Source organism: Anas acuta, chromosome 1 (genome assembly GCF_963932015.1).
Source record: "Anas acuta chromosome 1, bAnaAcu1.1, whole genome shotgun sequence".
NCBI classification, from domain to species: domain Eukaryota; kingdom Metazoa; phylum Chordata; class Aves; order Anseriformes; family Anatidae; genus Anas; species Anas acuta.
Window position 1 is genome coordinate 108,171,524 of NC_088979.1, and position 556,234 is coordinate 108,727,757.

At 39.5% G+C, this 556,234-nt stretch overlaps 9 protein-coding genes and 2 long non-coding RNA genes across 37 annotated transcripts; 5 read left to right on the top strand and 6 right to left on the bottom strand.

Annotated features, from left to right (window-relative positions):
* Nucleotides 1–4,456: 4,456 nt before the first annotated feature.
* Nucleotides 4,457–54,178, bottom strand: LOC137860803 (uncharacterized). The gene is made up of 4 exons (XR_011099193.1): nt 53,959–54,178; nt 52,927–53,009; nt 6,306–7,159; nt 4,457–5,078 (listed from the first exon to the last, which is right to left on the bottom strand). It is a non-coding gene; the product is annotated as an uncharacterized lncRNA (long non-coding RNA).
* Nucleotides 54,179–55,888: 1,710 nt separating this feature from the next.
* CHMP2B (charged multivesicular body protein 2B) lies at nt 55,889–66,973 on the top strand. The gene is made up of 6 exons (XM_068691416.1): nt 55,889–56,044; nt 58,910–59,001; nt 61,155–61,349; nt 63,889–63,991; nt 64,843–64,949; nt 65,116–66,973. Exons 1-6 carry the CDS (start codon nt 56,011–56,013, stop codon nt 65,227–65,229), a joined length of 645 nt encoding a protein of 214 aa, XP_068547517.1. The 5' UTR covers nt 55,889–56,010; the 3' UTR covers nt 65,230–66,973.
* Nucleotides 66,974–69,297: 2,324 nt separating this feature from the next.
* On the bottom strand, nt 69,298–250,319 carry POU1F1 (POU class 1 homeobox 1). 10 transcript variants are annotated; one of them, XM_068691493.1, is made up of 9 exons: nt 247,596–247,724; nt 247,313–247,486; nt 244,140–244,371; nt 79,537–79,602; nt 78,578–78,695; nt 77,987–78,228; nt 76,151–76,315; nt 74,618–74,678; nt 69,298–71,898 (listed from the first exon to the last, which is right to left on the bottom strand). In XM_068691493.1, the coding sequence occupies exons 4-9, from the start codon at nt 79,541–79,543 to the stop codon at nt 71,685–71,687; spliced, it is 807 nt and encodes a 268-aa protein (XP_068547594.1). In that variant the 5' UTR covers nt 79,544–79,602; nt 244,140–244,371; nt 247,313–247,486; nt 247,596–247,724; the 3' UTR covers nt 69,298–71,684. The 10 variants fall into 10 exon arrangements, 7 of the variants coding, with proteins under 7 accessions (XP_068547594.1, XP_068547613.1, XP_068547619.1 ...); XM_068691512.1 differs by lacking the exons at nt 247,313–247,486; nt 247,596–247,724 and adding an exon at nt 250,023–250,319; XM_068691518.1 differs by lacking the exon at nt 247,313–247,486 and having other exon boundaries at nt 247,596–247,744.
* Nucleotides 250,320–257,873: 7,554 nt separating this feature from the next.
* HTR1F (5-hydroxytryptamine receptor 1F) lies at nt 257,874–373,984 on the top strand. 2 transcript variants are annotated; one of them, XM_068691531.1, is made up of 5 exons: nt 257,874–258,193; nt 311,300–311,414; nt 361,338–361,429; nt 363,582–363,715; nt 369,839–373,984. In XM_068691531.1, the coding sequence occupies exon 5, from the start codon at nt 369,877–369,879 to the stop codon at nt 370,975–370,977; it is 1,101 nt and encodes a 366-aa protein (XP_068547632.1). In that variant the 5' UTR covers nt 257,874–258,193; nt 311,300–311,414; nt 361,338–361,429; nt 363,582–363,715; nt 369,839–369,876; the 3' UTR covers nt 370,978–373,984. The 2 variants fall into 2 exon arrangements, with proteins under 2 accessions (XP_068547632.1, XP_068547643.1); XM_068691542.1 differs by lacking the exon at nt 311,300–311,414.
* Nucleotides 261,265–365,854, bottom strand: LOC137860837 (uncharacterized). 4 transcript variants are annotated; one of them, XR_011099224.1, is made up of 5 exons: nt 365,492–365,854; nt 283,085–283,220; nt 281,736–281,856; nt 269,772–269,925; nt 261,265–263,883 (listed from the first exon to the last, which is right to left on the bottom strand). It is a non-coding gene; the product is annotated as an uncharacterized lncRNA (long non-coding RNA). The 4 variants fall into 4 exon arrangements; XR_011099225.1 differs by lacking the exon at nt 365,492–365,854 and adding an exon at nt 294,123–294,377; XR_011099223.1 differs by lacking the exon at nt 365,492–365,854 and adding an exon at nt 293,636–294,377.
* Nucleotides 373,985–381,290: 7,306 nt separating the features above from the next.
* On the bottom strand, nt 381,291–435,539 carry LOC137860856 (cell surface glycoprotein CD200 receptor 2-like). 10 transcript variants are annotated; one of them, XR_011099230.1, is made up of 10 exons: nt 411,693–411,924; nt 411,496–411,592; nt 409,826–409,933; nt 408,410–408,554; nt 406,624–406,929; nt 404,706–404,954; nt 403,658–403,759; nt 402,690–402,736; nt 383,348–383,646; nt 381,334–383,029 (listed from the first exon to the last, which is right to left on the bottom strand). XR_011099230.1 is itself a non-coding variant. In XM_068691674.1 (9 exons), exons 5-9 carry the CDS (start codon nt 406,760–406,762, stop codon nt 383,452–383,454), a joined length of 732 nt encoding a protein of 243 aa, XP_068547775.1. In that variant the 5' UTR covers nt 406,763–406,802; nt 408,410–408,506; nt 409,826–409,933; nt 411,496–411,592; nt 411,693–411,924; the 3' UTR covers nt 381,291–383,451. The 10 variants fall into 10 exon arrangements, 9 of the variants coding, with proteins under 9 accessions (XP_068547775.1, XP_068547767.1, XP_068547753.1 ...); XM_068691674.1 differs by having other exon boundaries at nt 381,291–383,646; nt 406,624–406,802; nt 408,410–408,506; XM_068691666.1 differs by having other exon boundaries at nt 381,291–383,646; nt 406,624–406,802.
* Nucleotides 435,540–435,689: 150 nt separating this feature from the next.
* Nucleotides 435,690–446,572, top strand: PDZK1 (PDZ domain containing 1). The gene is made up of 9 exons (XM_068691589.1): nt 435,690–435,830; nt 439,641–439,852; nt 440,165–440,432; nt 441,348–441,484; nt 442,422–442,617; nt 442,876–443,072; nt 443,445–443,639; nt 444,426–444,725; nt 445,722–446,572. The coding sequence occupies exons 2-9, from the start codon at nt 439,643–439,645 to the stop codon at nt 445,791–445,793; spliced, it is 1,575 nt and encodes a 524-aa protein (XP_068547690.1). The 5' UTR covers nt 435,690–435,830; nt 439,641–439,642; the 3' UTR covers nt 445,794–446,572.
* A 511-nt stretch (nt 446,573–447,083) lies between these two features.
* On the bottom strand, nt 447,084–462,658 carry LOC137860846 (Golgi pH regulator). Its single transcript, XM_068691576.1, has 14 exons — nt 462,493–462,658; nt 461,119–461,178; nt 460,163–460,266; nt 458,658–458,764; nt 457,680–457,781; nt 454,536–454,656; nt 454,170–454,250; nt 451,500–451,609; nt 450,187–450,275; nt 449,725–449,817; nt 449,290–449,385; nt 448,627–448,716; nt 447,906–447,971; nt 447,084–447,747 (listed from the first exon to the last, which is right to left on the bottom strand). The coding sequence occupies exons 1-14, from the start codon at nt 462,532–462,534 to the stop codon at nt 447,541–447,543; spliced, it is 1,368 nt and encodes a 455-aa protein (XP_068547677.1). The 5' UTR covers nt 462,535–462,658; the 3' UTR covers nt 447,084–447,540.
* Nucleotides 462,659–470,012: 7,354 nt separating this feature from the next.
* Nucleotides 470,013–525,755, bottom strand: GJA8 (gap junction protein alpha 8). Of its 5 annotated transcripts, XM_068691695.1 has the most exons (14): nt 524,838–525,755; nt 524,051–524,154; nt 523,474–523,611; nt 518,262–518,448; nt 517,961–518,158; nt 513,839–513,954; nt 510,214–510,331; nt 509,902–509,949; nt 507,490–507,589; nt 505,545–505,622; nt 498,888–505,019; nt 497,889–498,273; nt 497,320–497,412; nt 470,013–473,181 (listed from the first exon to the last, which is right to left on the bottom strand). In XM_068691695.1, the coding sequence occupies exon 14, from the start codon at nt 473,169–473,171 to the stop codon at nt 471,969–471,971; it is 1,203 nt and encodes a 400-aa protein (XP_068547796.1). In that variant the 5' UTR covers nt 473,172–473,181; nt 497,320–497,412; nt 497,889–498,273; nt 498,888–505,019; nt 505,545–505,622; nt 507,490–507,589; nt 509,902–509,949; nt 510,214–510,331; nt 513,839–513,954; nt 517,961–518,158; nt 518,262–518,448; nt 523,474–523,611; nt 524,051–524,154; nt 524,838–525,755; the 3' UTR covers nt 470,013–471,968. The 5 variants fall into 5 exon arrangements, with proteins under 5 accessions (XP_068547796.1, XP_068547803.1, XP_068547789.1 ...); XM_068691702.1 differs by lacking the exons at nt 507,490–507,589; nt 517,961–518,158; nt 518,262–518,448; ... (1 more) ...; nt 524,051–524,154; nt 524,838–525,755 and adding exons at nt 506,622–506,714; nt 516,243–517,625; XM_068691688.1 differs by lacking the exons at nt 517,961–518,158; nt 518,262–518,448; nt 523,474–523,611; nt 524,051–524,154; nt 524,838–525,755 and adding an exon at nt 516,243–517,625 and having other exon boundaries at nt 507,490–507,592.
* A 49-nt stretch (nt 525,756–525,804) lies between these two features.
* Nucleotides 525,805–528,698, top strand: GJA5 (gap junction protein alpha 5). Its single transcript, XM_068691731.1, has one exon. The coding sequence runs from the start codon at nt 525,805–525,807 to the stop codon at nt 526,912–526,914; it is 1,110 nt and encodes a 369-aa protein (XP_068547832.1). The 3' UTR covers nt 526,915–528,698.
* Nucleotides 528,699–543,837: 15,139 nt separating this feature from the next.
* ACP6 (acid phosphatase 6, lysophosphatidic) lies at nt 543,838–550,896 on the top strand. The gene is made up of 10 exons (XM_068691815.1): nt 543,838–544,066; nt 544,140–544,268; nt 544,371–544,501; nt 545,121–545,200; nt 546,015–546,102; nt 547,659–547,791; nt 548,537–548,637; nt 549,975–550,070; nt 550,278–550,443; nt 550,723–550,896. The coding sequence occupies exons 1-10, from the start codon at nt 543,857–543,859 to the stop codon at nt 550,861–550,863; spliced, it is 1,275 nt and encodes a 424-aa protein (XP_068547916.1). The 5' UTR covers nt 543,838–543,856; the 3' UTR covers nt 550,864–550,896.
* Nucleotides 550,897–556,234: the final 5,338 nt, after the last annotated feature.

A 556,234-nucleotide genomic window follows, 5' to 3' on the forward strand; every position in this document is an offset into this window, starting at 1 on the left:
TTGAGTAGGGTTTCATTAACTGTCAGTGTCTAAAGCAGCCTTAAAAGGGTGTTAGAATTAAAACTTGTTCAGAAGGTGAGCATTTTTCAGACAGAATTGCTGAGCTGTTAAACCTGAAGTTTCTTCTTCCAAGGGTTCTATTTCAATGGGTCTTCTTTCCTGTAACAAGCATTCAAATCTTACCAAGAGAAAATGTTTTGTCAAGCTGCAAATGTAAATTTTCAAAGAAATTAATGGTCAGGGGAAAGCTGCCCTACTCATTATGCAAAGCACTAGTGGCAACACAGCCCAATGGGCAATTAATTAGTCTGATACGGGTACATGAAGGAGAAAAAGAGCAGGCACAGCAGGTCACTCAGTGCTCAGTGGCCATCAAAGCAAGACCTGCAGCCACATTCCAGTTGCTCTGTGGTCATGGCCTTTCTGTTAAATCACTGAAGTAGACAAGATGAGTTAGGAGGGTTGATCAGTGTGTTGGCTGTGATCCAGAGACTTGGATTCATCAGTTACTCATTCACTCCAGCAGTAAGGGTAAAGAGAGGCTCCATGGAGAGTAGATGGGTACAGCAGTGCTACCTTTCCACGTTGGCATGAGCAGATGTGAAATGCAGCAGCATGTCCATTTCTGGCAGGACATCCTTTTGGTTTGATGCTGGAAAAAGCTTTACTTTTGTTTAATTTTGATAAGATGGTCTCAAAATCACATATTATTTTCAAAAGTGTTTTGCAATATGTTTCCTCTTCTCTGACCCATGTTTAGTTCCATAGTCAAGGATGATGAGGGACTCGGGATACTCTCAACTATTCTTTATAAAATAATTTGATATGAAAATGTTTGTTAATTATGCTAATTAAAGTTTCTACCTTTGTGTGTCACGGGGTTCCTATTTTTAAACACAGTTTGGGTACAGTGTGCATATTTGATATGCCAGTTGTACATCTGCTAGGCATCAAGATCTAGTGCATACAATCAAGAGGATCCGTTTAAGTCTCCCAAGAGTTTTCCTGGTGTAATGTCTGCTGAAGGAAAAAGAGAGGGATAGCAGAACTGCATCTATAATTCATTTATATGGGTCATAACTTTCAGGCAATGATCAATCACTCTTCTCCAAAATTTCTCCTTTTTCTCTGGGGACTAAGTTTATCAGCTGGGAGCAAATTTATCAGCTGGGGGCCAGCCAAAGTCCAGATTTTGAACATGAAGGAAAAGCCACCAGCATCATCAGGAGGCAGGTATGAACCTGAAAGAAAAATGAGAATACATCTCTGTCAAGAACAATAGACTCATTTAGGAATGCAGTCTGTCAGAGAAGCTCTGTAGCAGGCTTGAAGAATTTTCAAATAAGTCTATCTCATAAAACAAATAAATAAATAAATAATCACATTTATATGTATAGACAATGTACCTTTTAAGCTTTCTTGCTGATGTAATACCCAGTGGTGCCCACTAGATGGACCTCAGTTTCAAAGAGTTGAGAGGCGGTGTTCTGCACTGAGGTGCTAGGACAAGGGGAGGTGGAAGCAGGTTGGTGTTCGGCAGGGGAGGGAACGGCCGCATCCCAGCACTTCAGAAATGCAATATTTCTCAGACAGGGGCTGCAAAATGAATAGGTGTAATTCCAGGACTTCCGACTTTCCAGACTTGATTTTACATTCTGATTGATACATTTCTTCAACAATTTCTTTGGCAACCACGTGGACTGCCTATTCTTTTCTATTTAGTGCTTGACACTTACATAGCGATACCTGAATAGTCATTTCCACTAATGATGTGATTTGTTCAATCCATGTTGCTACTGTTTTAGAAAACACAAGCATTGATTGTTTATTTAAGGTTGCCTACAAGGTACGAATGGTTGATTATTTTGTCCATTTTAATAACTGATTATAATAAGGAACTGTTGTTGGTCTATATTAATCAAAACTCATGAGTCAGTGTTTCCCTAAAATCATAATTCAAAATTGACTTTAAAAAGACTCTGGGATTTAAGAATGAGCACATATGCATTTCTTGTTAGACTTTGGGCTTCTGAACTTTTGGGTTTGCGGTCTTTGGTCTGGTTTGTTTGAAGTACACCATTTTAGTGTTTTCTTGTTTTCTCAATAACTGTGAGAACAAAATTTGTTTTGCGTTTTAAGTGAAAGGTAAAAAATGTAAAAATAAAAATTAAAAATACATGACTCAAAGAATAGGTACACAAAATGGCAAATACTGCGTGGTTTGCAACGAGAATAACAAGTGTTGGCAAAATTGGAACAAACAATTCTTACTGTTTTAGGCTCACAGTTGGCATTATACATGCAAGCACACTGGTGTTTACATGGCTATGCTTGAAACCATACATACATTTTCAAACTTAGGCATTAACTATAAAAGTCCCTTTAAAATTATCTACAAAATGAGCATAGCTTCTTCTTGATCTGGACACCTCCAGGCTTCAAACCCAGAACAATAGTCGTCATTGGATTTCTCCAAGAAATCCTAGAACATAACAAACCTCTGAAAGAATCATTTTGCAACAGCAGCATTCAAATACTGGGCAGGATTGAAGCAATAAAGAGCTAGTACAGTAACCTGTAGAAAACTGTGGGATCAAAGACACGATTAATTCAGTTTATAAGATCACCCAGCAGTTTCCTCCACACCTACTACTTCCAGGATTAGATTTAGGTTTAAGTCCTTGTTTTATCTAGAGTTACGCATGATTTTGTCAAGCAAAGATCTGGCTTAAAGAAGAAGCTGTCACTGTCTGTGAGTTAAATGAAAACCCTGTTAAGTAACACTACAAAGCACTACTTAACACGAAGAGACATTGTATTTAGCAAGCCAGGTGAGTTCTAACCAACCAAACAGCAGGCAGGTATTTTTACCTCTATGACCTGTTGGTTTTGAGGGACAAGAGAGGGAAATAAAGAGCACAGTGAGGCGAGTGATCTGGGCATATGACATGGGAAGGAAAGATCCCAGTGGGGAACATCAAGGACACATGGCACAGACCTATATAAGCAAACTTCATTATCTTAGGGATCATGGAGCAACTTATAACTGTACCAACCCGTATTTAGCACAGTTTTCCAGAAAAGTGAGTAGATGATTTAAAAGAAAAAAAAAAAAAGAAAGAAAGAAAGAAAGAGCTCTGATAAAAAGTCATTTGTGTAGCTTGCAGAGGAAATATAGATACGGTGCATGTAAATTAATATTTCTAGATCACTTCCATAGAAATAGTGTCTCAACCCAATAAGCTTCTGAAAACTTAAAAAATGAATTAACCTCCAGGCTGCAAAATTTTACTAAAAATAGATCTAAAAATGATGAAGAGCAATGATTCTCAAACTAGTTAAATTAAATTGGTTTTATACATCCTTCTTCTTCCTATATCTTTACCTCTGAATATTTTCATTTTAATTGCATCAACAGTTTTATATTGTTCTTCAAAGTAAATCTTTCATAACTATGGCTAGCCACAAATAATTTTGTTTTTTAAATGAAAAATCAAAACCTGGACTGTTTTAACTGCATGATATGACCACTGTTCCTTAAGGGAAATAAAAATACTGCTACTGCCTGTAGTCTGGACTCATTCTGAGCAATCCCGTTCCATCCTTGGTGAGAGGCAGTTGTTCATCATGGAAGAAGAAATTCAGATGGTGACCCTAACCTATGGAGTTTGGTAGAGCTGTGGAGTAACTCATATCAGCTCATCAGGCACCACCTCAGCAGTCTTCTCAGTCACACCTGTATTTTTCCGGGAGCACAGGAACTACAAGCACTGCTGAAAGGGAAACTAGCATAGTATTCCTGTCTGAACAACTATGAGAAAGACTTGAAAACTGCCCAATTTCAGTCTTGATAGGATAGTCTGAGTTGCAGAAAGAGACACTGCAAGAATAAGGTCGTACCTTCTTGGATATAAGTAGATGAAGCCACTTCAAGTGAAATAGGTATAACTTACTGATAAAACCCATTAAATCTGATAATAAAATAGACCCTTAAAGTATCAAAACTGTGAGTAAATTTTATTCTACTTTGCAAGAAGATAGTGTTGCTTTTTTGTTTGTTTGTTTTGTTTTTAAATGGGAGTACCTTGATTACCACACTATGCTTAAATCAGTTATTAGTATCAATTATTTTAGTTTAAAGAAAGCCAGCATAGGGTGAGAGCAGCTGTAGAAGAAAATGTCTTATCTGATTAAAATTGAGTAATATGGGTGCACCAAGCTGCTGGGAGCATTTGCCATAGGAAAGTCAGTGATATGAAATCAATCAGGGATGCATCAGAGAAATGTACAGTGATGACTTACTGATGGAAAGCCAGGGGAAAATACCAAGTCTCCACTAGGTACCTATAACATGAATTTATAAGCACAAAATGAAATACAAACTACCCAAGTTAGCTGAATTTTATTCAACCATGCCTTCTGTCTATTTATCTATTTTTTGTTTAAGCACATTAATTGATCATTTTCATATTCATTCTGCAACATGGGAGCAAGGCTTCTTTTGAATGATGATTTCATTAGGATTTGTTCTGCCAGATAGCAATGCCTCCAGAGTTATGTACTACATTAATTCTGACTGATATTTTACCGTATATTTATTTTTATTTCACAAGAATTATGGAAAAAAAAAATATCTACAAGCTGAGAAGAAGAGGGTGTTATTTTCAAGTATTTCTCATAATTTAGATGGGAGTTGAGCATTCAAACAAAACACAGTTCACAAAATAGGAGTGCTTTCCATGTTAAGTGAATGAGATTGTAGGTTATTAGAAAATTATTACAGAAGACAAGAGTTACATTATTTGAAGTCAAAAGGAGACTATATTTTGAATTCAAAGAGCAGTGAATAAGCCAAAGATTGGAGGAGTCGTTAGAGCTAATCATATTTCATATTATTCTCTTGGATGATTAGTTGCTTTGGAAAAACAGTAATACCTTGGAGAGCTTTCTTCCTGTTGGAGTGCTAGCTTGAATCTGTCCAGGGGAAGAGCCCAAACTTTGAGTTTTCATCAAAGTTATTTTTGAAATAAGACTGTTACTCTTGCTAGTATATGTGACATCTTATGAGGTCTCCAGGTCTGAAAAAAAAATAATAAAATCAGAACAAAAGACACTAGCTACCACACGTAATATACACAACTGCAATCAAAAGGAGTTAACAACAGCTGTGTGAATATAATGAAGCTATCTTCTGTATTACTTACACTGAGTATCACCAACAGCATCACCATAATGATATGGTGTTCTTCAGGAACTGCAAAACTTGTTTATTCCTCTCCATTTCTCTCCCAACACCTTCATCCAGTGTAAGCATTCAGACAGTAGATCATACAGAGTTCTGTGCTGTTACCCTCACAGGTGGTTTTAAGCTGCCTAACGTGCATTCAGGTAAGGCTGATGACAACCTTGTCAGTTATAGAGCAGGCAGATGTATGCAGTGACCTGCATTCTGCAATCACTTAGACTGGACTCCCAACCCACTTCTTTGATCTTCAAGTAAGCCCTGGCTTCCTTCAGGAGCTCTTGGAAAAGTCAACACTTTCAAAATTCCCTTCAGTGCAAGCTCTAGGTGCTCCATACCACAATCCAGTCATTCTTACAGTTATATTAAGTAGCTCTCTCCATAAAAGCAAGATTATGACAGAAAATTAATGATAAATCATGTAGTCACAAGAAAGCTAAGTAACAAAGTCAGTTTATCTGCTCTGGCATAGGGTTCTTGCATTTGAAAGGGAGATTGATGGGGATGCACACACTATGAGGACTATGCCCTCAAAACAGGCAGGAATGTTTGTGTTGCCCCTGTGTGAAGAGACATTCACTGCACAAAACTGAAAGTGAATTTGACCCTACAATTTGACCCTACTCAAGAAAAACAAGTAAATAAAACTGCCAGTTCAGTTGAAGCAAGAATATCTTGTTAGTTTTAATGTAGGGACTCCTTGGACCTTATCAATAGAAAAAAAATTGTGATGAATTACCCTAGTCCTTCATACACTACAGCTTTTCCCCCAACAAAACAGTCTGGGGAAAAAAAGGCATAAGATGAGATGGAGCAGAATAGGTATTTCATCATGTTTCTCAATCCTTTTAGGCTTTCACTGGCATCACCTGCTGTCATCAGTCTCCTCTAGACAAGAGGGTCCTGGCCACCTGGCTAAAGCAGCAGCCATCAGTGCTGAGCTAGAACCATCTGTTTTAAAAAATGCTTCACACTCCTGCATCAAGGACACTGAAAAGAACTCCATACAGAAAAAGATTTGGTCTTATTATGAAGAAAAATGAGCTTGCTTTTAAATTAGTACCTGTGGTATTGCAGTTGCAATTTGAAGTAGGAACCAGAGATGAGGGAATAACTAAAAGTTTGTTGAAAATAGATTTTGTGGTTAGCCTCATAGCAGCAAGGATGGTTCAGTTCAGATTTTGGGATAAATTTTGCTAAATGCTGATTAATACTTTTTGATCTCCACTAGTTCAAAGCACGGATTTTGTTCTAGGCGTACAACATGCTGAGACAATAGATGTGTGGAAGTGCATTGCACTCGTAGTTCTCATAGTTCTCAATCTCTGTATCATCCCCAGATGACTGGCAAATTCGATTTGATCCCAAATTCAATCTCCAAATGAGAGACAGATTCAATTCAATGGAGAGGACCATGTAGATACTACACTGATGACTCAGTCGGAGATTTTAAGCCCATTATTCTTTCCATATACCAAAAATATGAAGCTTTTATAGGAAACAGAGGCTCATTCTGATTTTTTGTCATGAAGTCTGAAGAGTAGGTTTCACTCTGGTGCATTGCTTCTGATGCACAGGCATATGGTAGGACCCAGTAATCTGTGAAGAACCACATACGTTGTCTCAACAACAAACACTAACACAGCAGTTCAGGATCTTGCATGCAGAATGCCTCTGAGGGAGTTACTAAGAGCACCTTCCTTGCCTAACTGCAGAACCAGACCCCAGCTAGCTGCTGTTCTGATATTCTGCCACACAAGGTTTGCTGCTAGTTAGGGATAGCTGTTAGAGTCTTCTTGTTCTTACTTTCCTGAGTCCAAGGCATTTAGCAGAAAACAGCGTGCTGTACAGCTGATCAAATAGGAAAGGTGAAAAGCTACCCAGGAAATTTTCATTTAATGAAGTATTTCCTCACACCTGTGGAAGGAAATGGCATAAACAGGTAAGATATGTTTGCTGGTTTATATAAAATCAAATCAGCAAACAATGTGTCCTCTTGCTTTTTATAATATTACACTGTTCAGTAAGTACAATAAGAAAGCAAACAGTCCATGGAACAATAAGACAACTTGTTAATAAAAAGTTTGTCAAGCCTCACTGACTAAGCCTTAAGATGAAAAGAAACCTATTAAAATGCACTTATAATGCTCCAATGGAGACCAGCCAGCAATTACAAACAGTTGCTTTTAGCAGATTTTTTTTTCCTGATGGATTTTCTAGATGTTAGCATTAGTATTTATTTTAGTGAGGTAAGGTAAGGGACATACTGAGGTGTGAGAAGGAGAGGTGTGACACCCTGACTGACCTTTCACCGTAGGCACATGAAAACACTCAAATAAAGTCATTAGCACATACAGGTACAGATCAGTGGACTGGTGATAAGTGACAGGAGTCAAAGGGGGAGGGAAAAGGCAAAGTGAAATGCAAAGCAAAAGATGACAATGCTCAGCTAAGTCCTGAGCATCTCACAACCTTCCAAGAAGTCTGAAGGTGGTATAAGTAGATGGAAAATGCCAAACCTGAAGGGTCTTGTGTGTGATAATGAGACAATTTATGATTCAGCGGAGCCTTGCAATGAATACAGGTGAAGAGCTGCATCCTGTAACCTTTAGACCAGTAGTCCCCTTTTAAGAAGGCCCAGAACTGTGAGGTTGAAGGAGATAGCAGCTTAGTTTTGAGGGCATGGCAGAGCCACAGGCTGTTTCTTCCCTTGTATGAAAAGGCTGTATTATAGTAAAGATAATTATGTAGACTGATGTTGGAGACTGTGCAAGTCCATGTTAATGATAGTTCACTCCATTTTAGATTCTTAACCAAACTAAAGTTCTAGTCGTACAAAATCAGAATTCACAGACCAGTGTAGATCCTTTTAAATCATTCTTCAGTATCAAAACAGCCTTCTCCTATTTAAAAAGACTGGACATTTTAAATTGCTAGACTGTAAAACAAGCATCAATGCTGTTATAGCTCCATAATATCATTGAAAAAGAATACCTTGCCAAATACAAGTGCCAGGTAGAAAAATCCTGACCTAATGGTCCCCTAGAAGAATGAAATTTGCAGAGCTTCATAGGAAAATTTTAGACATGTTAGAAAGTTAAAAACTGGTTACTAGCGTGAAATTTTTTAAACAGTTTCAGAACCAGGGTTGATGTTTTTGCTCACTGATGGCTCCCTTCAGAGGAGGGCGAAATGGCTGCTCACGGGCTGCAGCTTACCACATCCCATGGTCGGTGGCTGAAACAAATCAGATGCAATTGAGTACTGCTCAGATATGAAGCTAGAGGTATGAATAGAAAATACCAAACTTCTGTTAGTTTTGAAAGAACCTCCTTCTCCTTAAAGACCCCAACCTTAGTCCAGGTGGGGGAAGAAAAAAAAAAAAAAAGAAGAAAGAAAAAAAAAAAAGAAAAGCCTCAAACTTTGCACTTAATATAGCATTTACTTCAGAACAAACAAACAAACAAAAAAAGGCACTAAATTGATGCAGGTCTACAAATTGCTGCATTAAGTCTGCTATACACGGCCCACATACAATAATATAAGGGTAACGTAAAAACATGCATTAGGGATGAAGAAGAATATTAGATCCATCTCTCCCCCCATGAAAGGATGAGCTGAGAGCTGATGGTGGGTGAGTGCTGCTAGCAAAGCCAGCACTTCACTGTCTGTGGGTGAACATTTCAGTCCTTTGTTGCATGCTTTTTATTATAAAGCCCACTGAAAACTTAAGGCTGCTTTTCTGAAGGAGCTGTTGTGTAACTCTGACATCTGGGGTATTCAGTCGCTGCCCTGTTTGAACTGGTTATGGAACACATTAAACCCAGAAGGCTCCACTTCAGCTGTTTACAAACCTTCCCCACACTACTCCTCTATCCCAGCTTTGTCGACAGGCTCCAGTTCAGCAGGGGGATCCAGGCTCAAGCCTGGCTCTCTCAGATAAGCACTACCATGGACTACAGTGGGAAAGAACCCACATTTAAATTGCAGCACATTATCAAGGGTCTGGCAGAATCAGGTCTGTTGTTTTCTGAAGTTTATCTGTTATTCCACCTTTGGATCCACCCAAACAACTGTGCCTATAAGAAGGACTTGTGATTCTACATGTATGTGAAGATAAAGGTACGCTGGCCTGTAGCTGTATAACTACTATAATTCATATATATGGTTGGAGCCACCCACACTATTTTGTTTTGTGTTTCTTTATTATATTAGTCAGGAGTTGGGCAGTAGGTCCATACATGCCATGTCAATAACGTTACTAAAAATCCATATGAATAAATCAAAACAAATAATTCATTCTGTTTTGTGCAGCTACCTGCTGCAGTAGAAAGTTAAAATATTGACAGATGATATTTATGGTAAAAATAACCTTTAAACAAACACTCAGAAAACTTGTTTATCTTGTGTAACTGTGGTATTCCAAGAGGATTTTTTTCTCTTCCAGACTCACCAAAGGAATAGTGGAGGCAGACAGTATTGATAAGTTCAAAAAGCAATTGCATACATTCATGGACAAGAGGTCCATAAATAGATACAAAGAGGAAGGTACCCACGAGCATCCCTAATCCAGTATTTCTGACTCTGGGGCAGTAGGAAGGGAATGGACAGCAGAAAGTGGACACACTTGTGCTCCTCTGAGAATGTTTAGGATATTGTAATTTTTGGCTGGCTATAAGACTTCATAAAGCATAAAATGGGCAACCACATAGGATAACACAAACAGCCTTAGCCACCACAGAGAAGGAACAGTATATAAAAATTGATGACATTAGTCTTTACTAGTCTTTACACAATAACAAGTTTGTTTAGTGAAGAAAGCTTTTGTATTTTTAAAAAAATAACACCTGCAAATGGCTGCCAACATACAGTCATCTCATTAACTAAGACTTACACTAGCAGTGATATAGAGAGGAAATTATGCAAATAATTACACAGAAATGTATGAAGATATGGATAAAATTGTGCTTTGGATGGCAATGATAGACACTGGACCTGAGAGTTCATCTTCCCTGAACAAACCGGGTTGACTGCATCCTGAGTAATTCTACCCAAACTGACTTTAAGTAGGTCAGCTTCTGACAGTTGCGTAGGTACAGCAGCATGGATCTCAGCAGAGATTAATGGGATGGATATTTACCAAGTCTCTCTGGAAGCTGTACTATATTCCATGCAATTGCAGCTATTTTCTTAGAAGGACCCAAGCAGCTAGTTTAAAGCTAATTTAGGAAAAGCTACACGAACAGCAGTAACATCATGAAAGTAAGAGTCCCCCTGTGAGTGATGCTTGTCACTGCTCTACACATTGCTCCCCTGGTGCTGGGAAAGACGACACTTGGAAAAATGCGTATGGAGACAAATAAAACTGTCAGACAAAAGAGTTGAGCCCTACAAGCTCTAAACCTGCAACACTGAAGATGACCAAAGGGCTGGAGCACCTCTCCTACAAAGACAGGCCGGCAGAGTTGGGGTTGTTCAGCCTGGAGAAGAGAAGGCTCTGGGGAGACCTCATTGCAGCCTTCCAGTACCTAAAGGGGGCCAATAGGAAAGCTGGGGAGGGACTCTGTCAGAGAGGGTAGTAATAGGATAAGAAGGAATGGCCTTAAACTTAAAAAAAATAAAATAAAATAGATTTTGTTTCTTTACTCAGGGGGTTGTGAGGCACTGGAACAGGATGCCCAGAGAAGTTGTGGATGCCTCATCTCTGCAAGTGTTTAAGACCAGGCTGGATGGGGTTTTGAGTAACCTGATCTAGTGGGAGGTGTCCCTGCCCATGGCAGGAGGTTGGAATTGTATTGTCTTTAAGGTCCCTTCTGATCCAAACCATTCTGTGATTCTATGAACACATTTAAGTAAAACCCTGGAAGATGTCATTCCTACCTGCAGAACTGAGGATATTTATAGCTTCCAAAAAAAGTCCAATAGGTTCTCCTTAGCCAGACAGCTTATCCATGTAACTCTGCTGGACCTGTTTTTGGTTTCTCCTCCATTCATCTGAAGCAATGGAGTTATGCCAGTACAAAGCTAGAGCAAAGTCAGAATCAGGTGATTCTTACTGCAGTATCTACATGCTGATGGAATGTTATGAAACCTTAATACCATAATATCATCCCAAAATGGTACACAGCACATTTCCCGGTATATGAAATATGCTCTACAATAGGCTAATCATTGATAAAAGCCTCTAAGATGTTGCTGTTTTTACCTGTACAAAGATTACTAAGAAAAATAACAGCCCTGACAGCTAGATTCTTGGGTGATGTGAAGTATGTACAGGCTGTTGTGCTTTTATTACCTAAGCACTAATGGCAATTTCAGAAAAGGAATTCAGGCAAAGTGGCACATAATAGAAGACCAGTTGAAAGAGGAGTAAGTCATGTTAAAAGTCAGACAAGTGACTAACACTGTTAGAAAAATAACCAGCCAGTTGGCTATGGTTTTAAATAAATTAGCTAATACATTTTTTTTTTTCATGAAAAAACAGAAGACACCAAAGGATTTGAGGGAAGAAATAGTATTTAAATCCTCAAGATCAAAGTCTATCGTGTTATCACTCCATCTGACAGAATCCAAGAGATGTGAAAAAGCTTCTGAACAAGTCAACCAGAACATCAAAACTGCAGGTTCAAGATTAACTGAGGAATCTTTCCTTGTGGTGTGTGTATGCCTTATTTTTTTGACGACAGCACTGTGGGTTGCCTGTTTTTGAGGAAGGGAATGCAAGAATCTGTGCTTTGTTTGACTTATGCCATATAGCAAGTTTTATTTTGATACAGCTAATCATAACCTCACCAATGACAACCTAATCATAAGAAAACATTCCTTTAAAGGAAAGAAAGTTTCTCCTCAATAGGGCATTGAAGTCAGACAATAGAACTACCTGTCCAAACACAACGCTCTTGCTAGTTACCTATAGCAGAAACGCATTCTAGATTCAGTTTATCGTTATTAAATAAGCAAGCTTGTATTTGGGGCTTTGGGAAATTCATCTACATTTCTTAGTTATTTTGTAGCTAATTTTTCCAATCTATAAGAACTCAGATGTCCTTTGGGAGCACAATAACACAGCTGCCATTTTACATGGGAAGTATAAAGTAACCAATGCCTCGCCTCTCACTTATAGCCCTCTATGGACTGGCTTTTGCAAACACAGGGCCACTTAGGGCCCTAAGTGTCTTCGTTCCTGAAATATCCCTGGGTCTACTATGCAGACATAACAACCCCTGGTTTACTGTGGATATATTCAGTTCATATAATACATCCATGGGTCTACTGGAATATGTCCGCCTTATAACTGCAGCAATGATCTCCTTCATATGCACAGCAGTTCTGGTCTTTGTTTGCTCTCTGCCTAGGTGAAGAGCACTTGAAAAACAACTAGGAAGGGGCTACTTTCACCAGACATTCCTCCAGCCTGAGCCCTCCTGCAGCTTGGTCCCATGCACATTTGTCTGTCATTAGATATGTGCTGCTCCTGCCAGCCATCACAGATCTAATGCTGCCCTGCCATACACTAGCTGTTTGGCCAACAGCACGTTTTCAAACTGTTACTGTCCAAATGGCTAACTGCAACGCAGGGCTCATGATTACCCTCCCTGTAGATTCCGCACACCTCAAATCTCGTCATTAGCGTTGATCATCTTCAGCATCCATCAAACCATAGATCTTTTCTGCTGATTTGCTCTAGCCCTAAAGAGCACCATTGAGTTTAGTGTGAATGCTCTAATAGTTGGTCCATCTGCTCACTACAGCTGTGCTTCCAGCTGCATGAACCAAAGTGCTCTAAAGTCAACTCTGTAGTGCTTCCAAAGTGGCCATGCCTCATTGCCAAGCCACCTCAGAACCACCTCATATTCCCCACATTTATTTCACTCAGATCACATAATCTCCATTACGAACTTCAGAATGAAACAAGACCATCAGATAAAGTCCCTGGAGTCTCATTCCAAGTCTTTGGTTGTAATGATGTAACATTCATGCTCTGTCCACCAGCCTCTACACTCTGCTGTACTTGCTGAGCATCAGTCTTGTTAGGAAATCAAAATTCTCTGAATAAAAAAGTGAGATGATACTCTTTAAACCATATCTGGTAGTTTCTTATTCACTTTCACAAATCTAAGAATCATCATCGTTGTAATTTATATAGCTTAAACAAATTCCAAGCAAAGTGACAGGCTTCAGTCAATACAAATGGTCATCGGTGACGTTACATTGTACAGAAATGACCTAGCTGGAATTCTATTGCTGCAGGTCATTTGGTGTCTGATTATCCAAAGGAAAAAATCAAGAAACGGGCTACATGAAGCAGAGATTCAGAAGATAATGACAATGCAAAAATAGACCATGCACATTTCTAAAAACACACTGTAAATCTGAAAACCTGAATTTTATTTTATATTTTTTTGTCTGAGTTTATTTTAGGGGAAAAAATGAGAATCACCAAGCTAAGAGAGACTTTCTTCACTGAAGCCACAGATCCCATTTCACACATCAATCTCATACAGATCATAAAAATATCTTTAAGCTATTCAGATCATTGTCTGTCACATTATTTCAAGCATCCATTTATAACACTGCTTACTTAGTGAGTATATCTTTATACTTTGCAAACAAAAAGCTTCTATTTCACCTAAATGAAAATGGAAGGGTAGGAATTACTTAAGAAATTTAAGAGAGCCAACACCAGTATGATGATCTCTATAAACAGTTTGTGGACTATGACTGGTGATACGAGCACTCAGTCAGGGGCTCCAGGAATCGTGATGGAAGGCAGCTCTCAGAGCTCAGTGAGAGTACAGAAACCTGCAGGATGCCAGGCTATGTCGCAGGGGACAAGATGATTTTGGCAAGTGCCATCTACTATAGAATACCAGTTGTGATGGTTGCAGAGATATTAATAAGAAGGTCTGTAAGCACTTACAGGAAACTATAGTTATGAATATTAACCAGTTAATAAATAATGTCAGATAATCTGACTAGGTATTTGATCAAATCATAAAAACAACTTCTGAAATGGAAATACAGCACATATTAAATGTAAATGTTATTAAAGTACCTGGTACACTGATTCATAACATTATATATATATATATATATATTTATATAAAAGAAAAAAACACAACTTTTTGTTGTTGTTCGGTTAATGAGAAGGGCTGAGAGGAAAGAAAGGAAATTTTACAGTTAAAATTATTATTGCTAGATTGATGATTTTCAATTATAAATTGGTCGCCCATAGCAGACAGGCCTTATGGCAAATAAGTAAGTAAATAAATAAAAGGCAAAATGCTAAATTAAAAGATATAATTTCACTGGACAGGGATATACAGCTTTAATTTGTCCATACAAAATTGTAGGACTTCATCTAGATAGCACCACTGATATTTGACTATTCCATAACCACTGTGATGGGAAGAGATATCTTGGAAAACATAGTCTCATGAGGCAAGATGATAGAATAGGTCACCATTTTTTAGGTCATAGTACATTAATTGAAATGAGTAATTCATTTATTATATAGAAATATGAAAACTTCATTATCTCCATAGGCTTGCTAGTAAAAGTAATGTAAAATGCTAACAAGAAGCCCGTGTAATTTGCTGTCAGAACTATAACATTGACAGAGAATTCTTGACCTCAAAGGATACTGTTAATTGTGAGTTGGGTGAATGTTTCCTTGTTTTTATTGCTCCTGCTGAACCTGTGGTTTATATCCAAGCTGCCCAAGCTGGACATGTCCATAAAGGTGTGCTGAAAGGACTCGGCTGCAGCATGAGAGGGAAACAGTAGCAGAACAGGTAACTGAATCTAATGCAACTGAGTTTGAAGCTGGTGACATAACCATCTGCACTATTCCTGCCTTGATATGATTTGCCTTACAAAAGAAGTACCGTTGGAGCCTGTAGCCACAGAGATGTCCAAATTAGCTTTAAATGTAGTGGCTCTTGCGCTATATTGTCTCCATTACAACACAGACCTCAGATTCTCAGCAGGATGTTTTAATCACTAAGGGCTCTGTGCTGCTCTCTGTGTCAAGTAGACATGCCGTAACTATTTCTCTTGAACTTAGCCTCTTTCATATTAATGGGTTTCACTGCTTGAGGTATTTTAATTGTATTCTATTGCCAAAGGCTTTCTAATACCTTGATGATGTTTTATGTAGAAACAGAAGTTGTTGGTTGCTGGAAGACTGAGATGACATCCTGAATAATTGCACAGCTTAGGAAGATGATATCTGAGCATATGCCCAGCAATTTCACATTCACAGCTGATAACCTCATAATTCCTATGAATAATCTAAAACACAATAGAAATGCCCCGGTGGCTCTGATGCATTTATTTTTAAAGTAAGGTAATTAGTATACTGGCTTCCCAACACTCCCAGCTGTCTAGCCAGCTTTTAATACAAATGAATCAGATACTGATAAAGAATAAAAGAGCTTGACAGTCTCACCCAAATTGTTCTTAGTAGGACTATTTTGTTAAGTGAGATACCTGTCAAAGTATGTTCAGTCTGTGGTACTGATAGTATTTGGTGAGGTGACAATTTCAAACCATACTTTTTCAAATTATTTAGAGTAGACAATCCCCTGATCTAGTTCATAGGATCGTCCCATAAACAGCTGTGCCAGCACAGCTTGGAAGACAGGGACAAGACCTGTGCCACAGAAGTGGGAATGAGCTAGGATAGCCAGCTAATTAATATTGCTGCCTAGTATTTTGTAATGAAAAATGATGGCTATATAATTTGCACTGTTCCTAAGAAAGGAACACATTCAATAAGATAGGGTTGGAGAACAATATCTTCTGGATTTTATTTTATTTTACCTTGGGAAGGAAAAGCTTGGTCTGCAAGATTGCTATCTTAAATCAAAGTACAAAATAGAAGACAAACCATGAAAAAAGCTATGTAGAAAACATTGCTTATTAATGAATAATGTAAGAGAGCCTTTAACTTTCCCTTCCAGCCTATACTAGGACCATTGAGTAAACTGCAGTTTTCCCCCACATGTGAACTGGTCAGAGTTGTGCAGCTGAGCAGCATTCCCATTTACATGGGAGCACAAGCAGATAAATACTCAGGTAGTGGAAAACTACCTAGGTAGTCTGGCTCAAGTCAAAACTCTATCATCATCTCACAACACCTCAAGATTTGATCTATGTTGTGCATTGCTCAAAAGTTTACTTATTTCTCTCTTGAAGTCAGTATTTACTGTTTGCAACATTACTTTGTGTCTTTAAAGATAAACTGGTTGCCAGAAACAACAAATTAAGTCTGCATGAAAGAAATAAGCAACATGGGCAGAGGAACCCTTAAACAACAAAAGATTGCATTCTTCATGGAAATGTAGCTAGTAATTAAAAACAAATGGAAAGATATGAGGAAAACAACATATTCGGAGAACTGTCTCTTCAGAAATAATTAAAAAAAATCCCAATTTCCATTATTTATCAACAACTTTAAATGAAAACAATTTAATTTTAAAATTATTCAGACAACAATGTGAGTTAATGCACATGAAAATCAGTAACGTAGCTGAGGTAAAAAGGTATGATTTGCTTAGCAAATAATAACAATGTCAAAAAGACACAATATCAAAATTGACACAATATCATCAATATTAGAGTGTATTATTCTATATTAAGCTAAATAATACTTCATTTTTCTATTTCTTCCAACATTCTGACACCAATTTTCACTACTGCGTATTTCTCTTTTTTGCCCCTGCCAAAATAAATAAAGAAAAAACACCACTAAAATGCACACACGAGTCCAAGTTCCCATAGAGATTCATTTTGTCAATATATTTTTAAAGAATTTCCTTTAGATTTATATTTTAAATAAATTTGTTTTTTGTTCTGTTTAGATATTGTGATGACTTTTCACACCTCAAAACATTTTATGTCTGTTTGAAATATTCTAGCAGTATTGATCCTTCCAATCTGGTTGTTAAATGTTTCAGTATTTCATTAGCAGATTTAAAATTCTGATGATTTTTAAGCAGCTGTGGTAACTGTGGCATATGTTTTCCTTTATCTTTTCCAAGTTGACATGGGAGTCATTCTTTTTGAAAAACACTCCTGTGAAACCAGTAGATTATCCTGTACTCAGTCACACAACTATCCAGGTAAAGAGGGATTACTTATAAAAATCCAAGGTGGTAAGAACCACAATAAATATTTTTCACATTGCTTCAGTCTACTGAATGATTTTTACAACTACATTTACAATGGAAGTAGCGACACTTTAAAAATTATAATTTCTGTAAATCATGGGCTAAAATCTTTGCTGATCTAAAGGAGAAAACTTAAGTGAAGCTTCTTTACAAGTATTGAGTTACACCAAAAGCCATTTACTACAGTCATTTGTTATCTGGTGGATTATATTCTGTTTAAAATAAGGAGTGTAATCAGGTGCAAAGCAGCAGAAAACTTTCCTGCTTGGAAAACCTCCTGCTTGACCTCTATGGAGTGGTCATCAAATGACCAGCAGGTAACAGAAACCTTGCTAGTTCAGAAGAGCATTGGAGGAGGTGAGCTAGCATTGACCTATCCTTCCCCACCTCTTATGAATCCAGTTAAACTTCTAAATAGTTATCCCAGTTGTTAAATGGATATATTTTTTCTAAAGCAAAGCAAGAGAATAAAATGTAATTAGAAAATAAAAATTGAATTTCCTTTGATCTAAGGTAGTTATAGTCTAATGCAGCTACCAATAAGCTTTGGGGTTTATAAAAACAATACAAACTGACCAATATTTAATCACAAAGGTCTCTCTATAGAAAGGAATTGGACCATATTATAAAAGGCATATACATCAGCCATACATGTATATAGCCTCAAATGCTTCACTCTATTATAGAGCAAGAGAAGAGGGGTAAAAAAAAATAAATCATCTGAAAAGGAAGAGTAGAAATCTGCTGGATATAAGCAGCAGATTGTACATACTACTAGCTACTTACCATTAAAAGCTGCAGTTATGAAAAACCTTCATAACACAAATGGAAGCTTAAATTTACAGAATTTTCCTAAAGAAAAGTATTTTTCAACATGTGACCAATCCTTTGAATTTCAATAGTCTACAAAATTATTCCTTGCCAAGGTATTAAAGAGGATAGGAAAGATGTAACACATCTCCTATTTTAATCTACTATTAGTTTATGTTACATTTTTTGTCTGAGTAAATTGGCTTCAGCAACATACATAACAGCTATTTAAAATTAAATTTAAAGCAAGACTGTGTACATTAAGCTCTAAATTTACAACTTTATTAAATCCTTAAAATATAATTTAACATTTAATGTACAGAGTAGATTGTGTTTGTGTTGAATTTTTAAAATAGGCCAAACTACAGATCAATAGGAGAAGTCATTACGTATGCAAACTGAAAGTTTATTGAAGCAATGTGTCAGTTTTTAGCAGCAGTTAGCTCTACTTGCAGGTGTAAAGAATATTCATTCAATGAAAGTATTTCAATAAATACTTCATACAATGCTATGAACTAATTACAAAATGAGGACCCTTGTCTTTTTCACCCTAACAACTGCAGTAAGACCTTGTAATTCTGAAACACTGACAAACATGTTAGCCAGGATATGCCTGCTTATTAATGATATGCAATGTTTGCTTTGGTTTAGATTCATAGGGGGAAAAAAAATTACAATTCAAGAACATTTTTTATAAAGTTTTATTAACTTGATATTTTTAGATGTTTTTGTACATTTTAATTGAATCTTACTTTGTATCAAAACCCATTGGGATGGGATGGAACCTGAGTTAATACTCCTTCAATGATAAATGATCTTTTTATGTGTTTTTTTTTTTTTTTTTTTTTTTTTGTTGTTGTTGTTCATGTTGTTATTTGTTTGTTTGTTTGTTTTTTTGTGATTGTCTAATAAAATGAGATTAAAAAAAATGAAAAAGGTAAAAAAATAAAAAATAAGAGCCAAATACAGTTTCAGTTACAGAACATTATTTCTTAAATAAATGTTCAGAATGTTTCCCACAGCATATTTCCATTATGACAGAGAAGCCTCAAATGAAGTTTTTACTCAGTTGCAATTGGCATCTGTAATGGCTATACAGGAGAAGGAATCAACTCTCCTTTAGAGAATTAACTAAAGCAGTGCAAATGCAAAGTAATACAGAACTACTAATTGATTTCAGTCTTCCTGCTTGTTGATTAGTATCATTAATGATATTGATGATTTAATCATCTGAATTAAGTTTCATCTTTGCAGTTTCATTTCAATGAAAGCATTGTTGATTGAGTAACAAGGAGATTCTTTATTATTGATGATGTCATATTTGTAACTTATCTATCCCAAATCTGAATGCTCCAGAGACTCAAAGGGTCATAACAATGATGGACAGAAAGACATTTTGATTTTGGAGTTACACAGATGACACAAGCAGCATCTGGAAACACCAAAGATGCTCAGCATTTGATATAAACTTTTCATGAGGACCAAAATGATTTGGCTTGCTTTTCCAGACAGGATCCATACAAAAAATGCCCAACAGGCCATACTGCTGTCAGTTATAAGAAAGAATATCCAGGAAGTCACCAATTTTAATACACAAACGTATCAGAGAAGAGCACTGTGGCCCAGACATTTGTAAGGATACTCCTAGCAGATGCAGAGCTGTACACTTTAAACCAAGATTGTTCCTAGCCCTCTCCAAACTCGAGTATGCATTGGTGACATTTCCATGCCACAAACAATTTTAAAAATAAATCCAGATAGGTAATGACGTGTTTCTTGTCTACCCCTTCCCCAGCTTCCCAGATCTGCTCCCTTCCCCATGGGCGGTCTGGTTCCCATGGCAATGAAACCACCTTCATCTGCTGTTTTGCAGGCCCCCTCTGCACCACCTTCTTTCTGGCATGCCCCAAACACACCCAATGGGGAAACTCTGGTGATTTTATTCATATTGTTAAAATTAACAGTCTGGGGGCTAGAGGGATGTCAGCTCAAGCCTCCGCTCTCAGATGTATATCACTGATAGCCTCCTGGAGCTTGAACAAACAAACAAATGCAATAAATGTCAGCCATGTGTCATAAAGTTACTTCATGTAACCATGGCAAAGCGTAGGCGGCTAAGTGAAGCAGATCATTTTGGATGGCTCAAAATATTCTTATTGGCATTAGGGAGGCCAGCTAATGGCCAAATAGGGCTTAGACCAACTGTGTGATTTGGGACTAGAGACCAAACTGGGGTTGGTATTTCTGTTTGTATTGGATTTTGTCAGAAAATTTCACGCTAATGAGGAAATTCAAAACTATAGTCAATTTTTCGGAATGACTCTTTTCTTTTTATCTCCCAGAATCTAAAATTTCAAGCACTGAATTGCAGCCAGGACCAAGAAATCAAAGTGGAAGGGACTGGGTACTGTTCCCTTTGACCCCTCTATAAATGCAGAGTGGTAGATAGCTGACACAGGCAGTCCTAGGTGCTTCTGTATAACTAAGCAAGTGATATGACACACTGGGGAAAATGTTCCTCGGAAGATTTTGCTTGTTAACAGCTATGACTGTTAAGAAATGTAATGGCAAGCTAACAGTTAGTGTAATTTAAGTACAAGTTTTTATGACTGCTTGGAAATCTCTTATTAGCTCATTTGAACCACAATTTTTTTCTTTAGTACTAGTATTTTAGTAACTGCTTTTCCACACAAGTAGACAATCCTCACATGAGGACACGCATATTTATTTTTCTCCTTTCTGTTACAACCTGGCCAAAGTAAACTCAAAGTAAACTGCTCTAATTTTTTTATTTTTTTTTTTTAATTCATCTTATTTTACACCTGCAAAGCAACACCGGGGAAAAAAAAAATAAAAAAAAAAATATAGAGATGTACCTTTGAAGCCCAGTAGACAGAACTAAAATTGATGTACATAAGGTGGTTTTATTTTTATTTTTATTTTTTTTGACAGGAAGATGACTAAAGCAAAGGCACAGGTGCCTGATGTCACTTGAAAAATTGTGATCTTAATCTCATCTTTATTGAGTCATGCTGAATTGTAGAATGCATGGACATTTGGTTGTGTGTATCCCATTCAACTGTATTCTGAGAAGTGAAAATGGCTGAATTGCATTCATATTGTTGACAGCTTGATATGCCTAATGACAAGGTAAACCTTTTACCTGCAGCAGAGGGCAAGATACATATTTTGAGTATATTTCTTTCAACTTATTCATCTTCCAAGAGTGGGTAGCTATCACAGCACAGTCTGTCCATCTGTGAGAGAATAATTGTCAGCACAGACAATTGGTTTTAGTATGTGCAATACCTGAATAGTTTGAGACAGCTATCATCATGATAAGACTGACATCTGAAAAGTAGAAGTAGCAATGTGACTTACAGTGTGTCGAGATGTTAGCAAAATAATCATTACATTGAACTTACTAAATGATGCCAGTGGAGATGTTAATACAAAGAAGAGCTCTACAATTTTTCAACTGTTATTTCTATCAAGAGAATATTTCCATAATGTACAGTGAAGTCTTGTAGAACGCCACATAGGCCTATATGCTGAAATAAATCAGTAACAGCCTTGATGCCTCAAATTTATTCATTCAAGAAGAATCATTGAAATTCTAAGCTCACCCGTGCCCTGCCTTCTCATCCATACAAACATAATTTCATCTGAAATTTTTGAGGGCTAGAAAGGAAGACCTGGGGAACTACAGACTGGTGAATCTCACCTCTGTGCCTGGGAAGATCATGGAACGGACCCTCTTGGAAGCAATGTTGAAGTATTTGCAAGAGAACAAGGTAATTCAAGACACCAACTATGTCTTCACCAATGCTAAATCATGCCTGATCAATCTGGTGGCTTTCTGTGATGGAGCAACTGCATCAGTCAAGAAGGGCAGACTGACTAATGTCATCTACCTGGACTTCTGCAGTCCCACACAACATCCTTATCTCTAAATTGGAGAAATGGATTTGAAGGATGGACTATTCAGTGGATAAGGAATTGGCTGGATGACTGCAGCTGGAGAGTTGTGGTCAATGGCTCTATGTCCAGGTGGAGGCTGTTGGCGAGTGGTGTCCTTCAGGGGCTCATCTTGGGACCAGTACTGTTTAATATCCTTATCAATGGCATAATAGGATCGAGTGTACCCACAGCAAGTTTGCAGATGACACCAAGCTGAGTGGTGTAGTAGATAAAGCAGAAGGAAGGGCTGCCATCCAAAGGGACCTAATGAGGTTCAACAAAACCAAAATTAAGGTGCTGCATCTGGGTTGGGGCAATCCCAGACATGAATACATGTACAGAATGGGAGGATAACTCATTGCGAGCAGCCCTGCAGAGAAGGACTCAAAGGTTCTAGTGGACAAAAAGCTTGACATGAGCCAGCAGTGAATGCTTGCAGCCCAGCAGACCAACTGCATCCTGGGCTGCATCAATGGAGGAGTGGCCAGTAGGTCAAAAGAGGGGATTCTACCCCTCTGCTTTACCCTTGTGAGGCCCCACTTGGAGTGTTGCATCCAAGTCTGGGGTCCCCAGCACAAGAAGGATGAGGATCTGTTAGAGCACGTCCAGAGGAGGGCCACAAAAATGGTCAGAGGGCTGGAGCACTTCTCCTATAAAGGCTGAGGGAGCTGGGGATGTTCATCCTGAAGAGAAGGCTCACAGGTGATCTCATTGTGGCCTTTCAGTACTTAAAGAGAACTTACAAAAAAGACAGAGAGAGACTTTTTACATAGACGGACGGTGATAGGACAAAGGGGAATGATTTTAAACTCAAAGAAGGAAGATTCAGATCAGCTGTTAGGAGGAAATTCTTCATTCAGAGGGTGGCAAGGCACTGGAATAGGTTGTCCAGAGAGGCTGTGGATGTCCCATCCCTGGAGATGCTCAAGACCAGGTTCGATGGGGCCCTGGACAACCTGATCTGGACATATGAAGTGGGACATGTCCCTGCCCATGGTAACAGAGTTAGAACTAGATGATCCTTAAGGTCCCTCCCAGCCCAAACCACTCTCTGATTCTATTGTACTAGAATTTTATCTTTTTTTTTTTTTATCTTCATTAATCATTCCTCCACATCTTTTCCTCTCAATTATGTATAGCCAAAATGGAGGTATACAAAATGCTTAGACAAAATTAAAGTAACATATTAATCCCCATAGTAAATAAAGCAACAGGTAATGTGTACCATACAATGTTACAGTTTCCAGATTACATTAAGCAATATGTTTGGTTTTTTTTTTTTTAATATTATGAATTTGCACTTAAAAAATGCCAAGATCCAAACCCAGTGAAACCTGATCAGTGGATTCTCACATATTTTAGATCAAAGATGGTTTTGGCTGAATGCAATCCTTTCTGTTCAATGCCATAATCACACAAATGAAAGCATAAAGATATTTGCAGAAAGTATATTCCTTATTCTTGTTAATTGGAGGATTTACAAAATGCTTCTTTCTCAACAGACAGAGCAAATCTTATTGAGAAGTTTGTGCCACTTCAGTTAATATGACACCCTTATAAAAAGGGCCAATAAGTGTGACTGGGAAATGAGTCCTCAGCCAAAAGCTGAAGTCAGAATTCTAACCTTGTTTGGACTTATCAATGGTTCCATTACATCTAAAACTTGTAAACAGGAAATTGTTTTACAGATGCACTAAATGGATAATATTTAAGCCATTGGCCAACCTCGTCTCTCCACTACCTCTTTTGTTCCTCCTGTCCTAAAAGCCTGTAACTTCATCATCATTAATGAAAAAGAGATGGAATTCTCCAGTGATGTCTCCGATATACAAATAGTAATAGCACCCAAGAGGATAGGATTATCTTCATTATTTTATCAGCTCTGGGCTAGTGTGTGATCAACACTGACACTCAAAAAAGATTACATGAAAAAACAAATACATTACAGAAGAACTAAAAGTGATATATTCATTCTTGTATCTTATTTGCTACAGGGAATGCTATCTTTCTATTTGTTGCTCCTATCCAAAATTACAATAAAACAGGAATCTGCAAATTAGAAAACCTGACAGAAAAAAAAATAGATTAGATTATTAAGATTAGAAAATCTTCCTCTTCCCCATTTTACAATTTGCATTTCAGAACTCTCATTTCTAGTGTAATGATCTTCCATTTTTTTTATTTTTTATTTTTTTTTAAACATATGACTTTCAGCATAGATATTTTCTGATACACAGAAATTTTACATGTGAAAGTAATTGCCTGCATAGCTGTGCTCTACTTGGCAACCACTTTGAGGCCCATTTTGAACTAATTATTTGTTCTATTACTTTTTGCATTTACAATCAAATACCTAGATCTAGACGATAAAGCTTCAGAGGTCTGTCCCCAAACCTGTTATTACCTAGCTTAATAATATATCCAAGGGTATGCCATGAATGTCCAGGAGATGCCACAAAGAGAATTACATTGTTTTGCAGGCTTAGCTTTTAATTCCAAGCATAAATAGGGCATAAAAAGTAGGTACAGAAAAAGTATCACAGACTAGTTGGGGTAATACACATTAAACACAATAAAGAAGTGTGTAACAAAGTGTTTCCTGATATTCAGATGGAACCTTCAGTGTTTCAGCTTGTGCCCATTGCCTCTTCTCCTGGCAATATGCACAACTGAAAAGAGCTTGGCTCTGTGTTCTATGTACTCTCCCTTCAGGTATATATATACATTGATGAGATTCCCCCCTCCATCCCTGAGCCACCTCTTCCCCAGATTGAGCAGTCCCAGCTCTCTCATCCTCTCCTGATAGAAGATGCTCTTGTCCTTTAATCATCTCTGTGGATCTTCACTGGACCTCCCTCCAGTAGCTCTGTCTCTCTCTCTTATACTGAGAGAGAGAGAGTACATGGAGTAGGAAATACTAGTAGGATTTAAAAAAAAAATAAAAAAAAGAAAAAAGAAAAAAGAAAAAAGAAAAAAAAGTAATTCTGATTTTGTTTAAAGAATAATAAACAATTTATGATGCTAATTTTAAATAAACAGCTTTAGAGAGATAATTATGCTTTCAAAACAGTCTCTGAATAACAAATGGAAAAATTCAGAGAGTGAGTTATCTTTACTGTCATGTCTGCTTCCTATTTATTTGGTTGGGTTCATACTTTACAACCTTCTGTGGACCATTATAATTCCAGTTTGTCACTCAGAGCTGGCAAATCCTACAGGCATCCTTCAGCTACCTCCCATTTTAACAGCAAACAACTTGCCTTATCTATTCCCTTGCTATAGATAAATTAATGATGGAAACAACGTTCATTTTCTAGTCCCACCGAGAGTAACAGAGTAGCTCGAAAAGACGAGACCCCAGTTGCTTAAGCACTGGCAAAACAATCCTGCCCCCTAGCAGCACTTGAGCACTGTCTGTCCTTTCAGACAACAAGGCTAGCCAAAGCCAAATAAGAATGTTTACTGTAACAGACACCCCCAGAAATGTCTCTTTAAGAGCAACGAACAAGCCTTGGAAGCAGTGGAAGCACAGTTTAAGCATATATTCCAAAGTATTAAAATTCTTGAGACATTTGCCATCATGTTATTCTTTTAATCTTCATTGTGAGTGTCCTCATTCAGCTTATTAAAGACACAATCACTCACTCCTGAACCTTCCCAAGCCAAAATCCAAATCCAGTAAAGCACATAACTGCATGTCTACATCTGTCCCCTTCTAGCCCTTCCCTTCCCCCCCCCCCCCCCAAAAAAAAAAAAAGGCTCTCCAACTTCACAAACACGCTCTTCCATCTTTTACATAAGGGTCCAGCTCAGTCTGCTTTGTCTTTCTTTTTTTTTTTTTTTTTCAGACATTAGGTATGCAAGAAGAGTCTCAATAAATTACTTGATGCAGCACATGATTGTTACGAAACGTCCAAGTCTTATATAGACATTATTTCATCTCCTTGTACGCTCTCTCAGCACTCAGGTTTTCACTGATTTGTGCCGTGTATTCTGTTTAGTCATTAAATCAGAGCACATGTGACTTCTAGGACACAGGGATCTCTTAATTTTTCTACAGTGCTCAGGGTTTGCATCTCAGAAAACACAGAACATGTGTTACTCATCTGTAGTAGTAGAAAAGAATTTTTAAAATTCCCTTTTTTAGGCAACATATGTAAACTTTGTCTCATTTGCTTTGCTAATCAGACACATACAGACTTAGATGTGCAACAGCAAAAATGTTTTGGGAGTTAGTCAATATTTAACAAACAGCAGATATTAATTCCAAATACCTTAAGAGCACTGCATAGCCACAAATAGTTTTAAAAGCTACACACAAATTCCCAGGAGCACAATGAAAGTTTTGAACATCACTAATCATTGTGGAAATAAGAGAGCACAGGTGATTGCGACTGAGATTAAAAGACACAGGAGGAACTGTAAGTGGCACTTGTTAATATAAATCAATGTCCAAACAATGAAGCAAAAACAATGTCTCTACAATGAAGCAGCTTTGTCTGGACAGTTATCAACAACACTGATAATAAGTACAGAGCTGAAGTCTCCTTGCTAAGCTGAATTTATCAAACTTGACTTCTACTAAAAAAAATCAATAGAATTGAAGGAGTCTTGTACTTTTTGGGAGATGCTCTGCACCTTCAGGCAGCTGCTGTCAGCAGGCTCAATGTTAGTTAAAAAAAAAACACAAAGGTATTACACACGAGGCTAGTAGATCTTTGCTTGGAGACCTTCATGAAAATATATTTAAATTTCCCAAAATAACTTAAGCCATCAGATTCAAAGGCCACATATATTAATATATTAATGGCTCAGCAGGATTCTTTTAATAGCGTTCTACATGAAAGCTAACATTTCAACATTTTGTTTGCTTAAAAAAAAAAAAAAAAGGAATATAAACAATTATTAAAAAAAAAAAAATACAACTTTCCCCTCAGGAGGTACGTTCTTCTAGGCTGGGATTTTCCACAGTCGATCAGTTTGAACTTATTTTTTCCTTGAAAGCATCTGGTAATGCTTTGAGATGACTAGTAGGTGCCTAAACATAAGGAAGAGGAAGCAGTTTATTTCCCTTAAGACTCTCTCCACAGGAGTACTCAGTCAGTGCAGGTACACATTCATTCCTATGTAGGCTGCAGATCTGAAATTCTTTATACGACAAGGAAATTTAAGTAACTGAAAAGATCTCTAGATCAGGCAGGCCACTATACTTTGTAAGGCTACCCTTCTGATACCCTACTATAGTTTTGATGAAAAATTTAAAAAAAAAAAAAAAAAAAAAGTAAACCTCAAATATCTCTAAAATCTGTGAGACTACAGAGACTATTCCATTTCCAGAAGTGCTCCAAACCTGCTAGAAAAGTGAACTAAAAGCTTAAACCAGCAAGTGTGACAATAAATTTGTTAATATGTTTAATTAAATTAGATTGCTTTCATGCTCTTGTCTAAATGCTGATTGAAATTGAAATGTGTTCCTTCTTATTCTGTCTACAGCAATGTTAAAAGGAACTTCAGATATGTCAGAGGCATAAGTTTCATAGCTCTCCCTTCCTCATACCTCATTGCTCTTGTCCATTCTTCTTGAAACAACAGTTCAGAGTGATTTATACTTTTGCTATACAAGCCTCACTGAGCTGGTCCCACGTGAGAATGTGAAGATAATGGAATAAAGAACAATAACAATGAATCTCTTTATTATAATCCACAAGGGGGAAGTTTGCACTCAGAGATGCTTCCTTGGCTTTCTCTTAATCTTTGTTCCTACAATGGTGTGTAAAGGTTTGAAAAACAAGCAGATCTGTTTGTAAATCAGAACTGAAGAAGCCTGATTCTCTAGATTTATGTCTCAAATAAACAATAGGCTGCTAATGAAGTAACCCCAAACTCACTGTTCTCTTCTTTGCCACTCTCCCTTAAAACCTAGAATTACTTTCTTGCTGTCTCCATTTGGACACTGGTAGCAACCTTGCAGCTGTGTGGTCAGTTTGCTTATCTACATGGAAGTTGGCTTGACCTGGCAACAATTCATTTTCACCCAGATCAGGTGCACATACTCATTTGAATTGCAGAGGTTGCATCAGACTGACAGTGTTATGTGCAAAAAGATATGAAAATAGAAGTTTGTTCTGCTTCATCAGGATGATGAGGAAGCTGACTACAAACTGAAACTGCACATCACTGCTAGCTGGCATGATTTTTTAAAATCATCATAGCGATGTTGGATATTTTTTTTTCCTTAATACTTAACTGTTCAGATAAAAAAATCTGCAGAACTTTTGCTTTCCCACTAAAAAGTTAGTTTCTATCACTTAGAAATCCAAAGAAAATGAACTTTTAAAGAAGATAATAATTTTTCTTAATTTTCTCAAATCCTGATATTATGACCAAGGGACTGGTTACCCTGAGGAGAGAAGGCAGGAGAGAGATCTCATTTTTGAACAGCTGTAGTTAGCAATAGTGAGCACATGAAAAGCCTAAATTTGGAATACCATCAATTGCGTGAGAGATAAAGGAAAAATACACATTCATTAAAACTGAAAGAAAAGGCATGGAACGGGATGGAAAACAGGGAAAAAAAATGAATTCTTTGTTTTTCAAGAGTTTCTGAACTTGGACCAGTTCTTTTCTTGCTCAGTATAATTGTAACACATTTTTATTTTCAGCAGATGTTGTTCAGTTGTTCCAAATCTCAGTATTCTGAAATTCAAGGAAAAGCAGCAACCTGGCTTCCAAAACTCTTGAGATGAGTTTCAATGTCATGAAATCTGTGATTATTTAACTTTGCCTTTTCACTTGTGAATCAACAGACTGCAATCAGTTCAATATTTTAAAGCATTTTTCTGCAAAGGCAGACTACAAACCTTCTTATGGTATTTCATTCTAACGAAAGCCCATGTTCTCAGTTCAACTTATTGATTCCAGTAGTTAAGCCTTTTAAGGAAAACACCAAAATGACAAAATTTATGAAAGCTGTCATCAAAACTGAAAAGAATATTCACAGGGATTTTGTTTGTTTGCTTGATTGCTCTTTAATCCTTGGCTTTACAAATGTTTTCTTGATGAAAGAATGAGTGCAGTATCAAAGTTTAAACAGCATTGCATTCAAATCACAAGTAGCAGAATGAACTGATTACAAAAGAAATAACTCTAATCCAAAGATAATGTTAAGAGCATTTAGCACTGAAATCTGTGTCTTTTTTTTGTTGTTTTGTTTTCTTCTAGAAAAGATATTCCCCACATACACACACACACAAAACAAGATGGGACAAGAAATGATATTCTAATTAAAAAGCTGTTCAGAGTCGTTCCTTTCTTTCACAACATAACATAAAACTAGTGTTTTCTTTTGCTAAGAGACCAGTAAATTTATATAAATACATTGTAGTTAGATTGGGCAAGATAGTCTTTGAATTTAGCATGCTACAGCTTTCCTGAACTTCAGCAGTGTTAGCAACCTCTGTCAAGAGAGGGCTGAACTAATTTTTCAGATGTCAAAGGTCGTGTTTGAGATGTGCAGGTAAATTTGTAATAAGTTCAGGCACACTTGACAGTCCTATCGGTAATGACCTTTTGTAAGTAATGACCCTTTGCTGGATGTAAACTGAAAAACATTGCTGCATTTTCAACATAATTTGAACCAACAATTCATCTTTACCAGTATTTTATCCCCTAGACTATGGGTCCAGCTTTAAAAAATGTAAAGATGTTAAGTGATAAGCTAGCCACGAGAGGGAGCATCTCCAATTTCAGAAATTTAATCAAACCCAACAAAGACTAAGAAAAATACACTTGAACATTAACATATTTTAATGCAGGTAGCTTCAGAGTTCAAACTGCCATCAAGGTTTCACTATAACCTTTGGATACATAATCTAAGGTGAGGGACAAAAGTCAGATTTAATTCCCTTTTCTCTTTCCTGTAAAAACAGGAAGAGAACAATCACATTGCATTTTTACCCATTACTAACACATCTCACAGAATTTTAAGAAGCAGAGCTACAATGAATGATGTGTACGTATCAAAAAGCTAAAATTTTGAGACTGAGGTGGCAATGCATTGGCTCTCCAATCAACATAAATATTGGGTAAAATTCTGACAAATCCCCCAAAAGGAGAAGAAACTTTCAACGAGTATGCTCTTTGCCAAGAGAAATCTTGGGACAGATGTGCAGAAGAAGCGACTAGAATGATTACTACATTTTGCCATCATGCTGGGGAAGCAAGGCAGTTTAATTTCTACTAAATGTGATATTGGCTAATGTTTATGACATTGAAGCATAACTGTTAAATGCTGCAATCACATTTTACACTGTTTACAATTCTTGTGCATTGCTTTAGATTCATGTTCTAGTTCTCACGCCTGGAGCTTCATTTTATTTTGACAGACAAGTCTATTAGTTGCATTTTCATCAGTGTTTCAGCCTTTTGAACTCTTTTCTAGAAAAGACCTATTCCAAAAAGTAATTATGAATTTATTGTTTTTCTTTGTCTTCCAGGAAAACTCCGAATGAACTTCACAATTCCACTATGGTTTTTCTGATTTTATTGCTACCACTGAATACAAACTTGATGCTTTGCTTTCCTGAATTTGTGTCTTTGTTATTGTATGTCATACAAATTCTTTTAATAGTAGCAGAATTTATGCATGCTGCCTGAGGATGTGATAGATATCCTAAAGAATAGAAACCAATCAGGTTAAAAAATTCCATAGGAAATTGAAATGTGCCTGCATCTCACTAAAGAGAACACAGCAGTATGGGCAATATGTAAAAACCTTATTAGTACAAGGTTTCTCCAGTCAACAAATAAATTAGAAGGCAGAGACCTATAGAAGCTAAGTTTCTGTCAAGACCCCCAGGATGACAGTAAAAAAATAATCCCCTACCTGTAATAAAAAGGTGAGCAATAGAGATACAGTTTATGAAAGCTCTCAGATCAACGATTTATCCCAGGGAATGGCAATAAAAATAGCTAGTGCAATTTAATTATGAAAGGGAAATGTCCTGGACAATAAATTTACAGTGAGGTTCCAACATACAAATTAAGATACAGTACTTTGTATCTTATCGAATTATCCCTGCTCACCATAAATCAACAGAACACGAACCTCATGCAAAGCTCAGCAAAGCTAAATGAAAACTACCACTGCCTTCCTGAGGCCGTGAAGCAAATTCTTAACACAAAACTTTTCCCTTAGATTTGCAGGAAAAGAAATAACACCTTTTTTCACCAGCTGTATTATTGAATAAACACTTTCCAAAAGAAAAAACTGTTGGTTTCCTCTCTTTTTAAAAAGCCAGGTTATAGAAAATAATTATGACATGAAAGTCAAGGACTCCTAAATATATATATATTATATTAATTCATAATATATTAATATATAATATATTTTTATATGTATAATTTATATTATTTATTTATAATTTATATTATATATTGTTATATAATATATAATTATATAATTTATATATATATATATATTATATAAACTATGCAACCATGCTGAAAGCTGCATACAGTTGTAGGGTTTTTTTTATTATTATTATTATTTTAGAATTTAGAAATGGCGCATCCTTTTGTGAAGCTTTCACTCCAACTCTTAGGTTTTTATTCTACGGGTAACAATTAAGAGGTGTTAGATTTTAGAATTCTGCATAAAAATTTGGATTCACGTTCATTCATTTTGGACTTCTCCATAGGCGTTCTCAGGGATTGTAAAATATAAACATGTACATGCTGAATGAAATCTAAGGCTTTCTGGAAAGCACCTTTTAAGAATGTAAAGGCCTGATCCTGTTCCCTCCAGACTTTATGAGCAACAATAACAAAAAAAATCTATTAAATTCCACTGTGTCTTTGAAATTAGACCAGAAATGGAGAATAAATTATTCACATATTACTGCTGATTTCCAGCAGCTTAAAGCCAATCAAAAAGAATATATATACACTTACAAATTAAATACTACCTAAGCAAAGCACTGATGCAAAAAGGATAACAAATCCTAGCTTAATAAAGTAGGCATTTATTAATATATTTTGATTTTGCAACCTTTCATTTTACATAACACATCCTAAATAGAGTTTAAGTACTTCATGAAATCCAAATGGATTTGAGCATGTGCTTAAATAGCATGCTAACATGGGCCTTGGGGAAGTCTAAACAGAATTTATTGTGGGACATGCATTTATTTAGCATCTGCTGAAGAATGATCTCCGTCTGTTTTGGAACACATTGTATTGTGATACAGGAGAGGCTACGGATGATGTGTTGATTATTTTCCCTCCATATCAATCTAAGTTTTTGCTTTACACGCTTTCCTAAGCCAGTTTAAAGTTACATAGCGTGAGTGGCCTGCAAATCAGTGACTTAAGGACAAAGTCAGGTGGGGCAAGTAATGTAAAGTGGCTGCTCAGGATTCAACCACGCTGCAACTAACTCATTTTTAGCTACTTCTTATTTCTGTAATTATTCCTTACACTATCATTCTAATTATGCAGATAGATGTCCTCTGTTGACAAGCACTTATAATCATACAGCTTAATTAAAACATAATTGAAACACCTATGGTGATAAAAATACCTCCAGGAAATAAATAAATAAATAAATAAATAAATAAAGCCTTGAGTTAAAGGAATCTGACTTTACATCTGACTAGGCTCTGTGTCTACCTTCTTAAACCCTCACAGATGAATTTGTATTTTATTTGTATTCAGTCACCACAAGGGATTTGGAATAATACTGCTATTTTCTTACTGAAATAAAACCTGTTTTCAAGCCTTACTGTTTTCTTCAATCACACACAATTGTGCAAAATCAAACAACAGCTGGTAAAACCAAGTGATTCAGAGCAGTTATACTTTATAGATGCTTTGCACAAAGTAGATATTGACCATCCAAGAAGAACAACTGTAGAGAAGCTAGCCTAGAGTTTTCTGTAGTATTCTGGTTGATAAACATTTTTTTTTTAATGCTGTGGCTGCCCTTGCAGACAACAGGCCATATAGTACAAACAGTTAACACCTTTTAAGATAAAATGATAAATTACATAGTGCTAAAATTCAAAAACAGCCTTTATAACTTGCTGAAGTGACATTATTTTGTCAAGGCAGCTGGGACAAGTGGCATGCTACCTGTGAACACAGGAAGGTGATTCTTGCCCTTAGTGCTGGTGAGAACACATCAGGAGTGCGATGTCCAGCTCCTTACTTCCCAGGACCAGATAGGGCCATGCAAGAGCAACCCCGGAAAAGGGCCAGAAAGATGTTGAAGGAACTAGAGTTCTTATCAAGTAGGGGATGCAGGAAGGTAATAGGACTAGATTATTATCAGCTGTGCCTGATGAAAAGACAAGGGACATTAGGCTCAAATTAAAACAGAGTAAATTCCATATAAACATAAGAAATAAATATTAAATATATATATATATTTATTGCAAGGGTGGCAGCACACTGTATAGCCTCAGCAGTCTCTCTCTTCCGTAGTAACTAAACAAAGATAAATGCCTGCACTACATTGGATTTCTCTCTTCAAAATCATATAACAATTCCTTTAAACTCTACTTTGCACTCTCTTTCTTTATGACTTCATCTTCTTTTTCTTTTGTGTCCAGGTAAATCTTATTCCTGAAACTTCCTCACTAACGTCTCATTTAAAAAATCTCAATAGCTATTCAGATAACTTAAGAGAACTGTAGCTGCTATAAATCATCATTTGTACCAGCTGATGGTGTTTCTGTGGATCCTGAAGAGCCATCTGAAATTTACAGAATATTATCAAAACTTACTATAAATTTGAGTAAAAAGAAAAGCTGGGCTTCCAGACATTAGTGCAGTCTATTTTTTATACAATTCAACTTGTTCCATCAGTTTTCAAACCATTTTTCAGCTCTCCACTATTGTTTTCTTCCACTGAGAAGACTACATTCAATGCCTTTTCTACCTAAATTATTCAAATTCAGACTTGAATTATAAACCCCTTGAAAAACAAGAACCACTTAACATACTAAAAGGAACATTATAGGTTAAATTTACGAATATGTATCCTTATAATTTGTCTCACTGCACATGTAGGCTTGCACAGATTTTAAGTGTTATTATGAGACATTAGGAATTTAAATGAAATATTAATTAGAAAGATATTACTGATTTTAGCAGCAGAGATCCATACAACAGTTGCTTAAGATTTGTTTTTAATCCACAAGAGAAAAGGAGACTGATGGTGCCATCTGTTGGTCAATTTAAAATGGACATCATTTAGTGGAGGTTTATGGTCTAATTACCTGCAATGCTTGCTGTAATATCTGCGAGGTGTTACACTTGTTACCCATCTGAATTGTGGTCCTAACAGAGGACCACACTGTATTTAGTTCACAGTAGTGCATGCAAAATGCATAACACCTTATCACAGAGCTGGGGAACTGATGTTCTGCCAGTTCTACTGAAACGTATGCAAATGCAGACAAGTGATTTTAAGAGACTTTGAAAGACTTGTTTGATTTCTACATCATGTGTAGTGCATACTGGAAGACGCTTGTGCAGAGTGGGGCTCCATTACTGTTTTAGTGCAGAGCATAAAAACACTTGAAGCAAAGCCCCCCGATTGTCCCTGCTAACTGCACACAAGTTCAGATAGTTGAATGGTCCACCAGAACTAGGTCTGTGTTGGCAATCTGCCCTAGATGCACACAAAACACACTCCAGTGGCTAAGGGAGTAGAAAGTCTGAACAAATGAGCAGGCTGAACAACCATGAAGTCCCCCAACATGTTCCTAGCTTGCATGATGCAAAGGACAGTTCTAAATTAGAAAATCATATAAGCTCTTGGTCAAAGTACTTCTCAGGCTATGCAAGATGGCACCTAGGTCTTAAGTTATGTTGACTGCTAGCCCTCACTCAAGTCTTTGCAACACCACTTCTACCTTCAGCATTTTTTCCTAGCTGTTTTCTTTTAAGGTTTCAATGTCCTTTCCTTTTAACATGCTGTATCTCTATTCTTTAGAGCCTTTTTCTACTTGCTAAGCTCCTCACATATTCTGCAGCTTTTTCTTTGATTTCCCTCTCCTTCTCATCCATGCTCTCATCAGGAGCCATGTCTCCCTTGCTTTCCCGTTTCAGCCTGGAAGCATATGGTATGATAGCTGGTTCTGAACACCTCCCTCATCCTCCAAACAACTTGTGATAGTGTATGCTTCCATCCTGTTATGCCTTGCTGTCCTCTGATGGGCTATGGTAGCACATATGGAAAATTTTGTCTTTTGACTGTTTGCTTCACACATTTTACTGTCTCTCCACGCACCCCATTACATCCTGTGCTCCATCTCTGTTCATCAAAAGATCCTATACAACACAGAAAACCATGAGGAATAAAGGTTAGGAAAGTCCTGTCAGCATTTCCCCTCATACTATCTGAACACAATAGACAACACTTCTGTTTGCCCATTTACGAGACTTGGCATCAGAAGGTTGTTGAGTACTAGGCACCATGGTGCCATTTGTAAACATGTAAGAATAGAAGTAAAGCAAAGAAGTAAGAAGAAGAAGGAACACGAGGAGCAGAAATTAAACGTGTTTTCCCTGTGAATCCCCACTTATGAATTAAAAGATCAGATAGCTAATGAATATGCTGGCAGCAAGTAGGAGCAGTAATAGGCTTAGACAGGATGCTGGGTAACAGCATGATATGAAGACAGTGAAAGCCTTTTAAAGATTTAACATCAAGAATATCACTTTTGAAATAGATTTATATATTTATTTTATATTTATTTACATACATATTTTTAGATTTACTTTGGTATCTGCTTTTTCCATTCACTACCTTTTTTTTTTTTCCAAGCTAAGCCATTGACCAAGGGGCATGGGGTGGGAGAGGAATGAACCAGACATTACAGATTATGAATTCCATATACACCCACAAATAAACAGTTTTATACTTAAAAAAATCTCAATGCCTGGCAATCCCGACTCTGCTTTTTAAAATTCCAAGAATAACATTTCAGCTGCTATTAGCAGGCTGATATAGGATGTATAATGAAGTCCTTGAAGGGTCTGGGGGCAGAGCAGGAGGAACAATCTATAAAACTTTCTCTTCACTGAAAGTATTTTATATTGAGAATTAAAACCACTGCCAAATATGGAGCATATGATCTTGAGATATGTGAGCTCTTGCACATGAAATTGTTAGTGGACTTTATTGTGACAAAGCACTAATTCCAGACAGTGTAGAGTAGGGCAGCACATTACACCCTATAACTGCTTTAGGTCAGCTCAAGGGACTTAATTGACTGTACAAGTATTTACATGGTTTCACTGAATCCAGTTCACCCTCAGAAACGATCCAAGTTTTCATACTTGCCACAGAAAGACATGCTGTGCTATAAGTATTTATTTCCTTTAACTTATTTAAATAATGAGTAGTATAACTAGGGGAAAAACAAACAAACAAACAAAAAACTGTAGGCAATTGGATAACTGGATTTGTCAGTGTTTGCAGAGATAATTGGAAAATGTATTGAAAATACTGCCAATCATCCTAACAGATGCAAAAATCTTATATACTTCTCAAGAAATGGAGATGCTCCTGAGGGACAGCAGGAAAAAGGTTCACTGTATTTGATAAGGAGCTTTCATTGGAAAGAAATTTCAGACTATGCCATAACTTCATTAGTACTCCTTGTCTTCTTCCAATTATTCTACTATATCAGCTAATTATTACAGAACAAACCTTTTTTTCTTCTGTTATGCAGGAATATTATTTCTTCTGTTATGCAGGAATATTATACATTAAACACAAAACCCCTCTGAAAGAAAACACTTTAAGCATTTTATAGTGTGAAAACTGGCCTGAGGTAGAGACAAACAAGCATAGCAGTCAAACAAAAACAAACCGTAGTAAGAGATGCCTCTATAATTTCATTGTTTCTTTACATATCTTCTCTAAGATATGCAGTGGAACACAAACTCAGAGTTTTGGTATTCACTTCTACAGTGCTTACAGGACACTAACAAAATCCATATGAGGCTACCATTTCAGTAAGATCAGGTCTTGAGAAGAGTGCAGAGGAACATGCCCAAATTTTTGTTGTTTTTTTGTTCGTTTTGCTCCATTTGAGACATGAAAACTCCATGAGCTCAAAATCAAGTACTACAGATTCAAAAAATTGCCACTGACCAGTGAATCACCCTAACTTTTTCCACATCTCTGCATTTAATGAAAACAGGGATACAAGACGCAAATAATGTTACAAATATTATTGCAGTATTTTGTGCTGACTACAAATCCAGGAAGCTTTAGGAACTTCTCTTATGCACCTACCTAAAATGTTTGAGGAATGGATCCTTTACAGACCTGCTGCTTTTTTTTTTTTTTTTTTCACATTATTTGTTTCCATTTAACATTTAGAATTCACCAGCGGATTTTTGGATTAGTCTCCCCTTGCTAAGTTCTCAAGAAAAGCAATAAACACCACAAAGAAACACACCTTCCGCCATTAACTGTATGTTTCTGTATGTTTTCCAAAACAAATACAGTAGAAAAAAAAAAATAAAAGAAAAAAACACAGAGGGAAATGAATAATTTGCTGATAACATCCAGCTCCAACAGTAGGAGTTCGATCCAGGAATTCAGCAATGCAGACTCGTGCATGAAATAACTGTTCCTTTTCAGAAGAGCAAGCAGCTCACTAGGTATGTGGCACAGTCCCAGTTTAAAAGGTAGTTTTCTCTAAGCCCTGCTGACAGCTAGCCCAAGCCACATTCGTCAGTAAAAGCAAGCTATGGCACATTTGGCTCTTTATTCAGCTTCTGTAATCCTGTCTGAAGCCTTTGGTACACATCAAGAAAATAGCACATTTATATGCCAGACTGACACAGTCAGTAAAACATTGTACTCAGCTGTCATTCTTTGTACAAAAAATGAAGCAAGATTTGTTACCACCAAGCTAAGTAAAATAGTAATCGCTATGGTGGGTGGTTAGCTGTTTTTACTTCATTGTTACCTTATAAACTCATGTAAAATACAGTTTGCTCATCTAAATCTTTGTTAAAATGACACGGAGTAAACTTGCAGACCAAAACAGGACTCCAATGTTTGATAGCTGAAAATGCCTGGCCAGAGAAGTTATCAAGGATCACACAAAACTATAGCAAATAACAGGCAATGTATTTGCTTTCCAACAGTGGCATGCCAAACAACAGCAGATTCTCACACATTTTGAGCTCATAAGGGGGCTGCTTGGCTACTAATGAACAAAATGGCAAAGGTACATGTATGAAAGGGAGGAAAAAAGAAGAGACTCATAGGATACAATCCTCCCCCTCCAATTTCACTGCCATCAGTTTAGTCTAAATTTTAATTAGATTTTATGTGCTATAGTACTCGAGTACAGCTGCTAAGACTGCTGATAAAATATTATGTCTAAAATTTCAACAATCACGAGTCTGCCCTTTTCTTTCAGCCAAAATCCATTCTTGAAATTCAGAATGATACATTGTTTTAGATTGATGAAATAGTTAACATAATTGCAGAAATAGCTCTTTTCTCCCACAAACATAAAGATGCAACAACTATCCCACAGCAATAGAATCCTATTTATTATTTCTGATGACATTTGCACAATTTTTTTTTTTTGGAATGGAGTTTTACGATTTCTAATTTTGTTGACCATGACATATCTTTTTTCACAGTTTCAAAACATTCGCATGTTAAACAATTTTGTTCTCTACATAGAATATTTATGGAAAATTTTATCTGCCAGTCGTAAATGAAATAATAATGGTATACTATAGCACCAAGAGTCAAAAAAAGAAAAAAAAAAAAAACAAACAGCCCCAACAAAACAGTCTTCTAAAAAACAAAAAAAAAGCGGAATGACATACCTTTTGTAGATGACACCAGCCCACCAGATATGATATCTTTATCCAAAATAAGAGACTACTTAAAATAGCTGTTTTTTTTTTGTTTGTTTGTTTTGTTTTTTTACACATTGAGTTTCTTGCTCCATATAGGATATTTGGATGAGAAGACAAAGAAAAGCATTAATTTGGATGTGTTTCCCAGTCACAGAAGTGGGCATCATGCCTTTGTTTTTAGCAAGAAGTTTCATTTCAGATTCATATAACTGCACTGAAATAGTTTTATTTTGTATATTTTCTGAAATTCTCATTCTTCAAATGTCATACAGATCCTTTACATAATGGTAATACTTTCCAGATAGTACTGGTTACTTTATGTCTCTCCTTCAAAGTACACATTGCTGTTGCCTACTAGATGCACTAGTACATCTAGTAGGCATCTAGTGTATATATCGGTGCATGTGTGTGTGTATACACACATAAGCACACATTCTTCTTTCAGATAACAGTGCAAGAAAACATGAGTACTTGCAACTTACATAAACATTAAGGATATTTTGTATGCTATTGAGAGGGATTTTTTTTGGTAATATCAGTTGAGAATGGAAGATGACATCATGATACAAAATACTAATATTAACTAGTTAAATTTAAAACTATACTAAGTTTAAAGGCTAATATATGTTCAAACAAAGTTTTAATTTATTGAATGAACACAGCAAAACATGTTTTGTTTTTGGTTCATCACATTAAAACTTTTCTGGAGCTGAATTAATGTCTCAGGTGAGGTAAAATTCTAAAGATATTTACAAGTTTTCCTTGAAAAAAGACTAAAGCAAAGGAATGAGAATGTTGAAGAATTGTGAATTCCCAACATGCTCTTGGGAGTTTCAGCCATCAGTAAAACCATCCTATGACACATTTGAGTAAAAGAAATTGATGACAGTGGTGTTTGAACTGAACCAAGTTTGAAAGAAATAGTCTTCCATATCCTGCAAAATCTTTGGAAACGGAAGACTATACTTTCCAGTGAACGTGGACATTTCTGCAATATTACTAATAATTCAGAGACAACTGTGAGATGGAGTTTCTAAAAGCACAAGACATATTTATCAGTTTTTGTTTTTGTTTTTGTTTTTTTAACTATTTTAAGCAAATTGAAGTTCTGTTAAAATGCTAATATGTCCCAGCAGCAACCAGATTGTTCAGACTATGCCTTCCTGAGAGATACAAGCAAATTGACCTTGTTAAAAGGCAAAATACAACATAATTGAATTTGAATCCAAATGCATTAATGCCAATTGTTTGCTTGCTTGACTATGAGACTCTGAGGAGCTGTTTTTAAGCAACCAAGTTTAAATACTTTTGTTAGGTTTGCAGGCTGTAATTAAGATCACCACCTTTTCCGGTAGATGCATTCTATTACTGAGAGAGGGAAGTTGATTCTTTTTTTTTTTTTTTTTTTTGTACAAATGAACAAGAACACTTTGGCATTTGGCAGCTATGCTTTGCAAAGCAGATGAATAAATTTCATAATCACACTTGGATCTCATGGATGCGTACGCAGATCTGCTTTTCTTTAGTGAGATGGGAAACACTAAGAAGTGACCTATAAAAAGCTTTGAAGCATTTGGGGGATAAAAATAGATGACCATGACCAAGGAAGAATAAGCAGACAAGAATATGATAAACCTCAAATGTCATACAAATATTTTTTGAGACTATATTTAGCAAAATTATCAAGAATCTTCTTTTCTTTCTTTTTTTTTTTTTTTCCTCCCCTGCAAGAGTTCCCATTATTCCCACCCTAATACTCTTTCTTTTGGGGTGGTACTGATAATTTTGATAACAAAACCTAGATCAAAAAAAAAAGTTCAAAAATTTGTGAGACACTCAGTTTTTTCAGTTAGCTGTGGAACTTCAATACAAGCGAAACTTGGGATTTTCCTTGTTTGCATATATGTTTAATTTAACAAATTATTCACAAAATGAGCCCCCACCACTTTCTAGATCTGTTCACTTACAGAGGGTTCACTAAGTAAACAGATGCCCTTCCATCTTCCACCAATCAAATTAGGACAACTGAAGTTAAGCTAGATGACAGCATTGTAACAATGGCATAATGACAAAGGATGTTAATTTTATCACCAGTTCTCAGAAAACTGTAGAGGATACAGAAAACCAGTGTGAAAAGCCTTGTATAATCCTTCATTTTTCCACCAGCTGAGGGTTTAATCTCAGCAGTGCTCTGGGGAGTAAATTGTACATTATCTATTACTCTGGCACTTTAGAAAATCCATACATCTGATGCATACAGTATTTCAGATAGTGGTTATTAAAACAGGTAATTCTTTTGTCCAAATCACCATGGGTATTGGAATGCATATGTCTGGGAAGGCTTACTCTAGGCAAATAATTATTTCAAACTGGGTTAAGGTAGCAGAAGGGTTAAGAAAAAGTTTAACAGCCATGTTATATTGGAGCAATCATTGTAATGCCAGTGCTCTGGGCAATGACAATCTGTTAGCTCTTTTCTAAACCCAGCACAGGCATTTGTAATGCAAATGTTAGCGCACTGAATATATGGCACTGTTTCTATACTCATTCATAGGAGAGAGGGAAAGAATCGTGGCCCCATCCCCCCAGCAGCAGCAGCTCCCTGTAGAGAGGAGACTAGAAAGTAAATCTAGTTCTTGGTGTCACCAAACACAGAAATGGTTGTTTAGGAGTGGTTAAAACATTTGTTAGCCTTGTATCTTCTTTTCAGCATAGAACAGGATGACGTATGTAGTGAACATGCCCAGTGAAGCTGGACCATTTTACAGGAGTACATTGGATAAGCGGCAGACCCCTAAACATTCAGCTCTGACCCTTGCAAGGCATATACAATGCAAAGTATCATCTGTTCCTGTGATACATATTTCCATAAATACTTCAGGAGTTAAGATTCGATGTCTGTACAAAATATTCACAGTGAGAAATGTGACATGAGAAAAAAACTAAAAGAAGTATGAAGCAAGGGAAACCTCTCCTCCCAACACCAGCACTAGATGATTGACATTTTAACTGTTTCTCACAGCTGATTATTTGCATTGTTATTGCTATAGCTATATCTATAAATTATCTCAAGAAAAGCAGGAATCCTTAAAGCATGAATAAAACAGTCTGTGAAAAATAAACCAACGCAACATGGAAAAGCAACTACAAGCTGGGTAGATTTCAGGCATTATAAGATACATTTCTAACAAGAATCAGCACTAATAGATTCTGGTTCTCTTCATGGGGCAACAAATGCTCTAACCATCTATTGCATTTTTTTTATTTTTTTCAGTAAAATAAGCCTGAAGTCTATGTAAAAAAAAAAAAAAAAAAAAAAAAAGTACACATGGAAGTCATGAAAGTAAAAGCAAAGACAAGGAAACAACACACAAAGTAATTACAGGTAACATCATTGGGGAAATATCAAAATCCTTCAAGAATATAAAATCCTTCAAGGCCAAAGAAATTACAATGTTTTTCAATAAGGAATGGTATGAACAAGAACCTAACACCAGAGAAAGCTGACCAGGGATTTGCAGCAATTAGTGATTAATTTTATCCTTTCAGAGAAAGACAAAGTCTTCCACAATATCACTGTAACTGAAAAAAAAATAAAAAATGTCATAGAATGAAGGTAGAAAAAGGCAATATCCAACTATAATCCAGAGATCATATCCAGACATGATCTTCATTCAAAGAATAACCATTGAAGATAAAACAATGACAAGAGCTATCTATGAATTTCAAGAACTGAAGAAAGTATCAGAAACCAGCCACTACAATACACTCTGGGACACCCTGATGGGTAACATTTTATTAAAATTTCATTTACACCTTACACAAATACATACAGAAGAAGACTACAGTTTTAAGGAATGTTCAAGAAGAGAAAAAAGCAGTATAGAAGAAAATGGTTCCTTCTTGATGGTGTCATCAAGTTAAACACAGAATATACAGATAAATACTACACATACATCTTGTATACATACAACACCACCCTATAACACTGGTTTAAAACCTTTTTTGTTGTTGTTGTTTTGTTTTTGTGTTTTTTTGTTTGTTTGTTTGTTTTTGGAAGTCACCCTAAAATTCTCATGGTGGAAATGTGAATACCCAAAAAAAAAAAAAAGCCTACTGTATAATTTATTTTGCTGACTGATTTTTCATGGATTTATTAAGAGACAGACCTTACATTCACTGCGAGTAAAACAAGTTGGAAATTGTTACGTTGGAATACCTTTTCCTGACAAAATCACTCTAGAATTCACCATGCCAGTAAGCAAGGAAGATTTTCTCCCAGCCACTTAGGATCCTTGACTAAAGTAGTCATTTTAAATTTAATTAAATACATAAATAAAATTGCCAGGAATAAAAGTAGTGAACCTGGGTACTTGTCTTGGCAGAAATTAGCAGATAAAAATGGACGATGAACTACATTAGCCATATTCCATGTCCTACACAAGATCTGATGGCCAAAAACACAGATTAAAAAATAAATTTTCAAGTTGCTTTTCCTTCCATTAAAATGCATACGTTAAAACTAGAAATCTCACAAATGTTTAAGGAGATTGCTAAGTTCTGCCAAGACAGACACCTCTTCCACAGCAGTAGGTATGAGATGGAATTTTAGGGTGGTTTTTTTTTTTTTTTGGCATAAGTGCTGAGATACAGTGGAGTTCACAGCTTGTCACCTCAAGATCTACAGAGAAAAGCAGATGGTGATACTTTATATGATTTAAAAATGAAACTGGAGCACCTGCCATGACACATGTTATCTAAGGTATATAAGAAGAAAGTGTTAAATGGCCTGCAGAGAGGGTAGATTTCTGCGTTGTTAAGATGCCTTCAAATGACAAGCAAGGAGGGATAGGGAATACAGAACATGCAAGAAAGGTGGAGAAGTGCTCAAGCCCAATTGCAATTTTTAGCAGCAAAATAAATTCCCATGTCAATTTGTGTGATTCTTTCTTTGTTAAGGAGTAAGACCTTACAATTCCACTGAATTACTATGGACTCATTGGATTGAGCACTGAAAAAAGAAAAGGCAAAACAGTCATGGAAAATATATTGTTTTACCTGATACATTAACTCATGTCACTACTGAGCTTTATTAATTTTTATTTATGTACCAATGTGTTTACTTACTTAAGGAATCGCTGCTTCTAAACAAAAAGTATGAAGACATAAGATTGCATTTTCAATGGTATCAACCACCAGAGATATTAAAAAAATTCTGAAGTATTTAACAGTGAACACCACAGTTAACTGCTGCAATTTTCTAATATGGACATAATTAAAGCTGCAAAAAGTGTCTGTTTTCCTTTCAAAACAAATATCTGTCATTATGGGATTTAACAGCTATCTGTGTTGATAAATGAACAACTTGAACACAGATATGTCTTGCATGACTGAATATCCCAATAGATTCATGCCCCTAAATCAAGAAGATTTTGAAAACCCAACACATCATGTAAAAAGCTTCAATGATTAAATGAAGCAGTATTTCTCAATCTTTCTTTCACAATTAATGACCTACAGAACCTTCTTGGTTTTGTTCAAACTGACCTGAAAGAAACTAAGAATCAGCATCCTTCACCTACTTGGCTATAGAAGTGAGCATCCTGAGAATAAAATCAAAATACTGAATTGCCATTCTAGAATATGGGTCAAAGCAAGACATTTAACTTTGTATTTTATATAGTAAAACAGTTGAACTAGTGAAAAATTGCTTCAGAGGAAAAGATATTTTAGAGTTGACAGCACATGGCAACTTCCCTTATTGTATTCCTAGATGTATAAAATAATTTAATTTGAATTGAAACATATTATTGATACATGAAGACAACAGTGTTTATATTTCTTCCCCAAAGAAATCATTTGAAGACATTATGCTTCCTTAGGAGGAAAAAAATATATATATGATTCCATTTAGCATACCAATGAAATCAGAGGGGAAGTCCTACTGAAGGACTAACTCTCCTTAATGCCCTTATTCTCCCTTCATTATGCCATCGATGTCCCATGAAAACAACATTAATTTGACATGGATGAGTTATGACCCACTGTTTCCTGCACAACCAACAGGATGCCCAAGGCAGGGTTTTCTACTTTGGGTATTGGGGCCAGAAAGACATGCATAAAACCAGCACAGTAGAAGGAGCAATTAAGCTACAGGTTGTTTTGCTGTAAGCAGTTAACCAGCTGTGCCTAATAAATTATTTGATTATACAACATCCTATAGTTTTGACATCAGTGGTAACCATGCATAAAACTAACATTCGGGGATTTTGTATATTTGCACGTGTGATTATATCAGTAATTCCTCCTGGCACTCATTAACAGACCCTGCCAATCCAGCACTATTGTTTTTTTCCATGCAAATGGTCAGCTTGCTCACAACAGCTTGAAAACACTGGCTAATAAAATACCACAACCCTGAGAAGGAAATGGGAAGTGTTTATTACTCCTATTTGCCGACAAGAAAAGAAACAGACCTGTGCAAGGACATGTGCACACAGAGCAGAACTAAATAAAAGAGTAAAACTGAAGTGTGCAGAAACATTGTATGTATATATACAATGGGCATACTTGCATGTACATACAAAAATGTACAAAAACTTACTTCAGTAGGGTTAAAAAATATAACCAAGAAACTCTTGAACTACAAGCCTGGCATGGATATTTTTGTGCGTGGAATTCCATGCTAACGTACACATACTGTTTCTGGCACCTGCACTACTTTGACCAGTGGGTTTCCATCATCTCTTCATGCTTGGGAGCTACAGACATTGCATTTCCCAGTCCTACACTGCTTCCACGCTATACTGCTTTCTCACAAAAGAAAGAGAAGTTTGAGCTGATGTAGTGGGTTTATGTGGCGAGGTTTTGGTAGCATGGGGCCCTAGGGGTGGTTTCTGTGAGAAGGATCTAGAAGCTGCCCCATATTTGGTAAGGGCCCCACTGCTGACCAGAGCCAAGCCAATAAGCAATGTTGTTTTGTGCCTCTGTGACAGGGAAAAAAACGCTGTGCCACACAGCGGCTGGGAGAGTGAGAGGGGTGTGGAACTGCCTTGCAGGCACCAAGGTCAGTGAAGAAGGAGGAGGAGAGGTGCTCCAGGCACCGGAGCAGAAGTCCCCTGCGGCCTGTGGTGAGGCCCATGGTGAAGCAGGATGTCCCCCTGCAGCCCATGGAGTACCACGGTGGAGCAGGGTTTCACGCTGCAGCCCGTGGAGGAGACCACGGTGGAGCAGGTGGCCCTGCACTGACGGAGGCTGCCGCCTGTGGAAGACCCCTGCCGGAGCAGATCCTGGGCCAGAGCTGCAGCCCGTGGAGAGGAGCCCACGCAGGAGCAGGTGACCTGGCAGGAGCTGCTGCCCGTGGGGGAGCCAGGTTGGAGCAGTTTTCTCCTGAGGGATGGACCCCGTGGTACGGACCCATTTCTGGAGCAGTTCTGGAAGAGCTGCTGCCTGTGGGAAGCCCACGCCAGATCAGTTCATCAAGGACTGCATCCCATAGGAGGGACCCCACAGCACAGGGGCCGAGAGTGACCAAGAAGGAGCAGCAAAGAAGTGCTGTAGACTGACCATAACCCCCATTCCCCTGAGCTGCTTGGGGGGAGGAGGTGGAAGAGGGTGGATGGGGGGAAAGGTGCTTTTGGTTTCTTTCCTTTGTTTCTCACTTCTCTACCTTGTTAGTAATAAGCAATAAATCTTACTATCTCCCTATGCCAAGTCTGTTTTGCCCATTACAATAATTACTGTGTGATCTCCTTGTCCTTATCTCAAACTTTGAGCCCTTTTCATTGTATTTTCTCCCTGTTCCTCTTTGAGGAGGGGGAGTGAGAGAGCAGTTGTGGTGGAGCTCAGCTGCTGACTCGAGCGGAACCACCACAGCTGACAAGAAAACCAGATTTCACAGTCTTGCACAAACATGAATGCACAAACACTGCAAGTCTAAACAGCCGCCCCCCTTGACCATGTCCATTTCCTAACAAATGCTGGCAAATGAGTTCTCTTCATAGCAAGGAGGCACATTCTCATGTGGCCAAAAAGAACCACAGAAAGCAATAGAGAAATTGTTCTCTATTTAAAAGTTTTAGCCTTCCAGTGAGGACCCAAAAACTGTCAAGATGACTTTGATGACCACCATACATCACATGCAACAAAACAGTGAAACGAGCACTTCTTAAAAAATTCAGACAGCAATTCATAAACTATTTAATGCCAGATTATGAATAACAAATAGATGAATGTAAATTCTTTTCTCCATGGATAATACATGTACAAAAATGCAAATTTTTCAGGATAAATTATGCACAACGAATGAGTCAATCAGCCCTATTCCCTCATAGGCCACTATTTCCGGAAGCTATTTTAAAGTGAGACAAAATTGGTGAAATTGTATCATCTATTTTTGTATACAACAGGAAAGCACACGATAAAACCCTTCTTTATTCCCTTTATTAAAGCATTCCATGAACATGAATGGCAACAATGAACATAAGCAGCAGCTGTAATTGATACTGCAGTGAAAGCTAAATTGCACATTGGTGGATTTGGCTAACATCACAAATTTCAGTAATTCTGATCAGGCAGTTAATAACAAAAGATCTCATTTATTAAGTGATATTAACAGACATTTGAACAAAACAGCCAGTTTCAGAATTCTGTCAGCACCATGTAAAATACCTGATTGTTCAGTGACTTTTCCTAAAAGCCAAACCTCTGTAATTCCCAGGAGCAGTTACAATCAGGAACTACCATTGTGAAAAAGGTGTATCATTGAGAGCTGCTGTTCCCTGACCTCCAGGCCAGCTGCACTTCCCATGACTACAGAACCCCTCCTACTTGGAGGAGTTTAGTTCTCCTGGACAACAGGGAGAAAAATATCGCTGAGTTTCTTTCCCCTCTGCTCCATGGGCTAGGATTTTAGCCTACAGACTTTGATGCACACTATAAAAAATAGTAAAAACAGTTGTAGACACCAACTCTCTCTCAGCAGAATAGCCCTTTCTCTGATTCATTTCCAAAACTGGAGCAAGACCTGATAGAAGGATTTTTCTGATGAAAGAATGGTCATGCACATAATAAAAACAGGCAAGAGGCTCAGAAGAACTCAGCTAAACTGGGACATTGAACCCACCAGTGGTTCACACCCTCCACATAAAATGGTACCAAGTTTCATAATTTCCAAACATTTTTAGCAACTACAGTTATATCAGGATCAAGGAGTAAATTAGAAGGAAAAAGTATCTAGTAGTAATATTTTACAAGCAAACACTTATTAAGCTAGTCCCTTCCATCAACTGCATACAAGTTAAGAAAAAAAGAGCCACCACAGACATGTGTTTTCTCAGGTATCATTAAAAGGTTAAACCAGACAAGCTCCCTGAATAGGGATCTAATTAGATCAAAAGGCTCAGCTCTAGAGATGTGACGTTGTACAGGCAGAGAAAGACAGGAGAGACTGTGCAACATTGCTTCTGTCAGTGACAGCTAAGTCTTCCAGACTGCTACAGATACTCACACATGCATCCTGGTGACCTCATTTACCAATGAAACACCTCAGTTATCATACAAGGGGATTATCCATTGAATTCACACTTAAGTTAATATGGCCAAATATCTTTCCTGTCTTTTAGAGCTGAATCTTCACTTACATGTAGCTAAGTTTTTTTCCCCTGCCTTTCCTTGAAATGGCATGGTTTACCTTAACAGTATGAAGTCGGCATTGAAGGGTTAAGAAAGAAATAGTGACGTAAAAGAGTTTGAACTAATCTAAAATAAATCCAATGCCTTTTTAAACAGGGAAAACAACATTAGTCCAAATTTAACTTTTTTTTCAGTACAGATTCACAGACAGACAACAAAGAGAACATAGATTCAACTAAAATGAAATGAGATTCAAAATCGCTTCCAGAGTTGGTGCTGAAAACAAAGCATGCACATGGGCGTACTAGGCTGCACTCTTGCAAGGCATAAACAGAGTCTGCAATAAACTGCTTGATGTTGTCTTGCTGGTCATAAAGCTATGAAAAAAAGGAATATGCCATTTTTTATAACACTTAAGGGCCCAATGCAATACAAACTATAGCTGGCTTTCTAGTAATATATGTTTTGGGAGTAGATACCAGTGAATTTGAGTTTTATATGTGCTTTTGCGATACAGGACCTGAACATATTTTTTGTTGGATTAGACCATTAGGTAGCTATAGCTATTCTCAAAGGACAAGATAAGTGACAAGCCTTCTGAACCCCGGCAAAAATATAAATCACTACAAAAAGTTGAGAAATCCTTGATTTAACATTTCCAGTATTGAGAGATATTTTTGTATTCCTTTTCTACTTAACAGAAACATTAATGTTTTTAAAATTTTTAAAGAAATTTCTCTTCATATGGATGCAATAATACCAATATAACTCTATTAAATAAATGTTTGTTTCTTCCCACAGCTTTCAAAAGATAGAATAAAAAATGTTTTAAAGTATAGCTGAATCATCAGAATTAAAAAGAATTGTTGCCTTAAGCATGAAGAATATCATACACTTAGAATAAAAGAAATATTAAAATACTTCTACTTTATCTACTAACTTCTCAAAAGATATCTTCCCCATAAGAATTGTTATAAAAATGCTGAATCAAACAGCATCTATTAAGGATGCATGTTTTCATTTTCAGAAAGCCCTCTCTTTTCATTCCCTTTCTCTCTATTCTGTTTCTGAAGAGTATCATTTATTAGTACAAAACCTCTACTATCACATTTATTCTGACTACTTACACCTCTGTTTCTCTACTCTGGACTTCTTTATTTGAACTGTTCATCTAGCATTAACTTATAAGTATTCAGCTCTGTAGGACAGTGTTCTTAATCTTTCAACTACTCAGTGCTTCCAGCTTTCTCCCTTTTGTAATCAATGCAAGCACCACCATCTTCACTTCTGTTATGCAGGGTTTCAAGCTGAGCATCATCTCCAGATCCTCATCATTTATGCTGTATACAAATCTTACCACTCACTCCTGCAGAGCAACCCAGCTAAACCAACCTTTCCTATCTAGTCACCAAGCTGAAGCTTAGTCCAGTCACTTGTTATTGTGATGCCAGGTGATTGCAACATCTCTACGTCCCTGATGTAGCTAATCTGGCTCCTTCAAAATGATTTGCAGAAGATAGCCGTATTGATTTATTGCTTTGATTACACTGCCATTTTCTTTGACTTTAGTTCCTTTGGTTACCCACCTCAGATGCATCTCTATTCAAGACCCTCCCCCCTTCAAGACCCTCTGTACCATCCCACGTTCACTGCCCACAGACTCCTTCAGTTTTCATTAATGCTAGCTGTTCACAACCTGTTCGTAAAATTGCTTCTGACAAAACAAGCAACTTTTGTCTTTGCTACTTATCATTGTTGGAAAGACTTCTTCACAAGATGCTACAAACATCTTTCAAATACCTTCTTAAGATCTTTTTGCATTGACACCTATGCACAGACAGGATATAAGGCTAAGTAAGAAAACTTCTGGCTTCCTTCCACTGTCCCATATGTTGATGTCCACATATTATTTCTTAGTGTACTGGGACAACATATTCTCTGGTGCAGGGTGTGTGTGTTTTTGTTTCACATGTATTGAATTCCTAACCCAAAGCAGCCATGTTCTTAGATAATAAAGTAACACAAATAATGAACAGTAATAATCTTAAACTGAATTCCTACATTTGTAATGCATGATTTTAGGACTACTACTTGTATTGTTCTAAACACTATATACTTGAGCAGATGCACATACATTCTCAAATCTGGACCTATTTAACACAAGTCTTTATACATTGAATATGAATATGAACATGTGATGAATTCCAGATAAGTTAAATATAACAACTTCACTATTAATGCAGCATTCCTCCTGAGTAACATGCTAATTATTTTTACCTACGGTAAACATAGGAAGTACAAATGATAAGAACATCACCAAAAAGGGCTTCTTTTTAGGATTGACATATTTGTGTTAAAAGCAGATTATTTGAAAACAAGTTACTGAAGCAATATTCAATCAAAATGACTACTCTCAGCCATAAACATACGGGACCCTCTACGTACCCAGGGTAATAAGTCTTGTATATTATTGCTGGGAATTCCTTCAAAGCCCAAATCATTTTTAGTTTGCAAAGCTCTCTAATTTATTTTCCATGGTTGGAAGGAATCTGCTGCTAAACTAAAAATACAGTTTTACCCCCCATTATCTCTGCACATAAAGAGTCACACAGCTTGAGGCTAGAATTAACATGAGATAGGCTATTATGACTGTAAGAACATTTAGCGGTCCCTGTTGACTTTGCAGTTTGTAATAATAAATATCCTCCCCATAATCTCTCACTTTTTTTTTCCCCCTAAACTTGATGCCTTGAGGAGTTCTTGAAGCTTGTGATAAAATACTAACAGTAGTTACCTATTTTGTTGATAGCATGGATTTCTGCTTCTCCTTGGGCAAAGTCATTTAAAGATATGGTATTTGCAAGTAAATGCTTTTAAAAGTATAACCCTTGATTTCATAAATGCCCTACAGAAACATGATGTCCTACTGTAGTTGATTACTGAAGCAAAACTAAATCTGCTTGTACAAAGTAATGTCACTATTTTATAATGAAGTGTTTCCTCTTTCACTAAGGAAGAACCTTGCAATCAGATGTGAAGGTTATAAAGTATGCAGCCTGCAACTCGAAAGAATCTTATCATCACCAATCAAGGTAATAATTAAAACCAGATTTCTATAAGGAGGGGCTAGACATTTAAAGGGTTTTACAAAGTATCACACTTCATGCACATGCTAAATGGTGCAGAGTACTTGTGCTATATTAAGAAGATGCTGAAATTCTCAAACTAACATGTAATCTTTTATACATAAGTGTCTCTATATACTTTGATATTCTGTCTCCATACAACACAAAATCTTATCTGCCTATATCACATATATTTAGGATTTTTTTTTTAAACCCCATCACCACTACTATTCCTCTCCCCCACCCTAATTTTTTGCAAACAAAACATGTCCAGGAGTAAAAAATTAAGATGAAGAAAACATCCTTCAAACATTCAGCATTCCAGATCACCAAAAGATCTTCAGCAGTAACTCTGCAGTAACATCTCACACTTAGGATACTACAGTTTAACTCATTCTCACTTTTTTTTTTTTTAACCCAGAAGCTTGTTAAGTGAATTTAGTGGATTATCAGGCAAAATATTGATATCACAAACCCCTTCTCACATAAACAGACAAATTCAGTCTCCACAGATGTCACACAGTCCTCACAAGAACAAACTAAATCAAAACATGCTTCTATACCTACATATGTATTCCTCCTCTATCCTGCACATCTTGCATGCTATAGGTCACAGATGAATAGCAGCTCTTTGGCAATTGATTCATTTTGAACAGTGAAAGGAAGTATCAATTAAGTTATTTGTAAGATCAACAGTACGCTCTCTGCTTCACATACATGCCCAATTCATCTTAAATTACTAAAAGACAGGAAGCAAAGACAGGAAGCAAGACTTTTAGATTCACTACACTCCTCAATATTTTTTAAAATTAATGAAAAATGTTGCATGTGTTTTTGTTTTGTTTTGGGGGGGGGGGGAGGTGGGGGACAATGAAAAAATTTAAGGATATAAACTATTTCCAAATAGATAATCCACTGATTGATCTGTAGCTCACTGATGTTCTAATCATAACCTAGCTTATTCTTACATTATTCTTACCAAACAGCAACGCTTTAGTCATTTGGAGATAGTTAAATAGTTGATATCAAATCTGTCTTAGTTTCTGTTTAGTTTCAGTGTTGCTGAGTTATTTCATACCTGTGCTAGATGCAGCTCCCCCTCTCCTCCAATGAATGAGGTATTTTTCAGTTCTTGTGAGCTTTGCAGGAAAGTTGTCTAACCTGTAAGATGAAGGTGAGATGCACTGTATAAAACATTTTTTTTTTTTTTTTTTAATATTTGCATACATAAATAAGTGATTTCATTTTGGACAAAGTAGGGGGAATGAATTTCATAACCATGATAGCAGACCAAACTTCCAGCATCTCCACTACTTCTCTCAGTCTTTATCCTCTCCTTTAGGTCCTCATTTATTCCTATTTTTTTCTGACTTTAATTTTCTTCACAAATTTCCACAAAAACCTTTTATGATAGTAACCTAACCACTCTTGCACTTTTCCAGCTCACCTTCTTCCCAGAGCTTCACAGCTTACTCCCACAGCATGCATTGCCACCACCTCCCTGCTCTGATGACACTATGATTTCCAAGTGTTACTAATGAGTGCAATTAGAGATAGGATCATGACACACACACACACGCATGCACTTACTTCAAGGGATTCATACATCTAAATGCAACCATAACATTCAGCCTGACTTTTCCATTTTGTCCACCTCCTAACTCAATCTACCTTCATATTACAAGGCATAAGTCACATTAGCCTTTACACAATCATCTCACAAACTCTTAAATACGAAGGTGCTGTGTCTGTTTTCAGCAGAGCTTCTCCGTGATAAAGTAAAGCACGTGCAAGCCTTTGTGGGACTTGGAACACAGCCAGCTGCTGAAGCCCCAGAGATGCTTCTCTTTACAACTTTGTTTTATGCTATAAGCATTTCATACAACAATACATTTATACAGTTCTTTGATCATTTATCTTAGTCAGGCTCCTACAATTTTCAGCTTACTCACTTCATTCTTTACTACACATGGCCTCATTTAATTTTCTTATATCTGCAGATGAGAAATTAGGCCCAGAAGAGATCAAATGGTACTGAATTTGGGTCATTATCCACAAAGCATCCCAAGACAGCCTGCCTTAGATCGCCAGCTTGCAAGGTTTCACTCACCCTAGCAAGGGAGGTAAAGACTGACTTGCATTAGACCAACTGATATAGTCAGAAAGCTTGAAAAGATTTCAGGCATAACCTTGAGAGCTTCTTCAAGACTTGTATGCATGGAAGCTCCCTTCCCTTCCCTCCCTCCCAGTGTATAAGAAAAGTATTTTTCCAGATCAGCCGCGACACGGACTATCCTGGAGAACAGTAGGTAGAAGTGTTGCTTTACAAGGGCATCTTCATATCAGCCATATTTTTCTGAGCACCTGCTTTAAGTAGACTGAATCTAAGTCACCTGTTTTAAATTAACAATATGCTTAAATATTTTAATGGCCCACCGAAGAGCTTATACACACACAGATTAAATAAATAAATAAATAAATCATTTTTTGCACTTTGAAGGTGTTTAGTTTCAAGCTAATACAGGATATCATACCATTCTTCTGAACCAGTGTTGTTGACTTGCTTTACTCTGTCTTCAACAAACAGAAAATAAACATCCACTTCTTCTGTTTGCTACTGATATTTGCATATGGTCACGAAGGAAGGGTTATTTATTTCATCTGATTGATTTTTAAAGTTTGATTATAGCATAAAAGACTAAGTTTATATATTTCAATTAGACCTTGAAACAGGACATTGAGAATCTACAGGCAACATTGAAGTTTATGCATTAATCTTTTTAAGAGATAAATTCAAGGTCTTCTCAGTGTATGGTACCATAACAGCAATCAGGTTTGGAGCACACACATACACACACACAAAAAAAAAACACTTGGCAAGCAATAGCTCAGACGTACTTTATTTTATCACAGTCATGAAGTCTATTATGGACAGCTTTGTTTCTCTCATCACAAGAAAACATTCACGAAGAAATATTATGGAAAAGTGCTTTTCTGGTCTCATAGCTAATTAACTCATTTTAAGAGTGGCCTGTAGTTAAGCTGCCCAGACTTTCTCTCAGGAAAGTGGGGAACTGAGCGTCAATTACAAGGTCTCTCCTCCCCTTCATCTGTGCGTTTTTAAAGCCAGAATTTCAGTTTTGCTTACTAACTCATCCCTGACTGATTTGACTGAACAGATAGTAACAGATGCAAAGGAATAAACTTGCAAAGTGTATTTTACCTACTTTACAGTGAATTGTTAAATTCCCATAGTATTTATGTGATGAAGCATGACCTGAATTTTAGGCTAGCGCAACTAGATTAGAAGAACAACTAGCACTAAAAGGCCATGCAGAGAACAAAGAAAACTTGCTGTTTGGAATTAAAATCAGTACTTCCAGAAAATTAAATAGCACTGTCACAAAATACATAGCTTATAGCTACATATGCCCACATAAATCTTTACACTGTTATTATAACATTCCAGTAGATTCACACAGGGTTATAAAAGTGTGGTTGATGAGGGTACCGCCACCATAAACTTACAGTTCTTCCCCAGGTTAGATTTATATCCAGCTATCAAAATAGATTACAGTTGCCTGTTTTTCCTTACAGATTACATTTTAAAAAGGACCAGCAGTTTCATGGGAGGGAAGGCAAGCGCAGCTAGCGTTCAAACTGCCAGCTCTGTGTTTTCTTCAGTGCAGTGTTAGCTCCAGCGTGCTGTTTTTCTCCTAATTAGTTGGAGCGTACATAGCTAATCGCTAACGATAAAACCACAGCTAGGTATGAGCCACCTCATTAAACATTAAGGCTTGCAATCAGACAGTGAAACCCACGAGAATTTTCACTTTTTCCCCCTCACTGTCGCGCCCCGGGGCAGCCGCGGCCCCTGGCGGAGAGGGGACCGCGGCCGCCCCGAGCCTCCCCAGTTCGGGGCCAGCTCAGCCCCAGCGCCAGCTCCGAGCCGGGGCCACCTCATTCCCATTCCCATTCCCATCCTCGTCCCCATTCCCGGTCCCGTTCCCGGCCGGGGAGGCGTGGAAGATCCGCGGCCCGTCCCCGTCCCCGTCCCTGTCCCGCCCCTCGCCGGCGGTGAGGCGGAGCTGGGTGAGCTTGCGGGGCCCGGCCGCTTCCTGGTCACCGCAGCAGGAGGAGGCTGACGGAGCCCGCGGAGGCCATGGCCTCGCTTTTCAAGAAGAAGACCGTGGACGGTGAGGGGGCGGCTGTCCCCGGCCCTTGTAGGGGCCCTGGGCACGGGGGAGCTGGGACCGAGCAGGGCGGCCTCGGGCCCCGAGTCCCGGCGGAGCTGGAGCTCGGGGGCTCGCCGAGCACAGGGCCCCGCATCCCGTCTGGGGGTGTCGGGAGGTAAAGGGGGGACACACGCATGTCGCTGCCCCGGGGGGAGCCAAAAATGCCTGCGGGGAGCTTGCTGGAGCAAACGGGGAGGCGGCTGAGTGCTTGTGGGGTCAGGGAGGAGACGGGGGGCAAGGGTCTTGGGACAAGTTGGTCTCGTTGTTGGCGTGGCTGGGCTGTTGACAGGTCTGTGTGTGGGAGTCACCTTCTGGAAAGCGAAGCCAGGAAGGATCGCTTACCTCCCGAGTAAGTCCAGGGCACGCCAGGCAGCCCCCCAAGGAGGTATTGTTGCCTCATGCAACACCTGGGGCAGAGGCCAGGCATTGGCGAGAGCCCCAAAACTGGCTGTGTGGTGCGTTGGGTGTCCTCTGTCAAATCATGTGAGGCTTGGCTTGAGAAGTGCTCACCAAAAATGACGCTGCGCGTCAGCCAATTGTTGTTCACCGGGGATGAGTACGTAGTTCCCACTTGTTCCTTCCCATTTCTGGCGCACAACCTGCGAGGGGGGAGAAGGAGGAGATGACTGTGCTCCCATGGCCAAGGCGGGTGATGGTGACGGCAGCCAGGTCAGGGCATCTCTGGTCCAACCAGTTCTCAGGAATGGAGGCGCGTCCTCCTTGCCCCGCTGTGCAAGAGCAGGTGCCACAGGGGGATGGCCGTCGGCAGAGGGCTGCCACAGAAATACCCCGTCATCTTCTTGCTGCTGGAGCAGAGCTAGGGCTTGGGTTCTTGTTCAGAGTGCACATCTTGTGCCTCACTTGCAAAAATAAATGAAAGGGATTGAAGGTAATCGAAGGCAACTGTTCTAGTTGGTTTATTGCTATCTTTAGCTTAAGCCATGATGTGAGATCAGAGAGAGGGAAGAAAAAAAAGAACAAAACAAAACACAGAAATAAGCAATGTGCTAGCCCTTATTGTCTCCTGACAATTATATTCTGAGTTTCTTATTGTCTTGAAGTTCCTTCTTCTCAAGTTTTCTGCGCTAAGGGGATTTTTTTAATAGTTACTTCAGTTAGAGAAGACAGTCTTGTATGTAGCTATTAAGCTTTTTCTTTCATTTTCACAAGTGCAGCTGTGCAAGTAATATACGATTGTCTACCTTCAAAATTACTTGCCTGTAGCATTTTTTTTTTCAGAATAATTCTCAATGATGCTTTGCTCATGTGAAGAACATAATGTTATGTTCTGTATCATCCTTCAGCTTTTCGTGAATGTCCATTGAAAAATCTGCATTTCCCAAAGATGATTTTTATGTATTTCTGGGAACAGGGGTAGCTAGCACGATAAAAAGAAGTCTCCTTACAGAGTTCGTTTGTCAAATATGCGTTTATTTGCTTGAAAATGGTTGTTGTGAGGGGGTAATGCATCTTCAAAATAGTACTGAAGGTTTTTTGTTTGTTTGTTTGTTTGTTTGTTTTTAATTTGAACCTGTTAAGTTTGAAGTTATTTCAGCCATGGATGTTTTACAGTATCTCTTAATGTGAGGAAACAGAATCTGAATGCCTCTTTGTTTCTAGAAAAATAGTTGCAGGCCTTAACAACTGAAAAGGGTGGTTGTGTATCAACAATTTATCCTTCATGCCATCGTTTCTGTTAGTAACTGTGCCTGTTTGCATTGATTTTTCACGTGCCTCAGACTCTTTTAGTACGATGGCAGAATCCCACTATGATGTTCCTTCCATGGGTTAGACACAAAATTTACGTGACAGTACACTCCTGTTAACCTTTCATCCAAAGTTTATGCATCTAATAGTAGATGCATGCAGTAGGAACAAATGAATCTTCCTAACAGTGTTGTTTCCTCTATAAAGGTCAGAGGATGCTGAGTCACATGCAGACCTCTCTACCTTTGCCCAGGTGAATCACACCTAAGCACTCACTGTAAATTCTAACAAAAGTTAATTGCAACCAGTATGACTGACACCTATATTAAAAGTAATACTTACTTTTAGTAAGTGGATGTTACCAGGAAAAAACTTTTAAATAGCAGAGTGGACAAAACATTTATGAAAGATGATATACTTCATGTGATAGCATTCAAGTTTCTGTATGCTTTGTCAGCTGTCAGAAAACTTAAATTTGCTGTAAAGGCCTCCACTTTTGTACCTAAATATTCTTAGGATTCTATTAATTGAAGAAGTTTGTAAATTATTGCTTCATAGTCTAATTTGAAGTTGAGCTGTATAGATGTAGATGCACATTTATGAAGAAAAATAACCTCCATTAAACCAGAATGAGGACAGAGAAGAGCAAGATTCTAAGATTCACATTGCAAAGTAACTTCGCTGTTTTCACGGACCTAAGAACTCCAACTTCTCTGAGCTCTCATATATTAGGTTTCTTCAGCTGACCTCCTTGCAGTTGGGTCTGAAAAGGTCTGAGCTTACAGTGACAATGTTAATTCTGAGATATTCTTGAAACTTGCGAAAAAGTGTGCGTATCTAACCCATGCCATGGGGCTAAGGCTCTTCCTGTGGTGCAAATAAATATGCTAGGTAAAATAGCCTTTTTGTTACTGCATATGGCCTATTCTGTTGAAACATAATTGTGTTGCATACATTAAATATGGGCAAAATACAAAGTTAGGTATTTGAGATACCAGCAGTTCTTTTGATTTCTGGCTGTTCGTTCTGAATGAGAAGAAACTGTGTCTGCAGAACACTCAGCAAATGAGATGTTTATATAATACTGAAAACCTTTTTCTATCTGTATTTTCTTTCCAGATATAATAAAGGAGCAAAATCGAGAGTTAAGAGGTACACAGAGGACTATAACCAGAGATAGAGCAGCACTTGAAAAACAGGAAAAGCAACTGGTAAGTACAACAGGGAATTTTATTTTACTCTTTAAAGACAAACACCTTCCCAATATAACAAAAAAATCTGCAAAGTGCTGAAGACACTACTCAGTACATAACAACTGAACACTGAAAAATTGAATTTTTGACTTCTCAGTTATTAAAATTTTGTTGGAAAACAATTTACTATCTAAAATACCTTGATTTTCATGAATACTTATGTTGAAGTTCTGATTATTTGCGACATTAAATTGTTTCAGAAATACTGAATTTCTAAGGAGAAGAAAGGAAAAGTGAATCAGGTCTTCAAAAAAGTTAAAAATACACCGTTTGTATGAGAGAGTCAATGGACAATAAATATTAATTTTTCTGAGTTAGATCAGGTGAAAAAGGACCAAGGGCTTGTCAGTCAATCCCAGAACATTTTGTTATGTTCTTTCCGCAGAAAGTATTTTTCCCCTGAACTACGAGATACTATTCTGAATACCTAATATTGTACAGACAGTTCTATTTCAGTTCTGTAACCTCATATAACTATATGAATTTTGATTTTTTTTTTTTTCCAGAAGAACATAACTGACTTGGATAAGCTAACCCCCAAAATCTCAAAAGTAAATAGTGTATTGCAGCTTGCTATCCAAATTCTTCTTTGTTACGAATAAAACAATCAATATATAGGGTTTGATTTCTGCATCTGGGTTGTCTGCAGTAATATAGCAATAGTTGCTGTTGGTTTGTATTTCACTTTTAAAATCAAGTTATATATGCTACTTAGGTATTGATCTCAGTGAGAAAATCAAATGCTTGCCATTAAAACTAGTGTGCAAACTAGAAAAGTCTGAGCTTGCTACAGAATTCTGTTTTTGTGGTCTCCACGAGCTACCTACGAAGAGGACATCTTTGTATATATTTCTGGACACTAATATTTGAACAGTCTTATGTTCCTTACTTGCTGATCTGTACTTTATTGGGTTAAAAATAATATTTATGACACAGCCCTCCAGAAATTACAGACTTTTGGAGAACATCTTGTGCTGGTGCCATCTCTGTAGTAAGCTTAACCATGATCTTTCCTAGTGGTTAACCTAACACAATGGGTCAGTTTACATTTGCCTTTAATTATGACTGTTTTGCATATTCTAGTGACCAGTGTTTACTTTTTCAGTGCTACATATCCACTTAAAGTGCATTTTTCTGGACCACCAGTGTACATAAACTAAAGCATCTTTGTTCTCATAGCAGGTGTATTCTCCTGAAGAGTTACAGTGCTGGTCTTAAAGGTTACTTTTGCTTAATGGTAAAAATAAAAATGTATCACTGGCATCATAAAAAGAACTCAGTTACTATAGCAAACTCTCTTTAAAAAGGCTAAAGGAAAAACATTTCGAAAGTTTACATTACCGAGTCACAAATCAAAAGGCATAGTTTTAAATAACTCTGTTAGCAAAGATTTTTTTGACAAACTTTTCCTTGGTACCTCTGGGCTAAATAATTCTCCCTGGATTGATAAATAGGTTTGTTTCTTGTAAGTCATTGCTGTCTACAACATGCACTGCCAGATGGACAAAGTGTACCGCTTTTATTATGCGCTAAGCTAAGTCCAGGTACGTGGTGTCAGCAAACAGAGCCTATGATTGTTGCCTATCTGCCATGAAGCCACTTGAGATTCTCTTTAAGTTGAAAAAACGTTTAGCAGAGCATATGAACTTGCCATTTCTTCTATTCACAATATGGCTTACTAGTGAAGAAAGTAAAGAAGATTAGAAATTGCACTAACAACTGGTTGGCATAATAATTTCTTCACTTTTTTTGAAGTGTTACTCCATGATCAGATATGGAATTGAATGTTCATATATAAATTAATAGGACGTTATGCAAAAGTTGATGTGAGGCCTTTTGGGGAAACTGTGTGCTACTGTGCTATAATTCAGTTCTGTTTTTTTTTTTGTTTGTTTGTTTTTTTCTTCCTCTGTCAAAGCTGAACAGCATTGCACTTACTCTACTAAGTAACCTTGGAAGAAAAGCAAGTAATGCTATTTATGTAACTTTTGATGTCCTGAAAAAAAGTCAAGAGGATAGTTAACTTCTGGAATTTTATTCAAGTTAAGGTTTGAATATACAGTAGAATCTTTGAATGAAAATTCAGTAGAAATTATTATTTTTTTTAATAGGAACTGGAAATAAAGAAGATGGCTAAGACTGGTAACAAGGAAGCCTGTAAGGTGCTAGCAAAACAGCTTGTACAATTGCGCAAGCAGAAAAATCGAACATACGCTGTTAGCTCTAAAGTCACTTCTATGTCAACTCAAACAAAGGTTATGAACTCTCAGATGAAGATGGCAGGAGCTATGTCAACTACAGCAAAAGTAAGGTGCTACAAGACATTCTTTTACATTAAAATACAGTATATGCTTGCAAAAAGTTAACTTGTGTTATTTTGCTTACAGCAATTGAAGGAAAGCAATTAAATAAAGTGTATTGCTTAATAACGTGACCAGTATTGAGGATATAATAGGGAAGTGTAATTTGATTCATATTATCGTTTTTTTGAATAGTCAATTCTGCCAGTTAGTGTCTAACTAAGCATATTTTCTTGGGCTAGACATCTGTCAAATGTTTACATGATAAAATTCAACTCTATACCTGTGGAAGAACTTTGTTAATAGATTAAAAAAAATCAACAAACAAACCATGCCATTATAGTATGTTGCTTGTATGTCACGTTGCAAGCAGTTTTTATTGGGAAAAAGTGGGGCACACTTCAAATAGAAATCAAGGCAGTGTGTCACAGTAGCTGTGTAGTTTATGTGACGAGTAGGTTATTACTTCAGATCTTACATTTCTGCAGAAATTTAATCTGGAATTCCCTGTCATTCTCACTCTCCATGCGCTAAGGATCCAGTATTACATTAAGTTTTCTCACAAATCTTGGTTCATAAAAGGCCCTGAAAAATCTCAGTTATCTTAGTCTTGAACTTTTTCCAATTTCTACAAACTGATAAATAGGAAGCTTTCTTTTGGTAATCAGGATTGTTCAGCTCAAGGTGCAGGAAATAGAATTAGCACACATAATTGTAGACAAATACTACTTTTATAGAGTCCAAGATAAATCCAGTTATGTGGCAGTTAAACCTTAAAAAAAAACACACAACAGTGCCACGTAATATAGAAAGTAATTACGGCTTTCTGAAAAAGGTATTTAGAAGCATTATTTTGGCAGATATCAACCTCTTAGTGAGACAAAGTTGTAGCTCTGCAACAAGCTTTCTATTTACCAGGACTAACCCACTACGCAGCCAATCAAGTTAAACAGTTTACTCAATATTCCTATACAAGTCTTACATATGAATAATTTGATCTTGCTTTTTAATTATTACATTGTTGACTTGCTCTTTATCCATAAGATATCTTGGATTAAGTTTCTCAAAACCAAGGTATCACTAAGGTAATTATTAAGATGTAGTCAGTTAAAATATTTAAAAAACTATTCTAAGCAGCATCTAGAAAAGCGATGGGTTTTGAAACACAGCAGATGCTTCTATGGACAAATTTATGTAACATTATCAGAAGAAGGTATTAAATTATTTTGGTCACTTTTAAAGTGAACAGCTTTGCTTCATCCACACAGGAAGGTTGAAAAAGAAAGTATTTAGTAGTTCATTTTGAAGCTCATAAATTGTTCTCAGTCTCATAACCGTCAGTGAATGCAATCAGTTGCCTTAACATGCAAGACAAATACACGGAATGTGAAGCTTTCAAAATATTATGCAAATACTTTTTAGCATATATAGCACAAATTCTGGACATAGATGACTACTCACTGGACTTTAATCATGCATCTGACCTATATTTGCTGAAGATACATAACTGTTATTTCAGTTTAGTGCAAATATTTTTATATTCATCTATTTACTGTTTAATCATGCATCTGACCTATATTTGCTGAAATTGCATAAATATTTTAATTTAGTGCAAATATTTTTGATAATCATCTATAACTGGAGTTGAAAAATTCTAACAAACACCCTCAAAGTCCATAACAAATTTTTCAATTCATATAATATGAATATGAACATAACCTTTGAAGTTCATATAACATGTGAAGCATAGTACATTACCATTTTAAACAAAATCAGAAATGAAGGCAGAAGTGCTTGTATGAAGCCAGCAGTAGCTGTATAGGTTAATCAAAAGCGTTGCTATCAAGTCAACTCTTTTATCTTCTTAAATATAGCTAGACTTTCCATTTAAACTGCTCACTTCTATATTTATATTTAGACATCTAATGAGATGTAGTATCTTGCTTCTTAGAAAGGAAGAAAGCTGCAAAGCTGCAAAGGCAATGCTGCATACTTATAGTAAAACAGGTGAAGTTCATTATGCCATCACACAAAGTTGTCAACCCAGTGCAAAGGTTTACCATAAGCTGCATACTTCCTGAGCGTTTTAATATTCACTTTTCAGGTAAAAGTAAATTCTTTCCATGAAGAAGTGACATAGAGAAACAATTTCAATGTAAGGTCTGTCCTCTAGTGGTGGTTGAAATAAATGTTCCATACTGAGTAAAAAACCTGCAGCCATTTACCTCTGTAAAATGTATAGCCTGCGCTTAAGGAAATGTTTTCCCATTCTTTTCATTAAGATCAGGCAGATTTTTCCTAATGCACAGCTAGCTAGGAGAAGGGGTGTAGTAGTTTAGCAGACTACAGTATTTCTTACTGAGTACAGACTGCACTATTGATCTTCTGTGTATCTATAGTTCTTTTGGGACATAAAAAGACTAGGAAAGTGAAACTTGGACTGAAGGGTATTTTTTATTAGAGAAGTCTTATTCCTTCTTATTGCATGTATTGGCCAGTATTAATGTTTCACTGTATAATTGATGTTTTTTTTCAATTTTATTAGACAATGCAAGCAGTTAATAAGAAAATGGATCCACAGAAGACACTACAAACTATGCAGAATTTCCAGAAGGAAAATATGAAGATGGAAATGACTGAAGAAATGAGTAAGTTCTGGGAACAGCTAGCAGCATGCCATAGTATTCTTGAAGGGGTAGAACCAGTCTAGGAACAGGGTTTGAGACCACTTCAAAACCTTGTTGGTATAACTAATAGGGGAACGTGAAAAAATGCCCTTTCCATATCTGATCTGTATGTGCCTTTTGTTCTGGGACTGGACATTTTAAAATGTTGAGTTTAACAGAGATTATTGATCATCTCAGCTTTATATACGTGGTGGTATGGAATATGTTTGTCTCCTTTTTGATTTTAAGCCACAAACTTACTTCTGTGGTGTGATGTGGAAAAGGAGTTTCTTTCAGTGTCAATCCACTGCCAACTAAATAGTACAGAACTTCCCAGTGTTGCAAGCACAGCCTGCATCCTATCCTAACCCCTGCCACTGTGTTGGCCCTAGTAGGTAGCATGGACTCAAAACAGGATTGTTGAGCAGGATGTCAACATCTCTACTGCTCAGAATTGTATTGTTGCAATTCAGAAAATAGGTCAGTAACAATTTTGCAATTTGTTTTGAAGAAGGAAGGGCTTTTCTAATGGAACTGTAGATGATATTTCAGAGAAATGTTAAAATCTAGTGGAGGGAAATAGAGCAACTAAACTATTACTTGAGAAACCTGACATTTTTATAAAAGCAGACATGCCTTACCCTGTAGTTGTACTCACAGGCTTTGCACAGCAGAGGTAAGAAAACCTCTCCAATATATAGGTGCTTTCTGCTGATATCTTATCCAGTGTTGTTATTATTGCATTGTGGGAGAGTTGAAAGATGACACTAGGTTATTTTTGTAATCTCATCTTTGCATAATGCAATATGTTGCTTTTGTTTTTTTCTTTGAAGTTAATGATACTCTGGACGATATCTTTGATGCTTCTGATGAAGAGGAAGAGAGCCAGGATATTGTTAACCAGGTGCTTGATGAGATCGGAATTGAAATCTCTGGAAAGGTATGGATGGTTTTACTCAGCTCACATATTTCTTACCCTTCATTCCTTTTTTTTTTCCCCAAAAAAGAGTTTATTCTAACATCCTTTATTTTAAAGTCCTGTTCTGGAAGTCAGGTTGTCATGTAATTTATTCTTTTGACTAAATAAAATTTCTCTCTCCTTCTAGATGGCCAAAGCTCCATCAGCTGCCAGAGGCTTACCGTCTGCATCAACATCAAAAGCTTCTACCATATCAGATGAAGAGATCGAACGGCAGCTCAAAGCATTGGGAGTTGATTAGCTTGATGTCAATAGTCTACCTTCAGACAGCTGCAGACAGATGTAAAAAGTGCAAATACTCTTTCAATGCAACTGATGCCTAGGAAAACTCTGAAGCTTCAGAAATGACAACTTGAAGTTGGTACTAGGAAGGGAGAAGGGGAGAATACTTTGAATCAATTGATAGCATGAAGTACTTGCAACCAGTGCATGCCATCTTATTGAGCATTGGATTGAATAGGGATGTAGTTCTAATGATAAATTTATACCTGATCTGAATCTGACCTCTGCTGAATTCAAAGTTTTCTTCTATCTCAGTTCCTTTTCTATCTTTAGAATTGGCAATTCTGTGGCTGCTGTGGTGGTGGTGTCTCCTAGGACAGCACCTGTATAATATATATCCTTTTTATAAAACTGTTGCTATAGAAAAAAATTTACTCTGACATTTTGGCACAAATGAAACTTCACCTTTGCTCTTAGTTGAAAACTTTTTTTTTTTTTTTTTTTTTTTAAGAGAAATAACCTTGGACATCCAGAACATTTAGGCAGAAAGAAAAAGCAGTTTATGCATTTCTTTCAAGTTTGTGTAGTAACTTTGAGTTGATTAAAAATAGCTGATTGTTCTTTTTACTGAAGGGGAAGGATACAGTCCTTGTGCAGTTAATTTTACTGGAAAAGGATTTATGTTAGTGAACTTTGTTGCATGAAAGGCACTGATTGAACTCAATTGTACTGTAACATAGCTAGTTTCAACAGAATTGCTGTGCCTTTATGTATATAAATCTTGTATTCCTGTGATTTTTTTCCAAATGAGTCTTTGAAAGGAGAGTAAACTGTAACAAAGATAGTTTCCACAAAACACTATGGTGTGAGCTCCGTGTATACTTGATAAGACTCAGTGAAGTTTAGAAATGCACTTGTTCAGAAATGCTACTTGCGCACTTGCAAAAAGGACATTTGCCCGAAACATTTGTATATATTTTACAGTATTTCATAATGGGAGATAACTGTGCATAATGGAATTGTTTACTAAGATGCAGTTGAGCACATTGATAAGCTAAATCTAAATTTTAGTTAGAAGAACAATTTTGGATGATACATTCTAATTACTTGTCTAAACACTATAATGAAAGTGTTCTGGTTCCATGAAGGCTTTTCTATGGTCTCTGAGCTGCATCAACATGATTCCGGCTTTAGGTGGAATACATTTGGCTACCAAAATAAGAACTGTTGACATTTTGAACAGATGACTAAAGTCTGAGAATGTAGTTCACAGTTATGACTTCCCAGATTGTATAAAGTTCCTCAGCTCTTACTCTGATGTAGATTATTTGTCCTAAGTTGTGCTGATTTACTGGGGCTGTTCATTGAACAGAAACAAAATCATTCTGATTTGTAAAGAAAAAAGTAAAATACCTCCTAAGATTAAAACCAGAATAACTTTGGGGTACAAATTTCATAAAAAGACTTTGCTGCTAGGAAAAGTGTAGCAAGAAACCATAATCTCTATGAATCTACTGTTGTCACATCATCTGCTTTAGGGTTAAAATCAGCAGAGAAAGAAAAAACAGGTGAACCTTCATCTGTTTTTTGATATAGAAATTGAGGTGTTCTTTCTCTTTGGAGGAAGTAAGGGACATACTATTGATCTGTGAGGTAGTGGGTAGGAATGTGTAAGTTTATATATTGCATATATCTCTGATACGAGGTGAAATTTTTTTTCTCAATTTATTTTGTAAAAATCTAATAAAAGGCTTTTTACTCCACAGCGAGTCTGTCCTCTGTAAGGTTAGTCTTACACATCAATCTGTTGGTGGGCTTTCTTTGGACTTCTATTAGATCTTCTATTAGATTTGTTATCGGTCTTGCTGATGACCTCTTAGCTTCCATAAGAATTCTGATACCATTGCTACTTTTGGTTGTGGGGAGTTTGAAACAGTTCTGTTCTTCAGGCTGTACAGCTACAAGAGTTACTTTGATGCTGTATCAGTTCTGCTCCCTTACTCAGTATATCTCCTTTCCTTGCCTTTCAGCATTAAAATCCAAGCTTAAAGCCACAAAGGCAGAAGCTAAGTTCAGAACATTTGACCAACCTGGAATTTTAATTATTTTAATTTTAATTATTATAATGTGACTTTTTTTTCCCCCTAATAGATCCATTTCCTAAATATAAGCTGGCTTTTGACCCAAGCTATAAAGGACCATAATATTTGCTGAAGTTGCCTGTAGGCCTTTGACTCAACATTAAGCATAGCTTTTGATTAAGTTTGCAATTCTTTTCACTTGAGAAGGATTGACTACTCCTAGGCATTGAAGAAGAAACTATAAAGTGAAATTATTTAGGTATAAAACATTACTGATTGTATTTTGGTTGAACATCAAGGCTAGTGTCCTTCCTAAGTGTGTATTTTATACTTCCTGTTAACATTAGGCTTAATTCTGTGATGAGCTCTTGTAGGGTCTTTGAAGAAGAAGAATAAAGGCATTACTATTTGATGTCAGTAAGACTGCTCATGTAGAATCACTGATAAGATCTATCCAGTGTTTCTGGAAAGACTTATCTTAAATTCTGCAGCCCTACTCTGTCTTTCTGCTATCTTTCAGCAGCAGATTGAGAAGTGTTGTAAGTTTGCAGGCTTGCTTTTATTTGTCTCAAGTATAGGTAAGTATTTTGTAGCTCTCTATAACCACATTACAAGGAAACACATTCCTTTTAAATTATTCTTAGTGGACTAAAAAACAACAACAATTAAAAGTCCTCAAACTCCTTTATCTTTGCTGACACTTTAACAGCAACTGAAAATCTATCCAAGAAGAACACCATGATTGCTTGATGCATGTAAAAATGTCTGTTCTGAGCCAGACCAAACTCCATCTCACCCAGAATCCTACTCCACTAGTGCCTGCAGGCAGTGCCCAAGAAAACATGAGAATAAGATAAACACAGATGACCCTTAATATCTCTTAGCCTCTTTTTTTAATATCTCTTAGCTTCTAGGTACTCCTAGAGCCATGCATAGTTTCACTGTATATGACAGCTTTGACTGGCTTTCTCTTCTGTGAACTTGGCCATGTAAATAAACTACTAGCACCCACACTTTGTGGTAGAGAATTTCCACAATATACATGTAGTCCCCACAACATTAAGAACCATCACTTTTTTTTTTTTTAATGCCTTCAGTTTTCTTCTAGTTTAACACATTGATTCTCAGTTCTTACATTACAAAGGATGGTGAATAACCTGTCTCCATCCACCCTTTTGGAACAGCTCATAATTCAATAGACCCCTGTAAATGCACACATATCTAGAAGAGAGAGTCCTAGCTTAATTAGTTATTCCACTTACCTTTGGTCATCAGTTTTTCCTGTACAGGGACTCTTTCTAGGCCTGTTGTATCCTTCAGACGAGAGTGACAGAGTACGTAGCACTTAGGAGACAGGTGAACCACATATTTACATATTAGTGTACTGCCTTGTTTTCTCTCTGTTCTAGTTTTAATGCTACCTAAAGTTACCATAGGAAAAGTAAGAGCAAAAAAAAAAAAAAGAAAAGAAAAATAGTGCAGCCCATGCTTGTCAACCAGCCACCTAAACTTACTTGCAGGCTTGTAAAGCTAACCCTCAGAAGTCTTATCTAGTGTTTTTTTTTCTCCCAGTCAAGAGTGATGATGGCAATTATCCAGTGAGTAAGTTGTTCCTAGAGAAAACACTGAATTGCTACTTTCTCTAAGTCTAAAAGCTGCAGCTGCAGCACATTAAATTGATTTCATCCTTTCTTTTTTTTTAAACAATTCTACTCTAATTTGTTAGTATTTCCATGGAAACAGATAGATGTTGTTAGATGGTGGCTGCTTCTTCCATTTAGTCTTCTTGTCATTCTTTTGCAAGAAAATGTCATTGCATGTCACCTTTCATTTTATTTTGCTATGCTTCTGCAATTAGTCTTCACTTGTGAGACTTTATGGAAAACTAGAAATCACACTTTTATGGTAAGTCTGTTCTTGAATTAACTTACAGCATGCTAAAACAAACAAGTGCATCAGCACAATACACAGCTAAAAAACTACAAACCATTATGTGGAATACCAAATATATAGGAATACTTTATTTGGGAAGGAGGGGAACATACAGGCTTATATCATTTTTATGAAGTTTTTTATAATCAACAAAATAACTTAACAATATAAATAAAATTCATATTTGTCTGTAGTTTCAACATACATAACACTAGGTTACATAAGGTCAAAGGTACACAGATGCATGCCACCACCTTCACTGAGTGCCAGTCTTCTCAAATGCATTTATCTTTCATCCTTTTGGAAAGCTAATGACCTACACGTGGCTGATAAAGACTAAGGCTCAGTCTTTGCTGTTGTGGGTGAGCTATGCTAGTGATGAGGATTATCTGAAGAGAGAACATAACATAATTTCTCCCATTTGAATTATTAGACTAGAGGCTACTTCTAAATTAAGGGGTTATAGCAGTGCAATTCACCCATAAAAATATATTTTCTTAATCCAGAGGCCTAATTTCCATAGCTGAATATGCTTATGGTCACTGTAATAAGAGACCATTTAATATACAGCAGTATGAGAACACAACTTGTACACACTGCTTTTAAGTGATCTTGAACATTAAACCCCTTTGCTTTCTGTGGGCCTATTATCTAGACATTTTCTAAATCATCAGGTCTGTTTTATGGAAAAATAAAATTTATCTGGCCATTACTACTTGCACGTACTCACTTAATTTCAGTCCTGGGAAAAGAGTAAAATACATATATGGTAATGGACTATTTAATAACAATGAGCAGGGCTGATGAGATGGCTTGATAATCTATCCCTGGTGAGCACTAAACTCCTTAATTTAGTTTCTTAGTGTCTGGCTTTCTGATAGGTGAAGCTCTGGCTTTTTTTTTTTTTTTTTGTATTTTTGTTTGTTTGGTTGGTTTTTGTTCTTTTTTTTTTTTTTGTCTTTGGTTGTTTGTTTTATGTTAGTAAAGTTTTTTTCTTCCTTTATTTTTTTTTTCTCCCTGTGATTATTTCCCTAGGCTAGGGGAGGACGAAGGATTGTTTTCAATTAGTGGAGTGTAAGAGAGTAGGAATGTACAGTGCAATAAATGCTTTGTGTGGATACTTATTTCAGAGAAAAAAACAAAAAAAAAGTTGCTTTTCAGCTTAATATATTCTCTCTGATGCAAGAATGTCCACAAAAGATTTAATCAGAAAAAAAAAAAAATACAATGCAGAGAAAGCCCAAAGTAATAAAAATAAATAAATAAAAATAATAATAATAATAAAAAAAGGTAATCCTCTAGTTTTTCCCTCAAGCCACAAAGTCATAAGGTAAGGTAAATTGTTTCCCAATTTTTATAGCTAAACCTATCCAAATCAAACTTTAAGGCACCCTATCAAATAGCAAGAAATACGTTTGATAATTAGCATAAAGAAAAAGGTCGTTTATAGTTGGTGTCTGCTTAAGGCAGTTAAGTGGTACATTAAGTGTTAGGGGCTATGTGGACACGTCAGTACTGGTAAGCTTATTGTACCATGAATAAAGACCACAGTTATGGCACATCTTTCATATCTCCACTCTGAACAGACACAAGGAAGTTACCTGAAATGGTTCAGTCAGGGGTATGCAGCTTCTGTGAGTTGGTACCTGGGTTTCAGCCAGTTTTGGAAAGGCAGCTCTTCTGTCCTCACCCAGCGCTCCTCTGCCTGCCTTCCTGGCTTGCTCACAACTAGTGGCAGTCCCACAAGATCCTGTGGGTATTTTTTATCTTCGGCCATAACTAGATAGTCGACATCACCACCACCACAAGTTTAAGGTCACTTATTCACCTTTTCCTCTTCCTCGAGGTTCTAACTTATTTTTCACGTTCAATTTAGTGAACTCAGTGTTTGCTGCTGGAGACAGGACCCCGCATGTGCCTAATGGCTCACAGTCTCGCAGATTTAGCTCATTAAGCTAATTACCATGGGGTGAAGGGTATAGCAATTACATCAATGTACAGAGGCAAAATTATTTCAAAACAACAGTGGCTGATACCAAGCTTTGTAACCTTTCTTCATGTGTAACACAAAGGATTTGTTTCCTCATGCCTAGGTTACCTACACGGTGCTCTCTGTTAATCATTAAATGTAGCACAGATGCAAGGAAGGCACGGTACAGGGAAACTGCATCTACCTGGGCAACTTGTAAAGCATTTCCAGTTACACAAATGCATAACAGGTTCCTTGCAGTTAAGCAGAGGCCTCCCAGTCTTTAAATATATGCTGTAACATTCAATTTGTTCCTGAACTTTTACCTTAAAATCAGATCTTCCACACTACATTGCAGCTGAAGCTGGCTAGTTTGTAAGGGAATCAAGTGATTTACTGATTTATATATACATATATATATTTTAAACAACAAATTACTTGAAATATTTACAAAAGGCAAAACAGAAATCCACAACTATGCATTAAAAAGATTTACCGGCACTCGTGATGCTCCTTGATAATAGAACTAAATGCGTTCTGATGCAAACTTGTCTTCACTCTTTTTTCCCTTTGTCTTCTGTTGCAAAACCAAACTCTCACAACTTCTTTCTCAAGATTGAGCCCCTCAGCCATCCTCATAATTTCCTGAGAAGAAGGTTTACTTTGTTCTCCAAAGTGCCTCTCTAGGGCTTCTTTGGCAGCAATACTGGATAAAGGGACAAAATTTCACCTTTAGACACTTTTCTGACACATTCAGGCTTTTGCCACTAGTTAGAATGGTTGAGTCAGAGTACTGAAGGCAATGACTTGGCTTGTTTCCTCTTTTGCTGAGTAAATAAAAACCCATAGAACTTACTGCTGTAGTATGTTGTTGATGTGGACATCATAACATGCAGAATGCATGAAATTAGGGGTTAGGAAAAAGGAATGCAGAATTTCAGCACAAAGTCATTTAAAGACAAAAATACCATCACGTTCAGTACAATTTTAGTGGTAATCATGAAATATTTGTGCTCCTTGATGTTCTCTAGAACATCTAGAACAGCTACTAACTAGACATGAATGAGACCCTGGGAATGAGAACAAACTTGACCACCCATTCTGTCCCAGCCACAGCAAATGCACATTGCTGGGGTCACCTGGTTGTGTCATATCATTCACCTTTAAAAAGTGGAAGAGCTTCATCAGTTATCATCTGGGACGTGCTGTGTCAAGTTCTATATCTCACCTTGTTATGGAGCAGACACAATATTACTTTTAGAAATCAGAGATTACAGCAGTCTCTTTTGTTGCATTTTCTAAAAATAATACAGTCTTAACCTATTCTTCACAGTCAGCAGTGACAAAGTCTAGCAGTTGAATAAAAAAGTAAGCTAAGAGTACTATCTTTCCTTAATTCACTTCCTATTTGTGTTAACGTATTCTCAAAAATTTAAGAGTATCTGTAACATGCTTGCCTGTGAGCAACAGGGTGCACCCAAAGCTAGCTTCAGCAGTAGCTGTAATTTCTTTGGACACAAGAGGGCACTTCATGCTTTATTCTGGAGATGAGATACGGGTATTTCCATTATACAAATGTACAAAATAGCTGCTGGAGTTCCAGTTATTTCATCTGTAATATGCTGTTGGTCTTTTATTTATAGGCATATTTTGAAAATTTCAGTAGCATTACCAAGCCTACCTATTAATAGCATAATGTTCTGCACACAGAGATGTATAGTTAATTGTTTTTGACTAGAGTTTTTTAGTTTTCCTGATGAAAATAGAAAATAAAATAGCTTCCACAAATTCAAATTAAGGAGCTTTTGCCCAGGGTATAACTAACCTAATGTATTTAGTGGGACTTCTGTTTTACCTCTAGTTTGACTTCAAACATCAATTAAGAATTGCTAAGAGTAAAGCTACAGTTCAAATAAGTCCCTCTCCCTGATTAGTTTGAGGTCTTCAAACTGAGGTCCTACATTCCTTCAAAGAAGTAATTAATATTTTCTTACTATATTGGATATGAACTTCCCCTCAATTATCCGTGCCCTTGAAAACTTGCCAGAATTGATGGTCTCAATGAGATGAGATTTGATATAAAAGCAGGAAGAATTATAATAAGCTTAATGTGAAGACTGATTTCCTCAGCAGTTGTTAAAAAGCAACAACAGCAAAACCCACAACATTAGAGGAATGGTCTTCAGGGGGTTCCTCTTGCCAGGGGAAATTGCCTAGAACAGAGATGCTCTCAACTCACTGCTCTCAGTCAGTAATTCACAAACTGTGTAAGGGCATGGCACTGTCCCTGAAGACCTTACTCGCTTGGAGAGAAGCTGGGAGAAGAAATTGGCATCCCAAGAGTAAAATTTCATCCCTTTTGAGGTGCTGTGATTAGCAAATGAGCAATGAAGCATTTCCTATCCCCAATTCACTTCTAGCTGAGAAGCATCCCCTTAGAGGAATACTTTAAAAGTCAATGAAATCGCATTTTCATTTTATTTCTTATATCAAAGGCAATATGATTCAAAAAGGAAAGCCCAAGTTGAATGGGAGAGGAGAAGATATGAGTTGTCACTGTGGGACTCTGAGATTGCAGGGCCATGGAGCAGCCTACCTCTCTGGGAGATGACATTGCACATAGGATATGATCCCTGTTCAAAGAACAGGTGCAGTACCCTAAGAGGTAAGGCCTAACAGCGCCAGGTTTGTGCCCAAAGGCAGCCAAATTCCCTTTCTGTGGAAGAGTACTACAGTTCCTTGGAGGCCCCCTGAGGGAATTTTCTTCATCAACAATAAGAGTTTGGTTTATCTAAAGGAGAAGAACATACCCTATACCATTGCTTTCATCATGTTATTGGCTTTATCTATTTAGTAATTGTTTATATAACATGTTTTTACCAGCCTACTTTATTTCTTTATGGATTTGAGGCTAGACTGATAGTAAATTTTGGTTCCCCAAGATGAAAAAAAAAAAAAAAAAATAGGGAGAGAGACCTGCAAAAGATATCCTCATACTTCCTAGACCACAATTCTGTGGAAAAATAATGCAATTTCATTTGGTATAATGTAGAACTTCCTATAAATGAAAACAAGAGTGCTCTGCTATTTTACTATATAAAGATTATAAGATTGGGGCAGAATTGTAATAATTTATTTTTCTTTCATACTGAAGTATGTTGTCATATTTTGAAAACAAAAGTCTTTAATTGGGAAATTTAGTACATTTGGGGAAAATTGGGGGCTTGGAGGGATATGCAGTTGTTTTTCACTAGAATGTTTTCAAATAATTTCTCTTTTATTAACTATTCATTAGTAGGAAAAAAAAAAATCTCGATTTCAGCCCCACTCCCTCCTCTCCTCCCCTTCCCCACCCCCCCCAAAAAAAAAAAAAAGCATCTTATCCAAAGGGTTTTCTAACATGTAACCCCATAAATATGTATTACCTTATGGTGGTTCTGCGCTTCCTCTTCCGCTCATTCACTCCAACTTTTTCATTGTATAAAGCTGTATTAAAAACAAAACAGCAGTTAACTTATACGGGGAATGGAAACTGAGAACAATCATCTCTAGAAAGAAAACATCCTTTTGTTTGAAGACAGATGAAAGTGTAACAAATACTGTTGCTGGCAGCACTACAAGAAGGGCACCATGCACAGTTACACTTCTTTCTTTAAGATCTTTTGTCATTATTTTAACTACAGTTATAAATGTTTATAAGCAAAAACGTTGTGTCCAATGGTAAAGATGCAAGTAGCACTGGCTCTGCTTCTCTGCCAGCGTACCCGAGGAACCATACATCAGCCCCTGCCTTTTACATACCTTCTTCCTCCTTGCCTGCTGGGTACTGCCTGGAGAGATGCAGTCTACCTCCGTACTTTTCAGCTACCTCACCCTCTTTCTTCAGAAATAAGGCCCTGGCACTTATCCCATTTATTCATCTGCTCCACCTTCTGGTGGACAAGTCTCCCATTTTTTTCAGAGGCCACTATCTGCAGGCATGATCTTACCCTGCAGTTCAAGCCTGCACCAATGCTCACACAGTCAGAAGCTGCTACCCGCCATAAACCCCTTAGAAGTGATCTTTATGATGTGCTGACCACATTAAGAGGTTTTGGTTCCATTTGGTTCAAAGGAAAATGAACTGTGTGGCAGAATCAGCTCCTTAACAATGTTTCCTACTGTTGAATATAATGGCAAATGCAAAAAGTAGTATTACGATCATCTCTTTCTTCCTATGGTAGGTGAGTGCCACACAGTGGTAAGTCCTGGCTTTCAATCACCTCCAGGCATACTGCTTCACATCACTGCCATTCATCCTGTTGAAAAGGTGCTTCCTTAAAACAACCCATTTCCTTTGAATCGACCAACCTGTTCTAAAGTCAGCTTAGCCCAGTGAACCTCAGAATTCTTTCTACAAGTGGAAATTAACAGGGCAAATGGAAGGGAACCCTCAAGCAGCAAAAAGGTGGCAGCAAAAATATCACATCAAAAACCTCTATGTATTGCTATTCTTCTTCAGTGATTCAAAGAGGACTGCCTTAGCTGATTGAACTCAAATTCTTTATCCCATGGCCACATCCTGCATGCCAGAGACTGGAAGGAAGAGTCTTCTGCTAGTGAAGAATGCCAGTTCAGTGCTGCACGCAGTGTCCAGCAGATCCTAAAGAAGTGGTAATGACTCTGACCGATGCTACAGTAGTGGGACTAGCTCAGTACAGTGGGACTGAAGGAAATGACTTCCAGAAGGCAAAATGATGTTTCTGCTGTTCTGTACCTTCTATGCCTTTCAGTTTGCCCCTTCTTGCTCACCCAAAAAAAAAGATACTAAAATTCATTACATGCCATCAGCACATCTTAGTATTTTAAGCTGGTAAAACAAAAACCTTTATTTACAGAAGATGCATATTAGTCCTTCAAAGTATTTATAATATCATGGTCTAATTGCAGTCAATATTCAGAGGATTTCAGCTCTCTACCTCCCACTTGCTCTGCTTCCTCCAGCCACTTAGACAGTATTGATTTCAGTTTGCACGCATTCTTGAAACTCAGCTGCAAGTTTTCAAACCGGCAAATTGTAGTTTGGCTGAATTCAGAGCCATGTACAGCAGCCAGCGCTTCCCCAACATTGGTTTGCGTATAACCTGTCAAAAATTAAAAGGAAAATGTCACTCTAAAGCTTTCTAAAAAGTGTTACTGTCCTTACTACACTTCAGCTTTCACTGCCGACTGTTATGAAACTTGTGTGCCTGTGGTGTCTTCAGGATGGTCTTTCTGTAGAGGTCTCTGAGGCTGACTTTCAGCTCACCTCAGAGCTGTGTGGAGTCTTCTGCTGATTTCAGAGTTTTACAGGCTCTGAGATTAGGGATCTGAGAAAGGTCCAGACCCCATAACCATTCTTTAGAGGATGCCATGGCAATAAGCTAATCCCTAGCAGCATTGCTGGCCTCCTATTATTTGTTGTGATGCCTAAATTGAAGCGATCAGAGAAGTGCTGCACTTTACATGCGGGCACTGACTTGGTAAACAGCAGCTCTCCATTGAGTGCATTGAATAATTTGGCTTGTCTTCCTCCCTCTCTACCTCTGTGCCAGGATGGGCACAATCTCTTTAGATGCTGAATGTCTCACAAGGCAGCCTGTTGCTTCCCTTTTGACTGCACTAACCGTGTCTCTCAGTCCCAGACCCAAAGCCCATATTAACTCTGTCTTCTCTTGTAAAGCTCAACCTCAGATTAGTTTTCCTCTGCAAATTGCATTTTTCCCATCAGAGCATTAAGCTCAGTCTCACAGTCTCTCTGCCATTTGTTTACATCAGAGGAAGTTTCGCTCCCTCACAAATTACTGCATCAAGATGGAGTAATAATTACACTGATTAATAGCTTGGGGCCCCGATAATCTTTCCTCTGTTGTGGTTGATGTTGAATACATGATATACAGCAAAAATACCTAAGTACACAAATATTATTATAAACCATAAATTTCTGCTTTAGTCCTTATTTTTTTGTACTGCAAATGGAACACAAGAGCTTTCTAGCTATTGAAATAATGCATAGACACATGTAACAATCTTGTATTCTTTTCTTACATTTATAAAGGTGATTTTTTTTTTTTTTAATAGAAAGATGTCCTATGACTGTAATGCTACAATATAATTCTATAAGCAATAATGTCAAAATTGCATCTCTTTGTTTGGAGTACCCAATATTCAGCTCACCAGAGATCTACTGATACAATTCATCTCACATCATCCCCACTAGTTATCGGATAGGAACAAAGAAATCAATTGCTGCTGTACCTGTGCCATACTACCAGAAAATAAAACAGGAGGAAAATCTTCCTACTGGTGTGAAAAATTTGCTATGGGTGTCATCCATCTTGTATACTGAGGTGGCATTGCACCATCTTGTGAGATGGAGTGCTTCATGGGGAAGAGAATGGGTACAAGAGGTTAGAGAATGTGCTGCCCTCAGCTGCAGAAAATTTGAGCTATTCAAAAACTAATGCACCTGCTACTGAATGCAACTTAGTGAAAAACAACAACAACAACAAAAATAATGCCTCTGCTCTTGTAAGGAAGACAAATAATTTAAAAAGCAGGAACTTTTACTGTTACTTTCTGCATGCTAAGCTGCAAAAAGCTGAAGTTTATTAATTCTGTGCAAGTCTTCTAGGAATGGAAAAAAATCAGCCATACAAAGCAAGGATTAAAGTTATGTTTAGATGACTGCATGGACCAGACCATAAAACACTCAGACATAATTGAGCTCTCTTTGGAAATTTTCAGCCTTTTGTTGGCTGACAAAAAGCACATACCCAGCTTAATTCTCCGCAGTTTAAATTCATTAGCAAATTTCTCCAGCTCCCTGATTTCAGGTGAATCCATATCAATAGGCTCTTCAACAGACTTGCTTTTCCTGCGGAATTCCTGCTTGAAGTCTGCAGCTGTAGGATCATCGCCGAGAAGGGACTGGTGCATGGGTGTGAAGCCGTGGCCCAGAGCACAGGAGCTGGCACTCAGGGCGTGCTCAGGGAATTTATAAAGGCAAGGAGTCAGGCTGCCTGAGCAAAACCCAAAAGAAAACTACATACAGTTATTCTGCTAAACTACGAAAAGATGCCTTTGTCATCTCATAACCAAATCTGTAATATTTTTTATGTAATTTATGTGAAAGGCTACCCAGGAGCAAGAGTGAGGATCTCCCAAGAGACCCAGTCTTTCTCTTGTCTCCATATACAAAAGCAGAATAGCAACCACTTTCACAACCCATAGCCATACGAATTGCATAGTCAAACTGTGACATGTCATTATAGATTTCAGATAGGAAAATCTCACACACACACAAACACACACACACACACAAAATCCCAAAGAATAAGGAAAAGACAAGAAAAAAAGAAAAGGACTTGCTTTGCAATGTGCTGACACTATTGACTATGTTTGGATGTGGCATGCTGCATGTCTGTAAAATGCGGCTCTGGGAGAGACTTGCTGATAGCATCTCTGGAGTTGCAGGCTTGATACCTAAGAAATACAAGGGTACAAAAAGAAAGGAGAAAGTTGAAGATCTATTTATTTTGGAACAGAATACAATGGATTTCTGAGCAATACCTTTTTTTTTTTTTTTTTTTTTTTTTTTTTTAATACCTACAGACTTTACCTGGGGATCTAAACAATGCCAGGAATGTTTGCAATAGACAGGTTAGACAGATTAATGGGTAATGAAATGGGAAAATTTGGACATTTGCACACAGTGAAGGAAGTCTACTGTCAGTCTGTAAGAAGTCCCAATACAGATGTACTAATCTATACCAGCTTAGTGAAATATTTCCTTCAATCTTAAGTGAAATCAAATGCTGAGTTTGATCTGGATTAGCTCTGAGAAACAATTATTTCCTGGGCTGTGTGTTAATCTGGCTCATGGAATTGTCTCAACGAGGGCAACTTGAATTTACATAGAATAAGATTTCTGCTTTCTTACTTGGCCTGGAACTTTAAAACTGAGTGGGATGCTAGCATACCTGTGAGTGGAAAAATCCATGATCATCTCTGTGAAAGCACATCATACTGCTTTATGGCATTCAGAAAAAGCATACGTTGACTGCAAGCTTTTTTTTTTTTTTTTCTGGCCTTGAAAGCTATCCCAACATGTTTAAACTGGTAGAAAAGCAAAACAACCAAACAAACAATCTTGATCATAACTCTCAAATATCGATTCTAAATCCTGTCACAGTTTCCATGCTACAAGTTTAATGCACATTTATCTTGTCTTCTTTAAGCAATTGTCTTGAACTGATCCCTCTAAATGAAAACTGACCAAAATCAACATTCTAGTAGCCCATCCAGTGTAAGCTACATCTCTTACCTGCCATCACCCCATAGGTAGACGGTTGATTTCCGTAGTGACAAGAGGGCACAGAGTAATGAAGTCCTGCCAATGTATTTCCCAAAGTCATCATGGCAAAATGGAGATGGGAGCATTTAGGAGTTTGGATCAAAAACAAAACAGATGGGACTGGTAAGAAAATGTATAAGGACTCAAGATACATCCTTTCAGTTTAGAAGTAGACGGTGTCCTCATATATTGTTTTTTCTCTAATCATTAACTCTGGGCCATAACCATCAGGTTGATGCTGCTGGAAGTCCAGAACACTGGGCCCAGTCACACCAGATGAGATTACCACTACAAGTAGTGAGATACCTTTTGAGCCCAAACCAGAAATTTTCATGTCATGGTCTTGATGTATTATTTTAAACAACATCTATGGATCTAGCCACAGTTTATATATACTGCTGAGTATGCAAAGCAATGAACTCTCCAAGAGGAGGCTCCCCACCCAACTTCCACATACCATTTCACTTATTCATATATGAAAACTTCTTTTGTGTTTCCAGAAACATCATTGCCTTCACTATCATGAAATCCCAAAGTGAACACACACATACAGGAAGGCAATATTTTATGCATGCATAAGACCTATGTTCTTAAAAGCAGTTGTTTGGGACATTTGCTTTGCAGCATCCAGAAGTCATTTTCACAAGTGCCAAGCCACTGAAAACATTTCATGGTGCTTTTGCCAGGTTGTCAGGAAACAGGATGATAGATTCTGGGCTTATCTAAAAAGTTTGGCTTATATCAACATTTTCTACCACCAGCAGCAACAAGCATACAATGAATTTATCTCCAAGTGTTTTCACAGGGGTCTTTCAGGCAGCATAGCAAGAAGCATAAGTCTGAAGAAGAGATTCAGGATGCATATTCCACTGGTTTCTTGCCTCACTAGATCAATATTCCAGCTGCTCAAGAAAATCAGCAAAGAGGTCAAACAGTATCAAACTTTCATCAGTGAAAGATGAAGCTTTGCTCTATTTCCCACTTCTGGAAAACAGAAATCACCATTTTCTAGCTCACTCAGATGAAGAGAGATATTTCAGTTCCATGCTCAGTTATCTCCAATGCTTGGAGATTCAGATAACATTTTACTCAATGCAAAAGCTATGGTTCCTGACAGGTAAGCAGACAGCAGAAACATGTACACTGTCCCATCTAACAACTGTTCTAAAGGGTAATATTAAAAATTCATGTTTGTGAGCATTCAGATATGTAGAACTGCACTTCAGATCACACATTCCAGTTGTTCAAAACAGAATAATTAATTAGGGATTAGAATCTCTGTTTTTTACAACAATAATAACAGTAAAATGTCATGTTTAGACACATCTATAAACTCTACTAAAAGAAGCATGCCCGTACAAGTATAAACACACCCAAAATAGAGATTACAGTAATAATACTCATGCACTTAGAGCAATACAGCTTTTCCGTTGAATTAACATCTAGGGATGTAGGTATTTACTTGTTGTTTTATTTTTTTTTTCTTTTTTCTTTTTCTTTTTTTCTTAATCCATAGTCTGTACTGTTTTTATAAATAAAAATTACCATTTTCAACCTACTAATAAAGAGTTGATACTAGGTAGGGAGGAAGATGCTACTTAAATAATAATAATTAAAATGTATAGGGTACTACAGAAAACTATATGATATTGTATATTATTTGAACAAAAGTACTCATATTTAATGGTGCAGCATTGTTACATGCCTTTTAATAAAATCTGACATTTAAATAAGTCATTATTCAAAATTCTTTCAAGTCTACTTTTTTCCACAAGTTTTCATTAGATGTTTTCACCAGAATGGCATTGTTTATTACAATTTCTGAATCTATGTACAAAATTTGGAAACCTTTAGTCATTGCAAACGGTACCTTCTGTAACTTTTGTTCTCACAGGATCACCTCCTAGATGTGATCCTGTGAATCAAATTCCCACTGACTAGTCATATTTGTCCTTGTGGTGTAACTAGAAAATATCAAAAAACAAATCCAAAACAGATCTGAAAATGCTTTTGATAATACTGCCTCTCACCATATATTTTTTCCTACATCAGAACCATAAGGAAAAATAAACAACCTAAAAACTACTGCTATAATACAGATATATAAATATGGCCTCATATAAAATTTAAATTCTCCTATATAGTTCCCTACTAACACTACTAGCAACAACTGTGTTAGGAAATTTTGAGGTTCCTAGCATACCTAGCATAAAAGACCACATTAGGTAACACTGATGTTTAGTTTTCATTGCCTATATGCTATTTTATTTTATTAAAATATTTCATTTACAATGCATTCAGCAAAAGGGTTGTTCCTTGTTAAGACTCCAAGTAAAATTATTACCTTTATGCAGTTTCAAACAAATCAAAACTATTTCTTTTTCAGTTCCTCAGTTTTCAGTAACTTTTGTATTCTAGATTCCCATAACTGTAGATTTGATGCTGCAAGAAATTCCTCTCTCTCTGTCTCTCTCTGAGACAGTTTAGTATTTAAATGTAATTATTTGGGTTATATACACAAACATTTGAATTTCCAAAATGTAGATGAGACTTCCATCACCAATTTTGAAACATTCACTTCAATTTTCATTTTTATTCAGTATGTAATATGCTTCAAAGAGCAATGTTTCTCCTTGAAAACATTTCCATATAGTATTCAAACTTATTTTAAATACATTTCCTATTTAAAATAATTTATATAATTCAAAACTGTGGTTACATAAACAATTTTTCAATTATTTACACAACTATTATCATTAAGACTACAATGGTAAAAAAGTGTCAGCATTTGAACCTGTTCTAGCCTACTCTATTTGTAGTCTTATCTTGCAATAAATTAAGAGAAAGCTAAAGTTTGGCTGAAATGCAAAAATTGTGAGTGTTCCTTAATCGCTCATGATGCTGTTTTGTGAAATTGTTTATACTTTAAAGTACTTCCAGTCCTGCACATAAATGATACCAAACACTTTAAATATTGTGAAACTTGATGCAGGCGTTATCATCTAAAAACATTATAAATGAGAGTTATAGAGAGCAATATTATTTTTAAAAAAGTACCTGTAGAGACAACATTGGTCGCATGGTTAGAAACTGGCAGGCACTCTGCTGCGCTGTGATGCATTATCAGAGGCAGAGAGGGAGAAGAGTCAGAATTCAAGGGTACAAAGGTGTCAGATGAAGCAAACGCTTGGCAAGTCATACCCTCAAAGAGATGAAAGACAAAGAGCCACCTTCCCCTGTTTTCTAACAGAACAGATCCTGAGTGATTAACAGCAGCTCCAACTGTATTCCAGTCTTTGTACTTACATATACATATACAGAAGGGCTGCAGAGCACAGGGACGTCGTGTGCAGGTATTTATACCACCAGGAAATCCCTTTATCCATTTTAATGTTCTTTCCCCAGCAATATTGCTATACTGCTATAGAGCCTCCTTCCTTCCCACACAAACACAATACGCGTCCAATTAGCGTGGAGAGAAGAAGAGGGAAACCAGAGACATGATTTAACAGATATTTTCAATTAGGTCTTTTGTGAAGAACAATGACCAGAAAAGAAATAAATAAAAGTGCCGTCTCCAAAGTCGGTAGCAAAGAGACAGGTATGTTTAATACTAAGCAGGTTTCCACAGTTAACACCTGCCCCCAAAATCTCATCTAGGCAATTGTCTGGAAGACAACCTGGCTGAGAGCTCAATCAAAAGTCTGCAGAAGTCAAGAATCTATAGCAAAATACTCTGAATTAACCAAATTCCTAGCAGTTACACAGTCATCATTTGTCTTGTTAGGCTAGTATAAATAAGTGATGTGTAACACAGATCAACTGTATCCAAGAGGAAGCTGCTGAACAGACACTTTTACATAAGCAAGAACTGCTGAATGTTTATCTAAGATAAACTCTTGAAAGAGCCTACAGTGACACATGAAATTCACTCACAGTTACTATTATTAATTTATAGCACTGCAACATCTACAGTCTCATCCAGAAGGTCCTGGTCTTTATTGTTCCAGTGACTAAGTAAAACCAGAATCTTTTTACAAAGAATTAACTATCTAAATGATTTGCTGGCATGAAAATGGAATGACTTTGAAACAGTAAAAGCATACAGGTTAATCTGAAAATGATGAAAAATCACTAAGTACATCATAGTCATATATTCTATGTATAGGACATAAATTTTAAAGGAAAGAAAGAAAAAAAAAAAGAATCAGGTGCTCCATTTCATTCATTTTACTTTTTAGGAGGTAAAACGTATTTTTTTTATTTTAATTTGTATCCGAAGATGGTTGGGTCAGACCATAAAAATGATGAAGATGTTGTTACGCTTGGTGTAAGTCTTCCTGGATATTCCAAGCTGGATCAAATGCCCGAAATAGCATTTTGATGTAACAGACTTCCAATATGTGGTATGGGAGAGATCATATATTGTTTTTTTTTTTTTTTTTTTTTTTTTTTTACCCCTGTAGAATCCTTGATATTATCTGTAAATGTGATTTTGTGAAGGCTGTGTCTTTGGGTGTGCAGAAATTTCAGAATTACAGTATTTTGCAAATTGCACATGTGCTTTAGCAGTAACGAGGCTAATGTTGGCTTAACTACTTTCTGTATACACAATTCTATATTGTTAAATTTACAAAAACTTAAAAATAATCATTACAATATTATGGATGATACCACCACCAAAAGAACTGCCATCTATATTACTTTGGGCTTGGCCCTACATTTCTTAAAGCCTGTGAACTCAGGATTACATTGGCTAATTTTTTGTTACCCAACAGGTAAAATTTCTAATGCAAATTCATAGCTAGATGCAGAGAACTTGTAGCCTTTCCTTAATGCAAGATAGAACACACTGCAAGTTTTCTTCCCAACTCTCTTAAAGCTTTGCTACAACCCTCTGTGGTTGTAACTCCTAAGTCTGTCACTATTTTGTGTTCTGCCAAGAAGAGTCCCTTGGGGGTGAAGCTCTGTCATGGTAGCCATGCTCAGCTATTTGGCTGGATTTCAGACTCACTTCCCAAAAGGCACCCTATGACCCTTATTTCACAGTCAGTTTTAAACTCTGACAGGAGATAGTTTGTCTATATTTGCTCTTCTTATCCCAGCTCCTATCCAGATTTGTGGTAATAGATATTCTTCCACTTGTTTAGGGAGGTAAGGGGGCCATATGGACCTGAAAAAGACCACCTGACTGCCATGCTGACATTTCAGAAAGCTGTGCCAGGCGTTTGTCCAAGGACAGCATTCCTGGGAGTGTTCAAGGACAGGTTGAATTAAGTTTTAGGCAACCTGGTCTGGTGGAAGGTGTCTCTGTCCATAGGAGGGGGCTTGGAATTAGATGATCTTTAAGGTCTCTTCCAACCCAGACCATTCTGTAGTTCTATGACCCTCCGTTCTGGCCATAAGAATATGCTAATCATAAGAAAAAGGAATGATACAGGGCTTCTCTCCTGTGTCATTAGACTTTGGGGCTGGGGAAGTCAGACTGAACTAAGAGCAGTTTCTCTCCTCTGACTACACCCACAGAAGTCTCAAGTTGTTCCAGAGTGGTAGATCACAAATGGGAGAGCCAGGGACATGGATTTTAATTTGTTTTTGAATCTTAATCTCATAGGATGGTAAAGACTTCCCAAGACACTTCTTTTCTTCTCAGAAATCAACTGGATATGCATGTCATCTATAGCTTTAGAACAGAAATGCCCCACCTCACTTCGTTATATCACCTGTATCTGACCATTCTTCAAACTGCATTCTTTGGTGAGATCTCAAAAAGAAAGACAGGACTGTACTAATTATTATTATCCTCATAAATCCCAAGCACTATCTGAATCTCAACACTCAGCATCCCAAATTTGGTCAGTTTATAGAAACTGAATGGATGCATCCCTTTTCACCTTTAAGCCTTATGAATAAGGAAGGCTTCACTAGACTTAGTAAAGTGGATGAAGTAATATACCTGTAAGTCTTTATCACCCAGAGAGGCCTCTTCATTTCTGAGTTGTCTTCCAGTACTTAAAAACAAAAGGGTTGTCATTCAGCTGAGGGTTTCTGACAGTCATTTCAGACCTGCAGACACCAACTTAAAGAGACTGTCTATACCCCACCCTTCCTTACACTTATAAGTGTCATAAAAATATATAAAAATACAGCAGGGGGGATTCTGTCCTGAGACCCACACCCCAATCTCCAACTGGATCGGTACACATCACAGTAAAGCCCATCTGCTCCCTTCTGAATCCTCAGTTAAAACTGGTCTTTCAAGTGACTATTATTTTTGTAAGGAGGACTGGGGAAAAATAAGATTTTAATGATTGAGCCTCTTTTGTGCTGTCCATGATGGGATATACTGAAATCACCTCCCTTAAGTTATCTACAATTTTTACTTCATACCAGGAGACTGAGTTTTTCCTCCTAAATCTATTCCAATTAGAACTCAAAAGACTGAAGAGAGCTTTCAAAAACCATTTAAGTTTTTGTTTAGACAGAATTAAGTTATTTGTTTTCTTGGCAGAAAGGTCCTTTCACAGTTTTCTCAGCTCTGAGATAGCATTTCTAGTACAGGTTTTCAGGACTGGATGTAAGGCAGCTGGGAAAAGCCCCATTGTTTTTCTCCGCAGGAGCACAGAATCTGCGTCCAAGAGGTGATCCCATGCTGATTGACATGAAGTTTCCTCCTCACCTTCGCCACGCACTATGTCATTACAAAGAAAATCAGGCACAACATTGGTCTTGTTAGCATCATTCATTCTTTTCTTTTCAAGGGTCTCTACGACATTCTTCTAGATAATGTTTGCATTTTGGAAACTACAATTTAGTCACCCACAGAACCTGCATAAAAAAATATACAAAGGAGATAACACTAATAACAGATGTTTCTATGAGATGCAGCATCTACTTGCACAGCCTGCCTGCCTTAACTGTTCAAATGCCTTTGGGATCCTTTTGGGAATTTTGTGCGAAAGGTTGCAGATTTAAGGATTGTTCATGGATTGTTCAGCTCAGAGAAACTCTGTTTTATTGAAAAGTAATCTTCACTTTTGTCTTTTCTGTACGTGGGGTAGATGATCTGTTTAACTCTTTCTATTTTGATACTATTACAGTTTGCATCCTGGTAATCCCAAATATTTTTGCACAATGTACTTGCATGTAAAAATACCTGACATATGTCTAATTTTTGTGCAACCTCCCAATTTTAAATTCCATAATTTCATGGTTGGTTTTCACTGAGTTGGGTAAAATCTATCAAATAATTTGAAAGGAGAAAATGAAAAATATTTTCTGACTTGTTTCTATTTTGCTACAAATAGTCTCTAGCATATATGTGATAAAACAAGGGTTTGAATATTCTCCAGTTATATTCCAGATTTCTAAAGAGTTCCAGCTCTGCTTTTGCCTTCAGTTGTATCATTTCTTTGTGCAGGGTATTTTCTTAACTCATCTTACTCCTAGCACACTCCGCACTGCTTAGCAATCATGCAAAGGTGAGGAATCTGGTGTTAACTCTTCTATGTCCAAGCTTTGCTTGCTCAATGTTGTGCAACAAGAGCATCTGCACAACATAATGGAAGCCATTCCATGTGCATCTGCACTCTGAAAGGTCCACCCTGGAACAGCAAGGGCACAGTTCTTCCTCTCCCCATGTCAACTTGGTAGCATTCTTGGACCTTTGAGTTTTTTGCTCACAGAGTGAGCAAAAATGTTAGGTGTTGTCAATGGAAGGTAGAAGTACTGAGCAACACCAGAAAGGCAAGGCTGTGAAGATTTGGATTACCTTGGATTCTAAGCATGAAATATACCAGTATTTTTGCCCCAAACCAGTGATCTGGATACAAATAAACATCAGTGATATAACCACAGATGCTGTAGAATTTTTGCAAGATTTTTGTACTTCCAATAGTTTATAACTGTTCTATAGATCTGCACGTTTATATTGTTCTTCCCTTCAATGATACTACCCAGACTTTTTAAAAAAAAAAAGTTAAAATAGATTACTGTTTACTTCCCACTTGGTAAATGAAAAAGACATCTCTAAGTAAAATACCTTGTGCACAGGCAAAAAATCTTTTTCCTTGGGTAAGACATAAATTGACTGTCAGTGTATATGCCATGGATGGTTTCATCTAGAAATTATGGGGAAGGAGGATTAACTATTTTCATGGAAGACACTTTCCCAGGGACTGGCACAATGCAACTCATTTTTAAAGACACATAGACATATAGAAGGCTTATCAGGTCTTGCTGCCAAAGTCTGGCTCACTGGAGTCTGAGTAAAAAACATGTGTAATTGCATTAGAGCAAACAATAGCCTTAAAGCCTGATTTAGACCAAGCGGGACTACTTCATAAAGAACAGAAAGAATGCAAGATTATTTGTTTCTTCAAACCACCTGTCCTTACATTAGATCACCCCTGCAGAAAAGAGCCTCTGAGCGTGCACCACAGACATGATCTGTTACCTGTGGGGAATGGCGGTGTTCCCACGGCTCTCACACAACAACCTGAGCACTATTAGCAGCTCCTCATGCATGGAGCATCCTAAAATATATTTCAACTTGGAAGTAAGACGTACAAATTTAAATAACACAGATATACAATTTCTACTGTTTTTCTCCATGCTCCCAGTCAGACTGGTGCTTCTCAAAACATTACATATAGTACACACAAGTTGCTGCAGAGGGTGCTTCTTAAAACATTACATATATTACACACAAGTTGCTGCGGAGCGAGACCCTGACACTGCATGGCAGTGGTTCAAATTCCTTTCAGTGTAAGCCCAGTTTTCAGTGGGGCAGCGTGGGATCAGGCTGCAAACAGCTGGAATGGGGCCCAAATGTGGACCTGTACCAGGCATGAAATTAGCCAAGTATGTGTAAAATAAGATATACTTAACATCTTTAAAATATTAACATAACTATTACTACTACTGATGATTTAACAATTGTTAAAGGCCAAGTTTAAGTCTCAGATGTATAATGGTTGACTCATTTTCAATTAATTGAGGACCACATCCAACATCCTTTTCACTGGCAAAAAATCTATTTTTCCAAGTGGTTTTTCATTTGGAAAATTAGATCTTTTCCACACAGAAAAAGTGTTTCACATACCTGAGGTTATGAATTTAAATCCATACAGTGCTATTTCTAACAACTAAACTTTTAAGTGAGCACTCAATCCTCTCCAAGTGACTTTTTTTCATTTTTTCTTACATCATTTCAAAAAGGATACCTGTAACACCAGGAAACTTTTATCATGCAAACAGGGGCTTTTGCTACAGTATCAAGACCATTAATTCTTTCCTAGTGTGCCCTTTTATATTACAAGAGTACAAACCATTGTATCCCTGTACAATATAATAAAAAAGTACTACTTTTTTTTTTTAGATTTATACTATTTAAAACATATACCTACACATAAATATTTTATATTTATAAGTATTCAAATATATACAAAATAGTGCTCTCACAAAGCTTTTCTGAATATGCACATATGCTGAATACAGTGTAAATGATACAGTGAATCTTGAAAATTAAACTTTCCTGTACAGCTTCAAAGTAGTCATTTTTTTTTTTTTAAGTTATTAAACTCCCCTTACCCCAACTGAACTGATAAAAACTGTTATTAATATTTGATTTCTATATGTAGCTGTACCTAACCTGAGTTGTCAATTATAAATCACACTTCAGCACTCTGAAGTCATTTCTTGATATTTTCAGATTCTAAACCAAGTCCAACTACAAATGAATTAAAAAAAAAAATTGCTTTCAAAAGATCATATCATTCATCTGTATGATATAGCATACCTTGACTAAAATTAGTTAAACAACAAAAAAGTCAGCAGTTTTGTAAGGATCAAACACTGTAAAATGCTGTCTTTGATTTCTTAATAGCATCTTAAAAAGAAAGAGCTTTAAACATGATATCTGGGGAAGAAAATGGTTAGACAAATATATAAGTATAGATATATTTGCCTGCTGAATAGCAGCATGAGATATTCTGAAAACCCTAACATTCATATTATAGCATAGAAATGAATTACATTCATTTGTGCTTTAAGGTCCATTCATATTCCCCCAAATGGTGCAAATTTGCTTTAGTACAAATGAAACACATATATATATATACACCTTCTGCTTCTAGGTTTATATTTTCACTAAAAAAACAGTTTCTCTCCAAATGCACAGTTAACCAAAGAGTCTAAAGAAGAGAAAAAATAAATAAAATAAAATAAAATAAAATAAAATAAAATAAAATAAAATAAAATAAAATAAAATAAAATAAAATAAAATAAAATAAAATAAAATAAAATAAAATAAAAAATAAAAGCAGGATTTGACCAGGTCTAGGTCTAAAATGTTACAGACATGCCCCTTTATATCCTGAAGTGACACAAAAGTGGAAAGCAACTAAGTGTAAAAGAACTCATTTAAGCACATTAGGGAAAGAAAGTATAACAAATGAATCAGAACGAACAGAGAAATCTTGCCAGAGTAAAGCTATTAGCCCAGATCCTTAAATTAGTAAAACCCTCCCCAGGAAGTGCTTTGGAACCATAGCATACTCCAGATCTACCATTCAAATATATACTGACCTACTGCTGCAACTCATCAACTCATATCCCAAGACCGTATCATCTAACCTCTGCAGCTTCACTATGAATTGATCCATTTACCATTCGAGATGACAAGGTCCATCAGAAAAGCTACAATCTACCTGGCAGTGCAAAGCTTTCACCTACAGAATATGCATAAACCTACTGAAGATAACTTTTTTCAGCAGTTGGGCTTACACTATGTCTTTGAATATTAAACAATGAAAAACGAACAGCCCCCCAAATATTTTTCGTGAAACCATCATTCACTTCACATATCTCCAAAAACAAAAAATATTTTAAATTAGAATTTAAAGAGAATTGAAGACTCCCTATCTATTGAAAGGATTTCAGAAATTTCCATAGAGAGGTCAAATATGCTAAAAAGACCCAAGTACATTTGAAGGCTCCTCCTGTGTTTTCCTGGGACGATGCATTCCATGAAATCTGTTTAGGCCCATCTCCCACTGGATCACAGCAATGTTTCTGCAATACAATCCTCATGAGCATTTTCAACCTGCTTACATCACATAGTGAAAGAATGTATTTTATCTTTTTTTCTTTATGTGATTTCAGATCCAACTCCTTACAATTCATTTAATTAGACTAAATACCAAAGAAACTTCAGTAGTCTAGACATTTATTATAAGCTACCATCAATTTTACATGATTTACAGCCAGAGGCAAATGCCTCACATACCCCTGTCTCTCTAGCAAAGTCTGAGAGGACTGTAACAGGTAACAACTGAAATCACATTCTGGGAGACTGATTAATATTTCCGCCTGTTGCTCAGCATTATTGGAAACCTGGGACAAGGATAAGTTTAAAGTCATGGGAAATGTACTGAATAATGAAGAGTCTCAATTTTTCTCCTTTTCCCTCTAGCATAACAATCACTCCCTGATGTGCTTACCTGCTTCGTCATTCACCCTGTGCTTCTAGCCCTTACTCCCCAGTCTCCCCTCATTATATGTCCCAGGAAAGAGGAATTGAGCATGATATATGCCTAATTATATTTGGATGGCAAACCAATATACTGATGAACACTTTTCAGATATAAAGTCTTTCCAAATCTAAAACTATAATCCTAACATGTTCAAATGCAACAATTTTGGAATAAAATAACAAACTGTTTTACTTCTGTTATGGTCCATAGTGAAATCAATATGTTTATGTGCAAAGTTTCAGCTTTAAAGAAAAGTTATTCAGAGTTTCAGAAACTATTATTTTAAAGGTCTCATTTAGTGCTATGGGTGCCTTTGAAAATCTTCCATAAATACATGAGCTAGTGTTTGTATAAAATTATCTGAGGTTGTTTTAGATAATATATTCATAGATTTTTTTAATCTGCAGTATTATACTTGCAGTATAATGTACACATAGCTTATGTGGAGGCAGTAAGATTATAGCTTTCCTATGGGAGGAAAGCTTTCCGGACAAACTGCAATGGAATTCTTTTGGGGTTAATCCAAATTTGTAACAATTTATAGGATTGCAATGTTACTTAATAAGATTTACAGTAGTAAAGATGTAAGATCAAAGTAAAAGTGAAATTTGTGGGTTTTTATTTTAATTCAAACCTTCTGAGGTTACTCTCTTTTATTTTTTTTTTAAAACAACCTCAATATTTGAACTCACAGTTTACACAAATACACTTTGCTGTTTTGTACCAAGGTAACTGTAATGTTCATGCTTCATCCTGGAAAAAAAAATAATACATATATTCATCTAAGTTCAGTCTAATTAAAATGGCAGGCACAAGTAAGTCAAAAAAAGCAAAACTGGACTCTCAAATACTTTCAAAATATTAGGGTCAGATTTGGATATCATCACCAAACAGTACATTAAGCAGTAAACAGTCTCAAAATACTCCAGAAACACTACTCAGTACAAGCACAGCCAGCAAGGTGTGTACTAAATGAGAGTTTCTAATTTGCTAAAATGATTAGTGATGAGAACTCAATTATTTCTGTATTCATGGAGCTAAGTGATAAAATAATGCTGCTTTCTTTTGATATCAGTGTAAAATAAAGGTCATGAGGTAGCTACAAAGATCAATACCTAAAAGAGATTATTATATGGGCTCCCAGAAAATCCTAGTTATCTATATTCATGTCTGAACTTTGCCTGCACACACTGCATTGATGAATATTAGTGTATTAGACAGACAAACATCATCAGCTCAACACGGTCAGTAGTTTTGAGTTTCATTTCCAAACAAAACATCTTGCAAGCAAAGTGATTTCATTAGGATATTCAAACCACTGACTGGCTTTGTCTGAAGGTCATTTAAAATTCTTTGAAATATGAGACAAAGTTTTAATTCTGAAATCTCACGTAACATGTAAAATGCATTATTCCTTAGGAACATATTCCATAACTCCCACTAAAAATTTAATCCACACAACTCAATTAATCATTACCAACATGTGTTAAACCCGGAGTGTGTACCTTCACAGTAAAAGAATAATCATCATGGTATAGCACCACTCCACCCTTTGAATACCTTCTTTTATCTAAAGACCTTGCCATTTTCCCCAGAGGTGTGGCTTCCACTTTAAGGGTGAGGAAACTGGAGTGTTAAGTAGTTCACCCAAGAGAATGCAAAATTGGTGGCGAACCTCAGGATAGCAGCCAGATCTGTCAACACAAATTTTGATCAATGCTGCACTTATAAAACTACATAGCTTTTAAATGTATTCCCATGCCATGGGTGAAAGCCTGAGATGTCCCACCACATTGATATTAAAAAAAATTCCACTTGTGTTCTCCAGGGTGAACCCATGGGCAAAGGACTATGCTTGTCCAGCCTCTGAATTCAGAAGCCACCATCTAAGAGCAGTCTAAGAGCAGTCTCAACATGAACTGGCAGGGGAGTGACCATATTCTCCCTTCAATTATGAATTAGAATGGGAATTAAAGGAAGGATGATTTTTGATTTTGATATTTTTTTTTTAAGGTGAGAAATAAAATGATCTTCTTCATATGTACAAAAAAGACAGGGATCTCCTGGAAAGGGTCCGGCCACAAAGATGATACAGGGCCTGGAGCATCTTCCTTATGAAGACAGGCTGAGAGACCTGGGTCTGTTCAGCCTGGAGAAAAGAAGACTGAGAGGGGATCTCATCAATGTGTATAAGTACCTGAGGTGTGGGAGACAGAGGGATTTGGCCAACCTCTTTTCAGTGGTTTGCGGGGACAGGACAAAGAGTAATGGTCACAAGATAGAGCACAGGAAGAACTTCTTCACAGTGAGGGTGACAGAGCACTGGAACAGGCTGCTCAGGGAGATTGTGGAGTCTCCTCTGGAGATGTTTAAGGCCTGTCTGGATGCCTACCTGGGCAGCCTGCTCTAAGGAACCTGCTTTGGCAGGAGGGTTGGACCCGATGATCTTTCAAGGTCCCTTCCAACCCCTTCAGTTCTGTGATATACACACCTCTTTTTAATTATTGCTGAGGAAAATTTGGAAAGTGGGAACCTTCCCAAAACAAACACAACTAAACTCAGACAACAGCGGTAGAGTAATTGTCATAAACAATTGGCATAAGGCTACGAGAAATACTTATTGTTTGAAAGAGTTCGAATGTGTTTCTTCCTCCTGATGGGATTTTAATGCTTCTGGTTGGAATTGCACCTACAGCCTTTTCACAAAATCACTGTTCTGGTAAATAGCACTTAGCTTTCCTTTTAAAATGCCCCATCATACATGCACTTTGTTTATGTAAGCCATGCTGGGAGGTTGGCAAAAAAGGGCTTGGAAATTTCCTTTTAAATTTCTGAATTGCATTTTAATCTAACAGCAGACATGTGTAACACATGGGGAGAGGCTTCTTACTGTACTGGCAGGTGTGCTGGCCTGAACAGGTGAATATTTAAATAAAATACCATATCACTTTCCAGGTGTTAAAGGAAATAATCATAACTCAAATCTGTACATGAGTGGGGGAAGTGGGAAGGGGAGCCCTTCTCTTTCCATATAGAGAATCACACTCCAGGCAAATGAAAGCCCAAGTTTAGCTCAACAGTATCTAGACCTTTGAAATCCATCTTTCTTCCCATATGTGGAAGCCCTATATTTGGGCCATAGACATGACCCCCTTTTTGGAAAGGTATTTCTTCCTCTTCAGAGCAGTCAAGCACTCCAAAGCCTGTTCCCCAGGTTTTGTAAGAATCCTAAAAAGAACCGTAAGCATCCACCCAGGTGATGCTGCTTTCTTTCATTGGCCCTGCCTATCTTGGGACTTTAACAGTGGCTGTGGGAGCTGGGCTTTTAAGGAAGTCTCCATTAGGATGCTCTTGTAAAAGATGCATTAGGTCAGAGAACTTTCATATTACACAGAACAACACAGCCTAGAGAATTTAAACATGATTTTTCTCCATGTGCTCCTTCTTGTGAGAGGAAGAAGTTCATCACAGTAAAATTCTTCCTTTCAGTATTGCAGCCTCCCCAGCATAGCAGAGACGGTGTAGGGAAAGAAGAGGATACAAAACCTAACCACTGTTTCATGTCTTTTACACTGTTTGTCATGACACTGCAGCAGCTGTGGGGCAACAAGGGAGGTATTAACTGAAAACCATAACCCAGTCCTTGCAGTAACTTAACACCGAGAAACACAAATAATATTATTTATAAATCACTGCAAAACTTGCAAGAACAACTGTGTGTGATGCTGAATACCACAGTGGTCATACAGAAGATTCTGTGCAGCCTACATACTCCAAAAGGACCACATACAAGGAAATAGTAGGCTTTCCTACATGTGCTACCTGGTCAAAGGGTGTGAATATACAGAAATAAATGGAACTCCCTGTCATTTAAAAGGAAAAGAAAGGACCATGTAAGAGCACAAACAGAATTGTCCTCCCTGTTCACCTTTACTAGTTCAGATCAACACAAATGTAAATTTTCAGAAGCAAAGTTGAAGCAAGCACAGAAAGGAGGTTTGGAAACAGAATCTTTGTTTTTAACATGCTCTTGAGGACTACACTGACAATGGTGCTGCATCTCCATCAGTGCAGTATATGTTATATTTACAGCCACAAATAGGAACTTCAACATTTCAAGTGAAGAACACCAGAAAAGGCAGCTTTTGCTGAACTTTCCTTAACACAATTCTTTACACACCAAAAGCAAAACCTCAAGACAAACACCTATCTAAAATATGTTGCCCTGCAAAATGCAGTCCAGATGGCTGCACCTTTCTACAACCCTTTGATTGATAAAAACTGTCCTCTTGTTACTTCTCTTTGTTGTTACAACCTCTTTTCAGACCCTGCTTTCCCACCAGCATGGAATTGGCTACAATTCCTTTTCTAAGCTCCCTCCCACTTAGTTGACTCAATCACAAAGTGCAAAATCACTTGCATCATAGGACACCAGCATTTTCTTGTCCAGTAAAATTTAAAGCTATAAAATGAGCAAAAATAAACAGTATATAAAACAAGGAGATGGCATGTCTGAAAGATAGCCAGTTTTAGCACAACTCCTCATAAATTAGATACAGTCTAACCTTATCATATTTAACTGGAAGTTAATTTGAGAAGTGCATTACTATTTCCTCAATGAAAAAAAAAAAAAAGAACATTACAAAAACCCTTGCACATCCCCAGTCGTAAAACTGTAGTAAAAGTGAACACTACTACGATTTTTTCTGCCAGTTGGCATTTACTAGCTGATCATAACAACACCACTTCTATTTCATGCTAGTTTTATTGACAATAAGTTGATTTCTTCAGAACTTTCTTTTGGATGTCTCAGCCTGACTAAATTGTTACCTTCCCCACAGGAGAGAGGCTTCATTCCATCTGAATAAATACCAATTTTCCATTTCCAGTCTAGCCAGTGCTGTTTAGAAAAGCTGGTGATCTACACAACTGTTCCTGCCAGAGCACATGCAGGCAGCTGCCCTCCTGTTTGCATTGCAGACTCCAACACAGAGAGAGAAGAGCACAAAATCAGATCTTTCATCTCTATCTCAGTGCACTGAGCACACGATGACTTCCCAAAAGCATGGGAAAAAATAGATTTGATTTTTAACAGTCCTATCCTCACATGATTCACAGTTCCTGTTATTTATTCTGCTATATTGTTTTCATAGAGACCGTCAACTGAGCAATCTGGATGATGAATGAAGTCCTTACAATTAAATTCTATCACTTTCAGTGACGGTTTTACACTAGCCGGAAACAAATTACCTTTGAGTTCACAAAAGCTTTAACAGAGAAAGCCAACTAAGAAATATGGAATTATAGAAAAAAAGATGCATTGCTAGTAATGTCTATGATAACCTATTGTCTCCACACAGCAAATGCAGTACCTGAGCGGAAGATCTCCACAAAGCCATCTCTTAATCTTTTTCTTAATCCAACACTCAGGCTCATCTTCATGTTTGCAAAACATAACCACTTGTTCTTTTTTCCCCAAACTGTTGAAAGCACATCCATGTCATCTGCAGAATATTCTTCTAAATGAATAGCATGATGTATTCCCAATAGCAAGCCATTTTTCAAGAGGCAACAAACTTTATATAGAGAATAAATAAATTTATAAAATGAATACTTCATATCTCAAGAGAGAACTAATTGATATTACTAAGTGCCTCCACCTGTCCAAGGATTTTATTAATAGCTTAGATTTAAATAATCATTCTTAGGTAATGACTGCTTATTCAATTTTCACTATTTGCTCAATGGTTAAGAATTATATAAACCAGCACAATATTGCATCAGGTGATGGCTGCTTCAGAAGTATCACCTGTAGTGAAATATATTAGAAAGAAGACATATGCTAATACAATTTCTTTTGCTGTAAAAAAATTTTTTTTTTTTTTTTTTTTTTCTGTACAGCTATTTGTTGTAAAAGCCAGAGGTAGGCAAGACATCATTCTAATGTGTATTTGGATTTAAAAACATGAACAACCCAGTAAAATTTTCTCTGTTTTTACCCTAGGCCACATGTTAAAAAATAAGTCTACTATTCTCATAATAATTATGGTAGCATTCTTGGCTCTCACTGTGGTTCTGATTTTTGCTTCCTACAGATTTTCAGGAGGTAGGTTACACAGGATGAGAATTTTTCCATGATCAAAACTCATCATGTAAGTGTATAAAATCCTGGAGCAAAACTTGCAAGTTTAAAACATATATTTGATTATATACAAATACATATACATGCTTCACAGCTTTGCTTTGGACAGAAAGGTGATTGTGTGCTTATGCCACTGACAGAAATAAAGTGCTATTTAATATCCATACAGCCTCTTTCAAAATTAAGATTTCTAGAATATAATTTGAAATAACGATATTCACTACTGCTTTCAGAGAAAATATTGTTAACATCTTCCAGTTTGAAATGCTGCTACACTTTAGCAAGTTGTATTTAGGGTTTTAAAGTTTCTGCAGTCTGTCCCACACTTCACATATGCCCAAACATCATCATGCGTACAGGTTACTTTTGGAAAGTTAACACTGAAACATGTATTTATACATGGAAAAGGTGATCACCCTATGTTCAAACATATCATTAGTTCAACTTTCTTCACCTGCCAACTTGGATTCCTACAGAGAAGAAAATGTTTTACAAAACCTAGATTTTTTTTCAAAGCATTATACTGTTTTTAAGTATTTGTCTCTTTAACCTTGTTTGTTTGTTTGTTTTGTTTTTAATTACAATTGCCTAAATAAGTCTACAACAATCTCCTCTTACCTGAAATCTGGAAAATAGAAAGTGATATAAGAATTTGTGAGTTAAGGTGGATTTCAACCAATGTTTTTGTCTACTGACAGTGAAAACTACTGCGTATATTAAAACGGTAACTGAAAATATGTTAAAAAATGGTTCACTTTGGTCTCCAAGTGCAATCTTTGAATGAAATTCAAAGGTTATTTGTGCATACAGAATTTCCTTAGTGACTGGTTCAATACACAGAATGATCACAAATCTTATTACATTTACTCAGTACCCTTCTACTTTCACTTTTCCAGTGTAATCTGCACATGCATTTAAACTCCCTTTTAACCCCTCAGAAACAATGCACACCTTAAAGCTACAGGCTTCATCAGCCATTTACAGTAGTCAACAAAATAAGGGGGAGATGCTCAGATACTACACTACCAAGAACACCTCTATAGAGGGACTAATAAGTGGACATGTGCAACAGATAAACATTCATATAAAATACCTAGCAAAAACCTTGGAAATCAGGGCTAAATTAAGGAGCATTAAAAAAAAAAAAAAAAAAAAAAAAAAAAGACTGATTTTTTTTTTTTTTCCTTGGAAATTGAATAATAAAGGCACAATAAAACTGAGTTGAAATCCGTCTTCCATGCAAAGAAGTAGCTGGCAGCATTCTGTGTGCCTTGAATGCCAAATTTTACAACACACTGAATCTTTTCTATGGAAAAATTAGCATAAAAATGAATAGGATATTACAAAGAACCCAATTATGAGAAGTTGTGTACTCATGTGAACATGCACATGCATGCGTGTGCACACACACTAATCTCTATATTGTGTATTTCTCATAGCATTGTCTTGAGTTTCTGGCACATCAAAAATTAAAAGCAAGGTTTCTTCATTTCAGAAGGCATTTTATACCTATATCCAAACTGAAGCAGTGCATACATTAACCCCTCATAGAAAATTTAATGTTCCCTTCTATGGAGGCTTCATTTAGGTATTTTGTTTGTTTGTTTAACAGTGGGCCAGAAAAAATATATCACAAAGATTTTAGTAGTACATTTGCAACATTACTCTTTTAATTTTAGAGTAACAGTGAATAAAATAATTAGGCAAAATTGGAGCGCTTAAACCCAATCAAATACCATAAAATTTAATTACAGGCTGGTCTCATTTTAATTTTATTTCAGCTTAATACCTCAGGCAGAAGCTTTTTCATCCTGCCAGAACTTACTGACCCTACTACACTTGGTGGAAATGGTAGCCCAGAGTTGTTGCAAGCTTCTCTACAGAATTTAGGTCAGGATTGACAAAAGAAGTAGCAGTCAGAAATGGTAAGTTGGATCACCCAAAGTCTTGGCTTCTTTCTTTAACCAGTGTCCCCCACCCTTTCTTTCCTGAAATAACATGTACTTAATTGTCTGAATCCTCCTTTCTTGTAATATATAGAGCCGTAGACATCTATACATAATAGACAGAGCTGCAAACTGTGGGCACAGTTTGTAGCTCTATCTAGCCAAAGAGGCTTGTTGTAGCTCAGGTTCTCCTCCTTACCCAGTAATAATTCCTGATTTGTGCTTCATTGCTGATAGCAGTGATGAGCACTAAGCCACATCAGTAGTGAGCAAGGCTAAAATATGCCACTGCTGCTCTTGTGTGGTGCCACTCACTACTGTAGGCTTTGTCATCCAAACCAAGTAAAGTATGGTCTCCCTCCCTGTGTTCCTATTTCTGATCCTATGGTGACAAACTTTGATTTTAAATTCATCTGAATTGTTATTTAAGAAAGATAAAACATGTACGGCTGTACTCCTACCTATTGACCCAGGGGCACATGTAACGCATATGCCTGGAGCAATTGATTTGCTCAGAAAGCTAAGAAATCAGTAGCAGATCTAATGTACTCCAAGGGCAACCCTGGAGCCATGAGCAAGCTGCTGAGAGCATCACCTTTCTGGTCTCAGCAGTCTCATTCACTGCACTGTAGCCTTTAAAAGTGGGCCATTTATATTCAGAGCTTAGAGGCCTGGGACCGAAGCCTGACGATGACTGTATTTTACTGGCAAGCTACAGGTCTTGGGGGGGCACTAAGGTATAATCTTGGAAAGCTTTAGACTTTCAGTGGTAGCTATTTAGACTGCTTTCAAAGGTACATCATTGGCTTTCAACGTTGGAGACAGAGATTTGTCTCCCCATGGACCCTTAAAATACAGGTGCAAGTGCATAACATTCTCTCGTGGCCAGCAGCAAGGCCTCCCTTACCCCTTCTTTTCAATCCCCCTCCTCCTATATCAAAGCACATACTCAGTATCTACCCTGTGCCAGACATGAAGCATTTTGTAGCCGCACATGTTCCTTGGCTGCAAAGGAGCGGGAAGCATAAGGGGACCATGGTTCCTGCTGGAGCACCAGTTGATGTGATAGGTACGAGTACAGTACAATGCAGCCATGTTAGCATACAGCCTCTGGCCTCCAGCTCTGCTGGGGTTATGCCCCATCCTGTGAGCAGCTCCTCACGTACACCTTCCTGCTCTGCTGGGCAGACGGGCAATCTTTGTGGTAATGACTGTTTTGTTCACATCTGAATGCTCAAAAGAGGAATTCCTTCTGAGAGGAGAGGCAGAGGAAACAACAGAAAACCTGTAAATGTCTAAAAGAGCAAAAATGTTTGAGAAAAATAGGAAGTCCCGCCTTTGGAGTAACTTTTCTGATAGATCAATTGGTCAGCTTCTACTACTATAGACCTTCTTGTTACAAGCAACTCAAAATGATTATCTACTCCAGCTTAGGCACACACTGTATCTGCGAAGTCAAACACTCAAAAAGGCAGATATCTCAAAATTAAGGATACCTTCACCTAACCTTTTCAAAATACATCCAGCATGAATAAGGCTATAGTGGAATAAACATGTACGGTCTTCACTCCTGGTGATTCTTTGTATGTTTGTTCCCTTTTTGTCCTGTTCACTCATCTCTCCATATCTCATATTTATCTCCAAACCTCTGGGTCATCATCACTGTTCTACTCTCCTCTACTTCTTTAAGAGGGAAGATTCATGAAGATTTATTATTGCATCCTCTTAACCTTCAGAACATTTTTGGTTTTATGTAGCAAATTGCGCTTTTCCAAGGCTGCTTCATTGGCCAAGTACAGGCATATCTTTAAAGAGATGATAAAAATATCTCACTTTGACAGAAGAAAATCTAAATTCCAATTTTTAAGCATGGGGACAAAAGAGAAGCAATACAAGAGAGGGGTATTTGTTTGTTTGAAACACAAGCCAAGCACATTCTTTTTCTCTTCTGAGAAGTGGAACTGGTGAAACTGTCAATAAAAATTCATCTGAGACTCCCACTAAGCATGAAAAATTTCATTCTGAATGGTCAAAGCCTGACAGCTATAAATAACTGCAAACACCATGCTATCAGACAAAGGGCTGGGCAGCCTTAACAACCGGCAACTCTGGCTATAACTCAACTGATTTTTTCATCAGGAAAGGGAATAGATATTTATTATAATGCTTTGAAAGAAACATAGCCGAAGGCCAAGGAGTCAGCTGCCCAACTCCAGTCCTCCACACAACTCCACAGGGGATATTGAAACAGAGGTGAGAAACAACTATTTCCCTACTGGAGGGAGAACCCCAAAAATTACACAGAAGGAACCCCATGCCCCTTCTCTCCCTTTATCCTTGCAGAGAATCACAGAATATAACCATAGAATGGCTTGGGTTGGAATGGATCTTAAGGATCATCCTATTCCAACCCCCACTGCCATGCACAGGGAAACCTCCCACCAGAGCAGGTTGCCCAAAGCCCCATCCAGCCTGGCCTTGAACACCTCCAGGGATAGGGCATCCACAGCTTCTCTGGGCAACTTGTGCCAGTGCCTCACCACCCTCAGAGTAAATATTTTTTCTTTTTATTAATCTAAACCTACCCTCTCTTAGTTTAAAGCCTACACAGAATCATCTAATTTGGAAAAGACCTGTTGGAAAAGACCATCAAGTCCAACCATCAACCTGACCTACTAGTCCCATCACTAAATCACGTCCCATGTGTCCCTTTGGAGAACTGTACCCATGAGCCCATACAGATACGTCTGAATCTAGCTGGCTCTTCCCCCCCCCCCCCCCCCCCGTCAGGGGCAAATGACAGGCACACAGGGCAGTGCAGAGTGGGACCAGGCAGCACAGAATTTACAGCATTCCCTAAAACCACCCTGCAATGGCAAGTCCCCTTCCAACCCATCCTGTAGGTCCTTGCATGAGTGGTGTGAACAGTCTTCCCGCCCCTGTGATTGCCACAGGAAGTCTCAAACTTCCCCAGCATGCTACCAGAACTCTGCTCAAGCAAAAAACAGCACATGCTGCATGGTGTTTTAAATTATTAATCTCCAGGAGATAGCTGATAATCGTTGTAATGTGCAAAAGTACATGTTATGCAGAAAACAACGAGATTAGTTCCTGAAAAAGGCTGGCAACACTAAGCTGGGAGTTACAGGTAATCACTTAAAAAGAAACATGATCCTCAGGATCCCCCCCCTTCCCACTAGTGGGACTAGCGAAGGGCCATCAAGCTCCACTGCCCCCTCCCCAGGGCTCTGAGGTCCCAGCCCTGAGCTGTTCCAACCAGCAGGTTGGTGGTGACCGGCAGCGGGCAGCACAACACAGGAGCAGCATCTTCCGTGGGGTACTCGCACCTCCCTGGGCAAAGACTGTTACTGCAGCACTGTCATCAGTATGACAGTTTGCAGATTACCATAATCACTGCATTTGAGCTTGAGACAGAAACAACATTGGCTGTTACGTGTTTGCACTTGACTCTAGGATTAAATCCACAGCTCTTACCTCCTGATGTCATGCTCAGGAGTGTGGTTTATTGAAAAAAAAAAAAAAAATTAAAAATAATGGCATCTTCTTCAGATGAAATGAAGGCTGTAAAATATATGCTGTTTATGCATATTTGCTTCAACTCTTCACTTTTTTTTGGGGGGGGGCTTTTTTTTTTCCTGATCAACTTTTAAAATATATTTCAAGATGAGCTCTTCAAAACTGTTGTAGGCAATCAGAAATCCTTGAGTTTTAACAGGGATGCAAAATTCAGACCCTATATTCTGCTTTGAAAACCTCTTTGTTACAGTAGTTTACCTGCAAGAAGCAAGAACTAGCCATCGGCAATTTACATAACAAGCATATCTTGTTATTTGGAGATTTACATAATCAAAAAAAAAAAAAGAGCACTAAGCTTAGAGCACTAAGTTATTTTGTTTGGCACACACAATCACTATAATCACACTCAAAAAAAAAAATCTGAGAAAAAAAAAAGGAAAATATTCAGTAAGAAATAAATTAATTAATTAAAAAAATAAAAAAGTACTCTTGCAGCTCATTTGTACTTTTGTCTTCCAGGAAGAAACAAGCCATGCACTATTTTTGCCAGCAGGTGGCAATCCCAAACAGCCAGCCAGCAAAACTGCACAGTGCTCCAGGGACACATGCCACCGGGTCAGGTTTAAGAAACAGGCACAACACTGTGTCATCTCCCCTGTGATTACATTTACCACGCTTTTGCCTTTTTTTTTTTTTTTTTTTCTTTTTTTTCCTGGTTTTCCTCCTAGAGAGAGAAAAAAGAGAGAGAGAGCACAATAACAACTAGTCTTTAGCTTCGTTTCTTAGTGAAACAAGGCTTAAATGTCTGCATGTATGCACATCTGGTTTTATATCTAAAGTTCTCTCTCAGTGATATGTATTTTCCCAGGTCTGACTACAAAATAAAAGCAGCTGAGCACAGAGCAGGTGCAGCGTGATCTCAGTCCATTAGAGATCTGGCAATCCACAAGAACATAGCAGGTTCATTCAGGTCTCAGAGTCTTGAATGTCAGGCACAAATCTGAACTTCAGCAGACATTGTTTTGGCTGCACCCAAAACCATCCGATGCTACTTCGTCCCCAGCCTCCCAGACAGGCTAGAGTTATGCTAAGGCCCACTGAACACAGAAGTAAAATCATCATCCCCGAATCCATTTCATTCCAAAATATCTCCAGGACCTAAGAGAATTCATTTGTTCAAAACAAGCAAACAAACAAACAAAGCTACAAGACCGCCTATGAATACCAAAACAAACAAACAAACAAACAAACAAAAACAAACAAACAAAAAAAAAACAACAGTATGGGAATGATCCAATGCCCAGAGAAGTCAGTGGAAAGACACTATTATCAGGGCTTGCTTGGTTTCAATCCTTTGGCTAATTTAATCTTGGGTGCATGCTTTAGTGTAGAAGGAAGTAGATAAAAGAGCCTAGCTGCTAAAGTCCAAAGAGTCAAGAACATGAAGAAAAAAAAAAAAAAAAAAGTTTCTGGTTAAAAGGGGACTTATTTCCCATTTATTTCCAGGCTGAAGGCATAGGATTTCACTTAACTTAGACATTTCCAGTGAAGACGTCAGCAGCTGAGCTTATCATCTTAGACCCTTTGACCCTCTTACCTGACCTCTTTTAGACACTTTTTTTTTTTTTTTTTTTTAAATAGGCATACAAAGTGTTCATTCCTCTCTCATTGGTCATGAAGCAGATCTAGGACAAGCAGGTCAGACATAAGTTTATACATATTTGCTCAGGGAAACCTCCCTTCTCCTGCAGCTCTGCAGAGCCATTAACATTGCTCTGCACCATTAACATCACCAGTTCAGAAGCAACCCAGCCACTTGCCTACAAAATGTTTTGCATCTTTCCAGAAAAACAACCATCTTCAGGTAAGGTTTTAAGAGATGCAGTGTTGAAAAGGGAGACATTAAAACACCACATGCATTTTTACAGCAAAACAAAGGATGAACCTAGTACTGTTTTGGGGGCACATAAATAAACATTTCAGAAAGCTATTCAAGATCTGAGTGTACTATTGGTAAACTCTTTCAGGTTATAACATACCTGAATTAGCACAGGTCTATTTTCCATAATTTCAGTTACTCAGTCAGAGGCACTTCTCACAAGTGAAGATTTTCCTCCTTTCCCCAGATTATCTAATTAGTCTTGAGAGCTCTTCCATGCAATCTGATATAGTGCACTAAGAGGCTATCCATTCACATGCATAGTGCATAGGACAGTAGGCCCTGATCCTTTCTTTACTAATTTTCCTCATAGTTACTAAAAGTCCAGATAGCCACTCATCACCGTAACTTTTGCTGGGGTAACAATACAGTGGAAGATGTAGCACAACAGGATTTTACCTGTGCACTGGAAGCACCATTTCAGCAGAGGGAGGAGGAGGAGGAGGTGTCAAGGGAACTGATATTAAGACTTTGGTGTGACAGACCATCAAAGAACCTGGACTGCCCATGTGCAGAGGACATATTCCTGAGGAATAAAGCTCTAAGCCATTTCCCCCCAGAATACCTTTACTGATCCCATATACTAGTTTAAAATATGGACAATTCCCGGCAAACAGGGAAAAAAAAAAATAATGTTTTATATGGAGTACCTAATTGCAATAAAAATCCAGTTTAATTATGCGACCACCTTCTGAGACGATGAGTTAACTCTAGTGAGAATTGTTTTCTGTATAAGCCAAGAGCAATAAATCAAATTGACTATCTCAGTAAAGCAGATAGAATTAACCTTCAAGTATTAAATTTAATCCTTTGATAGAAGTTTCTCATGTACATAGTTATGTTAGAAATAGTGAGAGAATGACAGTAAAAACTGAATTTTTTCATGAGCTAAACTCTAAACCTTTCAGGATATTCTGAATAGAAAGAGTTCAGTCCTCCAAGGTCTTAAGCATTATCAGTGGTCTCAAAGCTATATTTATTTGGTGTTTTGCAGAACTAAGTCATAATTTCTCTCAATAGAAAATATTGCTGACTGAGAGGAAAATTATTTTTATTGGTGATATTTAGCTAATTAAATTCATTTCCATCTCATTGAACATAAACTGATAAACCAGTGGGAATAGTTTAATCCATCTCAATTAAGTGCATCTCAGTTACAACTCTTTGTCCATTGAGTTTTCAGTCCAATTTATTCTAATCACAGCAGTGACTACTGACATCGTTTTAAGATGAGCTAAGCAGTCTATAAACGTTCAGTCCAAGTTAGTCCCCCAGCTCTTATGCAGTCAGGGACATTCACAGCTTTTGTTACTAAAAATCTTGTCTATTGTGTTAATATCATTACTTCAGGGTAGAAATTCCTGAAATAAATTTGTTCATGTAGTTTATATCTTCCACCTAGACTGTACATCTCTAAGTCTGTTCACAGTGCAGCCAGCTCAGCCAAACTTCTGCTAACTCTAGTTTCATTTTTAGGTTTTGTTGATGAATGGGAGCTATTCCATGGCAGTTTCTTCCACATTTTCTGCCTAGAAAGGTAGCAGGAGAGGGCAGTAGAAGATGTGCTTGTTAGGGAGTTGTAAGTTTTTAGCTTCTCCTTTAGAGAACTATAGCAAGACTTTTAGCCACAACCAGTGTCACTTTCCATACGCCTGTTGGCAGTGGCTCTGGCTCCCCATCAGATTTCCACACATTCTGTCATTTCATGTGCTGCCACTATGAATAATCTGTTTGTGAGAAGAGCACTTAAGGAATCAAATGCTTTAGAATTATACAAGTCATGGAAGTGTCAGTGAATCATTTCAAAAGCCTTCTCATATTGAAGAGTTGAGGGCAAAGAGATTGTGCTGTTTTGTATGGTGGGCAATTCTTCACTGTCTAAAAGCAGTAGGACAGCTGCTATGAACATGAACAAGCCTTGGCCAGCACTGATTGTTCTGCATACCCATAGCAGAAAGAGAACTTTAAACATCAAACAAAAGTTAACTGTGTCCAAAAAGGTCTGTACACCACTAGCAGAGCTTCCAAACGGATGGGCTGCACAAGCAGTGAACCAGCCACCCCCATCCCAGTGTCACATGAGAGAGTGAGAGTGTGTGTGTTCATCCCAAACTTCGACAGTTGCAGTGCCAAATCATTACATTTGTGCTGCATCAATGTCTTAATTTAAGGCCCAGTACTAATGTTCAAAACTGCTGGGCACTCTTCTCAATTCTGTTACAAGACTCAACTTCCCACACCTCCACCTACCTGCCTCTGTAAACCTGCTGCACTGGAAGGGAACAAAGATTAGCACATGTTAATTTGAAGGGGGAAAAAAGACCACAGTATTTTCCTTTGTGACCCTCTCTTTAAAGGAATCAGCACTCTTGTGCATCAGTTCTGAACCATCCTATGATCACTTATACCTTCTTTCAATTACTCCTACCACATACACAGGTGAATTGCAAATGTTCTGTTATCTTTCCTGTGGAAAAGGAGCTGTTTTAGTCAATCACGACTTTCATTGTAAGGAATGAAGAAGGACTTGACAAATAAGTGGAAACCTCTGTACTGTTAACAGATCTGTTTTCCAGCTCTTTGTTTGACTGTCTGTGATGGAGAAATGGGTAATGGTGACAAAGTATTTGAGCACAGATCTGACACTGATACAATAGAACACAGAAAATACAGTTTCAAAGCAACAAGAGGAGATTTTACTGCTTGATTCTTATCACAGTGGCTGGAGCCAGAAGTCTAAAATCCCACTGTTCTGTGTTAGAAATACACTGCCAGGAAAAAGGATGTTTCATATCAAATGATGATGAAAACTAATCATTTGTGCAGAATCACAAAGCTATTTTAATCAGTTGGCATCAAACCATGAAACCTACGGTGGCAGTTGGCTGCCTCTGATTTTGGAGATCCTGGAAATAGTTCTGAGCCGTCTGAAGCTTCTAATTTTCCCCTTCTTAAAAAATACAACTTTGAAAATATAAATATAAGTTAAAGTATAATGAACACTTAGATTTTGTTACCAATACTTCTCAAAGTCCTTTCTCCTAACACAAAATGCTGCCTGTTAGGGTTTAGAAAATACATTACCATAGTTCTTTCTTTAATATGAGACCACTGAGGCACGGTTACACTGAATGGCAGAGTGGATACTGCAACTGCCTCCTAGCCATCTGCTTGGAGCTAGACAAGGACCTCCTCTGCACTCTATTCATCTCCCTGCCAGAGTGTCCTTGAGAAGGGGCTATTCCATTGCAGCAGCACAAACACAGTCCCATGGAACAAATATGAAAGAGCGGGGCATAGGGCTCATCTTGTTATTGACATGAGATCATCTACCATGATCAAGCAATGTACCCTTGAAAGTTTTCAGATTTTTCTGCTCTGAAAAAGTACTTCACAGACACTTCAGCGTTCGCTGACTGCTAGAGCTGGACCACTCTTTTCTGATGTGACTTTTGTTGTTGTTGTTTTTTAACAAGAACATTATTAAATGAATCTTTTATGAATAAAATTTTTGTGCTTTCTTTGTTATTAGGGAAACAACAACCTAAAATGTGTGGTGTTCACTAGCATTCAGTGACCAAAAACAAACAAACAAACAAAAAAACAGAAAACCATTAAATCCTAAATTTTTAAATAGAAATAGCAAGATGACTCTCATAAACTCAAAAGTCTCAAGTGGCTTTGAAAAAAAAAAGTTGGTCATTTTGTGAATTATACAAGTAGAGGGAGTTTTTGGAAGAAACACAAAACATTCTCCTTCTAAAAAAAGACACTGTAAGCAGAAATGGATCAGGTGGGAGAAAGAAAGAGAGAGGAAGAGCAGTAGGTAGTTACAAACAGCTGAATTCTCTTGTGATTGACCCTATTTTGTGAATTAGGCTGGGGAAAAACAACAACAAAACAAGCTTTGGGTTCATTTATTTGGTGGAGAAATGGGGAGTATAGTACAGCTCTCCTTGCATCTATAACAATCCTCAAGAAACACCTTCTCGGGATTCACACATCAGCTGAAAGAGGAAGTTGGAATAGGAATGAGGCTGGGAAGATTAATCTGAGACAGATGGCCCATTAACTAAAGACTTCTAATAACCCCACAGAAAGTGCCCAAAGGAGACTTCTTGATAGGGAAGGGCTGGCCCTGGTACCATTTAGGGGTACTAACTCCTGGCCCTTTCCTCCCCTGCAAATTCTCAAGTTAGAGTGCTGTGGGGAGGGGGTTCGGTAACTGAATCCTTTCCATGTGTGAAAATAACCAGAACTTTAAAGATGCTCGTTAGTCTAGTGATAGATGGAGAAAATAAGAATGACCTTCAGTTTTATCGATATAATGAAGATGTTAATTTTCAGCCAAGTTCTTTAAAAGCAGGCAGTTATTCAGGGCTTAACCCAGAATTTGAGACTCAGTGGGGTCCACACTTTTAAGCCAGGGATATAAAAACTGAGTGTTGAAGGGAAGGGAATTTTCCCAAGGGAAAAGGGAAATAATTAAATTACTTTTAATAGCAATGGACTTTCCTCCAGAATATGGAAAAAAAAATTGAACTTCAAATAAAGTATTTAAGAATTGTCAAAAGGAAATTTCTTTCATGTCAATTATTTTTAGGTCATTAGATTAAATCAGATTGTTTGTGATAATGAGTGCTGACATCTCTAGAACCTGTCAAAGTATGTTTAAGTTATAGATACTTAAAAGACCTGAGAGTCATAGGAAGATTATTGGACCCTATATGTTAAAACAAAAAACAAACAAACAAAACAAAACAAAAACAGAAACAAGAACACACAAAAATCCCACATAAAGGAGAGTCAATAAACCTGTGACCATCTCAACTGTTATTGTATTTACCTTCATTATTCCATAATCTTTTCCTTGTTCGTGACTGCATCAACACTAATACAACCTGTTTTCCTGTCACTGATACTTAACCTAAGTTATTGTTTTAGGTATTTTTCCACTTGGAAAGACATCAAAAAACAGAAACCACTATTTTAAGCAGCTATTCTTAGCGACCTAATCAGTCTAAGGTTCTATATGCCAGGAACTGTTACTCTAGTTGATTCCATCTCAGCTAGACAATGATGCTGATAGAAGTTGCATATAGATTTACAATAGCTCATAACTTTCTGGTTCACTTCCAGAATATAAAATGAAGGAGCAGCAAGGGTTGACTCAATATAATCAGAAGAGATTACACTACATGTGAGTGTGTGTGACAACTTCCTAATCTTCTGCCCCTTGGACTATTTGCCCAGTCCATTGTCTTTATGATTTTAAAGAACATGAACAGCAAAAAGAGCTGTGGTGTTTTTTTTGTTGTTGTTGTTTGTTTGTTTATTTGTTTTCAAGCAAGTGTGATCGGTTTTCTTTCCACTACTGAAAGCTACTACATGTAAAATGGATTGTGATTTGCAGTTACGGAGCATGGAAGCATTACACACTGCTAAGCACAAAAGAGGAGAATCACAAGGGCTCAGAAGTAAAGAAATACACACTTGTTAGGGTTTTAACAAGGAAGATCATTTATCTTACATTTACCAGACTGATCTCCTGGTTTTCCCTAGACTTGAAACCTACTGAACCTTGTCTATTTCACCCTGACCCTCTCTCTAATGATTTGTTTTGCTTTTGCTTCCATTAATTCTGTGTTGTCCTTCCTGCCTGATCTCCCTACTTTGTGATGAGAAATCGTGATCTCTTCTGAGCGATGAAAAATAACACTCTGAAATTCATTGATGTGCATATATTTTTACAGGTATTATAACAAAGGTGCATATTGTATTAGCAATACAATACTCTGAACTTCTAAAAACCTATAAATGTGTTCTAAATCTTAGCGATTAGCAAAGTGACCAGCTCATGAAGAGGAAAATTATTAAAACTCCAGGCAGCTTCATCAGTATCCAGAAAGCTTTAAAGAAAGAAAGAAAAAAAATAATACTCTTATGAACAAATAACCTGATCTGTGAAATGGGAACTTAATTATAAAACAGTGCTCACTACTTATGGATCAAAGTCTTCCCAAGGCATAGGAAAACAGCCTTGATGATGTGCAGAACAGTGCCTGTACCTGCTGGTGGACATCTAAGCCTATGTGCAAGACACCTCAGCCGCTGCAACAAATACTCTAGTTGTGCAGGGAATGAGCTGGCCATTACCCTGTAGCTAAGAAATCAGGACTCATGGCATATTAACAGATACAGTCAGTCAAATCTCTCCTTCTATTTCTCTCCAGTTTTGAACATAAAGTCAAAATTTTGTCCTGCTGCTATGCATGGTTAAAACAGGTAGAGGACTCCAGCCCAGTGCATTAATTTGTCTTTCAGACCGTAGTTCATGGGCTGCTGGTGGCTCATAAGACATCAGAAGGTGATATGGGAAACACCCGCTATACTAATCCTCTTCCCAAACACACATTCTTACACATGGAAGCAAAGGAGAACAAAACAAAACAAACAAACGGAGACAAAGATAACAGAATATCCAAACTTCTGCCTAACAATTTCTTACTTAAAAGCAAACACTATGGAAAACTTGCAAAAACGGGTCTTTTTTCCAAAAGATAAACTTTTTTTTTTTTAACAAAACAAAACAAAAAAAAAAAACAAAGTACAAGACATAGTTTTGCCCTTAAAGGATATCTTATAGACCCATGAGGCCTCAAGTCTGTCAAGTCTCTGGCAAACGCTTTCTCTCCAGGAGAACATTCTGGGAGCAGCCCACTTAAATTTTATTACCTTGCACTGCTGCATGCACATTTCACTGTTTGTGATATTCAGAAATACAGTCTTTGCTCACGCAAAACTCCCATTCAAATTCACAGATGTTATTCTCAATGAATTCAGAATCTGGACTTTGGAAAATTAATTCTTGTACAAGGCAACATGGGCAAAAATATGAATTAAGCATTGATTGAAACTGACAGATTGTTTTTCTCCCTCAGCTTAATCCCTAAAAGACCAAGTTGTTCCAATTCATTTCCTAATGGGCAGGTATCCAGATCACAAACAAAAACCCATCACAATTAGTGCTGGCATCCTCAGTGCCAATCTCAGCAGAGATCCAGAAGAGTAAAACAGGCTTGCAGGCCATCCCACAGGCACTCAGGGATCCTTCCAGAACATGCAAGGAGTATGTCAATGGAAAAAAAAGCAGAATATTTACTATTTATGTTTGCTTATTCCATACCCCTGCCAAAGTTTCAGTTTCCTAAGCACCTTCTTTAGTCATGGAGCCTTTAGTGGGAGGCCACATGAATTAATGACTAGAGAGACATGTTTTTAGAACTTGTACTCTGTGGGAATGATTTTGGCTATGTGTGTATCCTTCAGTTAGACTATTTCTGAAAGGAGACATTTACACATGATGAATTGTTTTTAGAAACAAACAAAAAATAATTTCTTCATTGATTTCTAGTAGGACACTTGTCTTTTCCTGGGTTATTTTCATAGCTGATTAATTACTGTTAATAAGCAAATAACATACTGCAAACGCAGGGGAAAACCAAAGGAAAAACAAAACAACAACAAAAAAAAACCTCATGGATGGCACTCCTCTGTGGTACTGAAACCTGTTAGGAGTAGGAAAAAAAAAATAATTGAGGAATGAACTCTGAAAGCATTTTAGGGAAACGCTAAAGTACCCCTCCTCTTTCTCTCCCCCAACAGAGCTCAAAGCATAAGTCAACAGCAGCATCTGTTCTTTACACTCTGAAAACTGAAATCTGTTCCAGAAAAAGCTAAGGAGACTTTAACTGTCAAAAGGATTTTTTTTTTTCCAGTTACTTACAAAGCAGCAGAAGGGAGAATAGTGAAAATGGAGGGCAAGCAATATCCTGAGCTATGTAATTCAATCACATGAGACATAAATTGGAGGTTATATATTCACAAATATCAGCAAGATTGAACAGGTAATTTCAAAAAGTACTGCACTCACTGGAGAGGAGTTTATGTGGAGTAGTGTAAGGGTGGACTTTGAAATGTCACAGATGCACTAGGTCTATATGAAGAATAGGAAAGTATAAGCCTAGCAGCAAGACCCCTATAAGACAAGGACGACACTGAAGAGCCTCTCTCTATGCTCTTGACAGCTCAGCTCCCATTGTTTTCTTTACCTCGGCCTCTGCTCATCACCACAGTGAGAAAGCAGGACGGGGAAAAGACAAATACCACCCGCACCCAGTATTGTGATCCAAAGTTGCTATAGTTTCACACCACTGGAAGTCAACAGAAATGCTTCTTGTCTTTTGAATTTGTGTGTGTGTGTGTGTGTGTGTGTGTGTGTGTGTATTTTTTATTTATTTTTTTTATTTTTTCAACTGCCCTTCCTCCATGGCAACGCGATGGTGCAGCTGACATTCTGACACAGAAGCCCATCTCTGAATTATAAATCACATTGTGCTCAGAGGATCAACGCTACTTTTGGAGAGTTTGCAGCTAATATTCCTCTTTATAAAAAAATATCAAATTACTTTGCCTCTCCAGTAAGATTTTTGCATACCTCATTATGAATTCTTTCTCTTTTTACAGATTTGCTTATAGCCTTCAATGTTATTTACCTTGACTTCTTTGTTCATTATTTCTATGAAAACACTTTTCTAGCTCTTAACTTATTCTCCAGCTTTTTTAAAGGAGCTGTTTTCTCAACTTCAGTATGCCAAATTTCCTTTCGTACAAGTCTGCAGGTCTAAGTCTGTCCACGTTTGCTGTTTTCTACAGATTAAATGTTCCTTCCAGTACTTACAACATGGAAAAGAAGGGGAAACCAAGCAAAGCAGTAAACAGACATTCTCCCTTCACTGTTATGCACATTAATTTTCCTAAATATTCAACTTCAATACTGTAATGATCTCCTCTCAAATGAATGTCATTCAACTATATATATATACATATATATTAATATATATATAAATTTAGGGTAATATACATAACGATGAGGCCATAGCCTAAGTAGCCACGTACATCTAATATATTTCTTTATTTTCCAAAATTCATCATCATCAGGAAAGATTTGCTTGTTTGTTTATTTTTGCCTTTATCTTGTTTAAAATGGGTATATCAAGCTGGAAGACACTGTTGTATTCAGCATACTAGCAGTCTTCAAATTGTCAGTGTCAGGGTATACTGACTGCTGTTTACTTAGCACTATATCAGTTGCTTTCTTATGTTCTTCTCCTCAGGTCACGTCCTTCCAGGACATCTTTTACAAGCAAAAATAATACCATGGAGAAGTTTGTATCATTTGTTGTCAGAAATGAAACCTGCAAAGTAACTTGTCACTTTCTTTATTAAATATATATATATATATATGCTACACAGCTTCAGAATTAATCCTTATTTAACGCCAGCAGCTAAAAACATGACCAGCTTCAGCAACAAGTATTTGTAGTATTCTTCTGTGTGGGATGTAATTAAAAGAAGAAACAGGAAAAAAATACTATGACCTTCTCTGCCTGGAAGTTTTGGAACTACAGATATCAAAAATACAGTTTTTAATTCTCTTAGAGAAGGAACAGAACACTGTCTTTGTAAGCACAATACACTTGCTGGCTTCCTTCTCCTAAAAGGCTGAGCAATTCTTCTCAAGAGGTTACTAAACCCCACACACAGTCCGTGTCTCTGTGTTCTTACTCTTTCCCCAGTTTCCAGAGAGGCAGGAGGTCAGTCCAGGACTTCCCATAAGGCTGGTGACTCCCACAGCCTAGACTGTTCTCCAGCCATTTTAAGGTTACATTTCAGAAAGTGAGCATACTTTTCTGTATCATTTTCATCACACTGCCATGAGGGAGGAGTAGTGGTGGTAGTTCAAAGGACTGGATTTTCCTTTAACTTTCTGCTATAGCCACTATCACACTCTTAGACATTTCAGGTGAATAAACAGGAATTACTCATGTTTCGTATTTTATTTCTACAATTTTGAATTGTGGTAAAGACATCATTGAATTTGGAGCATCCTTTTTCTAGACCTGTCCTTGGCTGGACAGAATTGTCACACAGCCGCAGTTCCTCAGGTTGAAAGCTGAGTTTCATTGCCTAAGTGAACCTGACACTCAAGAGAAAAATTACCTCTAATAATACTTCTAAGTAATACCTTTTAGATAATAATACCTAAAAAATACCTCTAATAATAGGCTTTGGCTTACAAGTGCAGTCATCTGATGGATCAGTATTCACACATCAGTGTTTACACAAAAAATAAAAATAGCTCAAAATGACAAATACAAAAACATAATATTTTTCTGCTTTTACTTTATAACATCATACCTTTTTGTTGTAGTCAGCAATACTGAGCCATAAAATAATAAAGAATTTTAAAGTACTTGAAGCATAGCAAATCAAACTTTCAAGTTTATAAAAAGCAATTCTTTATCAGGAATATTAAAAGTCTTTGCAATACACTTAGGGTTTTTTGTTGGTGTTTTTTGTTTGTTTTGTTATTATTTTTCCCTCCACATTGTTACCCAGACTTTCAGATGTATTTAGAAAAGCTTTTTTTTTTTTTTTTCCCTTTATCCTGTGACAATGGCAATGTACTTCCTGGTCTCTAATTCTTATTGCACTAATTATTCAATCTGTGCTAATCTGGTATCCTGTACTAATACAAGGAACTTAATTCCAAGCATAAGCACTATGGTCAGGAAAAACTGTACATCCATCTAGGAAGTAGTAGTCACTTTCTGAGAGGAGCAGTTTCTATATCTTGAAGCATAAAATTCAGTGATTCATACTGTTGTTGTATTCTGTCTTACAATGGTATCTTACTGCCAGGAAGTATTCCTACTAAGAAACAAACAAACAAAAAACAAACAAGCAAGCAACTTTTTTCAATTTGTTCTGCACCATGCATCATGGAATACAAGATGATGACTACATGTTTTGTCAAAGAGTTCTTATTCTCTTGTATTAAAAAATGCAATCTTTCAAATACCACAGTCATAAATTTTGACTGCTTCAGTCAAAGTATAACCAATCCCTTTCCCTTTCTATTCCAAAAGTGATACACTTTGTCCTTTGAAAATACACTTTTCAAAGCTTCTGATGGCTTCCCATTCTGATCTAGATAACACTAATTAAAAACGGAAAGCATCATCATCCACTGCTGAACATGGAATTCAAACCCTAGCAAATATAGTGAACTGATTGCATTGGTCAATATACATGTATAATGAGTGATATCTGCTAACTGTGCTGTTGATATTTAGGTGTTTGGGGAGAAAATATTGTCCAGATTGTGGCTGTTACTTCTCCCCCACCCATGCACCCAGACATACCCTACACTATTTTACTGGCCTCCTAGAAGTAAAACACACTGCTGTTTTTCCATTTCCAACAACTTCTTTTTGTTGATACAAGTTGAGGTTGTCTTTTGTTCATTGTATAACACATGTAAATGACAAATACTTAGAGTGGAGATACATTGAAATAGATTTTTTTTTTTTTCCTTTACCTGCCTTTAATTGCCTGTGGTCTCAGAACCTGCACTGAAGCAATTTTGCTATCTGCCTTGAAGTGGCAGCATGCTCTCCTCAGACTGGTCATCAGTGATAGGAAACCCTCCCCAATTTCCTAGCCCTCAGGAAATTTTTAACGAGGCTCAACAAAGCATTTGAGACTAATAAGATTCAGTAGTGATGGGACAGAACTGTTGTGAACTTTGTTAGTTGGAGCTCTTGAGACAGTTATCGATCACAGCCTTTTGGGATATACTGAAAATGGACAGCAAAGGCAACTAGAAAACGTTGTTTTTAAAATCCCGACAGAATAAATAAATGCGAATAATGGATAGGTCAAATAGCATCAATATCACTGTCTCAACACTTTCTGTGGTCATTGGGACACCTACCAACTTTATGGATGAAACAGAGATTGGCAGAAGCTGAAAGAGTGCAAGTTTATTACTGTAGGAAGCAAGAGACCATAACGTTCATTAGCTAACTGAGATTTCACCAAGTAAATGTCAAGCATCATGACCAAGGCCAGAATGGGAAGTCTCCTAGATTCTCATTCAACTGATATAATGATAACATTGACCTTAAGGTAAGCAGGTTATTTACTTAGTGGGGAAAGGTTAAACTAAATCCTGTTCAGATATGGAAATGAGAAGTGAAATCAACTGAAGTCTTCAAAATCATTTATACTTAGATAGCAGAAGTTTTAGAGAAGTAGTAAATTGAACGTACTGCATTTTTGTGTGCCAACATTTTCCTGAACTACATACCTAGATTGTAGTTTTGTAAAATGCTCAGTAAAAGAAGGAACAAATCACATCTGTCTCTCTGGATGTTACTGTAAATAACATCATCACCAGGCAGGGACTGTCTCAAAACCATCCTGTTTATTGCATTAGCAAGGTCATCCAGCGTTATTGCTTCCTGTCCTGCTTTCATGGTTCAGTTGTTCACTATTTAGCTAAATCAAAGGTGGGAACATTAAATGTAATCTTAAAGGAGGATACTGATTTTCTATAACCCTCCACAAGGGATTAACATATTGCTTTAAATTACCAAAATCCTTTGCAATTATTTGCCACTTAATACACACTTTCATGAGTAGGTAAACTATGGGTAATAAACATCACTTTTACTTGTATTTTCTTTCCATGCTTCTTTAAATGGTTACTAGAAACACTAATTTTTGAAGTGAAACAGTTTTCTTTTACTTCTGAGCAGTAAGTTCTATGTAACACAACATGGAAAAATGCCTAATTCTACTAGAGTAGAATTGTAAATGGTTAGTTATCTGTTTTGTGGAAAATCTAAATGGAGATTAGCAAAAACTTATAGGAATTCATATTTATTTATTTATTTTTAGTAGAACTAAGTAAGAATTTTATAGCACTAAGTTTGGTAGAGGAGGTTTTCTAAAGAGAACAATTTACCAGGCCAACTGGAGGCCTGTTCTCCCCCTCCACCCCCACACCTCCACCCTTCACGCTACAATTCCCATGCAACATAGGCAAATAGACTAGATCTACCTATCTGGCAACAGGCAGACATTGTTTAAAGTCCCTTTTGGGATGTAGGATCAGATTTTGTATAAAAATTTTATTAAATAATTAATTTATTAAATAATTGATTGGCATGAGTCACTTTACAGATTGATATAAGTCAAAGCTGTCACAAAATTTTCATCCAGAATTTTTGTCAGAAAAATCTCTCCCATCTCTTAGCATACCTTGATCTACAGAATCACAGCATGCCAAGTTAGCAATGCACAATCAACATAATGCAGAGCATTTCTTTTTGAGCATTTGTTCTTCTGTTGATTTACTATGGAAAAACAAACCTTTCAAAATGCCTGCTTCTACAAATATTTCAAACCCCTATTTTGTAATAGTAAAACAAACTCTAAATGTGGTCTACTTGATAAGTTGCATGACATTCTGATTACTCCTATTTTGATTTAATTACTCCTTCTATTTATGCTGCAAACCACCAACAGTGAAAATTATGAATTACATATTTGATTATAAAATTCAGAATTGGCATCTGCTCAGACTAAATATTTTTGGCTCAAATTCAAGCACACAAGAAAGAAAGAAAGAAAGATAGACAAAAGAAAGAAGAAAAAGATTTGAATTCTGAAATTATCACCAAGCAATCAACCTGTATTATAGCAATAAATAATTCATCTGTGTCATATTCCTGTTGCTGCACAGGCAGCTACTGAAACAGGTAGATTTTTTTTTTTCCCCCACAATGCAAAACATTTTCTCAGATTGCTTGTTGTTTTGTTTTTTTTTTAAATTCCTTCAAGAATAAAAGGCAAGGTCAAACAAAGTTTATTTTACAATATTGCATAAAGCACTGTATATGAATGTTGGAACTCTAGATTTCTTATGCCACCTAACTCATTGTAGATACAATCCCAAATACTGAAAACAAATCCAAAAGCTCCCCATGTTTCCAGGGCAGCCTAAATTCTTGAAAAATACACTGGTGGCCTTGCTAGCATATGGCCTTGCTGGCAGTTTCTGCTAAATTAATTATTCTGCAGACATCCAAATTTTTTTCACCCTCTCTAGCTCACATTTTCCCTTTAATGTACTGTTATTGGTGAGTTCATTAAATGCAAATTATAATCAATTAACACTCTCACTAGCACCCTACTGCTGAAATATGCTTCCATAGTCAGCACTAGAAAAAAATTGTAAGTGGTGTGGTAATATTTGGTCAATATCTTAAATTGCCATATTGGTGAAACATAATCTACAAATTTAATATCAATTTGAATCAACTCACTGATTTTTAATGTTATCCTATTAGTAGGGAAAGACATCAAAAAAAAAGGTAACATTATTTAAGAGTGAACAAGTGAAAATGCTAAGCTACTGCTCAGTCATACTGATCTGAGCTCCCTGGAATGTGATTCAGCTTTGTTACAGGTGATGCACTGGGCAAAGAAACCGCTGAATGTCCAGAGTCAGACCTTACACCCTTACCTTCTTGTCTAGGCCACCAAGTAATTGCATGACTGGGAAAGTAAAGACTCCAAACTCAGATTTTTCTTAAGTAAGAGCTGATGTTTTCAAGGCAACTCCACATCCCTCAGAGGAAAGGAGAGGAAACAAATTATGGTATTAAAAGATTGTTACAGTCACAAAGTCATATTATGCACCACGAGTCACAAAATGTAAGAAATGGCATGCAACCCTAGCTCTAGATACTACAGTACCATATTCAATTAAATGTTTACACCATAATTTCCCACAAGGTCCTGACTCTTGGCAGTGCACAAAACAATAGTTAGCAGTTCAATAAGCAACTGCTGAAAATGCTGGTCTTCACCTAATGTCTCTTCCCTTGCCCCATCTCCTGTAAAGATTTATGAATGAGAAAATGAAAAGCATAAGACTCAGTCCAGTTTGACATTAATGCTAGGGTCTTTATAACAGGTTGTAAAATGGTTTACCTGGGGATTACAAATAACATGGTAACAGTCTTAAGAAGGTCAAATGAAATTTAAGCATTGTTCTCTTACAGACAAATGGTAAGAATTATTCTTACTGCTTTTCACTGTACATAATAACTGCTCCATAGCCTTTTTGGTTTCACTCCTTTTTTCCTGCAGAAAGACTTTTAGACATATGTTCCAGCTAAGATGCTAAATTGGCTGTGTTGCATACTTCTCTGCACTTAAATAATACTCTATTTTAATAAGAATACCCTAAAAAGCATCACTTAAAAATTAAATACTCTGAGCAGATAAAACGTGAGACTTTTTAAAGTATTCTCTGCCTAGTGTCAAATACAACACACCACATGCCAGGGCTGGGGGAGGACAAGACTGAGAAGAAAACAAATTGTGTTTTGCCTCAGGATTAGATTTTCTGCAGCTTGGAAGGCTACTACTTGCTATTGGTAAGGATTTTTCAGTATTCTTATGCAAGAAATTGCTGAGCCTTGTACTCACAAATAGTTCTGTGAGACAAATTTTGCTATATTCCTGTGCCTTTTATTGCAGCATAGTCTTCTACTTTCTGTAGAGATTGAGGCATTGTTCTTCTGCCTCCACTCATAAACAAAGGACAAGGATGCCTGAATTGAAGAGCCTGTTTCTTTGATAATTCACTGTACAGCATTCCAGAAAGTAGGAAAGAAAGGACTGCAAACATGAGGGGTGTCTGGTGGACCAATGGAGAAGGAGAGGAATGGACAGCAGAAGAAAGGAGGATGGGCTGCCTCTAACTGTTTTGCATCCCTAATAAATAAATAAATAAATTGTAGCCTATTTCAGTGGGTTATGCAGGAGAAGCTTCTTCCACTAACACACATACACAGAGGACTCTGCATTTGAAGTTCTAGTTTTGCAAGGGAGACAAAAAAATAATTCAAAAAACAATTAAAACAAACCAAAACAGGCTAAACAGCCTGTCTTCTGTTTGTTCTTTTCAACTTAAAAACAAATCCATGGGCTGCATATTTCCTTTATTTGATAGGAACATCAGTCTGAACAGCCTACATATAGATGCTATAGAACACATAAAAAACACAAACCGTATCTGAAACAAGGTTTTAACAGATGTAGAAAACACAACTTAAAGCTACGACAGGAGACACATGACTGTCCCAACAAAGGAAATGGAGAAGCTGAGCTATATCACAAAAAAATATTATAAATATATATATATATATATATACACATGTATATACAAGCCAATACCCAAAAGATGTACAAAGGCCAAAAGATATAAAGAAGATATAAACTCAAGAAGGAGCCATCTGTCTTCAAAATAAATAAATAAATGAACGGAACAAGAAGACAAGTTTTCTCACTGAAGGTGGTGGACAGAAAATTAACTCTGTCTATGAACAAATCCATTTCTTGTCATGCCTGGCATAGCACTCAGTCAGGAAAAAAAGGTTTTCCTTGTTGAAGTCTGTTTTCCTCCTACACAAAATCAGTAACACTACATTGTGATTTGTTTTGGAGAGGCAAAACAAATAGTGCTCATAGTGCTGACAGAAACAGTAACCTTTAGTCACACAAGTGCTATTTAAATGTTTCTAACATCCTCAGTGAAAATATTCCCTCTTAAGGATCCTCTAAAGACCAAACCTTTATAAACATTGAGAGTTACCTTCATGTCATGGATGAAAAGTTTGCATACAATGGAATCATATTTGTTTAGAAGGAGTGAATCATATTATATAATTTTGATCTTTGTTATTATTAAGGGGAAAAAAAAAAAGTAATCAGAAGTCCTGTGCTCCTGTTTGGTCTAAATCTCTACCATCTATCTGCCTGCACATCCAAAGTTGGAACAACTTAGACCACTCACAAATCTGAGCAAGAACAACCCATCTCAAGAAAACAATGAAATGACGACAAAATAAATAAATACATAAATAAATAAATAAATATGAAGAAATTGTTTTTCAAATGGCCAACTTAGTGCTTTTATAAGCACTATTTACAGTTACAAACAAGTCTTTACCACTGTATGCCTAGGCTCATACCACTTCCTCTGAACACAAACCTTGGTATCAAGTTTTCTACCTCCACATATCTAAGAATCAGCTGTAAAGGAGAAAGTGGGTCAGAGAAGAACAGATACATGTGGGTTACAGGTTATCTGACTGTGGCAGAGTGGAAAGACAGACTCCTTTATTCTGAGTGAGGGAGACATGGATGACATTGTCACCCATCCTGAAGATATTTTCTTCTTTCTGTTTTGAGGTTGGCTACCACAATCCCAGACCTGCCATAACCACTGTGGAGCTTGTACAGGGAAGGAGGAGAAGAAATGTTTGGGAGGTCAGGAATTCAGGAATACACCCAAGCAGCTACTGCCTCTTGATGTTCAAGGAAGTTCAAGGCAGTTACATACACGCTCACCTGGCAGTCTTCAGGATTAGCTGGGAGTTAGGCAAGCAGAGGTGACATGCACTGGAAAGGAAATGTAATTAGATTCTGTCTCCTGATAGCAAAGGTTACAGATGAGAAAGTTCCAGTATCAAGAATTGTCAAGGCAGCCAACCCAGAAGCTCCTTAAAGCTGACCTTTTGCAGCAAGTCACCTATAGTGCACTCATTCACTGCTACTTTGAGTTATTCACGGAATATTCTGTCCTTGGCAACAGGAGTTTCTTTTCAGAGCTGGCCTTTTAGCAAATGTTTCCACATTCACTTCATGCTGTCTTCCTCTTATTAGCTGAACAAATCAACTGCAGATGATATATCTGTATGTTCTGCTTTTATGCCAGGTGTACCTATTATTCTTTTGCCATGTTATGATATGACAGTTATCTATGCATAATGTATAGTTTTAAGATGTGCCTTTTATTCAGGAATCTATGGACACCTGTAGCTGTCCCTTTCCTGTCTAATTATCAGGACATTTTCTGTGAAAAGGAATTTGAGCATTTTGGGGATAGCTAGGAGATAGGATTACCTTTTTTTTTTTTTTTTTTTTTTTAAAAAAAAAAAAAAAGGAAAAGAAAAGAAAGAAAGCTATAAAACAAAATGACACATACCCACCACCACCACCTTAACAACAAAAGCTGCAAACAGCCAGAGCCAACAACAAAAAGAAATTAATAATGAATCCAGGAAGTTTTATGAGGAAGTCATATTTCAGGAAACACATTTTGCTTTCACATGTACATCCTGAGCTTGCTCCGTCAATTTAAGTGGTTCTTCACATAAGGCCACACTACTCAGCCTGCCATACCCAGATTTCTTGCCTCCGCACCCATGATTCTGCTTCACATTTTCTTACTGATAGATGCCCCAACGAAAGTCATACAGCAACAGAAGCAAGTTTTACTTAGCAACAGTTTCCAGGCAAGATTTGCCATTCAAACCCACTGCAGAGGCACTTCTTTGACTTTGTCAAAGGAACACCAAACCTATTAAGACACGTAATGCAAAACATCGTCAATATATAGCAGTCTCTCTACCCTAACAATGCTAGCTCTCTTGGAGAGAAAATATTTACTAGTGAGGGAAGCAGAAAAATAAATTTGCATCACAGCAAACCAGAGATCATACATTTAGTTCCCAGACCACCTCAGGAAAATTACAGCTGTATTAGGAAGTTGCGGCTCAGAGAGGCAGAATAGAAGCTTTTAGCCAAGCCCTGGAAAATAAGGGCTCTTGATGTTAAAAAATTCCCAGAGAGTCTTAAACTGCTTGATTGTTCCAACACAAACACAAGAAGTGTTTGTTTGTTTGTTGGCTTGTTTTATATATAAAATAAAATATAGGGGGCAACAAACAAAATACTCAAAATACCTCAAGACCTTCAAGACCAAAGGGCTGGCTAGAACCACCAAAGATTTTTACACGGTAACATGTGGCAGCTTTTGTATTTCTTATCTTCTGTTCAAACTAAACATCCTGAGCCCCAGCAATACATAGTACAAAAGCATATATGATGAAAGAGGGACAAATTATCATATGCAAAAATAATTAGGTGAAACTGATTCAACACCAAGCATAAGATTTTTTTGATTATTTTTCAACATATTTGTGAACATGTTAAAATGTAATTGCAGTGACTATAGCAGAGCTCACTCAAGAATGGAGATCTCCATATGTCACTTTTTGTTCTGTTTGAGATTAGAGTAACAAAGACAGATTAGAGTAACAAAGACAAACTATCAGGTACAGATACAATAATGCAGTCCATCGTCTGCCCATCAGCCAGCTTCAGAACCACATCTGTTTACAACAGTAATTCTGGCATGGAAGAAAAGTTTGTAAGTTTGAAAATAGACCTAGGCAGCACTGTTAACACCAGAGACCCATCATCACATAAAAAAGACTAGATCAGAGCTACATGACTCAAATGAGCAGGAAGACCATTAAGATTTCAACAAAGAAATATAAGCCACATTTAATATCCACATTACAACATACACCATGACTCTTACACAATCATTTTCCAGCTTTCCTCCTGTCCTGTCCCACCATCACATTCATCCCTTATTCTCTTCTAAGAAACCAAATTTAGATTTTTCTTGAAGAAAAAAAAAATACAATAATAATAAAAAAAAAAATCATTTCATAAGGAGCTCTAATATAAGGGTGGATTACAGACAAAAAAAAAAAAAAATGATGAAACTGAATGCTATAGATTCTCAGATAACGGTACCCCCATGAACTGATGACCAATGTCTAAACTAAGATGGAATTTAATGTGTGAAAATTATTTAGAAGGACCTGAGTATACTAACTGACCAAACTTGATCTGAGTCACCCAAGTGAAGGAGCAGTGAACAAGATGTTAAGCTACATCAAGGACTGTACTCTTCAGTAAAGGAAAATAAAAAATAAAAAAGTGACAGCTAAGAATTAGCAAGACCTTAATTCTGATACACCCGTCACTTGTGTTTATAAAAAAATAAGCCAAGTACAGAAAAAAGCTTAAAATAATTTAAGAAAAAAAAAAAAAAGCCTATAATTCAATAAAAGATTGTAAAGGCTACTGTAATCTTTCAAATTCCAGGTCTAGCTGATAGAAGGAGCTAGCCATCACTTGCCAATTATGTAGACTCAGTCTGTGCTAACTGCAAGAGAGAAACATGACTTTGCAGTCATCTGCCAGAGTCCTTCTGGAACCGAGTACATAAACAATGTAATCACAGTGATGTTTTAAACAACAGTGATTGAGTAAATTTGACCCCATTTTAAGTAACAGCTGTCTATGAGGAAAAGAAACTTCAATATAAAGAAAGGAACAGAAACAAAAATAGCAGGATGTGTTCCAGAAATGACAATTCAAGGTTTGTAAACACAGATTAAACAATCAAAAAAAAACACTAGTGTTCAATTTTTCTCCAGGGTGATGACAGATCAACAGCCAGAAGAACTGTAAGGCACATGAGTGACATAAGGCCCAGATACTAGGTTACGTTTTCATTTATGCTTCTACTGCCATGACTGCTTTGATCTTTGATGTTAAAAAATAAGAATAAAAATGTGTTGTACCTCATGCCACTTGATGAATTTCTGCACACTGATCTGGTTTCTTCACAACTTTCAGTGTAACTAGTCAGAATTCAGTGAAGTCAGAAATATCCAGTATTAGCTGAGTTAAATTCAATTCATCTGAGGGTCAAGGACTGCTAGGAAAAACTGGGATCCACCTGACCAAAGGACACAAGGGCCAAAAACTGGGATCCACCTGACCAAAGGACACAAGGGCCAACAGGCTTGGCCAGCCTAATGAGACCATTAAACTAGGAATGATGGGGAAGGAAGATTAACAGCCTGCAATTAGGTGAGGAAGTAGTGGCATGAGTTAACAAACAAAGAGTGCTTGGGTGATGCAAACAAATGACTCCCTGAAAACAGCAAAACAGAGCTGGAGAGCCCACCTCAGACATGTGCAAATGGATAAGGAAGTTGCAGAACAGCATGATGGAGGAAATTCTTATACGTTTTCTGAGAAATCAGCATGACTGGGTGCCCACGTGAAGGGTCTGTACAATAACACACACTACAGGAAGCAAACAGAATAAATTCATGGTCTGTGAGCAGTTGCAGTGTCATGATCATGCTGGGATGACAGAGATGTGCTTTATCAAAAAAAGTATCAAGTATCTATTGATTTTCTGTTATCAAAAAGCAATACATTACATGAATCTCTCATGACAACTCTGTTTTACTCGTGACAGTAACTGTGGAGTGATCTCCCTGTCCTTATCTCAACCAATGAGCTGTTTTTCCCTGTATTTTTCTCCTCCTGTCCTTTTGAGGATGGGGAGTAACTGAGAAGCATGGTGGAGCTTAGCTGCTCATAGGTGTTAAATCACCACAACTGGCTTAACAATTTATCCAGAAAGGAAGCATTAACACTGTACCAATGTGCAGCTAGTCAAGCCTGAGTTTTGCTAGCAAATACATCAGTATCTTAACCTTCTTTAAACATTAAGCTGTAAAACGCACATTTTTCCTGTTCCTACAAGACCCTACAGGATGTATTTTAAATCTTTTGATAATTTTGCTACCACAGAGCACAGAAAATAGTATTCTTTTGATTTATAAAACAGTATCATTTTAATTTAAAACATTATCCATTTGTTTTTATTTATTTTTTCTTGCAGGAACATAAGAAAGGCAGTTTTCTTTGGTAATCTCCAATTACATACATTATGAGAGTTATACTGAAGTATTTGAAATTCACCATCATTCAGACAAAATATCAGATTAATTTAATCATTGATACACTCAAATAGAGAGTTTTTCCAATTATTTTGTTAACGAGAAACTCCTGCATTTTAGGTACATATCACAGAGAATGAGAAATTTAGGAAAAGGTATTTCAGTATAACACACAGGGAAAATAATAAACCAACATTAGTTTATATCTTCTAACTGTAAAGCAGCTGAGGCCAACATAGGAAAAAAAAATTACTACTTTCAGTTTGGCTGCCATGGTAACATGAAATAGTCCAATTTATTGCAGTTATCACAAATGCTATTAATCCTAGGGATAACGATGGGGTGGCAATGAGCCATACTGAGCAGGATTATTTTCTTTGCTAAGGGATTTGGGAGGAAATATAATAACCAGTACAGAAAGTAATGGCTGAACACCAACATTGAAAAATGAGTTAAAAGTGAAGAGCTAAGCAAATTCTTCGTTCATGTTGCTATACTGAATGTCACCAATCACCAAAAAGGTGAGTCAGAAGTCTGACTGACTTTGGTAGAAGGTAGAAAATTGAAACTATACTAGTTTTAGTTACTGTTAAAGTGCAGTAGGAAACTGTTTCCAAGACTGTATGTCTGGCTTCAAGCATGCTTTTACTTCCCACTGGGACAAAATGAGACCTTCCTTAAACTTTCTTTATCTTCTTTTCTCCCTTGAACTTTGGAAAAAAAAAAAAAAAAAAAAATGTAGAGAGCATACCAAATTATCTGCCCTCTGCCCCTGTAACAAGAAATCCAGCCACACATCCAGTTATTTAAGATGAGAATGATCCTTTGTGAAAATCACAGATAATTCAGGTGGGAAGGGTCTCAGGATATCACCCAGAACAAATTCCTACGCAAAGCAGGGCTAGCAGTTCAGTAGCCTTCCTGGGCATCAGTGTTAAATGGGATAATAAATCCAGCATCAACACCATGGGGTGCACTAATACTAGCCCTGCCTCAGGCTCCCCTGGGGCCTCCACTGAACCCTGGCCCATGGGACCCATCTCCATGTGCTCCTTGTTAGCCCCCAGTACCTGTTTCATCTCTTTGCCGTGCATGGGCTGTCAGTGGGCCCCATTACCAGCACCCAGCTCTGCCTGCCCTGCTCAGACACTGTAATGCCCATCAGTGAGGCACCACCACTGGCCCTGGGGCTACCTTCACTCCATGTTTGTCCTCCCTCATAGAGCAGTCCCACTCTTGCTGCTCCCCGACTCCCAGATCCCTTAGCTTCAAAGAAAATCCTTAATACATACATTGGTAAGTACGGACTCCATTGTTAAAACGAGAAAATTTCCACCAATTTTGCACAAGCATTCTCTGGCCAGTAACAGCCTAAGGTATTTAACTAATTGAAGCAAAAAAAATAAGAAACACATTGAAACAGCTATCCTTATTGTATACTCTTTTGATACTATATAAATAAGAGGTGTCTTCTCAAGAAAATTGCTGCAAGTTCTGTATTTTGGTGCATAAACTGAAAGTACAGTCATTTTATAAGTCAAGACTTGTAAGTAGCATGCTGTGCTTTTAAAGCCAGTGATACTACAGACTGAAGGAAACAAAATTTAGACTTTTTGCTCATATTATATTGCAGAGTAATGGAAATACATGCCTCAACATTTGTAGGATCAGCTAAAGCACTTGTTAGAACCATAGAAACTTCACCCTAAGGCCCAGGCACAGAGCTTTAATCCCTGAAATAAGAATTTCAGCTCTGCAGAATTCTTTCTTGCCCAAGAGAGCTGCTATTTTCCAGGCATGTGACTGTGGTGGGAGGTTTCCCAGTCAGGCCTTAAGGATCATTGACTCATTCCTTACTTCCACATCTTCATTTCCTCCTGAATTAACAGTTTACCAGAAACAGTTAAACCTACTATTCCCCACAATGTTGTATCTTTGATGCAAAATCCTTTTACTGAAGTCCCTGGCTGATATTTCATTGTTTTGTCTTTGCTTATCTGTAAGTAAAGTTAAATTCTCTTGTATCCCAGAGGTACGATAGCCAAACAATACAAATACATGCAGCAGTGCATAATTCAAGGTGTCCTGGAAAAATAAGAGCAGTTACAATTTAATTCTTATCCTATAGATGATTGTATATAAGGTAATTCTTATCCTATAGATGATTTATATATAAGGTATATGATAATTTACAGTCACTAAGTGTAAGATTCTTCAGAAATGTAATATACCAGGATCAATATAGTATTATGCAGAATCAGCATACATTATTAAATTGATAAAATCATATATATTGGAGTATTTCTATACTAGGCTAATGTTGCACTTACTGAGGACAATTCTTACTTTGCAAATGACATTGAAGGACTCTAAACACTTATCCTTTAAACCCTGAATGTGCGGAAAAATATGTTATTTCCAAACAAACAGGTACATACAGTGATACTAAACAATTAAAAGAATTCTATTGTTTGGAAAATTATATTTTTGTGTTAATACTTTGGAATAGTAAAAACAAACAAACAAAAAACTGTATGCATGGAAAAAGTAAACATTTTTCTAATCCTGGCAAATAAACCACAAAAATGAAACTTCAAACACTTGGCATGTGAAATAGAAAGATTCCTTTGGGCTATATTTTTGCTTCTTATTAAACAGCAGAACTGATTAACTTTCTTTGAACAGATGATGTACTACAATTCCAATATGAATAGAGATTTGTAGAGGGCAGCAGGAAATAAAAGATTAAACAAAAGTTTGTAATACAGATAATTGTTTTGCAAATGCATCATAGTAACAGAACGTTTCATGACAGTTGATACTATTAACAGGTGATAATGAAGTATTTGTCACAGCTAATTTACTTTTAGAATGTTATCTGTACTCAGGATTATTTAAAAAAATAATAAGATTTTCAAGACAAAATGGGGCTTCCCAGCATGCGAGTTTGCAGAATTTTACATTCATTGTTTTATGACAACATTTTGTAAGGTTGCTTCTTCTCTTTCTCCCATAACCAATTGTTCAAATCACTGAGGCTGGAGCCATCTGTATCATATCGCTGCGTGAAGAAGAATTTTGGGGGAAACATTCTTTAGAAATGAGTAGGAAGAAAATCAGAAGAAAAAAGTTCCAATTCTTTTAGGAAGGGTAAGACGATCTCTAATTAAAGAACACTCATAACTCCCTTAAAGCCAAATAAAGGATGGCCAGAAGACAGGACAGTGCCCCCTCTTATTTTAAACTCATTATTTTATCCATTCAAATTTGACAAGTGAAATGGCTTTCACAAACTGTGAGGCCACATACAGTCAGCAGACAGCATAAGAAAAGCATCTCATTTTCAGAAACCATCAAAAGCATTAGACAATTTCCAACCCTCCAATGAAGCTCTAGGCTGATGTTTTTACATCCACTACTGTCCTTCACTGCAGTAAGCACTGCAAGGGATGAGCAGGGCTTTCCCTACAACTTATAGAGATTTGCAAAGAGGTGCAGGAACATAAATGCTATTTTATGTTCTTGCCTGCCACTTCTGAACCCCCACAAAGTGTGGAAAAAGGGAATGCCTTATATTAACAAAGGGTGGGGGAACAGCAAAGCAGACAGATGGAGAAAAGGAACTGGAGACATTTTGGTGTCAAAGCTGGCACTGGCTAGCTAAGGAGACAAAGGATGGCACAGGTGGCTGAATAAGGAGCCAGCTGGGTGAGACACAGAAGGTGGGAATAATTTCACCTAGCTCTAGATGTCCATCTGCGAATTACCCAACCCTCTTTTTTTCAGAGGCAGGTGAGAGAATGAAAGTCTACTGCTATATTTCATATGCCATCTGTGGGAGATCAGTCACAACCTAGTTATTTCTTTCTTTCTGTTGACTACACAAAGGTGCTACTATATCAGATGTAAAAGTCCACGTTGCAAATGCCTACATTTATTTATATAGTCCTCCTTAAGATTTTTGAGGAGATGTGACAAAGAGATAAGAGTTAAAATTAGGATCCTTCCTCAGCAGGAGAAGACAAACTGGGAGCTTAGGGCAATAAGAACATGTTTGTTTGAGAGAGTCTCTATTTTTTGATTGCTCTGCCTGAAATACAAGTCTCTTTTCAGGGTACAGAAAGTCAACAGCAGCTGCGCTGTGAACATGAGACATGTTATTTACTGGTAAAATCACACAAAAAGGCATCTTCAAACAGGCACTCAAATTTAGCAGCACTTTTGATGTAATCTGCCTCTGTTTCAGGCCCTTATCTGTAAGTTGACAGCAGTACCACCTCCTTATCTCTCCCTCTAGGGAAGTGGAGAGGTTTTGCTCGTTTGTGGCCAGTAAATTTCAAGGGACATTTCCAGAACAGTTTCAACAGTCTGTGATAAATCACTGTGCTATTTTTTTCAGATAGCAGCAATTGTCAGTTAATAAATGCTCTCTGATTTGAACAATTAGACAGGAGACCAGTGGAGAGAAAACAAAAACAAACAAACAAACAAAAAAAGGCAGGGGGGAACATGATTACATGATCATATACACTTCTCACAACATACATGTGAAAATACTTTTTCTTGGTACCTTTTATCACCTCTCTCTCCCTCTTCTTTTTTTTTTTTTTTTTTTTTTTTTTTTTTGTGGCCTACACTATGCATTTAAAATATGAACAAGCTCAGTGTTTTCAGGACACTTCTCCAATAAATTTACTATCTAATGAAGAAGTTTCACCCAATTCCCATGATTCAAGTTATGAGTCTGCCACTAAGCTCTCTAAATAATATACAGATTAGAGGAATTGATTGATGACCAGTTGGATTAAGTAGAATGACTTCTTCTCTCTGCCAGTGTTCTTGGTGTTGGGTATTTTGTTCCCAGATGTGTGTACTATTGTTGACAAATCCTCTAAAAATAATAAGTGAATATTCAATAAATTAATCTGGCTCTCCTTTTAATTACATCTACAATGTCACATGCCCCTATTAGACAGAGGTTAGACTATTTTACAGCCTTTGGTGGGAGGAGATGAGGACGAGGTACTTGTAACTGTGTAAGAGAAGGAAGAAAGATTTTGTTGTGCTTGAAGCTTTCTTAGGATGAGTTACGTAAGTCCTATTTAAGTTACAAATAGAAACATAGAATAGAATCATAGAATCATAGAATATCCTGAGTTGGAAGGGACCCTTAAGGATCATCAAGTCCAACTCTTGACACCGCACAGGTCTACCCAAAAGTTCAGACCATGTGACTAAGTGCACAGTCCAATCTCTTCTTAAATTCAGTCAGGCTCTGTGCAGTGACCACTTCCCTGGGGAGCCTGTTCCAGTGTGCAACCACTCTCTCTGTGAAGAACCCCCTCCTGATGTCAAGCATAAACTTCCCCTGCCTCAGCTTAACCCCGTTCCCGCGGGTCCTGTCGCTGGTGTTAATGGAGAAAAGGTCTCCTGCCTCTCGACACCCCCTTACGAGGAAGTTGTAGACTGCGATGAGGTCTCCCCTCAGCCTCCTCTTCTCCAGGCTGAACAGGCCCAGTGCCCTCAGCCGTTCCTCGTACGTCTTCCCCTCCAGGCCTTTCACCATCTTCGTAGCCCTCCTCTGGACACTCTCCAACAGTTTCATGCCCAGAACTGCACACAGTACTCGAGGTGAGGCCGCACCAGCGCAGAGTAGAGCGGGACAATCACCTCCCTCGACCTACTAGCGATAACATGATAACATTAATTTTTTTAAATGACTTTTCCTTCCAAATACTTAAAGGAGACAGACCCAATGCCTCATAAGCTCTCCCAGCCACCTCTTAGCACCCAAGCTGTCAACCAGCACTGAAAAGGAATAAGAGTAAAAAAAGAAAAATATCTTTGGATTAGAGTTGCAAAGAAGCAACTTTTAGAAGCAAGAAAACTCCAGTTGGTATAACTGGCAGTATGCTATGGTAATTGGGTCAATCTGTAGCCATTAACCCTTCACGTGAATCTAGGATGACTTCAGCATCAGCATCTCTCTAGTTGCTTTTTTTGTGAACTCTGCACAAACCTGCCTGGTACCTACCACACCTTGCTGCTCAGTGTTTAACTCCACCTAAAAACACTGTGGGAAGTGAAGGCGTTTGCTCCTCTAAGTCACCACTAGGACAAGGTAATACATGAATGGCAAGGACTAACAGTTTCCTAGGGGTTGCAACATCATGTAGGTGATGACAATTCAGCAGAGTAGTCACCTTCACATTTGTGCACTTATACCAAAACAAAATAATAATAAATAACAAATTATAAATACTAATAGTTACATTTGTTTGGTTTTGTTCAGAAACAATGGTGTCCTACCTCTTAAATCAACGTGACTGAAAAGCAAAATTAACTGCCACACAAACAAACAAAAAATCAAAACAGTTCTGAGGCTTAAATTTTCCATTTGTGTTTCTCTAACACTTTAAAGAAAATATTATCAAATAATCACAATACCTTATATTGGCATTTATTACTTAAAATGTTGCTACTGAGTTAAGAATTTTCCTGATATAGCCTATAGGAGCTGGAGTATTAATGCTAATGTATTATCAAAACAACTCTATTAGAAATCCATCAAAAATATATATATATTGCAAAGTACTTAAGATTGTAGTGAAAAACAAAACAAAACAAAACAAAAAAAACATATCACATCACATTCTAAAATTACTTAATCTGAAATTTATTGAAATGCATCTTGATATTTACAGGTAAAACTATAAAACAGACACCACTGTTACGGGACTGTGTAACTCAGAATTAAGAAAAAAAGCTCAGAATTGACAGGGTGGAATAGAGAAAAAGTTGGGTTCTATTTAGCTTTTCTTTGAAGTTCTCTCTGCTATTATAGACAATCTTTACTTTAGGCAAAGTACCCTCAGATTTGCTGCTACCTCAGGTACATGTCTGTGAAAGAGATCAGGCTTCCATATATGCAAGTTAAGTAAGTCCATGACGGACCTTCCACGACTCAGACTTTCATGACTCCTATTAGTTAAAAGATCTTTATCTTCTGCTGATGTTTTGTTTTGTTTTTGTTTTTATTATTTGAACTACCCTTACGAAATGGTCTTGAGATTTTGGTATCAAACACAGACAAACATCAATCCCAAGAATGACTCAGATGAACACTCCTTTGGTTACATATGATTGAGTAAAGGAAGTTTCAGGGGAGGAAAGGACAACATATTTGGATTCTTAAATGATAATAATTAAAAAAAAAAAAAAAAAAAAAGCAAAAATGACCTGAAATGACCCAGAATTTTTCCTTACCAAGTTTCACCGACTTTACATTTCTGTTTTTTTTTTTTTTGAAGGATTAAGTCACACACCATGCTATATCTAAGTTGTACTGTACAAGAAGTTATCAATGACTTTCAGAGAAATACTATGTTCTCCCCTTGCTACTTAATACAAGTCCATCAAGTACACTACAATCTCCATTAAGCCATTATTCTACACATTTCAGATCCACATCTTCAAGGGTTCTCTAACCTTCATATATTTAGATAGAGTCAAACTAGCATTATATAGAAAAATACGTTGTTCTCAGGGACCTGAAGTTCAGCCAGATTAGCCAGTGTGCTGTAGCATACTAAACAACTCACTGCACTATTTATTTCATTTATAGGCTGCAATTAGGACACAGACCAACTGCACATTTCTGTGTAACTTGACTAATTGCCAATACTCTTGAAGATCATGGAAGCACCTCATTATAAAGACTCTTAAGTACAAAATCTGTTTCATGCACTTAAATATAGATTTTCCTTCTGCCACAGGCCTACGTATTTCTTTTATTTAACATTGGACAAACACTGTTTGCTCCCATGCAATATAATTTCTTCTAGAATTCTCACATGTATGACAGGAAAAAGCTCCACTGGAGTTTATAAAACCTTTGGCCTAGAATATTTGATGTGTGCTCCCAGTCCTTTTATCTTCCACATATACTTCTTTTTTCTTTCATTTACTACTCATCAGGTTTTACAAGCAGCTGCATGTTTTGGGGGATGTAGATGTTTTTGGTTCTGTATAAACATAAATCAGAATGAGGGACTGAGCATGCAATATACACAGTAATTTTGTTTCTGCTCAAATTGAAATAAGTATATGTACAGTTTATGTTACCACATGTTAAAGCTCAACCAAACTTTACAAAGGTCTCCACAGTTCTTCTCTTTTTGTAGGTACAAACAGCAAAAATTTTGGTGCAAATTTAATTTACTTTTTGATTTAATTAGGCACAAAGTTCAGGCTAGAAAACCTGTCTTCATTAGCATGGCTGCATGCTGTGTCTCAGCGCCAATATGCTAAGTTGGTACCAGACAAGTGCTCGCTGTATGATGTACAAGCAAATACCATTTTTACAAACCTGGATTTGTAAAATCTCCTACAGTGACCTTTAGGTTAAAGTAGTGGGAAGGAGAAATAACCCGTTTAAAATTATGTCCTAAGGGAATGCTTAAAGCTCTGAAGAGGATCATTTTGGAGGCAACTGCAGAAATTTTAAAAGTTACTGCTCATAGCTGTTTTTAAACACTCCATACTAAGTTGTGCCAAGGAATTACAAAACTTCATCATCACTTCATTCAGAACAAGATGGGTTCACTCAGATCATTGTGACCTGATCTACCCTCCCCAGCCTTGAGCTGCCATGGACCCTGCATCCCCTAACAATGTTCAAGAGAGGGTGGCATTCATATCAATTGCCAGACTTCTTCAATAGATACAGTAAATCTGCAAGAAAACACCTGTCTTCCCATTAAGAGCAAACGGATCTGATATTCCCTGTTCTCAGGAACTGAAACAGGCCTAAAAACTGATGGGAGGAAGAGTGAAACCTATGCTGTGTTTCTCTGCTATCCTTTTTTTAATTTATTACTTTATTTTTATCTGTACCAAACAAGTCATTTCAGTTAAGCCCATCTAGTGGTCTTCTAATTATCAAATAAATGATAGGAGAACCTGAGGATATCCTTCAACTGAGCAGTAATTAGCTGATATCTGGTAAAATAATATACCATAAAGGGTCTGCCCTTTGACTGGGTTCTTACTGCTACCAAAACACATCACTTTTTCTAAATAAATTTTTCTGAACAAAAGACGAACAGCATTTGGCTTAATACTAAAATAATCTGTTGCATTTTTGTCTTTCTGAAAACCAACAATGTACAAGAACACTGACTATGCAGGTAACTTTCTCTGTTTTATCTGCAGTCTCTCCTTTCTCTTCATGTTGTTTCTATAACAAGGCTATTAGCACACTACCTCAGGTATGGTACTTTTTCTCTCTGGTACTTCATATAGCAATACTACATATGACCAGTAATCTAGTACAATTTGTTATCCTTCATTTAGTTTCATAAAATACATCTTCTGTATCATTCATTTTATAATACTGTGTTTTATTTATGCTAGAATGCTGCATCGAGATGAAAAAAAAAAAAAAAAAAGTAGATTAACAAAGCTGCACTAGAATTCAAAAGGATATAATTTTATCTCAGCCCTCCTTTCAATTAAATAATACTGGCAGAAGCCCAAGGTGCAGATCCACAGATCTTCAAGAGAGAGATCATGTTTGCTCCACTCTGCATAGATTCCTAACAGAATCTATGGGATTAGTTAACCAAGAATAGTGAATATTAATCAGCTGCAGGGCACATAAACAAGGCATGCCACTGCCCCAGTTTTTAGCCATATTACTGACAACAGCAGTACTTTTATTGCATCGATGGATGTTGCAGCAGCCATTGTAATTCCCTGTTTAAAGCATTTTATCAGTCTTATAAAATACAGCAGCCTTCAGTGATAAATTATGAAAGAAAAAAATAAGCATAAATTTTTTTGCAAGGAATTTCAACCAGATAGTACCATAAGTATAATTTTGCATTATAAATCAATGATGTTATGCTTCATTCTTCTTTTGTAAAACTAATTTCAATTTTGAAAAAGAAGTTAATGTGGTCTAGCATTTATTTTGGTTCTGAAAAGGACATTCAGGCATGTTAAGATGAAGTCTGTTTCACTGAATTTTCAGAATTCTACAATAAAAGTAAATTCACATACTTCCTATTTCCTTGTCTATGTCATAGTGTCTTTCAGCAAAAAGCGTGCCTGGAAGCATGTGTGTTTGCATAAGGTAAAATCTGATTCAACTTCAAGAAAATCTTGTGAGGTAGCAACCTTGTATTTTTAAATACCAGACAACATAAACCTTTTCTCTGCAGTTTTCCTATACTTGATAAGAACTAACTTCTAGAGTACTACAACTAACCAAAGTTTTCTGATGAACCAACAACCTTATTTGGTCATTGGTTAAGGGCAATAATATTAATAGTTACAATAAAAGGATTGTTTTTAATGAGGAAACCTTGTGTTGCACTTATGAATATATGCTTCATAAGATTTTTGAAAACAAAACAGGAAGGATCTTTAATTCTTCATTCAAATAATCTCATTGATAAAAAAGACAAAATAGGTGTTATAGAGGGAAGGAAATGTCTTAATAAACACTACTTGCCAGTATGCCTTTTTCCACTCCAATGGATACAGTTATCAGTAATTCCTAAATTTTGTGAGAATGGACAACATAGATATTTTTGTCTCAATAACTAGCCATGATAAATGGCCATTAAAAGATTTCCATTTAAGTGGCCTACAAAGCTCATCTATCCTATTGGTAAAAACAAACACACAAACAACAAAAATCACAACCTGTTTTTTCCCTACATCTTCCCCTAGCACTACGTTTCTACCTCCTCTCCCTGAATCTTTTGAATATACCAACATAGTCAAAAATACTGTTTCATTTCAAAATGTTGACTTTAAGTATGATTTCCTAAGCTTAGGGGACCTTTAATTGCCTGAGCCAAGAACAAAGGGGAGGAACACACTGGTCACAAACAAGAGAAATCTTTGGGAAGGATATGCAGGCCCTGAAGCACTTTAGAACATGTCAACCATGATGTGTAACCGAAAGCACAAAGCAAGAACATAAAAATAAGAGGAGGATTAAGAGGGGTTTACTTTAAGAACTCACTGTGTGGGAACCCTATCAAAAAAAAACAATCATCAAGTAACTGTCAAAATAAGTCATTGAAATTTGGTTAAAAACAGGTAGTCCTCCACTTAAAATCCAAATACAGCAGAAATTATTACAGAAGATGACTGGGAACCCTTGTTGGTAATATTCAAGACATCTCGGTGAAAAGGAGCAGACTGTTAGCTTTGATATAGATTAAACCATAATTTGATATAGATTAAACCATAAAGGAACAGCCAGTCTCCAGCTTAAATTCAGTACAGCAATTGGCAGCCACTTATGCTTTAGGATGTGATCAAGTCTTGTAACAGTCAACCAAGCATAAATTTACTATAGTCTAGTGAAATTAGGATGTGTCTATGTAATAGAATGCATTTGAAACAGTTTCTCATTGTTTTCTCATATAAAAAAAAAAAGTCACCTTGTCACTCTTTGCCTCACCTGAAAAAAAAAAAAAATCCATCACATGCATAATCATTCAGCTAATATCAAGAAAATAAAGAAAATAGTAAATACACATTACCAATCTCAACACAAGAAGCCTTGTACTACTGGACCATCCATCATCTTCAACCCTTTGAACACTGAATTTTCTTACAGCCAGGGCTACCTGTTTGCTCATACTGTAGCCACTTAGGAAAAGAATCTGCCATTAGGAAAACCAGCTGATCTCTTTGATTAATGGTTCATTAGCTCATATGCTCAGGAAGTCTTTTCTTCAGTAATGAAGGTTATTCATAGGCCTTTTTCATAGGCCTCTAGCAATCTCTTCAACAGTTATAGCAACTACTTTCATTGGCCAGTAAGAACTATTAAAATAATAAAGCTTTCTTAATTATTTTTAAAAGTGGTTTATATTAAATTACTAGCTAGAACTATACTGTCAATGTCTGAATGATTTTTTTTTTTTTCAGTTTCATTTATTCTTGGACTGAAATCACCTACTCTTTAAAGAGATTTTCCTCAACATTCTCTCTTATCTTCTAGAAATAGAAAGTTATATTCTGGACTCCCTTAACGCATTTTGTGCAGCAATCAATATGTTGTCATATACTTATTTTTGTGGTATTTACCTCTACAAAAGGTTGTTTTTGAGTCAAGCCTCCTATAGACACTCTGCTTGCAGCAATTTGCCTTTTGACTTTAAGCAGCAGACTCAGCTGAACATAAGAGGAAAAATATCTGTATTTTCCAAACTGCTCTTGCAGGTCCCCTACCTTTTAGGGTGGGGGTCAAATGGAAGGAGGAGGGGAATTAAGAAAATAAGTATTTGAATACTATAGAGTTTGATTTAAAATAATAATAAGAAAGAAAGAAACACAAAACGTGTAATGATTGGCTTTGTCATATTTTTTCCAGCCTTCTGAGGCATTTTCTTCCCTCAATATGCAAAAACTTACCCCATAATCTCCTATTTTACACAGAACAGACAGTGATCTCTGGGTTCATAAACCAATTATTTCTTCATAAATAAGTGGAATCTTGAACAACTATCAACATGTAAAAAGCCAATATTTGTGTCACCTACTACAGAGTCTCACATGCAATCTATTGGATTTCATTTGTTCAGCCCTTTTCACTTCAAAGAACATTTGACATTTGTTCTGAGAGCTTTAACTTTCTAATAAGACAAGATTTGGTATCAGCTCTTGTGATAAAACAACTTCATAATTGCTTAAAATCTCTTACCTCCTCTCCTTTTACATACTTAACAGCTCCCTTAGGTATTTGTAGTCACTTTAAGTTTCACTTTACCGTAGTATCAAATTGCTTCAGATTTCACTGTCAAAACTCCAGGTATTTCTCCTTTGCATTATCCTAGAGCATATGTGCAGAGATGTTTGTATAGATCTGGGATCTTTTTTTTTTTTTTAAAAAAAAAAAAAAAAAGTTACATCATTTGTACTATAAAAGAAACAAGTCTCATTTACAATTTAGAGCATTTACAGTACGCAAGAGGTTTAAAATTGGTCCATGAGAGAATAAAACCCACAAACTGAGTAAGATGTTCTGAAGACTACACTAACAAGCACAGAAATACATATATTGATATGTAGAATTGGTTTCAGTATTCTTAATGAGTATTTTGTCTCTTTTTCTTGTCTTGAATCAAAAGGAATCTCAAGCCTTGTTTTTCCTTTAAACACATGCATATAGACAGAATTGGATACAGGTATTTTTATCTCAGTTTCTGATCTACTTTTGCTAATAAAGCAAAGTTTCTCCACTTCACCTTCTAGGTTGCTTCTTTTGCCAGACCTACCTGTACTTACTAGTTGTCCAGTGGCACTGAGGTCCAAGTGACTCCAAATTCAGGGGCTGCAGGAAATACCTGGTGGCAACAGCAGGGAGCAAAATTACACTAGGTGATCTTTGTCTTAAAAGACATAAAAGCATGCAATCTGCTCTTCTGGCTGTTGCCTGCTCAGGACAGCTCTAATGAAATTATGCTTCAACTTAGAGAAAAACTTGTTTTGTAATTGAAAGTTTTCATCTTTCTCGATTTTTCAAAGATTTTAATAGGGAAAAAAAATCTCATGCACAAAAAACACTACAGAAAAAAAAAGTCTTTAAAACTCCTTGTTTCATATACTGTCTTTCTTCTTTTATTAAAAGATGGAGAAATGATTAGGAATACCAAGAAGAACATTGTCTTCCCTCCCCATTCAAATAATTGATTTGATTTTTCAAATAAAATGGAGAGAAAATAAATAAATAAATAAATAATAATAATAATAATAATAATAATAATAATAATAATAATAATAATAATAATAATAATAAGCTACAGTTAATACATATTTTTTCAAGAAATAGTGAATACAGGGACAACTTGAATTTAACCACAGAAGCACCAACTATTTCAGAGACTCAAGACCTACTCCATTTCTTGGCCTTTTGAATAAACTGATTCATCACACTGCATAGTATCAATTAACAAACATGGACTATAAACATAACAGAAATGAAATCTGATTAAAAAATGAACTCATGGTTCCCCTTGATTTAATACTAAGACAAAAACTAGCTGTTGCTTTTAACCAGCACCTTGGCAAAGGACAAATGAAACAAATCCAGTTCCTGTGCTCCTATCCAGTTAAGCTAGACAGAGCTCAGAGGTGTTCCCTGTTCTCACCAAACCAAACTCTTGTTGCAGCTCTTCCATCTTTAGTGCAGGACCTCCCTAGCAGTGCCACACTTCTGCTGCACAATGGTAGCTATGCTGTGATAATCAATCCTAGGCAAATGGATTGCTGATTATAAATGCAAGTTTTCTTTTACTGTGCTTTCTTGTTGAAGATATTTATTGAATACACTGCAGTTTTGCTTACAGACCAAACCAAAGAGAAACCCAACAGGTCTCTGCTTTCAGATACTTAGGCCTCTGCATATGGTGGGCAGAGTTTTAAGCACAAATACCTAGCACTTGTACCTAGTAGTGTGCATTTCTCAACTCCTGCTCACTATTGTCAACCACTAGGTGGTAATGTTCACTCTGTGGACATTACAAGAGATAGCACAAATGCTAGCTGACTTAGAAACAAATTCTCTTCTCATTTACGCTGGTGCAACCATGTAGTAACCCAGAACTGAATGTGACTTGTTTCCTTTCCAATCGACAATTTGATTTATCTTCAGCTATGCTCACTTATGCCCTAAGCACGAAGAGGCATGTCACAGCACCTCATGCGCATTTGCTGCTGTTTGTTCCTTAGACCTGTAAACTATCCTAAAGCAACTTAACCTACGTAAGAACATTTTTTTCTGCAGAGGAAGTTTAGCAGGGCAGATGCATGCTGAATTAATACCACTCAAGCTGATATAATAATATTTTGCTTTGTTTCTATGATATTGGAGCTAATCGATCATCTAGGAACAGATGCAGTTTTTATACTCCCAGTAAGTTCAGGGTTTATGACTTGCTCTTAAAACATTATGTATAAGTTAAAATAAAAAGCATACAAAAGAGGTCACACCAATTATAGATAGAATTTAATGAAGACTGAATATTCCTCTATGCATTCAAATTCTTCTGTCCACTGAAGTATTTTTGAGCAAGCATGACAGAAAGAAGAGGAATAAAAATGCATTTCGGTATAAAACTCATGCTTCAAGTACTGCACAGAATGAAAATGAACATGGAAATATTCTGAGCACAAGGCTGAAAAAATAAAGCTCAGCTTCTACTCCAAGCTATTTAATGACAGTACTTTCCTGATATTACTGCTTCCCTTCTTCTTGTACCTGTTTTATGAAGTAGAAGAAAGGAGATAACTGCCAGAGTTGTTTGCAATATTCTCTTTCTTTTCTAGGGGAGGTGAGGAACAGAGAAGATAGGAAGATAAAACCCTGTTTCCAGTTCTGTAGGGTCATCAGTTTAGATGAAAATATTTACTAGGTGGATTGAGAGAGAAAAGAAAAAGGTAAACAACCTGGCTAAGATATTTTTGAAGGCCTGTCCAAAAAGCCCAACTGCCTTGGGTTTAGATCTATTCCTGATGGAGAGCAGAGACACTAAGCCAAATCTCTCATAACATTGCTGAATGTCCTGCTTACAAAGTCAACAAGACAGCCTCCCTTGCTCTCTGTGTTCAAATAATTGTGCATTTGCAGGACCAAACTGAAAAATTTTCAAATAGCATGGAAGGAAAACAAGCAGAATCTAGTCCAGCCACACTTGCTCAAGAGACAAAAACTTCAAGTTAATATTGTGAAACTAAATAACAAAATGAATGTTTTTGTTCAGTCTGGACTCTTATTGGCAGCTAGCTATACCTTTGTGTAAACATTTACTGTGTCATGGAGAGATGTTGTGAGCATTGGGGTCTGACCTGGGAAAGCCCTATGTACAAAAGCTTGCTCCATTAAAAAACAAACCACCATGCTCGCTACAACCATTCCCTCTGTAGAATAAAAACAACCTCTAGCCATAGCCAAGAAGACAGAAGGGAAGCAGCTGCTTGAACTACTATCCAAATCTCTTGGATAGGTTTGCACATATTACTACAATTACTTTGGAAAAATGGGTAAGTATAAAGGAAATAGAAAGGAGAACAATTCACCTTATCCAGATAATGCACCAGTAAAGACAGCTACTAAAAGCAGGGGGAAACTGCAATGTATAACATAATTCTGGTGTTTTATTTCACCACCAAAGCAATCTTTTTAAGAGTAGGTAACAAAAGAAATAATTTGAATTTCAGATAAATAGAACTTCAGGCCTTGGACTGCTTCCTCTTGGATAAATAGCTCTAAGGGTCAAACTGAAGAATACCACAAAGCAAGGAAAGCCAATGGATCTGAACTTACTTATACCAGGCTGTAATTTGGCCTACTTATATTCTTTTTTATTTATTTTCTTATATTTCCTCTCTGATTTATTTCACGAGGCCACAACGGTCAATTCAAATTAATTTCAGCTGTTACATTCATGCATTTTTCCAACTATATCTAAGGCTACCCTTGAAGGATTCCTAGATTCACACAGGAAGAGTCTCATGGGTTGTCCTTGGCTTTACTTCTCACTGAACCACTTGAAAACCCCACACTAACACATTCATGCAAAATTGGATCAGACCTTATGAAAAGGAAGCAACTTTTTTTTCTTCCATACATCATTCCATTTCCGTTAAATAGCTGGAGAAGAGTAAAAAGCTCTGGGCAATGTCCAGTGAAAGAGATTGCCAGCTGAGCCAAGGTCTGAAACTATGCTTCACTGACATCAAATGGGAATTATGTACTGCTCATGTGTTTATGTGTTGCACAAATAGGTGAATTCTATGCCAGGTAAATACACTTGACATTTAGCTATATCGTTATATCAAATATACCCAAATGGAAAATACGGGTGAAAACAGTAAGTACTCTAGACCTTGATATTACAGAGAAATTATATACAAGTTCAGCTTTTGGCAGGATATATTACATAAGAGAAACAGAAGTGTTAGTACAATAATAACTTATATGCTACAAAATGTGACAAACGGAACCAACCAGTCAGGAGAACACACTTAATGCAGGAGCCAGATGCTAGCTCTTCATCAGCAGATGTTCAGAACATCTGAACAATTTTTAGTTCCTGTAACACATACTCACCTGACTCTGCTTTTTAAAGTTTTTGTGTGTGTGTGTGTGTTTTTTTTTTTGAGCCAGGTTATTTTACATGTTCTCTATAAACATACCATGACATACTCACAAAAATAATTAAAGTAATAACTGAGAAACATTGAAAACTGTGTTTATATCTTAAGTCACATTGAACCGGAAATCAATGGTCGGCTTCTTATATTAAAGTTATATTTTCTGGATTATATTTAATGGGAGACTTTCAACTATCTCCCACAGTATCCTTGTATGCAAGTTATAATGTTAGGGTCTGGATGGATGGACAGATTAAAAAAAAAAATAAAAATCAAAAGTGTTTGAATGACCAGGCTCAAAAGGTGGTAGTTAACAGATTGTACTCTACCTCAATGCCTGTGACATGTGAAGTATTGTAGAGGTCACTACTGTGCCCCATCCTGTTTAGTATCTATTTGGTTTCAGTGTTCCATTATTGAGAAACAAGTCTTCTTTTACTCTGCCTGCTGACAACCAAGGTAACTGAATGGAGTTTTCTGTATACATCCAACTTTAGAGCTTGAAACAGTCTATCCAGAAGTTCAGGAGAACATTTTTCATACATCAAAGGCACCATAACCTTTTGTTCCATGCCTTTCTACTACAAAATACACTACTGAGAATACCAAGAAGAAAAGCACTAGCAGTCACTTCACATCTTCTTAATGTCTTTACAAACATGCCCCTGGAAACTGTGGATCAATGACTTGCAGAAGAATCCCCCAGATCTACTTTGTTAGCCTCTGTATGACTCAAGATCCATAAACCACTTAGGAGACCTTCAGGGCGTAAATAATCTCCAAGAAGATATATAACAGAACGAACAAGAGAATATCTCTTCTGCTCTGGACATCCTGCTATATTCCTACTACTGTTAGAGGAGGTGTGAGCTTATTCTAGAAAGCAAAGAGTTGATTGCCTTAAAAAAAAAAAAAAAAAAAAAAAAAAAAGTGCGCATAAATTTTAATACAGTGTGTATGCTAGGCAACTGACACTCGCTACTGACTCTTCTCCCTGAAACCAAGTTTTCCTATGGAAAGGGACAGACAGAAATGTGATCATATTAAGCTATGCTTTTCCTCAAGAAGAGGGCAGGGGGCAGAACATTTCCTATATTTTTTTCATATTTTTCCCTACTTACTGTCTCAACTTAATAGCATATTTTGGGACCTAAAGTAACAGCATTTCTTTTAAAAAACTCAAGGTTTATTTTATTTTATGTTTTTTAATTTTAAGCAAATAATTCTAAAGAAACCTCTAGCTCAATTTAAAAGCCACACAGGTCTCATAGATACTAACTCCCCAATATACAGTGGTTTTGTTGTTTTCCGTTAGCTGTCAGCTACAAACATCTATGAAACACAACCACCAAAGTCAGCATAGGAATAATGACTTTTTCCCCCATTAAGCTCTAACATCTAATCCCCTTAGAAGTAGCCAATGCTTTGAGCAATCAGGAATTCTTCCAGAATGCAGTATTTTTTTACATCACATCTCCTTTTATATCAGACTGAGACAACATAAAACTTAGTAGGGAACTAAATAAAACATTCACTTTCCCTGTATAGGGATGCACACATTTCTGCCTTGAACTAGACCTACAAGAGGAATCAGTACATAACACCGATATAATACTGAAGGTACAATGAGTAACCTATGGGATGTTTAGTTAGAATTTTCTTCCTGAAGTTCCAGTACAAAAGAGCTACTAACATTCTGTTGATATCTTATCTGAAATAAAGTTCTATTAAATGTTTATATCCATCAGAGAAATTGAAAATAGCAGGAAGAATTGAAATTAAAGAAGGGTCAGCAATCAAGCTACTTAATTAATGGACCCTTTTCTTCAAAATAGTACAAGCATCATTTTACAGATAATGACATTTCTTCTTCAAAGACATTTCACAATAGTGAACACCATAAGAGGACAATAATGCATTTGAAGACCAAGCAGCATAAAGCAACTACCTCTATGGGTAGTTTAATCAAATTGCTAAAGTGATGAAAGAGCCAAAAAATTAAAGTGATGCCAAAAATTTGGTAAATGCTTAAGTAATTGCTTGTTATACAGACTAAATAAAAGTTAAGAATTATGAATTTAAGAGAAAACATTAGAAGGCATCTATTACTAATAGATCAATTGAAATTGTTAGCATTACCTGTAAAATATAGGTATATGAATAATGAATTAAGTAGGTAGGAACCAGGTTCCTGTAAAGCCTATCTGGTTAAATGGTTTGGCATGATGATTTTTTTTTTCTGGTTTAAATAAATACAAGCTTTCACTTATTAAGCAAGGAGACAAAGCCTTGTTCTGGAAAGTGGTTAGGCTATTTTGTCACCATAGATCTTCACGAAACATTAAAAAAGTCACTACAATTCTTGGGGGGGTGAGGAGTGTTCATAGAACATTTATGAGGGACTTCAGACCCTAGTAATGTTGCTCATATGATCAGTGAACTATTTAGTTTAATAACAGAAAGATACACGAAATAAATCATTATATATATATATATGCATATATATGCATAACATATACACAAAACAAATTTAGATTTAATTTGGATTAATTGTAGTAAAGTTTGGGTTTTTAAAAGGTACCTTTGAAAAATAGGTCTGGTCATGTTATTGTACCAAGCAAAGTAAAATACTGTTAGAATTTTTTACTTATTATTATGTCCTCCATATTTTAAGTGTGAATTTAATTTCCAGTAAGAAAAATTAAAACCTCTTAGTTTCTTCCAGAAATATCATTTAACTTTTTTTTTTTGTGTGTCAGAACAGAACCAGCCTTGGGGAGGGAGTGGAACATGAAAAGGACAGAAAACAAAACAAAACAAAACAAAACAAACACAACCAAAATTTGATCTAGTATCTAAAATATTGTAACAGGCTGTTCAAGATATTTAAGAAATGTGTGGATGTGGTGCTTAGGACATAGTTTAGTGCTGGACTTAAAGTGCTACATGATGGTTGGACTTGATGAGTTTAACGGTCTTTTACAACTTGAATGACTGTATTACTCACAGAATATTTAGCCACACAGACTTTTGGAGCTTATACAGCATGGTAGCTTCCCAGAATTCAAGAATTCTTTCTTCCTTGGTGTGTTTTGTTTGTTTTTAAACATATTCCTTCTTATGTTTATTAACTACTTGTAACTGACTACTGCATTCAGACTCTATTTGATCAGTACCTTTATTGTTTATTGTCCTAGAATAGTTTACCTCCCTAGATGGGACAGCTTGATGCACTGTCAGCCATTGACTCCTATACCCATCACCCTGACTTTTTTTTTTCTGTGTACTGAACTCAGTTGTGAACCATTAGAAACAAATCCTAAACCTGACATACAATTTTTTTTTTTTTTTTTTTTTTTTTTTTTTTTTTTTTTTTTTTTCTGAAGCAATTTCTTATTATGGTCATGCTTATGTGTAGAAACACAAAGATGTTGTCCCAATATATATATATATATAAAATAAAAGCATTATAGGTGTAGGTCTCTGCATAGTTTCAGAAGCTTCAGTGAGAAGTATTGCAAGGTGTCTGCATGGAAGCACATATATTCAAGCCTCTGAGCAGACTGAGGTGTTTTTTTTATTCTTTCTTTTGTTTGTGCTTTTCTTTTCTTTTTCTTTAAAGTCATGTAGATCTTGAGTAATTGATTCTATTGAGGTGAGACCTCAATATCTAATCCCCCCCACCCTTTTTTTTTTTTTTTTTCTGGGAAAGTACTTAGCACATTTAGAATTTTAGCATGTTTCCAGTATTTTGAAATCTTCAAATTAAACACATAATCACAAAAACAAAACAACAACAAACAACGCTACCTTAGCAGAGTATGAAGGAAGAACTGAGGCTTTTCTTTTCAGACTTAACTGCCATTCTTTTCTCAGTCCCCCTTCTCCCACATGAAGTATAGAGCAAAAGCTTTCTAGATTTTTCTATTCAGATTTAAATTCACCTTCTGTTGCTCTTCCTTCTTTTAACATTTTCCCTCTATAGGATGCACTGCTTGGAATCAGATACAGTGCATTTTCTGTTTTACTAAGGTGACTTTTGTTCCCCTAATGTTTTCTTTTCACTGTCTTCTCTCCCATCTTTCTATCATTTTCCAGATCACTAACTCCCAAAATTTCTGCCTCAGCCAACAACTTCAGCTGATCTCATCCACCTACATCACTTGATCACATTCCAACAAGACATATTTTCTTCCAGCCTTTCTGCTGCAGCGACCCTTAAACCTCAGGGTCATTGCAGGGCAGTGAAGTGTCCTGCTTCAGGACACCCACACCATCCCTCAGCCCCCAGGGAGGTGAGGCAGAATGGGTGACACGGGCTGGTGTCAGCCTGGCCACCCCCAGGCTCCATCACAGACGAGACACTGGTGGAACCCCCAGGCTAAAAGCAAAAGACCCAGACAAAGCTTCTCACAGGTTTTGCTTGCAGCTCTTTTCACATAAAAATCAAAACAAAACCAAACAAACAAAACAACATCAAAAGCATAAAAACCGTAAGTTGGAGAAGATGTATCAATAGAGATGTATCACTTTTCCACATACTAGAAGTTTTTATCCCTATAGTAACTATCTAACATGCTAGTTGGATGAAACTTTGGAGTTTTTCACTAGAATCTGTCAGCCATACCGTCGTTGATGCTGTTTTCAAAAAGGATAAACTGAAATGTTAGACTAATCAAAATAAGCTAGATGGTTGTACAATTAAGAAATATTTATTACTTTTAACTGAATCACTTATGGACAAGACTTGCTGCAATTCACCTCTCAGAGGACTACACAAAAACTGCTTTAAAAACAACATTAAGACCATCAAATCAGCCACACTACTCCATTTAAAACTAACATTTTCTACTCTTTATATGTGTCACCTTATGTAGAGTGCTAGTACTTCCTCCTCATTGATTATGAATAATTAAATTTCCAAGCTTTCCTCTGGAAAAGCAAACTTTTCATTCAAAGTTATTCTCCCCTATATTTTGCTTTGTTTTGAAATTTCTACTTGTGTTGATCTATATTCAAACATGTCCAGTCATTTCCTACTCTCCTCTTTTCATTACAGGCCACATTATCTGCTACTTCACTCTGGCCCTTCCCAGACTCCAAAAAGGTTCAGTGTTTCTGCAGGTTCTTCAGAGTTCAGGAGCTTGCCAGCATCAAATTGCCAAATCACAGGTTCATACCACTGGACTGTAGTCAATCATAAGGAAGAACTTGGTCAAATAATTGTGTATGGTTTGTAAATTGTGTGTTTGTATAAATGCAATGTCAATAAATAAATAAATAAAACACATCAAAGCTAGCTCCAATGTTTTAGGGAAGTCTCTTGTGTTGCTATTTAATGACCCCAAAGCAGAAAGACCTCTGGCTACTGCTGGAGATGAAGATACATGCTTTTCTGTGGCATTGTACTCTAAACTGCATTTAAGAAAGAACAAACATATTATCATTTTTCTTAAACTTTCCCATGTGATCAGTTTTGCTCTTTACAGGTGGTGGGAAATTCTGCTGTTTCAGTAGTAGCTACCGGAACATGTATGCCTAAAGAAAAGGTGAATGTGGTATTGGTTTGAGAAAGACTTTCTCTTTACACAATGCTCTTACCAGCTGTGCAAGTAACACAGTAGCATAAAGTGGGTGATGTTTTTAAATCTTGGCTCCAAACACCTGGTTATGTTTTTAGCCACTCTTTTTTCCTTGCTGTATTGGGTTTATGTGGCAAGAGTTTGGTAGCAGGAAGGCTGCAAGGGTGGCCTCTATGAGAAGAGCCCAGGAGGTGCCTTATGTCAAATCAGAGCCAGGTCCAGACAACTCCAAAATGGGACCTGCCGCTGGCCAGATCTGAGCCAATTTTTAGTTTGCTTTTAGTTTCTCATGGTTCTAGTCTGTTAATGATAGACAATAAATTATATTAATCTTCCTACACTGGATTGTTTCAGCCCGTGACGGTAATTGGAGAGAAATGTCCCCTTTCTTATCGCAACCCTTAAGCCCCTTCTGTCATATTTTTCCCCTTGTTCCTCTGAGGAGGGGGAGTGAGAAAGCAGCTATGGTGGAGTCCAGCTGCCCAGCAACATAAACCCACCACACTTGCTTAAAGCAATAGCCTCACATGAACTGTGGCAAATAGCACAGGTTATTTAAACAGTGATCTCACACACCTTTAATGTTAAAAGTTCCATTAGCTTAGTCAAATCCCAAGACAGCAATGTTCTATACTGCTGTGTCATGGTGTGACAGGGTATAAATTTACACCGATTACATTTAAGGAAGCGATCACTACCAAGCATTTAGTTAAGTAAATGTCAGCATTTCCTCCACAGGCCTAAGGGTCCTGAGCATATATCCCTTATGGGGGTTTGGCTGTGGGGGCTCCCTGCCCACTAAAGTGCTGTGGGGAGAGACTCCTTGGCAGTGTTGTGCCATGGGGAAGCTGTAGCCAGGGCCCACCCTTGCCCCTGGGAGCTGCTTTTAGCTGAAGTTTCCATGCTTAGTCCCTGCTTGAGCTACAGCCCCACTGCATGGCAGCCCTGGGCCCACCTGCAGGCTCAAAGCCTGGCCCAGCCTTGGCCTAGCCACAGGGAGTTGGCCTGATGCAATTTTGTTTTACTTTGGGATTTGTGTATGTGTGAGTGGTGGATTTTCTTTTATTTACTTATTTATTTATTCAGATTTTCAACAAAATTAAAGTCTGTTGCTTTCGTCTTATATCAAGTTCAGATGAGCAGATGCAGGCCCAAAATCATCTCAGTCCAATCAAATTAAGATGTCAGTTCTCAGTATTGCAAATTAGATTAATAAATGACTTCAATGAATGTAGTCAATTTTGCATAAGTAAACAAAATAATACATATGGATGAAAACTGCGTAGGATAGCTCTGTTATCAAAATTCCATTCATAACTAAATTAGCCCATTCCTCAGCAACTTCCAAGACACTTCTGAAAACAAGTCAAAGCTGGTTTTTCCTTTCCCTCTAAATAAACTATTTTACAGAATCAACATATTTTGATAAAAATTGCCTAACTTAATTTACCTAACTTAAGTTACTCTCTTAAGAGAGTAACTCTCTTAAAGTTACTCTTAAGAGAGTAACTTAAGAACAGCTAATAAGCCAATATCCTTCACCTGCCAGGCAGGAGGAAGACAGCCTCATGACTCTCACTATCTTGCTTTAGACTAGGAACAAAGACGGAAACCCCCAGTCCCAGACTGTAGCGTAGGACTAGGCTGAAAACTTGCTGTCTCTTTTACAGTATCACAGACCCATTCAGGTTGATTCCAAACACCAATTTACGTCGTGAGACCCTCACTATTGAAGACTTGCAGCTGTCAGGGAGTTCAAGAGTAGCACGTACACAGCTGTATGTTTTCAGGTCTTTGTGTATTGTAGTATTGCTCTCTAGACTAGAGAAGAAATTTTCTTTGAGGCAGTAATTGTTATCAAGGGACCTGGTATATGATCCAGAGATTGTGCTTTGGTTAAAAGCAGGTTAGTGCAGTGAGCGACCTTCTCTGGAGTTAACTTTCTCCTCCACATACCTGCCCAGCCACAGAATTTTCTGCTCCACATTTCTGCTGGAGCATGTTGTACTGGGTCAGGTTTAGGAACAGGCTTACGGATTCAGGGATACAGAAGCCTGTCAGGAATAAGGCACTAGAGCTGAGGATTCTACTCTGAGGAAAGGAAAGGAAAGGAATACTACAGTGCATGGCCCTCAAGGAAAGTTTTGATCTGTGATTTTAGAAAGTGAGCAAGTCTGGCTAGCAGCAGTATAACTGCTGGTGCAGTGCACTGCTTCTCTTACTCTTCTGATCACTCAAGCTGCTTTTTCTTGTGCTGTTGCCACAGAAGAGTCTTTATGAGCTCCTGGCAAAGAATAGAGCTTCCTGCTCACAGAAGTCACACAGAATCACAGAATCACAGAATTTTCTAGGTTGGAAGAGACCTCAAGATCATCGAGTCCAACCTCTGACCTAAAACTAACAGTCCCCACTAAACCATATCCCTAAGCTCTACATCTAAACGTCTTTTGAAGACTTCCAGGGATGGTGACTTCTATAACTGTACTGCACATTAAATTATTTTGACCTCTAAACAGAATGTGCAGTGGACTAACGATGTCCTGTAAACTTCTTCCTTTATATTTACATCCTGTTTAGGTCTAGATACATACATCAAGTCTGCAGATCAAGCCCTGCAGAAACATTGCTGAATGCCATGAGGCGCTTCAGAAAGGCATCTGTTATTCACCTGCCATGCTGCCAGCCTCCTACTGTATTTGCATTGGGCCCCTCTCTGCATGACAGTACAATGGATGGAAGGGAATTCCAATGACTGGAGATTCTAGATACGCTTTTCTCACTGTGTCAGCACGTTACTTTTTTACCTGTGGTTTTAATCTAAAATTTTACTCCACTGTTAAATATTTAAACCGCACACAACTATGGTCATGTAAGCTTGGGAATTTTCATTATTTCCCCCCCCCCCCCCCATTCCTTCTCCTGTCAGAAAACTGAATACAAGGTAAATGGCAGCAATATCATATATTTCTTTCAGTAGCAGGTACTCAGACTAATGCTACCTTGTGCTATAAACAATAAAAGTTAGTTCATCTATTGTATCTTGCAACAATGCAGAGACTTTTTGTCATCATAAGAATATGATGTTCTGAAATGGATTTTAAGTGTAACATCTCAATTTATTAAAGCTATGACACTGCACGTATAGAAAAAAAAAAAAGATGGATGTTTAGTTAAGCCATCATTTAAATATAATCTAATCTTCCTGTTTATTTGCTCTTACTATACTGAAAGAAGAATCCTTCTTGCTTCTTGTCTGCGTGGATTCCTTGAATAAAATAATGTAACAAATCCTATTAGGCTAACAAAGAGCTCTATTAAAATGTTGCTAGGGATCCTACTTAAAACTATTCAGGGTGGATTAATCAGGCTGACAACTACATTTACAGAAAGGAGACACAACCAGCTGCAGATACATCTGCACAGTAACTGTGCCACTACCTACCTCGTGCAGTCAGTCCTTCCCCAAGTATCACTAGCCTAGGAAAGCAAAGAGAAAATGGTTCTTTGCTGGTTTTTGGAGTAAAGTCATAATGATCACATGTACATACTACATGAAAGGAACTTTTCTTACAAAATTTCATAGAAAGCAGTCTTCAATAAAAATAAGTGTTTTCAAAGAGTTTGTTGCATTTCAATAACAAGAGGAAATAATAAAAAAGCAGTAAACACAAGCTATCCCCATAAGGTCCCAGGGAGGCAGTTTTAGATGTAACATCAAACACTAACAGGTTAATTTTGCACTACAAGAAAGTTGTGAAGTGGAGGACCAAGCCAAGAGTTGGCTCAATTCATGCTTCAACGTATCACACGATCCCATCTGCAGTCTTCCCTCTAGATTTTATTGCTTGGCCTGTTTTGGCATAGACCCTTGTCTGTAATCACAGATTACATCCCAAAATAACCAACATTTGCACCACAGGCAAATATCTCCATAAAAGCATAAAAAATGAAACTTGTTCAAAGTTCTCCTTCTCTGAACATGCTGAGCTTTTTCTCTCCATTTATGTTGCGTTTCTATTTTGGCCAAGCTTAGAGTGGATTAGAGGTGCCTTCATTCCAACATGGTAAATCCTACTCATAGGAACTCTGTGTAGAGAGATGAGCTTGAACAACTCTCTGGGTTTGACTGTAAAGGTACTGTTCTCTGGGGAAGTGTAAGAAGACTTTATATGTGTAAAGAATTTTGTATAGATGTATTAAATGCACACAACCTTTATAATGAAAGTTCAAGGACTTTTTGGAGTAATTCTTTCATGGGTAGCAAACATTTCCTAGTTTTCTAGTTTCTAGCATGTATTGTAAGAAAAACCTTTGTTTGTTAAAAACTAGAAATGATTACATTCCAATTTTCCACACATTCAGTGTAAGCAACTTGTACCACAGGAAACTAAAAGTGGTTGGCTTGGGCATTCAGTACCAGAAGCTGCAGAACAGATAAGGAAGAGAGATGAAGGGAAAACTGAAAAATCAGAGTAAATATGTTTATGGGTAAATATAAAACTGATTTATTTCAAGAACAGGTAGAAATCCTTGTTATTAAATTATATATTTCATCCTACTTTGTTGTATTAACAAATCACAAGTGAACAGAAGCTTTTGAGCCATTGTCTGAGCTACCTTGTAATGGAATAATTTGTAATATGAAGGAATAAACAGCCAATAACAGATGACTCAAATAGATTCTGCCCCTAGTCACACTACCCTGCATCTTCAAGCTCAAGTAGTTGCACTTAAATTCACATAACTTTCATGGACTTGCATAAAAACCGTGTTTTGTTAATCATGTCATTTCCAAACAGAAAAGGTCTGTAGTCATCAGCAGTACAGAACAGCTCAAGTTTTACTCCAAAAGTATGCTTGTGTAAATGATAAATATATATATATATGAAATAAAATTATTTTAAAACCCAAGTAAATTTAATAAAAATAACATATACAGAAATTAAATGATTCTTTCTTCATCCCCTCCTCTTCATATATTTATATTTTTACCTAGTATCATTTACACAATAATATTTTCTTAAGCAAGAGAAAGTTCAAGGCATATCTCAGAAAAACAAAACTAAGTTGCCTGAATACAAAATGTCTGTGACTCCAACAGAGCTAGCAATATTCACTACTTCCACCAAATCAAAGCCCTACGTTCAACAAGGTAGTCAGACATTGCATAAGTGATTAAGAATGAGATGTATTTGTAACATATTGCAAACATAATTCACGAGATAATGAACTTAAAATGCCAGGCTGACAAGTATAAATGGGAAAAGACAGAATACTAAGCTCAGCCCTAATTTAACTTCACTGACTTCAGATACATCTCTGCAGAACACGACATATGCAGGCACAGCATTAGTTTGAAATGCGTCTATTTCAACTCATCTTTTTTCCTTTTATGACTTTAAGTCTGCTGACTATTTAAAAACAAAATGATTGGCCTATTTGATGTTAAGGAACAAAAAAAGTCAGTAGAGTTGAAACAAAAATATACCTACAGCTTTTTACACAGTAGTCCATATTTCACCCCACTGTTTTGTATTGTTTTCCACATTAAAAAAAAAAAAAAAGTTTTGAAAGGTTATATATATATATATATATATATATATATATATATATAGGTTATATATGAAAGGTTATATATATACATGAAAGGTTATAACATGAAAGGTTATAACATGAAAGGTTATATATATATATATATATATATATATATATATATATATATATATATATATATAACCTTTCAAAATATATATACAGTGGGGTGAAATGTTATACATACACACACACACAAATGTATTAGGTCAGGCGATTACTGTATTTTTAAAATGTTTAAATGTTTCAGGCAGTTCCTAACAAAATACAAATAGAAAAGAATCTTCATGCAATTACCTAAATATGGACATTAAATACACAGACATAAAAAATGTATTGCAGGATACTGGTGAATGAGTACTGAATTTTTAACTACTTCATTTGTCTTGTGTGGGAGCATAATAGATGCTCTGCTGCATTAGGATATTTGGATAACCTCGTGCTCAAGCCTTTCATCTCAATGATTTGAGTACAATAATATACTACTCGAGACATATGTTCGAAAGTGTCCATTTGTCAAGTAACAGGCTGTCAGTATATTTATATTCCCCTCATGACATATGAGTAGGTAGTTTTACAGAGGGAAGTGTCAGTATAAGAAATACATACAGACAGATCTTCAAGGCAGAGTAGAGACAAACAAGGGCAGGAAATCAGGTGTTGGAGGTCAAATATTGGTTAGATATCTACAGAAGCTACAAAACACAAGCACACTATTTCATCTCATTAAAACTTCCATGAGTGAGTGAAAGAGGGATCCTTTTTTTCTGCAAGGGGAGGGAAGAGAAATAATTTTTCAGAGCTTGCCTGAAATATTTTATTATTTAGCAACAATTAGCAATGCTTTTTAAAAAGCTTTTTCAGAAAGCTTAAAGAAATGCAACGGGATTTTTCTGAAGGCATGAAAATGAATGTTGTGATTAGGCTTACTCTCCAGTAAGTTACATGCATTCATTCATGAAACAATTTAGTTGGAGTACTGTTGTATACACAAGTTAATGCATTATTTTTTTCTGCAAATGAAGATCATATGCAACATTCAAATGCTCAGAAATTAATAAAACTCACAGTCTTTCTACTAGCAAAAAAGCTTACCTACTCTTACTCATAAAAAGTCGTTCCAGCATAAGTGACTGGAAACATTAGAATTGCATTTAAAAGAAGGCAATCATTTGAGCTTTGCTGTATTTCATAACAGAAAACCAGAAAAATGCTATAATATTAGAGTGCAATAGCTATAATTATTCTCTAATAAAGAAATATATTTTTAATATTGATTTTATTTATTTTTAATTTGTGGAGATCACCATCATGAAGTTATTGAGAGAAGGAATTAAGTAAGATATGAAGGACAAAATAGTTTCAAAAAACATCTGTACTTCTGCTAAGGAAAAAGTGAAAACAATTAGGAGAATCTAAGTACTGACTACTTACTTACTGGGCTAAAAAAAAAAAATATATATATATATATATATATATATATATAAAACTCATTTGCTTTTAGTAAATTTACACTTCTCTTGTAAGCATCTTTCACTGGTCATCATTAAAGGCTGACAGTTTATATAGTGTGGTGATCTAATATGAAGTCATTTTAGCCACAGATCACACAAATCAAACATACCATCCAACACACACATACAAAGAAAAGCTATTAGAAAGAAAAAAATAATCATAAAATACATTTCTGAAGATAAATAGGACAAAGTTTTGAAAGCCACTACCTTGGGGAACCTGTGGTTTTAATAGCTAACTTGAAATGTGTAAAATCATTTCTAAGTATCAAGGTTATACCATTTTACTGTGATTATCACAGAAGAACTGAAATAAATTCAACCAAGGATTCTAGGAAACAGCTTTACTTTTCTATTGATATGGTCTGCCTCTTTATTCATAGCAATGGACAAGGGCTAGTAACCCAACCCCGTGTACTTGGAATCTAGATCCCTTTATGAAACACTTCTGTTGTATAGACCTCTTGCAAGACCAGCTGCTGAAACTCCAATAATAAACACTATTTTTTTTCTAGCTGAAAAGAGAGGCTGCAAATTCAAGGTAGTAAATTTTATTTAGTATTTTCAAGGACTGTGTTAGTTAAGAGAGCCACTTACCACTAAAAATAAAAAATAAAAAATAAATGTCTGCTACCCTCATCTTCTAAAACTGCATGTTTTCTGTCATAAAAGACATTGCTCCAAATGCTTTCATGGAGTTCACTAACAATTGCCTACAATCTCTACAATCTCTTTCAAGAGAATAAGTTGTGTGTGATGCAGCACACATGCGTATACTTTGGGGAATAGGATAAAAGCCTGATTTTTGTTGTTGCTGGTGGTGGTTCTGTTTACTTTTTTATGAACTTAATCTGATAAATTCAGGTTGAAGGCAATGCAGTATGGGTGGCATTGCTCTCCCATCTCCAAGTTTTCACTAGTTAAAACAGCAGAGATGATTGTGCGTTGTGGTATTTTAACACATCACGAAGATACTGTAGATTTGCTCTTCTCAGGATGGATCGAGTAAATACATCCACAATATGAAGAGCTTGTATACATACTAACAAAATCCAATACACTTCACAAAAATGATTATTGTATTTCTGAATTTAAAAAAAGCTTATGAATTGTTTGCATAGTAATTCTTACTCTGAAACAGTAGATATTATTTCATTTCTATGGGTATATACATGTACTACTAATTCTGGTATTTATATCTCTGAAATTATATATATGCAGTGATCAATCAAGAAACAAGAGAGGTGCAAGAAAACGCTGTTAGCTGTTTCTCTTTAGAGACTAACATAACATTTCCAAAGCCATTCATACAGCAAGTCCTGGCTTTCAAACCTCACGACTGACTATTACATGATTTCTGCAGTGTCAAGCCTGTGGCATAAGTGTCTGCTTATAAGTGCTTGCTTAGAAGGACTATTTTTATTTTATTTTCCTCCCACAAGTCAACATGAACATTTGAAATTAAATAATAATAATAATTTTTAAAAAGCATTTGAAACCTTAAGCTCCACAACAATCAGGTCAAAATCTTGACTGCATTTAGAACATAAGAGTGATAACCATTAAAAGGCATAGGGAATATACCATAGGAACATCCAGACTGGAGGAAAAAAACCTGAAACAAATACACTTAAAGCTTCAAGTCCCAGAAGGCATTCAGGTACCGTAGCAAAGGGAGCCCACGGGATCAGACAGATTGCACAACAAATGACCCTGTTATACCATATGATTTCACACAGCTAGCGCTGGCAGGGAATAGTTGTACATTAGCCTATCTTGCAAAAATAATAATAAAAAAAAAATATGTGAGAGATTACAGCTTTTTCATCTCAATCCTTAAAAGTGCTTTTCCATTTGACTAGAAGACTATACTTTGGGCCAGAAAAACATTCTGAGTGGTCAGTTGTGATATAAATAGGAGTCAATAGATAATTCCCATGCCCAGCATGCACTTCTGAACAACAGGCAGTTTTTAATGCCTTCAAATCAAATGCTGGGTAATAAAATTACTTCCTTCTGGTATGAGGAGAATCAAGCTGTTTGATCCACAAGAAAAGTCAAGCCTCAATATCAGGACTGATAGTGTGAATAGTGGCAAAGCAGAAAAAAACTACAGAGACTGTCAGACAAGTGCAAAGAGCAGAAAGTATGCAAACATATCTTTGGGAGGACCCCCTTCCCATTTTTAAAATTCAATAATATTTATAATATCACAAGTTGGTTTTCTATTCAGAAGCTTTTTTCAGCTTTCATATTTTTCATATTACCAGAGTAACAAACACGTCTGCCTACAGATTGTTATAAATTAAAACATACAATATGTGGGGAAAAGAAATAATGCAACTTTCAAAAAGTGACCACTTCCAAAGTAATTTACAGTAATTAAGTACTAATTTTAAAATGCTATTATCACCAAGGCATTTCAATAAAAATATTCATACTAGGGTTAACAGTGTGACCGATACAATTCTTTTTTTTTCCAGAGTCTAATTCATATTGATCAGAATGAAACACATCCTGGCATGCTGTTTGTGACGTGTGGAAACTTTTCAGTGTTTTTCATATACTTCCTGCCAGCAGCACAGATTTTCTCTAAGACTACTATGGATAACTGAATCAATGCAAATCCAGTCTCTTAGTGAAAGATTTTTATTTGTTTTTCACCTCAGAGAGAAACCAAGCCAAGTCCTACGTTTCCATTTTCCCTTGAGACACTGCTACCCAGGTGCAGTCTGTCCAGAAGCAGGAACACAAAGGAATATACATGCCCTACCAAGATGCAGGAATATGTTCTGATTTGCTGGCATGCTGCTTACCTGGCAACAGCAGGAGCAGAGGTGGCTCTATATTAAAGTGAGCGTATACCTGAATATTCTAAGCACAACCCTCCCACCCCACCCCTTAGCAGAAAGTTGAGCAGAAATGCAAGGAAAAGAAATAAATTCAAATTATGCAAATTAATGATTATTGAGAATGTCTCTCATTAAGTGCCCTGTGTGCAGGCAGTTTTCTTAAGTATGAGGGCTATGTGTGATCAATACTGGCTTTAAATATTTACACTTTTTCACTTTATCTACAACTTTTAATCTTGAAATACTAATCTCTGCAAGCCACAAAAGAAATGCAGAGGTGGCAAGGATAATTCAGTTTTCATGAAAACAGTCAGTCAAGTAGTGTCTGCAAACCCTATATAGGTCCCCCCCCAACAAAGAGAAGAAAAGCTCTCATATGAACTAGTAAGTTAAAATGAACCAGAGAATACTAGTAAAAGAAATACCTCCCATATGGAAATACTCTTTTTGGAGTCTGCAATTACCTATTTACAACATTTCCTCATTTCTAGTGCATAGACCTGTACGTGGTAGCAAAAACAGAGTTCCAACACAGCATACTCACATGCTGTCCAAACAGTGACTTGCTGTTTTTCCAGTGCACACCTCTATTCCCCTCATTACTACTCCAGTACAGTAACACGATAAGCCACCCTCCTCCCACTCCTTCTATAAAGACATTATCTACAATTACATTACTAATTCAATAGAAAGCAGGTGGTAGCTTCAAAGTTAATGAGAAGGGAACATGAGCAATATTTTGTTTTCAGATTAAGAATTCCCTGTAGAAATGACAACTTTGTAAAACCACTTAGAAAAACAGACTCTGCCACTCTGGAGCAGCAGTCCAAAACCTAAACACAACTATATTACCCTGTTGGAACTATTACCACAGAGTATTGGTCCAAATGGCATTCCCATAATCATGAGCTAAATGCAAAGGATATATCATTCTTTGTGTATCATTAGAAAATGTGATCCTAGGAAACAATGATTACGCAAAATGTTTGAGAAGAGCAAAATCTGAATAAATCTTAGTTCTACAGTAGGTATTCATATTTAGAGGTTTTCCTCAGTAGTGATTTGTTTTGTCATCTTTTTAGTGAGGGTATCTTCTAGGTGTATTTCATTTCTTTATTGCTGGCCTTAGAAAGCTGATTGATGTACAGCTCCTGTATCTGGTTACGTTAGAAGGAATTGCAATTTTATAAGAAGTTGTTTGCAAAGACAATGACAAACTACACTGTAAAACAAAATATTAAAACCAGTTACTTACTGAAGCTTTTCACTGTGGGACAGTGAACATGATATTGCACTAAGTACAGAACTCTTACACTTGAATGACCCGAAAAACTCCAGAATTAATACAAAGCCCTAGTCATTTTTATTGGCTTCAAAGTAATTATGCCATTGTTCAATTAGAGCATACACTAAAAAATGATAGAATTTTAGTTTCTGATTTTTTTTTTTTTTTTAAAGTAGCAAGCTTTCCAATCAAGAAAATTGCTGGGCTGGAATGTAGATGAAATCAGACAAAGCAAGAGAAGTATGTCTTAATTTAATAGACAGGGCAACTACTAGGAACAAAAATATGCTATATACCAAATTCTTCCTGGAGTCACTAACTTCAGTTATTTCAAGATTATTTACTTTCAATGCAGTTTTTGTTCCTTGTGCTTGTCTTATATGCCTTATTAAGGGTGCAGTTAGGAAGGAGAAGGGAGACAAATTAACTTCTATTCTGAAATACCCTTTAATTGCAATAACAGTAGTAATAATTAGGAACATAATGAGTTTATTGCAACTCACATAATAACATCAACATTACAGCCATTACAACCCAAGAAATAAAGATATGTAAAATGTTTCCAAACAGGAAACACAGGCAGAAGACACCTGTTCAAACCACAAAGGTGTTATATTAAATCATCTTTTACTTCTGTTGACACTGTTAAGATAGCTATGACAAATAATGGGTACTGAAGACCTCCATTTTATAGCCTCTTTGAAAAATGGCTTCTTTATAAGCATAAGAAATGCAAATGACACACTTCATTCACCCACAAATGACCCCAAACTGACTAGATGCCTGTTGAATTGCTATCAGTGTTCAGTGAAGCTTCCCAAAGGAACTCAGGAGCACACTCTTATGTCATACTGGGCCAAACTGGTCTTAGCTAAAAACAATTCTAATCTGCCACAGACAGAACCTGCCCAGCCATTTGTGCTCTCAGCTGAAATCCGTACATAAAGACAAATTCTAATGTTGATACATTTTCAAAGATCTGGCAAGCCAAAGCAACATGGGAGAAATAATTATGCCTTAAGTGGTTGGTGTGAACACTTGCTAGCTGCAAGGACAATCCAATTCATTAATCTTACTGAAGCATACTGAAGCATAAAGTATTTCATACAACATCTAAAACTAAGCCAACGAGTAATACTAGGTATAAATTACCACCTCTGATGTCCCCCAGAAGTTGAAAATACACTGCTTGGTTTTAAACAGCATACTTATTATTCTTCAGTTAAATTTAACCAGCGTTTTGTTTTCAGTGCAGACAGGCCACATATTTAGAACAGCCAGTTCTTGTGTGCTTCTGTCAGCTGACATGCTCAAACAAGGTTTTAAATATCCTCTGCCTATGCTGAGTAAATGGGAATAACAAAACATGCTAGTGCTTCAGACAACTGTGAAATAGGGCAGAAATGGCTGCAGTGAAAGGCTGTGATAGAGTTTGGCCCGTCAGTAGAACCAGCAGCCTCACAGAAATCCTTTTCTTTTTCCTAAGGCTTGTATGTGGTCATGATTGGAAGAAGGTTGTAGCATTTCCCCCCAGATTAGACCCAGAAGCTGTCATCCACATGTGGAAGCGTATCAGACCCCTCCCTGCTGCTTATTGCTCTTTTGCTGATCCTGTTTCCATAACCTCTTTAGTGTCTTTAGGACTGCTCTTTTGTTCACACCTTGAAGACCATTCAGAAACACAATAACATTAATTGTTTCCAGTTTCTTGCCTTGTATCTGTCCACATACTCAAAACAGCATTAAAAATTATTATGGTATGGAAGACCAAAAAACCTGCTACTTCTGACGTGTAATTCCAAACAAACTAGCACAACCTAAGTAGCATTCAATGATTTACATGGACTTGTGGTCTGCAGACTGGCCCATACAAGTTCTACTCAGTTATTAACCACCAAGTTAGGAAAAGTGTCATCAAGGTAAGCAAGCATTTCAGCACTGGTGGTAAAAATGGCACTGGAGCACTGTATTTAGTCCCACCCCAGCACTTGAGCTACTTGGTCCTTGTTGCTTCCTTATCTCATTTGCTGTTCAACACTCCTGCAGTGTCTTGTTATGCTGACAGCGGGCATGTAGTGACACAGAGTTGCCACGGTCTTTTCTTTTTCTGTTCTCTAACATTTATTCCATGACTCATGCTATCTTCAGATTTAAATAGTTATAGAGAATAGATGGCCTTTATCTTAAACTTCTTCACAGAGCAAAATAAGCTTCACTCAAAAATGACCAATAGGTTCTAATCATGCAATCTAATCATGCTTAAGAGGAAAAACGGCAACTTCTTTTGAAATCTAGCAGCATACTCTCACTAACACCTCTTCACACAGTTAAGTGCCACTGAATTTTGAGAGTATTTTATGCTTCAGATTTTGGTAGATCAAGATATTAAGATCCAAAATAGTTTTGCTCTGAAGACTCAGTGTGTGTGCACTGAGGGAAGGGGGAAGCCCTTCTGTTCTGCCAGTGAAAACAGGCTCTCAGAGAAGATGCATCAGGCTTCATTTCATTAAGCCTCTTAGAAAAGAGATTTATACATATTACCTTCTCAGCCCGATAACTTCTACTAAATGGCTGTTCTCTAGGGAGTGGATACAAGCATTATGCTGCATTCTGCTTGGTTCATCACAGAACTCTTTGGTTGTGCCAGTAAGATACAGACTGCTCTACTAGAAGCAAAATGGACAAGGCAGGTCAAAATAAAAAAAAGGAATGAAGGTGACACCTCCATTAGTGGCTGTAAAGAACATGGTTTAGTGATGGGACTTGGTAGCTCAGGTTGGATCTGATCTTAAAGGTCTTTTCCAATGTAGGTAATTCTATGATTCTACCTTGAGCAAGTTAAGAACCAGCATTTTTCCTTTAAGCCTAACTCTTTTTAAATGAACCATAGGCTGGAAAGTGAGCCTCATTCGCATTTAATATTTAGGCATAATCTTTCCCTCTTACTCATCTGGAGCAACATCTGGACAATGTCATCCTAATTTTTTTAAAAAAGCAAATAACTTGAGACTAATCAAAATGGGCAGCTAATGATGAGAAAACCACCTGTGCAACATGCACGCTGTAAATGCTACAGTTTGGAGTCTTTTTAATATTTCACATCATTACTTCACTCCTTCAGAATAAGAGTCTTGGATCTGCTTCAAGTTAAGTACAATTTGGCAAAGTGTAGCTTTATTGTGGCATTTGCTTATGCTGGTGTTTTTATGTAGAACCTCAAGAATCAATAAAATTTACTTACAATGGATTTTCAGCATGACAGAATCATGAACATGCTAAATGACTTCAGACAAGGCTCAGTCTCTTCACACTCAAAAAAAAAATCCATTTTCAATTAACAGGAAAGTGGCAAAAGAAAGGTCTTAGAGTAGGAAGGTGATGAAAATCTTTTATTTATTTATTTATTTAATACTTTCAGTTCCAAAAACATGCAGGAAAACTGAAAGCAAATAAAAGGATTGAGTCATTGACTATTAACTATTTTGTCATGCAGCAGTGGGAAACAGAATTCTGAAAGGCTCAGTTGTCAGAGAACTTTTGAAGACATTTGATGAGGTTAAAGTTACTGTTAGTCATGGATGGATGAGCAGCTATTAGGTTGAACGTACCCCCACATGAACTGGTTTTAACCCAATTCCCAGCTCAGTTTATAAAATCCTTCCAATAGCTCAATAAGTCAGCTCAACTTTATTCTGAAAAACCCTTTTGCTGCACTTCAGCTCACATTTCAAATATTAGAATGGAAGTTCCATTACTTGAGTAATGGTTTCAGCAATTTTATCAATAAGAAAGTGACCTCATGTTTAAGACAACTGGTTCCTTATTCCATCCATTCTCATAATACATCCTTTCAGAATAAAATGCAAAAATATGATAATAATTCATTGCTGTAATTTGAAAGCAATTGGCTGATCATGTGAAGCAGGACATTCACAGTCTTGAAAATAATAAAGTTGGAATACTACACCATCTGAAGTATACCAAATAACCCATGGAAGTTTATTTTAATGACATGTTCCACAGTAGGAAGGCATTACACAATGCAAGTCAAATGACATCCCTCATAGGTTTAATTGACATTCATGCTCATTATTCAGAAATACTTTTTTTTTTTTCCTCTTTTTAAAACCATCACCATATAATGAAAAACCGACAGTCATATTTTTTTACATTCAGTTAAAAAAAACTTCTCAGGTACATCATTATTTCAGACATATTTTGAAGAATTTCCCACTTTCTGAATTTTTTCCTTACCAGTTATTCAGTAAAACCAGAGTCATAAGTACACGCTAAAATTAAATTCAGTAAAAATCTCCCAGTAACAAGATTATCTATTAAATACTATGGATTAAAGACAATATATAAGACCCAATATTTATCATTTTTTTCCATTTGAATTTGACCTCACCCTGAGTAACAGTCAAATTCCATGTAATTTCACATCTCTTCAGGAAAAAAAAAAAAAGTAGTTTGCATGTACGTTGTGGTGCCCACACAACATGCATGCAAACTTCTAGGAGTGTTATTAATCAACACTGCTGCTGGCAGAGACAGGCCAATGCTCTAGGACTGGAGAGACCTACCTGAGCTTTGATTACTCCTTCACCCTTAGAAGAAGCTCCTTAGGGCATTAATGACATTTTTAGTATTACTGTAGTCACTTAAAAAAAAAAAAAAAAATTGTCATTTAAAAATTGTCATTTGTCAGTATATACAGGTACCATGGATGAAAATACTTTTGTTTCAGTTCAGCACTATCCTATTCATACTTGTTCACAGGAAATAACTGTTATTCATCTTGCAAATGAAATAAATAAAAAGGACAACTCGTTGAAATATTAGCTGCTACAAGGGATGCCACAAAAGGTAACTAAGTCCCTTAAAAAGGAAAGAAAAAAAATAAAATGCAAAATAACTGAGTATTTTGAAACTCATATGCCTAACAAATGAGAAAATGAATGTGCTAATATTTATCCTATGCTGTTATTGATGTTAATACAAAAATGACAGCATGGAGGTTGTCAAGATCTCCTCTGGTGCAGCTCAAGACGACAGAGGAAAGCATTGATTCCATCTGGAAAACGTGGAATCTCGACGCTCTTGTTCACAGGGAAAGGCCATGTAAAGCAAACTAATACCACTCTTTCCTCAGTGGTTGTTTACATGCTAACAATTTCTAGATTTTTTTTTTTTTCTTCCCCAGAAAGCTTTGTCCAAAGACCCTCCCCCTGGAATCAACAGGGCAAAATTTGTCGTGAGAATTTGAGAATATATAAGGAGGAATCACATTTCATACCCAGTTGCAATACAAATGGTCAGTTCTCATTGGTTTACACACATTGCACTTCTACAGGAGCTGAAGTGAAAATTTTAGAAAGGAACTATTCCTGATTTCATGTAAATGTGTTCAACACAACAGCTTAATTGTGAGAACCCGTTTAGAGCACATGATCCTGAGCACATACTACTCTTTACTGTCATTAAAATGAGGGAAATCAAACAGCAAACCATCTTGCATAACCAGTTGCTTAAATAAGATATGAATAACAGAGCATATGTTGTTTTTCAAACAACTAACCAGCATTTCAGTGCAGTTGGGCTTTCATCTTAGAGGGAAACAGCAATTATTTCCAGTGGAGTGGGCCCACCATCTGAAGCTATTGAATACACTTCAGCTTCCATCTCTCTGAAAACAAATCAGCTCATATAAACAGTTTCTTGACTTTAATAACAACTAGAATTGGTTTAGTGATTCCTGGATAGCAGAGAAAAGAATGATCTTTTTTTCCCTTCGCAAAAATAAAAATTTTACGCTATCATAAGCCTGTCCTGAAGCACTCACACCTTAGAACTAGAGCCTTGACAATAAGATAAGTGACAACCAGCAAGAAACAGCAGCTGTGATAGTCAAGGAATCCCCACTGGCTTCTCACCAGCAACATCTGGGAGACGAGGGACCCAATTCCTTCAGCCTTTCAGTGGCCATGATTAAAAAAAAAAAAATGTATAAGTCTTCCCACCTTCCCACACAGTGATGCAATCTGTTGGCAAGACAAAGATGTACTCTGAAGACTTTCGATAGCATCCAACTCTCTTGCGAGAGTCTAAAATCTCCATTGCAAAGTTAAAATGGACACTAGAGAAATTGGCATTTGTATGGAGATAAAGATGAGAGGAGAACATGGCATTACAGTTAAATCAAACTTCTTTGATGAAATTTACTATTCATTTGAAATGTTTAAAAGAGGCAGTATTTCATATATTCTGAGTGATTTTTAAGCTAGCATAGTAATACTTTGAATTAAAAAAAAAAAAAAAAAGCTTTTAGAATGTTATTGTTATAAACCTACAAGATATATATATTTATCTTTCTCGCTAATATTAAAAGCCAGCTCTACACAATCCTTCCACTCCGTGCGACATGACATGACTGAAACATCGATAGGCAGATGTCAAGAAATTTCAGTAAAGATCTTTAAATAAATAAATACAATCTCCAAATCACCTTTTTTTAACATATATATATTGCTAAGCTATATATTGTGTATGCATTTGACAAATTAACTCAGAATCACAGAATTTCTAGGTTGGAAGAGACCTCAAGATCATAGAGTCCAACCTCTGACCTAACACTAACAGTCCCCACTAAACCATATCCCTAAGCTCTACATCTAAACGTCTTTTGAAGACTTCCAGGGATGGTGACTCCACCACCTCCCTGGGCAGCCTGTTCCAATGTCTAACAATCCTTTCGGTAAAGAAGTTCTTCCTAAGATCCAACCTAAAACTCCCCTGGCGCAACTTAAGCCCATTCCCCCTCGTCCTGTCACCAGGCACGTGGGAGAACAGGCCAACCCCCACCTCACTACAGCCTCCTTTAAGGTATCTGTAGAGAGCGATAAGGTCACCCCTGAGCCTCCTCTTCTCCAGGCTGAACAAGCCCAGCTCCCTCAGCCGCTCCTCGTAGGACTTGTTCTCCAGGCCCCTCACCAGCTTTGTCGCCCTTCTCTGGACCCGCTCAAGCACCTCGATGTCCTTCTTGTAGCGAGGGGCCCAAAACTGAACACAGTACTCGAGGTACAGCCTCACCAGAGCCGAGTACAGGGGGACAATCACCTCCCTAGCGCCCTGCTGGTCACACTGTTTCTTATGCAAGCCAGGATGCTGTTGGTCTTCTTGGCCACCTGAGCACACTGCTGGCTCATATTCAGCCAACTAAAACTCAACAGTATATTATTTTAATAGTATAATATAATTCAATTTGTGTCACAGTATAGCTTGCTATTTGAAATTGTATCTGCTATAGATAATGTGGAAACATTCATCACCAAAAAAAGCCTTAAAAAATTGTGTGGTATCTAATTACATTTTCCAAGCACAATCCTCAACTATTTTAAAATGAAAACAAGAAATCAGAAGCTTCCAGACAGCTCAAAAATCATAACTTAGAGAACCTATGCCTAGCATGCCACATATAGCAAATTGTCTGTCGGGACAAATTTTTCAAGTTCTAGGGCAATGGTATCAGTTACTACCATGCATAATCATTTGTCTGATGTTTCTACCCAGTAGACATATCTACGTCTCAATTTATCTGTGAAAGATTTGGAAATATTGAATCCATTAGCCTATAAATTAAATGCCAGGTTAAAGGCATAGCAATGTCCTTTGAAACACAAAGCTATGGAATCATTCTGAGGCAGAGAAGATGCTAGCTTCCTTGCAGAGGAGCTATTGAATTCATTATGCTCTGTCCACTGGGGGAAGAATGAAAACTGTCAATATTGATATCCAAGTTTCACACTGGAAAATGTGTCCCTTGAAGACACGGAGAATATCAAGTACTAGCTTCTGCTACCAATGATCAAAGTGACATAGTTGCAAGGTGGTAGCTACTGAGTGCTCAACACTTTTTGCAGCTTCTTACAGCTGCTGGTCTTAGAGTTACACAAGCGCTTTAAATCTGTCTTAATTCATTTACACATTTTTGTACTTTTATGTTCTTGTACATGAAGTTAATTTATTTTCCTCCTGTCATTACAGCTCTCTCGCTGAGCACAATTACTAAAGAGTTACCTGGATACTATCTGAGGACTCTAAAAGCACTGAAGTTCCAGCCAATTTCAGTGTGGCTAAAAACAGCTAAATATCATATGAACCTAAATTCCTTGAGCTTAAGTAAAATTCTCAGTTCCTGAAAGCCTTTCAGCTGTAATTCATGATTATCATGTCATTATCCTTACCAAAACTTGACCATAAGAACTTCTTTATAAAATCAACTTCTTTTCCGAGACAGAGTAATTAATAAATGCCACTAATATATTGCAGATAGGACTTCAGAACCATCAGAATAACTTTAAAAATGTTTGCAAAACAATCAGGTATCTTCCCAATCACATCAAGTAAAAAAAATAGCTGGTAGCAAAATCAAGGAATTCTACAGTACGTGTATGTTAGAAGTAGTCAGCAAGTTGCAAAGATAAAAATCTGAAGTAAAGATTTTAAATGGTTTTAGCACAATGACCACTTTTCAAGTACATCACATTTCAATTCGATGTTCATTTGTGCAGTTTAAATAATACCATTTTTTTGGCCTGTTTTATTATATACTATCACATCATACCATAATCTATGAAAATGCTACTTTTTAAAGAGTACTTTTCAAAAGTAATCATGTTTGCAGTGATTATACATTGAGCAATATAAGCATTGTCATTCCCCATGGCAGATACAAAGGTCAGTTCTGAAATTTCAGATTAACAAGAAGCTCCCGTTTGGGGAGCTTTTATCTGAAAAAGCCAGTGAGGAAGGTCTAGATTAAAATCCAACTGAAACCATGTAAAATAATATTTTCAATGAAAAATCAGCAGTTGGTGACACAAGCATTCCATGATTTGGTACAGATCATGTCAATCATTAATTTAGAAAGACTGGGACTATAATAAAATGAGGTTTTCTTGTATTTTTCCCCATTATTTCATCTTCACAGGAGCAGTCCTGGGGTTTAGAAGTCTATGACCATGCAATTTGCTGTAAAATCAATGAGTCAAAAAATATGTATTCACCTTTGAATAATGGTGAACTATTCGACAGCTTTCTACTCTGATAAACACATAATGTGTGTCTTGGATGTATCTCAAGGACAAAGTCTGTGTTATTTTTTTAAGTCATCTAAAACTATGTTCTTGGTAAGTAATAGGAGACAACAGGGATAATCAGGAACTCCACAGAAATTGCAGTTTTCCACAAAATTGCAATTCTCACATATTATTTTAACTGAGTATCACAGAGTGTGGTGATAAGCATATAACCAAAGCATACCATTAGAAATTCAGTCTAGCTATTGATACAGGATATGGTGGCAGAGGAAATGAGAAATGAAACAGAGAACTGGTATGTGGTATCTGCAGTATGCATGAGATACCAGGAAGTTGTATACAAAGTAATGTCAAATGAATCCTAACTGAAAGCGTTTTGATTGTAAGTTAACCAAGTAGACTTCATTTTTATTTTTTTTCTACAAAAAGATAATTGATATTTTCACCTGGTAAAGATCAAAATCTTAATTTCAATTTGAGAATAAAAACATTTGAAATACTGAAACTTCCAGTGAATTCAAAAATAGAGCTTTATCTCCACTATACTCTAAATCTCTAAATAACTAGATATATTGCACATAAGACTTTAAGACTTGAATAATAGACAAGCTTCTCCAGAACAGATCCAGTTCCTATGAAATATTGTGTACTTTTTTTTTTTCTTTAGTATTTTCTCAAAAATGTCTGCTTTGAGGAAACAAAACAGCAGGTAACAGGATAAGAATCCAAACACAAAGCTGGCTTGTGACCTAGGTTATAGAAAGCTAAACATGCACGTCAAGCAGTTCTCTAGACTGTAAAAAAGATTACCACAACTATTAGCCGGGAGTAAGTGGAATCAAACTGGGAGGAGTAACGTGGACAGATTTAAGATAGTCTAAAACTGCCATCAACTATCATACCATTTTGCTGTTTGCTAACTTAAATCCACTCCTTTCCTCTTGCACATGTGGGAGCTATTATACATTAATTAACTGGAGGTATAGCTAGTTGTCCCAGCAAAAATAAAACCATAGAATTTAAGCTGAAAATTTGAGCACCTGTGGAAAGTTTCAGCAAAGAAATGCACTTGACATTTCTACTGCAAACAACAAATGCAGCTATTTTATATTTCACTTCAATATCATGCTTTCAAAGACAAAACCCAGAAAGCAGAAACCAATTTTGTGAACTAGCTCTACAATAAACCATAACATTAACAACAGATATAAACATAATACACTTTCTAATACAACATTTTCTATCACAATACAAATGTAAACATCACATTATGAAGCAGACAGTACCTTTTTGTGGCACTAGAAGTACATACTACTGACACCTTTTTTTTTTTTTTTTTCTCCAAATTTTACTTTTCTTTTGGGTGCTTTTCTGTAAGACTATACAGTAATATGATTTCCACACACTGATGTCACTGAGATCACAAATGGACCATTGGAAAGCTAGTTACACACATGGATGATTTCTCAGGCTTTTGTATTCCTCAGGGATAATGATCCTTCACAATTATTTTCTTGGCACAAATAGTGATGTAATGATAGACATGACCAAATCTCTTTTCAATTCAGCAAATCTCCATACAAATAATTTTTTCCAAACTCAGAAAAATCCTCTAGATTTTAATATTAAGTGCCGAAGTATATGACAACTACCTGCAGCTAACTGACAATTCTCTCCCTCTTTGTTTTGACTGAATCTTCCCAAAGATTTTTCCCTGTTGAGAAAAGACCATCTACAAAAATAAATAAATAAAACAAAAATAGCCTAGCTGCAGAAATATCTCAGAATACTGATATCAGTGGATTAATATATATGCACATGTGGTCAAAGGACAGGAGGTTTAATACTGTTCACTCACTTTAGAATGATAGTGATTAAAATTGATTTTTTCCACTTGTTGTCCAGACAGAAGTATTTCCTAAGGTTGTACTGAAGAAAAAAATCTGCTTGGCTAAATTTAAAATTTGTGTTATAGCTACCAGAAAGTAGTTCTCAAGTTATTTTTCTTGGATTATGATAGCAGGTCACAGATAGAGACTAAAGGTAGGAACAGTCATACACTAAGGTATCTTGGCTTCTGAAAGACTAAAAACAAATCCTGGGTCCCTTTTCCCTAAAGAAAAATAGAGAGAAAGAAAGAAAAACAATCACAGTGTTTCAGAATGCCCTGTGATCTTTGAGTCAGTGTCACATGGTACCAGACCCTAGGATTTACACAAACGGGTATGAATTAGTAGTTTAAGGGAGTACGTGTGATTAATCAGTAAATTATTCATACATCCATGAACAGCTGCTCTGTAGGATTCAAGACATGATCCATGATATTTTTAGAACTATTATGTTTAGTCCCGCATTTACCAGTCGCTTGACTGGTAAATATTGCAAATGAAATGACTATTGGAAAGCTGCAAAAAGACTGCACGTAGGGATTCTATCTTAAGCTTGTCTTAAAATATGAATTCCTCGTTCAACTATGCTCATGTAAATATTAACTAGAATCTGCTTTTTTTTTTCATTTTGTTTAACAGCTATAACAATACTGCTAAAATTGACATGTCCTTAAGTTTTATCTCAGAACAGAAACAGATGATATAGAAGTAATTCACCTCATAAGAAGCATTAAAATTAGAACAACAGAAAAAAAAAGCTTCTGATGAATTGTAGCACCATTATCAGCTGTGCTTTGCCTTCATTCTGTTAAGATGGTTGTCTCTCAGAGACTAATCAAATAAAACATAACACAATACCTGTTTATCCTTCCATTTGAAGAGACTGTCTTCTAAGCTATTACTTTCTTACTCAAAATGAGGAAAATCTGAATGAGTGTTAATGAATAAAATACTTTGTTTATAAATATTGTATTGCTTCATAATATTGTTCAAGCAGATTTCTAGATAATATATTAGTTATGTAATGCCTTTACGTTACAAAAATGTTGCCTGATTTTGAATGAAATTTATTTTTTTTACATGACAAAGAAGATAGCTGTTTCTGAAGTATTAGACTATTGATTCCCTGTGTCTCACAGAGAAAAAGTTGATCATTTGAAAATTCAAAATATTTCAATGATATTTCTAACTTTTATTTTACCTATTGATTTAAGATGTGAATTGCAAGAAAGTTCAAAACAACGATTCAGTCTCAAAACACACACCAACCTAATAGTGCAAGGAGGGAAAAAAAAAAAAAAAAAAAAAAAAGTAAAACGTCATAGCAATTCTCCTTTAAAAAGCTATGAAGAAAAGTTGCTGAACAATTTTGGTAAAAATTTGAAATAGTGTAAGTGATGACAAATTATTAGAAGGCTGCAGTGTTCATATTAATCTTAACATGTCTACAAAGTGCCTGTAACATCTCTGTATAACTAAGATGTTTCTTGCAGAACTGTTCCAAATATCACTATAAAATTTTTCTAGGAAATTAGAATAATTTAAATGTTTCAGAACTAACTGCTGTAGCACTTCAGAGTTCACAGACCAAATGCGATGAGTCAACTATAAACAGAGTCCTCAGTAATCCTTCACATAAAAACATAATTGTTTTGTTTTTTTTTTCCCTAAGCCACAACTTTTCATTTTTCTGTCTTACATTAAAATCATGTTTTTTCTACTACTAAGGGATAATAGCATTGGCAATGATGAATGAAGACAAAAAAATCCTCCCCACTCTTGTTTCCAGATTTCTTAGTGCTGAAGTAATTTCCTATGTTTTCACTTTCTTGAATAATATAATTTATTTTTGCTTGATGAACAAAATCAACATTCAATGACATGCAAAGCTAAATGAGACGCAGTTTAATTGATTTTATGCCCAGATTTTGCCGTCCTTAATCACATTGAGCAATATATATCTACCTCCCTTGATATCACTGTAAGTCCATGGTAGGCAGAATATGGTCTTTAAATATTATTAATATATTTAATTTCCATCATATAATTTCCATAAGGGCCATCAAGCATACTTTTTTTTTTTTTTAATCCTGTTTTGAATATTTACAGAGAGATTTATGCTAAATACCTATGAATATAGGCTTGGGCTGGAGTAAACTTGATACAAAAATAATTCTCAGAATTGTCTTTGTTCCAGCCAAACAACATAGCTACTAGTGTACTAAAGAGCCATTTCAGTAAAAGAACACACACATTTACCAGCTGCAAGTATTTAATCTTAAAGTAGAAGAAGAATATTTGCTTATTTGACAACACAAACAGTGGGCACGTAATGCAAACCACAGCCCCAAAGGTATCTCCTTCTAGTCCAAAGCCTTGTAGTTCTCCACTACCTACAGACAACATCTGATTCCTAGTGGAATGCATACTGAGAAAGTCCCTAAATGAAATCTACAACCACATTTACAGAGATATTGATATAGGAAAAACTGCTGATATTTCCCAGTCAGCCTTCAGGAGAGAACAAGTCTTGCACTTTTGCGTTCTAATACCGTTTTCTTTATTAGAAGGAAGCTACAACCTGAAGACTGGGTAAGTATATTCCAAGTCTACCCATGCCCGCTCTTGTGCCTTTTGTCACTAGATATGAAAGAGGAGATTCCCTCACTTAGTAGGATTCCAACCACTATTGGTGTTATCTGTCTGTACAGTAAATCCAGATGAAGATATTAAAAATAATAATAATAATACATTTGTGACAATATGTGAAAAAGTGTGAAAAAGTTGTCAGGTCACTAACCTATTCATTTCAGACTCCATTTTCCTCCTCTGCCAGGTTTTGTAATTAAGCAGCAGAAAATGTGGGGTTTGGGCCCAAAGTTTCTCTTCTCATAATGTACAGAAACAAGCCACTGACAAAGGTACAAAAAACAATGCAACACACAATGTTTCTCATGGAGAATTCAGTCTTCTCTAAAACTACAGAATACATTCAGTTAGCCTGAATTCCTTCTACAATTTTCTAAGGCATGACAATTCTAATAAATATAGGCACAGTAGTGTCTTATCCAGATAGGTAAAGCAATCCAAAATGGAAACAAGTCCTTTGGATAGTGAGAGACAAGACACTGAGGCTTGTTTTTTACTTTTAATTGCAGTTTTCTCCTTGTTTATTTCTATTCATGCAGTCCACTCAAAAACCTGAGATTATCTAAATCAGAATATTAACAAAGCTTTAAAGCTGATCTAAACTACGTTAATCATAAGAAGCCATTTCAAAAGACAGGAACTGTTAACACAGAAGGCAGTCTTTTCATTTTATATTTTGGGACATTAGGACCTGTAAAGTCTTGGCAGCTAAATATTTGCCCTAGGTTTTGTTTTTTTCTTGTATTTAAGAAGCAAGTCTGAGAAAGGTTCTGAAGCATTTCTAACTGATTATCTTCTTATTGTTTATTATTTATTTATTTTTTCCTCTTCTAACCAGGTCTAGGTAGTAACATTTCACAGGTACTCACTTTCTGTCTTTGTGTTTAGGCAGGGGAAGGTGGATATTAGGTTCTCTGAGTAAGACTTACCAAGAAGAGAAGCCAGCTTAACATCTTAGCACATCTGTGAAAAGGTTTTTGGGTTTGCAAACCAGAGTAAAAGGCAGTTTGCTAATTATGATGCAGCATTGGAAGGACTTACCCAGTCTGAAGTCATCTGAATATTTAATAAGACATTTACACATGCAACTTGAGCCCTGCCATCCAACTAAGAACTATTTTGCATAGTAAGAAGCAAGAATCCAAAGTTTCTGTGGGAATAAGATCGCATCATTTGGCATGATGAAGAAAAAGTGAAACACTTTGTTTCAATAGTCTCCAAATGCTTCTTTTCCTTCTCATTAGAGATGCATCTAAGACATTGGCTCGCCTGAATGTTCCCTGATTATGAATCAAAAGACAAAACATAGCAGACACTAAGATTATGGGAGACATAATACTATTTTTTTTTTTTGCTATAACTACTCAAATTTACCCACCATCTGTGTGAAGTGTTCTGTCCTTTTTCCCTTCCTATATAAAGCTTTATGCAGTTTCCATAGGGCTTGCCATGTCAAGTGACAATGCAGCCAGTTATTTCAATGTTCCATCTGGACCTTAAAGCAAAAGCATCTAAAGTGAAAATATCTGAAAACTATTTATACTAACATTATTTTTCTCCTCAACACTTTTTTTCCTTATGAGTTCAGGTTTTATAAAATCTTTTTATTCTTGTTCACATTGTCTTAGAAACATTTTGAAGTAAAAGTCAGCATTGATGGGTGAAAGAAGAAAGGTGAGTTATGTATTCATTATAGCAAGACTAGACAGTTCAAAGTTGTCTTGTAAGACTCTGCAGAGCCATCTCCACAGTTTTCTCATACACGCAGACCAAAAAGCTTTTATTCATATGTTTCTATTTTATCACAATATTTTTTTGTAAATCTGGTCTGATCTGTTCAGCGTAATAGTTTCTCCATTGAGAAACACCAGCTTCCAAAACTATGTCTTTTCATTGAAATGGTCATCTCAGGGAAATTTCCAAGGACCTATAGCATTAAAAATAAATAAATAAATAAAATAGGACCCAGCTTTAAGAGTGACACTGATGTGACAGCCAGAAGTTATCCCCCAGCTGCAGAAGATTCAGTAGCTGATTTCTTACTTTGCACCATTCAGATGATACACCAGAACATGAAAGTATTCTGCGGAAGACTCATCTGTTTTATGTACATATTTGTGTATATACATAAGTTTAAACAAGTAAAAAGGAAGAAAGAGAAATTGCAGAAGCATTCACTGGATGAAAAACAATCTTCCTTTCATGGTTCAATTTTAATCATAAAGCAATTTCTACACAGAAACAAGAAGTTAGTTGCCAGTTGCATAGAGATACAGAAAGACATCCTGACCCTCATTTATTTAGCAACAAAAAGTGTCTTTTAATACAAGTGAGAATTTTGTCCTTCACACTTTTCATTCCTTTGCCATCTTTAACCCCTCACTCCCACTGTATGTTGATGGGCATAGTACTACCACAAAGGAATTCTGGCAATCCAGATGCTAACACTGCAGTGAGTACAATCTGTTATTTTAATGCCACTTACATCTGTGGGAGTAATGGCTGTAGGCAAGTTAGCAGCTGACACAAGCATTAGCTGTAAGGCACACAAAGCATCAGGTCACACAGGGTGGCTGAAACCTTTGTCTGAATTTGCAAGTGTACTATGGCTCTAGGCATCTCCCAGCATCTGTCTAGACATGAAAGTCAGCAGGCCTGAAACTTTGTCTTTCACCAGAAAACATCATGAAGTAGTACCACAGAGAAAGAAAGATGTGCACAGTATACTCAGGATCCCAGTGATGTAGTTTGGCACACTAAAATCTGTAATTGTGTAGCACATCCACAATGGCACAACAAAAGGAAATGCTTCTCCCTTCTTTTATGAGGTCCTGAGCTTAACAAGGACCTGGAGCAGCACAGCAATGGATTGCCTGACCCCATAGGAGAATCATACCTTTTTGTACCCGTGAACTGGAAGTATGAGTGAAAGTACTACTACCTGGTAATAAGTTTGAAGAACAGATACCTGAAGTAGGACAACAAACATTTCCTCAGCTCAAAGACAAATGAAAAAAAAAAAAAAAAAAAAGTCCATAAAAAAAGGTCCATAAAGACCTAGACTTTTTCTCTACAGGACTTTAGTTCAATCAGGTGAAAGTGAACTTCTGCTGAGACTTCATTGCTGGTAGCACTGCTACCTAAGAAGGTACCTGTCAGTGACATGACAAAGTGTCTCCCAGACAAGACAGCGTTTATTAATCAATGTATTTTATTAATGAGCAAATTATCAAGTGAATTGAATACAGCAATAAAGGACCTTTATGTAAACGTGGGTAAGTGAAACTTAACTCATGTATACTGACATATGAGTTAGCAGCAGCATCAGATCTGCCTTTCCAGTCATCTGGATCCAGGAGCTAGTCACACACCATGCATATGGCTCTCTAAGTCTCGCAGTGTATGAAGCCTCTATGATATTTGAAGGCTACATTAATACCTTGGGCTCTCTGAATCACATTTGAAGAATATCAGACTGCTTCTTACCAATGAAACGTGTTCCTTTCGAAGTGGACTTCTCATAGAGACTATCACCTGAACAGCTTCAGCCAACCATATTTGTAAATGATTGAGGCAAAACAAATTGAAGTGGTGACAAGTCCAAAACTAGCTCCTCACATGTTTATGTTCTATTATCAACAAAATCAGAACAGGAATGAGAATTATTAAGTCCTAAACATTTCCATTCCACAAAATATAGTTAGGAGCTAGAAATAATTTTTGGCACAAAACAACTGCTGTATGAAACAACTTATTTTGTATGATTGCACTTCTAGGTTTCACTGCACTTAATTCACAGTTTGCACAAGAGAGGTCTTTGGAGCAACTCTGACCCTGATTTACCTTGTATATGGAAATCAACACGTTGCACTATTAGCTCATAATTCAGCATTCACAGAACTCCGGTGAAGAGTCCCAGCCTATGCTGTCTGGAGCAACCAATGCTCCACAGGCAGAATCAGCCCTCAGAACACTATTACTTGTGTGGTTGTAAAACTAACAGATAAAAGATCTTTAAATCATTAAGAATGTTATTCACATTTATAAAGAGGAATACTTGACAGGACTTAAACATCCTTAAGTCACTAGCTACGATAATTCTGAGCTCATTGCTGTTGCAATAATAAGACCTGTAAAACCTCTTCTAAGAAGGGAAACATCACAGCGTACTACTGAAATAGCTTTGATTCAAAGGGCCTGTTTCAAGAGAGCACAAGTAGCACAGCAGGTGAATTGTGGTACAAAATCATCCTTGAATGTCAAGTGGAGTGAATTTCACAGTAATGAAATGAATTAGCCATGCTGACAGATGGAAGCAAGAAAGATATGCATCAGTATGTTAATTGTGCAAGTCTGTCAATGACTTCATCGAGTTAAATCTCTCCATAGCCTCCATGGCAAGACCATTCCATCTGTTTGGAATTAACATCCCCCTTTTTCTTACTAATGTATCTTGATCAGACAAGCAGCAACTGGCATGGAGAACCCCAGGTTATTTTAATGACAGATTCTAAGACAAGCAATTTTCAAGGAGACGGACAAAAATTGAGTGTTGGAGCTTTTAATAACAAAAAAAAAAAAAAGGCACAGAAAAGCCAATTTACCATTTACAACAATAAAGAACAGACAGTAAAGAAATAGACAATTAGACCACCTATTTGTACTGGTTCTGGCTGGGATGGAGTTAAATTTCTGCATAGCAGCCTGTATGGTGCCATGCTTTGGACTTGTGACTAAAACAGTTTGATAACATGCCAGTGTTTTGGCTATTGCTGAGCAGTGCTTGCATAGTACAAAGTTTCTGGGTTTTGTTTGTTTTTGTTGTATTTTTGTTTGACAGTCTTCCCCCCCCCCCACACTCCGTCCCCATGGCTAAGCAGGCTGGAGATGTGGAAGAATTTGAGAGGGGACACAGCTGACAAAAACTGAACAAAGGGACATCTCATACCATATTTCATGCTCAGCAACAAAAGGTCAGGTAAAGGATGAGGAATGAGAGATATCTGTGTCTATGGCATTTGTCTTCCCAAGCAAGGAAACACACATTGAGGCCTTGCTTGGCAGGAAGTGGCTGGACATTTATGTGCTGGTGGAAAGTCATGAATTTATGTATTTACTGCTTTGCTTGCACACTCAGTTTTGCTTCATCTATTACATTGCCTTTATCTGGACCCACAAGATTTTTTGCTTTTGATCTTTCAGTTCTCTACTTTACTCAAACATATGCCCTGTAATTATTAAGACTGCAAGGAATAAATGTCTGTCAAAAACAATGCATTTTATTGGTTTAAATATTGGTTTAAAAGCATTTTGATTCTCACATTGTCACAGCATTCATAAGTAGTATATTAGAATAAAGCTTGTTTTCACACATGAAGTTTGACAAGGACAAGTGCAGGGCCTGCACCTAGGAATAACCCCAAGCACCAGTACAGGCTGAGGGGTGACCTGCTGGAGACCAGCTCTGCTGAGAGGGGCCTGGGAAACCTGGTGGGCAACAAGTTAACCATGAGCCAGCAACGTGCCCTTATGGCCAAAAAGGCCAATGCTATCCTGGGCTGCATTCAGAAGGGTGTTGCCAGCAGGTAAAGGGAGACAATCCTCCCCTTCTACTCAATCCTGGTGAGGCCACACCTGGAGTATTGTGTCCAGTTCTGGGCTCCCTGGTAGAAGAGGGAGATGGAGCTACAGTAGGGAGTCCAGCAGAGGGCTGCTTGGATGATGAGAGGCCTGGAGCACCTGTCGTACAAGGACAGTCTGAGAGAACTGGGCCTGTTTGGCCTGGAAAAGAGAAGACTGAGGGGATACCTCATCGATGTGTATAAATATCTGAGGGGAGGGTGTCAAGAGGATGGAGCTGGCCTCTTTTCAGTTGTGCCCAGTGACAGGACAAGAGGCAACGGGCACAGGAGGTTCTGGCTGAATATGAGGGGACACTTCTTTACTGTAAGGGTGACAGAGCACTGGGACAGGTTGCCCAGAGAGTCTGTGGAGTCTCCTTCTCTGGAGATATTGAAAACCATCCTGGATGCCATACTGCACAATGTGCTCTAGGTGATCCTGCTTGGCAGGAAGGTTGGACAAGATGATCTTCAGAGCTCCTTTCCAACCTCAGCCATTCTATGATTCTGTGAAAGAGTACTTTGCAACTTGAGCCTTCCATAGCTTTCCATTGAGTTTTTCAAGATGAAAGCAGATTATCCTGAAACAGCACTTCTATCCTAGGTATAACATTCAATCACAAACATGAGTTACAATCATAAAAGACAGGGTGAGAATGAACTGGACCCCTATCTAGCCTTTTGTACAGATTGGGCCACATAGCCTTTTAAGTTGGTGCTTGAGTTGAGCTGGTGCTCCCACCAACCCCCTGCCTGAGCTACCCATTAGCTTTGTGGCCCACATGCCAGTACTTCGCATCATGTTGCATGTATGCTCAGATGTGCGAGGCAAGGTGAGCAAGCTCCTGCCTACAAAACCTCAAATGGAGCTCGTACATTCTTTCTGAGGAAGAAGTTGCTGTACAATTTGGGACTCTTCAACTGTGTCTGAGTGGCAAGCAAATGCCCAGCCACCTGACAGAGAACCTGGTGTCCCCAGGAAAGAAAGTGGCAGCAGCAAATATGGGTTGAAAGGAGGTTTAAGACATGACATATCCCAGGCAATATAACAGGGAACTATCTAATTAAACATTCGCATGGCTTACCAAAAAAGAATAATTACCAAGTTCATTTTCTACCTAGTGGAAAGAGACAAGCTCAGTTCAGCAGGAGGTTCTAGGTAATTCCACGTAACTGCCATGCTTGCCATAGATTTTTGAAGAAAAAAAATATGAAGTATTTTAATGAGCAGCCTTATGAAACAGGAAACTAACAAAATCTTGTAACAAGACAAAAGATTACAGAAAGTCTGGACGTTAATTGGAATGATATCTACAACTGAGTTTTATTCATCAAGCTTGTGAAGAATTTCATGATTCAAAAATTGTATTTCCATGGGCAATCAGCATAATTTACTACTTTAACAGAAGAAATTGCTTTACTGTATTGTTTAGACTAAAATGGGTTGTTAAGTCTTTTTGCAAGTATTACTGTGTTATTGGACAAGAACTGATAGAGATGATGAACCTGCTAACACTGAAGACATCCCAAATACCTAGCACAGGTACGTAATAGGATGCCAGGTCAGTCAGAGCTACCTAGATTTGCCCACACTGGGCACCCCTCAGGTCCTGGATTGTCCCCTTGCTGCAGATGTACAGGATTCTACAGGGGCCACCCTGTTCTCTTCTCTGGCTGCAATCCTGCCCAACCTGAGGAGAGTTGTTCCATTCCTGCCTATACTTGCTATGGAAAGGTATGCTGTAACCCACGGCTTTGCACCTGGCCCCCTACTCAGTCCAAGGAGAAGAACAAAAACTAAATCTGAGAACAAGCTCAAGCCCACCATCCCTGGCTAGCTGTCTGGCCAAAATAAAAGCATGGAGAAACTGATGTATGAAAAGCCTCCTGCCATTTCCAAGGCATTCCTCAGTGGTGGGAGCAGGTGCTCTATGGTCCTTTCAGCAGGTGGCTTCAGTGTCTGGAGAGCCTGCACAGCCTGGCACATAGACAGATCTCTCTGCCAAAACAGTTAGCAAGAGTAAATAAGACTAAAACAGTTGAGTCAGTTGAGTCATCCAGAACATACTCCAGAGACTGTAAACAGAAGGAAGTGTATTTTCATAAAAGCTCCTAGGAACTTCTCAGATGCTTATTCTTCTCCTAACCCTTATGACCAAAGGAGGGGGGGGGGGGGGGAGGAATCCTGCCTCCCCCCCCCCCCTTCCAATTTTATGTTAGGGTCTGACCCCTTTTTCCCCAGACCTTTCCCATATTTCCACAATTCTAAACACTGTACCACAAAATGATGCATGATGCTGTTTAGTGAAACACCTGGTTGTTCCCCAAATTCCCATCTCCCATGTCTCATGCCTGCTCACCCCCCAGTCTCCCAAGGGCATGAACACAAGGGGAAGAACAGACAAAAGATCCACATGAGCCAGAATGGCTCATACAGCATGGAAAGAGAACAGGAAATATTTTCAGGCAGGAGACCTTGCTGCTTCTGACACTGCTGGTGGAAAAGGCAAGGTGTTGGGAAAAGGCCAAAACTACATCCTGCCACAACAGAAGCACAAGGTTTGTTTCTAGGCCCCTACCTAGCCAGCTGTCCACACCGTACAACAGCAAAGCCATTTGGTTAAACTTGATTCAATAACTGTATTTTCTTTGCTAGTGAAAAAAAAATGTGTTCAGTGCTATTCAGTAATCAAAATGATTTACATGTTTGTTTGTTTCTTTTTTTAAAACATCATCTTGTTATCCAACTACTAGCATACCATGGGTTGCCACAGAGTGATGTGAACCTTTGAGAACTCAGTACATAGGCATCAATAATAGATGGAGTTGGAAGGGACTATGTATATAAAAAGACATTTCTTAATAAACACTTCATAGAGCACTTCCTAGTATTAATACCTTCAGTTTCAAACTCACTTAGAAATTATATAATGCTCATATATGCAAAAGTTACTGTGACAACATAATCAGTTTGGAATATTAAAAAAAACAAACAACAACAAAAAAAACTCTTTAGGAGTACCTAGCATGAGCAACATTCTGGTGAACTTAGGATGCCTGAATAGGAAAAGTTTCCTCTGTGCTGGGAACCCAAAGTCACATGTATTAAAAGCCACACCAAGTTGGCTGTTCCAAAACAGTGGTAAAAGCTATGGTACTCTCTGTACCTCTCCTCGTTGCTGTCAGTTAGCCACTGAAAAACCCTGTTTAATTTCTTTCACAGACATTTTAACAAGAAATAGCCTGGGTGCTGACCTAGTCTTACTTCATCCATAACACATTTGTCCCTCAAATAGGCAAGAGGATTTGTGATCTTACCAGAAAGAACAGCAAAATTTTGATCAAAAACCCGTCATTGCTTGTAGAAAATGAATTAATGAATCACTGTTATCTGAGTTAATATCTTGTCCATGATCTCTAATCAATAATCATGCAACATTTTCAGTATATGTACATTCAGACCCTTTAGTTCTCTCTTTTTGTTGCATATTACATTTAAGAACATATCCATTTCTACATATATGGTATGACTTTTTTTTTTTTTTAATGCTGGCACTGAACTAACAAAAGTCAATAGCAAAACATAAATGAGAATAGAACTTAGTTCATGCCATGTAATACCACAATCAGCACATCCCCTCTCCCCCCAGCCTCTTTTCTGTTCCTGAGATTTGGTTAGTATAGTTCTGTCACTCTTGCCCTCTGCATCACACTACAGTACATTGGTGCTATTAGCAGCACTTTCATTTGTATATATAAAAGATATAAACATATATAAAAAGATATATAACATTTACACACAGACAAAAGAACATATCAAAAGAAAATGCTACTTGGACTTCTCAGAGCAGCATGATAACCTTGAATAACCATTTTAAGCACTCTCATCCTTTTGACAGTAGGACTCAACCCATAACCTCTGGATTTGTACACCACATTAGAGAAATTCTGGCAGAACCAAAGAGCAACCTTGGCACGGGGACTTTGAGATTCAGATACAAAGAGAAAAATTATGGTTTTCAGCACACAGTTTGAGGAACAGAAAATTCCTATTTTGTAGCTCTTAAGAGAAAAACCTTCATGGACCCTGCAGAAACCACAGCTGAAACTACATTAAGCAATCAAATTTAAAATCTGTGCTCAAATTAAGCCTAAAGTGAAAGAAAAAGAAACAGTTGCCTTACTAATGGGTGACTAATAACAAATGTTACTAGAATGGCTAAGCAGAAGGTTGGGATTTTTTTGTATGAAACATTTGCTATTTTATTGGCTTCAAATATTTTTGCAATGTATTTTTCAGTTTCACCCAGATTTGTTTCCTTTCAGGTTCTTCATCAACAGTTTTTATTACTGCAAAGCACTATCTCATGCCTTAAATCCTTTAAGGATAAAACCTTTTATCTGCATTAATCCTCTTCATATACCCATTTAACTTGGGAATTTTTATGAACTCTCCCTCCTCTGAGATCATCCTAATGCTCCTAAGAGGAGTTAAAAATCCTCACTCAATCACACATTCATCACACTACCTGCAGAAACAGATTTCTCTGTAGCTTCAAAGTATTTTCCTCAGGACACAATATACAGACAAAGAAATACAAGAGGATAAAAGATGCATTTTTTGCAATAACCTGTAATTTCCTTCCTCCCTCACATAACTATCAGTTGTTCTTGATCTTCTAAGTTCAACTGCTAAAATAGGTGTGAAAGAAAACTTATAGGGTTTTTCAGATTAATTTTGGCTAAAGCAAACACATTCTGTCACATGTGGTAAAAAATAAAAATAAAATAAAATATATAAAATATATGTGCAGAGCAGTCCCAGTTGTGGTACAAGCAGGAAAGCAGGAATGATACACTACAAGAATATTTTCCCCGTTTTACCACAGCGCTTGAACTATGCTTTTATAAGGATTTAAAAGTTAATCTCACGTCATTCCTTTTTTTTCTTTTTTGGGGGGGGGCATGGGGATGAGGGAGGAGCACAGGTTGTGATGGGAGGATGTGGTATGCTACCAAAATTACAATGCCTAGCTTAAATACATTGGAAAGGAATGGAAGGATTGGAATAAATGCTACTGTAACTATCTGCAAGGGCATCTTAGGTGCCCTCCCCAGTCATTGCAGAAAAAAGGGCATTCATAGGGCATAAATCATCTAATCCTAACATCTGCTACACCTAAACCAAATCAGACAAATCATGACCTAAAAGCATGTACATCTCTTACCATAGAATCACAGAATGATACAGGTTGAAAGGGACGTTAAGGATCATTGAGTTCCAACCACCTACCATGAGCAGGGACACCTCCCACCAGACCAGGTTGCTCAAAGCTCCATCCAACCTGGCCTTGAGCAGTTTCAGGGGTGGGGCATCCACAGCTTCTCTAGGAAAGCTGTTCCAGTGCCTCACCACTCTGAGTGAAGAATTTCCTCCTAATATCTGATCTAAATCTCCCCTCTTTTAGTTCAAAATCATTCCCCTTTGTCTTGTCATTATGTGACTGAGCAAAAAGTCCTTCTCCATCTCTTTTATAAACCTCCTTTAATTATTGAAAATATTGAAAATTATTGAAAAGTTGCGGTGACATCACCCTGGAGCCTTCTTACCTTCAGGCTGAAGATCTCCAGCTCTCGGCCTTTCTTTCATAGGAGAGATGCTCCAGCCCTCTTATCATCTTTGTGGCCCTCCTCTGGACCTGCTCTAACACACCCATATCCTTCTTGTGCTGGGGGCCTCAGACTTGGATGCAGTACTCCCAGTGAAGCCTTGTGAGAGCAGAGTAGAGGAGGACAACCAGGGAGGCCTCAATTTGCTGACTATTCATCTTTTGTTGCATCCCAGGATGCAGTTGGCTTTCTGGGCTGCAAACATGCACTGATGGCTCTTGTTTATCTTTTCATTAGCCACAACTTTCAAGCCCTTTTCTGCAGGGCTGCTCTCAATGAGTTCTTCTCCCAGTCTGTCCTCATGTCTGGGATTGCCCCAACCCAGGTGCAGCACCTTGCACTTGGACTTGTTGAACCTCATTAGGTTTGCATGGGCCTACTTCTCAAGCTTGTCCAGGTCCCTTTGGATGACATACTTTGATTCTATTGTATCAACTGTGCCACTCAGCTTGGTGTCACCTACAAGCTTGCTGAGGGTGCACTCATTCCCACTGTCTGTCATTGATATTAAACAGTTCTGGTCCCAAGGCAGACCCTTGAGGGATACCACTCATCAATGGCCTCCATCTGGACACAGAGCCATTGACCACAGCTCTCTGGGTGAAGTCTTCAAGCCAATTCTTTATCCACTGAAGGTCCACCCTTCAAAATCATCTTTCTTCAGTTTGGAGATCAGGATGTTATGTGGAACCACGTCAAAGGCCTTTAAAAATTCAGGTAGATGACATCTGTTTGTCTTCCCTTTTCTACTGATGCAGTCACTCCATCATAGAAGGCCACCAGATTGGTCAGGCACAATTTGCCCTTGGTGAAGCCATGCTGTCTGTCTCAGATCATCTCCTTATCCTCCATGCATCCTTAACATTGCTTCCAGGAGGATCTTTTCTATGATCTTGCCAAGCTCACCAGTCTGTAGTTCCTCCTAGTATTCCTTTTTAGCCTTTTTTAAAATGGGAGAAATGTTTCCCTTTTTCCAGTTACCAGAGGCTTCACCTGGCTGCCAGGACTTTTCAAATATGATGGAGAGAGGCTTGGCAACTCCATCAGCCACTTCCCTCAGGATCCTGGGATGCATGTCATCAGGCCCCATACGCTTGTACCTGTTCAGTTGCATATAGTGGTTCTGAACACACTTCTTCACTTACAACAGGAGGGATTTTGCTCCCCCAGCCCTTATATACAGGTTCAGGGTAATGAGAGATGTGGGAAGCCTGACTAGCATGAAGACTGAGGCAAAGAAGTTGAATATCTCAGCCTTCTCCATGTCTGCTGTTACCAGTTCTCCCTTCTTGTTTAACACAGGGGGCATGCTCTCCTTGACCTTTCTTTTCTGGCCAATGTAGCTAAAGAATCCTTTCTTGTTATTTTGTGCATCCCTTGTGAAGCATAGCTCCATCTGTGCCTTGGGTTTCCTGATCCCATCCCTGCACATCTGGACAGCATCCCTATACTCTTCCCAGGCCCCATGTCCCTGCTCTCACTGCATCTTCCCTAGCTATTAAACGTCTCCACTTACTAGAGCTCAAATAAAGACATCAATACTGTGAAAATATAATGGTTGATGACACGAATCCTGACCTTTCACTGGGGCACAGTATGTGGTATGACTACTATCCCAATGTGTTGTGGTTTTTGTTGTTGTTGTTTTTATACAAAGTTCTTTCTCCACTGTTCATCTTTTGGTCCTGATATCTCAGTAAAAGTGATTAACACCATGTGAATACTGGATACGTCTGTTCAGCAGCCAAACTGAGAAACTGAAAAAGGAAAAGTTATATTTGGATTTGTACAACAAATATTAGACACCTACTGAGTGAAAAAAAAAAGGGGACAAACCTCATGTTAGATTCTAGACTACCTCATATTAGATTCTAGACTACTCTTTAGACATGTGTATATGTATAAATTGGTGAAATTAAAAAAAAAAAAAAAAAGAAGAAGAGGAAAGAGCATATTCCAAACTTTATAAGGATGGTGAACGGGGAGACCTATGGACATGTGCTACTTTGCCATCATATGACTGAAATAGTTTACACATCTCACAAGCCTCTTGGTGGGAGGAGGAATCTGGGGTCAGAGGAAGAATATTCACTGTTTTCTTATTCTTTTATATAAATGACAGACTGTAAAGAAAATAACTTTCTGATCATAATTGTGTAATTCATTACTACTTATAGTTTCTCTAAAGAATGTCCTCTGATGAAGCTGAGCATTTTAACCCTATGCTTGTTAAAACATACCTTTGATGGTGTATAGATGCACACATATCACATATGGGCCACTGCCTTATGAAATCACAGGAAGGCAGCTATTTCCTGGTGTTGGACTCCAGGGCCAGACTGACTCAAAGATCATTCACAGCAGTCATGAGTTCATCAGAGTGCTTAGTATTAGTTTCCTTCTTTAAATACAACCTACTTACACTCTACCAAAATAGCTAAACACATCTAAACAACATCTAAACACATATAAAACAACAAAAACCCCTAAGGACAGGAAAACCACAAAGCTCTTGTAAAGCACGACTGTTGGTATTGGGTGCTGCAGTGCTCTCATTTTCCAGGTCCTTGAGATCCAAGTAGTCAGTGGTACCTACTTGTACAAGACTATACATTTTAAAGCTCTGAAGGAAAATGTTTTTTTCCTGCTAATCATGGATAGATACACTTCACTGCAAGTATAATGGGATAGATCCTCCACTGCACAATAAGTCATTCTAGATCAAAGCCACATGAGTCTCCTCTCCCCTCCATCTACTCCTTCTGGCTAGTTTCAGCAAAGAAGTGTTTCCTCAGCTGTAGCTTAAATCAAGAAATCACAGAAATTGTAACTTCAAGCAGTAGGCAGTTGGAAGCTAATTAGTCCTGTTTGATGTTCAGCTGTATGCTTTTGCACTAGTGGAATACCAGGCAGGCTTAAGTGATCAAATAACTGGCTTTAAAATTTTCCGGAGTGGACTAATGAGATGAAAATGCTTTGTAAATAGCTCACAAGTAGTATAAGCTTCTGATGGAACATGCAACACTCTGTATCACACAGGAAGTTGTTTGTATTCCTGTGATGATGGTTTTAAACACCAGATATCATCCTTGAAGTTTCTGAACAGATTCTGAGCATCTAAAGCTGCAGCTTGTTTTTAGATATGGGAGAGGACAGGGGATCAATGTTTTTGGCAAAAAAAAAAAAGCACACCAAAAAAACTTACATTTGATATAGCAGGCACAAAAAGAGAAGCACCAGAAAAACTGTAGTAATTTGAAAGCTCTGGCTACAAAGCTGAGCAAATACAGCACAGATGTAACAAAAGTACTTAGGATGTTCTGTCATTGCAGGAAAAAGCAGAAAGTCATGTATCTATCTGTCTGCTTCTAGGTCAGCAACTCAAACTGAGATGAGATGATGGTGGGGATGAAGCATGTGGGCAGAACATTTTGCCTTTGATTCAATGCTGCCTAGATTCCTGGCTCTGAGAAAGCTTTTGAAGGAGCTTTCAAAATCCTTTCTGGAGCATACAACTTTACTTCTGGTTAGTGCAGCTGCATCACAAGCCATTCAAAACAGAAAGTGACTACTGACATGCACAAATTCTGTCTGGAACAGATTTTCTTTTCATGTCTGTGACATGCTATATGAATGGGAAGGCTCAAACTGATATGTTAGTGAAGTTGATATTACCCTTTAAGTTTCCCACAGTAAAAAAATAAATAAATAAATAAAAAAATCTGTGGGATGTTTCAGTGCCTTTACCTATACCTTACACCAACTACATAAAGTTTAAAAAATGTGAAGGGAATTGATATCTAACACTATCTACACAGTAGAATGAAAATGACAGAATAAATGTCTAGAGAGTACCTATTTAAAGAGTTTTTAAAAGCTTGTCTTTCATCATGTTAAGCTCAGCAGTTACAGAAGTATTATCCCCCTTCATTTCCCTACAATATTACGGCATTATACATACTAATGAACAGTCATGTTTTAAAACTTCACTCAGCATATGTCAAAGGAAAAAAAAAAAAGATTTTGAAATAAAATACTCAGAGGCATTAAGACTTTCAACACCTAAGAGACAAATTTTAATCCTCTTGACTTCAAAAGCTGTAGTCTAACACTTGTAGTTTCAGCAAGTACATGCCTTGGCTTTGCTGGTAAGCGCTGCTGTATGTAGTCACTGCAGGAGAAGGGCTATCCTCTAGGGCCCTACTCCCTCCCTCTAAAATGGCAACAGTTGAAAGGGCAGAATGAAAGTAGGCTCAAGACCATTTCCCTTCCAATAGTGTTGCCTCATCAGGAAACCAAATACTAAAATAAAAACATTTTAATGTTGAGCGGGTGCTACTGTATATCAGAAATGGGCTTAAGGAAACCAAGACACTGGAAATGCAGTGCACATCATGATAAAGGCAGAAAACTGGGACATCTGGATAAGGTTGAGTGCAGACTGATTTGGAGCAGGAAAGCAGAGGGACAGAATGCCCTGAGAGCCAGTGCAGGCAAAGGGTGGATAAATGTGTTAACTGTGAGTGGTTCTGATTCTGCCACCAAGGTGGCAGCTGTGCTGTAGCAAGCCTCTGCTTTTCCCCACTGCATTAACTGCAGTCCATGGTTTCCAAATTGTACTACATGTATTCTTCCCTTCCTGGCAAATACTGGTGAACTTCACTGGAAAGGTGCATGTCCTCCCTAAATAATGGAGTATCTGCTTACTCAATTAAATCCTTTGGTTGCTAACAGTTAACTTTATTCACTCACATGGAAAATGACTTGACACTGGGATCACTGGAGTTTCTGATCATTTCTTGCATTATTTTTTTTTTTGATGGATGGGCCAATGAACAGAATGGGGCTGCTCAGGGAGGAAGCAACGTTGTATGACAAAAGAAGCCTTTTGCACAGGAGCTCTGCAGCAGCTACAACTAAAGGGAGCCAAGCTTTGAACCCACATGCTTTAAATTTACATAGCTCTCTGTGTTATAGACACAGAAAGATCAAGTCTTTAGCATCTTAATTTAGGCATTTGAAATGAACACACAATTTAACCCTGACCTTTCCGCCTCTCCATTCCCCTTAAGCAAAATAGGAAGATTCTCGTTTTTTTCCCTCCCCTGAAAGCACCTTGAAAATAGATGCTATCTTGCAAGTTTTGTCATCACTAATGCATAGTGAAAAACATCACAGAAAAAAAACATTGTTATAACAAATGTTTTGTAGGCAGATCAGGATTTGGATAATGCTAAGTGCATAATACACATTAGTTTAAGATTTTATAAAGCATCAAATCTTAAACTAATATCAACGTGCTTTTAATGCCACCCATCTTGCAACTATCCATTTAGCAAGTATACTTGGAAGAAGCAATATGTGACCTCATCATTAAAAACTATTATAATATATGCACATAAGGAAGCTTAGGTAGAGTCATATTTAAGAGGAAGGTGAAAAGCAAGATGACCACCTTAAGAGACATGACAAAAAGTTTGGGAAGATTTGTCCAGAATAAATAAGAATGAAGATGTTATTGCAGTAACAGAAGACAGAAAGAGGTAAGTATTTTAGTTTATTTTTTTCCCCTATAGTGTTGAAATCCAGAAAGTAGTCTTTTACCTCTTTTAGCATTTGTTTGTCTCTGTAGTATACAAAATCCCATGCTAAATATATTGCTATTCTGAATCAGCATAGTAGGTCCTACGTTCTCTAGTTAATTACATTATTTTCAGCGTAGCATGTTTTCACTGAAGTTTGCTCTTTCGCAGTATCTATTTTCCAACAAGCAATGAAAACAATCTGGTCACTTCAGATGTGAGAAAGCAAACAACGACAACAACAAAAAATGACCTTTTTAATTTAAATAATTTCTTGAAAGTTCTTCAATTCCAATCCAAAGAAACATTGAGGTTTCTGAATATGGAAAACCTATCACCAAAAGGTAAGTTAGCTTTCACTAGTCAGCTTTCACTTCTTATTTGTGCTGTCATATTAGTCACTTAGGAAGTTTCTTTCAAATACCAATCAAATATTTGATTCTTGCTACATTTCTGAAGGAATCAGAATTCATACACAACTTCCACATACATCCTGACTATAATGTGTCTAAAAGGGATGCTTGATTTCAAAATGTTTCCCCACCAGCTTCCACTTTCACAACATGCTAATGACATAATGAAGTGAGACAGAATAGGAAAAAGTATTTCAACTCATAGTATTTTATAGATGAGAAATATTAAGAAACCGTCATGGCAAAGGGAATGCTGAAGATATTTCATTGTCTTGCTTTATGCAAGTGAGACAGCAGGGATATAATCCATCTGAAATCTCTTACTTTAGAGCATGTAATCAATCTCACCATACTGCAACTTAGCAGACTGCTGCCTTCCCCCATAATGAAGCTCAGGTTCAAAGCAGGGCAGGACAGGACAATCCAGCCAAATAAACTGAATTATATTAAAATACAAAGTAAAATAAAAATAAAACAATTAACAAAATAATTGAAAAGAAGGCCCATTACCCTCCTTCAAGTAAAACTTTGATGCTCAAATGCAAGAAATTGCTAAGCAAAACAACCTTCACAAGCAAAGATCCCTAACCCCCAAGGCCACATGGCTGAGGATAGTCACATCTATATTACCAGTCACAACTGAAAATATAATTTGAAGTACAAGGACATTTAAGAAATGTTCATCTTAGCAAAACGATATGCAATACTAAAGCAGATAAGCAATTATATGAACTTTTAACTTCCTCTTTAAAGTATGGATGACATTTACTTTTCCACATTATTTGCTTTTGATTGGCCTAGGCTTGGAATTAAATTCATTAAAAGCATAATCCACCTTCTTTTACAAGCTGAAGGATGCAGAGTTGCTAGGAAACAAAGGTATGATCATAGAGTAAGCTTTCATGACAGCTGGAGGAAGTACTTTATTAGAAGTCCAACTGGGGTATTCAAGAAACAGAATGAGAAAGACAATGGAAGTGGGAGTCTCTTCCATATTTAGTACCTCTACATTAATAGGACATACTGTGTAGGCAAATTCCTGTATCTTATGCTGAAAGTCTGCCCTTCAGGCAGCAATCCAATGAGAAATATTAAATGGAAAAGAGCTTCCCCTACAACTACCTGCTCCCCCCCCAAAAAAAAAAAATCAATGAAATAACACTTATGCCCCCACACAAAGTTACTACTGCAAAGATTGCAAACAAGCCTTCAGGCTGCAATTTGGGAACTCATCAGCTGAAAGAGACTGAATAGGATCAGAATACAGGTGGAATCATGGGACGACTAGGACCAGACCTAAGAAAAACATCTCTCAGATATATATTTGGCAATCAGAAAGACTGATTACCATGTTATTAAGCACTCAGAATTTCATCTTCAACATTACACTCATTAGTAAATGATGTTTAGTTTGAATTAGTCTAGAAAGCTGCAGACACATATAGAACACTTTGTTGTTGTTGTTGTTGTTAAGGAAAACTGTTGCTAGAACATGAGAGTTCAAGAGCCAGGTTGTACAAACAGCTGCCATATCAATTTCGGGTGTAGCTGTTTCTAGCCAAGACTTCATCTCTGATCTATAGGCAATAATTGTTCTGTCTCAGTAATTGTGCTGCCTCTAAATAGTTCAGATTGAAGAAGGTGATTCTCCCCCTCTACTCCACTCTTGTGAGACCCCACCTGGAGTACTGTGTTCTGCTGTTGGGCCCCCAATACAAGGACATGGACCTGTTGGAATAGGTTCAGAGGAGGGCCATGAGGATGATGAGAGGTCTGGAGCACCTCTCCTATGAAGTCCATGAAGTCAGGCTGAGGGAGTTGGAGATGTTCAGCCTGGAGAAGTGAAGGCTCTGGGGGGACCTTATAGCAGACTTCCAGTACCTATAGGGTTCTAGAGGAAAGTTGAGAAGGGACTCTTTGTTGGGGAGTGTAGGGATAGAAAAAGGAATAATCATTTTAAACTAAAAAAGGGGAGATTTAGAATAGACATAAGGAAAAAATTCTTTACTCTGACATTGGTGAGGCACTGGCACAGGTTGCCCAGAGAAGCTGTTGATGCCCCATCCCTGGAGGTGTTCAAGGCCAGGCTGAATGGGGCTTTGAACAACTTGTTCTAGTGGGAGGTGTCCCCTCCCATGGCAGGGGCTGGAATTAGGTGGTCTTTAAGGCCTCTTCCAACTCAAAACATTCAGTGTTTCTATGGCTCATTTTGTATCAGAAGACTAAGATTTTTGCTTGTTTAGTTACACCAAATAAATATCAAAGAATCATAGAATATAGGTAGTGGATCACATTGGGAGCAGAGCATAAGATGCATATGTCAGAATATCTGTTTTCAAATCCAGCATAGGATATCCAATATTATATTATTACTCAAATCTTCAACCTCTACGACTATTGAAATAACATGGTTAGGAGCAGATGCTTTTTTTTTTTTTGCAGTCATTACACATTTTTAAATTATTTTTTTTCCTGCCACCTGCAGAAAAAGGAAGACCTCCTATAGACAAGAACAACCGTTCTCATATCAGTATCAGTCCATCTGTGGAAGAGCTGCCTTCTGATCTCAGATCACCTACTTCTGCAGAATACCACAGCATGCTGAAGACACACAAAAGATTTTGATTTCTGTACTCTGGTTTCCTTCAGTGGTCACAGCCCCTTCTACCCACTCCTTTGCTCTCTTCCAGTACAGATCTTCAATTAAAACCACACAGGGAGGTAAGGAGACCAAAGCAGGATGCTGGCTAAATCCATGTGCCTTCCCAAGGGTGTTCAAAGGCAGGTTAGTCCCTAGGCTAACCATAGCCCAAGCCATTGTGGTCCAGCCCAGGGCCCTCCTGCCCCACCACACTTCCAGAAGCTGAGTTTGCCAAAGTTGTTCCTCCAGAATTGTGGAGGATAGGGGCAGTAGAGAAGCAGGCACCATCCTCCTTTCTGCTTGTTTCCTATGAGTCTTAATGACATTACTGTTTTCATTAACCCCACATTCTGCCCATCACATATCATACCAAATTAAAAAATTTTCCAGACTCTGCACAACTTAAAGGCTACACAATGTTTAAGGATGCCTCCTTTACCATCCATTTCATATTAAGCATTAACATTAATACACACTAGAGGTAAAAGAAAGACCTGGTAACACACACATAGTATCAACAAAGAGGACAACAGGCACCAGTATGGCAGCTGGATAAAAGGTAATCAGTCTCAAGCAGGCTGTATAAATACATAATGCTACAAATACTCAGTGCTCACTGTAGGATCTTAAAAAAAAAAACAAAAAAACAACACTATTCAGTGTTTTTTCCTCCATGTCTCTCTCCACAAGTGTAGAAACACATTCAACCCACTGCAACGTCATGTAGAGAATGAAGCAGCAAGCCTTGCAGCTTTTTTGGGTTAATCAATATAGGGAAAATAAGCTAAAAGCTGCCCATCTCAAATAGTCAGCCTCAGATTTACTGTAGTCCAAAGCTTCAGAAAAAGATGTGAGAGGGCTTTGTGTGGTACTATAATGCCTTCATGGCACTTTCCCTTCTAAGAAATTGTCTCCTTTACTAAGACACTTGCAACTTTCTTGGAAACTCTGCCCTACATTTATTTAGCCACAGGCAAATGGACTAAGTTAAAACCATGAAGAGGAAGTGGGGCAGGGCAGGGCAGGGCAGAACAGAAATACAGTGAAAGTCACATGTGAATGCCTTCTAAAGGGTGTCCTAAAGCTACTTATGTATTTACAGAGTTTTTCAGAAAATCCCTGCTGTGAGATCTGTCTCCAAATATTTTTGTTACAGAAATACCTTATTCCAGAAACTTGACAGAGTAGCTGGTTACCAGTAAGTCTAAGAATATTGCTGCTCCGCATGACTTTTATCTTGCTTTTATTCTTAGATCACCACTGTTGTAATAACCCTATTAGTATTCTTTGCAAACCCTGCTAACAGCTCAGTTAGTGCCTATGTACATTTTGCAGTATTGCTCTAACAAAAACAAAACAAAACAAAAGTTGAAATTTCCTCAGGCATCACTATAATAAACATTCATTTTAGAGAACAGGATGTTTTGTCGATACCTTTGTGGTACATTCTTGCCTGTGTTGAAATCCAACTCTGCCAAATAAAATCTGTCATTTAAAAGGCTACATGATATTTCACAGCTGGGGCTTGGCAAGGGTCACCTTCTGTTCCACAGGCAAATTCCAAAGCTTCTGAAATTTGTAAAGATTCACAATAGACACACAGACCCCTCAGCTGAGGCATCAGATGGAGGTACAAAGATGAGATTTAAAACCTACTTAAGTGAATGCTGATGCTAAATCAAGGATTTGGATTTTGAGCAATCCAAACATAAGTTTGGATTGCTCAAAATCAAAAATAAGCTGAGAACATATTCAAGGTAGGTCTGCAAAGCCCTACCTTACAAAACATTAAGTGTCTGAAGAATGGCACTGAAATAAGTCAAAAGCTGGAAGGAATATTCTAGCACACACACGCACAAATCTATTGTTTTATGTCTATAAAGACAGACACAGCAAAGATAAGTGACAAAGGAGAATAAAAACTGGAGATAAATTCCCTCCACATTTTAACTCTTTTTCCCTCATTTATCAAGATCATGTGTAGGACATCCAGATTTTAGCAACAGGAAAGCAACAGTTGGCTCTGCAGGGACAAAAGTGATGATAGATAGATACCTTTGCAACTGGCCCAATGCAGAGTCTGGATCCTCATCTTCCTCACTCCCATTTCATTGTGAGAACATCAAGGTCACAGGGCTGCTTCCTGGACCTTCCTGGTAGGGAAACATGGAAAATCTCATGCTTTCTATGGAAAGACATCTGCTGCTAAAATCAGGGACTACACAGCAGCTCGGAGGCCAATAGAACCAACATCCAGACATCGCAGCCATTCCTGTTTTATTTCTGGACACGTAGCTGCTACTTTATTTGGTACATTTGACCCTCCGCTCTTGTAAATAAATGCAAAAATCCTAAGAAAACTCATAAGTTGCTACTTGCTGATCAAGATGTTGTGTGAAAACCATTTAATATTTTCAAATGAAGAAAAAGATACTTTAAAAAGCAGCTCTTAGAATATGGAGCGAGAGGATTCTTGCTGTACCAAGTCTTTTGTTAAGCAGGGATTCTGAACTTGAAGAGTGAAAGCACAGTTTCCATTGATTATCCCTTGTACAATGAACTAAATTGATGGCCTATCCCTCAAGCATCACTGTTTTGGCTCTGAATACTAAGTCATTCCTGTAAGCAAGACAAAAATCCCAGCTGAGGCAGAAAGATTTTGGAAGAAATTATCTCATTTAGTTCTGAATCATTGTCTGTATAGCCAAGTAATATCAGGGCAGAGACATTTGCAGGTGTCAAGTCAGGCTCTATAACTCTGTATATACTTTGAATAAAGTCCCAGCAGGCTATTTTGTGGCAGTCAGTGTTGACTAGAAACTGTTCTACCTCTTCAAAAAATAAAAAATAAAAAATTTAAAATAACAACACGCACAATCTAAGATGGTACTCTTTCCCTAACAGAGCTGTTTTGCGAGCAGTCTGATAGGTCCTTTAGTGTAATTACCTGCAGGATGTCAACTAATGAAGTTTAGTTTTAGAATTATAGCCATTTTGCAGATGGCTGGAGACAGCATGGACTGAGGCCATGCTACCATCTGAAGCCTCTGGGCCACATTAATTACTGTTTGCCATTTGTATTTGCTCCATGCCTAAGGTATAAAGCTTAGATTGTCCCTTCTCTACAGGCATGCTCTGACCCTGTAGGATGAAATAACTTCGCAATTTTCAGGACTGCATTAACTGATGATTAGTTGGGTGCTAAGTCAATTAAGCATGCTTCATTTTCATTATCAGATATGGCTGAGTACTCCATTTATTCATTAAGCAGGCTGCCAAGGTCGTTATAGGTATTCTTAATGTAGTCTTCCATAGTGGGAGATAAACAATCTTTTGTTTTTGCTTAACGTTTATCCATTTTGTAATACACTTAGCTTACATACCAGACAACTTTCTTTGAGCAGACAGCTCTTTTGCATTATGTTTTAGAATTCTTCACATAATTTGTACTACTATGAATATTACAATATTACTGGGCTTTAGCTTAAAGCCACCTTTTTTTTTTTTCCTCCATATTTTTCAAAGATCAAAATTAAACTAGCTTGCACATTAATCAGTTCCATCTATGCTGCATACTGCAAAGATAACAGATACCAGTGCTGCACAGAGGCCAAGCCAGCCACCCCAGAACACATCTGGTACCCAGGGCAAACTTCCAGGAGGGGGGGGTGGACAGGACACAAAAGGAGCCTGGAGCTGGGGCCCTCAATATCTGAAGTGTATCCATTCGACCTGGACCCTAAGGAAGGGCTCCACACCATTACTTTTACTTTACATACCATTCCTTTGAAAACCTATTAAAGTCAAAACATTTTTACCAATCCAGAAAACCTTTCAGCATTTCTGAGCATATTATTACATGTATTAAAACATCTGTCACCACTTCTTCCCATCAGACATGAATCCAGACTAGATTTTCAGTAAAATACCAAAGGTTATCAAACAAACAAAACAACAACAAAAGATTAATTCCTAATCCTGATCCTGCTAAAACACAAAACAAGGTGCTTGAATTAGATTTCTTTTTTTTTTTTTTTTTTCCTAGTACACAGCAAAGTTTTGTAGCTTAATTTTGAAACTTCTTAATTGGGTTACTGAAACCTGCTTACAGAGCTATCGCTATTTTACATAAAATACAGCACAACTGATGGAAAATCCCTAAGATGAAAAAGGAACCTTGACTTCCTCCACAGTAAACCTCAGTTTCTTTGAAGGAATTCAGAAGCAGGTAACAGCAGAAACCTAGTGTAGCTACTTCAGAGATTAGTGTAAAGATCCCTCCTTTCTCCATCCTCTACATACAAGTACATATTCTATACGTCCAGTGAAAATGTTGATACAAAACTGGGACCTCTGCAGTTAGGGACACAGGAAGCATATCCTGTTGTCCTTTCCTTCAGTCCATAATGAAACTAAGCCTATCTGTATGGAAGGAATTAAATTTATCCAAAATTAAATTTTCCATAATGCAAACAATAGCAAATGATATAAACCTTGGGTAAAAGAAAAGCAGTATTTGGGGGTGGTTTAATAGAAGCCAGGAACCAAAGTCCTTCCAACAACACAAGTTTAAGTGACACAGGAAGACAGAGTTTGGAAGACAAATCGACATCCATCAACAAGATCCTCATTAATGACTCATATCCATCTCTTCAATATTTATATAGAAATAAAATTAAGGAAGTTCATGTACTTCTGAGTCAATGACTACCAGTGATCTCATACAGCCTTCAGCTAAGGCTTTTGATATTTGATGAGCTGATGTTGGAGGAAATACTGTTGTAATGACTTCTCCAACTATTCAATGGCATATTAAATAAATAACAGAATAAAGCCTGTGTAACTATGCCTGAAGGTTGAAAATCGTTCATAAATAAATAAATCCAAGTTATTTCTGCAGTCATGAGACTTCCATGGTGGAACAATTGCTGTTTGTAGCCTATTTTCTCATAGTATTTAAATATTTTGCAGCTAGAATGTAAATAAAATATTAAAAAAAAAAAAAAAGAAAACACATCACTTCTACACATATGGAGGTCTAAACAAGCAAAGCTAAACTATAACCTGATAATCTTCAGAGATAGCCTATATTTCAACAATACTCACTGGATATTTCAGTTACAGAAATTACAAAGATGAACAGATTCTTGATTCAAGATCTTTTCTGCACTTACATAAGCATTTTTATTGGCTGAGACAGACTATTTCATACAGTGGTGTATGGACATGTTATTTAACCAGAATTTTGGACCACTAGAGACTACTATAGTTTTAGGCTACAAGCTGATACAATATGGGAGGGGTAGGGATGTGAGTGGTATTTGGAAGACTGGTTGGAAGACAGGATGACAAAGAAAAAACGTCTTATTAAACACTATGAATGGGACTTGGATCCGTCTCCAGACAGATTGGAGAGCTGGGCAATCACCAACCACATGAAGTTTAACAAGAGCAAGTGCCAGATCCTGCACGTGGGACGGGGCAACCCTTGCTATACATACAGATTGGGCAACAAGATGCTGGAGAACAGCCCCACAGAGAGGGATCTGGGGGTTGTGGTTGACAGCAAGTTGAATATGAGCCAGCAGTGTGCCCTGGCAGCCAGGAGGACCAACCGTATCCCGGGGTGCATCGAGCATGGCATCACTAGTCAGTCAAGGGAAGTGATTTTCCCACTCTACTACGCACTGGTGCAGCCTCACCTCTAGTACTGTGTGCAGTTCTGGGCACCACAGTACAAAAAGGACGTGAAACTGTCGGAGAGCATCCAGAGGAGGGCAACGAAGATGGTGAAGGGCCTAGAGGAGAAAACATAAGAGGAGCAGCTGAGGTCACTTGGCCTGTTCAGCCTGGAGAAGGGGAGGCTTAGGGGGGACTTCATCACAGTCTACAACTTCCTCATGAGGGGGAGTGGAGAGGTAGGTGACCTATTCTCCATAATCACCAGTGATAGGTCCCACAGGAATGGTGTTAAGCTGAGGCAGGGGAAGTTTAAGCTGGACACCAGGAAGAGGTTCTTCACTGAGAGGGTGGTTGCACACTGGAACAGGCTCCCCAGTGAAGTAGCACTGAGCCTGTCTGAATTTAAGAAGCGAGTGCACTGTGCACTTACTCACATGGTCTAAAATTTTGGGTAGGCCTGTGCAGTGCCAGGAGATGGACTTGATGATCCTTATGGGTCCCTTCCAACTCGGGATATTCTATGATTCAATGAATTATATTGATCTTCCAATTTTCCCAAGAAAGGAAAGATGAAAAGTCTCACACTGTTTTACCAGCTCACTCTGTTCATTCTGAAGTCAAGCGGAGTGACAGCTTGACACCAGATATACTTCAGGAGGGAGAAGTCAGTTGACAAAAAGTCATAGTTTCATCTGTCTTTCACTGCCTCACAGCTGCCCTTGTCAATGTTTTATCTCGCTGCAGTTGCAGCTGTTAAATTTTTGTGATTTATAGGTACAACATCGCCTCATGAATTACAGAGATAAGGTGACATCCAGCTTGTGACTTCTGTAATTTTGTGTTTTGCCTTACACTACGATTAAGACAAACCTCTCTTATATGAGAGAACACAGGTGGGGGGTGGGGTGGAGGGGTGGAACAGTCATAATCAAGCTCAGGCATACTAAAGTCAGATCCATGTGTGTATAAAGAGCAAATTCACATTAACATTGGGCTAAGCTAGGACTCTACATTCCTACATGATCAATGAAGCGCACAGAGAATGATTCAGGACACCCCTGTACAGTTCTCCATTGACCAGACAGGGAGTCATAGCTCTTCATTCCAAGCTTCTAACCTAGTTAAAGGTGGATAGCAAGAGGTATTCATGCTATGCAGGTGATAAAATAAGGCCATTTGCATTTGTCTGTTATTTACCTAGCATGCACCTAGCAGGATTGAAGAACAAAACTCAGCCCTGGCACAAATAGAAAGAATGTTAACTGAGGTCAGTAAGACATGCATTTGCTTATTGCAAGGCTGCCTTCTCTTCTATGAACACAAGAACATCATGCCACTAAACTCAGAAAATCCTTATCTCCTAGTTAGATGCTTTGGCACACACCTACTCCAATGCTCAAGCTGTGACCCTCCTTTGCTTTTTCCAAGCTCATGGAAAGGGGACTGTTGAAGGTCTGAGACCTGAGGTATATTGTTATACTTGGGAAAGTTCTTTACACAAGTTGTACTCCCTGAATGCCAAACCTAAGCAGCTCTTTTCTGACAATTGGCATAAATAATGGGAGCAGCAGTTTCTAGCCAAGGTATGGTTGTACTTCACCTAACAATTTTTGCGTCATTAGCATTTACTTCTCCCATGCCTCTCTCATCAAGGTACATGTCACAGAAAAATACAGTACTATCTGAGTTCTCACAACAGTTGTGGCATTTCATCCTGATGTTTTGCCTGCATTGAAATGTGCACCAGAAAAAGTAGATGACAAAAAATAATCCCCTAAGATGAAACAAAAGAAGCCTGAACAATTATGCCTAAGCTTGAGATTCAAAAGAGAAGAGAGATGTGTCATTCCACCATACATCAATTTAGCAAAATTACAATAGCTATAGTCTAAAACTCAATCTATGTGGTTTTACCAAATGAAGGATAATGGCAGCATAATTTGATCTAAAGGGTAAAAATTCTGGAAGTTAAGGGCTATTATCTGCCAGAAAGGAGCATACCTTCCAAAAGCTTAAAACTGAATGCAATAAGTTCACATTACAATGAAGGTGCTTAATTTAAAAAGTGAAGATAATTAAATAGCAGGATATTCTCTAAGAATTTTAAGCCAACTTGAGACATCCTGCAGAAGCTGTGATCCTGACCAAGTCTCTACAGCTTATTCAACACAGGAAGACAATCATGTTATTTGTTTTAAATATCTACACTTAATTAAAAAAAAAAAAAAAGAAAAAAAAAAGGAAACAGAACTATGAAAACTCCAGCACTGAACAAAAAGCCAAGTGTTTCTATCCTCAACATTTGCCTTTAATTGAAGACAGAGCCCTTTCCCCCATGTCATGCTGTTACCATTTCTTGGCACTACTCAGCATAGCACTTACACATAGCAATACTATTTCTACTCTCCATAGTCTTCATGAAATGCACATAATTTATCTAACTCTCTCAAGGCACTGCAGCCAAAGGGTAGATTGCAGAAGTTTCCTTCAAAAACTGTCAGATGTTAAATTAAAAGACACCAACCTGATTATGACAGAGAGCTAGGCTTTTATTTTAGAGTGTAGCGGCATCTTAGGTAATGTCTGTATCCTTACCTCTTTCACCAAGGACAAGACTAACCCCAAATTACCTTGTATTTCCCCCAAAGAAACATGCAGATTTTACCCTACAGGAATATTCTGTAATTGTCTCTAACCTGAGGCAATCCAGCACCTAACTTTCTTGGGTTCCACGTTAAAATCACAATTTAATCGATCAAAACTAGTGAGAGCATCTTTGTCCATGTCTACTGGCCTTCCATTCTTAAACTGTCAAGAGCAGCCAGCATTTTTGGCTCTGTGAACAGCAAGATTTGTTTTCTAAATTAGCTGTTTTTTGCCAACCCCCCCCCCCCCCCAATTGCTCTCTCCCCCAATTTACTCTTTGCAAAAATACCTGTTAAATTCCTTATTATCTGCCTTTTTCTATTTCACTGCAAGATCTCTGGTAAAATCTGACTTTTTTTTTTTTTTAAATCAAAAATCTACTGAAAAGGAGCCACCTGACTTTACCCAGAAATTCCACATAAAATAATATCTAGGAACAGACCATAAGGCAAACAATCTCAAATCCTATGGAGAAAAAAAAAAAAAAAAAAAAAGGGAATAATTTGAAGGTGGCTGTTTTTAGCAGTATGGTAGCACTGACAAAGCTATAGATCTGAATTGATCTTAAGATGCCAGTGGAGCACTAATATGTTCCTATTATCTACTGCTGGCAAGATGCAGTAACAGCCTAGATGCGGGGGAGGTAAGGAGAGAGAAAAGTGAAAGACGATGGCAAAATAAAGTGTTACATAAGGATACAGGATTATTAAGTCAGAAACAGGTAGAACGCAGCTTCAGAGTCTCTGGCTCTCAGCCCAGCCTACTAAAGCATGCTGTTTCTAGATGACAGACACCTGGCACATTTAAAGTCCACAAGTACATGATGTTGAGCAACAAATGCCTTGATTTAGCATCTGCCTTAAGCACAAACTTTCCCCAAGACTCATCAGGTGAGATACAGCCATCCAGCATTTTAGAATGATTAACCATTTCTGTTTTCCTGATAATTTTGGAAATTTAGCCAAAGCCTCAACAGACCATGAAAATCCAGCAATGCACCATTTCATTTAAGCTGGAAGGGATTGGTGATCTGGAAATGGGAAGGTGAAACCAATTTATTTCCCCCATTTTCTTTTCTGACTCAAGAAAGGAATCACACTAACTACAGTTGGAAAGGTCACCATCCCCATTGCATAAAGAAAGAAAATAAAGCTTTCTCTATACAACAGGCTAGCAACAACCTGCAGATACTCAAGTCGGACTTTGCTTTCAGCTTTTAATTTTCTGGATGGTCCATGGACTATATTTTTTGTCAGGGAGGGTGATGATAGGACAAGGGATAATGGTTTTAAACCATGACAGGGGAGATTTAGATCAGATGTTAGACAGAAATTCACTCAAAGGGTGGTGAGGCACAGGCGGCCCAGAGAAGCTGTGGATGCCCCATCCCTGGAGGTGTTCAGGGCCAGGGTGGGTGGGGCTTTGGGCAACCTGGGCTGGTGGGAGGTGTCCCTGCCCATGGCAGGGGGTTGGAACTTGGTGGCCTCTAAGGTCCCTTCCAAGACAAATCATTCTATGACAAACTGCAGCCACAATATTGCATTCACCTTTGGAGATATGGTATAGGAAGAACATTTGCATAGACTCACCTATTACTAACCTCACGTCGGTTGCCTGTGACTTTCCCTTTCCCATGGGAGACAGGCACTCTTAAATTGTATTTGAAACAGCCAGTACTTTTTCTTTCTCCTTTGTGTAGGAAGGAAGTCAGCATACTTAAATGGGCAAGATAGTCTCCATCCTGCATAAGTTCTATAAAGAAACTGAATACATAAAGAAAAAACACTGCATTTTCCCTAGCAGGTCTGGGAATTCAGTTCAACAATTTGCATTAGCATGTCAAAGAGAAAGACAAAGCCTCCCCCTAACAAAAAAAAAAAAAAAAAAAAAAAAAGCCTCTGCCCTGTAGAACAAGCAGAAAAATACTTTTTTAAACTGTAATTCCATAGATTATATTCTTGGCCACCGGCTCTGTCCCAGCTACAGCAGCTACAGGAGGTATCAGAATTTGCAAATGTGGATTGACTGAGGTTAATTAACTGAGATTTGTTAAATGGGCTAACTGTGCTGAATCAATTATACATCTCATATCACCATAATCATAAAAAAGTCCATCTTTTTAAGGCTCAAGTCCAGGGAATGCTCCAGCTTAATCTCTAAGACTCTACACACAGCAATTTGAAGCAACTGCACAAGAAAAATGCATAGCTGTAGCTCCTTCCTCCTTCCTATCTGTGGGTTAAAGTATATCTCAATACCAAGTTTCCTTAATAAACCTGTATGTCTGTTAACAGGAAGGAAATGTGCAGAAATCTGGAGGACCCCAGAACCTATCCATGCTGTCATATGTATATAGCATAAATGATATTTGCTCTATGTAAGAGAGGAAAATTTTCCAGTAAATTTAAAAAATCTCTTTTTTTTTTTTTATTTTTTTAAACAATATGTTAGATTATATGAAGTGTTTTAGAGGCCCTGGAATATTTTTTTAAGTCTGAAGCCAAATGTTTAATTTTTAGTAGGCTCTATATAATAATATAAATAAGGGTATTAGCCTTGCCAGGCTTGAAATGCAGCTTTTCATACGATGGAAAGATTTTGAATGGACCCAGAGAAGGAGATTATGGTTTTCTTAAGCAAATAAAAGGAAAATAACTAGTTACTCAGAAGATTACAAATAAATAAAAAGCTGTTTTAAACAGAAGTAGTTACATTTTAGAATGAATTACATTTTCTCTTGAAGAAAGTATTTAAAAGTGAGCTGACATTCAAAGACAGTTGATAACTTTTAAACATAAAGATGAATCATCAGGAGGTCAGCAAGAAGAAACAGATCTATCAGGACAAAGAAATATTTTGTCTGAAAGAAGAGGCTGAATCCAAAGTATCAATTGAGCAAGGACCTAATTCTCCCCCAGAGAACTCCAAACTCCCTACTCCTTTAGGCATGGTAATATTACACATATACGGTGTTTTAGTGTTTCACCACATTCATCTAAACAAAAAGACAGAGAATCTGATTATCCTCATCACAAAATATGGTAAAAATCTCTCAATAGTAAAATCAGGTTCCAACCATTAAGAAATACATTACCAAAAAAAGTCTATCTGGGTTCAGTCCTACCATGTGCTTCTTTACATTATTTTTAAAGTGTTCTTCTGACAACGTCACTTTCTACTGCCCCTCCCCATAGAGTCTAGTCCCCAGGATTCAGGTCAGGATCTAGGGTATCTGGATGTTTATACTCCCAATATTACTAGTACCTGGATCTAGGTACTTTAAAATAAAAATAGTTTATTTCACTTTATCAAAGATCACAGAACAAAGGGAATCACCTTCCTCCTTTTTCTCTCCTTGGAAAGAAGTCATGAAAAACAATTTATTACTGAAAGCTGTTTGAGTACAGCTGATTGCCCTGCACTTAGAACAACAGTCTTACTAGATTATATTTGCTTACTAAATTCTAAGTTTAACTCTCCATGAAAATAATCAATGTTTCCACGGATAATTGCACTATTTATATTTAAAACACTTACCACCCAGGAAGCAGTCTCCCAAGTTAATTTCATCTCCAGAATTCCCCTCTAGTTTAATTGATTTTTTTAAATTGCTTCTCACATCACTTTATGTTTTCATACTCATTTTGCCCATCTTTCTGGGCCTTTCACCAGTTTATCTATATATCTACTGTTACTCTTGTAAAATGCCAGGACCCAGAATAAACCACAGCCTTGGGATAGGTGTGCCTGACCTTCTTCTTACAAGGAGCTCACTAAAGAACAAGAAAGAATTTCAAACAAAAAATGCAGAAAATGCTAGATTTTTTTTGATTTTTTTTTTTGAGGGGGGGGGGAGGGGGAACGGGTGAGGGAGAGAAGAATAAGAAAAGCTAGATTTATTTTTAGTATCAGAAGCATAGTTACCATGTCAGACAGAATAGAGTTTCTCCATAATTCTTCCTGTGTCCTGAATTCTCACAAGCTCGTCCATGTTTCCAGATTCAGCTTCTGACTTCTCAGACAATTTCTGAGCCCTTCCCATCCCATCTCAGTTGCGCTCAGAGGTTTTATTAGCTCCCTGCTACTGTTGCTACTCTTAGCCTGAGTGACATGACCCCACCAATGTGCCCTCGCCCACTCCAATGTTCCCCACCACGCAATACTATAAAAATCCTCCTCTCCTGAAGATGTGCACAGCCAGTTCTCAGCCACAACACCTCCAGCTCTTGCTGGAGGCCTCTCCTCCTCATGCTCAGAGTAATGCAACAAAATGAAAGCCAAATCAACCACACAGCCTCCCTCCTTCTAATAACATATACAATTTGTCTCCTTTTTACTAGGTGCAGTCATCAGTAATTCATTATGACAGGAATAATCTCACACTCAGTCCGTTTTTCCAATTTGGAAGAGTCCACTTTTGAGTACTGTGGCTTTCTGCAAGCCCTAGCACACACACAGCCTGAGATGTCAAGACCTCCTACCATCCCCCCAACCCTTCCCCTCACATTTCAACCCTATCTCTACAGCCTCCTGCCTGAGCCTTTGTGGGAGTCCAGGCTTCCTTTCCCTTCCTAAGATGCATTTTTTGTGTCATAGCATGAATTTTCCAGAGCAAGAAAAAGCAAGAGATTTTTCATATAAACCACCCGCCTATCTATCTGGACTTTGAAGCCTGCATTTTTCTACACAGCAGATCTGACAGAGCTTTGCTATCAATTTCTAGGGAGAGAAGAAAGCCACAGCAGCTGCTGGAAGAGATCCAGTGCTCACTGTCCACAGGAAAGCCCTGTGCATCCTATGAGGCTGTGCCCGCCACAGAGCTCTGAAACCAACTATATCTTATTCTGGTACCAGCAGTTATGAGAAATTAACCATTGTGCCTTAATTTCTACTTCTAAGACAGAAAACAAAACAAAACAAATCCAAACCAAACCACCTCTACCCCACACATAGCCTGGGAAGATCAAGAAAGCAGCAGGTCCTGAAACATCATTAAATACTAGAAATATTTGGCTACAAAACACAAATGTTATCTCATTGTTGAAGCTAGTATTACAAATATTTCTTGGGAGAGAAAAATACTTGGTAGAAAAAAAAAAATTCTGGGTATTACCTGAACACCTCAGTAATACATTGTTTCTAAAATAGATGAAGCGTTAGAAACAAACCATAGACTGTCTTATCCAGCCCCACACATCCTTATTCAGCTTCTCCAGAGCAAGCTGCAAGCCTGAGCATGCATCTTTTGTATATTGACAAAACACTTGTTGGAGGTACTGAGTGAAGAAAGGTTTGGAGATATAAGATCATTTCCCCAAGAAAAGTAGCATTCTACCCAGGTGTCAAGAAACACGAGTTTCTTCCTAGTCCTTGCAAGCTGCAAATTTATTTATTTGCAGCATGTATCCCTAAGAAGAAATGGTCACATTCATTCAGAGGAACGACTATGCATAGAGGAAAGGAGAAAGGAACACTAAATAGACAGTTATTAACCTCTTAATTCAGTGTTACAGGCAATAAATTAAATAAATAAATAAATAAACAAACTTGTATGAATGTCTCAGTCTAAGAATAAGCATCACTAATATAGAAATGGCCATTTGGGAACTGCAAATATTTTGAGTTAAATTTTTGTCTCAGACAGGATAACACATTATTGTACAGTGTTATTGTTGTAGGGAAGAATAATTCCTCCTATAATACAGAAAAAAAATAAAAAATAATCAAAGTGAAATTTTTGGGTTAAGGGAAGGAAGATTGGCAATCATCCTCTGTGTTCCTCTGCTGTGGAACCCAGCAGCATAGCTTGCAAGACAAGTCCAAAGAGTTCCAACCCAGCCACATTCTTACCCCAAAAGTAAAGTGAAATGAACAAAAACTATATGAGGTCACTATATAAGCATGGTTCAGAAGAAAAGTGAATTTAATTCAAGGTTTTAAAAATTACATCCTACCTCCTCTGTATTTTATTGCCATCCAGCCTATTCTGTAAAATCTTCCTCTGCTTCTGGTTCATAGTTCCAGGATATCCCAGCAGTGAAATACACATATTACATTTTGGGATAATTTCAATGAATGAGAAATACAATAAAGAGCAAAGAAAGTTGGAAAAGGAGCTTTCAGAACATGTTTAATTTAAACATACCTATGGTTAAAGCCTCCCACTTAGTTCACTTCCAAACTTAAATGCAGATATTCTAATCTCCAACTATTTTTACTTTGAAAACACATCTCTATATGCTTGTTCTCTGAACCGAGTGTACCACCCTCTTAAGCATTTTCTTGAGAGCATAAAAGGGGAAGATCATTCTCAAGTACTTTTTCTTTGCCCTCCCCCCAATATTTCAGAAGTTTCTCCCTAAAAAAAAAAATACATAAATGAATATTTTAAGGTTTTTATTTGAATATGTTCCCTATCCCTCTTGCAGGAAAAAAAATAATAAAATAAAAAAAACATGCAATGAAATTCTCATATTGACATCAGCTAGGATAACCTCATCTTTGGAGCAGTCCTATATGAATTTTAAGCTAAAGTATTTCAGAGCAGCCTTAGCTGCAGCAGTCAGCAGTTTTCATCTAGAGAAAATGAGAATAATTGTATTAACAAATATCCTTCTGACCCCAATACAGTCACAAAAGAAGATGAGGAATGACACACACAGAAGATGCATACACCTGCTGGGAGACATTATACTGTCATACACAGCAGCCAGCATAGCCCAAGAAGAAGACAAACTACTGTATGGAAACCCCTGCAAAACTTAAGATGCACTGTGCAGTTCTTGAGGAGAGGGGAATCATTGTCTTCACAGAACCAAAGCAATGTTTTCTACTCCTTTGGTATCAGCCCACTAGATTCTCAGGAAGCTCCTCGCTGCTCTGAACATAGATTTTGATAGATCTGTGACAGCCTTGATGAAGGACACATCATAATCTCAACAAGAAAAAAAAAAATAAAAATCCAAAGACCTCCCTCTAAAGGAGCACAAGTGGTAGTACTGAAAAGCACTGCTTTGTACTGTTCACTTTCAAAGAATGAGGCAAACATGATTTCTGATATTTCTGTTTTCCAAGAAGAGAAAGAGCATTTCTCTGGCATTAAAAGTGTGAAATGGCAGCTGAAGGGAAAATAGTGGTTTTTTTCCCAAATCAATGACATTTCCTTTTCTCCTTAGTGTATCAACCTAACTTAAACTGATGTTTTCTGAAATATCAGCTATGTACTTTCACATTAGCTAAGTGTCTTGGACTTTAAATCAAATTAGCGAAATAAAATTTACTCTAGTAAAGATGGTAAGGAAAGTAAACTTAGCATGTTACACATGCTTAGAAAGCCACTGTGTGTAAATATTTTTAAAAAAATCCCAGTGATAAGAGTAACGCAGATCTTCTTTTCTTCTTTCATTGAACCCATATCCAATTTCTTGACAATGATAACTAGAGCAATTTAGGGTCAGAATATGTATCTGCTGTCATGCTTAGGCTCCGGAGGCAGGCCCTGCTTTAACCTCTGGCACCATGGCTAGTATGACAGCCTTTCCAGATCCATTTTCTTAGCAATTTTTTGTTGAAGGTTTTTGGGGTGTGTGTGTTTGTGTGTTTCTCCCACATTAGAATCCCAGTCATTGGCTGAACGCAACAGATGTACATTTTTATCATATTCTCTGGTGCATAAAGGCTCAATATAGAGGCAAAGAGGTGTGATATAATCTAAAAAGGAAGTTTGCAAAAATGAAAGATTTTTATGCTCAAGGACTAAATTTGTCCTAGTGAATTGCTTCATGCCTACAAATTCCCTTTAAGCTGGCAAATAACAGAGTTCAACTGAATCTCAGTGTCATAGAAATGCAAGTTGAGCATCCGGGTCATTCCTTCCACGCCAGTGCTCCAGGTCAAGTTTTAGTAGTTCAGGATGTCACGTAAAAAAAGAAAAGTGTTTACTTATGCAGTAGATTTACAAAAGAAAAAAACTCACAACACTATATATAGAGAGATGTATAATTATATGTAGAAAGAAAAAGGATTCATCCTTAGAAACTTTTCCCCTGCTTGTGATATTTCCATCCTAAAATGGATTAATTTTTGACAGTTTCCTAGGAAAAGGTGAATTATTTTTCAAGTCATACAAGTTGTCTTAGAGGTTGTCTTATTGAATTCTAAAGATTTTCTTCTTTTTTTCTTTTTTGGTGACAGTGTTGGTCCTCTGTGGATGCACAGAATGCTTCATAAGCTGTAAGTACTCACTTAGAAAGTATTTGCTGTTATTTTTTTAATGTATTTTGTATATAACAATATTAATCCTTAAAAAAAGTGCTCTCTAAAAAAGTGCTATCTATACACAATCCAGACTACTGCTTGCAAGAATTTTAGTTAATTTAGAAGACAATACATTCAAGCTAAGACCGAAATAGCAACAACAAAATACCAGCAAGACATGGAATGGAACCAATAGAGGAAGTTCCTTGAATGAGAAAACTTTTGTCCTTCAAGGAACTGACAAAAAAAATTTTGAAGGATTGGTCTTACAAAGTTGGAAAAATTAATGTTAAATTTTTATTTTCACTTCTTCTTGTCAACTGATGAAAAAGATTCTTTACACTTTCATTTTTTGTAGATGAAAATTTACATTAATAAAATTTACTTGATTGTTATTGTGAGTAGAATTCACTAAAAGAAAAAGATATTACCAGATTCTTTACTTTATAGTTGTAATTCACACAAAAGAATGCTAAGTACACCTGGGAAGAATATGCTGACTACTAAGGACACAAAGACTAGATTAACATTTACAAACAAGTTTTGAGTACTGCATTAAGAATAAAATATGAAGGGGAGTTTGAATTATCTGATTGATTATCTCTTGATTTACTACTATTACTACTATTATCTCTTGATTTACTACTTAAACAGAAAGCTCATTTTAAGAGCTGTAGAAATAATGGAGTTAATTTAGAAGAGTTTTGAGTAACACCAGTTGTTTTGAAGTTGTTTAGATGACTAAAATGATAGGTTAATGACGTACTAAGTGAAATGATCCATGGCACCTGCATTAGAATTGCAGTAAGGCTGTTTATGATAACAACTTAATCTTCACATCAGCCCTAACTACTGTTTTTGAAGTTTATTAGGTATTTTAAAATGAGATTGACATTTATGTTGTGGTTAACATGTTTTATTTCTTCAGTTTGCATACCTTTCCCTCAGTTTTGTAACTGTAAGTACTACATAACCTGGCAAAAAGTTTGGTCCATGTCTCTATGGGGTTACATACTGAAGATGTCTTCTAGTCTTCACCTTCAATAGACTGTATTCAAACATCAAGGGACATCACTTTAATCTAAAAGGAAGTAGTCTTCATCTCTAGTCAGTTCAGTAAGTTACAGCAAGAGTTAGGCACATGAAGATTTTTCCATTTTCCAGTGTTCCAGAATCCCTCACATCTGGGTCCTGTTCTCTTGTTACAGCTTTTTCATCTGAAGTCATACCAATAGCCAGGACTGACTATGGCCATGCCAGCCCCTGCTGTTTCAAAGAAGCTGAGAGGGAAATTTTATGTAAGTTTTATATAAAATATTTTATATTTCGCTAGTTTCCTTTCTTTTCTCAACATAAGGATACTGGAATAGAGTTGGAATATGCAAAAGGGAATTTATTTATTTATTTATTTATTTATTTTTTTACAACCCCAGAGAAAAGGATAATTGTGTTCTACCCATCAAACTTCCTTTTCCAATACTGGTGATCTATAAGGCTTTCAAAAAAAGGACTACACGAGTAAACTGATTTCATGTGCCATATTTGCACAGTGACAGATATGACAGTTTTCTTTAATAAAATGAGGCAACAGGGAAATTCCCTTCGTGCTTTGGTAGCCTGCCAGAAAGAGGTAAACAAGGTGGCACAACATCCTGCAGAAAGCTAGCAGGAATGCAGAACTCCAAAACTTGGTTGCTAGCTCCTGCAAACTTTGTCTTTCTCACTGGAAATTATTCATTTGGGGTAAAAACTGATGAAGTCAGCTGAAGTGACATACAGCTCTCAGGACACAAGGTGTCTCCTTTGATAGCTTCATATATTTCAGGGCAAAACAGTATCTTTGAAAAGAGACACGGGGACCCTCCTGATGTTGAACTGATACAGGCTTTGAAGATGGCCTGTTTAGTAGTCAGGGGCAAGACCACCAGTCTTACACCTCAAAAGTTGTGTGTGTTTTTTTTTTTCCTCCCTTTTTGATTTTTTAATTTAATCTTCAAAAGTAATTTTGCACTTACCAAGTGCAATTCTTTGTCCTGAATTACCCTGTCTCATGTTTTACCCAGTAGTCACACTTTAAAAAAAACTACTGTATTGCACTAGGAATACACAGGTGGAAATAATTAGATTCCAGTGTAGGAGCACAAAGAAAAGAACTGCACATTGTTTCAAGTAAATGAGGGTGACATGATGCTGAACAGAGTTACAGTAAGCAGCCTCTTCTTTTCAAATACTATAACACTAAAAGAAAAAACATACTAAACATCAGAGAGAAGGAAAAAAAAATGCTTTGTTCCTTACTCAGCTTTCACCAAGCAGATAAAATTCAATGCGCTGTTTCATATAGCTCCAACAAACTGATGTATTTTCTAGGTCAAACTGTTGTTTCCCAAGTAGCTAGAGAATGACCCTTTCCAAAGGTCATTTTGCCACCATCCTCAACCTCCTGACACATCTCAGCAATTCACAAGCACCTCCTCTTTGGAATTAGGTAGAAGGTATCCTATCTCCAAAATATAGAACAATGACAGTGATGAAAAAGGGACAAGCCATTTGGAGAAGAGAAGAAAAGAAAATGGCTGAGAATATGGAAGGAGAGAGACAAGGAAGAATGTCTGCAAGAGGAAGAATTACAGAGGTACAGCAAAATACTAGGAAGAAGGATCAAGGAAACAGTATCTAAACTTGGCTGTCAGGCAAAGATTGAAGGATCCTGGTATGGCAGTAAATGAGACAGCATGGAACAGAAATAGGATGTGCCGGAGCTGGAATTGGAAAAGGAAGAAGGTACTACCACAGAATGAGAGTCAAATAGGATGATCAGCATTGCTCACATGAGGGGTAGCAGTAGGACACCCTCTCTCCCCTAAGGAGGGTCAATGCAATTCAGGGGCAGAGGAAGGAGAGAAAGGGCACAGGGATGGGTCCCTGGGCCAAATGTGTTTCCAGGAGCTCATGACAAACACCAAGCAGTTGCAGCAGACAATATAGCGGCATCACGAGTAACACAATAGATCTTACATTAAATCAGTCACTATACTGTATACTGTCTACTGTACTGACCACCACACCCACAGATAGTGCATACCAAGGCATCTGTTTATCCACAGGAGAGGAAAATTTTGTTCAAATGAACACTTACAAGCACCTGATGCTACTTCTGTTGCTCAGGCTGAGTACATCAACACAGCCTCCACTCCTCCCTTCTAGCCCATTTTTCATGTGTCCCTTCTCTCTCTTCCCTTGTTACTGCTGCTTTTTTTCCCGAGCTCACAAAATCCATCACTTGAATTTGTCTAGGCTAGTCTCCCCAAATTGAGCTTTGCTCAGTTTTGACTGTCACAATAAACATAAAAAGGTGATACCTAATGTTTGAAGGAGAGATTCAAGCTTAGCAATGGTGAAATTGAGCAGTATAGCATATCTTCTGGAAAGCAAGAGATAGAAAAAAGGAAAATAACACTTCAAGTGGTGCAATAGGAATAAAAACGTCTTCAAAACTCTCTGCAGACCTAGTGCCAAATCATTTTAATGTGCAATGCAGTTTCTAGAGAAGCTCCTGATCATATGCCATTAACACGTTGCACAGGACTCATAATCTCTGAAAAGCTACCCTAACACAAATTCATTTGTCAGTCAGGCCCGTAACTTTTCAAATTCTTCTAGAGTTTGGAGGAAAGCATTCAAAGTGCTTCTTAATGGACCACAAAACAGCCCATCAATATTTTTGGTACAGTGATTAGGTAAATTGTGATATGATAAAAAATACTTGCAATGCAAAATGCCAGACGAGCCAGAAATTTAGCCATTTAGAAGAGGTTAAGTAGTTAACAGGCACAATTTCTCAATAGGTAACTGTGACGCTGGGATTCCAGTATCAATTTTTAAATTATGAAAGTGTCACCCAAACATCTGTAGAACTGTTATGGGTTATCAGTGAAATGGGAGAAATACAACATCTCTTTTTTGTTTGTTTGTATGTTTAACTGATATGGGGGATATATACATATAAAATCAGATTAAACAAAGCTTGCTGCTGGTACTGGCCATTAGCAGTTGTTGAGAGACGAGCACAAAACAGAGTGTTTACATCCACCCATCTGCAGAACAGCCAGAAGTGACTTTTGTTGTAAAGACCTCCTGAACAGGTGGTAGTGTTGTTTTTTGGTGTGTGTTTTTTTGTTGTTGTTGCTGCTTGGTTTTTTGTTTTGCATTGTATAATCCTTGACAGCCCCCTCCCTGCCACCATGGATTCCTTCAACTTTTAGTATCTACAGTTTCCTGCGGCAAGGAATCATGCAGCTTTGTGAACAGTCATCCACAGTGCTGCTCAAGTACCTCCCTCTGCATGCATTAATGTGAGAAGGACTTGAGGGTTTTCAGTGCTTCTCAGAAAAATCAGATCATCTCTTCACATGAAAGGCTTTTTCTAAAGTTCAGTCTCATAGATAATGCTGCTCTAAATTTACACATAACAAAAATGTTTCACTGTACTTAAAGGCACATGCACTCTGCTGTTGTAGAGACTCCAGGCCTTGCAAAACTGTTCAAAGAAAAAAATATGTACATATGTACCTGCCTTCTGGCTTTTAAACTTGATCTTCTTATTTTACCTCCCCCCAGTCTCATTACTTCAGAAAAATCAAGATCTACGGAGCACAGCAAATACTGCCACTAAACATGCAAGAACCACATCATACACAACAACATTTGATGCTAAATGATGTCAGGGTGAAAGATCTCTCTAGAGCTCCTTTTCCAATAGATCCAGAGGAAACACCACTTGACAGATGTGATCTCATTTGGGGTTTCCTTCCTAAGATACTGATTATTTTCCACTGAGAAGTAGTAAGTCAAGACAGGCTTGATTAAAAAAAGGAAAAAAAATAAAAGTTTTCTGATTTTTTGAGGGAGATTTGGTGCTTGTATTCCTGTGAGGAGTCTTGGCATCTTAATCAAATTACAGGCAAATTATAGTGTGTCCATGTGTTAGAAAAAAGTCTGTGAACCGTAGCCATCTACCACAGACAACATAAGCAAAAAAGTTCAGCTCAGTAGAGCCAAAACACGCATAGCATGCTCACCATCTCAGGGTTATATTACGCCTTACCCATTTTATGGAGTAAATTACAAATTTCTTTGCTTCTCTGAGACAGCTCTTCTATGGCTCAGAAATTCTACCAAAAACATTTTAGTAAAAGCCTACTTTCTATCAGGTTAAAAAGGTTTCTATATCTAATTGCTTCATAGTTTAAACTTGAAGATGTAAAAACACATACTCCCCCACGTTTTATAGTGATCCTCCTTCCACTGTGGGAGGGCACAAGCTATGAACACCACTCTTGCTGGCAAGAGCTCCACAAAGTGCTGGAGAAGAACAACTAGTTGGCCCTCAACCATGAATTCTGTCACACTGGGAAATTACCCTTGCTGGGATATCAGTGCTCCAGAATGCTCACTCCATCCTTGTCTGCCCACCATCACTACCCAACTGGCTGGAGCCCCACTAGCATGAGAGGTGGTTCTCACAACCCCTACCCTTCCCTAACGCAGCCCATAGTCCCTGCCTTCTCAACTAGAGATATGGACAGCAGACACCCTCAGTACCCAAACATATTTGCTGCGTGGGAATCGACACTAGGGAACACAAGGAAGACAGCACCAGTGTTCAAAAACTTGTATTTAATGGTCATTCAGGCTCTCTACAAGCAAGCAAGGGAACAGATAAGCTATAACCCATTATAAATGGATGGATCATCCTAAACAGCTTTCAGCTGTGATATAAAGACAGCCTATGATAGATAAATGTCTTCAATGTATCTTGTTAGCAACAGTTCACATCATGAGAAGTCAGTGTGTTTAGTATTAGTTATTAGTATGTGTAGTATTACAGATTGTTATTGTGATTGTATAGGTCAAAGGAAGAAATGGATTAATAAAGCAACATTGACAATAAAATTGTTATTAATATATAGGTAGTTAACTTTATCACCAAAAGATACACCTTTATCTCATTTTCTCAGTACTCTGGAGCAACCTCCATAATATCCACATATTACATACACAGCAGAACAGCAGACAGCTGTGTGATTAAATGCACTGCGTTGTTAAGAATACCAATTCCTAACCAGTTATGAATCATGAAAAAAAATAATTTCTTGTGTAGTCATGAAGAGAATCTTTAATAGAAATATTTATTTTATTTCACAGTTTTTATGCCACAGAAACGTTCACGGGTATTAAATAAGGGTATTAAATAATTTGGTTGATTGACTCTTTGGTACACTGTCTGGCTAATGTAAACACAAATGCTACTAAGGTCTTCATCAATATCCAAAACAAATAGAAAAACTGATATACATGTGTTGTCACTCCCCTTCTCCCCCCCCAACAAAAACATTCAAAACTTTTCAAAGCCTTATATTCTCTAAAAACACTGACTTCCTTATTTAAAACTGAATATTATACCTTTCTAAAGTCACTGACATACTGTCTCCAAAAAATTAAGATGTATGCATCCTCCCAGTCTTCAAACCAAACTAAAGGTCAATAAGTCTTAAAGTACTTTTTGGCTGACCCTTTCCATAACTTCTCACGTATCTGTAGGAACAGCATTCATCATCTTGTAATGACATTGACCATGCCGAACAGCAGTTCCCACAGATAATATTTTTGATGCCATTGGACACCAGGTACATTTCTCAGATGTTTCAAAGTCACTAAAATTGTGCCAGACCATGATCCCCCAGCACACAAGAATGCTGTGTCTCATCTACGGCCCTTGCCTGCACTTGTGCTCCCAGATTTATTACACTGTATTTGCAACTTTGCTGATTCTTTTTACATGCTTTACTTCATGTATAAATTATGCTCCTCCTCCATTTGTCCTCATTTCTTGCCTCAGATATGATCCTTATATCTGCCTATAGTATGGCAGATAATGAAACAAAAACCCTTACAATGACTGTCCACACAACTGTGAGGTTTGATCTGCAGTTGTGAGAAAAGCATTAATGGTCTTCTTTCTCTTGCCCAGTATTTCAACTCAACTATGACTTAACCCATTTTGAATCTTTCTTCACTTATTCTTTCTATTCATTTTTGTCTCCATGAGAGTGCTCTCACTCTTTGCACGCCTCCTCCTTGCAGGATTTTTCCATACCATTAATTATTTTTGCTTCTTCCACCTCCATCTCTACTCTCTTGTCAGCAGCAGGCAGGCTAAAAGTGCACAGTTTTCCAGATGGCTGCACACACCACAGTGAGGGTGACTGACACTAAGTACTATTTCCTCTGTTCTTCCCACAACCCGTTAGTAATTTTCGGTTCTTAATGAACCAAATCTTTTTTATTTTTATTTACTTATTTACGGGCTGCAGTTAAGTCTGAAACTATCAGAGAAGTATGTAAACAGCTCATATTATTCCTTCTGCTGTACGTTAACTTGCATACATCAGCAATCAGTTTGACCTACCACATGTTAACAGCTGCCTTATTTTGCCAAGTCCCTGCAAAACTCCTTAGTATAGCACATCAGTATTAAGCAGCAAATTAGGATGCCTCAGGGCTGAAAAAAACTCTAGCTTAAACACTAAGTGCAACAGCCAGTATTTTCTTCGGTGTGCCTTAAGCAGTCTCTCTCATAACCTACTCTTCTCACATTCCTTTAGGACCTGTACACCAACAGTTTCATTGGCATGTTTCTTTGACACTTCTCAGAGAATAAGCAGAGAGCAGACGTGAAGTAGGACTGAACAGCAGAACTCAAGTTGGTAACACCACATTCATGGCTGCAGCTTCTCAAGGAACATGTAGTGGCATTCTTTAGAATAAAACATTAGAAAGTTCCTTAGTTCGGACTGAATGCAGAAGAAATCATTTATACAGATCCAAGGATTTCTATATATCTTTCTCAATGCTCAAATCCCTCCCCCAATATTTGCTACTGCAAACTCAGCCCCTGAATGGAGCTTCCTTCGAGTAGTCCTTACTCAATCACTTCCTATGCATCTGTTAGCTCATCTTCAAACAAAATCCAGCTGTAGCAATAGACAGGCTGTAAATAACTACACTATTAGAACCAGTCAAGCTCTCTGTAAAATAGGGAACAATTCAACATGAATCAAGGTGACAACTGAATACTCTTCAATCACAGTATTTTACTACTTGGCAGCATGATCAGAAGCAAAAATAAGAAGTTTGCCTCTCCAAATCCAAGCTACATCTCATTAAGAAAATTCATTTTTCAGAGTAGCACATTCCAGCCATCTAGTAATAACAGTGTGAGGACACATGCTACACATACTTATGCAAAGCAATAACACAGTAAGGGTGTTAAAAAGAAAAAAAAAATCACAAAATTAAGACAAGAAAACACTCCACAAGATGACTCAAGAATTTAGACATTCGCATGAAAATGTTCAGGTTGAAAAAAAGAGAAAAGGTAGGGTAGATGTAAAATGCTATAGTTAACAAAAAGTAATAAAGCAGATGATAAACCAGATGTAAGAGCCAGTAGGAAATATATTTTCTTTTAGGGAAATTGTTTGTATGCTTTGATTGCAAAACTGTCAGAATACAGAATACAAATATATTCCATACTTTACTAAAGGTCATTTGAAAACATTAATAGGGGAAGGAAAAAAAAAATCAGATACTTCTTCTAAAAAAAAAAAAAAAAAGCCTCTTAAGACAATGGAAAAAAAAAAAAAAAATCCAGGACAGTTGCTTAAAACAGTGGAGGTTTAAAATGTCTCAGAGAGGTCCATACAACGTTTGAAAATCTTTTTTCAAACTTGAGTTTTACCTATCACAAGACGGGGAAGCCTTAGATTCAGAGATGTACAAATAGAATTACACCAATGTTTTCCCGTTTTTAATTTCTATATCTAAACTAAGACCTTACCAAAACAAAAGCTTATTTGAATGCTACTTGCAGAGATAAGTTAACAGTTGGGCTATTAAAATCAATTAACCCTGCCCTGAATATGTAAGTCTACAGTAACCTCGCAAGAAGATTACCGGTCTGCCTATTGTGATTTCATTATGTAAACCCTTAGGCAACTTTATAAGAAAGACTACTAAACAACTATAAACAGCACAATACCCAATATTTCACCCTATGATAAGCAACACCAAACTACTACAAGCATGAAGACTTTTGATTGAACATAGGCTCTCTTTTGCAATTGTTCTCTGGATTTTTGTGAAAGCATTGTTGGGTTTACATTTCTCAGGCCACACAATCCAGGGTTCACCTGTGTTATAGATTATTAGTTTCTGCCAGAAAGGCTTATTAACTCTTCCATCCCCCTTATAGTGAAAATTAATAGATAAAAAATCAACTCCACAAACAATTCATTGTTGCTTTATTTCTCTGGACTGCATCGTAAGAAGTAGTTTCATAAAGTAATGTTTACCCATAGCAGCTATCACTCAAATGAGGAGCAAAGTTTTCATATGTTTTCAGTCATCAATTAATCCAGCTTAGTATTTATACTGACTATTCCTCCTAGTTTACTGAGTCTCTCAATACCTCCAATTCTTTTTTGTGACCTTGGTGCTGAGGATGTTTTGACTCAATTCAAGTAAGGAGCAAGTCCTCTTTGCCCCTAAAGCAAAAACAATGAACAAACACCTCAGGATAAGCAAGGATAATCTAGAGCTGTGGAAGAATTTCTCCCTGGGGCTTCATTGAAATTCAGTTTCTTGGTAAAAGCAAGACAACTGGATAGATTCAGTTGATTTTCCTAGCTAGACTTATTCTAGAAGAGAGGCTGAAAAATGGATAGCAGAGAGGGGGGAAAAATAGTCCCTGACGATGATAAAACTGGAAGCTTGGACGCATAAACCAGCATATACTCTTGCTCTTAAAGAATTAATCTTCAAACCAACAGACAGATACATAAACACTCCAGACAAGTCTGCAAGGCTTCTCACTGGCCCAAGAAATATTTATTTGTATGAGGTAGCACAGAAGGGAGAAGAAAACCAGAGAAACTGAGAGGTGTCTATTACAAAATATCTGATAGTACAGCACACCAAACAAGACATACTGGCTATCATCTGCAGTGTCTGCCTGAACTGTTATTTCATTTTTCTCAAGTGGGGTCAACAAGTAGCTTTATCACTTACCCAGAAGTATGGAAATCTGAGGTCTGATGTTTTACAATAAGTTTGTTTCACTACAAAACCCTTCCTCTTTCCACATGCTTTCGAAAAACATTACTGAAAATGCATGGGGGACACCTAAAACACTGTTTTCTCCAAAAGTTTTCATTTTGGAAGGAAATTCATAGAGTAAAAATAAAAATAAACCATAGACTAACTTAATTAGCTGAAATATAACACAGCTGCAAGGAAACATCAGAAATGTTATGACAAACACCATCTACAGAGAGAAGCAGCACTCAAAATCACTGGATTAAATGTTCTCACCAAAACATATACAGGCCCAGGTTCTTGATTGAGCTTCAGTCTGAACATACTGAACACACATTAGAAATATTAATTTTATCAGGAAGTGAGGGAAGGAAAGCGAATCAAGCTTCTATGAAGCAAACAAAATGAAACCTGCTTGGAGACATCAAAAAAGGTGTCCTTGTCTCAGGAGCACCCAGAATGCATTGACTGGTAAAATACTGAGCAGTTGTTTCTCAAATGGATTTCCACAGAGCTGCTGGTATCTGCCTACAGAAGCACAGCTTTCTAGTGTTTTAGTTGATGCTACGTTAGTCTTTACAGCTAGGAAGAATAAGACTTCTTGAAACAGTAATACAGAAAATTTAGTATCCCAAATCATAGCTACTTGCTTATCATGACAACAACACTGTTGGATCTTGAGAAATCCCAACCTTTTAGCTATTTCCCCATATCTACTTGTAGATAGGGATGCAGATCCTCTCTGTGCATGAATCCAAAACACCTAGTACAATTTTTAAATGCTTGCAATCTAAAATACTATTGACTGAATCAACTACTCTTTACTGTTCTTAATGGCAGACCCTCCCAAATATATTTTGTATAGTCTGACTGGGACTTTCCTATGAGTTCCTAACAAAAAACTAAGTCCAGTAGCTAAAACAGTGATTAAGAGAAAAAAAAAAAAAAAAAAAAAAAAAAGGAAAGAAAAAATCACCTTAGACCACGATATTATCCTATACAGTAAAGGTAATTTGGGAGGGAAGCACAATAACATCACCTACTCAAATTGAACAAAATCAGCAAATTCTAATTGCTTTTTCTTCTCTTTGGAGAAAGTAAGTTCCCATTGGAAAAGAAGGCCAAAACCAAATTCTTGACACAATAAAATCAAATTAACCCAGAAACTGGGCTCTGCCAGCACAAACACCAAGTTGTCAGAAAGCAAGAAAGAAGATGGTAACACAGTAGCTTGGTTCAACAGTTCACCTATCGAGCATAGTTCACGAAAATCAAACCAAAGTAAAGCTGGTTAATAGGAACAACATCTGACATGGAAGACATTACAAGAACTCACCCAGAACATGTAGCTCTTTAGTATGACAAGAGAAAACAGTGGTCCTATCTATAATACTGAGGGCAAGAAGCTGTGAAGGAGGACAGCAATAGTACACAGAGAATCCAGGAGCAACTTTTTTTGTTTTTCTTCTGAGAAGAATGCTGGAAGACAATTTCACAATAAAAATAAATAAAAACAAAATATAAAGAAAAAAGAAAAATAAAGAGGACTATCAAAGACTACTTGCAGAAAGTGTTGAGCTGTTTTATGTCAAGTAAAACTGACTGGCAGACATTAAAGGGTTTAAAAAACAATGAGAGCTTTCCTCATACTTGGATGCAAAAGAGATAAAGTAGGATACAACTAGCCCCTCCACCCATAACAGATAATGTATAAAAGCATAAAAATTTCAAAAGTTCATAGAATACTTGTTTTTCCCCTACGCTGGGATCCCATGTCAAAGCAAGAAGATATCACTAGACCTTCCTTCCATCCAGATGCAGAAGATAAAAGGTTTTAGAAATCCTGAAAGCAGCTTGAATTCCTACCATAGTTGTTTGGTTACAAATAGAGTACAGAGTAAAAAAAATCAATGTAAATGATGTTTAACTGGGAACTAAACGTGAAAGAAAAAAAAAAAAACACTACCCCCAAAAATGACTGGGTCTCTGTACTGTATTTGAAAGCATGGAAACCATAGCAAAACAGACACTTCCACTAAAACAGAGTAAACTGTATAGCTTGGGAAATTAAAATAAAAAAGAGATTTCAGTTAAATATCATCTTTCTGTACCATGCAGAAGCTAAACCACAGTTCAACCACACCAGATTGTGAATAGTGCAATGCTTTAACATATGCTTTTTTCTATCTTTAATTCTCAGTCAATAAAAAAAAAAAAAAACACACACAAAAAAAAAAAAAAAAAAAAAAACACTTGGAAACCCTTTATTGCTTCAATTCCTGCCTCAACTGGCTATTCCAGAAATAGCATGATAATGTAAGGAAGACAATGCAACAAGCTACTTCGCTATGTTTGACTCCAGCTTGTATTTCTTAAGAACTCTAACAATCAAAAAGTCCCATAGAAGACTGAATCATTCCAACATATGCACTCTAAATCAACAGGTCCTCTTGAAAAACAATAAAGATACATAAACCTCTGTACACTCAATCACAAAGCAGAGAAATTAGGACAAAAAAAAATTCTTGCGAAGGACACATGACGGATGCACTAGCTGGCCAGATGAAGGACCTGCAGATCAGGAGGACAGCTGTTCTTGGAACAGCCCCTTCAACATGGTCTCCAATTGTTGGATTGAACATTTCCTTAGCCCAAATCATGGGTATGTATCTCCAAAGAAAAAAACAAAAAGAACTATGCACTACTAAATGTACTTTTTTTTCCCCTTGAAGAAGTCTACATCCCTGCCCTAAGTTGCTGGAATTCAAAGTAATTGAAATGTATATAGCATTCCTCATCTTATTATGCCTTTGTTGTTGTTGTTAGCCTTGCCCCTCCCAGTCTAGGCAGAAAAATAATGCTCTTATAATGGGTAAAAATTCAAGAAACACATAGAAGGTAATTGATTTGAATCTTTACCAATTACTAATAGCCATTAGGAGAACATTAATTTTCAGCTGCAATGTTTGTCTACCTGCTTCCTGGGGGAGAAAAGGAAGAAAAAACAGTATGCTTTAGATGATTGTACTCCAGCACTCTTCCTGATGGCACTTTGCATTTCTGCAGTAAACCAGGTTTTGTAACTAATGATCGTTCTCACAGGTAACACTTCTTTATAAGCAACAGCTGAAAGTCAAAATCCTGAAAGATACTTCACAACTTTGTAGCCAAAGGCTAAAAGGTAAAACGATAATAAATAGGGCTGCCTTATCTGTACTTGAGTATTGTAACTGAGAGTTTGAACTTATTCCATCATCTCAAGTTACTAGCAACAAATTTATCTCCAAAAGAATCAACAAGATGACTCTCACCCAGCAGTAACTCAGGTCACAGCCATTTTAAAAGATAATGGTTGAATACTTACCTGAATATAAAATATTTACAACATGATAGTCTGATGTGTTGATACACTAAAAACCTTAGTCCTCTCCTGCCATATAAATATTTTTAACAGTCCTATTAACACAATGACTTCATACTGGATGCATAACTCCTAGACATTCAAGCTACACTCTCCCTGTAATCAGGGAAAGGAGAAAAATACACATATCTTAGGGACAATTCACTCTGTTTAAGATTAACATCAAAGTATCCTGAAACATCCTTAGAAGGTATCAGAACTGCATGAAGTTTAACAAGGCCAAGTGCCGGGTCCTGCACCTGGGGCGCAATAACCCCAAGCAGAGCTACAGGCTGGGAGATGAGTGGTTGGAGAGCTGCCAGGCAGAGAAGGACCTGGGAGTGATGGTGGACAGTTGGCTGAATATGAGCCAGCAGTGTGCTCAGGTGGCCAAGAAGGCCAACGGCATCCTGGCTTGTATAAGAAGCAGTGTGGCCAGCAGGGCTAGGGAAGTGATTGTCCCCCTGTACTCGGCTCTGGTGAGGCCGCACCTCGAGTACTGTGTTCAGTTTTGGGTCCCTTGCTACAAGAAGGACATGGAGGTGCTTGAGCGGGTCCAGAGAAGGGCGACGAAGCTGGTGAGGGGCCTGGAGAACAAGTCCTACGAGGAGCGGCTGAAGGAGCTGGGCTTGTTCAGCCTGGAGAAGAGGAGGCTAAGGGGCTACCTTATTGCTCTCTACAGATACCTTAAAGGAGGCTGTAGAGAGGTGGGGGTTGGCCTGTTCTCCCACGTGCCTGGTGACAGGACGAGGGGGAATGGGCTTAAGCTGCACCAGGGGAGTTTTAGGTTAGATGTTAGGAAGAGCTTCTTTACTGAAAGGGTTGTTAGGCACTGGAACGGGCTGCCCAGGGAGGTGGTGGAGTCACCATCCCTGGAAGTCTTCAAAAGACGTTTAGATGTAGAGCTTAGGGATATGGTTTAGGGGGGACTGTTAGTGTTAGGTCAGAGGTTGGACTCGATGATCTTGAGGTCTCTTCCAACCTAGAAATTCTGTGATTCTGTGAGAATGCCTTCAATGAATCTAAAAGGATCCCTGACATCCAGCAGACAGGACACCTAACTTCTAGGTAACCTTGCTGGGGGAGACTGATCTAGAGACTTCAGAAGCTTCAACATCAAGAACAGAACAGTTTGTCCCACAGGGTTTCCACACTGTAGGCTTTTTTGCAATGGCATACAGATCCAAACCTGCTGCTAACTTATCTTCTCTCTCCTTATCATGTTACTTTAGCCTACCATAAAAATCTCTGTGACATAATGGTAACAACCACCACATCCAAGTTCAAATCTCTTTCACTGGCAATAGCAAGGACAAAAAAAATGATACTATGGCATTATTGAGAGAGATCTCATTTTTGACTCATCCTGGACATGAAGCAAAGTAGGCTGTTTTCTTCACTACCCTTTCAAAGATAATGTTGTGTTGACTTCTTCAAGAAGGGCCACTGTGCAGCAGCAATTAACAGGTCTGGTAAGCAAATCTGTCTCAAAACTGATGAGCAACAGGATGCCCAAAAGGAGGTATATTTTCAGGTTGCTCCAGAATCAAGTCAAAATATTGATTCTTATTTTAGGTATACTCAGAAATGACCACTGAATTGCAGAATTGGGAATCCAAAGACTAAGCTCATGAAATTACCATGCATACCCTTGAGGTGACCTGTATGCAGAGGGTCTCTTTTAGGTCTGCCTAAAGATTTTGCCTTTAAGTTATGATTCCAGGCATGATTAACATGTTTTCATTTTACTTGAGTTACATACAGCCAGCACCATTTATCTGTTTGCCTAGCTATAGAAGAAAGATGGCTCAGCTTGCTAGACAGAAAATAATGATCATTTCAGATGATTACTTGATGAATTTAATGAAGATCACAATTAACACAGCATAAAATGAACATGAAAACATGCAACTTCTTTGATATCAGCTTTTCCTAGAAGGAAGGAACCTAGCAGGTAGCTATTGTAACAGTTTCAAATCTTAATCTATGGACCATAATTATGTATCATGAAATAGAGTATTCACATATAGAGAAAAGATTTTTCTGGACTATATTACCCTTTGGAAATAGACTGAGCTCTAAATGGTGTGAATTTTGACAACTCAGTAGGAGGACAATCTCCTTTTTCTTTAAGAAGCACAAAAGCTGATATAAATTGAAGAGGACCTCCTCAGTAATTAGATGTGAAAAGAAGAGGGGGAAAAAGGTTTAATCTTTGCAGAAAACAGGAGTTGATGAATCAGCAAGTGATAGCTTTCCTATGGAATCAGGTAAGGGCTGCTGTGGTGAGGAAAGGGTAAGGCAAAAAGACAACCACTGAGTACTAGGCAGAACAAGAGGCAACAGGGTTCAGAACATGTCTTCCCTTATCCAAAGAAAAAAAGATGTGCATGAGAAAAAAGGAAAAGGACAATTAATTATAAAGCTGATTTTAAAAGCAGGATCATTATTATTTGGAATTCATTCCTATAGTCAGTGCAACAAAAAAAAATAATTTAATACTTATAATTGTCTTAACATAAACACTCTCTGCAACCTTATGGAATGCTATTATGTCCTGCACTTGCCTCTGCAAAGGGCTTAATACCGAAAGATGATTCCCTGTGGCTTAAACTGCTCATATAATGCAACAGCTGTGAAGTGACAAGATAGCTCCATATAACAAAAGAGCTCAAGCCAACAATAAGGATCCCATGGGCTATTAATGCATGACCACTCACTGACTGCAAACTACATCACACTAATTTCTTCTGAAGTCTGAATGAAATTAAGGCAGAATTTGCAACATCAGCTTCAACACCTGAAAAAGAAACCTTCAGTGGAGAACTGAATGACCAAATGACAGCTTCTGGACTCACTTTGTGGCCACTTACTTTTGAAAGACCTTTTCACTTCTCTGGGTACCCATTTCAGTGATGGAGACACTGCTTGTTAGACCCTTAGTCTTTATTACATACTTAGTGTTGTAAACATAGTGACTCTATGTCCCATCTAGATGACACTTTCAATCTGCACCTTATCTGTCAGGAAGGTACAGGAAAATATACTGGAAGCATTGAAATATCCATCTAGGTGATTTACTCAGTAAAATGATAAATCATTCCTGGTTAAAGTGGGTAATCTGTTTCCTTCAGCTCCTTTCAATAAAAGAAAAGTCTTGTTCTGTAGCAAAAGTTTTCCAAGAACATGTGATCCTAACTCACAAGCACTGCATGTATCAACAGCTGTTTGTATGTATTCACATACAAACTTCAGCATACAGCTGGATGTATTCACCAAGCTGGAAATATTGCAATCACCACTGAAGGGTTCTAGATCTTGTTTCTGGAAGCAAGCCCTGTTATAGCCTACAACAATAATCTCCCTATATCACCATTCAGACATTGCTACATGATAACAGCCAGCGTAACAGTAAAAATTGCACCGCACATGCTATGGTATCTGAAGAATCACCATTTTAGCAGTAAGAACATTTCATCTTAAAGAACAATCAGCATGTTCCTTGCTTCATGCTCACCCTCCCTTTTATGACCATCTCTTTTTATGTGACATCCATCTTATCATTACACTGGCAAACCGCTATTTTGCTATTTTCTGTTGAAAAGTAGAACTAGCTTAGATGGATATCTACACCTAAAAGCTTCAATCACTGAACGATTTAGATACTTCTTATATGACTCAGTCCTAATGCTTTGAGCAGGATTTAATTTATGTTCAAAGATATTTTTAACTTGAAAGATCATTTATCTGACCAGCATTTGTCTTTAAGGTGCAAAGAAATAAAAAAAAAAAAAAAAAAAAGGCTTCTTTCTTCCAGAGTTCCCTCTCACATGGACTAATTCATCTCTTTCCCTTCTTGTTTAACTTCAAATAATGAAGCTGCAAATACTATATAGGAAAAGTGACTAATGTCATAGCAGTTAACAGGCAGGTATTACTGCTCCCCCAGTCCCTTCTTTTTTTTTTTCCTTAAACATTAAAAAAAAAGCATACTTTTAAAAATGTATTGAAAACTATTGGTTTCAGAGTAACAAAGATTAATAAAATAATAATACAGAACAATTTTCAAAAAAAAATCCAGTGTATTTAAGCTTTCTCTAGAGGCTAGTCCAGAAGTTCAGGCAAATAGATAGTAGGGACATACTCTGGGAAGGGCAATGAAGCAACTATGACGTGTTGTTCCCACAACACTTGAAACTGAAGCAAATCAGTTATCAAATATCGATACCATATCCAAGATTTCTAGCATAGCCTGCAGTCACTGGAAGGCATTTCTCCTTTTTCTTGATCCTTTGTAGAAATTTTCCACCTCTTGCAACATGCAGGTAAGATGGGGCCCCATGCTATCACCCTTGGATTGCAGTGCAAAGAGTGATGGTGAGTTGAGGCACTTACAGTATCTTTGGGTTAGAGGTTAAAAAACACCATACTTTTATCTAAGGAACGTCTTGTTATTTTCCTGTTAATTTAACTCATACAACAATTTATAAATCAAAAAAAAAGGCTCCAAGTTTATTAGACAGTTTTTCTTCCAGCCAAGATGTTTTCCTCCCAGCAGTAGTAGTCAGAAAACATACACAAAGCCCGAAGCCCTTTCTTAATGAAGTATATTAGCTATTATAGCCAATCTTCCTTTCCAATCTCCCCCCTCCCCCTTTTTCTTTTCATGGAGTTAAGGAGTGGGTAGCACAGAGAAAGCTACTTATCCCTTCCTTAAGAAGACAACCTGACCAACCTCCTGAGTAGAATAAAGGTAATTTGTAGATACAAAGATACTGAAAATGAACTTGATTCAATTATTTCATGGTAAAATGAGAATTCAGAAAGTGTTGCTAGTTTCAAGTACTTTTATAATAGTCCATCTCTGCCTAGCAAGCCAAAAATTATCTAAATTTCACAGATGTATGTCTTTAAGAAATTCAGTAATTGCATTTCAATCTACTGGAATTTCTGCAAAAGCACAAATCAAAACACCAACAATCCTGCAGGTTCTTATGTATCTATCAAATACAAATTGGAAGAAGGCTGTCTTTAAATTAACTGCCTGACCAGATTTTCCTTATGCAGATTGCCTAAATGGTGAAAATCATGTTTCATTATTAAACAAAGAGCAAAACTTTCTACTTTTTTCAAAATGAAAATGGATGGAGCTCATAAAGCTATGATTAAAAAAAATCAAATCATTGTATTTTAGCAGTTGTCCCACCTTGTCAAATCTTTCTGACTGTGGTAGCTCTTCAAGAGCTTTGTAATGTCATAAATGTAGGAGTTTTGTGGGGAGAAAAATAAAAGAAAGCTAAAAAGATTTAAGGGGAAAAAAACAAACAACAACAAAAAAAAAAACAGCATACTAACGGAAAATTTACAGTTCAGGATAGAGCAAGTTTCTAGTCCAGGCCAAAAGTATTTTGTTTCATACGGTTCACTGCCCATAGTGCTCTCAGAACTGCTGAGGTTAGACTCTTTCATTTTCATCATCCTCCTTGCACGGGGTCATCTCTTTAACCTTCTTCCCTGTCACCTTGCAGCTTTGAGGTTACCAGAGCATCAGAATAGCTGCCACATTGTGCATTACAGGAGATTCAATTATGCTGCAGCCCAGTCATTAGGCTGCTGCGTTTTGGTCAAAATACTGCATTCTGTTTTTAAACAGAAGCATTTGGAACCTTTGTTTTTCAGTTAGGAGTTGACTACATCAAATAGTCAATAAAATATGACCTAGTACTTAGAAGAGCGACACATGAGCTCACTTAGTTATAGGCAAGATTTATACAGACAGTCTTGGGATGCAAATGCATTGCATGTTGATGTGAGGTGAGAACCACCAACAGCCGCATAGATAATCAGAAAAACTCCTGCTCCTACTTATACAGTCACTCTGTGGAATACAGCACAGACTTCTGCTGGCAACTTCAGGCCTTTCTTCGTAAGACAGCATACTTATCAGGCTGTGCTCTGTCATTATGACCTGGATCAATAAACTCCACTTCTGCCCTTGTTCTCTGAATGTAGATTCTCCACCAGCCTTACTGAAATTTCTTCTTCCCTCAGTGAGTTATGTTCCAGAGCACATCAGCTTGCTGCAAAGTAGACCCTGCAGCAAAGAGTTGTTTCTGAATTTAGGGCAAGACAGAAAGCTTGTTTTACAGCTTAAATATATTAACCATAGATTTACTTACAGGATTAGTAAATCCCTGAAGGGGGGGGATGTTAAGATATGAAAACTAGTAACTAGTGTCTCCTACATTCTCAACTAAAATATTGTTAACTCATTTTTCCCCCTATGTCTTTAACTACTACCAGGAGACAAGATATACTTTCATAAAGTCTGCTAATTGATAATTAAAACACTCCAACATACTAGATACTTTACTCAGAAGAGACATTATTCTATGTGACAAAGCAGAAGAGAAGCCTGAGACACATTGCATAAGCCTCAGACTTAGGAGATGCAAACACAAATTTCCTTCAAGTCAACACAGATTTTGAAACCACTTGTAAACAAATTGCCTGCCAAGGCAAGGCAGAAGTCAGGCAGAGTCTCAAGGCAGTCTCTGAGCAAGGGCTGTAAGACAGGACTTTGCCAACATGTCCCCCGCTCTTTATTGAAGCAAGACAGGGCTTTCTCCCCGTCACATGCCATCTCACTTCTCACAGGACAAAATGAATAATGATTTAGAGGATGACTTCTCACCTTTTCATTGAGCAGCACTATGAAAAGTTTAGACTAACATAGAGTCAAACCAATATAACTAGAAAGCTGGGCAACATGTAGCGTAGTAAACCCCAGAACAAACAACCAGCTAACCTGCCTTGGGTGCTGTGTGAGATGACAGGCTTGCTGACAGCAAGCAGTTCTCAGAGACAGCTTCTTCTCCCTCTGAGGGAGAGAGAAAAGAAGCAAGCATAGTCTCTCTGTACACCAGAATGTCTATGCTAAGAAGCAAGAGCCATTTTCCTTCAGCAAGAGCCTGCTTGGCAGCTTCTGTACGAAGCCACTGGGGACAGCCCTAACCTTGCTTACAGCCGCAGCAGTAGTGACAAAGGCACAGAAAGGAGCAGCAGTAAGAGCAGAAAGGAATGTTGATTGAGTACTCAGTGAGCATCACTCTTCAGTGATGTTTCCCCAGATGGGTTTCAAACCAACCCTTTCATCAGCTGGAGAATGACCAGAGCATATATTGCTATTAAACTATGTTGCTTATGCTGGCAGAATTACCTAGGAGGAGCAGATCATGGTTTAACACGTACTATGACCAGAGGCTTGTTTTCACACCTCAGCAGATTACACATCAGGGTGGAAGCTGCCCCCAAAACCAAGTTTTTCTCTATTGACCTGAATAAATGAAGGTCCTTGTTTCATCTGGGACACAGTTAATTTTTTTTTCCTAGTAGCTGCTATGGCACAGTGTTTTGGATTTAGGATAAGATTGCTGATAAGCCACCCATGTTTCAGTTGGGGCAGAGCAGTGCTCATGCAGAGCCAAGTATGCTCCAGCTTCTGGTGCTGCCCTGACAGTGAGGAGGCTGGGGGTGCACCTTGACCTGGGAGGAGACACAGCCAGGACAGCTGGCCCAGGCTGCCAAAGGGATGTCCCATGCCATACAGTGTTCTGCTCAACCCTAAAACTGCTGGATTTGGCCAAGAGGGGTTGCCACGTCTTGGGGACTGGCTGCACACCAGCTCAGTTGGTTGGTGTTGAACAGTTGGTTTAGTTTCTTCTGTTGTTGTGTCAACACACACACCTTCCTTATTAAGCTGTTACCTTAACCCATGAATTTCTTAACTGTTCTTTCCAATTTTCTTCCCCACCCCACTTTGGGCATGCAGGGGGAAGGAATGAGTGAACAGCTGTGTAGCATTTAGCTGCCTGTCAGATTAAGCCACAGTAGACTGCCACCAAAAACATGACTTCAGCTACCGAAACCAGTTTACAGATAATGTTGCAAATAGACATGCCCCATACACAAAGCATCTGGTGTTGCCCCATTAAAGAGATCAGATGTTGTCCCATAATGTATCTTTTGTAACTGATGTTAACCAGGTCAGGACAACTGCTGCAAAATTGCAGTAGCTTACCCCTCCACCACAAAAACTTTCACAACTTTGACTGTTGATGCAAGTGAGTCACCACACTTTTCCTGTATTGGGTGTCAGACTAGCACAGTAGATTTGCTTAGTGAAATCCTAACTTTAGTCATGACACGGATCTGAAAGAGAAGTACAGACTCGCACGAAAAGAGCACCAGCAAATCTGATGCGATTCACAGGGTGCTCTATGAGAGCAATCACACGTTGCAGCTCGTTTTCCTTGGTCTCTTAACGCAGAGATATCCCAGTGAGAAATACCAATTCTAGTGTTTTTTATTTTACTTTTTTTTTTGTTTGTTTGCCTGGGCGTGCAGATGGAATCCACACACCAGCTCATCTGCTTTTTTTCCCAGAAGAGTCATCTGTATTTTGCATAGCAAACCAGCAGCAAAGTACCCCTCCAACTAAAAAAAGCTACTGTTAGAGGCCTGTTATACCACCACATTAATCAGCAAAGCCCAAATGACCAGATATGTTCAGTGGTATTAAAATATAAGATTTAAGAAATGTCTAAGAAGTTTTTTAGGACAAAGAGAACTCCTTTCAACTAAAAGCTAACAGCCTGCAATTGTTTCCAACTCCCCATTTCTGAGCTAAGATAATATGGGATGTGCCACTCCTATAGGCTCTACCATCTCTCCATATTGTCACATTATTTACTGATTGATTCCTTGTTAGCCCTGTGACAGTTAGCAAGCTGCTTGAGGAGTCCCTCCCTCCAGGAACACGGATGGATACCTGGTCATGTTAACACCAGAGTGATCCTCACCTCTCTATTTTTCTGAAATACTGTATAGGTTGGAGGCTCTGCAATTATTTGGCATAGGACAGGGAGCAAAGGTGACAATGTCATCCAAATGTTGTCTCACTATGATCATAGTGAGAATGATCACAGTGAATAAAGCTTCTTTCAGAACTGTCCTAATTTATACTTGCATTACACATCTGGAATCCCCAGAGCTTTGACATCCCTTAGTTAGCAAGTGAAAGGCACAATAATTATCACGACTATCCATTCTAGTTGTCCATGCTTTTTAAGACTTCTTGGTTGATTATTTCAAAGTGATTTAAAATAATTTTTTAAAAAGTAATCCTCTTCTACAAAAGTTACTGTGGTTTGTTAAGCAAGAGGGAATATGATATCATCTCCTCTAGCAACAGTTGTGTCAGAGCAACAGCTAACAGCACATTTTTGTTATTACACAGAATTCCTGACCAGTACCATTCTTGTTGCTTTTGGTTTCCCCCTCCCCTACTGGAAACACAAGTACATGCAGAGAGCATATCATTGGTGGTAGGGGCAAGGAAAGTCTATTCAGTTCCACATCTCTTCTAGTGAACTGGTTGTCAACAAGTACCTAACAACTGTTCACATATACACGCTTGCTCATTTCGATACAAATAGACACTTGATTTGCATTATTGCTGCGGATAAGTCACATCTACTTCTTCTCATTCTTTGACTAACACAAGCTTCACATATTTGAAATATAGAAAAAGTTTTCCATGCTTAATAACTTTTGTTTGCATCCCAAAGTCTTTTGATGATGTACAAGGTAACATGCATAATTTGTCACACAAAACTATCAATTTTCTTAGAAGTCTAACATTTAGCAGTGCCAATTGGAATTTTCCCCTGAACTCATTTAATAACATCAATCCTCCTGAAAACCTTTCAGGAAAAATGTCTAAATTATTTATCCAACTAGAATCTAAACATTACAAAGAATGCTACTTCTATTTAACTGTACAGATTACTTCATTTAAGAGAAAGAGACTTTAAACCTTCTACTTCAAATGGAGAGAAGGCTCTGCTTTTCCATCTCTTCACATTTCATATAAGTTTACCTCACTCATCAAGTGTCTCCTCTCCATGTTATCCAATAGTTCTTTCAGATCTTTCAATAACTTAATTACAGAACAGTGTAACCTACCAGTATAATATGAATTTTAAGGTTGAAGAACAGTTTATTCAACTTTCATAAACAACATTGCAAGAAGTAAAGAGATCTATTCTTTCTGTGCTTGTAAGGGTTTACATTTTTATTACTCCTTACCAGTATTAATAATGTATTCAGAGGAACTAATCTTTTCAACCCTTTTGGAAAGGATTTTCTTGTCAACTCCAGCTGAGGATTTCCCCCACACACTTCGAAACCCCGTAGGCATCTGAGGGAGGAATGTTAGGGATCACACAATTTCTCTAGAGGCAGAAAAAGAACACTTGCATTGTTTTGAGAAAGCCCAGAAAAACATTTGAAGCAACACTGAAGATCTCCTGAGCTTGAGCCATACACTCATCTAATGATAAAACACTTCAAATTACAGAATCACAGATTCTGTGCACTGCATCCAAAACTTAGGGAATGCTCCACTCATGATTTAGAGGTGCCATGCATCTGGAAGAGATATCAGCCAAGACCTTGCAGACCTGAAACCTAATGACTGAATACATCAAAACAAAACAAAACAAAACCAGAAAGTCTCATTTTGATTTCTATGTTGTGATACTTCAAGCCCATTTCAATAGTTAGGTACATGCATATTTTCCCCAATTAATCTTTTTCTCTTTTGTAATCCTATATGGACTTTTAAAAGTATCTGCGGCTGAGATTAATGCCACATGCATCAGACAAGCACCACAGTTCACAGCACAGGCTGTTCCCTGGGCAGTAAGCAAGGTGCTTCTTGTCACATGTAATTCACAAAGCAAATTAAATATGCCAGAGTCAGTGAACATGGTGAAAGCTCAAAGGAGAAAAGGACTCAGAGCACAATCAACAGATAGGAAACAACAAGGTAATAATGGGTTCACCAATTACTTTCAGGCTGAGCTTTAAAGAATTTTGATGATCTCAAAGCTGTAGTTAATACACTAAGGAAAGTCTTAAAAATACTTGGAGACTACTGCAAGAACATGGGACTTTGGCAAGACATCTCATCTGAAGAAAAAAATCTCCCCATTCAAGAGAAGTCAGACAAGTTATAACTGGAGTACTTTAGTAATAAATTAGAATAGAACAATGTCCAATGTTTCTTATTGATGCAGAAGTGTTTTCTAACAGACACTATTGCAAAATTGATGAGCATATTCTGTGCCAAACATGAACAAATTTAGAAGATGCTAATTCAATGTTTTAAAAACGCATTTTGAAGGTTTATGCTTATTCAAGATGAAAACTCTTACATAGCTTTCTCTTATTCTATAGCATTGCTATTGATCCTTCACCATTACTTAAATTTATTTGTGCCAGTCCCAGAGCTGGCTTAGAGAGAAAACAGACCACTTTGTTGCCAATGCCAAGTAGAAATGGGTAACCACTTCTATCTTGCCATGATTATAAGGTGGATTTTGGTCTCTCTCATGAATGAGAAAAGGCTTATGCCAACAGATTTGCTAATTAGGCAAACAGATTTTTTTTTTTTTTTAATAAATCACAATTCCTGGTAAATTGAAAATCATTCATAATAAATCACATGGTCTTTTCATTACTGTAATTGCAATTCCTTCTCTCACCATTTAGTAAAGGGCTGTGTGTTCTCATCTGAGCACTAGATAGTAAAAGGGAAGAAAGAATGAAACGGGAAACCAAAATGGGGGGGGGGGGAGCTGTTATGAGAAAGCAAGCTAAACAAGACTATTCAGCCATTCAACCTTGGGATGAGAATTACCTTGTGCTCAAGATCAGAGCTTTTTGTTCATTATTTCAGGAAGACTTTTAAAAAGCAAGAATATTCCTTAAATGTAAAAAAAGTTAGAATTAAGACATTATTTCATCACATACCACTATCCAAGCAAACTCACGAAGGTTCATGATAAAATGTACAAAAAACACTTAAGATATACATACACATTAATCTTTTATTAAAACTTTGTCTAGGAGAAACTCTTAGTAAAATGCTTAATCTATGTTCTCAAACTTGATTCCAGAAAGTAAATTTTTTTTTCTTCCATTCTCTTGCTAGTTTTCTGATCCATCAATAGGGTCTACTTGCACTGATCAAGACCTGTAAGTAATTTTCATGGTTTAAGAAAAAACAAACAAACAAACAAACAAACAAACAAAAAAACCCTTCAAACTAGTTGTTGGTCACTAACAGTAGTTCAACACTGTATGCAATGCAACATATACCCATGTAAAATACTGCTCATCATAGTTCAAGGTACTCAAACAAGTTCTACCTTCATTAACTTTGTCTCAGGCCATCAACAGAACACTGCAAGTCCACTCCTGTTTTTTCTTCTAAGAACATGATGGAAGAATTCAACAATGTTTGCTGACAATTAATTCATTGCATCAAGAACCATGTCAAAAGGTCCCCTAACACAAGCAATAACAGTAGGACTTTATAATGGCCTTAAGATCTAAATGGGAGACACCTTCATTGAAAAAAAAAAAAAATATATATATATATATATATATATACACTAATGTTAATGAGATCTTCCTTATTTTTGTAGCTAATAAGCAGATGAGGAGAAAAAAAAAGGAAAATAGTTTATTTCAATTTCCATTAGGCTTCAGTGGCAGAATATGTTATTACCATTACTGGAAGAGAACATCAGTTACATCAGCAAGTACCAGAAAAGATGACTTTCTAAACAAGAAGGAAAAATACAATGTAAATAAATCTATGTGCTCATGTGTACATCCATACAATGCAAGAGCCTCAGAGCCACCCAGGGGATTTGAAAATCTAAGTTCTGTTACAGTAAAGAAAAAATAAGTATCCAGATCTCCACAGCAACTCTGAGTTTTTGCTCAGGGCCAATACTCCAGCCCATTGCACTTGCACACACAGCTGAAAACATTTTTATTCATGCAAATTAAGCTGCAGTCACCAAACGTCAGAAGACTAGCTCTAGTCATTATTATATGATGTTCGTAGATTCTCACCGTGAGAACTCATCAGTGTCACGGATCCTCCCTCATCCCTCCCAACTCCATACCTGGGGATACCGGGGAGAAAAATGCTTTAAGAGGCAATCAAAAACAGCCTTAACAGAGGCAGAAAATAACAAAAAATTGTTTAGAGTTTCAATTGTGGTATAGATTTAGCAGTTTCAGTAAAAGATCACCAAAGCAGACGAGGCATTACATTTCACATTTAGAATATTGCAGTATCAGGAAAAAATATATACTGTTGTAAAGGTCTGGCTTCATTTAGTCACATAATTGATACTAGAGCATGTGATATTTCCTACAACAACATTAGTGTTCTAAGGGCATCTTTTTTGTTCTTTCCACCAAAATCACCTCAGCCTGAAATCCATTATAACTACCGCATTGCACAGAGAAATTGATGAACAGCAAAATTTAGAGCTAACCTAGCAGTCCATCCATAGGAAAACATGCTTGATTTTTATTCATCAGATGGTTGGTGGGTTATAAAAGGTTATAAAGCAATGTACTTTCTCAGCTAACTATAAACACTTTAACCTAATTCAAATTACAACAAACATAAGTCTGACTACACTGAGATTTCACAGCAGTTTCTTGCTGTAAATGACACTCAAATATAACTAAGATAAGATCTAAGACAACTAACTAACACTTGTAAAATTGCTATTCAGTCTCTCTCACAAAAAGTGAGAAATAATGTGATTTTATGTCAAAAATAGATATTAATGTGATCCATGCTGTTCAATGGCTTAAACCACAACGTGACCTTTAAGGTAAAAGAGTTCAAGATTTCAGGTCAGTAAGAAATAGTTCTTCAGTAGAAATAAGCCAAAAAAAAAAAAAAAAAAAAAAAAGGCAACTCAGAAGTAAAGAGCTGGGTGTTAACCTTGGCTTCCAAAGCCTTGATTTAATTTTCAGTCAACAGCTCCAAGCACAGATAAGTTCCATCTTCATCCATTTTATACAGCTGTTTATCTTCCTACCTGTACTTCCATGCTTACAAATTTGTATTTCACTGAAATAAAGTATGAAGTTCAGAAGAACTTTTCACTAATTTTTTGCTCCTAAATACACGCACCCAAAGGAAAAGCAGAATACAGCAGTTCAAACTGGTGGTACATAATAGCAAGACATACCAGCAAGACAATCAGCTAATATTACTCGATCACTCAGCCTAAACACCAGTGTTTCATAACACAGTTTCATATGTATAGTTTTCCTCATCTCCAGTATGGGCACTACCTGCAAACAATGGAACTAGTTCTTTCTAAACTTAGAAGAAAAATTGGTAGTGGTTAACACTCATGAAGTTGTATGACCCTTCGACATTCTAAGGAGAAAAACCCAAAAGCTCTTGCAGACATTTTCATTTATTTCATTATATAATTAGTGATGCAAGCCCGTTACACAGCCAATATGTGAAAAAGCAGCAGCTGTTATTTCATTCACTGTGGCTGCAACATGGTGACCTTGCCATTATTTGAAAAACGTATTGCAGTTTTGGCCGCTATTGTAGTGTGATTTTATGAAGGTAAAGTGATTTAATTCCTGTTTTAGAAGCGGATATCATGCTACATCTCTGCATGATAGATTTCAGATATGGACAACCAAGACATGGGCATATTAGTTTTTCCTCATAGCTAAATGAACAGCTTATTAAATCTATAGATGCATATGCACACATTGCAAGGAATTTAGGAAGTTTACACAAAACATGCTCCTGTGTGCAGAGCCTACTCCAAGGGGAAACACAAGATGAAAGCCTCCTATGGTATCTTGAAGGTACCACAGATACTTCATAAATAGGGTGGTACTCCAGATGTGCTTAGCAACATGCAAATAGAGAATACTCAGAACAATTAGACGGTGACAACATCCACTGAGAGGGTTTAGCAAGAAAACTGACATGGTGAGTTCAGCCACTTGATGAAAAAAGTTTAGAAGACTTTCATGGTTGTCAAGAATACCCAAAAGTTGCAAAGAAGCATTCTCTATTCTGATGCATTTTGGGCTCGTTTGAAGAATTGGAAAATTTTTATCTCCTTTCTTTTTCATTGTGCATTATCTTGGCCATTGCACTCATTTTTCTATGAATGAATGGACCTTTCTCCATTCTGTTTCTTTACAGCACACCTGCGAAGGTGGCTGTTCTTCATTCATTTCCTCATTTTCTTGCAAATGGACAAAAGCATTGTAGCATAACCCATCACAGCATGTAGTGCAGCCTCTGCTACAGTGTTAAGAAAAGGCTGGTGTGTTCAAAAACAGCATGCTTTGAGTTTTCAGTGACTGACTAGTAATTAGTGATCTCAAAATAGTAACTGCAGGCTTGTAGCTTCTTAACAGCGCAAGGCTGATCAAACTGCTCAATGCAGTCAATCTTCTGCATCATTCTGAAGTTGTAGCTTTCAATACATGAATACAAAATATTCAGGCATTGTTTACACACAAGTATATTTGTGTTATATACCTATAAGTATTAATAAAAAATTTTTAATAAGCATATTTAATTTGGATCACGTATCTGAAAATAAATATTTGAAAGCCTGAAGCTTCCAAGACCACCTCCTCCTTGTCTCTCTCACCAGAGAATACCTCAACCGAATTTGAGTCTTTCAAAAGAATGTATAAATGCACTGTTAGGAGATTTTTACAAGGACTAATCCTTATAGAAACATCCATTAAAACACAGTGATCCAAAGCAACCGATATTCAAAGCTTTTCCATAGGTCACAAAGAAACCAGGTTCAACACCCAACCCCCAACTCCCCATGTTCTTCTGATTGCACCAAATATTTCAATCTGACACTCCCAGGGGGAGTAGCTGCAGGTCTGAGATGAAGGATGGAGAAAAGAGGGCACAGAGCACCTGCACAGCTGTTCCTGCATCTGAGCGTACACAGTTTGCCAATATACACTAAGAGAATGTGAGACAGCTTGAACTGACCCCTAGCAAACCCTACCACAACAGGGACGGGGTATTTATTATTGCAGATGGTTCTCTCTTCCAAATTACGACTACAAACTTAATCTAGGACCAAAGAGTTTTTTGTTAATTAACTTCTATATGAACTGGCAGCTAAGAGAGAGGGATTTCCATTACTAGTTTGCTGTCACCACTGTTTTGAAAAATCTTCACCTAACCAACAGATCCATCCAGGCCCCTAGAACAAGAAGAATGTGGAGCTGATACAGCAGGTCCAGAGAAGGTCTACAAAGATGGTCAAGGGGCTGGAGCACCTCTCCTACAAGACAGGCTGAACTGCCCCAGCTCTCTAGGCCTACAGAAGAGAAGGCTCCAGGATGGCCTCATAGTAGCCTTTCAATATTTAGATAGGTCTTATAAAAAGAGTCAGAAGGACTCTTTACTTGGGTAGAAATGATAGGACAAGGGGAAATGGTCTTAAACTAAAAGAGGGGAGATTTAAATTAGAGGTTAGGAGGAAATTCTTCACTCAGAGGGTGCTGAGGCACTGGAACAAGTTGCACAGAGAGGCTGTGGATGCCCTGGTGGGGCATCCCCTGGTGGGGCATCCACAGCCAGGTTGGATGGGGCCCTGGACAACCTCATCTAGTGGGTGGCATCCTTGTCTATAGCAGGGAACTTGGAACTAGATGATCTTTAAGGTGTCTCCCTTCCAACACAAGCCATTCTATGATTCCATGATTTTATGATCTCAGTAAAACAAAGGGGGGGACATTATAATATTAATACAGCTTACTAAACTTTTGTAATGGGTGGAGTACCAAGCCATCATTTCCCTAAGTGATATTTTCCATACATTAAGAATTATATATGAAGCATCTTTTGTAACACAAAAAATCCTCTGTAAAATATTCCTTGGAATTTTAAAACACAGATCCACATCCATTAATTATTTTTTTTCACTCCATTTTCTCTCTCCCCCTGCTGGTCAGTTAAGCAAGGTTTCACAGCATTGATCCTTTTAAGTCTGTTTTATAAGTGACTAAATGAGAAAAAAAATGCTGCCTGCAGTATTTATGCTTTATTTGCCACAGCTTGAAATAAGGCTGGGACACCGGAAGCATTACTGAGGTCGTGCAAATCCTTTGCTTTATTTGCAATCTGTTGATGCATATGCAGGAGCACACAGTAAAATACCATTAAAGTGATAAACGTTTTTAACTACCACGAGCTTCCCTATCTCATGTTCTTTGATACCTCTTCAACTGTTGTTTTTCTTCTGCTAAACAAAATTAAATACCTTTTAAAAAATACAAGCATATTGAGAGCTCATGGTTCCAATACCTGTGATAATTTTACCAATGGTGCAGTGACACTGGGTGGAGAGACTATTTCACTAAAAGAGGAATGATGCGGAATGAAGAGTGACAAATACTTGTTGTAAATGGGTACAGCAAACTGGAAACTAAAATGCATTTAATTGTGGCCAATTAAATTTGAATATACAAGTGGCAAATCTCTAAACTATAAACGTTCATGGCAGAAAGGCTTGCTTCCTCAACACTGGCCTCTATAGCATTTGCACAGCAACACTGTTGTTATTTGAGTTTATAGTCTAAATTCTTCCCTTTTAAGGCTCCGAGTCTCCATTCTACAAGCATCTATTTTATTTTTCAGCTCTCTAGAGGTTTGTCTTTTACCTCATAAAACTTTTTAAATTAAAAGCAAGATAAGAATGCAGTTAAATTCTTGCCATTGTTTCCTTTCCCTTATTGTAGGCAGCATTTTGTTTTTGCTAGAAACATGAATATTCTAAAATAGAGAAAAAAATCAAATTTCCCTGGAACAGTGTTTCTTTGCTTTATGACAAACATCTGTATACTAAATGGACTCTGTCTCACTGAAGAAGGGAATTTTCCCCTCATGCTGAGGCAGTCAGATATGTAATGTACAGCAAGCCGTATACTGTGATTATTACTTTAAAAAAAAAATCAATACTGTATGTATTCCTTTTCCACAAGTGACAATCAAATTACAGGCAACTGCAACTCAGACACTGGGGACAAAGCAGAAGTGCTTATTCAGCAAGCAAGACAGTTCACAAGTAAAAGGGATGGTGTGCTTTTTTAAAGTGAGGATTTCGACTGCAGTAGAGGTTGTCTGCAGTTTTAGTGATGAGCTGATACCCCCCTTGATGTTACAGGATTTTACACAGCTCTAGAAGAAACACAGTGAAGGAGCAAACCTTCACTTTATTACTATAAAACTGCAAGGACTGACATATACACACAAGAATAAAATACTTCTCCAATTAAAGTTAAAAAAAAAAAAAGCCAAGAACTTTTTTCTTTTTTTTGCCAAACCCCAGCTTCCTACCTAGTGCCCTGAAATAGAACCCCCGTGCTTCACTTCTCTCTTCTCCTTCATACAGCCTCCACACCACACAAGAAATATTGCAATCTCATGATCTAAGCCAAGCTTCACAATCCAGTGGAGAGAAGAAATGGGGGGTGGAAGAAGTGACGAATTCTTCACCATCTCAGTGTTTGTTTACTTAAAAAACAGCAACAGTGTCACGTTGATAATCCATTTACCTCATTGCTGCCCAGACTCCTAGACAGATCTCAGCACTGCAGTCTCCAGAAAAATTGTTTTTCCAGTACAGTTTTCCCCCTCACTGAGCTAAGTATTTAGAGGCTAGAATTATCAGATCTCAAACAATTTGTTGCTCAGGATTTAACAAGGAATTTTACCAGGGATTTTTCTTCTGTAGGACATTTCTCTTACCTGTCATTTTCTGAAGATGATTTGTCTTATTTATACTCTTGTGGAAAGGATGTTTATGATCTGGGATGATAGTTAATTCTATTTTAGATTTTTTTTTTTTTACAGCTGTTACATATTCAACCTACAAAATTACATTCCTTGTTTATTAATATCTAATTTTTACCAGAAGAAAAAAAAAAATGAACCAATAACTTCCACTTATACTACTACCATTAGAAAATGAAAATTTCACATGCAGCAACTATCAATGTGGTTTAATGGTTTTGTTCGTGTCACTTGAAAACTCTTTTGAGTACAAAATCAGAAGTTGAGAAATAGTTCCCAAAAGATTATCTAAGGATAAAAGAAACAAAACCTGGATCTTAATTATGGCTACTCACTATCAAGTTACAGCAAAGCCATAATTACGTATGTCTTACAGCATTACAACTTGGACCATTACAGGGCACATGTATGCTATCACAGAGGTCAGTAAGATGAAAGCAAAGGACAGTAGGCAGCACAAATGAGACGTGTTGTATAAAGGGAAGAGATGTCTCCTGTCTGTGGAGAGAAGTCCAATTTTTTTTGAAAGTTATTTCATTTTGGTTATATTCTCCCATTAATATTTGGTGTTTTTTTGTTTGTTTTGTTTTTCAAAACAGATATTAGCTTTGGTTTATACAGCATTAACTGCTGAACGCTTCAAAGAGTTACTAAGATGACAACCATACATAAACACGTGTTTCTACTGTAAGTAAAAATCATTTTGCAATTTCAAAAACTTTCTGTAGTCCTTTAAAATTGTGATAACATTTGCTCAATTTGCACTACGCTTAGTGCTTTAGCTATCTTTCCTTAAAGATGCCTGTAAATACCTTCAGATACAACAAGGATACTGAACTAGAATTATACATAACCTGGAGGAAATAAATGCAGTATTTAACTGCTGGTATTTTTCTGCACAAGAACAGGAGAACAGTGTTGTAAAGATCAGTTTTATAAACCATAACTGCCATCCCTGCTCAAAACATCATCATCTCCAGAGCCATGAGGTTTTCTGGAGTAAAAATGCTTTCTGAATCAGACAAGTTCAACAGATTATTTTACATTTACTCTAGGCTACAGAATTACAATTACACAGTGAATTCTTCCAGCTGAACAGCTAGCTGGGGTTGTAGGGCACCTCCCCAGAAATCAAGTTCTTCCCAACTTTTCTGCAGGATAAAACAAAAATCAGGGTATTTGTTTTTCTTCCAAGCATTTGTATTCAGTGAGTGGTCTTTGGCTACTACAGTATTCCTCCTGTAAGAGGGGAACAGCAGCTCTGAAAAACTGAACTGTTTTTCTGAAGTGTAGGCACTCATGCCACTAGGCACCAGTCTTAATAAGATCCCCCTTAACTGTTCAGGATCAGGGCTTCTGGCTGTAGCGTGTTTTGTGGACAGAAGGAAAAAGTGGTTGAAATACTTACCACTCCTGTCAGAAGGCAGAGACTTACAGAAGAAATACTTCAAGATGTCACCATGTGGTGCCAAGGTCTAGAACACAGGCAGTATTGTACAGGACCAGGCATCCAGAGAGGCTCCCCAGGGAAGTCCCATGCACTGCAGTTATCAGTCCCCTCACCTTCCACCTCAGTTTCTGAGACCACAGCAACTCCAACATGCTCCTTGCACTGTTTCCAGCTCCACTCCCAGCCTGAGCTTGGTAGAAAGATACAATAGAATTGTCATAGGATATACAAGCGAGAAGGGACCCAAAGGATCATCGAGTCCAACTATAATATTGCTGGATTTATAGCAAAAATACGTTGACTCTTACTTGTATCACAGAAAGAATTATTGACCATTTCATATACGGCAAGATGTCGGCACAAAGGCATACAATAACAGTACAGTGAATGTTGCACATGGGAAAAATGGATGAAGACATGATACACTGAGATTTGCAGATATTAGAAAAGTAAACTGAGACCATCTCTAAACATTTAGAAAAGCTTTACAAATATCTTAGTCTTCTAAGATCCCTCTGCAGTGCTGTAGCCTTGAGCAAAAGACTAATAGCATCGTTTGATTTTTACTCTTGCAAATTCAAGATTTGTAGCAGATTCTGCTACATACCTTTAATATTAAAAGACATTTTAACATATTGACTACATCCTGTTAAAAAAAAAAAAAAAAGACCCTGATGTTCATGTGAGCTACTGTTCTGAAGAAGAAAAAAAATCAGGTTACATAGAATTTGAAATTTAGAAGACAAACTGTTCTCCAAAGCCAAAGAATTACTTAGTAATACACAATAAAGCAAATAACTTACATTCTCCAATTTCCCAGTTAATATTTATTAAGCCTTTGTTAGAAAAATGTTGTTAGCAGAGAACGGTCTTGGACAAACATTTAAAGCAAGCATTGCAATTTTTATCTAATAATTTCTTCAGTGAAAGGTATTTACAAAGAATTGTTTTTTCACTCTTTTGAACAGAAAATGTAGGAGTCATTCACAACAATGCAAGCAGGACAAATTTTGGAAAATAAGCATTGTATTTTATTGGGTTATAAAAATAAGCCATTTCCAAAGCAGTTTTACAGCAGTACAGTTACTATGTTCAGCATTGCATTGTACTCATTGTACAGAAGAAATCACTCCTAGTTTTAGTTTGTTGTGGGTTTGGGGTGCCTTTTTTTTTTTTTTTTGAGGGGGGGGCGCTCAATGCACAGCCAACATTCTGTAGTGCAGAAATAGATATTGAATTATAAGAAATTAATTTCAAGTAGAATTCCACTAATCTGCAGCTGTTTTGAAATTCAGATACTCTTAAATATTTAAACATTAATATTTCAGCTAGAATTCTCTAGCATCCTCCAAAGCATAGTTTTTGTCCTGAATGAGTCAGGGGCAGGGGGAAATTACGAAGTAGTTATAATAGCTATAAACTCATTAAGTAGTTGACTCACTTAAATTTACTCTGGAAAAAAAAAAAAAAAAAAAAAAAAAAAGTACTCTATTCTCACCTCTTTTCTACTCATCTTTCATGAGAATGGGTTTTGAAAACAATAAGACAACAGTAATAAGCTTGTTAATAAGCATATTTACAGTCATCTATGGTCACTTCCTTCTGACCTTTCTATTAAAAAACAGCAGACTTATCCCTCCAATTTTTTTTTCGAATTGTAGTTTAAGGCACAATATTTTGATCCATACTGTAATCATATTTAGATATAATTGTTAGGGTCTAAGAGACTAATTATAAAGTAGGTACTCAACATACTCAACATCCACTACAGAAACTTGCAAAGTCAAAGGCACAAATACCAATGATATTTTGTATACCCCTACATATACTCTCAGCAAGTAGTAATTTTCAATATCCAGCGTACACATGTATGCACCTTTACAAAGAAAACAGGAGTCCAGCAGTTTTGCATTTAATGAACTTCAGATCAACTGAAAACATAACATTTCTTGTTCTCTTTCTTGTGTAACATGCAGCATTTCATCTTTATATTCAACATAAATAAAGGTTCTTCTTTATTGGAATACGTGATGGATCACAGTCCTTAAACAGCCCATCTTAAAGATCAGCACATTCATATTTCTCAAGAAAGCCAAAAAGAAAATCAACTTGAAATAACTTGAGAGTACGAAGAACTAGATGAGTACTAAAAAGATTATTTTATAGTGAAAAAGTATCTCAGGTACAATCTCTCAATAATACTTGAAGTGCTGTTCTGAGAAATTTTGGGGTGTTTTTTGAACCTTGTATTGGAAAAAGATACTATAACAGAATAGCTTTGCTTACAAAAAATAAGTGTGGAAATATGCTAATGCTGGAATTTTTGCCTCTTCATCAAAAGCTTACCAAGCCTTTCTGTAGGCTTTCATTAATCACAAGTAGCTACACAGAAAAGGAACAAAGAGCTCTTGTCCAATCTCTATCAAAGATCCTGGTGAGACAAGATAAAGTAAATTGCTACTTTTCAAAAAAAAAAAAAAAAAACAACAAAAAAAAAAACCACACAAGTAATTATCAAAAAAAAAAAAATCAACACCCACACCTTGATGATATTCTAACCTGTTCATGTTTTTCCCCACCATGGGCTTTGATTGAGATTAACATGTATATACACACATATTCCTCTTTAAAAAATAGCAAAAAAGCATATATAGTAAATGTTAATATAAGGATAAATCTTCCCAGAGCATCAAAGCACTTGCATACTTTAATTCTAATCATTTGTCTTAAGGTTAACAGTAAAATATAATTTCACATATTCAAAATCTCACAGAGAAAGCTTCAACACACAGAACAGTAGACTCATCTCTCCTACATTATCATCATGAATATTTTCATTAAAGATCGTGCTACCTACTAGTAGCAACATCATAACATCAGATGCTTCCTCACCACTAAATAAAACATTCATAACATGCATCAAAACCATCATCACTTTATCGCTTAAAACAACCTTGAGAGCCAGACAGTAGCAATATGACCCTGACAAAAAAAGCCAAGCCACCAGACCACCTTGAGTTCACAGAAAACATCCCTACAGTAGCCCTGCAAGACAGCACCTAGAGATATAGCAACCTCACCTACACATAACTTTAGTGAGATGGACAAGTATAAGTTTTAAATCATTTTACCTTGATTTAGCTGCAACAGATGAAAGGAGAAAGGTGCTGTGAAAGCAGATGTACTTCCTGTTTCACCAAATATCTGACAGATAGAAACTTTTGTCTACAGCCTGAATGTTACTATTTCAGGTACCAGCGGTAAACTCCCTGCTTCACGTCTTCTCAATATTCAATCTTCAGTTACTGAGAACCAAAATAAATTAACAGCTCACCCAGAAGAACTAGAGTTGCAGCTTACATTTTGTTTTTCATGAGAGGCTGTACTGCTAAAGCACAGAGACCAGCCACCCACCTGACCAAGGTAGGCTGCACACACTTCAACCCTCCACTTCCTTCCAGCTACCAAACCCACCTGACTTTTTTCTATGCCTTTATAAAAATCACCTGGCTATTTCCCAGTTGGATCTGATATCAGAGAAAACCAGCTGGCTCCCTAGCCTCAAGCTCCTTCTAGCCCAAAAAGCAGATCAAGCTTTAAATTTATAAATTCAAAAAATACGTTCAAAAAATGTATTTATAGGTTTGAACGTGTTTTATTGTTAACTGCAAATATTTTCCCTCATAATAAAAAAAAAAGTCTTCCACCACACTGGTGAAGGAAGATTTCATGTTCAGGAAACCAGCCTGCAAGTACTTTTGGTAGAGAGTAAAAATACCCTTCGGAAGAATCTTGGTTTTCACCTAAGACGTTCTTTTTTTCTCTGCAAAGATTGTTTCATAAAAAATAACAGCAAACAGACAATGGTTAGAGTTTGAAGAAAGCTTTAGCTGAACTTCACACAGATTATGCTAGGAATGAACTACTGAGCCCCAGATCACTCTTATATCAAACAAATCTGAAGACCATGGATGTGACAGAACACCTAATCATATTTTACAATTCCTACTAAATATTCTAAGACATAATGAGAGAATGCAAGAGACACGCTTAAGGCTATGAAAATAATTTTGAAAGATTGTCTCTACTAAATGTTAAGAGCAAAGGTTTTATTAGAGGTAGGGTAGTAGAAAGGAGACTGAGAAAGTAAAAAGCACTCACAGCATAGGAATTACAGAGAAGAACGTGCTTTAAAAGGCACCTTTCTCTATGAGGGAGCAGGTGGATGTCTAATGGTTTTGGATGCATGCAGGAGTTTGCAAGTTAGAAAGTTAGAAAAGACAAAAAACTGCAAATGAAAATGGAAAGAAAAAAAATGCAGAAAAGTGGATGTTTCTGGGAAATGTATGGAAGAAAAACATTCAAAGTTCCACAGTGACAGAGGGATCTCACTACCTATTACGAAAAAAGAAGTCACAAGGGAGAAAAAAGCAAGACCAAAAAAAAATAAGAGATGGTTACCTATAGGGAAATGCATGAATGTACAGCAAAAGGTTTTAAGAGTACAAACAGAACTAACTGTAACTTCCCCAGTCTAGATGACTTTGGAGAAAGGCAACTGCCACTAGCAGGTTTTCCCCCCTTGTGAATAACTGAAAGTCTGACTGTAGTGAACTGCCATCAATTTTACCAGCTGTAGGTCTTGAGGATCTCATGCAAGAGTTGGTTGTTCAACAAATACCTATTTGATTTTTATTTTTTAAGAAAACACACTAACAGTACTTCTGCATTATAAGCAACACTGCTGCTTACAAAGTTATGTTGAAACACCTACTAAAAAAAAAAAAAAAGACAATCTAGTGATTTATATAGAAAATAACACAAACGTGCCTTTTCATATATCCTTTCAGAAGAGCATTTTACAGTCTCCAATTCATCTGAGTTTTGAAAGAGTATGCTCATCCAAGCATAGAGTAAAGCATAAAGATAGATTGGTGGTGGTCCTAAAATATGATTTACATTTTTGCAAGTTCGAAAACTGAAGAAACTGGTAATGTTACACATCTCCAGAAATGTGGCTTGGTGACAAAGCTGCTTTTCAGAAAGCAGGGACTTTAAAATCTCAAATATATTCATTCCATAGTCTGTATTCAAAGCAAATCCAAGTTCTTGCACAAAAGGAGGTGAACAATCATCCAGCTATACACTACTCATTAATGATGCAAGAAGCTATTTCAGCAACTAGGATCTTTAAAAGCAAATGCTGTCATGGAAAGATGCATTTATTTCAAAGTCATTAGAATATTTGTCTCAGATATTCTTCCATATCCTCACCTGAGCTCACTCTATTTAAGAACAATGCAATCAGTCTAGTTGTTTAATAATGGAATATTTAAAACCTTTTCAATAAATATGTCCCTGGGCTTTTTTTTTTTTCTTCCCCCAATGGAATTTTCTAAATTTGAATCAAAGCAGAATAAAACAGGAAGATTCAGAGCAGTTTGAACAAACCCTGATATATATTTTAACTTAAATTAAATATCATCTGGTGCATTGTATTTATTTTTTAGTCAATCAGAACCACACACGAAGATCTCCCTAAGAGAACTGTGATTTAGTGCCAGGCTGTTTTGGAAATTCATCAGTATCTTTCTGGCCTAAGAAGGATAAGGAAAGGGGATGAAGATTTTTTTGGGATGTCCTGCAGTCTTAGTTGAAGTCGGCACTTGGTGGCACCACAATGGCAAAAACTGATCCATACATGAGCAAGGCGTTCTTGGTCTTATTCCACTAAAATCGGAATAAATGTCCACCAAAGTGTGTAAAAGGCCTTAGAGCAAGAACTGTTGGACTTGACAGAGTAATTAGATATACATGTAACTGGGACAAATAGGTACTTACTATTCATCCACCATGGAAGATGTGCTTTCCTTTAGCTATTAGTTATTACTATAATACTGTTTGCCTTTCTTTTTCTGCTCCTTCTCCAGCATGGTTTGCAGATGCATCTTGAAAAAGATTAAGTATTTATCTCTCTGTCCTTCCCAATGAATGATGGGACTACTTTTTCCTTCCCGAAGAAAACAGATCTGGCTACTCATAAGCTTTAGGTTGTTAAACCTGCTGTTTTTACACCAGGGAGAAGTCAGTAATTCACTTTGGTAAGCTCTCCTTAGTTTTGAAAATATCTCCATGATGACAAATGCTCTACTTCTTAGTGAAAACAACTGTGTCCCATGGACTTTAGCAGAACGTTTTCAACTGATCTGAATCAGAAAAAAATCATCCTGCTTATTGAGACAACTACTGTGGGCGAAGATCAAAATTGTTATCAAAATAATTCTGGTAGCCTATTAGCATGGAATGAAACTGTGGGCTTTTTGGATGAGATTCTGACTGAATAAAATGCTCTTAAGAAATCCAAAGTGAAAGACTGTTGTAGCATCAAAAGGTAATACGGTACATACTTTACCTCTTTCAGTTAATGTTGCTTACATATGCTCCTTCCCAAGGATTTTGAAATGTTTGCATGTGAATTTGATTGAGTAAAGGTAGTATCATAGCTATCTTTCATATCATACCTTTCATACCTATCATAGCTTTATAGCACTGATAATACAGATGTCCTTCCTCATTTTAGGTAGGTGGGAGTTTTCTCTATTTTCCACAGCACTTATCCTCATCTGATACAGTACATCATACGCTTTTGAACTCTATTATTATGCTTTGAACCTTCCTTTTATAAAAAGTAACCATAGTCTTTATATAAATATTAGTGAGCTTCAAGAGGTGAGAAAGGCTAAGAAGTTACCTCATGTGACAGTGTGTTTGTTCTCTTTTATCCCACTTTGCTATTTTATCTAATACAATTGGAAGAGATTGTCACCTACCAATTATATCTGTAGTTCTTGCACAATGGACCCTTTGTCTTCAGTTGAGGCTTCCAAGATAAACTTTAATAGAAGTAATTGTGGGGAAAAAAAAAAATAAATATATAGGGAAAAATATAGGGAAAAATATAGGGAAAAATATAGGGAAAAATAAGAAAGGAGGGTGCACTAAAAGGACAGAATCAAAGAAATGATACAACATAGCAGGAAATTAAAATACACCTTATAAACAGAAGATGAATAGATTAGAGAGAAGGCAATGTCTGCAGAAAGCATGATAAAGTGGAACATAGAAGGGACTAGTCCATATTCTTTTCTTCAACTAAAATTGCTTCAGATTTTGTTGAAGTAGAATGAAATATATTTTGTCTCAAATGAATGCTGCGTCTTCAGGCCTGAATTCTGTCACTGGCACTGTGGCACATGTTCAAATAGACACTATGCTTTTCTTTTGCCATTTTCAGAAGTTATTACACAGCCACTGTTTTTTTTTTGTGTGTGTGTGTGTGTGTTTTTTTTTTTTTTTTTTTTAACATCAATACATCTCTACAAGCACTACTGACATCAATGGTTCCCATGATCAGTATTTGTGCAAGGCATTTCTCTTTGGGGAAAAAGAGATACTCTTCTTTTTTTATTATTACTGCTGAGCTGAGGACTGAAGTTGTTATTTATATTAGTTTCATACCCTACAGCAGACCTTTTAGTTTGAGATATCAGATACATTTTAACGATGTTCTAAGTAATGACGTTATTACCTACGTAGCTGTAAGCATGATGTGTAACATTTTGCCCTGCAACTAACATTTCCTCCTTTTTCTTATGAATCGTATAGGTTTCCAGTTGCATACTGCTCAGATACAAGTGTGTATGCATGTGCAAGCATGATCACAGCAGCTCACAGAACAGCAGTACCCAGCCAAGCAGAAAATACAGCTTCCAGGAGATAAAAACATGCGTTCCTAGAGACAACAATCTGCCCAAAGAAGTAGTCTGATAAATGTAGTTACCTAGTAAATTAGCAGTGAAAATGATCAAGATTTCTCCAGTGGCTCTCATCTAAAGGGTTCCTCAGACCCTTATGTTTTTTGTTTCAATAAACAATAGATTTGGTATTTACGAAAGACTGACTTATCTATGTAAACTCCTAGGCTGCTATCATTTTAGATAAAGAATTGTATTGCATAGTTTCTAGACTTTAGAAAAAAAAAAAGTGAAATGTGGAGGACATCCTCACTTTTGGAAGAAGGAGGAAAGCTGGCTTTTTTGCTTGCTTCTCTTTCTCTGTACATGAATATCCACACTGATATATGTTAGCTTGAAGAAATCCTCTAAAAACCCAGTGGACAACTGGAATGGAAGTTACTAAATCTAAGAAAGAAAGATTGAACTTCTCCCTGACATAATCTAGTTGTAAATCTGGGTATCAGCATCCAGAGAACCTTGTCCTCCCTTTCATCTATGTGTCATATTGAGTTTTCACACTCAGGAAACTCTGTAATGAACTTTTCTGTTAACAGTACATTTTATGTATTCTTTCTGCGTGACTTGCCATTTCATTCCTCTTTTCGTATACCTCATGAGATAACAAACATGCTTTTTCAAGTCCCAGTCCCTTTCCTATTCCTCAGTTACACGCTACTATATATCTTCTTTTTCCCTCTCTTTTCATGGAAGTTGCAGAACCTCCCTTTTCCAAGATGAAGTCTTGGCCTCTCTGTTTTTCCGTGGATATCAGTAACCCACCAAGACTTGTCGTATATACCATACTAAATTTGCTGTGGGGCATGCTTGAGCTTTATCCAATGGCTTCTATGATGAGAGCAGGTTTGAATACATTGATTGTAAGTATTATTTACAGAGGGTAAACATTTTCCCCTGTCTAGATACAACAATGAGATACATGCATTTCATTAAGCAAAAATAATCAGCTGTTTTCCTAAGTAGCAATCTTCATTCTCACTTAATAGTCAGACTTTAAGGGAGCTGAGTGTGTTTTAATTAAAGGATGCAAACAAATGGCCTGATTTTGAGAGATGCTGAGCACCTGGTATACCACAGATGGTCTGTCAATGCCCCCGCTGACCTGCTCTACTGACCCTCATTAAGGGCACACCAAAGCACAGCACAGTGATGGCTATGCAAGGCAGAGTCAACGAGGCTAAATTCCTTGCTCTTTAAACATGGTGATATAAATACTAACATCATAACCCCTGTCATTTAACTGAAGTTATTCAGGCATCCTCATGTCATATTTTATCCCAAACAAAATACCCAAAGGTATTTATAGCAAAGCAGAAAAGGCAAGGACTGTGAGGCATCAGTCCTGTGGTCATCCTGGGACTCAGCAACAGCTCCCAAAGATGACAGATGCTAAGCACTGGCAGCTGTACTGCAGGTTCAGCAAGCAACTTCTCACCTCTCCTGTCCACCAAGCCAGTCATGGACCCCCTGCTCTGCATCTCACTGTCACACTGACTCAAGTGTGACATACCATGTAAGATAGCTAGGATATGCACAACAGTTAGATATGCTGAGAAAGGGCAGAAAAAGATGGCAGGGATTTTTAAAGAGAGGAGATAGTCAACTAGAACTCTCAAATGCCTGTGATGCTGGGCTGCTGCCCTGATAAATCCCTACCATGGAAGACGTTCTTCTCCGAGGCAGTGTGGTCTTACATCCTGAGCATCAACCTTTCATAAGCTCTGTAAAAAGCTCACTAGCGCTCTTCTGTATTACCCTGGCTTAATACTGACAGGCCATAGTGGGATGGCACAGCAGAGGTAAGGTAACAAGGAGGTACCAGGAGAAGCAGAAAATACCCAGTTATAGCACATAGCAGCTTGTTATGACAGACAGTTTCCATAGTGGAGTTTGGCCTGGGATCTCCTCTGAACTCATCTGACTGCTAGTTAGCACAGGCTGCCATCACACCCATGAGCATGATAAAACTTAAACTACAATGGTAATTTCATCTCCATGCTCAGGTCTTGCTTTGATTATTGGAAAAACAGCCCTGTAAATCTGTACAGGCATACCCTGAACTGAGGGGGGAAAAGGGAGTACTAGCCATCCATTAACTTCCTAATCCATCTGCAGCACAGAACTGAGAGCTTTGCCAGCATGCTACATGCTCTTCTTCCAGAGCAAAAGTCTGGTATTGCCTTTCTTTTTTCAAACCCATGCCTGGCAAGAAGGGTGTGTGAGGGAAAAAAAAAAAAAAAAAAAGCCCACAGCATCTCTATATCATTAGTCTCCAGGCCGGTGGATACAATCCAGGAAGAGAGAAAGGAAGGCAGGCAGCAAATCCCAGCCACCTGTTTGACACTAGTGAGTGAGAAACAATGAAACAGCAAGGAACAACTAAGGCAAGCAGCAAGGAGCAGCTGATGTCCCTAAGAAATAAACATCTCAGTAAAAAACTGATTTATTGCTCTAGGGTGATATAAACATGATGAAAAAGCCCCAGACTTTCAGACTTACCAAGTCTCTTGCTTTCAAGAGGTAGGAGAGCTTACTTTGGATGGTAGCTAACAACCCACCTCCAAACCCCCTTTTTTTTTTTTTTCCCCACTCCATATTGATGTGGGACACAGTTTACAGAGATAGAAAGAGAAACACAACCTGGACTTCACGGCTGGGTACTGGAACTTCAAACACTGGGATAAATGGGGATTCCCTGTCCCAACCTCTCCAACACCAGATTCACAGTCCAGCTCATCACCCACCACATTGGTCCTGTGGAAGCAGAGCTCAGGTGCAGAAAAGTAGCTGGCATGCACCGGAAATGAGTAATTCCATAACTTACATCTCTTCCCCAGGCTCTGCATGAATTGAGGTGAGAAAGATGCAAGAGGTGAGAAAGGCTGTCTTCTGAAGTGGCAAGCAACCCTCACTCATGTCAATCTTCCACAGCCTTACCGATGTCTTTAGACCCATAATTTCCAATTTAATGTAGTCTGTGGACAGAATGGACAGAAATCCCCCTTGGACCATAGACACACTTGGAGAATTTTCTCAGAACAAATTTCTGAGATGCTGGTGACTAACCCTGACTGTACAAGGAAGAAGTTGGGACTTCCATCTTATTGCTGCAGATGAACGCTCTTTGGAAACAAAACAGGGTACAATTTTGAATTTGAGGAATCTATTTTTTATATTATTTTTCCATCTAATAAAGATGTTTTACTGCATAAAGTTGCCCAGAAAGGGACTGAAATGCATGCAGTTATGTTACAAAACTCATCAGCGTTCTGCATTCACAGCCCAGCCACCATGCCAATGTTTTAATTGCTTATTACTAATCATTCAAATAATCCATTATTATGATTATCTGTGCTGTCACAGTGTATTGCAGCCCAAGCCCACGATCAAGAGTTTAATGAGACAGGCACTATGGAAATTCAGAGCAAAAAGACTGGCTCAAAAAAATTGAGATCTAAGTATATAAGTGTGGGCCTTCTTCCCCTAGGAAATGCAAAGGCCCTATATGCAGTCATTACCAGTTCATTGGCCTACAATTTTTTATTTATTTATTTATTTTCTGATGGGATTAGTAGCTTTATCTAATCTAATGAGAATATCACTTAAACTAAGTAAAAGAAAAATGCCATGGCTGTTTGTCTTTGTGTGACACTCAGGAACAGAAGGAAAAAACAAACAAACAAACAAACAAAAAAAATAAAATAATTTTAAAACAAACAAGAAGGGCTTTTTTTTATATAAGTCCAGTAGCTAGCTCTGCTGTGGAACAGCTTGCTGGGAGGACAATGTGGATACCAAAATTATAAATGTGTTCAAAATGTGGCTAGTGTATAAGCTTCAGCAAGATGAGAGGGTGTACCAGGACAAGGCATTCTGTGTTTGCCCCAGTCTTATGACCTTTTCCTGCATACTGACTACCAGCTCTCCTCAGAGAGGAGATAATGGACTTTGAAGGACTTTGTGCCTGACCCAGTGTGACTTCTCCTATGTAAAAGAACACAACAAGAAATATACTCTCAAAAATAAGCTTTAGATTGCTACCTATTATAATCAAAACAGAACAGCCCCTTCTTGTTACCATCGAAGCTATTGCCTTGAGACACACAAGCTGGTCAAGGTGCTGCTGCAGTGGATAGGGAGCATCTTTGCTCAAACGCGCAATCTCAGGCTGGGCCATGCTTTGAAGTCAAAAGAACACACAAAGCACAAAGGAGCAATGAGCAATTCCCACCTGTGTCACAAGCATCATACCACAGGAAGCAAAAGGTCCTAAGGAGGTATTTGAAGGAGGAACCGGAGACATTACTTGCTCACACTGTGACAACCAGTGCCCTTGCACACTGTTTTGGGAATCACTACAGAATTTCTACCACTGTCAATGTAACTCGAGCAGTTTTCCCTAGGAGAAAATCTTTGCAAAAGGTTTATAGGTGCTGCAGTAAATTATATACTAAATTGTTGGTTCTAGAGAGGTACTTTCACATCCCCCACTAGACTGACTGTAATGGCACTGATCTGAGGCCAGAAGCAGACGATAGTGTGAACACAGGCTAATCATACAGTCTGCTCTTACTCATCAGCAGCAATGGACAAAGGACCATTTTGCTTAACCTCTGCTATTTCTAAGTCACTTGTGGTATGATTAAAACTTTGTTCATTAAATCAAACAACAGCAGGAGATACACTCAACTGGTAGCTGGGGGAGCAGAAGACTTTATTCAGTAGTGTCATAATCTGCAAAAGAAAAGAAGGTGTTCAGTTCATATAAAACTGTAACATTAAAAGCCTACAGAATACCAGCCTCCTCAAATCCTAGCAGACATCAAACGATCCAGGGAGACCACCTCTAAAAGAGACCAATGGATCTATGATGTGGCTGTGTGATGCAGGTAGGTGTTAGAGCTGCTATCTACTTCGGTTTTCTTTTGCCTCTTTGAATAGCCAAAGGCATAAAAGAACCTCTAGCACTTTCACCTTTTTACAGTAATTGTTGGATCAAAATTGCAATGGTATGTAGGGGCTGGTTTACTGAAACACATTTCTGATTTCCTTCCAAAATAAAGACTTGTATAAACAGAAGTCCAAACAAACAACAAACCCTGTGAGATGAAAAAGGGGGCATATATGGTTTACTAACTAGAACCTAGGATCACTCAGTACCAAGGTAAATATCCATGAGGAAAGTAAATTGCACACAGCATTTGAAAAAGAAGCAGAAAGCACTGCTTGCAATTAGGTCATCCATGACCTCTCAGCTTTTTGGGATGATGGACTAGAAGCATCCACAGGGACGTGTCAAGCTGGGAGACCCAGTGCTGCATGCCAAGGAGAGAGAGCAAAGGCACGGAATAGGTGTGCAGCTGACAGCAGGTCGATTACGTCTCAAGCACATCTGAGCAGCAGCAAGGTGCTCACTTCAAAAATCTCCCCGTCCAAACACGCTGGTCTGCCAGATGGTCTTTTGCCTTTGCAGAAGCACTGAGCGCATCCTTGTCCACCCCTGTGCCACATCACACGCAGCCTGGCAACTCTTCCTCGCAGCCTGGCCATAACATTTCGGAGGAGGAGAACAGCCTCACCCAAGAGCATGCACTTCGGAGGAACCCAAATCCCACCAAAGATGGGCGGCTGATGCAGACCTTTCCCTCCCACCACCCTCCCCGGCACAAGGCGCAGACCGAGAGGACGGCGGCCCCGCAGCAGCCCGTCCATCCCACCTCGGACATCCCGGGGCCCACAGGGGCCGGCCCGGCGGGTGCGGGCAGCCCGAGATCCGCGGGTGGAGCCGCGCCGAAGCCCACAGCCCGCAGCCCGCAGCCCGCTGCCCTCCCCTGGAGGCGGCACCGGCTCCGCTCGGCTCCGCTCCTCCCCGCGGCTCTCCGCGGAGCCGCCTCCCGCAGCGCTCTGCGGCCGGGCAGCGGGAGAGGAGCTGTCGGGGCGGCGCCCAAGCATAGCCGGTAGAGTTTGCCCGGCCGCCGGCTGCCTCCTCCCCTTCCCTCCCCTCCCCTCTTCGTGGTTTTGAATTTTTTTTTTTTTTCTTCGCCTTTTTGGCGAAGGGGGAACTGGGGCTGCTGCTTCGCGCTCCGCGGCGCCGGAGTGGATGCGCATGGACCGGTCCTCTGGAAACGGCTCCCGGCGTTTCCCCCCCCCAAAAAAAATCCCAGCCCCACCAACCCACCCAGTTGGATAATTGAAACGGTAAATCTGGCTAACTTTTCATTATCTCGCTTGCTGTGTTCTTATACCTGTAGATATTTATGGCTTATCTGGCTTCTTTTTGTTGTCCTTTGGTTTTCGGTAATTAGCTTCTCTTGTACTGCTGGAGAACTTGAAACGTTGGGGTTTCTAACAGAGCAGGACTCAGTTTCTGCTTTATCATAAAGTTGGACTGAGGATGGAAACCTTCCCAGTTCATACCAGCCTTGCACATGCATTTACTTGTTTTATTAACCTCAACGTAGATGAGATTTCATGTGACAGCATTCTTTTGACTTTGCTTTTCCTTAGCTTAATTTTTACTGATGCTAAGACAATATAGATATGTGTATGCTATACACATGCAGTCCTGTATGCAGATTGATTTTGTTTGCTGGCATTCACATCCAAGTAGGCTATGAATCTTTTTAGTTTATAACGTCAACATGTGAACTGTCATCTGTTTTCATCTTAATTTAACTTGTAGATCCTGCCAAGACAAGGTCACCCAAAGCAAATCAAGTGGTACTTCTCCCTATAATTATTTAAGTGATCAAAACATGCTGTGAGTTGTACAGTTAGTATGATTTGTATAGCTTCTTAATCCAGTAGGCTTTTGTTTGAGAGAGAATTTTATATATATTAATTACATACATTAATAAAGTTGGATGCTTTATGACACCGGGCAACCCCAGGCTTTCTGCACATTATAAAATACAGCTTTAGGAGATTATATGTCTTTGCTTTGTGAGATATTATAATTTCATGTATATTTATGCTTTCTACTATTAGATATTCTTGTTCTTGGAGCAGTAACCCAGCAGACGTTTACATGAGGAAAATAGAAATGAGAGGTTATTAAAAAAAATGTTACTATATACATGGAAAAGAGACTCTTATTCTCATAAAATAGGGAAAAATAAGAGTAACAGTTTCATAGCTAATAAATATGACTGACCTGAACTTATCTCTACAATATGAGCTAAACTTCCAAGTTTTAACTCAGAAAAAAAGCTCAGTTTAGCATAGATTCTTTAGCTCTTCATCGATCTTGTTTCTTTGCTTCCTGAGAAGTCATTTATGTATTGATCTACCTACCTGTGTATACAGGTACATATGCTACTGTACAAGCACACGTACCAATCTGATAGCAGCCAAGCACAAGATTTTGTTATTCCAGTTTTTGAACCACAGAAGTCTACAGACTTCTGTGGAAAGCAGAAGGAGAGATTTACAACCCTTAATCCTGGGCACTTATTTTAGGGACCTTAGCTTGAGGACAAGTCTCAGTAGTCAAAGAAGAGAAAGAGGATCCCACACACCCTTCAACATGCATAGCATTTGCTTCTGCTCTAAACCGTTGCTTGCTGTCATTGCAATTATATTTGAATTCATCTTCCAAAAACTTACATCCATCTATCATTTATCTTGTTATTGCTGAAAACAGTATAGAATGTAAGTTAGCTGTTTATCTCCAGATTGCTAAATATTAAGAGCTGTTGACCCAAGAAACAAATCTTCTGCAAAGTTTGTATTTTTTCCCAAACCTGTGTGCTGCTATGTGCTGACACCAGACACTAACTTCCTGCTGTGTTGCATTAAGGAGGAATTGGGAAGCAGGGAACACAGTTTCTTATGCACACAGGAGATGAATGTTTAAGTGACTGGCCAACAATGCTGTTCAGAGCATTAGTAACTCCAGGGAATGTTACTGTCTGAATACTGCAAAGAGTACAGCATTGACCTTTACATCAGGTTGCTTTAAGGTACTGTAAGCACACTGTTCTTCGCACCCCAGCCACCCCAGCCTATGCCTCTTCATAATTATCAACCACTCATGGGCAAGACAGCACCTTCTATCTTTGGCATGTCATAAATATCTGAAAGTTTCCTCATTTTCATCATGGAGAGTGAAGTGTTTGTAGAGTCAATGAAGGGAAAAAAAGTAATGAACCACAAACCATTGTTAAATTTTAATACAACAAAAATAGATTCTTAGGTAAGTCTGAAGTTCTGCTTTCTTGAGGAAAAAAATATTTAAGTTTCTGTTGCTTTAATTTTTCCCACAGGTTTTTGCTTCTGTCTCTCACTGGCTTCAGTGAAACCTGCAAATATTCAAGTCCAGGCTTCCTCCTCCTTCCTTCCTTCCCTTCTGCAAGCTCCAAATTACCTGTGTTGTGTTGCGCTTTTTTTCATCCAGACAGCAAATGAAAGGGCTAACCGAACATACACGGGCAGGAGGCACTCATTGCTTGCAGAGTTTGACTTCCCAATACTGAGATTCCTCTTGAGCTGGGGTTACAGACACACACAAGAAGGCTCATACTGCACATGACATCTCTCAGATGCTAAGTGCTTTTTGTGCCAGTTCCATATCTGAGAATGACATACCACTATTTTAGTGTTTAAGACATAAGTGATTAAAATTTAGATCCCTTTTGTAACCTACTGTAACCTACTGGTGCACAGCTGCTAGAAGTATAACTGAGGTTATTGGATCTGGAAGAGTAGATTTTTTTTTGCCCCAAGTTATTCATTGGAAAAACTAGTATGACCTGCCATATTCAGTGGCTTGCCCCTATTACTAGCCCTTCTCACAGAAACAGTGGGAAAAAAAAAAAAAATGTAGCTTCAGAATGAAAGAAACACTGACTTCAGTCAGCTTTAGTATTTTAAACAATTTTTTATGCCTTTGTATTTTATATGACCAAACTCCATGTGTGTGTCCATTTAACCTGTGAGATAACTACAGAAATTGTTGGAGACAACTTGTACTATAGCATCCTAAGTGTTAATGTTAGGTACACAATGTAATATTTTCACTATTTGATGGGTTGTATCTGTTGGCTTTTAATGTTGGTGGTTTTGTGGTTTTATTTTTTTTTTGTTTTGTTTTAATTAGTGTTGCATTTATTTTGCCTGCAGGATTTCTCTGTAATTTATGATCACAAACAAAGGTTACAGACTCTAATTCAAGCTTGAACTATTATAGCGTTTTTATACAAATGTTCATTTACTTTGTCATGGCGTTTAGCAAGAAGGATCTATCAATGTGATCCATTATTCTGCATCTATTGTGTGAAGTTATTCTATCAAAAACTTGTCCCTTGGTTATATTTTTTTGCAAGCTAATTATACGTTAAACATAATATTGCCCTCTACTTCTACATTATGTTTCTGATTGCAATAAAGTTTCCAACTGTATGAGTTTCAATACAAGAACAAAACATTTTTTTCAGTTGACATTTGATGTCCACGGTGGGAAAGGTTGTACAAGGCAGCTGCTCCTGGCAGAAAAGCAAGTTCTTCAGTATGTATACTTTACATTTTAATTAAAACCAGGACATACTTCAGAAAATATTGGGAATGTGTCTCATACGTCTTTAATTTCAATCATTACTTTCACGATGGTCCTTCTTACAAATTAGTGATGGAGTACAAGAATAGAATTGTTGGTCATTTCCTTCACACTTTCTTCATGTCATCAGTTTTCCTTCAGTTCATGGAGGAAGAAAACACAAAAGAGTACAGAGAACTACACAGACCAAGACGCTCTAAGAACTAATTACTTTTGAGTTCCCCTTGCCTATAGAAGGAGGGTATAATATCATAATCTGGAAGTCTTACCCAGAAGTGGAAGAGATATAAACCTAGGTTTGACTCTTACAGCTGTGCATCTCTGTGTGCATTTGCAGTTTCTCTGCCAGGAAAGAGGCAGGGAGCCTGAGACCGGGTAGTTAGCTTTATATATCAAATATGGCTTGTTCTACCATGAAGTATCAGCAGCTAAGCACCAAAAAGGCTCAAGCTAAATACTCACATGTACTGGCTTCATCAACAAATGAGAGGATTTCTATAAAGCACGAGCTGTGATTTTGTCTATTAGAAGAGAAAAAAAATCTACATCAGCATTCAAACAAGTAGCCTTCTTGAATATATTCTTGAATATATAAGTAGTGCTTTTTAATGACAAAATGCAAGCTGGACTTTGAAAGTTTGTTGTTGTTGCTTTGTGTTTTTTTTTTGTTGTTGTTGTTGTTTTGTTGTTTATTCTTTTTTTTTCTTGAGGGTTCATCACAATGAAGAAGCAGCCATCCCAATTAAAGTTTTGGATTATTACTCCCTAGAAACAGTCTGTTGCCATTCTGAGAGTAATTCACTGCATTTTGGTAAAACCATTACTTCATTATGTTCAGTAAGTGTGCAAGTGTTTCAGGCTTTGACTGAACTGGTTTTTAGTTGGTGATGGAAAATACAAAGGCTTGTTGGCAAAACATCCAAGCATGAATTAACAAGTCAGCTGGCCCACTAGCAAATACAGCCATTATGCCTTAGGAGCTAAACAAGTGAAAAATCATTCTCCACCACAAGGAATATTTCATTGCATATAGAGCTTAATCTCTCGGGACTGTTGCTATGAGGTGCGAAGGTGATCCAGCTACCTGCTTGTGTATATGTATGTTATATATATGCATACTGATAGAAACACACACACCAACTTCATAGAGGCCAAATACAAAACCCATAAAAATGAGTAACTTTTGTGATGAATTATGAAGGAACATTAGGAGCATGATCAGTTGGAAAAAGAGGAGAACAGAAAGGAGAACTAAGAGAACCACAGAAAGGTCAGTTGCATTATGTAAATTTTAGACAGATTAGGTGAGAAGGACTGAACTGGCTTACTTAACCTAGAAAAGCTATTTATTGTGCAACAATGAAGTGATTACAATTTGATGGATGTTTTATGATAAAGCAAAACCAGGAATTCCTCCAAAGGATACTTTGTGCCTATCGAAGTGTGGTTGCATTTGGCAGCTTCCCTTGGCTTGAGTAGAACATCCTACCTCTGCAGCTATAAATCACAATCAAAAGTATAATAAATTTTAGAGACTTTTGACCTTCAAAATAGAATTTATGAGTCTTTAACTACTGTACGTGTAACTACATAGTCACATCTGCAATAACAATTCTGGACAAATAGACAACAGTCAAATACCCCTTCTCTCTGTTTTTTTCCCCTCACAGTAATGGAATCAAAAGTTAATTTTAACCAGATTTCATTCCTTTTGCCCACAGTAACACTTGCTTCCTAGAGCTGTCTGTAGTTAGCTCCTATAGCAGCATAATGATGAGAGCAGAATGGTTGGCTTGGGCCTTTTCATGGACAGAAATTCTGAATGTTCTCTGATTATTACTTCCTTTCTCTGATGGAGAACAGAGGAGTTCAGTGAATCACTCTTAGGGTCAGCACAATAGTGTGATTTCAGCATCACATTGCATTTTCTCTCTTCCCTCCTCCTCCCAGTCTCGCCATCTTTCTTACCTGACAGCAGCTAGATTTCAGGCAGACCATACTCTCCTTGTCCTCAGCTATTTGTTTCCTGGTCTTTTGAATTCCTGGACTGCTTCTGATTGCACTTGCATGAAATGCTCTGACACTGCCCTGACTGAAAAACGTTCACTGTGGGCAGCAGTAGTTATTGTGGCTGTTGTTTTTCCCCTAGTTGGGAAATCAATGTGCATAATACTTGTAGTAGTATATGTAGTATACTGTAATATATGAGAAACAAACATTTTCCAGATGAATAGAAGGTGCAGATGATTTCTTTATATCGTAACCACATTCATTAGTCTCTAGATACAGAGTTGGGCCATAATTTGGTCTTTTGCTGAAGAACAGTTGATCTTTCCTATGGAAGAAAAGGAAAGCATTACCATTTTTTTTTTACCTGGCATAAACCCTCTTGATTAGGTAGTATTAAATCTAATTAAATTCAGCTCATTCATACTAAGCATAAGACTATCTATTAAGTTTAACTTGGGAAAAAAATTAAAAAAAAGTAACTACTAGTATTCAACCTCTTATCCGCAGTGTTGTGCTAGATTAGAAAAGATCAGCATGGCTTGGCCAAACCAGTCTATTAGTGATGGAGCCCACAGAATTTCCTAGCTCACTACTGGTCACTGAGCCACTGAAGAGAAGGGAGAGCTCTGAAACCAAAACAGAGAACTCAAATGGAGACATCTATTATTAACACATGATCTTTGGAAGATATTTCAGGCTGTGGTTTGTTGGTCTCTCAACAACCACCAGAGAACCTAGGCAAATTTGGACCACATCCAGTATTGTTTAGAGACACAGCACAGCCGGTTATCATAATATATGCCTCCAGCTGTTGTTATATTAAATCCTAGTAACTGTGGAACAAGCTTCTAACTTGCCACAGACACAAAGCAATACATATGGCTTGGGTGAAAATATTAGAAGGGGTGTGTGCCACTGGCTGGAAAACTTTACTTAGAAAATAGGTCTTAATAATTCATTATTACAACTACTGTCAAATTGCAAGGCATGTACTACTTGTGGTTGACCAGAAGACTCTCCTGGGTGCCATGTAATGTTTTAATTAAAAATTTAATAATACTTAGCATTTAATTATTCATTAACAGTTTAGCAGAGGGAATAACTTGTACACTTGGTAAGTGTGCAGGTGATATCAGGTTGAGGAGGAATGCAAATAAGTTGAACAATGGAATTGGAATTTAAAGTTTTTATAAGAAATGTAGCTCAAAAGAATGCGTATCAAAGATGTTCTTGGACATGAACAACCAAGAGGGTGAACGGAAGATCAGAAATGACTGACCAGTCAGAGACATTCGTGCCAACATACATCAACAGCATCACAGGGCTGACTCATGTCCAGATGATGTAATCAGCAGATAGTTTTTGAAAAATTGCTACACGGCCATCCACATCCAGAATTTAGGCATGTGAGGAACAGTGAGAGGAGGGCTTATCTGCATTGGGAGTGTGCAGGGAGCCAAGGTGACCCCTGCACAGGTGCTGCCTCAACCAGGGAGACACAGGCCCATGGGGTCTAGGCAGACAGAACCAGGGGATGATAACAGGGTCCAGCGACAGTCCAGATGTCGTGAGGGGATGAACCAAGGCCAGGGGCCACCCACCCAGGGAGGACAGCCAGGAGCAGACAGTGATACTGACATTTTTCAGTGACATTGAAAAAATCCAAACACACCAGATAAAACATCCAAATAATACAATAATCTGCTCAAGAAAATAGCGAAGTCAAGCTTTAGGAGTCTAATATCATTTAGGTCTCTGTAAAAGCTGCATTTAAGGCAGTTGATATCTTTCTTAGGGAAATGACTTACATTCTGTCCTCTCTAACACTTGTATCTACATAAACAATCTTCTATATTGGGCTTGCCCAACATAATGGCATCATTACCATCTCCTCTGCACAAAGAATTTTTACATTAGGGTTATAAATTAAGCTCATTCTCACTCTGCCTTTTACTGAAGGCTTTTGATTTTTTTTTCTTCCAGCTAACCCTCACGCTTCTCAAGGACTGTACTGCAGGACTTATTATGAAATTACCTGAAGACTGACAGTTGCCAGTGGCAAAAAAGGCCCCTGCTGTTTTGGGAAAGATGAAATGTATGCTTCCTTTCATCTAGACTAAAAGCCTAGGGTGGCTGTTTTTTGCTGGTTTTGTTTCTGTTGTTGCTGGTGTGTTTTTTTATTTTTATTTTTTAGTTAATATTTTAGGATGTTTATGTTTAGAATAAAGAACTACTTTCTATTACTAATGAGGACCTGTGGGTATGTCTACACTGTCACTTCGCTGATTTGTTCTTAAGTCCCTATTTTCTAATCATCCAAACTGCATCAATGTTAATTTCTTCCTGAAATGTTTTGGAGCAAACCACCACCATCTAAGACAAAAGGCAGGTAGGAATCTGGAACTTATTTGCTGAGGAGACCATTTCAAATAAGCACAACAGCTGAGACCATACCAGATTTGGATCTTTCTGTCCCACATAATTTTCTCCAGTGTATTTCCAGCAGACCTACCCTTAATGGCTCACAAACCCTGTTGCTGTATCTACAAACATGCAACCTATCTCCCCCATCTCCCCCTTGGTATTATGCTATCATTTAATCTCATCGAGTCACAGAGACCTTTGTTAGGTGCCTTGAAGTGTGAGCACAGCTGCTCCCACTGCACTAAATGGGGATTAACATGTATTGTGGGTACAAGGTACACTGTGACTCTTGGGCTAGGGAGCAGGGAACTCCCAGCAGTACAGACATCTGTTTCTGGTTTAGATATTCTTGGTTGAGGCTTTTTTTTTTTTTTTTTTTTTGCATTTCAATTTTCTACAATGGCCTAGTGACACCAAGTTTTCTCCTTGGGGAAAGTAGACAAAGCTCTCTTCACTAGGGCTAGCCAGTTACTGAGAAACTGATGACAAAATGAAGTAAGATGAGCAGCCTAAGATGCCTCCGTTAGATTTTGGCATAAAAGTCAATGGCAATTTGAACCATCTGTAAAGGTAGATTTGAACTAGAAAATAGACCTATTTTTGTATATAGCTACTAAGGAAAGACAAGGAAAGAGAGCTGAAGCACAGAATCTGCTACTGGCAGCAGGTATCATTATGTGGTAGACTTTCCAAATCCCATAGTAAGAGCAAAGAATGGGAGCTTTACGAAAGCTGACACTTTTCTAGAAAATGAGTTGCTCTCTGGTGAAGCAATTGCACTGTCCCTAGTGAACAAGTCTGAGCTTTGTGTACATGATATTGTGACAGGAATTTATATATTTGTTGTTAAATTCTTAATCATAGAATCATAGAATCATAGAATATCCTGAGTTGGAAGGGACCCTTAAGGATCATCAAGTCCAACTCTTGACACCGCACAGGTCTACCCAAAAGTTCAGACCATGTGACTAAGTGCACAGTCCAATCTCTTCTTAAATTCAGTCAGGCTCGGTGCAGTGACCACTTCCCTAATCCACTGTAGCCATCTAAAAAAAAAAATAAGAAGGGTCATCTACTTACTTATATGATATTTCATCAGTGGCTCTGTGTGTATATCTTGTTTAAGATGACCTGTTAAGCTGTCATCCATAGCTGCTGGATATGTAATAGATAACACCATCAGGAAAAGCAAGCGTTAAAATGGAAACTAGCTTTACTTGCTTTCGTAAATATTTGTCTGCCTTTCCAGCACCTTGCAGGTTGGCCAACACAAACTCACATAGAGTGCAGGTTTACCATGATGACATTCCTTAATTATCTCTCTTTAGTGCACTTGTGTGTCATTTCCCTACTCTCAGGTAACAAGTAAAGTTTGCTGTTCGTTAGCCTCATCCTTGATCTTGCAGTGAAACCATTTACTGGCTCTCCTGGCAGTTTTTTAGGCTAATGACACACATCTTTTGTTATATATAGCTTCATCTAAGAAATAAGCAGACCACATTTAATCATTTTAGTCACTTCAAACTACTAAATCTCTCTAATAAAGGGGGGGGAAAGGAAGGAAGGATGCATAATAGCTGGACTGAATCTTCACCTGTTTTTAATATAAAAGTACCAGAAAAGTGTGTAAAATATGAATGAAGAAAACCAGATGTTAAACATAGTAAGATTTGCTGTGTGTTTTTTTTTAAGATATCATCCTTCATAATCAGCTACTGTCTCAATGGTGCACATCACTGGTTACATTAAAGATTCTGTCTAAAGCACAATGTTTAATCTCAGAAAAACAGTCATTAATTTCTAATTTTGAAAGTTAGGGGAAAAGTTAGAAAAAGCATATCAATCATTAATGACAACTAGCAAAATTCTGAATGTAACAACTTAGTCTTTAAAAAGAAAAGAGAAAAACACAGCTTGCACATTTTCAGGGCTATATAATACAGCATCCTGCTGTGAGCTGTACTTCTGAATATTTAAACACAGTTTCTTCCTTGGGTACTGGTGGGAAAAGGGGAGAAAGCATAAGAAAAAGGCTAGGTTATGAAACCAAAGAGGGTGAGAAGAAAGAAGAGTGGGAGGAGCTGTCACTCACGAGAGCAGCCCTCAAACTCCATTGACTAGGTAAGAGTATTTTGTTGTGGTACAAAATGTGAAATGTGCATTGGCAAAAATAGAAAAATTAAAATGTTAACTGAGGGACATTAAACCAAAGACTTAAACTATGCACTTTTGAAAACATTCTGCCGCTCCCTTCCACATCTAAACATTTCTTGTCTGATTGTGAATTTTTCTGTTTGTTTCTTGCTTCATCACTGGTTGGTAGTGTGCTCCTGCACCCAGCCAGAGACAAAGACCACTTGTAGAAAGACCACATAAGATAAGGGTAAAATATCTATAGGGTATCTCTATCTATCTAAGGAAGAGATGCCATTCAAAGAGTCCTGGACAGACTGGAGAAGTGAGTACTGCGTCCAGGTCTGGGGCTCCAGCGGAAGAAAGAGTTAGAGCGAGTCCAGAGGAGGGCCACAGAGGTCTGGAGCACCTCTTCTATGAAGAAAGGCTGAGAGAGATAGGGATGTGCAGCCTGGAGAAGTCTCCAGGAAGACCTCATTGCAACCTTTCAATACTTAAAGGGGTCTTATAAAAAAAGATGGATAAGGACTCCTTACTCAGGTAGATTATGATAGGACAAGGGGGAATGGCCTTAAACTAAAAGAGCATAGATTTAAACTAGATATTAGGAGGAAAGTCTTCACTGTAAGGGTTGTAAGGCACTGGAAGAGGCTGCCAAGAGAAGCTGTGGATGCCCCATCCCTGGAGGTGTTCAAGGCCAGGCTGGATGGGGTCTTAGCCAGCCTGATCTAGTTGGTGGCATCCCTGCCCATGGCAGGGGGTTGGAGTTAAACGATCTTTAATGTCCCTTCCAACCCAAGCCATTCTATGATTCTATGAACTCTACTGTTAAACTAGAGCATGTCCCAGCCCATGGCAGTGAGGAACTGTAGGGCTAGATGGTGAAACAAGGATAACATTACTTATTTTTTCTTTAATGATATATAAATACAATATTTTTTTTTAGTCTCTGCTTTGCCAAGAATTCAAAGACTAGCCTTGTGGTTAAAACTATTAGGTCTGTGTGTTTGTGAGGGAGACTTAAAGAGAGATCACATGAAACATAGAAGACTCAAAACAGAAGTAAAACCACCTGCCTGGATTTGGTCATAGGCTTTAACCACAGGCAGGAGAGAACAATGCTAGGGCAGCAGACTGCAATGGACAAGGATCTTCTTTGCTTACAATGATGTTCTGTTAAATCAGAGTTGCTGCAATGAGCCAGAGCACACACAATCAAGGTAAGCAGCTACTGGAAAGAGAAGACATCTCCAGGAACTGCAAATCCAACACATTAGGGCTCTGCCCGAATCATCCTCTTTGTCTGAGCCATTTCCACAGTGAGAGCAGCCTAGACTGTCACCCCTGTGGCAGCAGAATTCATTTCTGCCTTCTTTGCTTAGACGATTTGACCTGGCTGAGTGTATTCTTTTCAGTTTCTCCCACTTTTTCAGCACAAGTAATAAGGTGATTACATGTAGCATGGTAATAGCAAGTAGCTATATGGCAGCACTACTCTGTGAATGCAGCTCCATGGTGTGTCAAGTCTTAAGCTTTACAAGGAAAAAATGTTTACTTTTACTTCTTCCGTAAAATAGCTGGGCCATTTTGTAGTGCACTGTACTAGGATTTTGACAGGGTAGAGAAAGAGCTTAGCTTTTGATTTAATCATCTTACCTCAAGCTTGGAGACTTTTTTTCAAAAAAGTCAGGCTTCCGTTTTTCAGAAATAAATCATGTAGCCTCAGCTGAGCCTCCCAAGGGAAGAACATGTCTCAGCCCAAGCAGCCTCTCTGGTTTCAGTGTCCATGCAGCAGTACCAGGAGCCCATTCTGTTATGGAGAAAATAACAGAATTTTGGGTATGTGTACATATACTTCTTAGACATAAGGATATTTCTTTTTACAGAACCATATTATTTCTGATAAATAACACATTACACTGAATGTTTCAGTAAAGGTATTTTTAAGGGTCTTTTTTTTAAAGCTTTTAAAATGTTTTTGCTCAACATTAATACATCTGCTCTTTTGCATTGCCTACTCTGTTGCTAGTGCATCCCACTGTCATCCTTCCCACGGGAGGTCTTTTCAGCTCTTGGACCATCATATCTGCTTACATTAAGGCTGATAATTGGAGCAAAAACTTGTGGAAGTCTGGGCATCATGATGAAAATTATGCCCTGTAACTCTGTGATTTATTTCATATACTTAAGGGAGCTTAAGTTATTTAAGAATCTCCAGGCTTATTTACTGATATTTGTATTTTAAAGAAACATTTATGGTAGGTGAAAAGGTGAAGTTCTGCTAAATTAAGCAAAAAGTCAAAGCAAAACAACCTAAACAACCATAAACCATTTTTAAATGGCTATACATTAAACTACAGACTACAAATGTTGGTTGTTGTTGGGTGTTTTTTTGTTTGTTTGTTTGTTTTGTGTGTGTGTGTGTTTTTTGTTTTGTTTTGTTTTTCTGCTGATAGCATGAGCAAAAATAGACCAAATTCAGGTATTCTGAAAATCAAAGAAATAGCTCTATGGAAGACTTACCTCTTAAATGCTTTGTTATAGAATGCTAAAAAACTAGAGAAAATACATAAAATACAGTTAAACTAAGAATGGAAAGGAAATGATGCCAAGTGGGAAGGGAATTTGTCGCCTTGTTCTCTTTTTGGAGAATGGGTGCAAACTTGCAATGAAGTCAAGATTCATGCAGGAAACATGAGCCCTCTCACAACTCTACTGTATTTTCTTCATGGCAGTTCTGAATTTATCTCTGACATTTAAAGGTATATTGTACTGTTGTGGAGAGCTTTTCAAAGCCTTTTTTTTTTTTTTTCAGAAGGAAAGTTGGTTTTGATTACCTTGTGTTTGTCATGGATGTATCACAAACTTCCCAGCATCTTCCTACTCTGACACTAAGATTTATATTCTCCATTGAACAGTTTAAATAATATATAAACTTGCAGCATAAAAAAAGTCCAGCATGATACATTTAGGGAGAGCACTCTTGTTCCCCGTACTGTTTTCAGTGACTTAATGATATCTGTATTGTTCTGGGAATGCAGAAGTTCCCCCCTCCCAAAAAAAAAAAAAAAAAAAAAAAGTTTACCCAGGGGTACCTGCATTCATGTTCTGAAGAACTAACATTGAAGAACAACTGTAACCGATGAAGCTGAGGAAATGATATTCGTGGTGAACCCTGTATTTGCTGAAACACTACAATTTAAATTGGTAAAATTGTTTCTGACTACATCCAAGTAGTTTTGCCAGGAAAAAAAAAAAAAAAAAAAAAGCTTTGGGAAAAACAAACAAGCAAAAACATTTTTGAGCATGGAGACTTTTTTTTTTTTTTTTCTAACAGTTTTGATACAGCAAATAAGATAGTTACAAAAGGATGGCAGTATTTCTGTTTTCCTAATAATTCAGCAATTGGAGAACACATTTCAGGTGCAGCTTCTTGTTCTTTGGGGGATTCTCTTCTCTCAGCCTCCAGTAGAAGGCTCTATCCTCACACACAGCAGAGGAGGACACTGCACTTTGGCTCTCCTGGTCTTGCTGTTCTCAGACAGACTGGGAGCCATGCAACAGCATTAGAAATGGCTCTCTAGGCATCTTTCTATGGCACTCTTTAAGGTTTGTGTGTTCTGGTTCAAATGACATTTTTCCCCATGTAAGAAGGAGGACTGAAATGGGCTTTGGCTGTCAGTGGAAAGGTAGAAGAAACCAGCACTGTGTGTTGTTAGGTGAGCAGACACCCAAGCTTGGAGCTGCTTTACCTTTCCCCAACACAGGCAGAGCTGACCTCTGCTGGAGTAAAAGTGAAGGATAAAAGAAAATCAAGACATGCAACATCCAACGTTAATGGATTTATGTCCAAATGAAGAGAAAAACATATTTTTGGCGATTTGGAAAAAAAAAAATCTAATACTCATTCTGCAGAAAATCCCATTCAATTAATCTTTCTCAGGGCCTATTTGTGAAGACTATCTGATGCAACACGTGAAAACCAGGGAAAAAACAATACACTGCAATCTCAGTTTCTGTGCAGCAACCTTGTAAATCACTTGCAAGAATGGCCTGTATCTGCTGTATTTGGACATATCCTGAGACACGGATGGAGAAAGAGGAGAATCAGTCCTGATTCTCTTTAGCAAGTGCTTTCTGTTATGAATTCACACTAAGGTGATGCTCTTCCGTAAAGGACTGCTCTCAGCCGGTTTTCACTGGTTGTATCACCACAGTTGTAAGATGGAAGAATGGCTGTTCATTTTTTATTTATTTTTAATTCAGAGAGAGTGGTAGACTGATGCCTATGGTCAAAGCCAGGGATGATATGGTAGATCAGGGAGCTCATCTTTCTAAGTAATATGGCAATGACAGTGACTTCTCAGGAATGTGTTGAGGCTAAACTAGTTACCTCGACACTAACAGTTACCAAGGGCACTGCAACATTAATGTCAGCTTGCACCAACCAAAGGGGACTTCATCTGGTGGTTTAGAAATTTTTCACTTCTGTCTCAGTCAGAAAATTCATAAAAACAGGCTTTATTTCTCCAATATTGGAGAAATATTGGAAGAAAAAAGAAAAAAAAAAAGATTTAAATGGAATTAAAAAGCAGAATGATGAGACAGTATATAACATTTTTCTGACCTGGATGCAGTTATCTGCCAAAATCTAACTTCCAGCACCTGTAAAAGAGGTTTGTAAGCACAAAAGAGAATGAGGGAAAAAGTACATTTATATATATTTATTTCTTTTTCTTTTTCTTTAATAAAACTGTAAGACACCGTGCTGGAAGTGGCACAGGAATCTAGATAGTTCCATGCTGTTGCACTGAATTTCAAAGTTAAAGGCAGACTGGCAGAGAGATTTGTTGAAAGTACATGTAGGCTGAAACACCATCTACGCAGGAAGGAACACTGTAAGCATCAGGAGCTGATTTATTTCATCAGAACTGAGTTCACTTATAAATGTGATTCTGACTTTTTCTGCCAATTCTTTTCATAAAAGCAATACGTATTCTAGGTGTCACAAACTCTTGTGTATCCTTTTCCAAGTGAATTACTTTTGCAATGCCATTGTTTTGTGATGTCTTTTCTGCTAATCTAATGTGTAGCACACCTTTGACTAACTGATTTTTACTTTCATTTTTTATTGAGACAATACTGTGCAGACTTTTTTTGACAGTAACCTGACATAAAGCTTTGTCTGCTGAGCCCAAGCAAATTTACCTGCTGGAAATTCATGCATTTAACCTAGAAAGTCATGGATCATTTGACGAATGATAAAATTACATGGTCAGCCCGAAAAGTAAACCATTTATATTGAAAAATAAATAAATAAATAAATAAAAGTTTGCTCTTGTACAGCTCTAACTATGACTCACTGACCGAAGAACTCAAAGCATTGCAGGGATATTAAGAACATAAAAACAAATATTTTAATAAACTGAAGTAATTAAAGAAGACAGGAAATAGACTTGTTTGTCCATCTGAAACAGAAAGCCTTTCTGTGCTAATGAGAACAGATCATACCCCTCTCATTCCATTACAAATTTCTTGGACCAACACCTGTCAAGAAAATGTTGTCGCTACATGCATTTCCTTTTACAGAGTTGTAGGAATCAATGAATGTAAGGATCAAGAAGTACTGCTCTTGCCTTCAGTAAGAAAAACATTTGGTGCCCTGTCTCCTTTCTTCAGACTCTCTTCTTTCTGCCTTCAACAGTCACCAATTCTGAAAGAGCTGAGCTGCAATAAAGAAATACTCTGGAGGAATGAAGAGACCCCATAGGCAGAACTGCTCTTCCCAGGGCACAGATACCTCCCTACCAGGGCATAAAAAGTCCTCTATATTGAGGGTGAAGAAGGGGGAGGTAAAGGGGCAAAAATACACCATTCTTCATATCTTCCACTCCTTCCAAACCTACCCTGAAATTGAGGATCTGTGCTCCTCTGTAGGGAAGGGAACCACATGCATCTGTCCTCACCAATCTCATTTGATGCCTCTAAGAGCAAGCAGTGTCACATCTAGCTTTCAGACCACAGCACCTGCAGGAGAGCATCTCATTTGTTGCAGTAAACTGGCTTAGATTCAATTCAATTTAGATTGAAGTGATGATAATGTGCTGTAGGAAGGAACTAAGAAGGTAATTCAGAAGGTGTTTCTGCCTGTTGGAAGGTTATCCAGATAGTTACTCTTACCTTTTTTTTTGCAATTTAAATTCCCAGTTACCTCTAAGCAGTCAGCGAGCAGACCAGTTTGAATCTTTTTATGCATGTGCGCACATGTGCTTTTTTTCTTTTTTTTTTTTTAAATGCCATTTTACATATATGACTGGAGGAATCAATGGAAAGTAGAAGTGTTCCTATCAGAACCAGGTAAACACACAAACAAATCAATTGAAAAGATAAAAATATTCCCAGTGCAGTCTCTGCTTTTCAAGTTCTCCAGCATGATAACAAGGAGGCTGTAGCACAGACTGTGGCACTGGGCTCTACGTGGGAAGTGATGGTAAAAGCAAAACCTTATCTGAGCAGGCTGTCCAACTGTTAACTTCCCAACTCTCAGGCACATGCACACAAGCCAGCACCACCATTTTATGCTCACTGCTGACTACAGTGTTACTTGTGAGGAAGTTCTGAAGGCAGGAGTCTTGTCTAAGATAACACTGATTGCATCAGACTGCCTGAGAAGCTGCCTCCTTCCTTGCACCATGCTGAGGAAGCCAAGCTAACAGAGGCACGAAAGCTGCTTCTGCATCCTGCAAGAGGACAGTACAAGGGCTGTAAGGGGTCTGCTGATTCTGAAGTTTCCTCCCGTGCCTGGTAATGCTAAATGTTGTACAGCCCCCTTGCCTTGGAGAACATGTTACATACTATCTGTGAGTGGGCTTTAGGCTAGTTCTTCCTCAGCCAGATGGCAGGAGCTGGGCTGTATTGTGGGGCAGTGCCTGATGGCTGCTCATCTGGAGTGGGGAAACAGAAATAACATTTTTGAGACAGTGGAAATGTTAACGAATTGCAGAAGTACAGCAAATCACAAAACACAGTGCCAGTTCAGCCTTTACAGAGCATTATCTGGGGACAAAGTACCTGGCTAAAAATCTCACAGAGACTATAACAGAATAAATCAAGTGACGTAGGTCATTAAGAAACAATATCTTCTGGGCAATCAGAACTGAAATCTAGGCTGTTAGCAACTAATTCAGAGCATTTCTGGACATGGTTTATGATTGCTGAAAGAGAGGGTAGCAAGCCACTTTTGTAGCCAAGTTTGTAATACAGTGTCTTGCACTGGGATACGCAGAAAATTATTTCAAGCACATTGGTGTAATGGTCAGTTCTGGGATATCTGATATGCTGAAGTGCAAAAAGCATAAACAGGAATTACAACTGCTCTGAGGAGAGAGGAAGGACAGAGGCCATATGAAAGAGCTTTATATCTTGTGGGGAGCCTGAGGCTGCCCCTTCCCACAGCACAGCACAGTCACCTCTGGTCTGTGGCACAGAGGGTTCCCATTTCATTTCATCCTCTGTTGAAGCGTGCATCTTTGGTCTCATTTATTCCCAGCGTCTCACTTCTCCCACCCATAAGGGGAAGTGAGGCACATTCCCAGGGCAGTGGGAAGAAAAATACATAGAACAGTAAAAGGTCCTTGCACTCTGCAATGGGGGGCTATGTGTATACCGCGTAGACTGACAGATCTTCCTGCAATAAACTTCTCTGTGGCTTCTAGCTCAAGGTTACTCAGTCTGCGATCTTGGTACAAGAACAAGCAAACTCACTCAAGTAAGCTGTAAACAAGGCATGCAGTTTTGGAGGCCTCCACATTAGAGATGTGTCCCTGACTTCACCTGTAGCCAGGCATAAGTAGAAAGGATAAGAGCTGGGGAAAAACAATTCAGTTCTGCAGCTATTCCATCTTGGTAAGGGGACACAAGACATTCACAGTTGATTCTGAAGACCCTTCCAAGGTTTCTATCTTCTCGATATGCAGCAATGCCAACTGACTGCTGACTTTGAATACAGCTTTTCATCACAGAAATGTTGACAGTTTAATTATAGGAGGCCCTGCGCGGGTTAGAAGAGCATACAGAGCTTAATATCGCAACTCCCAACAAGTTCTTTGAGCAGAGAACCTTTTGAAGCTTGCTTTTCTGTTGCTTTTGTTCCTACAACAGTTTGCAGTCTTTCTGTTTGCTCATACAGATTCTCTGATGTCTAATAATAGGTTGAATTCATGCTGTGGCCTTTCCATTAACAGGGGCTTGCCTTGTATCTATTTGGCAGCATGTTTTCATGAAGCGTATAGGAACTCTTGATCTCTCTGCAAATGTAGTTAAAACCGGGCAATGACTTCTAAGGAACACATGGGAACTGACAGACAGCATGATCATGTAAGGACCATTTCCCTAGGAAACTGGATTAAAAGACTGGTGGCTGGTTATGCAGCAGGCTAATTCAACCCTTCCTTTTCTGTCACCAAAGAACATTGAGATTATTTTTCCTTTAACCGAAGTTAATTAGCAGAATTTAAGTCAGGGAAAGATAACTCCCCAGATTTTTTTTGCATTAATAGGGTCTAGAAGAATGACAGCTTTATGTTCTTGTATAACTAGAAAAAAATGGTTTTAAGTGTCCTTTCTTATTTATTACTGGTGATTTGCTTTATCAGGGATTTCCATGTCATGGTGTCTCCTTTGAAATAATTTCAAAATCATTATCTCTCTAAGGCTGTTTCAAGCAACATCACAGAAACCTCCCATAACCTGTTTTCCTACTGGAACTTTTATCTTTCTTGATTATCAGCTGTGTTCCCATGACAATTCTTGCACTCACACATCCCAGAATTAGCTCCTAACACGTTCCAGCCTGATGGTACATCAAGCCCACTCAGTGCTTTGGAAGCTACATGTACGCAGTAAGCTCTGAATATATGGGGAAAGAAAGGTCTCTAATGTGGGTATTAAGACTTACATTTATGATTGAAAGATGGCAGAAAGGGTGGACAGAAGGGAGTGGAAGTAGTAAAAGACACTCAGGTTTACCTCCAAAAAAAAAAGTTGGGGGATAGGAAAACATCTATGTAATAAGCACATAGCTTTGGTGAAATGGAACACATGCTTAAAAATGGCTTGTCAACTTCACTTCAGTCAGATGGTAAAGCAAAAAATGAATACATCTGTATTTTGAATTAACTTTCCTGCAGCTTTCCATCATTGAACTCTCAGTTTTCCTGTGAGCTTACTATTTCTGTCAGGTGGCCAGGTGTCATTTCCACTTTAAATGCTGCTGCATGGCTGGATGCATTCCAGTTGCAGATCTACATACCTTTTTCAAGACTGCAACAGTCATCTTAGCCAAAACCTCAGCAAACGCTCCAAGAGCGTACCTTAAAAAAAAAAATTGCTACTTGCCATACATAATGTTATATATATCATCCAGCAGTCCAGCAGGACCAGTAGCCAAGAAGGCAGCATCTGGATGTTCTACTACTGCAAGCTAAGTCAAGGACCACTGACAGAAAAGCTCAAGGCAGGCTCTGGTTTGGCTCCACCAGTGCTGTTGGTTTGTTGGGAAAGCCACCATTGCTCTCCCACATCTTGTGGCCAGCTCTAATGTTTCTCAGCCAAGGCATGATGAATTCCAGCCAGCACTCCTGGCAAATCTTTATGCCAGAAGTTACAGCAAACCAAAACTTCCAGCAGAACTTGTTCAGCTTTAATACAGATACCCAAAGAGCTGCTGACTAACTTTTTCTGCCAGTAGCTGGAGTTCACAGATGAAAGCTGCTCTGCAGCTTCTTAAGTGTTTGCTCCCAGCTTGTTCTCAAGAAGCTCTCCAGACTAGAGAAGTAAAGCTCTTCAACTTGTCTCCATCTGAGAACAGCCTACCATCTCACCATCTGTCACAACAGCATTTTCTAACATTTTCTTCTCCCTTTTGGTGCTTCTTACACCCTTCCAAAGTTTGCCCTCTGGCATTATCTGAATGGCACAGCAGTGTCAAGCCATAAGAAACACACCTGGGAACACTTGCATTTATGGAATATCAAAAAGTCTCTTTACTCCCAAGTAATCACCTTATCTCACTCAGTAAGGTGGTACCTCAATGGTTAAAAAAAAAAAAAAAAAAAAAAAAAGCTTGTAATGCAAGCATAGTTACCAAGATAGCAGGCAATTGCATTTTCTCCTATAAGATAGTACTCTGCTTCACTGTTTGAACAATTCTCTGAGCTTTCAGCTGCCTTCAGCTTTTATAAGATATATTATCCAAAGAAAGTAATTTAAAGATGCACAGAAATTTTAAGGTATTGTTTGCTTTAATCACAGCCTCAGCGCTATTAATGCTTTGATTTCAGAGAAGTTATTGCAGAAGTCTAGTTTTGCTATGCAGTTTGTACAAACCTTCAATAATATAAAATTTAAAGTAGAAATAATACATTCAAGGTCAAGAGTGTCTTTCTGAGGGGTCACCTATATTAGTAATATTGTTCTCATTCTGACAGGATCTCTGTCACAATACTAATAAAAACATTACTGCCTATAGCATCAGCTCCCATCACCATTTTAATGAGAGCCTTTTTGTTCCTTGGTGGAAAACCTCACGACAGCATCTATCCATCTCCATAGGGATATAGTTGCACAAAGAGGTTCCTAGTTGTTTCTCCACCTCTCTCCAATTTCCCAACAGCCCTTCCACCAATTTAGAGTTGCACAGGCACCCTCCAAGTCTCTGTGCTGAACAAAGGGGTGGCCAACAGCCATGCCCTGCATATCTACAGGCTGAGCACAGGAGGAGACCATGGGAAGTGGAGAGGAAAAAACATTGCATTATTGTTGCCATAGAGACAGGAATTAGCACAATAACTATTGTGTTGTGTTTTAAAGCTCCCTGGTCTCCAGTTTTAACTCCTTCCCCCAGCTCCACCACCACTTTTGCTCTGTCCCAGCAATATCCCACCACACCTGACAGATTTCTGGGTCAGAAACTGGAAATGGAGTGGCAGAATAAGAACACGAAGTCTGGTTAGGGACCAGGAAAAGAAAGTGTGGGAAGGCCTTGTAGAAAGAGGAGATCATAAAGTGTTATAAAACACAGGGACACACAGAACTGGGTTCTGGAGATGGCATGGAAATGGAAGATGGGAAATATTTTAGTATTGCACTGTTACCCTCTACCCTTCTTTAGAGGAGATCTGCCCCTCATGGCAAGCAAAGCAACAGCCTGTACACCACTCGGCAGTATGAACTGGGACTGTCGCTTTCCCTCCCGTATGAAATAGCCTCCCCTTTTTCTTCAGAACTGAAAGGAAAAAAAAATCTTCTAGTAAGCAAATCACATTTTTTTTGTGGAAGGAATAACAAATATCTGTATGAATTTGATAGTTTTAAAGTTTTTCACATCCACTATTTTACTTTCAATTAAATGGTTGGACCATTTCTGATGGGTCTGATGTTCCAGTGCCCTAAAACTTGTACTGTTTATTATGTTTGAGCTGTTGTTGACATAAATTCAACACCCTTCTGTAAAACCACCTATGCTCTAAATATGCAGAAACACTGGAAAAGCATTAAAAGGGAATAATAAAGATTCAGTTCTGAAAACTATGGGGACAAGGAATTTCTGATCCACTAGGCATCACAATTAACTACAGGTGCTGGAGGCAGCTTCACTGGCTGTGTAAAGCATCTCCGAAGATCTTTTGCCTGCCAATAATGGTGTCTCTTGCTGCCACAGCCATCATGCAAAACCCAGCAAACAAGCCTTGCTCAGCTACCTCCAGCTCTGCATTATGCACCAGCCTTTCTTCTTTCAACCTTCCAAAACCACTCTCCTCTGCAATCACCGGAACCACAGCTGAAATCTTACTTCACCTAGCAAGTGAAAGACATCATAAAGCAGCAATGCAGAGGATGAAATTTGCTTTCCAGGACAGCACTGGCATGCCTGGCCCTACCTAGCCAGCCCTGCCAGGGAGCAGGGCTCCAGCCACGGGAAATGTGGGCTGTGAAAAGGGCACAAAATTTGGCTGGGGGGTATTCACACTTAGCCTTGTTGTTTTATATCCTCATGCTGCTTCACACCCTTTCCTGAAAATTAATACTGCTTTTCTGGACCCAGGGAGCTGAGCTACTGGAAGTTCATTTGGTACAGGTAGAATTCAACAAAATCATCTCCTTAAATTTCATCCTCCTTTGTGCAAACTGACAAAGCAACTGGGTCTTCACAAACCACCTGGCTGTGCAATTGCAAATACAGACAGCAGCATCTCCACCATGAGGTCATGAAAGATCTCACAAGATCACTTTTCCCCCCTGCTGGCTGACAACAGCTTGAAAATGGGGAAAGTTTGCAAAATACAGGTGAATAATACAACTGACTTGTAGCTTCTACTACTGCCCAGTACCAGCATTCCTAGAGTTGACTGTACAGTTTCAAACCTTCAAACCTTCCACCTCCTCACCATTACTATCCATCATAATACCCATACTAGCCCTCCTTCCAGCCCTCACTATTTGGGTACCTCTTCCCCTCCCTTTTTCTCTAGTAGATTTAAACCTTGGGGTCCTCTTTATAGCGGCCTTATCAAGCTTGGCCATCTACTCAATTCTATGATCAGGCTGAGTGGAAGGAAAAGACAAAGAAAACACCACCACAAATTACTTTTTCACCTGTGACAGGAGATAATGCTATAACGCTAACCTCTGGTGTCATGCAATGGTGTCAGACACACTGCTGCACAGATTTAAAAGAGTAGTGAGAAATGAACAAATTTGGTTGTTAGTTACTATACAGAAGTTTTCAAACAAAACCGTATTTTTTAATAACTTGTTCTCATAGGCAGGCCTTCAAAATAATGAAAATGAATGCTTTAAAAGTAAGGGAGAATCTTCATTCCTTTATTATCTATACAGTATATTTTGTAGGAGCAAGAGAAAGAAGTCCAAAAGCAGAGCAATGTTCAGTGGGGCTTTCAATTCCACCCTCACTATCTCATGCTTCCATCCCCTCCTCACTTCTCCAGACTTGCAAAAGAAAATACCATCTGACCAAAAGTCCAATACCTGTTACTTCTGTAGACAACTCCCTTGTCTTGCTGGTGAAGACCTATACTTTTTAATACAGCATCAAATAGGAAACACTTTTCTGAGAAAACTTCAAACTAGGCATAAAACAAACAGGAAAAATGTTCTTTCGAGCTCAGGAGGTTAAGGAAAAGTTCATGGCAAATCAACGCTTTAGTTCCATCTTTCTTCTCCAGTCAGCAAAGCATCTGACTACTTTATTATATGTTTTTTATAAAAAGTTGTCTCAGTAGTAAATAAAGAATTTCAACCTGAAGCACAACTGCACTCTAGAATGACTAAAGTCTGAAAACATGGGAATCATGGAGGTGGGTGAGGACCGTTGCTAACAACCCTATTCCCTGAAAATCTTTTTTCATGAAATGTAATAAATAAAATTATGACAAATAACTACAATCTTCTAACTCTCAAAACAGTAGGATGGGGAGAAGCAGTGGGGTGTAGATTTTGCTCACCTGCCAACAGTGCAGCATACAAAAATGCCATTGTGAAGTTCTAAAATCACAGTCAAGAGAATCACTCAACAGTCACCTAGCTGGGAAATAAATTTACCTGCTTAACTCTCTGGTGGTGCAGTAACTTTGAGCACAGTTTGAAATCATCTGTATTTCTACTGCATTTTCCTGTTATACTTCTGAAAAATGGGCTAATGAACTCCTTTATTTTGTGAACCCTAAAGAAAAACAAGGGATTATAAATATTTTTTTTTTCCTGTGGTTCCCTAACCTTTATTGATTTCTAAGAATTTTATGTCTTTATTGTGATTTACTTAGCGTTATCCCTGCTTTTTTTTTTTTTTTAAATCATAAGCAGAATAAAGTTTCTGAATAACAGAGAACATTCTATGCTTCCATTCAGAGGTCACTTCACAGATAAAACACTAATATGAATCCCTAGATTATTTAAACACTTCATCTCACCAAAAGTTAATGGGACTTAAATACCTAAACTAAAAAGATTAAAATAAATAAAAATAAATAAATGTCACAGTAGGCTGGGACTATGCTGTGTTTTGCAGATATTGTTTGTAACCAGGTGGTCTCATTGAGATATGTTTGGTTTCCCTCTAACATCACAGATGGTACTTATCACTCCATCTAATTTTGTTCAGTGATACCATTAGCTAGTTAGTACATCTTCTAGTGGTGGACTTGGCAAGTGCTAGGTTAAAAGTTGGAGAAGATGATGTTAAAGGTCTTTTCCAACCTAAATGATTCCATGATTCTATGATCTTCATGGTGTGAATAAAATTAAGCCAGACATCTCAAGAACCTGGGTATTTCACAAGATTTCTTTATACCTATTATAAGCATGAGCACAATATGGCCAAAGTAGGGGAAACTTCCACACCTTTAGCCAGGGCCAGTTTGGGCTATTTGCTGTGTTGTGAAATGGCTCAAATGGGTCACACAAATGGCCTGTTACATGCAAAGCAATGCCTGGTTCCGTGGCTCTGAGTGATGACTGAGTACGAAACTGCAGAGCTTCTCAGGGTACTCCATCTCATCCACATTAGCTTTGTCCTGTAGGAAATACACTACTCCTGGTCCTCAGCTGTTGCTAAGAATGCCACCTAATGGTTAATAAAACTGTCCATGGTGATGTAAAAAATAAATAAATAAATAAATAATAGTGGTTTGGAAATCAAGGCTGAGTAATATTAGTTCAAATCTTGAACAGAGTCATGTGATACCATCCAGTGGAGACCTGCAAGATGGTAACAACTCTGTTGTACCTTCTAAAGAGCACAAGGTACTTAGCAAAACAGGTGAAGCCTTTTGTACATAATAGCACACAGGGCATAAAGCTTTGCTGGCATCTATTCGCTGACATGTTGCAGCAAGTGCTGCACTTTGATTGCAGTGTTTTTCAAGCCCATTTTTATTTTCCTTTCCACTTACTTTTGAAGCTTTGATCACAATGCCGTACAGCTAAAGACACCTGAGAAACAGATTGCTAAGCAACAGATGCTGCAAAGGACAGCTTCCTCTCCCTCAGTGCTGAGATGGCAAGAGACCTTGCGGTGCTCAAAGTTGCCTGTTGCAAAATATTCACAACAAAAATGGCTTAGTGTTATTCGGGCAATCAGGTGAAGCAAGAAATGACTTTTCAAGTAGGAGTTAAACAGGAATAAGGAAAAGAGACAGTTCAAGGAAATAAAAGAGAAACATGATGGAAGGCTACAAAAGGCTACATGAAATAAGGAGGTGTTTTGAGAAGAAAACAGATACACAGGAGATATCAAAACCTGTACAACAGCATAAAATATATATGAACTTAATCTACCGTCATTCTTATAAAAGTTTGTTTGTTGTGGAAATTCTATTTAGCATTCATTTTATACCACACTATCAAAAAATATGCCTACCAACTAACCTTACTGTTGTATTTTCCTTCAGAATTAACAAAGAAAGAACTTTATATAATTTCTACACTTTCCATAAATGTTATCCATGGAGTAATAGAAAAGCTTATTTTGATCACCACTTGGGAGAGAACGCAGAAATATACACGACCAGAGACCCAAGTTACATAATCTTTATAGGAGACAAATGAGTACCTCATGGAGGCTGTAGCGGGGTGGGGTTGGTCTGTTCTCCCATGTGACTGGCGACAGGATGAGGGGGAATGGGCTTAAGTTGCGCCAGGGGAGTTTTAGGTTGGATCTTAGGAAAAACTTCTTTACCGAAAGGGTTGTTAGACATTGGAACAGGCTGCCCAGGGAGGTGGTGGAGTCACCATCCCTGGAAGCCTTTAAAAGACGTTTAGATGTAGAGCTTAGGGATATGGTTTAGTGGGGACTGTTAGTGTTAGGTCAGAGGTTGGACTCGATGATCTTGAGGTCTCTTCCAACCTAGAAATTCTGATTCTGTGCTTTCACCCAAAATATAATTTGGAGGCCAATGTATACATTCAAGATGGGATACTTGACAATGCTAAGCAAGCAAAAGGTTGTGTCTGTCTTATAAGAACTTCTTTCAGGATAGGAAAAGCAAGGGGATAAAGTAACCTGATCTGGAAGTACAGTATAGTACTGCATTTAGGAAGTGTGTTTTCCTTGTCTAAATACTAATTTGCTATTTTAAATGTGTAAATAGGCTTGCTTAGTAAGAGAAGCAGTGGCAACACAAACGTGTTTTTGTTGGTGTTGTTTGTTTGTTTTTTTATGCAAAACCAACAAGAAAGTACTGAGCAGCCACAACAGCTGAGTGTTAGAGATGAACAAATGCAGACATACAGTGAAAATTAGGCTTTGCAAGGGATATTAAAACAAACAGGGGGAAAACAGAGTTGCTATGCAGGAAAAAAAATGGAACAGATTAAAGATAATCTAGGCACAACAGAAAACTAAATACTCTGCCTTGTTTCAAATCAAAGGAGATGTTTAGCATGGAACAAAAGGCATAAGGCTAACAGGAATCAGGTTGGGGGATTGTTAAGGAGCTTATTTGGTCTTTTGATACCAAATAATTTTCACAGCAGAATTCTGAAAGAACAAGACTTAAATGAATATACAATTGCAAAGAGGTTGCTGAAAGACTGTTTCAGCTTGCCAAGATAATGGCTGAGAGAAGGAGAGGGATTCTGTTCTGTCTGTAAGTGTATCACTGCAGTAAAAACCAGAAAAGGGAAGGAAAAAGAAATATAAAGAAAATGGCTAAAGGGCAAACATGAGAACAAACATCCTGAAGTTAGAAAAATGTTTCTACCTTCAAGACAACAAAGTTTGGGAACAATCTTCCAAAGAGAGTGACTGGCACAAAACTAGTTAGAAGTGGAGACTAATCACAGTCTGGAAAAAGGGTTTAGTGACAAATTTGCCTGAGGTAGGTAGAAGAAAGAGCATTTCAAGTACTTTTTTCTATGCATTTCTCTCTAATCAAGTCTCTGCGATTCTTCCATGATGTCCTAGATGTTTCACTATGCCTGTTAGATAATATTCCAGCATGGAGCAAAAATCTTTTGTTGCGTTAATATTATCAGTCAGTTTAACTACCTTCCGTTTTGCGTGTCTCACTTCAGCAAAATATATGCATACACACACTGACAAACTCCCCACACGAGGTACACATTCTCTCACAAGACAGAGCTTTATTTTCGACAAATCAGCACAGCGTGCACTCTTCCAGTTCTGCCAGTTTTTCCTTGAGCTGAGAGAGAAAATGGAGAAGCCGTGCCCTGCCTTCTCTAACAACAGCTGAATTTCCTCAGTGGCTCAGCACACATGTAATCGACTGCATCCATGCTGCCCAAAGCAGACACACATTTAAGGAAAAGCAACCAAGGATTTCCCCTCAATCCATTACCTTAAAACTTTAGCAGAGTTTATTCAAAGCCTGTCAAAGCCAAAACAAACTATTGATACTATTGCAATATAAGAACAGAAAAGAAGGCCCAAGACTTTTCAGATAATTACTTCTATGCTTTTCAGGTTTGGAGTGAGTGGGATATTCCTTCAACAGGCTTAAGTAAACCTAAGTACATGTTTTGTTTGTGAATTGTTCAGACCTTTAGATGGGTTTTGTTTTTGCCACTGACACACCACCTTGATAAATCCTTTTTTACGTTTGCACCAATATACCTGTTTAAACCACATATTTCAAAAACATACTCTTAAGGTTTCTTATTAAAAAGCCTTCCAACAGTCTAAGAGGAAAAGGATTCTGCAAATGAAGTAATGTTAAATATTCTATTTTTGGAAAAGTGGAGTGCAGTGCCAATTAGCCTGCAGTAGTCTGAAGACAAAATTCCCCAATCCCCTACCAGCCAAGGTCACCAAAACCGTTGCACACATGATAACACAACCTTTTACTGCACATACACATTTAAAATAATTATTTTGTATGCCAAGCTGTATCATCTTCTTTTAAGTTCATTTCCAGTGAGTAATGGATGGCTCTAAATCCAATTTAATCCATTTTTGCCATGCAATTTTCTGCAATGTCTACTATTTTCAGAGTATATTACATCTTCGCTACTTCTGAATGTATCTTATTAAGTAGCAATTGCAAATATATGTATCATAAATTCCAGTTCTGTAATTCCTCCTTTTAGTCAAATCTAACTTCCTTCACTCTTGAAAGCACAGAGAAAAAAAAACAAAAACCTGCAGAACAAACATACATTTCAATTGGACTCCATATAACAGTCACTGAACAAAGACATTTAAGAAATAACCTATATTTATTTGTTCCTAAAACCAATTCTCTTTTCTATTGACTCCTTTTAATGCATTCTGCCTTTACAAAAAATGATATATAGTTATGCAATTCAGTTTGATGACAACTTTAAAAAAAAAAAAAAAAAAGAAAAGAAAAAAAACACATTGGAAATTAAATTTGCTAGCATTTTTTCTCATCCTCAGAAGATCAGTTTGAGGTATCTGAGTAGCATTTGAAAAACCTCTACAAACCTGAGTTAAAAAGAGAAACAAGAGAGCGGGGGATTCTGCAAAGCCCAGGAGCACCCGCTCCACTTCTTCCCTAGCTGAAATGTAGAAGGGCTCTGGAGGGATGCCAAGATGTTGTTATCCTTAGATCCCACACGCAGGAGGGGTTTGGGTGGTTTTGTTTGTTTGTTTTCACAGTCTCCATATGAAGTTCTTCCAGCTTATGTGAGACCAGTTATTCAAATGGGGAAAAGATTCAACTTTAAGAAAATTCTTACATTCATCTGATTAAAAAAATCTTAAATCTGGCTACTTCACAGACACTAAGCCACTTATGTTAAAGCTGTTTTTTTCTGCACTTCTGCTCCACAGAAGGGACAGGCTGTTTGTCAACAGGTTTTACTACATTGTTTTTGAAGGGGTTCTGGACCTGAGCATCCCATTCTAACCAGCTCAATCACAATGAAACCAGCAGGAGAGCATGGTAGTGTTTTTTCCTTTCGTATAAATGACAGTTCAGCCTATAAAGTGGCCATAAAAGCAGCAGGCAGGAACTTTATAAATTCTTGTCTGTCAGTTATTCCCATGTCAAGTATACATTATTTGCAAGTTAAACTTATTTTGTTTTCTGCAATCTGCCAGCTCTACAAACTCAAGCTGACAATCAAGCAAAGTTCTTCTCATGCATAATTACTGTTAACGAAGAATCCTCTGGCCAAATTGATTCACTGACGCTTAGGCATTTTGTTTCCTGTCAGCATTTTTTTTTTTTTTTTTTTTTAAGATAAACAAGAAAGTATTGGATCTGGTTCACCATCAACACATCTCCTCTGTTGAGCTTGCACACCAAAGCAAGCGGTTAAAACACCACCTTTAAAAGTTAGTTACTATAACTTTGAATACACATAAATAACATAACAAGTAGGCAGCAATTTTACATTGGAGTAGTAGATGTTAGAGGAAAGTCTCTTTTCAGCACAACTTTTGAAGTACCTAGGACTTAGTGGTGCTGTCTTTCACTTGTATTTCACTCTGCCCTTTGCTGTATACTTGTAGCACATTCACTTTACTGAACTCCGTGAAAAAATATTTTCAGGGACAAAAGTTTTCAGGGCTTGGGAAGAGAAAATCAGACCATTGATTCAGTTTTATTCTTTAATAAACAAAGCGTATTTTAGCGCCTACATTTCCAACTTTGGAACAATTATCTTATGGTAAAGAATGTTATGTCCAAACCAATGGGCCAAATGCCAAAGTTGATTTTGATTTTAAACAGGTTGGGAATCTCTGCCTGTCTCATACCAATATTCAAGTGTTTATCAACAAGAGCGGACTGATCACCCCTCATTCTTTTTTCATATGGAGTAACATATACTGGTATCTGTAATCATTAGCTACTTTTATTGTACTGATATCAGCTTTTCATAATAATTATTATAATCATATTACACACCAGTTGTCTAGAAGAAAGGAAACACCTGTAAACGTAAATTCTCCTTTGATGAAAGACCGCTAGGTGATGTGTAATGTCTGCAAGACACTGATGTTCTACCCACTCGCATCCAGAAGTCAGCCAATCTCTCGTGCCTAAGTGATTACTCCCAGTGGCAACTGAAACTGCCTTGCCTGCTTCTCCAGATGCATGAATTTTTCAGCTTATTGCCTTTTTGCAGAAAGGAGGATCAAAGTAAAGACGGTGACAAATATCTCTAACTCTATCCAAATCAATAACTTCAAACATAAAGATGAAGTGCTTTAAATATGTTTGCACAAAGATTCTCTCAGTACTATATCAATCTGCAGGAAATGATATACGTACTACTGACAACACTGTGGAACTTTATGAATGTGCTTTAAGATGAAATTGTCAGTTAATAACAAATAATCCTAACATTTGCTAACATAGTCTAACATTTAAAATGCTTTAAAGCCAACAGATTGTTATTTACAGCTGCGCCAGATGGGACAATTTAAAAAATGTTTAGCTGCTCTTTAGTTAACATTTAAAATACATCCCTCAACATCCTTGAATATTTTTAAATTGGGGAGATTTTATTTTTGAGTAATATTTATCTGCAAATATTTTTATGTTCCTGCTGTCATGTACAATTATACATGCCTGTAAATAAAAGACAAATTGCCTACAGAAAATTACCACTGGAGCTTACACAGCAGAAACATTAAATATTAATAAATGAATACATCATTTTTTAGTACAGAGAGACTAAACTTTGTGGGAAACTTGTATGTTATTTATTGTAATATATTATTTGAATGGAATGTTTATACTGCAGTATACATTCATGGGGGATTAGTGCCATCTCTGTGTCTAGTTCTCAGATAAATGGTCAATAACAAAACCTTTAAGGAAGGGACCTTGAGGTGGTCATGGTTTGATTCAATTATTTTCAAATGTCTTTAGACTCTCCAAATCCACTGCAGGTCTTTGCAGTTTTCTTCCACCCTTCTGCAACATTCTCTACGTATAAAATTATTTTAACAACTAAAAATCTGAGGGGTGGCACAAGGACACAGTAGCTGCTGAGGTGGTGCTAGGACTGCCCTAAGCACAGGGGCATACCCAGAGCAAGCTGCATGCCTCATGTCTAACCACATGAAAATACTGAACTCTTCTGTCCCCTGTGGCAGGGTTTTCACTGATCCTTATAGCCAGCTCATCCCAGAAAGAGGGTGAAAGCATTAGTTTGCAGAAGAGGCACCAAGGAGAAGCAGCAGGGAGCAGGCAGCTTGTTTGGCTGCCACTTACTTCACTGTGAAAAATCTTGTTTTTAAATCCACTGCCATATAGTTCTCAGTGCTGTCTGAGCCTCACATATTCAAAGAAAAGGATAAAGCACTTTTTTTGTTGTTAGATCCACATAACACATTAATAGTGTATCTAAATGAGTAAATAAAGACCTAAACTTTTCACTTTGATGAGCACCAGTAGCTTACATTTCTCTCATGGCATTGCATTAAATCATGAACTTCAACACACTTATAGGACAGGATCTTCAAATTTCCCTTGGAGTTTTAAATACACCACAACGCCTACACAAATTTCACAACAACAGGCCTTTTAGATACAAGTCTGAGAAAACCAAGCAAGAACTTGGTGTAACTTTTTATCTGTATCAGGCAGTTTGGACATACTCATTATTTTACATGTATTAGTTGTTAAATAATTTAGCCTGTGCACTACTACTACTGTTATGAGCTGGAAACACTAATTACAATTTTCTTGCAAGGGGAAAGCAATATCTTTATGTTTTTTCACCTCTGGTTTATCAGAGGTGGAGTGCGGCGCTGTTTCAACTATGTCTCCTCTAATTGTAATTTAGAGTGTTTGCCCTAGTCTTCAATACAAAGAGAAACAAAAGCGGGGCTAACATTTCAAACCTGCAACCAAAAGTGGTCATGGGATTTTAGGTTTTGTGTTAACATTGTGCTTAGAGAAGTAGTCTCTACCACCCTGGAAGGACGTGGAGTCAGAAACTGCAGTATACCAGCAGGAGGAATTTAAGATGAATAATTCTTTTGCTTTATTTTCCAAGTACAACAGCTCTAATTTTAAGACCTTGGCACATCAAACCAGACTACATAGTCTTTTGCAATAATAATTGTTTCAACTGCTAAATGGTAGTAATGCTAACATGCTGGATTAATATCCTAATAACTTCTACTATTTTGGTCCCTTTTTCACTCTTCAATAGATGAACAGGGAAAAGGGGGAATAGGGAACAGAAAGATGAAAAGCCCTCAGAGATCTGGGTTTAAGTACTCTTGTTCTCATTTGAAAATTAAATTTCCAAGATGATAAAATACTAGTCAAACCATAGCAGTTTCATATTTGGCACAGAGCTGAGTAGTGTGTATAGCTCAGGAACAGACTACATCCTCGTCATAAAGTTCCCACTTGAGACATAGCCTAACTAAGTAATGTAGATTTTGTATTTTAGTTTAACATATACCTTCAAGAAAGACACGTCATCAAGGGACATGTCTTCCAGGACTCTGGTAACTACAGTGATACTCAGGAACTGAAGACTCGTGGAACAAATAAAGAGCCCATAAAAGACTTCAATTCTAATGGCTCTTGGTTATCATAAAGAGTTGCTGCTGTGCACAGGTCTGTTCTCTTTGGTCTGAGCTGTGAAGGTCTACCCAACCCCAAAAGAGAATCTCAGATATTCAACTCCTGCAGTAGGCTTCAGTCAATGTCCATGCCAATAACGAGTCACCTAGCAACATCACTGCTCGGTGGGTTCTGGATTTAAGTACTTTATAAAGGAATTGTCCCATTCCCACATTCTTACTGAGGATGCGCACACACAAAACTAGTTTTAGTAGGTGAGATTTTCCAAGTGATACTGCTGATCCACTTTAGAGCCCGCCAAATATTTGTTTTTATGAAGTTGTATCAATTAGTGCCATTGTTTTCAGCAAGATTTTCATAGGTAACTTAGATATTTACGTCTGAGCAGGGCATCCTACATTCTCATTATAGCCAATTAAAAGAAAGACAGTGTAATTCCTCTGACCTCTTAAAAGTTTAACTTTCAGATACAAAACACTGCACCCTAGAAGGGCTACTGAATATGAATGGAAGATAAAAATATATATATTTAATATAGATTAGCATTGCATACATCTACATTTAACAAAATTAATCTCTTCCCTGGAATTTCTCACATCATATTGGTGAATTTAATATCATTAGAAGTAGAAACTACTACTTTTAAATGGGTGGATTAAAATAGTTTTAAAATCGTGGTCCTCCTATATTTCCATCCAACTTGAAAGGCTGCAATAAGTTAACAAAATAAAAGGACCCTTTACAGTAAAGAATATTCTTGGTTGCAGATTGAGTTTGCCTTGGACACTGAATACGGTATACAGATCATTGCAGGTGATTCGCAAAAGAGTTATCATAAAAAAAAAAAAAAAGCTTTGAAAAACAATCAGAATTAAAACTTAATTTAATTTAATTCATTTAGTGGAAGGATAATATGAGAATGGAACACTACATCAAGCATAAAGGATGCCTGGCTGTGCATGGATCTGAACAAACTTTTAATTGCACAATGTATTCTCTTCCAGGTGTAAAGATTGCTCATCCAGGCTGCTTTGTGTTTTTGTTTGTTTGTTTTTAAGCTTCTAGCCTATGAGGTTAATTAGCTGTTCATCAACCAAGATGCCCATATGACATACTGGAAGAAGATAATATTGCTGTTTTGATGACTTTTATATAAGAGGTTTCTGACATTTGATATTTTCTGGATCCCATCTCTTCATTGCTTAGCTTCCATGCTAATGAGCAAATAGTCTTTATTTACATTACTCCTTCAAAAAATCCTGCAAGAAATTCCTGCACTACCTCTTTTCAGTGCAAACATTTCATTCCAGTACTTCAAATATCTATTTTGTATGCAACAAGTTATTCTCTAGCTTTCTGTGAATTTAAATCCATAATGCTTAGGTAAAATTATTTGATTTTCAGATGAACTTTTCCTTACAAGGCTCTGTTTGCCTAGTACCATTCCCTGTGCACCTCCTCCTACCATCAATGCATCTACATGTCCGTCCCAGGGGCAGCAATGATGTTGTTTAGTTAGTGCTAGTTTTAATCAAAAGTCTTTGCAACCATTGTCTTCAGGAATCACATGGGTGAGAGTTCAGAATACCTTTAGTGTCTTTCACTATAAAGGTTCTGAAGGAGCAAACAATTACGATTAGAGCTCACATCTCTACATGTTTCAATTCTGTTTGAACCTCTTCTTTCTTTGGCAAGGCTCTTCTACAGAGACTTACATCAGATATAACAATCCTCTTCTGAAGTAGTTTTAAATTATATACCTTCTGGTGTAGAATTGGGCTGCTTTCATTTTGTGCATCTCACAAAGGATAGACCATCACCTTCCCTGCTCCCCCCACACCCCATCAGAATCCCTTGTAGTTCGATATTCCTTGGGTAAACTTTTGTGTTTAGTCTCTGCAATCTTATCAGATGCAGACTTGAGGGAGGTATGGTTTGTAAACTTTTATAATTTGTCAGTCTCACAGGAACACAATAGTTGCTTTTGTTTGATTATGAATCTATTTTAAGCACTATTTGGGAACAATTTCAAGTTTCTGCAGTTAAATGACAGCTGTGTCTTGACTGTGTCATTCGTAAATCTAGCTCCTTGTTCCTCCCAAATAAAGGATTATCTAAAAATTAATATGCTAGTTATAGACAGGACATCAGAAATATCTTACCTATGAATGTGCAGTAAAATTGAGAGATCATACACTAGTAATGGCAACTTGGAGTGATTTTTTTAACAAGTGTCTTGTTTTTTCATGAGCGCCTACTTAAAATGAACACTACTGATCAATTATCACAATTCATTAGCACAATTCATCTTATTCTGTACTATTTTTATATATTCAAATTTGTACTTGTTTTGTCTTTTGTACATTTTACAGTATTGTATGAATCAACCAAAATTGGAAGTTGGAAGAAAAAAACCTTAACTTTATGCTTGTCTACATGAAAATCTGGATCAGCCTTCCAGACAAGACAGCTGGGACAAGGAACTCACACTGTTTTAAAACAGAGTTCATTCACATTATATAGGGATTTATACACCTAAGAATTTCTGCAGACAGTAAATTATGCTACAGATCCTTGAATGGTGCAATATTACAGCCAACAAAATTCACATGCATGACACTAATACTGCATTAAGCCTCAGCATTGGTATTTCTTTGGTTACCTGCCAAGAGTAAGAGAGGAGTTCTTTTTACCTATGACACATCTTTTCTGAGTTTTCCCTTCTCCTTCCTCTGAATCCTGAGATTAAGTCTGCAGTGCCTTTCAGAATTCAGCTTTTTTGGTCCCAAAGTTGGTCCCATCAACTGGCTGCAGCTAGAGACAGACTGCAAGTAGCATGAGCCAGCTTACCTACCAACACAGCTCCCAGGGCTAGGGCAGGAATCTACGCATCCTTCAAGCTAAAAAAAAACACTTCAGCCCAAATAAAAAAGCAAAAGGTGACCCAACATAAAAACAGTCTCTTACCTTTAGCATGAGGCATAATTTTATGACTTCTGTGCATTTTGCTCATCAAGTTACCTACTATTGCAATCACTTAGCACACACAATACTCTTATTTGTTCTTGGCTTCTGTTACTTATCACATATGGCCTAGGTTTGTAACAGCATTATCAAACAATTTATTCCTGGACTGCTTGCAAACACGCAAAGTAGATGTTTTGCAGACCTTCTGAATCAGACACTTGTGGTCAAATAGCCTGTGCATGCAGGAGGCTAGTACAAGCCTTCCAAACCATTAATAGCACTTAAAATAAATTTCATTCTGTAAAACACGTAATTGTAGATGTGGAACGTATGTTTATGCAAGTGCTCTGAAGCAACAGTTTAAATTTTTCTCATGTTGATTGTATTTACCCTAGGCAGAAGCATTTTTCAAGCTGTTTGAAATAATTGGCAGCAAGCCCCATAAGAGTTACTCTAAGAATTAAATTGCTAAAACACGGTAAAATACCTAAACTGGCTTCCTAATAGTCTTCCAGCCAGCAGTCTAATTTTAACACCTCCACTTGACCAGCAGCAATGACTGACAATGTGTAACTCTGGAGACTTGCCTCTTCCCACTCATAAAGACATATATAATTGTACATAGATATCCTGGAGCATTTCTTCCTCCCCACCAAAAAGCAGCATACTGGCCTTAGCTTTTCCAGCTGGTTCATTCAGCGAACTTCCCCTTCCCCATCTAGCCCGCCAAAACCACCTGGTCCTAGCCAATTTCCCATCCTCCCCTCCCAGCCAATTCCATCACCTGTCTCTGTACTTGCCCTCCACAAAACAGGGACCAAACTGTTCCAGCTGAGCTTGGTCTACTCCATCATACTCCTTACCTAAGCCAATCACCCAGAACAGGAAAAAAAGCATTCAGCATACATTATTATGACATCATTAATCATTACAATTGTTTTCAGCGAACAAAACACGCTGCAGAAACAGTATGCAGTAATGCTATTATCATTTGTTTCATCTGCAGTGACAAGGCAGTATGACCTAACTGCAGCTTTCCTGTAGTTCATTTATTGTAGATATCACAGCTGTGATTTTGAAGAGCCTTGGTAGTTTGAACATGCTGCTGACAAAAATAATATGTGAATTGTGACTTTAGTGTCCTAGCCAGCTTTTAAGATGAATTTATCCTCTGGTTATGTTTACTGAGATCTAAAACGTCTGCTTTTAATTTTGTGTACTTGCAATCCACACTGAAAGAGAAAGGGAAACATTGGGGAATATATGCAGGCGGATTCCTTGTCCAAATAGGACCAGACCACAAGTGAAATAACCCTTCTGTATAAATATGCAGTGAATTCTGCATAAGAGAATATTTAGTATACTGACTGAAAGGAAACTGTAGAGATAAAAAAAATAAAAAAAAAAAAAAAAAAAAAAAAAAAAAACAAAAAAAAAAAAAACACAACAAACAGACAAAAAAAAAAAAAAACCTTCTATAACGCTCATCTAATAATGGCTTTTCATTAAAAGTGTGATCTTCTAGCCATTCATTACTTCCAAAATGGTTTAAAACATATGGTGTAACTTGCAGGTGTGGGAGTTAAAAATCAAGTTATCAAGGAAAACAATATACAGACAGATACAAACAAATCACAACAGAAGAAAATGGCTTATTTCATCATTTACATAGGGCTGCTTTACATTGTTTTGTCATAAATACTAGCTCCTGTAACAACAGAAATTATTTTCCCTCATAGAACAGTATTTTTAGAGGCAACCATATACCAAAAAAAAAAAAAAAAAAAAAAAAACAGAAAGCAACTCTCTAGAGTGAGAAATGGTGTGACATCAGTTCTACAAAGCATCTGCTTAATGGGTTGAACCACTGTCATGTCTGAACTCCTCAAAACCGTCCTACCAGATAGAAAGGTATCAGGATCCACACATAGTCTCTTGTAAACTGGCAAATGGGACAGAAGTAACAAAAGGGCCCATTCAATGCACCACACTTGTGTTCTTTTTCAATGGAGCTGGACGTTGTGTGTACTTTACACACAAAAGCAGCCATGCCCCAAGGACAGCAGATGTCGTTAAATACTGAACAGTACATGTTTTCATGCTGTCTGAGAGCAGGATGAGGTCTGTGAGGAAGAAATTTTAAAATACTGCTTTTTAATATTTTGTTGGTGGTGACAGCTTCACTGCCCACTTTCATGTCTCCAGACTGTGCTGCTATAAAGCCCAATGCTTACATGGACTCATACACTCAACCTAAAGACTAAAGACTTTAACAATGAAGTCCAAAACACTGGTTTTAAGAGAAGTGCTGCAATTATTTGGATCATGTTACCTAAGAGATCATCTTTTATCATATGTTGCTGATCACTTTGAACTTCAGACCACAAAATGTCTTCAAGCTGAAGACTAAGAGGGAAGTTGTGAGCTAAGCATATCCAGTGATGGACCCTTCAGATCTGAGTTTTGAGTTGTGCTTTCCCCTTTAAACAGCCACATCCTGGAGATCTGCTTGGAACCTGCACAATCAAGCGTGTCTTTGGTGCATTATCACCAGGAAAAAAAAATAAATAAATAAAAAATGGGATTCCCATTAGGGAAACTCAAGTCACCAGCAGCCTTGGAGCTAACATCCAGCAAGTAATACCCAATTAAAAATATACCATAAGCTGATAACAAATGTCATAGCTCTTGGCCCAGGCAGCAAAACTGCTTAAAAAGAGAGGTCGCAGAATGTGCTGATGCACTCAGTGACCTGACAGCAAATCTAACCCTGCCCTGGATAGAAAGGCTGGTCAGGGAGAGCAAGGTGCAGGAGATAATCAGTTCTTGTATACACGTATATTGGAATGGAGTGAGAAGATGAATCTGTTTATTCAGAGAACAGTGAGATAATCAAGGAGAGTTGAACAGCATGTGCAGGGAAAAAAAATCTAATTGTGAAAAAAATAAAAACAAGGAAAGGGAATGAAAAAGATTCTAGCATCAAAAACACTAATTTGTTGGAATAGGAACATCAGTCAGCAGGTTGGACTGCACACTGGGTGAGAAAGCAATGAGGAAAAGAAGTGGAGGGAATAATAAGAACAAAAAGCAGCAGCTAATGGGAAAAGTTTCTGTGAGAACAGGTCTAAAGAGTTAGAGATACATATGCAAAAGTCCCTGCCAGGCAGAGGTCTAATGGGGTGCACTTAAGGGAGTGGGAGGTTCACACAGGCAAAATCTGACATCAAGTATGTACTCCATTGTCCAATGCTTTTACAGATATAACAGTATATAATTTGTTCTCATCAGACCCTGAACCCTTCACAGAAATTCAAGAAGGAACTTCTTAAAGTCATGATAGAAGTAAACGCTCATATCATTAAAAGGCACCTCTTTAAAACAGATGTCACTATAGAGTTGGGGGGACGGGAGGAGGAAGGAGGTTGTTTTGGTTTTGTGCATGCCTGTTTTTGTTGTTGTTGTTTTTTGACTTCCTGAGCCCAAGCAACAGTGTGAAGTTGGCATAAAAGGCTAGAGAGAAAGAACTCTTTGCTAAAAGGTAGCTTAAACCAGAAGCTTCTTCCAAGATGTAAAGCCACTTCAGTATTATGCACTCTGAGTCACTCAGCAGGCTGTCAGCAGTGAGACCTATTTTACTAAGAGATATCCCTGACGACTACACCAGTACCTGAAACACCACAAAACACTTATTTATGTTTTTATATTTTACAATGATCACAGAGAAAAGCCTTCCCTGGTTTCTAGGTCTTAGGCAAAAAATTTCATCCAGTTTTGCAAGGAGATCTAAAAATCTCTCCTGCGGATGCTCCAGTGAACCAGCAGAGCAAAGTAACAAATGCCAGGCCTTATTCACAGCCATGTAATCCTACTTACTCCTGAAGAGAAAGTGACACATACAATGGAGATCAAAAGTACTTAGAGATACAGGCCCAGCTCCCTAGAGACAAATGCACAGCAGAAGAAATGCTCTGAGGCATGAAACAGCCAAAAGAACAACTACAGAAACTACATAAAGCCAGAGTCTGACAGAGCTTGGGTTTTGGCATTAACAAAGAGGTTAAACAGTTGAAAAAAAAAATCTTGTTAAACACCTGTTCCTTCTGTTTCCTGCTGTTGCATCCAAATGTTATTTAAATTCTGTTCTTTCCTGAATTAGTTTTCAAGTTGCAGTATCATGTCAGCTTCACAGTCAGTACCTTGCTGCTTCTTTTATTCATTCCAGAAGCAACTGTGTTTATATTAACAGCTGGCTACACTTGGTGTTTCGTTCCTTCAGCTATATTCAAATATATATATATAGATACACATATATATTTAATAGCCCTTTACACATTTTCTTTATCAACTATACTGTCTGGATAATTTTTTTTTAACACTTAGGTACTTCTTTAACACACTATTCTTGTTCTGGTAAATGAAGAGGACTGATATTCACGACACAATAGTATTTACTTAAACTGCTCAGAACAAAACCACCCTTAAAAAAAAAAAAAAAAAAAAGTGGGTCTTCTGTGTTTTGTCTTCTGCTAAAAAGCAATAGAGAAAAAGAGGGTGCAGTATTCTCAGGATGCTGAAAATGACCAGGTCCTCTAAAGAGCCATCAAAGCATTTACTGTAAACAACACAGAAAGATGTAGTTTGCACTGTGCTTGGTTTTTGAGAGGACAGGCTATGAATCAGGGTGCACCCTAACGACAGGAAGGAGGACAGGGATGAAAATAGAAGTCTTAGGAAATTGCATCTTGCTTTTGTCTGTTCCCTCCCATTTTTCACCCTCAATGCTCCTTCTTCCACTCATTTTTTCTCTCCCACTTCTGTCAGCCTCCCTTGAAAGCTCTACTTTTACCAGCAGCATCCAGCGCTTGCCCCTGCTCGTACCAATCCTCCTCCCAGTCCTTCCTGTGTAGCTGGAGCCAGCTGCTCTATTTTATCATCAACCTTTTCCTTAACCTGCCACACAAATGTCTTCAGAGGAAACAATAAGCATAATTAGTCAAACCCTGTTGCCAAGCTCCTCAACCGTAATGCTTGCCTTAAGTGCTGCCTCAACCAGAGTGCAGTGGCATCTTCCCCCTGCAAAAGCACCCATATGCCAGTGGGTTTTGTCAGCAGAAATTCTAAGGGTTCTGCTGCATCCATCAATAAATCTTAGTTCTCAGAGCATCATCAGGTACAGGCATACATGAAGCCAGCACTGCAGTTTACATGCTCATCTTCAAAGTCTGGCAGTGCTGGAGCCCCAGGAGTTTCAAATGGGCAGGGGGTCCCTGTCCTCTCTCCTGCTTTCCATGCAACAGCCAGAGTAGCAAATGAAACTCTCACCACATTTTTCTCCATGCCCTACCACCGTCCTCCTCTGCCTCCTTCTGCTGTGTCTCAGACACACTTGTCCCAATTCCCTTAGGATTGGGAATCTCAATTTCATCTCTGCCACTAACACGCCTTGAGCATACTCTGCTTCAAATGTTACTGTTTTCAGTACTAGCCAAGGCACTAACCAACTGAAATGGCCTTTCCCACAGCATTAACCCTGTCTGGGACTGCCTTCATCTAGCCATGTGGGTCTTGTGGTATTTAGGAATAAATTTCCCCAGGCTTTTCAGCCATAATCCAGAAACCCAACACTGGAATTAAACATATCCTCAGCGATACATACAGTACTCTATGGCTAGTTATAAACCATTTGTCTCATCTTCACCGTTCCTCATCCAAACTCTTCTTGCCCTGCATAATCAAGAAGTGAACTCCTCTCTTCCACTTTGGCTTTTCTCATCTGCTAAACATGAACATAATCCTAAACTAAACATAACTGTATAGATACCACAGCAGTCCATGCTCATCCCAGTGCTTACAAGAATGAATTACTTCATCTAGCAACAACTTATGTTATAACAGGCCTTGCTGGGTCTAACAGCAACAAAGTCTTCTCTGATCTCCAGTCCAGTGCCTTAATCTTAGTCCTAGTGCCAACCTTGGTATTAGCAACACTGTAGCAACCATTCGTTGACCTAGAATTAATGATGAGGCATAAGAACAGACATCTTTTATTGAGTTAATGGCCTTGAAAGACTCAACGATAAAACTTTTATCCTCCTATCACCTCAGACGGCCATTGCAGAGACAGCCCTAATCCTATCTTTGTCTGGGGACCTCCTAGAAACAATTAGTCATTTCTAAATTAATTGGGGGGTGGAGGAGGATCATCTATGTGAGTAACAATATAAGTCACATCCACACAGATTTAGTAGGGTGCTGCAAAAACCTACCTATTCAGATCTTAAGCCTTCCAAACTCCCTGTGCAGGAATCAGTTTTCTACAAATTAATCACTCACCATTACCAGAGCACCTGTATAATCTGCCCCTTCAGGCTTCTAGAAAATTCAGCAAAAAAAGTAATGCTCTATATCATGACCTCACAGAAAATACACCTAACTGTTTGCCATTTACCATATTCAGAATGATTTCTCCTCCATTTGCCCCCTCACACCACTGCCCTTCTGGTAATCGGCAACCAATTTTGCTCTGCAGTTCCCTATCTCCAAAACCTTTACCTTAAACTCAACCCCGACTGATGGAGGATGGTATCAATGTCCTGTACAAGCAGCAGCCAGTGGCTTCAGCTAAACTCAGGTCTGGTTACACTTCAGCTAAGGGCTAGCAGGATCCCTCTCTTTTTGTTGCAACTCTTGCCCTGGTGAGGTAGCTCCAAAAGAACAAGCCCAGGAGGTCAGGGGAAGATCTTGGCTCATCTCACTCCTTCCTAGGCAAATAAGCTGCCAAGGGCACACTTTGGCTGGTCTGTTCCATGTTACAGTCCCCACGAGCAGATCAGATGCTGGCAGAGATGGAGATGACAGCACTGCTAGGAGCAGTCCCAGAGCAGTCCCAGTCTTCAAACAAAACACCCTGGGGCTAGTGCCAGACCTTCTCTGCATCACAGGAGGTGACAGCAACTATCATATCACACATTTCTGAAAACACACAATCAGGTGTCCAGGTCTTGACAGGTGCTACGTTGGCTAAAAGAGGTTCCAAACAACAGTGCCTGACTTCAAACAATAGTTTCATTCCTGTTTAAAGTTTCTTGCTTAGGGATTTTGCTATTCTAAGACTGATAGCCTGAAATGTGACACATAAAAAAAAAATAATCATCATCATCATAAAAAAAAAAAAAGCTTGATTAGTATTTTTCTACTGCATACTCAGGCTCGTAGTCCATCCTCAACTCTCCAGTCAGGATAAGATGACCTTTGCTTAGACCCTATTTCTTCTAGTCTAAATAACTACCATGCTCCAACTCCAAAAACTATTTTAAAAGGTGGGAAAAAGGTTTTCCAGGATGGGAAGCATTGCTCATGATTGACAAGTAAACAGCTGTGTCTTCAGAAACCAAGGAGGAGGGCATGAGCCTGAGATTTAGGAGAGGAAAATAATGAGAAAACACTTCTCTGCTTTTTCATTATGCATCCAGTTTTCTTAAAGATGTTTTTCTCTGTGGGAATATGAAACTGTGAGATGGTCTGCATATTGTCCTCTTTCCCCAGAGCTTTTATCTAAAATTTTGCAGCACCCAGTCTTGGCTTCAAATTCTTGAATTGTCTATAAACAACGGTGGAAAATTTATGATGGAGTGAGTGCAATAGATTTCTCATGAAAATATAGGAGAAAATATACTCTTAGCCCAAACAATATGCTCTATAGGCATTTACATATTTTCAGTATAAAGTTGATTTAGCTAATCCTCCTCTGTATGTGCACTGTGTACTTAGAATCAATTATTTTTTCCGCTTTCAAATGTTCAGAATTTGAAGACTGATTTTCCAATTATCTGTACATTCCCACCATTTGTAGTGTAAATGGATGTTGATGACAATGAAAGATTTGTTTTCCATATGCTGTAAAGGAGTGAGGAATCCTGTATCAATTATAGTTGATGACAGTAGATTTAATCACAGAATTTCTAGGTTGGAAGAGACCTCAAGATCATCGAGTCCAACCTCTAACCTAACGCTAACAGTCCCCACTAAACCATATTCCTAAGCTCTACATCTAAACGTCTTTTAAAGACTTCCAGGGATGGTGACTCCACCACCTCCCTGGGCAGCCTGTTCCAATGCCTCACAACCCTTTCAGTAAAGAAGTTCTTCCTAACATCTAACCTAAAACTCCCCTGGCGCAACTTAAGCCCATTCCCCCTCGTCCTGTCACCGGGCACGTGGGAGAACAGGCCAAACCCCACCTCCCTACAGCCTCCTTTAAGGTATCTGTAGAGAGCGATAAGGTCGCCCCTGAGCCTCCTCTTCTCCAGGCTGAACAAGCCCAGCTGCCTCAGCCGCTCCTCGTAGGACTTGTTCTCCAGGCCCCTCACCAGCTTCATTGCCCTTCTCTGGACCCGCTCAAGCACCTCCATGTCCTTCTTGTAGTGAGGGGCCCGTCTTTATCCCATCTACTGAATATGGACACTTCATTCAATCCTCTTGTCCTTTTTTGACCTCTCTTGCTTACCTGTTTAATTCATTAGTAATGCCAGAAAATGCAATGTTAACATTTTATTTGTATACTTTGAAGAACATTTATCACTTTGTTACAGATTTTGTGTTCTGCCATTAACAAATCAACAGATTTACTTAATCCCTTTAATATGTTTAACCTACTGTTACTATTTATAATGTATAGCTTCTTCAAGATATATTTAAAAATTTATGAGTTTTATGTCCTAAAAGTTTCTAATAAGGTGATATCGCTTTTATAAGTCTTGTAGGCTGATCAGCAATGCTCTGTCTTTCTTCCCTTTCCTTATTGTTAAATGCTTAGTTTCTCCCATGTGTTATATATAGTAAATTGGTGAGATATATCTTGAAATTCCCAATTTTTCTGTAATATACATCTGCTCCAGAGAAGTGGTAAGTCTACCCTAAAATGTTCAGCTGCATCAGCCTGAACCTAGGAATTACAAACTGGAGACAGCAACTCATTATTTCACAACAGGCTAGCTTTGTGGAGTCATTTTTTTCTACATTAAACAGCTCTCAGAGAAAGAGTTGAGACAGTAGGGGGTTGTTTTATTCTTCTCTGAAGGAGGACACAGGCCCCAGTCCAGCAACTATGATCACATCAGCAAGCCTGATTCATCAGAATCACCAGCTTCCATGAGAATTTGTTACTAGTGCAAAGACTTGCTGATGTGCATCCAGCTGCTGCGCTAGAACTTTAATCTAGAAGTTTGGAGCTGAGTAGCTTTCGGATACATAAGACTCAGGGAACTTTGCACATCTTGAGAGTCTGAATTTTTTTCCCTGTATATTCACAACAGTGTCAATCATAAGGTAAAAACCTGAAAGTGTTTTTCTCTAAGCCTGAGACTTAAGGCACAGAGACATTTTAACAAAGTTGGCTTAGCTTGGGCAAAAATTTTCAGTTATCATAGACATATCCCTTGCTTACATGTTGACTCCCATTCCATATTAGCCTATAATTTTTAATAAAATGAAATAAATCTAGCTTTCTTTACAGTGGGGGAAATCTTCAGAAAAAGAAGGTGTTACTCTATCATTCACCTTTTTCTTGGAATTTGCCAAGATATGCTCAAGTGTGCATAGGTACCCCCACCTACTCTAACAAGGAAAAAAAAAATGTTTCTTTAGGCACACTGATCTCTGGCTGATCTGAGGAACATGTGCCTGTGAATTTATTTAAGCAAAGAGAAACCAGATGAGGTGCATCCTTAACATTAGGAATAAAAAAAAAATATATATTCAGTTTTCATAGTAAAAGAGAGCATAGGAAAACTCCAAGTTTTTCCACAGAGAATGGATAGCAGATAGTGCAGTTGTCTCAGCTGTCACAGGTGAGGTAGCCCATAGAGAAAAGGAGAAATAAGGCAGTTTTTACTCATAGTAAATGGTTAACCATCAAGAACTTGTAGCCTGTAGTTTGAAGTTGAATGGACAATTGTTTGTGTCTGAGAAGAAATAATAGCAGCAACGGTCTGTGACTTAAACTGGAATAACCATGCCAGTTCAGATTTGTGCTTCATCTTTACTCAAAAACAGGCAGAATGCTAAGCTGGCCTCCCTAAACTGGAGAAGGATAAGGAAGAGGAGGGCATTTTATGTACTTGGCACTAGAAAATGAATTACTTGGTTTTTGAGCTCTAAGACTTAATATTTTAAACTAAACAATTAAGTTTAGTTTAAAACGTGAAGCATAGGTATTTTTACTGAATAGAAGAATGTGGTTTAGTACATGATTAGGTGAAAGACCTTGGAAAGCTTGTCCCTGAAAATATTTTAATTCAGATAAAATCCAGACATCTTTACCTAAATCTGTAATCTACTTGATACATTTTGCTTCCTCAACATAAAAGAAAGCTAGATATTTCTCACTTCACTCTCTTTTCGAGAGAAACAAGCACAATTTGTGCAGTGTTAAGGTGCAGAGCAAAAATAACTAATGCACACTTTTCAAAATTCCCTAAGTTAAATAGCACTAAAAATAATTTCTTCATAAAAGAAGCTCTACTTTATCCTTATATAATTACAAACATCTCTATAATGTTCTCAATTGCATCAACAAACACCTTTTGTGTAGAAAGTTAACAAGTGATTTATCACTGCATATAAAAAGGTTAGGCTTGAGATTTAAGCTCAGACAGGCTGCTGGCTAATTTTTCTAAACTGCTGCAGCTTTTGGGTATGACTTCAAACTGCCACAATGAAATATAATTTAGCAGAATGGAGAGGAATTATTTGGCTGCACACCACCATTAAATAGATCTAGTTTTGAAAGGAGAGATGGTACCTCTGAAAATGGCATACTTTGAGCTGTATTCATCGGGACCCTACAAATACCAGTCAATTTTGAAAATAGAGTAGAGACTGACATAATTGAATTACCCAAATCATATCTTATCTTTCTTTCACAGCAATAATTGCACTTACACATATGCATTTGGTGTTAATCCATATGAGTTGTCATGATGTATCCTTCTGGTACATTCTCACAACTTTGAGGAAACTGGTGAGAAATTGTTTTGGCTAGGGGAAAGTTTCCACTCTGGTCGCATTCTGCTCAAGTACTCCACCCTGGCAGCAGCTCTCTACATTTGCTCTAACGCCAACCCAACAGTGCAGAAAAACAGATCAAAGAAAGATGGAAATATTCCATGCTTAGGCTGGCCAAAGCAATTTGTCTTCAAAAAATACTCATATACAAAGCTATCCAAGTCAGTGAAAGATAATAGAAATGCTTCCCAAGACCTTTTATGCTAGGTCAACAGCGTATGTACTTGCCTTCTACAGAAGAAAAATACTACTTTCTGTAGGCTCCACTGCCATTTCTATGCCCCCACACATGAAATTTTCCACAGACTATTTGCAGAGCAGTAACTGTACTGGAAAGAAAGCAGGTAAAGAATCCAAGTAGGCTTTGGAAAGCCACTGTGTTGTTCAATACCTCTAACTTTGTTAGCACAGATTAACCCAGAGCAGAGTCATTATCAGTGGCTTGGCAACTAACTGGGAGACAAAGTTAGCAACAAGACTATTTTTTCCAAGAACATTCTCTAAGCCCTGCATCACCAACAGCTATACAGTAAAATAGAGGCACCATTCCAAAAGGTTGAGCTATATGACCACTGGTAAAAGATTAGCACATAGGACTCAAATTCTGCCTGCTAAAAAGGCATGCACTTCTGTTATGTAAGACATTGCTCTGTCAGCACACAGAGAGACAGCACACTTATCATACCTCTTATACCAGTCAAGAAATGGCATATAAATTTTAAAATACTAGGCACTGTCCTCGTGAACTGTTTCTTGTCCACTATTAAGTGCTATTCTCACTGGAAGTACTCTGAGTAAGTGACCAAAAGAATCTAAGTCATTTTAGTAACATTGTTTTCACAGACAGATACTAGTGGTCATCATGAGTTCAGATGATCAAGAACCAAACTGTTACATCAACAACTCCACTTAATATAACTGAAACTTTATTTTCCTTTCATTTTTAGAACAAAGTATTTAATTCTTAATTAAAATCATGGGTTGCTTTCCAAAAAATAAAAATAAAAATCATTTTCTTCACTCAAAAAGGTCAAAATATGGTATGGGAGGAACAGAGAGAAGTAAAACTTTGGCTATAATTTTGTTGATAGGTTAGACAAAGAGGTTGTTTTACTCTTTTTTTTCCTCATCTTTAGTAATTAAGGTAGAAATTGAAACAAAACGACAACATCCTTTCTCCTTTAAAATGAACTTCAAGCTCTTCCTCAGCCTTAATCAAGAAATAGTCTTTTCCAGTTTCCTGATCTGCCAAGGTTTGACAGACAAGTCCTGAAAAATTGTGGCAAAAATCTGTGTTTTTCATTAAATGTCTGAAGATAATTAAATTCCCCAGGCTCAGTCCTGCCATATTTTGAAACTGCTGAGTCACTTTTTTGTCTCATTGCAAAGTCTGAAGAAAGCAGGCTTTGAACAAAAAAAAAAAATAAAAAATCCTTTTTAAAGTAAATTAAAGGGAATTAACTTCTTTCCTCTGTGTATGCAGTTTACTGAGGAATGATCCATTCAGAGAACAGCAAAGCAACTCTGACTACTTGGTCTTGCTTATTTTGCCTTAACTCATTAGACTTCAACCCATCAAGGAATGTTAAGGTTAATAAAAAGATATAAAGTGTCCTTCCAAGTAGTCCATGGCTTTACATGTGAGCTTTTAGGTTCTTTATTATATAACATTTATCTTTATGAGAGAAAGTTCTCTCAGTCATGGTTAATTAATGTCTGGGACCCAAAATTGTTTTAAATGTGTATCTATTACTTTGATTTGTGTTTCATAATTGATTCGTCTTGAAGCAGAACAAAGGGAAATGCAAGCTGACATAATTTTGTTCTATTGCTATTTATGTAATTCTTTAAATATATTAATTAAATTACAACCCGTTGTTGACATTAAATAACAGTAATATTTGCAGATGATTGGGTCTAGTATTTATTACCATTCCTACTTCCATACTCATAGGATGTACTCCTATGAAATATGTAAAGATCAACAACAGCACTGCAAAGTGACATAAACAAACAAAAAAAAATGTGGTGGAGCAGGAAAATATAATTCCACAATTACAACCTGGCTTTTTTTTACATCAGAAATTATTATTATTTATTTATATCTTCACCTTTTCTTGTGGTTTCATGAACCAACTAACTCTGTGTAGACCTCATGGCAGAAATTTTTCTTTGGGAATGATGTTCAATAGAAAATTTAGCTTTTCAGTATGTTCAACAAAGATCTGTTTTCTTTTGCCATAAGATAATGACAGATGTGGAAGCCAGGCTAACTTTCTGGAGCAGCAGAGGCAGAAGGAAAACATTCATGCCATACAAATGAAGACAGGTGGGGCAACCTTATCTTTCTGCTTCTCCTGCCCATCCCTGCTTTAAATTCTCATCTGCAATTAGTGATGACATGTTCTAATCCTCTTTATACAAGCCATTTGAGGATTGTAGCTACACATGGGAAATATCTGGGGAAGAAAAACTCCAGACAATAATCCTTCTTTCTAACATAAGCATTTGATAGCATAAGAGGAAGAACTGAGAAAAAAAAAAAAAAAAAAAAAAAGTAAAAAAAGTAATAAAAGTTTTGAAGGAAGGTTTGTTTAGAATTAAATATTGAGATTCGAATATCTCAATAAATATTGAGATTAGATTGAGATCTGCTTTGAGGATGCAATTTATGCCTGCAAATCTCATTTCATATAGAAATAGTCATCCCTGGGAGTTGTTATCATTCTTTTTCAGTAATAAAAGAAATAGTTAATAATCGGCTTTGCTGTACAATTGAATTGTACAGCCTAAAAACTGTCAACAGAAATTGCTCACAAAGATGACCATCTACCCACTTAACCCTTCATTCACTGGGCATTTTCATTTTTGCTGCAATTTTTCTCATCATCAGATGTCAAAGGTTTCATTTATTTTTATGGCAATTAACATTTGAAAAGGATTTATTTATACACAGATAATGTCATGTAGCATCAGATCCTCAGCTTCAAGCTCAGAAATACTTACTGTGGTCAGATAAATTATCATTTTATTATTATTATGCCTATACAAAGTAAACACATTTTGGGAACATTTATTTTTCTTTCAATTGAGGCAGGGAGTTTATGACATTTGAGCATAGGCTCTTCTTTCCTATTTTATGCATTTGCCCTCTGGTCATTGTCAACCCCTGCAGTTAGAATAAAAAAATCCTCTTTATTGTACTGTCAGTGTGCTGTCATTACTGTGGACTTTTTCTTCTCCTGGAAGGCTGCTTTGTAAGTTGTTTTTGAAAAGCTATACTTCTGTGTTTGGGATTTATACAACTGTACTGATCCATCATTTTCTGGCATATCCAATACAGTCACTAAATTTGGAGTAAAAGAGTTCCCATCCAGCTATGGACATCAAGCCATTTTGGGACATATTATCTACTTCTAAGTCCTTGCCCCTTTTATACAGGGAAAACAAACAGCTCAAGATCACAGATTGATTTCTGTTTCTTTTTGCACTAAGACTGTCATTTTTGTTATGCTACCTCCAGTGTCTGCTGACTTTTGAGAATACAAAACCTCATGTGTGATTTTGAACCTAGGTCTTCTGTACTATAACAAATGGTGCTGCCAGTTGAGCTTTAAAAACAGCTGTCAAATTCATGTAAAACTGATTTTTTCCAATAATTATCTTAGCACATCTTGTCTTTATTTTAAAAGTCAGATTTAGCATCCTCCACAGAATAAGAAAGAATAAAAACTTTTAGTTTTGTCATGGAATTATTGCAGATGCTATTTTTAACCATACACACACACAAATAAATAAATAAATAAATAATCCACGCATTTCAGAGGACTTTTTCTATTGTTTTTCACAAGATCAAAGCCCTCATAATATCAATGCCATTACTAGGACAAAAGAGTTGGAATTGATAGCTCTGCTTTTTGGTTACAGGTAGACTTCAACAAGAGGTAATAAACATTCAGACCTGAAGCAAAAGAATTGTGAATTTTGAAAAGCAATAGAAGTAATGAATATGCTTCAGAGATGAAGCCAGGTCCAGAATTACTTCTGTTGCAGGATCTACCTCCTTAAAAGCAGTTGCCGCTATGCATAAATTGAGATCATTGGCATTTTGAGCAGATGTGAAATGTTTTTATATTGGGTAAAACATAGGTCTATGATTATAAATATTAAGTCCTGGTATGTACAAGACAACCCCACTCATCAGTTAAAAGCTTGGCATCTGTTTATTAAATGAAACAGTTAATTCATACAATTTGGGGCAATGTCCTGTTTTTTTTTTTTGTTTGTTTGTTTTTTTTTTCCCTGTGCATGGGGATGTTCTGCTATGAAAAAAAATAAATAAATAAAAATAAAAAAAAAATTACTCTGGTTGTAAACTACTTAAACTACTTATCAATGGCCCCAGAAGTCCTGATTTATGCAGTAAAGTCTTCCTCTCCATTATCAGTTTATAGGAATCACTATTCCAAAGATAGCCTCAGCTACTATTTGAACATAACTTATTTCTTCAGCTGTTTCTTCTTCTAGAAAGCTAGAAGAAATCATAATCCCATGTAGACTATACTTTCTGGCTAGGTAGAATTCTGCTAGGAGAGATTTGTTCAGTATACATGCTGAACCTCTAGGTCGTTATCCCGGGGTACTTAACATTTTAATTAAGCCAGAATGATGGAAGATAAAACAGCTACATTCATATTACTCTATCACTAACAAGGATTCCCACATCCACCTTCTCCTCTCTCCTACAGAAAAGGTCTTAGCAAGACCTGGTAGACAGCTTGTAGCTCTGCCTTCCCAGGAATGTCTAGATAACAAGTGCAAACATTGATTTGAAGGGGACACATGGCTTCAAGTTTCGCTTCAGAGGACATGCATTCCTCATTTGGGCCAGAATTATGTCCAGTGGGTGGTGGGCCAGCTGTGAAATTCTCAACTGCTAAGTGCACATATTTTTTAAAATATTGCTTTTTGCATTACAGGTTCAGGAGAGAAAAGGGGAGCAATTTTGGTAAGGGTTTGAGTGCAAAGAGCCAGCTAGCTGAAAAAATGGAGGCTGGCACAAAAACCACTAGAGTTTGGCAAAGAACAGAGCCTTCTATTTCTCTGGGAAAACAAACAAAGAATCTGCAAGGTATCTAAGTGCAACCTCTACTTTCTGTTAACTATAATTTCTTAACTTGGAACGAAACCCTGCATGTAAGGTCTCAAACAGGAACTAGAAGTCATCTTCCATTCCTACTTCTTAGGACAGTATCTGAAAGACAGAAACCCTTTTGAGTATTATAAGATACCCCTAAAATTATCCCAGGTCTAGTAGACTTTTACATTCTTATACAGAATGTAGTTTTGCCACACCCAATGCAATGCAATGAAGGAAAAAGGATTCAGATAATGCTTACACTAACAACTTTCAAGCAAAAACAGGCAGGAGGACTACTTTGCTTCTGTCTTGATCAGTCGTTTCTGATCATCTGTCAGATGTTCAATGAGAAACAGTCAAGTACATCATTACTCTCTTTAGAACTGCACTTGAGCACTCTTCTTCCCATAGTAGCTCATACTGGCCACTCCATCTTCTCAGCTTCCTGGCCTTGCTTAGAGATAGAGAAATCTGTATGCCAAGAATGAGGGAAAAGGCGAAAAGCACAGGCACTCATTTTAGTAATTAAACTCTATTATTACAGCCAATAAGTTACATTTTGAAAGTTAATGCATCTACCAGTAGCATAGATTAAAACAAAAAACAAACAAACAAACAAACAAAAACAAATATCTTTTACTTTTCCATGATATTTCAACACATACTAGACCGATGTTATATTTCACGATTTGTTGGGAACCTTCCCTTATGTCATGAGGCCACTGCCTTTTCTTTAGCAATAATGAAACCCATATTTCCCAAAGTTGCACTGACAACCTCAGGAAACAATGCTATTGCCTAGACTGGCCTAAGCTATAACATCATGAAGATGGTACAACAAACAGGACTGTAACCATCCTTATAAGCTGCCCCAGAGAGCTTTGTGCTGTGGGAACTCATCTAGTACCAAGTCATGGTCAAGCATTAGAAGATTTATATTATGGATAAATTACCATCTTATTTGATAATGTCTGAAAAAAATATTAGTTTCCTTTTTTTTTTTTTTTCCTTTTATTTTGTTCTTTTGCCTCGTTGACTGGTCTTCTACTTTGAAATAAAAACTACCTTTGACATCCGCTCCATTTCAAGCACATTAGCCTTTTAAATATCTTATATTCACAATTAAACCAACCTCTTAACTAAAACTAAGTCAAGTCATTTTTCTTCAATTTCTTGAGCTCCTCAAGTGGAGCTGATTTCTGGAATAACAAGGTTTTTACTAGTCATTAGCTCATTAAAAAGAACTTCAGATATTACCAGCTATGTTGCTATATGAGCTCTGTGGGGTTTTCCTGACACTAACCTATAAGCTTTTAAAAAATCATCACCAGTTAGTTGAAGAAATCCTGCAAATTACAGTTTAACACTTCTGAAAGATTATTTTCTTCCTCTGAAGTAGAGATCTCTCTCACTGTCACTTATGAAGTCTATACTTATGCCATTTTGCTTTCTCACAGGTATTTGGCAGTATCCAGTATTGCTAAGGGTAATGCAATTCCTACTTCCACTCCCCTCCCCGGGCCTCCTGGCATAGAGGCTGTCTTACCAAGGTTAATGCAAACATTGGAAATGGTGAGTCACTTTCCATCTTCATATGTAGAGGTTCTATGGGGGCTCTCTCATGAGGGCTATACTTAATTTAAAGGTGATCAAAGTTGTTTAATTGGATCTTCCATCAAGGCGCTGTAAAGCATGTTCAATAGAGAGTTTTTCTGAGCTCTTATATTGATCTTTCTGTAGGATAATGCAGGAGAGAAAGGGGTCTGAAGAGGTAAATGTTGCCCGGTAAGGGTTGACATATAGCCTTATGGCAGCCTTAACTGGTCAATGTCAGCACACTCAGTGCAACAGAAAGCTGTAGACCTGATAGGGAGAAGTTAAAAAAGACAATCAGTTTGAGAAAAGGAAGGTGGTGACCAATGGAGGGAGGACTATAAATAAGTGAAGAACATCTAGTGCAGTCTGAGTTCAGGCACTGCGGGAGAAGCTTGCAGTCTGTAGTCCTAGATCTAACCAACCTTCTCTGCAACCTTGGGCATTTAAATATTCAACAAAGGGAAAGAAAAAAAAAAAAAGAAAAGAAAAAAAAAAAAGTGGTAGTAGTATAACGCTTCACTTCACAGATGTATTTTAAAGGCTTAACTTTTGTAGGACGTTTTGACTATGAAAAGCACAGCAGCACTCATTATTTTGCTTAACTAAAGATCTCTTTGCCTAGATGAACCCTAAAATCTTTCGATGGTAGCTCATCGTGAAGATGTGTTGTGAGATTTTTCTCACTTTTGTGCTGTCCAGTGGTCATTTCATGCCACTGCATGCTTGTTTTTGTTATGTACAGTTTTTCAAAGTGACCTTTCCCATAATACATAAATGTAGCTTCCCTACAACAACAACAATGAAATCCCCAAATCCTTGTTTTCCCTAACAGTTAAAATGCAATAGCTTAATGATACCAATTCACAAAACACCTTAAATTGGCTTACATACAACAGCATTTAAAAACAGAAGGGTAAAACTTCCTGCAACTGTGCCAGGAGACAATACTGTCACTTAATATTGATATGTCTGGATAAAAAAGGAACAAGAGACAAATTAAAATCTTCAGCAATCAATTGTGAACAAATGCATATTAAGTATGATCACTCATAAGTGTACCTGAAAATTGCATATGCTCAGAGGGAAAAAAGAAATGCTCAACTATTCGACATTCTAATAAATCCTTCTCAGGATATTTTCTCTCATTACTTTTTTGATAGAAGAAGAAACAGACGCTACAGACAAGCCTGACATTTTCAGATGTTCGGCACTCCTTACCCTCACTTTTATCTACAGAAGTTTAGAGTCCCGACATCTCAGGGCTCTGTCTATGGCCTGGGTGTATGAAAGATTAGTCAAGGTGCTCTTTAAATTTATTATTCACAGAAAAAGAGGCAAAGAAAGTTGTTGTGCTTGTAATAATAGAACAATTAAAAAAGTGTCACTGTGGATAACTGTAAAATTAACAAAAAATAAGAAAGGCTTCTAACTGATACATGCTAATCTTAATTAAACATACAGATTTTAGTGAAAGTTTTGTCACAATACAGACCATTTTCAGCCTTTACAAGCCCTTCCAGCCACCATGAAGAATGCACAGAGAAAGAAAAAGTTCCCAAACTTGTATGATTTTATCCTTCTAAGCAGGACTTTCCCTTGAGCAGCAGTTGCTCCAACTGCCAAATTCAAAGATGGATGAACCAATAAGAGAAGTGTAGCTGTGATGCTTAGGAACATGGTTTAGTGGTAGACTTGGCCATGCTGGGTTGATGGTTGGGATTGATAATCTTAGAAGTTTTTTCCAGCCTAGATGATTCTATGCTACTTTCCGATGTTTTTCTGATCTGTGACCTCATTAATTTATCTTTTAAAACAAGGACTAAAGAGCACACAAATCATAAATCAAGAGAAAAACATTACAGGTAGAAGGTAGAATTATCATCAAAGTGTCAGGAAAACAGCAAGGTAGTTGATGCTCTTTGTCTCTAACAGAGTTTTAGCCTATGAGTTGCCTACCAGACTGTGCAAAACACTGGTCTCTTAAGCTATGAAAGTTAGCAGCATCCAAACCAACTGTAGGTATTAAAACCTTTTGGGACAGCTCTGACTGTAACATGGGAAAGGAGGTGTTTCATACAGTATCCAGAAAGTTCAGCAGACCCAAGTGTGATGAATGTTTGCTCTGAAAGGTTCTCTTTCCTTTTCTCCTACGTTTTTTTTTTTTTAGAATGTACTTTCTTCCTTACTACTCGTCTCTTTTTATATCTAGTACAAGAGAAATTCTGTCTATTCAGTGTTTCTACTATGATACCTGAGGTGATATTATAGAGAGAAACTATCTGATGGGAGATAATGGAAGGGAAGAATAAACGAATAAATAGGATGCTTCCCCCCCTTTCTTTTTTATGATGAAAGTGAGCTAGCTGGTTGTATGCTAGTTTGCAAAAGACCGTGACAGAGTAGCAGCTTAAAGAAGACAAGTCTCAGCAATGCATTTTACTGCACCGAATGTTTTGTAACAGTTTATGTCGCATAAAGCACTTTCATACCATCTGTGCTCCAACAGCAAAAGGACTCTGTCCCAGGCAGAGCCTTTCGTCTTTCCATAGTCAACAGAATTCAATGGAGATGGATATCAGAATTATAAAACTTGTCTGTGGTTAGATGTGTGCAGTGTATCAGCTTCCCCTGCAATCCCTCTGTATTCTTAACATCCCACAGTCTGTCAAGAAAATCAGCACAATGCTGCAGACATGCAGAAAAGTATCATATCGATACTAGTATCTAACCTAGTATCATATAGATACTAAACAATAGTATCATGTAGATCACGTTGGTGGCACTTTTTAATACTGGGCTGCTTTGCTGAAGAAAAGAAATAATATAAGCAATGCAAGAAAAGGAAATGCAATTGAAAGGCAAGCATTTGTCTCAGTAGTATTTGCTATGCAAATTCATTATATTCTGGAGAAGGTAAAAATACTTTAATGAGAAAAACAAAGACTGCACCTCATTGAACATTTCTTTTAAAAACAGGTTTTATAAGGACAACTTATTTCTAAGATGAATACAGATAACACATACACAATCTGAAAATTAAATAGAGGCCATTAGAAACCTGAATATCTTGATTACAACAAATTGCCTTCTTTAGGTTTTGGTGTTAGTCATTACTAAATAATTATTTGTTTCTTAGCACTGGAATAAAGGTAATAATTAATACTAATCTTTACATAAACAAGATAAAGTATTATTCCTTATATTTCCACCAGACCTTGCTTTTGCCCTACTAAAATCCTGTATGTCTATGGCAGTGAAAAAGTAACTGAGTTACCTTAATTTTCTTTTATTCTTTAGATCTAAAAAAGGGGGTGCAGAGAGGGGATAATGGGGAAGGGAGAGAGAAAGATATGAAAAAGAATAAAAGAGACTCCCCATGCAGCAAGCCATAAAAGCAATCTCTGTTTTCCATATTGTCCACTCTGAGACTCCAATGTTTCTCATTATCATTGTTTCATAGATTTTTCTTATTTTAATGAATTTCAGTGCTAAGACACACACCTATTTTCTTGGCTTTTCTGCTTCGTTATTGTGGTGAAAGCAGTCTTTTAGTTTTAAACATTATTATTAAAAGTAACACATGAAAATCTTATCTGAAAGATGCACTGTTTTGGCAGTAGATACAAATCAAAATGCAACAACCAATGAACTCAATTGTACATTTTGATAAAAGATTTTGAGTAAGTTTTTGGCAAGAAGGAGAAAGGCACTTACCAGCATTTATCATTGTAATTGCTAGCATATTTGTAGACTAACATATCTGTATACATTTCTTAAACCTCAATAAGGTCAAAACTGAAGCTAGCTCTATACATAGCAGTTAGCTGGTAAGTCTTTGTCTCTTGAATACATTACATCAGAAGTATTCCAAAAAGACTCACTACTCCTGAACCTGTTCTTCAATGCATTAAGCACTAACATCTTTCAATATCAGGTAGGCTTATGTTATGTCAGTTCCTCTTTTGTTAACCATGTAAATATTCACAATCTATTTGTCTTTGAATAAATTCAATTTTTGTTATTATTATTATTATTGTTTGGGATCTTATGAGGTGTTCATTATTACCTAGGCTGAATGGTCCATAACAACACATGATAAATAAGCTCTTCGCTAGGACATACACATCCGACAATAAGCTGTCATAATTATATTTTTTTATCTTCAGTTTTGAATCTTACAGGTGTGTGCTTTGTAGGGTTTTGTTGTTGTTGTTGTTTGTTTGTTTTTTCTCTCAGCTGAAAACAACGCAACTAATTTACTGAAAACCCTGAACTTTTCGGAATAGCGGTTAGAGCATCCTTCAGGCTGTTGCTGGACAATATACAGACATGATACAAGTTCATCTGTACCTCAGCTGAGGATATCTCATGGAGTTTAACATCTGTGGTACTCCACGATGCTTAACCCTTAGGTATTCAGAGCTGGCATGTTCTTTACTACACAGGCTCCCAGCAGACACCTCAATCCAGTGACCTTTGCAATGCCACAGAGGTTACAGAGATTGCTCTAAGGCTGGGATCCATAGTAGTGCACCCTGAATACTTATGAAGTTAGAAAGTCTTTTGGGCTCGCAAAATCTTCTGAAATATGCAAGACATCTCTCTGGTCCCATATCCTTTCCAAATGGCAATATAATGCAGATTTTAAGTGTCAGTCTATCACGCTCACATATTGCTAACCACATAAAGGAAACAAGTATGCTCTGCTACCTCAAGGTCATGAAATACTTCACTTCCCTGTTAGCAAATACAAGCACCTCCAGTAAAACACAGGCATAAGCTTATCATCTCACTATATAACTGATTCATATCTGATACACAGCTTGTGCCAATTTTGTCTCTGCACACTTCCTTGCTGGACATCTTTCTGTTTTATAGCAGTCTGTCAAACTGAAAGGTAACTAAATTGATGCTTTTACAGTAAGTCATCATGTAAATGTTATCATTTCTCTAATTGTAGATAGCTGAACTAAAATATTTTTTTGAGTCTGTAGACAGCAACAATGCTGGTATGCATATATTTTTCCTCAGCATTAAACTAGAATTCATTTCAACTTTCTTGCCAACTATCTTCTTCTCTGACCTCTGCATCTGCATTTTATATATATATATATATATATATATATATACACTGATCTAGTTTTTGACAGCTTTACAAGGAGTTATCATGTGATTTAACAAAGTGATGTGAGCTTAACAGAGTCATTCTAAAAAAGTTAGGATTTAGAAATGGAAAACTGCAATGCAGATAGGAATTATGTATAGAAAGGCCTCATTTTGACATATCCTTTGCCCTCACTAATGTAAAATAATAGCCTGGACACATTAGCATCTTTTTTTTTGTTTGTTTGTTTGTTTGGGGGGAGGTGGGGAGGGTGGTGTTTTATTCAGGAGAACTGATCATTTAAAATGTGTTTTGCTATCATACTATAGAGTTCATTCAAAAAGTTTAGCAAAAATCCTACATGTTAAATTTGACTTTGAGGTTATTTTAATTATACTGGAACCTTATAACTTGAAGTTAACAAAGTCACGTAGATGTGCACTTCAATTAGAAAATCCCCAAATTTGGTACAGACATTGAGGCAGAAGAAGACCTATCAGAAGATTAAACCTAATTACATTTTTACAAGATATCTGAAAAGCTGACCTCTGCCAATTGCTTCTATTATCATGTATTGTAAGAATTATGTTACTTCTTCAGGTTATAGCTGAGGTAGATTACATCAGCTGAACCTTCATGAATTGTAATTCTGTTTCAGTCAGTGGACTCCAGAGAGGACAATTTTAGCTACAAATGAATAGGGTCAATTACACTTGGAGCTAATGGAAGAAAAGTTATCGATATTTTGATAAAATAAATACTTTCATAAATAAATGGGGAAAATTGTCCACAGTTTTAAAATGTGTTTCTGAAAGTAATTTTAATCACCATATTTTTGATAAATCTGTGTCCTTCTTTGAACACAGTAGTCATCACCTAAATATGTCTAGTTGAATTAAAATAAAGTCTGTTATTGTAGAAACAGTTAGTACAGCAAAGCTCAGCAAATTTTCTTTTGAAAGGCTCGGCAGATAAGCATTCAAAGTTGGGATTTTATTCAGTGTAACTCAGTGATTCTAACCAGTGGCTTAATGAATTGCTGTACTGCATAAGTCATGACTATATCTGAGGTACAAGAGCATGAATACAAATGTCTATCTACTACACTGTATAGAATTATCCTGGAGTGGTTATTTGTCCTTAATTGTGTTATTGTAATCATGCCTAGATACCCGTCTTGTACTGAACAAACATACGGTAGTAAATGGTCCCTTTGCTAAAGAGATTTCAGTATAAATAGGAAAAATGAATGCTTTGGAAAACATATTTTTGAAAATAATTGTGGTACTGCTTAGCTTGACAAAATTTTAACAGTTTAAAACCCTTCAGAAACTTGTTCGGTTATATCAGGCAATTAAAATCCACTTCTGTAGTGATTTCATAGTTTACATCTGCCTTCCATCTTAATGCACCTTAAGTTGTAAACTTTCATCCCTAAAAAATACTTCAGCAAACATCAATTTTATCTTATACATACTTCCTGTACCCAGGAGTTCTTTTGTTATACGTAAGGACACGAAGCTGGTTATGGCTTCAAGGCCTTTGAAAAGAGAATGACTGTCACCTTTACTAAGAACAAACTCACTTCAGTCTGAAAAGCAGATGGGCCAGCACAATGCACTGCTAACAGTCTTAGCCTGAATGTACATTAAACCACACTAATAGAAAACTTCAGCGGTAGCTACTATCATAACTGTGACTAAAACTGCACATGAAAATCCCTATCTCTATCCGAGTGACTTCTCTTTTTTGCCTCACTTCAAACCACCAGGGTGACACTTATTTTACAGCCTTTCCAGCTTTCCCTTGTCTTTCCATCCCAGTAGTTCCAAAGGATTTTTCCAGTTGCAATGATAGATTTACCAGATATCTGGGGGACACATAGGGAACAACTTTGCATGCATTTGAAAACACCATGCTCTCTACATTTTGTTTGCAACCTCCAGAATAGGAGGGCTTGTAAGAGCTTTGTTTGGGGTTTTGGTGTCTTGCTGCAGCTGCAGGTTCTGGTATCTGGATTGCAGTCACTTGCATTGTAAGCACAAACGTGCACAGCCTATTAGAAGCATAAAATATAGCCATAACTACTTCAAGGAAGTTAGCCTTCTGATCTGCAAAATACTGGAAACATATTCCTTGATATCTTACATATTTCACCTGTGGAAAAAATGCCATAGTTTGTGACTTTCCCTTTTGTAAGATAAACTGATAATTCTGCAGAATATTAGGAAGTATCCATGTACCTGAGCTTATGTTAAGACCTAAATGAAAACTCAAAACATTTTAGATTTTAGATTTTTAGATTTTTAAGAATTTAGATTTTAGTGTTTTTTTTTGTGTGTGTGTGTGTGTGTGTTTTTTTTTAGACTTTTTGTACCTTGAACTCAACTTAAGTGCTAAGCTAAGTTGCTGACTGTCATCTCTCATTCAGTTATTCACTCACAATGTGCACACACACAGTGACTTTGGTTAAGTGACAGCTTTTATACCTCAGTGTGGTGTGAGCTCTGGTGCAACAGTGTTATAATTTTATGATGACTCTCCCTCTCACCTATTCTCAACTGAAGAAAGGCAAAACTTAAAGCAGAGACAAGTGAAACAAACAATGATGCTGAAGGATTGAAATGCCTGAGGCCACTGACTATCCATGCTACAAAACCATCACTAAATAGGAAATTGCTACTTTTTTCACAGCTGTGTGACTACAACTTGCAGGTGATATTTCTGAGTTCTCAGCTGCAACTATGCTTTTCATCTCCATAATTAAGACAATGACACTGAATTCAGTCTGTCATCATCCCAAACTACACCATTTGTTTGCTGCAGAACAAATCAACTAGGGAGAGGAAAACTTTTAAGCTTGGTTTTCCAAGGCTAAAAGCATACTTTCAGGCTATTAACCATCTGGCAAAAGCTTTCCAGCTTGAATGCAGGGATCCTACAACACTAAACAGAACATTAAGTCTGTTAAGTCTTTTATATTCTACTACTGTGAATGAACTTGAAAAAAAAATAAAAAAAAAAAAAATCAATCAATCTTCCATGTCAATATATGGGCTCCTTTCATTGACACCCAACAAGTATGCTGGTACTGGGTCAGACCTTAGTGACAGCTTCTAATACAGCCACGTTGGGACAGTCCTGTTGAAAATGGCTTTAAAGTTCCTGAGATGGAGGTTACATATAGAGTCATCATGTTCAATACCAGTGTTGGTGTTTTTTCCATGAATCTGTCACCATCCTTTTCCAATCTATTTATATTGTTGACTGCTTCAGTATCCTGTGGCAATGAATACTGCAGTTTTAATAACTGCATAGCCTCATGAATTCTGCAATAGGACATGGCCTGGGTTATTAAAAATGTGCTTGCAGATACTTTCACTGCTTCCAGTAGAATTTCTCTAATTTATCTTGCATAGCTAAAGCAAGAATTTGTTACTTTGGGCCTTGTAAGCTGAATATGCATTATGTTGAGTGCAAAAAGCAGAGTAGAGGATTTTGCTTGCACATTTCATCTCTAAACAGATCTAAATGAAGTGACTTATCTTCAAATAATCAAATCAGGAGTGGAAATTAAAATTCATGAACTTTATGAAACTTAGGATTTGCCTTCCCTATAATAAATATCTGGGACCAGCCAATACAGTTACAGCCCTGAAAATTATATATATTTAATATTTCAAGCACAAGTCTGTCACAACTTCACAGAGGTAATTTAACACTGACACAAAAAAAAAAAAAAAAAAAAAAAAAAAAAAATTGTTATGGTTTAAATAATAATTATAGCTTTATTTAAAAAGCTTTTAGAAATTACCACAGAAAATTACCATTTACATGGACTCATTATACACTTCAAAATATTTTTTTTTCTGAAGTAATGGAACAGAAACAAATTAAATGTCCCTTTAGACTTCACTCAGAGAAGATTTTCTTTTGTATATCTTTGACTCTAACCTTTTGACAGCTAAAATGAGTCTTGCATTACTAAAATAGATAATGCACCCTCCTTATTATCTTCAGATATAGTACAGTAAATACTGATTAGATTTAACATGTTAGGTTTACAGCAGAAACAATACTGAATCTGTATGAGTGCTTTAATGAATGATGTCAAGCTATACTTTAGGCTTCACTATTTCCAATTTCAATTTAAACATGACTTTTATGTCAGCTTTAGTAGGTTTTTTAATATTAATAACACATATGTACATGCATACTTATACAAATATTATTTAAATTGCTATAATTTAAGAATAAGCATTCCCCTGCTGCCTTTCAGACAGCTCCTTTGTACAGGAAAAACAAACCCTGTATCAGACAAAGCCTGTTATATATTTTCAGGAGATATAATAATCATAACTTAATTTGCTGTTGCAGCCCCTCTTTCCCTACACTTGTAATAGGATTGTGGCATCAGAAGTATACAATTTTCACAGTAGCAGAACAGTGTACAGGTAAATTATGATTTTATAGTTCCATAAGCTCTGTGTCCTTTTCCCAGCATTTCCAGGACTGCTATATGCAGGTTGATACAATCAACAACCAACTGTGTAATGTGGTTGATATGAACAATGTGTAAGAATGAGAACAATATGAAAATATCATGTGTTGTATTTATGGTGAATATTTTGAGGTTGGTAGTTTATTTTTTGAGCAGTCCTGTCCCTGATCACTGTTGGGAGGACAATTTTATGTCAGTGATGCAATTCTTAAGCCCCTGTCATATCAGACTGCCCACTTTTTCCAACACCCACAGAATATCCTGTTTATTCCCAAGGTTCATATTCATTTCTTAATTAAATCTTGACAGTTAAATTGTCATTTATGGAAACAATCTATGGTCCTTTGTGAGACGGTGTCTGGACACATTAAAACCATCTGGTCAAGTGCTTTTGTTTTGTTTTTTTGGGGGGGTTGTTTTTTGTTTGTTTGTTTGTTTTAAAACAATTCAATCAGGTATGCCCTGAAATCATTATTAAGCATAAGTGGTAGATATTTGAATATGTCTCCGAGATGAAACATGAGGTTTTGCAGGGAGCCCACAGTGCTGTAAAGCTCAGTCATAATGTTTGTTATTTTGTTCTGCTACAAGAATCCACAGTCTACTTGGACACCAATTTATTTTCCTAATCCTGACATTTCTTATCCAGCCCATGTAGCCACATGTTATTATTACCATTTTCTTTAACTCACCTCTGACCTACATTCACTCATCTACTTGTTAGTCTTTCACATATAAATAGACTTTAAATGTTGCAGTGTGATTTCAAACTTATGTTAATAGATAACACCACCCACTCATACTAAAGAGAAATACTACTTTCATCAACCATAGTTAAGATAAACTTGAGGTGCTGTTTAAACATCTCACTCCAAAACACACACACATTTAAAAAGTGCTCTTATTAATATCTTCATGATTATTATTTTCTTGCTCTTTATTACTATAGAGGTGATTCTTATCACTGAAAAACAGTTAATGTTACTTTCCAAAGGAAAGCACAGCAAAGTTGATCTCCCCATTGATTTGAAATTCTGCTTTCATTCGGAACAGTTGATCTTGCCCACTCTGTGGTTACTCCTTTACAAAACCAACCCCATTAGCAAGTGTTTGAGCAGGGGTGGGAAGCCAGAGTTCAGTAGTGTGTGAGAAGACAAAGGGAAACATATTGAACTTCTACAGGGACAGGAAACTTGGTACTGCAGCCAAAAATTGCCAGCAATGTGCAAATCAGTGCAAATTAACAGGGAGACCACTTAAGGGAAAGCAGAAATTCCCATTCCAGTTTAAGATATTCCTGCAGTGCAATACTTCATTCCCCACAGTGAATAAGCAGACATCTTGTCTTGAATATTCATCTTTAAAATGAAAATGTTACAATGGTAGAATAGGCACTTGAACCTACATTGAAACTGTGTGGAGCACACCAGCAAAAGAATGATGTCCCCCAAACTAGCAGGTGTAGATGGTCTTGTATGTGCACTGCTCAGGCACATCCTCTGGAGCAAAGGGACCACATGACAATACCTAACTAAAATCATGGAAAGAAATACATTGAAGATTGCTGCATAGTCAGACACCATACCCACTCCAGAGATTCCTGAAAAGTCAGTAGAAGATGTTGTAGACCAGGAGGGTAACAGAGTGCTACCTGCACTTCTTTCATTGCTACACTTTTCCATAAGCATACACTTGGGACACTTTTCTGTCTCTTAGTTCTCATCATCCTCTCATTTGGCAGAGCTAAGAATTAACACAAACCAAGATTTAGTGATAATGGCTTGCAGCCCAGTAGCCAGAATAAAATGGTGGTCTTGGAAGGCACAGTGCATCAAGGCAACCCATTTTACTCATAGATAGTACAAGAACTGAAGTCAACAAGCCTTGCAGGTTTGAACCATGGACCAATCTCCTCGGATATGCTTTCCATGGGAAGCCCCTGCATGAAGATTGCTCCTTCCTAATTGAATGCAGACATCAGCGAAAATAGTGCCAGACTTACCACCTATAGGATCTGTTTGCCTTTTTTTTTTTTTTTTCTTTTTTCTTTCTTTGTAGTGGGCTATCCTGGAGCCGTGATTCAGGGACAAAGCAATCTTTGATTTGAGCTTATATTCCTTCTCTGACATTTTCACTCAGGCTGTTCACCCTTGTGCCATCAGGAAAAGTTATTACCTATTATTCTTACCATGTGCTTTTTTCAGGTAAACATTAAGACCATTAAGTGTCCTAGACTGCCAGAGTAGTGTTTTTAGACCACAGCTACAATGTTTGTATTATATGACTGTGTTATAGCTTAGGGCATAAGAATTTGAACATACAAAGACTGTTTTTGTAGGGGCATAAATGTGGTGCTGCCTCATGTCATTACTATTGTTTTGGAGCAGGCTTGGGCATAAAACTCTCCAGGCTTTCATATTTGGTTTTCCCTTATTAGAAATTGTCGCACTGTATGGGAGATAATTTAAATACATGTACCGTACTGGTAATAAGAGGATCAGAGATCTGAAGTAAAATAGGAGGCAAAAAGATGATGTAGTCACAGTGCAAGGGCAGAACATCCTCAGGACAAAAGGGGAAAGGGCAAAGAGAAAGAGCAAAACCATGACAAGATAGGCTGTATGATGCATACCAGTTCACAACCTCCTGAAGGTTTTTCCAAGGTCGCCTACCAAAGGGAGAATAATTGAAGCTACTTTTATACATTGCTTATTAGGGACAGAATCTGGGAAAGGCACTAGAGATACAACATGAGTGTCAGAGGGAAGGTTCTCCCCTGCATCGAATAGGTAACAGCAATAAAGTCAAAGAGCAGTCCACCAGGTCTGTGAGTAAGAGGATTAAATAGAACACATGCATTTCAGGAAATTTTTTATATTGTTTATAAACAGTAGACCACCTAGTTAAATAAGAAACTATGGATACTCTTTCTGAATCATATTTTCCCCCAATATCCTTAATAATACAATATTAATATCATAAAATAGGATATTAATATTATATTTTTAAATTATAGGAAAAGACTTAGACATCTGCTTCTATGTACATTAACATTGTAATCTGAACCATAAATTTCCTTTAATGACTGTAACTCCAAAGAATAGTATCCAAGGAGTTTAGGCAAACTAGCAGGATGATACTTCTAGTTGCAAAGCCATTAAAAATATCTTCAGAATGGTCTCTGGATTAGAAGTGACATGCTGAAGGATGACTTAATTCGTTCTCTGACATTGAGCAAAGTAGGTTTCTGTTGTCTAGAAATGTAAAATATAATATTTTAAACACACAAATTGCAGATTTCAAAGGAAATTTATTGAAACTGAAAATATTCCTTGCAAATCACATCTTCCTAATCTTAGCACAGTAGGTTTTTGCATAATTCATTTTGCTGCTCTACCTGAAAAAATCATCACATTGCAAAAATGCACTGGATAAACAAGCAACATTTTCAGCCTTATTTGGGAAGGTAAGTAGACTCTTAGTTTGTATGCATATTTGTACATGAAGAGCATACAAAAGACACCCTGGAGGCCAAAAATACCCTATAAAATCTACATCAACAAAGAATATATTGTTCACAGACATATCAGATGTTAGAAAAAGACAAGATTAAAACTGTCATGCAATTCAAATTCATCTCCCTTGCTTTGTTGTATGGTCTTTCATTGTACCATACTTTGCTATTTTTCCCATGAGACCCTGTTAAATTTATCAGTCAGTGACCATGAGCACTGGACAGATATTAGTGGTTTTTTTCCCCAAGTTATTACTCTTTTTCTAGTGTGCATCATTTACTATCCACCAGAATTGCTCACTTCCTCACAGTCCTTATGAGTGGTGTTCATCACTGCAGATCTCTTCTGAACCACAGTGAAGGCCTCTTCCCCAAAACCCGAGAGCTTGTAGCACTGTTCTCATTCTGAGGACAGAAGGACAACAGTGCCACCAGTACCTACTAACTTGCATGGCCCTAGCTTGGGGGTAGCCTCAGTTGCCAGGGATTTAAGCAATGCACAGGCCTTTCTTTTTACTTTGAGAACACAACTCCTCATTATCAGCTTTTCAAAGCATCTTGCCACTTCTGCAAATCAGACAGCCTCTCTCAAGTCAATCACTGAAGACGACACAGACAGAGAAGAGCTTCACTTAACTGATTTCAGAGAGTTTTTAAGTGACAGAAAGAGGGTTAAAACTCCTTCGGGACCATAAGCAAATGTCTAACCCTGAAATCTTTATTTTCTTTTCTTTTATATTACTTACACTTTGATTCTGTAACAAAGCAGGCAGAAGTCTGACTCTCGTAAAATTCTTAGACCGTGAGCACCATCTTTGCACAAGCAAGCTCATATCCAGTGTTTTCTCTTGATAAAGTTATTTTGCAGAATCTTTTCCCTTTTTAAAACAGCACAAAGGAGAGCTCCTGGAGCATCCATCATGTACCATTACCTTGATACTTGGGCGTAATACCCTCGAATCACTAACACCAGTGTCTTTGAGCTAACCAAACAGAGGAAAGGTGTTAATGTTTCTGGGCCTACTACTAGCAGTATACAAATACATATTTTGTCAGTGGATGTCACAACTTTTGGCTAATAGAGAGAAAACCTAGAGATGGTGGGCACAGGGATAGTTTTCCATCTTTACTGACTGGACACTAACACCTATCTACTTCCAACCTGTCTTTCTTTTCACCACTTTCTCTCTTCACACTAGTCTGCTTGCAGCACTTTCCCAGAAAGAAACATCCTTTATTCTGTGACGATGGTGAGTCATTACCCTCACTGTTACTTCCCATCTTTCTTCTCTCAAAGTTTTGAAGACTTTCTCAATCAAACACTGCTGTAAGAATTTTAAGAGTAGCAAAATCATAGTTTTCCTTAACCTCCTTCTCTGCATAGCCCAGCTATGCAGAGTATGTAGTTCATCCCACTACAATTCATCCTGAGGCACAGATTCAGCATGACAATTTTGTTCACAAAGCTACAGAATGTTCCTAATCATTGTACAATGGAACATATGGGAATAATTTTAGGTATTGTCACCTGAATGAATTTCAGACTGATTGCATTTATCTCCAAGGTACTAGGTAGCAATTCTAATTTTTATTTTCATTCTTTACTCACAAACCTGGAGATCCAGTAATGTCTTACAACATAGTGTGTTACGACAGCAGAGTGCTGATATGTCCTATACAAGCATTTGTTATGTTAGCTGTAGAATGTTATTTCACTATATTCAACAACACTTTAAAATATTTTCCTAAATTAGACTTTTTACTTTCTGTTAGACAAATCCAGATTCTTTTCATCCACAGAGGGGCGTTCAAGTTAAATGTAGACATTATCAAGACCAACAGAAATATTTTGCAAGAAAAGCAAAGCCCAATGAAAACCAACAGGATGCAAAACAAAGATACTGAATTATATTGAATGTATAGTAATAACAATGCTAGTTTGTCCATTTCATTGTTAATTAGCTAGGGAATAGCCAGACTATTGGAATAAATAGAGTAACACCCTGCTCTATTCAGAACTCCACACACTCAAATTAAAACACTTATTCTGTCTGCATGAGAGGCCATCCAGTCCTCTCAAACACAACTATTATCTAGCATTACAGGTACTAGAACAGAAGGAATATAAAAATCAAACATTTATAGTTTAACTTCAGAGTTAATCTTAGACTTGTACTGATGTCTACAATCCAGTTAATGTTTTTATTTTCAAGTCTTGCTCCAAGCACTTTTAATGAATAATATTCAGGGTCTGAACACAGTTTGAAGAAACAATAATCTAGAATATTGTGCAAGTATCATTCTTTCTTGACCGAAAGAGCTGGCGTAATTGTAGCATTTTTATATGTTTAGAGGTTACTTCTTAAGAACAATTTCCTAATTTAGACACAACAGCCAGGACTAAAATACTGGCAGACAGTAACAGTGCTACAAAAGTCATTTTGGATCATAAAATAATGGAGGAAGTAGTGTGTAGTTTTTAACATTGCTTTTGCCTCCTTATGTTAATTAGCTAAGCTGCAATTTATTAGAATCATCTACTAAACAAAGCTTCATTATTTTGTTTCCTTAATTTTGTGCAGTTTGCTTTTTTCTTTCTCCCTCAAGCTATTACTCTTAATTCTTGATGTGGAAACAGGCTATTTTGTTTGCACTCAACTTATTTGAAGCTTCCTATGACTTGTAGAACTGAAGAAAAATACTATAACAGACATCAGGCAATGAACTTTGCTTTTAAAACTATGAACTTCCCATTTTCCTTATAATAGTCCTTAAAATGTTCCTCTTAAAAAAAAAAAAAAAAAAAAAAAAAAAAACTTCCTTGAAGGTCCAATGTGTTAATAACTCCTAAGTGAGCCTTAAATCCTCTTCTGGAACTATGGTCCAAGCACAGAGAAGTATTTTTCTTCTGGTAAATGGGTTCTGGGTTGTGGCCCACTCCTGGTAATGAGACCCTAAGTCAAGAGCATTTGTGCCAAACTGAAGAAATAACCAATTTAGCAAGAGATAGCCATTGTCCTTAGTGAATTTCAAAGCACTACATTTAGGTAGGAATAATAACCTGCATCAAGCAGGGTTGCAAATGACAGGGTGGTAAAAGGAACTCCGCAAAAAAGGACTCGAGTGATCAAAAGCTGGACATGAGTTAGCAGTGCCATAGTATTGAAGAAAAAAAGAAAAAGAGAACATTGACTGTAAATACATAAAACATGGTATAACAAAGCATTTCTCTTCTCCACACCCCCCCCCCAAAAAAAAAGAAAAAAATTCAAAAAAAAAAAACCAACTCCATTTTTGAGCAATATATTTGAGAAAGACAGGAATTAATGGAAAATCACCCAGAAAAGAACAAGGGGAAAAAAAAAAAAAGGCTAGAAGAAATTAAGATTAAGTTCTTTAGTCTAAACAACACAGGAAGCAGAGAGGAAAGCCTAAGGGCTGGTGCAGTGAGGGAGCAAATAAAGCAGTCTCCATGCCCACTCAGAATGCAGTATGAAGGTATACATGGCAACAAGGAAGCTTTAGCTCAAAATTTTGCGACTGCGTTGGTAGATCATGCCTAGGAGTTGCTTAATTTCTATTGCTGGAGTGCCTTAAATGAGAAAAAGATAATTATTTGTGAGATGTGGCAGTAACATTGGGGTAGCGGAATAGTCAAATTACTGCTCAAAGCAGGTTTTCAAGCAAATCACATTATTGTCTTGCACACACAATGTTACCATAACCAATTCTGCCTTCACAGAAACTTAAGAGTGACACTGACATAACCGAGTGCATGGTTAGTCTAAACAAGAGGATTTAAGGGTTAGTGAGTCTTTTATTTCTGTCACCAGCTGAGAAACTCTGTCTCTTTGGGTAGTTTTCTTCCAACATCTTTTATCTAGAATCAACATTTTTTAACAGAGCTTAAAAACAGTAAAACCCAAATGTCCAATCCTCAGAAGCCTATCACTGCTCATTTTTTGGCAAGCTCAACAAATAGTCAGATCTTAAATATTTAACAAAAAACAATTATTAAACCTATTTATACTTTTGTATAACCAACCTCATGCCTTCCTTTTGATCCCCTCTCTTAGAACCTTCACATTTCAGTAAATTTTCAGGAGGAGAAAACATCCTTGGAACTTTACCAAGTGTAATGAACTACCTACCTATCCATCAGAAAATGCTAATGAAGGAAGCAGGGGACGCCTCAGACTAAGGGCTTGTTATTGGTTTTTAGAGAATATAATTGCGCACTTGGGAGGCAGTAACTTCTTAATTACAGTCCTCAGGGGAGTGGGAGGAATCAAAGCACTGTCATGTCTGGAAGGGACTTGACACAAGTAGCCAGAGTGGCCTAATCCTATCAGAGGAGAAAACACTTGATCCATACTCTAGGAAGCTCCCAGTCTTCTTCAGGCACTCTGTAATTAAGTATTTAAAAACTGCTCCCCTCAGTGCACTTCTCTGCTTCTGCTTGTCTATCAGCTTCCTCACTTAAATCACCAGCATGTTTAACCACCGTTAGGCACCTCAGCCAAATGCACATAGAAATACTGAATGTACTATGTGATTATAGAAATCATTCCTTTTTTTTTTTTTTTTTGTAGAAGTCAGGGACATTGGAAAGAATTTATGCTTAAGAGCAGTGTTGAAGCATATGCTAATTTTATTTATTTCAAAACTTGAGTTTAGTTCTTTTTAGAATTAAAACATTGCTGGATCAGGACATGGAACGGACTGAAAAAAGAGAATATCATAGAATCAGTTGAGTTGGAGAAGACATCTAAGATCATCAAGTCCAATCATCAACTTAGCACTGCCAAGTCTACCACTAAACCACATCCCTAAGCACCACATCCATGTGTCTTTTCAATACCTCCAGAGATGGTGACTCAACCATTTTCTTGGGCAGCCTGTTCCAATGCCTCATAATCATTTAACTGAAGAAATTTTTCCTAATATCCAACCTAAACCTCCCCTGGTGTAACTTGAGGCCTTTATCTCTTGTACTGCCACTTGTTGCTTGGGAGAATAGACCAAACCCCACCCCACTACAAACTCATTTGAGGTAGTTGTAGAGCGTGGTAAGTTCTCCTGAACCTCCTTTTCTCTAGGCTGAATAACTCCAGTGCCCTCATCTGCTCCTCATAATACTTGTTTCCTAGACCCTTCACCAGCTTCATAGCCCTTCTCTGGACATGCTCCAGCACCTCAATGTCCTTCTTGTAGTGAGGGGCCCAAAACTGAACACAGTACTCAAAGTGCAGCCTCACCAGAGCTGAGTACAGGGGGACGATCACCTCCCTGCTCCTGTTGGCTACGCTATTCCTGATACAAGCCAGGATGCTGTTGATCTTCCTGGCTACCTGAGCACACTCCTGGCTCATGTTCAGACAGCTATCAACCAATATTCCCAGGACCCTTTCCTCCAGCCAGCTTTACAGTCACTTTTCACCCACCCTGTAGAATTGCATGGGGCTGTTTTGCCTCAAGTACAGGACCCAGCACTTAGCCATGTTGAATGTCACACAGCTGGCCTCAGCTCAGTGGTCTGGCCTATCCAGACCCCTTTGCAGAACTCTCTTACAGTCGAGCAGATAAACACTCACACCTAATTTGGTGTCACCTGCAAACTTACTGAGGGTGCACTCGATCCCCTTATTCAGATCGTTGATAAAGATATTGAAGAGAACTGCCCCCAGTATTGAGCCCTAGGAGACACCACTTATGACCAGCCTCCAACTGGACTTGACTCCATTCAGCAAAACTAATTTTTTTACCCAGCAAAGCATATACCCATCTGAGCCATAAGCAGCTGTTTTCTCCTGAAGAATGTTGTGTGAAACAGTGTAAAAAGCTTTACTAAACTCTAGGTAGACAACATCCACAGCCTTTCTCTCATCCACTAAGCACATCACCTTGTCATAGAAGGAGATCGGGTTCATCAAGCAAGGGTGTGCGGGGGTGTGGCTGATCCTGGTCCCACCAAAGCCTCAACAGCCACTTTCACAAGAGCTTCTGGCTTCTGGTGGCTCCCTCGAGTTTCCTCAATGCAGGAAAGCCCCCTGCACATCACTGTCCACTGTAGAATGCATCTGCCCTGGAGCTGATGGCCTCAGCAACATCCACACAACATCTAAAGTGCGTCATTTAAAAAGAAATTCAACTGTTCATCCTTTGACCATCAAAAAATATGCAGCCTACAACAGTTAGAAGCAAGCACATTCTGTAGGCAAGTTTTTCACAATTTCCTAATGCTTTCATCTCTTGCACTTCCCTCCTTCTTGTTTAACCCTAGTGCCAATCAAAATCAGGATTCTAGATTTGAAAGAGAAAACACTGGTAAAACTTCTAAAAGCAGTATGAAGAAGCTACTTATTTTAATTGAGTGCTGCCCAGCCATCCAACCACCAACAAACCAGAGACCACATTGTGAAGCACTGTTCTTTCATACGAACAACCCACATTTCACAGGGGTAAATAACCCAAGAAACTTTCAGGGTTATTAGCTGGAAGTTCACTTTCTGTGGATACAGCAAATCACCATGTTCAGGAATGCTCATTGCTACTAAAAACACCAGAGATGCCCTATGAGTTCCAGCTTGGTTGAACTCACCCACAGCTGAAACAGAGTAGTAGACCATCATATTGCAAGTCGAGGCATCTCACCGTTATATTAAAAAATAAAAAAAAATAATAATAATTTTTAAAAAAATGTATAAATAAAGGAAAGAAACAGGGATGATGCACTATATAATAAATGAAGCAGTCTTTTAAAATTGTAACCCATAACTTTGTAAAGCTAAGCACTTGCAGGTAGTCTTGCCAAACTTCAGTTGAACTTTGGCACTAGAAAGGTACTGTACAAGGCTGGTGTCTCATTAATGCAGCCACATCACAGCAATTCATGAAGGAAGATACGGGGGAGGAGGATGAGCTAATTTAGCTCTGAATCCCACTGAAGAGAATGTCATGCTCACTCCCCCTCAGCAGTGGGCTTTTCATATGGCTGCCTCCAGGGTGGTTAGCGGCTAAAAAGAGAAATTGCTGCCACTGAGACAGAGCAAACCACTCACTCTTCAGCCTTTTTGCTGCTGTCCCTCTCAGTAGTAATACACTTCTTCCCTGATAAAATATCTTCCTTTTAACCTCATCCTACTCTGGTCTGAGATAGCATGTATTTGCTTTGTAGGGAAAAGGATGAAATGAGGCATATTGTTTTCATGTTCTAAATTGTGGTTGAAGAGCTATACCAAAGTGAAATATTTTCATAGTTTTCAAAAAAAAAAAAATGCACCAGGTTTTGATTAACAGACATTTATCTCTCAGTGAATAAAGCAAGCTAAATACATGTTTTGTTGTTAATCCTGTAGGCAACACTAGTCAGAATATTTTGCATACATGTATCATCACTTAACACATACTGCTGCAACAGCCTAACGACACTTCATCTCCACTCTCCTGTCATGTGAAACAACAGTATTCATCTTGTGGTCTGTAAACCTTTATATGAACTATTCCTATGAGATCCACACAAAACAATTAGGGAGGTGAAAACCAAAACCAACACTCTACTGGAGCAGGACATTGGAGTTGTCATACAGGGACTTGCATTTCTACTGGAAGATTCTTAGTAGTCTACAAAATGGCTGGGGAAAAAATAAGTTGAGAACCACTACAGAAGCTAAATACACCCACATGATACCTTCATGGTCAATAGCAAAAGACATATCCTTTGAGAGAAGCCACTGAAACAAAGGAAGAAGTAGCAATATTCACAGAAATACAACCACTAGGATTTTATTATATAAAATATTAAAATGGAAGGGCTGATGAAAATCTGAGAAAAATTAGGAGTATCTGTAGTTAATATGATGTAGAGGGAAGGTTAATAAGAAAAATACAGTATAGGTTAACTAGCCAGAAGGTACTCTATTTACAAAAAATGAAAGCTTAATAGAGAAAAAAAAAAAGTCATGAAGACAAGCCAACATTTTATGCTGAAAGATTATTAATGCACCAACAGTCTGAACATTAAGTTAAGGTTCTATAATGAGGCTAACAGTCTGTGGAACTGGTTCAGTCATAAGATTGTTCTCTCCTTAATGCATGCCATAACCATTACAAATGAAACACAATATTTGGAAGGCAGAAATAGACGCAAAACAGAAGAACATCATAGCAAACAAAAAGCTCTTGTTCTATTCAGACTTCGGCACTGCATAGCAGAGTAAAAAGAAAAGACGATTGCAGGCTCTCTCTATCCCACTCTCCTAACTTCTGAGAGGTAAAGCAGATATATGCTTTGTGGGAAGATGCCCAAAAGCCAGCTGTAGCTTAGGGAATAAATCTTTCATGGCTCCCTCTACAGTTAATGGATGGAGGAATGTTCCTCATGAAAACAAAGCTGACAAGAACTTGCCTGTAAATTTTCTGAATTACCCTGTAGGATGCTAGATTAGAAGTGGCTGTTATGACAGAAGGCAGAACTTCAATCCAAAGGAACTTAGCCATAAATTTGAGGACCTGGCAAACAAACATCATACAGTTCAATACAGAAAAGTGAAAAGCTCTGCATATGGGGAAGAATAACCCCATGCATCTGTAAAGGCTGGAAACAAAACGGGCCAATTATCGTGAAAAGATCCTGAAGTTACATAGGATGCCAGATGAACATAAATCAAGACCACTCTCTTGTCAGAAAGAAGGCAAATGACCATATTAATAGAAGCATGTCTAGCAGATTGAGATAAGTTATTATCACCCTCTAATCAGCATTGATAAGGCTGCACTTGGAGCACTTCATTCACTTTTGGGATGAGTGATGTGTTCAAGAGCAACAAAGAGACCCTGGATATAGTCCAGTTGCTTTCAAGAAGAGGATGAAAGTGGGGTTCATTTAGTCTTCTGAAGGGATGATCTGCTAGTGTCTACAACTGCTTGGAGGAAGGTAAAAAAAAAAAACAACAGAGCCAAATGGTCTTTGAGAGTGGCAGGCAGCATAACAAAGGCCAACATTCACAAGCAGTGTCCTGAGAGGTTCATAATGGAGACTGGAAAAAAAAAGAAAAAACCTTTCCACTAAGAGAATAGTGCAGTGTTATTGCCTGGAGTCTGTAAAGTGTCTCATTTATGGGTGATTTTCATAACTCACCTGGACAAAGCCTTTGTTTACATGGTCTCTGATATCAGAAGTCTTCCACGTACAAAGAACAGTCTGGACAAGGTGACTGCAGCTGTTCCTTGCAACCACAGCCTCTGTGATTCTTTGACACCCCACAGGAGCCTCACTATTAATTGGTTTAGGGAAACAAGTGTCCCCTGTAGAATAAAGCTGTGCAAATTAATCTCTCTTTCTGAACCTGCAGGAGAATACAAAGCCGCAAATCTCTACGGTCTTTCACAGGGTTGTAAAAGTTAGGAAAGAGTATGGTGAGCTTTTCTTTCTATTTCCGCATACCCATTAAAATTACAAGCAATGCTTCAAAATATGCACCCATACAATCAGCCCTTAGACCTTGAATCAGGAACAAGAAGGCTTTGAAAATAACGTGGCATGGAATACAGATCATCAGCTACATTAACAATCTCTAGCCAGTAAGCAAGTTAATGGTGAAAGTAAAATAAAGCAGTAAATTTCAAGGTGGTTACTGCAGGCTGGGGAACAAACTAAGCATGGGGGACTTAACAAAATAGATCTAAACAGTATGTGATTGCTAACCATAGGTCTCAAATAAGTATTTGGCATGTGTTTTGCTATTTTTTTTATAATCATTTTCAATAGTGGAGTAACTTACTTAAATGAGATGGGATTCTGACTGAAGCTGCATGGCCGCTATGGGAAGGGAAAAACGCATACTTATTCATATTGCTTTATTACTGTGTACCCATTTTTTGTTATTATTTTAAACACAGGTGCAAGGGATTATTTAGAACAGTCCTTTCCCACATTTATAATTTTGCATATCAGGGTTTAATTAATAAAGTCAGAAGTAGGAATGTTGAAAAAAAAAATAAGAAAAGGTATTTCAAGGTTTGCTTTAGCTAAGCCCAAAGCAGGAGTTACAATACTTGACATTCCACAGAGATCTTGTTATTTTGGAAAGTTTCACAAGTTCAGGAAACTTGGCTACTATTCAGTGGTAAACATCTAAAATTGACATGGCTTATCTGAACAGAAATGCTTTGTGAATAACACAACACTAACCATCTACGCTATATCTAAGGACTTGCTCAAGCATGGTGCAGGCCACAGATGAAATAATACATATCCCTTTCCTTTCTTGCATGTCTCTTGGGAGCACTCTGCTATGAAGATTTTGTCAGAAAGGCTGCAATAGCTTCAGAGGCAAAGAAAGGAACAAGTTATAGGGGCCATTCCTTACAAATATTGTTAAAAACTCTGTTTTAGCATCCTCAGAAAGATCAACAATCATTTCTATGGTTCAGAACATCTCTCTCTCCCCCCTGCTGAGGGGGTTTTTGGTAGCACAGCAAGTGCTACCTGTTCACAAGTACTTCAGGGTAGATAACATTTTGGAATAACTTCTCAGGAGACCAGAGCAGAGTAATTCTTGCCCTGTAAATCCAACCTGTATGGTTGCAAAGAAAAATATGAAGTGACATTACTTGTTTGCTTGATATCCCAGTACGCACAGTAAGATGTGGATAAAATTAGTCTTACTGACCAAATTAGAAAAGGGGAGCCATACGTGCTTGCATTTACATCAGTAGACACATTAAGTTAGGGTAGAAACTGAGCAGCGAGTTAAGAGATTGTCATCATCACCCAAGAGCTTGGTTTATAATTGAGCAGCAGCAGCTCAAAGGGCAAGATAGAGAAACACTAATTCCCAGGCAAGAGATAGAAACACTAATTCCCAGTAACAAGACTTAAGAGCAACATTTTTTTTGTGAAAGAAAGTACAAATTACAAGTGACTATGTGCCTTTACAACACTATCTAGAAGTGCATGGACTTGTACACTTGAGAGAGCAGAAGGCTCTGAGGTGAGAAAGCTCACACATTTTTACTGGGGCAACATGGAGGAGTGAAGCAAGGGGCTATATGGCCAGAAGCATGGCACTGCATGCAAAGAAGCATCATGCAGCCAAACATTATAAACAGCAAATGAATGCCCACAGAATACATAAACTAGAGTCCTGATTTATGCTTCCTAATGTGTAAAACAACATTTACCTTTCTAAATAATTTTGCCATCAGTAAATATGTCAATACTTTAAATAATCAATCCATAAGGCAAATCTTAGCTAAAGAGGTTACCATGAACAACCAGTGGTGAAAATTAGGAGAAATCTATTTTTCTTCCTTGAGAGCCTCCTCTATAAATGTTAGGTGGTAGGCATTAATGTGGTACATGCAGATAATTTGCATGACTTTTGAAATATGTGTCTTGATATAGACAGTAAAATTCTAGCTATGACAAATGTAGTTCAGAGGGAAAGTCTCTCACAACAGGATGCCTTCAGCCATGAATTCTTGTACCTTATGATGAACAATGGCACATTACCAAGAGAAATCAGGCCTAAATCCTGCCTTCAATCTATAAGCACAACTACTGACATTATTTCTGAAAGGCTTAAGGGGCCTTTATGAAAATATATGGTTATATTTCCCCTTATCAGTGATGAACTATCAAGAGCATCACAAAGACATAAGACTTAACAGAAGTGCTGTAAGCTAGTGACTGATTTACTGACAGCAGAGAGACTGATAGTAACAGTATCCCCAAGAAGCAGGTAGGTGTTGTATGGTGGCAATTTTGCAGAAATATGGACCTTCATGCAAGAACAGAAGCCTAGGAATAGGTTAGCAAAGTACATGCAGCACTGATAAACCACTGAGTTAATAGGCGCACCATCTCACTTGAACCAAAACTAACAACATTAAAGTTATCAGTTTCTTCCTTGTCATAATCTAAAGCAGAACTCAGCCTCCACACCTTCCCTTGGTTATGACAAAACTCTGTCAGCTCTCCCTAGCAGCACCTTCAGGTCAGCACCTTCACTAGCAGTGAAATGAGGATTAACCATAGATAATCTGTCCCATGCTTTGCAGCAGATAGATGAAGCTGTACCTGGTTCTAGGAACATTTTTCAAGCTGGAAACGCCCTATCTGCCAGTCTCTCATGATTCCTTTTCTGCAAGAACAATAACAAAGACTTGTTTGGACACCAAAGCAGAAGGGAGACAATTTTAAAGTTTTATGCCTGTTCATTGATTTAATTTTGTTACATTTCAGGCTTTGACACATCTTTGCTCTTACTCTATGAAATTTTGCAAGAATTGCCATGCAAAGTCAAAGCCCTTGTTTTAATAGAATCTTTAATGAATATGAAGGCTGAAACAATATTCTGAATCTAAACACTGCACACCATACATCTGTAGATGCCTGTAATCACTACTGCATCAGCATAAGGAGATGGTTAACTCATTAGCTAACAACAACTACAACGACTGCAGCAGTCACAAGGTTAATTATTTGGGTAGATATACTTGAAAGCAAAAGGTACAGATGTGTTGCATGTCTACCTGTCCTTTCCCTTGTTTTCAAATGCATTGAGATGCAGACCCTTTGGGGCCTGCCCTTTGTAGCAATGCCTTTAATTATAAAGTAATCATTCATTGTCACAAGTATCATGACTCTCACAAATATCATCAAAAAAAAAATCTTACCCATGGCTTAACGGGTTAATAAATAGATTAGTTTAAAGCAACTACTTATTTTGTTACCTTTGATATTTAGACATAATGAATCTCTACTTCACTCCTGTTAGAGTTTCCCACTCGGTGTTTCCTTAAGAAGGGATAAATCTTCATAGGATTCTTAGTCAAGGCAAAAGTGTTCTTCTAAGAGAGCAGATAATTCAGAAAAGAGATGGTGGTTAGTAGAACCACAAAGAGAAATGTTAAGTAATTCTGTGAAAGCAGTTTATTTCGTTTGTATTGAACACTAAATTAAACGCTCCAAGCAGCACTGAAAACAGTAATTGACTTTCATCTTCACGTTATATCAATGACATTTTTCAACACAGCATGCACAGTGCTTAAAATGCTGTTGCTTATGGTACTGAACTTATTTACAACCAGACAATCACAATTCAGGGAAAGAGATAAATACTAAAAAATAACTGCATCTCTACTAAACAGTTTTGACTATCTTGCCGCTTCATATGTGGGGGCTGCTTTTATTATTATTATTTTAGTTTATTTGTTTCGGTAGCATTTGTGTTCCCTTGTCAGCAGCGAGTTTTCAATGAAAAGGTAGGAAAGCTTGAGACCAAGTCTCTGTGTCTCCATTCCCCTCACTCTGACCAAGGAGAGAAAGGGGTGGACTGGCAGAAAGGAAGACCATGCACAGGTGAGGTTTGTTAAGACCACATATTAACAAAAACCACTACAACTAAGCATTCATGGAAATCATAGCCTCCAGTACAGAAACAGTAAATGCAATAGCTGTTGTTGGCTCTCTGCTTCAGTCCTAGCAGTCCAGCATTGACAGGAGTGGGGAACACAGCCTACTTGACTTGGTGGCCTACAGAACCAGCTTTGGCTTTCTGGGTGGTGGTTTGTGCATCTGCAGCATCTCATGGGAAAACGTTTTAGTATTTTGAGATCTTGGTGAGCCTAATAGTAGCTGTTTTTAACAGTATTTACTTTAAAATAAAAACAAAAACCAAGGTGAACAACAATGTATAGGAGAAGCCACTCCTGGGATATATTAAGAAGTTTCCATAAATTAAGTAGTTGTTACTATTTTATTTTTTTTCAGATTCTTGATATATTAGCTTAAGCCCAAATATTAGAAAGATCCTAGCCCTCACTTCAATTATTTATTCTCCTGTCTCCCACACATCCAATCTATAGGCCACTGCTACATACACATGTTTTATATGTAAAATCTATACAGTTAGAATGACCTATACTGTCATAGAATTATGTATATCCACAGAACGTGTATTTATTTCCCCCCCCACACAAACACACAGAAGAAGAATGTAAGTTTATATGCAAAGATATTTCATTAATTCTTTTTTCTTTAAAACCTTGAATATACTAGCCTCTAAACACACACACCATTTGAATAATGTGATCATAATCCTTGAAAGAATGATAAATATTACCAATAACTCTAAAAACAATACATCTAGGGAAGATTTCCAACTTTTACAAGATTTCCCAAGATTTACAGGCAGAAGTCCAGATGTGAAACATAGCTAATAATGTTCTGCTAGAGCTCTTCTCAGACAATTTACTCCTTTGAGTCCCTGTGGGACAGCATCCAAATCTTTCACAGGACACTCAAGCTTCTCAAGGTCTCCAGATTGCTGCAAAATCAGTAGCTGGCAAAGTTTACACCTTTATGCAACTTCTGCCCTTTTTCTTCACTGGGTGCTTTCAGACCAAAAACCTGGCAAAATCCCTAAGACAGTCTTTTTTTAAACACCCCCAGGGGATTGATGAGTTTTTCTCCAGCTAATAATTTCTTTCCTGGCTCTCTGCTTGTTGTAAACTACTTATTTTCTTCCTTTGAGGTGCTATTGTTCAACTGTAAAAGGAACAAACGACTCCTGTGGGTGCCTCACCAGGCAGTCATTGACAGAAACTGCTATCACTGACCTCAACATCATGCACATCTGGGAACAGGGTGATTCATGCCCACGCAGCCTATGAACACCCACATAGCACAACAAGTTTAAAAGCTCACAGCATTCCACAAACAGAAACTGGGTATCTTCTACCTTGTTCTGTGGCTGATTTATGCCACTTAAACGTCCCACCGCAAGCACACTGGTCACTATCATTTGAGTACAGGTTTACAGAGGTTTCATTGTAGGAGGCTCTGTTCCAAACTGACTGCAAAGCAGAATGTCAGCACCTGGCAGCAAGGCATTATGTTTTGTTTACCCATCTTTTAATGTTCATGCCAGGACAGCAGATATATTTAAGACTGTGCTAACCTTTTTAACCATCTAGAAAACAGATACCAACTACATAATCAGATAAAGAGATCCAGGGAAAAAGCTGTTTGATTTCTAAAATGAAACACTTCTCTATGGACAGGAATTGTTGTTTGTTTGTTTGTTCTTCTTAGAGGAAACACTAATCCTACAAACGCCAGCAGGCAGTGAAGAGAGGGAGGCTGAAATACGACATCATGGTACAGGTCTGCCAAGCAATCTCTACAGCCCATTGGTGTGGAGTACTGTACTCCAAGCATCATTTGGTAAAGCCAGCCCAGTTTGTTTGCAAGGCCTAGTCTAGCAAATTTCATTCTTTGCAGAAGCAACCAGTGTGAGGAGGAGTGATAGACCCTGAGGCTGAAGCACACATGGTTTTTAGGATGGAGAGCAGCACACTTGTTGGGCTGTGACAACACAGGGGGGTAGAGGCATTAGATAGCTGAAGCCTTTAAAAAAAACGGAAACATCAAGAAATGGTGCTTCTTCCTACTCCATTGTATTTGCTAGAACATATTTACTGTCCTGTCTCAAAATCTCTGAAAAGTTCTTCGATTTTTTCTCCATCAGATGGATTGTTGATATACATGTATAAAGCTCTCAAGCCAGGCTCTGAGAACAGAATCAGGTTTTGCCTGCCTCCTGAATCTAAAGCAGAAAAAAAAAAAATGATTTCAAGATACAGGAAAATAAAAAGCAGCCAGGGGATATAGCAGGGAGGTAAAACATTAAACGCAGTCACAAAGTAAGTGTTCTGGAGCTGGATTAATCCAGATTAAACTAATGCCTTTGGTTCTGATTCTGCTTCAAGCATCTTAACTCGGAATGGTGATGCTCTTGCTGTAACCAGGCTAGTAACAGAGCCTTGCAAAGCTGTCACCACAACATCACAGTGATGCTCCATCTGCCTCTCAAATGAGGTTTTTAAGAGACACCACCCACTCCAAGAAGGGGTACATGTCTTCGTAAATTGAGAGCTAGACACATCCACTTCAGGGCCTGTGCCCTGTGCACTGCAGTCTGTGTATTCCTGGCAGGATATTTTCTTATTGCAGGTGTAGGTGGCCAGAGACCAAAACATTCTTTAATGGGCTGGGAATAACAAATCTTGCAACACATTGCTTAATATATTTTCAATATCCGCAACTCAGAAGCAGATATATTAAGGTAACTGCTTAATTTCTTAAAAATTTGCCAGACTTCACAGCAGTTAGAATACACACAGAGTGGGAAGTTTTGCACTGCTCTTTATCCTGCATTACTGAAGGTTTGAAAAGCCAAAGGACTTCCTCTTCTTTGAGAGAAGACAGTTGTGTGCTTTACAGAACTGAATTTATTTCCTTGCCATTTGTTGTAGGAGATCACAGTGGTTGGAGCGTATCAAGCTGTTCTCAATCAGAAGTTAAATACAAACATTTCCAGGAATCATTACATCTAGAATTACCATAACAAAAGAAGCTTCAAGCGCATAAGGGGGCAAGTCCTGCTAAGCATCAAGCCCACTCCAGCTCCAAAATTTAAAATAGTGTGGAAGGGGATGGATCCCTATGGAGCTGCATCTCATAGCACAGGCTGTGGTCTCCAGAAAGATAAAAGTTGCTTGCAACACCTCTCCTGTTTAGCAAAATCCATATTCTTCATACTGATTCCTGCAGGGAAGGACACAAATAGGGCAGACTTACACTGAGACAGCATGTTTTCCAGGAAGGTTTCCTTGTACCTCTCCCTGCACTACAGGGACACACATACAAAGCCACTGGAAATCCTGCCTTCTAACCAGGAGCGAGAATAGCTGGTATTGTTAACCAAAGAGAAAGGCTAACTCAGGGAAAGAAGACAAAAAGAAAAGACTGTTCTCCTGATTCAAGCCACTAAGCATGTCAGCATACCACTAGAAAGCACTCCTCTGCTCTCATCTCTTTTTGAAGGTGGATTCTATGTTTGGCACTCCTGATGATGTAAACCCCTCTGCCTGAAAACACTCTCCATAGGCAGGTTACGGAGTACTGTCAAGAGCAATGGGAGCATCACAAGCAGAGTGCAGGCTGGGGTGAAGAAGATCTAGAGGTCTGTTCTGTGCTCTTTCCTGTCCATTTCCTGTGGGAGGTAGGACAAGGCATTTAGCCTTCCTATACTTTATTTTTTTTCATGATTGTTTTTGAAAGAACAGAGTATAATATTAAGCTGTCATTAAGAATTAATATGTAAAGGGTTTTAAGGTTAGGTTATATAAAACCACAGAAGTACAAAGTGTGTTATCCATCATTTATTAATATGCATTTACTTTGTGCAGGAATAGGCAGCAACGCCACCAGATCCACGTACCAACTGGCAACAATTTTACCCATTCTACATTCTGCTCTATCTTACTGAAGTGGGTAAAATTCTCTAGAGCAGAATGTACATTCTGCTCTAGAGAAGAGGGATGTCTATCACACAGAGCATGGATAACATTCTACATTCTGCTCTATCTTACTGAAGTGGGTAAAATTCTCTAGAGCAGAATGTACATTCTGCTCTAGAGAAGAGGGATGTCTATCACACAGAGCATGGATAACATTTGCCCATCTCTGGTTGCAAAAACAGAAGTGAAGACATGGTTCAAGATCATTGACAATAGATTGCCATTCTTCGAGGAATGCTGTTTACAAATTGAAATTACTATTTTTTAAGATGCTAGCAGTGTCATGTAAATTACCTTGGAGAACTATGAGCCCTCAAATTTGAAAGCCTGATAGTAGGCCATCCCAGGATAGACAGTCTTGTTATTTCAGGAGATTGAGTTCTGTTGTAATTAATGATATTTAGTAAGTCAGAGGTAAAAAACGTGAAAACAGGATCATTACTGATGTTGAGAAAATATGCTTGCAATTTCTTATTTAATGACGAATAAAAGCACTACTCTTAGGAATAAATGTAAGTGTAATATTGAACTAGTAGTTATGCTCTCACCACACAGCACATATTTGTTTACAGTAACTGCAAAACACAGAGTACTAAGCTTCATTGTGGCTTTAGGCTTCTGGAAATCAATAGTGCAAAATTAAGTTTACCCTGTAACAAACTAGATGTCAGTTGGCAAGTTCTCTGACACAGAGTGCCAAGCAGTGGCATCCCTCCAGAGGGCATGTCCACAGCCCTAGACCACAGATTTGCACCTTGAATCCCACACAGTGGGTGACTGATGGCATTTCCTTTGGGCTACATGTCCTCAGGGTGCCTGTACAGCATCTGCATCACTGGGTGATGTTAAGTTCTGCTCAATTGATTCCACCACAGGGGAACCATTAACTCCTCTCCTCACCACCATAGGAGCTGAGCATACTTTTCTTGCACTTTTGCGACAACATAAAAATTTGCAGCAGAACAGGACTAAATCAAAACAAGTGCAGCAGAACAGGACTAAATCAAAACACTTCCGCGCAGGACACCTGGGAGGAACCAAGACTGAAAACAAGGCATTGAAGTTTGCCTGCTTTATTCAGAGAAGCCCTAGAGCAAGTCAAGCACTGGACTGCTGTGCACTGAGGATGGTTTGGGTGCTGCCTTGCTGTAAAGTTCATTCTTCCCCACCAGGGTAGCAGTGGACATTTTGGTAATTTATAGTGGCTAGCAGACTCCATGGAAAGGAGTAGGGAACACTAAATCTCTGACCTAGACTCTCACATAAACTTAGCCTTCCCATTAATTAAGGTACTAGGCTGCAGCTGACATGCCCTCTTTTTTTTTTTTTAAGGCATGAGGGACCAGAAAGGTCCTTTTAGAGTAGAAGGGCAGCACAGCAGTAGCAAATTAACACTTCGCTGCAGCTTTTGAGTAAACACTTCATCTGTATGTTACACAGCACATCCACCTGGCCAGATAAATTTTATAATGAATTACTACTGACTTATCTTTATGTACTTCCAAATCTAACTATAAGAAGGGAAAGCAGCAAAAGTCTCTTCACTTTTTTTTCCCCCCCTCAAATCAGTCTCTGTTCTTGAAGAACAAAGGACGGTTTAAGGATATTGTGCTGGTCCAGAAAGCTATTTGAGAACATCAACTGGCCTTATCTTCACTAGCCGTAGGGTCTAGTCTCCTATAAACACACTTGCTCCCATTTAAAGGGAAGAAAAATAAATCTATTTTATCTCTGAATAAAATAAAAAAAAAATCTATAAACTTACTAGTTGGCTGCCAAAAATCTGTAAATAGCATGAGCCACTAAACACAGCCATGGACTGAATTTTTCATCTGCAAAGTACTTTCAAAGCCTCTACTTTCTTAAATGTCATTTCAATAGGCTGTTTGGTACAGGTCATTCTTCCTTCCCTGTGGTAGATTGGCTTTTGCTGTTCTAATGAATAGCTTCTGCCCGAAGGAGTTTGCTTTCTGCTGTCCTCTGTGGAACAAGGTGCCAACCAGGAAAGCATACCCAAAGCTCGTATTGTTCAAAACACTCAGTGCTCTCTCTCCACTCGGTGCTGCTACTACCTCCTGCCATGCCAGAGCACATGACTACAATAAATAGATATTAATAAATATTAAAAGAATTGAGAAGCGTCTTTCCTGCTACCTGCCCCTTTATAAATACGCTTACTAGCCATATTTATGAAGGTTTGATTATATCAGGCTATTATCAGCTGAAAAATGTTTCTTTACAGAGTGCTTTTTTCCCCTTACAGAATACATCACTTTAAACAGCCAAAATTGTTTTCTGTGCCCAAATAATGTCTGCAAATTTATAGCCTGTTAATGTAAATCACGCATATTTGCTAGTTCAGTTCTATCAAAACTGTCCTAAAAGACAAAACTGTCCTGAAAAACATATGCTGTCCTTTGCTACTACTAAAACAAAACTGAATTTACATTCGCTTTGAAGACCATATATAAAAGCTGATGCCCAACTCTGTCTAGTAAAAGCAGAATCTGATCTTCTGTAAGAAAACATAGGGGCACATTTCCCCTTACATTATTCTGAGATATTTAAATTTATGAAAAGCTATTTATGACAACAACCAATGGCTTCATAGAACCAGTACACATCGCATCAAGAAAAGAATAGCATTTCTATGGCAACTGTCTCCTCACATCTCAAAAACGGGTGAACAAGAAGCACTCTTCTATGTTTTTCATTTCCTTAGTAGTATCTTGTCTTTCCATTCACCTTAGCTCTTTATAACCAAGGTAGGAAAAGGAAACTTTTTGGTTAAGCTCTATAGAAGTTGCTGGCTGCTTGTCCATTTGTTTTTTAAAGCTTTGTACCAACCGAGACAGAAGATCTGTATTACTATTCTTGCTTCTGCTACTGACCCATAGCAAGGCACAGCCAGCTATAAATTAAAGCACTGTCATTTGCCTAGGACATCAGTCTGCCAAGGATGACAAACTGGGCACAGACCACTTTATTGGTGCTGGAAACCTACCAAATAAATTCAGGTGCTGCCACCACCCTGGGCTTGCTGCTCCACCAACCAAGGGAGAAAGGAGTCTGGTGCACATGGCTCATACCAGCACAACAGCTGCCATCATCCCTGCCCTGGTGGAAGCAGCCTGGTTGTCCTCTGGCTTTACAGCCCAGCTCAGTTCCTCCCCCCTACACCACCCCTTCACCCTCGAGGCAGCATTAGTCACATTTCTTCCCACGCTTCAGAGAAGATCTGAGCCAGCTCTGCCATGCCATAAGCAGCTTGCCTACTTCTGAATCCTGAATCATACCTTTACCCCAAAGGACTACTGAAAGGCATTGCTCGTGTTTGTTCTGCTCTTCTAATTGCTTCACTTTAGCGTCCCTCATATAACATGGAAGAAAACATTGTGTGAGAACTGGAGTCAGACAACCATGAAAGGCTGAGGAACTTATGTTTTGGGAAGAAGCACACAACAGCAGCAATGACCATGAAAGTGGCCTTCATGCTGCAGGCTTGCATATTTGTACCGATGTTTGCTGAAACTGCAGTGATCTGAATGCAGTCACGCTGCTCAAATTTTAGAGTTTAAGGCAGAAGCAAAAAGTTTATTTTCAGCAAGCAAAGCAGTCTCTGTAGTCAGGAGAGACCTGGAAATCTCTCTCCCTTTGTTTCTTCTCTCCTCCCAAATGACCACTTTAATATCCTCAGATAGAGAAAAATATTTAAAGCATTATTTGAAAACACTTTGCTTCTCCTTGAAAAAGACCACAAGTAGCTCTATCTTATTCTGCATGTCAGACTGGATATCATGGAAAAGACAGGCAAAGAGCACTATTCAACCATTTTGATTTTCAAAGTCTTTTGTGATAAATGTTCAAACTTTTACTGTTTCTAAGACTGAAACTTGTCATTCACAACCCCCACATTTCTTTATGTCTTGTTCTCAACACAAAATATGTAATTTCATGTGTTAAGGAACCTTTGCAACTCTTTCACGGAATGAGCAAGTTCTGCCTTATTTCACTTTTCCTTTGTTCAAGTTATGAATAGAGTTAGTGTCTTCAGACTTAGAAATACTGCACAAGCCTGCTCTAAACCTTAGTGTGCACTGAGATGGAGTTTGCTTTCCAGAACTTGCTTCCCTGGCCAGACCACCATATAATGTCAGTCAGAGGTATCCAAAACAAAATTGTGCTTAAGAGAAACTGATAGTGTTTCCTAGGTACGATTTCCTCCTAGCCCCAATCAGGTTGATTTTTCAAGACACAGTGCTATCACTTCTACACTTGGAGTGGGACCATATACACCTTGTCCCACTACTACATCTCTGTGGAGTCAGGAGGTGAATTCTCAATTTTCAGCAACTGTACTCTTGAATGAGACATGCCTCACAGTCAGTTTGCTGTGTATTACATGAGCCCTATTATCATCTTTAGACAGTATTTTTGTATTTGGTTTACTTGGCTTATTACTGAAAATGTCATTTTAAAATAGTTATTTTAAATATTTCCACTAGACATCTAATGGATCAGCTAACAGGTAGTCCATCAAATAAGAAAAAAAAAATAAATCAAGACAGTAAAAAATGCTTGCTTAACAAATTTCTCTGCTGATTTGTCCTTAAGGATAACTTGCTTCATATATGCACACAAAGTCTTTCTAATTTCACTTTCCCCATCATTTAACATTAGCAGTAAGCTCATACTCATTACATCTATGAAATCATCCATACTTTAGTACTTTCCAACAAAAATTCATGTGACAAATCATATCATTGCTGCTCTAAAAAGAGCTATATTTGTTACAAAACAGCATAAAACAAATATTTGTTGCTGCACTACTACAGTTTCGTGTGGTACCATTACACTAATCAGCAGCTTTCTTGTATAAATTAGTTTTATAGGATTCAAAACAGAATAAAATAATTTACAAATTGATATTCTATTAACAAATCAACATTATTTTAGCATAACTGACATATTTCTGTTGCAGAAAACCTTGTTCATCCACCCTGCACTGTAGCATCCCAGACAGGATTTAGGGGCCTAGACTCTCCTCCAGGGAAAAGAAGGTCAAAAGATGACCTTCATCATTCTCAGCTCTTAAATTCAAAGGGGATTCACAGAAAATGAATACAACAAAGTTGATCCCTGCTCCAATGTGGTTATATGCCACTCAATTGTTGGCACTCAAGGACAGACAGCACTGGAAGTGTATGTGAAGAAACAAGGCAGTTCAGGAAGACTTGAGGGATCATGGGGATTGTGCTCAAGCGTAGTGGGGTGGACAAAGATACTCTAAAGCATGAAACTGCCTATGTGTCTGCATGTACAATTCTTAGAAAACCCTTACAAATCTTTTTTAAGCACATAGTAACTGCAGAGTAACTACCAGAGTTCCCCTCCCCGTATATAATGCCATCATTGCAGTGTAGGAGCTTGAAGACTTATGGTAAATCATTTTAGGGACTGGTTAATGGGATAGAAGCATTCATAGTTTTACTTGAAAATGAAAAAAAGTCTTTTACTTGCCAGCATTATCAAAATTGTTAACATGCAGGAAATATTATGGGCTTATATTAAAACAATGCTTCCAAATAGCCTAATAGTCGTAACCTTTACATCCTAATCTAAGTCTACAGAAGGGGCATAAAGTCACAATAAATCATCAGACAGCATTTTGAGATTGCCAATTGCAGCCAGTTGCACAACTAGTACACAAGGCTGCACTAATCTGATGATGAAGGGAGTGAAAGTTTGATAAGTATTTCATAAGCAATCCCCTCTTCCAAGTGGTAAAACATTCACTATAATCATGAATCTGCCAAGAAACTTTAAACCAGTCAAGTGGATGCTTCCTTGCAGATAGTTAAAAAATATTTCTACCAGAATTGAGGCATAGAATTATAGAAATCATTGCTTGATTCAATACATTTTACACAGATTTAAGGAAATGAGCCTATCTGATCTGAAACCGGGAAGCCAGTCTAGCAGCATAAATAAAAATAACAGCCCGAAGGAGCTTCTCCAAATTATCCATGTATCACTTTGGAGGAACAATGTGAAAGTTACTTAGAGTAACTCTTAATAGATTCAGTGTTGGAAGAGCGTTGTAACCAAAACTTATATTGTGAGGATGACCCTGAACTGACCACATCAGAACCCACCCAGGTCCAGTAGACATTGCTACCGTCCTGGAGACAACACAGGCAGAGTGGGTGGGTACCAGTGGTTACCGATGGCATGGACTGTTGCACCAGATGTATAATAAACTCTCAGAATTCCTGCCAGCAATGTGGGAGGGAACACACGGTGACTTTTGTGCAGGGTGCCCAACCCAGGCAGTGGAGGTCCCATCTTTGGCTCCAGGTGTCCCTTTCAGGCTGTGTCGTTTCCTCACTACCCCCTGAAACCTCTCCTGCTACTGCCTGGGGCCTTCCATTGCTATGAGAATAGACACCTATCCCTTTCTTCAAGTTTTCATTTTTTATACGTGCATACACACATGCACACATTATTTTTGTATACACATATAGTGTTTGCATCTATGCTTACTTCAAAGTTACAGACAAAGAGCAAACACCTCACAGTTTAAGTTCTCTGACTCCAAATGCCCAGGTCTCTCTTGTGATCCCCAATACTCACATATCTGCTGCAATTTCCTTTGAGATAAACTTCTTTCATCTCAGAGGAAATTAATTAAAATGCTGAGACTTTTCATTTAGGGCACTTTCTAATTAAGCTACCAATCTTTAAAGCTTCTGACTTCTGAGACTCATTGTTCTCTGCACAAGATGAGGAGGCAGTCACAATTCATTGTCTTTATAGAGACATATTAGTTAAAAAAAAAAAAAAAAAAAAAAAAGCTTGCAATTTCATCTCCTTGAAATTAGAAATGCTTGTGCAGTTTAATATAGGGAAATAGCCAGACTCTGCTATGTAAGACACCTGCCCTCAGCACATCCTGCTGTCCATGGCATGTTTTAAAAAGGTGTGCTCAAGCATACAAATCTTTTGAGATTTTAATTAGGGTTGTAGACTCTCTAAAATTTCTTTAGTTCCATACATTGGGCCATTACCTCGCAGCTCAGATTTTCATATTCTCACTTATGAGGAACTGGTTAATACGAATAGGATAAAAGCCAAGTAGCACCATATACTGTTTTCCAATTAGAAGACAGAATGAGAGTTTTAATGTCAAAAGGATTACAGGAAAGCAACTACTTCATAAGCAAGGAGTTCAGAGATTGAACAAAATGAAGCCTCACATCCCTATTGCCTGTCCACTGAGTTCCCTTTTACAAGGATGTAAAGGTAAATGGTAAAGCCCTATGGGATAAATTCCCCACAAGAAATAATCCCAATATTAACATGTCACAATTTAGAAAAAACCCAAAGGACAAGCTTATCCTAAAAAACACTTCTTGCATGCCTTTGGTCTGCTAGTTACTTTTCAATGATGTATCCTTGCAAACCTGACATCCCCATAGCTTTTAAACACTTCTACAACCTTCTTGGACCACCAAGTAGCACTACTATAGATGTGATAAATGTTCTGTTTGAAAATTTCTCTGTCAACTTTTTATTATTGCTATAGTTTGGTCAGGATCCATTTCCCCTAGCTCTAGAGATCCACACTGCAGATTTCTATATCTGAATTAGTCTTCCTAGGCTCTTTTTATAATCAGCTGGGAGAAATAAGCACCTTCAGGCACATCTGACCCAAATGAAAGATCTACTTCAGGATGAGAACAATTGTCCCCTAGAGGTGAGATGACTGTTTCTGGGTAGGGCGACAATTCAGGGTTAGATGGCTGCAATTAGTCAAATCAATCCCACCATTTGTGTTTTAAAGCATTTTTCCCCCAAGATTCCTTCCCCATTTTGACAACAGTGTACTGAAATTTTATACAATAATAAGGGGAAGCTTTAAATGATAGCATGATACAGAGGTCACCCTCTAAAGAGCTGTTCTCATTTTAAGAGCAGTTCCCAACAGAAGGAAATCATCAGTTTGCTCTAATTAATGTGGCTGAACATGTGTACTAAAACCATCTTCCTCCATTCTCTACCCTCACGTTCAATAACTTGACAGGATACTTCATGCTCTTAGGTGCCTATTTCAATTTGAAACACTCTCTGAATAGCACTTGTAGCTAATTGATTTGTTTTAATTTACTTTCACCCTACTATCTAATATTCCAGCTTAGTATTTTTTAAATTCTGAATGCAGCAGAAGGCCTGCCTGTAAGAAAAGCTTTTCCAAACTTCTCCAAGGGGCTTTCAAGCCACAGACCATGGACAAAGAGGCAATGGGAGTACATACATCTCCAGCCATGCTCAAGGTGCACAAGACAGATATTATTCCCACCCATTTCCTGAGTGATAAGATTTAATCCTTTTTACCAGTGCAGACAAGGAGACAGAGTGCTAGTCAATGCTTGCTCCTTTGGGATTTACAATATGGGTGGCTTCTAGGGGCATTTCTCTCAAGCTTTTGGGGCATTTCCAGAAAGAAACACGGAGTGGTCTCTTTGGGAGCTGACTGACTTTCCAAGTCCCACATCCATTACGTTTAGTGTCATTAGTACAGAAGCAGACTTGGCTATGTTATTTCATCCATCCACTCAAGCAAGGTATACCACCGTGTTAAAATAAATATCAACTGGACGTATCTCCAGTATCAGGAGCTTAAGTCTAGGGATAGCTTTCCTCAGACAAAGTGAAAAAGCCAGGTTCCTGCTATTTTTATCTCTCATCCAGCCTCTGCCAAGACAGACAGGCTTACTCACTGTAAAACATGGAGATAAACCTCCTCCCAAGAGAGGAAGATGCCAGTGTTAACTGTGCTTTTAGACAGTCTACCAACTACTTTTGTTTCCTGAGCTTCATGTGCATAATTTGATTGCTGAGGCACCACATGCACTAAGAACAATGCCAGATTCCTTTGTGGCTCATCTACAAACACCTGGCACAGATAACCCACGCAGAACAGGATTAGTGGTGCCTCATTTGGTACTGGGTCATCTGCCAACCTTGGCAGAAAATCTCTTTCTCTGGTCCCTCTTCTTTCAAACAATACCTCTTACCAACAGCACAGAAATCAGATACTTCTGACATATATAATTATATATATATATACACACACACACATTATATATATATATATAGAGAGAGAGAGCATCATACAGTTTGATTTTTGAGTAGTCCTGTGTGTAGCCAGGAGTTAGACTTGATGATCCTTGAGAGCCCCTTCCAGCTCAGGATATTCTATTATTCTGTGTCATGGTTTGGCTTCAGCCGTCTCATATGGAGGTAGAACTGACTTTCTAGTGAAGTGCCAGGTTAACTTGACAAGAAGAAGGACCTGATCCTTTGAGGCACAGTTATTTTCAGCCACACACCAGTTCCTCAAAAGTTAGTTTCTTACTATAGATAGTAAGACTTGGGAAGAAATCTTATAGAAAGTATCCTTCATGAATACATCCTAAGGTCACATCATTTTATGTAAAAGACTTTCAACCTCTGCTTCAGATAAAGGAAGACTCAAGGACATTCCTGTCTTTTTATTATTAAACAAATAATTTTTCCACTGGCTTTACTTGGAGAGAAGTTTACAACTGTTAACCACCTAAACGGTCTTTAATTAAGATAGTCTGTTCTCCTGTTCCACTAGGAACTAATTACCACTGCCTTATTCAAGGCATGACAAATATTTTTATTTGCCATGTCTGAATCTGTACTCTTTGAAGTTTACGGCACATAAACTTAGTTGGCCCTTCCTCAGAGGAGACATCTTTTGTCAGGGTGACTGGAATGGACCAATTAGCAAGTTCAGTGTTTGATTTCAATGCATCCTGCACCTCCAAAGTTTCTATGCACTGATGCTTTAGGAGAGCAGGCATTATCTAACTGCCTGAACAAATGGCTGGGAATCAAAGTGCTTAGGCTCCAGCTCTAGCTTGCACCTTCAAAACATCATTTATATCAATCCATCTACAGTTCCACACCTAAGTGAAATAATAAGGTTTAAGAATGGTTCTAGTATGGCAAACATTACAAATGCAAAGCACCACTAAGAATAGTAAGCTATTCTTAACAGTAAGTTCATTGTCTTGAAGGGCTTTTCAACAACCTTGATGCCCATTATATTTCCACCCAGATCTCCAGGCTTAATAAATATGCCAGAGTTTCCAGTATTCTCCATGACATTCATAAGGCCAACACTGTGCTTTCTCTGACAAAATAAGTCCTCAAAAAATCAAGCAAAATCTAACGGGAACATCAGTAACTTTTTAGCACACTTAGGCTGGACTTTGACTTTGTGGTTTAGAAGCATGGGATGTGAAAAAAATCAAGCCTCCTACCTGGGAGGCACATCAGAAATGGTTTGATGCTGAGTTCTCTACTGCATAGTTAATGGACAATGTTCACTACTCAAACTCCTTGGAGACTGCACGGAGATGGCCATAGGAAATGTAACCGACTCACTGCTGCCAATTGGTATGGATGGGGAAAGAGAGCCTGATGGGAGCATTTGGTCAAATTGCATGGAAAGACATCCTAAAAGCTGTATGAAACAGAGGTATGAACTCTAGACTTGTCCTCAAGGACAGAAAGGGACTTGGAACTACACATGAGCAAAAGTACTTAGTTTACTTCTCCTGGAGCAATCAGTTATCCATTTGCACACTGCTTTTCAATTAAAGCTAAAACCAAAAACTCAGTTTTAGCTTCACTGTCTTCATAGTACTGAAGGAAAGAAAGGGGAGGGAACATTCAGCTTCTGCGTTGCTAATATTATCAAACAACAGAAAGGTTACTTAAAAAAAATAAAAACATCATGTACAAAATGGCAATCCAGATGATCAAACACACAAAATCTGAATTATTAAAGGTGTATATACATGGCTTTTCTATTGCCACTCATTATTATTACTACTGTAATTCTACGTACAGGAAGAAGGGCTACATCTCCTTTGTAGAAAAGGTTTATTTGATTAACTCCATATCTAAGGTGGGAAAATGACAGTAGTACTGCCTAGAGGAACAGAGGCACCATTAAGACTATGAATCTGTTTCATTGTATATTCACAATTCCTGACACAGTGTTTGAGATGAGGGAAATGCTATTAAATGACAATTCTGTTAAATCTCCGCAACTTGAGGTACTTAAGTATAACTTATTTCCCAAGAGCAAGGTTGATACTCAATTGTTTTAAATAATTAACGCTAAATATCCTTTAAAGATATACAGGAAGTTAACAAGATGTTGCAAGTCTTTCTCAAGAAATTGGTTCTTTATCCTGTTTCATGGGGTCTAGAACATTTATACAAACTTTTCTCTGGTCATAAACAGAACTTTAGGAAAAATAAGTAGTTGATTCTACACCTTTTGGCTAGAGTTAATAACTATAGGCAGTCTTGGTTATCTTTTCAAACAATTATCCTGCATATGACTACAGCAATAGCATTAGAAGTTTCTTTATAGCTGGTAAAATGAAATTTTAAACCACACAAAACTAAGTCCAGGAGGAGGCATTTGGATTCCTCACCCCTTTAGAAGTGAATCATTAAATCTCTAGCAACTGGAGCGTACATATAGGAATAATAATATCCTGACTGAAGAGGACACAGGATTTGAATGTGCCTTTAATGTTCTGATCAAATGGTCTTAAAGGGCAGTAGATTCTTAAATGAAAAGTGAAACCTTGAAACAGCAAAAATCACAGACTGACATTTTTACTAGTCAGAAGAAAGTTCCTGTGCTCAGTCTCTTTTTTGATAGATAAATGATCCAAATATTGCTTCTCCCAGGAGTCCCAAGAAACATTTGGAACGATCTTAAAGGCAATTACTTTTTAGTCTGCCTGCCCTGAGACTACACATATAAATATTTAATAGCACAGCTTAAGGAAACTTTTCAAAGGCAATTGCCTTTCCTGTGACACACCTTTTGCTGTTTTTACATAACTGCTTTTAAAGCACAAGTGCAGCAATCATCATCTGTAGTAAACTGAGAATATTAAGAAGACCTATTCCCATATGCAAGTCATTGCAATTTACACCATAATTTTTAATATGAGCCTGCAATGCAGCCAATACATGCAGCTGAAGAATCCTGAAAAATTAACTGCTGTCATTATTCTTATACAATGACACTGAAACATATAGCTGCACACAAAAAAATAATACTTCAGCTTCAGTTTCAGACTGGAAAATAACTCCCATGCCATGGAATCAAGCAAATAAAAAGGCCCCTGCTACCGATTTCCTAAACGGATGTCTCTTCTCAACAATTATACTGCAGACTTTTGTTAACACAATGCCTCCAATGACGCAGCTGAGCTTCCTTCTAAGGCATACTTCTTACCCACACAAAAATTCAAGAAAGCACACTCTCAGTAGCTGAATAAAAGGTCACAAGTGCCTCTTCTCTACTCTTACACGTTAGCAAAAGAACAGCCTCCAAGACAATGATCCCCTTGTACATTTAGTCTGGACAATACCCTCCTCATGGATATTCTGTATTAACTGTCATGGTAGCAAAATATTTTTAATGGCATTATGCCAGAAAAAAATAATTATATATATGTGTGTGTGTGTCAAGAAACATTCAGTGTTTTCCTTAACAGCTTTTAAAGCTATCAGTCCTTAACCCTTGGTTGGGTAACTCTTCAGGAGCCTCAGGTGGAATGCATCTATTTCACTAGGTGGAAGGAAATTTCTAGGGAAGGCAGGCTGAGGAATAGTCACCTTGTGCTCAAAACACCATATACGTTTGAGGGAATGAAAAAGCCTTTCTCATCACATACAGCAGATTTAGCTATCCCACCAGGAGAGGATAAGAGGAGGAGAAAGAAGGATCTGCTGAATACAGCGCTGCTAATAGCAGTCCCCCGAGGCTCCAGCTGTTCCCCTCAGGTTTGGCGCAGAGAATCAAACTTGTAATAATTACTTGTCCTTACAAGGTTACCTTGAGCATTGTGTAAGCATTTGTCCATTCTAACTATAAACACTGAGCACTGTCACTCTGCAGCACCACGTTCTGGGGACCATTAGCAACATTCCTCACCGCAGCAGCTGAGCAACCTCTGATGAAACTGATTTGGCTCTGATTAAACTGATCCACAGTCAGACCAGAAGAAGAACAACTGAGAGCTGTAGCAGATTATTTGAACTAGATAATTTCTAGCCTCAGCACATTTTATTCCATACTTCAATACTTTAATTCCAGGGCCATCAGCACAGCAGACAGTTTTCAATATCTCAATGAAGCACAAGAATTTTGTTCTGTCCGTTTTACATATAGAGAACAATCTCCAATGTTTAACCCAACTGATCTATTTCTTAATCCTAAAGAAGTACATATTGACATAGTGATCTAAAGTGGGTGGAGGCAAGCCAGCAAAAGGGGCAGCCAAGTTCACTTCTTCATACAGAGGCAATTCCTTTTGCCATGCATTACATGCATGAACTCAAGTTTTATGGAGAAAGAGCAGTCTTTTGGTAGAAGTCATGCTGCTTCAATTGAAATGGATAACGGTTCATACTTAAAAATATACATATAATGGTAGAGGTAAGTAATTATATTTATAAATATTCTCAGTTTATTTTTACATTTCTCTCCCTGAACTAGAAGACAGGCATACAGCTTAAGAAAGGTGCTGGGGAAATAGCTGACTATGTCATCCCTACAAGATTGTTACAATAAACCCATAGTGCATATCTACTGTAACGTGAATACATTGGGTTACACAGATCCATCTACTAGGAAGCCTGCATCTGGAAGAGGGCAGATTGTGTGTCCAAGGGAAGACATAGTTAGCCAAGAAGGGAGTTGTTCCTGAGATGACTTATATTCTGCCCAGAGAACTGCATCTCCATCCCACCTACTGCTGCGCATTATGCCATGACAATAAATTCATCTTCTGTGTTTATGAAGCCTCTGCTACTAAACAATGAAACCTCTGCTAAGAAGAAGCCACAAAGTGCTGCTGGAAAGGGGTTGTTCAAGGGCATGGTGTTGGCTCTTTTTTTTTTCTAGTTAATTTTCTGTGCTGCCAATGGAAAGCTATCACCAGCTCCATTGTACTTGCTGGATGTTGCTGCAGAAGCAAAGCATCATCTGCATAAAGAGCATGCTTGATTCTTGCCATTCAACTTCAACACTGCTCTCTACAGGAAAAACAATTCTTTGTTAATAACCACTGAAGTCAGAAGCCAACATAAAAGCAGCAGATACTAAAAAAAAAAAAAAAAAAAAAAACACAAAACAAACAAACAAAAAAAAAACCACCATGTCAGGCCTAATTATCTAAATTAAAATCTTTATCCATTTCAATGTAATAAGAACATAAACCTACTGATCCCATTAAATGCAGCTGAAACACATTTTACAGCAATGCTTTTCATCATAACATAAGGTTAATCTAATGATCCTGTACTATATTTGATGTGTTTTTTCTGTTGTTGTTGAGTCGTTGGGTTTTGTTGTGTTTTTGTGTGGTTTTTTTTTGTCAGGTTTGGTTTTGTTTTTCTTCTTATTTCAATGTTCTGCATTTACTTTCCATGTTATATCTCTTCTCCAACTGAGATATATGAGAAACATTCATTGCACTTAAAGGTCTACATCATTTCAACTGCTGGCTGAAAATAGTAGGGAAACAAGTATTTTCAGAGATTTTTTTTCCTCCTAAGCTGCTGTCTCGACTGATATGTTTTCTGAAAACTCTTATGCTGTTTTTTATAGTTCTTAATTAAATTTTTTTTAGGTTACTTGATTCATAAATGGTTATACCTATGACGTTTTCTCCTATGTGCTGCTTTCTAGTGAATTGAGAGCATTGACTGTCAACATCGTGGCCAAACCAAGTCATATTGGAGTAATCAAAAGATAAATAAATATAGGTGCAATATCAATAAAATATTAATCCTGATCCAACAGATTCAAAGATTTTAGGACATTACTAGCTGTATGGCCTAAACTAGCTACACTAATATGCCTTCTAATGGAGGGGGGGGGGGGGGGGGGGGAATAAAAAATTATCAGAAACAGAGAGAACAAAGTGACTGGAATAAATTACTTGCAGAAGGAAGTACTGTGATTACATGCCTGGTCTAATGCAATCTATTTGAGTTACCAGAAGGAATAATAGATGTTGCAGTAGAGGTGAATTAACAACAAACCCAGCATCTGCGGCTAATGGTTCTGGAACTTTTCATCCCCCAAACCTGGAGGCAAACACCTACAGAACAGACAGGGCTTCAAAGTAAAGACAATATATTTATTTCTTCAGATGCTGAACTACATTAATTTTCTATTCCAACTGCTTTTCCTAACACAGCAAGCTAGGCAAGCAAAAAGCTGATTCATGTGCCCTGTTAGATTGACCAAGTACATTTTTATGCTGGCTTCATACCCTGGTTGTATAAATAAGTGGACATAAAAAGTTACAGTAGCTCTCAGTCAAATCAGCCAGAAAGAAGCTCCACTGGCTCTGTTATCCAAGATTTCATTTTCTGTTCAAACTCCCTCTCTTGGATTTTCAAGAATAATTTCAAGAGGGGAAAGAAAGAAGAATAATTAATAAATAATAATAATAATAATAATAATAATAATAAAGCATGCTTCAAAAGAAGTATGGCACTAGTTCAGCCCTGTGGCATTTTTTAGGGATGGCTGCACTGCATATATCACAAACATATAAAACAAACATATCACAAAGGTGCTGTGATAGGTCTATTTAAAATTAGACTGTCGTCAGCCAGTAATTTGGCTATTTCTCTTCAGCCTTGCTAGTTTTACTTGAAGCTATAGATATTTTGGTCAACTGATTAGAGAAGACACTTTCTTTCTAGATGCGTATATCTAGAACCATATATTTTTAAGAAAGCCTCTAAGTACTGGGACTATGCAGGGAAACATTTCATATATGTGACCTGGCTACATCCTAAAAATTGAGAATCAAGAAATAAAGAGGTAAAAGAACCCCATAATGTAATGACAGCATTGAGAGTCCAGAAGTGGGAAAAAAAAAAAAAAAATAGAAAAAGGGACTACACAAATGTGAAGACTTCACTGAATCTGTTCACTGCTTCTTTCCAGAGGAGTTAACATTAAAAAATTCTTCAGCTTCAAAGAGTAAAAACTCATTTTGAACATGAAGAAAACAGTTTTCAACAAGTTCTTAAAACATAAAACATTGAAATGATGAACAAAAATAGGACATTATATATATATGCTTACATGCATAAGTGCATCCAATGTAAAAATATATTATATTTTTAATTACTTGTTCACGGTATGTTACTGATAAAAGCCCCTCTCCAGAATTTTAGAAGCTTCAAAGAGTAAAACTGATGAGGAATTTTAGCAGAGAGAATCAAAGTTATCAGTTGATCTTTTTCAATCTCCTGGTAGAAAAAGAGTTCATCATGCTATAGTTCTGAGTTAAATCCAACAACTTACAGTTGACCTCTCACATCAACAAGCATCAGTAAGCACCACGGGGAAAAGAATTCAGGATTTCCAGAAGTGCCTAGGCACAAGGGTGACAAGGGTGCTCTGCTACATATCAAACAAGACAGATAATACAGAAGCAATGGATTGCCTTTGATTTTTTCCAGGCTTCCTCTAGTCTGTGAAGATTAGTACACTTTCCCTCTGTCCTTTACTAATACTTTTTAACCATGTTATTTTGTGAAAGCACTTCTTATTTTCTTTCTATCTCTCAGAAACTACAGGAACCACTGACAGTATGCCATCCCTGAGAATGCATTGGAAGTTTTTGGACTCTCCTAAAGCAGCTCAGAGTAATGATATGCTTTCTATAGACTTGGGCAACTAGGGAAAAACAGTTTGATGCTTCTATTCACCACCAGAACAATATTACACGTTATCATCTTTATTAAAATATATATATTATTTGATCAGAAGTGCTGTAAAACACCTTTTAGTAAACAGTCCTTGTGAAATGTTTTGAAGTATATTGCTAGTGTACACTGACATTACAAATAAATATTCTTACCGTATGAAAAGACAAGTTTCCTTAGCATACAACCTAAGGATAAAAGAGTTGCTTAAATTATCACTTCTTTAAATTGGTATTATAATCTAAAAGACAGCTTTGCTCAGCAATCTTTTGAAGTTGTATACGTCTTGCATACGTCTTAGGAAACAAACAGCTGAAGTGTTGTCTACCAGCATCCCTAGCATAAAATATTATCTTAACTTCACTGCAGTACTAAAGGTTTTCATAATTGCAAAGTTATGTTTTAAAAGTTCTTAGAAAACCAACATCAATAGAAAATAATATCAAAAAAAAAAAAAAAAAAAAAAAGCTTTGAAATTGTGTTTGGAAATGAGTTTCTTAGGATTATCTTTTAAGAGTTATACAAGTTTTATCAATTAGAGGTCTGGGGGGCCATTTGAAGATGGATAATCTTGTTAGACAACGGCTGTCTGTGCTGAATTCCTGGGACAACAATAAGGCTGTTTTTCATAATTAATTCTGATTCATCTGCTTTAATTTGAAGAAGCCATTCACAGTCATCTGTGCTGTATGTCAAGTGTCACAACTACATCAGAATTATGCAAAGAAAAAAGCTGTGTGTGACAGTCTGTTATTTTCCTATCAGACATGAAAGCGAGTTCACAAAGTGTTAGAGAGCTTAAGACCCTATTTAGTAATCAAAGTGTCTGCAACAGGAGACCTGACGGATCCAGAAAGCTTCCTGGGAAAGGTATATCTTTCTGGATTTGGAGTCAACACATTTAAAACTGTCCTGCTGCTATTAGCATTCTTGAAAGCATTGCACCCCTGAAGATAGGCCCAAGGCCAAAGACTTCCAGGAATTATTCAACAAGCCATGATGCCAGCTGACCACTCCCTGCCAAAACATGATGCAGAAAGCCCTTTCCTGAGTGCCGTGGGCCAGCTCCAGACCTGTTCTGGCCTGGGCATGGCACCAGACTGCTCCAGCCGCATCCCTCCTCTTCTCACCCCAGCAGCCCCATGTTCTAAGTCAGCATGACAGCTCGCCCAGAGACAGCACAGAAACCCCAAAAGCAGGCTTCCACTGCACCACATGGACGGGTTATTTGGCTCCCCGGCTCTTGAGATGTTACTGCATTTGCATACACTTGATGTGATTGAACAGCAGCGTGGGATATATACACACACAAGTACTGTGCAGGAGGTGCTCCCACACCCCTCTTCTTTCTCAGGCTCTCCCCCCAGCTTCATTCACTCTCACTGGCCTCCCCCATTCCCATAGCTTTCCTATCCACACTTCTGATCTTATACAAGGTGTACCAGAACTTGTGTTTCAAACGCTGGTAATTCTAACAGCATGCTATAATGCAATAACAAACTGAAGCAGGGAGAAAGGCACCCTCAAGAGTCCCAGAGTATTTGGAAACTGTGGAAAGGAGAAAAGCTAAAGCCCACTCTTCACTAGTCAAGTTTTGCCAGAATGGCTGCATCCCATGTCCTCAGGCATAACTGCTTTACACCAGCCTGAAACAAATGCTTTTTACCATTAGAGCTTCTGCCAATGCACTGAGTGAACTAAACTCTTCTGGCTAAAACATTCAATTGTATCAACTGAATTGCGTCCACACAGGAACAAGAACCAGCACTGTGGCACCCCATGCAGAGCACAGCAAAAGTCATAGCTCTGTACTGAAAAGGACAAGTCTTAAGACACAGAATCAGGATTTTGGAAATGCTCACAGTAGGTGACCAAATCAATCTTAGTAGAAATATCTAGAGGGAAATAAATGCAATGCTAGTTAGAAAGCATCAGTCTTAGCTATCTAATAAAACTCTTGCTACTTCACCAGGTAAAGAGTCTCTATTTTCCTATGAAGGAATCTAATAGCTTGGATCTCCATAGGTTGACACAGTGCCATGGCATGTTGTTTTGAGTCCCCTGCAAGTCGGTGCGAGCACAGTAACCCAAGCCAGCCAGCGTTGCGCACAGTTACTTCTGAAATGAAAACCCCTGGGGACACTCCCAGATTGAGATCTTCCCCAACAGCTACAGCTCCACTTCCTAACCAAGTTACTTCAAGACTTCCAAAGTCTTCCACCTGCCCATTCCAAGCTCCACTTACGCTCTCAGTGTTCCTTTTTTCACACTAAGCTTCTGTGATCTTCAACCTATGAGATGATCAGATGACAACCAGAATAATGACAGATGACATCAGATGACATGACAAAAACTACAAGGCAAGACACCAGGAAGTATGCAGTAAGACTGTCTTTGTATTAAAATAAATAAATAAATAAGGCACAGTCTTCACAAGAATAAAAAATAGGCAAAGTGCAGAGACGAGATGGCAGATTGTGTGAATTTTGGCACCTCTCCAAATTGCAAGCAATTAACCACAGATTTTACTGTTCTTGTGTCACGCAGAAACCCTGCTGCAGAGGAGCACACCGACCTGTCACATTCACTCCGCTTTCACCTAACACCTCTGAGGCCAGTTTTTCCTCCAAGTTATCCTGGTAAGCACACAGCAGAAAAAGAAATATCCTAATGCTGACCCAGGTGATAGTATGAAAATAGTGTTTTCTTATTTTGCCAATCTTTTCCAGACACATTTGAAGATAGATTGTTTTCTTACTGTCCAGGAGAAAACAAGGCAGTTTCTTACAGCTCAGTAAAGGCTTTCAGAGTTTATACAGAAAAATGCATTAGATAAAACCCACCTCTCTACTACTACTAGAAAAGGCTAAAGCAATGCTTCAGAGAATCAGAAACTCCCATGAGCTCCAACTATCAAATGTGACTAGCTGGATTAAGACAAAATCCCAACGAATTAAAGCAAAAGGAAAACATATTAGAGAGGTCCGGTAACAGGAGCCGTTCCATCAAAATGTCTATTAACTGAAATGCATTCAGTTAATTATTTTATTAATTTTTATTATTATTATTATTTTTTACATAAAAATATATATTTCCCCCCCCCAGATTTTTCAGGTTGACAGGCCTATAGTACACTTAGTAGCAAATAGTAGGCAAATTGATGAAAAAGGTTTTTAACTTCTAACTGCATGCATGTGTTCTCTGAGGGCTGGCAAGGAACACTTGGCCCTGAAGCATAAGGATGAGTGGGAAGTGGGAGAAACAAGGCTGCATTTTATTACCATTCAAAGAACGTAAAGCTACCTCTTAACCTCCTTGCTCCACCACTGCTTTATCATTTCTGCAGGTTTCAAGCCCTTATCTGAAGGGCAGTGTTATGAAATATAAGCACAGCTATTCTCCATTTTCACCTTGCAGCACAAATTTAGTTGACGATCGTTAAAGAAAGCCACTCCTGCACAGCATAAAATTCTGCGGTCCTTTGAATCATTGCCAAACCAAATAGAAACTCAACACAAAATAAACAAACAAAAAATCTTTTTTTCAATTCTGTGGAAGGAAAAGCAAAGTTTAAACATCCTTTCCTAATATAGAAAACTTTTGGTTGAATAGAACCTTTCAGACTGTTAAATGCAAAATAAATTAAAGATACTAGCTTGGACCCTGACCACCCAGACAAGGTGGTCACACACACACCTCTAAGGACAGGATGTTGACCATACAGGAATTTGTCTGTCTGTAGAGCAGTTGTGGGTTTTGCTCAGTGGAGAGCTCACACAGGACAATGGGATGCCCAGCAGTACTCTATTTCTCTCAGATGTTTATTTATATGGCTCCCACAGGGACTGCTGTCCAGGCCCTAGATCTCCCAGACCTGGGGCTCCTCCAGACCATACAGGATATGAGAGACAGCTACACCCAGACCACTGCCATAAGAGGTCTGAACCGTGGAGTCAGATCAGCCTCAAAGAGGAGAGGGAACTGAGCCCTGCAGTTTAATGAACTACAAAAAATGAATCACTGCCATCTCTTCTGGCAGCATTATGAATATAGGTCTGTTTTTTTCCGCTTTCTTCAGCCAAAATGATCAAATTCAGAACAGGTTCACAGTCCAGCTACCCAACAACTGAAGCTACATTTGGGAGGCATGTTTACTGTTTTATATAAGCAAGCCTGTCATGCTGTGGACCATGTCATTCTTGCTGTTCCTCCTTCCTCACTCCCAGAGTGCTCGCTGGGAAGCTGGCTTGCCTTTCCCCTCCCCATCCCCCTCAGCTAGATTAAAACAGATGGCAGAGGGACATGAAATAAAGAGCAAACACAGATGAGTGACTAATTTTCCAAAAGGAGACAAAAAAAAAAAAAAAAAAAAAAAAACAAACCACCAAACCCTCAACTTCAACACTCGAAGCAGCAAGGAATGCATAATTACTTTGTGAACATCATTCTTCCATATAAGCAAATGCAGCAGTTGCCACGATATGATGACAATAAGCAGGGGAGGTATCCTCCAGGCAGGCTTCACAAGCAGCAACAGACTATGCTGCAATCCAACGGATGCAAGGAGGGAACATGGCAAACGCCTGGAGGAGAGCATTACAGACTAACTCCACCTAGGTAGCAACCCTGCTTCCCAGGGAGGTTTTGCTGAGCACTCTGCTCAGTTTCCTGGCTGAGTTGAAAGCTAGCTCTGGGGATACCTCCCCAGGAACTGCCTTTGAAATGGGACACCTGTGAATCCCTCTTTGTGAGGTTGTCACTTTTGGGCTTGAAGAGTCTGGTATTTTGCAGGCTGGAAAATGTGGAGCAACTGGTAATGCTGGTGGAGTAGCAAAGCGAGGACCACAGCCTTCTGGAGGGAGACGTGGCAAAGGGATCACAGCCAGCATGCTGCAGCTCTTGTGGCCTCAATAGGAAACATGAAGGTGAGTTGATGACAACAGGGAGGTGAGAACAGGAGCTATCGCAGCACTTCACTTTGTCCCTTTAACAGAGGTTACTGCTTTCACTCTGGTTTTCAGTGACTTGGTGCTTGCACCTCTCTTAGCAGCACCCAGAGGCACAGGGCAAGTTCTGCTTCCCTGGCAGCTTGAGCAAACCCTCAGATTTTATGTTTCAGCTGCTTCAGTGGAAACACTACCTCCATCCTGTTGATTTTGGTCCAGGAGCAATAAGATGACAGAGGAGACATCTGGGCTGGTAACTTTCAGGGCTAAGTCTGTCAGAGTTTGTCATTTGGGATTATTTTTGTTGGCTGAAAGAATTTAAAGAGCTGTCCAGAAAACTAAAGCAAGCATCATTGTTGTGCCTGACACAAAACATACTGCAGTGTATCGTTTCACCAACACAGGGACTTTTAGACTGGTAACATGGCTAAGAAAAGTGTCAGATGTGGGTTTACTGTGCAAGTTTTGTGCATTGCATTCAAGGACTTTTCTTTGCCATTCTCTAACAAATCAGACCTCCTGGACTCAGACAATAAATGGCTTTGTGCATCTCTAAGCTGGAGGCACGTATCCTCCAGGATTCTGAGATTTGTTTCCTTCACGTGTTATATTGCTATTCAGGGCATGCTGCAAAGCCTATTTATTTACCCATGCTTCTCCCAAGAGGGTGCTTGGTAGGCAGAATTGTGTATGATATTAGTTCAATTGATTTATCTGCAGTTTTGTAGTTATTTGTGGTCTATGTTTCTACAAATAGGTCTGTTGTGACCTTCTACAAGTGGAAATGATAAATAACTACAGTTAACAGAGACTCAAGCAGCAAAATCTAAACATCTTTTCAGTTATTCCTCCACTTCACCAATACATTTCAGGTCCAGAATGTGCTCAGTCCCATGAACTGAAGCAGCATGACCCAAAACAGAGACTCTAAAGCATTACTTCAGCATGCACATGTGATTGTTTGCTGACAGATGAAGGACTGGAAATAACTCTACCTTGTAATTATGGACACATAAACAGCTCTTAAAAAAAAAAAAAAAAGAGAGGGGAAAAAAGGGGGGAGGGAGGGTAAGTTTACAGCCATTTTAGAATATCTGGCAGCACACCAAGATTTAAATATTTTAAAGCTGTGGCTTAGCAGGAGGAGGTACATCTACAGCAAGCATATAGCAATGCAGTTCAGGTATGGCAGCCTTGAGATTTCTGCTTTTCCTTTCAAACTGCTGATGGATGTTTACTTTGCATTCCAGGGATGGCAGTGTTTACTGCAGGTTTGCAGCAGCTGCCTTCAGCCAGTAAGCAGCTCCTCTTGCACACCAGCCAGTCACCCCTACTTCATTTCAGGGGATGCACTGTAGCTCTAGGAACCTTAGGAAGAGTTAAGATTTTAACAGATTTTAAGGACAAGCACTAAAAATCAAATGAGAGAATTCCTCTCTTTCTCAGCTGGTGAGACTTCAGAGTTTGGGCTCAACAAAGCACATATCCATCACCAGATCTGGTAGGAGTTCATTCTCTTTAAACAGATTTGTTTAATTCAAAAGAGCGTTATTTCCTTCTGCTCAAATTTAATGTGATGGATCACTACTAAGCTAATTATCATTAGCATACAACATGGTTGGTATCTAAAGACAGTGACAGCCATATCAGGAAGAATTTTTACAAGCTCATAAATACTGCTTTTGGAAGAAATTTTAGCTCTCAAGCAATTCTAGTACTTAAAACTGCCTTATTCTATGGTTATTTTAGTCTTACCTCCAGTGTCTGGCTAGCCTATACAGGAGCAGGTGGTAAAAACATGATGGCTGAATGCAAACACAGAATCCTCCCCATCATCAGGAAAAATTTGTAGGGTCAGTTTCCATTAAAGCAAGAAAGCTGTGCCTTTTTTAACTGGCTTACTGACCAGTTTGGCCAATAAAGCAAGGAATCCCGCTAGCAGGTGAAATGCTTCATCATTTCAAAGCCAGCTGGAGCCTGTTAAGTGAGAGGAGATAGCCAGGATCTTTCTATGTCACTGGCACAACTTTGTATTAACTCAATGGAGTTGAAAGGACAACCTGGCAGTGCAAACACTGCTACTTTTCTGGAGTATTTTAAGTATCCTCAGTTCAGTTGCTTCCTGAGCTCTACTACTACTTTTGATGATGACATTTTAAACTAAACACGCTTTGGTAAGGACCCCACGTGTACAGAAAACAAGCAAACAGCCACGAAATATACTCAAAAAACTTGTATGCAAAAAGCAGTAATTAAACTCTAATCAGGTTTTCTCCCTGACAGTGCTTACAGCAGTTTAAAACAAGCCAGACACAAATAAAATAAAATAAAATAAAATAAAATAAAATAAAATAAAATAAAATCTCCAGCAGCTGTAAGCTAATAGTTCAAGTTAAATTCAGGATCTGAAACAGTAGGCTCATGTCACCTTTCCCAAAGGCATTCCTAGCCATGTTTCTCCAGCAACTGGAGAAAATTCATACTACTTCCCAAGTTTAGGCAAAGGTGTGCTGTTTTCTAAACCTTTAAGGACAGACTGATGCTACTGAACAAGAGCAATTTAATTATTCTTCTGTAAATCTCAGATATAAATGGGCATTTATGGGTTTAACACACACACAAAACTGAGGAGAGCAAATGAAGTTCTTTATTCTGTGAATTGCCAATGTAAAAATTACACATTTATATTTGTGATCAAGCTATACAGACATTTTCCCTCATGCCTCCTAAACAAGATCAGTTGGATGATACAGTTGCCTTTATAATCAAGGAGATACATTCAGGGTCATCTTATCATGCTGCATTTGGGCAGGAAGGAAAAAAAAAAAAAAAAAGCCATAGAAGTGGCTAATTCCTAAAAAGAAATAATGTCAACATATCCAAGATAACAGACATACTATCTTTGGTAAACAGCAACTTCCATTGTTTACAGATCTCTTGTTCAGTATAATATTTCAGTTGGTCAACTGAAACATCATACTTGTGTTTTAATAGCAGTTAGAGAATAAATTACTCTGTTAAGATCTATAATGAAGATAAAGCAACCTTTAGCAACATCCTTTTCCCTAATCTTAAATTCAGGAGAATATCAATGCAATGCACAGAATCGAAGCTTCAAGGCTTTCTAAAGTTTCCCAACAGCAGCTGCATATTGTAAAGATGACCAAAAAAAAAATAATAATTATAATCCATGGAATCAGATATATTCCATGTATTCCAATAGATGAAGCTTCATCCTTCAACAGGGGCATTGAGTAGCCAGTTATACAAAAGTAGCCTTAGAAATATCTGGACTGTAAGAATTTCTTTGAAAATACATACTTTTCACCGCTGAACCCATCTTATATTGGAATACAGATCTTCAGTTCAGCGTGACTGCAAGATGGTTTTCATTCATCAAAGTAAATTCACTACCTGGAGAACAAGGCCCAAAGTCTTCCGTGCTTCCTTTTCAAGTCTTTTTTAGCTGCAAGTCTTGCTCTGTATACTCACGTGGGGCTAACAGCAAAGTCTGAACTGGAAGTACAGTGTACTTTGTGACCAGCAGCCCCAAACAGCACAGCCAGCAGATGGGCTCTGGAGCCTCAGAGGGAGCCACCACTTTGGAGGACAGGTCTTGCTGCCCACCCTGGATGGTGCCACATTCCTTGGCCTGCGCAGCAGCTCATGGGGACCACCCTGAACACCAGCTGCTGGGGTTCTGAAGGCATTAGCAGAAGGACTTAACAATCCACACAGGAATAGAAGGGTGGGATTCCAGATGGGTACCATTAAAGCACAGGTTATATCCCATGAACAGGAGGCCCCAGCATAGGTATCTAACAGCAGCATGCTGAAAACTTGGGTGGCAGTCTTCAATACTGCTGTGAGCCCATGCTCTCAGCCTGAATGAAATCAGAGCATGCTGGCTGACAATCTTAAAATCACAGAACAAGACACATGGCAAGTAAGTGCATTGCTGTCACTGTGCTTCTTACAAAGAGCCTCATGATCATGATCAGTCCTAAGGAAACCTACTTATTCCTACACACCAGTTCTGTGAACACACCCATACCATTTTCCTTACTCCACAGCCTCAAACTGAATAATCTTTCAAAAGCTATTAATCAACTTTCATTATATCTAAATTGCTTTTTGCTTGCTTGCAATTAAAGACTAATATCTAAAGAGTCAGAAATTTATAAGGTAATTAAGCATAATGAGTAACTGTTTTAAAATATGATCAACTGCTGGATATCAACAGACTTAGTATTTCCCAATAAGTATTTTTTCCCATGTATTTACTCAAGCTCAGAAATGAAGATTTATTTAGCAAAGGTTGAACATTCACCAGACAATATTATACTTGCCTTTTCCTTCTCTGGAAGGCAGCTAGCTATAGACAAAAATATCTGCAACCTAGCAATTACTGTGGATTCAGGGGGTTTAAGGTGACACTGACATGACAGAAGATCTATTTTATGTATGTGAAGTGTATTTCAAGTTCAGAGAGAGGGACGCAGAGAGAAAAAGAGCATGTGCGTGCTGTAATCAGCTCATGTGCAGGACAAGATTCTGTGTAGTGTTTGTAAATAACAGTAAATAAGATGTTTCCTCTCCTTGTCCTTCCATACAATTAAATGGTGGGGTCAAGCAATGTTAAAAACCTTTTTGAGTAACCCAATAGCATATTAAGCATTTCCTGGGTTAGAATATCAAACTAAATTGGTCCAAAGGATCAAGGTTATGTACTTGATCCAAAGGATCAAGGTTATGTATATGATAATTTTTAAGCCACTTCCGCACAATACCAAAAAGCTTTAGTTATGTTAATGAGACCCTTTCTTTCATAAGAAAACACAATTCATTTATTTCATATATTTCCCTATTTATGGCATCCAGTGCAAAGCAAGTGCAACCCACTTACATAGTCCAGGACTGATGAAAGGAAACCCCACTTAGGGGTTCATCTGGTAGGTCTTCCATGCACAGGAAATCTCATGTCAAAACTCACAATAGGATGATCTGATCATCTTACTGTGAGCTACGAGCTCTAGACTAAAAAGCTGGAAACTCCTACTTCAGCTCCAGCCTGCAATGTGCTCAGAAACCCTCCTTGATAAGAGTGCAGGGTGGAACAACACTTCCTCAGAACACAACTGAGAACACATCTCAACATTTCCTTGCTTTTTACTTCCTGTGGAGCCGTAAGAGGAGTTGTACTGTTTCCGCAGAGATAGTCACTAGTGGAACAACCAGCTTTCAAGTTCTGTGCATTTTTCTATGGCAGCAACCAGAGAACAGCAAAACTTGAGGAAAGTAATGATGTTTTCAAGAGTCTAATCTATGCATAATATTTCAGTTAGACAATAAGCCAGACATCTGAAGATTTAAAATATATCCAGCCGTTTAATTTTAGAGTTGCATAGGAGGAATGAAATTTTCAACGTGTAAATGTTTCTTCTCATACTCATAGAGCAATTGTTCACTTTACTGGTTTCTCTAGAAAACTATGTCCAAGTTTAGAAAGCCCATGTTTCACTATATACAAGGAAGAACTCGTACTGATGGGAAAGAATGGATTCATATAGAGAAAAGAAGCATTATACTAACTTCCTGTGGATTTGTTTTCAATAGTGTTTACATTGCTCAGCAGAGTAGTCAGCATTAGCCTAGAGGCAGTGTCAGTATTTATCTTAGGATGAGATTGCCCATGTATAACCAGTTTTGAGAACCCACTACAATCCAAGCATTTAGCAAAAGGCTGGCTCTGCACCGCGGGGGCCACATGGATGCCACTGCCTGCTGAAGGGATAGGGCTGGCTGTTCCCTGCCACGGTTTGCAGCACCCTGCAGGGCAGTGCCATCTCAGGCACCACTGCATGCTCCTCTCCCCTGCTGTGCAAACATGCCCTTCCCATCAACACAGCCAAGGAAAAAGAGAAAGCAGAGCATCCCACATCATGTTAGCCAGGAAAATCTCTGTCTAGAGCCAGAATTATTTCTAATGATAAGTCTGATGTTCCTGTAATTTTGGAGCCCGTAGTCTTTTAAGATAACAAAAATGAAGGCTCCCTATAGACCAGAGATGCACTTTCTGAACTGTTTTTATTTTTCTAACAGGTAGCTTCTACTGGTAAAGATCACCTTTAAAAGGGAACATGGATTTAATAAACTCAACAGAACAAAACAGTACGTCAGCAGAACTATTCAAATGGGTGACATCCAAGATTCTCATTTCCATTACCTTGTCTGTACTTGCACTAATGACAACAGCCATCAATTCTCTTGTGATGACTGCAATAATTGTGACAAGAAAGCTCCACCACCCCGCCAACTATTTAATCTGCTCTCTTGCAGTGACTGATTTCCTTGTGGCAGTCCTAGTGATGCCCTTCAGCATTGTCTACATTGTAAAGGAGACATGGATCATGGGGCAAGTGGTGTGTGACATTTGGCTGAGCGTGGACATTACATGTTGCACATGTTCCATCTTGCATCTCTCTGCCATTGCTTTGGATCGGTACAGAGCAATCACAGATGCTGTGGAATATGCACGGAAAAGGACACCAAAGCATGCAGGTATCATGATTGCAGTGGTATGGATAATATCCATTTTTATCTCCATGCCGCCTTTGTTTTGGCGGCACCAAACAACCAGCAAGGATGATGAATGCATCATCAAACATGACCACATTGTTTTCACTATTTACTCTACGTTTGGCGCCTTCTATATCCCATTGGCCTTGATTCTGATCCTTTATTACAAGATATACAAGGCAGCAAAGACATTTCACAGAAGAAGCGTCAGCCGGATCGTCAGGGAGGAGGTAAATGGACAAGTCCTTTTGGACACAGGTGAAAGAAGCACCAAATTGGCTTCAATGCCCAGCACAACAGAAAAGACATCAGATCCACTGGTGGACTGTGATAAAATCAATATCACCGTACGAAGCCCCAGGTCTGAATCTAAGCACGAGAAGTCTTGGAAAAAACAGAGAATCTCTAGCACAAGAGAGCGAAAGGCAGCAACTACTCTGGGTCTGATCCTGGGGGCGTTTGTGATCTGCTGGCTTCCTTTTTTTGTAAAAGAAGTAGTTGTTAATACCTGTGAAAGATGTCACATCTCAGAAGACGTGTCTAATTTCCTAGCATGGCTGGGATATATCAATTCCCTTATTAATCCTCTAATCTACACAATCTTTAATGAAGATTTCAAGAAAGCATTCCAGAAGCTTGTGCGGTGTAGGCAATATTTCTAAGAGCTTTTGTTCATATAAGGAGAACATATTCATTGTTTTTTTTTAACATGTATAAATTTATATAACTGAGTTCACATTTGTTGTATTTAAGGAAAAACACCAAGACTCTGCATTTACATAATGACTCTTTTGTATTAGTAGTACTGGGAGCATAAATTTCCCAAGTTTTAAAGAGATGGATCTTCTGGGATCAGTTTTGCTCTGGAAAAGGAGGTAGCATTTACTCATTGTGACCCTGACCCACCTGGGATTTGCAGAGCCACCTAGTTTGAAGCATTCAGGTATTATCTTAAATATAAAGGAAATACATGCTTGAAGTAGACAAAACAAAGAAACAAAATTAGAAAGAAAGAAAAGAAAAAAAAAAAGTAACGACTAACCAATGAAGTTTTAAGTGAAACACCACACGGGTTTTGGTCTCCATTGTCAAAATACAGCTTGGAATTAAAGACTTAACTTTATTAATTTGTCACAGGCCTGCAGCATAGAGCCAAGCCATTCCCAGCAAAGGGTGGTAGCGTTAAACATACCTAGCATCATCCTCTGTTAACTAGTTGAGTGCAGCTGCAGCTCTGCCCTTCCCTAGATGAAGGACTTTTCTGGATTATGCCCCAGCAGTAGTCAAGGCACTTTCATGGGTTACCAGTTCATAGCAAGCCAGCGTTGCATGCCCTCTGCCACTGCACACACAAGACAGATGTGGGCACAGCCTCAGGGGAATGGCTAGTAGTCAGGGCACCTCACGTGATTTGCACGCATACAATGCCTGGTACTCAGAGACACCATTTGAATAGGGACTATGGAGAGTTTACCTCATAAAGTGCAGCTGGTCCTCCTTATGGGGATGTTGGAAAGAAGAAAAACATGAAATACTCTCTGTTCCCTCAGCCCTACCTCATATACCTGGCTGGCATGGCCCCCACGGCTTTCTGAGCACCAAACACAGCCAGAGAGCTTGTGCCAGGGCCACTGGAGCATTGCTGAAGGTGGGTGGCTCAAAGAGCTTGGGCTGGAGGCCACCTACTGAAGCTCCAGCTCAGCATATGCTGGAAGCCAGTTAGGCCCGAAGCCTAACATCCCCTGAGTTTTTCTCAACTGCCTCAAGCGCTAGAGCTGTGAGCCCTCTTCCTAGCCATGTGAGAAAGAAGAGACCAACTGCAGTGCAAGCACTGTGGGTCCCAAGAAAAGGTCCTTCAGCAGCTTCTCCAAAAAGTGCAGGGGGAGTGATCTCAGTCAGCAGCACACACCTGGGGAGGGGAAGCTGCAGAATGCTCAGGGGCTGGCGCCTCCAAACCCCCAGTTTCCCCAGAGTATCTAGTCCCAGTCCCAGCAAAGCCAAAGGGACCTGTATGCACTCCAGCCATCCCCAGCCAACTGCTCTGGCCAAAGATAGCCACCATGAACAAGGCCTTTAGTGGGCTGCCTGCAAAGGCCTCAAAGACGCACCTTGGCCAACCTTGATTTACACACCAAGACACAGCACTAAAAAGTGCAACAGCCGTTGCCTCAAAACTATCAGTGCAAGTTTGTCAGCAGCTAAGGGTACTAACAAGACAGTGGGCATTTACCCTCACGGTGCAGATGAGTAGCCAAGAGCCACCACAGAGCCCAGGGATGGGTTTTGCACTTTTCAGGTCAGACAGATTTAGACTGCATCGTCAAGACTCTGGCTTTGCATTTGCTGCCAGCCATTCAATACTGGCCAGCAGGAACAGGGACTGGAGGCTCCTTACAGGAACTACAAATCCTGCTGTCAGCTGCAGCAGTCCTTCAGAGATGCTCTGACTTGGCACATGGGCTGGCAGCTTTGGGATGTCACAAAGAAGCTGAGACATGAGACCACTACACAGAGCCTTAGTTTGGGAAAGGTGTCACCAGTCTTTGCAGCTTTTCTTCCAAGAGACTTTTAGCATTTTGTATTAGACAAGAAAATCCAGAAAAATGCTGTCACTGTTGTTTCTCTCTCCTGCTTCCCGCCCCCCCTTATATTCCAAAGTGTGGAGCTTAATGATTTTTGTATTTTGCCCACTAGCTACAAGCTCCCACAATAGCTGTCAGAGGTGTTTCATGCAAGATGACAAGGTTTGAGACCTAGGATATTGAACTAATTTGTTTCTGTCACTTGAAACTTACTATATTCTGCTTTCACATCAAGATCCAAATGAGATACTACTCAGAAGTACTAGTAACAATGCATTTCTTTTACCGCTGATTTTAACCCCTGCAGGAGCCTAGTGGAAAGCTTACTTGTCACACCACATAGCTCTAGCGCAGCAGTAGCACAGCTAAATTTTGAAGGCACTAGGATGCAGCAGCATGTAATTTGGCTTGCGCTCAGCATAAGCAAACGCACTTGATACCACTGCAGTCAGACTACAGCTGCGGCAGCCCCCATGACCTCAGCACTGGCTATATTATGCTAAAAGAAAATAACCATTTTGAAGATCAGCTGTGCTCTGCTGTCTCCAGAAAGATCCACAGAATTGTTTCCTCAAAGGATTACCAGAAGGCTGCAAGGAAACCACACTGAAACGTTTAAGGTTTAAGACCTCTGTTTCCCTTGTTTCCTGAGTACTGTGTCATAACATGGGACGTCTAGAGCCTAGTTTATATCTGCTGGAGGGCAGCGTATATCGCTTTTCCTCTTACATGTAAAAAGTTTGACAATACCTTGTGAAAGCAAAGTGGAAGAAAAACTAGGGGTTGCTTCTGAGGAGAAAAGATGCTTAAGATACTCATATTTAAATAATAATAGTAAGGCTCAAAGAATGGAGTAGCATGTAGATAAACAGAAAATAGCTGTCATTTATGCACTGTCAACAGTATTATACTCTGAATCTACTTAAGCTGCTAAACATTTCTCGAAATGCAAAGGTGGTTTCTTTTGTATCCTTTTCACTGAGCTGTATCTGCTCACCCTTCAACACCCAGTGGTGGAAGATGCAACTACAAGAAATCTAAGCGAACAAGCGGATAGTTATCTTATTAAAAGCACTTACGGATTGTGGACCATCATTTCTCAGTGTCTGAAATTTCCATAGTGCCAAACACTTTATCATACATCCCCACACAGAATCATTTCACCTCTAGCATTTATCTATGCATGTGATGTGCTAAGAAAAATATCTGACTCTTTCAAGATGCATAATAGCTTCTTGCTGGATGCTGCTTTCCCCTCCCCACAAGGTACACAGGCACCCACTGGAGCTTAGTACTGAATCCAAGGAGCAAAAGAGAAACTACAAGATTTTATTCCCTGGAACTAAGTATTTTTACAAGTAGCTCTTTACCTTCTAAGAGTTCAGTCTCAGAAAAGAGGGGAAAAAAAAAAAAAAAGTCTGTTTTCTTAACTCTATTTATCAGAAGAGCACACATGTATTGAAGGAAAGGGTTTTACATATCCTCTGCTTTGTGTGAAGCTCTCTGGACTCCTGTCTCTACTGTAACTGCCCTCCCAGTTGCTGCTTTCTGTCTACCCACCCACCCATCAATTTAGATTTCTTCTAACACCTAGGGAACTGAATTTGGAGCAGCTGACCTGCTCCCACTTTGTCTTTCACACAGGATGATTCCTGAAGCAGCTGTGAACACTATATGCAGTTCAGGTAGATGTTTTTTTGCTAACAGCAAGCAGTTAAATACATCTCATTATTCTGTGCTCAGTCCTTCACATTTCCTCCCTGCCAAATGCGTTATTGGTGTCCTTTCCTCTTGAGGAGAGCACATCCCTGAAGAGGGGTTGAGCTACGAATACACTTTTGTTTTAGTGATGCAGTCACACTTGTTAATGCATGACTGTACCACCCAGAAACACCCACCTCATCCAAATGTGCTTTTGGCAGTCACTGCCTTCAGCTGGTGCCTAATTGTTCTTGGTGTTAGGGAGGTACACAGAAATAACTATGTACCAAATCATTTTCTCCAGTAGTTACAAACTTAGCACATTATTTCTAGGCAAGTACATGTTATTATTTATTTGGCCTTTGCATTTCAGATTCCTTTGCATAAGGGAAACAGAAAGTCACTGCGGTAGCTGTTGAAGGGAAAAACTTTTTTGAACTCTGCGCACCAAAGAAAAAAGGCTGCAAGAAAAGCATGATGAAGACCTTGTAGCAGCCCTGTAAAGACTGAGTATAAACCTAACACTTGCAAGCACCCCAGCACTCAAGTAGTAAATGTTACCTGCTGTTTGCGCTCATGTTCCTCTTCTGAAAAGTGCTACTGCACTACAGGGACAGTACTAACAATATCAGAACTACTGAAAATACCAGCAATGTTTTGATATCCCCTCTGCTGCACAATCCTGAGATGAATTAAACAATTTTTTATTATTTTTAAGGATTTTCCATTTGTTTTCTGGGGACACTAATTTCTAATTTATTTTTTTTTTTCCTTTCTCTTTAACCAGGAAGGGCAAGTCTTCAAAAGAAATATAAACATTTCTATGACCTAAAGTTTCTAGACATCATTTAAACTCAAGCAATCAAAGCTTTGGTGATACAGAGCTTGGCTAAGAAGATTACAGAGAACAGAACAGGCAAAAGTCAGCAGCATTGGCATGAACAGACAAGGTTACAAATTCAATCCAAAACTGCCTTTCTGGTGTCAAATCCCTCTCATAACAAACAGCAATGGCTGAAAAAATCTTATATCCTCAGGAAAATACTGAAGTCTGAATTTTCTACAATCCAGTTGTTTACTTCATGTTCAGATGAGTTTAAGTAAGAACTTTGCAACTCAAAATAATTGCAAAGAAATATTTTTAGGTAAGGAAAAGGCACTGTGCTTTGTTAGTCAGTCTGTACAATTATGTGTTAAAAATCTCAGTTGAGGCAGAGTAAAAAGTGAAAGAAGGTGTTTACTGAACATTTATTTTTTATCTACTAGTAGTTCAAATCAATTGTATCCACTCTTTAAGGCATATATTTATTTAAACTACAGTTTTGAAGGTATGAATTACTACATAACAGATGAGTAGCACTAATAAAATATTTCCTTAAAATGAGATAGGTCCTATACATACACAATACTTTCTCTCACTAAATTAAATCTTTTCCGGTTCCCCCCATACACTCATTGATTTCAAACTCAGAGCAGTGTATTATAGTTTGGATTTAAAGATAAAAACCATGTTTGATGCCACAAAAAAAGTGCTAATTGCTAAGTTAAAGCTAGAGGAGTAATTAATCTTCTTGCTTCAGTTTAGATCATGACTGGTAGTAGATGTTTAATGCAATAACTAGCTCTCTGCTGGCAGTACTCCAAGATGCAAAAGCTGTGGCTAATTTGTATGACAGTAAGCATCTGCTAAGCAACTCACTTTTGGCTAAGCCCGGTTTCCTGTATTTCACAGTACAAAGCTGCATAATGTAGTCCACAGCCATGAAATAAGAAATCACCCCATTTGCACTTCAACCCTTTCTAAAGTGGTAGTCACTATAAAGTACCTGCTCCAAAAACACACACCATTAACCAGCAAGAGCAAAGTTGTGTCTTTATCCACAGCAAAAACAGACAAAAGCTTTCATCTCTCTTACTTTTTTGGAGGTAGCCAGGAGGCAACCTGAACAGACTGGGGTCAGGTGGGCTCAACACAGGCCAGCACTGCTGCCCAACCAGGTGCAAAGAGATCTCTTCAAGCAGAACACCACCAGCAGCAAGCTCAGTCAGCACTAGCTAGCAACAAAATAAAAAGCAGTCCAGCATCTGTCACATCTTCTGTGGCAAAGGAAGTCCAAAAAGATATTGATGCTCCCTTCAGTCACCTGGTCATTTCCTGCACCTTATTTTCTATCCTAACTTAGCTAGGCTCTGTCAGCTCTTCTGGCTTGTTTAGCAAGACAGTTTTGTATCAGCTTTGTGGTGGCCAGTACAGGGCTTGCATACCCTGTTACCATAAAGCTCAGCTCTGAAGCTTGAAGTCAGTCTTCAGCTTGGGTAAATGCAAAGAGATAGTAATTTAAGATAATAAAAAATTAAGGTAAGGACTTGATCCACTTTTTCTTCCACAACTACTTTGACAGCAAGAAAAACAAGGTCCTTTTGAACCCAAACTAGTTTTCCAAGCAAGATATTTATATTACAGCCAAGCATGACCTTAATTTTCACAGACAAATATAAGCTATATTACCATTAGACTGTTTCTAATCTCATTTATTGGCAGTCTTTTGCATTTTGTCAAATTCTCCCATCTTGTTTTCAAAGTATAGAAGAAATATTAATTAACTAATTATCTGAGGTAGGTAGGTCTTATCACCATTTTACAGGTAGGAAACCAGAAGCCCAGGGAAGTGAACACCTTGGTCTGGATAAGGTCCTGGAGTGCTGTTTTGCATACTAAACAAGAGAAGGGAACATTTCCAAACCCAGTGCTAGAATCACAGCATGGTCAAGACTGGAATGGACATCTGGAGGTTATCTAGGAGGGCCACCTATAGCAGGCTGCCCAGGACCACATCCAGATGGCTTTTGAGTATCTCTAAGGATGAAGACTCCACAACTTCTCTGTGATACCAGTGGCAGTGCTCAGTCACCCTCGCACTAAAAAAAAAAAAAAAAAAAAAAAAAAGTTTCCTGATGTTCACATGGAACCCATTTTGGTTTAGTTTGTGCCTGCTGCCTCTCATCCCATCTCTGCCTGGCTTTGTCTTCTTTACACCCACTCTTCAGGTGTTCATACACACTGATAAAATCCCACCAGAGTCTTCTCCTTTAGGCTACAGAGTCCCAGCTCTCCCAGCCTTTCCTCTTATGAGAGATGCTGCAGTCCCTTAATCACCTTTGTGATCCTTTGCTGAACTCTCTCCAGGATGTCCCTGCATATCTTACACTGGGAAGCCCAGAACTGGGCACAGTACTCCAGGAGTGGCCACACCAGTGAATAGAGAGGAAGGCATACATTTCTCCAACTGTTGGCAACATTCTTGCTCATACAGTCCAAGAGGCTGTTGACCTTCTTTGCAGCAAGGGCACCTTGCTGACTCAAGTTCAGCCTTGTGCCCACCAGCACCCCCAAGGCAGTTTCTGCAAAGCTGCATTCCAGCTGGTCATCCCCCAGCAAGTAATGGCACCTGGGGTTGTTCCTCCCCAGGTGAAGGGCTTTGGGCTTCCCTTTGTTGAACTGCACAAGAAATCAAACAGTAGTGTGAGAGAAGAAAATGAGCTATGGATCGAAGCAAATCAGAAAAGGGGAAGGTAAAAAACAGGAGGAGACAGATTGAGTAGGTTTCTTTCTTTCTAGTGCCAGGGAGCCATGAAACAAACTTGCTTGAACTCAAGTGCAAGCCTGGAACCTGCTGGGGGCTGAGCACAGAGAAGGAGAACATACATGTGAGCACATACAGGGCCAGTACACACACAGGATCCTTCTCAACGATCATTGTGATAATACTAGTCAGCACCAGGCACACGAAGCCAGTGAGAGCGGGAAACTGTTAAGTACTGTGATTTTAAAAGCAACAAACAGCAAAAAAAAGGAAAAAAAAAAAAAAGTACTAAAGTACTATTAAAGCACATCTTTTCAAATCATGCCTGCATTTCAACGTTATCGTCTACCCCTCTCTAAAGCCACCTTGAACACAGAAAGCATTAAATGGAGACTTGCCCCTAGCTTTAGAAATAGCTGGGGATATTCACTCAGCCTTATGTTCCCCAAACACAAGTTACATAAAGGCAAACCACTACCACAATTTCTGCCTCTCCTTATTCAGTATTCTGGTCTATGCCAGCCCTACCCTCCCTGCTCCCCTGCCAGCCTGGCCTTCACCCATCTCCAGCTCGCTGAACATGGAGTTAAAGTACTTCATAATCCATTTACTCCACGACTCCTCTTTTTTGTTTGACTAGAGAATAACAACAGAAAGCAGCACAAAAAAAAAAAAAAAAAAAAAAAAAAAAACAAAAAAAAAACTCCAGACTCTAAACCTGCAAACAAGACAAAAAATGAAATGAAGCAATCTAGATTCAAGAGAAAATAAATCAAGGAACACTTCTCTGAATCATCTCTTCTACCCACTCCACTCCGTGGTCTGACTGTTCTTATCCACAGCACAATGCACACCTTGAAGGATGAGTTAATTTCAGTGGAAATTTTGGCTTATATTGTGTTACTGGACAAAAGATCACATTTAAAGATCCTTCAGGGGAACGAAGAAGGCTATGGAATGACACCTCTTCTGCCTTCTCGTTTCCCCTACTGTACTAGGAAAACTGAAGAGGAGAGATGCAGTGATGATGAGCGTGCAGGCAAGGAAACAGCACAGATGAAAAAACTAGGGTAAGGGAGAAGGAGAAAAGACAGAACAGTAGAGCAGGCTTTTCCTGAGGGATGGATTTGGCCTCTCTTCCTCCTGTGCAGTGTGTTCTTACCAAAGTAATCCCAAATCTGAAGCCATACCACTACTATGAGCACAGGGCCACTTGTACCAGGCCACCACCTAGCACTGAAAGAGCAGCCAACTGGCATTGCTAAGGGATTTGCCACAGTCAAGAGGGGGGAGCCAGCCCAGGCTACCCGGTGAGACATACCAGGAGGCCCTGCCACTCTGCTGGAGCTGGGAAGCTCTCTAAGGGCCGAGAATCTTTCCCTCAGCCACCACACGCTCCATGACGTGCACAACCACGGCCTGAACCCACTCCTTTGCAGCTTGCTGCTGCAGCTCCCACATGCAGCCAACGCCAAACTGCATCCTCATCACAGCCACACTCCTGCAGGCCCAGGGAGGAGCAGGGTGTGGGGGGGCAAAACTGCAGCCAAAAAACACGAAGCAGGCTTGCAGCTCGCCCAGCTGCTCAAGGATGTAGAACCCTTGTGGAGCCCCGGGCTCGGTTACATTTATTGAACAGGCTTTGAAAATAAAGGCCAATGGAGCCAGAGATGAGAAATCACACGTTGTATGAACAGGGGAGTGCATAGGAGAAACAGGAGACTTTTTTTTCTTTTTTTTTAATTTTTCTAACCATCCTGGGACATTCGTGCCTAAGGCGACCTGCTGCGATGTCAGGATTTGGGTCACTGCCCCTATCTCGTGTGCCCCCGGAGGGACCACAGCCCCCATATCCCCATACCCCGCTGGGCCCGGCCGTTCAGCAAGGGCCGGGCCGGGCCGAGCGGAGCGGAGCGGAGCAGGCGCCATTTCCCGGGCGGGCGGTTCCCCCTAGCGGCCCCTGGCCGCGCCGCGCCAGCGCTGAGGGGGCCGAGCCCCAAGGCCGTCACCTCCCTCCCGGCAGCGGCTTGCGGAGGCTCGGGGCTAGTGCCGACCCCGGCGCCTTCCCCCCCGAAGTGCTGGGGGCCGTGCCATCGCGAAAAGGGTGCTTCCTTCCCGGCCTCCTTCCTCCCACACCCAAAGGGTTGACTCCAGCAGCACCATCACCCCTACTTTCTGTTGGCCCCCGTGTCACCAGTGGCGTTGCCCCATGCCCACACCAAGCAATCACCAGTAGCGAGTACATGGCCGTGTGGGTGCACCCCTGGGTGGGGGTTAGCACCTGCCAGCAGGAAGGGCCTGAGGAGCTGGGAAGCCTTCCCTATATGACCCATCCCCAGCAAGACAGAGCTGTGCTCAGACCCCATGTATCCACCTGCATTCCCCTTCATTTAGGTCTTGGTCATTAACAACTGGTGTCAAGGCTTATTGTAATTAGTTGCACACAGACACACGTGTGTGCACAAAGAGTTTCAGACTAAGGCTGATTAACATGCCTGGCAACAAAAGGGATGATTACTAGGACAGTAGCCCAAGAGTAACCACCAAGCACACAGCTGGTTAAAGACTGCATAGCTGAGAGAAGGGAAAAGAGATTAATATAACTTTCCTCTGGGTTAATGCTCACTTCTGTAGCACGAGACTTCTGGGAAACCAACTGCCAGAGGCACTGGAGTTTTCCTAGGTAGGAGAAGGGGACGTGACATTTGCTCCCTCTCATTGACACTTCAAGATTGAAGTAATTTATGTCTCTATAACATTTTGTTAGCTGAGGGAGACTCCAGGGCATTTAAATTAAAGCTGACAAGTCTGGGGAGTTCAACAACTTCTGTGAGACCTCTCAAGCAAAGGTCAGGAAGGGCTGTCATTTGAAATGATGTGCTGAAACATCTACACAGTTTGAAAATGTACATTAAAAAAATTACAGATCACCAGAGATCAGCTCCCCTGATAAATTCCAATAGCATAGGTATCAGCTGCAGGTTAAAAGTTTCTAGGACAGTTTCTAGGGAAGCTCTTTCATTGTATGTTATTACATTTTTATTTCAGTATTAAATTTTAAGGAGTCACGAGCAATACCAGGCACTAGCAAAATAGCGACTCAGCCCTCCATTTAAGAAAATAATGACATTAGGTACAGTGACTGCTATTGATTCAGCCTCAACTGTGGTTTCCAGGCCATAGACATCATTCGCAGTTGCTCTTCAACACTTTTTACAACTGTGGTGGTTTTACTTGGGTGGACAGCCAAGTTCCACCACAGCCACTCTCTCACTCCACCTCCTCAAAAGGAAAGGGGAAGAAAATACGACGCAAAGGGCTCAAGGGTTGAGATAAGGACGGGGAGATCACTCAATGATTATCACAATGGGCAAAACAGACGCAGAGTAGGGAGACAGTAAGATTTATTGCCTATTACTAACAAGCTAGAGAAGTGAGAAACAAAGGAAAGAAATCAAAAACGCATTCTCCCCCATCCACCCTCTTCCATCTCCTCCCCCCAGGCAGCACAGGGGAACAGCGGTTATGGTCATTCTATAGTGCTTCATCTCCGCTGTTCCTTCTTGGTCACTCTTGTCCCTTGTGCCGTGCGCAAGGACTCCTCCCACACCATGCAGTCCTTTCTGAACTGATCCGGCGTGGGCTTTCCACAGGCAGCATCTCTTCCAGAACTGCTCCAGATACGGGTCCGTACCACAGGGTCCATCCCTCAGGAGAAAACTGCTCCAACCTGGCTCCCCCACGCGCAGCAGCTCCTGCCAGGTCACCTGCTCCTGCGTGGGCTCCTCTCCACGGGCTACAGGTCCAGCCCGGAATCTGCTCCGGCAGGGGTCTTCCACAGGCAGCAGCCTCCGTCAGTGCAGGCCCACCTGCTTCACCATGGTCTCCTCCACGGGCTGCAGCGTGGAACCCTGCTCCACCGTGGTACTCCATGGGCTGCAGGGGGACATCCTGCTTCACCATGGTCCTCACCACAGGCCGCAGGGGACTTCTGCTCCGGTGCCTGGAGCACCTCTCCCCCTCCTTCTTCACTGACCTTGCTGCCTGCAAGGCAGTTTCTCAGTCCTCTCACTCTCCCAGATGCCATGTAGAAGCATTTTGTTTGTTTGTTTTGTTTCCCCTTTCTCAAATATGCTCGCACAGAGACACAAACAACATCATTTATTGGCTCGGCTCTGGTCAGCAGTGGGGCCCTTACCTAACATGGGGCAGCTTCTAGATTCTTCTCACAGAAGCCACCCCTATGGCCCCCATCTACCAAAACCTTGCCACATAAACTCACAACAACAATACTGAGTAAAGCAGCTAAAATATCTTCATTTCCAAAAGCTGTAACTCCTATCATACTGTAATGGTGTAAAGGACAGAGCAAAGCATGAGGCAATGGAGAACTGTGCTTTGAAATTATAGACTGGTCTGTAACTGAAATCTTATGCTAGGAAGGAAAAAAAAAAAAAGTGCTTCACCATAACTTAAATCTCACTGTCATTATATATTTTCAGTTAAATTCTACTGACAGAGTCCCTGGATTTGGTGGTGTAGTGGGCAGCAGGTTACAAATCATGCCAATCTGCAGAGCAGTGAGCACGTGAGACAGACACATTCTGAAGAGCAGCAACCAGGGAGTTTGAAGGCTTGTGTTTCCTCAGTGCTGGCTTGCTGGGCTGCAGCTGGAATATGTGGGTCTGAGCAGGTTGCAGAGTGCATGGATGTGCAATTACAACCCAGAGGAGGTGTGCTCTATCAGTTAGTATTGTCTATCTGCGTTAATGGTGTGAAACTCAGTAACACAATCATGGCAGCATTCAAGTTTTTATAACCGGTCTTGTCCATCTGCCTCCATCTCTCTTGAGAAGATGGAAAGAAAGAGAAGAGAGTCATTAAAATAGAGAAACAACATGGAGGCAGGAAGGAGGAAGTGTTACAATTAATAATCTCTTGCAGTGCTGCTGTCATGCAAGCACACTGGGGAAGGGGAGGGGAAAACAAATTGAATAGCTTCCCATGTGGTAAAGCCAAGCACTCAAAGTGCTTTTTTTTTTTTTTTTTAAAAAAAAAAAAAAAGGAGGATTATTATAGTCCAAAAAAAAAAAAAAAATCTCAGGGTTTTCTAAAATGTAATATCAACACAACCTTGAATTGCCTTGTCACTCACTTATACCTACATATTTCTGTTGGTCCGTGTTAGCTGTCCAGTTCCATTCCTGTTCTTGGGATAGTGCGCCTAGAAGAGTTTATACCTTTCACTTGAAGCTTGAATTTTATTTATTTATTTTTTAAATTTAAGCAGTGCAGGAGCCACTTGAGCTGCTTTGCGAAGTGGAAATGAAAAATGACAGATTTCTGACTCCCGTGCTTCTGTCAACATCTCTTCTCCTTTTTTTCTGTCCCATATGTTCTCTTTCACTGTCACACAGACAAAAAGACCTGGAAATTTCTTTACTCTTCCAAGTTTCGTTGAATTCTGAGGGAGAAAAATAATCAAATCAAAGAGTACTCTAAACCTTTCAAAAGAAATGTGAGGCTGGTTAGAGTTACCTATGCTGCATTACCAAAGAAATACACAGTGGCAGTATGATTCCATCTTGTTCCCTTCTGCTGTAGGATATATATTGCTGTGAAGGAAGCAGGACTCAGGTAATTACAAATGTTTACATGCCCTGAGGACAAGCTAGTTCTAAATAGTTGAGAGCTCACATTTTCAGGTGGTTTAGGGAGCTATGCAAATTTTCCTATTACATTTGGCAGGGCTATAAAGTGTTGCAAACCCCCATCCAACTCAGTAGCCATGGAAAGCATAGGTAAGATTTTTTTTGCCAAATTGTACTTTTCACAATATTTAACATTAGTTTGATGCAGAAATGTCAAAGGGACTCTTTCTACTTGCAACATTTCACTATATAATCAGCAAATATAAAGTAAACTCTTGCCTTTGTTCCCTTGTCCCTGCATAATTCTTTGTCTCGACATGACATATGCAGACAAACATCCTAGCATAGGAGTTCTCCTTGCTCAAACATATTTCCTGGAGTTTTGTTGCTGGAATAGACAGAAGATCAAATGATATCATCAGTATTGCAGGAGATCTACAGATGTGAAGTAAGCTATCTTCTCTGTGCTAAGAAGGTATCTGTCAAAGGCCCTGAGGTAAAACAAAGTGAGTTAGTGATCTAACAGGTAAGGACAAGAGCATCCCCAGGCCCCAGAAAAGGAAATGAAGACTGATGCTGAGCCAGACAGCTGCTGTGCCCTGAAACACACCCAAAAGGAGTGAAATCCACTATCCAGCACCCAGAAAGGTGCCCACCCTGCCAACAGGTCCCTCTCTATTCAAATGAGCTCCTGTTCCCTCTACCTGCAGCTGCCGAAGGATAAGTCAGGGACATGCCAGCTTGTGGCAATGTGCTGGCCCTCAAATCCACATGGCTGAGGTCACCGTGGACAGCAAAAGGCCAGTCCGTACACACAGCCAAGGAAGCTGCTAGATTTTGTATCCCTATAGCACTTCAATTTACATGCAATTACTGCCTCCTATATAGGCTGCTGTCATTAAGCTGCGTTAAGGCATGGCTATTTCTGAGCCCCATGAGGGCTTTTTTGTGCAAAGAAAATCTCCCACTGACCACTTAATACAACTTTCCATTTGCTTAGCATCATGCTGCTGGAACAATACAGAGCAGCCCAGCATGAATGTACTCCAGTCAGCTCTGGTCTTTGTTGCCAGGAAGAGAGAAGTTGCAAAAGCAGTCACTGCCTTCTCTGTGCTGTTCACAGACCTGGGATGTTCAGAGAATTAGTTCACCATTTTGGTGATTTTGTTTGCTATCTGATCCTATGCTCTCTAGTACTGAGCTAGATCATCATCACTGCACTACCTTACAGAAACCAGCTCTCTACCTGCATTAAAAGGAAGCCTTGGCACTGTCTGCACAAGTTGCTCCAATGTTTCTTTGCTGGCCTCCATCAGCCACATGAGTCAAAATTACAGAGTACAACTTTCTTGCAGTTAGTGTTGTGAGCACAGCCAGAGAAAAAAAAAAAATAGCATTGTCCAAATGCCATTCTGGTCTAGTTCTGGACTCTCCAGAAATTGCATAGATCTGACCAGTATGACTTACAAATCTTTCCTCCAAAACAGCATGCAAGTTCTTTGACCATAAGTTTGCTGTCAGGCAGCATTAACCCAGCTGTCTTTGCCATATATCACATCTTCACACTGAAGTTGAACAAAGGGCCATGGAAATCCCTCTGTAAAGTGTATGAGGATATTCCCAAAGGTTGACATTAGCCTAGTGAGGTAGATTTCCTCTAGGGAATGCTTCAGGTGGTGGAGAGAAAGAGGTTGTTCAAGAATAGCTAAAAATAGATTGTAGATAATAGCCACAGAACCTGAATACTATTTTCCTTCCCACCTTGTCAAGTAGACAGAGCATGAGGCTTCATATAGTCCTTACATCACACCTGGCAGGAACTGGAAAAATATTGCCGCTTGTGCCCTGTATCCTCTATTCATTCTATTAATGCAGAGCCTTTAAAAACCACAACAACCTGTCAAAACCAATTCCAGAAAGAAAAATACCAGCAACTGAAGTCAAAAGATGTTTACATTCGCCTTTGACTTGTTTCATGTGGCCTGTCTGTGAAACAGCTAGTCCCTGGGGAGTACTCCAGATATAGCCTGATTCTACTAGTGTCTGCAGACAGACCATCAAAATGTGAAAATTTGTTGCCATGTTATAAGAGCTTTGTTTAAGCAGATAAAATGCCTTCCCACTACGGTACAGCAATCTAACTATGCATTTAACTCAGCTCTGCTTTTACAGTATATGGCTTTAAAACTAGCATAGCCTCAGATGTACCACAAAGAACCTAATGTAATGTAAAGCTAAACTGTGAGAACTCCCAGTGCCCCCAGAAATAGTAATGTTCCTATCAAGTACAGAAGGGTTAGAATGTCATCCAACGTTTAGGCATGATATAAAAATGCAATTTGCTCTGATTTTTTTCTTACAGTACCCCTTCTTTTCTAGGCTGCCTAATTATCTCTATGTTTACCTCTCTAAGCTGTAAAGGGAGAAAGCTTGATTTGACTTTAAGGCTCTTTTTTCTATTCACCAGTTAAGAAAGACCTCATATTGGTTAATGTAGCCGTATCACAAACAGAGGAAACATCTGCCAGCCAGCATCTCACCCGCTGAACAGCTGTCTGGGAAGGGAAGCATCTACCCATCTGTCCCACTGACTGAAAAAGCACCTTTACAGTACGTAATTTGAAATCTGCAAGGAGGAAAAGCAGGAAGGAGCAATACAGCAATGAGGCCTGAAGGTAGAAAGGCAGAGACTTCAATGCCTAACACCTGAAATGGAAAAAAGGATGGTGCTAAGGCAGAGCTACAATGTCTGCTCCAGCTCCCCAGGAGAATAAGGGATCCACTGTAACAGCAGAATGAAGAAGACCACCTGAAATCACTTGGGGGCATGGGAGTGCCTTGCTTTTACATCTAAAATCCCCTCCAAGATTCAACAGAATAATAGCAATTTGCCTCATTCTCTGTGACTTTCCTTGATGTCTTTACCTTGACATCTCTGTGGAACTGCCAGGAAGACATGAATTTTACCTTTATTAACCATTGGCATCTTGTTCCAGTAGCCTACATTTAACACAACCTGGCAAACAAAAAGCCCCAGGGCAATTGCCAAATGGAACCCAGCTATCAAGTGAACCCAAGGTAACCCAGATAACTAGATAACTTTGCTAGGCTCAGCCTGAGACAAGAAAACGTTACTGTTCTTAGCCATAAGTTCTAATGTGGACAACAACAGACAAAGCTTCTATGTTTGTTCCCCATTAAAAAAAATAATAATAATAAAAAAATAATTATAATCCTTTATTTCAGAAACTCCAGCCAGCCAGAGGTATGGGATCCTGGCAAACTGCTCCTAGCAGATAGAGCTTGGCTGCTTCTGATGATGCTTGCACAACACAGCAAACACCACCCTGGTGCTTGCACAACACAGCACAAGTTGTGGCTTTGTTAACATTTTTAGGCTTTTATAGGTGTGTTTCTACTTCCTCCTTACAAAGTACGTCCCCATTCATTTGTGGTGGTTTCTTTGTGATATCATCGTGAAAATATCATCGTGATATTTTTCTCCCCTTACACTTATTACAACCCATTTCTTCACAGGTGGACCACTGCTTTCTCAGAGAGGCTTTATAAACCACGAGACAGATATAGTCTGATACCTAGCTCCTACTCGCAGAATCACTGCCCACAAATAACATTTTTCATTTGTGCTTTTGCAAGGATGCCAAGAGAGCAAAGCTAATAACCTGTTGGTTTTTTTTTTTTTAAGCATAAACCAGTGAAATACAGAAATAAAGGTATTAGCCTGTCCCTGAAAGATTAAAGACAGCTCCCCAATAAAATTAGGAGTAAAGAAGAAGAATCTGGGGATAAACCAGATGTTTATCTGAATGACAACACTATCAGACAGCACTTTTCTCTGTCAGGTTATGTCCAGTGGTAGCTGGGGAATACCTTCCTTCCAGGCTGCTTCTGACTGAAGTTCATGGAAACCTGATGCAATTAGTCAGTGCCTGTTGTGTATATCCCTTATAGCTGTGGGGCATCAATGCACTGTACAATTTCCTTGCTGATCTTCTCATCTTGTTTTCTAAGTTAGTTAAATGTATCATAAGGCCCAGGCTATAGTAATCTAGCCACAAAACTCAAGCAGCACAGAAGCAATTCACTCAGTACCTTACTTCTTATTTAAACAGACAAAAGCAAGCTCATCCCACTCTTCATTTCACAGGTGTGTAGGTTTTCTAAAGCTTTCCCAATATCAGAGATTAAAAGGATGAATAGATCTTTATATTAGTAAGAACAAGGCTTGAGGCAGCAGCAGGGTTCAGATCTTTAGCCCACTGAGATGCTAATGTTACTGGTATCCTCACCTCACAGAGGGCACAGCAACCTGGTGGAATTATTTAAACAATCCATCCTCAAACATCAGGAGCCTCACAGCTTTTTTTTTTTTCTTCTATTTCTGTTGAGCTATTGTACTTACCACAATGCCCCTTGCCTACTGCCTGAGTTCTTCATTGTCTCTTACAGTGATTAAAATAATGCATTTCCAGGAGAAACAAGGAAGTGCTATTGTCCTCGCAGACAGAGAATCAAAGCAGAGAGAAAGAGGGACAAAGTGTTTGCCTGAGATCACAAAACAGCAACAAAGAATTAAACTCAAGTCTCCTCACTCACTATGACATTATCTTACTCCTTCTTTGGGTTTCATTATAGCATTAAAAAAAAAGAAAAATAAAATATTGAAGTCTGAAAACAAGCCTTTGACATTGAAGTGGGGTCTAGAGTAGAGATTTTATGAAATAACATATAGGTATTCATCATTTTAAGCTAGGATCATTATTTTTAACCCCTACTGTTCAAAATCATGGCTAAGGCTTCAGAAAATAGTTTCTTTGGGATTCTTTTAATTAGTCATTGACAGCTGTAGTGTCCAGGTCCACTGAGTTTTCAAACATTTCTGGAAGACCCAGGGACATCGCATTTCTTCTACAGTCACAAAGTAAACCAAACATAGATATGGGGACTCTAACATAAGATTTTAAGACAAAACAAAAATCAAGAGAAAAGCATCAGAAATTTTAGGAGTAATCAGTGAAAACTAGCAATGCTGTAGCCAGGTTGAGTTGTCAGAGATATTGGGAAATGAAAAATGACTCGCAGGAGGGAATTTGGCATGAAGGCAATAGGAGAAATTTTGAGCATACCTCTGTGGAAGTCCAGAACCAAGTTTCCACTTTGTCTGTTTAATGTTAGACTAAGATAACTCCCCAAATTACCAATTAGTATCCTGAGGAAAGGAGTTGATCTTCCAGATATGGGTCAACCAAGGCCACCTGCATAGTGGCTGACTGCTATCACACCTTCAGAGGCAGATGTTTGATTCAGATACCGTAGACGCAGGATTTGAGGAGGCGTCCATCCTTCTGAGACAGATGGGGTGTTTTGTTATGTGTGTTTATTCCCATTCCTCAGGAACAGACAAAAAAATGAGCGAGAGTTTTGTTTGTTCCCTTTGCCTCAAGCCAAAGTCATTAATTTTCATCGCTGTCTGAGCACCTGCTGAATACTCTGATGTGAAGTCATTACACACCAAGCTAACATTGAGCTAATAATTAAAATTTCCTCACACTTTGCATTGCAGGACTTTGTTGGTATCACTTTTCTAATCTTCTCATTACTCTGGCTGACCCTCTACACCCTGGACAGCTGTCTCAGGCCAAAGTGGGGCTTGGTCTGAAGGGTGGTCCCAGCCAGGCCAACCTCACCAGCTGCTCAAAGCAATCTTGGACTAAAATGTTCCTATTGTTAAAGAAAAAAAATAGAAATAAATTAAAATCTCTATAGTGATTCATCCACCCACACTTTTACTATTACTTACAGGCCAGTGATTGTGTGTGACCCAGAATACAAGCACCGCAGGCTCTCCTGGGTCTCCCAAACTATAGTGACATGACTAGAGCTTCAGAGCTGAGGACTGTACCCACCACAGCTCCTGTCCTTGCACAGCTTTATTTGCACATCCCAAGAGAGCCTTCTGCTCATCATTTGAAGGTGTTTTGCAAGAGCAGCCTGCTGGCAATTCCTGTTTTATCCTTGAGCTTCTTGATGTTTAAGACTGGTCTCTCTGCCAGGTAAATATTTTTCTTCATCCTTAGAGGTACTCTGTGCATTTCTACCATCTGTTTCAAGAGAATTTTCCTTTATTTCCAAAGCTATCTGGGGATATTTTTTCCTTTGCTTCAGATACCTTCAACAGAGCCTGACTGAATTTAAGAAGAGATTGGACTGTGCACTTAGTCACATGGTCTGAACTTGGGTAGACCTGTGCGGTGTCAAGAGTTGGACTTGATGATCCTTAAGGGTCCCTTCCAACTCAGGATATTCTATGATTCTATGATTTACACCTTTAACACAAAGAAATCTCAGGCTTCAGTTAAAATTAAGTCCTGAGCTTCATAGTCCTACTGACCTCACCGTTTAGTTCTCTCCTGTCATGTATGAGTTTCACTATTTAAACCAGGAACACAAGTCACAGACCTGTATTCCAATTCACATCAACTAAATCAACCTCACTTTCACTCAAGGTATTTTCTACAACCACGTCATCGATATTGTTGATGTTAGTCGCAGAAACAAAATGTTAAGCAGTATCACCCTCAACTGCTTCACTGACTGCTCAGTTAAACATATATTTTGATTTTCACACCCATGGCCTATCATTGTTAATGGTTTTCAGTCTATGTGACTGAGAAATTAAAATTTCCTGTGATACAAATCTCAGGAGTATTTCTCTCTCTAATAGCATTAAAGAATTCTTTGTTCATATCCAAATTCAACTCCCCAGTCTATCCCAGAAGGGCCTCTTTTAACATCCTTTCCTAAAATGATTTTGGTCACGACTAATCTACTTTATTCACATTATCACTCTTTTTTAAAATATAATTTCTTAATATGATTTCACTCCTCCACTGCCTTTAAACTGTTATTTCTATAATTTCTGCACAGCACATTCCTAACATGATTGCTCCTTACCATGTAATAATTGCTGCTGCTGTTCCACCGTGCTGCAGTCAATGTCATATTCCATTTCATGCACTGCACTCCGTTTGCCAGGTATGAATCCACAAGAATGTCTGTTATCTCCTGTTAACCACACACTTCCTACCCATGTAAAAGTCAGGCATCTGATTCTTGATATCACCAGCTTGACTACAATCAGCAAGTGTTACTCCTTTTTTCCCCTTCTCATTTTATTTTAAAGAGAGAGAGAAGGATTTCACTACTATCCCAAAACATTTCCCTCATTTCTCAGTTTAAAGCTCCTCTTAGAAGTCTTGCTAAGTGATATCTCAGGAAGCTATTTCTTCATAATTACCTATTCTCATAGAAGTCCCCTGGCATGGATTTTTCTCCTATCCGCAGTTCCTACATTGACTGTACTAATCTGCATTGATTTGTCTGGCTTTCACACTTCATTCCAATGACTGAAAATATTTTTAGCAAAGCTCACCTAGACACACTCTTGAGTATCTATCATTCTGTCACAATAATTTTTGATCCAGATATTGGAGTCATCATATTGGAGTGCGGGTTTATCAATGACTATTAAGAGATGATTCAAATGCTCCATCTCACAAAGTCTTACACCAAAGTCTGCAGAAAGCTAGGCAAGATGTTGAAAGGGTAGGGCAGCTCTATGTGTGTTTTTTTTTTCTCTGCTGGTCACTGTTCAAGACAGGATGCAACACCGGATAGACCAGCACTGAAATTAGCCCTGCCCCTGTCAGAGAGGAAAGCAAAGCTGAAATAACGCCTCAGGACAGCAACCTTCTATCATTGTTATCAAGACATGAGAACAGGGGTTGTTTGCTCATATGTTTCAGATGGTAGAAAATATACATGTACGAGAACAAAATAAAGCAGAACACTCTCTGCCACTCCATTTACTGTCTGTTACATTGCAACAAACAAATAACATTTTTTTTATCAAAATAAAAATGTGGGGCTTGTGAAAAAGAGTTGGATTAAGAACACTATGGAGAAAAACCCTCATATGAATTGTAGACATTACAATGACAGGCAAGTTCCCTCAGTCTGACACTAGCTACAGGGCAGGAAAATGCAGCAATTCCTCCATGCCTGTTCACTATCTGTCTGTGCAAAGACTCATCACAGCAATGTCAATGTAGAAGTTGCTTTGAAAGGCATGAACACCGATCCCCTGGGAATGTGCAGCACATTTAACACAGGCCAGCCATGCTGACAGAGAAACAGCCTCTTAAACAAATTAAATTTGTGAAGAAACACCTAGTACTTGTCTGTGAAATATAAATGTCCTCATGTAGTATGGAAATTCTGAATCAAATTCATACAAAGTTAGAACAGTCCAGAGCCAGCTCCAGGATGTCTTCTATATTCCTGGGCTAGCTTCTTTCACAGCCAACTACTTACGCAAATTATAAGGCAGTGTAGAAGCATTCAAGTAAAGGTTCCAAGCAAATTCAGTCACATACCACTAGATCTGAGTCCTGCATCAGCAACACTAAAACCGGAAGGGCAAAAACATGCCTGCCCATTAGATAATGCCACTATATAAAATGTTTGCTGAGTGCGAGCTCCATAGCTGGGACCGGTGTCTTGTCATTGTCACTAGTCAATGCAGCCTAAGCATTTGGCTTTTTTTTTTTTTTTTTTAAGATATGCTAATTCTCAATTTGCACTTATGCACAATGGCTTTTTAGCTGCAAGCTGTTGTGCGATAACAGTAGAAATTCTGTGCCAGTTTACTAATTTTTTTTAACTACTGAATAAATCAAATGAGACTCATGCATTTGCAAATAATTGTGCAGATTGTATTACATCATTCTCTGTGTTATTCCAACATTTATGAAGAAAACATGTGGCTTAACTGGCACTAGTGTCTGCATGCAGCCTTTGTTTTCTTGCTGAGCAATCCAGGGGTACCAGATCATCCGAAGATTCAGTCTGTAATGCTTTTTCCTGGACAGAAACGGGCCTACCAGGAGCATACTCAGTAAGACCCTGTTCTTTTCCATACACAACCTTTGTGTAATCACAGAGAGAGAGAGATTAAATACAGGAGCACTGCACATCAGCAGTTTTCAGTGCCTTCTTGGGGCTGATGCTCAAGTTATTTCTTGCATACAAAGCAGATTTAAAAAAAAAATCACACTACAGGAAGAGGTAGTTTAACAAAAGCTATGTTTATCTCATCGGCTGCATGGGCTTGGCAGGAGTGGTTTGACAGAGCACAACATGGGTTGGGAGGATTTTCTTTTGGTCTAACTCTAGTCTGATCCTGTGAACTGAGCACCCACTAGCAGCTGGAGAGCATTAGGTGTACCCCCGGGGTGCATCTTCTGCTTTAGCTCTGTCAGAAAATAAACAAGTTGGCTGCATGCCCCAAGGCTGTTTGACAATGTGAACCCAGCACAGTAAGAACGGACCATTAGGAGTTTCTCTTCAAAAGCACAGTCCTGACCCAAACTAACACTAATGTTAATACATCTGCCAACAGAAGACTACAGAAAATAACAACCACAGAAGAATACCAGGAATGGAACATGGACACCAGCTTTAGTGTGATCAAGCCTCTCAGTACCAGAGCAGTTGGTACACACAAAGCTCAAGTTGCTTTTTGCTTATTTGACAAGCCATATTTGAAATATGTGGTTTTCTGAGAATGTGCGAGAGGATGATGACAGCTGCAGCTGAGAAGTAAAGAATGTTATGTATTTAGAAAATCATTTTCTCTGTGCCTTAACATCATTTTTAGTCTTTCTTCTTCCCTCCTCTATACTCTACCCCGGGCTGTTTCCTCCAGTGAAAGCAACATTTTCAAACTGCTGAAGCTGGGCATAGATGGGCAGTAATGACGACCACAGATGAAATTTTGCTGCCTTGCATCAGACTGATACCAAGACAAGAAAGGGGCTTAAAATACTCACAGGAAGAAAAAAAAAAAAAAAAAAAAATCCATTAGTCTGAGATGCACTATACAGTCACAGTCAGATGGGATTTCCATTTGTGTATCAGCAATTCAGATTCTTTTCCTAAAGAAAGAAATTATATGCAAACAACATTTTAATAGAAGATGAAGACTGGGATTTTGAGTTCACCGAAAAAAGAGAGATTTATTTCAGGTTACTGTTTCCACAGCAACTTTTAATTTTATCCCTCATGTGTCTATCTGGCTAATAAGGTCTTTCACAACATTTATATATAATGAGATGCTCTGTTGATGGGAAATTAAGAAACTAATTTCTCAAGAAAAAAATATAATTTTTCCTGTATATATTCACAGCTTCACATGCACATAGAAAAACATACATCCATACCTACACAAAGGTGTTTGCATATATGTCTACAATTTTATTTTTGCTGTATGTATCACCATGAAATAGGAGACCATTTTTGATCATACAAACATGACAGTGATAAAGAATGTGATAGCAAGTGCATCTGGTAGAGATTCAGACCTGGAGGCCGGCAGTGCCAATGAAGGTATCACAGCTCTGCAGATGCTAACCTGTCAGATGAGGGAGGCAGCTCTAATAGCGCACTAATTTCTGTTGTTTGATTCTAATCTGCCTGATTTGAATATTTCAAGCAAGTTGAGGACAAAGGCAAGCATCCAGACTTGAGTTTCTCAGTAACTGGCTCGCTCGTCTTCTTTCCACACAACACTCCTCTTGCACAAGAGATGAAGTGAGTACAAGCAATGTTTCTGTACTAAGGAAATTGTTCTGCACGGGGTCACTTGTTTTGCACAGAAGACAGGATTGTATGCTTCCTATGTGATAAATTTAATATAGAAAGGATTTTTTTTTTCCTACACAGTTTCTCTTTCATCCTTACACATGTAAATCAAAAATGCAAATACAGCCAGATACAAACACTACACTATGGCATATAAACACTGTTGGGACTGTGGCAGCAGTCAGACAAAAATCAATTCAAAAAGCACTTACCTTTGTTTGCTTAGTAGTATGTACTGCCAGCAGAGAGAATAGAGCAAGTGGAAATTAAATTTTCAGAGCTCAGTACAGAGTGATAAGATTAAAGTGAGAAGATCTAGAGATGTATCATCAGCATAAAATGCCTCAATATGTGGTGTCTATGTTTACAGCATCCTCTTTCCTACTACAACTCTGTTATTGAATTAGCCGTTTAAGCTTTATTTCTCTTTAAAAGTTTCAGTAATGGGTAAATATTGTAAATATTTTTGAAGCCCAAGTATCCTCCTATTCTGACCTCTTCTCAAAAACAACATGGAAGTCCTGTTCAACTGAGACATCACTGCAACTCAGCAAAAGCAAGGAGTTTATGTGCAGCAACTTACCACACTGGTAAAAAAAAAAAAAAAACAACACTCAGTTACAAGAAAAAAACAGACTCTGGCTGGAAGCATACTGCACAACTCTAAACATGAAGGCATTGATAGCTCATCCTATCCTGCAGTACATTTGTGTGTTTCCCACTGAGAAATACATGAGAGAAACGTACGTCCATGTGCAATATTTATCAGGCAGAGACAAAGTACTTTTTGAACAACAAAGTCCTTGGCATTTCCCTCGTTGAACTTTGTGCAGAACCCATTTTCCTAGTGTCTTGAGGTTCCCCGAATAACAGCACAACCCTCTGGTTCATCAACCACTCCTGCCAATGTTGTATGAACTAGAAACTTGCTGAGGATGCACCAGCATCCAGGTCATTAATGGAGATGTTAAACAGCATCAGACCCAGTATCGACCCGTGGTACAGCACTAGGGACTGGCCTCCAGCCAGACATCGTACTGCTGATCACAGCCTGTCTTACTTTTCAGTTTCCAGTCCACCTCCCTGTTTACTTTTCTGGTAATTTTGTCTATGAGGGTGGTATGAGGGACAGCTCAAAAGCCTTGCTAGAGTCAGGATAAACAGCATCCAGTGTTCTCCCCTCACACGCCAAGCCATTCATCCCAGCATAGAAAAATAACCTGGCTCCAGTCTGAAGCAGGAACTCCAAGAAGTTTCTCTGGGTACTGTGTTATATTCTGTGCGAGCGGATTTGATATCATCATCGAAACAACCAGAAAATACACAGGAAACCAAGCAGCAGACAGTGATAGCTTGATAATGACAAGAAAGGGAATCTGGAGGAAGTGGAGCAAAAATCTTCCTTATGCTGTTTGTCTCTACTGTTGTTGGGGAAAAGCTTCATGTTTGTAAATGCACAAGAAGTCTGTGGTTTGTAACACCATTTGCCTCTTTTGCTGAAAATATTGGTTATTAATCAAGTAAATAGCATCTGTTTTCTGTAATGGAGCTAATACCACAATTTCTTGGTTTCAACAAGGGTTTTCAACAATGTAAGCATCAGATACAGTTATAGTCCCATTCAAAAAAAAAAAAAAAAAAGTATGACATTGTATCAGAGGTGTTTTTTTCTGTGTCTGAACTAAGTAAAATCACTGATAACTGAGTTTGTCTCAAAAGCCTCAATGATAAGTTCTTGTTTGGTTTCTCTGAGCTTTCATGGATCCCTGTTGCTGTGATCGAGTGGTACAAAGCAGTATGGAAACTATGGAGTAAAAAAAAAATGTCTATGATGTTTTTGCAGAATAATCCAAGAGAGACATCACCCAAGGTCATATAAAATGATGTATATTACACATTTGGATTTGGTATGTAAGCTTGGATTTGTAGGCACTGAAGCACAACAGTGGTTTACAGTAAAGAGAGAGATTATTTTCTTATTATGTATTGGCCAATAAAGTCGAGTAGACCTGGATTAAGCATGTCTACCAGTTCAGTGAAATGCACTAGTGAATTGAAAAGCAAATCGCAGTTTGAAGCGTATTGTTTTAACCAAATATATATATAAATATATGTATATTTATTTATTTGTTTATTTTTAATTCACTGAGATGAACTAGTAGCTACTAAAGCAACTGAATAGAGAATGAAATTGCCTTTGATGCTAAAAGGGAGGAAAGAGAACTGGTTGGTAAAATCATTGGAGAAGATTAAAATCAACAAACTGATAAAACTAGTGCATCAGAGCACTGGTGAGACAACTCTCAGGAAATAAAGAGAAAAGTAGGTAATAGCTTTAAGAAACAACATTAAGAGCACAAACACAAACTACTCCAGGACTATTCCAGGACAGAGAGTTGGTAGGAAATGTAATAGATGTTCCACATGGATAAATCATGTTCTCTCCACTGACCTCCAGCACATGAAAGATGCATACAGATTGTGGACACCAAGTCAAGTAGCTGAGGAGAAGTTCACAAATAAACATTTAAAAAAAAGAAAAAGAAAAAGAAACACAGCAAGACAGTATTCCACAGGAGTTACAGTAATTAGTATATACAAGCAAAGTAATATTTTCTCATCAGAGAAGAAAAGCTATGAAAAAAAAAAAAAAGCCTAGACCAAAAAATACAACTGGAAGAAAAACCAATATAGACACAGCTTTTCACTGAATTGACAAATACCTGTAGGATATTTGCCTCATTTCCAAAATCTGAAGAAAAATATTATTTATCTTCTTCATTTCAGTCCTGATGTTGAAAATTGGGGTTTAAAACAAAGCTTAATCATAATCTGAGATTGCATTCCAATTTTTGAGGTTATAAACTCAACATTTTCTCAGCTATTATTTCTTCCAAATTCAATGAACAGAATGAGAATAAAGAACTGCACTAAGGTTTTGCAACATCTGCTGTTAAGATTTATGTTAAGATAAATTGCTCATAGATGAATCAGAAAGTAGACATCACCACTATTACCAAGAGTGCCCTGTAAGCATTATGAGTGAGAGTCCACACAACAAACAGGAGACTTTTCAGCCACAATCACCTAGTGCTAAAAAGCAGAAGTGACATTCTGTCAACTCTATATTTAACTAAACAGTCAGCCTGAAACAGCAGCGGCAAGGCAAAGCTGTTGCAACAGCTCTGGAGCAGGAGATCTCCAGGCTCAGTATTTCTGGAGACTGATGAAGAGAATAGAGTCATCCATCACCCATTGTATTCAGCATTATTCAACACATCAGTGTATGCTTACTGAGCAGCTGGAACAGGACAGAGGAAGCAACAGGACTGCTCTTGGGGAGTAACTATCGTAACTAGCTCATTCCGATACCCATTTCCTTTTAGAGGCTCTCTCATAATAATTATTCAAAAAAAAAGTCAGCATTTCTCTAGCCATTTTCACAATTAGAATACATGGAAATTTGCAATCTAAAACATTCGTCTTGCTTAAAGCTTTTCATGCAGATAAAATCTATTTAAAAATACCAAGTATGCACATAAGAAAGAAAAAAAATTGTTATAATCATAAAAGCATCCTTAAGTTGATTATTTTCCAGACCAAATTCCTTCAAGAGTCAAAATACACATTTTGGACTCTTTGGTTGACATCAATATGACTTCCCCATTACAAAACCTGAGAGAGGAGCTTCCCATGTGACAAAACCTACCAAGATCAGTCATGATCAGAAGTTAAGGTACCCAATGACAGCCAGAGTGACTAGACAAAGCAACTAGTCACAGTGTAAAGTATCAAGCTGCAACAACCCAATAGCATGCTTGTTCTCCTTTAAACCCCAGCTGTCTTGATCCCCTCTGTCAACCCTTTCTCCAGCCTCCCATTTTCCTCTTGCTGTTTCCATGCAAATTTGCTCACCTCACAGACCTGTATCTCTTCTCCCAAGCACCAAGGGCTTCTTTCTTGAGCATACTCACAGGCCCATTGCTTGGCTCATCCTATCTTCCTCCTTTCATAGATGATGCTCTTAGAAGCGCTGACAGGTCCACTAAAACAGTTATCACCCATTGACAACCTGTACAGTTGTACATAGGATGTAGTAGTATGCATTCCTGTGAATTTCATACAGCTACAAAGAAATGAATTCTGTATCCATAATTGCCTACCGCTTGTACCACAACTTCAATGCATACAAAAGACGAGCAGAAAATTAAGTGAGATTGGTCAATTATTATGCTCTGACTAGAAGACCCATTCATGTCCGTCTTTCTTACAATCACCCCCAATGGCTACATTATTCTCTTTGCCCTAATAAGTTTTATTAATCTTACACAGCAAGCTTGAAAAGCATGAGGACCAATTTTATTGCAGAAGGAAGATACAACAATTAGGCAGCTGAGACTTTTTAATGCCTGCCACATGTGGCTTTGGATGAGCTGTGGGCTGGTAACAAGCTTTTTGTTGGCAGGGAACAGGTGACAATTGCAGCCTGACCAGGCCACCATGCTGTAAGTTAATTTTCTGAGAGGCTGCAGCTGAAGTGGTAATCGGGCCATCCCAGAGATAAGAAGTCAAACCATCACCAGTATTGCTGTTTAGAGCTGTGGAACTGCCAAGAGAACCCATTTCTCTGCATCCCTGTGGCACGATGGGACCTATCTCATTGCCAGAGCACTGTGTGTTAACATATCCAGAACAAAGTCTCCTCAGAATTTCTCATCAGTGGAAATGTTGACATGTTGCAGGTGACTGGACCGATTCCACCAAATATAATTTAAAAGGGAAAATAAAATCACAAACATGGAAACCACGCTTCTCTGCCATGGGTAACTATTTAAATGGAGATTCTTCAGAGGCCTTCCCCAACACAAACACCTCCCCTAAGTTTTATTTCCTATGTCTACTTTTCAACATTTAACATGGTGCAAAGGAACCATGAGAAGTTCTTGCTTTGCACCCTTAAAATCACAACACCTGTGCACCATGATTATCAAAACCAGATTGCTCCATAGCTTAACTCTCCTTAGTTTGACAACTATATCATCCTGATGTCTGGCTGCAATGGTCCAGCTTCTGAATAAGACAAACTCAAATTGCAGCAGCTGTAGAAACCCTGGTTTAGATCCAGGTAGGCTGTTCCCTAAGAAACATGAGATCTTTTCAGAGGCTTTCAGACACAACTAACTCCTCGGCAGCACCCTAGCTGTGATAGGTCCAGGTTGACAGGAAGAACAAAAAAGGATGCAGGATTGTGCTCATTATGCACTGTCAACCACAGACCAGCAGAACTGGGAAACCACTCCCTTACACTCAGCTGTGAGTTTCACTCGAGCTACTGAACACTTTTCCTAAGTAGAATCACTGAAAACCTGTTTTCACTAATTTCAAGCTAGCTGTCACATATTTCTCCCAGAGGCTGTATACATGGAAAGGTACTTCTCCTTCCCAGCAGATGATATGAAGAAGCTATACACAGCTCTGAAACAGTAACCCACCACTGACGTTTAGCACTGCAAGAAGGGCTACACTGAGTTACACAACAGGGGTGAACGGACTACCTTCTGTAGGCACTTGTCATAAGCCAGGGAGTTGCTCATCATGCCCTTCTGATGCAACTGAAAGGAAAGCCTGGAGCAGTGTCAGTAGGTGCTCATCCTTGCCTATTTAGAGCTGATAAAGTGAAATGCAATTGAAAGGCACTGAGGGATCTTCATGCCTACTTCATACTTAGTGCTATATTAGTGCCTGGAAAAGGTTTCACAAGCCTGGCTTATGAAAACTGAAATTATCAAGCAATCTGTGGTTTTCTTCAGCTTGGGGACAGGGAAATAAGTGGTTTGATTAGTTGTTGGTGTTTTTTTAAACATGTACACCATCTGCATTTTTCACAACTTAACACTGCTCTTCTCTTTAAAACCAGGGTGTGATCTGGTCTGTAAAGAGTTACCCAAATAGCCCCACAAATCATTTGAGATAAATATTTGCATATTTATATTTTTACTTTTAAATTAATCTTAGAAAATTGCTCATTGCTATTTCTCATTTTCATATCAAGTACAAGTTCAGATTTGTGTTTTTTTTCTGCCATTATCAATGCAAATAGAAAGTTTAATTGAAAAAGAAGTACATTAAAGGAAAAAAAAAAAAAAGAAAAAAAAAAAGAGTAGATACTTATCTGTAACATGTAACTATCTATCTAGAAAAAAAGTTTTATTTCTGCTGGGTAGGTCTTCTTGGTCTTTTCAGAGTCCCTTGTGTCGCTTTCTGTTTTCCAGCATTGAATTGCAATGAGAAACCAGTCACTAAAATGGACTGGACACAGAAGTGCTACATTTTCACCAGCAGTCTTTTACTCAGTCACAAAATTATGTCAATTGTTGATTTGAGGGAAAACAGCACATGCTTCAGAGTCCATTTTCCCAAAAAAAAAAAAAAAAAATCAAATCTCTTTTTCCAACTCAGTCTTTAGAAGTTGCAAATATTTCGAGAGTTGTTCTGGTATTTACAGTAAGAGAGGAATCATCAGCAGATTGTTCCCTTGACTGTCTTCAGGTCGGGAAAGACAAAGGCTTTTCTTGGTCAGCGTTGAGTATGTGAGTACTCTGCTAGCCTGCTGTGCATGAGATCTGAGATTTGTTAGTTCAAGGACAAGTTCAAGTAACTGTACCATTAGTAGCTGAGCTGGTATTAGACCACTTATGCCTACATCATGAGGCATAATAGTCCATAAATTTATTTCCTGCTCCATAATTCTGATAGATAGTCTCTTCTAAGACATGAGGGTTGACTTCAGGTGTGTTTTTATGTGATGGTGTGGACCTGAAGTTCTCAGTCTGCAATATAAAGGAAAACATGTACCATTATATAATGTACATGTATATACATGCAGAATTTTGTAGAGCCATCATATCTACAGAGGCCAAACAAACAAGCAAGCCCAGAAGAAAACTAGCAGTCAGCAGTAGTTTTGCAAAGGAACCTTGAAGCAAAGGAGTAGGGTGCAGAGGGTGAAACCTGAACCATCAGAGAGAAACAAGTGCATTCACAAAGTCTAAACAAGACAACCTTCTGAACCTCTTTTTCTTAATGAGATTGGAAACAATTTTTGAAAAGTCAGTATTTTCAGCAAAATAGATTACAACAAACAATGCTAACTTCTCTGAGAAAACAAAACAAAACAAACAACAACAACAACAAATAAAAAGGTCAGGCCACAGGCATTCCAACGTAGGCACCTAAAATTACTGGAAGCTTTTGACTTTGATCTAAGCAGCTCCCACTCCCGTCAGTCAAATTCTGCTGAATGCCATAGAAGAACATATCAGGAAATTAATCATTCTGGCTTCAGAGCACTGTTTGACTAGTTTGCAACAAATAAGGCACACGGCCATTAATTCCACCGTGAGCAGAAAACAAAATATGAAATAATTGCTCTTTCAGTGCATTAAATGAGGCAGAAGCCCTGAGGAAAGAGAAGCATATTATCATGCTGTTAAATATGTATCAGGACACCCTGGAATTAGAGAGGAAATAAAAGTTGCAGTGGCAATTTTAACAGTGTTGTTTCCTAGCTCCTGAGTGTCTGAATTGCAACTTAAAATATAGAAGTTTCATAGCTGTTTGTGTTGCTAAAATAGCTAATACTGCATAAGGAACTGCACCCTTTTCCCTCCATGTAAATGCCTGCCTGTTTTCATCACATCTTTAATCATGCAGATTTCTGTCATCAAGGGCAATACACATTCTTAAGGAAAAGATCAGAGTTAAGATTACTCTGTGAAGCTGAGCTGTGAACACATTAACATTGGGAAGATCTAAAATTCAGTTTAAACCTTGGTATTGCAAATTTAATTTATAGTATTCTTAGGCAGGAAACGCACTACTCCATTCTCCATGTAGTGCTTATGCAATTACTCAGATATTCTGAGTAATGAAGTTAGGGCCATCCAAATAATAAATACCCTTCCAGACACACAGTTCCTCATTCCCCTTCTCCAAGCACAAACAGAGATAAACAGAAGTTTTTTCAGAGCAGACACGTTACAATGAAATTAAATGTTTTAGTGAATAAAACAACAAACAAAAACAAATAAAGAAACACAAAAGCGCACACACACAAAAATAAAAACCCACTTACTTCAACCAGTACTGGTGGCTCATGTGCCAATTTACGTAAGCAGTAAGCTGGAAGTAGGAAATCAAAATGGTTTGATGGGACACGGTGAAAAGTTGTTATGTGCTGCCCTCAATGCCTGAAGGACTATCTTTGAAATAGTTGCTCTCATTGGTTAAGTTCTCACCTTTTATTCCCTGCTCCTGAATTCATTATTGTTTTATTTTCTCCTTCACTGAAAGTTTTGGTCTCCCTGGGAGACATGATTGAACTGACTCAGGTGTACTTTTCTGAGGGGACATGATAGGCTAAGGACCTCTCTTCCTTCCATTTTAAGCCTTCACTCAGGCTTCTACTCCATCCATACCCCATCACAGCCATTTTACTTAACTCCAAGAGTGGGAGGGCATTGAGTCAAGTGAGCTGACTCAATGACCAGTATGAGCTGACTCAATGCCCATGAAATCTACACGGCCTGAAAAAGTATGGTTGTACCAGAGGGAAGCATGTACATTTGACCTATTCTTACATTTGCTTAAGGGAAAACTTATGACTGCAGATGGAAACAGGATTTAGAGTGAGGGAAGGATTGTTTGCAACTAGTTGTTAGACTAGTGTCTAGACAAGTTTGTGAACACTTCTTTTTATATACTGAATTTTTATGTTGGTAAATGCAGAATGATCATTCTAAATTCTAAAAACTCAAGACCCATCCTACTCTCAGCAATTATCCCTTTCTTCCTGGATAACTCTGCTGTGAATATAATACATTACTAGCATAACAACAATGGCTCTTCTGAAAATCCAAGCTTGTTTTAAAGTTCTGTCTCCTCTTTTGTTAGGACTTTTCTAAAGGGTCAATGCATCCCATGTGGACATTTTCCTCAGTCCTTTCCTCCCAACCCACTCTCAGCAATAATGCACATGTCCTAGTACCTGCAAGTAGTCAGACACAGAATTGTAAAACATTTCAGACTCATCAAATGACTTACCTCTGCACGTGAAAATTAAGCATAAAAGCACACCAAAACCACTGATAGCAGCGACACTTGCAGGCAGTGCCACCAGGGGATAGTGAAGCCTGGAGGAAGAGTCTGAGAAATGAGAAAAGAAAGCTAGTTACAGAGCTAGATGTCAGTATCCACTGACTATATGATGTTGGCACATACCTTAACCAGAAAGGAGACCTAATGCTCTACCCCCGCAGCACCAATGAGCAGTGAGAGATAGATGAGCTGTCTAGACACCAACCAGGAATAGGAAATACTTCACACATCCAGTTGTGTGTAGACAAACATACTTCCATTTTCAACCCATGTGTCTGCATGGCCCCCCTTTGTTGAAACAGTATTAGTACAGCATCAATAGAACCAGACAGCCCTGCAGAATACTGTAATTAATGGCTGGTCTATCTTGATTTCTGTCCTTCATGCCTCTGCTGAGATATTTTGGTGATATGAACACTTATTTTATTAATTAACATTTAATTAACATTAATTATTTATTAAGAACAATTAATTTGTTCTTACAAATTTTACAGTCAGAAACTTATATCAGATCTAACACAGACAGCTGAGAAGCTAAATTTTACCCTTTACTACCTTTGGGCCTGGGAAAGATTGATTAAGAGTCACACACAGACAGTCTCCAAGGAAGTTTTCCAGTGGGGAGCTGGACAAAATTCAGCTCTGGGGGTTAAAAGTTTCACATAAAAAATTAGTGAACTGCATCACAGTTCCTGTGGAGAGCAACTTTTCTATCATTACTGATTAAAAAGGGTCACTGAAACAGAAAGAGGAACTGTTGTAAAATAAATAGAGATGCAAGTAAACTCACACTGAAAGCTTCCCCATATCATGCCGTCAACTGGTTTCAGTTGATTAAATTATTAATTTCTCTATCAATATGTATGAGAACTTTGGCTTTTCACCCCACTAACCAATCTGCCAAACCCTGGGATTCAGCTAGAACAGCTTCATAGAAAAACACAGAGAATCACAAGAGAATGATGACAAGCAATTACAGAATGATGTTTTTTACCTGACAGATCTAGGGAGAGATTCTGGTTCATAGCTGGGTGGGTAACCAGGCAGGTGACAGTGGTGTTCATGCTGTTGACCCAGCCAATGTAGCTGACTCTGGTCACTGTTCCATTGCCATGTTTGAATTCTTCCTCAGAGCTGTTATTACTTGCAGGAATCCAGGAGATTTTGGCAGCTGGCTTTCCAGCAGCAGCTTGGCAGACAGCCACTCTGCTCTTGTCAGAGGTCAGAGTCACTGTAGGAGGGACTACAGAAGAAAAAAGACCACAGTTGTTAATTCTAGTTCAGGGTAAAGTTTCCAACTGAGAAACAGAATAGGTGGTATTTTTTAGTTTACATGGCCAATCCAAGACATTTTAAAATAATTTGGAATATTAGCACCAGTCATCTTCAGGGGAAAAAAAATACATCAAAGTCCAAGGTAAATAAATATCTCTAAAATATGCTAGCTGCATTAAAAAGTATTGTTCCCTCATATTTTCCAGAAGATGACTATAGATGTTACAGGAGAAGATGGGATGATGGACAGAGCTGGATTAAATGTAGATTTATAAGTATAGCCATGTACATACTGGGGAAAAAAAAAAAAAAAAAGCTTACTGAAGCTATACCTAAAACATTACATGCAAGCTAAAAGATTACATAGAACTACATAGAACTATAGAACAGCTTGGAAGGGACCTTAAAGACCACCCAGCTCCAATCCTCTGCCATGGGCAGGGTCACCTCCCACTAGATCAGGTTGCCCAAAGCCCAATCCAACCTGACCTTGAGCACCTTCCAGAGCTTCTCTGGGCAGCCTGTGCCAGTGCCTCACCACCCTCAGAGTAAAGAATTTCTGCCTTATATCTACTTGAAGGTAGAATCTAGAATTAGATATATAGGCTAGAATATAGGTAGAATCAAGAATTTGACAGTCTGGAAAGAAAGGAGGAATTGGACAAGAACTATTCTGCCTAAAGCCCAACAATTCATATTCTACATTTGACAAAACAAGCAAAGGCTTGGACAATGTCTAAGGCATTATTAAAAAGGCAAGACCCTGCAAGGAAGAAGAAAAAACTTCAAGAGACAAAAACTATCAGTAGCAATTATTGATTTACGAATAAATTTTCCATAAACGTTCTGAGCATAACTAAAAATTGACTAATATAATCAGAATACAAACTTCTCTCACAGTAAAATGTTTCTTGAAATTTAAGGAAACCTAGAGAATATTTACCAATCTGAGAAAGATTATCTGATATATTGGTTATGTTTCCTTACACACTTTTGTTCCCGCCTAGGTTGAAAATAGCCTAGTTTCATTTTTATTTTAGTGATGCAGCCTTACAGACAATTTTCAGTGTTTCTGTAAGAGTGAAATATTTCCAGATAATGTCTTGAAACTCTCTCTTCTTTCCTACTTGGCTCTTACCCACACAAAATACACATCATGTGCATTGTGAATTTTGGTTCAGCACCCTTCTGCTCAGCTTAAAGCGGGAATATTTATTTAATATCTTCTACTTACATTAACTTAAGCAAGAATGTGTACTCCTGGTTATGGGAACATTCATACAACATTCAAATCCTGTGTTATGCCCAAAGAGCTACCTTAGAAATTACCCAGAGCATTGCATTTGGTACATCTTTGCCTGTTCATGAGTCAGAAGGGAAAAAAAAAAAATATATATATATATATATATATATATATATATATATATATATATATATATATCCTTAAAACAGCCCAGTCCTATTCTGTAACTCTGCATGCCTCCTTCCCCTCTCCAAACAGCCAGTCCAACTGAATTAAGTTTCTACGTTGTTTTCAATCTCAGCATACACCCAAAATGAATTTGGTCTTTTAATACCAAATAAAGCCATTTTTATCTCCATCCAACAACTACAAAAAAACACTAGGTGTGTCTTACCTATCACAGACAGGGAAGAGGAAAAATGAAAATTCCCCATATCAGTGGCAATTTCACAGGTGTAATTTCCCTCATCACTCAGGTTCACAGGGTAAATACGAAGAGCAGGGTCCCTGTCAGGTGAATATTTCCACATCATCCTCTCGCTGCAGTTTAACTTTGTCTCATTGCGATCATTTCTATAGGCCAAAGAGCAGGAAGTGTTGGATTTTATCTCCCATGTCACCATTACCAAATACATTTTGGAGGTGGAAGCACAAGTCAACACAGCCTCATCGCCAGCCTCCACATTCACAATGTTATAAGCTACATAAGAAAACAAAAACAAAAACAATGAGACAGAGAGAGAGAAAAAAATGGAAAAAAAAAATCAAAAGTTAAAAATGATGTTACAGCCTTCATCAAAGCATAGGCACGGCTCTTGGCTTCACCACACTTTAAAATTTCTATTTTCTTACTGTACTGGCAGTCTTGGGTACATATTGCTCTGTGCAGGCACATATAAGTCATACTCAGTTTCCTGGTCCTCCTTCCCACTGTCACTGACTTTGAAGTCTGGAAATGCAGTGGAAAAGGTGTCTTTCCTCTGTGGATACTGTGCAGTTACATGATATTGTGCTGGGTCTGTCTGGGGTGGAGTTACCTTTTCCCTGCAGCAGCCCACACAGTGCTGTGCTCTGCACTCGTAGCTGGAACAGCACTAATATCACTCCAGTGTTGTGTCTATTGCTGCGTAGTGCTGGCACAGCATCAGGACTCCCTCCAAGCCCCCAAGAGCCAGCAGGCTGGGGGTGGGCAAGTGATGGGGAGGGGACATTGCCAGGTCAGCTGACCTAACCCAACCAAAGGGATATTCCATAACACCTGATGTCACACTCAGCGATAAAAAATTGGGGTCCTGTGGGGGTGGGAGCTGTCCTCCCGAAAACCGCTATGCATTTTGAGGCCCTGCTTCCCAGGACGTGGCCAAACATCACTTGCTGATGGGAAGTAGAGAAAAACTTTTTTTTCCCCCTTTCTCTCTGTGCCTCTGTGTGGCCTTGTTGTGTTTTTTGTTTTTGTTTTTGTTTTTTTTTTGTTCCCCCGCCCCCCCCTTTTCCCTTTAATTAAATCAATCTCATCTCAAACCTTCTCCCCCTTCCTCTTTGAGGAGGGGGCAGTGAGAGATCGGTTGTGGTGGAGCTCGGCCGCCCACCAAGTAAAACCACCACAGATATATGCTGATGAGCTACAAGTCCTTCATCTTTTTTTGGTCAGCAGTTTCCTATTGCTTTAATACGGGCTTTGAAAACCCATTGGGGTGGCCAAGATTCACCCTTAAGGGAAAGAAAAGTTTAGTTGTTTTTTGTTTTTTTGTTTGTTTGTTTTGTCTTAGAAAAGTACACTGTTATTGAGTTAGTTGCCTTAGTTAAAATCCAAGTAAAACCTGGGAGATGACTACACCTGTAACAATGGTAAAACACTTGGTGCAGTAGTTCTTGGCTCATATGTAACATGGAGCATATATAAACACTTTTTCTGCCAGAAACCATAGATCTCCTGATGATCACAGCTGAACAGAAGATGCATCTTCAGATGATTTGTGTTTTGGATCCCTATTAGGTATATTATCCTGTGCCACTCTGGGAAGCACAGGATTATTTTTCCAGCTGAGATGACATCACTCCTCATGCTCACATTAAAAAATAAGCAAATTCCTCTGGGGTACTGTGAAGTGTCAGCATATGTGCAAGTTGGTAATACAGAGTACCACACAGTGGCTGTTGCTTGGACCTTTCTCACTTACCTGACCCTTCAACCAGGCTGAAAATCAAGAAAAGGAGTGCAGCCAGAACTGACCACGTCTGAGACATCTTTAGCAAAATGAATCAACACTGCAGAAACTGAAGGCAAAGGAAATGATATGTAGTCACAAATTGTCACGCAAATACCTTCAAAGAGAACAAAAAGTAAAACCTTTGTTTCCTTTGAAAACAGATGTTCTAAAAAAGACCCCATGTCAAGTATTATTCTTATGCTGGAGGGAGAAAGTAAAAAGGGCTTCAAAAACAAACAGACAAACAAGACTACTATTTACTAGCAAATTAAATAAAGAGGGGGACAAAAAAAATAAAATAATAAAATAAAAATAAAAAACAGGATCTCTGACACCCTTTTCCAGTCATCTCTAGATGCTCACTATTGCTCACTATTCATGGCAAGTCCAACTAGCTAGCACAAGGATAACTACAAATCTCTTACTGCTGCTTTGTAGACTTGCCTGCAGAAGATGAAAAAAAAAAAACAAACAAACTTTTGCCACAGAAAACATGCATGTATTACAACTCCTTTTGAAAAATCAAGGTAACAGCATGCATAGGAAAGTTCAGGATCTAGACTCAACTATTTGAAGGAAATAACCTAAAGAAATGTTTCATAACCCTTGCCCTGCTTTTAATTTCTCAAAGGGTCACTCCGTTTCTTCAGTAAAACTAAAAAGGCAACTGTCTTCTACTGTCTTCTTGCAAGAAAACAAAAATATGAATTTGTTTCCTGCTTTAGAATTTAGAAGAATTTAGTAACTTACATCCCTAGCTATGTATGCTTTTTAACAAATTGTATCTTACAAATTGCTAGCTCCTTTTTGGCAAAAGAGCACCTGTTCATTGGTAAGATTGAGATGCTGCTTTCATCCAAATCCATAGTTAGCCAGTTCACAGAAAAAAAAGAAAAAAGAAAAAAAAAATAGAAGCGCATGCTATCCAGAAGCTATCCAATCAAAATATATATCATTCACAATGGAGAATTTTGATGAAAACCCATTCAGCTGTTGCTTGAACATGAATTTGGCAAGGAACATTACTGATACTTTCCGACAGTTGGGTAACATACATAAATGAATCAATTTTTTTATGGCAAACTTGTATAGCACTGTACTGAAAAATATACATATGTATTCCCACAGTCAAACTCCCACCTTCTTCTGCTCAGGTCCCAAGACCTGCATCTGACTGTGGACGAGCACCCAGCTGCAGCTCCCACCGGCTATGTTACAGCAAAGGGCTTCACAACCAATGCACTGCTGTGCCCTCCACCGCTGTGCAATAAAGCAGAGGTCCCACCATGTGTCTGTTTTCACGACACTACAGTAGCACACCTTGCATGGTGTTTTCTGATGTTACTGTCCAATCTGCCAACGAAGTTCTCATTTTCTAGCACTCACCTCTGGATTCCCTCAAATGTTCTTTTTGGTCATCCTTTTGTTATTCTCTCCCTTCTGCTGTCATTTGTCTCTCTTCAATGCTCCGCTTTCTGACTTAGTCACCCACACCTAGAGATGATTGGAAAATGATGTTGCCATCCTATGGCAGCTATGGCAAGTACTAATATGTTGTTTACATTCCCAAGTCAAAAGCCAATACATGCCAAACTAGCAAGTATCTTTCTGTCATACTTGATCCCAAAATGTCGTGTGTTGCTACAGGACACATGCAGCCTATTATAATCATGCACTCTTCACACCCATATGCAAATGCATTTTGTGGTACTTGCTGAGAGGAGGAGGAGGAAAGGCAGACAGGGTTCTGTGCAAAAAGAAACCTCAGCTGGTATCGATTTCTGTAAAATAACAGGATGCAATGATGCTACATCCTTAATGTAAAATATAACAAGTGAGGACACTTGGTGCACAGAAAAACAAAACAAAACAAAACAACAACAACAAAAGGAACAAGCCAAAACAAAAAGAACAATGCCAGACTTGTGGCATGGAAAAACAAATGTAGCAACATTTGTGATCTGAGTGCAAGAGGCAACAGTACTTATACACAATGCAATATGTATACACAACAGCTTGATAGGTTTTCTGCACAGTTCTAACAAAACAGCTATGTATCTAGATGGAAAGTTTTCACTGCAACCCAAAAATAATGCTCATACAAACGCATTGGTCAATATTCTACTACTAACATGCAACTGACAATGAAACTCTTATGCCACCAAAATCCCAAATTTCATTGTCTATTCAATTAATATCCTTGCCATAAGTTACATTTTTTGTTTTGTGTAATTCACTACTGTTGTAAGAGTTGTTTGGTTGGTTGTTGCTGGTTTTTGCAATTTGAATAAATGATGCATGCAAAAGCTGCTGTCGATGAAAAAGCTTAATTTTTTTCTTAACAGAAAAATAAACAACATTATTTTTGGCCAAAAATATGCACAGAAAATTGACCCAAATTGCAAATAGTTTTCCAGTCTTTTTTAAAAAGAAAATAAATAATAATAATAAAAAAGCCCTCCACAACGCTTATCAGTAAATTCAATATTCACCAATTTTGATGGACCTATAAATATTCATACACAGCATATTGTGATATTGGAATTTGTCCCAGGAAACTATCTTTTTTTAAATGCATACAAATCATATATATATATATGGGGTGTATTTGCACAAAACTACAGATATTAATGATTAAGAAGGGGGCCTTACAGAAAGAACAGACAATATTACTCTGTTTAAATATTCATGTATGAAAAACAGAATTTAGATTGCAATTTTTAAGGTTCACAATCCTTGAATACTTACGCCTCTAAGCAAGAAGTAAATCTCAGAGTAAAACCCGAAAAAGAAGAAACCAAGCACAGCTGAATCAAATTCATTTAGAAGTAGCAAATGAATATATGCAGATTGTCTTGTGTTATTTCCTTTGATGGAATTAAAATGCCTCAATAACTACATTAAAATAAATTAAAATTTTAACTCAGCCTCGATTGCAGTGGCTGGCATGAGCCCATGCAATGCGTGCGTCACTCTTTCACTATCCTCTGTGCTCCAGCTGGGGAATGGCACTGCTCATCCTTGGTTTCCTGAACGCTGAGGCTGGGGGAAGTTACCCAGTTATCAGCCTGGAGAAGAGTCCTTCAGCTACAGCAACATGGGAGGTGAACAGCAGCCGTGACAGTGTGCTCTGGTCTTCTGATACTCTTAGTCCTGGGGAAGAGAAGGGAGATGTTAGCACACACATTTGGTCCAACTAGGATGCTACTCCCAGTGTCCAGTTCCTGCACACCAAGGAACTGCACTGATGTACCTGGAGCTCCCCTCCCACTCTGCCCTCACGAGGGGCTCAGAAGCAAAGACATGAGAAGGATCTCAGCTCAGGACTTGTCTACACCAGACAGTCCCTCTTTTCAGCTGTACAGTTCACTAATTTCTTTTCGTTGACGTTCCTGAGACTTCAACATGCAGCTGATTTGTCTCACAGACAGACATAGCTTCTTGCCCCACTGAAACAGCTCAGTGAAAATAAACCATCTGATTGTACATCCCCCCTGAGGAGGATGTGACACAGTTAAAACTAGGAAAATAAACTGCTTTCAGACACAAAAAACAAACCACAGCCTTAAGTTACCTAATATTACACATCAAAAGCAAGCTACAAGCCCTGAGCTATGTGAAACAACTTAAAGTGAATAAATAAAAGCCAAGTCCAACATAATGAAAATGTTCAGTTTAACACAAACTGAAGACAAAAAAAAAAAAAAGAAGTACAGATCATAAAGAACCAGTTATCCGTGCATCAGTCATCATCACTAACATTTTTAAATGTCACGTAGCCACTGCCATCATTAACAGCAACATATAACTCTGCTTTGCAGTGGAAACACATTGTGCAGTACAGCAAAGACTCTCAAAAGCCCATTCTGTACAACAGCTGCTGTCTCTGGGCAGAGGAGGACAGGAAAGGACAGGAAGAAGAGGAACCAGTGCACACTGCTCTGCCAGCTCTCCCACCTCTTACACAAGTATAAGCTATCAGTAAAGAATATCCAAAGCAAGGATACATATTTAAAGTCCAAACCCACACTTCTGATGCATCCAGAGCCTTCATGCAGCCTTCAGCCATTATGATGCATGCAAATTTACACCTCGCCAGCAAGTCCCCTCTTCTCAGAGCCATGCTCCTCTATAAGCAGGCAGGTGTGATTTCTGCAGGTGTGCGCTCCTACTTCTTATGTGGGGCTGGCTGTCATCTTGTGAGACCAGGAGACCTTATACTGAGCACTTGCCAGCCACACCACAATGACTCAGAAGGCTGCAGTCAGCGAACAGAGCCTGGAGTGAGAGGTGGTGGGACATCCATAGGCCACCTTCTACCTCTACCTGCCCTTTTGGGCCTGAGCAACTCTCTAAGTCGGGATACCTGCTGGTAAAATAAATGCAATAAATATCAGAGCAGTTCAAATAGCAGCCTCAGGTGCTCTCCCATTCCTCCTCAAAGTTTTAACGCCATCCACAAGACATCATTTTTAACAGTTGCCTGAGGAAACAACACAGTGCTAATGTCTGCGTCTCTGCATTTCCTGTGCATCTTAGCTCTGGGCTATTTTTGAGCAGCCTATTCACTGCTTATGACAAATTTTGCAGCAGGTCTGAGAGTGGTCTGCAGTCCCCACTCAGGGGACAGATTCTGCTTAACTGGTGTCCTCAGTTGCTCCCAAGCAATGATCCACCCTTTAATCCCTCAGATGGAAATAAAGTTACACGCATGAAGTTTACAGGCAAACTTTGAATGTCCTGGAAGGAAGACAAATTATGCCTGAAGAAGCAGCAAGTAGATATTCCCAGAGCTGTTTATTCTTAGAAACTGAGATGCATTTTGGGGATGGGGAAGGTTGCATGCCTGCTCTGTCCTGAGTTATCCTCCTTAACCATTTTCTGCTGGACACTGCAAGTGGGACTTTGGTTTGACTTTACAGCCTTCTGGTATTTTTATTCTCCAAAAGATAGTCTGGCCCTGGAAATGCATCCATGAAGGCCTCTACTAGCATGGCAGAAGATTGTTAACACCATTAGAGACTGTAGAAGCTGCAATTTCTTCTCAGGCTCCGTGTTCAGCTCATACTTTCTGGCATAAGTGCAAGCCACAGATGGTTCATAGCTGCAAAATTCAACCCATCCAGTTCATAAGCCAGTTTCATTCAGTTCCAAATAGGAAAAAAAAAAAAAAAAGCCTTTCTCTATGAACTGGGAAACAGAGGGTAAGAGGGTAGATGGATTCCTGAAAGGCTGAGAACTAGCCTAATAGAAGGAGCTGTCAAAACAGTTATGAAGTATTTGTACTGAACTGCAAAATTAGAATTTTCTGATTTTTTTTTTTTTTTTACCTGGAGGTAAATATGTTTGAAAAATCCTTCACAGTGGGGTACACATTTGTGGTGTCTATATGCTGTTTGTCAAGATATTAATGTTTGGAATAATACTAATATTAATATTACAATAAAGTGTGTGGGTTTTTTCCCTAGCAGGGAGGAAAACAAGCACAACAGCAGATGTGTATATTGGCTCTTTGTTTGTATTCTTTTTTATCTTTAGTAGCTGTAATTCAACAAAGCAGGTAGGAATCCTGTCTCCTTTCCAAAATATTTACCTTCTTAACACCAGCTCACCCAGAAAATAGCTAAGTCCCATGAAGTTACTATACGAGCTAAATTGTACACGGCATATCCATAGCTGCCTTGCAGCCAACCTATTCAGAAAGCACTGTAACCCAATGTTGGTAATAGAGAGTAGGACCTCAGGATATATAGGAGTAAGAATAGCCTCTGGTAGGTCCCTTCTGTTCCTTTCAGGAAGGGAGAGTTGTTTGCTCTGGAAAACAAACAAACAAGCACAAAGCAAACAAACAAAAGCCAAAAAAAAAAAAAAAAAAAAAAAAAAAAAAAAAAAAAAAAAACACTTTTCCAAGTACATAACAGCTTGATTTTCCCAGGTACAAACCATCTGTGGTTCTCACCAGTGTCAGCAAACATGGGGAGGAGGAAGGGAACACTGCTGATAATGAAGCCTTTAAAACCTGACACTTCCAAGGTAAAATGTCCAGAAGCAAATCTATTGCTTTTTACAGAAACCAAGAAAAAGGATTTTTATTACTTTTTTTTTTTTTTTAACTGCAGCTAACCTCTGCCTAATTGTACAGCCAGTAGACCAGCATGGCCATGCTCAGCAGCTTCTGCTGCTGGCCCTACAAAATCTACTTACCAGCTGTGGATCATTAACCTGTTCATCGCGGACTTCTCTCTTGATCCCAATACTCCAGCAACAAAATATATTTACAGCAGAGATGCCCATGACTTTAGCTACTTTGTTTAATGTTTCTTATGGACTTACTTCACCTTGTTACTTGTTTCCCATGAACAATCTGAGAACCAACAACCCACAAGTACAACGACTATCTTCAGAACTGTGGATAATCTAAGAAACAGGCTCCAAAATATTCAACAATGAACAGAGACCATTTACTGCTAGACACTTAGCTTCCAAAACTCTTCACTTAAGAGTTGTCCAGGGAGTCTGAGATATGTACCAAAAGTTTCCCTCCCATGTTACAGCCTGATGTATTGGCCTTCCACTCCACAGCCAAATGTGACCCTATGCATCACACATCCTGAAATGCTTGTAAAGATGCCTCAAACCTCAAATAATACCCAGTTTAGAAAGAACGGAAATAGTGGCAGATCTGATATGTAGCAGAAATGAAACCCAGGTGGTCCTTCCGCACCCATTAGTCAGTCTTAGGTGTAGTCCAACTGACTGTAGTTTAGGCAGTGCCAAGCAGGGGTAGAGCCACAGAGGACTACTCTCTACCTCAGCTAGTCATTGCTCCTTCACCCCAGGGAAGCCAATATTGTCCCAAAGCTTCAGCTTCCTCCTTCCATGGATAGCTGTAAATATCCTGTAAGTAGTCCCTGGAACCACCCCAAAACCCAGTTAGGAATCAGCTACTCCAGCCACGAGGAGCTGCGTACTTGGCCCTCCTTAGACTTGTCATATATAAATCTATTTTTTCATGCTTTAATTTTCAGGAAATGAGAACTTGCTGCCCCTTCTGCTTATATTGAGCATCTGAAACAGCTCTGACATACATGAAATCATGTAGCAAAGGAGAAGGTTCAGTAGGCTTCTTTCAGTGGATTCCGTTTCTGTGGTTCTTAAATGGAGTGGAACAAACAAGCGGTAAAATAAAGCATACTAGCATCAAGGTGACATTTATCACTGACTATAATCTCCTGGTGCCATTGAATAAACCATAGTGGGTGTTTCTGCTTTTACCTATTTCTTCCCTTCTCCACTGTCGTAAACTCCCCTTCTTACAGAGTAGCTAATACTTATAGCTCTGCGCCTCTTCATGGTTCAGAAGAATCCTCCCCAGTGTTTTCCAGTCAGACTTCACAGACCAGCTCTTTTCCATGCATCTGGTTAGCAGCACTTCTGGCAGAGCTATGCTCAGTGCGAGGGAGTGCAGTGCATCCTACAGGGTGTCCTCATTCAGGTTTGTGCTGCCTGAACTGCCTCCTCCTTTCACAACACAGTGGTCTGCAGGGTGGAAAAAGTGACAAGAAGTCAGGTCATTTCTCACAAACGTTGATGCTATCGCTGACTGTGGTAAAAGTTCTTTATTTTCTCATTTCCCCATGGTGGCTTATCACACAGCCCAGAGGAGAAGCTCCTCTCAGTGGAGCAATGCATGCTCCATGCTGTGAGAACATGCACATCAGGTCTTTAGGATCCTTGTTCAACATCCTAAGGTGCTGTGTGGAAAGATGAGACAAGGCACTATGAAATGAGGGGAGGGGAGAGGGAAGTAAGAAGTACAAGAAGAAAAAAAAAAAAAAAAGTATAGTGGCCAGGAAGCATCAGAAGCGGCCTCAGGAAGTGTCACGCTGGTCTACCACAAGGCTTTGGCTGTGTACATTTATGCTGCAGCCCACAGTCTTCTTCCCACCCCCTGCCCACAGGCCCACATCATCAAGGCCCTGAGTCAAGCTCTCCATCCCCCTTCCACCTGCTGCAAAGGTAAATAGCCCTGTAGCTTTTAAACCACTGAGGTGAAGTGGGGTTACAGTACAGTCACAGGATAACCACAAGATGAGTAACAGGCACATCCACACTGCTGGGACTTGTTAAGAGGGTGCAGTGTAAGTAACAAGAAGAGTCACATCTCACAGAGGTGCCGGGAGGCCAGGGTTGGTACCAAAATGAAGGTGAGAGAGCAAAATGGTGCTGGCAGTGCTGCCTCACCAGTTTTCCTCGCCTGTTTTTCTCCTAAACTCCCTGCTTGGAAAGCCAAGAGACACATACCTCACAGCCCTCCTACTCAGCAGGAGAAGGTCCCTGCACTATTTGCTTAGTCTCCATCACTAAAAATCTGGGTTGCACATTGTTTCTACGTGGTTTGTTGTCAGAGCTAGTTTACGACTCCTGTAATGATAAATAGCCTCTAGCTAAAGGAATTAAAAAATGCATCCAAAGGGATTTACTGGGTGCACCTTTGAACTACACAGGTTTCCAGCAAGTCACTTTGAACAGGATGATTTTCCTGAATGAGAAAATAAGTCATGTAAAAAGAAGGTAACTTGTAGACACCCAGTACAGTTTACATGGAAGTCCTTGCAACTCAACAATGAAGGAAACAAAATCTCAAAGTCCAGGTGTGATATTCTGGAATTCAGCACTTCTGCTCAGCCAGACCTACATACTTATTCTGTAAAACAGGTATGGCTGTGGCATGTGTGGACTTCTCCAAACTAGCATTAATGAGGGCACAAGGAACAGTGATCTCAGTATGCCCATAAGGGATCCTGGCTGACTGCATACTTGGACCGTTAGCTTGAAAATCAGCTTTTCATTGGAAGAAAAAAAAAAAAAAAAAAAAAAAAAAAAAAAGACGTTTACAATGGGAAGCTTTAGACTACCAGTCCGTATTTCTTTGTAGGCTCTAGAAACATGTTCTTCAGAATCTATCCAAACTTGCCTTTTCCTCTTCACACAGGGCAGTTCTGAGAAAGGAAAAGAAACACTCACTATAGGTTTCTGATCAGATCCTTAAAGAAAGTCCAGCTACATATGGCTACACTGTCAAGAAAAGATCATCGTGACTTGTGAAAATTAGCATTTTCTTATTACTGAAGGGCACTTACCTGGCAGAACGCTTACAGTCTTGACAAAAGTGTCCTCCATATCAGTATGTACCTCTATAACAATTAAAACAGTCAGAATGCATAGATATTTTAGAGACTGTGAAGTCATACTGACTGAAGTTTATCATTAAGTGTGTTCCTGTCCCTTCCCAGTTACTGTGAAATTACACTTATGCTCTCTCCCTCAATATAAAATGCATCTTTTGTCTTATTGCATACATTCCTGATGCAAGCACCTTGTATTTATGACTCTCTTCAACTCACAGTAGTGAGTTGCTCTCAATTTCACAGTAGTTACAAAGAGAACTATTTAGAACCAGTTTCTATGCTTACACATTGCATAGAAAACTAAAGAATTTAAACCTCTTTGAGCTCAAGAGATGTGCTTTTTTAAAATTCCTTCTTCACCTTCTAGTGCCTTACAAAAAAATCAAAACATAGTTCTCATTAGTCTCTTTTCAGCTGTTCCTTATATTTGCCAGGAGGTGGAAACATAGCTACACCAACCTACAGGAGAAGCATCATGTTGATGTGTAATTGCATGCTGCCTGCTGAAGAATAGTGCTAAAAATATCTGCAGTCTGAATTGGCTCAGCCGAGCCCAAAACACAGGATCATACAATGTTCTTCCTGGCACCTCCTGCTTCTCCCTTTCTGCCAGCTAGTGAGACAACTATACTGCTTGTTACTGCTTCTCAACATCAAGGATGCCCTTTAAGCAGCTGGTTCTGTCAGATGTAACATATACATTTATTTCAACAAGAATCCAAAATCAGGCTGCCTTTGATGGAAAGGCTCACAAAGGAACAGCAACTGCAGCCCTTCATGGCTGATAAACAATCAGATACCTGGCAAAGCAACGAGGAGATAAATGACCAATTAGGAGAGATAAATGATCAATTGACTTATTTATTTAGAAGAAACTTGTCTGCTTTTACATTCAAAAATATTACACGCATGCTCAGATATGAAAAACATAATAGAGGTCAGAAGTGCTCATCAGATAATTTTCAGGAGTAGTAGAAATAATTCCCCAACATACTAACAGATACTGATATAACCATATTCCAAATGATGTTTGGTAGCAAAATTTAAGTCCTAACAGAGAACCCCTTATATAAAAGGCAAAATTGCATAAATACTCAAAAAGAGGGGAGAGGGACATAACACTTAAAAGATTGTAGGCAAAATAAAACAGCATTTCAAAACATCCCTGAGTTAGAGGAAAATGATATGCCTGGGTTTGGTTTCTGTTTACAGAACACTTAGTTAGAAATCAGCTTCATTTCTGCTTCCTGTGCAATCCCCATTCTAGCTTGCATGGTGTGAAGAGGTCTCCCAAAGAGAAAAAGAGGTGTGGTCCCTGCTCCAAAGAGCCATCTGCAAATGGACAATATTTCAGTCCGGTTTGGACAGTGAATTTAACAGAAGCTTTAAAAAGGAATCACTTGTTCCTCCATCTCTATGTGTACACAGACACACAGTCCTGGGCCTAGGCTAAGATTTTATTTATTTTTTAATGCCTGGGAAAGTTGTTAGAGGAGATTATGTTCTGTATTTCTCAAATGACTTGCAATAAAATAACAACTGGAATCCATCTGAGGAAATCCTTCCTTGCATAGAGAGTTGTAGCAGAAAGGGAAAACCTTCCTCCCTACATGGAGGCAAGTCCCAGAATGTACAGTTGGAAAGAAACCATCTCTTCATTTCATAGAGCATGACATTAAGAAATCTATCACCTGAATGAAGGCAAAACCTGGAAGAACTGACATCAGATGCAAGAGAATTTCACTTTCACAACTAGCAAAGGAATAACAAATTAATATTCCTCTACGCATAGGATGTGGATGGGATTAACAGCTAAAGTGAATAATTTCGGTGAACCAATACCAGGAAGTGCAGAAATCAGTCCCCAGAACCTTGAAGTGTGCCATGAAACACAATGTGAATCCCAGATATTCATCATGTGCAATAAGATGTTGTTGTTTTTACAGCATCTCAGGAATGTTATCATGTTTTCAAGCAAAGCAGCTCAGACTTCACAAACTGTGTTTTCATGTTACAAGTCCTTGTGTGGAAAGAAAAACACATAAGAAAACAACAAAATCTACTGGTGTTTGGCAGCAAAATATACCAATGCAAATTAATAAAATGCAGACTTATCCAGACTGTGCAACATCACTTCTCAGAGGTTGTATTGAAGGATCATCTGTCTAAGAAGAGAGACTTTGACACATCCAAATCAAGTGCTTGAGCTCAGGTTCGGTATTGAAGTTGCAGGACACCTTACATCACATTAGCACCCAATGACACATTCCCAAAGGCCACACAGGCAACATCTGAAGCCCGTAATACAATTGTCCTGTGCTAATTCAGTGCACTGTGCTCTGACATGGCCAGGAATCGGACACTGAGAAAGGTGGGTTCTTGTTGGTGTTGGCCTGAACCCAGCTCAGTTGCACTTTGCACAAAATCTCTCAAAAACCAAAACCCATGCAAGTTAGCTTGGATCATTTCACTTTCCTTCCTGGCGAGCTTTAGCCTGCTAGTTTCTATGGAATTATTACAATGGGAAAGACGGAGTCATTAAATATCAGGCCCATGACAGAAATCTACGTGTATGAGAGGTGGTATTAAAAAAAAAATTCACCTCAATAAGAACAAAGTAACCCACAGTGGTGACTGCCATATCTGAAGTCCCACTACTTCTAAGCACCAGTCCTCCCTGGAGCCTACATATGCTACAAGGTATTCAAGGGGCAATAAGACTAGGTTTGCATACACAGACATCTGCATTTAAGAAAATGCACAGATCTCTGTTTTAGAGAAAATAACTATACCACCTGTGAATTTTGCTATGGCTATAAAACCAGAACAGATGCTAAGTGAACTGGGGCAGACCTGTGTCTTGCCCAAGACTAACACATTTTCCCACAGAGCTTTTTCCACCCTATTTCTTTCAGCTCTGGCAAGGGTGCTAGGAGCAGAAATCATGTGGGAAACTATTCACGTTAACTCAGAGACATCCACAGCCAACCTAAAACAACCCCCCAACATTTTTCACATGTCAGTCTCACATTTAGCATGCATAGATGAAGAGATAGTGGAGCATGAAACTTATTCCACATGTCACAGTGTGGCAGCAATCAATTTTAGTTTTGCACCCTAGGAGGAGAGGATATCCTCACCGACACAATTTTTATCAAGCAGAAATTTCACTCCAGAGACAACCACATAATCTCTCAATTCTCTCTGCAAGAAAGCCCATAGACATGCAAAACTTATCAGTTATGTTCACTCTAACGAGGTGGCCCACAGCTGTAAGGTCAGTATTGTTTATTTTGGCCCTGCACTGATAGTGGCCGCTGTCTGGTTGACTTCAGCAGCAGAAAGGACATGACTTTTGCCTTGGGGGCTGCTCTTCGGGAGAGGTGCAAGTGCTTCATCTCCTCTCCAAACCCAGTCTCATTGTTTTGCTTCTTTGCTTTTTTGTACCAATGGGCCTGTGTCTGTGAGGTCTGATTCTGTCAACGCCTGATGGCGCAACTCAAAGTTGGGGTCTCTCCTTCTCCCAGGTATTTCGTGCCAGATGCATAAGTGATTTCCAGCATATGGTGTTCTGTGGTGGAAAAGAGCAGACATTAACTGAACTGACCTCTGTGCCAGACCAACTCCCCCTCCATCACCTTACTTTTCCATGTGTATTGTGAAAGCAGGGACTACCTTATGTTCCAGATATCCAGACAGTGTGCAGAGTAACAAAAAAAAACAACACCTTTTTTTCCCCTCATGTAAGAAGAATGAAGTCTCCCTATCCTATCCTAGATCTTGCTGAAAATGTATTAAGCAAACAATATTCTTGATAAGCTTTGCTATTTTCATAAAAATGGAAGATAAGAGGAGCATACTTTCTTCAAAGAAGAAAGTGAAAGTGTCAAAGGAGTGGAGTATTTGGGGGTTGTGTGTTTCTCTTCAATTTGCAGGTTTTTCCTTTTGCCAAAAGTTGAACTGTTCCATGAAATATATATATATATATATGTGATATAAAAATGCCTATTTGCTCTAAATACTGTTTTTTGGGGGATCAGATTTCACCATATAGCTCCCAGGGCAAAATTCACCGTGAAGAAAATAAAAGAATGAAAAACATGCAGCATACATCCCACAGGAAGCTTATTGCAATAGATACCCTTCCTCACCCATAACCCAGACAACACATCTCGGCCACAACAAGTAACTCCTAAACAAGACTATGCCAACATGCTTTTCTGCATTGCAGCTCCTCTTTACCTGATACCAGCATTGCCAGCAGCCATTTGGACCACGAGAATGGGGCTGCTACCTACAGTCATCTTTTGTGCTAAACAAAAAAAAAAAAAAATAGGGAAAGGAAAAAAATCATAGGCAGTTACTGGTATGTTCTTCTTATGGTGCAAAGGAAAGCTGGAGAGCTAGCATCACTTTACTCGGCACTGCAAGCCTGCCCTAGCACTTAAGTGAGCAGTCAGAAGTGCAGAGACCTCTCCTTGAAGTGATAAGTCTGTAAATGATATAAAGGAACCCTCGACCTTTAAATCAGAGAAAGAGACATGAAAGTGAGCATATTCTTTAAATATAAAAAAAAAAAAAAGATGACAGAGGCCGAAAACCAGAACACCCACCCACACGTAATAGCTCTAAACACAAGTAGCAGGCAACAGGTTATTGAGGCTATGAGGACACTAGCTGAAACAAATGGAAGTTACAACTTAGAGCACAATCATGTAATTACTGCTGCAGCTTACAGTGAATTGAACAAATCAACAATTCTTAAAAGCTAGCAAAGGCTCTTTGCAATTGTGTCCATTCCTGAAAAGAGCACCTGCACCTTTTTTTTTTTTGGCTGGAGTAAAGCAAGAGCCAGTCTCTCAACAAACTGACTCAGGACAATAAAATGAACACACAGAACAAAGGGCTACTGGTGTCTTTTTTTCAAGGGGGGGGGGGGGGGGAATTAATTCTTCTTACTAACATGTTACTGTACTTGTACTCTAAGTAGGAGAATGATAATATGTGCATTAGGAAAAAAATGAGAAATTCTGAAGAAAAAGAAAACAAAAATGCTTACCAGGACATCCACCTGTCTTGGTGAATGGCAGAAGTGTTTCTTTCTTTACCCTAGAATATAAATTTTGCTTCTCACTAGAAAGAAAAAAAATGTATAGCATAGCCATCCATCGTTTTAGAAATTTCTTTGTGTGTCAGGCCAGCAGGTAGAGCTTGGCACACTGCTTAGGAAGGAGAAAAGATTTTTGGCCTCCATTTTCCAAGTGGGTAGGTGCCTTGAAGACTATGAGTTTAGAAAAGTAACCAAAGTAACCAAAATTGAGAACTTCATGTTGTGGTTTTTTTGTTTGTTTGTTTGTTCATTTGTTTTTATTTGGTGTTTGCTCCTCTATACTCCACGCTCTCTCTCCTGTCACCTTAGAACAAGACATGGAAGGAAACCACAACAGGACTTCTGCTTGTTCCTTATTGTCCTGTACTTGTAATCTGTGTACTTGTGTGATTTAAATGAGTACTTTTTGGTATGCTCTGATCTTTCTATATGCAGTGGAGAGCAGAAAAATCATGAGAGTGAAAATGACAACCAACAAGCTTTTATCTGCATTTTTCTACACTGCAGAGAAATTCCCTTGTAGGTTATAACTGCAAAAGGTTTAATATCTCATTGGTTTCTGTGTTTTCTACAATATCTGTTTTTCACTGATTCTTATCTTTCAGCTTTTTACTGACTTAATTTTGGATCCTTTCAGAAAGAGTCCCCATAAAATTTTTGGTTTCAAGCCTTCAGTTATGAGTGGGCTATCCAGGACCATGAATTTGTATTGGCTTTTATCAAACAAAATCCAGCTCTGGTAGCATTTCCTGTCTTAGATGACCCGGTAATTTTGGAACACTTAAAACATTTAGCAGCTTCAGAGGAAAGGGAAAAAGTGCGAGTCCAGTTGTTCCTTTAACAGCTTTAGAGACATGTGGAGTCTCATGGCTAACGTGAAGGGAATAATCAGAACTGACAATTCACAGCCTCTGCAACTCATTAAAGCAATCAAAACTCCTGGTATTAGCAGAAAGTAGTTCAGTGTCCCAGATACAGTTACTGAAAATGTAAAGCCTACATCCAACAAAGCCAATAGTTTTCAGATTTGCTTCTAAACTTCCTCGACTTAACAGGACACCATGCTTGTAAAAGCTGTTGACTTCAGAGTTCAGACAGAAACATCAGCCATTCAAAAAGCACACACAAATTAGAGAACAGAGCATTATTTTTTTCTCTTATCCTTCCACTTTTCGTATGTCAGGCCAATCACAAAGCAACCTCTCCTCCTGTGGGGCAAGCAATGTCTTCTTTAATGTCCATTCTGTATCAGGTCTGTCCATGGAGAGTAATCTCTGTTACTCAGCCTTCACAGTGGAGCCTGGGTATACGTACTCACCAGCAAACAAGACTGAAAGGTCTCAGAAGTATCTCCTCAGAAAGAGGACAATGAGAAGCTTTTCTATTTGAGAAAGGCCTAGAGAGGTTTTAAGCCAGCTCCTTGAGGTACAACTATTTTTTCATCTGAGCTGAGTAACACACAAATATACTGAGAGTGCAGTGGAATACCCTCCAGTACTCCCACTATGTCATTTCAAGGAGGAAAAAATTCCTCATTTTAACCCTATTAAAATCAATATATATATATATATATATACATATATAAAATAAAAGATCTACTTGCTGAGAAATTCTGAATAGATTATTTGTTTTGACATAAGAGAAACATCTTCAGATGTTTCAGGGTTAGTAAATCCATCAGGTTTACTAAAACAGATAATAAATGTTCATGATAACATTGCATGGCAAGGATATATCAGAGCTGGGAAAAACAAACACAGGATTAGATAATTTATTCTCCAGTGCTCATCCTATGGACATATGGATGAAATGCATATATCCTACATATTTCCTTCTTTCAAACCTCCTCAGGAAAAAAAAAAAAAAAAAAAAAAAAAAAATCAACCCTTGTACATACTTATATTAAACCAAGAGATATATTTTAGCTATTGAAATAATATCTTTGTTCAAAAAGTAAAAATAAAAAGACAACATCAGAGAAATATATAAAAAAAAGTGTCCTGAGGCTGCTTTAGACAGAAGATTTAAGGATTTGTCTTAGTAGTGTGCAAATAACGTTGAAGTAGCAAAAGAGGAAGTAGTATTGACTTAAATCATCTGATACAAATAGAGAACAGCATAGTCCTGAGGAAAAACATATATGGAAGATAAGCAACTCAGATTAAGCAGATCACAGCAACTGATCCATAATTGAATAACACAGGTTCCAAGAAGTATTTAGTAATACTTTATTTTTTTCCTTTTTCTAGACACAAACCCAAATACAGAGCTTTCAGTTCTGTAAATGACATGGTGGGAAAGCCTGGTCCTCATTAAATCTGCTTTTTTACCGCTTTGGGTCAGAAGTGCATCAGGAACAGGCATGGCAAAGCAGTGCACCAGACTCTGGATTTCTAATAGCCCTGCTTGTAATCTGTACTAGATACTTGGCCTCACCCTGATCATATGGTGGTACTACTTTTGAACCTGTAGGTCTACAACCCGATCAGGACCAAAAAGTACCCTTTTACCCTCTTTTTTTTCTTCAGTTTAAGCCCTCATTTGATGGGTTGTTTTTGTAGAGTGCCACTTCATCATTACACATTGGCTTGTATAAATGACAAATAGGCCGTCATTATTGCTTTCTTATATCCTGAGTAAATATATACACACACTGAATTAAAGCATTAAGGTTTTTCCGTAGTGATTATTTTTATTAATCAGGCTGTGAAGCAGTATAGGACTAGTTTTGAAGAGAACACGAAGAGCTTACAAATTTTATACCTCAAGATGCATTCTGTAACTCTAAAGAGAATAGGTCCATGTGCCAATTACTGAAAAGATGCCACCTTCTTTTTTTTAAATCAAAATAACAACATGAATAATGTAATTCAAATATCATAAAAGCAGGCAAACCTTGAGAAATCAACACTCCACAGCTGCTAAAGCTGATAAAATACAGAGCTTCACAGTATGACAGTGAATCAGCAGACTAACATAGCCAAGTGATCAGAACCCTAGGCTAATAGAACGGGCTATCACCATTCACAAAGTTAACAAAAGGAGGTATTCCTGTAACTATTGCCCTAAGAGAATTTAAGACAATGACAACATCCTTCAAGCTTCAACTCCCTACCCGGTGATCCAGCTACAAAATCACATAGCTAATGAATAGCACAACTTACTTAAGAATATAAATGCCTACCTGATTTAAGTGTCCATTAGCTACTTTTTCTTTACACCTCACTGTCACTAAACACAATTATGGAAAGATCTCATTCCATCATCCCCTTCAAAAGGATGCAGTGGGCTTAAAAGAAGGTATGACAGTTAAATCACATCACATCAGCTTTAAATATCACCATTAACACTACAGAATCTGACTAAATGAGTGACAGGTTGTGGTTTAGCTTAGGAAATCATTAAAGGAATTGGTTAGGAATCTCTTGCGCACACACAAGTGAAAATCAAGAGATAATAGTACAACACACACACCAAATAAAAGGTAAAACAAAAAGCACAAGAGAAGAATTTAGGCTACTTCTACATAATTTCTTGGGATCTTGGCATTGATTATATGGACACAAGTAATATGGAGCTTATGGCCACAAAGAAGTTTCATTCAGATGTATTCTGGCTTCCCCAGTGACATAAATCTTTAAATTCTTCCTTCTGTGGATACTCCGACCAAAGAAACAGATTAATGTTATTTCAGCTATGTCTGAGGATAAGAGCTTTGTTCTTTTTCAGTCCTTGGTTCCTGAGAAGGCATGCCCCGCTTGCTCCAGCTCACAACCCAGTCAAACATTTCACACTCAGATGGTCACACAGGCCCAGATATTGTCATGCCACTCAGGAAAGGCAATTAGATAAGATGCAGGTGAGCATTTACTAGAAAGTTTGTGTGTATTCTAGTGGCTGAAATTGACACAAGTTCTGCTGTTGCAAAAACCAGTGAGTGCCCACTCACAACAAAGCCAACTTTTTTCTCTGTATGAATTTTAAAGAGATTTATTCTGTCTTTAGGCATGAATTTCTGGTAGGATCCATTACTTGTTTGGAGAGGATTTAAAAAAAAATCATAAGCTCATAACCAACTCTACTAGTTTTTATGCCATATTAAAATATTTTTATACTAAAATATTTTTTCCTCATATGAAGGTAATGTTGTTTTCAGATAGCATCTAGATTTATATTCCACACAAAGCTTACAGTAAATGTTTTCAATGGTTACCAAGGGAAAGGGATGCATTCTGCATCTCTGCAGTGCCTAGCATGGCGGTTGCCATTTCCTTTTTGCAATAACAGATAAGAAGCCTTTCAAAACCAAAAAGTGACAATAACTAATAAAGAGCAGGCCTTACCCACACCCATGTTTCTCTTAACACTTCTATATATGTCATATAAGCCACATCAGAGTAAAAGACAATAACTGCCCCAACACAAAAGCAGACATAAAATGACCAAGAAGATGGAAATTTCTACAGCAAGTTTGTATTTTTCTTTGTTGTCGAGGCTATATTAAGACATTCTGTTATGATCACAGAAAGCAGCAAGAGGGGTCAAGGAACACTGTACAAGTTTAATTCCTTCTTGTAGAAAGATTGGATGCACCTAGCAGAAAATATGAAGTAAAAGTTAAATTATTGGCATGCAGAAAAGAGTCAAAATTATTCTCCTGACTTCATTTATATTTGCGGAGAATAATGCACATTACCCCTCCAGACATCAGTGCAGTCATAGCTTAGTGCACTGAAATGTCATATTATCTTTACTGACAAGGTGAAATAAGATCGTAGAATCATAGAATTTATAAGGTTGGACAAGATTTCCAAGATCATCTGGTCCAACCATCACCCTGTCAACAATGTCACCCACCAAACCATGTCCCTAAGCGCCATGTCCAACCTTTCCTTGAAACCCCCAGGGACAGGGACCACCTCCCTGGGCAACCCGTCCCAACACCTGACTGCTCTTTCTGAGAAGAAATGTCTCCTCATTTCCAACCTGAACCTCCCCTGGCACAACTTGAGGCCATTTCCTCTAGTCCTATCACTAGTTACCTGTGAGAAGGTAGCTGTAGAGAGCAATAAGATCTCCCCTGAGTCTCCCCATCTCCAGACCATAAAAACCCCAGTTCCCTCAGCCGCTCCTCAGAGAACTTGTGTTCCAGGCCCTTCATCAGTTTCGTAGCCCTTTTCTGGACACACTCCAAGGCCTTGATGTCCTTCCTGTAGTGAGGGGCCCAAAGCTGAACACAGTACTCGAGGTACAGCCTCATCAGAGATGAGTACAAGGGGACAATAACTTCTCTGGCCCTGCTGCTTACAGTGTTCCCGATATAAGCCAGGCTGCTGTTGGCCTTCTTGGCCACCTAGGCACAATGCTGGCTCGTGTTCAGACAAGTGCCTACCAACACCCTAAATTCTTTTCCTCCATACAGCTTTCCAGCCACTCTGCCCAAAGTCTGTAGTGCTGCATGGGGTTGTTGTGGCCACAGTACAGGACCTGGCACTTAGCCATGCTGAACCTCATCCCACTGGCTTCTGCCCATCAATACAACCTGTCCAGGTCCCTATGCGAGGCCTTCCTACCCTCTGACAGATTGACACTTCCCACCAACTTGGTGCCTGCAAACTTACTGAGTGTACACTCCATTCCCTCATCCAAATCATCAATAAAGATATTAAAGAGGATGGGCCCAACACCGACGCCCGGGGAACACTACTGGTGACCGGTCACCAGCTGGATTTCACTCCATTCACCACCACTCTCTGGGCCTGGCTGTCCAGCCAGTTTTTAACTGAGCAAAGAGTGTACCTGTCAAAGCCATGGGCTACCAGCTTCTCCAGGAGAATACTACGGGAGACCATGTCAAAGGCTTTGCTGAAGTCTAGGATACTCAATAATATAGATGTATTACAGAAAGGAGGGGGATTTTCTGGATGGATTACAGACTTTGGGGACTGGGAAGGGTAGGGCGACAGTAGGAAAGGGAATAGAAGATGGGAAGAGAGAGATTCGCACTTGTTGCTGTCAAAGTCTTGGGCTTGGATATCTTCTGTCCCTCAGAGCTGTATTTTTGGAGGAAGAATATATCTTTTTACTTGTGATTGTATAAGTATTTCTTCCTCCTGTTTCTTGAAGAAAATAGTGAAGTACATTTAATAAATGAAATTGAACACAAGCTACTGTCAAATTCAAAAAATCTGTCTCCAGATGTTTAGAAATGCTCATACAACAGATCTAAAATCAAAACAAAACAAAACCCACAGTTTTATAAGGGTTCCTATCCTAGGAAACAGAAAAATATGTGCTGAATGGAAAAAGATGACTGGTAGAATTACATTATTTTTTGTCTTTTTCATATCTTGCATGTCCAAAGAACATTGAATCAATTAAAAAGCAGAACCGAGGACATGTCGAAAAATGCCCAACATAAAAAGCTGGAAAGAAAAGTCTTCCTGCATATTACAAGTGCTAGACAGATGAAAAGACTGCCAAAGGTATTGCCATTTGAACAGCATTAATTGAACTTCAACTTCAGCTTCAGTCACTGTTACCTAAACAGTCCTGCAGACAGCCTGGTTTCTGTGCCTGCATGTAAATACACACACGTACACATCTATTTGTTATGGATGGATACCTCCACCTAAAAGCTGACTCAACTGACTTCATTTTGAAGACCTTTAAATTTTTTTTTTAACAGAAATTTCCATGTTTTAGCATTGATTTCTGTCTGACACAGCAGCAAAAGAAACTACACAGACACTTCATTGTTAATTGTAAAAAAAAAAAAAAAAAAAAAATCAGCATCTAATATCACAAATTCTTTATCAATAAAGAATATTTATGTAATAACTAAAGAGGAAATAATTGTTTATAGTTCATGTTCTCAAGTGGAAAGAACACTATGGAAAGCATTTCCATATGTAAAACACACACAGCAAAGCCTGAGGGAAGAGAACTGCCACTGTAATTCCTCACTGACGGGTCTAGAGGATAACAGAACACCTTTCTTTGCTGTAAATACAGGGACAGCAATTTATTTATTTATTTAGGAAGACAGAAACCCAAAAAACTAGGAGGGATATTCTCCCCTTCCTCACCCAAGACCAGCAGGATGGTAACATCATTCCTGTTTGCTTCTCCTTTATTTCCCTGACTCTTTTCACCATATAAGAAGCATGTGGTCGCCAGAAAAGAAAGATTTAATTACCATTTAGCTACGTGCAGGATGACTGATGAATATTCATTTGGTGAATCAAATGGACTTTGCCTCATGATTAAGGAGGACTTCAGTGAGCTAAATATTTCTATTATCACATCACATGGTGTTTTATATAATACTTGTCTGGTCATAGTGGGAAAACATCACTGGTAAAATAAAGGGCAAAAGGAAAGGGCTATACTGATTTTTGAACAGCTTAAATATGAGAACAAATATAAAACATCTCATATTACTCTACTGAAGCAGACCTTAAAACAGTCCAAGGCTCTGATTCACAATCCCTGTCAGACTTAGCTGTAGAAAGAAAGAAGGAGCTGAAGAGGCTGTTGCCTCTTTGCATAGGAAAAGGAACATCAGACACCATACCTCTATGTGACAGAAGTTATGGAGCACAGCCTTCAGCCATCACAGCCCTGTGTATTAATATAAACTGAAAGGGATATTGTGTCTTCTTAATACACTGGGTTGTGGTGTTTTAAACCAGGCGTACCACTTTCCAGGACCTCAATTACAGGGGAAAAATATTTTGCAAGGAATAGGGGACAACTTCACAAAAAGAGGACATGAGTAAGAGCTTTTTTTCTCCCAGTGTGCTGCATTTGAAAATCAATTTTCATTAACTAGTTTATGTTTTAAGAACCCAAGGATGGCACTGCAAGGAAATGAGTGAGCTTGTGCTTAGCAAGTACATGGTAAGCAATATAAGTAAACAACCATTATTTAGTAATGCTTCATTACATGGATTTTTAAGAGGTGTACATGGTCCCAGGCAAGAAAGTTCAGCTCTGATCAGTATAGTAAGCATCATTAAGTATTAGAGAGAGGGAATGTTTTTAATGAAAAATATCCACATAAACCTTTTGTCAAGAGAAAAACACTGGTGGTGATGTGTATCATTTGATGTCAACCTTATTTTCAGAACTAAACATATGAAATACATTCTTAATAAAAAATTACCTTTTAGTCAAAGCTTTGTAACTCTATATATTGGTATTATAAACTTCAAAAATTTACTTCACCAATCTGTCATTCATTACTAGCCCTGTTTTCTATTCCTCTCATCCAGTGGAATGGCCATGAAAGATGTTCCTTCACCATCTTCCAACAGAATCTTAGTGTCAGCCATGATTTAAAATAACATAATAAATAATAAAAAGCTTAAAAAGAAATTGGAAGTGGTTCAGAATCTGAAAACATTTTTTTATTTTTTGTTTTAGACACAAACATGAGCCTGTATGAATTCATTAGACACGAATAACAGTTAGACAGAGCCCATCATCTTGGCACCAGTGTGCTGTAGAGGTCCGTACACACAGCTCACATCTGTGTCCAAAACATGGCCAAAAAGTGACCTGGATCATGTTTCCTGACAAAGGAGATTTTGGCAAATAGCACTTACTGAAAGTGCCCTCTGGCACAATATGAACTGTACTAGGTTTGGCTTTCTTTGCTCCACACACTCTGAGAGCACTGTAAAACCCTGAAACAAGCCACACGCACCCCCACATTTCAGGCTACTAGAACACGTGCAGCACAGCTCTCAACCTATTTCAGATGCTAAGTAGGAAAAATACCATTACGTTTATTGTCATCATTGCTCAGTTGCCAGCAGAAGACACACTCACCCTTCCTTGAAGTTAGCTCTTCAGGTCTTTACAGAGAATGCGTGAACAGGATACAGTGGCACTTTCTGCTAATATGCTCAAGTCAACTCCTTTGAAAGCCTTCAGACAATGAAAATAAGGTGCCTCAGACCTACAATCCCAAAACATCTATAGGTATAATGCTACTATACTAGCTGGCCTGCTGGAAGCAAAAGAAAGTGCTAAGTTTTTGCTTTGGGGAGGGTTCTTTGTGGGAAGGAGACTAAGAGTTTTCAAAACCTATGAGTTTAGGTAAAGTCAGAGATTCTAGTAAGCACCAGTGTTAAAAACACAGGTGCTTTTCTCCATTTACCAATGGCTGGGAAAACAATGTGACTACTCACAACTGATAGTAAATGTTTATTTCCAACATAAATCTAAAATTTAGCAGATTAAAAAATATCTTCTTTGGTAACACAGGATTTCTTCTGAGTGAATATCAGAAAGGTCTTGCAAAAAGAACAATTGCAAGTATTTTCTCAATGTTACCCCTAGCAAGGAAAGGAACAAAGGTCCTTATATTACCACAACTATGTTATAGATGAAGAGGAACATACCTTGGAGTAAGCATGCCCGCAAACTCTAGTCCATGTGCTAACAGAACCACATCACTTAACTCATTGTGACTAACTCCTGCAACATAAGAGTCCTGCAAATTTGGAGTTTTGTCCAGAGATCCATATGCTTCAAAATTTTAAAATATCTTTTCTTTTCTTTTTTTTTTTTTTAAGTTAGGTTCCTCATTTTTGTAGCTGTATGAATATGCTTGAGAACACTCTTCCAAAAGCCTGAAGAACCAGAACAGGAGATATTGTAAGCCACCTTTATTCTGTTCCTGTCTTAAATATTTTTTATTTTGCTAGTGGAAAGGTAGGAGGTTTTGAATTTCTGGTATCAAGAGCTTGTCAGCATTGGATGCACTAGAACACCTTCCACACAATTTACACTTCAGTCCCACAGATGTGAAGATCAGCTCTAACGCATGCAGGGTCCTGTTCTTGAGTGCACATGGAGATAATATCCTCTTTGTGACTTGTCATCAGCATCCCATCCAACTTCTTGTCCAGGGCTAACCTTCTAGGGCTAACCACCAGACCAAGACTCAACTCAAAGAACCCAACTCAAAGAACCTCCCCATTCTCATTTACCAGCCTTGGTAATTCACCTCACCAGCATTTACCTCATTTACCAGCTCACCATGCCAGAAGCTCCTAAGTGTTCTGCTGACTGCTAGATGTTCCTCCTTCAATTTTCTTTCACCTTATTCTTGAAAAAAATCTTGACTGGATCCCAGACAACCTCAGCTAACTATCACAGTGGCACTACAACCACAAAATACCTTCTGACATCATTTCACATGCTGTGCTGTTTCCTTATGTGCTGACCTGAAATCCTTGTATGTGCTCACATCCTCCCTGTGCTTAGCTACAAAACTGTGAGCTGCTGTGAATCTCCTTCTCTATCTTCCTCCTTATGCAATCTGAAAGACTGCACTTGTCTGAAAGACTGCAAAACCACCTTATGCAGGGTCTGACTACATCTGTCTAGTGTTTACAACATTGGGACTCACTTGCATAGGTTTCTAGACTACAAGGTATACGAAGAGGAACAACTCGTAGTCACAACAGGCTTGCAAATCCACTTAGAGTAAGTGGATTACATTAAGGCTTTTATAGCATTGATGCCTTTTCTGTTGCTACACACATAGGTTATGCTTATTTCTATTACCTTTCGTCTGAATTGAACAGACAGCCATGGAAAACACAGGTGTTATTTCTAATAATCCATTTCCACAGCAAACTAATCAGGGAAATCAGTCATTTTAAAGCTTTCTAAAACTGAATGAGACTTTGTAACACAAACTTCACACTATCAATCGCTAAATACCTTAGCATAGCAAGATCTCCAATTAGGCTTCCCCCACTTCAGAAACACCATCAGTTCAGTCCATGTCTATCAGCAGATCCTGCAGATGTTTCGGTCCAGTGAATAAGATATATTCAGTGGGTTTACATGGGCCAACAGCCAAATACACAACCTGCCTCTCCACCATGGGATAGGGAGAAAACAAAAGGAAGGCAAGATTCAGAGATTGAGATAACAACAGTTTTATGCGCAGCAAAAGTTGTGCGTGCAAACAAATCAAAAAGAATTCACTCACTACTTCCTATGGGCGGGCAGATCTTTAGCCACTCGCTGAGAAGCAGAGTGTCAACAAACATAAAAGGTGTTTGGCAATACAAATACCATAACCAAAGATAGCCTTCCTCCATCCTCCTTTCCCCAAGCTTTTAATGCTATGTGTGACCTCAGATGGCATGGAACATCCCTTCAGTCACTCTGTGTCAGCTCTCTCAGCTCTGCCCTCTCCCAACAATTTGTTCAACCCAGCCTACTCATTTTTGGGGTTGAGGAGTGGAGCAAGTCTTGATGATCTGCACGCAGTTCAACAACAGCCAAATCACTGGTGTGTTCTCAAAACTGTTTCAACTGCAAATGCAAAGCACAGCACCATACAGGCTGCCAAGGAAGAAAGTTAGCTCTGTCCCAGCCACACTCCATACAATCTCAAACCTTAATCCCATGCCATTTGCATCATGCTCTGGTCCCACATAATCTGATACAGCTACATGTCCTCTGGATTTTCATGCCATCTGTCAAGGACATCACTCAGGACAGAAGAAGTATCATATTGGTTCATTGGGCAGCAAGACTGGCTTGCTCTGGGTCACCACTGTACTCACACAGTTTCCTGAGAGGCTCATTCCTTTTTGGTTCAGATAGTTCCTGCTGTATTGCTTACTATACCATGCAAGTCAAATCACACATTGTTTTCCAGCAAGGATAAATATCCTTGAGGTACACACCAAATTTCCCCATCATTCCACATTAACACCTTGATCCATGAGGAAAAACAATACCACAAATGGCTCTTCGTTTCCCCAGGGGAGAGCAACCCATGCTGTCTTTCCTGTGTCCCTGCATGCACTACAGGGACCTGATCTCCTCCCACTGTATGAAGGGATTTTATTTTGGCAGGACCAGGACTGTTAACAGATCCACCAGTTAACACTAGCTAAGTGGCTTCTGCTAAATTTACATCCATCTTCTGCCATTCCCAGAGCTCAATGCTCACACCACAGTCTTCAACAGTCCACTGTATCCAATCCTTCCAGAGGTTTGTGTGTGATAGAAGATGTGATTCACCAAATTAATTCCTTGATTCTTGGCCTAGGAGTAAAAAAAGTTTGCTTGTTTGTTTGGTTTGGGTTTGGTTTGGTTTGGTTTTGGTTTTAGAACTGAGTAGCACTGACTCAGTTCTTTCTGGAGTACTGTGCCACAGAATCTGACTTATAAGACTCAGGATGATGTTTTAGGCAGTGGCATGGTTTACAGCATGTGCTTCTGGCCACCTAGTAGCAGCATGCACCATGCACATGTATCACGTGCCTTGGCAGGCTTATGGAAGTGGCCCTATTCAGCCAATCTGCTAAGCCTCACCATATCAATATCCCAGCCACCACCCTCTATTCCAAGGACGCTTTACTCACATGGGTTGCTTGATTGCGGTGCATGTGTTGCATCCACAGGTAGCTTGTGTGATGTCCTCAATGGTGAATCACCACTTCTCTGTACATTGCGTCTCTCACAATTAGTCTCAGTGTTTCAGATTCCTCACACTTGTTCATCCTATTTTCTTCCCCTGTCCCATTGAAGAGGGAAGTGAGAGAGCAGCTAGATGAACATCTGACTGCTGGCCAAGGTTAACCCACCACAGCCCTTTATCTGGCACCCAACATGGGTGATTTGAACTGGGAACATCTTGATCTGCAGTCAAATACTAACTAGTATTTGGCCTAGTATATAGGACAACACACCACAATGCAGAACTGCTCTTTTTAAGACGTTTCTTATAGCTGGAGAAGGTTCTTGCCCAGAGCAAAGATCAGGCTTGCCTCAGATCACCTCCTTGACTGAGTTTCCAAATATAATTATGAGTAGAAGAGAATCCAAAGCTTCTGCAAAATGCATGTGATTTGCAATTCTGCAGGCAAGGACAAGGCAGCTTATCAAGGCATTAAACATATTCAGTGAAACTTGGTTAAATAAATCACCTTTTAAATCAACCTTTGCCCAATCAAAGTCCATACTTACCTATAGGTATAGCCACAGGAGGGAGAGGAGCAAAAGAGAATTCCTGTGAAGGCTTCTCCACACAGACATCACAGACATACAGGTAAGACATTCCTTTTTTTTGCTAATCTCTCTTCCCCTATTTAATGAACTCTTCCTCCATTTAATGAACCTGATAATCTTGCACGTAAAGCTTGCATGAAGTGAAAATAGTAGTAGTCAGCCCAACGTAACCTTCCTTCCATTTCTACATATGAAGAAATATTCTTTCCTCTAAAAGCTTACTCTTCCTTCACCTTTGTGTCCCACTGGTTTAACACAAGGTCCCAGTGTTTGTCAAGAAAAACTGCTTTGAGCTGTAGTTGAGGTCAATATGATTTGATGCACACCAATGTCCAAAGAATAGGGCGGGCCATCCCTGTATGGAGTTAATCCCAATGCACCTATGCATGGACTCAAAACAGCATTAAACACCTCACCATGGGGAACAAGTCATGATCTGCAGCCTTCCTAACCATGCATGATGAAATTCCCTATATTCTCCAGCTTCAGTGACATCTGTGTCAACTCTCTCACCTTCACACTTTTCTATGTGCTGCCCAACTAATGCACTTTTGGCTTCAAAAACAATCTGTGGCACTGGTAACCAGAGAGGTGCTTCAGCAGTAGGCCGCTGTCTAGATCATGGAGAGACTTGACTGATTTTTCTAAAAAATAAATAAATAAATAAAAATAAGTTTCCACATATATTATTCATATGAGTGATATAAATTAAATAATAATAATAATAAAATAAAATAGAATTGCAAGGAAATCTGTGCATGCAGACATGAATTTTCTTAGTATTCATTAGGTTGTGATTAATATCTAATCTCTGCAACAGAACTTTGGCCTTCTCACAAACTTCTATCTGGAGAGAGGAAAAAAAATCCACCCAGTAAAACACAGATCATCAGGTTTGCTAATTACCTGGACTTTCCAACCACAGCAAGTAGTCATCATTCATCTTGTTCCTATGCCATCACAGATCCTTGGCAGGATTTCCTAAGACAGTGAACTTTGGAGTAGTTACTTGGCCACAACTCTCTCTTACTTTCCAAATCTAATACCCACCCTAATGATACACATCACCTAAAATGGAGTTTCACTATATAACAACAGCATAGAATAGGTTAGGTTGGAAGGGACTTCTGGAGGTTGTCTAGTCCAATCCCCCATGCAAAACCAGGCCAGCTTAGATGAGGTTGCTCAGGGTCTCATCCAGGTATCTCCAAGGATGGAGATTCCACAGCCTCTCTGGGCACTTGTTCTAGTATGTGACAGCGCCAAAGATTACAAAGCTGCCCTTAACACCATCTAACTGGAATTATTACAGACAATCTTCATCTGTTTCCTCTCATCCTATCAGTATTAACTTCCAAGAAGAATCTGTATCTGCACTGTCAACACAATCCAGTTAGGTAGTTGAAGACTACATAAAGATCATCTCTTTGCTTTCTTTTCCCAAGACTGAATGAACCCAGCTCTCTCTGCCTCTCTTGAAATATCTTGTGCTCCAAAATCTGAACCACTTCAGTGGACGAACTCCAATATCTTAATGACTCAGAGAGTTCAAAACCGGAGACAGTACTCACAGGTGGTCTCACAAGTGCCAAAAATAGGGAAGCAATGCCTCCACTGACCTGTTGGCTACAGGTCAGATGCTGCCCACTATACAGTTGACCTTCTTCACTGCAAAGCTACACAACTGACATTCAGCTTGTGCGTTTGTGTGTTGTCCTGCAAAACTGTCTTCTGGACAGCCAGAAGCCAGCCTGTATTGTTATGCATGGTCTAGATACAGATTTTTTCCTGTTTTTCTTTGTTGAACTTCAAGAGTTTTCTGTCAGGCCATTTCTCCAGACTGTAGAGGTCTCTCTAAATTGGTCCTTCCCTATCCTCTGTTCTATTGACCTCTGTCCCTCTGTTTGCTATTATCCATCAGTTTGTTGAGAATCTATTCTGTTTCACTGTCCATGTCGCAAAGATATTAAACAGCATCAGCCACAGTAATCAGCCCTAAACAATGCCACTAATAGCCAGCCAAGAGCTGGATTAAATATTATTGATCAAAACCTCCTGAACCTAACGGCCCAGCCAATTTTCTGCCCATCTAATTAGATCCAGTCCATATGTCACCAAATCAGCTACATTGGCTGCACAAGAGACTGTCTCAAAGGTATTGCAAAAGTTAAGGAGATCAGCATCCACTGTTCTCTGCCTGTCACAGAGCCAGTCCACTCATCATGAAGTTATCAGGTTCATCAGGCATTGTAAAAAACAGTAAAACCGTATTGCACATCCTCAAACAACTTCCTGGCCTTGACACGTGCCTTGACACAGCCTCTAGGAAGATTTGTTCCTGAACATTCAGAGGACAAAGGTTGCTGCCTAATAGCAGTTCAGTAGCAATCCCCAGCATCAAGTCCTTAACCAGCTGGCCTCGACTTCTCTGGGAAAGTAACACAGCACCCTGGAGACACCAACTGGAAATTCTGCTCCAATTGTCACAAATTCATTGGGAAATCATTTGAATCAAACTACTGCCAACATTTCAGCAGCTTGCCACATCCAAAACCAAATTTAATTTCTTCCCTTCCTTTCCCACACAGTGTCGCATGTTTATATTGATTGATGTCTCATTGCATTGTTAAGGTCATTATGGTTGGAGACAAAGTTTTGCAGACAGGCAGCAAACTGAGGCTTTATGGTCATTTCAGGATTCATTTGAGAAGAGTAAGACAAGTATAGCAGCCCAAGTCCTCTGTTTCATTTCACACAGACAGACAGTATTAAATTACCTCTCCTCCAAGTGATTACCAGATGGCACATTCACACTGTCAGCAGGTGTATGCCTGAATATTCCACGCTTTTGTTAGACCTCATAATACAAACCTATATTACTATCTTACCAAAGTCTCACATATAACAATACACTTCGGTAAAATGTCTCTGTTAGCTCCTCTTCACAACAGAATCAGAGTCTTTTTATTAAGATTCTGAGGCAGAGGAAAACACGGGCAACTCCAAGAACTTAGACTCTACCAGTAACTTCTAAAGAAAACAGAAATGAAAAATTAAATACACCATTTTGTTTGGAAACTGAGATGTAGAGCTAACAAACAGCTGGAAAAGCTTTGTAGCTCTTGGAGACAAAGGTCTAGCTAGTTCCTTTAAAGTCTTTCCCTTCAACCTTCCAATGCAAGTTTGTCACCAAGGGTGACCTCGTCAACAACACTCCAGTTACAATTTCTTTTCCTGAAGTTTAATTTTGTTTAGTTAAAATAACTAAGAGCAGTAACGCCTCATTAGTATGAGGTCCTTCCTTGATTCCACCTGCTCTTCTGTCTGCACAGGTTGCCCAATGAGGTTGTGGAGTATCCCTCCTTTGATATATTCAAGTGTCACCTGGACATGGTCTCAGGCAAACTGCTTTAGGTAGCCCAGTTTGAGCAGGAGTTGGACCAGATGACCTCCAGACACACCTTCCAACCTCTACCATTTTGTGAAATCTCTGTCTGTCATTTAACTTCTCTGTAGTGTTCCAATATTTTGGTGCAGCCATTAATTTTCCTCTGTAAGACATAATTCTGTTGTTAAATTCTCACCTCAGTTTTCACCATGTTACCACAGGCAGACAACTGCTTTCTTCCAGCTCTTCATCTTGCTTAATTTGCTTTTAGATAGAGCCAAAATAAGCGAGGAGAGGGAAGGAAAAAGGATTCATTCCTTCTCCCTTTGTATAGCTGGATTTCCAGAGAAACAAAACTCCAAGAATTCTGAAGCAAATTGTCTCAGAATATATTTAGAGGGAACACATCTAGGTCAGCTTGCTATTTTTGCTCACACTTATCTTTTCCATCCTGTTTGGTAGAGATGACTTCTGTTCTCCACCCCCGAGAATGTAAAGTGACCAGAAAAAAACAAAAGAGCTACGGATTCTCCCTGCTTATTGAGAAGGACACAGCAGGACATCTCATCCGGAATGTGGAAAAGAACAGTCCAGCTGAAAAGGCTGGCTTGAAGGACGGAGACAGAGTCCTCAGGGTTAACGGCGTGTTTGTGGACAAGGAGGAACATACACAGGTACATCTCTGTTTAATCTGGGATCCACACCACTCCTCCACGACCCAGACCCACTGCCATTATGGAAAGCTTTCTCTTCCATTTTTATGGCATTTGCAGCTAGGAAGCCCAAGAGCTAAGTCAATTGCTCTGGATATCTCCCTGCATCACTTATCACCCACTATGGGCATGAAATGCCTTTGAGGTGCCTCCATAGTGCATAAGCAGAGGAATGTGACAACAAAACCAGTAAAACAGTGTAATCCTTTCTGGAGAAATCTTCTAGGTCAATCACTCTAGCACCTGCTTGCCATTTCACTTTCTTCACTACAGGTAGTGGAGATTGTGAAGAACAGTGGGAAATCTGTTGTACTTCTTGTTCTGGATGAAGCATCCTATAAAAAGGCAGAAAAGGAGGGAGTGAACTTGGAAGACCTGGGTCAAAAGGTGTCAAAAGGACAGCAGCAGCAGCAGAAGAAGCAGCAGCAGCAGGCCACACCACCCATGGCCAATGGAGCAATCACTCCAGCTCCACAACCCCGGCTCTGCTACTTAGTGAAGGAGGAGAAGGGCTATGGCTTCTCCCTGAAAACCATGGAAGGTGAGAGATCTGGGAGGGGAGATGGCATGTATGTGACAGCAGAGACAGAGGAAAACACTGTTGTAGGAGCACACAAACCGTTATTGCTAGCAGAGGGGAAGTAAGTAGTGAGGTGGTTTCAGATCCATCTCCAGCCCATTTCTGTACAGCATATGTTGTTTTTTTTTGAGGAGCACATTTTTTATGGGGTGCAGAGATCAACTTCTGCAGCACAGGCTTGAATATCAGACATAGATTAAAACTGCTGCTTTAAGTCCTGTTCTATTCCTCCAAATCACCTCAAAAACTACCACACAAGGTTCTGGACAGCTGTAATAGAAGGAAGACCAAATGCTTTTCCTGATTTATTTCATTTAAAAAGTGAGGAGTTTTCAATCTCTTTCACGCATGCCTATTTTTCCCCAAGGCCAGTCAACAGAATAGGTAAGCCTTCTGGAAAGCATCAACGCTATAAAGATGGTATTTATTTCAGAGCACAGTATAATTGAAAGGCCAAACATGGAAGCCTTCCAAACACAGGAAATTCTGAAGTGTATAAAACAACATTAAATGCAGCTCCTCACTTCAAACTGCCAAAAATAAATAAATAAAAACTCTTTCAGCTATCTTCATCAGCCCTTTTGACGGAGAAATGCATGTGAAATATATGCAAAACCCTTTTGGTAGAGGAATAAGATTATTTGAGCTGCAGGCAATGAAAAAAAGAAAATGCTTTCCTCCCCCACAGAAGTGATTTTTCCAGGGTAGAATAAGAGACAGAGGTGTGACTACATTAAAGGTTTATAGTGCCACTACAATTTGCACATAAGCAGAGATCAAAAGTGTCTAAGGACACCAGGGCTGGACTTCCTTAACCATCAAATGCAGCCACGTTTCAGTGAATTACCCTGTGTACTGAGTTTTCATCTATTTCAGGTAAGAAGGGGTTGTTCCTAGTAGATCTGTCACCACAAGGAGCAGCTGCAAAGGCTGGTGTCCAGAATAACGATCGCCTGATTGAAATCAATGGAAAAAATGTGGAAAATGACACACACGAGGAAGTGGTGGAAAAGGTATTTGTTTGCATACTGATTCATCTCCTGTTCTGGCCCGCTTTCACAGCAACTTGTCAGGGTTACTGAGGAGGCAGATCTGGCTAGTTTAAATGTTTCACACTAAATCTCGGAAGCTACTGTTTGTGTATGATCAGCACGGCAGAGTACCCCTCTGCTCTGGTTGCGATGTCATGCGGCCTCTTGAATTGACTCTGAATGAATACTGCCATCAAAACAGGCCAAAAAAAAAAAGAGCTAAATAGCAGAACTATACTGTTGCCAAGAATCCTGTTAAATAAAACATGCTCTGTTTCTAGATGTCCTGGAAATACTCCCAATAGTAAGAGGACAGGACATCAGATGTGGCTTTCAGGGCAGGAAGAGGGGGAACTCTCTGATGATACAGTTAGCATGGAACAGGGTAAATTCATGTTTTTAGACAGCAGTTCCTTTCTCCTACTAAGAAGTCCACAATTAATGAAAATTAAACTGCAAGTAATTTCACTGCCTGGCCTCAGCTGCAAAGAACATTGCTAATGAGGCTCCCAGCTTCCCACTGTTGGCATTGCTAAAGCACAGCTGGAGCTGAAGAGATTTCAGAGGGCCGTGAGGCAGGCAGCATGCTCTGGCGTGCCAGAAACACTATTGAGTGCACACTACTATGGAACCATGCAACACTTGTGTTTCATGGGCTACTACAGCATCAGCTGCAGACTGATGTCAGCTAAGATCAGTGAAGAGGGAACCCATTAATCTAGAAAGGAACTGGAGAAAGACAGAGAAAGAGGTTGAACAGACCCAAAAGACTTTAGAAGCAGTAATAGAGGGACATGAAAGAGGACCAAGAGTACTCACACCATTGGCCTGTCAGTATACCAGTTACTGAAGTAGCTACAATTCCTACATGTTGTTGAAGGGGTCACATCTGACTGAGACTGTTCATGCACTTATGCAGGTAAAGAATTCTGGAAATTGCGTAATGTTTCTACTTTCTAATGAAGAAACAGACTGCTATTACACAAGCCAGAAGATGACACTGAACAAAGAGAGAGCCAGCCTAGAACTGCTTCCCCTCAAACCACGACTTATTGAGCTCCAGAAAGGAGAAAATGGTTATGGCTTTTATCTACGTATGGAACAAAACACCGGTGGTAAGAACCAAGTTAACACACAGGCCATGTCTTTTGCTATACAGCTTATTCCTGTACGGGGTTTGCAAACCTCATTCTCCTTGTCTGGCTTCTTAGTACTCACCTCAAAGAAATCCTCAACAGACCTGTTGCAAACAAGACTACACTGGGAAAACTGCTTCAACCCTCAGTGAACAATTAGTCTTTACTATACAAAATAATGTTACACTTACCAAGCGTACTCCTTCACATTCATCTTTTTTTCTTTTCTGATCTTAGATCATGTAATCAAGGATGTTGATTCCAAGAGCCCAGCAGCCAAGGCAGGTCTCAAAGATAACGATATCTTAGTAGCTGTCAATGGTGAGCGAGTGGATGCTTTGGATCATGAGAGCGTAGTGGGAAAGATTAAACAATCTGAGACCAAACCCACACTACTGGTAGTGGATAAGGAGACTGATGCCATGTACAAACTGGTAAGAAAATGCAAGTTACTGCTAAAGAATAATTCATCATTAAAAAGAGACAGAAGCAGCAACAAAACAACCAGTCTGCTCTGGCAGAGACTTCTTCATCTAGAAGCAAATGTCTAAGACGTACCCATACTTCAGCAAAATCAGAGCTACGTTGCTGTGTACCCTTTTGAAGAAAACACTAAACAAAGCTTATCACATGGATCAACATTCTAGTTTTCTACTTGAACAGAAAGTAACAGCAAAAAGTAGTTCATTGCAGCTTAAATCTGAATCATTAAAAAAGGTTTCAAATAAAGCATAGTTAGCATAAAAACTACAAATTTTGCAGTAGAAGTTTCTATATTAAACTTTCCTTTGTCACTGTTTTTTCAGGCTCAGATTTCTCCTTATTCATACTACAACAGAGGAAAAGATCCAACTCCAGCTAAAACAGAGGAAAAAGTGGAGTTGCACAGTGAGCAGAAAGTGAACCACAAACCAAGAATCTGCAAGATGGTGAAAGGGCCTAATGGATTTGGCTTCAGTTTAAACATGGCCAAGAACAAACCTGGACTCTTTATTAATGAGGTACTAATGCAGGACGATGAACAACAAAAAGCTTGGGTAGTCTGTTGGGCAGTGTCCTCCCTTCCGTGGTGTAAATGCATTCAAGAAATGCCACAAAAAAGACAAGTCTCTTCCTCCAGCTCACTTGGATATGAGCTGTAATTGTTAAAGTCAAACCAATATTGGAGGACCAAGATTAAATGTTAACACCAAAAAAAAACTCATTCCGTTAGATACCTAAAAAGAAGCAGAATCCAGGTTTTGCCTCATTTTTGTTTTTATTCATGAACTTGGCATGCTAAAATTAGTATTTTAAATAGGTATTTTTGAGCTATAGGATTCCCTAAAGACATTAAGATGTCACCTGTGGAATTCAATGTGTCTAAGAGTCAAATTTCTGTTATCTCAAATTTTTATCTATGTCTTTAGTTTTATTGAGGGGTTCCACTCATTAATAATCTGTCAAATGTAGTAAAGTTAAACTTAAGTTACTGCCAATAATACCAAAATTGTTTTTTCACCTTGTCTTTATGATTCTACCATGCCACCTATAAGGAAAGTTTATAAAAAAATCCAGATGCATCTTAAACCTCAAACAGATGGGTTCTATGTGGATAATGACTAGGCATATTACTTCTTCCAATCTATTTGTTTCCTGCCCCACACATCTCTCCTACCATGCTTATTTTGCTGTTACATAAACTAACAACAATAAATGAGCAGTAACACAACAGTCTAGCTAGCCATAAGTTGCTAATGCATCTCCTCAAGTTTTATGCTAATATCAGTTTGAACTTGCCTTTTCAGGTACAAAGCCACGGGCCAGCTGACACAGCAGGTGTAGAAAATAATGACTTTTTGGTGGAAGTGAACGGGGAGAATGTGATGAATGAGTCCTATGACAAAGTGGTGGCAAGAATCCAAAGTAGTGGTGACAAGCTAACAGTACTGGTGTGCAGCAAAGATGCATACAAATACTTCCAGGACCAGAACATTCCCATCACAGCCTCTATGGCAGATCCAATCCATGACACTTCTGAACCTGCTGCTTATGCAGAAACCATACCAGCAGAGTCCGAACGAACCTCCCCTGAACCAAGAGAAAGGGTGAGTAACATTGTATTTCACAGATGTTGAGGTACCATTTAGCAGACAGGAAAAGAACTTTTTTTTACCTACTATGTATACCTGGACTAGGATCTTTAACTTGTGTTGTTCTTTTCAAGTCAGTCTGTTATTAATAGGGAAGCTGTGATTTGATTATTGTAAACAACTCATCCCTTCCCCACACATACTGCAAGTGAGTATCTTTAATGCAAGATAAAATTGCAGAAAGAAACATACAGGGGATATTGTGAAATAAAATAATCCATACATTGTGAGCCTTAATGAGGCAATACAAATCATTAAAGTGCAGGGAAAAAAAAAAAAAAAGGTGCTTAAATACACCAAAAAGCATAACCTGCTTCAGGGGAAACAAGGTGGAATATTTCAAAACAAATCATTTTGTAAAGAGCAATTGACAGGTTATGATGACAATTTCTAAGAAGTGTGCAGATTTTAAATTATCTTGCTCACATTATGATGGTAGAAGGAATCTAAAGCATGACACAAGTCAGAAAAGCAGCAAGGTATTTCTTCTTGAAACAGTCATTTTGAACCCTCTGAGTGGTCAATCTTCAATACTTTTTTTTTTTTTTTAATCATGCAAGAGAGACAGTCAGGGAAGAATAAGACCAATACTGCCTCCTATCTATTTTTCATTACCTTTGTCTGCAAGTGTCCAGCTGCAAGATTTTTTCAAAAGTTCCTTAGTCACCAAGCAGCATTTTGCAGATCTGAAGTCAGCAGCATTTTTGTGTGCAAATTCAGCAAATACAGGATTCAAACAATAGGAAATCTTTGTTAAACAATTTTCTCTGTTAAACATAAGTAACCAAAGAGCACTTCAATGACAAAAATCCCATTTGCTGGCTCATTTTGTCATCCAAACAAATGTATGATTAGTACAGATTAAAGCAAGAGACCTTCATGACACTGCAGACTACCCAGCATGTTTATGAACTAAAAATAATTCAGAACTTATTTGTTACTCCTCTGCAGGCAAGTTCATCCTCTTCTTCACATTCAGTCGCCTCAGCAGGAACAGACAACAGTGACGACACAAGGTTCTGAGGAGTCAAATTATGATGAGAACAAATAAAAAGTCTTCCAAATACTCTTTCTTCAATCATTCTTTGTTACTACACCTCCAAGACTTGGCTACCCCTAGGAGTCCTCCATACCCATGAGGGACCACAATAACTTGCTGAAATGCAGCTGCCTGAAATAAGCACTTCAGTGTAACATGCAGTCATTTAACATGCTGCAATTGGCTTTCTGCTTTGTGAAGTGGGGAGTCAGTCATTTACATCCATAAAGGCTTTAGTAAGTAGAGGTATACAGTTAAGTATGCTGTAGCAAAGGGAGAAAACATTTCATAAATTCATAAGTATCTGAGCCTTTTAAAGATAAGCTCTTAATAAAGAGTAACTGTTTCCTCGCCATCTCCCAGGAGAGGCAGTTCTCTTTCTAATCCAAGCCCGTTAACTTGATCTCGGTGGCAACAATCTGTGCTATATTTATGGCAGTACAACCGCTGCGATATGTCATAAGCTGATGTATGCTGTCTATTACACTCCTTTCTCCTACTAACACTGCAGAAATTTCTTTCAAACATTAAGCTAAATTCATAATTTGTAATGCAAAATCGTTAAGCACTATTCTCTCTGCCTACAGTTGTGGATCTTGGTAGTTAGAAGTGTAATTCAGTCACGCAAGTTTGTCTCATTCCAAGTTAACATCACATTGTCTTGGATGTGACATAAATGGCTCTGTAATACTGCTATTGTACTCTTTGCCTCCTTCCTGTACACCAAAGACAATACAGAAATAAATTGTTTATAAAGTGGTTATTTTTTTCCCCCAGGTCTTACCCTTATCACCTATGAGCTGTGTTCCAGAAGAATTTTATAACAATGTCTGTGAGAGTGTCTATGGGAAGCTGCAAGTTCAAGTCACATGAATAAAATTTACTTTTATGCCTTGAATAACATCAAGAAGGGGAAACAGGCTACTGTATAAGAATAGGCAGGTAGTGGGGAATACCAAACTTACAACATATAAGGTAAACACATTTATAACAGAGAAGGTAAACAAGGCATAGCTGTGATCTTTGACTTCAAGCTGAACTCAAACAAACAGGAATCCAAAGCCTCTGTTCCATTTATACAGGCAAGGGAAACTAAGTTGAGATTCAGCAACAGACAGCTAAGCTCCAGCTGATAACAGCAAGTACTAATGATATACAGATGTTCCTTCAACTTCTCTCCATTTCACTTCTGCTAGGCAGTAAACCCCAGCCACTTTCTAGCTCATTTCCAAATAAGTATTTCATGTTGACAAAAAACAACTCTGATGCTTGCATGAGATATTACAAAAGCTTATTTAATTCCACAGACACCCACAACCAGTTCAGGAATTATCATCCTCTGAATCCCAATTATGAGTTGCTTTTCAAAAAGAAAAATCACATTTCCTTGATGCCTTCTATGAAGATGTTCTTCTAAAACCAAGAGGTCTTATATCAGACAGCCTATTATGTAATTTCTGATCCCCCTAGATACTGGTGTACCATGGATTCCCTTTATTCCTCGGCAATGAATTATCTCACATTCAGTTGTGCGTTCCCTTTCCTTCAGGCTGTGGCACCTAAACAAAATGAGCCACAGGGCTTGATTGAAGACCTGTGGAAGTTCAAAGAGCCAGTTACACTGCTTGAATGCACAGAACAGTCATGGCTCTCTTCAAGTTTTGCAGTCCACAGGAGTTGCAGCAGTCCAGCAGAAAGGACAAAAGAGCAGTGAGTGACTGCAGTCCTTACTCAGAGGGCCATATGCTTTTCTGGAGCTTGTTTGTGTGCTAAGTAGAGAAAGAGGATACTGGATAGTGCACTAACTAGGAATATCACATCAAACCAACGATGATAGAAGTTGAACTGGAGCTCTCCCAGGACTTCTGTTATAATAGTGCGATACTCTAGAGGCATACTCATCCGAATCAGGAGCACTGATGATACAAAATACATACCCTGTAAATTAAAAGAAGATAAACTAGCAATTGTTTCACAACTGGCTATGTGGTTAAGATGAGTCAGCACATAAAGACTATTATCTCCATATATGCACACAAATGTGTGCATACACATAAAAGTATACAGGTATTATATGTACGGTTCTGCATACTCACCATGATCTGTGCTAAAAGCAGTACAATAACATTGGAGGACTTGCTGCTGGAAATGGCATAGAAGAACTAGAAAAAAAAGAAAGTACTGGAAATAAGTAATTCAACAATGATTCCTTAGGATATCATGAAAGCAGCATGCCATTCAGTAGATTTAAAACAAAAAACAAACAAACAAACAAAAAAACATAGGCATGTTTTTTGGAGAAGTGCCTGTACCTACTTTTAGAAACCTGCATTCTTAAACATGAATCTCCTAAGCCAGTGGCAGGCACCACATGACAGAAGTCATATAAAGATATACATTCATATTTAAGCTTAGGCACCAAAAGTCAGGTCATCATGATAAGTCACATGTCTCAAGTTAATGCCTTCCCAGTTTGATAAAAAGAACTAGCAATTCAAATTAGGCCATCTAAATCCTTTTAATCACGATCTCAGCAACTTTACTAATAAACCTTGGCTATAGCATCATTTTGAACCCATGCTTACATTTAACATCACATTGAACATCTACATTTCTTCCTGAGAATAACAATAAAAACTGACTGGGGAAATACAGTGCAAAAGATGTTTTGCCTCCCTCTGCATGGATTTACATTCAGATATTAAAAACATAAATGTGTACTGAACATTTACACAGTATATGCTCTGTCTAAAGTTAAAGACCTGATAACAGTTTTCCTCACCAAAAAATACATAAGATGGTCTTGGCCAAACCTACCTTTGTAAGTGTAATTAACAAGCCTCTGATAGAGGTGACAATGATTATTCCAACGAGAATAAAGGAAATGTGTTGAGACCAGAATTTCACCTGCATCAACAAGAGAAATACAGTTAAGTCTCTAACACTAACCCCATTTATACCACATTGTAAATGTGCTGCCAATTCTTCAGGATCTCTTTGTTTTCTAATTGTACTGATATCCATTGCATACAAGTTTACATAACAGACATTTTCAAAATTATAATAGCAATCGATTACTTTTAACACACAAGGAATATAGATATAACTTACACAAATCACAAAGAACCCTGTATTTATAGGGATAGATTTTAAAAGTGCAGATTACGGAACATCTACATGTACAGGCAAATGTAATTACTCTGCAGATAAATATATTCATCTAAGCAGGGCAACTAGCATGTTTCTATTTGCCCAAAACAAGCACGCACATCACTGCCTCTCTGGCAAGACCACATCACCCTCCCAGCATAATATCAGTTTAAAAACAAAGTTCATGGTGCATTTTCCTTATCTCTTCCATAAGTCAGAAGCCAAAGATGCATTCTCAGGGCTCTATCACTCCTATGTTATTAGCAGTATGATTTTATTTACTTAAGGTAGGAATTACTGAAAGGAGTGTAAGGATTAATAAATTCTCACATCAAACTGGATTCCCAAATAATTTACAGTGATCTCAATTCCTCTTGTGACTGGATCTGTCTTCCCCACACGGTCAAAGACAATATTGATAGTTGCCTGCAAGACAGAGATGGATTTACATTCAAACACGTACATAAAAAGTGCACCTTGCTGCTACCTGTGAGACTCTTGCTTTGCATGACTGAGGAGAGGAGCAGCTGGGTACTCTAAAGAGGTGCAAAACTACACACACCTAAGAAATACTTTTCTAAGGTTCTCCAAAAAGACAGATGCAGAGCTTTATTTAAAAAAATGTGTTATTTTCATTCAGAATTTCCAGAAGCAAGATTTTAAGTAGACTAGAACCTTTCTTAATGCAGTGCACATATAGCATAATCTATGCAGGGTATGACACTTGCATACATCCATATAAATCACAGTAAATAATTTACATACCATGAAGATTTTCCAGACACAGTAGATGGAGAAAAAGTAACCCAGAAAATTAAAATATTTTCCCTGGAAAGTTTTGGAGTACTCTATTCTCTCCTGGAGATACAAAAGGGAGGAGGGGGAAACAGAGCACAAAGAAAAATATCATTACCATGATCACCCACAACACAACACCATACATTTTAATGGTGCACCAACAGTGGCAACTACACCTTTATCCTTCTACAGCTCTAAATTCAGAGGTTTCTGAATGACTTTAGGAACAAGGGGCATGCTCTAGAGTATATCTAAACTGGAAATAAACTGTCATCAAGACCCAAAACTAAACAAACAGATTCTCACTCCACTGTATCACAATATTTCAACATTCACCTGCTAAACAGTTCACAATTTCCTGTAACATACATTCTCTTTCAAGCCACTCTGGCCCCCAGCACCCATCTGGGCAGTTACTTTGGTTTGTACCTTTGTTGCATGCAGGTCAGCAGTTTCCAGAAAAAGCTGCCGACTCAGCTCTTCAAGGGCATCCACTTCTTGCTGGATAAGGGACAGATCTGGCAAACCAGCATAGTCAAGGCTAGCATACATCACAAATTCTTAAGAAAACATTCCCTGCCTTCACCCCATAAGCCACGTCTAATAGTCTGACTACCTTTATGATCCAGATCAGTTTTCTGATTCAGTCTTAGTGCTCCTTGCACCAAGGGTCCTAATGCACCCAAAGAAATCTCAAGGATACCTATCTTGCACAGTACTCCATTTTAAGAAGGCAAGTAACAGACAGCATTTAGGCAGTTACACAACAAGCTCTTTATTCCTCTGCCTAGGGAACATGGTGCAGAACCAGAGCTCTCTAAGACCACTGCTCCAAAGTGATCAGTATCTCTTGTCATCAGAGTACATTATATGTCACTCTCCCATCATCTTCAAAACCAAAACCACTGCCTAACTGCCCCAGGAAATTAGTGACTATCATGAAAAGTCTAGTAAAATAGCAAAATTTTGATTTTAACAGCCAGTGGAAAAGGAGAGGAAGAGGACTCCTTGGCCTTAAATATACAAACTGTGCACTTGAAATGGTCTGGAAAGAAATCTTGGTAGGCAATAGCAAGTTAGAGAAATACACAGCCTTGTAATTGCTCTTGAATTCCTTCTACCCCTTTCACATGGGCAGAACAATGTCTGTTCACCTGCTCTTATCCACTTTTTTGTGAAACTGCTCATGGCTTGCCAACACAGCCAAAAAGCCAGCTATGGGCTAGGTAAATTATTCCTGCACCTCAGACGGTGCTGTTGTTTTGCCCAACTATGCCACTAATTCTCCACCCTGGGAGACTGTATTTCAAGTTATGAAAAAAATATGTATGCAGGTAAGTTGTGTGAGCCAAGGATACATCAGAACAGAAAACTTCCTCCCACTCCAGTGTTGTGACAGGGTAGACATCTGCAATGTGACACAGCAAGTGTGTACATATGTCCTGCAACCTGCTGTACACCTCGACTGTGGTAATGCTACAGCACATTTATATGGTTGGGCAGCAGCATACAACTCCCACGTGTCTCTGTAAAACTGTGTGTTCAATCCCTGGGCAAAAGGTGAGACAATGCAGTGCTAGAGAGCAAACTTCCCAGAAGCCATGAAGCCTTTCACTCTGACCTTAGAATGTGTGGAAACACAAGTGCTTCATAACCCGCCTATCTAAGGCTCTTCCTTTCAAAAAAAATGAAGACTTGGAGCCGCCTCCCAAGGCAGGTGCCAGCATGCAGATGAAGGATACTTTCACTGCCTGCGACAGATGTTGTAACACTTTTTATCATTCCCCAGAAGCCAGTGGGTTTGTTGTGCACTTCTCCTCTCTGGAACATTGTCCTGTGAGCCACTGCTATCCTGCAAGAACAGAAAACACAAGACTTTATTCCTAAAGTCTTTTTATAGAAAAGAAAACAGCAACGACAACAACAAAAAAAACATCAACAACCAAAAAAAACAGTTCCTCAGAAGACACTGTTAAACTAAATTCACTGCAAACAGATGCCCCCTTTTTATTTCCCTAAGCACCAATCTTGCTTCATAACATTATCTTGATTAGCTCTGGAATAGAGCCCAGATCTAATCAAGCAAGATTCAATGAGACACTTCCTAAGACTTCTATTCAGAATTCTGCTTCAACGCTTGAAGGGATTTACATCCAATTAAAAGTAAATATTCAAATGGCTTTCTCAGTCACGTGATTAGTCACTTTCTTCAAACACATGACTGTGCTAACTCAAATTTAGGAATTGAAAAAATTCTCATGCCCCTCTCTCCCCTTGAACACCTCTATCATGTTCCGCCTCCTCCAGAGAAGTGTGAGCACTGGGTGGTTTGCAGCAGCACTCTGTGATATGCTGTCACTCACTACTAGGCTGCATGACAAGCTCTTATGAAGCAGAAACACATAAATCCATTATTGGACTGAACCACTGGACTCTCACAGTGAACTGAACATGACTTCTAAAACTCTTCCAATACTACAGCAGCAGCTGCATATTGTCCCTCACACTCTCATGTGTACTGCAGCATAATTCCTAAAAGCAGTGTTGGCTTCTGGCCTTGTTCACTCACATTTCTCTCTACTGAGATTTGTAAGCCAGCTATCCATCTACTCCTCAACTGAAAACTGTTCATAGGATTGTCAAGGCAATCCAGTTTGACAGTGTTTGGTCCCTTCTTTGTAGCTGCAGCCAGCATCACTAAATTTGGCACTGAGCCCTCTACAAGGTTGTTGATAAGCAGTGTAATAAAAAATAATAATAAATCACTTCTACACACACAGAAGAAACACCCATGGGGCACTCCTCACAGCACATAGGCCCATAGACTGCAAATAACAGAGATCTAAAATAATCTAATTCCTCGCAGTAGCTGCAAAATAGAAGCAATAACTGCATTTTTAATCCTTGTTATCTGCCCAGTACGTGGTTCCCCCTTTCCATCCCAAATGAACAACAGCATTGCAGCAGAACTGCATCTACGTCAAGGTGAAGTATGATACATGTGATATATCCATTTCAGGTGCTCTGATTTGACTTTGATACGAGGTAACATAAAGCAACGGTGTCACATAACTTAGGCATTCTGAACTTGAGACTTAGTTATGCAAAGTCTGCAAGGATGAGCATAAAGAACCTCCAAGGTTAAAGGCAAGTTTCTATAATGCTTCAACTGAGTACACTCAGGAAGGACAGAACAATAATTCCTGCGCAAAACGAATTAGTGAAAACAACTTTCAACAACTATCTCCAGAAAATGCTAGTCCCAGAAATCCTTACTTTTAATCCAACGTGACCCTCCCCCAGATCAGAGGTCCAAAAAATGCTGTACAAAAGAGCAGTTGGAAGCAGCACTACCCAGAAATCTTTCAGCTCCAGTGCCAGTATGTTGTTATGCTCCCAGTCAATTATATCAATCAATTAAACCTCTCCATTTAAATAAATTCTCTCTCTACTTACTGTCTCACACATCACCACACATACTGAGTTAACATTTGTTCACCACTTAACATTTCCAAAAGGGAAGAAAGAAGATATGCTTTGACTACACTTTCATATGCTAATACTGATCAGCACATATGCATGCTGGTGACTAATTCAGCAAGGTTATGCTACCTTGTAATACGTTAAAAGGTTCCATTAAAACATGAGTGCACCAAAAGTAAAGATTTGGGGGTTGTCATGACAATTCAATGTCAGACACACAGACCTTTGAAGAGACATGGATAATTTTATTTATTCCGTACAACTGGTAAGGCATGAAATATGCCATTTGTAACAGCACACAAAAATTCTTTTAGTGTAAATGCAAGTACATTGTTTTCTGAAAGTAGCTTTTTCACTTGGGGTGCAGGGAATAAGCTAGATCAACAACAGCAGAGTTCTGGCAGGATGCCTGAACACTACGCTACATTCACATTAGCAACGTTTTGCAAATCCACTAAACTTAACTAATATTTTTGCAAATGGCAAGATTTACATAGCTGTGTCCACACCAGCTCACTAGTGTGCTTCAGCTTTGACCCAGAAACTTCAATATGTGTGAACTAACTGCTGTACCAAAACTGCCAGTAAGAGAGACCGATTGTGGTGGATTAAGGGTTATTTATTCACCAGGAGAGAAAAGTACATGTCTTAGACTAGTCAAGTTGCCATCAGAGAGAATTTGTCTGGGAAGCCTAATCTGTGCCACTGTGGTAAGAAAGGGTGATATTAGAGCACAGGACTAGGAAGAAACCAAAGTTACTTATCATGCAAAAATAAACCAGACAGCTCCCACCTCATTCAGCCACCTGATTTACTGGAACATCTAGCCCTGAGAAGACTAAAAGTTTCGGTAATTTGAAGACTATCTTACACCATGCTGACTGCAAACTCTTGAAATAAATCGTCTCATGCTACTGATGACTTCTCACCTTTTTTTCTTGCTAACAATCATATCCATAGTCTGAAGGAGTCGTCGCTCCAAAGCGAGAATATCTGCATCTGTCACATTCCTGCAAAATGGAGACACCCAGTTAGGCCTGCTATCCCATTCCAGGGGAAACATGTATATGCTTATGGAACAAGGAAGAGAGAAACTTGTATGAATAGAACACACTCCAGTGATGGAAAATGGCAATAGCTAGAGTCAGCATACTTAGAGCATCGAAAACAAATAGTTGTCACAAAAGCCTAAAGGATGGGAAAAAGGCAACAAAACAAAACACTTCAGTCAATCCACCAAGAAATGCAGAATAATCTCAAAAGGTGGACAAAGTATTTCACAAGGCTGCAATTACCTGAGAAAGTAGGACATGTAAGTGTATGGACAGTTGACAGCACCAAATCCTGACAGCAAAGCCATGAGTGTCACCCCAATCACACCCACGCGGCTGATGAGCTGTTCTATAGACAGAATTCCTGCAAGAGGAGAAACACAACATCAATAACCAGTTGCTCTCTTCATTCTGCTCCGCAGTTACACAATGTTAGGGATTGGAAGGGACCTTGAAAGATCATCTAATCCCCAAGTTGGTGCCTTCATGAAACAATACACATACAGAGCTGTCTAATGAAACCAGCTACCTTCACGCTGCAATGACCAGAGGTAATATGAAGCATAGACACAGAGTACGAAAACAAAGAGGTGACATTTTTGGATGGAGACTTTCTACCATGCTTAAAAACAGGGATGGGAAACTCAGGCTATGAGGAAGCTTCAGAGTGATCTGAAGGGGACTAATGGCCAATGCTGTGGTCCTAAATTATTAAAACACTAGTGATTGGACTTTGCTGAGGTGGGAAGACAGATCATCTGCCAGACACTATGAAGCAGGCGTCTTTGGCAAAGCCACTTCTGCAAAAAACAGGATTAGAATTACTAAAGGAGTTGCTCCTGGCAAATAGGCCCAAAAAAAAAACTCTCTGGACCATAGCGAGGAAGCCCTATCCTGCCAACCATCAGGCATCCTCCCGGTATCTGCTGCAACTCGTGCTTGTAAGTCAGTAGAGGTGACCACAAAGCAGGCATTCTATCTGAGCACAAGATGAACTTTAAAACATATATTCACTAAACAGCATGAAGGTCAACCCTGTGCTGCAACCAGCAGCAAGCACTGAGATCACTTTTATTCTTCCCAGCCTACACAGAGCTCCACTCATCTTCTCAGGACACAGTGCCATGTGCTATTAAGCATCACTCACTTTTTAGAGAGCTCCTTATAGAGTAGCTGCTACACACAGCACATTTGGAGCTTACATGGTTGCAAAGCTGAGATGGCCAAGCGCCAAGCCGCATTTCATGCTTCAGAGAAGGGGAATAAATGATGAAAACACAGCAAAAGGACTTGACAAAGGGAGACTGAGACACCCAGTCATGTGCAGCTGCACAGAGATTTACACCAGCTACAGAATGTGCTACAACATACTGGCCTTTTGCCCCACACACTGTCAGATAGCAGCAGTTAAAACAGAGGTGCCTTCAAAATGATATGACATTCCACCAGCTAAAGCAATGCTCCCCCATAACACTCAGAGCATCCCTGCTCTTGTGATCAGGTCACATAAAACACATACTTTATAACCGCAGATGAAGATAAGGGTATCACACCAGTACATAATCCAAGTAAAGAATAACCTACTCTCTACACTGAGCTCCCAAACTCAAGTCTACAAAGTCCTACTACAAAAACTGCATATAAAGTCATACTACATCATCAAGGGCTCCTGACACAGAGCCCTGGTGCCCAGTGCATTTACCAGCTGCAGCACAGTGCCAACACCATCCCCAGGTAAAGCAACTCCAACTCAGGAAGCCAGTGCATGTACTTTAAAGGGCTTCCACGACAGGATCCTACACATCTGAATCAGGACAAAGCCCTGCCATTGCCTTCTCAGTACATCAGCACCCCAGCAGTACTGCAGGACAAAAAGTTCGGTATCCTTTCCTCCTAACTTCTGTCTACACCTGGCAGGATAAGGCACTGTGTAGCTGTTAAGTGGAGGTACTATCTTGTAAAGCAGAAGATAAAAAACAGAAACAAGAGAAACACTACCAGTTATGGAAATCTGCAGTCGTTACTCAATTCCACAGAACCTTTTCAGCAGTCTGAACTGGGATTACCTAAACCCTACAGCTAAACTCCCATTGGGTTATTATATTCTGCCAAGTCAAGCTCCTTCTGCAGTTGAAGTGGATACACTTTTTTCTTGGCAACGAAACACTGTGCAGAGTGATCTGTGCTATTTACAAGCTACTGTACTTGGCTGGCAAATGACACAATTATAAAACACAGATACACACTTTCTCTTAGGTAACTTTCAGGATCACAGAGGAAAGAGTGAGCAGACTCTATAGCAATTGGTATCCTTCGATTTTTAACCTTATAAATGAGCACCAAATAAAGTAGCCTCACAAAGAATAGAGAGATTAAGCTGATGGATATCTATGCTGACAGACACGTTAACCAATTTAAGTGAAACTGCCTGAATCTTTCCTGTTGAGAAAAACACAGAAACAATTCTCTGGCACTGGGGATAATGGCAGGATAAGTTACACAGGAAATCCAGGTAACAACTAGTCCTTTCTAGGTCTAAGGCACACCCAGGTGTGCCTTACAAGACTGTAGAAAGCCTCAGTTATGCACATGGTGACAAAATCTGTCGGGACCCCAACTATTCCAGGTCCACACAGCATCTTCACACTATAAATATTCTTGGTTCCATGAGTGCAATGCAGAGATACCCAAGCTAATTCTGCATATAAATAGCTCTGGTATCCAGCAGGACTTATCAACTCACATTCTAGTACCATGCAACTGTGCTGTCTGTGGACTCAGGTGGTGTACGAAGCTGTAGCGAAGCTAATATGCCCTGCCAGACACGTTGCTAGCTACAGTCTAAATAGCTCTGCTGTTTGGAACTCTGCCATGTTTCATCAACTGGCCTGTCAGCCACCAATGTTAAATTGATCTGATTTCAGTCACAAAGAAAAAAAGATAATCAGACTGACAACACTCAGATGAAGGATTGCTTGTCAATTCTATTCTTAGAGTACATTAGTCTCCACAAGAAAAATGAAGAACAAGTGAAGAAAAACTACGATCAACTTGTAACCACAAAACGTCATACGTTTTGTGGAGATGAAGGAAACTCCTCAAGAAGTACAGTGTTCCTGCAGACCTTAGGCTGTTAGGACTCATTCACTTCCCTAAAGTTTTTCTGTGGTACTGGGAGAAAATTTATGCAAATAATTCAGGTATATCCAACTATTTCTGTCTGACAACATTCAGATTCCATGTTTCAAATCAGACCGAGTTGCAAGAACTACTTTCTACAGTCCCAAATGTAGAGCTAAGACAACATGATTAAAGCTCCAAGATAAAGGTCAGATTAGCAAAGACTATTTTCAGGAGGAAAGGGATGAACAAGGATATGCAACTCACCATGTTTTGGGCTGAGGATGGGAAATGGATCCCCCAGCTTCCAGAAGAAATACATGAATGTCAACCATAGAACACATGCAAAAAGTAGTTTCTGTCTGTGCACTAATGGAAAGGAAAAAACAAAAACAGCGCTTTAAAGAAGTTCTTCCTTTAAGGCTTTTTCAAGCTTGCAAAATCACTAAACATTGGTCCAAAGGCTGCTTTGAACACAGGTAGCCAAAACAGGTGCCACCAGACAAGCCCAGAGCTAGCAGTATGCACCCCTTCACTTCCTGCCAAACTCCTGCTTGAGACACCACCACCTTTTGTAAGAGCTAACACAGCGACACACCACTTTGGCTTTTCCCTAGGGATGCACAAAGATGCCTGTGCTGTGAACAGGGAACCACTTGGCTGCATCTTTCATGTGAGACGCTGAACATGAAACTTGGAAACTTCATTGTAATGCCAAAACTACATATTTAATACTCCCAACCTATATACCCGAGTGTGATGAGTATCAATAGCTTAAGGTTAAATGTGCATTAGCACATGGAAGAGGCCTCAACCAGACAGTAGTACACACACAAAAAAAAAAAAAAAAAAAAGGTAATGTATTGAGCTTTCCTGCCTTATTTCTTTCACCCCTTAACATAACACAGCCTTGCCAACATCTCCCAGGCTTGGCTGCAAGCTTAAAATTGTAAAGGAACAAATTCCAGTAACATTACTCCCAAGCACCAATCTTTGTCAAAACCCAGAAAGAAAAGCTACATGTGCTGGGGTCAGGTAAAGTATCCCCTAACTATTCAATAAATAGTTAATGCTCAGGCACTAAGTTCCAGGCAGAAGTTAACTAGCTAGGAAAAAGTTAGGGGAAGAATAGAAATACAGGAATAGTGACACCTCTCTCAAAAAAAAAAAAAAAAAAAATCTCACTTGTATGCATAGTCTCAAATTCTCAAATTAGCAGCCCCATTGTGCAAACCAAGTACTCACATAATCTGATATTGCTCACAACAAAGTAACCGATGTAGAAGGGTACCATGAAGACTAGGATGAGCAAAATGACACACAGATTCAGCTTCCAGTGGAAATATCGAGAGCTAAAACAAAGCCAAAATACAGATCAGCACACTATAACACAGAAAATTTCTCAAAGAATCACATCTCAATGAAATCCTTGCAACTAAATCATACATTGGATAATATTGGCCTAGCATGTAGCATATTCTGTTGGTTTTGGTTTTTTTCCACCATACACAGCTCAAGAATGTGTATTTCAAAACTAACAACTACCCTGAAAAATCTGCTATTTTCAAAAATACTCTATTTTCTAAAGTGATTAATGCTGGTTGCATCATGATTCATCTGGTGTACTACTGGTCTAGTTGAACATTAGGTCAAAATGATGTATAAGAAATAATTAATTTTTTTAATGAATGGATGAGTCAAAAATGGCTAATTCAAATATAAAATATTAAAAATATTTACTGTTCACAACTCGATATGTTTCAAAGTGCATTTTTTCACATACAAGACATTGTCAAGAGTTTAACACACACACACACACACAATCAATACTCCTCTGACCAAAAGATATTAGCCAAATCAAGAAGAGATTCATCTTGGTTGAATTGACTTTTCACTTAGTTTTCACAGAAAAATACATGTCCAGTTCCCAATACACACCCATACCCTGTTCATTCCTCAGGGAAGAAGAACATCAGAGGATCCATGTCACCTCTCCCCTAGCTAATTCAGAGGCAGACATTTTCATCTACACTGATTTCCAACCCTTTATTGAAGCTCATGAAAGCATTCTCCACAGTGATCTCTCTGGCTGCAAGCTCTACAGATTAATAACGTGCAGTCAAAACTACCATTACCTTTTTATCAGTTTTGAACTTCGTGCCTTTCAATTCCTTTGATTGCTCTCTTAGCCTAGTATGATTAGAGACAACGAACAGGAATCCCAGATAACCTCTACGTGTTACTGTTCTACCTTCTCTCTCCTGGTGATTTCTGAAGTACTCAGTTTTTACCAGCCCCTATGTCAAGGGAGGATGTGCCTTTGATTCACAAAGACTGTAGTACTACATAAGCACAGTTTTCACTCCACAATTAGCTTCACATCTTATTGTTTTGACCAGTGCAAAAAAAACTGCTTACAGTTTTTACAGTCCTTAACATCTAAAATGTGCTCTTCAGCATGATCCGAAGTTTCACAACACTCCCATGAAAGAAACTGTTCTTTCATTTCACAAATGGAAAAAGCCAAAGATTAAAGCCTTGCTATTAGTCCACACCAAGAAGTGGCTGCATGGAAAATCAGGAATTTAGGGCTTCTAGTCTCATGTTCTGACAAACAAATCCAGTTCAAATATCTTTGTTGAGTTGTTGACAATTTTCTCACAGAATTTCTGCAACCAAAATCTCATCTACTCATGAAGCTGCTGCTGAACACTAGGCAGGCTAGTCCTTCAGTCAGCTCCCAAACTCACCTGCTGTTCAGCACCCCCAAAATCTCAAAGATGATGAGCTCAAACATAGTACAAGAGAAGGCAAAAGTCACAGAGAAGATCACCTGCACAACATATTGTCGCACCTGCAATGAAGAAAATAAGCCAGAGATTTCAGGCATTTCCCTTCATAGAATGGCATCCTGATATCCCTCAGGTAAAAAAAAATTAGTGACGAGGTAAAATTGCACACAACTCTTGCTTCAAGGCACCTCGCATGTTATCGAAATGGGAAGAACAACGGCCTGTTAGAAACCAGAGGGCAAACCCAGAAGATGCTCAGTGTTATACTGATTGAAGCTATCATCATATTAACAGAGATGCCTTACACAGAAGGGATTTCAAGCGTGTAATGCCCTAGGGCAACTTGACTAACAATAGGCCCTTGCTATTGAGCTCCATGCTCTTTACCTTAGATTTAAAAATAAGATATGTATCAGAAAAACTTCGGGGGGTTGAAAGTGGCTTGTACTTATGCCACCTCTTGTCTAGACTGTATTTTCTTACAGCTCCCTAGGGATAAGACAGTTTTGTCCCAGTCAATCCTCAACAATTCAGCCATAACAAACACATCCCACCAAGGTGAAAGTTTAATTTGATTTCGACTCAGAAATTCTACAATTATGTAAGGCAAGCTTACTCAAGCAAAAGGGAAAGCCTTCTATTACCCCAGGTCTTCCTCCACTTGTTTTTTTTAATTTAACAGTTTCCAATATAGAAACTCTCAGTGGCCCCAGAAAAAAATACATTTCCCTAGATACCAGGAGCCTTTTAAATACAAGCACAGAGGAAATGAAAAATAAAGTAACTGTAAAGACAACTAGGAATAAGATAAGAGAGCTTAAACAGAGGAAAAAGGCCAGAAGCAGTTTTAAGGATATTGCAATAACAGGGCGTAATTTTAAGATACAGAATTGTAATGAAAGGCCCCTTCTTACCTCGTAATCCTTGAAGAGCTTGCGCATGAAAAATAGCCATCCAAATCCAAAGAACAGCACCTGCAAAAGAGGTGAAGCACTTGACATTTATATCCAGCAACTTGCAGAATATGAAGCTGCTCAACTCCTGACTGTAGATTAAAGAAATGGAAGGAACAGAGCTGAACCAACACACCCAAGCTCTACAGAAGATTAACCCTGCCATGGTACCACGTAGAGAAGAATATTTTAAATATTCAACAGTAGCAGGTATAAAAGCCTATCATCTTAAAGAAGATTGAGCCAAGACAGCTTTTCTCTGTATTCCTAACTTCTCAGTACCTCAGTTCCTGGCCTGCCAGAACCTTTGCACTGCTGTTTCTTGTTTCACACTCCTAATCTACAGAAGTAAAGTTTATAGTTTTTACAGGAAACACAGTAATGGAGGGAAAGTAAACACCTGAATGACCACATTATGTATCTTCCAGTGATGTGCAAATCTTATAAAAAAGTCTACTTCCTTAGGATGGCACATGCATTTGATTTTTCTGGAGGGGTCTTAACACTAAATCAGACTATACTCTGACAGAATGTGGGAAAAGGGTGTTAAAAGCATCTCTATGGTAGGAAAAAGACAGTGCTGAATGGCTCAAACTTTCATCTGGAGTTGTAGAAAGCCACATAGAAAAGCTAGCTGAAGTAGGACAAGCCAATAATGCTTTGCATTTCAAAGGATCTCAGAGCACTCTCCAGGACTTAGTTAAGTTTCAGAACACACCTGAGATGGACTTAACATCCCAGCCATTTTGCAGAGTTTTGCAAACTTAAAATAAATACAAATTATGCAACGCAGCCCAAACTAATTACCCTTCTTAACCCAGAAAAAGAAGCCTGTGTCGTCAGGCCTTGGGTAACCACATCTATTCCTCAGAAGACTGAAAACAAGTGTAACGCTTTAGAAGAGCCCAATCCAAAAGAGAATTCACAATGTATTTAAGTTACGTTTGAATAAAGCAAAGAGAAGAATCATTGTATGTCAGTAAGATAAGCAGTGGCACAGGGGAACACGATGTAGATGTAGATTCCAGATGTAGGGCTTAGTGATACGGTTTAGCGGAGGACTTGTTAACGTTAGGTCAGAGGTTGGACTAGGTGATCTCGGAGGTCTCCAACCTAGCTGATTCTGTGATATAGAGAACGAAACAGAGCAAAGAGCTGAGCACCAACGCCAAGGTATTAAATTATACATCAATATCAGGCTGAGGCAGAGGCGGCGGCCAGCACTGCGCACGCGCGTCCCCCCGCCCCGCCCACTCCCCCCCAGCGTCCCAACGGCCGCTTCCGCAGCCCTCCTGTCCCGTCCCCTCCCGTCCCGTCCCGTCCCAGCCCCGCTACCTGGGAGGTGACCATGATGGCGGAGTCGATGAGGAAGCTCATGGCGGACCCCGCGCCGCCACCGGCCGCCGCCCCGCTCCCGGCACCGCGCTCCTGCCGCTGGCTGCAGCGCGCAGGCCCGGGGAAGGGTGAAGGGGCGGGGCGAGGGCCAGAAGCCGCCCCCCGCCCGGGGAGAGGGTGTGGGGAGTGCCTCGGGCTGAAAGCCTCCTCGAAACTGATACTGGTCATGTTAAAAAGAGCGATAATAAAGCAAGCGGAATAAAGTTGGTTATAATAAAGACAAATAAAAATAGTACAACTTGAAAAATGCGTGTCCCTCACGTTTCTCCTCGGGGGAGGGGGGTGAGTGTGAGCTGGGGGCTTGCTGCAGGCGGCATTGGAGCCCCCAGCCCCCATACACACTGAGCTACTTCAGTACTGCATCCTGCCCGCTGGCGGAGGTGCCTGTCTGACCCCAAAAAATGCACGAAGGAGCCGAGGGAAAGGAACTCTGTGCAAGGGCGATGGTGGCCGGTGTCAGGGGCGAGGCCCGTGCAGCTGCATGGCGCCATGTCCCGCGTCCGGCCCTTCCCGCTGCAGCCCCGGGCAGGGGTGGCGGTCAGGCCTCGCAGCTTTGCTGTCAAGGAACAGGGCCAGAAGGGAAGTCGAAGTTCAAACAGGAAATTTCCTGATGCCTATCGGTGTGAGATCCAATCCTTCATGTCACGGTCCTGCCCTTGTTTGAACCTAGTGGTGTCTGTGATTTTTTTTTTCCCCTCTTAAAAATATGCCTGACTTTTGCCACTCAAAACTGACTATGGTTGGGGTAATAAATCACAGGGGAAGAGTGGGAATAAAGCAGGGCAAGTCGGGAGTTCAACAAAGCACGGAACACTTGCTGACTGAAAATCAGGAACCTTTCTTCATTACAACTCATTTCACTAGGAAAATGGCTCCGCGTTTGGTTGTGTTGAGTCACCGGATTAGTCCCACAGTCTCTGATAGTTTGGCTTTCTGTCTTGCTGTCAGTCATCTTGTTTTGAGATCTGTCTCCTTGTCTACAGCAGTGCAAGGAGAAAAAAAACATTCACCTTTCATAGGAAAATGAACTGAGGGAGCACAGTACTCTATCTGATCTGAGGCCCTTTTTTACAGCTTCTGGTATTGCTGCCAATTAATGTCAAGCTGAGATCAGAACTTCCCCATTCATTCTTCTGTGCCTATTGCTTAGAAATTGATCTTTCATAAAGTGATGAGCCTGTTGATCTTGGAGGGACCTGTGGTGGCTCTGTTCTGCATTGTCAGGTTGTGGGGCAAGGTTGCTTGCTTGGTTGGTTGGTTTCTAAAGACAGAAATTAAATGGAAATCTTGTAAAAAAAATAAACTGTTCAAAGCCAAATTCTGGTCTTGTTTAACCTTGGCAATTCTGCTCATTTCAAAACAAGGGGAAAAAACAAGACAGAGTTTGGCCATAGCTCATTAAACTTTCTTCATTGTGTGTATTTATAAATAGGCTTGAAACATGTCTGTGCTAAGCCGTAAATTACTGATCCCTGAGCCTTGGGAGAAACACACAGGGAAGAAGATGATTCCTGTTGGAAACCCTCACATCCACCCCTCCACCCCTGCCCCAGGACCTCTCCTGTAGGAAAACAAAAAGTGTAAAAGGAAAATGGGAAATTTATTTCATGTCGCTCCTCCTTCGACAGCCACGGGCATGCGTGTGTGGGGAGAAGAGTCCGTGGCACGTCACAGACACAAAGGCAGCTTCCCAGCTGTGACAAGCCAGTAGTTTCGCCAGGCACAATATTGATGAAGGGGCCTGGAGTGGCATGGCAGCAGCCGAGGAAGGAAGGCTGTTCAGTGCATTTCAGGCTTGTGTTTAGCTCCATCTTTTATTCTTCCACATATTGAAGTGTGAATGTGGGAATTTTATGTTCAGTTCATAGCAGGAACTAGATTGAAGTCTTTCAAGTAAAACGGAAAGGTGGAGCATATTGAATTAAAACAGTTTGTTGGGCTGGAGTATATTTAGAGATAGCATAGGTTTCCAGAAGGTGCTACAGGGCATATTCGTGACAAATAGGCTTAGCTGGCAGCTGGCCATCCATTTTGTTTTATTTTCTCTCCAGAGCTTTTCATAAACAGGAGCTCTGAAGCTGCGAGTAATCTGACATCATTCTGATTTCTGAATTTCTTTTGAATTTATTTGTGGTGAGTTCTGGGTCTTGATTCTCACCAGCAATAGATGAATTCCTTTGTGGGGTTGTCTATGGCTTTTCTTTGAAATAATACATGTATGAAGAAATGCCTGAGAGTTTTTGTCCCAGCAATTCTTCATACTCCCTGGTTGAAGGATTTGGAAAAAAAAAAAAAAAATTACCTACACTAGCTCTTCTTCTTGGTTCTGCCAGATAAACCCAGGATCTAGGACTTAAATTATTTTAATGTCACTGACCTTCTTAAAATCCAGTGATACCAGATCTGGTAATGGGCAGGTAATTCATTGCTCACTTTGTCTTGCCATACCCTTGCCATGAGATACTAAGTCTATGAGCTCACGGGCCTCTTAGCATCAGCCTTCGTCTGCATCTTCCCCTCAGCTGGTGCCCTGAGCTGAACCTGGGGTTCCCTGCTGCCCTCCTGTAGGGACTCTGCTCAGCAGCTGCTTGCAGTCCAGGATTTTTTTGTGTGCTCATTTGTTGAGCACTGAAACCCAATGAAACTGGGTTTCATTGTTCTGGTCATCTTTCCATCCAGCTCTCCCCTGGACTTCAAAGAAACTCAGTAGGAGCCAACTTTTCCGTTTAATGTTTCTCCATAAATTCTTTGCTGTGTTGACTTATGTTTTCTGGTAGGCTATTCCATGATTTTTTCCAAGCAATATAGCCTTTCCTCCTAGGGAAAAAAAAAAAAAAAAAAAAGCTTGTTTTGCTTTAACTGGGCTAGGCTGGATCCAGCAAGGCGAAGGCCAGCAGTCTTTGTTTTTTCAAAATGTTCTGTCAGTAGCTCTCTAATCACCTTTTCTATTCAGTTCTGTTTCATCGCCGATCAGCAGGCTTTAAAATGCACAGTTTTTTTGTTGACAGTACACTAAAATGCAGTCCTCTACACTTTCAGATGGATTTAAAGGCACAGTAGATACTGAAGTACTGGAGCTGGCAAGGTCTAAGCCCCGTATATTTCTGTGAGTTTCTCAGTTGACAAGTTCACTCATATATTCCTAATTTGCAGTGGTCTTTCCAAACCAGTTACATGACACATGGTTCTGGCCCCTTGGGGCTTCTCTAGCTACCAAACACCGTTTGGTTGTGTTTGTGCATTGGCCTCTGCTATGGTTAGTTGGGATTGCCGGCTGAGACAATGCAAGCAAGCTCTACCAGAGCACCCCAGAGAGGCAGAAAATGCCCCACCTGTCTGGTTCGCCACACAGTAGCTTTGCTGAGTTTTTGGCCTCTGGTGGGATAGGTAGTTCAGGCTGGAAGGAGGCAGCTGGTCCAACCTCCAGCTCAATGCAGCGCCAATTTCAAAGTCAGACCAGTCAGGCTTCTTAACTCTAAGGATGGAAAGCCCACCATGACTCTGGACACCTGTTTCACTGCTCAACCCCTCTCCACCTGAACATTTTTTTTCTTGTCAGAATTTTTAGTCAAAATTTTCCTTGCTGTTACTTGTGATCATTGCCTCTGACACTTTGCTGTGCACCTCTGTGGAAAGTCTGGCTCCATCTTCCCTGTAATTCCCCACCAGGTAGCTGAAGACAGCCATGAGGGCTCCCCGTCCCCTTAGCCCTCTCCTCTCTAGGCTTCAAACTGTATGTTAGGACAGCTGAAAGAACAAACTGCTGAGAGAAAAACTTGCATTGGTGACAGAGACACGAGTCTTGCCCATTCTACTGAAATAGGTGTATGCCAAGCTAGTTGCAAGGAAAGAACTGTGTGCCAGGCTATGTCTTGGCAAGTCAACACACATTTATTTGCCATGGTTGCTACCCAACTGTATAATCACATTTGGTGTTGGCAAAAAGCCTTTCCTGAGCCCTGTTAAAAGGTGTAGCACACACAGAACCTAAGAAATGGTGCTATCATTCTGTCTGGGGAAAAAATAAAAAAAATAAAGAGTCTCATACTTAGACGACTCCCCTGATTTTGGTATGCTCATCCAGCCCTGGCCCTCAGGAAATCTGGCACCATATGCCATTTTATCACAGCAGCCTTAGGCTTATGGGAAGGCTTTAATCTAGTTTTCATGGGTATTCCTGTCTTTATTAAACAAAACTGTGCTTAGGCTGGGATTATTCTCAGTTGTACGCCTGAAAAGCCATTTTCTATACAAACCAGCAATCTGCCACTTTTTTCAGCATTGTGTGGCACGGCTGCTCTCTCAATGTAAAACTGCACAGTCTGTGAGTTACCGAGGGGTAGGAGTGACTGGACTTTCCTCCCTCAGTAAGTAGATTTCAGACCCACACAGACATGAAGAGCAGAATTCCCCTCAAGTCCCTCCTGTCCTACAGAAGTAATCTGTACTTCATCATTCTTTTCAGTGCTAAGAAATTGTTGATATCTATCTCACTTATTGGAAATAATCAGTGTAATATGACAATTTTTGTGTTTTTACGTTCACGAAGGGTGTTTCTTCCTGCATGCCACCAGCAATTGTAAACTCTTCCATAGAGTTTCTTCCACAGAGATTCTGAAAAAATCACTTGGAATTTGCATCGAGTGGTTTTAAAGAGAAGCCCAGCAATATGATGCATTGTACAACCCTCTCCCAGATGCCTTGTGAGACCCTCAAAGTTGCCAAAGCTCCACCAACTTGCACCCCCCTCCAGAATCTGGCTTATTTAAGCATAGGTGTTGCCACAGAACGATGCTGGGATGGACAGGAGGGGTCCGTGGAACCTCACTGTCACCATGGCTTCATACAGCCAAGCCAAGGCTAAGGTGGGAGAAATGGGTGGGGAGTCAGCAGAGTCTTCTCCATTCATGGCAAATCCACATCAGTGTTAATGTTGTCAGTGCAATGCAGTGTTTGCATTTTCAGAGTACCACCTTTCTTAGTCAAGAAGTCATATTAACCAAGTGAGAAGTTCTGGCAGGAAATAACAAGGATACAATGCATTTCAGCAGTGCTTTTCATCAGATCATTCCTACTTACTTTACAAACAGAATTAAAGAAGCCTCACAACATCCCTGTGAGGTAGGTGGAAATTCTTACACCCATTTTACAGGTGGAAAAAACAGGCACCGAGAGGTAAAGTGATTATCACAGCAAGTCAGTAGCAGAGCTGGAAATAAATCTAAGATCATTATCCTAGGTCCACTGCTCTAGACACTAAGAACACCAACTCCCACATGCTATCGTAAGCTAACACTACCTTTCTCTTCTACTTTCACCTCCTTTGGTGAATTTGACACTTGCATCTTGTGCTCCTTCCAGAGAGCCACGTGATCAGTTAATGATTTATTTGCACAGGGAGTCAAGGGGGTAGTACACACCTTTAAATGATCCAGGCATGACTCGTTGTCCAGTGACTTTCCCCTTCCCAAGATAATTTTCCCTGTTCTCTATCTATATTTTTTTTGCTTAATTATTTTTAATACACTGAATCCACAGCTCTGAGGCTGCTACACAAGTTCACTAGCAATTTCTTGAATAAATGATTAAATTTGTCTCACTGAGGGTGGAATAAAACACATTTATATGCTATCACATTCAGAAATAATCCTTTGCTCATCTGTAGGGCTTTCCATCCAAGGACCTCCCATCCTATTACTAACACAATATATTGAGCCTCACATCATCTTCGTGAGGTAGAAAACTGATTCCCAATTGTACAAGAAGGAAGAATGACTTGCTGACAGTCCCACGGTGATTTCACTGCAGAGATGAGGCTGAACACCATAAAACCTGACTATTAGTTCCCTGCCCAGTTTGCTGAGAAGTGCTGCTTTGATGCTGTGGCTCATACTTGGCAGCTGCAGCTTCTTCAGCAGCCTGGCAGGGCACTCGAAAATCAGCTTGAAAGAAATCAACAAGCAGCTGACGGGATGCAGGAGGAAAACATTGGCTTAATTCATTGCACTGTCATGACCTGGAGGAAGAAATGAGCTTTCCTGTGGCAGCTGTGAAAGAACTACAGAGTGTCCATTCAGTATGCTGCATGTAGTGTATTCTACCGAGGCACTCCACTGAAAAAGAATGACATACTCAACATCTTATGATTAAAGACTGGATTGTCTGACAGCCATATTATGAACCATAAACCTCTGATGAATAAGCACTCATCTCTAAGTAGTCCAGTGATCTAATAAAGGTAGGCATGTCAGAGGTCAGGAACAGGGATGGTTATTAAAATATTTTGCAAGTATAAGGACTTTTCAAGTAATTAGAAGGAAATGGGGGTTGGGGGAATGTTCATCTACTCTGGTAAATTGGTATCTGGAAGGGTCAGATGTTCTGAAGAAAGTCGAAGATACCTCACACTGAATAACCATTCAGTTACAGGTTACTCTTTTCCCTACAGGGAAATGTGTTTCCAACACCCTTCAATGAGTAGGATCTTTTATGATCAGAACTACTACAACTCTCTTTTACCATCTCTGTGAAGAAAAAAATAAAATGTAATGCACCCCATCTAGTACAAATGTGGTGGTTTTGCTGTTCATCTAAATCATTGCTCTTTCTGGGATTCTAGCAGAGTGTTGGACACAACAGAATCATTTCATAGAATCACAGAATGGGTTGGGTTGGAAGTGACCTTAAAGCCCACCCAGTTCCATGCCCCAGCCATGGGCAGGGACACCTCCCACCAGCCCAGGCTGCCCAAAGCCCCATCCAGCCTGGCCTTGAGCACCTCCAGGGATGGGGCACCCACAGCTTCTTTGGGCAGCCTGGGACAGGGCCTCACCTCCCTCACAGTAAAGAATTTCTTTCTAATACCTAATCTAAACCTACCCTCCTTTAGACTAAAGCTATTACCCCTTGTCCTGTCACTACACCTCCAGACAAGGAGTCCCTCCCCAGCTTTCCTGTAGGCCCCCTTTAGGTACTGGAAGGCCACTATAAGGTCTCCCTGGAGCCTTCTCTTCTCCAGGCCGAACAGCCCAATTCTCTCAGCCTGTCTTCATAGGAGAGGTGCTCCAACACTGTGATCACCTTCGCGGTCCTCCTCTGGCCTCACTCCAACAAGTCCGTGTCCTTCTTGTGTTGGAGGCCCCAGAGCTGAATGCACTTTTCCTTCTAAAAAACTCTTTCCTCACTTTAGTTTTGCCAGGTGTCTTTGTGTTTACTATTCTCGTTTCTGTAGTAAAAGAATGAGTAAATGGTAGCCTCCAAATTCTCCCCCTGCATGTTCTTTCACATATCTTGCTTTGCCATATCTTTTCCCAAAACTGAGGAGGTACCTTCCAGTCTTCCTTCACAAGGAAGTCTCTCTTAAAAACCTAGCAGCCTTTCTCAAAGGAGCAAAGATTATGACCACGGGCTGCAAACCTTGGGAAAATACACAGTCCCAAGGGGAGCAAAAGGATTAATAGTGTAAAAAATACATGGCACTGCTATGGTGCTGAAGAATCCAAATGCACCCTACAAACTTTCTACATATGTACAGCTTATTACTTCACACATCAGTGAAGTTCAGCCACCTTTGTGCTAGAACATGGCAGCTGCGAAACAAGGAATGGGACCTCCACCGAGCAGGTTACATCAGTGACAGAGGTGATTGTACCAGGGGTCTCCTGGGCTGGGACGCAGTAGAGCAGGACAGCTCGTGTGAGTCCAAGCCCACCCGAGACCCATCTCAGACACCCGTTTGACTTCAGTGGGCTTTGAGTCAGCCCTGCTACAATGGGAGTCGGCAGGGGTCTTTTCTAGCTAATGGCAGGATGAGTTTTATGCATTGTGCCAAAGACTGTTTTTTTTCCTGACCTGGATTAGAGCCTGCCCTGGGAACAATGGAATGGGCTGCAGCCCAGCAGAAAGAATTCGCTGAGCTGGCAGGGTCTGAGGTTTGCAGAGCAGAGCAAATGAGAGTGCATACCTGCACTTTTCTGGCATGAGGCTCAGTTTTAGGAGGGACACAGCTGGTAACCTAAAGCTTTTAAATGTACTGCTGCACTGTCCCAGCCCAAAGGTGCTGCTGCAGTCGTAAAAATAAAAATCCACAGACATTTAAACATTTGCAAGCACATGCTTTTCTGCCTTTTGTAACCAAAAAGATTTACCGAGGCTCTGAGAGTTCTGCACAGACCTGTTGGCACAAGAGGTCTAAATGATCTTTTGAAAGGTCTTGTTTTATTCAAGACTGGCCTTTTATGTTGAAGTAGACCACTGGATGGCTCCGGTCTGTCAAATTAAAAACAAAGGATGTCAAAAGACTATTATCATATCAGACTTTTCAAACTCGAACAACCAGTTTTGTATTCAGAGGTTTAAATTGTCACATAGTCACCCAGACCTGTGGTTTAGGTTCACAGGTGCCTTCAGGACACCATACCTGAGATTTGCTGAGTGCCTGTAAGTCTGGGAGCTCCAGGAACTGAGCACATGTCAGGATCGTGCCGTGAAGGCTTGTATTTGGTTTTGTGCTCTGGGGACTGTAGCTGTCCCTCCTTTCACAGAAAACTTCCCACACTTGCTTTGCTAAATCGAGTTTCAGATCTTGAAGTCACAGGACTACAAGTAAAAAATATATCACTTGAATTTATTCTTCCCAGTACTCTGAAGTAGGCTTGGGCTGGATGACCCTCTTGGGAACAAATAATCCATCTGTGGGCATCTGCTAAATCCTAGAAGAGAGCTAGTGTTATCCTTGCCCACTGTCACTATCACTTGAAGAGTAAAAATATTTTTGAAAAAATGAAAAATATTTTTACCAAACTCAAATTTGCATGTATAAACAAGTTGTGGACATTTTTGGCATTTTCTTTCTGCATAGAGAGGGGAAATAGTGCTTACTGTTATAGTGTGGTGATGCTAAACACAGAATTCACTTTGTTAATTAAATAAATGCAATTCCATGCCAACAGTGAAGGGGAGATCTGCTCAGTATGCAATAGCTGAAAACAAAAAGAGAAATAGTAGATATGGTCGTATATCAGCTGTCCCCCTAGCTGGCTGGCTCATGAGACAGATCCTCCCCATGTTCCTAGAAAAATTTGGAACACAAAGCTTCCAGTAAGTACATTCACAGTGGTGGCATTTGGGTTTCACTGCTACATTTGGTCTTAAAAGATATCAGTTATGTTTACAGCATCAATATTACTGTAAGGAATGAGCTGGCATGTGGAAACAGGGAAAATGTTCTTTTTCAAATGGACATACAGGGCAAATAAGGCACAGTTACCATGATAGTACCTTTCCAGTTGAGAATCTCAAGCAGAAATAATATTCAAATGACCATTTAGCACTTTGCTTAAAATATCTTTTGATTCTTTCTCTCTTCTTTTCTTTTACTCTTTTTCCTTTTCATGTGCTCCCCGTATCCTGCACCCTCATACAGTCAAATCATCTGACCTGGCCCGGCTGCTGGCTTTACTTAGCCTGCTGAGGGGTCTCATATCAGTGGCGAGTTCAGCAGGTGCTGAAGGCCCTTCCACTTCATCGCTCGCCACCTCCTCCTCTGCTTTCTTCACCCCTGGCTCTTCCTGAGGTCCTGGCTGCTCCTCTTCTTGTTCTTCCTCCTCCTCTGCTCTTACCTTCTCCTGTTCCGGTTCCTTTGCTTGTGCATATGATGGTAACCTCTCATCAAATGCCCTGGAGAGATCTTCCAGTGGCCCCATCCCAATCTTCTCCTCGAACTCATTGAAGGCAGATGGAAGGGGACTGGGCTCAACTCCTACTTCTGTGAGAGGGAAATAGTGGGACACTGGCTTCTCTTCTTCTAGCAGCTTGTAGCCTTTGGCCTTGGGGATGGAGGAGACTGTGATGGCATGGAGGGGCTTCTCTGGCACCTCCCCCACCTGCTCCTCTGCTGGTCTTCTCAGAGCCCTCCGGATCCTTTTCAGGATCAGGTGACTGATCTCCACTAGGTTGAGGAAAAGGGACACAGAAGCCACCACCAGCATGAACATAATAAAAATGGTCTTCTCTGTGGGCCTGGAGACAAAACAGTCCACAAGATTGGGACAGGGCCACCGCCCACAGCGGTAAAGGGGGAGAATTCGGAAGCCATAGAGGAAATATTGGCCAACTATGAAACCCACTTCAAAAAGCATTTTGAAAATGATGTGGGAGATGTAGGTTCTTAGGAGGGTCCCCTCCAGGCGAAACTTCTTCGTCCCATCAGGGTTGTTGCCTTTGTTTTGATTTGGAGCCAGGGGCAGCTTCTCTTCATCCACCTCAGCTTGCTGACGCCTCTCAGCTTCCTCCCTCTCTTTCCTCTTCTCCTCCATGCGGACATGGTGCACCGCATGCCCAAAGTACACTAGCGAAGGCGTGGATACAAAAATGATCTGTAGGACCCAGAGCCGGATGTGGGAGATGGGGAAGGCCTCATCATAACAGACGTTCTCACAACCAGGTTGCTGGGTGTTGCACACGAAGTCTGACTGCTCATCTCCCCATACGAGTTCGGCAGCTGTCCCCAGGATCAGGATGCGGAAAATGAAGAGCACTGTGAGCCAAACTCTCCCGATGACAGTGGACTGCTCATTCACCTGCTCTAAAATGTTCCCCAAGAAACTCCAGTCACCCATTTCTTACTGTCTAAGGAAAGAAAAAAGAAAGAGAATGACCACAAGTTATGCTAATGTTTTCCCACTGATGCCTGTTGTTGCTTTCAACTAGTAAGTATTTCCCTAACATGCTTTGGAAACAGAAAGAAGGATTCTTGCTTGCCCTGATCACAATGATTTATTAGCAGGAGAAGGTCTGAGAAGCCAGAGCAAACTGCTTACCAAATTCTTTCTTCCTTGGCTCTAAGCAGTCACTTACTTTTGAGCCAAGGAGTATATTTAACTCCTTTTCCAGATAGGAGTCTTCTGTGGTCTCTCGTAAGCTCAGTTGTGTGTGCCTGCTTAGAGTTTATACACGTACAGACACTTGCCAGCAGTACAGAAGAACACATTTATCAGCATGCAGCTGCAGCGGTTAGAAGGAGTGAAGCTTTCAAGCACCCAGGCTCTTCTTCAGCAGAGCCACACATGGGTCAAACAGATCTCAAATTGGTGCCCATCTTGTATATATACAAACCTGGACTCTCTATAGGTTGCATATATTAAACGCGCATTAGAAATCACTCTGTTAGGTAATAATAGCGATAGCAACAGCATTACTATGCAAGTAATATTTTATAGGATTAATAACTACCTTATTTACTATTTCTGCTATACAATAAACATTATATATGATATAATTATTTAGCATTATTGGAGTTACTGAATCTGCCTTTCAAGTCAGTTGTGTCACTGACATTGGAACCAACCTGGAAAGAAACACATAGATCTGACACTGGAACCTAAAATACTAGTTTCTCTGTAAAATGTGTGTTGCTATCCCAGGCTAACACAAAGATGGAAGCCAGCTACAGATATCCTATTGGAAAGTTAAGAAAGTAGTCAGTTTTCAAGAAACACAGATCAAACATTACATCCCTCAATATTTTTACATAATAAGGGGTTATGTCTGGCCAGGGCTTCATCCTATGTATCCAAAACTTCCTACTGTTTAATTTTAGGTAAGGGAAAAATCTATGAATGCGGGAATAAAGAGGAAACTTTTTAGGGATTGTCTGATTTAATATATTGCAGTAGTCTGAAGTCTCTGAGGAGTGCAGAATATTACAGTGACCCAGAAAGAGTGACTCGTGGACAGCACCAATAGAAACAGCTAACATTATTCATAAAATAGCTGTTCACAGGGACCTAGAAGTCCATCTTTTAGATGCTACCTCCATCTATAGTTTTCTAGATGCAGACACGCATATACACGTGCTAGGAAAAAAGAATGTACAGTCAACAGTATGGAAATCTGAGTATCTCAACTTCCCTCCTCCTTCAGATAGCACTGGGATATATTTATGATGCCATATGTTATGACACACCAACGCATACCAGTCTGTTTCAGCTACTCTGTGTACATATTCACACATAGACAAACACACAAAATATTGAGAGTTCTGTGACTCTGGGGAATTTCACAAATTTTCAATGAAAAAAATCCTTGTGATGTCATTTTTCTAAAACAAGATGGACTGATTATTCTCATCTTCAAACACCGTAAAATTTTAACCCCAGACATTCGCGTTAGAAAATGAAGACAAAACACAGTCCTTCAGCGTGCATAAACACCTTGCAAGCACAAGCAGCAAACATATAATTTAATCACTGAAGAAAATTGCTACTTTCTCAGTCATTAAAGTTGTGTAAAGGAGTGTGTTAATGTCAGCACTTACATTAACAAGTCTAGCAGAAGATTATGCTGTTTACATACATTATCTAAACTGATTTAAACATTCTCTTTCTGCAAATTCACAGAGCAAAGTACACCAAACAGTTACCAATCATGTGCAACTCTGTAAAAAACATGACTGCACAATATAAACTCCATTGTTCCCAGGCACTGCAGTGAACTACATCCCTTTCTTTCCTTGTGAGTCACACTGCTATCCACAGCTACCAGTTGAACATTTCCATTACAGCATGGAAGAGCATTCTAGACATGATAAACCTTATCACACAGAAAACTCACTGTAGAAGAGATGGAAAAATGTTTCCTGACTCTATCAGATGCCTCACTTGCAGCTTGCTGCACTTGGCTAAACTCCTGTGATCACTTCTGAACTTGCCACGTTTTTCAACGCTCTGTCATGGCCACCCTGTTTCCTGCAAGTGAAGTGATTCAAGGTTTCTCAGTTGGCTTAACTCTAAGGAACAATTTTGGGTGGATTGGAGATGAGTAGTACAACCAATTCAGATGCCTAGGACTCCACCTGCAGTCAGCCAGCTCCCCAAATCTCAGAAATAAAAATAAATTAAAAAAAAAAAAAATAGATGAATTTACGCAGTCCCCTTTTCCCTTAAATTGCCTGTCATGAGGAAAAGAGCAGGAGTCCACCTAAGCCCACTCAGAGTTGACAGACTCATATTCTAACTCACATGGGCTTTCTGCAAACCCCCTCCCTGCTATTCCAGATGCTGCTATCTGAGCATGCTACCAGCAAGAAAGATCGTATAGATTAAGGATGTTGAGCAAGCAACTTGCCACTGGGAAAGGTTCCACCGAAGAATTGTGTCCCCCTCCTCTCTTGGCACTCTGCAGTGAAGAGTGAACTTTTGTCTCTCTTCTTCCCTACCCTAAAAGTCCCAATCTTGTCGCACGACTGAGCAGATATGACTGAATTGGCTCTGATGGCAGGTTTTAGTTGCCCTGCAATATTTAAGCTCCGAGCCAGACGGCTTTATGAAGTGAGTGGCAGTTGGTGACGTGGGGAACAATAGAGAGAGAAAAAAAAAAGAAGAAAAAAAAAAAAAACACAGAGAAAGAGAGGCAGAGACACAGAGAGGAGAATCCACTGAACATGAAAAAGTGGAGGGGGGAGAGGAGAAGGCAATGGGCAGTAAAAACCTAATTCATGCATAAAGGGGAGTTTGCACAGATGAGCAGGGATTGAAGCATCTCTGCAGATCTGCTGTGGTTCAGCACAGCTATGTGTGTCCCCACTCACTAGTCTTTGGGTGTCATCATGAGACAGGTGAAGACGGAGCACCCACATCTCTGGTGGTGGCAGAACTAATTGAATTAATTTATTACCCTAGTCTGAGCTCTGACAACCAAGGCATACGGCTGATTTCCAGCACAGGTGGTCACTAAGGCACTGCATCTGAATTTGGCATTCTTGGATACTTGGGTCTGCTCTTTAACATCTTTTACTAGGAAAAAAGAACCATCAGTCAATCTTATCCAAAGCTGAGAAATACTAGTTTTACTGCCTAGCCTTTCAGCGTCTTTGTTCTGCTTAGTTTTTCTTCCAAATGCATTTTGCACATGCATCAAAAATGTCTAAAACAAACTGTTTTGTTAAGGAGTGTAGCCGAATTCCATCAGCCCAGCAAACAGGAACGTTACCTCAGGCATACTTGCCTACCCTCAGCCATCTGCAGAAATGCTGGAGACCCGGCAGAAGAGAAATATCTCACGTTCAGTAACGCATCCGCAAGGACAACTGCGCTATGAGTTTTGATTATGAGGCAAAAGATATGACTTTCTGCTGAGGTGGTATTTTTGTAGGTTTTTCTGTATGAATTGCTCAGAACATGCTCTCATTGCCCAGCTCGTATGAAAAAGAAGATTATGGATGCAAGATCTGCTAGGCAATGATACAGGTACCAAGCTTATAAAGTGACAAGTCAGCAAGTTGTTCTGCTCCCTCTTTACACAAAATCACCACGGAATTTAATTACCCAGAATAGCTCTGGGAGATGCTGTTTCTAGAAAAGCTGTCATTTGAAAGAGATGTTATAACATGAGGGCTACAAAATTATTATATCATCAAACCAATTGTTTGAGGCCTCTTTTAAGCATTTCTGGGCATTTGTGCCCAAGTAAGTTCAGAGCTTCAATTCAACAGCTGTCTTCCCAAGCAGCTTTTAAGCTGAGTTGCATAGTCCCAGTATCTAAGGCACAACTGGAGGCAGAGAGGATGGTTTTCAGGCTGGATTTCAAAAGAGCTAGAGATGGAAGAGAATCAAATTTTGCAAGAGGGACCTGTTTAGAGACAAAGAAAAATCAATCTCTATGCATGAAGTTGGAATAAAGGTCATATTCTGAACACCTTAATAAATCACTCTCTTAATAGAGAAGTAGTAGAGGTCTGGTACATGACATTTTTCAGCTCAAGCTATATAAAGCATTGGAAGAGACTTCCTGGCGAGAGGACACACAGAGGAGAAGATACAGAGCCCAAGAATATGCACTGATTAAGAACAGGCACAGTTTGTTCAACGAGAGGAATAGGGATGTTAAAGAAGAGCAAGGAATTATTTTGTTGTTTTGTTTTGCTAGACGCTGCTGAGATAAACTAGGATTAGTACATGAGTCATGTACTAATGGTCATCACTGCCACCCTCATCCCCACTTTGGGAAAGAGTAAAAGACAGAGGAATGACTGATACAACCAGGAGCTAATGTCTTTAAATAATGCCTGCAAGCTGCCGTATCACAGAGGCCAAATGGTTCAGACATTAAACTGCCCATCCCTTTTCAGACTGAAACTATTCTTTTGAAAAACAGCACTGGCTGAACATGCATATCCCTTTTCTGAGCCCTATCTCTCTAATTAAATAAGCCAAAACTGAGATCTGGTATGTAACTACATGGCTACGGTCCATCTCTTAATTACATCCAGCTACTGTCAGAGACATTTCCCATTAACTTCCTATCTGCCATTTGCAAATACTCTCCAAATATCAAACACTTTCTGGCAAGATGCAAAACTGCTTGCAAGATGTAGCTGATGCAGAAATTGTATTCAAGTTACTCATCTTTGGGTATATGTAACCTTCACTTGAACGATCAGTGTGAGTTTTTTGCTATCACTGGGATTCACAGCCTTTAATATGGGAACAGTGAGCTTGCTGGACATTCCTGTTTTGGGGAAAACCACATGGTGCCTTTAACTGGATTTCTGGAAAAAAAAAAAAAAAAAAAACAAGGCAACAAGGCTCTGGGACAGATTTTCCAGCTCACTAGGGCCTCCTCCTCCTGCACAAGTACAGAACATAGCCTAAATAAAGATGGCCAATGAGGAATTCCTCTTCTATTGGGACTACACAGGGAAGTGATTGAGATGGGGATGGAGAAGAGAGGGCAGAGCAGGAAAAGAACAATTGGACTTGACTCTCTCAGCCATCAGGGAAGTGCTGGGAGTCAAGGCTACCTTTGTAATATGAAGGTGGTGGCTGTGAAAGAAAGGAGTAGAGAACATAAAACCAAAGGTCTAGAAGACTGGACCTCACAGAGCATGGGACATCTGTGTGAGTCTGCACAAGAACTGCAACACTGACAGTGCCAAATCAACTCTGATCAACATTTCCAACCTGTGTACCTGGCCTAATTTTTATGCTTTCATTAAGTAACCTGTAGAAGTGCTGAGTACATCCATCACCAAGTACCAGTACAATAAATATTTGTGGCTGATGTGAGTAACACTGTTACTAGGACTTCTTGCCTTCAGAAAAAACATGGATGTCTCTAGCGCTTTTAAGACATTATTTTCTTTGGAAATAAGTTTGCTTCATTGAGGAGAACTCATAGCAAGCTCACTACCCAGTACTTCAGGAGAGCAGACTTTGTCCTCTTCAGGGATCTGCTTGATAGAGTACCTTGGGATAAAGCCCTGGGGGAAGAGGAGTCCAAGAAAGCTAATATTCAAGAATCACCTCCTCCAAGTTCAGGAGTGATGCATCCCAGCAAAGAAGAAGTCAGGCAAAAATGACAGAAGGCCTTCATGGATGAACAAGAAGCTCCAGGACAAACTCAAAAACAAAAAGGAAGCCTACAGAGAGTGGAAGGAAGGACAGGTCACCTGGAAGGAATACAGGGAAATTGCCTAAGCAGCCAGGGAATAGGTTAGGAAAGCTAAAGCCCTGATAGAATTAAATCTGGCCAGGAACGTCAACGAGAAAGGCTTCTTTAGTATCTCAGTGATAAAAAAATAAGAAAAATGTGTGGCCTCTTCAGAAAGCAGAAGACCTGATTACCTACAATCTGGAGAATGCTGAAGTACTCAACAGCATCTTTGCCTCAGTTTTCACCAACAACAGCTCTAGCCACACAGCGCAAGTCCCAGAAGGCAAAGGCAAAGACTGCGAGAATGAAGAACCACCCACTGTAGGAGAAGATCAGGTTCAAGACCAGCTAAGGAATCTGAAGGTGCACAAGTCTGTGGGACCTGATATGATGCATCCAAGGGTCCTGAGGGAACTAACAGATGAAGCTGCTAAGCCACTACCCATCATATTTAAGAAGTGGCAACCTGGTGAAGTCCTCACCAACTGGAAAAGGGGAAATATAACCTCCACTTTTAAAAAAGAAAAAAGGAAGAGCATTCAGAGGAGAGCCACAAGGATGATCAGAGGGCTGGAGCGCCTCTCCTAGAAAGACAGGCTAAGAGAGTTGGAGTTGTCCAACACAGAGAAGTGAAGGCTCTGAGGAGATGTTAAAGCAGCCTTCCTGTACCTAAAGGGGACATACAAGAAAGCTAGAGAAGGACTCTTTATAAAGGAGGGTAGTGATAAGATAAGAAGTAATAGTTTTGTACTAAAACAGGGTACGTTTAGATTAGATATGAGGAAGAAATTCTTTACTCAGAAGGAGGTGAGGCCCTGGCACAGGCTGCCCAGAGAAGCTGTGGCTGCCCCATCCCTGGAGGTGCTCAAGGCCAGGCTGGATGGGGCTTTGGGCAGCCTGGGCTGGTGGGAGGTGTCCCTGCCCATGGCACGGGGTTGGAACTGGGTGGGCTTTAAGGTCACTTCCAAGACAAATCGTTCTGTGATTCTATGACTTCTCATTCTTGAGCTGCTTTGAAGTTGGTCACTGAGCTCCCATCTCCTGGCACCACTGAGACAGTAAAATCTCCACTATAATTCAGCCTTTTGCTCACAAACTACGAGGTCACTTGGGGAATGTGAGATTTTTCATTCCAGATGGATTTCCAACACAGACATGATGTCAGGACAAGGCAGGGCCATGCTATTGAACAGCTCTGTTCATGCATGATAGCAGATTGTGCAATTATATAGCGCATAACCCTGGATAATGATACCTCTCCCTCAAACAAAGTTATCTTCTCCTGATCTGCTTAGCTAGAAAGTGGCACATGCTTCCTGTTCTTCTGCTGAACACACAAACCTTTCACTCATGGCTGAAGCTGAATACCAGATATATTCAGCCTCCCTGCAAGAACCTGGGAGCTTTACCCGATGCTCCTCTCTGCTAGACGACCACCCAACTTCGTGGATGTTTGCTTTCTAGTAACATGCTTCTTTGTCCATCCTTGAGCCAAAGCTGTCTACCAGTCTGATCATTAGAGGTGAGAATCTCCCCAGGCTTCCTCTTCTCTCTACCACCTACTGGCCTCAGAAATCATTTAAACGTAGCTAGTGTTGGGCAAATCTTTGGACAGAACTTGCCCTGTCCCTGCAAAACTGGCAAATGTCAGTGTCCCCATTTTAAGGGCAGAGCTCTAAGATTTTTCCAGGATTTGCCCAAAGCTGAGCATCTTTTCAGAGCCCTCAGGGAACTGGGGAATATATTTCGCTAGAAAACTCCAAAGAAAATAGAAAGAAAAGAGAGGGAGAAAAATATAAAGCATCAAGAAGGAGGGAAACTGGGGAAGTATGCAAGTAACAGAAAAGGTGAACTCAGGGTTGGATTAATCTGGGGCTCAAGTGGAAGATAAATACTTATGGGAAATATGTTTTTAATTTAAGGGATGGAACAAAACTAGACAATGAATAAAGATAAGCAGAGCAAAAGTGGAATGCCTTTCAATATCTCTTTAACTTAAATGCAGTTCTGCTCTGAAAATTACTGTTATAAGAGGACCTGGGGAATTACAGGCCAGTCAGCCTGTGATACCTAGAAAGATACTGGAGCCAATTATGAAACAATCAATTTATAAGTATTTAAAGGACAATAAGGTGATAAGAAACAACCAGCAGGGAATTCTGAAGAACAAACCTTGTCAAACCAGGCTAATGTTCTTCTTTGACTAATAGGTCTCGTAGATGAGAAGGAAATGGTAGATATCAACTATGTTGACTTTAGTGAGCATTTCAGAAATACCTAGATCACAGACCCCCCCCAGAGCAGCAAGCAGACCACTGTGCAGCATCTACACATGTTGAAGTACCATAAGAAAGGGTAATTATCAGGGCTTCGCTTTGCCAGCTGGGAGGATCACCTCCCTGAAGTTCTGGCTCCAGGGCTGGTCTGCGTTTCCTTGAGTGATTCAGACAACAAAACGGAGGACAAAAGGGAAAGGATGTCAGCTGGGTTGGGGTCTGCCATCCCTTCTGAAGGCAGAGGGATGGGAGAGATCAGAAGTTGAAATGAACAGGAGACACTGGAGAGCTGGCCTGCAGAGGTGATTGCATCAAGGTATAATTCAGAAATGATGAGGGCATAGACACCAAACACACTGGTCCAAAGTAGATCATGACCATTTTGACAGCAGTGCAGCACAGAAAGGGCTGGGATGGGACCGAATACAAGTCTGTTAAAGTGAGATTCCCACAGAAAAAGACAAATCTCATTCTGAAGTGCTTTAAGGGGAGTTTTGTGTATAAGACAAAGGAAGCAATTATTCTGTGCATTTACTGGGTAGTGCTGAGCTCTCAGCAGGAACGGTATGTCCAGTTCCAGGCACTACATTTTACAGAAGATGTTGACGAATTGGAGAAAGTCCAAAAGCAAAAAAAAAAAAAAAAAAAAAAAAAAAAAAAAAAAAAAAAAAAAAAAAAAAAAGATAAGAGATTAAAAAAAATGAAAAAAAAAATAAAAAAAAACCATGACTTATAAGGAATGGATAAAAGAACTGGGTTTGTTTTCTCTAGGAAAAGAACAACAGGAGGGAAAGCATGGTAACAGTCTTCCAGCACATAAACATTTGTTATAATGGGTAGAAAGACTAAGCAGTTGTCCTCCACATTCACCAGAAGTAGAAGAAGAAATAATCAGCTTAATTTGCAATAAAGATGATATAGCTAAACATTAGAAAAACACTTTGCAGCGGTAAGAGCAGCAAAGCACTGCAGCACACTGCTTGGGGAGGCTGTAGAATCACAGGAGGTTTTTATGAAGAGGTAAACAAACATCTGTTAAGAATGATCTTATCTCATAAAAAGGAAAACAATTGGAAAGGAAGGGGGAGGCTTTTTGAGGTCTTTGGCCCTACAGTTCTATGATTTCTTGGCACTTTCCTCCAAGAAATATCTTCAGTAAATAAAAAGTATCTTGCCACCCACCCTGAAAACTCAGCCTGGACATCCTGAGTTGCCTACACCACACAGCGCAATGCTGAGCTGGGCAGATATCAGCTCAGGTCTGCAAGCAGGTCTGCTGTGTCAGCAACATGTTCCACTTGAGCTAATTATCTCCTCTCCAGAGTGGGGCTAATGAGCTGGGGCAGCGTGAAGCACACCGGTGCTATGCTGCTTCCCATGCTGGGGCTAGCTCATCCCAGGCTAGCAGAGGTGTCTCCACACCCTCTGCCTGCCCTGCAAGGAGGGCTGTCCTCGAGGAAGCTTTGGGATGGTCACTGCTTTATAGTTCACTTCAGTAAGCAGTGATTGCTCTGAACGTGCTGTGGATTTAGAGCTTCATGCTTAACGTAACCACATTTCGTAACCACAATTCGTTCTCCTACTATCGCAACTGTGAGATTAAATGCCGTGCCTTATTTAGAGCATTTCATCTGGACATTAAAGCTAACCATGAAAAACTGCATGCGAGTGACCCACGGCACTGCCAGTAAGAACCTCTTCTTCTCACACAGTTTAGCGCTGACCTTTTCCAGAGATGCTGATTTTATCTTTGGAGCAATAAGTGCCACCCACCTCATCTCGGCAGAACCGCTGGAGCGGCATCAGCAAAGCAAAAATAGGAAACAGCCTCTGCCAAGCGGTCTCTCGGGCTGCCGCATCCTAAACCACTAGCGGGCGGTGTTTTCTCACTCATGCACTGCACAGCGCCAGGGGAAACCGAGGGATGCAATGGCTGAGACAGAAGGCACAAGGTGTCTGGTACGCTATGTCTGCACCCTACCTCTCTCTTCCCTCATGTCTTAGACCTTTTCTGCAGATACAAAACTAGGGCGAGCGCAGGAAAGTTAAGATGATGCAGTTGATCTTAAGATGATATGCTTGGAATACAATTTTTGTAGTACCTTTTTAATGGTTAAATGGATATAGATAAGCTGATGTGAAGATCGCTTTTTTATGGCATTGATTTTACCTATGTAAACAGTGTCAACTTTGTTGACAAAGCACTCCTTTTGCTAGTATAGTCTGTGTTTTCTCTTGAATCTGTATCCCTTACCCAACAAACATTTGTGATGTATACCAACTGACCTGCATGATTTCCCCTTTAATAACAGCACAGTTAATAATAAAATCTGAACTAAGCTCACAAAGTAACTGTAAGGCAAAGGAGATACGCTGTCAATGGTCAAAGGTAGGTGTCGTAGTACCGCAGCAGAAGCACAAACAGCACTAGGAAGAGAAGAATAATCTTAGACACATGATTTCACTGCTTGGCATGACTTCACTTAGAACTTGACTGAGCTTCACAGACTTTACAACAGTGCCCAGGTCAGAAATTCCACGTTCTCACCCTAAAGCAGATGTTATTTCTGAACAGGTGCGCTGGGACAGGGCACAGAGCTTGTAGGCAAGGTGTAGCATGTGCATTACAGAGCCATCATAGAGAAAATACTTTTCCTGGGTCCCCATGTGTCCTCTTACCTAGCCCCTTCTCTTGCCCTGAACCTGCCCTGGTCAGACATGGAGATGCAGCACATCAGCTGGAGGGCATCACTGAGAAGACTGGCAGCTGCATACTTTGGTGGCCCCTGGACTCAAATTTCTCTTTACATATTTTCTACATTATGTCCTTTCCACTGCTGTTGAGATCCTCCTCAGAGAGACAGATTAACTGTTGTGAGGTATCAGAGCACTCAGGGAACACATCGCTTACCGCCAATCTGTACTACAAAAAGCGGATCCAGGGACGGGAGGAACACGTACCTGATAACACTTCTGGTAATAATTGCTCCAGGCCTGCCAGTAAAATAGGGGCTCATATTTCCCCAACCCTTGCAGAGATCTGTGTGTTTGTTTTATCAAGGCTTTTTGTACAATCCCTTACCATTCTCAGGCACAAGATGCTGGAAGGGACCAAGCTTCTGAAGGACCTGAACAAGAGGGCACGTCTGGAAACTTCTTGTGTTACCTCCCTGTCCACAACGTTTGTTGCCTTTCAGTTTCTGCTGGGGGCTCGTTCCCTAGTCATTTCTCCCTTCTTCTGGGCTCTCCTAACACCACCAAGGCCTGCCTTGCTGAGTGGTAGGCTCAGGGCTCTCAGGAGCGTTGTCACCACCCACTCTCCACCTTTATCTCCCTGCCTTCATTTCCACACCGCATCATTCTGCAGTGGAGGTGCCCCATGCACACAAGGCATGGAGGTGGCTCAGGAAAGCTCATAAGCAGGACAGAGCAGTTGGAGGAATGGCAGAACAGGCCACCATCCCTATTTCTCCCTGTCCCAAGAGATGAGCATACCTGCCGTGCACTCTGGCTGACCTCAGCGTCCCATTTCCCACAGCAGAGTACGTTCCCAGCCTCTCTGGGGAGGACATCCGTGGGGACGGTTCCTGTTTCCCTGCCCTTTCAGTCATTTGCCTTCCTGAACCTGATATGATTGTTTCTTTGGGCACAGTGTAAAGATGCCAGCAAGGAACGGAAACCTCTCATGCCTCAGCAATTTATTAAGAAGGATGTTATTGAACTTGGAAACTGTTGAGCCAGTCGTTCTCTTTTCCTGATTAAGAAGATAACCCACTCATCCAGATAAATCATCCATCCAAAGGTCTTGGGCATTCCCTGAGATAATTTGGCTTCAAATTAATAAACAGAAAGGTGGAGGGAGGCAGGAAGAATATGTAGAAAATATAGATGCTAGGGCTGAAGGGCTTCCAGTTTGAAGAAACCTCTTTTTTTTTTCCATTATTTCCAGCAAACTGCAATCCCTTAGAGTCCTGTTACTACTCAGAATAAATATTAACAGTAATATGTTTTAAAGCATTATTAGGATCCTTGTACAAGGAGCATTAAGACTCTTTGGGTATCCCTCATTCTGTGTCAGACCTGGCAAACTTTCAGCAGCTACTACTTTGGCAAGTCCCACTTTGGAACAGCAGCTGTCAATAACTCTTCTACTTTCTCAGCACCACACGCCCCCATTCCTGTCTGATCGATAAATACCATTACAGTGAATGCAGGTATTACTACAGATGGTTCCTCAGCAAAACACAGGCATGTATTTTAATGGTTTGTGACTCCGGTCCCTTAAGAGAGGAAGAGTGTACCTGAAGCTCTGAAGAGAGGATGCAAACAGTAATAAGTTGTCACCCTGCTCCAGCCCAGGAAGCAGCAGGTCTGGCTTTCTAATCCTGCTGCTGTACATCAGCTCTGCTGAGTGGTGTCAGGTATATTCAGCTGCAGCCCCAGCTTTTCCTTTCAAAAGTATGTCCTTCTTTACAGAAGCACAATATAGAAGTCAAGTCCATTCTAATATATCATCTTCAGCTGCATACAGTCGTGGCATCCCTTTCCATTTTATATTCATTGAGGCTTTGCCTGCCCAGAATCCTACAGCTATAAGAAATTGTAAAAGATGCTGGGATGGCTTGTGTGACTGAGTGTTAAAATCAATGTCTATAGCCCTAACAAAGATTGAGATGGCAGAAGCAGGCTAGAAAAAGAAAAGATATTACCTGGTCTCTTGCTTGTGATTTTGAATTCTGATTTTCTAATTAACAATACTGAATATCAGTATTCAAATAATTGCTGCAATGACTTGGATCTGCAACAGACAGCTGAGCAACACTGGCATATGGGAGCATTGGTTATTCAAGTCTTACCTAAAGAAAAAAGAAAGCTAAGTGATTATTTAGTTTAACACATGCTGACGTTGCTGACTTAAAAATAGCTCTAGGGATTTTTAAATGTTCTAAGCAGTTTCCTGATTTTACAAATCTTAAGTCCAAAATGTTCAAAACTTGTATTTCACCTCATCCAAGTGGCTAAAGTACTGGTAGAAATGAGAGACTGGTAACAGGCTTACAGCTTAACTGCATTGTTAAATGAAAGCAAAAGAGGTCCAAAATGGTAATGCAATGCCTTCAAGGGCATGATGCTTTAAAAAGATCTGTTTCCTAGCCCTGAAGAGAATTGGGATTTAAATAAGAAAATATGAATAACGATTGAGAACTGCTTAAAAGAATTTACTAGTCACCAAAAATACACAACCCCCAGTAAAGAACAGCGTAATGATTTAAAAAACTACAATCAGATGTAAGAAGGAAGTGGTGGTGGGTTTAAAATAAGTCAAACTTGTATAGCAAATGAAGGAGAGGCTGAATATAAACCATAAGACAGAAATTACAGAAAACTGATGATGGAAGTGAAATGGGAAAAAATACTGATAAAGCATTTTTTTTTCTTTAAATTAAGAATGAAATGAGTCCTAATCAAGGTATTGATCCTTTATCAGTTGGAAATGTTAGATTGTTCAATAATAATGCAGACAAGACAGATGAAATCAATAAAAACTTCTGTCCAACTGCCAGGAAAAAAAAGTAAATGAAGACAACATTTTTGATGACTTGTCTATTCCTATAACTTATCAGAAGAATTAAATACCAGCTACTAAAACCAGGTATTTTAAAATCAGCAGGATGGGATACTTTACACTAAAACTTTCTTAAAAGAAAAAAAAAATGCACAGGAAGTCTTGCACTATTTGTATTGATTTTCTGTACCTCTTGGTGCAAAGGAGAAGAAAGCCTGTAATCTGGCATGTTGTAAAGTCTACATAGAGAGGCATAATTGTGGTATAATTATGTCATAACTGTAATTATTCATAGCTAACTACAGACCTGTGATATGATCTCAGTCCTAAACTAAATAGTTAAATGGCTAACACAGAACACAGAGAGTAAAGACAAAAAGGAGGGAAATATAACTGGGGACAGTCACCCCTGGCTTTATAGAAAATTCATGCCATTCAACAGTGTTGATATTTTTCTCTGAGGAAACTGCACATATCATTGTTAAATATAGCAAAGCTGGTACAGTATGCTTAAGATCCTGGAGGGCAGTTTCCCTTCTATCTCATGGCAATTTGATTAAAGAACTTGCTTGACATAAAAATAAGATAACAGTCATTAAATGGGCTATAAATGGCCTATTGGACTGGTTCCAAAATACAACTGAGAAGCAGAAGTGGTTAAGTTTACAGTATGTTTGTACCAAGATCCTGTACGGCTTTGGTCTTTGCCCTCATAATATTTTTAGTCCATAACCTGGAAGAAAACAGTGACATTTGCAAAATATTTGTTAAGCCCAGAAAACAGATATATCATGAAAAGGGGGACAGCTGATCTAGCGCATCCCGGATGACACAGTTAGTTGGAAACACGCAGAGAGGGCTCGCTTTAGGGGAAGGAAGGTCATGTCTTGCACATCCACAAGGAGAAGAGCTGTAGCTCTGCTACGGAGAACTTTGTCCAGGGAAGCAATGACTCTGCAGAGGACTCCGATCTCAGGGCAGCTGAGGAGCTGCACATGAGCTCACAGCAAAACTCTGTGCTTGAAAGAGCTTATGTGACCCTTGGATGTACATGTAGGTGTGTGTATCACCTCAATACTGTTCCTGGTTTAACCTCCAGTTTTCATAATTGTCCTCCAAAATCAAAATTATTTTTATTATTTTATGTCACCATTATCCCTTCTCCATGACCCCAAGACTCAGAAAATTAGAAAAAAAAAGTGCTTATTTTCTGATTCAAAATCAGATTTTTTTTATGACTACCTGCTGGTTTGAACAAAGAATGTACCTTCCAGGATTGTCTTCTCACCTTGTACTGATCATTTGATATCTGAGCTCTACTCTTCTTTAGTGCATCTCCCAAAAATAATTTATGATCCATGAGGAACTCCAGGAAGCATTATCCTGGGGATTTTTGCTCATGCATTTCAAAAGCTGGTCTCATCTGCAAGCCACGTCTCATCTCTCCGTTCTGGAAAGCTAGTGCCTGTCTTTGCTGTCCATACAAGAGAAACAGCATGAAGGACAAAAGCAGGACCATGTAAGAAGCAAATGGAAAGTGAGAAGACTAGAATTACTGAAAAGTAAAATAAGAACATCAAAGAACACTCAGCAGAAAAGAAATAAAGGAATAAACATGCTACCTAAGGACAATACATATGCCAAAGTACAGCTTAGAGACAGCTTGAATGTAGACCTTGCATCCTTCAAGTTTAACACAGAAGATGCCCCACAAAGCTTTTAGGGGCATTTGTGTGAAAGGGTATCATGTATCAGCACCTGAGCCGCCCATAACAGACTTGTATCTGTCTAGCATGAAGATGCCAGCAACCTCCTGCTTGTTACTGTACTGTTTCAGCTCTATTGGAGTACAAATTCTTGTCTTGGCAAGCTGTCAGTAAACCTGCAGACAGCCCTGCAAAGACTGATGAATAGCCAGCTGCTGATCATGTATCTAAAACAGACACAAAAAACCTCTTGCAAATTCTCTTGAATGCTGTTTAGTATATACATTGGCACACCTGTTGAGAGCCACATGATGCTCCTACAAGTAGATTCTAACTTAGCTGGGAATTGGCACTTGGGTTAACAGGTCTCCTCAATGCCAAAGACTTCAGTCACTGATGAATCTCAGGTGTCAGAGGTTGGAACCACTTCATTTCCTGCAAGCCAGTCCAAAGAGCTACACTCTTTGGATGTATTGCCTATCCTGCCAAAGCAAGGGAAACCTGGAACTGTCATAGAAACATCTGTCCTGGGCAAAGTAAAGCTGCCAAGGAATTAAGGAAAGGGTATTGATTTCTGACTTTCCTTTCATGAAAGGATGCGTGGAGCACAAGCCTGGGCAGAAAGGCAAGCAAGGGGCAATAAAAGCCTTATTTAAAAAAAAAAAAAAAAAAAAAAAAAAAGCAGGCTTTCTGCTAGTAGAGGGAAGAGAGTAGGCTCAGACTGCAAGTTCTAGAGGCAGCGCTGACCTAGCTCACGCCCCAGAAAGAGAGAAGATAAAATTTCCACAGACTGCCATGCAAAAATGTCAAGTGCTTCTGATGATGTCCCTTTTAGGCAAGATATTTAACAGTGACAAATTAGAGACAGCCACACACAGACCACACATCCCTGACCCGCAAAATACTCTGCCATAGAACTGAGCCAGAGACCCCAAGAAGTGTATCTATCCAAGAGCACATACGGGTTCAACTACTGCATGGGCTACAGAAAGGGGAATGAGCTTCTCGGGAAGGGTTTCTATCTGAACACCATAGCCATTGCACAGTAGGGACCGAGTGTCCCTTCCGAGTCATTAACTTGGCTATTTTGCACAGCAATAAAGCCTAGATAAGGGAACAGCCAAGAACAGCACAGGTTGCCAGAGAGGGGTGGGGTAGAGCAGAGGTCCCTGTTTCAGTTCCTGACAAAGCGGTTCACTTTTACTCCCCACCACAAGATAGCTGCCTCAGTGACACAGGTTATCAACAACCAGAGGCAGACCCAGTAGAAGTGGAAATAAACCCAGGGAGCGAGGCCATGACATGTTTCTGACAGGAGCCTCCAAGGCAGAAAGCTATAAGGACTGAAGAAAGTCTCCTGGGACCCTAGCTGCATGAGCACAACCACCCTGACCATGTGCTGGCTTGCAGTGATAACATTGTGTGCCGAGGTTGGCATGCAGTCCAGGTGAAATCACAAGTGGAAACGCTTCCCACCCCGTGTGCCTCTGTGGTCACGTTCACAGCTCCTCGCCTGCTCACCATCCCTCGCCAGGCTCCACCCAGCGCTCCCCTGCACCCGAGGGAACACTTTGCCCTGCCTGGCTTTCTTCCACTAGGTTGGAGTAGCACTGGCTCAAAAGCAGCCATTGTATTTTCTTAGGAAATACCGCCACAGCTAGTACCTGCTCATGCTGCACATGAAGGCCTAGAGCCTCCACGGATATGTATTATTGTTGCCCCAACCTCCATCTGTGACAGCATTCATCTTCCCAGCGCTTCTCTCAGAAGATCATAACAGCTACATTGCTACATCGACTTTTCCACACATACACCTATGTCACAGTTTAAATCTGTGAAGAGAAAAGTAAGAAATAAAGCAAAACCCTGAGATCATGGGAATATAGATAGAGATCTGGGTAGGCTAGATCAACAGGCCAAATCCAATCACACAACATTCGACAAGGCTAAATGCCAGGCACTGCACTTGGCTTGTAACAACCCCATGCAGCCATATAGGCCTGGGGAAGAGCGGCTGGAAAGTTGCCCATCAGAAAAGGACCTGGAGGTGCTGGTTAACAGCCGGCTGAACACAAGCCAGCAGCGTGCTCAGGTGGCCAAGTAGGCCAATGGCATCCTGGCCTGCATCAGAAATGGTGCGGCCAGCAGGGCCATGGAAGCAATTGTTCCCCATACTCAGCTCTGGTGAGGCCACACCTCAAATATGAAGTTTTGGGCCCCTCACTGCAAGAAGGATGTTGAGCTGCTGGAGTGCATTCAGAGAAGAGCAAGGAAGCTGGTGAAGGGACTAGAAAACAAGACACATGAGGAGCGCCTGAGGGAGCTGGGGTCGTTTAGTGGAGAAAAGGAGGCAGAGGGGAGACCTCATCACTAACTACCTGAAAAGCAGTTGCAGCAGGGAGTGTGTCAGTCTGTCCCACATCTAGCCCATGCCCCCTTCTCCCAGTAAAGAAGGGGCCTGGTTGCTCCTGCTGGGGACACTGTCTCTTCCCACCCTGCACAGCAGCACAGACCCAAACCCACAGGTGCCACCATGATGGTGGAATGAGGCTCTGAAGATGAGGAGCTGGTGGCAGTGGCAGCTCCTCTTTGAAGTGTTGGTGCTCACCTTCACCATCCTCAGGGGCAGAGGTGGCTGCAGATCCCAGGGAGTGGGATCAAGGTAGGTGATTATACAGGAAAAGAGAACAAACAGAGAAAGCTACTTGAGCTTCAAGTAAATGAATATTTTTGCTTCAGTAGAGAGGGAGAGTAATGGGGCTTGACTGTTTGCAGGCTGCTTGCACAAGGCAGGGTGAAAAGGAGTAACAGCTTGGGTTGAGAGGGAATGCCTTCCGCTCTTGCTCTGAATCCCAACTCACAATCCCTTACCTGCTAGCAGAGAGCCAGCCTCAGACTGTAACTCCAGAAAGCACTACCATGACCATTGAGACTCACACCTTAGAAATTTGGGTCAGAAGAAATCTTTCCCATCTCCATGAGGGTCTACTTTCTGACAAGAATCCAGCCAGAATTTAAAAGCCACCTGTGCAGAATCCTCCACAGTCCTCAGTAAGTTTCTCCAGTGATTAACTACAGACCGTTAAAAAAAAAACAAAAAACAAAAACAAAAACACAGTACTCTTTTCATGCCTTTTTCTTTTTTTTTTTTTTTTTTTTTTTACAGTTTCAAATTCCAGTTATTGGATCTTACTATACTTTATTCTGCAAGAACATAAGTTTGTTCCTCATGTAGATAGATACAGACAATAGAGAAGTTAGCCTTCAGCTTTCTTTTCCCTTCAATTCTTTGACCTCTCTCACTGGAAGGCACACTTCCAACTCTAACATTCAGGCATTTTCCCTGAAACCTCTCCCATCCAGGAACCACCGACAAAAGCACTAAATAGAATACATGGGAAGTGACAATGTTAGTACTAAATGATACACACACCCGGTCTCTCCTAGAGCTATTCATCTTGAAGCCATTTACCGAAAGCTGCACGCTTTCCCCCAGCTACAGCATCATCCTGTAATTCTGTTGTCAGCCAGTGAGCCGCTCCAGCCCCGACTCCTTTCTTGCCACTGCTTCCCAAGACAAACTTGCTAACTGATAAGCATAGCCTCTATTCCTTATTCTTTGGCATGTGACTTGCAACAGCTAATGTTATGCTTGGCCACATCTTTCCAAGTGATCCAGACTATAGCAGTAATGCCCTTTTTCCCACTGCTTTAGTTATTTCTCAGTCATTCCTACCGGTCAATGACTTTTGCTGTCTTTTAGATGATTGGCAGTAAAGTTCAACATCACACAGCAATAAGCGACCAACTTTGCAAAGCTAATTCCCCCTTACAATTAAGTGCCTCCATCCATTTGGGAAGTGACATGTTTCCTGTAAAGTTCTAATGCCTGCCTTGCAAGAACCACTACCACAAAAGCACTGAAAACACTACACCATCACTACCTATTCCTAGTTAAGTCTGCCTTTTTTTAATCTGGTGCAATTGCTTCAAAGTAAAAGTTACCATCTGATCCACATTTCCATAGTGCTTCCACTTAAGAAACATCAGTTTTCCCTCTCCAGCTGGGACAAAAAGCAAATGATTTATGATTCTTGAACTGCTGCTAAGATCTTGCCTGTCAGAGACAAAATTTCTCACCAGAACACAGGAACACAAATAGCTTGTTCTCAAAGTGTCTGCAGTGCTAGTCCTTCGTCTGGCAAAGTTTGCACACATGATTAACTTCACTCTGTGTCAGAGGAGCTAGTCACAATGCACTGCAAAACACAGGGTTTCAGTTTTTAACGGAACTGGGGCCCAAGAAGAGGCAAAATGGAAGGCAAAACAGAAGATTAGACAATGGAAGCTTTTCTCTATACCGCTGTAAGTACAGACCTCTTCTCAAATCTTTTCAGCTGTTGCATACACAAATATGAGTCTGAATTCCCACTGCCTGATTGCCTCAGGTGCAGTACACAAATTACAAGTAAGTAATTCCCTTACTTCCAAGGGGCTTTTTTTTTTTTTTTTGAAGATTAATTACTAACCCCTAATTATACCTTTGCTGACTGGCTAACAAATGAGGTGAGGCAACACCCTTGGCTGGTGAGATCCACAAGGGGAAAAAAAATGGGTTATTCCATCCATGGAAAAGGGCTCGCAGGTCTGGAATCTCAGCGTGCAGGTCTCCCATATAGGACAGAGTTCCTTCCAGGAGCCTGTATCTACAGCAATGTCTACTCTTCCCCAGTTTGATCAGTGTAAACTAAGGGTCCAAGTGACAGATTTCCTTCCTGGAAATCCTTCCCAACTCCCTCCATCTGAGCTGACTAGTGCGAGAACAACTCACCTGCTAGAAGATTTCATTTGAGGTGCAAGGAACGCTTTGGTTTCCACATCATCCAAGCACCTTGTCCATTTCTGTCAGACCACACACCAGAGAAGTTATCACACTACATGCTGCTCAAGTTTGGTGCTTCTGACTGGGAGGACAGGTGTAGTTGTAGAGTAAAGCAGCAGTCATGGTCACAAAACACCAACCTTTTCAACATGCTAGTAGATATTAAACCTTTATTAACATTCACTTTAGTCACTTGATTGGGACCAGGAAACAGAGCAGTGTCTTACAAACACTTCCAAATACCAACATCTTGCACATTTTGTACCCCAAGGTATAAGAGAGACCTATGGTAACAGACCCAGGAAGGTTTCTAACACAAAGAGCCTACATGCCAAGAATTTCAGAGACCCAAGCTACAGTACCACTGCATTCAAGAAAGCAAGAGGGGCAGGGATATACAGAACATCCACGGCTACTGCATGTACTTTATACCCTGTAAACCACAAAGTAAAATAGCAGGTATATTCTTTTGGTCATATATTCCCCAAAAGTAATAGGATGAGTACAGCCTTACTGACAGAGACTTGATACAGAGTATCCAGACCGTGCCAGAGCCACATTCATCACTGTCTCCTATTCCCACACACACAAATTAAGGATAGTTACTTAGGGGATAAAATATGATTTCACTGCGTTTGGAGAAAGTAACAGGTTTCAGGGAACCATCATTTGATGCACATGCCCCCACAGAAACCCTTAGCCTAGCTAGTTGAAAAAATATATAGTATATATTCAATGGCTGGGACATTTCTCCATTGTGCAAAACCCTATTTTTTTTCTCTGACCCCTCACTCACTATTTGTCTCCCTCTCTATCTTTCTCTTTTTGACTCCTTCCCCTTTCTGTCTCCCTCTACTTCAGTTTTACTGGGCCTTTCATTTCTTCTTCATTCCGTGTTTCTTTCTTCAAGGCTGATCTTGGATAAACCATGCCAGTAGCACTGGGTTCTCCTGTCCCTTCTCTGACTGATGGGGTTCATACCCCTCACAAAATATATCCCAGTAGATTAGACCTGTATGGAAAAGCAGACATTCTAGTTACTGTCTGATCCTTACTGCTTCGTACAGGAAGAGCCTGTTTATAGCCTTCAGCCTGCAAGGACTTCTGGAATTTGAAATCCTTTCTCCTTCCATTTTCAGGGCAAACAGCTGAAGAGACTAGGAATCCTGCCTCCCCTCACAGATATCTTGGCCTTCCAGATATCAACCTTACCTTTAGATCCTGCAGCTCAGCAAATGTGCTATCATATATCCCAGTGTTTGCCCAGCCTATGCAATCTGATAGGCCACCTATATTGAAGAGGGTGATTAACATCTAAGAATGGATGGGAAGTGATCTTCCACACAGCCATGCTATATTTTTGGAAGGGCAAGGCAAAGTCACAAGGGCTTACTAAACTCTTTGATCATTTAAGCTTTTGGTTACTAAATAACCATCAGTATCCTTTCCATAAATCCATTTATTCTTAGCTACATGAATCCCCATCCCCATTTCTAGGACACTAGCTTCTACTCCTAAGCTACATCTTTCTCTCAGCTACACCATCATCTCTCAGCAGTCCCAGTAACTGATTACCCAAGTGTTCTCCTTTTTCTGGTTAATGACAGGGCCGTGTACTGTACCCTCCTCTCACCTTCTGCAGCATCCCAATCACTTGACATGAGCAAGCACTAGGCCACAACCTGAAGACTGCCACTTCTAAATCCTCCTAAAAACTGGTAAGAGAATCCACTTGTTTCATGCATTTTTCATAGCTCCTCTCATTCCCCTCTCGGTTGTTACATTCACATCTGCTTCTAACTAGCCTCATTTTTAGCAAAGCACAGCAGGAGCTAGGGAAACCTCTAAATCTCATGGCATTACAACATCAGGAGTACCCCCCACTTCCATTATCTCCATGTCCTGCTTTTTGTTTTCTCTGTTCCCTTTTCCTTCTCCTCCTTTCATTTTCACTGGTACGATGTGAACTGTTACACTAGGTCTACAGCAGAACTGAGCTGCTTTGTGCTGAGCACAGCAACAGCTCAGCTAGTAGTCCACATCCCCTCAGTGTTGCACACTGGACAGAGTGGAGGTGGTTGGTGTTGGGTGCCTCAGAACAAACCTAGCAGACACCAGAAACCTGAAAAGAAGCTACACATAGGCTGCCCATCAGTAAACACTGATGGAGTTCATGACTTCAGAAGGACATGGATATCTCACACCTACCTGTAGGAGAGATATCCATCTCAAAGTAGGACTCACTACCTTGTTTTCTTTCCTAGCATAAGTGTGTGATTGCAAAAAAAAAAAAAAAAAAAAAAAAAAAAAAACAAACAAACAAACAAACACACCAATTACCCAACAGACAGGAAGCACAGTCCCACTTTTTACCCACATAGCAGCTTAGCCTAGCATTATGTACACTTTATTTCATATGTTCTGCCACTGAGCAGACTTCAATGTCACAGCTACCTCCACCTCAAAGAACAGCTTATTTCAGGTAATAACAGGTATTCATTTCAAGGGGAACTGGAAATTTGTCTCCAAGTTGTTGTGGTCTTGATCCTGCCTAGTATGAACAGGTTAAGCTAAAAAATTTAAAAATAAAATGTTGAAGTGCATGGACATACAGAGTCCACATGGAAAGGATGAAACCTGACAGAGAAGCCACAGAAATAACAGGAAGCTGAAGAACAACAAGGGTAAGGCAGTAGGACTTGGAAAGTAGTGCAAGACAGGCAGGAGGCTGGGGACTGTAAGCAGCACAGTGATAACTCAGGAGAGCTGAGCTCTTCATTTAGAGGATGTAGGCAAGAAGTCAGGTTTTGGAGGGGAACAACTGGTGGGATTTGACAGGTCCATGTGCAAAACATAGCTTGGATACAGTAAAATGTAGTAATCTGGATGTCACTGTCAGGAAGAATAGCAGAAATACTAAGGGGTGAAGAGAGGTGAGCTTGGGAAAACAGTTTTCCCACACGTCAAGTTCCAGATGTTGGTACAGGATGGTGGAAGACTGGAGAAATTGAGAGAAGCTGGAACAAAGAGATAGTAGTACAAGATGTTGGACAGAAACAACAGAAAGAACAGGGGGAGAACAGTTCAAAAGTATAGGAAAGATCAAAGTTGATGGGAAAAAAATAAGAGACTCCTAGAAGTGGATGGGACAACACTAGATATTCCTGTGAGAATGGCTTTGGGATTATGGTATTGAAAGTAAACTTCAAGGTATTCAAGCAAGTATCAGAGCAGAAGAACTTGCCAAAGATAATGTGAATGCAGAAAATGCGGAAGGAGTTGTTCCATCCTGCAGAGACTGCACATGTGGAAATGATTACAGGGATGATTGTAGGACTAGTAATATGTAAAAGATACATAATTATAAACCACTGGATAACAGTACAGAGTAGAACTGTAGTCCAAGAAGAATATGCTGAGCACCAAACAAGATTTTCTTAATAAGATGGAAGAGTAAGAGGGCAAGTCAAATTCAAGTTTTTCATTGACTTCCACTGGAAATAAAACCTCTGTTGTCAGTGTTGATCCCTTCCTCTAAAGAAGGCAGTCTAATCTTCTTCATTTTAAGAAGTTGGTACAGTGAAGCCGAAATAGCATCTTAAGCCATGAAAGACATGAAGAACTTTGGACCCAAGTTCTTTGATAATGTTTTCAGCACAATTTCATTTTATTTTCATAATTTTTTCTTCAGGAATTTTAGCACTGTGATTTCTCTCCAATTCAGAGAGAAGGGCAATAAGTCTACAATTATTATTGTTTTAAAAAACATTCAGAACATTCAAGTTTCCCACTCAGAAGGGGAATTCTTCTTTGCAGACAATTGCATTACAGTTTTCATTGTTCTCCTCTTGTGGTGAGGAACTGTACAGCAGCCTAGCACTCGTTAAAAATTCTAAAGTGACATACCTGCTCAGTAGTTGCTTGTGGTTTTATATTCAGGGGTCCTTAGTAAAACCCATAAGGAGTAGTGTCGCAGAAGAATCCCTGTTTGTTGCTTGCCTGTAGAAAATAATATATATATATACACATACACACACACACACATATATATATGCTTTTTTTGTTTGTTTTTTTAAGATTGCTGAAGGCCTGCAGGTAGAAATTAGATATTCAAAACTAATACACACTTTTAGCAATAATTCATAGTAGTATAAAAACTACTTGATGCCCCAAGAGAGAAATACAGAATTTCTGGAAAAGAAAAGCAGAAAACCCCATGCATTCCTTCCCACTGTCATGGTGTTTATAACTCTAAGCACTACCATACTGCAATCACTTCAAACAGCTTACACTTCCAACTCCACGAGGTACTGAAAAGCAATAGTTATCCCAACTTCATCAAACCCCTATTCTAACACAAAATTCCTGTGCTGCCATGCCAATCATATCAGCAGGTCAACACATCTGGTGTTCAATACATCTTGGAAGTTATTCTGCCCGAGTCTTGCTTCAGGTTAGAGCCTTTGCTTTATTACCGTGGTCTGGATCGGAGTCCCACACCAGTTGTCGGCTGCAGGCAATTCAGGCTCTCATGCTCTGCAGCGTTTTCTGCAGAGCTGCTCAGGAGATTACACCAGCGATGGCATTTTATCAGTACTGCTACGAGGTGAGTGCAGACATGATAAGGAAGTGTTAAAAGTCAACGAGGTGCCATTGACAAGGATTGAAGCTGGGCTCACGCTTCCCCACCAATCATGTGTGCGCTGATGCTGTGCAGTCCAGTCGCCTTCTCACCAGCTGCTGCTTTGGCAGGCAGCACATTTCACCTTCTCTTTTTGGTACGCAACCTCCTGCCGAGTCAGCCAGCTCATCTCCACTGGAAGTGGTCACTGCGTTTCTTAAGAAACCCATGCAGGTTCACTGGTGAGCAATAAAGAGAATTTTCATTATTTAAATACGCTGATAAAAGGATAAGCCAGTTGCTTTAGCCCCTCTCCACCACACCCTACCAGAATGGAAGCCTCCCTTTGAGAGATCTGCTTTCCCAGGCAAGCATTCACATGCTCTGCCTGGAGCTGAGCAGAACCTCCAGCAGCATGCCTGGCATTCAACCCACAGAGATTAACCCCACGCACAAGCAAGCCCCAAGGCTTAGGAAACCTGCTGTGACTAATGGCTTGATTGGGACCTAAGACTTTTTCCTCCAGATTTTCAGGAGCAGTTGAAGAAGCCCATAAGAAATTCATTTCTATTGTGCAACTATTGGCACAATCCCCATGCTGCAAACTGTGCAAACAGCCAGCAAGCCATAGGCTTAATCACACCATGCAGCAATGCACAATGTTAGAGCCAAAAAAAAAAAAAAAAAAAAAACAAAAAAAAAAAACAGCCCCATTCTTGCCATGGTGACCATAGTCTCTGCAGCATGACAACAGAGTTGGCCTAAGTAGCCATGGTCGTTAAAGTATTTCAGAACAATTTGAAACTCAACAATCTCTCCCATAAAGCCATGTAACAAGTTGCCACTCAAATACCAAGGGCACCTCCACCAGAACTGCTGCAGCTGATATCCAGAAGCTCAAGCAATAGTGCTCTGGGGAAACAACCAATTTGCAGAATTAATACAAACACACTAGCACACAGCAAGCACCAACAGCCATTACAGTGAGCTAAAGGACTCCATTATATTCCTGTGGGACAGGTGTGGTTGCCACAAACAGCCCCCTTCCCAGCTGGTACCAATGAAATCCTTACCAGAAGCCTCAGTGCAGAGGCCAAGGTCTCAAAGAAATCCTCAGCTGACCTCCCTGAGGAGGCCCTGCCTTTGTGAGGCTGAGGAAAACTGAGTAGATACAAGGAATGCTGTATCTTGCTGTATCTTTGACATTCTGAATTTACATTCACAGGGAGAAGAGAGATGTTTCTTCTTGGTGTGTCTTTGCTGGAAAATGCCTTCTGAGACATCCATGCTTTCTGTTTCTTAGATGCTAGGGGCAAGAAGAGTCTTTCACTCTTCCTCAAGAATCGATACAAATGTGTATTTCACCTTGCAAGGAGTAGGAAGCACAGCAACACAGCAGAGCCCCCTTTTCCTGATCTTTCCCTGCTCACTGCCAGGGGAGCAGGCACACGGATTAATGGTGAGTGCTCAATGTCAGGGACAGCTCTCACCACACTATACGATGCTACCAACTGGGAGCCCTGGTCCTCCCAGCAGCTGGAGGGAAGACAGTGGTAGGCACCGCTCCCTGGATACTCCCAAAAGAGTTACAGATCAAAGCATATTGCTAACTGGGAATCTTTCTTTCCCAGGAGAAACAGATTTCCAATACAGAGTCAGAATTCACTGGGCACTCTGTCTAAGGCCACCAGCCATGGCTGTAGATGTTCCAGCCTACAGCAAGGGTAGGGCAGGTGGCTGCGAGGTCCCCTGGTGCATTCTCTATCAGGGATGTAAATGCCATGCCCTCCATCCTCCCTGTCTCTGAATGCAAGCCTGCCTGCAGGAGCGAGCCACCAGCCAGGCTTCCCCTGACACCTGACAGTGCTGTGCATCCCGTGAAATGAGCCTTCACTGTCTGGACTTTCTCCCTCCCTTCAACGTTATCAGTGTCCCAGAATTGCTCCAGAATTTAGCAATTTCAAAAGCAAATATATATATATATATATAAGGGAAGAAGAATTTATTGAGAACCATTTCTCTCCCCACTGCCAAGGCAAGCTGGCGGTGGTTTGTGCCTTGCCATGGCAGCCTGCCTCCTCCCTACTTGACCCTCCCCGCCATCTTGTGTCTGGCAGCCATTTTCTATTGCCTCTCTGTGGGCAGGGTATGGCTTGCACAGGCAAGCAGTGAGCTCTGGAAGGCTGTTGGCTGCTGGAGAAGCAGAGAGGTTGCTGGTTGACACAAATATGGCGTTAGCTTGCCAGATAGCCCTGCTCACTGCTAAGGGAAAGTCTGGTCTGGGTGCCCCCGCACCAGCTGTTCAGACCCTGGCAGTGGTCTTACGGTGCTGGCCACAGGGAGCTGGGCTTTGCTGCCCTTGTCCTGGCTCAGGGCTCCTGGTGGGCACTCTCAATTCCTTTTTGTCCTTGTCAGTGGTCTTCAAGTGATTTAGTCTGTGACCTAGCAAGCCCTTGAGAGCACGTGGCTTTGTAAAACTCCTGCTCCTTCCTGGTTTTGTCTGGAGCAGAAGCACCTCAGTTTGGGTTGCTCACAGCATGTCTGCTCCCAGCCCTGGACAAGACCTGCAAGTTTGCTGGTCTGGCAGGTTTCCCCCAGTGTTTTCCCAAGCAGTCGCCCAACTTTGTTTGAGCTTCAGGGAGTTCAGTTTGGGGTGAAGGGTAGGTCAGCTCTTATCTGGCATCTACATGTGCAAGTGTAACCCTTACCAGTTCCCTTTACAGCTCCAAGAGTTCCTGCCTGGCGTCGCAGTGAGGACCACGCTTTCCCTCTGTGCTAGGGCCTTTCATCAGGAGTCAAGCAGTGCCAAAGAGCCACAAAGATTTCTTAGAGACTCGACAGCTTTAAGGAAAATCCTGGGGGCATCTATGGCCTTCCTCCTTGGCAGCCTTTGATGCAGGGCCCAGGGCAAGGAGAAAGCACAGGGCCACCGGCTCCCTGTTTCAGGCTGGCCAGTGAAGCCCAAGGGTGACTCGGAGCTATGACAGGAGCTGAGTAAAGCCTTCACTGGCCTGCGGGTCCTGTGAGATTGAGAGATTACATAAAGCCACTCCAGCCTCCTTCTCCTTCTGGAAAGTGCTTGTAGTACAGCTGAGGTGGATTCAAGAGCTTGAGCTATAGGATCTTGCACAGTTTGTTTTAGCAAATACTGTTGTTGTCAATTTTCCAAATGTCTGTTCACACACAGACTGTCCTAGTACCTTGCCAGGGCTCCAAACATTCATCTGCGAAAAAACTTACTAGGAAACTGCCTGCATTCTTGGCTGTCCTTGTGACCATTTTAAAACCAATCACATAAACAGGAGCCCACATGGAAATATAGGTGTCAAAGATTTAGTTCTCCAAAGGCCGGTAGAGGTATGTGACTATGGGAATCCCGCTTAAACCACTGCCACCTTCTTCTAACCACAGGATATCATGCTCAGTAAAAAGTCCATACCAGCAAATCCTATTTCCATCCCCCTCTGGTAGAGGCTACCACAGGACAAAGACACTGAAACTGAGTGGGGGTGGATGGGAAGGGAATAGCACAGCAGGCAGAGACAGTTGGTCCCATGTGTTTTCTTTCCTTAAAGATAAAAATTTACACGAGTCAAATGAAAAATCAGGAACAATGCAGGAATTTTAAAGAGGCCCAGGCTGCCACCTGACTCAGCGTCTAGGCAGGATATTGATTAGCGAGGCTATTCTTTATTCCTCTGCTATTGTTTAAGCATGGGCTCCCTCATGACAGCAACAGGCGTGGGAACACAGCAGCTTTGGTGTTAAAAAGTGCTTTTATCACTGAGCTGAGTAGAGGGGTCTCTGGGAACCAGAGATGGTGTGTTTGATAGTGAAGGAAAGGCATTCAAACCAAGAGCCTTATTCTGAGATCTCTAGGGCCGATCCTGCATTTCTTTTGAGTTGTGTTCAGGCTCCAGTGAGTTCAGAGAGGTGCAGAAAGAAAACACCTCTGCCACTAAAAATTCTTGGATTTTTCCTTGAGCCGCAGTATCTGCGAGGATGGCAGTTCCTACATACTTACTTACCCAAGTTATAAATAAGCCATTGGGTTCAGTAAACGGTGTAGCACAGCACAGAGAACAGGCTCATCATCGACCAAGCTTCTTTAACATGCATGAGCAGGTTTTTGCAAGCCAGGTTGGGCTCCAGCCTGCAATGGCTACCACAAGAATTCAACAGAACCAGACAAATATGTGGTCCCTTGCATCATTTCCGTTTAAACTGTCCATGTGCTGGCAACCTGCCATTCAGAAAAGCACGAGTTTCTACCAAATGAACTAATGGACAATTATACAATTTCCTGGTAGCTCCAGTCTTTGGTTCCCTGGTAATTCTCCATGCACTAAAAAGCAACATGCTTCAGTACTTGAAAACATCCAATTTGATTGAGTAGAGGCCAAACAGTGACCACCAAGCAGGTTTTCAGCCAGCCAAAGTATTTCTGCCTCCCATCAGAGATGTACAGCTGGCTACTGATTTTATATTCTCTGTGGGTTTGTTCTTTACTTGCATTAGAAGCTTAGAAGTGACCTCATATATATATATATGAGGGTCTTTGTTTTCATCCACCCTAAGATAAAAATGAAACCCCTTCAGGCACTGCCTGGACAAATAGCAACATGTGAATTCACTTCAAAGACGGGGCACTGCAAAGTGGACTGTCAGACATAGGACATGTTCTTTGTAGACACTAAACTTGTATTCCAGCATCTAGAAACACTCTACAACATCGTTCCATGCGTTTGTGTAAGCATGCACAATTTGGTCAAAGTGTGAACATACCAACTTTCTCTGTAGGCTTTCATGACTCAGTATCATTCTTTCCAAGTATTTTTAACCTTCCCAAGGTTTAAAACCAGTCAGGATTCAGACAAGATTCTCCTACTTCAGTCTGTAACAAACAGACAACCAATGGACAATGCTTTTTTAATTTTTTTTTAATTTTTTAATTTTTTTTTTTTAATTTTTAGGTGATAGCCCTCCTTCTGCAAGAACCATGTTAGCACAAAAATACTGTTTTTCAAATACAGACTTTCTCTGATGCTATCTCAGGACTATTTATACTGTTATTTATTGCCTTGGTTGCCTCCTGCCTCCATGCCAGCTTGGACTCAGTGCCTAGTAGAGAGCAGGCTGTACCCCAGACTGGTAACCTGAAGCCCAGAGGCTGGCTTGCTCTGCCCATACAAACACCATAGACACTACAGGCTGTAGATACTCATCTCTGTGAAAATAACCCCAGCTCTAGCAGTGACCCACACATCAGTCCAGACATAAAAAAAACATCTTCTGCATCAGCTCATAAGCTTAGTGAAGATGTTGATTATGGCCTTATCCACATATTTTGGCAGTCACGAGTTGAAGAATCCATCACCTTACCCATTATTCCACAGTCCAAAAGGCAATCCAATAAATGTAGCAGGTTGCAATTTAAAGGACAGCTCATCTCTCCTTGAGCTCAGTGGTGCAGTCATATTTTCACTGCTTACTTTCTGACCTTCTTCCTCTTCCAAACCTAACTTGCTCTCAGACAGTGGATATATATCTATAATTCACAAGCTAACGGGACCGAGGCACAGGCTCCAATATGATCCTGCTATCCTCGGTACTGTTTAACTGTCAGCATGTTCTCTGGCAATTTCTCTCCAGGCCACTGATGCTCTCCTAAAATGGACCAGATGCCGGCCTGACTAATAACGGCTCCCACAGTGCAGCATGGACAAAAGCACCCTGCTTGGGGTCTGAGAGAGGGAGTGGAGAGGCAAGCAGACATACGCTGTGCTGTTTGTGAGCAGAGCAGTCTCTCATCAATATTTAGTCTTCCAATCACAGTCTTTCAGGTGAACCACCTCACAGCTTTGTTGCACTTGGAAACAAAATGTGAGTTCCCATCCAGTTCAATACCTGCACAAAGCAAGCCACAGATCACAATCGACCTCTTTGTGGATTCCTGTAATGCTGGTCAATTTGCTTACACAGCTGCAGGCTACTATTTCACATCACTTCAGTAGCTGAAAGATAATCTTGTGTCAGTCCTGTGCTGGAATTTCTGTGTGGTTCCACTTTTCAAAGTGGAAAATAATTTATTTTAACCATATGACACAATTTCTCAAGGTTTTTTTTTAGTGCAGTCATCTGAGAAGAGGAGGAGAAATGGGAAAGATTGCCTGGGTGGAAGGAAAGTTGTGTGGCCTGGATTAGAAGGGATTTGACTGGAAGATTGGCTTGGATTTGCCCAGACCTGTTAGACAGGAATGGGAGACCTCTTCTCAAAGGTTTTTTGGAATGAGAGTGTAGGGAGTGCAAGAGAGAGCAACTCATGTTAGCAGTATGGGCCAGCCCCAGTATCTTCAAGAGAAACATTGAAGTCTGTTGTTAGATTTACACTGGATTGTAGCATTTGTGGAGAGCTCCAGCTTTAAGAGCCTGATGGCATTAAAGACACCAGTAATTCCTCTCAAGGCAGCATTCCTCATGTTTTCCCAACAATTTGGGAACTGCAAAGAAGTGCAGATTTCTCAACTCAGTAATTGAGATGTTGCCTCAGCATTTTTTCTATCAGCATACTTCAAAGCTCTTTAGATTTCCTCTCCCAGTGCAGCCATCCATCCTCTTCCAGCAAATCTCAGACCTTACTGATTATTACCAATAAAATTATTGATGTTAGAAATGCTGACTCAAGAAGATGAGGCTATTTAAGAACGTTTTAGCAGATGTTAGTTGAGTGATACTGCATCATTTCATGCAGCACATTGCAAAACCTCTTTCTTCCCTGCTGTGTTCAATTGTTACTTTCCCTGCGAGAGAAACTTGTTTCTTCACAAAGCTGGCCTGAGAGGAAAGTGTGGGAAGAGTGTGGGAACAGCAGACAACATCAAGGCTTCCCATTTTTCTGTTCGCTGGTTCTTGTGAGCAATATTGCTTGGTTTTTAACTGCTGCAGCTCTGAAGGGTTCTTTCAGAAGGCACATTCCGTGGTGTTCCTGGTTTGGAGACAACACTCCTAAATACTGAGTACATTGTCTAAAAATCCATCTCCAATTCCTTTTGATCTGAAAGAACCAATTTATTTTCTTCTTCAGATAGACATAGGATAATTACAAGAAGCACCCGTATCATTCATGTGGCTGTCACATGCAAAAACCACCTATCTTACTAGCCTGCATTACTTAGGCTTCTCCATTTCTCATGCACACTGAAAGCCACAAAACATCATCCCTGACCAGGAAAAACTTTATTCATGATTTTAATATTTTTGTCATAATTTTTATCATCCTTTTGTTTTTGTTCTTTAAGAAAAATAAATCACTTTCATCATAAAGCAACCAAATGGTATATTTTGGATAGAGAACTGCCAGATTTAGCTCAAAAAAAAAAAAAAAAAAAAAATCAGTTTATAGCTACCTCAGCTTGCTTCAGTCAGATTTAAATATCTCTTACTTTTCCACCATTTTAAGAAAAATAATAAACACCAGCAAACTAACACATTCATGTCTGATACCACTTACTTGTCAGGTTTTATCACCAGGTTTCTGCACAAGCTTATACAGGAGTCTTAGCACAGTGCAAGCACACTTTGGTATCATCTGCCAATCACAAAATCAGAGAGATGAAATACCAGCAAGGCACAATCTCAGTATAGGCTAGCAATTTTGCAAATCATTTTCAGCTAGGTGTCCCATGATCACCCTTCATTTTCTTCTCTGCTGGCATTAAAAAACACAAATATATAGCATGCAAAGGACTGGTGAGAATGCAGTGCCTGTCTTTATACGGAGCGATCCCTAGTTAGGATTAGAGCAGACTGCACCCCATTGTGTATGAGGAGTAAGGAGAGAGAATTTAAATGAAATTACATGGGAATCTAAGTGGAGAGGGTCCATCAGCAGTACTTCAGTGCTCAGAGAATTCCCCAACCCCAAGCCACTCCTCATAGCTTTAAACGTGGGTGCTTCCTGTGGCAATCTGCAGAGCCCTGCAGTGTTTCGGCATGGCTCTGAGCGGCCATGGTGGAGAAGCAGTGGCCGTCACTTCCTTGTCTTTGTGGCCTGTAGGTGACTAACATGCACACCTGCTTCCTTTGCAGGCTGTCACCTCTCCTGGGCAGTGGGGGCTGTTACAGAATGTCAAGCAGACAGCATTTTACCAGGAAACCCAGGTGTCCAGCAACACAATTAAGGAGATTTGAATTGATGAAATCCTTCGCCCTTCCAGAAAACAAAACTGAATACAAACCTCTTCCAAGCTTTCCTCTAAAAAATATTCAGGACACCAAGCTGACTAGTATAGTCTGTTTGCCGTCATGCATGCACACTGAAGGTGCAGTGTGATTACCAGGGCTGCCTGCTTTCCTTGCACAGCTCGAGTTGACCTCATGTCAACACTTTGGAAAGAGAAACCCCTTGTAATGGAATTTTCCTGCGTGCTCTGCACCACTGCATTGCTGGGAGTTAGGCTAGTTTGTGAGCTCTTGCCAATAGAAGAAATACAATTTATTCCGTGTTTGTATATGTGTGTGTGTGTGTGTGTGTGTGTGTGTGTGTGCATGTAGCACGTGGATATTTGATCTTCTAATATAAATGTACCTTTCTGTTCTGCTTGGGCCAGCAGTGTCCTCCTGCCCCCTCCATTTGCTGTTATTCTCGTTGTTCACAGAAGGCTTCAGAATCCAGCCAACACTTATCACAAAATTGGTGAGAAGAACCATTACTCATAAATTTGTGCAATTGATAAAGTTCTTAATTGTACCCAGGAGGTCATGTCTTGAAATGCTTTCAGACCATCAAAAAGAGAACAAGCTGCTTGGGAGCAGTAAGCACCATCTGAGACTTCTTCCATAACTCAGACTGTTTACTTTTCATCTTCACTCACTACTGCCAAGCAAGTCTTTTTTTCCTCATATTCTTTTACTGTTTCTTCTTTGAAACTCACTTCCAGGGAAAGTTCTAAGGACATCTTGGCCTTCAGGGCAGATTCAAGTCCTGATCTCTCTATACCCCAACAGAGAACGTATAGAGCAGACCAAGGTCATTCTACCCCACAACAAACCTAGTTTTCTTCATGATGAGACACATGCCTGTGATTCTTTCTATGCTGGCAATCTTATATAGGCAGCCTCTTTCTAAGCTCAAGCTTTACAGCTGGGACATCTTCACAGCACCACCGCTATCTAACCCCAGCATGGGAGAGCACGCCTCAGGAACTGTGTGCTGGCACTGGCACCACATGGCAGTGTGTGGCAGCCTACCAGGGTAAGGTGTTCCTCAGCGTCCATGCATCCAGCTGGTTGGCAACCATTGCCATCCCAGAAGCTTCTGGGAAACCATATGAGTCCTGGTAGTAAAAACAGGATCTTCAACAATCTACAACATTTTCCAGTCTATGATGTTTGTACGGAGAGAGACCTTTCCCCACATGAATGGCCCCAAGCTGTGACTATATCAAGTTACTTACATGACCAAGTCTTTGCAGGATCCCAGCCTCAGGGATTGCTGGGAGTTCAACAGTGGTGAGTGAGTAACAAAAAGGCTCTCACACAATACACTTGGGGTCCCTACTTATTAGAACAAAGTGTGAATTAAACGATACTGTTGTAGGTGACACAGATTCCAATAAGTGCAAATAAAACACTTCCCATTGCCAGAACACCATCTCGTGATTCACGTGTAGTATCCCTTACAGCAGAGGCAATCGAGAAATATATTGACTAGCTGCTGTCTGCCTCGGAATTCCCCTAGCAAAGCTGGCCTGGTTAGCAGTGCAGGGTGGTCGGCTTCCAGGCTATCAAGTCTCACTGAAATCAATGCAATTCAAGAACGTACTTAATATAAAATAAACGTCTACAGATTGTAGTGAACTCAGATACTGCATGGTTCTCGGAGGTTTTTTGGCTGATTTGTTTACCAAGGAAGTATCTCAGAGGGACAGAAACTAGCAAAATATTCTAAAAAGTGTAAGAATACCCTACAAGCAAGATAGATACAAATGTAATGTAAATGAGAGGTGGTTGCATTTACTGTAAAACTACAAAGTTTAAGACCCAATTTCCTAGGTCTTTCCAGAGATCATGCACTCCCTTTGACCCTCATATAAGCATCTAACCTGTCTAAATTAAAAGGAAAACATAAGCCAAGATCTTCTACCACTTGCCAGTGCAAGATGTGCTATTGCCCTAGGCCTCAGAGATCACTGTAGTTATGCATTCCTGCTTTTAGTTAAGCTAATGAGAAGAAGAAGGAAGAGAATTTTTGAGGTGGGCTCCTCTTCCTTTCATCTGGAAAGTGGTTACTGAGTTGTTCAAAGCTTTTGTGCATAGCTCTGTGCGCTCTGTACCTCTCAGCGTGTGACTTTCTAGAGACTCCTACTACACTATTGAAAGGAAAGGTGAGTTCTAGCGTGCTTCCCTGGAAGCAGGCTAAAAACGCAATTAGCAGAGAGCCCTCCAAAAAAAAGTGGATGATTTTGCATTAAGCAGAGTTTGTAAATGCTTCTCAGTTACTTGTTCTATTCTCTTCTCCTTTCTTTGCAAATGATGGAATGCCTTAGAAAGGGTCAGATGGCGTGGACATTTTTGGCTTGAGAGTCTAATAGTGTGGTTGTCCATTCTTCTCCATAGCTGCATGCCAGCATGTGTTCAGTGACTTAATGGTGCTGCTACTTTGGGGCAGCTAAACAGAGCAGCAGACTGCAGCTGCTTCTGAAGATATAAATATTTTTACAGTTGGGGGGCTCAAGCAGCCCCACAGGATCAAGGACACCTGGGTTCTTTTCCTGGCTCTTCTACAGACCTGCTGTATTGTTTCGCTCCTTTCAGAAGCTCTAAATGAAGACCTTTTCCTGTCATATCTGTAATCTCATGAGATTTCAATTTGAAAATCTGGACCACAATGAGGGGCTTGGGGTGTTGGGGTAGGACTGTGAATGCAGGGCATTCACCTGATAACAAAATCCCACCAAAGCCATTCCACTGGTGAACACCATGAATGGTTCACAGGCCAACCTCACTTGCACCATTTACTAGTTAGCCATCTGCTCCCGTCAGATATTATTTTATGGCTTTCCTTTGTTTTTCACCAAGGCCTAAACAGGAATGAAATTGTGAGTCTTGTCGCTAGCCCTTTTAAATAAATAGCTCTGCCATCGCTCTAATAAGTTTGACAAGTTGGTCCCAGGCCCTGGACAGGAAGCTAATAAACTTTAAGTTGCTTTTCTATTGTTTTCCTAAAACAATTTGACTTCCTTTCTGATAGCCTCAAATTCCTTCATTAAAAATAGAGTAGCTGGGAGCCAGAGGAAGAGCTGAACGTGAGCCAAGTTGTGCTTACAATGCTGCCTGCGTAAGATCACATTTTTATCCTGATCCACGAAGACTCTTTAAAAGAATAGCAGGCAGACAGCTGCCAGTGCATGTCAGGAACAGCTCAGAAGCCAGTCTCCCCCAGCATCGGTCCTTCAGGCTTGAGGGAATCTCCAGCCAGTGAGCCAGTGTCAGACCACAGCAGGAGGCTGAGTCCCAGGGAGCTGACCGGGGTTTGTTTCCCCTATCCAAAGTGTCCTCCCTCAGACACGGATCTCTTCTGGGAGCCGAACAGTGAGAGAGAGGTGGGCTCCAGCAAGACCAAGGGACTGTGCTAAAGCTAACCCTTTGGTCAGCTTCACCTGCTCCTACCTCTACCTGTACTGGCTCTGCAAAAAGAGGTAAAGGTCTATTCTTTCTTCTCTTTTCACTTTGTGAAATATCTGTATGTATATATGCCTACACACGTATTTGTGTGAAGCAGTAATTCATCTAGCTGGAAATCTACAGGACAAGGTGAATGTCTGGTGGCTAAGTAGATGAGGATTCCTTGCTTAAAAATGACTTACTAATCATTTGGACAAATCCTTCGGCTCTCCATGGTTTGGTTCCTCCACCTGTAAATCAAGGAGAGTGTTTATGAGTGGTGTAATTACATTATTATTTGCAAAGCACTTCTCAGCTACTCGGAGATGTTTTAGAGTTGGGAGGTGGAAGCAGTAGCTGTGAGAGTACAGTATTTCCAGTAACATAAAGTTGACAAGTAAGCTTTAGCGGTCATTTTAGATGGTCATTTCTCCTCAGTAAGATGAAAGCCTCTTACAGATTTTCTTGCTGAAAACTTTATTGGCATATGAGATTGACACAGTGATATTTCACACCTTGTTGTTTCTTTTTTCTTCTTTTCTCATTCTTTGCTGGTTTGGTACTCTGGTCTGTGTGGTGTTTTCACACTGATGGGCAGCTGAACACCACCACACTGCTCGCTCTCTCTCTATCCTTGAAGAAGGGAAGAAAATACAATGAAAAAGTGCTTAAGGGTTGAGATAAGGACAGGGATATTGCTTTCCAATTACTGTTATGGGCAAAATCTTTTCAGCATAGGAAGATAAATATAATTTATTGCCTATCACTAACAGACCCAAGGAATGAGAAACTGAAAGCTAACTAAAAACACCTTCCCCCCATTCACCCTCTTTCACCTCCTCACACCTGAGTGGCACAGAGGAACAGGGAATGGGGGCTGTGGTCAGTCCCTGACGCTTTGTCTCCACCGCTCTTTCATGGTCCCTCTCTGCCCCTGCTCCCTGTGGGGACCCTACCACGGGATGCCGTCCTTCCCGAACTGAGCCGGCGGGGGCTGCCCACAGGCAGCAGCTCTTCAGGAACTGCTCCCACACGGCTCCATACCATGGGGTCCATCCCCCAGGAGCAAACTGCTCCAGCACGGGTCCCCCACGGGTGGGTGGCATTTCCCCCCAGACCCCTGCTACTGCGGGGGCTCCTCTCCACAGGCTGCAGCTCCGGCCCAGGGCCTGCTCCTGCGGGGGCTCTCCATGGGCCGCAGCCTCCTCCAGGCCACATCCACCTGCTCCATGGGGGCTCCTCCACCCATGGGGGGGCTGCAGCGTGGAGATCTGCTCCATGTGGGACCCATGGGCTGCAGGGGGACAGCCTGCTCCACCAGGGGCATCTGCACAGGCCACAGGGGAACTGCTGCTGCCTGCCTGCAGCACCTCCTGCCCTCCTGCTGCACCGACCTTGGGGGCTGCAGGGCTGCTTCTCTCATTTTATCACTCCTCTCTCCCAGCTGCTGCATCTCAGCAGTGTTTCCCTTCCTTAAATCCACTCTCCTTGAGGCCCAACCAGTGTCGCTCCCTGGCTCAGCGCTGGCCAGCAGTGGGTCCCTTTTGGAGCTGGCTGGAGCTGGCTCTGATCTGACATGGGGCAGCTGCTGGGCTCTGCTCACAGAGGCCACCACTGCAGCCCCACGCTACTAAAGCCTTGCCATGTAAACCAAATACAGGCTGGAAAGAAACTAAGGCCAAAATGTCCAATAAATAACATAAATAATGGAATCAATTGGGGTTATATATATTTATTTTTTAACTGAAGAAGGAATTGTGACTATAAAACTATTCCCCCTCATTCAGGGACCTATCATCACATGCTACTCCTGTTCCCTTGGGCCCAATCTGTCCTTGGGAATCTGCTTCCTGCTGGAGGATGCCTTCAAGCTGTCTCCAGAGGTTTAATCTACAGCAGAGAACTTCTATCTCCCTCCTTCTCTTTCAATCATATCCATGCCAGGGGATTTTGGATAAAATGTTTCGTGAGAAAAGTCCACTGTATCAGCAGGGAAGCACAAGCTATTTACCCTTCAGACAATCCCTTGAAGTTCTCAGATCTCAGGAGAACATTTACCTACATTTGAAACACCCTTACAGCAAAGCCAGATGCTGCAGGAACATCTGCTTTATGTGAAGAAGCTCGTTCATATGTGAGCTCTCATCTACACTACTGCATGTTTGCAGACCTTCTCCATGCATTGTGTTGGCTTGCCCTTTTTTATTTGTTTAACTCCCTGACACAAAAGAAATACTCCATTAAATAACCACGGGATCAATGCTGAAAAACTCATCACACTGAAACTCTCTTCAGGATTTACCTGGCTTCTGTGTGAAAGGGAGCAGCTCTGATAAGGCAATAAGGGAAGTACAGGAAATAGAATGAAAAAGGGACCTCTTGGCTTATCAGGTTCAATCCTTTTGAATAACAGGCGAGTACAAAACAAATGGCCTTTTCTAAACTTACTAAGCTCTACCCTAAATCTCATTAGGTTTCCACCCTCAGTTCTGTTACTAGAATGCTGTTCCAGCACCTCCTTCCCTGCTCTGTTGCTTAGAAACCTTCTGGTTTCCAACCTAAATTCATTCATGGCCAATTTATATCTATTTATTCTTATGCCACATTGTCCTTTAGCTTATGTAGCTCTTCTCTCTCCCTAGCACTTACTTGCCCAACCCCCAATTCCAAAAAGTATTTATAGGCAGCAAATCTCTCTTCTCTTAACCTTTGCTCTGCCAGACTAAGTAACTAAGCTCCCTTATAGTATTCACCCTGCGGGCACATCACACGATGTTTTAATTACTCCGAGTAGCTGCAGTAGCACGAAGTTCAGTCCGAAATAATTAATGCAGAAAAGGTCGTACTGGTACCTCATCTATTTTCAAATCAGTTCAGATATCTGTTTGCAGTCACTTCTGTGACTGATAAGTAAACATACTCTTGGCCAGGAGACACTTTCCATTCCTCTAATCACCCTGTTGACTTTCTTTGCACCTGTTCCAGGCTGAATGTCTTGAACATGGGTGAGCAGCGCTGCACACAGTATTCCTGGGGGGGCCTCGCATCCTCTTGGATGACATTAATCTTACTCGTTACAACTGGAAATACTGCTCTGGCCTGGAAGCTCACCTGCCATTTTCACCTCATCACATCATTGGAAGCCTTCGCGCAGGACTTTCCCCTTCTCTGTCATGCCAACTAGGAACTTCCAAGTGCTTGGAGAGACTCCTACTGCCTGACTTCGCACTTTCCCATTTAACCTCACCTTGATCACCCCGGTTGTGGAGAGCCTTCAGTTCTCCTGGTGCTGGAATCACCCCTGTCCTGATGATAGGCTCTGTTCCATCAGCAGATTTAATTAGCATTTCTACTTTCAATGTCAAGGTAATTAATGCAAATATTAAGAAAGATCAGTCCTAAGTGCAATCTTTGAGCAGCCTCATGGATAATTTTCTTTCAACCTATTAGGGAACTTGTGTCTCAATTCCATCAGTCTCTCACCCACTTGAGGATTTTTCTAATAATCCCTGTCTTATTCAGCCAAGTCTTTTAAAATAATTAGCTTCTTCTGGGATCTTATGCCTCACTGAGGTCTAGGTAGATATGGTCTGCTATGTTTCATTTACCTAGAAGGTCGGGAGTCTTACCTTTCATCAAAAGATGATGCACACTGTCCTATTTTCCCCTTACCTCCTGTATTTCTCCTTTCCTTCAAAATCTGTTCTACAGCACCACAAACTGCTGAGATCTGCAAGCTGCACATGGCAAGCTGTCAGCTGTTCTCCTCATTCCCACTGTCTGGGGGAGCATTCTCTTCCACTTGCTCTCCTCATTCAAGTCATAAAAGTTTTGCATAGCAGTCTCTTGGGGAGGGGAGGAAACATCCTTCTTCCCAGCTCAGTAGTGGGCAAAGCAGCTATTTCTCTAGCTGTGGAGCTGGAGAAGCTGCCATGCACCTTTGTTTTCCCTAGAAGAGGCTGCAGTACGATAGAGAAGAGGAGGAAGGAGACACTGAGTGGATGGCTGAGGCATCCATGCAACATGTCTCTTCACCCATCTTTTGCCTCCCAGTCTGCCTTCACCCATTTCCCTCCTGTGCATCAAAATTCAAGTAGTTCCCCCAACGCCAAAAAAAAAGAGAGAGCTGAGAACTGTTACCTCATGTACATGATGCAGAAAGCTTCTCCTCATATTCATTCAGTAGAACTCCAGCATATTTGCAGGATACAGAGATAAACTCTGTAGGAGAAAGAGTATACCACTCTGGGACAATGCTGGGGTAAGAAACACAAAGGATTGGTCATGGAAAGTCAGATCTGATCACTGTGAGTGTACGGCAAAGTTTCAATAAGGCAGGGTGGGGATATTACATTTCAGACAGCTTACTGCAGGAATTGCCTCTCTGTAGCACATGAAAAACACTTGACAAGCCTTAGCTAGCCTATCCCAAAGCCATCTGTGAGTTAGATCTGTATTACTAACACCTTTTCTTGGACACTTCTATGATGAAGTTCTTGACAATTTCACTGGCATAAAATCAACAGAACTTTAAATAATAATGCTTAGTGGAAAATTCTTCAGAAAGACTAATGAAAACATTGATATTCCCCTTCCTGTGGAATTTCATCACAGGCATAAACTGCAAGGCAGGGGAGAGAAAAACAACTCCAGAAACATTCCCATTTTCTTTGAAGACAAAGGAAGCCTTTCAATAAAGTTAGAAATGAAGTGGCAAATGATTATGGGTTTCCCCATCCTAGGAGTTTTCTGAGCTGCTATGGGAATGTACTGCATGTCCTGTACTAATCACCAGTGAGGATTCAGCAGGCGGGAGATTAGCCCTCCTGAAAAGGAGCTGCACTCTTAACTTCAGCGTGAAAGTGTCCACATGGGACATGACTCCAGAGCAACCTCTGCACAGCACTGCGTATCTTCTAAATAAAGGGGATACTAAATTAGTAGAACAATGATTAGATTAGAAGAGTTGCCAGCCCTGTGTTTTAGTCTCTGGACTACTTTTGCTTCATGATCTACACTAGCTGCTGCACGGAGACTGTACAGTTATGTTCTGGATGAGAGATAATTAGCCCAGGAAGGATTGCTGGAGGGACACCAGCCAAAGCTTGTATGCAGCAAGCCAGTTCTCAGGGAACCACAGCTTTTTAAGCAAATCTCACTCTACTGGCACTGGTTCTTTCAGACCAGCCTTTATCAAAGCCGGAAGGCCTTTCTGATTCACCCTCATCTCTTGGCCCAATGTGCAAGAATGAGAGTCTCAATGTGACACATACATAAAATATAAGACCTTCACACAACATTTTTAAGAAGGGCCCAAATGTTCATGCATCAGACTGTGTGAGTGTGTGTGTGTGCATGGGAAGGGGACAGGTTGTCAAAACCCACCTTGCCTGGCAGGCAGGTTATTCTCTATTTATCTGTAAGGGCGCCTGGGACACCGTCCTGGGAAGCATCAAGTGCCCCCTGGGACAAGGCTACAGCTATGTTGGGGCCCTGGTCCAAGCCAGCAGAGCAAGTCTTGCCTTACTTGGAGAGGTGCAGGACCCTGCTCCACATGGATTCTGCTTTGCCTAAGCCTGAATGAGTCAGAAAAATATCCTTCATTGATGTCTTGTGTGGAATAACCTTCCCAGAGTCTGGCTGGGGTAGCTATGGTGCAACCCCGTCTCTTTTCAATTAAGGAAGAGTTACTTTTACCATGGCGTGTTATCTGGGGGAGGAGGTGCAAGGAACAGCAGCAGCGGCAGCAGCAACTGGAAGGGACAGGGAGAAGGCAGCAGAGTGCATCCTGTCAGTATGGGGAGGGTGGCACAGAGAGAGACTGAGCATGGAGAGGGAGGAATAAGACCCGTGATCCTTAAAGGAAAAACAACAGGAAACTAGGCTTGAAAATAGAAAGAATAAGCTGGAGGGGGTGGGAGAGACAAGAAAAGTAGGTGAAGAAAGAAGAGGGGGAAAGACAGAGTGGCAGTGGGGAAGACAGAAAGTGACACAGAAAGGGGGTGGAGAAAAAAAGAGGGGAAGAGAGAGAGAACCATACTAAAGGAATAAAACCAAGCAACTGAGAAGAACGAAGAGTTCAACTCAATTACAGAAAGGAGAGACAGAAGAAAAGACTCTGGAAATCAGGTAAGTAACCATGAGAGGGAAATAACAGAACTGTAGGAGCATCAACAGGGAGATCAAGCTGTTAGACTCAAGGGTAAAACAGCATGAGGGGAGAGATGGACTTGGTGAGGCAGGAAAAGAAGGACAGCCAAAAACAACTTAAGAATTCTACTTTTTCTTTCAATTTTTATCCAAAGCATTCCCACTAGTAACAAGGTGGGTTTGGGGCATTTTAAAAATTACACCATTTTCACCACGGGCGGCTACACAGAACTGACAGGGGAACCTCCCTGCAATAAACATGGATACCAATAGATTGCAATGTACTGGATAGCAGAATAAAAGCCACACGTGTCCTCAGACATTATAATGTGCAAATTGTAGTTTCTGCATGCTGTCAGGCTGCCCTAGGGAGGGTGGCGAAGGGAACTCTTACCTGTGAGAAGCTGGCAGGGTATAAGCGCTTTATCAAGCATCTGCGTAAACTGCCTATATTCCAAAGCACGCAGAATAGTTTCAAAGTATCTCCATTTCTTTTCCTTGGGAGTATTGTATCCTGGCCAGTTTGTGATGTGGACCCTGGGAACGTAACTCAAATGTGGAGAAGTGCCTTGCTCGTGTGCCCCAATGATATGTGCAGCACGCACCGCGGGTGGAATGCCTTTCTTCTCCATCCCAGCACTGCTCAGAGCAGCCTCAGCAAAGAGGCACACGGATCTAGAGGGACAAAAACCCACTCCCGCTTGCAGCTTCTTCTTCTTTTTGTTTGCCTTCCTAATTTTTTCCCCTATTCGCATTTGGAATAATTACTCGATTACATTTCCATAATTTAATATCTCCAGCATTGCAACCGCATGTTTTAAAGAGTAGCCCAGCTTGAAAATACAGTGTCCAGTTGTCTGGTAATTGCTACCTCTGATCCAACGTAGTTTATTTGATAACCCCTTTGATTTCCCAAAGGGTCATTTTAGTGGTCATTTGCAGTGTCTAATGAGCTTTGTGGCATTCTGATTTTGATAGTTAGGGTAAACTGAGGCAGTATCTCTGTCCCTCTGTCCCTGAAGTACTGTAAAAATCACCAGAGGATTATGTAAGTAGCATTTCTGGATAAACCTCGGGCACAAAAAGTAACAGGCTAAATGAGCCTTAATTGATGAAGTCTTCCTTCATGCTAAAACCTTGATGAGGAGGCACATGTGAAAGGTTTTCCCTACTGCTGTCTATGTGAACCTCTCCTTAAGGCTAAAAAACTTAATGCATGTAATATATGTTTGCATGTGTGTGTGCAGATAGGAGTGGGTTAAAGTGTTACTCAAAATTCTCACACCGGTGCTGTATTTGTACCAGACGCCAAACAATTCTGTGTCTGTTGGTCTTTTCAAAATGTACTCTGTTAAGAAAGCAGAATGTTTCTGACTTTCTTCCCCCTTTCCTTGAGAGCAGAACACTAGTTTAGGAGAATTCCTGAGGGTTCGGGATTTAAAATACTCATCAGACTCTGGTTGCTTGGGAACTATGTTAAGTATTCCTGCTACTATAAGTATTTGGCTTTTGTTTTGCTTTTTTTTTTTTTTTTTTTTTTTCCACTCAACACTCTATATTATCACACTATTTCAGTATTTTGGACTTTCACATGAAAAATTTAAACCTTGTCAGGAAATATAGATCTTCCTACCCTAGCCTCTCTTCTCTTTTTGACCTTCAGAGAGATTTCACACATTCTGCACGTTTGTCCTTGTTTTCTGACTTATCTCAAAGCATTGAAAATAGACAAGAAGGAATGAGTAACTCAGCACTATACCATGTCATTAGGGAGCATATTTCAGAGACTGCTCCACACCTCGGGTGCTGTTGTATGAAGCACGTGAACAGAGGCTTAAAATTAGAAATAGTTCCCAGGAGGCACAAGAGAAACTTCAATCTTTGTGCTAGGAATTCTTAAAGAGGAAAAGAAATCAATCTTATGCTTATTGATAAACAACGCATAGATTTCTATAAGCAATGCTCTAATATGCCAGCTTTTTCATGAAATAAAGAAATATTCATGTCATACAGTAAGTAATGAGCCGAGATTCATGCCTGTAAGTATCTCTAGTGTATTATTAAAGTGGGGTCAGTGGTTTTTAATGTAAGAACTAAGGGTTTTACACTTACATTTCTGTCTTTCTTCGTTATCTTTGTCATAATGGACATGCCTTGAGAATGGCTCAGAATTTCCATATGAAGCTCTTCTCCCTTAGATGTGGGAAAGCTGGCAGATGCCTCTGTAAGGGCACGGTGGCTCACGAAGCTGAGCAGTCCAGCCAGGGTAAGTGTTCCAGAGCTCCAGGGTCTTACACTGCATTTGGATGCCTGGTGGGAAAGGGAGAGAATAGCAGCATGGGAGAAAAGCTGTCTCCAATTTAAAATCACACAAAGCTGTCCAAGAGGACAGGTTTTTGTTCTTGCTACTTACTCCAATTTCCTATGCAGAGATGGGGCAAATCACTTAAACCGTGTTTGTTCACAAACGGCCCCTCGGTGGTGCCTCTTGTCTTCTGGATGCCTGCCTCTTAGATGTGGTCTAACTGGTGGAAGTGATAAATGCTCCTGCTCCAGCGCTAACCGGGGAGAGCTCTGCTTCGAACATATGTTACATAGTGCTAAGCACACCGAAGAAAACAGATTAGCAACATCTCCACACAGCTTCCAAAAGTAATGAACATTTTTAATCTTAATCTCCCTCTGCCTTAGTTCCCCAGCTGCAAAATTCATGTAATACCATCTCCTCACCTCCGAGTGGTAATGAAAATAAGTAAATTAATAATTGTGAAGCGATCAGATACCGTTGTGATGAAAGCCATAGGAAAACCCATGAGGAAACTAATAATTCTGTCTTTAGAACAGGACTTGAATAATGTACAGTAAATGAGGCACAGGCCACCCACTGAACAATAAGGAGAAAACAAAACATTGAATAGCTGCTGCTCAAGAAAGCCCCAGCCAGGCTGGCACGGAATAAGGCAGGCATCCTGTGCAAAGAATGAGGTGACAATGTGAGGATGTGGTTAAAGACTCATAGCTAGGAGGCACAGGCACAAAGAGATTGAATTAAGATTGCTTAGGAAAGTAACTCTAGCATTTGCTAACTCCCTACTGCTCGGTTTTGAAAATTTAATATTAGTTGTTTTTAAAGGGGAGGAGGGCGTATATATGTATATGTATGAATATATGCTGAGTATAAAAAATCATCCACTCACAAGCTATAGCCAAACTTTGCCCTGGATGAGAAATTAAGTACTTAGAAGCAAGGTTACAGCACCGAGGCTGGGGTGTGCAGAGAATCCTAAGGATCTTCGGACAGAAAGAAGAAATGAGATTTGATGAGGTATAAGTAGGTGGGAAGTAGATAGTTGCTTAAAATTTCCCCTTTCTAAAGCTGAAAGTGTTAGCAACCTGGGTGCTGTAGAGAGTTAAGTGGTCAAAACAGCCCAAAAGCTGACCCTCCAGAGAAGGGTCAGTGTGGAGCTTGACTGTGGGAGAGCAACAAAGAAGGGATAGGCAGAGAGACACTGAGGGAGAAGGGGGAATAAAGGATAGGGTAAATATGAATTAGAGCCCTTTCCTTCTCCTGTTACCTCTCCAGTCTGTTTTATCTTGATGCTGTTCTGAGTTGCATCTCATGCAGCCTGTGAAACAGCCTAAAATCACAAGTAGGTATTTTACTGCTGTATCAGGCCCAATGCGATGCCCACCATCACCTCTGTGTCGCCTTATACCAGCCTCCCCCACTGTCTAAGCAGTGCTTAAAAATAATTTCTGTCAGCAGAGTTCAGGAACTGCTTCACTATGGCAGTCAATTTATCGACTTGTTTCTATCTTCTGGAGCTCCCTCCGCCCTGCTTGGCTGTCCTCTCTCCTGTACACAGCACTGCCCAGTTTAGCACCAGCTGCAGATGCACCTAGGTAAGCTTCTCCCCACAGAGATAAATATACTGTCAAGAGCACCAAGCTCAGTCATCCTGAACTGGATGCTCTTCAACCTGTTAGCTGAGGAATAGGCTGGATAATATCCATTAGCCCGTTTGTAGCATTTACATCAGAGAGAGAATTGATTTATTTTTCTAGCAAAAAGCATACACAAGCCTTTGTTTAGCTTATCCTAAGACTAGGGTTTTATTGCATTCGTTTGGCTAAGGGCTGATGTTTGCAATGCACAGAGAGAATCCCAAGAGAATTAGAGGGTGCTCCCTGCATGCTAAGTATAAGCCTGGATACCAATACCACGTAACTGTTTGAAGCAGGCTTTTCAAACACAGAGGGACAAAATCATTCCTCAGCTTGACTCAGATATGTTCGAGGTCTTCTCTGTTCTTGGTCTCCTGTATCCACCTCAGACAGAGCTTGGCTCTAATGTCTGGATATATAAGAACATAAGAACACAATTTGACCCTAGCCAAGGGAAAAAATAAATAATAAAATTAAAAAAAATAGATGTCCTGTATAGACAAGCAATAACAGTTCAGCACGATGGAAGTCTGCAGCTTCCAGCATCACTTCAGATGAAAATATTCTCCATAATGCTGTCATCTGTGTGTGTAACACATCCCTGATGTACACACTTGGAGGTGTTGAGTGAGCTCCCTCTGTCTGTGTCTGTGTGCGTCAGGGTGTGTGTGTGTGTTCAGGAGGTGACAGGTCATTCAGCTCCCTTATCTTCTCACCCACTCTCATTTTTTTGTGAACTCTGAGATTTTCCACAGTTGGAGAGGGGGAAAGCACACCTCATCAAGGAATAACAAGCTGTCTGCAACTACAAGCAGGGCCAGTGGTCTGGATACCAGCATGACCCTTCCAGAAATTGCAGTGAACTCAGGAGGAGCAGGGAGATGAGAAACATTGGACGGCTGTCTTCTGGGACAGGAGCTGTTAACACAGAGCTCTGCCATGAGATTTGAGCACAGGAGTCAAAGTCAATCTCCTTGCAGCTTACAGGACTTTGAACTCAAGGAACTAGCAGAAAGGAATATGAACCTATTTAATGCAGATCCATGCACAGATCAGAGTTACAAACTTGGCTAAAGAACTGGCCTCTTTCAGGCAGAAACTTATCATAAGCATGTGTGTGCATATGAAGCCGGGGGGATGGTGTTTGACCACCTGACGTGTCACTGCTCAACCAGTGTACGTACACATGAAAGAGCCAATGCCAGCTAATAGTGAACAGAAAGATACATCCTGAGGTGGGCTTTAGCATTGATTTCTGTCCCAAAGCTCTGAAAAGCCAGCCTGAAAATGTCAGCAGCTGTATTATGTGGGATGCTGAGAGAGTGGATTACTGCTGCCGGGGGGCTGGAGACCCCCAGGTGAGAGCGTTCCCTACCCTCCAGTGCAGAGCTGGAAGTGTCTGCAGGTGAACAGCCAGTTTTGCAAGGCTGGGACCACTCAGCTCAGGCTGCAGCCTGCCAGTTGTTACTGCAGGGGAAAAGATCTTCGCTTGCATGCCTCAGCAGTAGCTATCTGTCGTGTTGCCTGGGCCTGGAAGGAGGTGACACAGCCGGAGGAAGGCAGGCCACAAGCAACTCCTAGGCATTGACCGTGCCAGAGCTGACCTGGATGCTCCACTGAACAGGGCTGACACTTCCCAGAGCTTAGAGGAGACGGCTGTGGCTTGAAATGGGGGACTTGCTGCATGGCCTTGGGCAAAAATAGAGTGACTTTGCATTCATTACTCTCTCCCTTCCCTGGGAACCTCACTTCCCTTGCACAAACGCACCCTGCTGAGAGAGCCTCTCTGAGCCTGCCTGGGACCTGCCAAGGGGAAGAGGTGAGCTGAGAGAGGGAGAGCAGAAACAGTATTATAATCAGGCTCTCCACTTTATTTTAGAAACATCCTGCAGAGATGTCGACCTCCTGTCACCTTCCTTGTGGGAAAAGTTAGTGTGAAGTGTGGAGCTGGGCTATTTATATCACTGCTGATAGTCTTGCCTGTCTGCTAAAGAGGGGAAAACCAGTGAATTCCTAGCAACTCCTGGGGAAACAGACTCTCATCGAGAAGAAAACCCTGCAGGAACAACCTTCCTGCCTCTTTGGTGTGAGTTTCTTAGCAGTTCCCCGCAGCTGTAGCGAGTCTGCCCAGGCCAACACCACAGAGCAGAGCAAGAAGCAGGGATGCAGCGTGCCTGCCTGTCATTCAGAGCACGTGGCATCATAAACAGGAAGGGCAAAGCTGCTCCAAGAGCTCCCAACACGTCCCCTCCCACAGAAAAAGGTAGCACAAGAACGGGATGGTGGAAGGCAGCACTCTGTTGGCGAGGCAGCCTGGTGCACTAGCAGGTGCCATCCCTGCCGGGGTATTTTTATCTCGGCATTTGGCAGTCACAAGGCCCCGAGCTGGGTGGGAGCCACGCTTGGGCTGCGGTTTTGCTACTTGGTTTTTCCCAGCTTTAACTGCGTTCCAGGTGACGATGAAGCCGGGGCAGCCACGGCGCTGGGATTGTGCCGGGCTGCGCTGGGCTTTGTCACATACACGTTCCCTCTTGCCAAGACCTCGTGACTGTGCACAGCCCCTCTGCCGCTCCAGCAGAAAGCTGCCAGCCAAGAGCAGGGCAGCGTGGTGGCACAGCCCGAGACTCCACATGAATATGCACAAAGGCTGTCAAGACAGCCTGCTATCAGGTGCCGAGACCTCAGGAAGATACCCAGAGGTATTTTTCGCTGAGTCACACTGGAGAGAGATGAGATTTGTCCAATTAAGTGCAAAGCAGGAGTATAAAAGGCCACAGATGCTCACATGCTGAGAGGCCAAAGCGTGTGGGGATAACAGTCTGGGAATGAGGAAGGGGAACTATATGGAAAATTCCCAAGAATAGTAAAGCCCCGGGGAGAAAAGCTGTTTCAGAGACAGTCCTGCATAGCCAGGAAAAGCTGTCAGGAGGTGACAAAAATTCTTCTTTGCTCGCTGGCAGCACAGAACTAGATGCTTTCTTCTGTTGTTCTCGGAGGTCCTTGGGCTGGCATGGCAAGAATAGCTCACTGATAGCTAAAACCAGCTAAGCCAAAAAGGACCCCCCTTCTCTTGGTATCCAGCACCCTTTCTCCCATGTCCTCCTACCCCCTCGCAGCAGCCACAGGCTCTCTGGGGCTGCAGCAGGCACAGCAGGAGGTGTAGGGCTCCTTGGGCAGCCCCTCCATCCGACAGCCTGCGCAGGGAGCAGCCAGCAGGGAGGGACTGAAGGAGCGGCCCTACTGTTTAGTCCAAGCCTCATGGCTGCCAACCTTGGATCGTTCAGATCTACCTCCTTTGGGAAAGTGCTGTGGGGCTGTTACTCTCACATCTGGTTCCTTTTTTTTTTTTTTTCCCTGGACTCCTCTTGCACTTACGCTTGCCTACTTCATTTCTGTACACATTGATCTTAAGTTTGCAAATATCTAGGTGTAGTAGCCTTCACCAGGGGATAGCAGACCATAATAAAACCTCAATCTACCTGCACATGGTAGAACTGATGCCAAGAGGTGCTCAGTTTGTGAGTGCACATACACATAGCAGGAAAGAAAACTCAGCCTTGGTACAGCCAGGGAGAACTGTTTTAATTTTTACTCTAACACGCAAGGTGAATTAAGAAAAGGCAGCTGTCAGCTAGCAACAGCAGGAGCCATAGGGGCACCTGCAAGCAACACACACTCACCTGGACAAATGAGGACACCCACAGTCCTTCATGCTGTCAGGGAAGTGATATTCCACGTGGTACAGTTGTGCTACACCCTAGCGACCTTGGACACATCTGTACACTGAACTGTAGGTTGGTGGCAGCTTTGTCACCACTCTGGGAAAAAAAAAAAAATAATTAAAAATCCTGTTTTCAGTACAGCTTACTGTAAACCCATCACTGATTTAACTGCCTGTATTTAATTCTTGGTGCTCGCAAAACAAAGCCATATGTTAATTCCTCCCAAATGCAGTAACTGCACCAAAGCCATTTCAGCAGACAGACCCTCCGATTTTTCAGTTTTACCAGCGTAAGGAAGGAGAGAATCGGAAAGACAATTTTGTGTGTTGCTGCTCCTCTGGTTCTCAGCTGGCAGCAGATGAAACAGCTTCTGCATACTCCAGCAGCCACCAGGATCTACATTAGCACGACTGCAGCATGCCTGCCAGGAAAGAGCCAAAGCCCATTCTCGGCTTGCTGGCGTGCCCCTTCTCCCTCCTCACACAGCTTCCAACAGGCAGTGGGGCAGCAAGAGATCACCTCCCCATCTCCTCACCTGGGAAATCCTCGCCCGTCCTCGGGGCAGCCCTCAGCAGCACCGGGAGCTGAGGAATGAATCCCACTTTCATTCTTTGTCCCATTCACCCATGCAGATTGACACTGCACACAGACAAGTAATGGTAAAAAAAAATCATCATGTGCATTGCTACAATAAATTACATCAGTTACATAACCGGAGGAGGGAGTATTGTTCCCTCAACAACCGTATGGTCTCCAGCCTTTGCTCACAGGAAATGTACACAACGTCGCTGCAGTAAATTTTCAGCATTTAACAGCATCTACTCTCCACAGGCATTTCTGCGCAGTAAAAACAATTGGCTTTTAAAGAGGAGATGAGGGAAAACAAGGGAGGAGAGTTATCACTTTTGGTGCCTGCAGCTTTGGGATTTACCTTGTCTAGTGCTTTTAGTATTTCATTATGATGATTATTAAGTTTTGCATACATTTATTGAAAAGGCGTTTTCAAAAGGAATGACTGTGGGAGAACATTATCTCCAAGGTAATAACGTGTACTTCATAGTGCCCAGCCCTTAACCCACGCACAAGATAGTGCCCTGGGAAGGTCAGCATGGTGAGCATAACTGCATCAAATGATCACCCAAGTACTCCCACAGAGCCCCACAAATTAAGCCCATCATTCTCTCTTTATCCAGAGGGTTAAGTGACTTGGCCAGAAACAGTCTGCCAGAGTTGGAAACAAAACTGAAGCAGGTTCTCCTACATCCTGAGCTTGCAGTCTTACTACCAGCCCATCTAACCTTTCCTCTCAGCAGACCACCTACCAGGAGCTGCTGGTCCTTAGGACGTATTTCAAGGGAGGCTTGTTTCCTTTGCCCATGCCATTTGAGCATTGAGTATTGTCTCAGGGCTTAAGAAAAAAGGAGAGAGCAAGATCCTTGCAAAAAATGTAGATTTTGCAGCAGTTCCCATTTTAAGAGGTATGGCAGAGTGGCAGCAGATTAGGTTCACAGGACTGGCACAGCTCACCAAAGTCTTTACACACCTGAAACATTTCAAACGCGTAAATAGAATGCTTGCAAGTGGTGATACTGCAAAATCAAAGCAAAACCTATGTGCAAGGTGCAGGTGGGCAACAGGGAGGCTTTCCATGCCTTTCTTTCAGTGGTGACACTGAGTTCAGACCAAAGCTCAGAGCTGCAAGCACTTCACCTTCCAAGTGTCAGTGCAGATATTACACAAAGGCAGCATGTGAACGTGCCAAGGCACTGCCCAGACCAAGCAGTACACCCCAGATCCCAGAGGATCAACCCATTTAAGGGTTCTCCAGAGTGCAGTTTGCAAATGGATGCCTACTGCTTTAACTACACAGGCCTCAGAGGATGCAGTATGCAGACCACAGTGAAAGGACTTTCTGAACCAAGGAAAAACATGGCTCACCCTCAAAATTTTAGCAGCCCATTTAACAGGTCGTAGTTTGATTGTGCTAAATTATTATTATTATTATTAATAATAATAATAATAATAATAATAATAATCAACATCAAAACAACAACAACAATAAAATGGGTTTGGCAAATGTGAAACAAAGTTTTCAGCAAGCCAGAACTCATTCATTTCAGGTCAAATCAAAACGTTTCCTTTGACACAAGCCAAATTATTCCACTCCATGCATCCCCAGCTGGGCATTTCCTGACCTTCCTTAGAACCCCTTTCTTCTGTCTATTTTCACCCACAGAGGCTGTCTCCAGTTCTGCCTTCAAGCCTTCTCCCCCCTCCTGGTGAGCAGAAATGGGGGACTGGAGTTTCTTGGGCGAGTTCCTCGAGGAGGTCCACAAGCACTCCACAGTGGTGGGGAAGGTTTGGCTGACCGTGCTCTTCATCTTCCGGATGCTGGTGCTCGGTACCGCAGCCGAGTCCTCCTGGGGAGACGAGCAGTCCGACTTCATGTGCGACACCCAGCAGCCCGGCTGCGAGAACGTCTGCTACGACAAGGCCTTCCCCATCTCGCACGTCCGTTTTTGGGTCCTCCAGATCATATTTGTCTCCACCCCATCCCTGGTGTACATGGGCCACGCCATGCACACGGTGCGCATGGAGGAGAAGAGGAAGATGAAGGAGGCAGAAAGAGAGGCCCAGGAGATGAAGAACAGCGGTGACAATTACTACCAGCAGAAGTGCCCCGCGCCAGAGAAGGCCGAGCTGTCTTGCTGGGATGAATCGGGAGGCAAAATTATCCTCAGGGGCAGTCTGCTGAACACCTACGTCTACAGCATTTTGATTCGCACTGCCATGGAAGTGGCCTTCATTGTGGGACAGTACGTCTTGTACGGGATCTTCCTGGAGACCCTGTACATCTGCCAGCGGGCACCTTGCCCCCACCCTGTCAACTGCTACGTTTCCCGTCCCACAGAGAAGAACGTCTTCATCGTCTTCATGCTGGCCGTGGCCGTGCTGTCCCTGTTCCTCAGCCTGGCCGAGCTGTACCACTTGGGCTGGAAGAAAGCCAAAGAGAGGTGCTCCCGGGCCTACAAACCCAGCCCCAGCACAGCTCCTGGCAGACTGGAGTCCGCCCCGCAAGTGGAAAGGGCCCAGATGTACACTCCCCCGCCAGATTTTAATCAGTGCTTGGCGAGTCCCAACGGGAAGTTCATCAGCCCCTTCAGCAACAAGATGGCCTCCCAGCAGAACACCGCCAACTTTGCCACCGAGAGGGTCCACGGCCAGGAGGATGCTGCTGGTGAAGGGCCCTTCGTGAAGTCCAGCTACACGGAGAGCCCAGAGGTGGCCAACGAGTGCGCGGCGCCTGCCTTCCCCGAGAGCTACTTCAACGAGAAACGCCGCTTCAGCAAGACCAGCCGTGCCAGCAGCAAGGCGAGGTCGGATGATTTGTCCGTGTGACCTGTCGCCAGGAGGGATGAGGAGAAGGAGTGGTCTCGGCGCTTTGTAAAACTTCTGCAAAGTGGGCCGCAGACTCTCACCACTAACCTCTCTCTTTTAACGCCCTCTTGCTCCTTCTCGGTGAACGTCATTGTCACACTGCAGACACCTCTCACAGCTTTCGGCAGGGGCAGCCACTGGACGCCGCACACCTGGAGGCTGAGGAGAAGCACCAGTCTCGAGGTGTGAAGCTCTCAGCCATATTCTCACCACGGGACCCGCAGGGACTGGGGACTCGCCATCCCTAGCCACAGACTGGTAGAGCACAGGCTAGCACGCTCCTGGGGCTGCCTGGCTGCTACAAATGCAAGGCCAGCCATCCACTGCAACACCACATCCAGCAGGCTGGCTGGACCTCGATCCCCTCAGCCCCCTCGCATCTCCTTTGATGTCTGTCCAACACTCGCTACAGCGCTGGGCAATTATACCGAGCTGAAGCTTCTCTCACTGGCAGGGAGCAGAAACACACCAGCGGGCCTTCTGAAAGAAAGACTCTCTCTTCTTTGTTCTCTCTCTTTTTAACCTTCCCTTTCTCTACCTGAGCCCGGATATTTTATACCAGTTTACCTATACGATAAACTCTACTTGAATTTTTTTTTGACACTGTGCATAGAACTGTTCCCATAGATAGATAAGGACAGCCACGGTCCCCCCATGCACAGCTGCTTGGTGTCTAACTTTGGATTCCCTTCCTCATTCCTACGGCAGCACAGCAGGCTGGCCCCTGGGATATCGCTCAGACAATCAGTGGATGAAGACTAGGGAATTTTCCCAACATACTTATGTCAGCAATTTTAAGCAAGGCATCCACTAACAGAAATAGAGATTTTCCTCTGAGAACAGACGTCCACCTAGTAAAAAAGGAGGAATCATCATGTGGAAACAAAGTGATATTTCCCTTTCTTATGCTCATCTTTCAAGCAACCTGAATGCTGCTGAAAGGGTGCTGACAGCTGCCGACTCGGGAGAAAAACATCCTCTGTTTACCTGCAGAAGAGGTACGGCCTGTGTCTTCTCCCTGCTACCCTACAAAAAAAAAAAAAAAAAAAAAAGACACTTCAGTATCTTTTGCAAGGAGCAAGAGGTCCCTCCAGGTCCCGCACATCAGTGAGCTCCTGGCTGCTCTCTCAAACCTGCCAGCCACTGCAAGCCATGATATCATCTGTCCTCCTGGCAAATCTCTGTTCTGCCATGAGGTCGTCTTCTTCACCTCTGGTTCACGTGGTGTAAGGAACCACTGCTGGACCACTTCTTTCCTCCACCACAGCCTCCCAAAGCAGCCACTGGCGCCCAGCACTGCACAGTGAGCCTGGTGGGTGAGGTCTGCAGGCAGCTCCCACCCTAGATACATTTTCTCACTGCAGAGCTGACCTTCCCTTTTAAAGAGGGGTGCCAAACAGAGCTAAACTGCTCCTTGTTATTTACCCTGCTGTTGGACTGTGTGAGTGAATGGCCTGGGACCAGCTTGTGAGGGGACCGAGCCATTCCCTCTCTTAGCAGCTGCTGAAAAAGTTTGTGAATCCTTGCTCCCGTTACACAGATAGCTTTGGTACAGTTCTCTGTACGTATACAAACACACCCACACACTGGGGGGAGAGGGGAGTGAGAACTTGTTTTTGTTTTGTTTGTAAGGTGTTTTATAAACATGTATTTTATAATCCTGAAAAGACCTGTGTGCTCGCTCTCCCTAACATGAGATTTTAGTCCGTTGTGCCTAGGTTTCTCCTAATAAAGTTCTAACTCCATCGCTTCGTGTTGGTGTTTTGCCTCTCGTGTGGCTGAGAAGGAGCCGCTAGCATCGACCCAGCTGCCCGCCAGCCTCTGCTGCTCAGAGATCACAAAGATTCCCACTGCCCAGAGTGGCAGGGATGAGGGGAGAGCTCAGCCAGGGGCATAAATAATAAACACTGGGAAATGATTGATTGACTGGCTGGCAGAAAACCCCTCCAGCTCCCTCTGCACTACCAAGGAAGAACGGGAAGAGCTGGCCAGGGAGCAGCTGCCTGGCTTTGTTGTGACAGAAAGACCCCCGGCACACCTTTACACCCAGAGCCTGTGCCTCTCCTTCCCATGCCCAGCCTGAACTTCATCTCTTGCTCCCACTTTCTGGCTTTCACAGGCTCCCTTCTTCTGACCTCGGGTCCCTCTGTCCACCCAGAGGAAGTGCCCTTCCTTCCTCTCGCCTCACAATCTCCCATCCCGCGGGACTCCACACACTGGGAAGCTGGAGACCAGTAATGTACCGGGCCCCAGCAGGGGCATAAAGAACCAAACCGAAATTTCATGAGGACACCAGCACAAAGACCTTTAACTGGTGGAAACAGCAGGGACCCTTTAGGATCAGATGAACCTTGTTTGGGGACAGCAGGGGGTGTTCAGCCCAGAAAGGAGGATGCCACGTAGGCCCCCATTGGCACGCAATGCAGCAACGAGGCAGGATTAGTCCTAGCATTAACTGGCACGTGTGTAGCCTCCGGTTGTGCCTGTCCCTTAGGGTGCTACCTTGCTGGGAGAGATGTATTTAATAAGCCAGGAACTTATTTAAGCCTATTCATGGATTTCCCTTTGGAAAACCTGGCTATTAAGTGATATTGCTACTTTATGGGGCCATTTAGGCACTAACACAGGCCTTGTTTAATAAATTATTCTCAGTTTATGCCAAGCAGTGGCGCAAACTTTAAAAGCCCTGTGCTACCAGCACTCAGAGGGGTAGCAACTCCTTGCTGGAGAGCAAGGGATGGTTAAAAAAGTCTACACTATTCCAGGCCTCCATGATCCAAACATCGGGTTTTGGTGATCATTGAGACCACAAGAGGACAACCACACCAGGCCAGCTCTACACACACATCAAAGCAGGTAGTCTCCCTCTGTCACTCCTGCCTTAATGCCTCCCCAGACCTGTCTTCTGGGTATAACAAGTGGCCAATAGTTGATGGATGGATGTTTGCACTGGCTGACAGACCATAAACTTATGACTGGTGGAATCCATTGCCAAGGCCAGCCAGGCTGTCACACCACAGTAGGAACATATTTACTTCAGCCAGGAAGCGGAGAGGCTGGCCTGTCATTTCAGACAGAGTTTGTGGTTATTGCTTTGTCCCCAGTGGATGGATGGATGGACAATCTTTTAGCTGTGACCTAAATCAACATCATATATTAAATTCAGCCCTGGGATAGGCAGTCAGTCTTTAAATGGCATCATTACAAAGACAGTGCTCTGGGGAGAAAAAAGGGAAACACCTAAGAACTTTTTATTCAGCATTTGTCCATCTTTTCTCAAGAGCCTTACCTGCTGGGGTTAGCTCAGCCTCTGAAAACTGTTTTTTCCCCCTGAGCACTGGAATTGCTATTTAACAGAAATACTGTCCCCCATCTTCCTCCATGAGCACACCTCAAACCATTCCAGCATTGCCTTCTCCGACTGGTGTCTTTCAGAGCCAGAAGCCAGTCCTATCCTACAGCTGTTTGCTAATCAGCTGTCAAGTCTAAGATGTGAAAACAGAAAATGTGCGTTTCACCAAGCTCTTAAAACAGAAAGACTTAAACCTATTAATGGAAAAGCTATATTTAAAAATATATAGAATGCCAAAACTAACCAAGTAAGGAATCAAGACAAGGTCACTCCTGTAGTCCCTCTCATCTCTCCAAAAAGCACAGCGAGACAGTTGAGTCAAGGAAGAGACAAAGGAGGGAGATACCTAAAAATAATGGTTGATGCACAGCATGCAGGTTGAGCAAGTTTTTTCGTCTTTCAGAATATGCACACAAGGCAATCCTTGTGCAAACACAAAGCTGATGTTTAAGACTGTTAAAAAAGAACAGGTGAAAAGATGCCAGACTACACTATTCTCCTTCAAACACTTTTCCACAAAATAGTGGAGGCCAAGGCATTAGGAAGATCAAATAAATAAATAAATAAATAAACACACTGCATGCTCATAGGAAGGAGAACGTGTTTGACTGGACTGCAGATGTCTCAAGCACAAAGACCATAGAAATGCACTGTCCCAGAAGTCAGCGTAGCATGGCAAAGAGCCCCAGCAGGAGTGGTGGAGGCTGCCCAGCCATTGGCCTGGGCCTATGAAGGCAACTGCTGTCCCCAGAGGGAACCACTGTCCCCAGGAGCCCCTGCTGCCACTGCTCCCTTCCCTCTCAGCAACAACGCAGTCTCACCAAAAGGGTGCCCAGTCTTTATAAGCATGGGCTCAGCAGAATGAAGGTATGGACAGCTAGTGGTCTCTCTTCTTCTGGGCCCCAAGAGCAGCTGGCACCCAATTTTCTACTTATCTGAGCAAGGATGAATGACTTCAAAAACTGGCATGAAGCTGAGAGGCAGCTGAAGAGACGTAATGCCACTGTTTCAATTATATCCCACTCCTGTTTTCCTCCACTCACTAAAGTTAACAGGCAAATCTGGTGCTGTTCTTCTGACCTGGTGAACTACCATCACGTGCACAGAAATCTCCCCGTGGCAAAAACAATGATAGAAAAGGGCAACACTGTCTTTACAAATGGTATTTAAAATAAATAAGCAAATAAACCAAACAAAAAAACAGGCAGCCCTATCCAAGGCTACACTACTAACCTGCAAGATGTTTAAAACAAACAAATAACAACAACAAAAAAAACACTCAATACATGGGCAGCATGGGGTGCGTAGCTCTGCACCGAGTTCGTGTCGTATCCAGCTCTCAGCGCTGAAAGAGCTGGCAGCGCTATGAGGAGCCTCCAGCTGTGATGAAGGCTGTGCTGCAGGAAGAAAAGCCTCCTCCCTCTCTCCCAGTAGGACCACTAACTGCCCCAAGGATTTCTGGAACCTCCTCCCAGTAGGGATTACAGGAGGGTACCCACGGCTTATGCCAGTTTTTGCACACATGTGCACACGTGAATAAAGCACAACATTTTGGTGATCAGGTTGCCAGCCGCAGCAGACGTGCAGATGGCCTGAGAACGAGGATGGAAGGAGGCAGCTTCTTAAGACACACATTTTAGGGGGAAAAACCGTGACTTCAAAATGTGAAATTAATAGCTTTGCTTTTGCCCTCAGTGTTTGTTGCTTGTATGGGCTAGATGAATAAAGATCTTTCTGGGGACCACAGGAATTGTAGCAGCACACACACACTCATATAGATAGATACTACATCACCATGAAAATGTGATGACAGAAAAAGAAAGAAAATCAAATGAGTTTATAACACCCACTTCAGCCAAATAATGCAGAAATTGTTCATTTTTCCTGCAGTGAACATTGTTTTACATTTTTGAAAATGGATTTGCTGAGGCCACATTCACATACCACCACTGTTTTCCCACAGATATTTGAGTGATTGAGTTTGACGGGCAATAGAGCTCTCAGAAAGTGCATGTCAGCCATGGAAACTAAGTTTTAAATTCGTATGTACAAATATTCACCCCAGAGGCAGCTGTGTGTTCCTCGAGCCATTGGGAAGCACAAACAATATTGTGTAACCAACCAAACAACACACCTCCACAGTACAGTACATGCCATAAATTCACACCGGAACGCATTTTAAGGACAGTTGTGGGTTATACCAGTCAGAGCAAACATCTGAGAGACCTGTAATCCGCTAATACTCTGTTGGTGGAAGTAGAAGTTAGCTCAAACGCATATTTGTCTGCCTTTCGCTGGGCCCTAGGCACAGCCTGAGGCATGTCTGGGAGTTGTGTGGGACCCACACATGAAGGAGGGGTGTGCACAAGAGGTGCAGAAGACCCCACTTTCTTGTCTGCTCACAAAGTCCCTACCAGAAGGTCAGAATATTCCATCATCTTCTTAATGCAAGCAACTCTCTCCATTTTGTGCTCCTGCACAGAGGGCTTCACAGCATCCTTGCAAGCCCCTACACTTGGCAAGCGCAAAATATAGCGGAAGCATTGCAAAAGCACTGGCACTCAGGCATAAAAACACTCCCCAGCCTCTAACACAATTTGCCAAGCTAACGCAGGGCTTCATAGCCTACCTATTCACACAAAGGCAGTGGTCTCTGGATGAATAAAAGTAATCACGCTGTGTTTGCTAGCAAAAAGTATTCCCCCAGAGCAAGCCGGGAAGCAAAACTCTGAGCAGCTGCAATATATTTACTTACTCCTTTAAACCTATTTCTGGACCGAGGCCTGTAGGACTGCTACATTAAGCCATGTTCCTCCCTCAAAGTGGCTACATCTTACTAGTGGATTAGGCAATCCTTTTCTTTTTTCATTTCCGTATTACTCTGGCCTCAACCCCTGCTCAATTGGCACGTAATGAGCTCCCCTGAGGCTCTGTCTGCAGGAGCAGGGCAGTGGGCGGCAGGGAATTTGGCAGACACCCTGCCTCTTCCCACTCTCTCAGGCCACGTACTCTGCTGTCCTGCTCTTCTGATGCATCCTTAGGCAAGAAGAGCTCTCCATGGACCGCTGTTACTTTTCATGAGGACATCTCCATCTGACAGGGCTGGACCAAAGTGGGGAAGCGCTCAGGGATTACTCCAAGTGAGGTCTTGTGACTCACTGTTCACACACAGTAGCTCCTCTTCACCATAAGGTTAATTTAGACAGCAGGAACAGATGCAGCCAAGCCAGACATCAGTATGCACGGCTGGGGACCCATGAGAGAGTTAAATTTTCTTGTTCACGTTGGACATGAGCCTAACCTTAAAAAGGCATGTCCATGGTGGTCAGCTATATGACAATATGAAGAGAGCAAAAGTCACATCTAGCGATTTTTCCAGAAACTGGATACGTGCTGCTAGGACATGCCATTTTTAACAGCCCCCCCCAGTAAAACCCGACACTCTCATACTCAGCTACACACAGGCTTTCACTAAAAATTACATTACCCACCAGCTCCTACCCTTAAAAGGAATCAGATTAGCAGGGAGAGGCAAGCTTGAGGTCAGAAACTTGCTGCTATTTGTTTGGGTTTGTTTTTTAAGTAAATGCCATGCCAGCTGTTCAGCCTGGGAACAGGGTTTGAGGTTGAAAAGTGCTCTTAACAGAACCGGTTTGATGGGTGCCAGGTTACGGGCAACAAGTCTCAGAAACAAACGTCTCCATTTAGCCACTGCTAAATAATGCTCAGTTTCCACCTGGCTTTTCTTCTAATTCATCCCACATTCAATAAAGCCTTAGGTACAGCAGAAATTGCTGTCACCTTCACTGCCTAACATGAACTAACAACCCAAGGGCACATGTGGTTTGTAACTGATACTCCACTGAAAACTGGACTATTTTTCCAATCAGCTTTCCCCTCCCAGATCACTAGAACTCTTTTCTCAGCTTTTCTTCCCCTCTGAAATGAGACTTGGGATTATTTTTACTCCTCTGCGGTCTTGTCTTTTCTTAGGGTACAGCTATATGTTCCTTTCCACATTTCTAGTTTCTCCATGCTTCCTTTCGTCTCTGGCATTTCCAATGTGTCAAATTTGAGGACTCTCTGAAAAGCTCATTGAAGTACCCACTTCAAAGTCCTCAATAAAGAGGTTATTTATGTTAAAAAGGACTCAGAATAACCCTCACTAATTCCTGTCGGGCATCTCTGTCTGAGCAAGCACACCACAGGCTCCCCACACAGAGAGCCACCCGATAGACCGATAAGGTCCTCAAAAGCCCACACAGCAACACCTCAACAACCCTTTTCTTCTCCCTGTGTACACCCACTGCGGGGTGACCAGCCCAGTTCCTACAGCACAGACACCCCACGGCTTCCCTGAGCGCCCTCCCCACAAGCGGGATGGGGGCTGCCACCACCCCGTGCCTGTAGGCCTCGGCGCAGGCCGGCGCCGCCTCATGGCGCCATGAGCTCGCAGCCCCTCAGGGCCTGGTCCGCTCCCTGCGCTGCTCAGAGAGCCGGGGTAGTCACGCCAGCCTCACAGCCCACACGTCTGTGACAAATTCACCGCCGTCAATGCGCTGCAGTTCATAATGATTATTTTCTGTCCACAGCCCTGCTGTTTGTTTCAATCCATTTAGCAATATTCATTAGCTCCCCACTTCAAATTAGGGTAATTGAGAGGAAGAGATCGCGTAATAAAGTCTTTTAGTAAGGGAGACCTGTCACATTCCCCTCACTGACTCATTTGTTGACTCTGTCAACTTGCAGTCGTGTTTTACCAGGAATCTTTCTTCAGAAACGCTGAACAATTCTTGAAAAATGTTCTGCTGGCCCTTCCTTATGATCTCACTGTCACTGAAGTTATTAAATCAAAAGCTTCTCTTCACATTTACCCTACTATCTTACAAGGGGAGGATATTAAACTCCAGCACAAAAACTGCTTTGCTTCTGACCCTTTAATGACTGAAACCACAGATACCAAAGCCCTAGAAACACTCGTATATATCAACAATCCTTAAAATAAGTACTGAAAAAGTCTTAAGACAAAACTGCTGTTAGCCATACCATTGTCTGGGATACTTCAAATTCTTTCTTTCAAGGAATCTCAGTCACTCGCATCAAATGACTCCCAATTGAGACATGAGAACTGGTAGCAGTGCAAATACCCATGAAGCAGTGACTGGTACAGCTGACAGCCACATGGGATCAGAATGGCAACAAGAGATAACACAGAGCCAAAACAAGAGGCTCAGACACACAGCTAAAGCTTTGGAGAGCACCCTCCGGTCCCTACTCCATCAAGATGTGTGCGTGTGACAACCAGCAAGACAATAAACCTTTCTTTGCCTGAAATCCATCTAGAAAATGCAGCCCTCGCCTACCCCTAAGAAGGTGCTGAGATCCTACTGAAATGCAATGGCCTGAGATAGGTGAAAGATGGACATGGGAAGCAGGACAAATAGGACTATGTCCAAAGGTTAAACTCCATGTCTGGAGCTGCAATAAAACACAGATATGGCACCGTGCAGGTACCTGTGTACTTTGCACAAAAGCAGTGTAGCACTACTTCCATTTTGTAATAGCAACATTTTTGCAACCATGATGGGCCATCTTCAGGCAAGACCTAAAGAAAGATCGTATCCCTAATTCAAAAAGCTAATAACATATTTGGAGAAACAGCTGAGAATTTGCATATACAAGCCCTTCTGCGTGTACTTCGCTACCTCACAGCCTTCCTTGCTGTGTGCCAAAAAATAATCTGTGTTTGAATGGCCTACCGAACACTCCATGTGAAATTACATCAACTTTGATTCAGCTCAAGCTCCCAGTGCTCCCTCCACAATTCTCCTAATGTGTCAGGACCCAGTTTCAAGTTCATTACCTTCATGGTTTGAATTATCACCTACCATCTTCAAGCAAATATATTACTTGCAGTTAACATTTCAACAGCTTTCAAAAAGCTGTGAAAACCCTCACAAGAGATACAATTCACTCCTTCCAGCACTGTTGCATGACTCAGGTTCCTGTGTGCTGTTCTCTGTCTGCCATGGATTTGCTGCATCACCAGGACAAATCATTAGATCTCCTCACAACACTGTCTTTCCTATGTGTGCACTAGAAATCATAATGACTTCATATTATAAGACTTCACTTCATAATTACAGGACTTCACTGGGGAATGGTACAGATTTACAATTTAGAACTGCTTTGCATTGCATGGGTGGAAGACACTATGAACATATGAACCGTAAAGTTAATAAGGAATAACAGTATTTCTTCATTAAAGTCATCAGCTGCTGATTCCTACTGGCTTTCTCTTCCAATAATAAGTAGTATGCACCTCCTTTGTTAATGGATATAAAGAACATGGTACAACTCATCCCTCTGCTAGTACTCCAGGAGCATTCACCCAACAGTTCTGCAACATCAGATCCAGAGGCTGCCCAGCCTCTGCCATAATGCAGCTGGTTTTGTGCTTGATTAGGGATGGTGCGGGGAGCCTACTGCTGCTGCCTCTTTACTGATAGACACTATCAAGTGTCTATGTCAGTCTGATACGCAAAATAGTTTTCCATTTGACCGTATGAAATGTATTAAAGAGACCTGCCACACAGTTGCAATTAGGCACTGAGAAATAAAGTGACAAGACACGATATCTGCTTTGGAAAAGGTCTCATTTAGGCCAAATAGAAATAAAAATAAAATAAAATAAATAAATAAAAGATTTTCACAAACCTGTGTGGAAAAACACAGTTTAAAAAAAGGTTTGTTTTCCCCGGATATGAGAGCTGCAGGACCAAGAATAGAAGGATGAGTTATAAGCCTTTCAAAGCAGAGATTTATCACGGAAAATTCTGACAACCGTCAATGTGAGCAATGCCGTCAGGCACCACTTACAATCCACAGCATCTTTGAAACCTGTTGGGGGTTTTTAGAAAGGGCTAAAAATAAATGCAGAAATGCAGCAATTTATACACACACACATATATATTATTGTTCAATAAATAACAGGTGGTCCTGCCAGCAGTGTAAACACAGATGACTCTTGAAAACAGCTAAAAAGCACCCAGCGAGGCAGCCCTTGCTAGCCATACAAGCAGCACATTCAGAGCTCTCCTTAAATTCTCCCAGTCTGTAAGCCATCATCATCTGGGATCCTGACTCTCTGTCACGATGAGGCCTGAGGACTTCCAAGCGTTTTGATCTCCTTCACCCGCTGAATTCACACAATTCCACCCTCCTGACCTCCCACAGATTGTTGCCCTTCTGAAAATAACACACACAGAACAGCTGGTGGGACCAGAAATGCCTTGAATGTAAATAGCATGGGTCCCTGAGACGAAGTTTTTCCCCTCTTGTAGCTGACAAACCCACCCCTTGAGCTGGTCCCCATCCTCAGATAGCAAAGACGAGCATATCCTAAAAGAGAAGAGACTGGGGTACTATGGGCAACCTAAAAGGAGTCAGACATCCAATCTGGATGACCACATGTTGAAACCCAGCAGGTCTGCCACCTGCAGTGAAGGTAAAGAAGAAAACGGGAAGCTGCCCTTGAATCTCAAAACTTAACCTAAGCTTGCAGCAATACAAATGGGTAACATCTCACCCCAGTTCCAGTTAGGTCTCTCCACCCTCCAAGAGGTGGAAGACACATCACAGGTTGTATCACACACACAAATCCTACTGTTTGGTCACTTCTGTATGAGTATGAAAGTGTAACAAAACAGCTTAACTTGCTAGGAACCCACTGTAAGGTTCAAAATGTTCTCTTTGTGGCCCCTCTCCTCTGGTTGCTTAGACGAAAGTAACTAGAACCATCTACACTTACACCATCTCCTTTAACTTCATATCATCCCCAACCTTTTGATGTAATATATACTCACAAAAAGCAAAGGAGCTGGCAAAGATTAAAAGTGCCAAACAGTTCAGTGCTGCCACAGGAGAGCACATCTGCTGCAGCGCCAGAGCACTGAGCCTCGGGATGCAGCAGCTCAGCAGCAGCAAGTGCCTGGCAGCTCTCCCACCACACCCAGGGCAGCTCTGCCATGCAAGCACAGAGACTTCATCTGATGCAGCTGGGAACAGGTTATTGAGCCTGCTGCCGGAGGTTCCTCCTTATCTAAGCCTTCATTTTCCATGGAGAAATCACCCTTTTAAAGCTGACGAGAAAACTGTCCTGCTGTTATGCCAGAGAGGCGCATAATTGAGTCTGCGTGATCCTGCAGACTACCAAATGCAGCAGATGGCTGCAGGCCATCCAGTTTAGGATGACAAAGTTTGAACAAAAGAAAAACAGAAGGCAGGGAGCGCATCTTTTGCACTAGGTTACAGAAACCGAGGACGAACCCCTCCACAACCAGCATGCCACCCAGTATAGTCGGCTTCTGCTGCTTGTAATGACCAAATGCCTGAGCCTGCAACTTATAAGGAAAAGAGAGGGAAAATCACATGGTCCCGTGCAAGAGGCACATGGAAAAAACTGACTGTCTGACATGCTATTTGTTGAACCCAGAGAAAAAACGACTCTGAAAATGCCCTTATGATGCTGACTCTAAATACTGTGACTCCAGCTTTCAGGACTGTCTCAAACAACCTACCCAAATACAGAACTAAAGCAATGACTGCAAACATCAGCACGCACCATTTCACTGCTGACCAAAACAAGGAAGGTAAACTGGTGATGTGAGAACATGCAGGAAAAGTGATGAGATGCATAGATCCATACGCTTGTACCGGGTCTGGCTATACTATGAACCATGCCTTGTGGGGAGGGCTCGGTCTGTGGCGGCATCTAGGAGTTTATTTTTGCCAATTCCACCCCAAAGGATCACAGAAATGAGGAGTGGAGACATTCTTTCCATTTCCCGAGCTGCCTTGCTCACCAAGCAGCTGGCTGCAAGGTTTACAACAACAGACAGACTGGAGCAGAGACAAGAGTGATATAGCTCCACGGGAAGCAATATAGCATACTCAAACAATTTATAAATATTTTTCCCCTTTTTGAATGCAACAGACTTACATGCCCAGACTGACTAGCTTATTATAGATGCTGTGGTCATTGATCCTCACAGGACAGAGATATCAGCATTAGCACCACTGTTGCAATTGGCGAAGGCTCTTGTGGCTGCAGTGTAAAGAGGTTTGTAATTTTGAACATGAATACTGCAAATATCGTTGTCCACAACAGAGGAGACCTGCTGGTCACAGCACCTGAGATTTGAGTAGCTGCTGTTACTTCAAGACACCAGAGTGAAAATTAGTGCTTCTGTACACAATTGGAGAGCCAGCCATGCAAACATTTGCTGGAACGGCGTATCGGGCAGGACAGTAAAACACCCACAGTAAGATTTGACCCTTTCTGCTGCACACAGACCCTCCTGGTGCCCCACAGAACTGGGGCAGGGGACACCACACGTGGCATTAGCTGCTCGTGGTTGGCTTTGGACACTCACAGGAGCCTGGGTACATCACCCTCCTGTGGCAGCCAGCTTCACTGCCACGTTCCCAGTGCAGCTGCAGCCCGTGCTTGCTCACAGCTGCTGGGGAACCTTTCCAGCTTGCTCCCCTTGCTGAGCAAAAAGCTCTTGGAAAGGAAGCAGAGAAGCCAGAGGCAATGCAAGACTATTTTCTGACCCCTACCATTCAGAAAATAAAAGAAAGAAATAACATCTACCTGAGGGGTGTCCAAATTCTCTTTGTGTTTCTACCATGAGGATTGTTTGTGGTATCTCTGATTTACACCACAAACAGCATTAGCCATTTGTTCAGGTTTTCAGTAAACCAAGAAACAATGAAACACTGGAACCTGTCAGGCTAAATTGTTTCTTTGGTGGGTAGCTTTTAAACACTTTTTAATTTCAATGCACGATGTGGGGAAAAAAAAAATAATCTAATCATGATAGTTGGTCTTGAACTTTAAGCAAACAACAGAGTAAATAACTTATCCATGTATCAGCCACATAATGACTGCGTGGTTTGGTCAAACCAAAACTCGCTACGAATCGCTTTTATTTTCAAGACAATGAGGATGTAAATGCAAGTTTACCACACAGGAGTGTTCTGAGATGCGATCCATTTGTGGAGCACTATAAAAAGGCAAATGAAAGGAATAGTAATACTTTGCAAAGGTAGCAATCATCATAATTTGGTTAAATTCCAGCCAGGAGGAAATTTGCACTCTGCTTTTTGAGAGCACGAGTTCCTGAAACTTGCTTATTTGCTAGAGTTCATTAACTTCCCCCAGAGAAACGAAGCTCACCCACAGTGGCCATTGGAATAGCCTTCTGCTCCTCATCTGGTCACAAAAAGCAACAGAAGGGTAAAAATAACAGGTTCTTTGAAAATGTTTCTGTAAAGATGATGCATCTTAGAATAAATTTCTACACAGTTGGGACAAAGAAAAAAAAAAGGAGGGCAACACCATTTGCTAAAAAATCTACAGCCGCCTGCTATTTTGGAGAGCTCTCCTCTAATTGCACACGCCTGCTGTGGCATGGTGTATGCTAAAATACATCTCTACAGAAATGCTGCTTGGCAGCAGCCAAATCCCCCCAGGAGGGACACCGCAGTCCCAGTCTTCACAGCTTCACAGGAACTGGGGTTTTCTTTCCAGTGTAAGGTTAGAATGGGAATGCAAATAAAGGCACTGCCAGCCTCTTCCCTTGTTCCACCTCTGCTCATTTACATCACGTCATCTCTCTCTCTCCCCTCTCTTTCCCCCCTCTTAACTACCTTTTCTATTCCCTCTCCACACAGCATCTTTTCCTCCCTCACCCCCCACATCACGCAATTCAGGCTTGATTTCTCCATTTGTTATTTTATCGGCTTCTGCAGTAATCTTTTCATCTCTGCTATGGCCATGCTCCTCTGCTTCGCAAGCTGCATACTCTGGAAACTCAGGTAACCCTTTAGGAACAGCACTGCTTCGAGACACCACCGAGATCACCCAGTTCCCCCACCCGCAGAGGGATGGCAGGGCTGGTGGCTGTGTCACCCTCGCTGCCTGCAGCGCCTCCTCCCTCTGCCCTTTGTGCAGGTTTCCACACTCGCTCCTGCTGCTCCTTCGCCCTGCTCCCTGCACGTGCCAGCTGCGTGAGTCCCTGCACGTGCCAGTCTCCTGCCCCTGCCTCTCCCAGGAGAAGGCCAGCGAGCTGTGCCTGGATCACCCCCAGGAACTGACAAAGGCATCCTCAGAATTCACACCCAGGGGATTTCCTATGCCCAGCTCTTCCAAATTATTTATTCGCCTTTGCCTTCGGTTTCCAGCTGAATCATGCCATTTGGTTTGAGGATACTTGCCTTTAAAATCTGGGAAGCGCTGAGCTGCGGTGGTGACTGGGGCCACATGCGATTTCCCAGCAGGTCCCCCTGGGAGCAGGAACTGCCGGGCCTGCCAAGCAGACATTGACAGACACCCTCCTTCGGCCCGCACCGAGCTTCTTTCCCAGCCTGGCGCCTATACCACATGTATCCACACACGGCTCCTCTTTCTTTCAGGGTCAGCCCCAAGGGAAACAATCTTGTGTCTCTTTCCAGGATTTCTTTAATTGCATTCAGTGGGAAAAACGGAGAGTGGGACAGCTGGGAGCCAGGGAGAGGTAGCTGGGGCAGGAAGGTCCACTGGGTCCTCTCATCCTCACAGTCCTAGCTGGCCCCAGACAACACAAGCAGCACCCGCACTAGGTGCTGAGCTTCTGAACTCAACGTGGCCCAGCAAACCTGGTCAGATGGATCTGGTCAGCGGCCACGATGATGGCCCTGATGTTAAGTGTTAGGCATAGCTTTCTGATGCTGTTCGCCCCGCGTCCTTTGGGGCATGCTCTTGGCAATAGTACAAAGGAAAAGCAGCAGAAAGCACGCAAACAGCAGAAAACCAACAGATCACTTCAGACCAAGCAGAAATAGAAAGCTTTGGAAACAGAGGAGGCAAGACTCTTCCCAAAGAAAGGGAGGGCAGCAGTGGAGCACAGAAGGAACACCTTTACCCTTGTCAAAAAACACAGACACTTCAGGAGGTCCCAGAGACACCAGCACCTCCTGGTATCAATCTCCAGTCAGGAACTTTCCCTAGGGCCTTGTTTACTGAAAACACCTTTTTTGGCCCAGTCTTCACAGCATTTTTTTCATGTGTGATCTTCCAAAGACCACATCCCACCAATTCCCACAGACAAAGCCCGTTTCCAAATGGGAAAATCTAAAAGAAGGAGATAGTGAACGCACTGTAATCAGGGCTGCAATTCCCTATGGACAAGTTAAAGAACTGATCTTTACAGACAGTAAAGTAACTGATTCATAGCTTTCACAAACATCCCAAATTTCTGTAAAACTTTCCCTGATCCTAAATATCCCTGATTTTAAAACTCTTTAGAGTCCAAAAGGAGTTTAAAACTTGAAGATGTTTTAAAGTGCTGGCACCCCGAAAGAGGGAAGAGAAGCAGGGAGGAGAGACACAGAGGAGAAGGGCAACCAGGAAAAGGAGGGCATCGAGCGCTGTCAGCGAAGGTGTGAAGTAAGGGGGGAAAGAAAGAGGAGCTGGGTAAAATAGGGATGTAAGCCTAGGGGAAAGGAATATCAGGGCCCATAGCATACATGTAGAGGCAGGATGGGTGCATGAGGAGGAACACGGTAAACCTTGATAAGTCAAAGTCAAGTAGATCTAGTCTAAGGAGCAGGTGAACAGCTTATTCCTTGGCAGAAATATTACCTATGTCAGAGTGATATTACCACAAACTCTTGAATTTGAAGATTCATAGGAATGGAGGGGGCAGAAACCTGTTGGTTGCTGCTTTATAAAGCCTGAGAAAGGCGTTGTGGATACACAGCTGTCTAGCTCCCGCATCTACCAGAGTTATTAGGTACTGCGCTAAAAAGATGCTAAGCAGCACAGCCGATTGCCTCAGCAACCACTGCTCTCCTCCAGGAGTACCTCGATTGGTGCCAGCTGGGCACCTATGCTTAAAGAGAACTTGTTGAGCACCCTCACTGTGGAAAAATCCCTTCTTTTAAGCAGGAACACCACCACCAAGCCGGGAGCATCACCTTTAGCACTGCCTGCAGACCTCAGCTGGCAAGGCTGTGGGGTCAAGGGAGCATTGGTACCAAGCCCTTCTGTCAGTGAGGTGCCACCTCAGTGTTTGTGAGGAGCCACCAGCGGGGCTTTTCCCCTTGTATCACGCTAGGAGCTGACTGAAGGACCCCAGCGTTGCCACCAGAGCCCTGAGCCCAAGGCGCCACCCACCCCAAACCCCCTTCCCCTCAGTGCTCTTAGGGGGCGGCCAGCGATGGAGCCGAGGGGGACGCACGGGCTCCTCTTTCTCCCTACAGCTGGTGAGGCAGCCCACGGGGACACCACAACTTCAACAGCCTCACAGGCTGCGGATTTATTTTTTAAAAAAAGGGAAAAATAAGGCGGGGGGGGGGGGGGTCCCTGAGGGAGGAGCGGGGTGGCGCGGTGCCCGCTGGGAGTTGTAGTCCCGCGCCGCGCCCCCGCCGCCCTCTGCCTCGGGCGGGGCACTCGGCTTCCCGGCACCCCCCGCGGCGGGCCGGTGGCGGCGGCGGGGGAGCGGCGCCATGGGCTGGTGCCGGCGGCTGGCGCTGCTGGGCGGGCTGGGGCTGGGGCTGGCGGGCGGGAGGGGGCTGTGGGCGCGGCACCAGCGCCGGGGGGCGGCAGCAGCCGAGGGGCAGGGGGCCGAGAGCGGGGCCCTGGAGCTGCGGCTGGTGCAGGTGCTGTTCCGGCACGGCGCCCGCACCCCGCTGCGGCCCCTCCCGGGGGCGATGCCGGTGAGCAGGGGGGGCTCGGGGCGGCCCCGGGGGGGCTGCGGTGGCCCCGCTGAGGCGCTGTGTGCCCGGGCAGGTGGAGTGGCACCCCCGGCTGCTGGAGGTGCCCGCCCGCACCCGGCTGGACTACGCCGTGACAGACCTGAGCGGGGGGCCGCGGCCGCCCTCGCCCTACGAGGAGAACTACAAGAAGACGACGTTCAGGGTGAGGGTCTCTGAGCGCTGCCCCTGTGTATTTCCACCCCTCCCAGGCTCGTGTATTTCCCCGTTCCGACGCCGACCCTTCCTTCCTCTTTTTTGTACCTAGGGCGGTGTGATCGCGGGGCAGCTGACGACGGTGGGGATGCAGCAGATGTTTGCCCTGGGGGAGAGGCTGAGGAAGAGCTACGTGGAAGAAGCCAACTTTCTCTCGCCGACCTTTAAGCCCGCTGAAGTCCTGTGAGTCTCTCGGTACCTCGCCTTGCTTCCTCCTTCCTGGCAAGTACCCCTCCGCTAGGGAAGCTTCCTGAGCGCGTACATCTCTCCCTCACGTAGCAGACAGGGCCTTCATCTCCGGTCAGTCTGCAGAGCCCAGCGTGAGATCCCACTCATGACACGAAGCATCTGATTTCCCGGCAGTCCTGGGAGGGACCCTAGGGATGGATTCATTGCACCGAGGTTTAGCCACTGGCATTATGTGCTTTTGTGGTGACTGAAGAGGAACAGACATCTCTGGAGCGCAGTTGAACTCACTGTAGATGAAATAACTAAAGTTCAGTGAGATCAAGTGCACCCCCGCTGCTCACATCAGTAATGCTGGGAGTGTCTGGATTAGGATGAGATAAAATCACAGATAAGAGCCCGTTCATCATTTTCACTGTCTCTGAAGGGAAGTTAAATGGTAGTTCAGAGAGAGGTGTCTGTATTTAAGGTATCCATAGCAGGGCGAGATGAATCCCACCGCTGGTTTCCAAAGCCAGAGTGAAATCTGAACCCTCGGTTCCAGCAAGTCCTCCCCAGCTGCAGCCCTGTCCACGCGAAGAAAGTGCTACCTCACAGGCTGCTTTCTCTCTTTCAGCGTCCGTTCCACTAATATTTTCCGGAACCTGGAGTCCACACGGTGCCTGCTGGCTGGGCTGTACCAACAGCAGAAAGAAGGTTGGGGAGACTTCTGACCAGTACCTTTCCTTAATCAGCCTTCCCTAGATGCACACACCTCTCACATCCCGACTCTCTCTGGCTCCCGGTTGTTGCTTCTTCATCAGCTCTTTGCTCCTGGCCCTCTTCCTCGTGCTGTCCTGTGTGTTCTTCATCAACTTGTCACTTGCTCCCTCTCTTTGCATAGCTTACTGCCGATGCTCAGCCTGGATCTGTTGCCATCAGTGCTGCAAGTTCAGACCTGCTGAGGAGGTTTGCATTAACCGCACTTCAGAATCAAGAGGGCAAAGAGTTCCAGGCCCAGTGTTCACAAGATGCACTGCCACATCTGAGAAAAGTTTCTTAGAGAAATCAGAGTATCTCGGCAATAGGAGTACCAAGATCCCTCACAAGTTTAGTGTATGGAGTAACTTTCAGCTGTATGCAACAGTTCACAACTACTTGTATGTCCTAGAAATACGCTCTGGGTTTTGAAGAACTCACCTCTGCTCCCTCAGGAACAGATACCAAAAGTGATGTTGCTAGAGATCCTTACACCTCGTGACACAGGAACTGATGTTTGGCACATGCAAACACTAGGAAAGAAATGAACACACAACTAGGAAGTGTTACAAGGTACACAGCAGACAGCCCAATGGAAATAAATGTGAAGTGAACAGAAACAGCAGAGTGGATTGTGCTGCAGGTGATAGCTCAGTGGGAATTGCTAGCTGACGACAGTAGGCTTGAGCAGAAAGACTGGGGGAGTGATTAAAGCGGTCTAAAGACATGCAGATGCACGAGTGATCACAGAAGCTTCCTTCTCGTTCCACAGGATCTGTTGTCATTGTCACTGATGATGCAAGCTCAGAAATCCTCTACCCCAATTACCACAACTGCCAGCGCCTGAAATGCTTGAGCAGGTAATTGCCAGCCGTGCCTCCCCGTATGATTTCACCGCTGTTTCATTTGAGCAGTAGTAATTTAAAACAGCACATTTTCTTTTCATTTCTCAATTTCTTCCCCTGCCACTTACTGTTTGTTGGGAATGGTTAGCCAGTTGTATAAAACACTAGGTGAGCAGAGTCACGTATCAAGCAGTAGCACCAGAAAGAAAGAAAAAACCATTTTTTTTCTTGAAAGAGTAATTTAATTTAGCGTACGACTAGCAAACACTCATTACTAGGTAGGTAATGTACAGCTATTCTGTGGCATTGCTGCAGGCCAGCATTAATGTCATCTGCATCCTTTACCATGCCTTTCATGTGTGAACACACTGGGCCTCCTTTTTAAATTCATCTTCTCGTCTGGGGATTGTTAAAACATTCCTGCCACGCTTATACCTTCAAGAAACAGGAATATACTTAGCCTTGACACCTTTAACAAAGACTATTGAAATAAAATTAAAAACATCCTCCACAAAAAGAATGCTCATGTTTGTGGAATCAAGCACTCCATAAATGCTTATGCCAGGTTGGGTACCAGGTGGAAAACAGGCAACAAGGCAGATGTGTTGCAGTTTGGTTGGATGATACATCAGTCTCTTTTTGTCCAAAGTTATTTAAGGGTTATCGGAATTCCTTTGTTAAACCTCATTACATAGTGCCCGACACTGCAGGCAACAGGTTGCTCTTGCCAGCAGTGAGGTGACGGCCCACAGAAGCAGCTTAGGGAAGCCAAAGGATATTCAGATTTGCACAAAGGAGAGTAAACTGCCAGCTCTTCTGCTTCCTCCCTCCATCCTACTGACTGCACATTTTGCAACCAAGTCGAGGTGGATTTCTTGAGCTGCATTAAGCAGCACAGACCCAGCCTAAAGGTCTGCCTGTGCCAGAATATTTTCGAATTTGATTTCAAAACAGAAACTACAGCTGTTCCTAAACAAACGCTTTCTCTCACCTCTTCTCCAACAGACCAGAGTCAGACAAAAAAACAAACATGCAAAATGCCTAACTCAAAGTATCTGGCTAGCATTGCTAGTCTCAGCTAAACACTTAAAAATAAAATTCAAATCAGTGTAGGGGGGCAGGTGGCTTCTAACCAAGTCAGGGATGAATTTAAGCTACCAGTGAGTACCTAGGCGGTTCCCTTTTCACACACCATACAAAAATCATCTCGAAGCTTTACAGCTCTTTCCTTCCATGAGGCAGTTAAAGGCTACGCCTTGGAGAGGCTGTTAACCAATACAGAGCCTTTACTTGCAGGAACCTCCTCTATGGAGATGTTACTATCTCATCTTAATTTTTGTTCCCCCGCCTCCATGAGAGCACATGCCAACTGTTGACACCCAGACCCAGTGTTTGTCCTCTCTGCCAGGGAGACTCCCAACATGAGGAATCCCTCAGTATCCAGCGGTGCTCCCACTCCTCCCTGTGAGATATCTCCACTGGACTGGGGGTTATTAAAAAAATGAGGGATAGGAAGTCTGATGTGTGAAAAGTTTTTGTTTCGTTTGTGTTTTTTCCTGATCCCCTGACAGGCAGAAGTTGAAGAATGCTCTGCTACAGCCAGGTATCTCCGATGACTTGAAAACAATTAAGGAGAAGATGGGTATTGATGGTGATAAGTCTGTGGACTTTTTTCTTCTCCTTGATAACCTTTATGCCGAGCAGGTGAGCTGAGGTGCATTGTCACGCTGTTACAGAAAGAAATACCCTTTAAACGCCCTTTTTTTCCCTGTTCCCATGCATATGGAGAAAACAATGGAGGAGTCAATGCCAACTGATACCATTGGGTATCTTTCTATTTAATTCAGAAAGTTTATAGAATTGGCACAGCCTTTTTAAAAAGGCAAGATACAGAGCCAGCCTTCCTCTAGGATGGTTGAAGACTTACCTCCTGCATTTATGTTCTTACCTTGAAATCCAGTATCTCTTTCCAGTGTAACGCAGTAGAGCTCAGAGGGTGGCTGGGCCTTGGTTACCACCAAAGCAAAGTGCTTTCCCTTTTTTTGGCAGTCGGCACCTAACAGAATCATCTTAATCCTGGTTCTGGCATGCTGGCCCTGAGCCAGATTACCTCTGTGCCTGGAAGGGAGCTGGGCATATTCATACCTCCCCTTAATACCATTAGCTCCAGTAAAAAAGTGTCATTGGACTTGCTGGTGTAGCTGTCAGCTGAATAGCTCAAGACCTGTTATACTCACCTCACACAGCCTCAAGAAAAGACGTGGGTCCTTTTGGTATGTGGAGCGAGTCCGTGTGTTTAAAAAACATAAAAGAACTCCTGATATGAATACTGCAGTGGTACAGCTGCTGTGACATGCACAGCCAGTGTCTGCGGGCTGCCATTTGTGTGGCTTTGGGCTTAGCTCAGACAGGGGCGAGCCCGTTGTTACGTGACCTCCTCTCCTTGCAGGCGCACGGTTTGCCGAGCAGCCCTGTGCTGAAGAGCTTCCAGCAGACAGTTGAGCGCCGCTCCGTTGACTCGCTGCTTTTCTTTCTGGAAGACGGCTCAAGGTGACTGCCTGTACCCATGCCTCCAGCCTGCGGGGTTGTCCTAGCGTACTCGGGGTGGATGAGCTACGCTAGCTTACCGTGGCAGAGCTCAGAAGTCCTTCCCAGTCTGCCCCATTTCCCCACCAGAGGTAATTGCTCCCTCACGAGGTCTGTGCCTCGGCTATCTCAGTGCAAGGCCTTGAGTCAGGAAGTCCACAGCGAGGAGGCCAAGATGTGGGCTCATGTCCCGTTTTGCTGGTAGCTGTGGAAGGAGTAATGCCTGAGGAACAGTACGAAGTCACTGGTAAGCAGTGAGTGCCTCAGTTGCCAAAGCTGTTCAAGTGAACCTGTGTCAGGCAAAAGCAGAAGAGCATGGGAGATGCTTCAAGTCTGAGTGCTGAGGCTGCACAAGCAAGGCTGTCCTTGCAGGCACACAACTACAGTCTGAATGCCACCCAGGTACGTTTATCCCAGGCCTGGCACCTGCACAGCTGGGCTGAGAAGTGTTGATGCTAGTGGAAAAGGTGATGCCAGGCCCTGCACACGTGTAACGACTTGCAAAAGAATCTGCTGCTACATGCAGTTAATTACTTCACAGTAATTTGTAAAGGTGGCTGAGTTGCTAACCTAGCAGCAGCTTGCTTTCCAGATTTATTCGCAGCTGCCATAGTCACATGTGCTTCTCAGATGGTGGCACAGGACTGCCCTTTCTGTTAAGACATTTGGCCTTAGCCTTTTCTTTAACTTGTGTTAGAGATCTCAGGTACTGAATGACTGATTTTCCCCTGGTCCCACAACAGCCCAGAGAGCCACAGTCACAACCATACTCCATTTCCAGTTAGGAAGTTATTCATTAGTAAGAGTTTCTTCACACCAGAAGTTGTCAAAAAGATCTCCTCTTTGTTTGATACAGAGATAAAAATACATATTTTGTAAATGCAGGTGCTTGCTTCTTATTCCCACCCCAAGGATTCCAGGCACTTCGGTTGGTCACTCACAGTCAGCTACAGTCATCTTCCCTGGCTGAAATCCATGCTTCCAGAATCACAACTAGGTGAAGTAAAATGGGATAGAGAACATCAAGGAGTTTCTGGCCTTTCCTTTATGTGGACCACATCTTGTGAGACTGGCTTGTTAGCACTTCTCCCCTCCCAATCTGCAGTCGCGCTGGAATCTCAGTGGTGACTAAGCAACTGCTGAAATAAAAAGTAACCGTAGGAATCACATTTAATAGTTCTTAGCCACATTCAATACACATTAACAATTTGTGAGGGAAAAGCAGGTTTCCAGGCGTTCATTTGAAATTAAGTAATTCAAAGGTTAAAAAACTAGTAGATTTATTTCTGCTTCTTTTATAGAGAAGTTCTTCAGATGTGTGTTGGTGTCCTTTTCTATACCTTACAGAAGAACATTACAGAAGCAGCAGATTCCTCATCTCCAGCTGAAAAGGCCAGGTACAGGGCAGATCTCTCCCTCTAATCGTTGTAAATTCCAACTTGCTGCCAGTGTGAAAAGCTGGTTCAGAAAGATATTGAGTGCGTGAGTAAAGAGAATGAGTGTTCATTGACTAGGGAAAGCATGAGCAATACTGGCTATCCACAGAAACACAGCAAACCTTTTAGGATTTTTTTCTGTCTCCTCTTTTTTTTTTTTTTAATCAGAAAGCTTATTCTCTATGCTTCTCACGACGTTACCCTTATTCCTCTCCTGGTGGCCCTGGGCACCTTTGATCACAAGTGGCCCCCTTACGCTGCGGATGTGACCCTGGAACTGTATCAGCACCGGCAGTCCAAAGAGTGGTTCGTTCGCGTGTCTTACCACGGGGAGGTAAGGTCCCACAGGAAGCCCATTGTACACGTCCTCAGCTTTTGTTTTCGCACGCATCTGTGTCAAATGAGACTTGTTTTGGGCATGCTATGGAGCCAGATAAATTAAGACACCTAGAGCTCATCCACAGTAGCCAAGGCATCTCTTCTGGTGAGCTGGCTCTAGATCCAGTACGAATTTATGCACGGACGTGCCTTGGGTAGCATATTTCCCTGCTGAAGAATGCATCAGGATCAACAACAAAAAAGATCTGTGATTTTTGTCTCTTTGCCTTTGCAGGAGCAAGTGGTGAAAGGATGTAGAGCAGGTCTCTGCCCACTGGAAGAATTTCTAGAAGTACTTTCACAGTATTCAGTCAGTCCAGAGGAATACAATAACCTGTGCTCTCAAGTGGAAGAGAATCAGCAAAGTGACTCGTAAATAGTTCTTAAATTAAACGGTTTATTGTCACAATCTTTGACTATTTTTCCTTATATTCTTGCTAGCCTTCCCTATTCTAAAGCTATTTCAGATGAGGGAACTTTTTCTGACCAGACACAGGGTGGCACAGTGTCACTTTTCACCGTTAGTAGCTAGAGGAAGGAAGCTGCATAACAGAATGGCTCGAGTTCACTTCTGAAATAGCCATCCAAAGGCACAGAGTCTGAGAACAGCCCTGTTTAAACTGCCCTGCTGCTTCAGGAGTACCAGAAAGTGACTGCTCCTCATATGCAGGGACTGTGGGATGAAGCCCAGCTCACTCTGTGCTACCAGACTTAAGAGCTTTGACGTGACAGTTCACAGAAGGTTCTGCAGTTCGCAGAAGCTGCTCTGCCTTTCCCTTCCCTTTGTCACATCGGAGATTTGCTCCGCATACAGATGAACCTCCCAAATTGCATAGCGTTTAGCCACCCCATCTTTTCAAAGGCATTTTTGTGCACACAAAACCTCTCCAAAGGGACAGGAAGCCTCCAAAGTTCTTCTCTGCACTCCTGTAATTATGGAAATTCTGCTGTGAACATGCAAAACAACCACAGTGGGTCCAGTGCAGGAACATGCACTTGGGGTGAACTCTGCTTAAAGTGCTTTAAAAGAGAAAATCCAGGGAGCTGCTACTGTCTGTAGCTTTGGGCAGTGCTGCGTCTGTTTTGCACTTGGTGAAACAGGAATATTACCAGCAGAGCCAACAGAAGTACTTCTAGCTGAGATGCCAACACTTTATACTATAAAACAATACTAAGGACCACGATGCTGCCAAAATCCTCACAGTAAATAAAACTTGGATCGTACTTGTGGGATTTATAAAGGCTAAAAATATGGGGGAACCACTCATTAAAATGGTGCTGCGGTTTTTGTTCTGCACTACCCCTTCTCGTTTAGAGAAAACAGACTGCAGCGATGTTAAGCGCAAGTCATTGATGGATATGTGACTGCAGGCACTAGACTACCTTCTCCCTGCGAAGCGTGGGCTGGATTTACCTCTACTCTTTCATTAGACTGCCCCCACCACAATTACATGTTGACACCGTGCACAATGAACAGAATAATTTGAATACTAAATACATCACTGGAGGTCTCACTGAACTGCTATTAGAAACTGTCAAAAAAGCAAACAAAACATTGTTATTTTGCACCAAGTTCTTTATGCAGCCTAAAAACATAATGCCATTATAGGAAAATCAATGGCCTTGCTTAAGAACAGCGTGTTCTGCTCTAGTCAAGCTCTCTCTTTTGCATGGTATAAAGTATTTGTAGAGCCGTGATGCAGACATGAGGTATACAATTGGAAGTTATTTGCAAGGTGTGGATGGCTTGGGAATGGGGATATGGGGGAACAACACCAGAGGCTTCAGCTGTATCAGTAGGAAGCAGGAATTCACATCCCTTCTGAAACGAGAGCCACGAGCACACCCCAGCAACACCGAACAGGCTAGAAACTCAGGATCTTGAACTGAGCAGCACAAGCCCAAACAAGATTATGAGAGGGCACTGCATTCACCCCATTAAAATAATCTAATCACTCTAGGCAGAATAACGTACATTTTGGTAACAACAGAAGATCTCAGAAAAACAGGCCAGCTTCTTGGCAGTGGCTAGGAAGAAGCCTTCTCTGTGAACAGGTTCCCTCATAGTTGTCTCATAGCTGCTTCTGCACCCAGCTTGGCCTTGGTGTGAAGCTGCTCAGACCACGCATTGGTCTAAGCCTGCTGAGCAGCCCCCAGTATGAAGGAGCCGCGTTTCTGACCAAGCAGGCCCAAGTAATGATTTCGGAAGTGAGATTGGTGGGACAATGGAAGAGTTCAAAGACCACAGGGCACAGTTAAGGGTCAAGTGCCAAACTGCATGTACAGAAGAGCTAAGGCATTTCTGAAAACATGGAATTAAATATATATATAATTATCAAGAGTTAGAGTTATAATGATAATATATATATTATGATCAAGAAATCCAAAATTTCCTAAGGAACCAGTGCATCTCTATGGAACAGGCCTACTTCCCTCAGAGTAGTGCTGAACTGAGCTAACAAGTTCAGCCTTGGGTTCCCTTATAAACCTGAAGTAACCCAAGTTAGTTGGCCTCCCTGGCTACTTTAATCCAATGCAGTTACCTCAGGTCAGTCAACTCAAACCAAAGGCCTTTCTTCATTTTGCACTGCAAACCAATCCTCACGTACTATGTTACACTTCAGGCCAGGTTAGTATAGCGGGAAATTGGCAGCAAAGCTGGCAACTTAAAGGTAGGGTTTTATTTTCACTTCATGTAAAAGAGCCTATCTTAAGGTTTCCAGTATTCCAGACGAAACAGCGCTGCTTTTCTTTCCTGCCTCGTGCTCCAACTCGAACGAAACCAACCGTGAGGTTAAAGCCTGAGTGTATAACAAGTCGTGAGGACCTAACTTCTCTCAGTGAAGGACCATGAGCACTGAAGGTTTGCTACTTCAAAGTCAAGATCAAGGGGATATTGAGCTCAGTACATTTGTCAATAAGGCCAACATAGCAAAGCTAGCACTTTGGGTTTGGAGTAGAAGGCCTGAAAAACCACTCCAGGTAATGTGCTTTAATCTTAAACAGAAGCAGCACAATAAAGCCAGGTGTTACACATCTATCACAACAAACAGCATTAACAGAAACTACACGAACTGCCTAAGAACTGAAGAATCTTTCACCAAGAGGTCATCCCCCCATGAAAATGACCCAGCCCACATAAGCAAGACTTTAGCTTAAGGATTACTACATGATCAGTACAGTGAAGCGCACTCTACTAAACACTGGCCTACATCAAATATTGCTAATTTCTCCTCAAAAAATAGCAAAATAGGGAACAGGTTTCAGCCAACACCCTGCCAACGCTGCGCGAAGGAAGTATTTATCACCTTGAGTGCAGAAGAAAACCACCAAGTGTAGCCTTTTTGCCATCAGAGTAAAACCAGCAGACAGTAGGCAGTCAACATAGCACCCACTACAAAATTAAGTTGTGTCTACACCGTATTTGTAAGAGCCCAAACACTTTGGCACAACAAATGCTAAGATCCGATAGCCTGAGGAGTGTTCCAGGTGCACGTTTATCCTCCTCGGGAGGAGCCCGTTACTCACATCTACTCCAAGCCAGGATATGTAGGCTGTACCAGAAGCACCACCAGCGTTCAAATCCCAGTCAAGACTGATGCAGATCAGATCTCCACGCATCGGTCTGTTTTCTGAAACATTACCTGTTAGGTACCGCCACGAGGTCAGCACTAACTGGTAATTCCAGCGACTTGCTTGTAACGTTCCTTGGTAGATTAGCTAGCCAGCTACCACAGGTACAAAGCTCAAATTCATTTGGGCAGTGCTTAAGACTGCCAGCATACTTCACAGATGACCGGTTCGCAACAGTCTACTACTTTAAAACAAGCAGATTTCAAATATTTTAAACTTTTGATTTAGCAGGCACATTACTTTGCGTTTCAGAAGTTCACCATCTGCTGGCTTTACCTTTTAAGTCTCTCCGCGCTCCGGCTGCGCAGCCATCTGGGATGAGATAATTTGAACAGCAGACTGTTTCCTCCCATGCTACTAGAGAGGAAGAGCAGCCAAGCATGTATGAATAAAGTCTATTTCATTCTTTCAAACAAAGGTGGAGGAGGAGGATTTGAAAGTTTAAAAAAAAAAAATAAAAGAAAGAGAGAGGAGGGGGAGAGGAAGAAAACTAAAAATGGCAACCCCACTTCCCATCTACAAGCGCACCATGGCTACCAGAGCTGAGTCACAGCTACTATGGGAGATAAATGAGCAGGAGAGAGCAGAGCCTGACTTACAGATCCCAAGGTGAATTTGCAAGGCGGGCAGCTAGAATGCCTTTGCATTTGTGAAGCAAAAAGGGGAAAAGTGGGATCGGAGTAAAGCAAAGCAGCTCAGCCTCCATCTACCGAGTTGTTTTTCCAACTGAATCCAGCTAAAGCCTTTGAACCTCCTGTCAGTTACCTGGTGTGAATCAGGCAACACCCCTGAGGTTAAGGGCATCCACACGGACTCAGGAGAACCCAAATCTTCTGCATTTTCTGCAGGAAAAAGCTAAGATACTAAATGCCAGCATTTTAAGTAAGATGGGCATAAAAAGAACTTCAATTACCCGGCATCTTAAAAATGCATCCTTTCGCTATCAACTGGCTTTGAGACCGTGCCCCTCCTATGCTAATTCTTCTCCACTAAGCTGCAGTCACCTCAAATCCTTTGCTATTCAGAACACCTCAGCACGCACAGGAAGCAGCCAGGAAGATTATTAAAAAAACTCCAGTTTATTACTACGTCAATCAAGTTTGCTTTGTTCAGTATGGTAAAAATAGTCAGACGTGGTGGCAGAAGTGGCAATGTTTAAAAAGGTTGCACTGTGACAGTTCCCGTGCAAGGTGCTAAAAAGGGAGCTGTGCAACCATTTAAAGAAAAGGTAACTCCTCTGTACAGAAATAACACTTACTGTGTCACTGTCAGCTCTTTCTGATATCTTGACAAGCCCGTGCTTCAGGCACGCTGCTTGTCTTATTAGAGGGAAGCACCACAACACACATCCTACACTTTGTCAAAAGAGTAATTCTCACCCAAAATCATTTTAAATTTGCATGACAGCACAAAGGTGAATTCAGAAGCAGCCAAGGGAATGCTTTGAGGACTGAGTGCCTCCAAAGGGGCACGGCTTCCCTCATTTTGTAACATTAGCAACAAAAACTTCGGTAAGCTGGCCATGGACAGCAATTCTTTTTCCACCTGTTAAACATCAGTTAACTCCCAAACACTCTCATGCACAAGCATCCACTCCCTTCCCCGCAGACCTGACACCTCCTGGTCTTCTCCAGGAGCGGGGCTCAACTCGCGATCGATGTTCTAGCATCCAGTCTTTCACTCCTCATAGACAAAACCATAAAACCTGCTTGCTGAAATTCTCTCACAAGGCAAGTTTGAAGAGACAGGGGATTAGAAAGCAATCGATGAGAACCGCAGCAAAGCAACAATTTACTCAGCAGGACTGTCTTGATAAAAATCTCACCGACGACTTCTCCCTCACCTTTGTGATTTAAGTTCATCCGCTCCCCGCTGCCTCAGCCTCCGAGCGGCAGAAGTCAGAGACCCTGCCCACCAGCCCGCAGCCCCCGGGGGACACACAGCCCCAGCAGCCTGCACAGTGTCAAGATTCCAGCGCTTGGCAGGCAGACGTCGCTGCTGCGGGGAAGCTCCAAACCACGTACCTGTAGTGCTGCGAATGCTCGCCAAGAGGAAGCGGCAGAGACAACGGGCTGCGGCTATTCCTTGACCCTTGATAAACTGAGGAAGAAAGA

What these genes read in the sequence shown, in the direction of transcription:
- CHMP2B (XM_068691416.1), top strand. Translation starts at nt 56,011, where the DNA reads ATGGCCTCGCTTTTCAAGAAGAAGACCGTGGACG. An exon ending in GGAAATGACTGAAGAAATGA is followed by an intron (nt 63,992 to 64,842) that starts GTAAGTTCTGGG and finishes TTTTCTTTGAAG; the next exon opens with TTAATGATACTCTGGACGAT. An exon ending in GAATTGAAATCTCTGGAAAG is followed by an intron (nt 64,950 to 65,115) that starts GTATGGATGGTT and finishes CTCTCCTTCTAG; the next exon opens with ATGGCCAAAGCTCCATCAGC.
- POU1F1 (XM_068691463.1), bottom strand. Translation starts at nt 82,765, where the DNA reads ATGACTTGCCAAGCGTTTGCTTCATCTGACACCTTTGTACCCTTGAAT. An exon ending in GACCAATGTTGTCTCTACAG is followed by an intron (nt 79,687 to 82,623) that starts GTACTTTTTTAA and finishes TTTTCTTACCAG; the next exon opens with TCCCATCTGTTTTGTTTTTG. An exon ending in GTCAGCACATTGCAAAGCAA is followed by an intron (nt 78,229 to 78,577) that starts GTCCTTTTCTTT and finishes TTGCTCAGGCAG; the next exon opens with CCTGACTCCTTGCCTTTATA.
- HTR1F (XM_068691531.1), top strand. Translation starts at nt 369,877, where the DNA reads ATGGATTTAATAAACTCAACAGAACAAAACAGTACGTCAGCAGAACTA.
- LOC137860856 (XM_068691652.1), bottom strand. Translation starts at nt 408,476, where the DNA reads ATGTCTCAGACGTGGTCAGTTCTGGCTGCACTCCTTTTCTTGATTTTC. An exon ending in CTCTTCCCTGTCTGTGATAG is followed by an intron (nt 404,955 to 406,623) that starts GTAAGACACACC and finishes TTTCTTCTGTAG; the next exon opens with TCCCTCCTACAGTGACTCTG. An exon ending in CTTAATTTTCACGTGCAGAG is followed by an intron (nt 402,737 to 403,657) that starts GTAAGTCATTTG and finishes TCCTACTTCCAG; the next exon opens with CTTACTGCTTACGTAAATTG.
- PDZK1 (XM_068691589.1), top strand. Translation starts at nt 439,643, where the DNA reads ATGACTTCTGTTCTCCACCCCCGAGAATGTAAAGTGACCAGAAAAAAA. An exon ending in ACGAGGAAGTGGTGGAAAAG is followed by an intron (nt 441,485 to 442,421) that starts GTATTTGTTTGC and finishes GCACTTATGCAG; the next exon opens with GTAAAGAATTCTGGAAATTG. An exon ending in CCCCTGAACCAAGAGAAAGG is followed by an intron (nt 444,726 to 445,721) that starts GTGAGTAACATT and finishes ACTCCTCTGCAG; the next exon opens with GCAAGTTCATCCTCTTCTTC.
- LOC137860846 (XM_068691576.1), bottom strand. Translation starts at nt 462,534, where the DNA reads ATGAGCTTCCTCATCGACTCCGCCATCATGGTCACCTCCCAG. An exon ending in TACATGTCCTACTTTCTCAG is followed by an intron (nt 454,251 to 454,535) that starts GTAATTGCAGCC and finishes TCCATTTTGCAG; the next exon opens with GAATGTGACAGATGCAGATA. An exon ending in TGTTAATTACACTTACAAAG is followed by an intron (nt 447,972 to 448,626) that starts GTAGGTTTGGCC and finishes TTTTTTTTCTAG; the next exon opens with TTCTTCTATGCCATTTCCAG.
- GJA8 (XM_068691695.1), bottom strand. Translation starts at nt 473,171, where the DNA reads ATGGGTGACTGGAGTTTCTTGGGGAACATTTTAGAGCAGGTGAATGAG.
- GJA5 (XM_068691731.1), top strand. Translation starts at nt 525,805, where the DNA reads ATGGGGGACTGGAGTTTCTTGGGCGAGTTCCTCGAGGAGGTCCACAAG.
- ACP6 (XM_068691815.1), top strand. Translation starts at nt 543,857, where the DNA reads ATGGGCTGGTGCCGGCGGCTGGCGCTGCTGGGCGGGCTGGGGCTGGGG. An exon ending in TTTCTGGAAGACGGCTCAAG is followed by an intron (nt 548,638 to 549,974) that starts GTGACTGCCTGT and finishes CTTCTTTTATAG; the next exon opens with AGAAGTTCTTCAGATGTGTG. An exon ending in TCTCCAGCTGAAAAGGCCAG is followed by an intron (nt 550,071 to 550,277) that starts GTACAGGGCAGA and finishes TTTTTTAATCAG; the next exon opens with AAAGCTTATTCTCTATGCTT.